Here is a 576,716-nt window from a genome sequence, read left to right on the forward strand (position 1 = left end):
TATTTATGAGGAATTTGATTGCACTTTATTATCGCACTAATAGGAGGTTTGAGTTTCACATATGCGATTTTGGATATATGAATATCTAAGCACTGGACACTTTACTACCCTCCTCCTTTTTTGATGTGACTTAAGCACCTGACACTTTAATCACTTATTGCATTGTTTACTGTTCTTGCATAATCTGTTTTTGCAATTTCCGGATTACACTGTTTTTCACCTTTATCTAATCTGTTTACCTTGGGAAAACCTGCTAGGGGTTACTATTGAATTTGAATTAATTTTATGCACTAGGCACTTTAGGTTAGCATAATACTCTAAAGTAGCGCAACACCATTTATTTGATTTTGACAAACTATCTTTGTCCTCTGACTCTCCAGAAGCGATCCCAGTCCTCTGACTCCCCAGAAGTGATCCCCGTCCTCTGGCTGTCCAGGGGCGATCCCTGTCCTCTGGCTGTCCAGGGGCGATCCCTGTCCTCTGGCTGTCCAGGGGCGATCCCTGTCCTCTGGCTGTCCAGGGGCGATCCCTGTCCTCTGGCTGTCCAGGGGCGATCCCTGTCCTCTGACTGTCCAGGGGCGACCCCCGTTCTCTGTCCAGGGGTGAACCTCTGGCAACCAACGGTAAACGTGCAGTAACCTCTAGCAATCAATCAGTGAGTAGAGAGGATGTGCAGTAACCTCTAGCAACCAATCAGTGAGTAGAGAGGATGTGCAGTAACCTCTAGCAACCAATCAGTGAGTAGAGAGGATGTACAGTAACCTCTAGCAACCAATCAGCAAGCAGAAGCAATGTGCTGTAACCTCTGCCAACCAATCGCAATTGTTGCCTGATCCGCTACAGTAAACTGATTTTGCTTCTAGTTGCTATTGTATGTCTCAGGGCAGGGGGAAGCTGGGGGTACCAAAGAAAATGTTTGCCCAGGGTCCAATCAATATTAAAGATGGTCCTGGAATGGCAGCACAGTAGATGATGTAATAACACAGCTCTTGTTGGGAATTATACTGTAGAATGGAGCTCAAAGTGGATCAAACACAAAGCAAACACTGTCTAAATATACGAGACATGCGTATGAAGGTGACCATACGCCATACAATCTGATTGTACAATCTGCCATCAGCGATGTCCTGATACCCTGATTGTATACAAATACAATGCCTTGTTTCCTTTTGTTCTCACGTTTCATAATTTGGTAAATCTAAAGAGATTGTATGGTGCATTGGCAGCTTTTGTTGAATCTTGGTGTGCTTTGTGTATTTTTTCCAGATCTGTGCAGTAACTCATTGTTAAACGGTCTCAGTGTAGGAGCTTCCCGCCATAAAGACTGGTCGCCACTGCTCTCTTTCCTTTTGCTGGATGACTGGTCTTATCTCTGCCCCCTTATAGTTTTCTGTAGTGGGTGGAGCCAGCTAGGTCCCTACTTCAGCTCTGCTCCATGCACAGATATCTATAAACAGTGATGATGTCATCACTATTTTTATATTGTAATATTTGGGTTTGCAAACATGTTTGCTGCACACAAAATTATTAATATGGTTTGTGGTTATTGAGACAGCACAGCAGCTAAGTGGTTAGCACTTCCGCCTGGCAGCACTAGGGTCATTGTTTCGAATCCCAACCAATGCAGCTACCTGCCTGGAGTTTGCATGTTCTCCCTGTGCCCGCGTGGGCCTCCACTGGGTACTCTGGTTTCCTCCCACACTCCAAAGACATGCATGTTTGGGACCTTAGATTGTAAGCTCTTTGAGGGCAGGGACTGATGTGAATGTACAATACAAATGTGTAAAGCACGGCGTGAATTTATGGCGCTATATAAGCACCTGTAATAAATAATTGAGGGATATATTTAAATGGAAGTTTTGCAGCTGGAGTTTAACTTAAATTTATAGAATTTTACTAGCCCTTACATGTAATTTACATTTTTCAAGATTCTTCAACTTTCTTCTCACCTGTTGATCCTGCCAGTGCTACACTTCATGGCCTAGGTTGACAACACTCTCTGCACTGTATCTGTGGAGAAGTATTGTCATCCTAGTTTGCGCATTCCTACTTTGGACCATAGGCAGGTGTGGAGACACTTTCCTGTTCAGTCTGCGTCCATAGACAAAACCTAAAAGGAGGAGCTGGTAGCACATCATCATTATAGACTTGACATGTTTTTTCAATATATGTACAGTATCTAAATCTCAATAAGAATGAACTTAAAGCCTAAACAAATTCTAATAAAAAAAAAAATTTTGTCTGAAAAAAATAATTATCCAAATTCGAAACAAAATCGAAATGTAAACATATTTGCTGACTATTGCTGATTTCCTTAAAAAAAACATGCGCAACTGTACCTTATGCTCGGCTGTTTTGAAGCCAAAGGGTATTCAAATAAGGTTTACTTTAAATGTTTCTTCTGTTCACTCACTCTGCATTTTTTAAATTGATAAAAATAAACAAGGAAAATATATATTTTTGAAAGCATTTTTACTTTACATTAGTTCTTTACACCTGCCTAATAGTTTGCACAGTAAAGGTATATAAACAGCAAAATGTTGAAGTCAGATATTTCTTATATAACCTAGAACACTTCACATATTCTGAATAATCTTTATTAATACAAAGAAGATTAACATGTAAAAAATCTAACTGTCAACATTTCTGGTGAATTACTAATTTTAGCATCATTTGTCTTCAGATCAACATATTTTCCTTTTATAACCATAGACCCTTCAATTTTCTAGGTTTAAGCTGGGCATAGTTGGTGCGATTTTCTTTTCTGCAACTATGGGTTGCAACCAGTCAGTGTTCATTGGGGAATCCCTCCCGCAAAGCTACTGTGTTCTCCCGATTGGGGTGGGGGGTGTCGTGGGGAGCCATCCTCACTGGGAGAACTCGGTGATTATTGCTAGCAGCTATAGCTGCTGGCAATAATTGCATTCAGGCATAATTGCATGAAAAATCCAACATGCTGGTTTTACCCAAGTCTATCGATGGATTGCATTTATGCATAATTGCATGAAAGATCCAACATGCTAGTTGTACCCAAGTCTATCAATGGATCGACTTGGGTACAGTCATCCTGCCCATACATGGTTTTAACCTTGGCTGGTCCCTGCTGAACCAGCCAATATTCAAACCATCTACAGGTATGTTCAGCTTTACTGTAAGTACAAATAGAGAAGAGTACAGCTATAGAACGTTTTTGGCAAATGTAGGGAGAAACAAAATCACCACATGGATCAAGCACTTCTAAGGCTACAATTAAATATTAGGTGTGCTAATTCCAACAGTACTGGTCAAATAGGGTTCTGCTCTATACTGCTCCATAGGATGACAGAAACAAGAAGACTAACATGTTGCTGCACGACTCTCATTACAATTAATAAAAGCACATTGGGGCTGATTTACTAAAACTGGAGCGTGCAAAATGTGGTGCAGCTCTGCATAGAAACCAATCAGCTTCCAGGTTTTAGCCCTGGTTCACATTGATGCTACTTTGAAATCTCGCTACTTCACTTGAAGTAGTGCGATTTCAAAGTAGCAAGGTCAGCGCCATTTCAGCTGCTACTTGATAGACATCTGTGTGGGTTCATGCACAGATGTCTATTGAATTCGCACCTGAAATCGGCAAAAGTAGTGCAGGAACTACTTTTGCAAATCGGTGCCGTGCCGCAAAATCGGTGTCGCACCAATTGGAACAGTGCCATTGCCTCCAATAGGCTGCAACTTGTCATGCGATTTGATTAAATCACTCTAATGTGAACCTAGGCTTATTGTCAAAGCTTAATTGAACAAGCTGAAGTTAGAAGCTGATGGGCTACCATGCACAGCTGTAGGAGACTCCATCCAAATGATGATCGTGTAGTCATCTTCAAATAACACATAACACGCTGGATAGCGTAAAACCCTCTTAAGGGTTGCGTTTGATATAAAGTATTGCACTTACACGTATCCATAGTCAAAAACAGCATTGCATGGTACAAAAGGAAGGCAGCCACCACCGAAGATCCAAACCTGTAAAATGCGCGTGTGGGAAATAACTCGCTGTACACACCTGGGTGGGAAAAATGCAGAACAAACAAAGATTTATTTAATACCATCAACCGACAGTACTTTAACACCAAAGTCAACTGAGGATAAAGCCGTTGGCTCAACACAATAATAAGTCATAAAGGTATGAATCGATCACCAAGATGCCGCTCTGCAGATCACTTCAGGAGCCACATGGCGAGACGCTGCCCATGAGGTTAAAAGACTTCTAGTTGAGTGCGCTGTTACCGCCTCAGGAGGAGCCAACCCTTCTCTTTATATGCCCACTGGATTGCTTGTACGATCCACGCAGCAATTGATCTGACGGATGCCCGAAGGCCCTTGTTTTTCCCATAAAACAGAACAAAAAGATAATCTGACTAACGGAAAGGAGCTGTTACTTCCAAATATTGCTTCCAGGAGCCACCAACATCAAGAGGGTGAACATCTGAGATTTTGGTTCTCATGAAAAATTTAAGTGACCTTAGGGTTTGACCCTAACATCGGAACCAGGACTACCCTGTCCGGGAAAAAGGTAAGGAAAGGTTCTGTGGCTCATAGAACCTGAATTTCAGACACTGTCTTCGCCAAGGTGATGGACACCAAAAAGGCAGTTTTAATAGTAAGCTCTCTGATGGATAATGGCTTATCGAGATGTGAGAAAAAATCCAAAACTAGAGGCAGATCCCATTTGGGAAACCTGGGTTTCCTTTGAGGTCTTAGCCTAATTGCTCCTTTGAATAATTGTGGAATAAGAGCGTGCCTGGCCCACGACACTTCAGTAAAGGCTGAGATAGCTGACACCTGTACGCGAAGGGAACTAACAGATGAGGGTAAATCCAGACCTGATTGCAGGAAACTCAAAATGTCTTGAACTGTAGGTGTACCACATGAATTGGTTCTGGAAGACATATGAAATGAGAATTTAGCCCAAATTTGTTCATACACTCTGTTAGTACTCCATCTTCTTGCATTCAGGAGAGTGGGAATAACTTCCTTGGGACATCCTTATGCTTCCAACCTTTCCCTCTCAAAAACCAAGCCCTCAACTTTAGGTGAGCTGGGCACGGGTGGAGAATTGTGCCTTGGGAAACCAGGGCCTGTTGGGCCAATGAGGAATCATGGCTATTATTTCCACCTCCTCCCATCTGTGTCTACTCAGGAATTGAAAGACAATGGGAATTGGAGGGAAGGTATTTGCTCTGTGGAACCACCAACGCTCTGTCAGTGCGTCCATCCCACAGGCTTGAGGGTCCCGGAACCTCAAGTAGTACTTCGTCAGCTTCCTTTTGAACAGGGAGGCAAAGAGATCTACTTCTGGAGAGATTCCCAAGGTTAGGATCCATTTGAACACATCCTCATGGAGAGGCCTCTTATTGTTGTCTAAGTGGACTCACGACAGGAAATCCGCTTGTACATTGAGAGTTCCAGGAACATAAGTTGCCATTAGGTTGACCAGATTCTTCTGCGCCCAAGACATGATCGGTACCACCTCTTGTAGTAGGGACCGACTTCTGGTGCCCCCTGTTTCCTTATATAGGCAACGGCTATCGTATTGTCCAATCTGAGAACTACAGATGCCCCGGTTATCAGATGATGAAATGCCAACAACGCTTGGAAGGCCACACGCAACTATAGGATGTTTGACTCTATTCCCCGAGAGGGGAAATCCCAAGTGCCCTGAGCCACTTCCGTTAGGCAATGAGCCCCCCAACCTCTGTTGCTGGCATCCGATGTTACTGTGATCCACGTAGTTGGTAGAATGGAATGACACTTTCGAAGATTATCTCGTTGAAGCCACGAGAAGAGGAAACTCCTCATAACCTGAGTGATGCAAATAAGTTGGGCTTTGTCTCCTGACCACTGGTGAAGAAACCTTTTCTGAAAGGGGCGCATCCTCCATTGTGACCACTTTACCATTGGTATTGTGGACACCATGGTGCATATGATCCTTAGACAATGAAGTGCATTGAGAGAAGAAGATGAGAGAGCCAGACGAATCCTGTCCCGAACTATTACAATCTTCTCCTCGGGTAGAGAGATAGTACCTCTTACTGTGTTGAAGAGAGCTCCGAGGAACACAAGAGACTGAGAATGATCTAACTCTTCTCCAGGTTCAGGAGCCAGCTGAATTTCCTGAGAGTTGAGATAGATTGATCTCTGTGTTCCAAGAGACGATCTCTGTCCTGAGCCAGAAGGAGTAGATCATCTAGGTAATGATGGATACATATCCCTCTGACCCTTAACAGGGCAACAATCACCAACAGGACCTTTGAGAAGACACGTGGTGAAGTCGACAGACCGAAGGGAAGGCATGTCAATTGTAGGTGAAAATGGCCTATGGAGAATCTCAGGAATTGTTGGAAGTCTGTTGCCACAGGAATGTGGAAGTAAGTGTCTTTGAGGTCTATGGAGACAAGCCAATCTCCCGGCTGAATTGACTGTTGGATCGTGGACAGAGTCTCCATCTTGAACCTTTCTTTTTTGATGAAGCGATTCAGATGCGTCAAATCTATTACAGGTCTCCAAGCCCCATTCTTATTTTGGACCATGAAAAGAGGAGAATACATTCCCATACCACATTGATCGGCGGGAATAGCAGTGCCTTGATCCAATAAAGATCTTACATAGGCTGATAGGATTTTCCCTTTTTCCTCTGAAGCTGGAAGAGTCGTGGGAACACACCTGAGTTTGGGAGTGCTGCTGAAGGTCCAGGTGTGGCCTGAAGAGACCGTTCTGACGGTCCAGAAGTCCTGGATCGAGGCCGTCCAGACGTGCCAAAAGTGGAGAAGATGAGCCCCACCTGGCCTGTCTGGACAGGCACGATCTCAAAAGGACTTGGTTGGTTCCTTCTTTCCCGTCAAACTGCTCTTTGACAACTTCTTGAAAGATGACTGCCTGGACTTCCATGAACTGGAAAATTCATGTCCAGGCCTATAACTACATTCCTCTCTGGCATGTCTCCTTGAAAATGATCTTCTTTGGCCTTGTAGATGACTGTCTTGAGGAAGAAACCCCGACTTGCCCCCAGTGGCCCGAGTTATGGCACTGTCTAACCTATTGCTGAAAAGAGACGATCCATCAAAAGGGATCCGACACCAAACCTGTTTTGAAGCAGGATCGGCCAACCAAGGACGAAGCCACAGGGCATGCGTGGCAGTGACAGAAGACAACATAACTCGAGTCAACAGGCGAATTATATCAATCGAGGCCTCCCCCAAGTAGGCCGAGGTCAACCTCAACTCTTGGATGGGGTGAGCTCTTGGCCAGGTCTTCCGAGACATTTCTGTGTTTCTCATCCACATTGTCAGAGCAAATCTCCATCGCTCTAGACAATGTGGCAAGAGCCAAGGCAGGTTTGCAAGCCATGCCTGCCGTAAGATAGACCCGTTTTAAGTCAGAATCCATCCTTCTATCCATGGCATCCTTGAATGAGACCGTGTCTTCTAGGTGAAGGTTGAGACGCAGGATCTTTTATTCCATTACTAGGGTAGGACCCACTAATTCGGGGTCCCTTGCTGGGGATCGAGGAGACTCAATGGGAGACATGTGTGGGGCCTCCAGCTTCTTTAAATTGTCCTTAACCATCTTCTCAATGGGAGACTTAGTTTAGTTGCTAGTCAGAATCACTCCTTTCGACAGTTTCTTTCACAAAGCAGGTATCACAGAGGGACTTGTTTACAGGGACATGAACCCTACATCCCCAGCATAGGCCTTCAGCTGCATGACTGGAGTAAATCGTGAAAAGTGGAGATGATTCCCGGCTATGGTGACTGGATCTCGAGGGAGAACCACGGTGTCTGGATCTGGAAGAGGAACGCTGGCGATGCAACTTTGAAGAATCACTTCCTCTGCATGAACTCCATTGCTGGATAGACCTAGTAGGGCTGACAAAGAGAAAGCAATCATCTGTGTTAATGGACGCCATCAGATACTGATGATCCAACTATTCCCCCCCCCAGCAGGCACTACAAGGGAGACCTCCCCCCTACTATATACCTGCTGCAAGAGGGCTGGCCACTAGCAGGCGGTGATAGATCCAGGGCTCGGGAAGGGTTCATCAGGCTGCAAGAAAAACAGCCTTGTTAGGAGAAAATAAAGCAGCAGAAAAGCAGGTAGCATACCTGTCCCTTAGAGATCCTATACCTTAGATGCAAAAAACAGGTCACAGGAACGCTGCTACAAACCAACAAGCATTCCAAGGTTTTCTCCTTTTAAAACTGCCACCTTTAATGACGTCATCAATGCGACAGCCATTGCTCATGCGCGAATACCGCTATGCGCATGCGCAAACCAAGCCTCGCTCTCGCACTGAACTCGCGCATGCACAGAATGGCCGCGCGGACAAACGAGGAAGTAGATTGGTGGCTGGAACGCAGAGGAATCAGTCGTCATCCAGCCAGCCACACTGAACAAACAGTGTGTGGGGAAACAGGAAAAAAAAGGGGAAAAGACATGGGGCCAGCACAAAAAACAAAAACAGCTGCCATGGACACAACAGGAACAAACTCACCACTCACACGAACGACAACCAGCTGAAGGTAAGCAAACATACATGCCGGACTTGTAGGGCAAAGGTCACCTGCTAATAGCAAGGATAAACGACCAGAGCGCGGTTTTGCCTGCCAGTGACTAGTAATACACCTCTTCAGCACCTCTTCCATATGCCCATTCCATACCCTGCTAGTAGTTAGAGCTTATTGGAATCATGCAACTCCAGGTCGCTCGGCAACGCAGGAGATAACTGGAAATCTTCGGGTAGGAAGACCACAAATTAGGTCCTTCGGAGGAGGACAAAAAAAAAGAACACTGGCAGGGAGCAAAGATTTATGGGAGTATTGTCCTATAGGGTAGTGGAGGCGGAACTAAACCCACACGTAGGCTGCCATGGATTCTGTCAGGAAAGTTATTTTTCAAAATTATTACACGTGTCAGGCAACTTTGCTGGGTCTCCTCTATATATATATATATATATATATATATATATATATATTTATATTTAGGGATACATTATACTTTTTCATATTGAAGTTGAGCTCAGTCTGGTTTTTATTTTTTCTTCTTTCATGTATGCATGCACCGACAGTTCCCACATAATACAATCCAATTTACTGAATTTACTTTTTCTGTCTTGACACATTTTATCAATTTTTTTTTTGTTTTCTTTAATACATTATGTCTTAAGCCCGTACACACGATTGGACTTTTTGACAACAAACATGCAAATTAGCTGTTTTGGAGCAAATTCCGATCGTGTGTACACAAACACGTATGCTCAGAACCAATGCAAAAGATCAGACAACAATACAGAAGTTGACCAAAGGTGGTAATTGAACATCCTCTTTTGAAGTGTCGTCAGTACGTTGAAATGTCACTACGTTCGTCTTTGTTGCCTAAAAAGTCAGATCGTATGTATGCAATACAAACTTATGGCCAACGCCCTTTGTACAAAAGTTTGTACAAAGTCCGGTCGTGTGTATGGGGCTTAAGTGTCACCGTGTATCTGATTCTGGAGCAGCTGTAAGGCCTGAGTCACACCTATGTATTTTTAGTGCTTTTGCATTTTGCAGATTAGCACTACTGTCCATTTAACATGATTTCCTATGGAATATTTTCTGTCTGCAAAAAGCACTAAAAAAGCATAGGTGTGAATCAGGCTTAATGCTTCTGTTTCCTTCTGTAGAGCAGTGGTTCTCAACCCTGTCCTCAAGTAACCTCAACAGGCCATATTTTGGGAATTTCTCTTAGCTAAAATAGCTGTCCAAAATACCAAGCCATTGCCTCTGATTTAAAGTGATTGTAAAGGTTTTTTTTTTTTTTAATTAACAAACATATCATACTTACAAAGAAACCATTGGAAAACAGTGCTGTCCAAAAAATACTTCAATAATCAAAAAATCCTGTGCTAGTGAAACAAAAGATTAAATAATAATAATAATAATATTAATAATAATAAATTCTTGCTGCAACCTAATGTGAGACACACACAATATACAATAATCCAAGAAAAAAGTTGCGCTAGAACTTATAAAGTGCCAGAATAATAATATGACATAATATATCCTGTTTACAAAAAATTGATAAAACTGCAAATAGTGCAAAAATTTATTTAGAAAACATGAACAGTCCAAAAAGAAGGGAGAAAGACAAGGAGATGGATTTCAGTCCATTACAGTGACTCCATAAAACACCCTTCAGGTATATAGCAGGTGCACCCAGAGAGAGGTTCATCCACCACCAGATTCAGTAAGGCTTACCAGCTGCCAAGATCTCTTTTTAGGGAGATCATACAAGCTTGCAAACAAGACAATCACCCCTGGTCCCTTTAATAGGCTCTGCTGGTGTCTCCAACTCATGTACACTCTTCTCAGAGCGTCTCCCGTTCCACCATAATCATTTAGTGAGATAAAACAGAAAGGCTCCCATAGCGTAACTCCATATAAAATTTTAATTCAAACACAGTAAAATAAAAGTAACAAACTCACAGATTTCAAGCTGAATATAAGCGTGTATATAATCACGAGCCGGCCGGCTCTCTCTTGTTTACACTGCCTGCCCTTCCTGGTCAACGGGGAATGGCGGCGACGTCAGCACGCCGCTCACCCTACGTCATTTCGTCAAAAGTGACTTCTTCCTGGGGTACATACTTACCTCCACTGGCCCCGAACCTCATTTTCTGGGGTCGCCCAGCGGCTCTCTCGGCTCCTCCCTACATCAGATAACCCCCTAGGAGAAGCGCTCTCCAGGGGGATTACCTTGCAGATGCACTCCCAAGTCCAGCATTCAGGTCCATAGCTGCCAAATTTATGACTCGACCCTGCCCCCCCCCCCCCAGCACCCGTGTCATTGTATTTGATTGACAGCAGTGGGCGCCAATGGCTGTGCTGCTATCAATCTATCCAATCAAGAGTCGAGAAACCCTGGGCAGAGAGATAGCGACTGAGACAGAGACTGCAATCTGCAGTCTGCCAATTGGCCTGTTGGGGGTACTTGAGGACAGGGTTGAGAAACGCCACTGTAGAGAACCTAGGGGATCAGATCTAGATATTGCAATGCACAGGATTGCTCAGGAGGTTGATGGGAGACCTTTTGAAAATAGGTGTACAAATGTGCATTTCTAAGATAAATTGCATGAAGTTTATGATTTTTAGAATAGTTGCAGTGCTTACTGTATAGCATTATTAGCTCACTGATACATTTCATTTATTGCCTTGAACTGTGAGCCACCCAAATGACTGCTGTAGTACTACAATATATGTATTGGAATCAATTGCATGTGATATAAACCATTTCAGTTTCTTTGTAAATATCAAGCAATGGCTGTCTGTCTCCGATATCAGGGAGAGTCTCTTTTTTTAATTTATTGCCGGAATCTATTGTCATTGGAAATGTCTCTGCTTATCAGTGCTGACCAGCTACCCTATAATCTTTTGTCTGACCAAAATGTAATCTAATAATTTTTTTTCTCAGCTTTTGAAATTAAATTAACTAGATTTTTCAGATTACTATCAGGCATATTAACCACTTCAGCCCCAGAAGCATTTGCCCCCTTGATGACCAGGCCATTTTTTTGCGATACGGCACTGCGTCGCTTCAACTGACAACTGCACGGTTGTGCGACATTGTACCCAAACAAAATGTATGTCCTTTTTTCCCACAAATAGCGCTTTCTTTTGGGAGTATTTGATCACCTCTGCATTTTTTATTTTTTGCACTATAAACAAAAAGCGACATTTGAAAGAAAAACAATATTTTTTACTTTTTGCTATAAATATTGCAAAAAATAATTTAAAAAAAACAAACTTCTTCTTCAGTTTAGACCAATATGTATTCTTCTACATACCTTTTGTAAAAAAATAAAAATAAAATAAGCGTATATTGATTGCTTTGCGCAAAAGTTATAGCATCTACAAAATAAGGGATAGATTTATGGCATTTTGGCATTTTATAGCATTTTTTAAAAGTAATGGCAGCAATCTGCGATTTTTAGCAGGATTGCGGTGCACAGATCGGCATATGGCATTTTTTAAAAGTAATGGCAGCAATCTGCGTTTTTTAGCGGGATTGCGGTGGACAGATCGGACACTTTCGACACTTTTTCTGGACCATTGACATTTATACAGCGGGCAGTGCTAAAAATAGCCAATGATTACTGTATAAATGTCACTGGCAGGGGAAGGGTTAACACTAGGGGGCGATCAAGGGGTTAAGTGTTCCCTAGGGAGGTGCTTCTTAAGCCTCGTACACACGGTTTGATTGTTGTACGACTGGGTGTCTGATTTTTGTCAAAAGGGCATGTGCAGGATTTTGTCTAGCATACTAATTATCCGCAAATTGTGGTCCCACAAACACAAACATATTGACGTACTAAGAGAGTATAAAGAAGAAGTTTTTTTCTCAAGCACCACCCTTTGGGCGCCTTCTGCTAATTCCATGGTAGTAGAAGTTTGGTGAGCGTTGATTAGCACTTTTTTGTTAAGTTATTTATTATTTGGATGGCAGATAGCATCTCTAATTTCATTTCTGTTTTTTTTCTGCACAATAAAAAAAAATGTGCAGAATAATACTTGGCTATATGTTTTGGTTATCAGTTTGGGAGTAGGCAGTTACATTAAAAACAACACAACAACACAATGGAAAATTAACAAGGGACACCAACATAGTTGTATCTTTGATGTTAAAAACTCAGGGATAATAGTGTTGTGGTAACTTCCCCAAAAAAATCAAACAACAACCATAATTTTAACGGCCTTCCGCCCGCCCTATAGCCGAATGACGGCTATAGAGCGGGCGCTCTCGTCCGGGAGGCCGTCCCTGGACGTCCTCGTGTTCACTTCCGCAATGCGCGCCGCCACGGGCGCGCATCTGGGAAGTTTTGTTTGCCATGTCCCCCAGAGACAGGCAAACACAGATCGCTGTAAACGGCCAATCACAGCGGCCGTTTACAGCGCGATCGGCCTATTCAATGAGAGATGATCTCATATGTAAACATATGAGATCATCTCTCAGCGCTGCTCTCCCTCCTCACACAGACAGCATGTGAGAGGGGAGAGATGAACGGCTGCAGCGGTCGTAAGTGAAAGAAATTAAAAATAAAGTAAAAAAAAGTGCCATCCTCCCCCAGTGCCAGCCTCCCCCGTACCATCCTCGCCCAGTGCCACCTGCCCCCAGTGCCACCTGTTAGTGCTATCTGTCCCCAGTGCCACCTGTTGTCAGTGCCATTTGTCCCCAGTGCCATCTGTCATCAGTGCCACGTATAAGTGCCATCTATCATCAGTGCCACGTGTCATCAGTGCCACATAGTGCCATCTGTCATCAGTGTCACGTATCAGTGCCATTTGTCATCAGTGCCACCTGTCAGTGTCACGTGCCATCTGTTGTCAGTGTCACGTGTCATCAATGCCACTTATCAGTGCCATCTGTCATCAGTGTCACACGTCATCGGTGCCACATATTAGTGGCATCTGTCATCGGTGCCACGTATTAGTGCCACGTATTAGTGCCATCTGTCATCAGTGCCACGTATTAGGGCCACGTGTCATCAGTGGCACGTATAAGTGCCATCTGTCATCAGTGCCACGTATAAGTGCCATCTGTCATCATTGCCACGTATCAGTGCCATCTGTCATCAGTGTCACGTGTCATTATTCTGGTGCTCCAGGGCCTTCAAAAGTGTAATAGGTAGTCAACAAGTTAGATGGGTCATTTATGCTCCTAGAACACGTGATGGTGCTCCCTGCATGTTGGGCCTCTCTATGTGGCCAGGCTGTGAAAAAGTCCCACACATGTGGTATTGTAATACTCAGGAGGAGTAGCAAAAATTTTTTGGGGTGTCATTTGTGGTATACACATGCCATGTGAGAAAAATAACCTATTACAATGACAATTTTGTGGAAAAAAAAAAATAAAATCTTAATTTTGCAAAGAATTGTGGGAAAAAAATGACAACATCAAAAAGCTCACCATGCATCTTACTAAATACATTGGAATGTCTACTTTCCAAAAAGGGGTCATTTGGGGGGTATTTGTACTTTCCTGGCCTGTTCGGGTCGCAAGAAATGAGATAGACCACCAGTACATCAGATGTGATCAATTTTGTGCGATTCGCACCACAGCTTGTAGACTCTCTAACTTTCTCTAAGATCAAATAATATCCACTAATTTGGGTTATTTTTACCAAAGACATGTAGCAGTATAAATTGTGGCCAACATTTTTGAAGAAAAATTAATAATTTACATAATTTTGTCACAGAAACAAAGAAATATGCGTTTTTTTTCAAAATTTTCGGACTTTTTAATTTATAGCGCAAAAAATAAAAACCCCAGAGGTGATCAAATACCACCAAAAGAAAGCTCTATTTGTGGGGGAAAAAGGACAAAAAATTCATTTGGGTACAGTGTTGCATGACTGAGTAATTGTCATTCAAAGTGTGAGAGCACCAAAAGCTGAAAATTGGTCTGGGCAGGAAGGGTGTTTAAGTGCCCAGTAAGCAAGTGGTTAATATTATTTATATCACTACAAAACAAAAGTCTTTTAAAATACATTTGGCATAACTACATCAGTATCACCATCAAAGCAGCTTCATTATTATCCCAGTAAAGAAGATGAGAATGTGCGCTACATTTCGACATTTCATGAATTGCCGCATCACGAACATTAGATTACCAATAGTTGTTTGCAAGACCAAACTCTTCCTAGTCGTTCCTTGATTCCAAGCATGCGTGTACTTTCGAGTTCACAGCCGAAAATGTTGCATATGCACATCCAGCTTTTGTCTGATGAAAAAATGAAACTGGCTGTCAAAAGCACCGTACTAATGATCCAAAAATCCGCAGACAATCTCGTCTTATGAATTTTCCCATCCGATTTTTTTATATCGTGTGGACGAGGCTTAACTGTCGGGGGAGTGTACTGACTGGAGGAAGTGAGAGATCACTGTTCCTGTTCACTAGGAACAGCAGACCTCTCTCTACTCCCCTGTCAGAATGGGGATCTGTCTGTTTACATACACAGATATCTGTTCTGGCCCTCTGTGAAGTGATCGTGTGTGGCCGGCAGACATCACGGCTGCCGGCCACGCTCTGTATAACGACGGTGGCTAGTTGGCAAGACCCATGCTTTCAAAATATGAAAATACAGGTCCTTGCACTACTTTTTAAATAGGACATGCAGCAAAAACCACAGATTTCAAACTTGCATATACAGTATGTTCGTTAATAACATGTGTAAATGTGCATAAATGAATGCAGTCATATGCACGTGTTACTGTATCGCAATACATACAGTGAATGTAAAAAAGTCAGATACAGTGACTTACAAAGTTGAGACATATATTCCGTGCTGTTTCTAATCCCCCTCAGGTTTCTTAAAGAGAAGTATGTTTTTTTTTTTTTTTGGGGGGGGGGTTGTTTCCGGAATCATACCTACAGTAGGTGGATGCAGTCATTCCCCCACCGGTTCTTATTCCCTGTTCACACTGGTGAGAGTTTACGTGCTATATGTAATTTACCAAATCGCACCTGAAGTCGCATTTAATGTCTTAATCGGTGTGATTTGAAGAATAGTTCCTGCACAATTTTTTACGATTTCATGTGCGACTTTAGATAAATGGTATGTGGCACTACCTACCCTGAAAAGCCCTATATAATAAATACAGTGAAAAAAAAAATCATAAAATAATATAAAAAACGAATAGTCCAAACTAATGTGGCCCAAGTCCCAATATTTGCAAATAATAAGATCGGATTTTCTTCTATTGGTTCATCAAAAAGAATTAAAGTGCAAGATTAAGTTCAATGGACGATCAAGCAGTGAAAATACATATATCCAATGTGATCCGTGCAATCCGGGGTGCGCCCCCTGTTTCCCCCAGCCTCTCACCTCTATTAGCGGTTCCTACAGGCCTAGTAGCGCTGTATATCCGTGACCGATGTTCCCAGTCTGCCGATTGATCTCCTGTGATCTTAATATCCCATAGGGCCCAAAAACGATACTCCGATCTCAAAACCAGCATATAATCCCAGTCATGGGGTGAGAGAAAGAAGGGATAGGGGCTCCAATGTGTAATATTTCAATGATAACTTTTTATTTCCGCACACATAGCCACTTACATTTAAAATAGGATAAAAGCGATGTAAACACGGGGTACTTCCAGTCTCGGCCGCGATCGGAAATGGCGACGACACCTGGCTGCTCACGTGACTTTATCAAAGGGTCAAGGGATTCGCTGATGCCATGCAGGTCTCTTGCATATTGTCAGTGTAAGCTGCCTGCCTGTACATCGTATGGGTAGGTAGTTTTACACTGGCAGAAAGAATCAATGAACTACCACAGTGCTCACCAGTAGTTCATTGAGAACTACAAGCCGACAGCTGCAAAGGCTAGCTAGTTGTAGTCCATTCATTCACAGAACACTTTGAATGAATGACACGGCCAGGCGGGCAGAGTCTCACACGACCGCTTTTTCTTTAGACTGTAGCAGCGAGTGGGGGAGAAGATCCCCCGCTCGCTACCAAAACGGGGGATCAGGGGTGCGGGGGCTGGTACATTTGTAACATAGTAAGGTAGACAGGTAACAGAGCTCTCTACAGGGACAACCCAATCAATACACCAGATCCACTCACAGGTACCTGAGCTTGATGCGTCCCATCACATTCCAAGTCACAAACAGTAGAATTGACCCGGCAACACTGTCAGGTCTTTCACACACACTGTGTTGACTCATCAAATGAAGGCTTCTGCCAAAACGCATCAGTGTTATTGTTTTATTGTCACTCTGATGTACCAATAAATTACACTTCAAGGATTTCAGTGTTGCCGACTCCTTTCTACTGTTTGTGACTGTTTGTGACATTTGTTACATGTTACACCCTGAAAATGTAACATGTTAAAAGCATGTTAAAAATTACAAACTTTTCCTTAAAGCGGTTCTGCACTGACTTTTTTTTTTTTTTTTTCTGAAAGTTTAAAAATGATGTCTTGTTAATAACATCCTTACTTGTAGTGACGATGTCCGTTATCCATGTCCATTTTTAGATATAATCTATTGTTTATAAAAATCATTTTTGGCCGATGTCATCTTGCTTGTGGGCATTTGAAGCCCTGTGGCATACTCGCATAGGACCTCCACACTGACTCCTGGGATTAATTACACGAGATCCCAGGAGACGGTGCGCGTATCACCGGATATGATGCGGATAACCGCATAAACACCGCCCACCTCCGCTGGGACAGAAAAATAACTTTTACAAGCAGAACAGGTACGATTAAAAAAAAAATAATTAAACATCCATTGTGAACTCTGTACTGCATGTAGAAAGCATTGAGCCAAACATAGCGAAACTGCAGTTTTAATTGATTCGATTCCATGAAGCTATTTGGAATTCCAAGCTATAAAAAAGGTAAGGGAATAGTAAGAAAATGAAAGCTGGTCATATGCTTGTAAATTTATGAACAAACGGTTGTACAAACATTCTTAGTACATTACCTGACTGGACGAATGTCATTTGGATTTTTGAGTGAATGGGCTTTCCTAATCGAAAACCACATACACTGTTATAAGTTTGTTTGTTCAAGATAAAAGTCTTGCTCGTTTTAATTTTTTTGTGGTCAAAAACAAACATCGATTTAAAGTGGTTGTAAACTCAATTTTTTAACTTTTACCTACAGGAAAGCCTATAATAAGGCTTACCTGTAGGTAAAAAAAATATCTCGTAAACCTGTACGGTTTAGGAGATATTCCCCTCGGTATGCGCCGCTGACTGCAGCGCACAAGGGGATTCTCGGCCTGAAAATCCGGCAGTGGCCGACCGGCCGGAATGAAATCTCCTGCGCGCCTGCGCAGGAGTGACGATATCGCAGCTCCGGCCACTCACAGCGCCGGAGCCACGATACCCGGAAGAAACGCAGAGGGAGCATGTCAGCTCCCTCGGCGTGGATCGGGCCAGATGTCGGGGCCTCGTTCGAAGGTAAGTATTTCATAATGAGCTAGTATGCGGTGCATACTAGCTCATTATGCCTTTTGCTTTGCAGGTTTAAAAAATAAATAAATAATAATTTGCGGGTTTACTACCGCTTTAACCCCAGTTACGAGTAGAAAATCAAACAAATATTCCTAAAACAAAAAATGTTGAATACAATTTTACTAGTGTATGAACAGCTTAAGCCTATATATTTTATTGAGAGGAAGAAGGTGGGGGGTTGCATGTTAGGGCACACAGGGCTGTCAAGTCCACTGATTTGGAGTTGGGCGCTAAAAGCTGCATTTAGCAGTGTGCATTCCCTAGAAAGAGAACATTTAAAGGGATTCTTTGAAGGATGCATTTCACTATCCCAGGAGAATAACGAAAAACATTTTACTACAGTATGTTTATTAAAGCAGCCTTGGATTTCAACTGCTGCATTTCACGAGCAGATTAACCACTTCAGGATCACAGACAGTTTTCCCTTATAGGACCTGATTTTTTTCATTTTTTTTCATTTTAGAGATGTGTATTTTTTGCATTAAATAACCTTTCACCTTTTGTAGTATATTCCAACCCCATTCTCGTCTGGCAGTGGAAAATATCCTCAAACTAAAGTAGAATAATGCCGCATACACGCGATCGGACTTTTCGCCAACAAAACCGTAGTTTTTGTTCTAAGGTTGTTGGCTCAAATTTGTCTTGCATACACACAGTCACACAAATTTTGGCCAATAATTCCGAACGTGGGAACGCGTTGACCTACATACAACACGTACAACGAGCCGATAACAAGGAAGTTCAATAGCCAGTGCACCACCCTTTGGGTTCCTTCTGCTAATCTTGTGTTTGTATCGTGTTAGTAGAAGTTTGGTGAGAGACGATAGGCGCTTTTCAGCCTCGTGCTTTTCAGTTCGTTTCTGCTTTTCAGTTTGTGCTTATTGGTTCGTATCTGTTTTTCAATGTGTGTTGTCGGTTCGTTCCTGTATTTCAGCACGTTGTATTTATAGTTCACTTCTGTTTTTCAGTGCGTTCTTGTCTGCTCGTTTCTGATTTTCAGCTCATTCTTCTCAGGTGCTTTCTGATTTTCAGTGTGTTCTGTCAGTTCGTTCTGAGCAGCCAACCGATTTATAGCCATGTTACGGTTACGTACTCGTCTTAGAGTTCGTGCTGTTGTTGGGCTTGACATTGGAGTTATTGCTTTAATCCCAGTCCAGTACATGAACAGAGGGAGGAGGAGCTCTTGGGCCAAGAATTGGTTACTCAATCATGACCAATTCTCTCGTATGCCTTTGTTGCGGGAGCGAATAATCCTGATGATTTCAGGAACTATTTCTGAATGACAGACCCCGTCTTTCACCATCTGTTGGCTTTGCTGTTCCCCCTTATTACCAAGCAGGACTTCTGCATGCGGAAAGCAATCACTCCCGAACAAAGGCTCTTCGCCACCTTGTGGTACTTGGTGATGGGGAGAAGTCTCCAGGATATCAAGTTCACGACTGGGATCTCCCCCCAGGCTCTGGGAATCATTATTCCAGAGACCTGTTCTGCTATCATTTAGGTCCTGCAGAAGGACTATATTAAGGTAAGTTTTATATTTTAACATCACATTCTATGTATTTAATGTTTACTAATGTATTGTATTTATTTCATCATTCCATATTTACCATGATTGTAATATGCTGTGAATGTCCTCTATGTCCTAATGCCCCGTACACACGACCAGACTTTTCAACATCAAAAGTCTGACGGAATGATTCCGGCAGACTATTCGAACGTGTGTGGGCTGCAGCGGACTTTTGATTTTCAAAAGTCTGACAGACTTTAGAAATGGAACATGTTTCACATTTTTCCGACAGAACTCTGCCGGACCCAGAAATCCACTCGTGTGTGTGCTAGTCTGTGCTTATTCTAGTCCAGTCATACGTCATCACGTTCAAATCCGTCGGACTTTGGTGTGATTGTGTGTGGCCAAGTCCGTTCATTCGGAAAGTCCGTCAGAACTCTGTCAGAACTCCGTCAGAACTCCGTCTAAAGTCTGCCGGACTTAAGTCCTGTCGTGTGTATGCGGCATTATGCATCCTGTAAGCCTTTAATGCTCCTTTTTTGTCCTTTGTGCATATTTTCCTTCACTAACCTCCCCAGCATGCTATCCTGGGCCCATACACACATAGCCTAGTCACTTAACAATGTATTTTGTCAGCTCCATTGTAGTGCTTACTCTAAAATTCTCCAAAATGTTATTGTTGTCCCTAAATTCAGGCATGGTGCTTTTTTGTGGGTCCAACCGCTAAGTCAACCGATACCAGTACGCTATCTGCTGACTTTGCCAAACCCATACACACTATACCTACCTCTTTTGTGTTCATATTTATGGATAAATTCACCAATGCATGTAGTACTTGTCCAGTGGGCTGGCAATAGTGTAAGGAAGGAGTGGCTGGCCAAAGTAACACACATTTATGAATTCAGCTCTCAATGAAGTGGAGGTGGTTATCTGTCCAAAACATCTCCCCCCCACCATAACATTTTTCCAAAGGACCATCAGAGGACCTTATACTTTTCTCTTTAAATAATCATTTCAAAAAAATGTCTACTTATGTTGGCCAAGAATGTTTGTGTCTAATCTGCTTGCAATGTTATGTGCAAAAGTACTTATTTTTTTCTTGTTTGACTCCACAGCTTCCATCTAACCCACAGGAATGGCAGAATGTGGCCTCCCAATTCAACCAGCAGTTTCCCGACTGCTGTGGTGCAATATATGGGAAGCACGTCCGGATCGTCCCACCTATGCATTGATAAAAATATTCATCCTTTTCAACTCCATGAAATAATTGCTTGGAGTGCCTAAAATGGCCTGATTTTGGCAAATTTTACAGCGCAGTGGGGGTTATTTACTGAAGGCAAATCCACTTTGCACCACAAGTGCCTTTAGTAAATAACACCCATTGCCACTGTAACTACACCAACTTACTAAAAAAAAAACTGGTATTGAGCATTGAAAGAAGAAGCCACACGTTGTTGAGTATAAAACATTTTACTCCAAGCACATTCACCTGTGCTTTATAAAAGGTTTTTTTAACAAACCAACATCTTTGGTGTATAACATGTATGTGTGACAGTATATAGCCTTTTTGTGGCTAAACAGGCATGATTAAAACCATGACATACACGTCCACAACTCAGGAACTTACAAAGTTCAACTTTGATAAAGTGAAGGCCATATGAGACATTAATATGTCAAAACTGTGTTGATTTTGCCTTCATCAGATGGGGTGAACTCACCCCTGTAAAAGCCACATTTTGAAGATGCAAATTGGGACTCAAAATGTGTATTTCCCTCATCATCCCATGTCTAAAATGTTTGTCTTTTCCCTACTTCTATTTTTCTAAAGCCACAAAACATACAGTGTGTTAACATGTTCTATCTGCCATTATGGGATATCAATGTACGTGTTTTGTGGGTGCAACCCCTTCCTCACAACTAAAGTAGGTGAGAGGAAGGGGTTGTACCCCCGTAACACGTCCATTAATTCCCCATGATGTGAGCTAGCACATGTTGACACACTGGGCCTTATTTCAGAAAGGACAATCCACTTTGCCCTACAAGTGCACTTTCAAGTGCATGTGCATTGCACTTGTAGTGCAAAGTGGTTTTGCTTTTTTGAAAATAAGCCACAGTGTGGTGCTAGCTCTCATCATGGGGGATCAATGGACATGTTTCGGGGTTGCAACCCCTTCCTCTCACCTACTTTAGTTTTGAGGAAAGAATTACACTCACAAAACCCGTACATTGATATTCCATGATGGCAGATAGCACATGTTGATACACTGTGTGCATCTTCAAAATTCGGCTTTGCAATTACTTTAAAACTCTTAAAAAACTTACAACAATAACGACAACATTTACATTTTTTAGGGGTTTAGATTTTGCATATAACATCAATGATGTTGCTCAGTCTTTTTTGAACATCATTGATATTTTTCTTCAGCATTTCTAAATCCCGATTGCACACTATGATCTCACTGATGAGGACTCCATGTATTAAAATATGCAGGCATCCATCTATTACCTGAAGCTGCGGTCTCAGACACTGACCTGTTGTGGACACCAATTTGACCACTTCCTGAACCTCTGCATCCACATCCTTAGGTTGTGTGCTAAGTTCCCCTTCTTCAGGAGATGTGGGGTTCCTGGTGTCCTCAGATGTCCCGATTCTTTTCTCCCCTATGTGAATACAAAAAAGGTATACTTAGCAGACAGATATTTGAGGCAAGAAATAGTAATATGAAACATTGCTTGGAAGTGTCGTCCAATTGTCTGATTTGCCAGAGTTCCAAGCTGAAGACATGATTTTTTCCTTTCCAAAGCTGGAATACTTACATGTTTTGTGCAAGTTTCACACATAGAGAGACCCCTAGTATCCACTGGAGCACCTGCGTCCAGATGTGTAAACAGCCGCTGAGTGTCCTCTCCTTACACTGAATCAAGTTGGCATTTCATTATAGTTTCAAACACATCTAGACAACAATGTAATAAACTTCTTTTAATCCAAATAGGCATGAACAAATGTAGTTAACCTGCATCTGCCAAAAACATATTAGTGGTTGAACGAACGATGTTTAATACGAACGATTACAGTGCCCACGAACCTCAAACTTGGCATTTTAAACTGTACAACAGTAAAGAAAAGCACATAGACCAGTACAAAAGTAATAATAATAGGAACACATGACAAATACTTTTTTGCAGCACTTTCCTGATGCTTCTATACTGATCCTGCTCCCTCAATTTCAGTTCTGACCAGCGTTTCCTCAATCCTTGGATCTTCGTACCCTAAAAGTCCTGTGCAGACTTCTCACAACTTTATTCATGATCTTGGCCTTTCTCACATTTGGGTTTCTGTACGGTCCATGCTTCCAATCATAGTCTGCCCTCTTCAAGATGTCCACCATATCTTCAAAGGACATATTTGAGGACTTATATCTCCTCCTGGATCTGGAATTGCCTTGCTCCGGGCTTTTCCTCATCCTGGCTGATAACAGCACACACCTGCTATGTCTCCGCCATGTGCTCTTCCACTGCCCTGAAAGAGAAGAGGAATACACTAGAAAGAAGGACAGGGGCGGAGTTTGACAAATACGCATTGTATATAAAGCATAACACACGGGTTTTGTATGTACGATCTGTGAGTGGAGGATGGTAAGCAGCGATCGTGCAAACGAAGGCACAGTTGTAACTTGGAGCATCAGTGGTTAGTGGTCCATACTGCTTATAGATTGTGGCCTATATCGGGTCAAGATTAGGAGAGTTTAGCCTGACATTAGGGTTTGTCTTGTGTTGTGTCTTGCAGCTAAAATGGTGGATGAATTCACAGACCCGGACTTCCTGCCCAAATTCCTAGACATGTACAGGAAGCTGCAATGTCTCTGGCAAGTCCAAAGCAGGGACTACTCGGACAAACAAAAAAGGAAGGCAGCGCTGGATAAACTATTGGAATTGGTGAAGCCGGTGTATCCCACGGCAGACATCAAATATTTGAAGGCCAACAGATGACGTATATGTACCCAGGCTGTGGTACTACGACAGACTGCATTTTTTGGCAGACCAGAAGGAACCCAGGCCATCACTATATACATTTCCTTCAACACATATTTCTTGTCAAAAATTGAATGATATTAACTAGATGTTATTGATCACTAATTCCTGTTTTTACAAAGTGGTTTACATATCAATAGACAGTAGTAGCCAAAAATGATTGGGACAAGAATGAAAAATGCTGGGGTCAGAAGGATAGTCTTTTCTATTTGGTAACATTCAATTTTCAACAGTCATGAGATCAAAATTGTGTGTGATTGATGACCAAAAAACTAAAACTGTACCATTTTCATACACGGGAAAGTGTCAGCCAGGAGGTGGCCATGGCAAGCAGTCTGACGGAATCCCAGGTTCCTCCCCTCCGCCCTCCAACCAAAAGGACCAGGAAGGCGAGGAACCTGGAGGAGTCTGCGGCTGTTTTCCTTTGCCAGGCTACTGCGACAATTAACATGACCCCTGGTGGCCATAAGGAATTTGGCTGTGTCCCAGCAAGCAAACTCGAACAGATGGAGGAGGGCCAACGCACGACCTGTGAGGAAATCATTCGGAAGGCCCTAAACAAGGGGATAAGGGGCGAACTAACAACTCAAACCCACCTGTGTGAGTTGGACCATACTCCTCCACCACCTCCAGCAACACCACAGCCACCCAACCCACCACAGCAGCATGGAAGGAAGTGTTGAGAGTGATGGCCTGGGTTTGGTGTGGTCTGGCAAAAAATGCAGGCTGTTGCAAGACCACAGCCTCGGGACATATATGTCATCTACTGCTGCTCCCGATCTCTCGACCGTATTGTGCTCCCTATTAAATGGAGTCCTCAGGTTACCAATTTTGACAGTCAAATAATTGATGTCTGCCCTGGGGTACAAAGGCTTTACCAACTCCAACTGTTTCTCCAGTTTCTGTTGCCTTCCTTTTTATTTTGTTATGGCCCCCTATTAAATTATTATTATTATTTTTTTTGACAAATACTTGGCTATGTGTTTTACTTCAAAAAAGACAGTTTGTTTGTGAGTAGACAGGCACATTTCAAAAATAAAATGTCAAATTAACAAGGGACACCAACATAGTTGTATCTTTGATTAAAAAATACAAGATAATAATGCTGTTGTGGTAACTTGACACACAAAACGACAAAAAAATATTCTGGAGCTCACAAGAAAAAACAAAAACAAGAAAAAATATGGAGATCACTAGAAAAAAAAATTATTCTGGAGATCACGAGATAAAAAAAAAAAAAAAAAGGATTATTCTGGAACCAACAAGAAAGAAAACCAACAAAAACATATATTATTCAGGAGATCAAGAGAAATAATAAAAAATACATTTGTCAGAACTGTGAATATCAGCAGCAAAGCAACTTCATTATTATAGCATTATAAAGAAGAGAATGCTCTGCATTGAGAGAGTTCATAATTTGCCACGTGACGAATGTGATATCTCCATTACGAACGCTAGTTTTACAAGACTGGGTGCTTCTGGCTCGTACTTGATTCCGAGCATGCGTGAACTTTTGTGCATGGACTTGTACACACAATTGGACTTTCTGACAACAAAGTTTTGTTGGCGGAAAATTTGAGAACCTGCTAGCAAACATTTGTTGGAGGAAAATTTGACAGCAAATGTTCGATGGAGCATACACATGGTTGGACTTTCCGACAACAAGCTCACATCCAACATTTCCCGTCGGAAAATCCAACCGTGTGTATGTGGCATTACAATGCAAAAATATATACTTCTGTAATTCCGTACATAGAAACATGGACAAATTTGTTGAAATAACTTGACCAAAGCAATTTGCTTTTAATTTTTGATTCAACAGAATATTTAAATTAATAAAAAAAATTAACAAAACTGATGGGCCCTTTAATCAAATATTTTGCTGAGCTACCTTTAGGGTCTTTTTACACTGTCGCACTACCTACACTTTCCCATAGACTTCTATTAGATCGGCGGACCAGAGTCCACTGGACAATCCGTGCGTGTGTGGGCTCCCGCTGACTTTTTCTTCCCAAAAGTCCGGCGGACTTAGAAAGAAGTTTTGACTCAAAATTGTCCGCCTCCATTGGCGAGATTGACACCTCGCTAGCCCTATCACCTGGTATGGACTTAAAGGGGAACCCCTACACCGAAAAAACGGCGTGGGGGTCCCCTTAAAGTCCATAGCAGCCCAGCCGGTCAGCAAAGGGGGTGGAGACGAGCGAGCGCCCCCCTCCTGAGCCGTACCAGGCCGCGTGCCCTCAACATGGGGGGGTGCTTTGTTCCCATGTTGATGAGGACAAGGGCCTCTTCCCGACAACTGGCCGTTGGTTGTCGGTGTCTGCGGGCAGGGGGCTTATCGGAATCCGGGAGTCCCCTTTACCGGCCCCCCACCCTATGTGAATGAGTATGGGGTACATCCTACCCATTCGCCTGGTGAAAAAAGTGTAAATAAAAAAACACAACACAAGTTTTTAAAATAATTTATTAGACAGCTCCAGTGGTCTTCTTCCGTCTTAGGGGGTCTTCTCGGCGGACTTCTCCGCTATCTTCTGCTCTTTTGCAAGCTCTTTTACTAGCGGAGGAGCCCGGCTTTCTTCTTTGTCGTCGCCACTGCCACCGTCCGGGGGTCTTCTTCTGACTTCGGGGTCTTCTTCTTCTTGCCGGGCCTCCGCTATCTTCTTATAGCTCTTTTACTAGCGTTGGCCCGGTCTTCTGTCGATGTCACCACCACCGCCTTCTTCTCTTCTTCCTCCTTGCGATGTGGACACGACGCTCTCTCTGGCCGCAATGGCAGGGACACGTTGTGCGGTGACTTATATAGGGACAAGGGGCGAGGTCACCGGGTGATGTCACATGGTGACCCCATCCCTTATGATGTCACAGGTGATGGGGCTAGCGAGGTGTCAATCTCGCCGATGGAGGCAGCGACATTGACTTCCTTCGCTAGTCCCATCTACCTGGAGCCACGTTCAAAATGAACGGACATTTCTCCGTGTGTGGGCAAGTCCGTTCATTGCAAAAGTCCGGCGGACTCCCGCCATAGTCTGGCAGATTGTCCGCCGGACCTACTCCGCCAGAAAAATCTGGTCATGTGTGGGTTGCTCATTCGGAAAGTCCAGTGGACTAAATCCGCTGCATAGTCCGATCGTGTGTACGCGGCATTAGAGGAAATTGCAAACAAGAAATTCCTGTAGCTATCAATGAGACCTCTGTACCTACCAACAGGTAGTTTGGCCCACAAATTGCTTCAGCTGTCTCAGGTTTGAAGGGGCTTTCTTCATATTGCATGTTTCATCTCTTTCTATAGATGCTCGATAGGATTTAACTCAGGGCCCACAGAAGGCCATTTCAGAATAGTCCAATATTTTGTTCTTAGCCATTCTTTCAAGCTTTAAAGCGGAGTTCCACCCAAAAATGTAACTTACACTTTAAGTGATGGTGACCCCCTGACATGCCACATTTGGCATGTAATTTTTTTGGGGGAGGGGGGGAGCTCCCATTTCCTCCGGGGGCTCCGCAATGCCAGAAGGAAGTTCACCTCTCTGCCCCCCTCCCTGCAATCTTCTGGGACACGTCACAGGTCCCAGAAGATTACCCAGTTATTCACAACATGCAGCACATGCCCGGCTGTGAAGCCACAGCTGAGCACCCACAGTAAGAATGCCTGCGTCGTGGAGAGGAGCAGGGCTTCGTACGCCCGCATCGCTGGACCATGGGACAGGTGAGTGTCTGATTATTAAAAGTCAGCAGCTACACTTTTTGTAGCTGCTGACTTTTAATTTTTTTTTTTTTGGTGGAACTCTGCTTTAACTATTGGAGGACCCATGTCCTTCAAATGAGACAGAACCTACTGACACTAGAATTCACATTTTCTTGATGGTCTTGAGATTACATTAGGGGATATTTGCGAAAGGCAAATCCAGTTTGCACTACAAGTACAAACTACAAGTGCAAAGTGTACTTGAAATTGCACTGAAAGTGCATTTGGAAGTGCAGTAGCTGTAAATCTAAGGGGTAGATCTGAAATGAGGGGAAGCTCTGCTGATTTTTTTATCCAATCATGTGCAAGCTAAAATGCTGTTTTTTATTGTCCTTGCATGTCACCCTCGGATCTACAGCGACTGCACTTCCAAGTGCAATTTCAAGTGCATTTTGCGCTTGTAGTTTGCACTTGTAGTGGAAAGTGAATTTGCCTTTCGTAAATAACCCCCATTGTATCCTGCAAAGATTTTAGCTACCCCTTTGCCAGACACAGCACAGCAGCCCCAAAACATGACTAGGAAAAGATGTGCATATATGGAAGGAGCACCAGAACAAAAGATAAGCGTTCAAATTAATTTATTGATGTTGTGTTAAAAGACAGTCAGCGTTTTTCGGAGTTCGCATTTCGCAGAAACGTGTTGGCTGCTTTTTAACACAACATCAATAAATTTATTTTGCACTCTTATCTTTTGGTCTTGCGCTCCTTCCATATATGCATGTCTTTTCCTGGTAACCTGTTGGAATACCCACTGTAGGGTAGCCTTGCCTGTTGTGAGCAGCCTAACCTGAGCTAGTGGGCAAATATTTTTTGCCCTTTCACTACCGTGTTTAAAGAGGAAGTAAACCCTTCCAAACAACTTGGACCTATAGGTAAGCCTAGATTAAGGCTTACCTGTAGGTCCAAGCAATATCTCCTAAACCTATATGGTTTAGGAGATATTTGCCCGAAAATGGGCACCGCTGTCTACGGCGCATGCGCCGTAGACAGCGGCGCGCATGCGCACTAAATGCGGCAAATCCAAGAATGGATTTGCCAAATTTGTCGACTCCCGTGCGCATGCGCGGGAGTGACGTCATCGCGGCTTCGCCGTATGACAGTGGCGGAGCTGCGAGGCGCGACTCCCGTGCGCATGCGCGGGAGTGACGTCATCGCGGTTGCGCCGCTGTGATTCGTCGGAGCTGCGAGACGCCACAAGCAACATGGATGCGGCGGACTACAGGGATCAGCGGCGACTTCGCTGGCTCCTGTGTCAGGTAAGTGACACATAATGAGCTACTATGCGATGCATAGTAGTCCATTATGCTTTACCTTTGCAGGGAAAAAAAGAGGAAGTAAACCCATCAGGGTTTACTTCCTCTTTAAAATCATATAAAAGTCCCAGGGCCTCTTGGATGCATTTTTTTCATTGGAGCCAAAACATAACTAAGTCTCTTCCGTGCTTCACAGTGGGTACTACTGCGTTTTATTTTATTTTTTTTCTTTCATTTTTTTGTCTGTAAACATAGAGCTCATGAGAGTTGCCAAAAAGCTGCTGTTTTATTTCATCTGCCCAAAGGACATTCTCGCAGAAGCATTTTTTTTTTGTTCAATAATGGAGTCTGGGTCTTCGTCCTTTGAGCCCACTGCCTCCCACCAATTAACAAATGGCGTGATCAGATCCTGATGTATCTTGAGCTTGGAGGCTCCGTTCACATGGCTGTGGCCCCAAAGTCATGCAACTTTGCATTGAAACTTGCTTGCGACTTGTTTTGTGCAAATTTCTGTTTATTGATTTTGCACAGAAAAAATGAAGTACAAAACACTGTCCGCCAGGCAGGGCTCAAAAATACAAAAAAAAACACATCCACATGCAAAAGAAAAACACCGCCCCTTCCCCATTCAACCCACTCGGATGCAGAAAAACCCCTGAGGGGTTTGAGGTAATAAGGTTATAACATTACATGTACAATCACAGTCCCCAAAGCATATAACATAGAACAGTCAGTCCTCATACACATGTACAGATAACTGGACCCTATAGCCAGGGCCATCTTAATAACATCATGGGCCCCTGGGCAAAGTAATGCACTAGGGCCCCTACCAGAGATGCATGCGGTAGCAAGGAGTGAGTGCGGCTAAATAATGCTATATATTGAGCGTGGCTTTTTAGACACAAAAAATACACAAAACCAAGGAATTATCCCAAATGTAATTCACTTCCTATTCACACAGTCCAGCCATCTCTACACACTGCCCCCCCCCCCATACACTGACCCCTTGTATACACTGACTCTTTTTCTCTGTACACACTGTCCCCCCAGCCAAATGCATCTCCCAGCCATTTAGCGGCCTGTATTTATGTATGCGAACGTGGCCAAAAGTTTGCGAACCGCAAAGTTCGCGGCGGACCCCATTGACTTTAATGGCAGGCGAACCTTAAAAACCTACAGGTCATATTTTCAGCCACAAAATACTTACTAGCTGTGCACACATAGTCCCACCACATGGACACTGACATAACAAAAGTATTAAGTGAATCTGGGATCGACAACGACAAGCATTCTTTTTTTATCTGTGAAATTTTGACAATTCAAGCGTGCATGAAGGCCATGGAGGAGAGGCAAAGTCAGGGCAGGCTATGAAGGGGGTGCAGGAGATGATCAGTGCTACAGTCAGGGCAGCGCAGTCCTGTGCCAGTGTCCCAGTGTGCCAACCTGTGCTTGAGCCCCTCCCTCCCTGCACGGCCCTTACCCCCACCTATGCAGGGCTCCACTGCGGTGGTCGAGAGGTGCCAGTCCAGTGCTGATCCTCAGCCATGGTGCTGGCACTGCCTGCTGATTGGCTTCTCCGCTGCTATCTCCCTCACTGTCTGAAACCAGCACCGCGATAGAGATTGAGCACTGACACCAGCACCGTAATAGAGAGCACTGACACCAGCACTGAGATAGAGAGCACTGACACCAGCACCGAGATAGAGAGCACTGACACCAGCACTGAGATAGAGAGCACTGACACCAGCACCGTGATAGAGAGCACTGACACCAGCACCGAAATAGAGAGCATTGGCACCACACCAGCACCGTGATAGACAGCACTGACACCAGCCCCATGATAGAGAGCACTGACACCACAGCAGCACCATGATAGAGAGCACTGACACCAGCACAGTGATAGAGAGCACTGACACCAGCACCCAGATAGAGAGCACTGACACCAGCACAGAGATAGAGAACACTGACACCACACCAGCACTGTGATAGAGAGCACTGAGACCACACCAGCACCGAGATAGAGAGCACTGACACCACACCAGCACCATGATAGAGAGCACTGACACCAGCACCGTGATAGAGAGCACTGACACCTGCACCGAGATAGAGAGCACTGACACCATACCAGCACCGTGATAGAGAGCACTGACACCAGCACCGTGATAGAGAGCACTGACACCAGCACCGAGATAGAGAGCACTGACACCAGCACCATGATAGAGAGCACTGACACCAGCACCGAGATAGAGAGCACTGACATCAGCACCGAGATAGAGAGCACTGACACCAGCACTGAGATAGAGAGCACTGACACCACACCAGCACTGTGATAGAGAGCACTGAGACAACACCAGGACCGAGATAGAGAGCACTGACACCAAACCAGCACAGTGATAGAGAGCACTGACACCAGCACCGTGATAGAGAGCACTGACACCAGCACTGAGATATAGAGCACTGACACCAGCACCGAGATAGAGAGCACCGACACCACACCAGCACCGTGATAGAGAGCACTGAGACCACACCAGCACCGAGATAGAGAGCACTGACACCAGCACCGTTATAGAGAACACTGACACCAGCACCGTGATAGAGAGCACTGAGACCACACCAGCACCATGATAGAGAGCCCTGACACCACACCAGCACCGCGATAGAGAGCACTGACACCAGCACCGAGATAGAGAGCACTGACACCACACCAGCACCGAGATAGAGAGAGAGCACTGACACCAGCACGAGATAGAGAGCACTGACAGCAGCACTGATACCAGCAACTCGCTGCAGGACCCAAAAATATGACACCGTTCAACCTCTTCAAACAGGAGGGTATGGACATATAGTACGGTGTGCTTTTTTTGTACAAGGAAGTGAGCCAAAGATAGAAAAAAGGTCCGTGTGCTCAATTAAATAAATTGTTTATAGAGTTATGCATATACATGGTCTACTGGTCACATGTGTTGAATTCCTCCGAGATCCATGCCTCATTCATTTTTAGAAATGTGAGGTAGTCAACACTGTCGTGAGCTAGGCGAGTGCGCTTATCACGATCCCCCCTGCTGCGCTGAACGTCCTTTTGGACAGGACACTGGACGAGGGGCAAACCAACAGTTCCATTGCAAATTGGGCAAGCTCTGGCCAGAGGTCAAGCCTGCCCACCCAGTAGTCCAGGGTTTCATCACTCCTCAGAGCGCCCCCATCGGCCATTAACCCGATGTAGTCGGACACCTGTCGGTCTAGGCGTTCCCTGATGCTGGATCCGGATGAAACCTGTCGATGGATCGGCTGAGAGAATGACCTCATATCAGAAGTCACCAACACATCTTCAAACCGGCCTCTTCTTGCAAGCGCTGTTGGATTGGTACCCGCAACTCTTTCTTTGGGAGTGGGAATTCCTCCTCTGCCAGCGCACGCAAAAGCAGAATGCAGCATTTGTCGAAGCAAGGCCTGGAAGTGCTCCATTCTGACAGCCCTCTGTGACGGTGGTAACATTTCCGCCATTTTGTGTTTGTACCGGGGGTCTAAGTACGTTGCCACCCAGTACTGGTCCTTGACCCTTATGCTCTTTATACGGGGGTCCCTGTTAAAACACTGGAGCATGAAGGTCCCCATTTGCACTAAACTGGGGTGTGGTGGCCTGGCTCCTGCCCATCATCCAGGATAATGTCATCCTCCTCGTTCTCCTCTCCCCATCCACGCACAACAACAGGGATCCCAGAAAGGTTTAAAGCATGCTCTTCTTGCTCCTCCTCATCCGACCCGGAACCATCCTCCTCTGACTCCTCTTCAGACTCCTGTTGTTGACTTGTTTCAGATAGAGTAGCCCCCCCTGGGAATTCATCCAGCATTGCGACTTCCTCATCTTCCTGCTCCTGCTCCTCTACGGCTTGATCAAGGACATGATGCAATGCATGCTCCATAAAGAAGGCACAAGGTACTGATGGCGCCATCGCTGTGACTGACCAGTTTGGTGATCTCATCAAATGGCTGCAGAAGTCTGCATGCGTCGCACGTAAGCAGCCACTGGCGCAGTGAAAAAAAAAACAAGCTCCCCAGAACCTGTTCTGCCGCAGAGTTCGTACAGGTAGTCGTTAACTGCATGTTTCTGCTGGAGCAGCCTCTCAAGCATATAGAAGGTTGAGTTCCATCGCGTCGGGCAATCGCAAATAAGACGTCTGACCGGCAGATTGTGTCGCTGCTGAATGTCAGCAAGGTGAGCCATGGCCGTGTAAGATCTTCTGAAATGGGCCGAGATTTTCCTTGCCTGCTGCAAGATGTCCTGGACCCCAGGGTATTGGACAACGAATCGCTGCACGACCAAGTTTGAGACGTGCGCCATGCATGGCAAGTGTGTAATTTTGCCCTGTTTCAATGTGCTAAGCAGATTGGCACCGTTGTCACACACCACTTTACCAACTGTCAAATTGAGCGGTGTTAGCCACTGATCTGCCTGTGAACACAAAGCTAAAAGGAGTGCAGGGCCAGTGTGGGTCTTGGCTTCCAGGCACAACAGACACAGCACAGCATGGCAACGTCTCACCTCGCATGTTGAATAGGTTCTGGGGAGCTTGGGCGGTGCAGCGGAAGAGACTCTAGCAGCAGAAAAGGAGGAGTTAGCCGAGGGGGAGAGGGAGGAGGATGGAGTAGGAGGAGGAGAAGAAGAGGCAGGCCTGTATGCAATCCGTGGCGGTAAGACCAAATCTACATGGGTGCCACGGGTTACATGCTTGACAGGCGTCAGAAGGTTCACCCAGTGGGCAGTAAAAGTTATATACCTTCCCTGCCTGTGTTTGCTAGACCACGTGTCTGTGGACAAATGTATCTTGGCACAGACACAGTGTGCCAGAGATACATTCACTTGCCGCTGAACATGGCCATATAGCTCTGGGATGCCCTTCTGTTAGAAATACTTCCTTCCTGGGACCTTCCATTGTGGTGTTCCAATGGCCACAAATTTTCGAAATGCCTCCGAATCCACCAGTTTATATGGCAGTAGTTGGCGGGCTATCAGTTCTGACAAGCCAGCCGTCAACCGTTGGGCAAGAGGGTTATCCGGCGTCATCATTTTTTTACGCTCGAACATTTGGCCCACGGAAGCCTGCCTTTTTCCAGAAAAACGTCAGGACGGCATGATGGAAGGTGGAGTGGAGGACAATTGTAAGGAGAGAGGAGAAGGAGAAGTAGAAGACGAGGCTGGACAGTGAGAGCGTGGAGTGTGGCTTTGTGGGTTCCGTTGCTCCCACTGGGCTCGGTGATGGCAGCTCATGTGCCTTCTTAAGGCGGTTGTCCCTAGGTGAGTGTTGGGCTTACCTCCACTTATGCGTTGACTGCAAAGATTGCAGATGGCAACACTATTGTCAGCAGCGGACACGTTAAAAAAAGCCCACACTGCGGAGCCATGTGTCGGCGTCCTGGGAGCACCAGATGTGACCGTACATGGTTGATGCCTCGCTCCTGATACATTAGCAGTCCCCTCCTCTTCCTCTCTTGTGGGCACCCACGTGACATCACTAGACACGTCATCATCGACGTCACCTTCCCCACCGCTATAATTAGAGATCTCGGAGTAGGCAGCAACAGCGGGGACCAGCCTCCTCCTTGGGCTGATCTGGGTACTGTTGTCAGACTGCTGAGTGGCGGTTGTTGCTACCTCCTCTTCCTGATCCAATGCCAAGAATGGCTGCGCATCGGAAATGTCTTGTGATGGATCGGAAAATAATTCCAGTGACTCAAGCGGAAGGTATATGGTGGTGGTGGTGTTGTTGGTGGTAGTGTCTTTGGGGGTGCACATAGCAGAGAGTGAAGAAGAGGGTGCAGATCGAGAGGATGAGGAGGGTGCAGAAGAGTAAGGCTGAGTGAGCCACTCAACCAAGTCTGGTGCGTCCTTTAAAGTAATTGAACGCACCTTCTGCAACTTCCCATTTTGGCTCAAGGCTGTTGCTCCTGCCCTACCCCTACCACCCCTGCGGAAGGGCCTGCCTCTTCCTCTGCCTGTCATTTTTTAAATGACCCTGTGACAAAAGTCTCTCGAGAAGTGCAGTATGTATGTGGAAGAAGGTATATAACGCAGTGCTTCAATCCGTTGTTTTTGGGGGCCACTGGTCTATCACATCAGTTACAATACTTTTTTTTTGGATTGCGTTTGTCACTCTTTGTAGTATCGCTGCAGAACCACTCAGCAGTCACAATGCTGCACAGTGGAAACGCACTATACTATGCTTTCTATATGTGCAAATATTTTATACGTGTATTACACCCCTATATACTGCACACCAAATAGTACACCTATACCAGTCCTCAAAAGGACCTTTGTGGACCTAGCAGCTAGTGATTTGCAGAGTGTCCCTCAGTCTCTACACTGATAAAAGACAGCTGCAGAATTGGTCAGCAGTCAAGTATAATAGGCTTTCTATATTTGAAATAAAGTATATTAAACGTGTACAACCCTATATACTGTACACCTATACCAGTCCTTAAAAGGACCTTTGTGGACCTAATAGTAATAGCTAGTGAATAAACTGACTGTCCCTGCTCCCCACAGCGTCCTGTCCCTACACTGACAAAAGACAGCTGCAGAATCGGTCAGCAGTGCACTCAGCAATCAGCAGCAGAGCAGTCAGCAGCAGTGCACCAGAACCCTATATACTGTACACCTATACGAGTCCTTAAAATGACTTTTGTGGACCTAAGAGCTAGTGATTTGTGTCACTACAGTCTGTCCCTGCTCCACAAGCAACCTCTCCCTACACTGACAAAAGACAGAATGTAAAATGGCCACCAGATCAGGTCTATTTATAAGGTAGGGGGAATGTCCAATTGTCCATGTGCTGAAATGTCTCAATTGGCTGTCCTGTACCCCATGATGGATGTATCATCATGGGTCAAAATTCTTTCACAATGTAAACGCATATGTCCACCGCGCGAACAGCGCCAGAAGTCCGCCGGTTTGGCGAATCACGAACACGCAAAATTTGCCGCAAACCGACCCCGGGCGAACCACAAGGCCATCCCTAGTCAGGAGGGTACAGTATAGGGTTTAGTAATGTATAGTGTCAAGTTTGGATGGTAGGGAAGCATAATGACAGGTTAGGGTAGTATAGGGCAGTTTAGCAGAAGGTTTGGATAGTATAGGGAAGTATAGCTGAAGGCTTAGATAGTATAGCAGAAGGTTCGGATGGTATAGGGCAATGTAGCGGAAGGTTTGGATAGTATAGGGCAATATAGTGGAAGGTTGGGGTAGTATAGGGCAGTATAGGTGAAGGTTGGGATTTGGTGAAGGTTTGGGTAGTATATGGCAGTATAAGTGAATGTTTGGATAGTATAGAGCGGTATAGGTGAAGGTTTGGATAGTATAGGTGAAGGTTTGGATAGTATAGGGCAGTATAGGTGAATATTTTGGTAGTATAGGCAGTATAGGTGAAGATTTGGGTTGTATGGGTGAAGATTTTGGTAGTATAGGGAAGTATAGGTGAAGATTTGAGTAGTATAGGGCAGTATAGGTGAAGATTTGGATAGCATAGTGCAGTATAGGTGAAGATTTGGATAGTATAGGGCAGTATAGGTGAAGATTTGGATAGTATAGAGCAGTATAGGTGAAGGTTTTGGCTAGTATAGAGCAGTATAGGTGAAGATTTGGGTAGTATAGGGCAGTATAGGTGAAGATTTAGATAGTATAAGGCAGTATAGGTGAAGATTTCAGTAGTATATGGCGGGATAGTTGAAGGTTTGGATAGTATAGGGTGCAATAGTACCAAGTTAATGCAGTATGCAATGACAATGTGCCTTGGTCACTTACAGTATTGCTGTATACAAAACTCCCGGGGCTGCTGTGTTCTCTCCTCCTTAGCTTGAGTGAACGAGTCTGTAGAAGGAGTGGAGGAGGCAGCCACACCCCCGCCTCTGCCCACGAACTCCGGCTGCCTCTGGAGATACTTAATATCTCTGAGACAGTAGTGTATTTAGGTTTTGTGCTGCCCTAGGCCTGACTAAACTCGTGCACCCCCCTAATTTAAATATGACCAGCCCCTTCCTGTCAAGGTCACACCCCTTGCTGTTTAAGACCCACCCTGACATTTTTGAGTGGGGACACTAGTTCTGAGGACCTAGGGGGGCAATGGATTCCCTTAATTTGCATGGATTTCCTCTCACTTTCTGTTTGGCTTTGAGGCAGGAAGTGAAGGGAAATCTCTGCAATGGGACAGGGATGGTAAAAAATAAACTGACAGGGGCTATAACCCTCCCTTATTCTATCCAAAATGAAAAAAAAAAAAGTGTTGCCTATAGTTCCACTTTAAGCACAAATTTCTGATAATCTTATCTTATAATCTTATGGTGAGGACTAAAAAGATATAACCATGCCAGTGGTGCAGCAGAAAACATAGCACGGTGTAATAGCCCTATTAAGGGAACAAGGCCTGAGAGTACACAGTTTGCCATGGCATTATAAACGCTTCTGAATCACACGGCTCACCTGGAATCTCCCACTGTGGCCACAGGCCAAACCTGCTGCGGCTCCAGTCCCTGTGCAGGCATCAGCTTCGAGTATTACCTCTATTAGAGGTATGTCTGGTACTGCTCCTCTTCTCCAGCGATTTGAGGGCGATCCAGTCCAATGTAGAGGGTTTCTCAACCAGGTTGAGATATACTTTGAGATGCTGCCCCAGGCGTTCCCCAACAGAAGCAAAGTAAGTTTTGTGATATCTTTGCTTTCTGAGAGAGTGCCTCATGTCCACAGAACAGAGTATGAGAACTGTTGCCAACTACGCCATTGAATTCCATACTCTGGCAGCAGAAGTTGCGTGGAACAATGAGACCCTCATGGCTGCTTTTTCTCATGGTCTCTCGGATACCATCAAGGATGAGATAGCAGCCGGAGATATAACCACTGAGCTGGAGAAGTTGATCACGTTTGCCATCCTCATTGACTCCAGACTCAGAGAAAGACTCTCTTTTAAGGAGCGCTTGCAGAAAGCCTCCTGTACATTTGTCTCCAACCTTTGCAGTCTCACCCATGCCTCCCTTACCTCCCATGCCTGGTACTGATTCGAGCAGTGAAGGTGAACCCAGGCACTTGGGTTTCATGTGTCTCTCTGCAGATGAGAGAACCTTTGGGAGGAGGGAGAGATTGTGCCTTTATTGTGGCCAGGCAACTCACTTTTTGAAGTTCTGTCCTACCCGTCCAGGGAATGCCCAAACCTTGAGGTCCTGTCATGGACAGACCTTAGCTGCCGTTGTTTCATCCCCAGTTATCCAAAAGGATAAGCCCCTGGTTTCTTCGGCTAAGTCAGGCTCTTTTGATGTCAAGTTTCAATTACATTGTCTCATTCTTAGCCAGTACTAAGAATGTAAGGGCTGACACCTTGTCACAACAATTTTCCTCCACTTGCAAGTTGGAGTCGGTTCCGGTTCCTGTGATTCCTCCTGATAGTATTCTGGCTACGGTTCGCACCACCTCACTTCTCCTTTGGGTGACTAAATTCTTGCTGCTCAGGTCCATGCTCCTCCTGAGAAACCTTGTGACTGCTGCTTTGTCCCAGAGAGTCTCCTTACTGCCGTTCTCCAGACTTACCATTCTCCCAAGGCAGCTGGCCACCCAGGGAAGAATAAACTTGTTTAGGCTATTTCCCAACCATTCTGGTGGCCTAGTCTATGTGCTGATGTAACTGCCTTCCTAGCTGCCTGTTCTGTGTGTGCTCAGAGTAATGCCACGTACACACGAGCGAATTGTCCGGCGTACTTAGTCTGGCAAACAACTCGGCGGATAGTCCGGCGGACTTTCTACCGAACGGACTTGGCCACACACAGACACACAGAAAGTCCGGCGTTTCTAGCGCGATGACCTACAGCACGTACGACGGGACTAGAAAAAGGAAGTTCAATAGCCAGTAGCCAATAGCTTCCTTTTCGTAGTTGCTTCTGAGCATGCGTCATTCTTAGTCCGCCGGACTAGCATACTGACGAACGTATTCTCCGCTGAAACCCAAGTCCGGCAGAAAGATTGGACTGCAAAAATACTTTCTAAATCCGCCGGACTTTACGCTGGAAAAGTCCGCTGAAGCCCACACACGATCGAATTGTCCGGTGAAATGCGTTTCGGAGGACTAAGTACGCCGGACAATTTGATCGTGTGTACGTGGCATTAGACTCCACGACACCTTCCAGTGGGCTTCCTACAACCCATACCCAGTGGAGAGAAGCCCTGGACCCACCTGTCTGTGGATTTCATTGTGGCGTTTCCCAACTCCCAAGGCAACACTGTTATCCTTATGGTGCTTGACCGGTTCTCAAAGATGTGTCATTGTATTGCACTTCTAAGGAACTGGCTTCTATTTTTGTACAGGAGATCTTTCGCTTACATGGGCTACCCAAGGTGATTGTCTTGGACAGGGGAAGTCAGTTTGTGTCCCAGTTCAGCGAGCCTTTTGTGCACAGTTGGGAATTCAGCTTGCTTTCTCCTCTGTGTATCACCCACAGTCTAATGGGGCTGCAGAACAAGCCAATCAGTCCTTGGAGCAATTCCTACATTGCTATATTTCTGACTATCATAACAACTGGTCAGACCTATTACGTGGGCACACAACAGTGCCTTGAATTCTGCTTCCCGATTGTCCCCGTTTATGGCAAATTATGGTTTCCAACCTTCCATGTTGCCTGACTCGTTTGTTCTGCTGCATATTCCTGCATTAGAGGAGCATCTCCGTGGTCTTTGTTCTAGGGCACAAGTCCAGGAGGCCTTGCGTCATGCTAATGATAGGTACAGACTCCATGTTGACCGCAGACACCTGCCTGCGCCTTCTTACAAGGTTGGGGTCAGGGTCTGGCTGTCATCTCGCAACCTCCGATTTCGTGTTCCCTCACTGAAGTTTGCACCTCGGTTTCTGTGGGCACATACAGTATGAATGAATGAATGAATGAAATACTTGTATAGTGCACAATGCAAACTGAATCGCCTCTAGGCGCTGTGGCGAGCTTTGATCATCTGCTAAAAGAGGAAGGTCTTGAGTTTTTTCCTAAAAGCCAGGTGATTTTCTTCCAGGCGGATGTTGATTGGTAGAGCATTCCATAGCCAAGGCCCTTGGACAGCGAATCTCCGATCCCCCTTGGATTTATACCGGGCTTTGGGCACGAGGAGGAGGTTTTTGTTGGCTGATCGAAGACTGCGGTTTGGTGTGTAATGATTTATTTTCTCCATTAGGTATTGCAGAGCTTTTCTATGCACGCATTTGTGGGTGAGGCAAAGGGTCTTGAACGTGATCCGATTTTTTAGGGTTAGCCAATGTAAGCTCCTCAGCGAAGGAGAGATGGATTCCCAGGGTTTTTTCCTTTTATCAGCCTTCCTGCCGTGTTTTGGATCAGTTGTAATCGCGCAAGTTGATATTGTGGTAATCCTATGTAAAGCGAGTTTGCGTAGTCCAGTCGTGAATTAATGATTGTCCCAACTTCCACTGCTTTGTCATTCTTTGGGATAAAAGGGATGAGTCTGCGAAGTATCTGGTGCATTGGAAAGGGTACGGTCCGGAGGAACGCTCTTGGGTATTTTCCTTGGATGTACATGCCCCTGTCCTCCCCCGTGATTTCCATAAACGTTTTCCCCTCAAGCCTGGTGGTCCTCCGAGGGGGAGGGGTCATTGAGGAGGGGGTGCTGTCAGGGCTGGGCTCAGCCCTTCCTTCTCTGAGCTGGCCGCTCAGCTGTCGGCTAATTGCCAGCTCCCATCTCTTTCCACAGTTACTCAGCTGTTGATGATCTTGCTCGTCGGTCCTGCCTACTTATGCCATCCAGCCCAGAACAGCTCTGCCTTCGCCTTGGTCACATCACAAGAAACTATCTCCTGCGTTCCTATTTAAAGACTGGCTTTGCTGACATCCCTTCTGGCTCCTGATCTTGCTTACTGTTCCACTACTTTGATCCCTGACTTCTGGCTTGGCTGACTATCCGTTCTGGATACTGAACTTTGGCTATGTTTTGACTACGTTTGTTCTTTTTATTTTTATTATTAAACAAGTGTAATTTTACTGTACTTCTGTCTTGGCCTTATTTCATGGTTTCTGATGTTATCATTCTGATAACAGAAGAACGGAGCAGGAGACAGCTACGGGACATAGTGCTGTGAATAGAGATAAAAAAAACTCTGCAGTTATATGTGCCCAGCTCAAATTTCATGAATTGGTTTACATCCACTTTAAAGTAACGCAGTGCCGTATTGCAAAAAATGGCCTGGTCATGAAGGGGGGTAAACCTTCTGGGACTGAAGTAGTTGAAGAGGAGCTTAAGCCTGTAAACAAAAATCCAAAAGTCAGCAGCTACAAATACGGTACCTGTTGACTTTTAAAAAAGCACACACTTACAGTACCTGTCCCAGGATCCATGTTCTCGTTCGACCCGACTCTTGCCAGTCTTTGGGTAAAGGCACTGGCATCTTAACTGTGGGCAGCCGACTGTGGCTTCACAGCTGGCTGCCCACTGTACATGCGCAAGCCGTGCAAGCCCTGTGATTGGTCTCACAGTCTCCTCCTTGGACCTGTGATATGTCACAAGAGGCTGCCAGGGGAAGGAGGGAAGGGCGAAACTTCCGCTTAGATAGCTACAGCAATTTGACCGGGAGTGAGAGTGGGTAACTGTTTTTTATTTGCACTAACAGTTACATTTTTGAGAAAAGGTTTCAGGGGTCCACAATCTTCTTCTAAGGTCCAAGTAGTAATGCTTGGACCTTTGAAGAAGGGGGTAGACCCTGAAAGTTGTCCAAGCAGTAATTCTTGGACATTAGAAGAGGGGGGTAGACCCTGAAAGTTGTCCAAGCACTAATGGTTGGATCTTAGAAGAAGGGGGTAGACCATATGGGGAGCAGGGGCACCCCCCCATCTATACACCTGGCCCCTAATCTACATGTAGGGCGACGGACCCATGGGTTCCAACACATTTTTTTAAGCACATGATTAGAACCCGAGGCTCTAATTAGCTATAAAAAAGGGTGGGCTCGGGGCGCAGGGCACTGTTCCCTGAGCCCACCCACTTGTGTGACAATAGCAAATTAATATTCTCTATTGTCTTTCTGATTCTCCTCCCAGCCAATCAGAAAGCAGGTACTGAAACACGATTGCCCAGAGAATCTTAGGACTCTCAATCAGACACACTAGCCAATTGTGTCTCAGGACACACTTCCTGTTCAGCCCGGAAGAGAAGCAAAAACACCATATAGTTGGTGTGAATAATAACCAGTATAAAAAAAAATTAAAACTCTTTATATTTATCGTTGGACAAAATTCTTAATAAGTATACAGATAAAAGAATTGTATCCTTTTCATCTGGCTGTAGTGGGCCAACTAGTTGTTTGTAGTATTCAAATCTGTCTTTGATCACATCTCTTTTTAGACTAATCAAAGACCTGTAAATTAATGCTAAAATCTTACTAGAGATCTACTGTTGTAGGCATAATTCAAGCCTTTTATAATTCAACTTGAAAAGAGTCATTTGTGAATTGTGAGTTTGCAAGTCTAAGTTGAAAAAACAAAATTTTACACATGTTGGACAACTCAAGATTCCACATAACTAATTAAGAAGAAAGAGGCTTGATTAAAGATATCATCTACATAACAGGCACCGTTTGGAACCTAGTACGGCTTAAGAGGAATTCATGCAGACTGTCATTACAAGGATATTTAATTGTCAGACCTTTTTCCTACTTCATAACAACACCGCTTTATCCAACTCATTAATTAATTATAATTACCTCATAAAATATATTTGTATTTCTGTCCATCCAGTCATGAGAATTACACAACCAGACCTCAAAACTAATCTGGTTGGACAGTGAGGTGGATGTTATACCCCTCAATCCCAGAGAGAGAAGGGAGACCCCACAACCCACCCACCACCCGAATACTGAGTTCTTCATGTTATTGGTTGGACAGTCAATCATATTCTTGTTTTTTGTTTTGTTTCCTCTCTTTATTTTCTTTATTATTTATTCCCATTGCTCTATGTTTTTCTTTTATCTGGAAAATGACAAGCGAGATAGTTGATGTGTATATTATGACACCTTTATTGAGATGTACAACCTTGTCCTTTATAAAGGGGACATGTATGTGCTGACACCCGCCGGCATCCAATCCAATCTGGTCTGCTAAAAACAGATGGATGGTGATACGTTCGCCATCTGTCTGGCGGAAGGATTGAATGACAGTCAGATTGAAATGAACAGGCAGTCAATTTTCATTTGACCACTCCCATAGAGAATAGTGGGCTGTGTCCATGTCCGCTCTGTATAGCGGAGCGGACACGGACCTGTAATTTGCCTGCTCAGCGGGGATAAGCAGAGAGATGACACTTGGCGGATTCCACTCCATCAGAAAGGGGAGTATATCTGTGTGTAGTTCAGCTTAACAATGGAAGGCACATAAACATAAATTTGAGCTAGCTGCGCACCCCGTTAATGTATTCAAAAAAGAAAAAAAAGAATTCTCTGTGGGGTTTTCTGGCAGCAAGAAAGGGCAATCACTTTGTAAAAGTCAAATAACTATTTTTATTATCAAAATCACTTGTCAAATGACAGAGTACAAAAAAATAATTAAAATATGAGCTTTGGTGTACAATAGTGTGGAAAATAAAAGTGCAGGAAAATAAATACATATACATAATATTTTCAAACCATTGAACTGGTGGTTTGAATTAAAGTGCCTACAGTATAAAGTACACAATGAAACTCCAGAGAAACCTATTTTATTTGATTTGAGTGGGTGAGGGTCAGAAACTATATAAGATTTTAACTGCTGTCTGTATCCCCACTGCACAACACAACCACACCACATCTTTAAAGGGAAAAACCTGGCAATGGTAGTTCTTAGAGTGTATAACCGATCCTCATCCATCGGGGGAAAATATAGGGTTGGGTGACTTTGCAGTGCTCAACCGCTTCTCATCATCTTGGTCTTGGATTCAACCACTCTTTTAAAATGGAAAAAGCAGGGATGCGCTGAGAAAGAAGATGTGGTTGGGTCGTTTCTAGAATGCACACTCCCCCTATGCATGAAAGACAATGGGAGAGGGTGATTTCCACAGTGCACATCAACCCCTCATCTCAGGAGGGAAAAGACAAGTATAGGTGGTTCCTTTATTAGGTAACCACAGCCCAACCCATAAGGAAACTGTTGTGGGCGTATGGTTCATAGAGTGTACAATGACATCCTCGTCCATGAGGAAAAAGCTGTGGGGGGCTGGTTCTCACAAAGTGCGATCACTCTCCTATCCATGATTGTAAAACTGGGGGAGGGTACTGTAAATGCCACAAGCAAGAAAGTGAGAGTGGGTATGGTTTAACACCTCCAATGGCAAAAAGTGAAACATTTAAATGAATAGTTCCTACAGTGTGCAACCCCCCCCCCCCCCCCAATCCATGAGGTAGAGGACCAGTTGAGTGGTCTTTACAGAGTGTACCCACCCCTCACTCCAAATGGGAAAACAAGGGTGTGGGTTTCCCACAGCACTCAAACATCTCTAATCTACCATACCTGCTTAAAGAATTAACACAGCAAGCAACGGCCACTCAGTCTATGAGGGGAAACATTTGGATTGGGTGTTTCAAGCCCTCTAGGTTACTCACCTTCCCTATTCTCATGAGAAAATATGTCAACAACAAACGAGCAATCTTTACATTATGTGGACAGTGTCAAAAACAGGGACAATGACATTAAATTGAACTTCCTTATGTTTAATACAGACATCCATCCAGCTGTATGTAATGATCTTCTTCTCTCTTTGGTCAAGCATGTTCTTTCACTGGCCAAAAGCAGGAATATTGGTCTGATTTAATTAATCCATCACGTATGGTATATGTGATGGATTAATTAAATCAGACCAATATTGCCCACCGATACCTATCATGACTTTTTTGGTCCTCGGAATAATGGCTCTTAAGTAGTATAATAAAAGGGAAATCATTTCCCCCTCACACATAAGGTTATAATATAGATATTCAGAGCCATTATACCCGTCAGTCCTCACATGTGGTGTACACAAATACTCAATTAGAAATAACTTGGTAAAATTATCCTTAGCTAAACATTTTATGGAAAGAGGCCATGTGATCTCACAAATTAAATTTGTGGTAGTTGATGGGATACCTCAAAATAGACGAGAATGAAACAGGAAACCCTGAGAATACGGGAGGACCAGTGGCTCCATAGTTTGGATAACTGTACCCTAAAGGGTTAAATAACGATTTCGATTTTTATAAAGTATAGCCAGGCTTGACAGGTTTTGAATATGGTTATTCTCTATTTGAATGTGCATAACATCATGTAATTTTATAATTATCTTATTTAACCATATTTTTTCTAATAATGGAATGCCTCTTATGAGGTGTTGGGGAGGGATAGCATCTCATTTGGCCTCACTCTGATAATTATCTTGCAGATGTTTTAGTGTTATTTTGTTCTGATCATGTATTAATTATCTACCATATTAATCGGCATATAACACACACAGGCGTATAAAACGCATTTTAATTTTAAATGTGAAGTTTCAGGAAGAAAACTTACATTTTAAATAAAGAACTTTGAAGCAAAATAAGGGTCAGTGCCCATCTGCAGCCTCCCCAGTGTGCATCAATGCAGCCTGATCAGTGCCCATCCCGCAGCCTCACCATTGCAGCCTGATCAGTGCCCATCTGCAGCGAATTAATATTTGCTATTATCACACTGATTCTCCTCCCAGCCAATCAGGAAGTGGGTCATGAGACCCGTTTCCTGATTGGCTGAAAGGAGAAACCATCCTATTTGGCTATGAGGAGGAAGGAGACGTGCAGCCAAGGAGAAGCATGGGAAGCCCGATGACTGAGCCGGGACATGGATGAGTCTGAGGGAGGAAGCTGCTGTCACCACCATCTCCACCTGTCAGAGGGTGTGGTGGGTATGGTGTGCAGTGCGGGCTGGAGCAACAGAGGGGGGGTCCATGGCCAGGTCCCTCTGCCGCCCTCCCGACTGATGGATTACATAGAGCGGGGGATCTGCTGTTTGTTTGGTGGCCTCTGTAATACGAAGATCCGCCTCCTGGACTGGCCCCTATGATAGAAAGAACACTGGTTCAATGCCGGTGTTCTGCCGTATAGTGTCCGGCCATCATATAGCGTCCGCCCCGTACTGCGCATGCGCAGTACGGAGCAGACGAAGCTTCGGAAAATTTCCGAAGCTGAACGGCGCCTGCGCCGTGAGTGGAGGTGGTAGCCCCACCATCCAAGTGGACATAGGGTTGTGAGTATTAAAGGGCCCCTCGCGGGCGAGCTTCGCTCGCCACGCTTCGGGCTCGGCCTCGCTGCGCTCAGCTCTTTTTTATTCCTACTCTATGTCCACTTGGATAGTGGGGATAGAACCTGGACTCACGGCGCAGGCGCCGTTCATCCTCGGCAATTTTCGGAATCTGTGTTGCTGTGTACTGCGCATGCGCAGTACACAGCGGACACTATCCGATGGAGGACGTTATTAGACAAGACACCGGGACACGTGGCGTCTATCATAGGAACTAGTCCAGGAGGCGGGACTTACATCGGCCACCAAGTAAACAGGAGATCCCCACTCTGTGTAATCTGACGGCGCTCATCCTTCCCTTACCCTCCCAATGAAAATATCAGCGTATAACACCCACACATTATTTGCACTCAATTTTCAGGTGGAAATGTTATTTGCCAATAAATATGGTAATTAGTTCCAGATTTGTAATATATTTGTATATATATGTATATGTGTGTGTGTGGATTTTGTATATACCTGAGCATTAGCAATATAGACCAAAACTGTGGAATATAGCATGCTTTTTGATGCTTGTAACCTTTTGATTTATTTTCATTTGTATGTGCAGTGTTCCTGCTTTGGATTTTTCTATATGTGGCATTGGGATGGCCTGATTGCTTTGTGCTAAGAATCTCCGTCGTGCCTTTAACCTCATCTGTTTGCATATACTGTATATACACTCACCGGCCACTTTATTAGATACAACTTGCTAGTAACGGGTTGTGCCCCATTTTTGCCTTCAGAATTGCCCTAATTAATAGATTCAACAAGGTGTTGGAAACATTCCTCCACGATTTTGGTCCATATTGACATGATAGCTTCACGCAGTTGCTGCAGATTTGTCAGCTGCACATTCATGATGTGAATCTCCTGTTCCACCACATCCCAAAGGGGCTCTATTTTATTGAGATCTGGTGACTGTGGAGGCCATTGGAGTACAGTGATCTAATTTTCAAGAAACCGGTTCAAGAAACCGATTTGAGATCATTTGAGATCATTTGTGACATGGTGCATTATCCTGCTGGAGGTAGCCATCAGAAGATGGGTACACTGTAGGCATAAAGTGATGGACATGGTCCATCAGGTAGGCTGTGGCGTTTAAACAATGCTCAATTGATACTAAGGGTTCCAAAGTGTGACAAGAAAATATCACCCACCCCATTATACCACCACCACCACCAGCCTGAACTGTTGATACAAGGCAGGATGGATCCATGCTTTCATGTTTTTTACCCCAAATTCTGACCCTACCAACTAAAATCAAGACTCATCAGACCAGGCAACGTTTTTCCAATCTTCTATTGTCCAATTTTGGTGAGCCGGTGTTAGTTAATACATTAGAAAAGACCATCTTTAATACTCAGCAACTGTGAATTTAGAAAAGGGCAGTAATCTATATGCCCATAACAGACACTGAGAGGGAGGAGAAAAGATCCATCAACTTTTCAGCTCCTTCTGGGCCACAAACAACATTGAAAGTAACAATACAAAATAAATAAATGGATTAACAGGTACAGTATGCACAGTTCTGTAACGTTACAGGTCTTGAGTTGAAGGGTACTAGTGTCTTCTGCTAGCAAACGTTAGGGCCCTTTGTAAAGAGAGTAGGTTTAATCAATCAAAAGTGAGACAGTAATCCTCTAGGAAATCCTGTTAGTGGTTTCTAAGAACAGAATGGCTAAAAGTGGCAGCTCCAAACAAGCATTCTCTGACAGTAGAAAGGGGAATAGGTGTCTGCATTCAGTGTCTATACTGTGCTAAGAAAGATGTTGGATTTACACCCGCTCACCAATCCTATGGGTGATGACACAGCGGAAGTCCCAAATGGTGGTTCAGGCTCCTGGCAATATTGTAAGGCACTGGATCACCTCCTGTCAGCTGATCAGGATGGCTGGTAACAGAATTGGCAGGGTGATGGGACAACGGCCAACAGGAAACCTGGATGGGTCTTGTGATCCCCGAAGCAGTGTGTGTGTTGTCTCCTCTGGGCTAGATGGCACTGAGTTGCTGAGCAGGGTCCCTGGGCTGAACGATGGAGGACCATGTGGGTGACACTGTTCCTGGCTCCTTTATCCTCAGTCTCTTGGCAGCAGTCTCGGGAAAAGCGTGGCTCTCTCTCTCTCTCAGATGCTGGTAGACAGTGTAGCCCTCTCTTAGGTGGAGTTCCATCGCACAGTTCCGTCACTTCACCACTCCTATCCTCTAGCCCCTCTCTTCACCGTAACTCTCCCCGGTAGTCTCAAGAGAAACGTGGCTTTCTCTCCCTCTGTTGGGTCACACAGTCAATGGGGTCAGCATGTCTCTCCCCTCGATCAGATGCTGGTACCTCAGACCGCTCTCCTCACTCTCCTCAGACAGCCCTCTTCAGATCTTCTGTCAGAACTCTCTCTGTAGTGCTGTGTGGAAAACCTGTCCCTCTCTTTTTTCTCACCTCAACACTTCAGTCTCCTCATTTTTCCTCGGCACTTCCTGAAACTCCCCTTCTTCCCAGTGTGCTTTGTGTCTCTTTTCTGGAAGTACAAGTCAGCAACTCTCTATCTCCATCTTGTGGCCAAAAGGAGAAATTGCATTACAACATGGCTGCTATAGTCAGTCAAATCCTGCGAAAAGTGTGTGTGTGGGGGGGGGGGGGGGGGGGTGAGGGCTGAACTGTGCTGTGTGTGTCTATGGATACACACAGCCTGGCTCAGGAGTGAGTCAACACATCTGCCTCCATAGCAAGTGGCTTGCTATGGAACAGACAAACAAGAGGAGGAGCCAAGATCACCGGCGCCACCCCAGAAGAATGGGTTCCATTACCATTTTACAGAGCAGGTGAGTATAATATGTTTATTATTTAAAAAAAAATGCCCATAGAAAGACTTTAAGGTTGCTCTGGTCTCCTTTACAATGTTTAAATAAAAGCCCTGCCTTAACAGACACCACAGTGAACAATTACTTTTATACCCCTCTCGCTAACCTAAGAACACACATCTGTTGGTGGGTAATGCATGCAAAATTAAGCATGTTCCTGAGCCGCAGAAAAACGCACTACACTTTAGAATATGTGTGTATGTGTGTGTGGGGGGGGGGGGGGGATACTAGCTGAAGCAATGGCATGGACGTGCCGTTGCTTCAGTGCGCCTGTGCTGATGATGTCGGCACATGCTGATACAGGATATATCTCCTAAACCATGCAGGTTTAGGGGATATCTGGGGTAGCTACAGGTAAGCCTTATTTTAGGCTTATCTGTAGTCAGAAGTGGTTGTAAAGGGTTTCCAACCACTTTAAAACTGTTAAGTTTAGACACTAAATAATTCATGCGTGGTTTTCAGTACAGTTTTTCTAGTTGTGGTGCCAAAAGCTCTTGAGGAGACAATAGGAAAATCCTAAAAACAACTGGCTTTTCAGTTTGGTTGCAAAAACAGTTCTAATCCATTTTACATTCCATTTTATTTTGAAAAGGCTGCAAGGCCAGCACAAAACTCCTGTATGCTGTTTGCATCGGAGGCAACAGTCTACTCATGTGAATTGGAAATTAGGAATAATACTGGATATTTAAACAGTAAATCAGTTTTAACTCATGCTACAACAGACTGAAGCTAGAGAAATAGGAAATTAGCAATTATCTTCTGAAAGGATCCACTGCCCTCTACTGTCAGCTGATAGTATCCCGTTGTCCATTACATTTACATATTTTGTATGTTACTTCCTGACTCAGGTGTTGTTATGATTCTGGTAGGAGAAAGTGGTGAAAGAAAAGGTCTTAGCCACATGTCCTGTCCATACTATTAATAAATGATCAGAAGAGATGAGTATTGCCAGGTAACTAGGACTGCATTCCAGACTGGTTGGGTAATGGCTGGAAGGTCTCCTCATTACTGCAGGTCTTGTCTTCAGGTCTCTGACAGAAAGACAGACGCTGCATCTTTCTCAGAGACTCCTGTAATGGGAGACACAAAATTCATCTAGAGGTATCTCTGTAAATAACTATATGTACCCAGGTGTATGTGCTCAAATCCACCAGGACTACTATTGCATAGCTCCCAACTGTCCCTGATTTCAGGGGACTGTCCTTGATTTGGAGCAATGTCCCTCATTCCTCCTCATTTGTCCTTCATTTTGGTCTGATCTATATAGATGTATATAAAATGCACTTTTTATCTATCAAAAGGTGTTTTCCAGTGCTAAACCTTTCATCTGATTTCTAAATTGCTGCATTTGTAAATTTCAAAAGCCAATATAAAGGAATAGTAGTGGTAAAAAAAAAGCACTTTTGGGTTTAATCAATCTTGTTTTTTTTGTACAATTCTCCTTTAAGGGGGCGTGGCAAGGGGTGTGTCCTATGACTGCATACTTGTTGATAGGTGTCCCTCATTCCCATCTAAAAAGTCAGGAGGACCAGGACCAAACAGACAGAAAGCACTTCTGGACCGAAACTCCGAATCACGTGACGTCAGTACCTTAAGTACCCTCTCTCAGAATGCACAGCAGGATGACACTCCCATTGGGCTTATTCCGAGAAAGAATTGGCACTCAATGCACCTAACTGGACTGCGTTCTTGCACCTGCCAGAGATGACAGCGCCACCTATGGTCAAGCAGAGCACAATGCAATCGAGCCAGACTGGTACTGAGACCAAAATTTGGTGTAAATGAACCCAAAACCAAACTGCGGTTCCAGGAATATTAAATGACAAAAACACATAGTGTGTGCTCTTCAGGGGCCGGCGCTACACTTATATAAAGCTTGTATTATTTCTTTACCTGTGTGCAATATTGAGTTGGCCCACCCTTTGCAGCTATAACAGCTTAAACTCTTCTGGAAGGCTGTCCACAACGTTTAGGAGTGTATCTATGGGAATGTTTGACCATTCTTCCAGAAGCGCATTTGTGAGGCCAGGCACTGATGTGGATGAGAAGGCCTGGCTCACAGTCTCCACTCCAAATCATCCCAAAGGTCAGTTAAGTTCCTCCACCCCAAACTTGCTCATCCCTGTCTTTATGAACCTTGCTTTGTGCACTGGTCCAAATCATTTGGAGGAGGAGGGATTATGATGTGGGGTTATTTTTCACAGGTTGGGCTTGGCCCCTTAATTCCAGTGAAGGGAACTCTTAAGGTGTCAGCATACTAAAACATTTTGGACAATTTCATGCACCCAACTTTGTGGGAACTGTTAGGGGATGGCCCCTTCCTGTTCCAGCATGACTGCACATCAGTGCACAAAGCAAGGTCCATAAAGACATGGATGAGTGAGTCTGGGGTGGATGAACTTGACTGGCCTGCACAGAGTCCTGACCTGAACCAGACAGAACACCTTTGGGATGAATCAGAGTGGAGACTGCAAGCCAGACCTTATTGTCCCCATCAGTGCCTGACCTCACAAATGCACTTCTGAAAGAATGGTCAAACATTCCCACAGATACACTACTAAACCTGAGCCCAGTCAAGCCCAATGGTAAGTCCGGCCCTGATGACGGGTCTTATTTAATTCCGTCTTATACCAACAGTGGGGTTTATTTTAGCCCACTAACACCATTGATAGGGCTAATTTAACTCCCACTGACATCCACAATAGAGCTAATGCCTCGTACATACGATCAGAAATGCAAATGTACGATGTGAGCTTTTGGTCATAAATTCCCACTGTGTGTATGCTCCATTGGACTTTTGCTGGCGGAATTCCTGCCAGCAAAAGACTGAGAGCAGGTTCTCAATATTTCGGTCGGAAAAAATTCAGATCGGAAATTCTGAACGTCTGTACCAATTCCGGCGTGAAAAATCCCTACGCATGCTCGGAAACAATTAGTCGGATGCTCTGAAGCATTGAACTTAATTTTCTCGGCTCGTCGTAGTGTTGTACATCACCGCGTTCTTGACGGTCGAAAGTTCAGAGAACTTTTGTGTGACCGCGTGTAGCCAAGCTTGAGCGGAATCCCATCGGAAAAACCATCCAAGATTTGTCAGATGGAAAATCCATTCGTGTGTACGGGGCATTAGTCGACTCCCACTGACGCCACAGATGGAGCTTATTTTACACCCACTGATGCCGACAATGGGGCTTATTTTACAACCACGGGCACCAATAATAGGGCTTATTTTAATCACTGTCTTCTTTTTGAAGAATATTCTGATCACTGTGTGGTGACAACACTGTACACAGTATTTTTCAATGGAGTGGATGAACAAGGCAGGGAATGATTGTCTTGCAGCCGAGCATAAAAGTATCAGTTTCCATCACACCTATGCAAACACACGGCTAATTTCCAGGATGTGTGTCTGCACGTTAATGTTAACTCTGGCTTCCCATACTACAGGGATATGAGTGAAAGTACCGCAGTTTAATTGATACATTTCATTTTTATTGACACATATTGGTCACAAACCTAACTTTAGTATATTGGATAAAGTGCATCATTTGCTAATTTTTACAATGTTTAGCAATGTTTTCATTTTACTGCAAATTTTATCTCACAGAACAGTTTAAAATATCACATGCATAATTTTTGTCAATTTTTGTAAATTTTTTGTGGAATTTTATATGTTAATATTAATTGACACTTATTCTTAGATTTAAGAAATTTGTGTGATTAACTACTAAGACCCCTTGCACACTGGGGTGTTTTTCAGGCGCTTTTGGTCTAAAAATAGCGCCTGTAAAGTGCCTGAAAAATGCCTCCCCTGCAGTCCCAGTGTGAAAGCCAGAGTGCTTTCACACTGGGGCCCTGCGCTGGCAGGATATTAAAAAAATGTCCCTCAAGCAGCATCTTTGGGGCATTGCCCATTAAGAAAGAATGGACCGGAAAGATTTTCCTCATTAATGACCAGGCTATTTTTTACTATACGGCACTACTTTGATTTAACCCGACTATTGCGCGGTCGTGCAACGCTGTACCCAAAAAAAATGTAAGTCCTTTTTTTCCCACAAATAGAGCTTTCTTTTGGTGGTATTTGATCACCTCTGTAGTTTTTATTTTTTGCGCTATAACCACTTCAGCCCCGGAAGAATTTACGCTCTTCCTGACCAGAGCACCGCTCCCGATTACTTAGATTTTCTTCTTTTTTCATTTTGATGTTCATTGTCTTTCTCTTATAAGCTATATGAAACCCCCTTTTATCTATGTGTATAAATTTGTGAACTCTGAATACATTTTGCTATAATTTTATACGTGCCTATGAAGTCCATCTCTTTGTTTCCAAAAAACCTTTTACAGGGATATAAGGGTGGTTGCCATCTTTTTGTATAGCTTGTTTGCTGGATTTAGCATGTGGACACCTTCTTTGTGCTCTTACTGGGTGTCCAGTGTACCCTGTGCCTTTAACTACTTCAGGTCCACGGCCGTCCGCCCTAAAGCAGTTTTATTGCTACAGGGTGGCACCTGTGTTCCAGATCATGTATATACTCATGATCTGGCTCTTCTGGCTAGGGGGAGCACATGTGCACCACTGCCAGCTTGCTCCCGCTGTGATATGGATTTTCAGAGGTAACCCCCCCCACACATAAAAACGGAAAAAAGTGGGGTCCCCCCAAACTCCACACCAGACCCTGATTTGAGCATACCGTCTAGCTAGCCATGAAATGGAGGGACAAACTTGCACCCCTCTTCCTGCTGAATCATACCAGACCACATGCCCTCAACATGGAGGGTTACCTTACCAGAAGGAACCCCTGGCAAAGCACCTTCTCCCCATATTGATGAGGACAAGGGCCCTTACCCACAACCCTGGTCTGGTGGTTGTGGGGAGCTGTGAGCAGGTGAGGACTTTATTTGCAGTAACAATAAGGGGTTCCCAGATACTGGTCATCCCCCTGTGCAAATAAGTAAGGAGTACATAGTAGCCCTACTCATTTACATACAAAAAAAGTGAAAAGTAAACAAATCAGTAATTGGGTACCAGTATCATGGTCATAGTGAACCATGTGATACCAATGTAACCAATCTATCATGAAAGGATTTTCATTCATGAACAGCTTGCTTACAGTGGGGATCTGTGATTGGCCTACAGATTGGCTACCTGTACCATGTCATTAGCTGTAGCCAGTCACAGATCACAACCTTAAACAAGCTGTTTGTGAATGACTTAGAGGAGGAAGTAAGAGGAAGTAAACCCTTTCAAACCACTTTGACCTACAGGTAAGCCTAGATTAAGGCTTACCTGTAGGTCCAAGCAATATCTCCTAAACCTATATGGTTTAGGAGATATTTGCCCGAAAATGGGCACCGCTGTCTACGGCGCATGCGCCGTAGACAGCGGCGCGCAGGTGCACTAAATGCGGCAAGTCCAAGAATGGATTTGCCTAATTTGTCGACTCCCGTGCGCATGCGCGGGAGTGACGTCATCGCGGCTTCGCCGAATGGCAGCGGCGGAGCTGCGAGACGCGACTCCCGTGCGCATGCGCGGGAGTGACGTCATCGCGGCTTCGCCGCTGTCATTCGTCGGAGCTGCGAGACGCCACCAGCAAGATGGATGCGGCGGACTACAGGGGACAGCGGCGACTTCGCTGGCTCCTGTGTCAGGTAAGTGACACATAATGAGCTACTATGCAATGCATAGTAGTCCATTATGCTTTACCTTTGCAGGGAAAAAAAGAGGAAGTAAACCCATCAGGGTTTACTTCCTCTTTAACCCAATAATGACAGCTAAAACTATTTCTTATACAGTCATCATAACTGTATAAGCAATAACAGTGTAAAAAAAAAAATCTCTTATTACCCCACCCCCCAGAGTAATACAGTGTCACTATGACAGGACTAAAAAAAAAAATTGTAAAAAAAATAAAAAATTAAAGAGGGAAAATAAATAGATAATTAAAAAAATTTAATAAAAAATGATTTGCAATTTTTTTGTACATACTGTTACCAGTCAGTATCCCTGATCGCCCGCCACACCAGTCATATGATGATGCTGTACTGCACTGGTGACCAAATGAAAAAAATAATTATGAAAAAAAAATAAAAAATGTATTTAATTTCTTTATTTTCCCAAAAATTGTGACATAAAATTACAACTTCAACAAAATCCCCATACCTCTTACCCAGTGGTGGCCCATGCATTGTAGGCGCATGGGCACCACCCCTGCATCACTGCACTGGCCGGACGCATGGATTCCTATGGCGGGGGCGGGAGGGGGTGTTACTTTTTGAAGCCCCTGAGTAGAGCCAGAGGCTCTAATAGGCTTCAAAATAGGGTGGGCTCGGGGTGCAGAGAGTGTGCCCTGATCCCACCTAATTGTGTGACAACAGCATATTCATTTTTGCTATTTTCACACTAAGCTTCCTCCCCGCCAATCAGGAGGCAAGGCGTCAAAACCTGTTTCCTGATTGGCCAAAGAGCCAGGCCACCCTATTGGATGCCTGGCACTTAGAAAGAGGAGCAGAGGAGACACACTGAGGTTTCCATCGCTCTGGTGCATTGGAGAGGAGCTGCTGCGGTAAGTCCCCCCTGTCAGAGCCACATGCGTGCTGGGGGGGGGGGGGGGGGTTGGGGTGCTGCCAGAACCACGAGCCACACAAGTTGGCGGGGGAGGGGGGGGCGGTGGGTACAGTGGCTGCATATGATAAGCACAGTGGTGCATATGATGGGCACAGTGGCTGCATTTTATGGGCACAGTGAGGCTGCATTTGATGCTTTTTTTTTTTTTACGTATTTTTCTGAATTTTTCAGTTTGTTTGCACCCCAGTGCCATCTGAAGAGCATTATAGGCCCCAGGGCAATGCAGTGCAGGGCCCTGTCTACACAATCACGCACAATTGCGCATTTTCTCTTTCTCCTCTGCAGCGTTTTTCCTCTTCTGTGCTCCACTCAAAACACTACGTTTCGTTTCTGCTCTAAAGGTTATTTTCACCAACACGTAATAAAGTTTATTTCTCCTCACCTTTCTTACACTTCCTCGAACTAGTAGCAACTCTAAGATTGATATATAAGGGAGACACATAAGATTTACAGTCAAAACTTGGGGGGGCCCGGGCACTAATAACTTTCACAATTAAATCATACAACTAAAAAAGACTAAATAAATATATATAAATGTACACACTCACACTCTGGTACTGCTGGTGCTGCCTGGTGGGTATTACTGCTGGCGTGTGTACTGCTGCCTGGCTCCTCTGAGATGTGGAAGTGTGACAAGAAGCTGCAGCATGCGGCTGCAGTAGAGAGCAGAGCCAATGCTTCCTGTATCTGTCACAGGCGGAGTGCATTTCATATCACTCCGCCTGTGAAGAGCCGGAACTACACAGAAAGCATTGGCTATGTTCTTCTCAGTGACAGCTGACTCGCACTGCACACTGCCTGCTGATGAGTTGCTGAATGATATCGGGACTGATCGTGCGGCACTCTGTCTTTGTGAGGGAGCCGCACCACACAGCACTGGCACAATGCGTCAGCGAACTTTGTGACATCTGAATGAGGCTTGGCTGGGGTCGCTGGTGAGGCCCCCCAGGCAAGTGGGGCCCCCGGGCAACTGCCCAGCATGCCCATGCGAAAAGACGGCCCTATTTGAACACCAGCCGCCACTGCCTCTTACTAAGTAACTCGGACTGTCTATGTTCTTGTACTGTCTTGACATTTTAAGGGCCATAAGAGATAAGCTAGGTCATCACTACATCAGGATTGGTCAGTTTTCACATATAAATACCATAGCTTGCAGACTCTATAACTTTCACAAAAAACAAAATAATATACGCTTATTGGCATTTTCTTTTTTACCAAAAACATGTAGTAGAATACATGTTGGCCTAAATTCATGAAGAAATTAGATTTTATTGGATATGATTTATAACAGGAAATAGAAAATATTGTTTTTTTTTTCAAAATTTTCAGTTTACATAGCAAAAAATAAAAAAACCCAGTGATGATCATATACCACCAAAAGAAATCTCAGTTTATGTGACATAAATTATATCAATTTCATGCATGTATGCATGGCCGTGCATTTGCCAGTTAAAGTAGCACAGTGCTTAATAGCACAAAAAATGGCCTGGTCATAAAGGGGGTAAAACTTTCCGGAGCTCAAGTGGTTAAAAAAGAGGTCCAATGATGTAAATCTATTGTCAATCACATTACCCAGGGATGCAGATCCTTGTTACTCATGATGAATGACATGTACCCACAGTAAAAAATCCACCAACTGCTGTAAGGATTCATTCCTTTTGCTCACTTGCCATGACTTACATCTTCCAACCTCTGCTGCTAAATGTAAACAAAGGGGTGGAGTGTCTGGTGTGTAATTGACTAAATATAGATGGTAATAGACCTGCTTATGTTGCTTTTTCCAGCACTTATTTGAAAGGACTATCCTAGTTTAAACCATTATTGATTTGAGCGCTTGCATTTGTTTTATGGATATTGATTTTGCCAAACTATGTGGCATCCCTTTGCAGTCGAAAAAACAAGTACTGACTATACATCCAGCAGATAGAACAGGTCTCAATTTGGGACCTGCAACTCTTGAAACCAACCTGTTTCCTGTTATTCTTGGTATCCCCGGCTTCAAGCACACAAACCCCACATCAACTGGAACAGAGGAAAGATGACATCATCATCCTTTTTATTGCCATCAGTCATATACTAAAAGAACTTCCCTGCTTCTGTCCCTTCATCCTGAATCTGACTCATTGCAGTTTGTTCTCCCCTTACCCCAATTTGGTTAGCATGACTTTTTGGATGTTTTTGATAAAATGGAAGGTGGCAATTTTTTTTTTTTTCTCCAGAAAGCTGAAGCCAGCAGAAAGAAAGGACTATGTGTCACGGTCGTTCCACCACCCCGGTCACTCAAGTAAGACTTACCCGCAGGTTCCCTGTACGAGGGGATCGTCGGTGCCTTCGGACGCGGGTTGGCGCTAACGAACGCACGCGAGTGCACATAGTCCCCAACAGGCGCACGCGGGTGCGCGTTGACACGAGCGGGCGCACGCGGGTGCGCGACGAGCCGAACGGGCGTACGCGGGTACGCGGGGTCACGAACGGGAGCACGGTCACCCGCGGGGGTACGTAGACGTACCGTGCGACCGTTCTTGGCGCCCAGTTGCCTACTTAAGGGATCTGCTCCTGCTCCTCTGTGCTGTCCCGTCTGCAGCATTCCTGTGACTCCTGCTATCTGTTCCTGTGTGTGTGTTCCTGATTCTGTACCCGGCCTGTTCCTGGACTTTGCCTGTTTGCCGCCTGCCTCCGACCCTTTGCCTGATTGACCACGCTTCTGCCTTCTGCCTTGTACCTCTGCTGCCCGATTGTTGCCGACCCAGCTCGTTCCTGACTACTTCTGCCAGTCTGCCTACGGACCTGCACTGACTACTACTTCCGCAGCTCCTGCCTGTTCGCCTGTGCCAGCCGTCCAGCTGTTCCTGTCCAGCATCCTGCGCTGGTTGCACCTTTGGCTCCGGCCCACCATCTGCTCCGGTCTCTTCTACCAGCTGACCAGTCTGGCACTTGTGCCCTCCGGACTCCTGAATCCCTGTTCCCATCTCCAGGGGCTCTCGAGCCGGGGCTTACGAGGCGCCGCTCCCTGCACGCTTGGGCTCTCCAACCAGGTACGTGACAGTACGGGACAGCCATGTCCGAGCCCTCGCAGGGAGCGTCTCCGATGGATGAACTGTGCCACCATCTAGCCGGCCTCACCCAGGCCGTGAAGAACCTGCAAGAGGGTTATGGTCGTTTGGAGGAACGGGTTCAAGCCCTATCTGCAGCAGCTCCAGTTGCATCCGGATCTCCAGGTCCTCCTTCAGTGGTCATGTTGCCGCCAGAGCCAAGGGTCCCTACACCAGACCGTTTTTCCGGTAACCGGAATAAGTTTAGGGCCTTCCGGAATTCCTGCGAGCTCTTCTTCGCCCTTCAGCCCCGGACCTTTTCTCTTGAGGCTACGAAAGTAGGGTTCGTTATCTCCTTACTTACCGACGAACCCCAGGCCTGGGCACATCGCCTCCTTGAACGAAAAGACCCCTCTCTGGACTCCTTAGAAGCCTTCTTCCAAGCCATGTCTCGTCTATATGAGGACCCCCAGCTCGCAGCCACCGCAGAAGCGGCTTTGCATGCACTCCAGCAAGGTCGCAGGCCAGTAGAGGACTATGTGTCTGAGTTCAGGCGCTGGAGCGCCGACACAGAGTGGAACAGCTCTGCGCTCCGTTACCAGTTCCGCATGGGACTCTCGGAGGCTTTGAAAGACGAACTGGCCCGTGTAGGAACTCCTGAGACCCTGGAAGCGCTCATCGACCTCTCTGTCCAGATCGATAGGCGGCTAAGAGAGCGTCGTCTGGAGCGCTCTTCTTCCACCTCTCGCCCAGTCTGGATGATGCCACGGGTTCCAAGTGCCAATCCACCGGTTCTTCCTGGTCCTTCTTCTCCGGATTTATCGGAACCCATGCAGCTGGGATTACTGCGTTCACCTCTGACCCCCGAAGAGCGCCAACGCCGAAGATCTGGTAACCTGTGCCTCTACTGCGGAGGATCTGGACATTATGTTCGCACTTGCCCCGCCAAGTCGCGTAAGTGTCTGCTTATACCTCCCGCCTCTCCTCCTACTCCGCCTAGTACCAGTACCATCTCTCACCTGGCTGTGCCTCTTCTTTTACAGTTCTCCGGCAAGACTATCAGCGTCAACGCGATCATTGACTCTGGGGCCTGTAGCGGTTTCATGGACCTGTCCTTCGCCCTGAGAAACAACATTCCCCTTCGGCCCAGGGCCAAGGAACTTCCAATCTATTTGGCCGACGGTTCCTCTCTGAGATCCGGACCGGTAACCCAGGAAACATCTCCCCTTCTTGTCACCATCACGGGGGACCACCAGGAGCACCTGTGTCTGGACATTATCGAGTCTCCTCTCTTTCCCATAATTCTTGGCATACCCTGGTTGAAGGCCCACAATCCCCTGATAAACTGGTTCACTGGAAAGATCGAGTTTCCATCCGCCTATTGTCATCAGTATTGCCTTCCAGCCATCAAGACGGACCCTCCTTCCCTGCTCTGCTTGGAGACAGACACCGAGATCCGACTGGCAGTGCCCGAAGTCTATCACCAATTTTTGGATGTTTTTAGTAAGAAGGGCGCAGAGACTCTACCTCCCCACAGACCATATGATTGCCCGATAGACTTGCTTCCGGGAGCGGAGATTCCCTTCGGGAGAATCTTTCCCCTATCTGAGACCGAGCTGGGAGCTCTAAAGACCTACCTGGATGATAATTTAAAGAAGGGCTTTATCCAACCTTCCACTTCCCCGGCAGGTGCAGGGATTTTCTTCGTCCAGAAGAAGGACCACTCCCTACGACCATGTGTAGACTACCGGGCACTCAATAAGGTTACTGTGAAAAACCGCTACCCTCTACCGCTGGTGCCTGAATTGTTCCAGAGACTGGGGTCGGCTAGGGTGTTCTCCAAGCTGGATCTGCGGGGCGCCTACAACCTGGTCCGTATCCGCAAAGGCGATGAGTGGAAGACCGCCTTTCGTACCCGCTTCGGGCATTATGAGTATCTCGTCATGCCCTTTGGACTCTGTAATGCCCCTGCTACATTCCAGCATTTCGTCAATGATGTCTTCAGAGAGTACTTAGATCTGTTTGTTGTTATATACCTTGACGATATACTAATCTTTTCTTCCTCCTTAGTCGAACACCGGGAGCATGTGAAGATTGTCCTGGCTCGTCTCCGTCTCCATGGCCTGTACGCCAAACCGGAGAAGTGCGTCTTCGAGCAACAGAGCATTCAATTCTTGGGCTTGATCATTTCGGTAAATGGAATAGAAATGGATCCCCAGAAAGTCTCAGCCATCCTAGACTGGCCCGCTCCCTCGGACCGGAAAGGGGTCCAACGGTTCATGGGATTTGCCAATTTCTATAGAAAATTTATCAGAGGATTTTCATCCATTATCTCCCCCATCACGGAGCTGACCAAACAGGGTCAAAGATTCCTGTGGACTACCAAGGCGCAAGAAGCCTTTGAAACCCTGAAGAATCTATTTGTTTCCGCTTCGATCCTGAGACACCCTGACGCCACGCTGCCCTATATCCTGGAGGTAGATGCTTCGGAAGTAGCCGTTGGGGCGGTATTATTCCAGAGACAGGGGCCTAAGTCACTTTTGTACCCGGTGGCCTTTTTCTCCCGTAAAACTCTCAGAAGCTGAGCGGAACTACGACGTCGGAGACCGGGAATTACTGGCAATCAAGGCGGCGTTGGAGGAATGGCGCTACCTCCTTGAAGGTGCTTCCCACCCGATCCTGGTTTATACGGACCACAAGAACCTGGAGTATCTTAAATCTGCCAAGCGACTGAAGCCAAGACAGGCCCGGTGGGCACTTTTCTTTTCCAGGTTCGTGTTCCATATCACGTACAGGCCCGGGTCGAAGAACGTGAAGCCCGATGCTCTTTCCCGGATGTACAATGAGCCAGTGTTATCTCCTACGCCAGACACCATTCTTCCCCCAGGAAACTTTCTCCTGCTCCAAGAAGATCTCTTGTCCCGAATTAAACAGGCCTCCAGTGATCCGGCTCTATCTTCTGACACCTCTTTAACCTCCAAGGACGGTCTTCTCTGGCACCAGGATAGAATCTTTGTCCCCCAGGAGTTACGTACTGCGGTCCTCAGCTCCTGCCACGACCACCCATTGGCCGGTCACTTTGGGGCATTCAAGACCTTAGACTTACTTCAACGCACGTTTTGGTGGCCCCAGATGAAGAAACACTGCAGGGAATATGTAGAAGCGTGTACCACCTGCATTAGGAATAAGGGGAGTAAGTCGAAGGTTTGGGGCTTGCTGAGGCCATTACCCATCCCGGATAGGCCGTGGAAGATGATATCCATGGATTTTATCGTGGAACTGCCTCCCTCTGAAGACTTTTCCTCGATTCTGGTGGTGGTGGACAGATTTACTAAAATGGCCCACTTCTTACCCATGAAGGGGACTCCATCGGCCACAGAGATGGCCAGGACTTTTATTAAAGAAGTAGTAAGGCTCCACGGCATCCCTGCTGACATCACCTCTGACAGGGGAGTTCAATTCACGTCCAGGTTTTGGAAGGCTCTCTGTGGGGCCTTGAAAATTGAGCTTCGCCTATCTTCGGCCTATCACCCTCAAACTAACGGCCAGACCGAGAGAACCAACCAAACGCTGGAGCAGTATCTGCGTTGCTTCTCTTCCTTCTCCCAGGACGATTGGGTATCGCTTCTACCTTTAGCAGAATTTGCATATAATAATTCCGTCCATTCGGCCACCAAGCAGTCCCCCTTCTTTGCAAACTTCGGTTTCCACCCACTTTTTCTGCCCGGTAATCTTCCTGAGTGTTCAGTACCGGCGGTCCAGGAGGACCTTAACTTCTTCAGGAATAATAACAGGATCCTTCAAGAAACGCTGGCTAAAACCCAGGAGCACTATAAGGAAGTCTTCGATAGGAAGAGAAGGGGCGAACTTAACCTCCAGGTCGGGGACCAGGTCTGGCTGTCTACGTTAAACTTGAAATTGGCCTGCCCTTCCAGGAAACTGGGTCCGAAGTTCGTGGGTCCATTCCCCATTCTGAGGAAACTAAATGAAGTAGCCTTTGAGCTGAAACTCCCGGGGTCATTCCGGATCCACCCGGTTTTTCATGTTTCATTGCTCAAGCCTGCGGTTCCGGACCCCTTTGCCGACCGGAGTACCAACCCCCCAGAACCCGTGATGATCGATGGGGAATTGGAGTTTGAGGTTGAAGCTATCCTGGATTGCAGGAGGAGACGTAACCAGACCCAGTTTCTGGTTAAATGGAGGGGATATGGCCCTGAGGAGAATTCATGGGAACCGGAGTCCAACCTGCATGCTGAAAGACTAATCCATGCCTTCAAAAGAGCTCACCCGGATAAGATGGCACAGTTGGGCATCCGGAGGTTGCCCCTTGGGGGGGGGCAATGTCACGGTCGTTCCACCACCCCGGTCACTCAAGTAAGACTTACCCGCAGGTTCCCTGTACGAGGGGATCGTCGGTGCCTTCGGACGCGGGTTGGCGCTAACGAATGCACGCGAGTGCACATAGTCCCCAACAGGGACTATGACACGAGCGGGCGCACGCGGGTGCGCGACGAGCCGAACGGGCGTACGCGGGTACGCGGGGTCACGAACGGGAGCACGGTCACCCGCGGGGGTACGTAGACGTACCGTGCGACCGTTCTTGGCGCCCAGTTGCCTACTTAAGGGATCTGCTCCTGCTCCTCTGTGCTGTCCCGTCTGCAGCATTCCTGTGACTCCTGCTATCTGTTCCTGTGTGTGTGTTCCTGATTCTGTACCCGGCCTGTTCCTGGACTTTGCCTGTTTGCCGCCTGCCTCCGACCCTTTGCCTGATTGACCACGCTTCTGCCTTCTGCCTTGTACCTCTGCTGCCCGATTGTTGCCGACCCAGCTCGTTCCTGACTACTTCTGCCAGTCTGCCTACGGACCTGCACTGACTACTACTTCCGCAGCTCCTGCCTGTTCGCCTGTGCCAGCCGTCCAGCTGTTCCTGTCCAGCATCCTGCGCTGGTTGCACCTTTGGCTCCGGCCCACCATCTGCTCCGGTCTCTTCTACCAGCTGACCAGTCTGGCACTTGTGCCCTCCGGACTCCTGAATCCCTGTTCCCATCTCCAGGGGCTCTCGAGCCGGGGCTTACGAGGCGCCGCTCCCTGCACGCTTGGGCTCTCCAACCAGGTACGTGACACTATGTGAAAGATTGCGAATTGCTGGCAATTAAAGTGGTTGTAAATGGGTTAACTGCTCGTTTTGTCTAGGGGTGAACACATGGCATATACTCACCCGATCCGCCGGAAAACTGAGCTTTCTCACATCCAGCGGTGGACTGTTCCTGAACCTTCACGTCCAGAGCCAGTCTATGGGCATGATGATATGAGGAACAGTCCATCGCTCAAGACCGCTGGACCCAAGAGACCAGTCTTGCACTAGGAGGATTAGAGTATTAGGTGAGTATATCCAAACCCCTAGGCTAAAACTAACAATTAACCCATGCAGTGCAGGCACAGCCCCATTCCATGTGAAAAAAAATGCCCGGAGTTCAGCTTTAATGCATTCTCTGCATTAAGGTAAAAAAACTTCCATTGTCAGTTTCCTCCCTCAGCCCCCAAACAATTACCTGAGCCGGATATCGATCCATCCAGCGGACCTGCTCTCTCTCTCTCTCCTGCTTCACTGGACTCAGTGAGAGCAGCAGGAGCCATTTGCTGCTATTCTTGTCAATCAAATGCAATGATGAGGGAGAAGGGGACAGGGCTGAGCCGCCAGTGGGGGACTCCAGAAGAGGAGGATAAGGGCTGCTCTGTGCAAAACCATTGCACAGAGCAGGTAAGTATGACATTTGTTATATGAACAAAACAACTTTACAATTACTGTAAATCTGCCCTCAAGGAATGGCAATACTTGCTGGTGGGCCTATCAGGCCTGATAGGTGCTATTATTTTCTAGATTTATGTTCCACTTTACATTGGGCTCTGGTTCCAAGGATAGCAACCCTGTTGCCCTGTTGTGAATGTTTATGGAACGGTCTCAGCATCTTATCTGCTCAAAACTTTTTGCTCCACCAGACAGACTTGATGACTCAGGACAAGATTCACTTCCCCAAGTGGTAGGTCTACAGGAAACAGATGGACTTTTTTCATAGATTACATTTTTGTAGTGAACTAGCAACTTTAGGCATAGCTTCCAGCTGTCCCTGATTTTGAGGGACTGTCCCTGATTTGGAACCTAGTCCCTTTGTCCCTCTTTCCTTCTCATCTGTCCCTCATTTTGGTCTGATCTATATAGTTGTATAGATCTATATAGTTGTATATAAAATTCACTATTTACCGTTCAAAAAATGTCTCACAGTGCTAAACTTTTCATCCAAATTCTAAATTGCTGCATTTGAACTTTTCAAAAGCCACTATAAAGGAATACTAGTAATAAAAAAACACTTGTGGTTTAACTAATATTTTTGCATAGTTCTCCTTTACAGGGATGTGGCAGGGAGTGTGTCCTATGCCCAGGCCCGGACTGGCCATAGGGCATACCGGGCATTTGCCCGGTGGGCCGGGGCCGTCGGGCTCAACCTCGGGGCCGTGATCTGATGCCCGATGATGGCCGGGCTGCACAGCGGGAGGACCGCGGCCTGGAGAGGGTTAACACAGGCCGCGGTCCCCGCTCACCTCCCGCTGTGCGGCTGTGCGGCTGTGCCTGTGTCTCCTCTCCAGGCTCTCCTCCCCTGCCGACGATGTCATCTATCAGCAGAACAGGGGCTGGGGGAGCCGGAGATCTGTATACTGAACAGGGATCCGTGGTTGCTAGGCACCAAGTCGGATCCAATCAAAACAGCGATCGCTGTACGCGCATGCGCGCTGCGGGCCGACGATTGCTAGGCAACGGGACGCTGCCAGGGCTTTGAATGGACGTAAACGTGAGACGTCAAGCAAATTCAGAATGTATACAAGGAAGGCAGACAGAAGGAAGGAAAACAGGTAAATGAGAAGGCAGTCCGGGGAGTAATAGAGGACACAGGAGGAAAGTGTAAATAGATAAAGATAAATGGCGGCAAAAAGGAGATAAGAAAGGGGGAAGAAGAGGGGAAGGTGGGAAGAAGAACGGATAGAAAAAAAAGGGGGGATAGATAAAGAAAAAGAGAGAAAAAAAAAAAAAGAGACAAAGGAGAGGAAAATAAGAGAAAAATACGAGTGAAAAATAAAAAAGAAGAGAAATGAGAATAGTAAAAAAGAAAAAAATGAGTGGGAAAAATAGACTAATTAAGAGGATAAGGTGAAACTGAGAAAAATGTTGGAAAATTAACTTTAAAAAAAAAGTAAAGAAAATTACCTAAGTAAGAAAAAAATAAAAGTGTGAAAAAATAAAAATATTAATAAATATAAAAATAAAATAAAAATTATAAAAAATAAAAAAAATATATAAATAATAATAAAAAGAAAAGGAAAAAAAAAGAAGAAATAAAAATAATAAATGATAAAAATGAAAGAACACGAAGAATAAAAACCCAGAAAGAGGGGAAAAAAGAAAAATATGAGAACTAAAATATTATAGATGGAAAAAAGATGATCACAGCATTTAAAGCCAACCCCATCATTATTTGAGAGAGTGTTCTACTGACATAGATCTGATATACAGCAGAGTAGGGGGCGGGAGGAGCTGGAGATCTGCACAGAGAGCGGTATTATTTTCACATCAACAAGTGGGTAATCACCCGTTTGTTAATAGGATCCAGATCTACAGCTCCTCCCGCGCCCTACTCTGCTGATAGGATGACATCAATGGAGGGGTGGGAGAGCCTGTAGAGGACACACAGGCTGAATCTTGCCTCTGCCCTGCCAAAGGTAGGACTGCGCAGGGGAGGCAGAGAGGGGGGCATGACTGCAATGGACACTGTGATGGGGGTCTGTGATTGGTAGAGGCACTGTGATGGAGGGCTGTGATTGGTAGGGGCACTGTGATGGGGCACTGTGATTGGTAGGGGCACTGTGATGGGGCGCTGTGATTGGTAGGGGCACTGTGATGAAAAGGGAACTGCACTGAAAAGGGGGACTGTAATCATTACAGTTTCCTTTACAGTGCTGTCCCCTTTATATCACAATGCCACATTAGAGTGCGGAGGACCGACTCCGTGATTATCCCGTCACCAACCGCCCTCGCGAACGGGCGGTTGCTGGAAAATTGGCTGCTCAGTCTAAATTGCCCGGGCCTGTTTTTTGTCCCAGTCCGGGCCTGCCTATGCCTACACACTTTTATTTATAGTTATCCCTTGTTCCCATCTAAAAAAGTTGGGATTTAGGTCCTCACTCTATTCCATGATCACCTGTTGGCTGGGCACTTTGGGACCCAAAAAGTCTGTTGAATTGACACCGTGTTTACTTTGGTGGCCTAATTTAAAGACAGATTGTAGAACTACTTCAAGTCTTGCACTATCTGCATCCAAAGCAAGAATGACAGGCCCAAGTCCTGGGGCCTGCTGAGACCACTTTCAGTGCCTAAAAGACCATGGGAATTGATTTCTAAGGACTTTATTGTTGAGTTGTCAATCTTAGACTATGTAGTTGTAGATAGACTGTCCAAAATGAAACACTTTGTGCTCACAAACAGTATTCAATCTGCAAAAGCAACAGTATATTCATAAAGGATGTTGGAAAGGACTATAGGAAATTGTAACCTGCTGTTTTGAAGGCACAAAAGGACAATAAAAGCTATGATATAGCTATGACTAAAGCTTTTCAGCCCAAATGTGTTAGTATTCTTGTTCTGTCCAATAATGCCATGTGGTTTTAATCAGTAAAGGATCTGAAGTTTATGGCTGAGCTCTGGTATTTCTTGCTGCTGTATAGATATAATGGGATACAGGAACTCAGCCGTTAAGCTGACACAAGTAGTATGTTGTAAATTCACGTTTATTCTGAATTTTTTTTATTTGCAAAATAAGGGTATCTTTAGATATGCATCTAAATCTCCCTTTTCTCTGAAGCCCGAACTGCATTCAGATTGTGCTTCGGAGGCTACTGACAGGCATTGAGGAAGTGATGCAGTGCCTCCTCACCGCCTCCTTACTGCCTCTTTTAACCCCATTTTTTCTGATGTAACACTATGCATTGTTACTGAAAATGCTAAACTTTATTAATCCAAAAGATGGCAGCATTCAGCACTTTTACTTGCCATAGCTTATTACAGGTATTCAGAAACTTCTGGGAATTGTAGGCAGAAAGCAGAATTTTATTCACAGTTGAGTTAAACAACAGAGACCATGAGCAATCACCAAGGGGCGGAAGCAGAAAAAGCCCAGGAAGACACAGGGAAGCTGAAGAGAGACTGTACAAGAGGAAGGACATGGAAGCGTTCGTGCTGAACTGTGCCATTCTGGACCAGACTGGGACTGGGCCGGTGCCTGTAGAGCAGTGTTTCTCAACTCCAGTCCTCAAGCAGGGCTGGACTGGGACAGAAATTTGGCCCTGGACTTCATCCAAACCGGCCCACTTACATTTTGAGTGTCCCATCAGCACTCCCTTACATCAGAGTTTCCCATCACCAGCCCCCTTATAACAGAGTGTCCCATCAGCACTCCTTACATCAGAGTGTCCCATCAGCACGCCCTTATATCAGAGTGTCCCATCAGCAGCACCCTTACATCAGAGTGTCCCATCAGCAGCCCCCTTACATCAGAGTGGCCCACTGATCCATCTGGCCACCGGGAAACTCCTGGTAGTGCCGATGGCCAGTACATGCCTGTCCTCAAGGTGCCCCAACAGATCATGTTTTCAGGATTTCCCCCAGATGAAACAGCTGTGGTAATTACTAAGGCAGTGAAACTTATCAATTCACCTGTGCAATATAATGGAAAGCCTGAAAACATGACCTGTTGGGGCGCCTTGAGGACTGGAGTTGAGAAACACTGCTGTAGAGAAACTGGAGAAGACTGTGAAGCCGAATTTTGTGGGAGAAGGCTGCTCCAGGTTAAATCACTCTGCTGACAGAGTGTGTGAGTTGCCCCCATCCCCACTGCATCTTTAATTAAAGGGGGCCCCTCACCGCAGGACACCTGATACTTCTCTGATTGTTGTTTGAGGATTGGGGGAGAGGGTCGCTGACCAATGCATTGCAGTTACCTGTTGCAGTTAGTTTATTGCCAGACTCATTTTATCAAGGTTATACATTCTTCACCATTGGCCCATGCCTGAGACAAATACATCAGTGCCCTTTACTGCTGCAAACTGCCATCTCTTATCTGCTATCGTGATCACTGCCAGCAGGTTGCTGGACTGAGGTGCAGGCTAAAGAAGGTGCTTTTGCTGTTTACCTCTTAAAAAGACCACACCTCCAAATTACTTTTCTTAAAGCAACTGTACCAACAACCTCATATCTTAAAGTGACCCTTGCCTACAATATCCTATTCTAAAGGGACTAGTTCTAACAAATTTGCTTCTCAAAGGAAATTACCCGAAATTACCCTGTTCTTTCCAAATATTAAAGGAACAGCACCTTGCATTGCACACCAACATAAGGGCCCCAACTTAGAATGCAGGAGAGCCAAATTTTCAGACTGCTTCATACTCAGGGTTTATCCTGTTAGAAATACTGGTTCATAGGAGGTGTAAAAGATTCTCAGGCTTAAACCTAGACCCTCCTGACTTAGGGCCTACAAGTCAGCTAGCCAATTTGTCTCCTTGTTTATCCTTACACATCCCACTTGGGGTGTAATCTCCCAGTCTGAGGGATATTGTTTATGCTCTTGGTCCTGCAGAGTGCAGGACATACAATAAGTAGCCACACTCTAAAGGGTACTTGACTGTGCTGTTTTGTTATTGTGTTGATTCACTTTGTCTGTGTGCATTGCATTGTTTGCTGCACTTTCTTATTTACTGGAATTTGTAGCATTCAGCGGGCTTGCCGCTGGCCCATCACTACATATTGGGAAAACTTTGCCGCAGGCGTAAAGCAAAGCATTGCACATGCGGCCTGTAAAAATTCCCGTCCACTGCCTGTTGTAGCTTTACGGGGTTGGCAAATGAAGCCTAAAGTTGTTAAATTCAGATGTGTACACACTGCAAGTAGAATGTCAGAATTATCTGCTCAGAGAAGTGTGTATAATAGAAATTCCTTCTCATCGTTTAGTTTAGTTAGCCAAGTGGCACTAATGATCTAGGCATGTTTTTAAGGGTAATTTTTTTCCCCGAGGTGGTGAACAAACACCCATTTATTTAGCAGTGAAAAAAATAAAACAGAGCTGAGTTTTCAGCTCTAATCCATATCAGAAGCTGTTATTCTTGAAGTCTATTTCAGCCAAAAATTCAGTCACATAAATGCCTCAGATTGGAAGTGACAAGCCACTCATGTGACTTAGCTGTGAGAAATAATAAATTGTTACACTGTAAGTCAATTTTCATTGTTACTAAGAAAAAAACATTATGAGGAAGAGTTATTAACCACTTAAGGACCGCCGTATTGCCAATGTACGTCATTGCAATGGCACGTACAGGCACAAGCACGTACATGTACTTGTCTTCCAGCGGGTGGGGGGTCCGATCGGACCCCCTCCCGCTGGATACGGTGATCTGTTTCGCTTCAGGAGCGATCCGGGATGAGGGGATGGCCGTTGGTTTCTGGCCACCCCCTCTCGATCGCTCCTGGCGAATGAGAAGCTTCCTCCAACTGTGTATTGTATACACAGGCAGGGAGGAAGTGATGTCATTCTCCTCTGGGCGGTCTTTTTGACCGGACTACGAGGAGAAGACTAAAAGTAAGTGCACCAAACACTACACTGACACTAACTAACACACAGGCACACAAACCCCCCCTCCCCGATACCCCCCGCCCCCCTCCCCCCCAGTCACAGTGTCACTGATTGCAGTGATCATTTATTTACTGATCACTGCATTCAGTGTCAGTTGTAAAAGTAAAAACTGTCAGGGCAGTTAGTGTTAGGTCCAGGGTAGCCCCCTACCACCCCCCAATAAAGATTTAACCCCCTGATTGCCCCTAGAGTTAACCCTTTCACCCCCTTTTGCCATTTTTCTGATCGCTGCATTAGTGTCGCTAGTGTCGCTAGTTATTTTTTTAGGTTCACCGCCAGGTTTTTATAGCGCTAGGTACCCCGATATACTACCCAATAATGGTTTTAACCCCCTGATTGCCCCTAGTTAACCCTTTCACCCCCTTTTGCCAGTGTCACTAAGCGATCATTTTTCTGATCGCTGCATTAGTGTTGCTAGGTAGCTAGTTATTTTTTTAGGTTCACCGCCAGGTTTTTATAGCGCTAGGTACCCCGATATACTACCCAATAATGGTTTTAACCCCCTGATTGCCCCTAGTTAACCCTTTCACCCTCTTTTGCCAGTGTCACTAAGCGATCATTTTTCTGATCGCTGCATTAGTGTCGCTAGTGTCGCTAGGTACCTAGTTATTTTTTTAGGTTCACCGCCAGGTTTTTATAGCGCTAGGTACCCCTATATACTACCCAATAATGGTTTTAACCCCCTGATTGCCCCTAGTTAACCCTTTAACCCCCTTTTGCCAGTATCAATAAGCGATAGTTTTTCTGATCGCTGCATTAGTGTCACTGATGTCGCTAGGTAGCTAGTTATTTTTTTAGGTTCACCGCCAGGTTTTTATAGCGCTAGGTACCCCGATATACTACCCAGTAATGGCTTTAACCCCCTGATTGCCCCTAGTTAACCCTTTCACCCCCTTTTGCCAGTGTCACTAAGCGATCATTTTTCTGATCGCTGCAGTAGTGTCACTAGTGTCGCTAGGTAGCTAGTTATTTTTTTAGGTTCACCGCCAGGTTTTTATAGCGCTAGGTACCCCGATATACTACCCAATAATGGTTTTAACCCCCTGATTGCCCCTAGTTAACCCTTTCACCCCCTTTTGCCAGTGTCACTAAGCGATCATTTTTCTGATCGCTGCATTAGTGTCGCTAGTGTCGCTAGGTACCTAGTTATTTTTTTAGGTTCACCACCAGGTTTTTATAGTGCTAGGTACCCCCATATACTACCGAATAATGGTTTTAACCCCCTGATTGCCCCTAGTTAACCCTTTCACCAGCGATCACAGTATAAGTGTTACGGGTGACGCTGGTTAGTTTGCTTTTTATAGCATCAGGGCACCCACCATTTATTACCCAATAAAGGTTTAACCCCCTGATCACCCGGCGGGTGATATCAATTAGGTTTTAGGGTCAGGGTCTGCGTCGCCCCAGGCAGCGCTAGGTTAGTGCCAGTACCGCTAACAGCCACGTGCAAAGCATAAACCTCCCGTAGTGGTATAGAATCTGAACAGATCAATATCTGATCTGATCAGATCTATACTAGCATCCCCAGCAGTTTAGGGTTCCAAAAAACGCATTGTTAGCGGGATCAGCCCAGATACCTGCTGGCACCTGCGTTTTGCCCCTCTGCCCAGCCCTCCCAAGTGCAGTATCGATCGATCACTGTCACTTACAAAACACTAAACACATAACTGCAGCGATCGCAGAGTCAGGCTTGATCCCTGCGATAGCTAAGAGCAGGCATGTACTGGCCAATTGGACTACAGGGAGTTTCCCGGTGGGCCGATGGCTCAGTGGGCCAGTTTCAATAACAAAGTAATGGCTGCGTGGCTCGCCCTCAACTTCATGCAGTGATGCGAGAAAGATGAGAAAAATACAGAGGAGAATAAGTGAAATAATAAAAGAGGTTAGTGTGACTCCTCATATTATGCTACTTATGTTTTTTTGCACAATTACATATAGTTTTATATACTGTTTTTGTACTTAATTGCAAAATTAAAGTGGGCTGGTCTGGATGAAGTCCAGGGCCAAATTTTTGTCCCAGTCCAGCTCTGGCTAAGAGTTTTTTTTGGTAGCATTTTATATTTAAATCCGGAAGGCAGTGCTTGGTTTTCGGGGTCCCGTACGTGGCTAGGCTCCCAAAAAGTCCCCCACATGTGGTATCCCCGTACTCGGGAGAAGCAGCAGAATTTATTTTGGGGTGTAATTTGACTTATGCCCATAGCATGTGTGAGCAATATATCATTTAGTGACAACTTTGTGCAAAAAAAAAATGTAATATTCCTGCAACTTGTGGCAAAATATTAAATATTTCATGGACTCAACAGTAAATAGCTTGGGGTGTCTACTTTCCAAAATGGGGTCATTTGGAGGGGGGGGGGTTTGTGCTATTTTGGCATTTTATGGCCTTCGAAACTGTGATAGGTAGTGAGGAGTGAAATCAAAAATTTGCACCCTTAGAAACCCTGAAGGCAGTGATTGGTTTTCAGGGTGCCGTACGCAGCTAGACTCCCAAAAAGTCCCACATATGTGGTATCCCCGTACTCAGGAGAAGCAGCAGAATATATGTTGGGGTGCAATTCCACATATAACTATGGCATGTGTGAGCAATATATCATTTAGTGATAACTTTTTGTAAACTTTTTTTTTTGTGTCATTATTCAATCACTTGGGACAAAAAAAAAATATTCAATGGGCTCAACATGCCTCTCCACAACTTCCTTGGGGTGTCTACTTTCCAAAATGGGGTCATTTGGGGGGGGGGGGTTGTGTTATTTTGGCATTTTATGGCCTTCGAAACTGTGATAGCTAGTGAGGAGTGAAATCAAAAATTTGCACCCTTAGAAATCCTGAAGGCAGTGATTGGTTTTCGGGGTGCGTTACGCGGCTAGACTCCCAAAAAGTCCCACATATGTGGTATCCCCGTACTCAGGAGAAGCAGCAGAATATATGTTGGGGTGCAATTCCACATATAACTATGGCATGTGTGAGCAATATATCATTTAGTGACAACTTTTTGTAAACTTTTTTTTTTTTTTGTGTCATTATTCAATCACTTGGGACAAAAAAAAAATATTCAATGGACTCAACATGCCTCTCCACAACTTCCTTGGGGTGTCTACTTTCCAAAATGGGGTAATTTGGGGGGGGGGTTTGTACTGCCCTGCCATTTTAGCACCTCAAGAAATGAGATAGGCAGTCGTAAATTAAAAGCTGTGTAAATTCCAGAAAATGTACTCTAGTTTGTAGACGCTATAACTTTTGCGCAAACCAAGAAATATACGCTTATTGACATTTTTTTTACTAAAGACATGTGGCTGAATAAATTTTGCCCAAAATATATGGCTAAAATTGAGTTTATTCGCTTTTTCTTATAACAAAAAGTAGAAAATATAATTTTTTCTCAAAATTTTCGTTTTTTTTCCATTTATATCGCAAAAAATAAAAATCGCAGAGGCAATCAAATAGCATCAAAAGAAAGCTCTATTTGTGGGAAGAAAAGGACGCAAATTTCGTTTGGGTACAACATTGCATGACCGCGCAATTACCAGTTAAAGCAGTGCAGTGCGAAATTGTAAAAAGATCTCTGGTCCTTAGGCTGTTAATTGGTCCGGGGCTGAAGTGGTTAAAGAAATTAAGAGAAATTTGAGAGAAAAGGGATCAAATTATTAAGGATACCACGTCCCAATAATTATCCAAAAATGAAGGAAAAAAGAGGGGGCCAGAAAAGGGGCTGGTGGATCACCAACCCCAGGGACTTTTGGGGTATCAAATCACAAAATTAACGATTGAAATAGATAAAAGGTATAATTTTATTTACATTTTACAAAATCAGTAACACAACTTTATTGTTACATTCATAAAAATAATCGTGCACGGTACAGCGTGGGAAAGCATTCCAGAATTACCCAACTTTGTCCATGAAGGGAAAGAAAAAAGCTGCGATTTTCAACATGTTTCGCTCAATTTAAGCTTCTTCAGGAAATTTAAGCAGCCAATAATTGACACTAAAACAACAGAGGTATGCGATAAGTAAATATTTGATTAGTTAATGCAATCAGATAAGGTAAACGTATAGAAAATACAAATTAAGGAATAAATTGGTCTCTTGAAAAATGCAATACACACATAAATTCAATTGCAATTACAAATTTGGTATATTACAGGTACATGATAATAAGATCTCACCAAATTTGCCAGGACTCCCCGTATTGATACTATATTCATATGATGTCATTGAAAATCAATTCAATTTGAAATATAAGCCTTAGTAGCTCATGAGCAAGAGAGGGCGTGTCGCCATTTGGGTCTGCAGAGAGGAACAATAGGTAGTAAATAATTAAATAATATCTGGCAAAATAGAAAGCCAGGAAAATTCAACTGAAATAGATAAGTTGAATAAATAAATAGATAAAGTAAACAAGGAATATTTATTTATTTATTTATTCAACTTATCTATTTCAGTTGAATTTTCCTGGCTTTCTATTTTGCCAGATATTATTTAATTATTTACTACCTATTGTTCCTCTCTGCAGACAATGGCCCTCTCTTGGTCATGAGCTACTAAGGCTTATATTTCAAATTTAATTGATTTTCAATGACATCATATGAATATAGTATCGATACGGGGAGCCCTGGCGAATTTGGTGAGATCTTATTATCATGTACCTGTAATATATCAAATTTGTAATTGCAATTGAATTTATGTGTGTATTCACCAATAGTGACATTGCATTTTTCAAGAGACCAATTTATTCCTTAATTTGTATTTTCTATACGTTTACCTTATCTGATTGCATTAACTAATCAAATATTTACTTATCGCATACCTCTGTTGTTTTAGTGTCAATTATTGGCTGCTTAAATTTCCTGAAGAAGCTCAAATTGAGCGAAACATGTTGAAAATCGCAGCTTTTTTCTTTCCCTTCATGGACAAAGTTGGGTAATTCTGGAATGCTTTCCCACGCTGTACCGTGCAAGATTATTTTTTATGAATGTAACAATAAAGTTGTGTTACTGATTTTGTAAAATGTAAATAAAATTATACCTTTTATCTACTTCAATCGTTAATTTTGTGATTTGATACCCCAAAAGTCCCTGGGGTTGGTGATCCCCCAGCCCCTTTTCTGCCCCCCCCCCCATTTTTTCCTTCATTTTAAGAGTTATTAAAGGTGAACTCCACTTTAAAAAGGTAAAAATAATGCAAAATAAAATAGCATACAGAGCCTTGCAAAAATATTCACCCCCCCCCCTCCCCCCTTTTTCATGTTTTTTGCCTCACAACCTGGAATTAACATGGATTGTTTGAGGATTTGCATCATTTACAGAACATGCACACAACTTTGAAGATTTTTTTTTGTGGTGAAGCAAACAACAAATAGGACAAAATAACAGAAAAAAGTCAATGTGCATAACTATTCACCCCCTGAAGTCAATACTTTGTAGAGCCACCTTTTGCGGCTATCACAGCTCCAAGTCACTTTGGATAAGTCTCTATGAGCTTGCCACATTTTACCACTGGGATTTATGCCCATTCCTCTTTGCAAAACTGCTCCAGCTCCTTGAAGTTGGATGGTTTGCGCTTGTGAACAGCAATCTTTAAGTCTGACCACAGATTTTCTATTGGATTGAGGTCTGGCTTTGACTAGCCCATTCCAACACATTTACATGTTTCCCCTTAAACCACTCAAGTGTTGCTTTAGCAGGGTGTTTGGGGTCATTGTCCTGCTGGAAGGTGAACCTCCGTCCTAGCCTCAAATCACACACAGAGTGGTACAGGTTTTGCTCAAGAATATCCCTGTATTTAGCACCATCCATCTTTCCCTCAACCCTGACTAGTTTCCCAGTCCCGACTGCTGAAAAACATTCCCACAGCATGATGCTGCCACCACCATGCTTCACTGTGGTGTTCTTTGGGTGATGTGATGTGTTGAGTTCACGTCAAACATAGCGTTTTCTTTGATGGCCAAAAAGTTCAATTTTTTTCTCATCAGACCAGAGCACCTTCCTACATACATTTTGGGAGTCTCCCACATGCCTTTCCGCAAACTCAAAACATGCTATTTAGTTTTTTGTTTTTTTTAATACAGTACAATTGCTACACAAGTCATATTGTACTTGAATGTTAGTAATAATCACCTTTCTGTTTTAATTTTCAGCGTTGTCATTTTCTGTAAAATTTATTGCAATCTGGCATCCTGGAGGCTTTCTGTACACGCTTGCTGGACAGAATTCCCCTGAAAATTTCCTGCTTGTGTGATTGGCTCACTGATTTTTTTCTGCACTAAGATACAAGTCAGATTTTAGGCATCCTTTGCAAGACTTAACCCTAAGGTTGATTACTTCCAAAAGGATGCAGACACTGCGACTTTTCTCCTCAGAACATTGAATATACACCAGCTCATAATATTGAACCAGATCCTCCTATTTCAAATCACTCTATACACATCATGATCAATCAGCTATTCCTCAAGGGCTGGTTCACACCTGATTTACACAGGAATGCAGTTCACGTTCCTGTGCGATTCAGTGTGGTGCAATATTCAGCCCATTCCGCACTTGATCGTACCAAAAGTTGTGCATGCATTACTTTTCAAAAATGCTCTGCACTGGATTGCATGGTGCCATGGTATCATGCGATCCAGTGCAGGCAAACGCAGTGTATTTGTGTTCTGCATTTGGGGTGTTGTTAGGATTTAATGACACCTGCAGAAGATTTCTCACCTGGTACGTTTTGAACATGGTGCAGGAAACAAGCACAGAACATGGGTTTCCCACACCATGTCCCCCATCACATAGTGTCCGCTGAGAAGCTGAACATCTCTGAAGAAGTGTCCAGGTTCAAGCTCCACCATCCAAGTGGACATAAAGTATAAAAGAGCCGAGAAAAGCAAGGCCGTGCCCGCAAGGGGCCCTGTTACTATGAGCAACCCTATGTGCACTTGGATGGTGGTGCTTCAACCTGGCGCCGTTCTTCTTCGGAGATGTTTGGCTTCTCCTTGTCCCCCGTACTGAGCAAGCGCTGCGCCTGCGCAGTACGGCCCGGACACTACCTGATAGGTGGACACTTTGTGTCAGAACACCGGTGCATCACGGATCACGGTTAACGGACGCTGATCACGGCCGTTTACCACGTGATCACTCCGTCAAATGATGGCGCGGTCACATGTAAACAAACCAGCTTGATTTCCAGTTCCTCCCTCCCCTCTCCGCTCACACTGGACGGAGAGGGGAGGGAGGAACTGGAAATCACGTTGGTTTGTTTTGCATGTGACCGCGCCATGATTTGATCGGGCTTGCGAGGTCGCAGCGGCTCCTTAATAAAAGGATAGCAAATGAATACGGGCTGGAATTCCCTTATGTTATATTCCCGAGGGACATTATGGATGTCATTGAGGAGAACTGCGAGGCATGGTACAAGGACGATGTCTGGAATTACTTAAAAGTACCAAAGCCGCTTCTCAAGGAGGCCTTTTCACCAGAGCTGTATGAACGGTTTGTCGGATGTCAGCGGCATTGGAGTTACGGTCGGCACATTTATGGGAACAAAGTTGTCATTTGCCGATCAGACAAAGACAGTGCCGTTTACTTTATTACCACAGTGGATGCATGAGGGAAGGACCTAACATTGCCAGATCCAAGTTTCTATTGGTAGGAGGAAAAGCTACCAGAACTGTGTTTCTTGAACTTAAGGGGTTTTACTTTCTTTACCTAACTTTCCTGAAAAGAGAAAGGAAAAAAATTCAGGAACTATGGGGTAGTTAGACAGGGTCAGCTAAACAGAACGCTGTGTCAAGATTACCTTACTGGTCATAGAACCTGTTTTAGGGAAAGACTGCACCTTGGTGACTCTTACCACTAGGTGGCATGTTTAATGTTTAGGGGAGAGGGCTCCATTGAGACTGGGATTGAGCCCTGCCTTCTAATAAGTTGTGTGCCACTTGTTGTTTGTGTGTTTTTCTTCTTTTTACTTTTAGGATTTACCAAAAGAACATCTATCAAGCTGCCGGAGAGTGGGTGGTTTAGGTAGAATTCTATGTGTATGATAATCCTGTGTCACTAAACTATGTTTCAATAATAGAAAAAACAAACCAGGGCGGAGACAGACAAACTAGCACCACATCCCTGAATTAGATAAACAAAGCAGATGGGGAGAGAAATAGGGTCAACAAGGCCCTGGGACTTTAAAGGTGCTAAATATTAGAAGGTAATTAGAATCAGAGGAGTATGTATCATAAAAAAAACAAATTTTTATTCCATGTACAGACACATATAAACCAATATTTACAACTCAATTAAAAAATTTTTGTTTATCCACATCCAATGTTTATACAAATGAAGTAAAAGAAGAGATATTTAACACTCAGAGTATACCACTCGACATGTTTCGCTCTTTTGAGCTTCCTCAGCAGTTTACGGTACACTTTGAAAGCATAATTTTGAGAGCCAAAAAATGCATTTTTATGCATTAGAGCATGTCCCACCAGGTCCCGGGGGGGGGGGGGGGATTATGACAAGATCCTCCTACAACGGAAAGCCAAATGGATCTATGACCATTACCTAATCTAATCTAATTACCTTCTAATATTTAGCACCTTTAGAGTCTCAGGGCCTTGTTGACCCTAATTCTCTCCCCGTCTGCTTTGTTTATGTTTCAATAATATTTAAAGTTTTATTGTTCTTTCCCTTTCCCCATTCTTACCCCAAAGTTCAGGTACTTTATTTTTGATAGAGCTAATTTTTGTCTCTGGGTTTTTCCTGTCCTTCCCAGACGTTGAGGACATCGTCTAAATTGGCAGGGGAAGTATGTAGCGCTGGCTCCTGAAGAGCACGTGCTATCTTTTTGAAAGTTAAGATTACACCTGAACTGCAGTTTGGTTTGGGTGCAATTGTTCTAAATTGGGACCAAAGCATCAGTCTGACTGGACTATAGGATGTTCAGCCTGGCCACAGGGGGCACTGTCTTCTCTGGCAGGCATGGAACCACAGTCTGGTTGGGTGCTTTAAGGTTACTTTCTCTCAGAGCCCGCCCAGTGGGAGTGTCACTCTTGTTGTGCTTTCTGGGAGAGGGTACTTAAGATGCGGATGTCACGTGGTTCGGGGTTCCGGTCCAGAAGTATGTTCTGACTCCATGGTCTTGGTCCTCCTGACCAGCCCCCAGGAAGGCTATGGCCTGGGGTGCGGATCCACCCGACTTATTGTCTCGGGGCTGGCTAGCCCGAGGCAAGGAAACTAAAGAAGGATTCCGGGTGGTCCGGTGCCGTCTCTGGTAGTTGAAGAGGGCCAGTAACTTTGTAGCTATCCAGGGGAGGACTCTTCAGAAGAATGCCATGTACGGGTTGGCTTCTTATTAAGAGCCTGGTGGGGCTGAAGTACTTAAGCGAATCCAGTCTCGTGGGTATCGCCAAGCTGGCTGAAAGATCCAGGTATCACACGAGTGTGCCACAAGTTTTAGTTTCCTAAATGTTCTACAAGACTGTCTGTGGCAGAGACCTATTCCTGTATGTTCTACAACAACGTCTGTGGCAGAGACTTGTTCCTGAGTAAAGCACCTTGTTGGCTGCTAGGCCTTGTGAGAGAGGCACTATCCAACTTGAGTGAACATCCAGTTGTGAATGGCTATTCTCTGGATTTAGTCAAAGTAAGAAAGTCCTTCATTATTGACTTTGACACTAATGCCTCGTACACACAATCAAACAATCCGGTGGAAAAGTACGGCGGACACAATCCCGCCGTGTGTGGGCTCCGGCGGACTTTTTTTAGCCACGCGGCCCCCCCACCCCAAAGCACCTTGTCACCATGTTGATGAGGACAAGGGCCTCTTCCCGACAACCCTGGCCGTTGGTTGTCGGGGTATCCGGGAGCCCCTTTAATAAGGGGGCCCCCGAATACCGGCCCCCCACCCTATGTGAATGAGTATGTGGTACGATGTATTTTTCGGCGTAGGGGTTCCCCTATAAGTCCATACCAGGTGACAGGGCCAGCGACGCCTCCTTCGCTGGCCCCGGCTACCTGTAGACGCGCTCAAAATGAGCGGACTTTCCTCCGCGTGTTTGGGCGAGTCCGTTCATTTCAAAAGTACGGCGGATAGTCCGTCAGACCTAGTACGCCGTATTAGTCCGCTGAAAAAAGTGCCGCGTCTGGGCAAGTAGCTCGCTCAGAAAGTCCGGCGGACAGTTCGGCGGAAAGTCCGCCAGACAGTCTGCTATGTGTGTACTCGGCATAAGAGTACCTGAACTTCCTTCCTGACTCTCTGATCCTATTTTAAGAGACTGTTCATTGTCTACGTTTTTGCAAATAAAAATCCCTTTATGTGGATCTGTCGACCCTTATCTGAGCACGCAACCTGGCAGGCCACAGGAAAAGAGGGGGGGGGGCGAGAGAGCGCCCCCCCCCTCCTGAACCATACCAGGCCACATGCCCTCAACATTGGGAGGATGCTTTGGGGTCTCACAAGGGCCTCATCCCCACAACCCTGGCCGGTGGTTGTGGGGATCTGCAGGCAGGGGGCTTATCGGAATCTGGAAGCCCCCTTTAACAAGGGGATCCCCAGATCCCGGCCTCCCCCCCCTGTGTGAAATGGTAAGGGGGTACAAAAGTGACAAAAGTGTTAAAAATGACAAGAGACAGTTTTTGACAATTCCTTTATTAAAGTCTTCTTCTTTCATCTTCATTCTTTGGGTCTTCTTCCTTTTTCTTTCCTTCATCCTTCGGTTTCTTCCTCCATCTTCTTCTTCCTCCGATCCTCTTCTTCTTGCTCCAGCGTTCTCATCCGGCATCTTCCTCCACGGTGTCTCTTCTTCGTTCTCTGGCCGCTCCGCGCAATGGGAGGCTCCCGCTGTGTGACGCTTCTCTTCTTCTGACACTTATATAACGGAACCGTGCATCAGAGGGGGTGGGATCACCATGTGGCCCCGCCCTCCGTTATATAAGAACTGTCAGAAGAAGAGAAGCGTCACGCAGCGGGAGCCTCCCATTGCACGGACCCCAAAGCACCCTCCCAATGTTGAGGGCATGTGGCATGGTACGGTTCAGGAGAGGGGGGCGGTCTCTCGTCCCCCCCCTTTTCCTACGGCCTGTCAGGTTGCGTGCTCAGATAAGGGTCTGGTATGGATTTTGAGGGGGGCCCCCACGCCATTTTTTTGGGTGCAGGGTTCCCCTTAAAATCCATGTCAGACCTGAAGGGTCTGGTATGCTCTTAGAGGGGGACCAATGCCGTTTTCTTTTTTTTTAATTAAAGTCGCCTGGCCTGGGGGCGACTTAGTCATGTTGTAAGTCGCCCCAAGTCACGCTGTGATTCACACTCAAGTCGTGTCCAAGTTGCCTCCCAAAGTCGCGTTGGAAGTCGTGTTGCCCCTGTGTGAATGGACTGTTAATGATACGGCGTACGCTACAATCAATGGGATACTATTATTGTGTGCATCGGCATATTATCATCTGTTGCGCTTATGCGTGCACCGGTTCATACGCTCACTTAATAATTTATCTGGCGCACAAATTGAGGTATGAACTGGTGCAGTGCATTCATATTAGTAAATCAGCCCCATTGTTTTTAGCAGGACCGGATTAACATAGGGGCTACTGGAGCTGCAGCTCCAGGCACCTTACATTAAGATAAGCCCATTTGCCCAAAAATAAATCCAAAAAATAAATAGAAATAAAACAATAATACTAAAAGAAAGATAGAATTTTGAGGATCACAGAGATCCCAAATTTGGGGGGTAGGTAGCCAAAGACCTACCCCACCACTGGTCAAAACCTATGGGGCTCATTGTGCAGAAGCTACATACAGCATGGTCAGTTTAAATGCAAGCTGGCACACTCTGTTTGCAGCAGACTGAGAGGATGAGCTCACAGTGCCTCTCCTTACTTCTTGTCAGAGGCACTGAGCTCAATGAACAGCTTGGAGAATTGGACCAATGGTAAAGTACCATTGGCCCTAGCTGTCCAATAAAAGACACATGCTCCCTTCCAGCCCAGCCCTCTTAATTACAAGAAATATATATGTAAGATTTACCCACAATCCCATGTTTTTCTCACACAGTTAAGAGGGAGAATGAGAATCTTCTACTGCTGCCACCTGCTTGAGTACAGTTTTTGAAAATATAGTAAAATACATTAAAAATAATATATAATAATTATTTGTATGTTACTTACTTATGGTAATTAACCCCTTGCCACTCAGGCCAATTCTGACACATCTCTCATCTAAAAATCATAATTTTTTTTGCTAAAAAATTACTCAGAGCCCTCAAACATGATATATGTTGTTTTAACAGACACCATAGGGAATAAAATGGTGGTCATTGCAACTTTTTATGTTACACGGTATTTGCACAGCAATTTTTCAAACGTATTTTTTTTTGGAAAATAACTGTCTCATGAACAAAAAAACACCATAAAGATAGCCTAATTTTTTGTATACTATGAAAGATGATGTTATGGCGAGTAAATAGATACCTAACGTGTCACACTTTACAATTGTGCACACTTGTGGAATGGTGCCAAATTTCAGTACTTAAAAATCTCCATAGGCAACGCTTTCCATTTTTTTTACAGGTTACATGTTTAGCGTTACAGAGGAGGTCTAGTGCTAGAATTATTGCTCTCGCTCTAACGTTTGCAGCGTATGTAACCTGTGTGTATCTGGCTCTGATACTAACCAGTGCTTCACCAGCAATTGACCTCACCGCACATTCCTGACCCAAATCTTAAAAATACAATTGGACAGGGCTGTACGAATGTCGTAGCTGTGATGCTTTACTTCACAGCTGCGACTTTTTTTTGCAATTTCTTTAGCTGCAGCATCTTTAACTCAGTGTGCAGTTTGATAGGCAGCACCGCCTGTCAAACTCGCCTATTGATTTCTGCAACTGCAAGCCAAACTCGCTTGCGGTAGCAGCAATGTAAAAAAAAAACAAGAAGGTGGCACCTCATGAATGTCTGTTAGCTGCTGCTATACCTCTTATACTTGTTGAAAAGCAATCCACCACAGATCACTTTTCAGTGTTTATCACTCCCAGTTACTCCCCCCAACCACTGATTGATATCCTCCCATGACCACCTCACAACCCCCTGCTGACAGACCTCTCTTCCCAGCCTGTCCCCACACACCCTCTCGCCTGCTGACCTGTGGATGGGGGAAATCGCTCCCACAGTGTTATTGTGTTCTGCCAGTGGGGAGCCTTCCCTACACACAGAATACAATGATCAGTGTTGATGACTATAGCTGGCAGCACTGATTGTTTTGGGAAAAACCTGACAGGCTGGTTGTACTCAAGTCGATTAATAGATTGACTTGTGTACAACCAGCTAGCCCATACATAGATCGCCTATGACTGGTCTCTGCTTAATTGGCTTAATTTCAATCCCTGTATTGCCCGCTTAACCACTACGCAATCCCTAAACATCCTTCCACAAACCTTTACATTTTTCCTTCCCAGATTCCTTTATCCTCCTCACACTGTCATACATTTATCTCCTGTACATAGTGCCCACTGTCATACCCTCCACACTCCTCTCTTGTACATATTGCCCACTGTCATACTCTCCACACTCCTCTCCTGTACATACCGCCCACTGTCATACACTTCTCTCCTGTACACAGTGCCCACTGTCATACCCTCCGCATTCCTCTCCTGTGCATACTGCCCACCCTCCACATTCCTCTCCTGTGCATACTGCCCACCCTCCACACTCCTCTCCTGTACATACTGCCCACTGTCATACCCTCCACACTCCTCTCCTGTACATACAGCCCTCTGTCATGCCCTCCACACTTCTCTCCTATACATAGTGCCCACTGTCATACCCTCCACACTCCTCTCTTGTACATACCGCACACTGTCATACACTTCTCTCCTCTACATACTGCCCACTGTCATATCATCCACACTCTTCCCCTGTACATACTACCCTCTCTCATTTCCTCCACACTCCTCACCTGTACATAGTGCCCGCTGTCTTACCCTCCACACTCCTCACCTGTACATACCGCCCACTGTCATACGCTTCTCTCCTCTACATACTGCCACTGTCATATCATCCACACTCTTCCCCTGTACATACTGCCCTCTCTCATATCCTCCACCCTCCTCACTTGTACATAGTGCCCGCTGTCTTACCTTCCACACTCCTCACCTGTACATAGCGCCTGCTATTATACCCTCCACACTTATCTCCTATACATAGTGCCTGTTGTCATACCCTCCACACTCCTCTCCTGTACATACTGCTCACCATCATACCTTCCACACTCCTCTCCCATACATACTGCTCACTGTCATATACTTCTCTACTGCACATAGTGCCCGCTGTCACACCTCCCCACAATACTCTCCTGTACATACTGCCCACTGTCACACAATTCTCTCCTGCACATAGTGCCTACTGTCATACCCTCCACACTCCTCTCCTGTACATACTGCTCACCATCATACCTTCCACACTCCTCTCCCGTACATACTGCTCACTGTCATATACTTCTCTCTTGTACATACTGCCCACTGTCATACCCTCCACACTCCTCTCCTGTACATAGTACCCACTGTAATACCCTCCACACTCCTCTCCTGTACATACTGCCCACTGTCATACGCTCCACACTTTTTTCCTGTACATACTGCGCACTGTCATACCCTCCACACTCCTTTCCTGTACATACTGCCCCCATCATACCCTCCACACTCCCCTCCTGTACATACCGCCAACTCTCTTTCTCTCCACACTCCTCTCCTGCACATACTGCCCCCATAATACCTTTCACACTCCTCTCCTGTATCATACTGCCCCCTTACTGCCACCCCATCAAATCATTCCCTGTATCTATTACCTTTTGTACCACCACCTCCTCACTTTAGAATGTAAGCTCTACGAGCAGGGCCATCCTGTCCCTTCTGTATTTCAACTGTACTGTAATTGTGCTGTTCCCCCTCTATATTGTAAAGCCATGCGTAAACTGTTGGCGCTATATAAATCGTGTATAATAATAATCATACCCTCCACACTCCTCTTCTGTACATACTGCTCACTGTCATCCCCTCCACACTCCTCTCTAGTACATATTGCCCACTGGCATACCCTCCACACTCCTCTTCTGTACATAGTGCCCACTGTTATACCTTCCACACTCCTCTCCTGTATGTAGTGCCCACTGTCACACACTGTCGAACTCCAACCCCTCCTGTCTGATCGGGCAAAGGTAACCTATATTATATCCCTTCTGTATCCAGCGAGGCATTAGCTTGGGCTGCTCCTCTGTGGGAACAGAAAGATACAGTGCTTTCTAGCCTGTCTAACTTCTTGAAACTTTTTTGGAATATCTTGGAGGAACTGGGTCGTGTCTCTTCAGCGGCCAGCGCCCTTTTACGTCTCCGTCAAGAGTCGGCTTCTGTGGGACAGTACGCTCTTCATTTTCATACTTTGACTGCTGATCTGAGCTGGAATAATGAGGCCTTAGTTGCAACCTTTTTACATGGCCTCTCTAACAGAGTGAAGGGTAAATTACCAGGAAGAACCATCCCTGCTGATCTGGACGGTTTATCTCCTTGTGTAGCCAGATCGGTTTTCGCTTTCAGAAGAGGACACTGTAAAAAAGACGCCAGTACTCCCCGGTCCTTAGGCAGCCTGAACTCCCCTCTCTTTGACCTCAGGAGCACCTCCTGCCAGCTGAGAAACCTATGCAGCTGTGTCGGACCAGGCTATCTCTCAAGGAACTTGCTAGATGCAGAACTCTGGGCCTGTGCCTTTATTGTGGGGCCAAAGGTCATTTTCATGACCCTTGCTCTCCTGGTCCAGAAAAATGCTCAGGTCTAATACATCTAGAAGGTGGAGTATTGGACCCAGAAATATCACCTTTTACCTTCTTGTCTTCTTCTTTCTGTGTTCCTTCATTTTGACACTTCCTCTCATTCAGTCTTGGCATATCTGGATTCCGGAGTGGCTGACAATTTAATGGACTGGGGAACTGCATCTTCTATGAGACACATGGTCAGAAATTCCGGCGGAAAAAGTACGATTGGATTATGTTGTCGAAATGTCCGATGCTCAGAAAAAATTTGGAGACGAAAACTATTGGCTACTAGCCTCTACGTAGTCCCATCATACGTGTTGTATGTCACCTCGTTCCGAACGATCGGATTTTCCGACAACTTTGTGTGACCGTATGTATGCAAGACACATTTCGCTCAAAATCCATTGGAAAAAAGCCAACGGATTTTGTGGTCAGAATGTCTGACCGTGTGTATGGGGCATAACCCTTTTGCCCCTCACCACGCCTTTGGTGGCCTAGGCGATTGATGACACTGTCCTCCCAAGGGGCCCTATCCGCTTCCAGAACCTCCCTGTTAAGATGTCAGTAGGTATACCCCACCAGGAATGGATATCCTTCCTTATCTTACCTAAGGCCTCAACTGCTATTGTTCTGGGTCCTCCTTGGTTACGGCTCCATTATCGACATGTTGACTGGACTGCTGGGCAGATCCTGGCTTGAGGCTCCTCCTGTTCCTCATCCTGCCTACTCAGGGTTGCCCCAAAAGAGGAACTCCCTGTTGCCACTATCTCAATATCTTCCGCTCTTCCCGCTACATATATCGATTTCCTGGATGTGTCATGCAATAGTCAGGCTGATGCACTCTCTAGGTAATTTGACACTCTGGATAAGGAGCCCACCTGCAAACCTGAACCAATCATTCACTCCAGTTTGTATAACCAATTACATTTGCCTTTTGCTAAACTCCCTTGGATGCACAGCCAGGCTAACTGGTCCGCAAGTTCCACAGTCACTATGCCTTGCGATGTGATTCAGGTAGTCGCTACACCTGTCGATGCAATACAATCCGCCTCTGCACCAGTATTGCCAGTCCTGCCCATGCCCTCCTGCTTTTTCTTATTCAGGACCTACTATAACCTGGCCTCATCCTACTATTACTACATTCATTAAAATCTAAAGCCCCGTACACACGAGAGGACTTATGTCCGACAGACTTCCAAAGGAGTTCCGTCGGAGTTCTGCTGGAATTCAGACGGAGTTCTGACAGACTTTTCGGCCAAACGGACTTGGCCACACACGATCACACTAAACTCAGACGGATTCGAACGTGATGACGTACGACCCGACTCGAATAAGGAAGTTCATAGCCAGTAGCCAATAGCTGCCCTAGCGTCGGTTTTAGTCCGTCGGAGTAGCATACACACGAGCGGATTTTTCGAAGGGGACCGGGTCCGGCGGAGTTCCTTCGGAAAAATTTGAAGCATGTTCCATATTCTGAAGTCCTTCGGACTTTGGTGAGTCAAAAGTCCGTTGCAGCCCACACACGATCGGATAGTCTGACGGACTCAGTCCTTCGGACTTTGGATGTTGAAAAGTCCGCTCGTGTGTACGCGGCATAAGAGGTTCAATCCATTCTTTGGATAGACTGCCTCATTCGGCCAGGTGGAGCGTTCTTTTTGAGGGCTCTCTGCATTCTGCTTGTGTTTCAGCTAACCGGCTTGACTCCTGTGACACGTCACCTGCTAACCAACCTGACCTCACAGATCCACTGACCTCTGCCCAGTCTGAAGGTCCTGTGCTGAATGTCCAGCTCATCTTTAAGGGTCTGGGGGCTCCTCCTCAGGCTCCTGCTGGTTTTCTCATGCCCTTGCCCATTCCTAAAAAGCCTTTGGTCCTCAGTGAGTCCTCTCATCCTCTCCCTACCCCAGTTCTGGTCTCTGGGGATAATCTAAAGTGTGAGGTTGGTCAAGTTCTGGATTCCCGGCTTTGTAAAGGCATTCTTCATTACTTGGTGCATTGGAAAGGGTTTGGTCCTGACTAGAGGTCATGGATCACTGCATCTGATGTCTTTGCATCTAATCTGTTGAGGAGATTTCATCTGAGTTTTCACTCCAAGCCTAGGCCCAAGCGGGGAAGGGGAGGCCTCGTAAGGGGGGGGGGTACTGTCATGGATCTGCAGTAATGTTCACGTCTGTCTACTTACCTCTCTGTGTGTTCAGCTTAAGAAATCAGCCACCCTTCACCTGGCTGCTTTAAGTAATCTCTCCTCAAGCATGGCTCCACCCCAGCCTCTGATTGTAAACATTATATTAACCTGTGCACTGCAAGCCAACCTTGCTGATCAATATTGTGTGTTTCGCTTCCTGTGTGTCTATCTTGCCGTGTGCTCTACATCTGATTCTGGTTACTGATCTTGACTTGTTCTTGACTGTCCTTGTCTGCTTCATATCCCGACCTTTGGCATGTTCTTGACTAGTAGTCCTTCAGTAGCCTATCGTGAGCATGAGCTGGGAGACCCTGGGGGCCGCGACCTGGAACCAGACTGGAGCGAAGTCCATCCCCACCATCAGGAGCCCCTGGTGAACACCTGCTGGCTTAGATTCCGTGCACTGGGAAATCTCATGCTCTAGCTACCAGTGCGATCCGTGTTGCTGTTCCAGAGTACCTGTTTTCCTGAACCACCCAGAGCTCCATCCGCAGCAGTCAGCCATAGGGTCCACTGATCTGTCTCCTGGACTCAGGTGACCTGACACATGTTGGTGTGCTGTAAGGTGTCTATTAGAACTAATTGCAGTAAGATGGTTAGTTATGAGCTACAGTCCTGTAAACAATGCAACAGATTTGGCCAAGTGAAGAGCTAGGGCAACAAAACAACTAGACAGGGTCTGCTAACAGTACTGGGAGGATTAAACAGGGCTGGAGGGGACTTGCAATCACACTGTGCTGGCCCAGACTACATCTCCCAGCATTTCATGTGCTCTGCATTATGATCAGGAGGTTAACTTAATAAGCAGCTCTTTCTTGTGGCCGAAAAGAAAACAACAAAAGATAATGTCCTTCTCAGGCTCCTTGCACACTGGACATTAAAATAACATTATAAAAACCCCAGTAGCTTTGCAGTGAGTCTTTCAATGTTTTTTAACGCTTTTGCAATAGCGTTTATTAGGTTTTTTTTTTAGCATAATTCCTTGTTAGCGTTTTTTAGCATTTATTTTTTTCAATGGGTCAAAAATGTTAAAATATGCTGGTGAGACACATTTCTGAGCGTTTATCGACATTTATCAGCATTTATGAGCGTTTGGCGTTTTTTGTGGTCAGAAAAACGACTCCTGAACGTGATTTTATGGCGTTCAGAAAACAGCCCATAAACTCCACTGCTGATAAACATCCATGTGTGCATGGACACATAGGATAACATAGAGGGGGGTTTATGGACTGTTAAAAAAAATGCCCAAACTCTCAAAAACTGACATTTATGAGCTTCAGTGTGCATGGAGCCATAGATTGTAGAAAAGTACCTGGCTACATGTGCATGCTAATCTACATAGCAAAAAAGACTAATATAGATTGAAGTCTTGTAAACAAATAATTTCACTGTAATGCTGCACAAGTGTACTGTGCTATAAGCTCCAAAATGCCCAACATCCAAAATCCCAAAAATGTATCACAATGGTGACAGTTCACATATGAGTGCTTATACACCTGTATGTCGAAGTCTGAAACACTAAAAGCTACACAAGCTTCTTTTGAGATAGATTTGGGCATTTCTGGCACCATAGACTTCAATAGGAATGCTGAAAGATGCTCAAATCAAGAGGTTTTTTTTCAACCATATTTTAGGCATTTGTGAGGCTGTAAGAACTAGCCTCCTCCTTATAGTGCTCTCCATTGACTAAAACAAAAATGCCTCAAGCTTGAATACACATGTAAAACCCTTGAAATATGCTTCTAAAATGCTTGTATACATAGGTGTGCACAGGTTGTGCCAGCTATGCCTAGGCACACCATAATCCCTGCATGCGCCACTGATTACCCATACTGCCTGGTTTTCCCTGTGCCCACCCCCCGCAGCACTGCCAATTTCCATCCTCTCCTCTTGCACTCTGCTGTGTGTTTACTATTCTTCAGTTTGTGAAGAACTGGAAGCTGCTCAGCACAGATCACTTCCCATTTATTCATTTTCCATTGCAGCTGAGGCTGCAGAGAAAGGGACTGGGGAATCTCTGTCCTCAGTCCCTTACTCTGTCTCAAAAGTGAGACATCAGGGGTCTGTTTAGACCACTGATATTTCACCAAAGACCCCAGATGGGGCTCCTAAAAAAATAGTAAAAAATAATAATTAAAATTGTAAACAAAAATAAAAAACTACTGACACTGTCCTCTGCCTTACACTGACAAAACCCATTCCTCTACTGATTGACACCGCCACTGCGCTACTAACAATACAATACACACACACACACACACGTGTGTGCTTGAGCTCTGGGGTGTACACCCGAATGCAATAGGCTCTGCACACCAATGCTTGAATACGTGTAGCACCCTCTAGCTAGTGTGCTAGGTGGACATAGCTTCAGTTGTTTGTGTAGGTAAATTGGCTTGGCTGAGAGCCAGGCCTGGGTTGTGAATCTGGGTCGAGGTTTAGTGACTCAGGGGCTGTATGACTCATCTGGCCGCTCTCTATGACACTTCCCCCTGGTCTGAAATTTGGTAGAAACTTTCAGAGCTGGAGGTTGGGAGTAAGGTGGGGCTGCCGTGCATATTTATGAGGTCCTCAACCAATCCCCAGCAAAAGGGGTCTGACAGGAGCCATGCCAGCCGGGGCAGTCAGGTGGAAGATGGAGATGGAGTGATGAGGAGGCTGTCGATGACCCTTGAGGGTGCCCCCTAGTCTGGAGAAGGGGGGGTGACCATGGGCCTTGGGCTCTAGTGCTCCACATTTGCTCCTATTTTGTGGTTCTAGTTTTCATAATTCAGTATCTTTATTGACAGACATGTTATTAAAACCAAAAAAATAAATATTCTGCAAAAAGTAGCACTGACTCGTGTTGTATTACAAAAGGTTATTTTTGTAATTTAATCCACTGTCACTGCAAAAGCCATTGAAGGGTCTGTATTCAATTTTGTATATCTTTAAAATCCTGTGGTCTCCACCAAAAATTGGAGAACCCGGTTCTATAAAATCTTTTCACTTTTAGTAAAACCTATTGTACATACAAATGCTGCTGGCAATGAACAATGCATGCATAAAAGCCTCTCTCTGACACATAGCTAGGTCCCCAAGGGCCATGAGCTGCTAATGTTTGCATCCTCTGCTGTCCCAGCTCTTCGTCACTAAAATCTTTATACTGACACATTGGAACATTGGAAAAGGTGGGGGCTTTCATCCTACTGTGGGAACAGTGACAGAATGACTAACTGTCACAGCTCATATTATACTGTATGTGACTGACAAGATCCTTGATTTCCAATGTCAAAAAATACACGCAATCTGTGCCAATTGACCTCACCAGGATCAATAGTAGAAATGTTTCCCTTTTATTTTCTTCTCTTCCTTGCCCATATACTGCCACTATCCTAAGTCTCTGTGTAGTGGAGCTAGCACAGTGATGAACACAGCAGACTGCCTCTCTTTCGATCTCCTTCTTTTCCTTTTTGTTTCCGCTCCTCTCTCTCGCTCTGTGTCCATCATGCAGAACATAAGACAAGCAGCCACAGAGGCCTTTTGTCGCCTGGGTAAGTGCCTCCATCAAAAGCCAAATAATGGTGTAAAAATACCTTTTCAATGTGTTTTTTATCTCCCACATTGAAAACGGTAAGGCTTTCCATTTCATTTTCATCTATGCAGCCTGCAGCTATGCATGGCCCGAGGCAGGTGTGTAATACAGCATTATTACTCGGGTGAGGCACTAGCATCCTCCATTTTTATAGTTAACCCTTTGACGGGCACCTTTCATGCATCACAGACTGAGAAGCTCTAGGCCGTAGCTTTACAGGGATTGCAGAAATTAAATGACTAACATTAACTATAACCATAACTGATCATAAATGCAATTTGTTAAATGGCATTGGGTTTGATACAATTGGCATTTGGATTCTATTTATGTGGTAATCGGGTCGCAGTGATAACCAATTGTGAGTTATATTTTAAATTCAGTGCTCTGTATTACCAGAGTGTATGTGCAAACCCTATTAAATGGGCCGCACTCTTTGCAGCACACTGGGTGTGTGTGTTTTTGTGTTTGATTTAACGTTCTCATGGGGCCCATTAAAAGCTGCCAAATTGAATTCCTGTCCCCAGGGTCTCTAGAGGTGACAAGGAACTGTATTCAGCTATAACAACCCATTATCTTTTCAGGCCCATCATTCTGGGTATCTTTTGAGTAAAAGCATTGGTTATATAAAATACCCAGATCTGGTTTTGACATGTCTCAGTGGTAACAGCTTGTACTCCCTAGACTGCCACAGAAAATACACATTGGTAGGTTTATTTCTCTCAGTTTTTTTCTAACGCTTTTGGAAATAGATCAATATCACTTAATATTTAGTTCTCCGAGTACCCCAGTGTAATGAGAGAGTGTCATTGTTTTCTGCAGATGCAGTATATCAAGCAGTGGTTATTTGCATGGTTTAGGAAAATTTGCTTATAGAGGCTGATAAGGTTATGAATTTGCACAGCTTAAGCTGTTGCTTTATTACATTATTTGCATTTTTTTTATTTGATATGTAACAAATACTGTATATATACAAATATATATGGTCTTAATTTTCCAGTCTAAACTGGCATGGGTATGGTAAATTCTTTTTTTTTTTTTTAATTATTCAGCACATGATTGAATGTTTGCATTTACTACACTTCCCCTTACTTTAAATGTTAGTAAATGTGGACCTATGTCAATTGTCTCATTTATTGATAAAACCAAAAAATGACTTGCACCAACTGGTGCAGAGATCGGCAACCTAAAGCACTCATCTTGGCCTGGTATACAAAGTCATTTTCAGTGGCAGCCATAAGATCACCTTGTGGCATGCACACAGGCTTGGGTTAGCCCAACAGAGGACCAGATGATCCACAGGTGGGTCATTGCTCTCTACAGATACAGAGCCACTTGCATAGGCTATAATTGACAGCTAACTAGGCTGCCAGTTACAAAGCTTGGTCTGCCCTTCTGTACCTGCCACTCACCCATCTCCATGACATTTTAGAAAGGCTTCCTTTCTTATGTTCAGGTGGCGACCCTCCTTCCAGAAACTACAAGACATTGCTACATTAAGAAGTCCACCCACCTACCCCTTGTTTCTAATGGTGCACAAACTTGTGCTGATCTGATATATGAAGCTACACTAATAGGGCTGATCTGAAGGTGCAGGGATTAGGGCAGTGACGGAACCACTTCCCACACTCCGCTTGAGTGCTTCCGTCAGTATATCGCTTCCTAAGCTCTGGAACGTGAGATCAGTGAATCTGGCCTTAGTTACCCCAAGAACTAGGCAATACCAGTTTTAGAGTAAACCAGAATACGAACTGTTAATTTGAACAAGAACACAGGCGTTTATACACCTCAAGAGGACATCCCCCCCTTCTCATCATATTAACCTAACAATACAAACTGCACACAGGAATATAATTACAACAATCAACATATACTATGAACATTACATTAATTAGCCACCTGGATGACTCAGATGTCTCATTGCAGGTCAGACTTGCCGGCTCCAAGCTCAGAAGGTACAATACACATTAACAATAATATAAACACAGAACACCTTCAGACAATAGCAGGAGACCTACATTCAATAAACATATTATGGCCAGGGGCCCCAGACAGGTGGCTTGCTGATGATATCAACATCAGCTAGGAGTCCCAAGCTGGCAGAGACCATCATGGCCCTGTTTTTTAATGCCCTTTTGGATTACATAAAAGAACATCTTCCTAAATGCTTGTAGTTCCCTCAAATGCTAGGGCCCATAGTCGTTAGTCAAGAGGCTAGCATTCAGTCCCCTCCAAAAGCCCCTGTCCCGGGTGAGTCTATTACAGGGGCTGATCTGAGATCTGAAGGTGCAGGAAATTGGGGCTGATCTAGGGTCTATAGTGCATACCTCACAACTGTCCCTGATTTGGAACGACTGTCCCTGTTTTGGAGCAATGTCCCTCTGTCCCTCATTCCTACTCATTTGTCCCTCATTTTGGTTTGATCCATATAGTTGTATATAAAATGCACTTTTTATCTTTCAAAAATTGTTTCCCAGTGCTAAACCTTTCATCCAAATTCTAAATTGCTGCATTTCTAGATTTTAAAAGCCAATATAAAGGAATAGTAGTGGTAAAAAAAGCACTTATGGATTTAATTAACCTTATTTGGGGTTAATTCTCCTTTAAGTGGGTGTGGCCGGGGGCATGTCTTATGCCTACATACATTTGCTAGTAGGAGTCCCTCATTCACATCTCAAAATGTTGGGAGGTATGCTAGTGTACAATTGTTCACTGACATGCCAGCTTGTATCTGTAAAATGTTGCTGACCACTGAGCTAACTATATGAAACTACAATACAGTCTCTTATTATTGTTTATATATAATGCCGATATTTACTTGTATTTTCCAATTGCCAAAGCAGAAGCAACAGGCTGAGAATCAGGCAGTAAAGTCATACAGTTTTTTTCCCTGAGCTCTTTGCTAAAACAGACTCCAGAATCTGTCATATATTGAAGCTGCTGTCAGGATAACATGAAACAAAACTAAAGGTTTTGTTATTTACCAGTTTAAACCTCTGCAAATTGTGTGAACAATGTGCCAGATTTAAAACATCACCAAAGGATCAGCAGCTCCTGCAGAGCCCTGTCGGCATGTGGGCTGAAAACACCTACAGCAATACAGTTGTGCTCATAAGTTTACATACCCTGGCAGAATTTATGATTTCTTGGCCATTTTTCAGAGAATATGAATATTAACACAAAAACTTTTCTTTCACTCATGGTTAGTGTTTGGTTGAAGCCATTTATTATCAATCAACTGTGTTTACTATTTTTAAATCATAATGGCAACAGAAACTACCCAAATGACCCTGATCAAAAGTTTACATACCCTAGTTCTTAATACTGTGTATTAACATCAATGACAGCTTGAAGTGTTTTGTGGTATTTGTGGATGAGGCTCTTTATCTTCTCAGATGTTAAAGCTGCCCATTCCTCTTGGCAAAAAGCCTCCAGTTCCTGTAAATTCTTGGACTGTCTTGCATGAACTGCACGTTTGAGATCTCCCCAAAGTGGCTCAGTGAGGTCAGGAGACTGAGATGGCCACTCCAGAACCTTCACTTTATTCAGCTGTAGCCAATGACAGGTCGATTTAGCCTTGTGTTTTGGATCATTGTCCTATTGGAATGTCCAAGTATGTCCCATGCGCAGCTTCCTGGCTGAGGAATGCAAACATTCCTCCAGTATTTTTTTATAACATACTGCATTCATCTTGCCATCAATTTTGACCAAATTTCCTGTGCCTTTGTAGCTCACATATCCCCAAAACATCAGCGATCCACCTCCGTGTTTCACAGTAGCAATGGTGTACCTTTCATCATAGGCTTGGTTGACAACCTGGCCTATGGTTGTGGCCAAAAAGCTCAATTTTGGTCTCATCACTCCCAATTACTTTGTGCCAGAAGGTGTGAGTCTTGTTTCTCTGCTGTTTGGCATATTGTAGGTGGGATACCTTGTGCCATTTGCGTAGTAATGGCTTTCTTCTGGCGACTAGACCATGCAGTCCATCTTTCTTCAAGTGCCCCCTTATTGTGCATCTTGAAACAGCCACACCACTTGTTTTCAGAGAGTCCTGTATTTCACCTGAAGTTATTTGTGAGTTTTTCTTTGCATCCCGAACATTTTCCTGGGAAAAATTTTAGTTGGTCTACCTGACAGTGGTTTGGTTTCAACAGAACCCCTCATTTTCCACTTGATAAGAGTTTGAACACTGCTGATTGCCATTCTCACTTCCTTGTATATCTTTTTATATCCCTTTCCTGTTTTGTACAGTTCAACTACCTTTTACCCCAGATCCTTTGACAATTCTTTTGCTTTCCCCATGATTCAGAATCCAGAAAAGTCAGTGCAGCACTGGATGGCAGATGCAAGGGTCTGTCAGCAGTCCAGAGACTCATTGACCTTTTATACACACATACTAATTGCATGTAAACAGATCACAGGTGAGGATGGTTACCTTTAACCAATTCACGCAAATCGCCGTAGCGGCGGAGAAGACTGCGTCCTCTCCCGTGGATGCCTGGCTGCCAAATGAGGGGAAGATGGCCCCTGCTTGGCTCCATGGCATGGGAGGGCGGAAGCATTGTCAAACGTCACTTCCGCCCATAGCTCCTAAAGGTTCGTTAGAGCGAGAGTAATTATTCTAGCTCTAGACTAGTGATGGCCAAACGGTTAGCCCGGCGGTCGTTTCGCAGCGAATTTCGGCTGTTCGCGGTCCGCCCGTTCGGCGGACTAATGGCGCCGTTCGCCCGGCGGACTTCCGTGTTTACTGTGTAAAAGAACTTTGACCTATGATGACACATCCATCATGGGGTACAGGACAGCCAATTGAGACATTACAGCACATGGACACTTGGACATTCCCCCTAACTTATAAATAGACCCGATCCGGCGGCCATTTTACATTCTTTCTTCTGTCACTATAGGGAGAGGTTGCTGTGTGGAGCAGGGAGAGATTGCAGTGACCCAAATCGCTAGCTATTTGGTACACAAAAGTTATTTTCAGGACTGGTATAGGTGTTAGGTATAGTTCAGGATATAGGTTTGCTGTGCTACTGATTGTTGCAGCAGCCTGAGTGTCTTTTGTCAGTTTAGAGAAAGGGACAGGACGGTGTGTCTGCTGTAGGGACAGTCAGTTTAGTCATTAGCTGTTACTATCAGGTCCACAAAAGTGCTATTCCATTTATTGTTCCAATAGCCTCTGTTTTGTCAGTTTATATAGGGACAGGCAGGAATCAGTGTGTGAGGCAATGAGGTTCAGTTTAACAGTTTAATCAGTAGCTGTTACTATATTAGGTCCACAAAGGTTCTTTTCAGGACTGGTATCAGTGGTATGGTAATAGGCTTGTACACGTATAATATTCTTTCTTTAGAAAGAATATTATACTTGACTGCTGCCCTTCTGCTGCAGTCTGCTAATCATTCACAACCTACTTGTTCCACAAAGGTCCTCATAAGGACTGGTAATAACCTGGTGTAGGGTGCTATAGTACATAGGGTTGAGTGAGGTACAGTCAGCTATTCTATAAGTACTGGTATAGGTCCACAATACATAGGGTTGAGGTGCACTACTGCTGACCGCTGCCCTATACTGCAGCAGTCCTTCATCGGTATAGGGACTGACGTACAGTCTGCTAATCAGTCACAAACAACCTACTTGTTCCACAAAGGTCCTTATAAGGACTGGTAAGGTATAGGGTACTACAGTACATAGGGTTGAGTGAAGTACAGTCTGCTATTCTATAAGGACTGGTATAGGTCCACAATACATAGGGTTGAGGTGCACTACTGCTGACCGCTGCCCTATACTGCAGCAGTCCTTCATCGGTATAGGGACTGACGTACAGTCTGCTAATCAGTCACACACAACCTACTTGTTCCACAAAGGTCCTTATAAGGACTGGTAACTTGGTCTGTCTAGGGTGCTACAGTACATAGGGTTGAGTGAGGTACAGTCTGCTATCCTATAAGGACTGGTATAGGTCCACAATACATAGGGTTGAGGTGCACTACTGCTGACCGCTGCCCTATACTGCAGCAGTCCTTCATCTGTATAAGGACTGACGTACAGTCTGCTAATCAGTCACACACAACCTACTTGTTCCACAAAGGTCCTTATAAGGACTGGTAAGGTATAGGGTATTACAGCACATAGGGTTGAGTGAGGTACAGTCTGCTATTCTATAAGGACTGGTATAGGTCCACAATACATAGGGTTGAGGTGCACTACTGCTGACCGCTGCCCTATACTGCAGCAGTCCTTCATCGGTATAGGGACTGACGTACAGTCTGCTAATCAGTCACACACAACCTACTTGTTCCACAAAGGTCCTTATAAGGACTGGTATCTTGGTCTGTCTAGGGTGCTACAGTACATAGGGTTGAGTGAGGTACAGTCTGCCATTCTATAAGGACTGGTATAGGTCCACAATACATAGGGTTGAGGTGCACTACTGCTGACCGCTGCCCTATACTGCAGCAGTCCTTCATCGGTATAGGGACTGACGTACAGTCTGCTAATCAGTCACACACAACCTACTTGTTCCACAAAGGTCCTTATAAGGACTGGTAAGGTATAGGGTATTACAGTACATAGGGTTGAGTGAGGTACAGTCTGCTATTCTATAAGGACTGGTATAGGTCCACAATACATAGGGTTGAGGTGCACTACTGCTGACCGCTGCCCTATACTGCAGCAGTCCTTCATCGGTATAGGGACTGACGTACAGTCTGCTAATCAGTCACACACAACCTACTTGTTCCACAAAGGTCCTTATAAGGACTGGTAAGGTATAGGGTACTACAGTACATAGGGTTGAGTGAGGTACAGTCTGCTATTCTATAAGGACTGGTATAGGTCCACAATACATAGGGTTGAGGTGCACTACTGCTGACCGCTGCAGTCCTTCATCGGTATAGGGACTGAGAGTTTTGTCACAGGGTCATTTAAAAAATGACAGGCAGAGGAAGAGGCAGGCCCTTCCGCAGTGGTGGTAGGGGTAGGGCAGGAGCAACAGGCTTGAGCCAAAGTGGGAAGTTGAAGAAGGTGCGTTCAATTACTTTAAAGGACGCACCAGACTTGGTTGAGTGGCTCTCTCAGCCTTACTCTTCTGCACCCTTCTCATCCTCTCGATCTGCACCCTCTTCTTCACTCTCTGCTATCTGCACCCCCAAAGACACTACCACCAACAACACCACCACCACCACATACCTTCCGCTTGAGTCACAGGAATTATTTTCTGATCCATATCAAGACATTTCTGATGTGCGGGTATTGGATCAGGAAGAGGAGGTAGCAACAACCGCTACTCAGCAGTCTGACGACAGTACCCAGATCAGCCCAAGGAGGAGGTTGGTCCCTGGTGTTGCTGCCTACTCCGAGATCTCTACTTATAGCGGTGGGGAAGGTGACGTCGATGATGACTTGTCTAGTGATGTCACGTGGGTGCCCACAAGAGAGGAAGAGGAGGGGAGTTCAGAGGGAGATATGGACCAGCAGATAGGGAGGAGAAGCAGGAATAACTTACATTGCACAGGAGGGACAAAGCAGACTGCAAATGTATCAGGAGCAAGTCATCGACCATGTACGGTCACATCAGGCACTCCCAGGACACCGGCACATGGCTCCGCAGTGTGGGCTTTTTTTAACGTGTCCGCTGCTGACAATAGCGTTGCCATCTGCAATCTTTGTAGTCAACGCATTAGTCGCGGTAAGCCCAACACTCACCTAGGGACGACCGCCTTAAGAAGGCACATGAGCAGCCATCACCGAGCCCAGTGGGAGCAACGGAACACAAAAAGCCACACTCCAGGCTCTCACCGTCCAGCCTCGTCTTCTACTTCTCCTTCTCCTCTCTCCTCACAATTGTCCTCCACTCCACCTTCCATCACGCCAAGCTCACGTTTTTCTGCAAAAAGGCAGGCTTGTTCGAGCGTAAAAAAATGATGATGCTGGATAACCCTCTTGCCCAACGGTTGACGGCTGGCTTGTCAGAACTCATAGCCCGCCAACTACTGCCATATAAACTGGTGGACTCGGAGGCCTTTCGCAAATTTGTGGCCATTGGAACACCACAATGGAAGGTCCCAGGAAGGAAGTATTTCTCACAGAAGGGCATCCCAGAGCTATATGGCCATGTTCAGCGGCAAGTGAATGTATCTCTGGCACACAGTGTCAGTGCCAAGATACATCTGACCACAGACACGTGGTCTAGCAAACACGGGCAGGGAAGGTATATCACTTTTACTGCCCACTGGGTGAACCTTCTGACGGCCGTCAAGCATGTAACCCTTGGCACCTGTGTAGCTTTGGTTTTACCGCCACGGATTGCATGCAGGCCTGACTCTTCTTCTCCTCCTCCTCCTACTCCATCCTCCTCCCTCTCCTCCTCGGCTGACTCCTCCTTTTCCGCTGCTAGCGTCTCTTCCGCTGCGCCGCCCAAGCTACCCAGAACCTATTCGACATGCCAGGTGAGACGTTGCCATGCCGTGCTGCGTCTGTTGTGCCTGGAAGCCAAGAGCCACACTGGCCCGGCACTCCTTTCAGCTTTGCGTTCACAGGCAGATCAGTGGCTAACACCGCTCAATTTGACAGTTGGTAAAGTGGTGTGTGACAACGGTGCCAATCTGCTTAGCGCATTGAAACAGGGCAAAATCACGCACGTGCCATGCATGGCACACGTCTTAAACTTCGTCGTGCAGCGATTCGTTGTCAAATACCCTGGGGTCCAGGACATCTTGCAGCAGGCAAGGAAAATCTCGGCCCATTTCAGAAGATCTTACACGGCCATGGCTCGCCTTGCTGATATTCAGCGGCGACACAATCTGCCGGTCAGACGTCTTATTTGTGATTGCCCGACGCGATGGAACTCAACCTTCCATATGCTTGATAGGCTGCTCCAGCAGAAACGTGCAGTTAACGTCTACCTGTATGAACTCTGCGGCAGAACAGGTTCTGGGGAGCTGGGGTTTTTTCACTGCGCCAGTGGCTGCTCATGCGCGACGCTTGCAGACTTCTGCGCCCATTTGAGGAGATCACCAAACTGGTCAGTCGCAGCCATGGCGCCATCAGTGACATGGTACCTTATGCCTTCTTTATGGAGCGTGCATTGCGTCGTGTCATTGATCAAGCTGTGGAGGTGCAGGAGCGGGAAGATGAGGAAGTCGCAATGCTGGATGAATTCCCAGGGGGGGCTACTCTATCTGAGACAAGTCAACAACAGGAGTCTGAAGAGGAGTCAGAGGAGGATGGTGCCGGGGCGGATAAGGAGGAGCAAGAAGAGCATGCTTTAAACCTTTCTGGGATCCCTGTTGTGCATGGATGGGGAGAGGAGAATGAGGAGGACGACATTATCCTGGATGATAAGCAGGAGCCAGGCCACCACACCGCTTCCACTTTAGTGCAAATGGGGGCCTTCATGCTCCAGTGTTTTAATAGGGACCCCCGTATAAAAAGCATAAGGGTCAAGGACCAGTACTGGGTGGCAACGTACTTAGACCCCCGGTACAAACACAAAATGGCGGAAATGTTACCGCCGTCACAGAGGGCTGGCAGAATGGAGCACTTCCAGGCCTTGCTTCGAGAAATGCTGCATTCTGCCTTTGCGTGCGCTGGCAGAGGAGCAATTCGCACTCTCAGAGAAGGAGTTGCGCGTACCAATCCAACAGCGCCTGCAAGAAGAGGCCGGTTTGAAGATGTGTTGGTGACTTCGGATGTGAGGTCATTCTTTCAGCCGACCCATCGACAGGTGTCATCCGGATCCAGCATCAGGGAACGCCTAGACCGTCAGGTGTCCGAAAACATCGGGTTAACGGCCGATGTGGACGCTCTGAGGAGTGATGAACCCCTGGACTACTGGATGGGCAGGCTTGATCTCTGGCCAGAGCTTGCCCAATTTGCAATCAAACTGTTGGCTTGCCCCTCATCCAGTGTCCTGTCCGAAAGGACGTTCAGCGCAGCAGGGGGGATCGTGACCGATAAGCGTACTCGCCTAGCTCACGACAGTGTTAACTACCTCACATTTCTAAAAATGAATGAGGCATGGATCTCGGAGGAATTCAACACATGTGACCAGTAGACCATGTATATGTCTATAAACAATTTTTTTAAATCGAGCACAGAGACCTTCTTTCTTCATTTGGCTCACTTCCTTGTCCAAAAAAAGCACACCGTACTATATTCCCGTGCACTCCTCTTTGAAGAGGTTGAGCGGTGTCATATTTCTACTGGGGCTGCTTATTATGAGGGGCTCCCACCATCCCTGTGCTGTGCTGACATCCTCCTGGGGCTGTACCTCTGCTGTGCATATTATGAGGGGCTCCCACCATCCCTGTGCTGTGCTGACTTCCTCCTGGGGCTGTACCTCTGCTGTGCATATTTTGAGGTGCTCCCACCATCCCTGTGCTATGCTCATTATGAGGGGCTCCCACCATCCCTGTGCTGTGCTGACTTCTTCCTGGGGCTGCTTATTATGAGGGGCTCCCACCATCCCTGTGCTATGCTGACATCCTCCTGGGGCTGCTTATTATGAGGGGCTCCCACCATCCCTGTGCTATGCTGACATCCTCCTGGGGCTGTTTATTATGAGGGGCTCCCACCATCCCTGTGCTATGCTCATTATGAGGGGCTCCCACCATCCCTGTGCTATGCTCATTATGAGAGGCTCCCACCATCACTGTGCTATGCTGACTTCCTCCTGGGGCTGCTTACGGTGCAGGTGTCAGTGCTGTATATCACGGTGCTGATGTCAGTACTCTCTATCACGGTGCTGCTGTCAGTGCTGTATATCACGGTGCTGGTGTTAGTGCTTTATGTCACGCTGCTGATGTCAGTGCTCTCTATCACAGTGCTGTTGTCAGATGACTCTGTCACGGTGCAGGTGTCATTGCTGTATGTCACGCTGCTGATGTCAGTGCTCTCTATCACGGTGCTGTTGTCAGATGACTCTATCACGGTGCAGGTGTCATTGCTGTATGTCACGCTGCTGATGTCAGTGCTCTCTATCACGGTGCTGTTGTCAGATGACTCTATCACGGTGCAGGTGTCATTGCTGTATGTCACGCTGCTGATGTCAGTGCTCTCTATCACGGTGCTGTTGTCAGTGCTCTCTATCACGGTGCAGGTGTCATTGCTGTATGTCACGCTGCTGATGTCAGTGCTCTCCATCACGGTGCTGGTGTCAGAGGACTCTATCATGGTGCAGGTGTCATTGCTGTATGTCACGCTGCTGGTGATCATCTCCTGCACCCTCTTCTTTGCCTACCCTGACCTTCCCTCTCCTCCATTGCCTTCATGCGCTCCACAGTCCTGAATTGTCACAACAATTTCCCATATAAAAAAAGAATGCTTGTAGTTTTCGATCCCAGATTCACCTCATACATGTGTTATGTCATTGGCCATGTGGTGGGACTATGTTTGCACAGCTATTAATTATTTTGTGGCTGCAAATTTGACCTGTAGGTTTGCGAAGTTCGCCTCCCATTGAAGTCAATGGGGCCCGTCACGAACGTTCCGGTTCGCCAACTATCGGCCGTGTTCGCGGTCCGCGTTCACGAAACGTCCCATCGGAAGTTCGTCCATCACTACTCTAGACCTCCTCTGTAACTCAAAACTGGTAACCTGGGGAAATTTTTAAACATTGCCTATGGAGAGTTTTAAGGGTAAAAGTTTGTCACCATTTCACACGTTTGAAGAGTGACATGTTGGGTGTCAATTTACTCGGCGTAACATTATCTTTCACAATATAAAGAAATTGGGCTAACTTATTTTTTGATTAAAAAAATGTGCTTGTAAGACCATTGCGCAAATGTGGTGTGACAGAAAGTATTGCAACAACCGCCATTTTATTCTCTAGGGTGTTAGAAAAGAATATATATAATGTTTGGGGGTTCTAAGTAATTTTCTAGCAAAAAAATGATTTTAACTTGTAATCAACAAGTGAAAAAAAGAAGATCGGGGCTGAAGTGGTTAATAGCCATTAAAAGCCCTTTATGTCAACTTGTGTGCATTTTATCGGGCCAAAATCACCAGGGTATGTGAACCTTTGATCAGGGAAAATTGGGTGGTTTCTGTTGTCATTATGATTTAAAAGAGTAAACACAGTTGACTGATAATAAATGGCTTCAGCCAAACACTAACCATGAGTGAAAGAAAAGTTTTTGTGTTATCATTCATATTCTCTGAAAAATGGCCAAGAAATCATAAATTCTACCAGAGAATGTAAACTTATGAGCACAACTGTAGATTACTACTATAGTGATCTTTTGCTGGCTGATTGCAGCAAGCAATTGATCCCTATTCGAAGTGATCTGTTGCTGAACAGCTGCATGAGGGGTCTAGATCAGGTCTGTACTGAACAGATGCAGGCCCTCTTACATGGAAAAAAAGTATAAAATATAAGAAAAAAATACCAACTCAAGTTGACCTTGAATGTCATGTTAGACAACCCCATTATCTTTTCCCGCATGTGTCGCAATATAGCATTGAAAGGGGAGTAAAGATCTCCTAATGTAAAATGCAAACCTTTAAACCTTTAATCACCATGTTTGCTTGGTGGGGATGGCTTCCCCCGCCCCCACGCTGGGAGAGCACAATGGCTTCACAGGAGAGATGAGTTGAGAGTTGATGGGGGAATCAAGTGAGTTTCCTGCAACCAGGGCCTAGATTACTAGAATAGAAATATTTATGGCACCAGTTATCCCTGTATGTAGCCCTTACACATAGAGAACTAATTAAAATATTGCACCAAAGGTTTAGTAGGGTCACATGCACAGACAAGGACTGTAATGCTTTATTTGCCTAGGCTGCTTTGTTTTCCCAGGCTGACCCCGAGGATGAATTAATTCATTTAACTGAAGCGGAGTTGATTTATTAAAGGAGCATAATGTCCATTTAACCTAATGAATCTGTTTTCTTTATTATCCATGTGCAGAGGAATGCCTTCATTTTTTTTTTTAATTACCCTGTTTGGGATTATTTAAAGGGGTTGTAAACCTTTGTGTTTTTTCACCTTAATGCATCCTATGCATTAAGGTGAAAAAACACCTGGCAGTGACCGCCCCCCAGTTTTACCTAACTGAGTCCTAGAACTTGACTCGGTGGGGGATGCGCTGTCTCTCTGCCTGGGGTTCTCGGCTCTTGATTGGATAGATTGATAGCAGCGCAGCCAATCAAATCCAATGATGTGTTTGCCGGGGGGGGGGGGGCGATTCATACATTCAGCGGCTATTGATGCCAAATACTGGACTTGGGAGTGCGCCCACAAGGTAACCCCCTCGGGAGAGCACTTCTCCTAGGGTGTTATCTGATGTGGGGAGGAGCCGCAAAAGCCGCAGAGGGACTCCAGAAGACGAGGTTCGGGGCCACTCTGTGCAAAACGAGCTGCACAGTGGAGGTAAATATGACATGTTTGTTATTTTAAATAAAAAAACAAAAACAAACCCTTACAATCACTTTAAATTAACACAGATTCATTGAAGTAGCTGAACTTTAAAAAAATAAATAAAAATTCTGGTTCATTAAGTTTTTATTGCAGAAGTAGTGTTAAACGTACAACAATGTCAAATGCACCTAGATTTGGGCTAGAACTGGCACATAAGAGACAAAAACAAACAAAAAATACAACCTAAACAGAGGAGGGCAGCCTCCTAATTTAACGTTCACAGAAATCCTGAGTGCAACATACATAATTTGGGGTAACCCCCATAAGTACAGAAATAACCAGGACAAAAATGCATTAACTTTGCATTAAGATCATCTTGGGCATCTGTTAGCAATCAAAGAGGGCTAAGAGCCCTGGTAAGAGAAGGAAAACGGAGATAAATAAGAAAGGGGGGGGGGGGGATAAGGGAAAGTGAGGTAGGGGGAAAAGTGAGAAGGAGAAGGGGACCCGTGATCACCCAGAAAACCAGTCAGAGCCGATCCATACTAGCCAGAGGGAGTTCGGGGAGGGCATATGCCAGCCGTGGCTCCCAAACGTTAAGGAACTTGGCATGCGTCTCTTTGAGTAAACTAGACATTTGTTCATTAACCATCATGGACGTTAAGCGTTTTTTCACTTCCTGTAGGGGGAGTGTTTTTTTTTTTCCATGCTTGAGCGATTGTCCTTTTGGCCGCTATAAACAGGTTGCCAATTTCTGCTGACGAGCAAACAAACCAGGGATGGGGCAATGTAATAGTGCAAATTTGGCCTCTTTACGGACATTCAAATGGAACAGAGAAAAAAACAAACCAAACACTAGGGACCAGAAACCCACTAATCGCGTGCAAGCCCACCAGGTGTGAATTACATCCCCACGATGGCCACATCCCTGGAAACAGCGATCACTAGATGTCGGGTTGGCATGGGCAATACGTTCTGGAACCCACTACCACCTCAACAGCACTTTGTATTCTGTGTCTAAGATGGCAGTATTAAAGGAACATTTAGCTACAGAAGACCAGGCCTTGCTGGGACACATAGGAAAGTGAGGTGAGAGATGATCAGCCATTTAAAGCTACGTAGAGGGTGGAGATAAGGCCTGGGGAACCTAGGGCATGTAGACAGATATGTTCGAAAGCATATGTCTGGAATGGGTAGGAGGAGGTGTGTTGGAGCGCAGTTATCTAGTGCTGGATCTGAAGAAAACGAAATAATTCTGCCTGGGGAGCATCATAGGATTCATAGAATGCAGACCACGTCGGTGGAGTACGTGTAGTCAACAGATGGCATACCTGGGTAAGGCCCCGTGTGGTCCTCCACGTGAACGCCTGAGTCTGGTCGAGACCCGGGTTAGGCAGCAGGGGCAGGAAGGGGGACACAAGGGAGCTTGAGTGACAACTTTAAGCTATGTAGCATAAGAGGGCATAATGACGTTGGCCGAAGTTTCTGAGGGAGCCAAGAAGTGCTTGCATAGAAAGAATGGCACAATTAGGGAGCTCCAGAATCACCCATAGAGGGACATTGGAGGAAGCATGGAGTAGTCATAATTGGGAGATCTGAGCTGCCAGATAGTACTTAGAGACATGGGGAAATAATTAAAGATGATTTGTAGGAGGTGACTTGTTCTTTGGTATCATGCCATACATAGACACCCAGTTTAACATCTCTGTATAAGAGCTGAAGTTTTACTTGTGTCAGTACCACACCCTTTTGAGCCGTGGTCCGGTGTACACTGTAATCCTGTAATCTGTATCCATATGTATATGACATCTACTCTGAAGTAAACCTGTATCAAGAGAGAATGCTTCTGTCTTTATTTCAAAAAGGCTGAACTCAACACTCCCAAACCACCTTGCAATCTAGCCCTAGAAATTCTAGGGTGTTTATTAGTCCAGATAAAGCGCATGATCCTGCTCTCGAGTAGACGGAGAAAATGTGGAGGGACCCGTACTGGTAGGGTGTGGAAAAAGTACAGGAATTTTACAGAATGGATTCTACCCAACCAGGACAGGTGTGGAAATTGCCATGTCTGCAGAAGAGTGGTCAAGGATCTAAGCAGGGGATAGTAATTAACAAAGAATAGAGAGGAGTAAGTGGGGGTCAGCCGGACTCCCAGATATTCAATGTATATGGTTGTCCAATGAAAAGGGAAGTGGGACTGCAGGCGTGCGACCAGGTCAGGGTCTAGGAAGACATTTATAGCTACAGATTTCTCTAAGTTAATATGTAGGCCCGAAATGGACGAGAAATGTGTCAAGAGGCGTAGCAAGTTGAGGAGTGTAGTGAGGGGATTAGTCAAGGTCAGAAGAGTGTCGTCAGCAAAGAGGCTTAACTTGAACTCATGGCCTGCATAGGGGATTCCAGCCACGTTCCGATCTGTGCGAAGTGCAAGTGCTAAGGGTTCCAAAGCCAAGAGGAAGAAAGCTGGGGAAAGGGGGCACCCCTGCCTCGTGCCCCTATGGATAGACAAGGGGGCTGAAAAGTACCCTGCATATTTGACTGTAGCTGTAGGGGCCGAGTATAAAGCCTGAATCTAAGTCAGCAAGGTTTCCCCAAAACCCCAATGAGAAAGCACAAATTGCAGGTATTCCCATGACAAGGTGTCAAAGGCTTTATCAATATCTAAGGAAAGAAGGAAGCCCGGGATTTATTTATGCTGCATAAGATGAATAAGATGAACCACCTTGCGGACATTGTAGCCAGCCTGCCTCCCTGGGGCGAAACCCACCTGATTCCTGTGGATCAGGTGGCCTGTATATTGATAAATGCGGGTGCTCAGGATTCTACCTAGGATCTTCAGGTCATCATTCAGAAGCGATATCGGTCAGAAGGCCTGGGGTTCACTATCATCCTCTGGCTTCTTAGGGTCCATTGCGATATGGGCCCTTAAAGCATCAGGAGAGGGCAAGGAGCTCTGCTTGAGAGCGTTGAAGTAGTTAGCAAGGTGAGGCGCTAACAATGCAGGAAACATCTTATAGTAAAGACTGGAGAATCCGTCTGGTCCCGGGGCCTTAGAGGGCTTCAGGGACTTGAGTGCCCGGGGGAACTTCAGTTTCTGAGATGCTTGCGTTGAGAGCTTCATGTGCGCCACCAGGAAGCAAAGGAGGTTTAAGTCCCGTAAGAACTGTTCCACTTGCTGTAAGGGAAATGGACCTGGTTTAGTATAAAGCTTATACAGTTTTCCCACAAAATTCAGTTTCTTGGCCAGCAAAGGACCTGGTTTATCTGTACAGGTATATTACCCGTGCTTAGACCACCGTAGATTCTTTTCAGCTTGGGAGGTGGAAAGAAGATCAAGTTCTGTCGCCAGGGTATCGCAAGCTTTTCTATGTGTAGCAGTGGGACGTGCCTTCCAAAGTGCATCAGCGGCCATCAGAAGAGACTGTAGTTCTGCGATGCAACGCTCAGTGTCTCATTTACGCGCTGAAGCAAGTTGAATAATATGACCCCGAACTGTAGCCTTATGGGCTTCCCACAGGGACACAGCTGATGCGACCGAGCCAATGTTGTCAGAAAAATATGTTTGTATGAAAGATTGGATTTGTAGATTCGTAGCCTGGGCGGACAGTAGGGACTCATTAATTTGCCATAAAAAGGGGCACTTGGGGCGTGGCCTGACCGCGGAGGGAAATGGACGCTTGAGAGCAGAGCTCCCCGCCGCTGTCCATCTCCACAGCTGAATAGGAGGCTTTTCACGAAGCACAAGCACGGCGAAACATGGGCACAGCCTCCAGGCACTCATCGGCATCCCGCTCGCGATCACCGAGGCGACAAACGGGCAGTCTGAGCCAAACGATCCCGGACATCTTCCGCACGCAGCGAGGTAACATGGCGGCTTCCCGCCAGACTCCGCCACAGGCCGCTCACACTACACCGCCGAGCGGATCTCCCCACCTCACACTGACTGATATGAGTGAGCAGGGAAACCCGCAGCAGCAGCATCCCAGCCTAATGGACCTGAGGACGATCGCTGCTGACATTAAGGAAACTCTGTCAGCAGCCATAGCAGATCTCAGGATTGACATCAGGGCTATTGCTGACAGGGTCCATGAGGTAGAAAGGACAACGGCCCAGCAGAGCACAGCCATATACAGTATAGCTTCCAAGGTAGACACGCACACATTACAAATGAGAGACCTTCAGCGTCACTTGGAAGACCTAGACAACAGAGGAAGACGTCATAACATACGGGTGCGGGGTCTGCCAGAATCTGTAGACGCGGAACAGCTTGAAGTAACAGTGACAGGACTGTTTAATAATCTTTTGGATAAACCTATGCAATCTCCAGTGGCTATGGAGAGGATCCATAGAGCCCTGAGGCCTAAAGGAAGAGATGCTGACCCCCCGCGTGACGTTGTGTGCTGTCTCGTGGACTACAAACTGAAGGAAGAAATACTCCGCAAAGCGCGGAACAGAATACAGTTGGAACATGAGGGCGCCACAATACACAGATACCAGGACCTATCGGGCATAACGCTTCAGCACAGAAGGGATTTGCGTCCACTACTAGATACCTTACGCTCTAAAGGTATTCCGTACAAATGGAAATTTCCCTTCGGTCTATCCGCGACATACCGCGGTCGCACTGCATTGTTGAGAGTCCCTGAGGAGCTCCCGTACTTTTGCGAAGCTATGGACATACCAGTAATGGATATCCCAGCTTGGTACGCAGGATTTCGGAGCCGTCCTCCGCCCAGCAGACGTCGATCGCAGGAGGAACCGATGGATGCCCAAAACTCCAGACATCGCAGACACAGGTCTCCTTAAGGACCCAGACAACGTGCCCCTCGTGGAGGGTCTCACACCGACGCCAGCCCTTCTGACTCACCAAGATCCAGGAGAGCAAGACGGGACATTGGACCCCACCGGGGTCTCTCTCCAAGATACTGATCTTCCACTGCAGCTAAGTCCCAGCGTATCCCCATTTTTGTTCTTTGCATTACTTTATAACCTTTAAATTCTTGCTATCTTAGCTGTTTGTTTTTTGTTTTTTTTTTTTGCATCACTTCTCACTTCTACCTGCAATATAAACGTGACTTCATGGTACTGGTAATTAGAGCCTTGAGGCCTAATAAGTGCTTACCCAGGCTCCGCCTTAAAATGGACATCTCCATGGCTGAACTAATTAGCTGAGTATCCCTCGATGTACTGCACGGTCCACTCACCACACCGCTAGACGTATTCCAGGTATATACGTAAGGCCTGGTGGAAGGCCCTTAAGAGGGAGGCCGCATTCACGGAACACCTCATGATAGACCTCCTCAAATGGTCCTGTAGTAATTGTACGGAGGTAACATGGGGAACTGTGCTTTCTCAATGGTATAATTTGCCCCCCTTTTTGGGGTGTTTTTTTTTTTTTTTTCTTCCTTCTTTATCTGTCTGTGGAAGCATAAGTGTTTAGGGCAGGTTGGCTAAGGTAAGGGAATGCTGGAGGGATGACTCTTCTAGGCTTTAATACGCCTATACATACCAAACCTCCCCCCATCAGGTACCCTTATGGGTGTAAAATTCCCCAAGAGCTATGAGCAGCTGCCAATTGACCTAACGAGCGCACATGGAGTGCAGTATTGCTCATGAATCACTTTGATTCCCTTTCACCCCAGTGTTCCCTCCAGCACCCCCTCCACGAACGCTTGCATTGCTTAGACATGTCTGTATAAAGTTGATGACGAAAGCAACATCACAGAGTCCCATCCGGTAGGCATTGCTTCTGTCGGCTAATAGGGAAGGAGATGGGTTCACGGTAGCATGGAGAATGGTGCACATTATCTAACCTGATTAAATGACTCCGTGATCCGCAGGTTTACCCGTCACTAAGGCCATGAGTAGGGTACTTAGGTAAATGGCCCTTTAATTGGGGTCTTTAAACCCAAACATCGTGTAAGCCTCTACTCCTAGCTAGTTGCCCTTAGTGTCACACTAAGGAGACAGACGACCATTCATTGGAATGGTGGGTGACACTAGTTACCATAACGCTCTGGGGGGTACAATAAACTGAAACTGCACACAGATGCAGTAGAGTGAAAGATGACAAGCCCCACAGGTGTTCTTAACATACAAGCTACATTGGTTTACTATCGAAGTGTTTATGCATGTTTTTGCCTGTTTTAGTTTTTTCAGTTTCCAACTTACTTACTGTTCGGTTACACCTATGAATGAGAGGTTGTAAGTTTCAGGATGCCCGTGGGCTCCATCCTCATGTCCACATGGGATAAACTTGGATTTACATTGAAATGGAAATGTACATTTATATAGTGCACACTTGTGAGTTGCGGCTTTATATCTGTAACTAGTATTTCAATGGCTAAGATCAATATACTTAGTTAATGGTCCGTTGTCATGATAGACATGCATACATCCACAACGCAACATTAACTATGTGGCTGGAGTCCGATTTATAGGTGTCTTAAGTCCTATGACTCTGTCGCCTCTTTTATATGGTTCTAACTGGTTCAAAGATTTCATGCCTCCGTGTCATCTGTCAAGCAGGTTCTCACCTGACATGGACAGCGGCGGTGTGCCGTTGTCACCTAATTTGGTCACAGATCCGTTCCCTTCGTTCGGTCTTCTCCAACCCCCACACAGAGGTCTAGGGGAGAGTGCCCCTATCATTAGGGGACACACCTCCCCCGGGCACTGTACCCGACCGGACTGACAGTTCTGCAAAGGAGGGGCTGGTCCCTTTCCTTTCCGGTACTGAACCTTAGAGTGAATCTTTTTCACTCTATTCCTAACCCCCAACCCACTCCCATCCTCCCCCCCCCCCCTTTTTTTTTTTTTTTCTTTCTTTTGACGTTCTCACAGTCCCAACTAAGTTCCAAGGTGACAGCCTAAAAACATGTCACGTAGGGACGTTGCTACTCGACCCCCTCAGGTCAAGCTCTATTCTCTTAATGCAAGGGGCCTAAACACCCCTGAGAAGAGGTCACAATTATTACTCCTCCTTCAAAAAGCCAAAGCGGACATAGTATTCCTTCAGGAAACTCACTTCAAAACACGCCACATACCCAAGTTACATTCCTCATACTTCCCAATAGTGTATCATGCAACCAATGAGAATGCCAAAACTAAAGGCGTTTCAATTCTAGTATCTAAGCATTGCCCCCTACAAGTACAGGATACTCTCATCGACCCGAATGCTCGCTATATATTTCTGAAAGGGAAGTTATACAACAAGACAGTCACTTTAGCAAATATGTATACCCCAAACAAAATGCAGGTCCCATTCTTTCGTGACACAATCCAACAGCTCACCTCCTTCACTCAGGGTATGCTGATACTTGGAGGAGACTTTAACGTGGCTCTTTCGCCGGCAATAGACTCGTCTTCGGGAACATCATCCATTACCTACCGCGCACTGCGTGCTATCAAAACACAGTTGGCAACACTAGCTCTACATGATACTTGGCGCACACTCCACCCAACAATCAGGGACTACACGTTCTATTCCCCCCCATATCATAAATATACAAGAATTGACTATTTTTTCATGTCCCAGACTGACCTAGAATCCCTCATAACAGCATCTATTGATCCCATGGTACTATCGGACCATCACCCGATCACGATCACTGTTTCATTCCCTCTTGCTCCGACCAGACCGTTCACATGGCGACTAGACAATTCCTTGTTAACTGATATGGACAACACCCAAAATATTGACAAATGCCTCAAGCACTACTTTCAGGAGAATTCTCCTTCCACAACGCACCCGATCACATTGTGGACGGCACATAAATGTGTGATTCGTGGTGAATTTATGGCATTAGCAGCTAGGCGACGGAAAATCCGCCAGGCCTGTATTAACAGCTTGTCGGAGCGCATTCATACCCTTGAGGCCTTACATAAACAGTCACTGGTTGAAGCCACGCTGGCTGAACTCCAGAAGGCACGGGAGGACCTGAAGGTGGAATTGGGGAAAACCACTAAACGCAAATTTGCGCTTACACAGCGCCTTTTTTACGAATTTGGCAACAAGTCAAGCAAATATTTAGCGAGGGCACTACAAAAGAAAAGAATGTCTTCGGTTATTCACCATATTACAGACCCTAAGGGTAATAAACATATAACCCCCACAGCTATTGCTCAACAATTTAGAAATTTTTACACGGACCTCTACAACTTGCCCTCACCCCCCACAACCGATACGGCCACAGACAGACGACAGAAGATACAGGACTTCCTAGAGCAATACAGCCCAAAACCCATCACACCTGAAACAGCGACGACCCTAGACTCTCCTATCACGGAGGAGGAGCTCATTATGGCCCTTAAGCAATTGAAAACGGGCAAAAGCCCAGGACCGGACGGCCTATCCGCCAGTTATTATAAAACATTTTCGGAAACCTTAAGCCCCTACATCCTAAAGTTTTTCAATACCATGCCTACTGAACCTTCCAAACACACCGACATCCTTGAAGCTCATATCACAGTTCTCCCTAAACCTGGAAAGGAGGCAGCCCTTATCCCCAATTACAGACCCATTTCTTTAATTAATGTAGATATGAAGCTATACGCTAAAATCCTGGCAAACCGAATACTCCCTCTATTACCTTCCTTGATAACCCTAGACCAAGTTGGTTTCATCCCGAATCGAGAGGCCCGAGATAATACCCTAAAAGCAATTAACATACACAAATGGATGACCACACACAATATCCCGGGGTTTTTTCTTTCCTTGGATGCAGAGAAGGCGTTCGACAGAGTGGCCTGGGACTATATGATAGCAGTACTGCGCAAAGTGGGCCTTGGAGAGCGACTCCTCAAATATATTATGGCTTTGTACTCGTTCCCAACAGCTAGAATCAAAACCAATGGTCACCTGTCGGACGCCTTCTCCCTATCCAATGGAACCAGGCAGGGATGTCCCCTTTCACCACTAATTTTCGTCCTCACTATGGAACCAATGCTTCAAAGAATCAGGGCAAACCCATCCATTAAAGGGGTGCAGATAAACGGCGTCCAACAAAAGGTGGCGGCTTACGCCGACGATGTGCTTCTATTCTTGTCTGACCCAATCACAACGATACCCAACCTGCTAAAAGATTTTTCCCTATTTAAGGAACTCTCAAACCTACAAATCAACTTTGGTAAATCTAAAGCCCTTAACATCACATTGCCGGAAGCCATTGTCCAACAATGCAAAGCGAATTTTCCATTTGGCTGGGAAAGGCATTCCATTACATATTTGGGAATTCAACTTCCAGCCAAATTAGAAGATCTATATCCCAGAAATTTTCTCCCGCTTCTCAACACCATTAGGCAGGATCTTGAGAACTGGCATAAGCAGTCGTTCTCTTGGTTTGGCAGAGCGGCGATTCTCAAAATGAACACTCTTCCCAGACTTCTATACCTTTTACAGACAATTCCAATGAAGCTTCCCCCAACATTCTTTTCTACTTACAAAAGTTTATGTTTGAAATTCCTGTGGGCAGATAAACCTCCTCGCATCAAATGGTCCATCCTGACCAAGTCTATCAGACAGGGAGGTATAGGACTCCCGGATGTACAAAAATACCACTGGGCATGCCTCCTGTCCAGGATCATAGACTGGCACGTACACGGGGAATTCAAAGCGTGGGTACGGCTGGAGGGAGCTTTCTCCCCATTACCATTACAACACCTACCTTGGCTCAGCACAAAATCCATGCCACAAGCACTTTTGCAACACCCTTTAATAGGCCCAACCATAACTATTTTCCGAAACGCCTGTCGAAAGGCTCAGATAGCTTCGGTCCCAGGTCCATTAACCCCTCTGGAAGGGAACCCGGACTTCTCTCCGGGCATGCCAAACCATCCAGCACTGTCTAGCTATCCGATAGACGCTAGGAAAGCAGGGGCGTTCTTCAAAAAGGGGGAGTTGATCCCTTTCCATGACCTTCCGATTCACTTTCCAGATAGGATAGTACCTTTCTTTCAATTCCTCCAAATCCGACATTTCCTACTCCAGACAGCCACGCCACAACAATGGAGCAGAGATCTCACACCTTTTGAGATGCTGTGTTCTAGTGACGAACGCGTCAGACATGTCATATCAGAGTTATACACCATCCTATCTCCTAAGCCTTCAAAGTCAGATAACCCATGCATACACAGATGGGAAAATGATCTGAATATCTCCCTGACACAGGAGGAATGGGACAATATTTGGCTAAACATACATAAGGGCTCCCTGAACGTATCAGTTCAGGAAAACGGTTACAAACTTTTCTCACGCTGGTACAAAACACCCGAACGTCTCCACAAGTGTTACCCACAAATTCCTCCCACCTGTTGGAGGTGTGAGAAAGCCACAGGTAATATCATGCACATATGGTGGGAATGTGATAAAATCCAACCTTTCTGGGCAGAGATCGGTCGCCTCATTTCGAAAATCACTACATATACTCCTGAGTTTACCCCAGCCCTATTTCTACTTCACCACACAGCATTGCCCCAACGGCAATACAGGAAATCTCTCATGCACCATTTGATAAATGCAGCAAAATTATGCATACCTACACGATGGAAATCCACCACCCCTCCCAGCATTGCTGAGTGGTTACAGAGGGTAAATAAGATTGCAGAGATGGAAGCTATCATACACCAGGTTAAAGAAACCTCACACAAATTTCAGACAACTTGGGCATGCTGGCTACAGTTTCAACAAACGGAGGAATATAAAAAACTCTTACGCAGTCTATAGCTTGACCTGAGGGGTGACCCCCCGCCTAAATAATTACACTGACCTACCTGTACTGGTATCTATCCCACTCTTCCATCCTTATCCCTGTACAGTACTCTGATTTGTTCCCTTACCCATTAGAGTAAGTATCACAATCCAAAGGCTAGAAGGTCAACTCATGTTTAGACTCCCAGACCCCGCCTGGTCGGTGTTAACCTCTCACACACAATGTCTCCAAGACGTAAGATGGGCAGACATGATAAACGAACATAGGAACGAGGTGGCCTTATACAACCAATGTTAAGTTGAGATCCCCTTCCCTCTCACAGTTAGATCCCCGTGGGGGTGGGAGGGTTGGGGATAGAATCACCAGTTCCAGAGCTCTTGCAGAGCAGCCCAAGGAGATCTAAGTTTAGTCTCTACTTAGTTAACATTCAGTTGTTGTTAGCAATAAAAATAAGTTCAATTATTACTTGACAGAGCCTTGCAGGTTGGGGAAGATAATAGGACTAGGTTTGACAGTCCTTGCATTATTCTGAATTGTGGATCTTTTGTCCTTTGATACATCCTACCTGTTCATACTAAAAGTGTACCTGTACTTTACTTTTCTGTTATGTACATGTGAGTGATATTATTTCAATAAAAAGTTTCAACACATAAAAAAAAAGGGGCACTTAGTAGGGCCCGAGAGAAAAACAAGAAAAATCAAGGGGTCATGATCAGACCATGGTGAGGAAAGAATAGAGATCTTACAAACCAGTGGAAGGTGATGTACCTGCATAAAAACGTGGTCAATCCTGCAAAAGCTGTCATGAGGGTTGAAGTAATGGGTAAAGTCACGGTCTGTAGGATGGAGCTCCCTCCAGATATCTATTAAACCAAAAGTTTGCAGGACTGCACACATCTGAGCCTCATGAGAGGAGTCGTGAGAGGGGGTAGACCCCTGAGCATATCGTCTGTCTAAGGTCGGTTTGAGGGTGATGTTGGAGTCACCCATAAAAAAAAAAGAGTAGGCCCTTCTGGTGCTGAGAGACTACCTTACAGAGATGGGAGAAGAACCTGTGCTGAAACAGGTTAGGTACGTAGTAGGAGACAATCATTATCTCTTGGTCCCATAATGTCCCCTGCAAAAGTAGATAGTTTCCCCTAGGATCAGCAGGCTCCAATGCGCAATTAAAAGGAAGGTTGGGTTTGAAGGCGATCAAGACACCTCTATGTTTTTCAGTGGCCTTGGCAGTATAAAACTGAGGATAATGTGTGGAGAGGAAACTAAGAGTGGATGACTGGGCAAACTTGGTCTCCTGTAGGCATATATATACTCACCCCTTGAGATTTAAGATGGTGGAACACTTTGGATCTCTTGATGGGCGAATTAAAGCCATGGATGTTTTGTGAGTGCATTTTCAAGGGATGGCCATAGTGTGGAGGAGTGACAGTGCTCGTCAACAGAGAAAGGTTTGACAGATTCCCTAGGTGGTGATTGGCTGGCTTCCTGACAGGCCCTGGGACTAAAGAGGAGAGCAGAAAAAGGGTGGGAGAAAGAAAGGATATGGGGAAAAAAAATATAAATAGAAAAAAATAAAAGAATAAAAATAAAAAGTGTTAGAGCGTTCAACAGGAACTTGCTTGGGGTGCCATTTCTAGTGCAATAGGCAGAGCCGGTTACAGACTAGACATCTTTGGTGTGGGTAGGATGCTCCTCAGGGGCCCAAGTAAGTCCAAGTAAGTCCACACAGTCACTCAGCCTTAAGGAGATGCAACACTTCGCTGAAAAATCATCCAGGACATAAAAAAAAACAAAAAACACAACAACAACAAAGGGGGGGGGGGGAACCCAATGACAACGGGTTAATAGGAAGATGGCCAGACTCGCGAGAAGAGATGGCAGGGTCAGGAGGTCAAACTCCAAAGCAGAAACCAGGAGGACATTCCAGTAGGATATTCCCAGAGAGGAACTTGAGGGACCAGGATGGGAAGGGGAGCGGCGGCGACGGGATCTCTTGCGGGCAGATTTCTCCCAAAGGTGGCTAAGCTGACTTGGGGCCCATTGCGAGCCTGGGGGGAAGAAGATGTAAGGCTACCAGCATCGCCTGGGCCTCCTCAGGGGTGCTAACAGAGTAGTTCTTGTTCTTGAGGTCAAAGGACAGCCGAAAAGGAAAGCCCCAGGCGTATTTAATGTGGTTGTTCAGCAGGGCTGTAGTGAATGGCTTCATCTGATCTGACGCCTCTTCTGCAGAGTAATCTGGGAAAGGTCCGAGAAAAGCTGGTAGCGGTGTCCTTGGAAGCACAGCTCTGGTTTGTTTCTGGCCGCCATCAGGAGGGTTTCCTTTGTGGGATAGTACGTATACTTGATGATGATATCCCTTGAGGGACCCTCCTGCCTCTTTGGCCCCAGGGCCCGATGGATGCGATCAAACTCAAGGCGGTCAATAGGAATGGCGGGCACCACATCCTGAAATAGCGCCGTCGTGGTAGAGGTAAGATCCGGGATGATCTTGGGGATACCCCGCAAGCGGAGGTTCCCGTGCGAGCCTGATTTTAAAACTCCTCAAGCCGCAGCACGGTCGATGTCAGCTCTTTTTTAAGGTCAGACAGATCTTGCTCGTGGTTTTCTATAACTGTGATGGCTGCATCCATCTTGTCTGCTAATGCCACGTACACACAACCAGTCTTTCCAGCAGACTAGGTCCGATGGAATCAGTCTGTCGGACATTCTGATCCTGTGTGGGCTAATCTGATCGTTTTTCATAAAGAAATCCAACGGACCTAGAAATAGAACATGTTTCAAATCTGTCCGACGGAATCAATTCCTATCGGGAAAACCGTTCGTCTGTATGCTGGTCCGACGGACCAAATACGACGCAAAGGGAAGCTATTTGCTACTGGCTATTGAACTTCCTTTTTTAGTCCCGTCTTATATCATCACGTTAAAAATGAACGGACTTTCAAACGGTCTTAGTCCATTCGTGTGTGGCCAAGTCCTTTTGTTCGGAAGTCCGTCGGAACTCCGCCGAAAAGTACGTCGGGAAGACCGTCGGACCTAGTTTGCCGGAAAGTCTGGTCGTGTGTACGCGACATAAATCATTTGTGTGGCTCCCCAGCTCACAGATCTCCTTTGTGAGGTGGGTTGAAAGTTTGGTGGTTGCTTCAGACAACTCTGTCTGCAGCATGGACTTAAAGCGCCCCAGCAGCTCAGTGTCTCTCAGTGGGGGAGGCTGTGGTGGCAAAGATCCCTCTGCCAGACTGTCAGCATCTGAGAACAGGTCCTCCTCACCTGATAGCAGGGGCGGGAGGAGCTTCAAACTCGAGGCCGGGGCTCCAGGAGAGTCCGTTGGCAGGGAGGCCCCATCTTCCAGGCCAGTTAATGTGGTGTGGGTGGCGCGTGCAGTGCCGGTTCTTCTCCCCATTGGTGAAGAAAAGGGTACGGAGGTGTAGAGTGGAGAGGGTGGGTGAAAAGGACTCCATGGGAAGCAGGGAAAACAGCCAATGTGACCGGCGGGTGAGGAGCGGGATTACTGCGCGGCTATCTTGGATTGCTGCTCGTGAGTGCCCCGAACTTTTTACTTTTTAAGCAAATCAGTTCATTGACACAATATACAGTAGCTATGGTATGCCTAGTAGGTAAAATATCTTATAATGTCCCTTCTCTTCAGTCAGGATCTGAGGAGCACACATTATGGTGCCCATTCACATTTCAATTCCCTTGTAAGACACAATTCGGTCCCATCATAGGAAAAATTAAATAATGTATTGGCTTTTTGTTAGCACTTTAAAATGGAACTTTACTCGCTGTCAACAATAAATCGTTATGCTGCTGTCATTAGGGTTAGTTAGTATTAGTATTAGTAGGAAAGTATATCATATTTACTTGTTTTAAACTTTTTTTTTTTTTTTTACATTTCTTCATTTTTTACTTCCTGGTTTTCTGGACAAGGCAAATTATGTTATACGCCCCAGGAGTCTTCAGGAGGGAAAGGGGTTTTTTTCTCAGCTAAACACACCCTCCTGCCTGCCTGAGCTTGGAGCAGATGGATTCCAGGAAGTAAATTCTACATGAACCATCTGCCCTAACTCAAAATGGCCACTCAGCACTTTCAGCTTATAATTTCAAAGCCTTTAAAAAAATTGTCTGAATTGTTTAAAATCATATTTATAATATTTAACCCCCCCCTCCCCCAACCTTTTAAACATGCAGCCCAAAGACACCATTTTAACATGTCTGCCCTAAAGTGGACCTGAACTCAAAAAGTAAAAAACAAAAACAAAAAACGAATTGACCTTTTTATCTACTGATGTTATTTATTTATTGTTATTTATTTAACTTGCTCTGCCCACAGCTCTCAATTAGACAGGTCATGGGGGAAAAAATCAGGGACACAGGCAGCAGTAAGTGATTTAAAATTTCTGGAACTCACACTTGGTTACAAAAGTAAGGCCTCTTTCACACTGACGTCCCGTTCAGGCCCGCCTGTCAGTTTTTCAGGCAGACCTGAACGGGTGCTCCATAGAGGTCTATGGAGCGTCGGATGTCAGCGGTGGCATGTCCGCTGACATCCGACCCGCTCCGATCCGAAAAAGTGTAATGGAGGAAAAAGCTATTTTTCCATCCGTCTGCGGATCGGATCGGGTGACGACGGGCACTGCGGTCCGTCGTCATCCGATCTCCCATAGGGGAGAGCGGCGCTGTGACAGGTCCGTCCCTGCGCAGTGTGCAGAGACGGAGCCGTCATCTCCCTGCTCAGCGGGGATCGGCGGAGTGATCCCCGCTGAGCAAACGGACATCCACGGTTCGGATCAGAACTGATCCGCCCCGTGTGAAAGGACCCTAATGCTGCTGCACAAAAAATTTGCTTATTACTATACTACACAATCTCTATAGAAAGTGCGCTATCAGCATAAAATATACTGTGAATGTAAAAATGACATATTATTCCTCAATGTTGTTTTGTGATGGGTATCCACTACCACACACAAATGTTCCAAGGGCAAATACATTGTGCAAAAACTCATGTAATAAAGTGCATAAATAGTGCAAAGAAAGTTTTTCATATGTAGCAAGACCTAGCTGTGTTGCTAGAGTGCTAGGATTTTTGCTTCTTAGTGTCGGTAAATTGTTAATGCTTGGCTGGCAACCAAGCCTGTGTGTTTTACTGGGTCAGGGTTTGAGTGACTCAGGGAGGGCTGGATGACTCCCAGGCAGCATCACTGAGATCTCCCCCTACTTCTGGAACTTATTGGAAAGTTCCAGAAGAATGGGTGTGGAGGTAAGGAGGAGCTGACTGGAGTATGTTTTGGGCCCTGACCAATCTCCAACAGATTGGTTGACAGGGGACAGGCCCTCTCAAATACTCAGGGTGAGCTCAGCTGGGACAGCGGAGTTCGGGTGGAAGCTGGAGATGAAGTGTTAGGCTGTCTGTGGCCCTTGAGGCTAGCCTCCTAGTCTGGGGGGGGGGGAGATGACCTCGGGTCTGGGCTCGGGTGTGGAAGGGACCCTCTTTACGACACAGAGGTGTCCTGACTGGAGGCACAGGAGCAAGTTGAGAACAGCAGGAGAACACTGCTGGGCAAATTTCCAGGGAGAAAGACAGCTAGGTAGGACTGAGAGGCATGCATGAGAGGACTGGGTAAGAGCAGTCTGGGATGGATGTAGTCAGTGTGGGAGGACTGTGGAGTCTTAGCCAGGAGGGCTAGAGAAAGGGACAGCTGCATTCAGGCGGACTGGCAGTGCCTGAAAAGGTGATGCTGGGATTAGTATCCACAGGAAGAGGACAGCTGGGCACTAGTACTGTGTTACACAAACAAAGGGGCCGGCAGTCCCTGGCTGTAAAGGGCATTTGCAATTAGTCTAACTGAGCCTTTGTTAGATCATCCAAACAGTGCCAGTTGCTCCTGGAAGTTGTAGTTCTACAAGCAAGATTTGTGCTGGAGGTAGAGAAGAAGTTTATCTACGGACTGTATTTAGTTGTGTCCCTGAAGAGTTTTGCTGCTTTGAAAAGGGGCATCCCATTATATCCTTATCCCTATCCAAGTTTATTCCTCTCAATAAAATATAAAAAACAAAGCACTGGACTGTTCTTTTGTAGTGATGGACGAACTTCCGACGGGATGTTTCACGAACGAGAAACGCGAACGCGGCCGATAGTTCGCGAACCGTAATCTTTACGGCGGGCCCCATTGACTTCAATGGGAGGCGAACTTTACAAACCTACAGGTCAAATTTGCAGCCACAAAATAATTACTAGCTGTGCACACATAGTCCCACCAAATGGCCAATGACATAACACATGTATGAGGGGAATCTGGGATCGACAACTACAAGCATTCTTTTTTTATATGTGAAATTGTGACAATTCAGGACTGTGGAGCACATGAAGGCAATGGAGGAGAGGGAAGGTCAGGGTAGGCAAAGAAGAGGGTGCAGGAGATGATCACCAGCAGCGTGACATACAGCAATGACACCTGCACCGTGATAGAGTGATCTGACACCAGCACCGTGATAGAGAGCACTGACATCAGCAGCGTGACATACAGCAATAACACCTGCACCGTGATAGAGTGATCTGACACCAGCCATGTGATAGAGAGCACTGACATCAGCAGCGTGATATACAGCAATGACACCTGCACCGTGATAGAGAGCACTGACATCAGCAGCGTGACATACAGCAATGACACCTGCACCGTGATAGAGTGATCTGACACCAGCACCATGATATACAGCACTGACATCAGCAGCGTGACATACAGCAATGACACCTGCACCGTGATAGAGTGATCTGACACCAGCACCGTGATAGAGAGCACTGACATCAGCAGCGTGACATACAGCAATGACACCTGCACCGTGATAGAGTGATCTGACACCAGCACCGTGATAGAGAGCACTGACATCAGCAGCGTGACATAAAGCACTGACACCAGCACCGTTATATACAGCACTGACACCAGCACCATGATATACAGCACTGACACCTGCACCGTAAGCAGCCCCAGGAGTAAGTCAGCATAGCACAGGGATGGTGGGAGCCCCTCGTAATGAGCATAGCACAGGGATGGTGGGAGCCCCTCATAATAAGCAGCCCCAGGAGTAAGTCAGCATAGCACAGGGATGGTGGGAGCCCCTCATAATAAGCAGCCCCAGGAGGAAGTCAGCACAGCACAGGGATGGTGGGAGCCCCTCATAATGAGCATAGCACAGGGATGGTGGGAGCCCCTCATAATATGCACAGCAGAGGTACGGCCCCAGGAGGAAGTCAGCATAGCACAGGGATGGTGGGAGCCCCTCATAATAAGCAGCCCCAGAAATAAGTCAGCATAGCACAGGGATGGTGGGAGCCCCTCATAATGAGCATAGCACAGGGATGGTGGGAGCCCCTCATAATATGCACAGCAGAGGTACAGCCCCAGGAGGAAGTCAGCATAGCACAGGGATGGTGGGAGCCCCTCATAATGAGCATAGCACACGGATGGTAAGAGCCCCTCATAATATGCACAGCAGAGGTACGGCCCCAGGAGGAAGTCAGCATAGCACAGGGATGGTGGGAGCCCCTCATAATAAGCAGCCCCAGGAGGAAGTCAGCACAGCACAGGGATGGGGGGAGCCCCTCATAATGAGTATAGCACAGGGATGGTGGGAGCCCCTCATAATATGCACAGCAGAGGTACAGCCCCAGGAGGAAGTCAGCACAGCACAGGGATGGTGGGAGCCCCTCATAAGCAGTCCCAGGAGAAATATGACACTGCTCAACCTCTTCAAACAGGAGGGTACGGGCATATAGTACGGTATGCTTTTTTAGAACAAGAAAGTGAGCCAAATGAAGAAAGAAGGTCTGTGTGCTCGATTAAAAAAATTGTTTCTAGACATATACATGGTCTACTGGTCACATGTGTTGAATTCCTCCGAGATCCATGCCTCATTCATTTTTTAGAAATGTGAGGTAGTTAACACTGTCGTGAGCTAGGCAAGTACGCTTATCGGTCACGATCCCCCCTGCTGTGCTGAACGTCCTTTCGGACAGGACACTGGGCGAGGGGCAAGCCAACAGTTTGATTGCAAATTGGGCAAGCTCTGGCCAGAGGTCAAGCCTGCCCACCCAGTAGTCCAGGGGTTCATCACTCCTCAGAGCGTCCACATCGGCCGTTAACTCGATGTAGTCAGACACCTGTCGGTCTAGGCGTTCCCTGATGCTGGATCCGGATGACACTTGTCGTTGGGTCAGCTGAAAGAATGACCTCAGATCAGAAGTCACCAACACATCTTCAAACCGGCCTCTTCTTGCAGGCGCTGTTGGATTGGTACCCGCAACTCCTTCTCTGGGAGTGGGAATTGCTCCTCTGCCAGCGCACGCAAAAGCAGAATGCAGCATTTCTCGAAGCAAGGCCTGGAAGTGCTCCATTCTGACAGCCCTCTGTGACGGCGGTAACATTTCCGCCATTTTGTGTTTGTACCGGGGGTCTAAGTACGTTGCCACCCAGTACTGGTCCTTGACCCTTATGCTTTTTATACGGGGGTCCCTGTTAAAACACTGGAGCATGAAGGCCCCCATTTGCACTAAACTGGAAGCGGTGTGGTGGCCTGGCTCCTGCTCATCATCCAGGATAATGACGTCCTCTTCATTCTCCTCTCCCCATCCACGCACAACAGGGATCCCAGAAAGGTTTAAAGCATGCTCTTCTTGCTCCTCCTCATCCTCCCCGGCACCATCCTCCTCTGACTCCTCTTCAGACTCCTCTTCAGACTCCTGTTGTTCACTTGTCTCAGATAGAATAGCCCCCCCTGGGAATTCATCCAGCATTGCGACTTCCTCATCTTCCTGCTCCTGCTCCTCCACAGCTTGATCAATGACACGACGCAATGCACGCTCCATAAAGAAGGCATAAGGTACCATGTCACTGGTGCCATGGCTGCGACTGACCAGTTTGGTGATCTCCTCAAATGGGCGCAGAAGTCTGCATGCGTCGCGCATGAGCAGCCACTGGCGCGGTAAAAAAAAAACCAGCTCCCCAGAACCTGTTCATACAGGTAGACGTTAACTGCACGTTTCTGCTGGAGCAGCCTATCAAGCATATAGAAGGTTGAGTTCCATCGCATTGGGCAATCGCAAATAAGACGTCTGACCGGCAGATTGTGTCGCCGCTGAATGTCAGCAAGATGAGCCATGGCCATGTAAGATCTTCTGAAATGGGCCGAGATTTTCCTTGCCTGCCGTAAGATGTCCTGGACCCCAGGGTATTTGACAACGAATCGCTGCACGACCAAGTTTAAGACGTGTGCCATGCATGGCACGTGCGTAATTTTGCCCTGTTTCAATGCGCTAAGCAGATGGGCACCATTGTCACACACCACTTTACCAACTGTCAAATTGAGCGGTGTTAGCCACTGATCTGCCTGTGAACGCAAAGCTGAAAGGAGTGCCGGGCCAGTGTGGCTCCTGGCTTCCAGGCACAACAGACGCAGCACGGCATGGCAACGTCTCAGCTGGCATGTCGATTAGGTTCTGGGGAGCTTGGGCGGCGCAGCGGAAGAGACGCTAGCAGCGGAAAAGGGAGGAGTCAGCCGAGGAGGAGAGGGAGGAGGATGGAGTAGGAGGAGGAGGAGGAGAAGAAGAGCCAGGCCTGCATGCAATCCGTGGCGGTAAAACCAAATCTACACGGGTGCCACGGGTTACATGCTTGACGGCTGTCAGAAGGTTCACCCAGTGGGCAGTAAAAGTGATATACCTTCCCTGCCCGTGTTTGCTAGACCACGTGTCTGTGGTCAGATGTATCTTGACACCGACACTGTGTGCCAGAGATACATTCACTTGCTGCTGAACATGGCCATATAGCTCTGGGATGCCCTTCTGTGAGAAATACTTCCTTCCTGGGGCCTTCCATTGTAGTGTTCCAATGGCCACAAATTTTTGAAAGGCCTCCAAGTCCACCAGTTTATATGGCAGTAGTTGATGGGCTATCAGTTCTGACAAGCCAGCCATCAACCGTTGGGCAAGAGGGTTATCCGGCGTCATCATTTTTTTACGCTCGAACATTAGGCCCACGGAAGCCTGCCTTTTTGCAGAAAAACGTGAGCTTGGCATGATGGAAGGTGGAGTGGAGGACAATTGTGAGGAGAGAGGAGAAGGAGAAGTAGAAGACGAGGCTGGACGGTGAGAGCCTGGAGTGTGGTTTTGTGTGTTCCGTTGCTCCCACTGGGCTCGGTGATGGCAGCTCATGTGCCTTCTTAAGGCGGTCGCCCCTAGGTGAGTGCTGGGCTTACCGCGACTAATGCGTTGACTGCAAAGATTGCAGATGGCAACACTATTGTCAGCAGCGGACACGTTAAAAAAAAGCCCACACTGCAGAGCCATGTGCCGGCGTCCTGGGAGCGCCAGATGTGACTGTACATGGTCGATGACTCGCTTCTGATACATTAGCAGTCTGCTTTGTCCCTCCTGTGCAATGTAAGTTATTCCTGCTTCTCCTCCCTATCTGATGGTCCATATCTCCCTCTGAACTCCCCTCCTTTTCCTCTCTTGTGGGCACCCACGTGACATCACTAGAAACGTCATCATCAACGTCACCTTCCCCACTGCTATAAGTAGAGATCTCGGAGTAGGTAGCAACACCGAGGACCAACCTCCTCCTTGGGCTGATCTGGGTACATGTCGTCAGACTGCTGAGTGGCGGTTGTTGCTACCTCCTCTTCCTGATCCAATGCCAAGAGTGGCTGCACATCAGAAATGTCTTGATATGGATCGGAAAATAATTCCTGTGACTCAAGCGGAAGGTATGTGGTGGTGGTGGTGGTGTTGTTGGTGGTAGTGTCTTTGGGGGTGCACATAGCAGAGAGTGAAGAAGAGGGTACAGATCAAGAGGATGAGGAGGGTGCAGAAGAGTAAGGCTGAGTGAGCCAGTCAACCAATTCTGGTGCTTCCTTTGACATAATCGCACGCACCTTCTGCAATTTACCACTTTGGCTCAAGCCTGTTGCTCCTGCCCTACCCCTACCACCCCTGCGGAAGGGCCTGCCTCTTCCTCTGCCTGTCATTTTTTAAATGACCCTGTGACAAAACTCTAGAGACGTGCAGTATGTATGTGGAAGAAGGTATATAACACCCCGCTTCAATCTGTTGTTTTTGGGGGCCACTGGTCTATCACACCAGTTACAATACTTTTTTTTGGATTGCGTTTGTCACTCTTTGTAGTATCGCTGCAGAACCGCTCAACAGACACAATGCTGCACAGTGGAAACGCACTATACTATGCTTTCTATATGTGCAAGTATTTTATACGTGTATTACACAACTATATACTGCACACCAAATAGTACACCCTTACCAGTTCTTATAAGGACCTTTGTGGAACTAGTAGGTTGTGATTAGCAGACTACCTCACTCAACCCTATATACTGTACTACGCTATACCTTACCAGTTCTTAGAAGGACCTTTGTGGAACTAGTAGGTTGTGATGAGCAGACTGTACCTCACTCAACCCTATATACTGTAGTACACTATACCTTACCAGTCCTTAGAAGGACCTTTGTGGAACTAGTAGGTTGTGATGAGCAGACTGTACCTCACTCAACCCTATATACTGTAGTACACTATACCTTACCAGTCCTTAGAAGGACCTTTGTGGAACTAGTAGGTTGTGATTAGCAGACTGTACCTCAGTCCCTATATTCATAAAGGACTACTGCAGCAGAAGGGCAGCAGTCAAGTATAATATTCTTTCTATATTTGGAAGAAAGAATATTATACGTGTACAACCCTATTACCATACCAGTCCTGAAAAGGACCTTTGTGGACCTAATAGTAACAGCTACTGATTAAACTGACTGTCCCTCACTGTCACACACACAGCTTCCTGTCTGTCCCTATTTAAACTGACAAAACACAGGCTGCTGCAACAATAACTTGAATAGCACTCAAAACTATATCCTGTACTACTACACCATACCAGTCCTGAAAAGGACTTTTGTGGACTTAATAGTAACAGCTAATGATTAAACTGACTGTCCCTCTCTGCAACACACAGTGTCCTATCTGCCCCTCTCTCAGCACTGACAAAAGACAATCTGCTACAACAATGACTTGAATAGCAGTGCCTCAAACCTACCGTATATCCTGAACTACACCTATGCCATACCAGTCCTTAAAAGAACTTTTGTGGACCTAATAGCTAGCGATTTGGGTCACTGCAGTCTCTCCCTGCTCCACACAGCAACCTCTCCCTATAGTGACAGTAGAAAGAATGTAAAATGGCCGCCGGATCGGGTGTATTTATGAGTTAGGGGGAATGTCCAAGTGTCCATGTGCTGTAATGTCTCAATTGGCTGTCCTGTACCCCATGATGGATGTGTCATCATAGGTCAAAGTTCTTTTACACAGTAAACACGTAAGTCCGCCGGGCGAATAGCAGCAATAGTCCGCCGATCGGGCGGGCCGCGAACAGCCGAAATTCGCCGCGAACCGACCGCTGGGCGAACAGTTTGGCCATCCCTATTCTTCTGACTCAAGTGTGCTGTGAAGATGAGGGGTGCCTGGCTGTGCAGGGTGAGGGATCCTTTTCTACTTGCGCCTCCTTAGGCTGGATTCACACCTATGCATTTTTAGTGCTTTTTGCATTTTGCAGATTTGCACTACAGAACGTGCTCCATAGGAAACCATGTTAAATGGACTACAGTGCAAATCTGCAAAATGCAAAAAGCACTAAAAATGCATAGGTGTGAATCCAGCCTTAGGGGGTGTGCTACACATATGATACAAATTTCTTATGAAGTGCAAAGTGTAAACAATAATCAAAATAAATGACCATATAATGTGATCCAACATTTCATATGCAAAAAATAGCTTAGAACTAAAAATAAAAATAAAAAACAACAATCCAAATAAAAGTCCATCCAGGTGCAAAAGGAGAGTGCTCTGGTGCTAAACACTTTAGTTAATGAATTGCTTTAAAGTCATTTTGATATCACCACTGTGCTCGTGAAGACAAACAGGCTGCTTACCAGAACTTAAGATCCCACAAAGGGGATCAAAAATGCTTGGGAATGTTCTCCTTATGGAAAGCCACAACTTGCTCCTGAGTGGTTCCTAGATGTCCTAGTGTATTCCACTTTCCAGCTCCAGCAAATACATATGTATCAAAAATAAAGAGGAGAACGCACAGTGCTATACTGTTTGACAATTCATTAAATTGAAAAGTATTGCACTTACAGAATGAATATAATAATAAGGCAAATCAAATTTCCAATAGACACAGCCAAAGTGATTGTTGATCAGTCCGTGTATGCTGAGCCCACACCGCTAGCCCTTCCCAACGCTTTTCCCCTTAGAAGGCATCATCTGGGATTGGAGGCTAGCGCGTAATGTCATCAGCATGCCTTTTATAGTGGAAGTATACCGGAACTGGTCATATTATGCATGGGAACCCCTGCGAGTGAAAACGGAACACTTATGCCCTATCCTGTAGCTTAAATAGGTCAAATTCATAACAAAAATTCATATAAAAAAATCCACTGTATTTGATCCTTAAACCATCCTGTGCCTTTTAATTCATTCATTAATTCAATTCATTAATTACAGTGGTTAGCACAAGAGTACTTTCCTTTTGCCCCTGTATGGACTTTATTTGGACTGTTGTTTCTTATATTTAGTTAGAAGCCATTTTGTTGCATATTAAATTTTGGACCACATTATATGGTCATTTACTTTGTTGATTTTTTGCAATTTGCACTTGAAAAGAAATGTGTATCATATGAAATACTCTTTTTGCACAATTTTTGCACTTTATTACATGAGTTTTTGCACAGTTTATTTGCACGTGGAACACTTGTATGTGTATTTGTATGCGGATACCCATCACAAACCAACATTGGGAAATAATATGTAATTTTTACATTCACACGATATTTGTTGGAGATAGCACACTTTGAGGCCTGGTTCACACCTATGCATTTTTTTTGTGCGTTTTCAGTTTTGCAGAAACAAACTACAGTCCATTTAACATGGTTTCCTATGGGTGTGCAATGGCCACATTTTTTTTTCCAGTTTTTGGTTCGATAGACTTCAATGGATCAAAAATGCATATAGAAAAAAGCAAAATGCTCCTGGAATATGCAAACTGCAATCTGCATAGGTGCGAATCAGGCTTTAATATATCTATAGCAGTAAGAGGTTTGCATATATTCTGAAGAATTGGCTGAAACCTAGAGTTACATTTTAAGAAATAAAGTTTTTAACTGGATATTAACATTAAATCCTTTTCTAAGATAAACCAAAGAGCAGAACGACAGATGCTCCAGCACTGGGATCTTAATGCTGTATGATCTTGGCAAACTAACACTAAAGCCCCATACACAATATCAGATTTTCTGCTGAATTTCCGTCAGATTTACCAAAACCATATAATATGAGGTCAAACCTTAAGAGTTTCAATTTGTATGCAATCAGGCAGGCCCTTGCACTACATGGTTTTGGTAAATCTGAAGACAAAAATCAGCAGAAAATCGTATAATGTGTATGGGGCTTAAGGGTACTTTCACACTGGGGCGGTGCCAGTGTTAGCGGTAAAGTGCTACTAGTTTTAGCGGGGGTTTACCTTTTTTATGGCGGTGCTTTTCGGCCGCTAGTGAGGCACTTTTAACTCCCGCTAGCAGCCGAAGAAAGGGTTAAAAGCGCCCGTGTTGTGGTGCTACCAAAGCGATTTGCAGATGCTACCGCAGAGCTGCCCATTCATTTCAATAGGCAGGGGATTGTGGGAGTGGTATATACACCGCTGCACTGCCCCAAAGATGGTACTTGAAAGACTTTTTTTCCCGTCCTGCAAGCGCACGGCCCCAGTGTAAAAGCACTCGTGCTTTCACACTAGGGAGGCATGAGAGGCACTTTTTAGGCGCTTTACAGGTGCTTTTTTTAGCACTAAAATGCCTGAAAAGCACCCCAGTGTGAATGTTCCTGAACAGTGAGTGTACTGGCCTTGTCTGGTGGGATCCACTGCACTACGATCACACAGCACTGCACCAAAATAATATACCATGCATGTATTTTCTGCATGTATCCAGTTTAAATATCTTTATATTCAGAGGCTGAAAAATACAGGATGCAAGCTTCAGAGAGAAGCAAGGTCTTGGTCTAATAACCACACTATCTGGCTCTATGACATAACACTAGCTGAGAAGATAAGATTACAGTATCTCATCAATGAGACAGTTAAACCGTGCCTTTCATAGCAATGCTTTATTTGATGAATAAGCAGTGTAGAAGGCTTACATAAGTACAGCTGACCACTTAGCTGGCTATCAATGGTATAATAAATGCGAGTAATGCTTCCATTTTTGAACATGGTTTCCAATAACTGTTGTTTTTTCTGAGCCCCTACAATACGTTCATGGGAATTTTGAGTCAATTATTACACATGAAAGATTTTTTAACTTGCTGAAAAAAATCTCTCTGGAAGCAAGTGTAGCTCTTTCCCCAGAGGGGCTGTGGAAATGTTTTGCGATTTCTCTGCACGCCAGAAGATAACACAGCTCAGTCACCCAGCACTTACAGATACACCTTGTAGTATTTCAAATAATTTATTAGGCCAGGCATAACCTTAAAGAAGAGAGGAGAAGAGAGGATTAGCAAGTGTACTTATACAAACAACCAATAAGACAATATGTTACTCTGTACACAGTGCACTATATTGCTTGCAGTGGAGCAGTTCGAGCAGGGCACCCAGCCGTGCAGGGGAGGCTGCCTGTATCACTCTCCATTCAGGCTAAGCTGTCACTCGAGACCTCCAATATTTTTCAAGGTAGCCAGAGTTGGTGGGCTATACCACCCTAACTTGACACTATACCACCCTAGCCTGCCACTATACCGCCCTATACTACACTATCCTGCCACTATAACACCCTATACTACCCTAACCTGCCACTAGAGGCGATTCAGTTTGCATTGTGCGCTATACAAGTATTTCATTAATTCACTATACCACCCTATACTTTCAATTACAAGGGCCGGTTTGGGGTGCACTCTTTGACCGTGCGCTGCCTGTAGGGTGCTGGGCAGCCTAGACAGGAGGGGGGGGGGTTTGACACCATGTTTTACCGTACCAGGTGACACCAACCCTAGTGACACCACTGACAGTAATTAAATGAACTGAACTGCATTTACCTACCAACAGCATATAAAAACAGTCCTAACTTGCTATAACAATCCTCATTTTTTTCACACTGGCCAGTGAATGATGAAAAAATAAAAATGTTCCCAGCAGACAACAGATGAACTATAATGTTAGTCTCTTACTAACATTAGTTAGTCCAGGTGTCCTCCTCTGGGTCTCCAGACATGTGCTCTGGACAAGTCCTCAGACAGGGTTAGGAATTGCTGTGATGTCTCTCTTTCAATCCTACTTAGACAGTCCTTCCTTTCCTTTCTCACAAGCATTTGGAATGCTCTCCAGTACAGTCTGATTTCACCATGTACCCAAATCACAACTCACATCCCTCACTGAGAAAGTTGCCAACCTCTTAGGCAAGGTAAGTATTCTCTTTGCTTCTCCAGATTTTGGTTAGCTATGGTAGTTTTCTGTTCAGCCAGCTGCAGCAGTTGCCAGCTACAGTCTAGGTTGCACAAGCACAATTGGTAATTTTTCTTCAAATTACCACGTCCCCGTTGTTGCTATCATTTGGGTATTATGGTAGGTCTTGCCTCTCCAATCTCCATCATGAGTGGATGTGTTGCCACCAGTTAAAGATATGTGCTGGTCTGTCACCAAACATTTACCACACATCTAATGCCGCGTACACACGAGTGGACTTTTCAACATCCAAAGTCCGACGGAATGATTCCGTCAGACTATTCGATCGTGTGTGGGCTGCAACGGACTTTTGATTCGCAAAAGTCTGACGGACTTTAGAAAATGGAACATGCTTCAAATTTTTCCGACGGAACTCCGTCGGACCCGGTCCCTCCGAAAAATTCGCTCGTGTGTATGCTATTCCGACGGACTAAAACCGACGCTAGGGCAGCTATTGGCTACTGGCTATGAACTTCCTTATTCGAGTCCAGTCGTACGTCATCACGTTCGAATCTGTCGGAGTTTGGTGTGATTGTGTGTGGCCAAGTCCGCTCAGTCGAAAAGTCCGTCAGAACTCTGTCGGAACTCCGGCAGAACTCCGGCAGAACTCCTTCGGAAGTCTGTCGGACATAAGTCCTCTCGTTTGTACGGGGCTTAAGAAGCTGATTTTGAAAATGAAAGTCTTGAGGTGATTATAGTTGTATTAGTATACTTGCAACAAAACATCTGAGTACTGTACAGTTTTTTTGTGCTCTAACAGTTACATTTTCAGAACAAGCTGTAAAAACAAAAAACAAAAAAAAAAAAAAAACACAGGGAAAGTTGAATGGGCCGATCTTGTAATCTTTAGTAATACAGTATATGAGGTGTGTCTAAAAAGTTTGGTGAATGGTCCAATAGCTCAACAGCAACATGGGCCAGGTGTGTACGCATGCACATGGCTATCCAGAGACACTTCGAGAAGTGCCACCTAGCGTGGGGTACATGTGACCGTCAGGGAAAACCCGCTACAGGCAGTCAACATAGTCAGTGTGAGTGGTAGGGCCACAGTGCAATGGAGCGACGAGTGAATATCAAGTTGTGCTACAAATTGCAAAAAATGGCGACGGACATGCATGGAATGTTGATGCAAGTGTACAGGACAAAAATTTGTTTTTACGACAGTTTGTTTGAAATCTTTGCAAATTTATTAAAAATAAAAAACAAAAAATATCACATGTACATAAGTATTCACAGCCTTTGATCAGTACTTTGTTGAAGCACTTTTGGCACCAATTACAGCCTGAAATCTTTTTGAGTATGATGCTACAAGTTTGGCACACTTATTTTTAGGCAGTTTTTCCCATTCTTCTTTGCAGGACCTCTTAAGCTCCATCAGGTTGCATGGGGAGTGTCGGTGTACAGCCATTTTCAGATCTCTCCAGAGATGTTCAATCAGTTTCAAGTCTGATTTTTGGCTAGGCCACTCGAAGTCATTCACAGAGTTGTCCCATAGCCACTCCTTTGTTATCCTGGCTGTGTGTTTAGGGTCATTAACCTGTTGGAAGATGAACCTTTGCCCCAGTCTAGGGTCCAGTGCGCTCTGGAGCAGGTTTTCATCAAGAATGTTTTTGTACATTGCTTCATTCATCTTTCCCTCGATCCTGACTAGTCTCCCAGTATCCGCCTCTGAAAAACATCCCCACAGCTTGATGCTGCCACCACCATGCTTCACTGTAGGGATAATACTGGCCAGATGATGACCTTGTTCATGGTTTCCCCCAGACATGACGCTCGCCATTCAGGCTAAAGAGCTCAATCTTTGTTTCATCAGACCAGAGAATTTTGTTTCTCATGGTCTGAGAGTTCTTCAGGTACTCACTTTTGTTGCCAGCGGTTTAGACATTAATGGCTGTGTGAAGTTATTTTGAGGGGACAGCAAATTTAAGCTGTACACTCACTACTTTACATTGTAGCAAAGTCTAATTTCTTCAGCATCGTCACATGAAAAGACATAATAAAATATATACAAAAACGTGAGGGATGTACTCACTTTTGTGAAATACTGTGTATATGTGTATAAATACAGTGCATATATATATATATTGTGAGGGGGTTCGCTCGGTAGCGGGTGTGTGTGACCCCCTGGATGGGTTCACAACACAAAGTCAGGCACAGCAGACAGCGGTGTAGGTGCAAAAAACAAAAGGTCCGGTTTATTTAGGCTACATGCAGTGATACATATAACAGCCAAACAAAATAAAACAAGAAAATAAATCCTGGTCAGCTTGACCTCTAACTACACACGTAGACTCCCTGTCTAACAACTGGGTGCAGCCTTGTGCTGCCCCAATCCCTGTCTCTATTGTAGGGGTTTGCCACACAGGCGTTAACTCACCGCACAGAACAGATCTCAGACTCCCCAGTCTATACACACAAAACTGGTTCCAGGATGGAGCATCTCCCTATGCATGCTGGGGTTTTTTGTAGAGGTCTTAATGAGCCCACTTACTTCAGCTGGGCTCATTAACTCTTCCCCTCTAATTGTAAAAGTCTGCATAAAGCCTGAATCTAGGACACACATATTTCCCATCCTGAATACAACCAGGTGATTTTACCTGCATGCTGCCACATACCCCCCCCTCTTGTTTCAACCTTGGGGTTGTAACACAAGCAGCCAGACACGCATGTATCCGAGACAAAGCATCCACATTCCCCATTTTAACACCAGGGCGATGCTTAACTGTAAAGTTAAATTCCTGTAGGGCCAGGAACCACCTATTTACCCTTCTATTGGTCTCCTTGTTTTGAGCCATCCACTTTAAAGGAGCGTGATCAGTCACCAGGTCAAAGTGCCTACCTAGCAGATAGTACCGAAGGGAATCTAGAGCCCACTTCACTGCTAAACATTCCTTCTCAATCGTGGAGTAATTTACCTCATGGGACTTCAACTTCCTGCTGAGGTAAATGACTGGGTGCTCTTCCCCGTTCCAGACCTGGGACAACACTGCTCCTAACCCAACGTCTGATGCATCAGTTTGTACAACAAAGTCCTTAGAGAAGTCTGGCGAGTACAACACTGGCTGGCTACATAAGGCTGTTTTTAAGGACTGAAATGCTTCCTCAGCCTCTGGGGACCATTTAACCATAACCGACTCTTTCCCTTTTGTCAGGTTGGTGAGGGGCACAGCCTGAGAAGCAAAATGGGGAATGAATCGTCGATAATAGCCAGCGATTCCCAGAAAGGCTCATACCTGTTTCTTGCTGTTGGGACGTGGCCAACTCTGTATGGCCTCGACTTTATTGACTTGGGGTTTTATCACCCCCCTCCCAATAGTGTACCCAAGATATTTGGCCTCCTCCTGTCCAATGGTACACTTCTTTGGATTGGCCGTAAACCCAGCTTCCCGAATAGAGTCTAGGACTGCTTGTACTTTTGGCAAATGTGAGACCCAGTCTGTGCTATGGATAATCACATCATCCAGGTAAGCTGCAGCATATTTATGATGGGGCCTCAGAATCTTATCCATTTTCCGCTGGAATGTTGCCGGTGCATTCTGTAACCCAAACGGCATTCTCTTATATTGGAATGCCCCATCTGGGGTTACAAACGCAGTTTTCTCCTTGGCCGACTCGGCCAGGGGAATTTGCCAATACCCTTTGGTGAGATCAAGAGTTGTCATATATCGGGCTGTTCCCAGCCGGTCAACCAACTCATCTATACGTGGCATGGGGTAGGTGTCAAATTTTGTAACTTTATTTAATTGTCTAAAATCGTTACAAAACTGCCAGCTCCCATCAGGTTTGGGCACTAGTACAATAGGACTGGACCAGTCACCCTGGGACTCCTCTATCACACCCAATTCCAGCATCCTTTGAACCTCCCCACGTATTGCCTCCCGTCGGGCCTCTGGTATTCTATAAGGTTTTAGTTTTACCCTTTCTCCTGGCGGGGTGATAATGTCATGCTCTACGCCAGATGTTTGTCCCGGAAGCTCAGAGAAAATCTCTTTGTTACGAAGTACAAACTCTTTAACCTCCTGTTGTTGGGGTTCCGATAAGGTGTCTGCTATTCCAACCTCAGGAACTAAGCAATCAGGCTGTACTTGTGACAAAGTCTCTGCGACTAGGGATTCCCTATCCCTCCAGGCTTTCAGCAGATTGACGTGATAGATCTGCTCCGGCTTTCGCCTTCCTGGCTGTCTAACCCTGTAGTTCACCTCACTAATTTTTTCAATTACTTCATATGGACCTTGCCATTTGGCCAGAAATTTGCTTTCAACCGTAGGGACTAGCACCAAGACCCTATCCCCCGGGGAAAAAGTACGTGTCTTGGCCCCACGGTTGTACACTCTCTGCTGTGCTAACTGCGCTTGGGTTAAATGTTCCTTTACAATTGGCATTACCTGTGCAATTCTATCTTGCATCAGGGCGACATGCTCAATCACACTCCTGTGAGGAGAACTCTCATTTTCCCAAGTTTCCTTGGCGATATCCAGCAGCCCTCTTGGGTGTCTCCCATAGAGCAACTCGAAGGGTGAGAAACCCGTAGAGGATTGGGGTACCTCCCTAATGGCAAACATCAGATAGGGTATTAGACAATCCCAATTCTTTCCATCTCTATCCACCACCTTCTTTAACATTTGTTTTAGGGTTTTGTTGAATCTTTCAACCAACCCATCTGTTTGGGGGTGATACACAGATGTACGCAATTGCTTCACTTTGTACAACTTGCATAATTCTTTCATAACCCGGGACATAAAGGGTGTACCTTGGTCCGTAAGCAGTTCCTTACAAATACCCACGCGGCTAAAAACAAGGGATAGCTCTTTGGCTATGGTTTTGGCCGAGGTATTTCGGAGAGGAATTGCTTCCGGATAACGGGTGGCATAGTCCAATATAACCAAAATGTACTGATGCCCCCTGGCGGACTTCATTATCGGACCTACCAAATCCATTGCGATCCTCTCAAAGGGGACCTCAATGATAGGAAGAGGTACCATTGGGTTACGGAAATGTGGCATAGGTGCCGACTTCTGACACACAGGGCAGGAGGAACAATAATTTTCTATTTCCTTCATGACCCCAGGCCAATAGAATCTCTGCAATACCCTCTCTCTGGTTTTCTCTGTCCCCAGATGACCTCCCAGAATGTGTCCATGAGCCAATTCTAACACCAACTTCCTGTAAGGTTTGGGCACTACAAGTTGCTCAATGGTTTCTTCTGCCCTTTGAGCCACTCGATATAGCAGGTCCCTTTCCATATTGAAGTAAGGATAAGGGCAAGTCTTATCTGGGTTCACTAACTCGCCATCTATTTTCACCACATTTTCCCGTGCCTTTATTAGGGTGGGGTCTTTTAACTGTTCTGTGGCAAAATTTTCCCTGTGAACCTCAAGATCCGAAAACTCCACAGACGGCATGTTTTCATCTGAGGATGTTGGCTCCTCCCCAGTTTCTCGAGTTTCCCCCGCCAATACCGACAAGGGAAATTCAGGAGAGTCCTCACCACTCCCAGAGGAATTCTGGTCATCTTCCTGGTTTATAGGGGCACCAATGGGGGCCTCGGGACAATCCCAGAGTTCCCAGAATTTTGGAAAATCCCTTCCCACAATAGCATCATGTGGTAACTGAGACACTAACCCCACCTGATGAGAGAGGTTACCTTTGGGGGTCTCAAAAAACACTGAAGTTACAGGATACTCTCGGGTGTCCCCATGCACACAAATAACAGCCACCCTGTTCTTCCCAGAGACCTCTGTAGTAACTAATTCAGCTTTTATCAATGTTACCAGGCTACCTGAATCTAGCAACACATCAACATGTCTACCATTAATACACATTTTACATAAATGTTTCTCAGGTCCCCGAATGGCAGTGCATGCAACTGTCGCAAACAGCGACTGACGTCTCTCCCTTATAAAGTCACATTGCATAGGCTCATCCACAACTGGGCAATTGGCTGCAATATGTCCCTCTTGCCGGCAGCGGTAGCAAATAATTTTTTTCGCTGCCTCTTGCAGCATGGGCTTCCTGGGCTGCTCCCGCCAGACCTTAGGTAGAACTCCCACCCTCTCACTCTCTCCACCCTCACCCCTTGGAGTCATCTTACCCGCCACTGGGGATGATCTGGTCTTAGGGGGGAAAGTCCGTGAGTCCCTGGAAGAGGTGGTCAAGTTCTCTGTAGCCAAGTACCTCTCAACCAGATCCACAAGTTTATCTGCATTTTCTGGGTCTCCATGGCTTACCCATTTTTGGATGGCAGTAGGAAGAGCTCTCAGGAAACGATCCATAACCACACGTTCCACAATGTTTGGTGCGGTCAAAATCTCTGGCTGCAGCCACTTCCTGCTCAGGTGAATGAGATCATACATTTGAGACCTGGGAGGTTTTCCAACCTGAAAAGTCCAGTTATGCACACGCTGAGCCCGGACTGCCAGGGTGACACCCAGCCGTGCCAATATTTCTGCTTTTAGCACCACATAGTCTTTTGCTTGGTCAGGCTCTAGGTCATAATAAGCTTTCTGCGATTCCCCAGTTAACAGAGGGGCCACCAGTCCAGCCCATTGCTCCTTAGGCCACTTTTCCCTTTCAGCAGTCCTTTCAAATGTGGTCAAAAACACCTCCGGATCATCCTCTCCAGTCATTTTTGTCAGTAAACGGCTCACACCAAAGGATGCGGTATTATTGTACCCACTTGCTTCATTGGTCTGCGGACGTTGCTGTATCAATGTCTCTATTTGCTGTTGAAAATTCTGCTCTTGCTTCTGCAACAGGTCTATGAAGCGGGCTTCAGATCGCTGCTGGGCTTGTTGCTGAGCTTCCAAACTCTGCTGCAAAGTTGCATTTGTCTGCTGCTGATTTGCATTTGCCTGCTGCTGGGCTTGTTGTTGAGCTGCAAGGCTCTTTTGTAAAGCCGCATTTGTTTGCTGCTGATTTGCATTTGCTTGCTGCTGATTTGCATTTGCTAGAGCCAGCTGTCTCAGTATCTCCTCCATGCTGGCCTTTTAAAAAAAAAATTGAAAAAAAAACTGCCCGCATTCTCCACCAACTGTGAGGGGGTTCGCTCGGTAGCGGGTGTGTGTGACCCCCTGGATGGGTTCACAACACAAAGTCAGGCACAGCAGACAGCGGTGTAGGTGCAAAAAACAAAAGGTCCGGTTTATTTAGGCTACATGCAGTGATACATATAACAGCCAAACAAAATAAAACAAGAAAATAAATCCTGGTCAGCTTGACCTCTAACTACACACGTAGACTCCCTGTCTAACAACTGGGTGCAGCCTTGTGCTGCCCCAATCCCTGTCTCTATTGTAGGGGGTTTGCCACACAGGCGTTAACACACCGCACAGAACAGATCTCAGACTCCCCAGTCTATACACACAAAACTGGTTCCAGGATGGAGCATCTCCCTATGCATGCTGGGGTTTTTTGTAGAGGTCTTAATGAGCCCACTTACTTCAGCTGGGCTCATTAACTCTTCCCCTCTAATTGTAAAAGTCTGCATAAAGCCTGAATCTAGGACACACATATTTCCCATCCTGAATACAACCAGGTGATTTTACCTGCGTGCTGCCACATTATATATAGTTAGCCTAAGGGGCATTTAGAGGCAGAAAAAAACCCCCACTGCGGGTACGTCTAGGAGCAGAGGTATTTTGGCAGAGAAAACATGTTAATACATCTAAATGCGTGTTAACACTAGGTGCGTTTAGCACTTGAGCATGAATGTATTTCAGTTATTATTGTGGCCAATTAAGTGAATTAATGCTCAAGCACTTGACGTGCCTAAACATGTTGCACACATTTACAAGTGCCAAGTATTTTTTTGCCAAAATACCTGCCTGCATCTAGGTGAGAAAGCAAAAACATCAAGTGTGCAGGAGGCCTAAAGCAGTCAGAATGTCTGTTGATGACTGATATTGGCTAAAATAGTCATCATTTGACAAAGGATTATTGTTAATTGGATGTTATCCACTTGCCTTGTTTGGGACTGAGAGGCTAATTGCCATATTCACCACTGCCTGAGTGGTCAGGTGAGGGGCCCGTAAGGGTAGGCGAGTGGTAACTTCTCCATGTTCCCCTCCTTGTTGGGCACCAAGTGTGGGTCACATAGGAGACCTACCCCGGTGGATTCTTCTGGGCTACATGGTCAGTTCACTGCACATGTGCTGTTTCCATCAATACCCTGCCCTGGGACAAGGCTGAGCCTGCAGATGGGGAATACTCGACCTTAAGGCGAGCCTCTACTCTTAGAGATGAACATACACCATGTAAACTTGCATTGTAACTGTTCTTCAGTTAACTCTCAGTTCCCCTTGTACATCTTCTCTATAGTCTGCATTTAGGAGGGACATGCCGAGCCTTGTCCACAACCACCTGTCCAGTGTTTTCCACTACAATTCCCCAGTAACGGAGTGGCTCTGCCGTGCACTCCACTCCCATTGCTCTTGGAAGAAGACCGCTGGCAGAAGGAGAAGGCAATCATTCCACCTATAATAGGTAGAGTCATGGCCGAAATTTTTGGCACCCCAGAAATTTTTCCAGAAAATCAAGTATTTCTCACACAAAAGTATTGCAGTAACACATGTTTTGCTATACACATGTTTATTCCCTTTGTGTGTATTGGAACAAAAAAATTAAAAAAGCGAGGGAAAAAAAGCAAATTGGACATAATGTCACACAAAATTCCAAACATGGGCTGGTCAAAATTCTTGGCACCGTTAACTTAATATTTGGTTGCACACCCTTTGGAAAAAATAACTGAAATCAGTCGCTTCCTATAACCATCAATAAGCTTCTTACACCACTCACCTGGAATTTTGGACAACTCTTCCTTTGCAAACTGCTCCAGGTCTCTCTTATTGGAAGGGCGCCTTTTCCCAACAGCAATTTTAAGATCTCTCCACAGGTCTGCAATGGGATTTAGGTCTGGACTCATTGCTAGCCACTCCAGCATTTTGTTGCCATCCATTTCTGGGTGCTTTTTTACTTATGTTTGGAGTCATTGTCCTGCTGGAAGACCCAAGAACTCAGACGCAAATCCAGCTTTCTAACACTGGGCTCTACAGTGCGACCCAAAATCCTTTGGTAATCCTCAGATTTCATGATGTCTTGCACACATTCATGGCACCCAGTGCCAGAGGCAGCAAAACAACCCCAAAACATAATTGAACCTCCACCATATTTCACTGTAGGTACTGTTCTCTTTTCTTTGTAGGCCTCATTCCATTTTCGGTAAACAGTAGAATGATGTGCTTTACCAAAAAGCTCTAACTTGGTCTCATCTGTCCACAAGACATTTTCCCAGAAGGATTTTGGCTTACTCAAGTACATTTTGGCAAACTGTAGTCTTGCTTTTTTATGTCTCTGTGTCAGCAGTGGGGTCCTCCTGGGTCTCCTGCCATAGCGTTTCATTTCATTTAAGTGTCGACGGATAGTTCGCACCGACACTGATGCTCCCTGAGCCTGCAGGACAACTTGAATTTCTTTGGAACTTGTTTGGGGCTGCTTATTCACCGTCCGGACTATCCTGCATTGCAACCTTTCATCAATTTTTCTCTTCCGTCCATGCCCAGAGAGATTAGCTACAGTGCCATGGGTTGCAAACTTCTTGATAATGTTGCGCACTGTGGACAAAGGCAAATCTAGATCTCTGGAGATGGACTTGTAACCTTGAGATTGTTGATATTTTTCCACAATTTTGGTTCTCAATTCCTCAGACAGTTCTCTTCTCCTCTTTCTTTTGTCCATGCTTAGTGTGGCAGACACACAATGCAAAGACTAAGTGAACTTCTCTCCTTTTTATCTGCTTTCAGGTGTGATTTTTATATTGCCCAAAAAATTTCTGGGGTGCCAACAATTTCAGCCATGAACTGGAACTAACTTTGAGAGTGAAAATAACCATTAAACACATTGATTTTTTTTTCTGGCCAAATGTGTATGAAATCCATTAAAGAGGAACTGCAGTCTGCTCACACAGTTTGTAATAAAAACATCTTTGTCATTCTGAAGCTTCCCTCCAACCACTTTGCATATTATTTTATTCAAACTGTGATTCTATACTTGCCAAACATGCTTCAGAAATCTCCCTCCATTAGGTCTGGCTGCATCCATTTTAACTGTGGGCAGCTGAAGCTGTTCACTTCCTGAATTTACACAGACACACACCTCCAGCCCTGCAGCGCTGATTGGCCCTCTTATGACTCATCCCCCCTCCCTCCCTGGCAAACACTCATGAGAGTGAGTGAGAGCGAGCTGTGCATAATGTCATAAGCCTAGGCTAATGACCAGACGAGAAACAGGAAGTGGGCTGTATAAGGTACCGTATTTACTGGCAGAAAATAAATTTTTTACTAACCAAAGATAAAACAAGAAGATTTAAAAGATGGAAAGTAGAAAAATGAACTGAAGGTCCTCTTTAAGGCACTTGGACTCTACAAAGGTGATTTTTTTTTTTTTTCGCTAATCATGCCAGATTAGACCTTAAATCTACTTTGTGGTTGGACACACTCTGTATAAATTACAAAACTGATTGCTAAATATGCTCTGTTAATGCAGGGCTCATGACAAGATAAATAAGCCACGTGTCTCTGCTTCAGGCTTTGCTATTTTCTGTATAATATCCATGACTCCCACAGAAATGCCGTTAAATGGAAAGGAAAATGGAATTTTAAATCTGGCACTGTTAACTCTTTAGGCTGCAAGTCTGTTATATCTTCTTGTAAATAGAGAATGGGTTTTATTATACTAATTTAATACATGTTTTTAATCCAATAGGTTTGAAACAAAAGCATACAGGCTATGAAGAGGTAAGTGTGCAAATCCATCCTACTAAAATGTTGTTTGCATGTATCCTTTATATTTTGGCCACAGGACTATTCACACAATTTCTTTTATCTGCTGTCAATTAGTCAAGGATCAGCTATACTAGGCATGATTGTTCAGTTATCTTATGCCGCGTACACACGATCGGAATTCCGGCCAGAAAAAGACAGATGAGAGCTTTTCATTGGAAAATGCGACTGTGTGTATGCTCCATCGGAATTTAGTTGTCCGAATTTCCGCCAGCCAAAAATTGATAGCATGTTCTCAATTTTCCCGAAGGAAAAACTTTCTATCGGGAATTCCGATCGCGTGTATGCAATTCGGACATGCTAAAAATCACACATGTTCAGATTCAACTATGAGACAGAAGCTATTGGCTACTGGCTACTGGCTATTGAACTTCCTTTTTTTTAATCCCCTCGTACGTCACCACGTTATAAACGATCGGAATTTGGTGTTACCGTGTGTAGGCAAGACTGCTTGAGCCGAATTCCGTCGGGAAAACCATCAGAGCTTTTTCCGACGAGAATTCTGATCGTGTGTACGTGGCTTAAGAGATATTTGAACTGCTCGCAGTACTAGGCCAACAGTCCCACTTCCCGCTGAGAACACAACACATATAGCTATTTGGCAGATAGCAATCTCATGTAGCGTAAAACAAAACAAGATAAAGTTGGCGCACAAATGAATGGTCTCTTTAAGAGCGTTTGACTATCTCGTGGGATGTTTGTTTATTTAAATAAATGTCCTGTAGATGGTCTCAATGTGCGGCTGTTAACCCATTATGGACTTGGCAAAAAATGGATGCAGCAGAAAAAACGATCAAAAACAGCGCATCAAAGGGACTAGTAGATTGATGTGAAAAAGACTTTAAAATGTCATTTATTAAATGTAAAAAATAAACACAGACATCTGATCCCTGCAGGATCTCAAACACATAAAAAACACCAATCATAAAACGGACAGATGTTTGATAATGAAAAGCTCCTCAGATCTCTCAATTATAACTTTGGAAAGGTCAAAACCAACGACCAATGTGCACAGCTTTCGAATGCCTAATGAATGCAATCAATCATCTGAAAGAACCCAAAAAGTCAGTGTAAACGAATGGAACAACGTTTCTAGGGACACTCACTTCATAGGTGTTCAATGGGCTGCAGAGCTGATGAGTCCAGTCTGATGACCGAGGGGGAGGTGTTTATTTCAGCTCCATCTGAAGCGTTCGGCTTGGAGGCAGAGGTGTAATGCTGCACGCTAGGTGGTAAGGATCAAGCTTAGTCACCAGATGATATCAGCTGTACACATAGGCAGCTTGGAGAACGCTGCACTGCCTGCAGTGCGGCTTGTCCGAGCGGCTGTGGATCACATGAGAGGCTTGTCACGTGGAAGGCTGTGAATGAGCCATACATAATGAGCATAGTGTCACCACTAGCAACCATATTAAACCCACAGCAGGCAACTCTTACCTTCATTATAAGAGTTGCCATCACCCTGCTTGGAAGAAAAATATTCCTAGCGGTCAGTTCCAAAGGTTACGCAGAAACTGTACCTCAACTGAGGACTATACACAACAAGGCCAGCAGATGGCAAAAAAATTCTTAGAAAAAGAATACCCAGATGATTTAGTTACACAGGCCTTTATGGAACACGCAACCAAGCATTCACCTACGAAAAAACGTCCCAAAAATTCCACTAATGACTATACTACAATTAGGTTTATTTCTACCTTTAACACACAATATAAACATATGTCTAAAATAATTCTTAAACATTACGATATCCTAAAGCTGGATCCGATTTTAGCACCACTCCTTCCGGTCAGACCCCAAATCACTTTTAGACGCTCTCGTACAATCAAAAATATTATTGCTCCCAATAAACTTATAAAATACAATAGAAAGGATAATAATATATTCCCTGATATTAGGATGTACTTTGATAATAGATGTGGGATTTTTAAATGTCGTAAAAGAGGTTGTTATACTTGTCAGTCCATCCCCAACGGCCAATCCACCATCACTACATCCAAAGAAAAAACCTTTGAGATTAAACAATTCATCACGTGTTCTACAGAATACGTAATATATGTTTTACGTTGTCCCTGTGGCCTCCTTTATGTAGGCCGCACTATGCGGGCCCTACGAGTCAGGGTGGGCGAACATCGCCGCCTGATTAAAGAGGGCTGCATTCAACACAGCGTGCCACGCCATTTTCGCCATTGTCATGATAAAAACTTTAAAGAAATGGAGGTCCTTGCAATTGAGGCTATCCCCAAGGGTACCCTAACGGCCAACGAAAGATTCTCCCACCTTTGTCGCAGGGAGACCTTCTGGATATATCTTATGGGGTCTCTCTCGCCTGATGGCCTCAATGAAGACATTGACATCCTCAGCATAACCTCTTGATATAGGTTACTCAGATATAGTCGCTACTCATCGTTCATGACCGCCACCCTACATTTTTTATAGAAAATATATTTTCATTTTCTTTCATTTTCCTTTTTTTTTTTTTTTTTTTATTTTTTTTTTTTTATGAACGAAGAGTAGCTAATATATTTATTCTAACTATCCTATAGGAAAGGACTTAATAATAATAATATAAAATATATCTTTTAAATAATTTGTTTTTTTGCCCTTGGTCTCCGCAATTTTTCCCCCCCTTGAGTTTTTTTAACTTACAGTGTTTTTTTAACTTACAGTGTCCTTTTATCCATAGCATTCTTCTCCCTTCTGTATATCCTTTAATATCCCCATGGAAACCCACACAGGCACAGGGAGAACATACAAGCTTCAGGCGGGTGGTGGCGTGGTTGGGAATCGAACCAGCGTCCTGCTTGCTGCTAGGTGAGAGTGCTAACCACTACACCACTGTGTCAACCATATGTTTCAATCCACATTTCCTATTAGATGTTTTCTAACAGTTCTTTCACTGACACAGACCCCTGTCTAATAAGGTTTTAACTGCAGGAGGCTTAGTGACACATTAGGGGTTAACCTGAGAGACTTCGACAGTCCCCGCCCCTACACACTACCCGATGCCTTTATCTTTCTGGTTGCTGTATGCCGCTCCAGCTTTGACAAAGCGCAGGAGCGCGAAACATGTAAGCAGGAGAGTCGGCATAGCAACCTTCCCCTTCACAGCCTTCCACGTGACAAGCCTCTCATGTGATCCACAGCCGCTCGGACAAGCCGCACTGCAGGCAGTGCAGCGTTCTCCAAGCTGCCTATGTGTACAGCTGATATCATCTGGTGACTAAGCTTGATCCTTACCACCTAGCGTGCAGCATTACACCTCTGCCTCCAAGCCGAACGCTTCAGATGGAGCTGAAATAAACACCTCCCCCTCGGTCATCAGACTGGACTCATCAGCTCTGCAGCCCATTGAACACCTATGAAGTGAGTGTCCCTAGAAACGTTGTTCCATTCGTTTACACTGACTTTTTGGGTTCTTTCAGATGATTGATTGCATTCATTAGGCATTCGAAAGCTGTGCACATTGGTCGTTGGTTTTGACCTTTCCAAAGTTATAATTGAGAGATCTGAGGAGCTTTTCATTATCAAACATCTGTCCGTTTTATGATTGGTGTTTTTTATGTGTTTGAGATCCTGCAGGGATCAGATGTCTGTGTTTATTTTTTACATTTAATAAATGACATTTTAAAGTCTTTTTCACATCAATCTACTAGTCCCTTTGATGCGCTGTTTTTGATCGTTTTTTCTGCAGCAATCTCATGTAGACCTGTGGAAAAGGGAAAAGAGAGAGAATTATACAAGTATAAGTGCAGTACTTTAGTATATCTGCTCAAGCAGATGGGTAAAGCAGACCTGTAACAAAAGTAAAGACATAGTTACTTAAAGCTAAAGTTTTTTTTTTTTTCCCGCAATAATGTTTTAAATTAAGTTTTCTAAATATTTCACATACTTCTATGTGCTGTCCGATTCTCTTCCAAGTCTTTTTCTTTCTTCAAAACTGCCTAGGAAAACGTCTCCAGGCGTTTTCCATTTTGCCTGTGGGCATGTGAAGCCCACAGGCATTGTCTTCCGGGGCACAGTCCTCTAAACTCCCATCATGCACCGCCCCTATGAGCTGCGATCTCGCGCATGCGCAGATCAATCCGCTCGAGCGAACACAACAACTCAGCCTGGGCGCCGCACAGACTCCTGGGGGAAAAAAAACGATCCCAGGAGCCCCTGCGACAGACAGGAAGAAGTGACCTGCCGATGAAGCCACGCCCATTTCCGCAGCGGCTCCGCCCCTTTCCGGAATCTCCAGAGGCAGAAAATTTGAAATAAGAAGAAAACAGAAGAAGACAGCAGAAAGGTAAGGGGGTTACCTAGCGATTAGGGAAGGGGGGATCACATAGACCTAGTACTGTTAATTAGGGTGGACCTCCGCTTTAAACATAAGCTGCTTGAAAAATTTAATGACATTAGTCCCCCAGGATCAGAGATTACATGAACACTGCTGAGACAATAGTCACGTGACCAGGCTCCAGAAAGATGCAGAAATATTTTTCTTCATTAGTAAAAAACAAAACAAAATGCTTAACTCATTCCAGGAAAACCTCTGTATACCTCTGTATAACCACAATTCCATGGTGACCTAGGGTTCCTCAAAAAGTTTCTAGAAGTTGCTTGAGTTGTAGCTAATTGACCTCCCATCTGATGGTGCCTTCATAGTTTCAGGTCCAATAGTTTGACACCAATAATCTTTTAAGTCCCTTTCACACTGGGGCATTTTTGCTGGCGTTTTTTTCATGCACTTTAGCGTTTAAAAAAAGCGCCTGAAAGAAGCCGCAACTGCAATCCCAATGTAAAAGCCTGAGTGCTTTCACACTAAGATCCCTTTCACACTGGGGCATTTTTCAGGCGCTTTAGCGTTAAAAAAAGCGCCTGAAAGAAGCCGCAACTGCAATCCCAATGTAAAAGCCTGCGTGCTTTCACACTGAGGCGCTGCGCTGGCAGGGCATCAAAAAAAGTCCTGAAAGCAGCTTCTTTGCAGTGCTTTTGGAGCGGTGAATACAACGCTGCTAAAGCGCCCCTTCCCATTGAAATCAATGGGAAGCGCCTGTAAAACGCCTGAAAAACGCCTGAAAAACGCTATTGGCAGCAGCGTTTTGTGGGCGCTTTTAACCCTTTATTTGGCCACTAGCAGCGGTTACGAGCGTTTTTCAGGCACTGACATTGTGAAAGGGCTCTTAAAGCACTTGGGCTTTCACATTGGGACTGCAGATGAGGCTTCTTTCAAGCGCTTTACAGGCGCTTTTTTTTAATGCTAAAGCGCCTGAAAAATGCCCCAGTGTGAAAGGGGTCTTAGCTGATTGTAAGGGTGGAATTTTTACCAACACTGTAATGCTGCTCATACACTAATACATTTCATGCAAACATTTTCATTTTTGGAAGGTTCATTTGATATTATAATTGTCAATAGGGTCATATCAACAGTTGTTTTAGCCACAGTGACAAGAAAATGTTAAAAGAGGAAGATGGAAAATTTCTCTTGAAGAAGCAATTTTCGAACAGAGGTTTTCATTTGGGAATTGCATTCATTCTAAAATTGAATGTTAAAAGCAAGTGACATTTTCAAACAACATTTTTCCCAGGCATTGAATGTACAAAGAATTTTTATATACATGTTGGTAAGAATATTCTAGTTAAAAAATGCACTAGTGTATGGCCAGAATAATTTTCAGGGGTTCCTCTGTGGTAGGAAGGTTACGGAAAGCTACTGTAAAGCTATCACACAATAACACAGCAAACCAAGGTCTAATTAAACCCTCTTCCAATCTCACCCAGCTTTTTTTTTGACAAACACTTGATTACTGGAGGTTGGTCCAATTTTCTGCAAATCCAGGTTTGGGCTAACCAATTTGCTAATCACTGAAAAACTGAAAATTGTATACTCACGTTCCGTAATTTTCCTTTCCTGACGCATCTTCATGGCAGCACACACTGGGTTGTGACTCCGCCCCCACAACCTGACAGGATTGGATTAGCTATAAATTTGAAGGGGAGACCCCCCGCTGCATTCTCTGTATATATCATCACAGAGTCAGGGAGGGAATCATGTGCTGCCATGAAGATGTGTCAGGAAAGGAAAATTATGGAAGGTGAGTATACAATTTTCCGTTTTCCGGACGCCTTCATGGCAGCACACACTGGGAAATAACTCGCCAGTCGGGTGGGTGCAAGTAAAAAATAAACTTTAATTCCTTATAACGCAGAAGAATATGCTCTAATGATAGATCTGCCGAAGTCAGTCATGGACAAGTAAGCTGAATCCACTTTGTAATGGGAAATAAAGGTATGCCTGGAGGACCAAGATGCTGCTCTGCATATCGTCTCCGGAGATACTCTACAATATGCTGCCCAGGAGGTAGCCACTGCCCTTGTAGAATGAGCCCTGATGCCTTCAGGAATTGTCAGTTGCTGGGAGGAATATGCTTTTTTAATGATCCTAACCAGCCAGGATGCGATGGTGCGTGAAGAGGCTGCTTAACCCTGCTTGGAGCCATGAGGGATGACCAAGAGAGAATCCGTCCTTCTGAACGAGGTAGTAGCGGATAGATAATTGATGATGGTTGACTTCACATCCAGAGGGTGCGGATCCCCTTGATCGTTACAGAAGGATGGAAGAATGATATCCTGGTTGTAGTGGAATGGAGTGGCTACTTTGGGTATAAACCGCTCCGAGGGTCTTAGAACCACTTTGTCAGGAAAAAGGACTAAATAAGGCTCCGAGATCATTAATGCTTGTATTTCCGATACTCTTCTTGCTGATGTAATTGCAATCAGGAAAGTCAGTTTTAAGGTCAGGTCCCATAGAGAGATTTTTTCAGATGGAATAAATGGAGGTGAAGACAGGGTATGAAGAACTACTGATAAATCCCATGACGGAAAAAAAACGGCTTCCTGGGAGGTTTGATTTTCAGATAGGCTCTTAAGAACTGGACAACTAGAGGATGAAAGGCCCACTTCGTGTCTGTTTTGGCTGATAGGGCAGACACCTGAACCTTGAGGGTACTTAGACTCAGGCCCTTGTTGACCCCTGACTGGAGGAATTCCAGAATGTGAGCAGGCTCTGGAGAAACGCTATCCCATCCTTTCTGTTGAGCCATGGAGCAGAATCTTTCCCAAATTCTAGAATAAATAGAATTGGTCGCGAATTTCCTAGCCTGCATTAGAGTCGATATGACCTCTTGAGAACATCCCTGGGCTTTCAGCCTGGCCCTTTGAATCTCCAGGCCATCAGGTGCAACTTCTCCGGAGCTGGGTGCAGGAACTGACCTTGGGACAAAAGATCCGGAGATACCCGAAGGGGACTAGGAGGTTGAAGGCTGAGTTGGAGAAGTGTCGTGAACCATGGTCTCCTTGGCCACAGTGTTATAACTGCGATCACCGTCGCTGAGGATCTCCGGAGACTGGATAGAAACCTTGCGATCAATGGAATTGGAGGAAAAATGTATCTCAGCCTGAAATTCCATGGGTGACTCAGACAGTCCACCCCTTCTGCTGATGGGAATGACCCTCTTGATAGGAACCTGAGGCATTTGGTATTCGCTGGGGTAGCTGCAAGGTCTATCTCCGGCATTCCCCACAGTTCCGTTCAGGGACCACTCGTTGTTGGAAAAATCTCTCGACTCAGATAGTCGGCTAACATGTTTTGCGCTGCTGGAACATAAACTGCTTTTAGGCTTGAAAGATGTATCTAAGCCCAATCTAAAATGGGTCGAACTTCCTCCATAAGAGTGACACTCCTGGTACCTCCGTGCCTCTGAATGTAGGCCACTGCCACTTTGTTGTCCATGCGGATAACTACATTCTTGCCTCTTAGGAGTGGTGCAAAGGCTTGGAAAGCCACTCTAAGCTCCAAGATGTTGGAGACTAAGCCCAAAGTCTGAAAAAGCCACTGCCCCTGGGCTGCCAGGTCTCGAAAATGGGCTCCCCAACCCATCTGGCAGGCGTCCGAAGTTACCACTTCTGGATCTGGAGGGACTATCGGCCTGTATTTTCCGAGGTTGCTGTGGTGTGTCCACCACCATATTGACTGCTTCACTGTACTGGAGACCAAGATGGTTTGACGCATCGATACTCCATCCCACTGCCTGAGAAACGAGTTCTGGAGAGGTCTCATGTGCCACTGGGACCACTGTATCATAGGTATTGTTGCTGACATGGACCCAAGTATTCTCAGGCCGCGTACACACGCGGGGACTGTTCGCTCAACTTTGTTCGTCAAACAGTTTCAGCGGACAGTCCGCTCAAAATTAGCATGGACGGACTTGCCCACACACGATGAACGAACAGTCCGCTGAAACCGTGCGCGATGACGTGAACGGCACGTACGACGGGACGAAAAATACGACGTCCTATACACTGCAATGCAACCTTCGGCGTGTAAATCCTTTCTGAGCATGCGTGGAACTTAGTTTGACGAACAAGCCTACACACGAGGGGACTGTTCGCTGAAACACTGTTTAGCGGACAAAGTTGGGCGAACAGTCCGCCCGTGTGTACGCGCCCTCAGGCAGTCTCTGGCTGGCAACTGGTCTGTTGACAATAGCCTTTGCATTTTCCGTACTAGAGGTCTGACCTTCTTCTGTGGAAGCTGTACCTTGTTTAATTTGGTATCTAGGTCTTCCCCTAGAAAGACCATCCTCTGTGTGGGTTGCAGACTGCTCTTCCTCCAGTTGACTAAACACCCAAATTTCTGGAGGGTCGCAAGGAGACTCTCCCAGTGAAGAGTCAGAGATTCTTGATCCTCCGCTAACAGCAGGATGTCGTCCAGATAGTGGTGACTCGTAACCCTTTCTCCCTGAGGAAAGCTACTAGTGGCAGCAGAATTTTGGTAAACGTCCTGGGAGCCGAGAAGATGCCGAATGGAAGACACTGAAATTGGAAGTGGTGTTGATTTATGGCGAAGAGTAGGAATTTTTGAAAAAACGGGTGAACTGGCACGTGAAGATAGGTGTCCGACAAATCTATAGAAAGCATCCAGTCATCTAGGTTTATTGCTAGGAGAATAGACTGTAAACTCTCCATTTTGAAGGACTCCACTTGGATGTCTCTGTTGAGTCTCTTGAGGTCCAGTATGGGTCGCAAGTCGCCCATTTTCTTCTTCACCAAAAAAAGAGGGGAATAGAAACCTCTCCCTTTTTGGTGTGATGGTACTTCTAGGATTGCACCCTTTTGTCTCAGTTCCGTTATATATTTTACTAGCAGGCTCCTCTTGGACAAAGAAGACAGAAGTCTGGTTGCATGGAAGTAGCTTGGTGGAAGACCGTTCTTGAACTTCCATTTGTGACCAAATTTTATTGTGAAAAGTGTCCATGAGTCTTTTATGTGTCTTGCCCAAATTTTGGAAAAGCTTTTCAGCCTGGTGCCCACCTGGGCCGGGTGGGCAGGCGGATCTTCAAAACGATATTGGCTGATCCCCAGCCGGGTTGGCCTTGGATATTTGTAATTTGAGAAAGGAGGGTTTTGTGCTCCTCCAGTCCCTTCTAAACTCCCTACCAGGACGGTAGGATCTGGATTCCCGGTACTTGTCTGGTAAATTACGCTTGAAGGCTGGACCTCTCTGTGTCCTAGGTCTTCTGTTGGAGGGGATCAAACCTGACTTCCCACTGGAAACTTTGGAGATGGCTGACTAGTTTGGCACCGAACAAGTTAGATCCATCGTATGGAATCCAACACCAATTAGTTTTTGAGGCTGCGTCCGCTACCCATGGCTTGAGCCATAGAGCTCTTCTTGCTGTCACAGTGGTCAGCATTGACCTTGCAGAAGATCTAATAACATCTACAGAGGCCTCTGCCACGAAATCCCCTGCGAGTCTGATCTCCTGCAGGGAAGATATTATTTTCTCCATCTCGATGCCGTCTCTGAGGTCCTTCTCCACTTCAGATGCCCATCCTGAGATGGCCCTGGCCACTGCCGCCGTAGTAATCGCTGGTCTACAGGCCCCTCCAGCCATGGAATAAGCTTTTTTTTAACTCCAGATCCATTTTTCGATCCAAAACGTCCCGGAAAGAGATCGCATCCTCGATCGGTAAAGTTACGTGACGGGCCAGGCGTATCAATGAACAGTCATCGACGGGGGCATTCATTAGGGGTCTCACTTTCGCTTCCTTCAAGGGATACATTTTCGCCAGTCTATTGGAGAGGCTAGCTCTCTTATCCGATCTTTCCCATTCGTCCTTGATGAGGTCCTCAAGTTCCTCAATAAAAGGGAAGGTTTCTGGATCCCTCTTTAAATTCAGAAAATATTTCCGTACCTTCGGAGGATTAGCCGTGTCCTCCTGCCAGCCAATTGCCTCCTTAATGGATTTCGCAAAAGGCTCCACCAGGGAAAAGTCAAAGCCGGCTGACATATCCTGACACTCGTCCTCCTCCGAGGATTCTGATGCTTGGGTGATACAAGGTTCCGCAGAGGATGTGCTAGGAACTGCTCTATCCATAGCCGGTGCAGCTGACTCCAGCAATGTTTCCCGTACGGACTCCCTAATGAGATCCGTGGCCATTCTAGCATCTGCTTCTTTTTCTCTAGTGGCCTCACTGAAGCAGGAACGACAAGCAAGCTTGTCTGGTAAAGCCGGGGCACTGCATACCCAGCAGGCATTTGGTGCAGGGCGAGCATGGCGACTCTGGTACGAGGGAGGAGATTTCCTACGTCCTGACTGGCTGCGGTGTGAGTGGCTATGCCATGAATGGCTATGCCTCCGGTGGCGTGAAGGGGATCTCGAGTGGCTTCTACGAGATTTCCTGCTTGAGGTATGGCTGGATCTTCTCCCCTGTCTAGAACTTGCCGTTCTTGACTCAGCCGGGCTGCCGGAATAAAAAAGGCAGCACTAAGCATCTGGCACTCTTTTGATCTCCCCTTCAATACGTACCTAACCGGTAAAGCCTCTTACCTAACTTGCTGATGGTGGTCTGTGTGGGCAGTGGACTCCATAAGGAAAGGGTACAGGATAGTCTAAAACGTAAGAAGGAACGCATAAGCAGGAAGGGACTTCTATGAATCGTACCGACACATTTTTTTTTTTTTAAACATTTAACTGCATAGGAAAAATAAATTAAATACTTAAAGCGGGAGTCCGCCGGGACTCCGCGTTTTTTTTTTTTTTTAAAAGCCAGCAGCTACAAATACTGCAGCTGCTGACTTTTAAAATAGTGACACTTACCTGTCCAGCGCGCCCGCGATGTCGGCACCCGAAGCCGATCTCTAGATCGTCTCTCGGGTGCTGCCGCCGCCAACTTGGGTATGGGAATCAGGAAATGGAGCCTTTCGGCTTCATTTCCCGGTTCCCTACTGCGCATGCGCGAGTCGCGCTGCGCAATAAGGACGGTCCCTGCTGCCTCTGGGATCTGTGTGTTTCCCAGCAGGCAGCGGGGCACTTGCGGAAAGGGGCGGGCACTTGCGGAAAGGGGCGTAATCTACGCCCCTTTCCGCAGAGAGCTATCCCGGAAGTGGGTGCAGATACCTGTACTGTACAGGTATCTGCACCCCCCTTCCCCTTGAAAGGTGGCAATTGTGGCGCCGGAGGGGGGGAGGGTTCCGATGAGCGGAAGGTCCACTTTAGGGTGGACCTCCGCTTTAAGCATAAATATTTAAATAATATTTAACATTAAATATAACAGAAAAAAATAAGTAGAAAGAATAAAAAGAAACCCCACAGGGACTTACCTTTAGCAGAATTCTGAATCTAGGGATGCAGAGCAGTTTTTTCCCAGCTGCAGCCAGCAACACATCATGTATTGGAATTTACACAGGAGCACTGTGTTTTTAAAAAATGGCGCCATACTGCCGCTGATGGACGCTCCGCGCATGCGCGGAAGTGGTACGAGCACTCCCGCGCCATCTTGGAAGAGGGAAGCAGCAAGGAAAGCCTAGGAACGAAAATCCTAAGACTGGGCATGCGCAGTGCGGTGGAACGAACGGCGCATGAGAGGGATAACAGGTACCAGCAAGACCTGCTCCCTCCGCTGGAGATAAAGAAGGTATGTAAAAAATTTTCAAAGTTAAATAAAACCTGAGCTCTAGTCACTGTAGCAGAATTCTGAAAGAAAAATAAATAAGAAAAAAAGGGGAAAAAGACAAGAAAAAGGGAATCCACTGCAAAGAAAGCGTCTTTAAAGCTTTATCAAAATGCCAGTAAAAACGCCCCTTGAGACCACCAGAGCGGGGGGCTCCCTCCATAGAAGCTCTTTTAGAGACTGTACAGGAGGGACTTCCAAACAGGAGAGGCTAGAACCTGCTGGGGCGAATGCGGTAGAGGCTTTTTTCATCTGTAACAAGGAAACGCGTCCGACCAACCTGTCAGATGAGGATAAAAAAGAGAATGCAGCGGGGGGTCTCCCCTTCAAACTTATAGCTAATCCAATCATGTCAGGTTGTGGGGGCGGAGTCACAACCCAGTGTGTGCTGCCATGAAGGCGTCAGGAAAACTTTGTTTTACTTGCAACTCTCAGCTCACCAGATGGGAAATGATCTGTGACATTCAATGCAGGAACGCTGGGCTCACACTTGTGCGATCACAGACAGCTCATATGATGCTCACTGCATTGCTGTACAAATAAAACGCAATGTCTATGCGATGCGAATTCAGCCATACAAACTTTATGGCTAAAATGGCATCGCATTCACACAAAAATGGTACAGGACATATTTTTTGGTCTACATTGAAATCGGATTGCACCATTTCAAAGTTCGTACTGCGATCTGCCAACCGATCTGGGGGGGGGATGTCATTAACTTTACATTGACACCAGCGGCGATTCACAGGTGTCATTGTGAACCACCAGCGATTCAGGTGCGATGCAGGAACCCTCATAGGATTCACATTGTTTCCCGTATCACACAAGTGTGAACTGGGACTAACATTTAAAATAAAATGCATTGCAAAAGCTCAGACGTTTTTGACAACTTACTAACAAATTCCCCTGCAGCAGTATAAAGCTGCGCATTAACAAAAATGGTAAATGTAGGGCTTTGGAATTTTTTGCCATAGCAATGGCAGATGTAAGTTTTGTTTCAGATTCTAATCAGTATCTTTTCAGTTGGCAGTTGAACAGGAAGACACAGTGTAATAGAAAATAAAATAATGTAGTAAATATTATCTGTGAGGCTAGGTTCACATCTGAGTGGTTCTTTGAGCCGTGTTTGCACTGCAAAGCAGCCCATTAATTTGAATGGGCTTCTGTACCTGTGTTTTCTGCAGCAAAGTGTTTTTCAGTGTGAGGGTGTGCCATTAAAAGTTAATGGCACCCCTGCATGTTTTTTTTAAGAGCAGCACTGCATGCAGATGTGGGAATGTTATTTAAGCTGGCCATAGATGGGCCGATTTTCTATTCGGCCACAGGTGGCAGGAAAGAAAATCGCTCACTCGATTCCCCCATCAACACAGTCAGTGTTGACATGGGAATCCCTCCTGCGGAGCCATTGTGTTCCGTAAAATCCGGCAGGTTGATTGTACCCAAGTTGATCGATCGATCATCTTGGGTACATTCAGGCTGCCCATACATAGTATGAATCTCGGCCGGTTCCTGCTGAACTGGCCGAGATTCTAGCCATCTATTGCTGGCTTTACATGCACTCCGACATCTGCATAGATGTGAACCTAGTGTAAGGGAGTATTGGTATATTCTGATATATGAATATTACTATATATTCGTTCAAATAACTATTTTTTCAGAGTTTTTACGCATACATGTGAAAAAGACAGGTAATATTACTGTATATGAAATACAGAGGTATAAACAGCACTGTAAATGATATAGTTAGAAAGTTGTGCGTCATGCCCACCTATCTCACCCCCTCAATATCTTGTGTTCAAGAGCTGACCATGAGATCAACAAAAAGGAACACTGGTCCCAGATATGGGCACAATAATGTAAGTGAGTGACCCCCGTTTCTCCATTTTGAAGTAGTTTTCTGGCAACTGCAGGGGGCACTGATTTATATTTAAAAGCAAGTTGCAAGGATGCACTGCTGACACTGCAGCATAGAAGCACCATATAGTATATTTTTTTGTAAAATAAGGATGTTACACAAATAATAAAACAATAATGTTAAACCTCTACACCTTGCAAAAAAATGTTTTCTTAAGTTAACCAAAAAGTTCTTCAGCTTTTTCTAAGTGTAAACCCAGAAAATTAAAATAAATGTTTTCTCATTCACCTGGTAATGTTAAAAAGCTCTCTTTATTATTTTAACTGTAGAATACATGTGAATGTAAGAAACAGTGTTGTGGCCATAGGACCTCATTTAGGTTAATATTACTCACCCACTGCCTTTCAAAGCAGTGGTGGCATTGTCACCCCTACATGTACAGCCCCACTGTGGAACTATAGACAACGGTGCTGATGATGGTTGTTGGGACTTGAAGTTTGGGACCCAGCAGCAGGGTCACTGGCAATGATGCACTGCTGTGTAGGGATGAGCCGAACACCCCCCGGTTCGGTTCGCACCAGAACTTTTGAACGGACCCCGAATTCGTACGAACTTTAGAACCCCATTGAAGTCTATGGGACTCGAACGTTCGAAATTAAAAGTGCTAATTTTAACGGCTAATATGCAAGATGCTGTCCTAAAAAGGGTTTGGGGACCTGGCTCCTGCCCCAGGGGACATGGGTCAATACCTAAAATGTTTTTAAAAATGGCCGTTTTGGCGGGAGCACTGATTTTAATGACGATTAAAGTGAAAAAAAAAGTGAAATATTAATTTAAATATGGTGCCTGGGGGGTGTCTGTAGTATGCCTGTGAAGTGCCACGTGTTTCCCGTGTTTAGAACAGTCCCTGCACAAAATGACATTTAACAGAAATAACATCATTTAAAACTGCTTGCGGTTTTAATGTTATATCTGGTTCCTGCAATATGGTTGAAAATCATTGAGAAAAATGGCATGGGTAGCCCTCCCTGCCCATTACCAGCCCCTTTGGGTCTTGTACGCATATTAATGGGAACCACTTACCCATATTAAAAAAAGGAAATGCGTGTGGCCCCCAGGCCCTATATACTCAGAACAGCAGTATACAGGCGGTGCAAACAAGACAGGGACTGTGTAGGTTTGTTGTGTTAAGTTGAATCTGTTTGTAATTTTCAACTGGTACATTTTTAAAGTGTAGCTCCAGTCAAAAAAACAATTTTTAAGCTTTTTGGAAAACATAGGGAAGGGTTATCACCCCCGTATAATTTGTTTTGTCGTACATCTTTTTTCATCTCACTTGCTGTTGTCTCCTTCCGTTTGCAAGTAGGAGATGTCTGTAAGTTGGATGTTTGAAAGTAGGGGCCTGCCCTATATGCTCTGCAGAAATGGCGGAACAAGGTGTTGGTTTTGCCACAACATTGTAAGCCCTCAAAGTGACTCTTGGTGGGCGCTGGAGCGCCCTGCTGTGAACGATTGTATCTAAAATTGTAATTACATGCCATTGTTGAACAGTGGTAGAAAAATTGACCTTTGGTGGTTGTGGTGCTGGTGCCACAACACTATAAGTCCTCACAGTTACTCTGGGTGGGCACAGGAACGTGCCCTCCTGTGAAATATTATATCAAGAATTGTAATTACATGTCCCTGTTAAACAGGGGCAGAAAAATTGGGCCTTAGGCACTGGTGCTGGTGCCACGACACTGCAACCTCTCCCATATACTCTAGTTTTAGTGCAGGAATTAGCCCTGCTGCAAAGCATTGCATCAAAAATTGTAATTAAACGCCCCTGTTAAACAGGGGCAGAAAAATTGGGCCTTAGGCACTGGTGCTGGTGCCACCACACTGCAACCTCTCCCATATACTCTAGTTGTAGTGCAGGAATTAGCCCTGCTGCAAAGCATTGCATCAAAAATTGTAATTAAACGCCCCTGTTAAACAGGGCCAGAAAAATTCGGCTGATGGCATCACCCAGAACCAGAAATGTTCTTCCAACATATCAGCGGAGGAGGAAGAGGATAGACAATCAACATAACAGGACAGTCACTCAGCATCAGCATAGGCAGATTTGAAGGGATGTGATATTTCAAAAAAAATTATTCGGTTACATCAGCTTCAGGTGCTTGGTAGCTGTGGGTGATCCAAGACTGATTCATCTTGATGAAGGTCAGTCGATCAACTGATTCGGTGGAAAGGCACACCCTGTGATCGGTAAGCCACCAGCAGCACTGAAGGTGCGTTCCGAAAGAACGCTGGATGCAGGACAGGCCAGTAGCTCAATTGCATACTGTGCAAGCTCTGGCCAGTGATCCATCCTCAAGACCAAGTAAGCCAGAGGATTTTCGGTGGGAAAGGTGTCCAAGTCTGACCTTGCCCCTAGGTATTCCTGCACCATGTAAATCAGACACTGGCGATGGTTGCTGGAACCGATCATACCTTGGGGCTGTGGACTAAAAAATTGTCTGAAAGCATCGGTCAGTTGGCCACCTTCTCCACCGCTCCTTCTGACCAATGCCTCAGCAACACGTTGTCCAGGACCAGGAGTTTGTAACCTCCCAGTCTCTGGGAACGCGTTGCACAGACCTTTCTGCAAGGCCTCCCGGAGATGTCTCATCCTCTGCTCTCTCTGTGATGGCAAGATAAGGTCGGCAACCTTACCCTTGTACCGTGGATCAAGGAGAGCCAGTAATGGTCCCTCTCCTTGATCCGAAGAATACAAGGATCCTTCCGCAGGCTTTGCAGGATCAGGGAGGCCATGCAGCGTAGGTTAGCTGAGGCATTCGGTCCGGAGTTTTCTGGGTCACTAAGGACAACATGATCCGCAGCTACCTCCTCCCAGCCACGTACAAGTCCACGGGTTTATTGGGACTGTAAATCATCCCTACAAGACTGCTGCTGCTGATGCTGAGTGCCAGCCTCCACCTCCATGCTGACACAATCATCCTCCTCCTCCTCCTCCTCATCCTCTTCCTGTGTGATGGGTGGCACAGCAGGAACACTGTCTGGATAAAGGGGGCCTTGAGAGGCAAGGAAGTCCTCCTCTTCCTGCCTCTGTTCTGCCTCAAGTGCCCTGTCCATTATTCCACCAGGTTAAGGACGTGAGCTACACAGGGCACATGGGTCAGTTGTCCCTGTCGGAGGGCGGAGAGGAGGTTGGTGTCATTGTCGCAAACCACCATTCCTGGCTTAAGCTGGCGTGGTGTCAACCACCTCTCGGCCTGCCCCTGCAGAGCTGACAAAACATCCGCCCCAGTGTGGCTCCTGTCCCCCAAACAAACCAGCGCGAGCACAGCATGGCACCATTTTGCCTGCGTACTTGCGTAGCCCCTGGAACGCCTACGGAGCACCGCTGGTTCTGAGGACACAGCACTGGAAGAGGCCATGGAGGAAGAAGAAGAGGAGGGGGTGGAGGAGAGAGGTGTGTCACAACCAATAGTAGCATTTTGGAGGCGTGGTGGCGGAACAACCTCCAACACTACTGCACCTTGTCCTGCATCCTTCCCAGCTGCCAGAAGAGTGACCCAATGGGCCGTGAAAGACAGGTGACGTCCCTGTCCATGCCTGCTGGACCATGAGTCAGCGGTAATATGCACCTTACCGCTGACCGCCCTGTCCAGCGAGACAAGGACATTGCCTTCCACATGCCGGTAGAGAGCCGGAATCGCCTTCCGTGAGAAAAAGTGGCATTTGGGGACCTGCCACTGAGGAACCGCACATTGTACAAACTCACGGAAGGGGGCCGAGTCTACCAACTGAAAAGGCAGCAGTTGAAGTGCTAGCAATTTAGCCAAGCTAGCATTCAACCGCTGGGTATGTGGATGGCTGGGAGTGAACTTCTTTTGCCGGTCCAGCAGCTGGGGCAGGGACATTTGCCTGCTATAATCGGACGTGGGTGTACTGCTAGCAGAGTGCCCAGAAGCACTTGGCTGTGACACACCTAATTCTACACCTTCATTCCTCTCAGAGCAGGTTTCAGAGAGGACTGAAGGTCTAGTGGGGTTGGAGATCCTAGCTGATGAGGAGCAAGGAGAGGTCCACTTTGTTCTTTGGTGTGGGTCTTTGAGGTACGCTTGCCAACGAGCTGCATGGCAGGTCAACATATGTCTGGTCAAACATGTAGTGCTCAAGCGGCTGATGTTTTGGCCACGCGAGATACGCTTGAGACATATGTTGCAAATAGCAGCGGTGCGATCTGATGCACTCGTCTCAAAAAAGGCCCACACCAAAGAACTTTTAGAATAACGCGCAGAGGCAGTGCCCTGCACAGGCGGAGCTCTGCAGTGTGATTCAGTCGGTGTGCTGCCCCTAAGCTGGCCCCCGGAGGGCATCCTGCCTCGTTGGACATGTGCCTCCTCCTCTCTCCTACCAGGCACCCACGTGGAGTCAGTGCCCTCATCATCCCCTCCCTCTTCATCGCTGGAGCAAACCTGGCAGTATGCTGCAGCTTGTGGTACATGACTGCCAGATTGCTGTCCTTCTTGAGCATCCCCTCTCTCTGCATTCACGCTACTGCCTTCCTCTAGCTGAGTATCATCATCAGAGCCTACAAAACACTGGGCATCCTCCTGGAGCATGTACCCAACACTGTGCTCAAAGAGTTCAGGAGACTCCTCAGGATGACGTGGTGGGTCTAGGGAAGGAGTCACTGATGATGACATTGAGAGGAGGGAAGACGATGTGTTGGCATCTGCTTTGCTAGTACCCTGAGACTGGGTGAGAGGATGAGGAGGATGAAGAGGGCTTGGTCATCCACTCTACCAAGTCGTTGGCATGTTGCGGCTCAACATGTCCAGCTGCCGAAAAAAAGGACAAGCGTGTCCCATGGCCACGTGCTGATGATGACGATGCACCGCGTCCACGACCAGCACTGTTGTCTCTAGACACAGAGCCTGCTTGCCCTCTTTTATCGGCTTGCGCCTGTCTGCCTCTCCTTGCTGGCCTTCCAGACATGGTAATGGCCTGAAGGGAGTTGGGTAAAACAGCAATTGGGTAGTGTATATTGTGCTGGAGGCACACACAACTTCCACTAACTCCTGCAGATGGCAGATGGCTCAAATAGAGAAGAGCTATATAGGTGGATATAGCGGTGTATACTGGGTTCAGAGCATGCAGACAGCACGCACAAGCTCCTACCGCTGACTGCAAGCTCTATTTAAAACGAGCAAGATAGTTTGCTATATAGGTGGATATAGCGGTGTATACTGGGTTCAGAGCACACAGACAGCACGCACAAGCTCCTACTGCTGACTGCAAGCTCTATTTAAAACAAGCAAGATAGTTTGCTATATAGGTGGATATAGCGGTGTATACTGGGTTCAGAGCACGCAGACAGCACGCACAAGCTCCTACCGCTGACTGCAAGCTCTATTTAAAACGAGCAAGATAGTTTGCTATATAGGTGGATATAGCGGTGTATACTGGGTTCAGAGCACGCAGACAGCACGCACAAGCTCCTACCGCTGACTGCAAGCTCTATTTAAAACAAGCAAGATAGTTTGCTATATAGGTGGATATAGCGGTGTATACTAGGTTCAGAGCACGCAGACAGCACGCACAAGCTCCTACCGCTGACTGCAAGCTCTATTTAAAACGAGCAAGATTGTTTGCTAAATAGGTGGATATAGCGGTGTATACTGGGTTCAGAGCACGCAGACAGCACGCACAAGCTCCTACCGCTGACTGCAAGCTCTATTTAAAACGAGCAAGATAGTTTGCTATATAGGTGGATATAGCAGTGTATACTGGGTTCAGAGCACGCAGACAGCACGCACAAGCTCCTAACACTGACTGCAAGCTCTATTATAAAAGATAGATATATCGCTAGCTATATAGGTGAATATAGCGGTGTATACTGCGGTCAGGGCACGCAGACAACAACCACTACACAACAGCAAGATCGAAAATCGGCCGATAACGATCGGTGTATACTGTGTTGAAGGTACACAGAACACCCACTAACTGCTTCAGACGCCAACACACTACACATGGCCGCCGCGCTGGCGGCCTTATATAGTGTGGGGCGTGTACTACACAGCCTGAGCTATGATTGGCCGCAGGCATCCTGCCTGTGGCCAATCATGGCTCTCCTCGCTGCAGGCGCTGTGATTGGCCAAGCATGCGGGGTCACAGTGCATGCTTGGCCAATCATGAGCCAGCAATGCACTGCGCCATCGCAGTGCATTGTGGGCCGTGAGCGCCACACGAATTTGGTGCGAACGGCCCATAACATTCGGAATTTGCCGAACGTGCGAACAGCCGATGTTCGAGTCGAACGTATGTTCGACTCGAACACGAAGCTCATCCCTACTGCTGCGCTTTCGAGCTGTCCACCTCTGTTTGCTGTCCACCTCTGTTGTGCTAAATGGCAAGCATTAAAGCTCCCAAAAAGGTACTTTTAGCATGCTGTGGAATATTTTTTTTATGTACACTAAACAGTAATTTCTAGAGTGGTACTGAGTACCTTTTATGGTTTTACAGGTTTGCCTTTACATCTAATTTACAGTTTAGGCCCAATAATACTCTATGTTGCCATTTTTTTATATTTATGATTTATTCATTTATTTCTTTTTTTTTATCCCCTTCCACCAAATTGTAAGATCATTTATTTGTTTAAATGGACTTTAAAACAAAATGCTAAATAAAAGACCTGCACATATAGCGATGCAATGCATTCTTGGCATGTTTAGGAGTTGTGTGTAAATTGATTCAGCTGAGTGCCCCTTGGCTCACCAAACTCAGATACGCAATTTGGTTCCCAAAATCCCCTGGGCTTCTGGACACACCTCAGGAATTTAAGTGTAGTGGTACCCCCATAAGGGCTGCTAATAGACTCTGTACCCCACTGATTACCTTGACTCTGCAAATCCTCCATCACCTCTGACACCCTGGGTTCCATCATGTCACCAGCTGTGGAAGTAAATAGAGACTCACACAATATTAACCACTTCCCGACCAGTGCACGACGATGTACGTCGACAGAATGGCACGGGCAGGCATATTGGCGTACAGGTACGTCCAATATTTGATGCCGCCCTGCCATCGGGAGCGCGCCGCCGGCGGCGCGCTCCCGCGCTGGTCGGGACCCCCGTGAGTCCGGTCGCGGGACCCGCGGACTCGATCACCGCGGGCATCCCCGCGATCGTCTCACGGAGCGGCCGAATGGAGGAAATGCTGTGTAAACAACATTTCTCCATTCTGCCTAGCAACTAGTGACGCTGATCTCTGCTCCATGTGATTGGAGCAGAGATCAGTGTTCACTAAATGAAAGCCCAACCCCCCCCACAGTTAGTAACACACCCCTAGGAACACTTAACCCCTACACTGCCACCCACTGGTTAACCCTTTCACTGCCAGTGTCATTTACACAGGAATCACTGCATTTATATAGCAGTGATTACTGTATAAATGACAATGGTCCCAAAAATGTGTCAAAAATGTCCGATGGGTCCCCCACAATGTCGCAGTCACAATAAAAATCGCTGATCGCCGCCATTACTAGTAAAAAAAAAAATAATAAAAAATTATTAATAAAAATGCTATAAAACTATCCCTATTTTGTAAACGCTATAACTTTCACGCAAACCAATCAATAATCGCTTATTGCAATTTTTTTTACCAAAAATATGTAGAAAAATACGTATCGGCCTAAACTGAGGGAAAAAAATGTTTTTTTATATATTTTTGGGGGATATTTATTATAACAAAAAGTAAAAAATAATGCGTTTTTTTCAAAATTGTCGCTCTATTTTTGTTTATAGCGCAAAAAATAAAAACCGCAGGGGTGATCAAATACCACCAAAAGAAAGCTCTATTTGTGGGAAAAAAAGGACGTCAATTTTGTTTGGGAGCCACGTCGGAGGACCGCACAATTGTCAGTTAAAGCGACGCAGTGCCGAATCGCAAAAAGTGGTCTGGTCTTTGACCAGCAAAATGGTCCGGTCTGCAAGTGGTTAAAGAAACAGTTCAAATATGTTTACTGTAGTATCAAAACACAAGATACATATATATCAATTTTGTCAATAATGGAAACACTCCTGTATACACCAAGCTTATCTAGTAAGCATAATATATTGGTGTCAATTTCCCTTAACCACTTGCCTACTGGACACTTAAACCCCCATCCTGCCCAGACCAATTTTCAGTTTTCGGTGCTCTCACATTTTGAATGACAATTACTCAGTCATGTAACACTGTACCCAAATGCATTTTTTGCCCTTTTTTTCATACAAATAGAGCTTTCATTTGGTGGTATTTGATCACCTCTGGGTTTTTTATTTTTTGCGCTATAAATGAAAAAAGACAGAAAATTTTGAAAAACGCATTTTTCTTTGTTTCTGTGATAAAATTTTGCAAATTATTAATTTTTTTTCATGAATTTTGGCCACAATTTATACTGCTACATATCTTTGGTAAAAATAACCCAAATTAGTGGATATTATTTGGTCTTTGTGAAAGTTATAGAGTCTACAAGTTGTGGTGCAAATCATAAAAAATTGATCTTATCTGATGTACTCTCATTTCTTGCGACCCGAACAAGCCATGAAAGTACAAATACCCCCCAAATGACCCATTTTTAGAAAGTAGACATTCCAAGGTATTTAGTAAGAGGCACAGTGAGGTTTTTGGTGTTGTCATTTTTTTCCCACAATACTTTGCAAAATTAAGATTTTTTTTATTTTTTATTTTTTTCCCCACAAAATTGTTATTGTAATAGGTTATTTCTCTCACATGGCATATGTATACCACAAATGACACCCCAAAATACATTCTGCTAATCCTCCTGATTATTACAATACCACATGTGTGGGACTTTTTCACAGCCTGGCCACTTAGACAGGCCCAACATGCAGGGAGCGCCATCATGTGTTCTAGGAGCATAAATTACACATCTAACTTGTTGATTACACTTTTAAAGGCTCTGGAGCACCAGGACAATGACACGTGGCACTCACGTGACACTGATGGCAGATGGCACTGATACGTGGCACTGATGGCATGTGACACTGATGTGACTACCTATTACACTTTTAAAGGCTCTGGAGCACCAGGACAATGACACGTGGCACTCACGTGACACTGATGAAAGATGGCACTAATACGTGGCACTGATGACAGATGGCACTAATACATGGCACTGATCACAGATAGCTCTAATACGTGGCACTGACAGATGGCACTAATACCTGGCACTGATGACACCTGGCACTGATGACATGTGGCACTGATACGTGGCACTGATTACACGTGACACTGACAGGTGGCACTGGGGACACGTGGCACTGACAGGTGGCACTGGGGACAGGTAGCACATGGCACTGGACAGGTGGTACTGTGGACAGATGACACTGATAGGTGGCATTGATAGGTGGCACTGGGGACATGGGACAGAGGGACAGATGGCACTGATAGGTGGCACTGGGGACAGGTGGGCATGTGTGTGTTTCACTGTGTGTGTGTGTGTGTGTGTGTGTGTGTGTGTGTGTGTGTTGTACTGGGTGTTTTTCACTGTGTGTGTTTTACTGTGTGTGAGTGTTACTGTGTGTGTGTTCTTACTCACTGGCTGCAGCCGTTCATCTCTCCCTCCTCACACGCTGTCTCTGTGTGAGGAGGGAGAGCCGCGATGAGAGATGATCTCATATGTTTACATATGAGATCACCTGTCATTGGACACTGCGATCGAGTGCTAAATGGCTGCTGTGATTGGCCATTTAGCACGATCTGTGATTGGTTGTGTCCGAGGGACATGGCCAACACAGAACTTCCCCGATACGCGCCCGCGGCGCGCAGAGGAGAAGTGAACAGGAGGACGTCCAGGGACGTCCTCCCGCCAGTTAGAGTCCATGCTGTAGCCGTCTTTTGGCTATAGCGCAGGTGCAAAGTGGTTAATTGTGAATTAACACAAATATTAACTCAATACAGGGACTTATGTAAACAGGTTAACAGGACACCTGTCACAATATCTTATGTGTCAGATCTCTCCCTTCTGCCTCCTCAACTCACAGTCCAGCAAATCCTGCACAATATGGAAAACAGTCTAAACAATATTATATTTAATAGGATGGCACCCTTTAGCAGTTCAATGCAATTAGAGCAGATGAGGATAGAAAATTATAAAAAGGTGAGAAATCCAGATATCTTCAGCTAGCCTTGTTTATGCTGTAAATAAAGTAATCCGAAATGGCAAGGCGTAGCAAAGTTAACAAAGCTGTGATTTATCCTGGTAGTAGTATAACTTCCTTCTTTTATAATCCTAAAGATGTCATCTGATAAGGCTACTGAAATCAGTAATGTGTACTGAGCATAGGCATCTGCTTGCTGTGTCCATTATAATACAGGATTTAACTTCTGTGGTACTACAATTACCACCAGCTAAAATGTGTGGGTGTCGTTTAACAGCAGTATCCTTACCTATAACATGTGCTATCTCTGCTCACTACTACAAATCTCAGATGGATTCGATGATGGTGCAGATGATGAGAAGACTCCAGCTGGAAATCTCTCTGTGACTTTGCTCTGGAAAATGGAGGCGCGTGGGCCACGCTGCAGCTCACTGGAATCTGAATTGCAAGCACCTCTGGATGACCTGAAACACCCGCCGGTCCACTGCACTGAAGAAGCGATGCTGTCCGCAGAGATCCCTGTGGGTATAGCTGTCTGGCTCCCCGCTGTGTAGGCCACAAATCATCAGCAACCCCCTTTTACACAGACCTCCTGCTGGCAGAGTCAAAATGGTGTCCAGAGAGGCTGATCTAGGCTGCATCAGCCCTTTTTATATCCTCTCCCAGCAGTCTGTTCTGTGCACTCAGCATACTGTTCTATGTAGTTTAGATCAGTCCTGCTGGCAGAGTCACTTCAGCATTCTGAACTACACATCCCATGATGCTTTTCTCTACATCCTCACACAGGAAGAGAGAAAATTCACACACAGTCTAGCAAAGAGGGAGAACTAGAGGGAGACAACTGTCTCTAACGTATAAGCAAGCTGACCTTGGCTGCATTCTCCAAAGACATGGAGATGTCCACCCTAATAACTTGGTGAAAAGAAAAGTTTATGAACAAATTTATAACAGCATCAACCACAGCCTAAATTCAGCAGGTATTGACACACCTCTGAATTTTTCTGAAACCATTTATATAAACTCTCATTTAACTCAAACTCAGTTTTTGAAAAGGCCAGGGTAATTGCCTTGTGCCACCCACTGGTGTCAGAGGTCAGAGCAGAGTTGCCCTCTACCCTATCAACAGTAGGGGATTTAGGCATGGGAGCTTGCCTGCTAATAGTATGAATCAGTTCATCAGCGCTCTCTCCTAAAGTATCGTAAGTGAGTCTCTTGGTACGATGTACAATGTCTCGTCTCAACCGAACTGGGGAATACTTCCCAGCAGCTTGAACAGGATTCTCTGTTGATCCCCTGGTATGATGAAGGCGGCAAGGCTCCAAAGGAAGACTCATGACTGCAGATTCAGAACTTTGCAGTGGGGAGGAAATATCAACCTCCTCAAGAGAAGCAGAAGGAGGTATCTGACATTCTCTATTCTCCACACCCATGCAAGGATTTCCAACCTCAGCAGGGCAACTTGCTTCAGGTATAGGCAACGGTTCATCCAGGGCCAGATTAAGAATATCATGGGCCTGGTGCTGAGGATTTTGGTGGGGCCTTTTTTAAACAATAAATAAATAAAAATGCAAACTATTTTTTGTTATAACAAATTAAATTAAAGAGAGAGAGGGAGGATGAGAGACAGAGAGAAAGAGAGAGAGAGAGAGAGAGAGAGAAAGGGGATGAAAGAGGTGTGAGGGGTAAGGGGGGAGGATGAGAGAGAAAGGGGGGATGAGAGAAAGAGGATGCACATGAGCATGTGTGGGGATGACATGAACGCAGCCTGGCCAAGGCAAGTGACCCAGAAGTAAGACCGGGTGAAGATGGAAGTGCCCGGGCCCCGCCCGATTGATCACAGAACAGCACTGGAGGGCTCAGTCTGACAATTTAAGTGTACCCTAATGTGCTAATATGCTGTGCATACTTGTACATTATGGCATAACCTACCTCAGGGCCTCTAAAAAGTATTAATGTTAGAAACGTTTATTACCGCTTTAATATCACAGGAGCCTCTCATGGGGTCCCCTACTGACCCTGTGGCCCTTGGGCAGTGCCTACGTGCATAGTTGTCAACATTTCAAAAATATTTTCAGGGACGCTTTTTTTACAAGTGCTATATTTAGAATAGCTGACATCCCCCGTGTTCCTCTATACATCACAATAGTAATTACAAAATTAAATAAGTACTAATAATAAGGCAGAACAAATATGAGGACTGTGAGATTTCCTTTAGTTGAACTAACAAAAGTGTGCCCATTCTAGAGCTGGTAACATTGAGGGAATTCAGTATAATTTTAAAGAACAGTTTTTGTGGGTAAGAGGCATAGGGGAGGAGTATGGATGGTATAAAAGTGGGAAGTATGTGCAGGTGATGGAGAGGAATGTGGAGGGTCTAACAGTGGGCACTATGTACATGAGAGGAGTGCAGAGGGTATGGCAGAAGGCACTATGTACAGGAGAGGAGTGGGAAGGGTATGACAGTGGGCAGTATGCACAGCAGAGGAGTGTAGAGGGTATGACAGTGAGCAATATGTACAGGAGTGCGGAGGGTATGACAGTGGGCACTATGTACAGGACAGAGGTGTGGAGAGTAGGACAGTAAGCAGTAATTACAGGAGAGGAGTGTGGAGGGAGGGTATGGCGGTGGGCACTATGTATAGGAGAGGAGTATGGAGGGTATGACAATGAGTAGTATGTACAGGAGAGGAGTGTCTAGGGTATGACAGTGGGCACTATGTATAAGAGAGAAGTGTGGAGGGTATGACAGTGGGCACTATGTATAGGAAAGGAGTATGGAGGGTATGACAATGAGTAGTATGTACAGGAGAGGAGTGTCTAGGGTATGACAGCGGGCACTATGAATAGGAGAGAAGTGTGGAGGGTATGACGGTGGGCACTATGTATAGGAGAGGAGTATGGAGGGTATGACAATGAGTAGTATGTACAGGAGAGGAGTGTCTAGGTTATGACAGTGGGCACTATGTATAGGAGAGAAGTGTGGAGGGTATGACGGTGGGCACTATGTATAGGAGAGGAGTGTTGGAGGTATGATAGTGGGCATTATGTATAGGAGAGGAGTGTGGAGGGTATGACAGTGAGTAGTATGTACAGGAGAGGAGTGTGGAAGGTATGACGGTGGGCACTATGTATAGGAGAGGAGCGTGGAGGGTACGACAGTGGGAACTATGTACAGGAGAGAAGTGTATGACAGTGGGCACTATGTACAGTGTGTAGGATATGACAGCAGGTGTTATGTATAGGATAGAAGTGTGGAGGGTATGACAGTGAGCAGTATGTACAGGAGAGGAGTGTGGGGGTATGACAGTGGGCACTATGTATAGGAGAGAAGTGTTGGAGGTATGATAGTGGGCACTATGTATAGGAGAGGAGTGTGGAGGGTATGACAGTGAGTAGTATGTACAGGAGAGGAGTATGGAGGGTATGACAGTGGGCACTTTGTATAGGAGAGGAGTGTGGAGGGTACGACAGCGGGCACTATGTACAGGAGAGGAGTTTGTAGGATATGACAGCGGGCGTTATGTATAGGAGAGAAGTGTGGAGGGTATGACAGTGAGCAGTATGTACAGGAGAGAAGTGTGGAGAGTATGACAGTGGGCACTATGTATAGGAGAGAAGTGTGGAGAGTATGACAGTGGGCACTATGTATAGGAGAGAAGTGTGGAGAGTATGACAGTGGGCACTATGTATAGGAGAGGGGGATGAAGTAATCTGGGAAGGAAAAATGTTGGAAAAAAATGGGACTGCGTAGTGGTTAAGCGGGCAATACATGGATTGAAATTACACCAATTAAGCAGAGACCAGCCATAGTCGATCTATGTATGGGCTAGCTGGTTTTAGACAAGTCAACCTATTAACCGACTTATGTACAACCAGCCTGTCAGGTTTTCCCCAAAACAATCAGTGTTGCCAGCTATAGTTAGCAACACTAATCATTGTATTCACTGGCAGAACACAACAACACTGTGGGAGTGATTGCCCCATTCACAGGTCAGCAGGTGAGAGGGTGTGTGGGGACAGGCTGGGGAGAGATACTAGTCAGTCCCTGGGTAGGCACTGGTTAGTATCAGAGCCAGATACACACAGGTTACATACGCCACGATCGGTAGAGCAAGAGCAATAATTTTAGCACTAGACTTCCTCTGTAACTCTAAACATGTAACCTGTAAAAAAATGTAAAGCATCGCTTAGTACACAACAAAAAATCGTGCTAACTTTAGTGTTTTTTTTATGCATGAAACCGTTTCTTTCCAAAAAAAAGTTTGAAAAATTGCTGCGCAAATATCGTGTAACATAAAAAGACCACCATTTTATTCCATATGGTGTCTGCTAAAACAATGTATAATGCTTGAGGGTTCTGAGTAATTTTCTAGCATAAAAAAATTATGATTTTTCCATGTAGGAGAGAAGTCTCAGAATGGGCCTGGGTGGCAAGGGGTTAATTATCATAAGTAATATACAAATAATTATTATAAGCACTGTGAGTTCATCCTCTCAGTCTGCTGCACAGTGTTCCAGCTTGTATTTAAACTGGCCGCTCTGTATGTAGCTTCTGACAGGCTGCACAAGCAGCCCTGTATCTCCGGAACCATAGATGATAGCAGCCCCATATTTTAACCAGTGCTGGAGTGGGTCTTTAGCTACCTACCCCCCAAATGTGGGGTCTCTGTGACTCCTGATCGCCGAGGTACAATCCTCAAAGTCAATTTTTTTTTTTTTTGGGCAAATGGGCCTATCTTGAGAAAGGGGCCTGGAGCTGCATCTCCAATAGCCCCTATGTTAATCCAGCCCTGTCTGTCATCAGTCTTTAAAATTACTGGGCCATCTACCATGGGAAACCCCTAGACGCAAATTGAGGAGAAGAAGGTAACCGTAAGCCCAATCAAACCACCAGCTCCTTCGGGGGTTAGTGCTACACTTATTACCTGTAATAAAATAATTAATAACAAGGTATATAATATATTACTGACAATTTATGCAGTGCTTTACATATTGTACATTCAAATGGTTCTTTCCCTTCTCTCCACCCTTCCCTTTTTTATTCTTACCATTCCTCACTCTTTTCTCCTTACATGAATTTGATTAAAAAAAACACAAGGTACTGAGACGACTAACTGCTTAGTCCCTAGGGGTAATTTTGCATATACTATTTACTTGTTGCTTTGATGGCGATTATGTTGAATTGCACCTTGCAAATCTTGTAACATGGTTCCCTCTTGATGAACCATTTGATGGACATGCTGTCATCTCTGATGTATATGCTATGCGTTCTCTGTAGTGTTACCTTCTGATGAAAATAAAGTACAGTATTGAAAAAAAACAAAAAAAAAACATCCTGTGCTGGAATGAATGAACGGATTTATGCCATTTAACACTTATTATAAATTAGTAGAAAAACGGAAGTGAGACAGAATGCATTCTAAATAACCCACAAAAGCTCTTTTATGTAAACCAACATTGACCCTTTATTTTTAGAGGAGCCTGCATTGCTTATCTGTCTTTGAATTGGTTATTCTATTCACTTCAGTCTGCAAGGATAAAAAAACAAAAAACGGTGTTTTTAGAATTCTCAAGGTATGTGGGAAGGCGCACTGAGTCATGGGGCTGTTTTCTGGAAGCTGGGGTGTCATGTGAGTCATATGAACATTAGAAGAGAGACTCAGAGAGATGTATGAGAAGCCCTGGAAGTGATGGGTGATGTGCTGTGTGTGAATTGTCATGGTTCTGGAAAAGCAGGAACTCAGGGCCAGCAAGAGGATAGTTCTGTATATGATGAGTCCCCTAACTTGGAGGTAATACTACTGTATTATTGTTTGTGTTTGTGCTTCTGTTATTGCCTATTTATGATTAGGACGTAGAATTATCTTTTTGTGTTTTTAGATATTTTGATTACCGCGGTGCTCGTTTTATACTGATTATAAATACTACATTATTTTTATATAGTAAGTTATATAGTTATGTATAGCTCATGCCAAATTTCAGGAATTTGTACATGGATGGTTCACGCATTTTGATACTATCTGTGTATAGTGTCCAGTATATATTATAGTAAGTGTCTTTTCAATTCTTTATTTTTGAGATTAGTGTCAATGTTAAAGAAGCACTTACAATTCAAAAGATGAATTATAATATAAAGCATAGCATAATTTAATAGTCTATTATTTTGAATGTGGCTTTGTCAAACATACCATACCTGACTACCAAACCCGTACCATACTTATCTCCTGTAACTTTGTATTCGTTTTTCTAAATGACTGTCAACCTCATTGGCTAAAAGGAAGATGCAAGAGGTGGGGAGAAGGCAGGCCATTGGTCAATTTATTCTGCAAAAGTCAAGATTTGCATGTCAGAGGTTCTTAAGTTTTTAGGCAACTGAAGCATATAGAAATATGGAGCTTTGTGCATATACCCAGGAGGCACACTATGGGGGGATGTGCATAGTAACCTATCAGCTTCTAACATCAGCCTGTCCGAGTAAGCTTTGAGTCAAAGCTTACTTGGACAGGCTGAAATTAGAAACTGATTGGTTACTATGCACAGCTGCACTATATACAGTCTGCACAAGTTTTAGTAACCCCCCCCCCCCCCGTTATTAATATAATATAAGTGATACTAGTTATTTTTTCCTATGTACTCAGAGATGTGCTTTATGAAAAAATACACAAACTACATGTAAACCTCAGCTGAATGACTTTAGGTTTGCTAAAGCACCACATATCGCAGACAAATGCAATTTTTTCGAAAAAAAAGCAGTGTTCATCTAACCTTTACCAGTACTGCTGATCTCTTGTAGTCTCCTTGCACTCACTTCCTGTCTACATGCTTACACACTGGCAACTGCTGCATATCATTTATCAAACTGGGTTTTCTTTTGCAAAAGGCTTTATTGTCTTTATTACATACACAACAGAGTCAGTGAGATGACAAGTACAAAATATACAGTATGTATGCATATATGAGAATTGCAAACATAACACTGTCGTAGTTTCGTACAACAAAGAGAATAAGTGAATCCAGAACTTCACAATGTAACAGAAAAGCAAAACTACACTCCATCTGATTGGGGTATTGATTTTAAGGTTTGCCAAGTAAATTGCAATGGTGGAAACACATAAAAAAGCATAAAAAAATTAAAAATAAAAAAAAGGTGGAAACTCAATATCATCATAACCAGGCCGTGTTCTAAAGGCCTAATAGGTTTACATGCTAAGTAAAAGGAGATACGGAGTTAAAAGGAAAGAAAAGCAGAAGAGCAGGGAACAAAAGAAAGATTCTGGAAAAGAAAAAAGAAGTGATAATGATAAAGAGGTCTCAGGGAACAGTGGATTAGGATCATCAGACTGACATGAGGAGGTTATCGAAAACGCGATGGCTGAGCATGGGAAATCCAAGCCAATCCTGCCAGACGTAAAATGGCTGTTTGTTTTTCATTGACCATAATATCATTAATTCAGCGTTTGAATGCCTCGCATTGGGGTTTTCCAGCCTCTCGCTATGGTAGGTTTGGTTACTGCAAAGAGATGCAACGCTAGTTGCCGCATCAGTCGGAGCAACTCCTCAATAGGTTTACAAAGAAGAGCTTTGTACGGGTTTCTTTTGATATCTGAATGAAAGAAATAAACCTGAACCCAGGTTAGGAACAATTGCGGAAGCAGGTCAATGGATACATTGGAATCAAATGAGCCAAGCGAGCTGGCTTATAGAGCCATCTGTACAGAATGTTATATGCATTTTCTAGAATGAGTACATTCCTGGAGCTCTTGGATTTTCCCAAGGTCATAATCTGCCAATCTGCTGGATCCTCAAACTGGGTTTTCTGATGATGTCAGCAGAGCCACTGTTAGTCTTCCATTGGGAGTGTGTGAAAATGGGGCAGAGTTGTAACCCTGTAACAGGAAGTTCCCGTGGAAGTGCTTTCATGGCAGATATTATTTTAATAGGATGTTTTGGTGACAACTGTCTGAGAGGGAATTTACCCTCCTTTTAGAGAGTTTACCTATCCAAAGTGAAGGTAAATCTCTCCAATGGGACACAGATCCAAAAAAAACTGACGGGCGTTTTTATCATTTCCAGTGCTATCAAAAATAAAGAAAAGTGTTGGCTTCAGATATGCTTTAACATGTAAAAGCTTTTATAAGATGTTACCGGTTAGCTTACATAAACTTTTAAAAAATACATATAAAATACTAAAGAAGGTATTGAGATGGTATTACTATTCTTATTCTCTGTATCACACAATTGTAACAAACTATTTAATTTATTCAAGCAAATTACCCTGTTTTCTCATTAGCTTACAGATTTCAGTGATGTTCCATGCCCTGTCCGGTCTCTTCCTCCACAATGGTATCACACTGTCCAAGTGCGGAGGATAAGAGCACTGAGGGCTCGAAGTAACAGTGACCCACTGCAAGGGAAAAACTTGGGACAAGGGCTTCAGTGGGTAAGTGTTGTTTGAATAATTTTCTGGAATCTCCTGACACAAGATCCTGTATGAAATAGCGCATGTTACAGTGTACCATTGCTACTTTATCTAACAGCTGCTAGGCACAGATTGCATTGGATCTGCCATTCATTACAAGAGCTCTGATGTACTTTGATAGCATAAAAGCTAGTGTTATATTGGTAATGAAAAATGAAAATGTCATATAAAGATTTAAATGACTCCTAGTGCTGAAATAGTTAAAGGACTTCATACATACATAAGCTTTCATTTTCTGCAGTTGAAGACAAACCACCATTACATCATATGTCATAGAAAAACAAGTATGGAAACATTACAGGCAGTTCTATAGTATAGGTACTGATTGAGTGACTGAGCAATATCTGGTCTTCTCCATATGTCCAAAACATCTCCAGGTAATTGCAGGCAGCATATGGATATGGAAATGTCAGAAAGGGAAAACAGAGGTAGGAGCTACTACTAAGCCCATTTCTGAGCACCCTTTACTACATTGGAAACCTTAATACAATATGTTTAGTAGCAAGGGGAGGCTGTAAACTCCATCATGCCTCTAGATAAAACAAATCTTTGCTTTGCAACTATAGCATGTTTTAGTATCACTACAAGGATTAATACTTATATTCTTTTTCAGAACAAATTGGGCCATTGTTTGGCAATAGATAATAATATTAGTTAAAAGCAGGATAGGCTTCTTTAAAGAGAAGGGTTTTCAGGGATTGTCTAAAGATGAATAGATTAGGAAATAGTCAGATAGATTGGGGTAGGTAATTCCAAAGGATGGAAGAAGCTCGGGAGAAGTCCAGGTCATTGCTGAATGGGCTGTGTTTTATGCCTGCATCTGTGTCAGTGGTTGTGCCTGGAGCTGAGAGTGGCCAGAGCTAAGAGGTCTGTGCTGGGCAGAACAGCGAGGAGACTTATCAGATTCCTGGATCAGGACCATGATTGTGGAAGCCTGTGACTGCTGCAACCTCCCGGCCAGTCTCCTTGATGATCTGCCTGCTCCTCCGTGCCTGCCATTATCCACTGCTGATGTCCCTGGTTATGATGTGTGATGTGGAGGTATGAGTAGAGCTGAATAAGGCCCAAATGGGGCTCTAAACAGATCATGGATAGCCACTATAAGTATATCATTTATATTGCTGGATGTAGAAAAAAGGAGGAAATGATGTCCAGAGTGCTTACCTCCGAGCACAGCAGACCTACAATGCTAGGAAATAAGGAGAATACAACGAGAGAAGAAAAAATGCAGAGTTAGTCACCACATGTATTCCTCCATATACTCCCCCACTCCAGTGCAAGGATCTCCCATTGGCTCAGACTCCATATCCATGAAGACCTGAAGGGCCTGGTATGGAATTTGGTGGGACCCCCCACGCAATTTTTTTTTGGTTCGGGGCTCCCCTTAATATTTATACCAGACCCAAAGGGCCTGGTAATGGACTGGACGGGATCCCATGGCATTTTTTTCAATGACTTTTATATGTATTGCCGGGACCCGACAATTCATTATAGCTGCGCGTAATTTTAAATTACTTTTTTTCCTTTAGAAATGTCATTATGTGCAGGGACTGTTCTAAACATGGGAAATGTGTGCTACTTTAGAGGCATACTATAGACACCCCCCGGTACGAAATTTAAAGGAATATTTCACTTTTATTGTTTCACTTTAAGCATTATTAAAATCACTGCTCCCGAAAAAACTGACGTTTTTAAAACTTTTTTTTGCATTTATAAAAGTCCCCTGGGGCAGGACCCAGGTCCCCAACACTTTTCATGACAATACCATGCATATAAGCATTTAAAATTAGCATTTTTGATTTATCCCATAGACTTTTAAAGGTTGTTCCGCAGCTTTTGAATTTGCCGTGAACACCCCAAATTGTTTGCTATTTGGCAAACAGGCGAACACCCAATGTTCGAGTCGAACTGATGTTGGACTCGAACATTGGGCTCATCCCTAGCTACCACCATAGGCATGCGCAGCCTAAAGCTCAAACACACATATGTGTGTGTGTATACGTATGTATATTATTATACATACACACACGCGAGCGCACACACACAAACTATATTGTCAAAAGTATTGGGGCTGCCTGCCTTTACACGTACATGAATTTTAATGGTACCCCAGTCTTAGTCTGTAGGATTCAATATTGAGTTGGTCCACCTTTTACAGCTATAACAGCTTCAACTCTTCTGGGAAGGCTGTCCACAAAGTTAAGGAGTGTGTCTATGGGAATGTTTGACCATTTTTTTCGGAAGCACATTTGTGAGGTTGGGCACTGATGTTGGAGGAGAAGGCCTGACTCGCAGTCCCCACTCAAATTCATCCCAATGGTGTTCTATTGGGTTGAGGTCAGGACTGTTTGCAGGCCAGTCAAGTTCCTCCACCCCAAACTCGCTCATCCATGTCTTTATGGGCCTTGATTTGCACAATGGTCCAAATCATTTGGTGGAGGGGGGGTTGTGCTTGGTCTCTTAGTTACAGTCAAGGGAACTTTTAAGGTGTCAGCATACCAAAACATTTTGGACAATTTCATGCTCCCAATTTTGTGGGAACAGTTTGGGGATGGCCCCGTCCTGTTCCAACATTACTGCGCACCAGTGCACAAAACAACAAGGTCCATAAAGACATGGCCTAGCGGGGGGGGGGGGGGGGTGGAAAATTTTAACTTCAAGTGCAATAATTCACATCATAATAGTAACTAAAACATATAAAATTAAGTGTAACAATCTAAAAACTTGTAAATTCCAAAGTACTATAATGAAGTAAACCTCCCACCTAAAAGTTGAAGTTAGTTTGTATTGAAATTATCTATAGAGGGGTTTCCACCATCCCTGCTAAGTTTCATTTGTTATGTCTTGTTTTCAGTTTGATGTGTGTTATATGTGACGTTACATATCACAGAGAACGGTATTGTGGTAATATTGATGCTTACTGAGACTTACATACATTAGATCAGTGGTCATCAACCCTGTCCTCAGGGCCAACTAACAGGCCAGGTTTGTAAGATAACTGAAACAAAACAAGATAAAGTTGGCGCACAAATGAATGGTCTCTTTAAGAGCGTTTGACTATCTCGTGGGATGTTTGTTTATTTAAATAAATGTCCTGTAGATGGTCTCAATGTGCGGCTGTTAACCCATTATGGACTTGGTAAAAAATGGATGCAGCAGAAAAAACGATCAAAAACAGCGCATCAAAGGGACTAGTAGATTGATGTGAAAAAGACTTTAAAATGTCATTTATTAAATGTAAAAAATAAACACAGACATCTGATCCCTGCAGGATCTCAAACACATAAAAAACACCAATCATAAAACGGACAGATGTTTGATAATGAAAAGCTCCTCAGATCTCTCAATTATAACTTTGGAAAGGTCAAAACCAACGACCAATGTGCACAGCTTTCGAATGCCTAATGAATGCAATCAATCATCTGAAAGAACCCAAAAAGTCAGTGTAAACGAATGGAACAACGTTTCTAGGGACACTCACTTCATAGGTGTTCAATGGGCTGCAGAGCTGATGAGTCCAGTCTGATGACCGAGGGGGAGGTGTTTATTTCAGCTCCATCTGAAGCGTTCGGCTTGGAGGCAGAGGTGTAATGCTGCACGCTAGGTGGTAAGGATCAAGCTTAGTCACCAGATGATATCAGCTGTACACATAGGCAGCTTGGAGAACGCTGCACGGCCTGCAGTGCGGCTTGTCCGAGCGGCTGTGGATCACATGAGAGGCTTGTCACGTGGAAGGCTGTGAAGGGGAAGGTTGCTATGCCGACTCTCCTGCTTACATGTTTCGCGCTCCTGCGCTTTGTCAAAGCTGGAGCGGCATACAGCAACCAGAAAGATAAAGGCATCGGGTAGTGTGTAGGGGCGGGGACTGTCGAAGTCTCTCAGGTTAACCCCTAATGTGTCACTAAGCCTCCTGCAGTTAAAACCTTATTAGACAGGGGTCTGTGTCAGTGAAAGAACTGTTAGAAAACATCTAATAGGAAATGTGGATTGAAACATATGGTTGACACAGTGGTGTAGTGGTTAGCACTCTCACCTAGCAGCAAGCAGGACGCTGGTTCGATTCCCAACCACGCCACCACCCGCCTGAAGCTTGTATGTTCTCCCTGTGCCTGTGTGGGTTTCCATGGGGATATTAAAGGATATACAGAAGGGAGAAGAATGCTATGGATAAAAGGACACTGTAAGTTAAAAAAACACTGTAAGTTAAAAAAACTCAAGGGGGGGAAAAAATGCGGAGACCAAGGGCAAAAAAACAAATTATTTAAAAGATATATTTTATATTATTATTATTAAGTCCTTTCCTATAGGATAGTTAGAATAAATATATTAGCTACTCTTCGTTCATAAAAAAAAAAAAAAAAAAAAAAAAAAAAAAAAAGGAAAATGAAAGAAAATGAAAATATATTTTCTATAAAAAATGTAGGGTGGCGGTCATGAACGATGAGTAGCGACTATATCTGAGTAACCTATATCAAGAGGTTATGCTGAGGATGTCAATGTCTTCATTGAGGCCATCAGGCGAGAGAGACCCCATAAGATATATCCAGAAGGTCTCCCTGCGACAAAGGTGGGAGAATCTTTCGTTGGCCGTTAGGGTACCCTTGGGGATAGCCTCAATTGCAAGGACCTCCATTTCTTTAAAGTTTTTATCATGACAATGGCGAAAATGGCGTGGCACGCTGTGTTGAATGCAGCCCTCTTTAATCAGGCGGCGATGTTCGCCCACCCTGACTCGTAGGGCCCGCATAGTGCGGCCTACATAAAGGAGGCCACAGGGACAACGTAAAACATATATTACGTATTCTGTAGAACACGTGATGAATTGTTTAATCTCAAAGGTTTTTCCTTTGGATGTAGTGATGGTGGATTGGCCATTGGGGATGGACTGACAAGTATAACAACCTCTTTTACGACATTTAAAAATCCCACATCTATTATCAAAGTACATCCTAATATCAGGGAATATATTATTATCCTTTCTATTGGATTTTATAAGTTTATTGGGAGCAATAATATTTTTGATTGTACGAGAGCGTCTAAAAGTGATTTGGGGTCTGACCGGAAGGAGTGGTGCTAAAATCGGATCCAGCTTTAGGATATCGTAATGTTTAAGAATTATTTTAGACATATGTTTATATTGTGTGTTAAAGGTAGAAATAAACCTAATTGTAGTATAGTCATTAGTGGAATTTTTGGGACGTTTTTTCGTAGGTGAATGCTTGGTTGCGTGTTCCATAAAGGCCTGTGTAACTAAATCATCTGGGTATTCTTTTTCTAAGAATTTTTTTGCCATCTGCTGGCCTTGTTGTGTATAGTCCTCAGTTGAGGTACAGTTTCTGCGTAACCTTTGGAACTGACCGCTAGGAATATTTTTCTTCCAAGCAGGGTGATGGCAACTCTTATAATGAAGGTAAGAGTTGCCTGCTGTGGGTTTAATATGGTTGCTAGTGGTGACACTATGCTCATTATGAGAAAGTACAAGGTCCAAAAAGACCAGATGGTTTTGGTCGATGACCGATGTGAAAGATAGACCCATAGAATTGTTGTTGCAATAAGTGACGAAGGAGGAAAAAGTCTCAACTCCGCCACTCCATATGAGCAAAATGTCATCTATATAACGACCATAAAATACGATAAACTCAGCAAAAGGATTGTTTCTCCAGATTTTTTGTTCCTCCCAAAAGCCCATGGTGAGGTTCGCATATACCGGGGCAAAACTGGCTCCCATGGCTGTACCTTGGCGCTGGAGGAAAAATTGGTCTAAAAAGGTGAAGTAGTTATGTTTCAAGCAGAACTCTATGCTCAATAATAAAAATTCAGACTGTTTGGAGTTCATGCTTTCATCAATGCTCAAAAAGTGTTGTATTGCATTCAGTCCCACTTCGTGGGGTATAGAAGTATAAAGCGAGTTGACGTCTAAAGAGGCCCACATATATTCGTCAGACCATCTGTAGTTTTCCATAACCTCAATCACCTGACTGGAGTCCTTAATATAGGAAGGAAGTTGCACCACCAATGGCTGTAAGATGTGATCTATATAGGCCGAAAGGCCGCTAGTGAAACTATTAGTACTGGCCACTATTGGTCTACCCGGAGGGTTAGTAAGGGACTTGTGAACCTTGGGGAGATGATAAAAGTAAGGGGTGCTGCAGACTTTGGGGAGGAGGAATCGTTTTTCTTGGGGATTTAACACCCCATCTTTTTGAGCTTTGTCTACCAACGTAATTAAATCACGCTGGTAAATTGGAAGGGGGTCGGTTTGAAGTTTTTGATATGTAGTCGTATCAGATAACAGGCGATTGGCTTCGCCAAGGTAGTCGCCCATGTCCTGTACGACTAGACTCCCTCCTTTATCGGCTTGTTTGACCACAATGTTCTTGTTGGTGGTAAGGTTATGAAGAGCCTGTTGTTCAAATTTATTTAGATTAGCTTGTTTTTTGTTATTGGTTGTATTGCATAACTCAATAAATTCTTTATAAACCACTTGGTAAAAAGTCTCAATAAAGGGGCCCTTAGAATGGGTTGGGTTAAAGGTGGACGCCGGTTTCAGATGAGTATGAATTATCGCTGGTTCTGTAAAGGGATATTGTGTTTGGCTTGAGATATGACACTCGCTCCACAAGTCTTCAAGAATTCTCAAAATGTCATCCTGGGGGGTGACATTCATATCAATATTATCGATTTCAGGTGTTGAATCTCCTTTTTTGTTGTTATTAATAATTGTTTTTGCAAAATGTCTTTTCAGGGTAAGAGATCGAATAAATTTATTTAAATCTTTGAAGAGGCCAAATTTATTTGGTCCAGTGGATGGCGAAAAGCTTAGACCTTTCTTCAATAATGCTAATTCATATGGATTGAGGGTGTGTGATGAAAGGTTGAAGATTTTTATGGTACTCTCTTCCACTATGTCTCCACCCTTTCTTTTTTGTTTTGCCTTAAGCTTACGTCCTCCTCTGCAACCTCTTCTAGTTTTCTCTTTTCTTTTGTAAACATGACTCCCTTTGGAGACAGGGCTAAAAAACCTTCCTCAAAATTGGGAGGTGTCACTGAAGTACTGTCTTTTACTTTACTTTCATTGGGTGCACATGTTTTGTTACTAGATCTAGGGCGAGCTCCTTCCTTAATGTACTTGTCCAAATCTTTCACCAGAGGGCTATACTTATTGGATGTGACTACCGAAAAAATGGGTAGTCTATTTTCAGTAACATCCGGTTGATCGGATAGGCCAGAGGGGGATGGGGCAACAGTAGGCGAAGTGCTAACCAATAGGGGGTTGGCTGTTATATTGGGGTTGCAGTCTGCGCCATCCTTCTTATGGGTGATTGTGTAATCGCTTAGGCCTCGGGGGGGGTCAGGAGCACCACGTGTCACCTTGTGGTGCTCAAATTTAGAATGATAGGGCCTACTGGTCCTATTGGTTCCCGTGTTATTAGAGGAATTTTTAATTTTGTGAGGCTTACTTGTCTTATGGTTTTTAAATTTGGTCCTAGTATTATTGTGTAGGACCATGGTGTTATGAGGTGTATATACATGGTCCATTCCTGTCTGTGGTTGAATGCGGTTCATAGTGGGAGTGGGGTTTCTCTTCTTCCACTCAAAGATGTGGCCTGATCTATAATCGCCAATGTCTCTCTCTAATTTACTGGTTTTTGTGTGAATCATTGCATCCTCATCTTTCCTGATGTTTTTGTCCTGGACTTCCATCCATTTCAAAAAGAGACAAGATGTACTAAACTCCTGAATAGCCTCAGTTTTGGCTTTAACTGATTCCTCTGCCTTTCTAAGTTTACGTTCTCGTTGTTGCACTAATATTCTAATCCATTTGGTGGTGCAAAATTCCGAAATCATTTGCCATTCCTTAGAGAGGTCTTCGTCTAAAAAACTACATTGTTTTTTTATCCGGAGACCCCTAGGGGTAATACCTAGTTCCAGGTATTTCTGTAAAAACGCTAAATCCCACCATTGTGCGTTTTCGTATTGTTTGGCATCTTGGAGTTTTAGAAAGGCCTTACGCATTTGTATTTCAAATGCTTCAGTATGTGGAAGGTCCTTATTCGGGGAACTGGACTTAGATGTCACGTCAATAGTACTGTCTGCCCTTGTCTCTTCTAATTTGTTAAATATAGATTGTAAACGATTAATGCGATCCATTGGAAAAAGAAAAAAAAAAAAAAAAAAAAAAAAAAAAAGGGGGAGGGGGCACAAGGAGGGGGGTGGGAAAAAAAGGGGGAAAAAAGAAAAAGGAAACAACTAAGAATAAAAATGGTGTGGAATGGAATATGAATCTGTTTTAAAAAAACCCAATACTATAAGTAATACTATTAATTATATGTATATACACATAAAAACATCAGAGCTTCCACATGACAATTATCATAAAAAACAAAAAAACGATCATGTAAAGTCCATAAGATTGGTGACTGTCTTTGTTGTGAAATGGAATATTACACAAGCTTAATCATAGAGTCTGTGATTTTTTTCCTTTATATCAACTTGTAGGACATAATCAAGCCGTCGATCAGTCTATTCATTGGCAGCCAACCAGAGTCCAAAACATACAACGTAAAACAAAACAAGATAAAGTTGGCGCACAAATGAATGGTCTCTTTAAGAGCGTTTGACTATCTCGTGGGATGTTTGTTTATTTAAATAAATGTCCTGTAGATGGTCTCAATGTTCAACCGGATGTTACTGAAAATAGACTACCCATTTTTTCGGTAGTCACATCCAATAAGTATAGCCCTCTGGTGAAAGATTTGGACAAGTACATTAAGGAAGGAGCTCGCCCTAGATCTAGTAACAAAACATGTGCACCCAATGAAAGTAAGGTAAAAGACAGTACTTCAGTGACACCTCCCAATTTTGAGGAAGGTTTTTTAGCCCTGTCTCCAAAGGGAGTCATGTTTACAAAAGAAAAGAGAAAACTAGAAGAGGTTGCAGAGGAGGACGTAAGCTTAAGGCAAAACAAAAAAGAAAGGGTGGAGACATAGTGGAAGAGAGTACCATAAAAATCTTCAACCTTTCATCACACACCCTCAATCCATATGAATTAGCATTATTGAAGAAAGGTCTAAGCTTTTCGCCATCCACTGGACCAAATAAATTTGGCCTCTTCAAAGATTTAAATAAATTTATTCGATCTCTTACCCTGAAAAGACATTTTGCAAAAACAATTATTAATAACAACAAAAAAGGAGATTCAACACCTGAAATCGATAATATTGATATGAATGTCACCCCCCAGGATGACATTTTGAGAATTCTTGAAGACTTGTGGAGCGAGTGTCATATCTCAAGCCAAACACAATATCCCTTTACAGAACCAGCGATAATTCATACTCATCTGAAACCGGCGTCCACCTTTAACCCAACCCATTCTAAGGGCCCCTTTATTGAGACTTTTTACCAAGTGGTTTATAAAGAATTTATTGAGTTATGCAATACAACCAATAACAAAAAACAAGCTAATCTAAATAAATTTGAACAACAGGCTCTTCATAACCTTACCACCAACAAGAACATTGTGGTCAAACAAGCCGATAAAGGAGGGAGTCTAGTCGTACAGGACATGGGCGACTACCTTGGCGAAGCCAATCGCCTGTTATCTGATACGACTACATATCAAAAACTTCAAACCGACCCCCTTCCAATTTACCAGCGTGATTTAATTACGTTGGTAGACAAAGCTCAAAAAGATGGGGTGTTAAATCCCCAAGAAAAACGATTCCTCCTCCCCAAAGTCTGCAGCACCCCTTACTTTTATCATCTCCCCAAGGTTCACAAGTCCCTTACTAACCCTCCGGGTAGACCAATAGTGGCCAGTACTAATAGTTTCACTAGCGGCCTTTCGGCCTATATAGATCACATCTTACAGCCATTGGTGGTGCAACTTCCTTCCTATATTAAGGACTCCAGTCAGGTGATTGAGGTTATGGAAAACTACAGATGGTCTGACGAATATATGTGGGCCTCTTTAGACGTCAACTCGCTTTATACTTCTATACCCCACGAAGTGGGACTGAATGCAATACAACACTTTTTGAGCATTGATGAAAGCATGAACTCCAAACAGTCTGAATTTTTATTATTGAGCATAGAGTTCTGCTTGAAACATAACTACTTCACCTTTTTAGACCAATTTTTCCTCCAGCGCCAAGGTACAGCCATGGGAGCCAGTTTTGCCCCGGTATATGCGAACCTCACCATGGGCTTTTGGGAGGAACAAAAAATCTGGAGAAACAATCCTTTTGCTGAGTTTATCGTATTTTATGGTCGTTATATAGATGACATTTTGCTCATATGGAGTGGCGGAGTTGAGACTTTTTCCTCCTTCGTCACTTATTGCAACAACAATTCTATGGGTCTATCTTTCACATCGGTCATCGACCAAAACCATCTGGTCTTTTTGGACCTTGTACTTTCTCATAATGAGCATAGTGTCACCACTAGCAACCATATTAAACCCACAGCAGGCAACTCTTACCTTCATTATAAGAGTTGCCATCACCCTGCTTGGAAGAAAAATATTCCTAGCGGTCAGTTCCAAAGGTTACGCAGAAACTGTACCTCAACTGAGGACTATACACAACAAGGCCAGCAGATGGCAAAAAAATTCTTAGAAAAAGAATACCCAGATGATTTAGTTACACAGGCCTTTATGGAACACGCAACCAAGCATTCACCTACGAAAAAACGTCCCAAAAATTCCACTAATGACTATACTACAATTAGGTTTATTTCTACCTTTAACACACAATATAAACATATGTCTAAAATAATTCTTAAACATTACGATATCCTAAAGCTGGATCCGATTTTAGCACCACTCCTTCCGGTCAGACCCCAAATCACTTTTAGACGCTCTCGTACAATCAAAAATATTATTGCTCCCAATAAACTTATAAAATCCAATAGAAAGGATAATAATATATTCCCTGATATTAGGATGTACTTTGATAATAGATGTGGGATTTTTAAATGTCGTAAAAGAGGTTGTTATACTTGTCAGTCCATCCCCAATGGCCAATCCACCATCACTACATCCAAAGGAAAAACCTTTGAGATTAAACAATTCATCACGTGTTCTACAGAATACGTAATATATGTTTTACGTTGTCCCTGTGGCCTCCTTTATGTAGGCCGCACTATGCGGGCCCTACGAGTCAGGGTGGGCGAACATCGCCGCCTGATTAAAGAGGGCTGCATTCAACACAGCGTGCCACGCCATTTTCGCCATTGTCATGATAAAAACTTTAAAGAAATGGAGGTCCTTGCAATTGAGGCTATCCCCAAGGGTACCCTAACGGCCAACGAAAGATTCTCCCACCTTTGTCGCAGGGAGACCTTCTGGATATATCTTATGGGGTCTCTCTCGCCTGATGGCCTCAATGAAGACATTGACATCCTCAGCATAACCTCTTGATATAGGTTACTCAGATATAGTCGCTACTCATCGTTCATGACCGCCACCCTACATTTTTTATAGAAAATATATTTTCATTTTCTTTCATTTTCCTTTTTTTTTTTTTTTTTTTTTTTTTTTTTTTTTTTAATGAACGAAGAGTAGCTAATATATTTATTCTAACTATCCTATAGGAAAGGACTTAATAATAATAATATAAAATATATCTTTTAAATAATTTGTTTTTTTGCCCTTGGTCTCCGCATTTTTTCCCCCCCTTGAGTTTTTTTAACTTACAGTGTTTTTTTAACTTACAGTGTCCTTTTATCCATAGCATTCTTCTCCCTTCTGTATATCCTTTAATATCCCCATGGAAACCCACACAGGCACAGGGAGAACATACAAGCTTCAGGCGGGTGGTGGCGTGGTTGGGAATCGAACCAGCGTCCTGCTTGCTGCTAGGTGAGAGTGCTAACCACTACACCACTGTGTCAACCATATGTTTCAATCCACATTTCCTATTAGATGTTTTCTAACAGTTCTTTCACTGACACAGACCCCTGTCTAATAAGGTTTTAACTGCAGGAGGCTTAGTGACACATTAGGGGTTAACCTGAGAGACTTCGACAGTCCCCGCCCCTACACACTACCCGATGCCTTTATCTTTCTGGTTGCTGTATGCCGCTCCAGCTTTGACAAAGCGCAGGAGCGCGAAACATGTAAGCAGGAGAGTCGGCATAGCAACCTTCCCCTTCACAGCCTTCCACGTGACAAGCCTCTCATGTGATCCACAGCCGCTCGGACAAGCCGCACTGCAGGCCGTGCAGCGTTCTCCAAGCTGCCTATGTGTACAGCTGATATCATCTGGTGACTAAGCTTGATCCTTACCACCTAGCGTGCAGCATTACACCTCTGCCTCCAAGCCGAACGCTTCAGATGGAGCTGAAATAAACACCTCCCCCTCGGTCATCAGACTGGACTCATCAGCTCTGCAGCCCATTGAACACCTATGAAGTGAGTGTCCCTAGAAACGTTGTTCCATTCGTTTACACTGACTTTTTGGGTTCTTTCAGATGATTGATTGCATTCATTAGGCATTCGAAAGCTGTGCACATTGGTCGTTGGTTTTGACCTTTCCAAAGTTATAATTGAGAGATCTGAGGAGCTTTTCATTATCAAACATCTGTCCGTTTTATGATTGGTGTTTTTTATGTGTTTGAGATCCTGCAGGGATCAGATGTCTGTGTTTATTTTTTACATTTAATAAATGACATTTTAAAGTCTTTTTCACATCAATCTACTAGTCCCTTTGATGCGCTGTTTTTGATCGTTTTTTCTGCTGCATCCATTTTTTACCAAGTCCATAATGGGTTAACAGCCGCACATTGAGACCATCTACAGGACATTTATTTAAATAAACAAACATCCCACGAGATAGTCAAACGCTCTTAAAGAGACCATTCATTTGTGCGCCAACTTTATCTTGTTTTGTTTTACGTTGTATGTTTTGGACTCTGGTTGGCTGCCAATGAATAGACTGATCGACGGCTTGATTATGTCCTACAAGTTGATATAAAGGAAAAAAATCACAGACTCTATGATTAAGCTTGTGTAATATTCCATTTCACAACAAAGACAGTCACCAATCTTATGGACTTTACATGATCGTTTTTTTGTTTTTTATGATAATTGTCATGTGGAAGCTCTGATGTTTTTATGTGTATATACATATAATTAATAGTATTACTTATAGTATTGGGTTTTTTTAAAACAGATTCATATTCCATTCCACACCATTTTTATTCTTAGTTGTTTCCTTTTTCTTTTTTCCCCCTTTTTTTCCCACCCCCCTCCTTGTGCCCCCTCCCCCTTTTTTTTTTTTTTTTTTTTTTTTTTTTTTTTTTTCCAATGGATCGCATTAATCGTTTACAATCTATATTTAACAAATTAGAAGAGACAAGGGCAGACAGTACTATTGACGTGACATCTAAGTCCAGTTCCCCGAATAAGGACCTTCCACATACTGAAGCATTTGAAATACAAATGCGTAAGGCCTTTCTAAAACTCCAAGATGCCAAACAATACGAAAACGCACAATGGTGGGATTTAGCGTTTTTACAGAAATACCTGGAACTAGGTATTACCCCTAGGGGTCTCCGGATAAAAAAACAATGTAGTTTTTTAGACAAAGACCTCTCTAAGGAATGGCAAATGATTTCGGAATTTTGCACCACCAAATGGATTAGAATATTAGTGCAACAACGAGAACGTAAACTTAGAAAGGCAGAGGAATCAGTTAAAGCCAAAACTGAGGCTATTCAGGAGTTTAGTACATCTTGTCTCTTTTTGAAATGGATGGAAGTCCAGGACAAAAACATCAGGAAAGATGAGGATGCAATGATTCACACAAAAACCAGTAAATTAGAGAGAGACATTGGCGATTATAGATCAGGCCACATCTTTGAGTGGAAGAAGAGAAACCCCACTCCCACTATGAACCGCATTCAACCACAGACAGGAATGGACCATGTATATACACCTCATAACACCATGGTCCTACACAATAATACTAGGACCAAATTTAAAAACCATAAGACAAGTAAGCCTCACAAAATTAAAAATTCCTCTAATAACACGGGAACCAATAGGACCAGTAGGCCCTATCATTCTAAATTTGAGCACCACAAGGTGACACGTGGTGCTCCTGACCCCCCCCGAGGCCTAAGCGATTACACAATCACCCATAAGAAGGATGGCGCAGACTGCAACCCCAATATAACAGCCAACCCCCTATTGGTTAGCACTTCGCCTACTGTTGCCCCATCCCCCTCTGGCCTATCCGATCAACCGGATGTTACTGAAAATAGACTACCCATTTTTTCGGTAGTCACATCCAATAAGTATAGCCCTCTGGTGAAAGATTTGGACAAGTACATTAAGGAAGGAGCTCGCCCTAGATCTAGTAACAAAACATGTGCACCCAATGAAAGTAAGGTAAAAGACAGTACTTCAGTGACACCTCCCAATTTTGAGGAAGGTTTTTTAGCCCTGTCTCCAAAGGGAGTCATGTTTACAAAAGAAAAGAGAAAACTAGAAGAGGTTGCAGAGGAGGACGTAAGCTTAAGGCAAAACAAAAAAGAAAGGGTGGAGACATAGTGGAAGAGAGTACCATAAAAATCTTCAACCTTTCATCACACACCCTCAATCCATATGAATTAGCATTATTGAAGAAAGGTCTAAGCTTTTCGCCATCCACTGGACCAAATAAATTTGGCCTCTTCAAAGATTTAAATAAATTTATTCGATCTCTTACCCTGAAAAGACATTTTGCAAAAACAATTATTAATAACAACAAAAAAGGAGATTCAACACCTGAAATCGATAATATTGATATGAATGTCACCCCCCAGGATGACATTTTGAGAATTCTTGAAGACTTGTGGAGCGAGTGTCATATCTCAAGCCAAACACAATATCCCTTTACAGAACCAGCGATAATTCATACTCATCTGAAACCGGCGTCCACCTTTAACCCAACCCATTCTAAGGGCCCCTTTATTGAGACTTTTTACCAAGTGGTTTATAAAGAATTTATTGAGTTATGCAATACAACCAATAACAAAAAACAAGCTAATCTAAATAAATTTGAACAACAGGCTCTTCATAACCTTACCACCAACAAGAACATTGTGGTCAAACAAGCCGATAAAGGAGGGAGTCTAGTCGTACAGGACATGGGCGACTACCTTGGCGAAGCCAATCGCCTGTTATCTGATACGACTACATATCAAAAACTTCAAACCGACCCCCTTCCAATTTACCAGCGTGATTTAATTACGTTGGTAGACAAAGCTCAAAAAGATGGGGTGTTAAATCCCCAAGAAAAACGATTCCTCCTCCCCAAAGTCTGCAGCACCCCTTACTTTTATCATCTCCCCAAGGTTCACAAGTCCCTTACTAACCCTCCGGGTAGACCAATAGTGGCCAGTACTAATAGTTTCACTAGCGGCCTTTCGGCCTATATAGATCACATCTTACAGCCATTGGTGGTGCAACTTCCTTCCTATATTAAGGACTCCAGTCAGGTGATTGAGGTTATGGAAAACTACAGATGGTCTGACGAATATATGTGGGCCTCTTTAGACGTCAACTCGCTTTATACTTCTATACCCCACGAAGTGGGACTGAATGCAATACAACACTTTTTGAGCATTGATGAAAGCATGAACTCCAAACAGTCTGAATTTTTATTATTGAGCATAGAGTTCTGCTTGAAACATAACTACTTCACCTTTTTAGACCAATTTTTCCTCCAGCGCCAAGGTACAGCCATGGGAGCCAGTTTTGCCCCGGTATATGCGAACCTCACCATGGGCTTTTGGGAGGAACAAAAAATCTGGAGAAACAATCCTTTTGCTGAGTTTATCGTATTTTATGGTCGTTATATAGATGACATTTTGCTCATATGGAGTGGCGGAGTTGAGACTTTTTCCTCCTTCGTCACTTATTGCAACAACAATTCTATGGGTCTATCTTTCACATCGGTCATCGACCAAAACCATCTGGTCTTTTTGGACCTTGTACTTTCTCATAATGAGCATAGTGTCACCACTAGCAACCATATTAAACCCACAGCAGGCAACTCTTACCTTCATTATAAGAGTTGCCATCACCCTGCTTGGAAGAAAAATATTCCTAGCGGTCAGTTCCAAAGGTTACGCAGAAACTGTACCTCAACTGAGGACTATACACAACAAGGCCAGCAGATGGCAAAAAAATTCTTAGAAAAAGAATACCCAGATGATTTAGTTACACAGGCCTTTATGGAACACGCAACCAAGCATTCACCTACGAAAAAACGTCCCAAAAATTCCACTAATGACTATACTACAATTAGGTTTATTTCTACCTTTAACACACAATATAAACATATGTCTAAAATAATTCTTAAACATTACGATATCCTAAAGCTGGATCCGATTTTAGCACCACTCCTTCCGGTCAGACCCCAAATCACTTTTAGACGCTCTCGTACAATCAAAAATATTATTGCTCCCAATAAACTTATAAAATCCAATAGAAAGGATAATAATATATTCCCTGATATTAGGATGTACTTTGATAATAGATGTGGGATTTTTAAATGTCGTAAAAGAGGTTGTTATACTTGTCAGTCCATCCCCAATGGCCAATCCACCATCACTACATCCAAAGGAAAAACCTTTGAGATTAAACAATTCATCACGTGTTCTACAGAATACGTAATATATGTTTTACGTTGTCCCTGTGGCCTCCTTTATGTAGGCCGCACTATGCGGGCCCTACGAGTCAGGGTGGGCGAACATCGCCGCCTGATTAAAGAGGGCTGCATTCAACACAGCGTGCCACGCCATTTTCGCCATTGTCATGATAAAAACTTTAAAGAAATGGAGGTCCTTGCAATTGAGGCTATCCCCAAGGGTACCCTAACGGCCAACGAAAGATTCTCCCACCTTTGTCGCAGGGAGACCTTCTGGATATATCTTATGGGGTCTCTCTCGCCTGATGGCCTCAATGAAGACATTGACATCCTCAGCATAACCTCTTGATATAGGTTACTCAGATATAGTCGCTACTCATCGTTCATGACCGCCACCCTACATTTTTTATAGAAAATATATTTTCATTTTCTTTCATTTTCCTTTTTTTTTTTTTTTTTTTTTTTTTTTTTTTTTTTATGAACGAAGAGTAGCTAATATATTTATTCTAACTATCCTATAGGAAAGGACTTAATAATAATAATATAAAATATATCTTTTAAATAATTTGTTTTTTTGCCCTTGGTCTCCGCATTTTTTCCCCCCCTTGAGTTTTTTTAACTTACAGTGTTTTTTTAACTTACAGTGTCCTTTTATCCATAGCATTCTTCTCCCTTCTGTATATCCTTTAATATCCCCATGGAAACCCACACAGGCACAGGGAGAACATACAAGCTTCAGGCGGGTGGTGGCGTGGTTGGGAATCGAACCAGCGTCCTGCTTGCTGCTAGGTGAGAGTGCTAACCACTACACCACTGTGTCAACCATATGTTTCAATCCACATTTCCTATTAGATGTTTTCTAACAGTTCTTTCACTGACACAGACCCCTGTCTAATAAGGTTTTAACTGCAGGAGGCTTAGTGACACATTAGGGGTTAACCTGAGAGACTTCGACAGTCCCCGCCCCTACACACTACCCGATGCCTTTATCTTTCTGGTTGCTGTATGCCGCTCCAGCTTTGACAAAGCGCAGGAGCGCGAAACATGTAAGCAGGAGAGTCGGCATAGCAACCTTCCCCTTCACAGCCTTCCACGTGACAAGCCTCTCATGTGATCCACAGCCGCTCGGACAAGCCGCACTGCAGGCCGTGCAGCGTTCTCCAAGCTGCCTATGTGTACAGCTGATATCATCTGGTGACTAAGCTTGATCCTTACCACCTAGCGTGCAGCATTACACCTCTGCCTCCAAGCCGAACGCTTCAGATGGAGCTGAAATAAACACCTCCCCCTCGGTCATCAGACTGGACTCATCAGCTCTGCAGCCCATTGAACACCTATGAAGTGAGTGTCCCTAGAAACGTTGTTCCATTCGTTTACACTGACTTTTTGGGTTCTTTCAGATGATTGATTGCATTCATTAGGCATTCGAAAGCTGTGCACATTGGTCGTTGGTTTTGACCTTTCCAAAGTTATAATTGAGAGATCTGAGGAGCTTTTCATTATCAAACATCTGTCCGTTTTATGATTGGTGTTTTTTATGTGTTTGAGATCCTGCAGGGATCAGATGTCTGTGTTTATTTTTTACATTTAATAAATGACATTTTAAAGTCTTTTTCACATCAATCTACTAGTCCCTTTGATGCGCTGTTTTTGATCGTTTTTTTTGTAAGATAACTGAAATACATCACAGGTGATATAATTTGCTGCTCAGTGATTGCAGTATTCTAGTTTGCATCTCCCCAAGGTAATGCATAGAATCTGGCCTGTTAGTGGGCCCTGAGGACAGGGTTGATGACCACTGCATTAGAGGGTTCCACCATTATTATATATAGATATTGATAAGAAAGTTAGCGCTGCACTTTTTTTTTCTGGTGTGGGAACACATAGCGGAAGGCCTTTTACTGACACTTTTTTATTTTATCTCCAGTAGTTTGTTGTAAATAGTAGTGTGGTGATTACCTATTATATGAAAGATTAGCATGTGGCATTAATAATAAACATCAACAGATTTCAGTTGTGCCCCACCAGGCCCCCCCCCCTCCCCCCCATGGACAATCTGCCTGGCTGCGCATTTCATCTCCCCATCAATGCACTCAGTGCACTGATGGGCACTGATTAGCAGCACTGATGGGCACTGATTGGCAGCAATGATTGACACTGATAGGTGGCAATGATTACAAAACTGATTGGCCTGATAGGCAGTACAGATTGTTAGCACTGATTGGCACTAATTGACAGCACTGATTGGTGGCAGTGTTAGGCAGCAACAGTTGCCACTGATTGGCAGCAATTATGGGCACTGATTTCTAGGACTGATAGGCTGTACTGTTAATCACTGATTGGCACTGATGGGCAATAATAGGCTACACTAATTGGCAGCATTGAGCACTAATTGGTAGCACTGATGGGCACTGATAGGTAACATTTGTCAGCACTGATACACGGCACTGATAGGCGTCACTGATGGGCTCTGATTAGGAGCACTTATGGCCACTGATAGATAGCACTGATGGGCTCTGATTGGCAGCACTGATTGGCACTAATTTGTAGCACTGATGGACACTGATTGGCATCATTTATTGCCACTGATAGGCAGCATTGATTGGCACTGATTGGCAGCATTGATTGGCACTGATAGACAGCATTGATTGGCACTGATTTACACTGATATGCAGCACTGATTGCCACTGAATGGCAGCATTGGTTGGCACTGATAGGCAGCATTGGTTGGCACCATTGGTTGACACTGATTGGCAGCATTGGTTTGCACTGGCAGGGGAGAGGAGGAGTTTTACATGCAGCAGCCAGACTTGCCAGAGCCGCTCGGTGTGTGAAACTGTCAGCTAATGTAACTACTTGCATGGAGAGAGAGGAGCTGTCACAACTCAGCCGCGATGTCGAGGATGGAGGGACCAAGGAGCTATCAACACCAGCCAATGATTGGGCAGCTTAAGAAAGGGGCGGAGCCACATAAAAGTAGCGGCCCGCCCAGACCCCATCCCATTGGCTGGTATTTGATAGCTGTTCGGTGCCGCCCACCCCGACATCACCGCTGAATTTTGACAGCTGGTCTCTCTCTCTGCAAGCAGTGACATTATATGACAGTTCATACACTCAGCGGCTCTGGTAAACCTCACGATCAGCTGCCTGTGAAACTGTTTCATAGGCAGCGGGGGTTACACACTCTCTTGGTTGCAACATTTCAAGGCAAATCTCAGGAGACAGCACAGGTCATTAGGGTGTGCCCAGGCACACCCGACACACCCCGTGTGCACGCCTATGGCTGCCACTATCTGGCTAGATAAAAATGAGCAGCTACTGCTACCTCATCAGGAGAAGATATTCAAGGAAAATTAACACAATGTCAATATGAAAATGTTTTCTTTATGAGGCTGGGGGCAGTGGGGGGGGGTTGGCTAGCTTTCATTTTTTCGGTTCTGCACCTGCCGCCCCCCTCCTCTCACCAATTGATGTTGGGTGGAGAGGATGGTGGATGAGGGATTGCTGCTGTTTTTTTTTCTCCCTCTGTTTTTCCCCTGGGGAAAAATGTTTTATTTTTTGGGAGTGGCTGGGGTTTCTTTGTGTGTGGTGTTTGTGTTTTTTTGTTGTTGTCTGTCTGTGTCTACACATAAATACTATCAAATTAATGTTGATTGGGTTGGTGGGGTTTGTCTGGGTTTTGGACGGAATCCGCTGTTATGGGTGTGATATTCCTCTTCTCTTTTTCCTCTCTATTTTTTTTTTGGAGGTGTCTGTTTGGAGTTTGGTTCTATTGCATTATTATGAAGGCGATCCTTTTATTCTCTGAAAAATGTGAAGAATGAACGCTGCATTTAGAATAGTATCATGGAATGTGAGGGGACTGAAAGAACCAGGAAAGACGAGAGCAATTTTTTCTGCACTGTGGCAATATCATTTGTCAGTAGCTTTCCTGCAGGAAACACATCTTACACAGGACACAACGTCAATATTACAGAACGAGAGGTATCCTATACAATATCATTCGGTATACTCTACATATGCTAGGGGTACCAGTATATTAATATCTAGTGATGGACGCACTTCCAACGGGACGTTTCGGGAACGCGGACTGCGAACGCGGCCGATAGTTCGCGAACCGGAACGTTCGCGGCGGGCCCCATTGACTTCAATGGAAGGCAAACTTTGCAAACCTACAGGTCAAATTTGCAGCCACAAAATAATTAATAGCTGTGTAAACAAAGTCCCACCACATGGCCAATGACATAACACATGTATGAGGTGAATCTGGGATCGACAACTACAAGCATTCTTTTTTTATATGTGAAATTGTTGTGACAATTCAGGACTGTGGAGCGCATGAAGGCAATGGAGGAGAGGGAAGGTCAGGGTAGGCAAAGAAGAGGGTGCAGGAGATGATCACCAGCAGCGTGACATACGGCAATGACACCTGCACTGTGATAGAGTCATCTGACACCAGCACCGTGATAGAGAGCACTGACATCAGCAGGGTGACATAAAGCACTAACACCAGCACCATGATATACAGCACTGACAGCAGCACCGTGATAGAGAGCACTGACATCAGCAGCGTGACATACAGCAATGACCCCTGCACCGTGATAGAGAGCACTGACATCAGCAGCGTGACATAAAGCACTAACCCCAGCACCGTGACATACAGCACTGACAGCAGCACCGTGATAGAGAGCACTGACATCAGCAACGTGACATACAGCAATGACACCTGCACCGTGATAGAGTGATCTGACAACAGCACCGTGATAGAGAGCACTAACATCAGCAGCGTGACATAAAGCACTAACACCAGCACCGTGACATACAGCACTGACAGCAGCACCGTGATAGAGAGCACTGACATCAACAGCGTGACATACAGCAATGACACCTGCACCGTGATAGAGTGATCTGACAACAGCACCGTGATAGAGAGCACTGACATCAGCAGCGTGACATAAAGCACTCACACCAGCACCGTGATATACAGCACTGACACCAGCACCGTGATATACAGCACTGACACCAGCACCGTAAGCAGCCCCAGGAGGAAGTCAGCATAGCACAGGGATGGTGGGAGCCCCTCATAATATGCACAGCAGAGGTACAGCCCCAGGAGGAAGTCAGCACAGCACAGGGATGGTGGGAGCCCCTCATAATAAGCAGCCCCAGGAGGAAGTCAGCACAGCACAGCACAGGGATGGTGGGAGCCCCTCATAATAAGCAGCCCCAGTGGAAATATGACACCGCTCAACCTCAACCTTCAAAGAGGAGGGTACGGGCATATAGTACGGTGTGCTTTTTTTGGACAAGGAAGTGAGCCAAATGAAGAAAGAAGGTCTGTGTGCTCGATTAAAAAAATTGTTTATAGACATATACATGGTCTACTGGTCACATGTGTTGAATTCCTCCGAGATCCATGCCTCATTCATTTTTAGAAATGTGAGGTAGTTAACACTGTTGTGAGCTAGGCGAGTACACTTATCGGTCACGATCCCCCCTGCTGCGCTGAACGTCCTTTCGGACAGGACACTGGACGAGGGGCAAGCCAACAGTTCGATTGCAAATTCGGCAAGCTCTGGCCAGAGGTCAAGCCTGCCCACCCAGTAGTCCAGGGGTTCATCACTCCTCAGAGCGTCCACATCGGCCGTTAACCCGATGTAGTCGGACACCTGACGGTCTAGGCGTTCCCTGATGCTGGATCCGGATGACACCTGTCGATGGGTCGGCTGAAAGAATGAGCTCATATCCGAAGTCACCAGCACATCTTCAAACCGGCCTCTTCTTGCAGGCGCTGTTGGATTGGTACCCGCAACTCCTTCGCTGGGAGTGGGAATTGCTCCTCTGCCAGCGCACGCAAAAGCAGAATGCAGCATTTCTCGAAGCAAGGCCTGGAAGTGCTCCATTCTGACAGCCCTCTGTGACGGCGGTAACATTTCTGCCATTTTGTGTTTGTACCAGGGTCTAAGTACGTTGCCAGTACTGGTCCTTGACCCTTATGCTTTTTATACGGGGGTCCCTATTAAAACACTGGAGCATGAAGGCCCCCATTTGCACTAAACTGGAAGCGGTGTGGTGGCCTGGCTCCTGCTCATCATCCAGGATAATGTCATCCTCTTCATTCTCCTCTCCCCATCCACGCACAACAACAGGGATCCCAGAAAGGTTTAAAGCATGCTCTTCTTGCTCCTCCTCATCCGCCCCGGCACCATCCTCCTCTGACTCCTCTTCAGACTCCTGTTGTTCACTTGTCTCAGATAGAGTAGCCCCCCCTGGGAATTCATCCAGCATTGCGACTTCCTCATCTTCCCGCTCCTGCTCCTCCACAGCTTGATCAATGACACGACGCAATGCACGCTCCATAAAGAAGGCATAAGGTACCATGTCACTGATGGCGCCATGGCTGCGACTGACCAGTTTGGTGATCTCCTCAAATGGCCGCAGAAGTCTGCATGCGTCGCGCATGAGCAGCCACTGGCACAGTGAAAAAAAAACCAGCTCCCCAGAACCTGTTCTGCCGCAGAGTTCATACAGGTAGACGTTAACTGCACGTTTCTGCTGGAGCAGCCTATCAAGCATATAGAAGGTTGAGTTCCATCGCGTCGGGCAATCGCAAATAAGACGTCTGACCGACAGATTGTGTCGCCACTGAATGTCAGCAAGGCGAGCCATGGCCGTGTAAGAGCTTCTGAAATGGGCCGAGATTTTCCTTGCCTGCCGCAAGATGTCCTGGACCCCAGGGTATTTGACAACGAATCGCTGCACGACCAAGTTTAAGACGTGTGCCATGCATGGCACGTGCGTGATTTTGCCCTGTTTCAATGCGCTAAGCAGATTGGCACAGTTGTTACACACCACTTTACCAACTGTCAAATTGAGCGGTGTTAGCTACTGATCTGCCTGTGAACGCAAAGCTGAAAGGAGTGCCGGGCCAGTGTGGCTATTGGCTTCCAGGCACAACAGACGCAGCACGGCATGGCAACGTCTCACCTGGCATGTCGAATAGGTTCTGGGGAGCTTGGGCGGCGCAGCGGAAGAGACGCTAGCAGCGGAAAAGGAGGAGTCAGCTGAGGAGGAGAGGGAGGAGGATGGAGTAGGAAGAGGAGGAGAAGAAGAGCCAGGCCTGCATGCAATCAGTGGCGGTAAAACCAAATCTACACAGGTGCCACGGGTTACATGCTTGACGGCCGTCAGAAGGTTCACCCAGTGGGCAGTAAAAGTGATATACCTTCCCTGCCCGTGTTTGCTAGACCACGTGTCTGTGGTCAGATGTATCTTGGCACCGACACTGTGTGCCAGAGATACATTCACTTGCCGCTGAACATGGCCATATAGCTCTGGGATGCCCTTCTCTGAGAAGTACTTCCTTCCTGGGACCTTCCATTGTGGTGTTCCAAAGGCCACAAATTTGCGAAAGGCCTCCGAGTCCACCAGTTTATATGGCAGTAGTTGGCGGGCTATGAGTTCTGACAAGCCAGCCGTCAACCGTTGGGCAAGAGGGTTATCCGGCGTCATCATTTTTTTACGCTCGAATATTAGGTCCACGGAAGCCTGCCTTTTTGCAGAAAAACGTGAGCTTGGCGGGATGGAAGGTGGAGTGGAGGACAATTGTGAGGAGAGAGGAAAAGGAGAAGTAGAAGACGAGGCTGGACGGTGAGAGCCTGGAGTGTGGCTTTGTGTGTTCCGTTGCTCCCACTGGGCTCGGTGATGGCTGCTCATGTGCCTTCTTAAGGCGGTCGTCCCTAGGTGAGTGTTGGGCTTACCGCGACTAATGCGTTGACTGCAAAGATTGCAGATGGCAACGCTATTGTCAGCAGCGGACACGTTAAAAAAAGCCCACACTGCGGAGCCATGTGCCGGTGTCCTGGGAGCGCTAGATGTGACCGTACATGGTCGATGACTCACTCCTGATACATTTGCAGTCTGCTTTGTCCCTCCTGTGCAATGTAAGTTATTCCTGCTTCTCCTCCCTATCTGCTGGTCCATATCTCCCTCTGAACTCCCCTCCTCTTCCTCTCTTGTGGGCACCCACGTGACATCACTAGACACGTCATCATCGACGTCACCTTCCCCACCACTATAAGTAGAGATCTCGGAGTAGGCAGCAACACCGGGGACCAACCTCCTCCTTGGGCTGATCTGGGTACTGTTGTCAGACTGCTGAGTAGCGGTTGTTGCTACCTCCTCTTCCTGATCCAATACCAAGAGTGGCTGCGCATCAGAAATGTCTTGATATGGATCGGAAAATAATTCCTGTGACTCAAGCGGAAGGTATGTGGTGGTGGTGGTGGTGTTGTTGGTGGTAGTGTCTTTGGGGGTGCACATAGCAGAGAGTGAAGAAGATGGTGCAGATCGAGAGGATGAGGAGGGTGCAGAAGAGTAAGGCTGAGTGAGCCACTCAACCAAGTCTGGTGCGTCCTTTAAAGTAATTGAACGCACCTTCTGCAACTTCCCACTTTGGCTCAAGCCTGTTGCTCCTGCCCTACCCCTACCACCCTTGCGGAAGGGCCTGCCTCTTCCTCTGCCTGTCATTTTTTAAATGACCCTGTGACAAACTCTCAGTCCCTATACTGATGAAGGAATGCTGCAGTATAGGGCAGCGGTCAGCAGTAGTGCACCTCAACCCCATGTATTGTGGACCTATACCAGTCCTTATGGAATAGCAGACTGTACCTCACTCAACCCTATGTACTGTAGCACCCTAGACCTTACCAGTCCTTATAAGGACCTTTGTGGAACAAGTAGGTTGTGAATGATTAGCAGACTGCAGCAGAAGGGCAGCAGTCAAGTATAATATTCTTTCTATATTTGGAAGAAAGAATATTATACGTGCACAAGCCTATTGCCATACCAGTCCTGAAAAGAACCTTTGTGGACCTAATAGTAACAGCTACTGATTAAACTGACTGTCCCTCACTGCCTCACACACAGCTCCCTGCCTGTCCCTATATAAACTGACAAAACAGAGGCTGCTGGAACAATAACTTGAATTGCACTTTTGTGGACCTAATAGTAACAGCTAATGATTACACTGACTGTCACTGCTGCACACAGCGTCCTGTCCCTTTCTCTACACTGACAAAAGACACTCAGGCTGCTGCAACAATCACTAGCACAGCACTGGCTCAAACCTATATCCTGAACTACACCTAACACCTATACCATGATACCAGTCCTTAAAAGAACTTTTGTGGACCTAATAAATAGTGATTTGGGTCACAGAAGTCTCTCCCTGCTCCACACAGCAACCTCTCCCTATAGTGACAGAAGAAAGAATGTAAAATGGCCGCCGGATCGGGTCTATTTATAAGTTAGGGGGAATGTCCAAGTGTCCATGTGCTGTAATGTCTCAATTGGCTGTCCTGTGCCCCATGATGGATGTGTCCTCATAGGTCAAAGTTCTTTTACACAGTAAACACGGAAGTCCGCCGGGCGAACGGCGGCAATAGTCCGCCGATAGGGCGGACGGCGAACAGCCGAAATTCGCCGCAAAACGACCGCCGGGCGAACCGTTCAGCCATCCCTATTAATATCATCAAAAATTTAATTTTCTTGCTGGAAGGCATTGATAGACTCACAGGGCAGATTTGTTTTATTAGTTTGCACATTATTTTCATATTGGGCTCAGTCTATATCCCTCCACCTTATGGCTTAGAAGTATTCTGCAAAATTGGGGAGTTTTTGGCAGAGCATGCTGGTATACCATTATTGATAATGGGAGATTTTAATTATGTTTGTAATCCAGCTATGGATCGATTTACAGCAGGCCAGCGGGTAGAAACTCCATTTGCAATTAACCTACAGAAACTGGGGCTTCAGGATATATGGAGGGTATTTAGTCCTACAGGGCATGCTTATTCATAGTTACATAGTTAGTAAGGTTCAATAAAGACACCAGTCCATCCAGTTCAACCTGAGTGAGTGTCTACAATTGTCCCTATCTCTGTATATTGCACACTCACATTGGTCCCTACCCTCAAGGAACCCACAATCCAAAGTCCCCATTCATATACAGGCCAATTTTTGGACAGAAGCCAATTAAACTACCTACATGTCTTTGTAGTGTGGGAGGAAACCGGAGTACCTGGAGGAACTCACACAGGCACAGGGAGAACATGCAAACTCCAGGCAGGTAGTGTCATGGTTGGCAGCGACCCTTTTTACTGCTAGGTGAGAGTGCTAACCACTACACCACTGTTATTCATGTTGCTCCTTTACTTATGGATCACTATCCAGGATTGATTTAGTCCTGGGTACAGAACTAACTCTCCCATTTGTCTCAGATATGCAGTATCTAGCAAAGAATGTCTCAGACCATTTACAGATTTCTTTCTCTTTATAAAGGATTAAACCAAGAATCAAATTGAATTGGAGAGTCAATACTCAGTGGTTGCAGGTGCTGCCCAATCTCTGGTCGATTTATTCAGGAATAATGCAGATACTGCAACATCACAGGTTATATGGGATATGATGAATTTTTTTTAAGAGGAATACTAATACAAGCAATTAGTCGGTTTAAAAAATCAAATGCAGAGTGGAAAACTCGTCTTGTAGGAGAAGTACAACAAAAATAATTTCAATATATTCAGAGCCCTACTTTAATAAATCATTCTATATGGAAAGACACCCAACTTTTATATAAAAGTCCTGTAAAAAGCAGAACAAGATTTCCTATTTGTTAAGGGGTAGGTATTATGAGGAAGGGGAAAGGAATGGCAAAATGTTAGCTGTAATAATCAAATCTCAGAACTGTTTAAATTATATCCCGAGGTATGTTTGCCAACAGAAGACAGCTCACATAATCAGATATTATATCATCCTTTTTATCCTTTTATGGTGATTTATATAGGCGCAAGGTGCCTTATAAATTGCACCAAATCTGAGACTTTCTCCATCCCCTGGAGATACCCTCAATTTCTGCAGATGACAGAGAAAGACTTAATTCCCCACTCACATTGGAGGAAATAACAAGAGCCATTTCAGAAACGGCTAGCGGTAAAGCGCCAGGATCTGATGCCTTGCGGCCGGAGATTTATAAGATCTATGGAGAAATACTGCTCCCGGAATTATTGAAAATGCTTAACCAGGCATTCAAGATGCCTCCAATCCTACCACAGAAGGTAAATCAGATTAGAATAGCTAATTATTTTAAGTATCTAGGTTTTGGGTCTTTTTTTAAAATCAAGGAATATTTTAATCAAAATTTGATTCCACTTTTTTCAACATTTACAATTAAGACATGCTTTACAGATCCAATTTAAAGGAAAGAATTTAAAAGTTTAAAAAATGCCATTAATAGACCTAATCGCAAAGATACAATTAAAAAACTAAACTACAAACCTTGCTAGAAGATATAAATTGGGATAAAATCTTAGAAACAAAGAATACAGAGAAGAGATGGGTTTGCTTTAAGAGTATATTAAATAAGGGCATTAGCCAGTGCATCCCATTGGGAATTTTTTTTTAAAAGCGACCAAAAGTCCTGAATGGCTTAACTCATGGCTTAACTCACTTAATGTAAAAATGCATATAAAAGCAAATCAGAAGGCCTTCAAAAAATACAAGGCTGATGGATCATTATCAGCATTCAGACTTTACAAAAAATGTAACAATATATGCAAGGGTGCAATTAGGGTGGCTAAGATAGAACACAAAATATGTGAAAAATATACTGCGCTATAAAGATATACAACCCACTAGCAGCCAGCACAGCTGCAGACAGAAAAGCAAATGCACACATGTAAATATAAATGCAGCGCTGATGGGTGAAAAATTAAAATTATGTGTATGACACCATAACCACAAATTGATAATACAATCTGAAATACGTGTATATAACACATACACCCTAAAAAGTATGAAAAAGTCAATCACTAAAAGAGTGTAACACAATAGTCCAAAATGAATGGAGGAATGTATATCCCAGGAATATAGGAAGTGAATCCAACTGAAACCGAAATCTTGAAAAAAGATGTAGCCACACCACCACCACCGTGATAAGAGGAGGCTTACCAGATTTTAATGACCTGGAATGGCATAGGTCATATAAGCTTGTAGGTTTAACCACTTGCTTACTGGGCACTTAAACCCCCCTCAGTCCCAGACCAATTTTCAGCTTTCAGCGCTGATGCACTTTGAATGACAATTGCGCGGGCATACAACACTGTACCCAAATGAAATTTTTATCATTTTTTTCCCACAAATAGAGCTTTCTTTTGGTGGTATTTAGTTACAGCTCGGAGTTTTATTTTTTGCTAAACAAACAAAAAAAGATGCAAAAAAAAAAAAATCATGTTTTAATAGTTTGTTATAAAATTTTGCAAACGGGTCATTTTTCTCCTTCATTGAAGTGCGCTGATAAGGCGGCACTGATAGGCTGCATTGGTGGGCACTGATGGGCTGCATTGGTGGGCACTGATAGGCTGCATTGGTGGGCACTGATAGGCTGCACTGGTGGGCACTGATAGGCATAGTTAAGGCGGCACTAATAGGCATAGTTAAGGCGGCACTAATAGGCACAGATAAGGCGGCACCGATGGGCACAGATAAGGCGGCACTGATGGGCAAAGATGGGCACAGATAAGATGGCACGGATGGGTGGCACGGATAAGTGGCACGGATGGGTGGCACGGATGGGCACTGATAGGTACCACAGATAGATGGGACTGATGGGCACTGATAGGTGGCACTGATAGGTGGCTCTGATAGGTGGCACTGCTGGGCACTGATGGGCGGCACTGCTGGGCACTGATGGGCGGCACTGGGGTGCAGCACCTTTGAGGCAGATTGGGTGGCACTGTGGGTGGCACTGTGGGTGGCACTGTGGGGTGGCACTGTGGGTGGCACTGTGGGTGGCACTGTGGGTGGCACTGTGGGCACTATGGGCACAGACGGGGGGCACTTACTTTTACTTTTAGTTATACTTCAGGATGGCACTGCGGGAGGCAGGTGGGCACTGGCAGGTGGCATGTGGTGCCTTGCATTGCTGGCCGTGATCGGGACTGATGTCCCGATCACGGCCGCCGGTGATCGGCTTTTTTTTTTCTCCTCGCGCTGTCAGCGCGAGGAGGAATAATAGCCGATTACCGGCTCCGTTCTATCACATGATCAGCTGTCATTGGCTGACAGCTGATCACGTGATAAGGGGTCGGGATCAACCCCTTGCACGGATCGGTGATCAGGCGAGTCTCATAGACTCGCCGATCACAGAGCGCGCCGCGCGCGCCCCTCAGGGGGCGCGCAGGCCGCTCGTAACCGGGACGACGTCAATAGACGTAGTCCCGGAAATCTAGGTCCGCGCTAATGCCGTCATTCGGCAATAGCGCGGTACCCAAGTGGTTAATAAACCAAATGGATGTAACTGGTCCTGAACTCCAAACGATAAATCCACATCAATATTGCAACAAAAGTAAAGTATGTAGAGCTGTATTCAAAACTTCATATGGAGGGTAAAAGCTCGGAACCACGTAGCATGCGTCATACAATAAAGAAAAGCTTGCATAGCGTGATACCGTTTAAGCAGTATTTATTAAATAAAAATTACAAATGAACACTCACATTTTAGAAGATCATAAACAGGCACGTCAAACACAAATCAGTAGCAGTGTGTGTAGAGGAATCTCCCCGACACGTTTTGACTAACTAGTCGTCATCTGGGGTACCAGCAAACTTTAACACAATTATACATAATTCATAGGGTGTATAGGACCCAAGTTAAATTGTATTAATGGGGTGACGAGATACATCTGACTGTCCCCAGTGTAGAAGAACCTCAGCTGACTTAAAACATATGCTATGGAAATGTCCCAAATTATTTAGGTACTGGCAAAAAATAAAAGATACCATTAACGGGGTATACCAAATACAGGTGCAAAGGGATTCTAAAATAAGTTTGCTGGGGTGCCTAGAAAAAGAAACATATACACCAACAATTAGGATAGCAATTAACGAAATGTTTATTGCACGCAAGCTAATCGCACAAAAATGGATTTCCTCGAATGTGCCAACATACGATGAATGGTGCCTACAGGTTAATGACACTGTTTTAAAAGAATGGCAGGTTTGTCGAACTAGGGAGTCAATAAAAAGGTTTCATAAAATATGTGATTTGTGGCTGGGCATGCCCAGGATGACTCCTTTTATAATGACAGCAGATGGAACTCCAGGGGTGGATGGTTCTTTTTCAAATGATAGAAAATGTGGGGAGAGATAAGTGAAAGAGGGTGGAATAAGGGAAAGTAAATAAAAGATAGGAGGAGAGAAAGGGAGAGGGAAGAGGGAGGTGGAAAAAAGAGAAAAAAGAGAGGGCGAGGGAGAAGAAAGGGGAAAAAAAGAGGGAAGGTGGAAAAAGAGAAAGGAAGAGTAACACGGATACGTTTAGGATTTTTTAGGATATAAATGGATTGTATAGATAGGTGCACCTATAGATATATATACAGTATCTCAAAAAAGTGAGTACACCCCTCACGTTTTTGTAAATATGTTATTATGTCGTTTCATGTGACAACACTGAGGAAATTACACTTTGCTACAATGTAAAGTAGTGAGTGTACAGCTTGTAAAACAGTGTCAATTTGCTGTCCTGTAAAAATAACTCAACACACAGCCATTAATGTCTAAACTCCTGGCAACAAAAGTCAGTACACCCCTAAGTAAAAATGTCCAAATTGGGTCCAAAGTGTCAATATTTTGTGTGGCCATTATTTTACAGCACTGCCTCATCCTCTTGGGCATGGAGTTCACCAGAGCTTCACAGGTTGCCACTGGAGTCCTCTTCCACTCCTCCATGAAGACATCACCGAGTTGGTGGATGTTAGAGACCTTGCGCTTCTCCACCTTCCGTTTGAAGATGCCTCACAGATGCTCAAGAGGGTTTAGGTCTGGAGACATGCTTGGCCAATCCATCCCCTTTACCCTCAGCCTCTTTATCAAGGCAGTGGTCGTCTTGGAGGTGTGCTTGGGGGTCCTAATTATGTTGGAATATTGCTTGGAATACATGTTGGCATTCATGGTTCCCTCAATGAACTGTAGCTCCCCAGTGCCAGCAGCACTCATGCAGCCCAAGACCATGACACTCCCACCACCATTCTTGACTGTAGCCAAGACACACTTTGTATTCCTCATCTGGTTGCCACCACACACGCTTGACACTATCTGAACCAAATAAGTTTATCTTGGTCTCATCAGTCCACAGTACATGGTTCCAGTAATCCATGTCCTTAGTCTGCTTGTCTTCAGGAAACAGTTTGCAGGCTCTCTTTTGCATTGTCTTTAGAAGAGACTTCATTCTGGGATGACAGCCATGTAGACCAATGTGATGAAGTGTGCGGCGTATGGTCTGAGCACTGACAGACTGGCCCCCACCCCTTCAACCTCTGCAGCAATGCTGGCAGCACTCATACGTCTATTTCCCAAAGACAACCTCTGGATATGACACTGAGCACGTGCACTCAACTTCTTTGGTCGACCATGGCGAGGCCTGTTCTGAGTGAAACCTGCTCTGTTAAACCACTGTATGGTCTTGACCACCATGCTGCCACAGTCTTCTTATAGCCTATGCCATCTTTATGTAGAGCAACAATTCTTTTTTTCAGTTCCTCAGAGAGTTCTTTGCCATGAGGTGTCATGTTGAACTTCCACTGATCAGAATAAGAGAAAGAGCGATAACGCCAAATTTAATACACTTGCTCCCCATTCACACCTGAGACCTTGTAACACTAACGAGTCACATGACACCGGGGAGGGAAAAAGGCTAATTGGGCCCAATTTTCACATTTTCACTTAGGGGTGTACTCACTTTTGTTTTTGTCTCTGTTTTTGTGTCTCAGCAAATAATTGCAGTAACACATGTTTTGCTATACATATGTTTATTCCCTTTGTGTGTATTGGAACAAAACGAAAAAAAGGAGGAAAAAAAGCAAATTGGACATAATGTCACACAAAATTCCAAAAATGGGCTAGTCAAAATTCTTGGTACCCTTTCAAAATTGTGGATAAATAAGATTGTTTCAAGCATGTGGTGCTCCTTTAAACTCACCTGGGGCAAATAACAGGTGTGGGCAATATAAAAATCACACCTGAAAGCAGATAAAAAGGAGAGAAGTTCACTTAAGCTGGCCATACACCATACAATTTTCCTATTCGATTTACTTTAGATTTACCTTCAACTGTGTAGTAGAAGGGCCTGCCTGATTGCACACAAATTGAAAGTGTTTAGATTTGACCTCATATTATATGGTTTTGGTAAATCTAAAGGAAATCTATAGAAGAAAATTGTATAATGTATGGCCAGCCTTAGTCTTTGAATTGTGTGTGCCACAATAAGCAGCATGGACAACAGAAAGAGGAGAAGAGAACTGTCTGAGGAATTGAGAACCAAAATTGTGGATAAATATCAACAATCTCAAGGTTACAAGTCCATCTCCAGAGATCTAGATTTGCCTTTGTCCACAATGCTTACCGAAAATGGAATGAGGCCTACAAAGAAAAGAACACAGTACCTACAGTGAAATATGGTGGAGGTTCAATGATGTTTTGGGGTTGTTTCGCTGCCTCTGGCACTGGGTGCCTTGAATGTGTTTCAAGGCATCATGAAATCTGAGGATTACCAAAGGATTTTGGGTCGCACTTTGGAGCCCAGTGTCAGAAAGCTGGGTTTACGTCCGAGATCTTGGGTCTTTCAGCAGGACAGTGACTCCAAACATATGTCAAAAAGTACCCAGAAATGGATGGGACCAAAGCACTGGAGATTTCTAAAGTGACCAGCAATGATTCCAGATTCAAATCCCATTGAACACCTGTGGAGAGAAAATTGCTTGCTGTTGGGAAAAGGCGCCCTTCCAATAAGAGAGACCTGTAGCAGTTTGCAAAGGAACAGTGGTCCAAAATTCTGGGTGAGAGGTGTAAGAAGCTTATTGATGATTATAGGAAGTGACTGATTTCAGAGAGCCCAGTGTCATAAAGCTGGATTTGCGTCTGAGATCTTGGGTCTTCCACAGCAGGACAATGACCCCAAACATAAGTCAAAAAGCACCCAGAAATGCATGGCAACAAAACGCTGGAGTGGACAGAAATGAGTCCAGATCTAAATCCCATTGAACACCTGTGGAGAGATCTTAAAATTGCTGCTGGGAAAAGTCGCCCTTTCAATAAGAGAGACCTGGAGCAGTTTGCAAAGGAAGAGTGGTCCAAAATTCCGGGTGAGTGGTGTAAGAAGCTTATTGATGGTTATAGGAAGCAACTGATTTCAGTTATTTTTTTCCAAAGGGTGTGCAACCAAATATTAAGTTAAGGGTGCCAAGAATTTTGACCAGCCCATGTTTGGAATTTTGTGTGACATTATGTCAAAGGGAATAAACATGTGTATAGCAAAACATGTGTTCCTGCAATACTTTTCTGTGACAAATACTTGATTTTCTGGAAAAATTTCTGGGGTGCCAAAAATTACGCCCATGACTGTATATATCTCTATCTCTCCATCTCTATCTATATCTTTATCTATATATACACATACACATAATTCTGCATAGGAGGGCCACTCTGTAGCAGTAATTGTGCTATAGGGCAATCCTTAAAGTGGGGTTCCACCCTAAAGTGGAACTTCCGCTCATCGGAACCCTCCCCCCCTCTGGTGTCACATTTGGCACCTTTCAGGGGGGAGGAGGGTGCAGATACCTGTCTAAGACAGGTATTTGCACCCACTTCCGGGCATAGACTCCCACGGGAGTCTATGCCGTTTCCTGTCCCGCCGCGCTGTCTGCTGGGACACACACGGGTCCCAGAGACAGCACGGACCATTCCTAGTGCGCTGCACGATTCGCGCATGCGCAGTAGGGAACCAGGAAGTGAAGCCGCAATGCTTCACTTCCTGACTCCCTCACCTAGAATGGCGGCGGCAGCAGCCGAGACCCAAGCAATCGATCGGTCTTGGCTGCCGACATCGCTGGACCCTGGGACAGGTGAGTGTCTATTTATTAAAAGTCAGCAGCTGTAGTATTTAGAGCTGCTGGCTTTTAATATTTTTTTTTTAGGTGGAATCCCTCTTTAAGTGGTGAATGTACTTGATATGATGATGGTATTATAATAAAATGTTGTAGGGAGTTGGTAAGTACTATGCTTTGGAACTGTAAAGGTTATAGTACTATTGAGTCAGATATTTGAAAACAAAACATTTGTCTAAACATCTGTCCTCATATCATGTTCTTAGGTTTTCCGTAGACATCCCAATGTCATTTGATACTAATTTGTGTAGAATCAACATTGTTCTTTTGTCTGTGCCTGGGAACCTTTACAGAAACATAAGGCTAGACATAAACCTTCCAAAGTATAAAACAGCCTAGTATTTAAAGATGGTAATCTATTACTATTTTGTTGCTTTCTAAGAGCGAGGTTTAATAATTGATGGAGTTAAAAAGGTAATAAGATGTTCAGCCTAAGAAGCCTAGATTAAAGTGGTGCCCCCCCCCCCCCCCTAAAAAATATGTTTAAAATTCCTAAAAGAAATTTAAAAAAAAATTGGATTTTTTTTTTAACTCACCTTTAAATGCCTGTTGCTAGGGGGGTCCCTCGTAGTCTGCCTCCTTCAGTGCCCGGACTAAGTGAAATCACTTCCCCTCGGCACAGGAAGGGCTCCCTCCCTCCTGTCAGTCATCTGGGACACGTGACAGGCCCAAGATGACTGCGCGACCAATCGCGGCGCACTGCGCCGCTCGCGCATGCGCAGCGGGTGCCCGGCTGTGAAGCCACAGCCAGGTGCCCATAGTAATAATGCCAGCCCCGCCGAGTGGAGCGGGGAAGGAGCGGGGCTTCGTTCCCCCGCATCGCTGGACCCTGGGACAGGTAAGTGTCCGATTATTAAAAGTTAGCAGCTGCAGTATTTGTTTGTATTTGTATTTTTTATTTTTTTATTTTTTTTAAGTGGCACTCCTCTTTAAGAAGGGTTGTAATTAAAAAGTTGAAAAAGCACCATAAACGAAAAAGGAAGTTTAGTTCTTTATATTGAAATGCTGGTATTCCAAAGTGGATTTTGCAAATAGTTATTACATGGTTAATTGAAAAAAAAAAAGACATATCCATCAAGATTAATCATAAAAGAAACCCAATGAATTGTCAGAATCAAATACCCATACTGTCTTTAATATAGAGTAAGGGAAAACCCCTTACAAAGTATGGCCCACTTTGCATTTATAGGGAAAAATTCCTTCCTGAAATAATTCATCCCGGGACCAACACTCAACTTAACTCAAATGTTAATATTTTTTGCAATTAGCTATTCAACCCTTTTTTAAACAAGGATACAAAATAATATATACACTGAGCTTTTTTTTAAGTTGATAAGTTTTTTAAGTTGATAGAAATATCTACTGAGTCAGCTAGCAGTAGTTATTCACGTTCAACTGGACAAGTCCAAATGAATGTGACTGATAGGGCGCAGTCACTCTTCGAATGATAATTTTCCACCCAGCTCAGGTGATTTTTAAATTGACTCACGTTGAGGTGGGTAGACCTAGCAGAGCCATCCATGATTCAATATGCGGCCGATTCTGCAGGGATTGGCTGAAATTTGAGCTGTGTATGGTAAGCTTATATAGTACTGGCTATACCAAGACCTGAGTAAATGAGAACCTGTACAGACAATCTACTAAATCAATTCCTGTTGAAGACTATTTCCTATTTTTTTCTTGTCAATTGTGTTTATTATTTTTTTAAATATAATCAAGATTGACAAATTGAGTACATACAAGGATGGTGGTACAATATTCAAATAGCAATAATGCTAATTATATCTATTTATGAACAGGATGAATACAAACAATGTAAAGATGTAACGAGTAGAGCAACGGATGAACCAATAAAGTATTACATCAAAAGCATTAGAAAATTCCATCAGAAAAAAAAAGTAAGCTAGTAACTATTGGTTCATTTTGCAAGAGCAGTAATAAGGAGATCAATCTACTAAGTATATATTACAAACAGAAGAGATAATGCGGTTTATTTACTAAAGCTGGAGAGTGCAAAAGTCTCACTTCTGCATAGGAACCAATCAGCTTCCAGGTTCCATTGCTAAAGTTTAATTGAACAAGCTGAGGTTAGAAGCTAATTGGTTTCTATGCAGAAGTGAGTCTGATTTTTTACGCTCCAGTTTTAGTAAATAAACCCCAATGTGTCTATTAAAAGAAAGCTATAAAACAAAAAATAGGAGTAGATAGAGTGAACAGGGTAGAAAAAAGGGGGGAAGGGAATGGGGGGGGAGGGTTACAAGTGGCGATGTGATCCCAAATGAATAGAAATTATAGTCAAGGCAAATAGAGTAAAATTACCAAGGCAATAATAGTGCGTTATCAAAGTCTGGAGGTGAACAATGCTTAATCCAGTTTCTCAAATTGACCGTTTCGATCTCTTTCGATTGCTTCCATTTTTCATGAATAAGAGCTTTATTCGTTTTGTGTATGGTTTCAGATAGAATTAAGTATTTTGTTTTCCATGCCTTAGCAATGTTTTGTTTTGCAGCTGTTAGGAGCTGTAAAAGAAGGTGAAATTGATTCTGTGTGATCCCATCAGTTTTCAGGTTTAATAGGGATGTAGCAGGATTGGGCTGTATAGGTGTGTAGCACTGACGCCCAAAGGAGCTGCTGGTTTTATTTGGGCTTACCGTTAGCTCACCAGCTTGCTTCTCCGTCTTGGGGTTCCCATGGTAGATGGCCCAACGAATGTGGAAACTGACACTGAATCCTATTTTGGGTTATTTGTTTAGAACAAAACAAAGTCTCTTAACAGAGGGTAGAGGGTTAGGAGTGAGTTCAGGCACTTAGATTGCAAGATGGAAGTCTTGAGAGAAAATCCAGAGAATAAAAACAGTTTCACAACTGGATTCAACATCCCCCGGATAGACCTCTCTCACTAGGCCTAGCAGCCGGTGGGGCGCTCGAGAAAGTCTCTGCCACAGACTTGTGAGATACACTTGAGCGTTACTGAGGGATGTGGATCAATTTAAAGAACTGACATACGGTACCAGTTTCTCTCTGCTGATCCAGCGATATCATATGAGTGTTGATCCAGGTTGCGTCCTTCAACTAAGCCTTCAGGTTCCTTCAGAGAAACTAGCCTTGCGCACGGTCTTCTCCTGAAAGAGTCCTCCCCTGGGGTTTCTGAAGTTGCTGGGCCTCTCCCTTCAGATGAGATGGCACCGGACCATCCTTGGATCAGAAGGCCCCGAAATTCACTCGGGCCTGTCCCTGCAGTTGCGTCGCCTCGGGCCAGCCCGAGACTCAGGATGCATAGTTCCACACCTCAGGCCAGGGGGGCCATAGGGCTGGGTCAGGAGGACCACCAGAACCAAACAGACAGAAAATAATTCCCCGCCAATGTGGCGTCGGTACCTTAAATACCACCCCCCCAGAATGCACAGCAGGAAAACACTCCCATGGGCTGGTTCTGAGAGATAAGTGGCATTCAATGATCCCAGCAAGACTGCGTTTCTGCTCTTGCCAGCGGTGACAGCGACACCTGCAGTCAAGGAGAACCCAGTGCAACCCAGCTGGACTGGTACTGAAACCAGGAATTTAGAGAAATAGTCCCGAAGCTCAACTGTGGCTTCAGGCAACTTAACTTTTCAAAAACAATAGCGCCTGCTCGTCAGGAGCCAGCGCTACAGGTGTATCAAAGATTTTGGAAGCTAAGTCAAAAACTGCCTTCCAGAATTTTTGGGCAATTAGGCAATCCCACCAAATATGAAGTTGTGTGCCAGACTGAACACCCACAAAAACAAGCTCCAGGGTTAGTTCCCATTTTTTAAACTGAACATTTTTAAGCAGAAACCAGCGGAATTTCTATCAGTGTGTGACCTCTTCTGCTCAACACAAGATCATTATTAGGGGATAGGAGGGGTTGAGGTGGGGGGACTCCTCCATCCACCTTGTCTGTTTGGATGGTCAAACCTGTTAGCTTTAGTTAATTCAGCCCGCTGGCTGAATGAAAAAAATACTAACTGAAAATGACCAGCCTTGCTGCTCATGTGGTAAAGAACTTTATAAATCAAACGTCACATTGATTACTCCTAAAATTTTTGTGGTAACCTCACTTTCCTATACCCAGTAATGTGAATAACCTCAGATGATAGACAGAGATTAAATAAATCTCCCTACATAAGTTTTGCATGTATATCTGCTGTCTTCAGCTTTCTACATTCTTTAGAAAGTGCACATCGGGTTCTATTTTTCTTCCTGTTTCAGCAATGGGTGTGGAGTCTGGGCATATACTGTGTGAGAGCTGATTGGAGCAAAAGCACCCCCCCCCCCCCCCACACACACATAGGCAGAGGAACCCAACACAAAATCCGAGCTGCTTTTAGTTCCTGTGTTGGAGAACTTGTCAGAAGTTACCATGCTGATAACAGAGGAATGGAGCAGCAGAAAGACATGGGATATAGAGCTTTGGAGAGCGGACATAGAGCTTTGGAGAGAGGTAAGTAAACACTACAGGTGCCCAGGTCAGAAATCATAATTAGGGTTTACAACCACCTTAAGAACTTCAGTCATTTAAAAAAAAAAATTATATTTATATTTATCTATATCTATATATATATATATATCTATATATCTATATATCTATCCCTTATTATTTTCTTCTCAAGAGTGAATATGTTCCAATTAAGAGCTCGAATAACCGTGATTAGCCAGTAACTACCCATGATCTTCAGACTAAACCTATTCTATTCTATCATATTTTTATTGTAAAAAAAAAAAGAATACAGGAGCAAAATTAAGTTTTAGTTTCAGCCTGATGTAGAGATTGCATGTTCAAAACAATAATGTAGTTTAATAGTTTTGGAAATTACTATTATGGATTTATAATATAAAAGTTTGACTTTTCTTTTCCTCCCACCTAGAAATGTGCAAGACCCCGCTCCTCCACTTTTGGCCCATCCCCCTTCTCACAAGCCACACCCCTTATAGAATTCACCCACTCCGTCCCCTGTATTCCACTTGCTTCCACTCATAGTGTCAGGAGTATACAGCTCAGCATCACAGCACAGAGTATATAGCCCCAGCATCACAGGACAGAGTATATAGCCCCAGCATCACAAGACAGAGTATACCGCGAGTATACAGCCCCAGCATCACAAATCATGGTATATAGCGCAGCAGTACAGATCGGCGCAAACAAACTGAAAAATTACCCTCTTAGTTTAGTGTAAGTTTAAGAGATAGCTATGGCTGCCAAATCCAAGTGTCTATTTCATCAAATGTAGCCTCACTGTGCACATCATATGCAGACTCACTGCGCCCATAATGAGGGGTTTGCACCATGCCTGTGCTGAGTTCCTGGGTCTGTACACCCACTGTGCCCATTATGAAGGCTTCCCACCATCCCTGTGCTGAGTTTGTGGCTGGCTTTTATACTGGCAATAGACTTCAGAGAACAAGTGTACAGGGTACAATATGTAGGTTCAACCTGATCACCACATTTTTCAAGCTGTTCTGGATGCATGTTTATTCAATATTGCCATGTGAAAAACACAGCCAGAAATTTTCAGTTTATCTTGTAAAAACAATAGCTATCAGTTGTTATTTTGGGGTATTTCCCTTTAGATTGCACACTTGAAAGGAAGTATAGACTAGGGGTCTCCAAACTATGGCATGGGAGCCACATCCAACCCACTACAAGATTTTACCCGGTCTGCATCATATACCAGGCTGCACATTATACACAGGGCTCTGCACATCATATACCAGGCTGCACATTATACACAGGGCTCTGCACATTATATCAGGCTGCACATTATACACAGGGCTCTGCACATCATATATCAGGCTGCACATTATACACAGGGCTCTGCACATCATATATCAGGCTGCACATTATACACAGGGCTCTGTACCTCATATACCAGGCTGCCGGCTGCACATTATACACCGGGCTCTGCACATCATATGCCAGGCTGCACATTATACACCAGGCTCTGCACATTATATACCAGGCTGCACATTATACAGCGGGCTCTGCACATCATATACCAGGCTGCACATTATACACCGGGCTCTGCACGTCATATGCCAGGCTGCACATTATACACAGGGCTCTGCACATCATATACCAGGCTGCACATTATACATGGGGCTCTGCACGTCATATGCCAGGCTGCACATTATACACAGGGCTCTGCACGGACGCTGTTGATTTTTATATATATATAATATATAAAATAAAATTGACATTGTGTACACATGTGATGCCCAGGTTCTTCCAGTGCAATGTGTGTTGCTGTTCCATGTGCATCGATAGAGCTGTGGCATGCGGACCCCATTGGTCATTTCTGTGTCTACCAGTAAAATGGTTGGGGGGGGGGGGGTGCTGCTGCCGCCGACCCCCGGGATTAAAATATAGTTGATAAGTGTGATATCTGTGCCAGAGTCTTTAAAAAAAAAGTTTCCACTAGATCTTGAAGTGTGGTGACTAAATCGACCATGACTAGATTAGCTGCTGCAAAGGAGAAGTCTGCCTGCCTAGGCCACACTTATGAGTGATAAGCTAATTAGCCAATTGTTCCATTCGCCTATCAAATGCATACATTTCCTCTCTCAGTCTCTATAACTAGCAAGAGATAAGACAATGATTTTAATCCAGGAAACTGGGCACCGTATACATAATAATACCCTTTGTAAATAATCTTTAGAGTATTGTAAAGTGTCATACGGAGAAATGCGTGAGAGGTTAGAATTCTGGCTGCAGGATCCAGATCAATATAGTTGATATGCGGGGGGGCGGGGTTGCTGCCGCCACCGCCATCCACCGAAAGCTAAACATACAACCGTACTGTAAATAAGGGAAAGCATGGAGAGCTTCTATTTACCTCTTCATGTTCCTCTCACGTTTGCAGGAGGACCCGAGTGCCAACGTCACTTCCTTTGAGTGACGTCGGAACTTGAACTGCAAGCTCTGACCATGTGCTAGGCGAAAGTGGAACCCGCACAGCCAGTCGATCGCGCTGGAAGCTGTGGCGCGATCGACTGTGCCACAAAGAGAGTTTTTTGCAGAAAATCTCATGATTAATGGGTGGCACAGTGGCGTAGTGGTTAGCACTCTCACCTAGCAGTAAACAGGGTTGCTGGTTTGAATCCCGACCACGACATTACCTGCCTGAAGTTTGCATGTTCTCCCTGTGCCTGCGTGGGTTTCCTCCGGGTACTCTGGTTTTCTCCCACTCCAAAGACATGCAGGTAGGTTAATTGGCTTCTATTCAAAATTGGCCCTAGTATATGAATGGGGATCTTAGATTGTGGGCTCCTTGAGGGTAGGGACTGATGTGAGTGTGCAATGTACAGGGATAGTGACAATTGTAGACACTCACTCAGGATGGACTGGTGTCTTTATTCAACCTTACTAACTATGTAACTAATTGCATAGACGTGGCGCTTCCCATATTGCACTGCTCCCAGCGCCAGGACGCAGTGCACATAAGGACCTTTTTTTCTTTTATACATTTTTTTTTTCTTAAAGGGACATGTCTAAATATTTATTTATCAAAACTCTTAAAGCATGGCAACCAATCAACTTCTATCTTCAGCTTTTTCAGTTAACCTCTTGCCGACCACCCACCGTTGTTTGACAGCGGCAGAATGGCTCCCCTGAGCGAATCACCGTAGGGCGGGCACTTTAAGGGGTATAGGGGGTGCGCGCGTGCACCCACCGCGTCACTGAAGAGCTGATGCGTGTGCCCGCCAGCTACGATGTCCGCCGGGCACCCGCGTTCACTCCTGACAAAGCCAGAACGGGGATGTGCATGTGTGTGTGTGTAAACACACACATCCCCGCTCTGGCAGGGGAGAGGAGACAGAACGTGTGTTTCTAGTATATAGGATCAATGATTGTTCTCCTCCCCCAGGCATTCCCACCCCCCCTACAGTTAGAACACATTTAACACCTTGATCTCTCCCTAGTGTTAACCCCTCCCCTGCCAATTACATTTATACAGTAATCAGTGGCTATTTTTAGCTCTGTTCGCTGTATAAATGTCAGTGGTCTCAAAAAAGTGTCAAACGTATCCAATCTGTCCGCCGCAACGTCACTGTCCCGACAATTGTGCGATCATGCAACGCTGTACCCAAATATTTGTAAAAAAAATTTTCACACAAATAGAGTTTTCTTTTGGTGGTATTTAATAACCACTAGGTTTTTGTATTTTTTGCTTAAAAATAAACATAGGCTGCACTAATAATTAGAGCACTGATGATCAGTGCCCTGATTATCTGTACAGGTCTCCCCTTTGAGATGTTGCTGATCAGCTCTCCTCTCCTCACACTCTGTCAGTGTTAGGCGAGAAGAGCCGATAACCGCCATTTCCTTGTTTACATGTGATCAGCTATGATTGGACACAGCTGATCACATGGGTAAAGAGCCACGCCATTGACTCTTTACCGAGATCGGGGTCACGCTGTGTCCCAGTGACACAGCGCACCTGTGATCACCGCGCTGCATGGTGAGACTGGGAAGACGTCACATCACGTCGTCCCAGAACAACAGAATTAACAGGTAGTTAATAACAGTACATGCTTTCAATTAGGGATGAGCTCTGTGTTCGACTCGAACACGGGTCGTTTGCCTGTTCGACGAATTCAGAACTTTGTGGACCGTTCTCACCATATTCGTGTGCCGCGAATGGCCCACAATGCACTACGCCATCACAGTGCATTGCTGGATCATGATTGGCCAAGCATGCACTGTGACCTCACATGCTTGGCCAATCACAGCGCCGGCAGCGAGGAGAGCCATAATTGGCCACAGACAGGATGCATGTGGCCAATTATAGCTCAGGGGGGTTTAGTACACGCCCCACACTATATAAGGCCACCAGCGCGGCGGCCTTGTGTAGTGTGTTGGCGTGCAGGGAAAGAGCAAGATAGGCAGGGACAGTGTCTTTTTGCTTGGAACCTAGCGTTGTTACAGTAGGTGTTGTGTGCCTCCTGCACAGTATACACCTGAAGCTACCCTTTATTGCCGGTGTTGTTCTGTTTCTGTAACACAGGCATCTGCAGCATTTACAGTGGGTGTTGTGTGCCTCCTGCACAGTATACACCTGAAGCTACCCCTTATTGCTGGTGTTGTTCTGTTGCATATCTTGCATATTAGCCTTTAAAATTAGCACTTTTAATTTCGAACGTTCGAGTCCCATAGACTTTAATAGGGTTCTAAAGTTCATACAAATTTTTGGTCCGTTCGAAGGTTCTGGTGCGAACCGAACCGAGGGGTGTTCGGCTTATCCCTACTTCCAATGGACAAGCAGGTATTATCAGCAAAGGGTCCAATAGTAGTCCTAGTGTAATTGTGCACATATACTTGGGTTTATTTAGTCAACAATAGTGATATCTCTGGATAAAAGTTGCAGCAAAGTCTAGTTGCAGGGGCTCCTGAGGATGATGCGGTGTATGCCTTTGTGTCGGAGACCTGAAGACAAGGTCAGAGGTCAAGGGGTATCCCCCAACTGTTGTCCGACCAGCCTGGAACACAATTCCTCATCTGCAGAAACTTTGATGTTGCAATGGAACTCAGAGTCTGCCTAACTACCCAGTGCTTTAGTCCCTCCCTAGAAGTTTCTAAAATAACAAGAATTGTATATAAATTCTATTGCCATAAAGAGGTTCACATACTAATATACAGGAAACTGACCACAACATATGTACAGTAGCACAGTCCTAGATATCTGGCACTGTGCATGTGAAATATTTACAGACAGGACAGAGATACTCTGTCACAGAGATCTAGGATTTAGATATACACTCAGCAACAGTAGTTAAACTATTAGATCATAGGAATACTTGCATAATAGCCTCTTCTTGTCTGGGTGAAGATACAACAGCAGAAACTGTACATGTGGCTCAGTTCTCTCTTCCTGCAAACTCCTCTTTACAAAGATATCAAAATCCTCCAATCTGGGGTTTTAACCCAGTTAGCAAGGAAGGAAGTGATGTGCATAAATAACCCTACGGCCACTTACAAATAGAGACAGTAGAGGGCAGCAGATCCATACAATAGCATTGGCATTTAAATATGGACCAGTACCATTCACAACAGCCATACATTAGATTGTAAGCTCCTCAAGGGTAGGAACTGATGTGAATGTACAATATGTAAAGTGCTGCATACATTGTTGTCACTATATAAATACAGTACCTATAATAAATAGATAATAAATCCAGAGCAATCTCAGCACCGAGCCAGCCACTCTTCCCACTCTCTCTCATCACCACTATGCCTGAAGCCCCTTTCTCATCACCATGCCTGAACCCTCCACCCACTGTGCACCATCACCACTGTGCCTGAAGCCCATTTCTCATCACCATGCCTGAACCCCCCACCCACTGTGCATCACCACCACTGTGCCTGAAGCCCCTTTCTCATCACCATGCCTGAACCCCCCACCCACTGTGCACACTACCCTTTACTCTTACCACTGCATTTGACCCCTATCCTCCCCTCCCACATGCTCCTTCTTCATTCGCCATTGAACAGATGCCCTCCCCTGCTCTTGCAGTCACTGTACCAATGCACACTTCTTTTCTTGCCACCACTGCAGTTATGCTCCTTTCTATATTAAGCTTGTTCAGTGAATGGGCACATGTTTGCCAGTGGGAAGTAAAGCTAAGACTTCTATATTTCATTTTTTAATGTTGCATCTTTTTTGCTTACAGCAGAGAAAAGGACTTCCTTTTGGTACTGCATCTTCCTATCTAAACCTGGAGAAACTAGGTGAAGGCTCCTATGCAACAGTGTACAAAGGAATAAGCAGGTTTGGTTTTTTTTGTCTTCTAAAACTGAAACTCCTACCTGAGGGTCAGAATTGTTTTGTACATTCAGAGCCGGCTGTTACATGTAATTCAATGTAAATATGTATTGCCTAGTACACATTATCATTTTTTTTCCCAACCAACCCAGCAGGCTGAACGAAAACAAAAAAAGGGGGAGGGGCTTGGGAGGAGCAATGATTAGTACCACAAACTCCTCCCAAGCTCCTCAGTTTTCTCCCCCCACTGAGATGAGACTGCCCTCCCCTCTTCACCGGCAGAACTCATCGGTTAGTGCTCACAGCCAAGCCATTGGCTGTCCGCGCTGATTGGTTTCCGATCAGATACTTGTTCTCCAGCATGCACACAGCCCGAATGTCAGCCAGTTCTGCTGCTCAACACATATTCTTCAGTTCTTTTAAACTGGCTGATATTCGGCCCCTGTGTACCAGGCTTAAATAAGTGAGTGTGTCTTTACTCACAATGCTGACTTTAGATACCACATTGCAGTTACCATCTTAGTGCCACAGCTACTCCTGTGTTTAGCCTCTCTATAGCTAGAGATGAACTCATGTTGGAAATAACATGACTTCCAACTTTTGAACTTGACAAAAAGGGATAATTTTTAAAGGGTCAGAATGAGTTGTTGGTACAGTGTACAGTGGCAGAACCTTGGCAGGACACAGCCCCTGTACATGGAAAACAACAAGTATAGGGTGAAAATGTGGGACTGTCCCACACAGTCCGGGACTGCTGGGAAATATGAAATAAGGAGGTGTCAGGTAAAATATTACTAATTTAGATAATTTATTTATAAAATGTGAGAATGAAAGGGGGCACAGGGAAGTCCCATAAACTAGTGCAGGACATTTGGAAGCAGAGCTAAGAGCATACAGAATTTTCCTATGTGCCTTCCTTCACATACATTTTACCTATCCATAATACTGCATCACCTTATCACTTAGCCTGTTCCCACACTTAGGCCCCTTTCACACTGGGGTGCTTTGCAGGCATTACAGTGCTAAAAATATCACCTGCAAAATGCCCTGAAACAGCCTCTGCTGTGTCTCCAGTGTGAAAGCCCTCGCTGGCAGGACGTTAAAACTCCTGCATCTTTGGAGCAGTGCACCACTCCTTCACTGCTCCTGCCCATTGAAATCAATGGGGCAGCACGGTTATAACACTGGCAAAGTGGCACTGCAGCAGCAATTTGGCGGTTTTAACCCTTTTTTTCGGCCACTAGCGGGGGCTAAAACTATGGTAAAGTAGCGGAGTTTTACCGCCAACGCCGGTGTCGCCCCAGTGTGAAATCTTAACATTTAACCTGTTACCTAAAATGAACATGTAACCTTCCCTTAACGAAACAAAACCAATCCTTAATACTTAAACCACCATATCCCTTAAAGCTGTTGTAAACCACTAGACTTTTTTTTATTACCTGCAATGTATAGGCATAATGTGCTAGTATGCATCGAATACTAACACATTATGTGAACATTACCCGAAATTGAAGCCTTCCAGCGATGCAATGTCATCGTTGGAGGCCGCTTCCATCTTCGCCTGTCCTGCTCCCAGGTTAGCGGACTCCGGATCTGTGACTGGCCTGGTGCCATAATAACGTCGCTCTCGGGCATGCACGCAGGAGCCATAGGTCATGGCACAGGGCTCTGAAGGAACAGCATAGGTGGCCTTTCCTTCAGAGCGTGTTCACCAGTGATGTCACTGGCTGCATGTAATGTAAAAATATCTCTTAAATGGTGCATGTTTAGGAGATATTTACACTACCTATAGGTAAACCTTATTATAGGCTTACCTAAAGGTACAATTTAGTGATGGAAGTTTACCTCCTGTTAAATCATTAAAGAGACACTATTTCCCTTTAAGAAAATAAAATGGCGGCTTTAATAGGCAAAGCTTTGGTATTTCTTGATAATGCTGAAGCTTGCCCACTCTTTCATATCCCCTATACCAAGGATATGCAATTAGCGGACCTCCTGCTGTTCCAAAACTACAAGTCCCATCATGCCTCTGCCTCTGGGTGTCAAGCTTGTGGCTGTCAGTCTTGCTATGCCTCATGGGACTTGTAGTTCTGCAACAGCTGGAGGTCCGCTAATTGCATATCCCTGCCCTATACATTCCTATTGTACTGGGCAAATTCTGACACCACCTGGTGTTGGGCCATGCCACATCAGAAAGGTCTAGCATTTGGGCAAAACAAAGGGTACTGGATGCTATTGCAGGCATATGCACCTACTGTATAGCTGTTAACATCTTTTTGTTTTCTTGAAGTGAAAGTGGTTATTTAAGATAACCTCTAAACAATAACCCCCTAACCTCTAGCCTGGCACTTAATATTAACACTTAAAAGTTAATCTAATCCGATAACCCTGTCCCTCCCACTAACCTTAGCCTTTAACTGAACCCTCAGGCTCCTTGCACATGGGGTCATCTAAAGGTTTTTCATCCCTCTGGGTGTTTTAGTGCACCTGGGAAGGTCCTCTCCCATTGCCTGCAGCCTGTGAAGGTAGACTGCAGCTGGACGAGGCTGACTGCTGTACCGAGTGCTACCGTTTAGGACTTCATGCATTCAGGAATGAATGCATGAATCACTGGGTCTAAAGTAGTGTATTGAAAATAAATAACATGTAAATAGTGCAGCATTGTAACTAAAGATAAAATACAAAATTTAAGTATACCTAAATACTATCAATTTACACATGCAGTTTAAATTAAAAATGTGCAGTGATAATTGACATACAGAAAATTACATACTGTATAAACCAAATGGCATAAATTGATTGTATTAAAAAAATTGAATTCATCATTAAAATATATATGTATAAGTAGATATAAGTATATAGATCACCTTGGGGTTTCTAAAATACTCAGTGACTTAAATAAAATGCAACAATCCATGAAAACAGTAAAAAAGTATATGTTATATAAATAGAAAATTGTTAGCGGCGAGCCTGGGAGACACGGGCTAAAAACCTCTTTTGCTAGCTGGGTTCTGTGGTACCTCTTTGTTATAGACACTGGGGGTGCTGCCAGAGCTGTGAGCCCCATGAGTGTGGAGGTCGGTGGGCGCAGTGACTGCATATGATGGGCACAGGGGCTTAATTTGATGGGCACAGTGACTGTATTTGGTGGGTACAGTGACTGCATATGCTGGGCACAGTGGCTGCATATGATGGGCACAGTGACTGTATTTGGTGGGCACAGTGGCTGCACATGATGGGCACAATGACTGTATTTGGTGGGCACAGTGGCTACACCTGATGGGCACAGTGGCTGTATTTGGTGGGCACAGTGGCTGCATATGCTGGGCACAGTGGCTGTATTTGATGGCAAAGTGGCTGTATTTGATGGGCACAGTGCCTGGATTTGATGGGCACAGTGGCTGCAACCTCTTTTGCTAGCTGGGCTCTGTGGTACCTCTCTGCTATAGACACTGGGGGTGCTGCCAGAGCTGCAAGCCCCATGAGTGTGGAGGTTGGTGGGCACAGTGGCTGCATATGATGGGCACAGTGACTGCATATGATGGGTACAGTGGCTGCATATGATGGGCACAGTGGCTGCACATGATGGGCACAGTGGCTGTATTTGGTGGGCACAGTGGCTGCACATGGTGGGCACAGTGGCTGCACATGATGGGCACAGTGGCTGCACATGATGGGCACAGTGGCTGCACATGATGGGCACAGTGGCTGCATTTGATGGCACAGTGGCTGCATTTGATGGCACAGTGGCTGCATTTGCTAGGCATAGTGGCTGCATTTGCTGGGCACAGTGGCTACAATTGATGGCACAGTGGCTGCATTTGATGGGCAAAGTGGCTAAATTTGATAGGTATAGTGAGGCTGCAATTTATGTTTTTGTTTGCGCCCCCCAAAAATTTTGAGCACCAGCCGCCACTGTATGTGAACATAACCTACAACCAGTGATGTGCAACTTCTTTATCACATAAATTAGTCCTTGAGTCCATCAGTAAGAAAGAAAAGGTTTATAGTCAATTCTATGTTCCTTCTGTGTAAATTATACCTCCTATTCCACAATTTGAACCAACACGAATAATGTTCAAAGAATTCCAATGCGCACCCAGTGTCTTATCTTTTTTGCCTGAACCTATGCTAATGAATACCCGCTAGGTCAGGCACACTTGTGTCTCCCTGCACAGGAGATTTTCCTGGTATCCCAGCTTGATTGATTGATATAATGGAAAAAGTGAAAACTGCATAGACTAACGTAATGGAATAAAGTAGAAACCGCATATAATGTAAAATCGTTAAAAGCAATTAATTATAATAAAGTAAAAAAATGTACTCACAGTTTTTAAAGTGCTATAGCTGCTGGCAATAATCTCATGAAAAATCCCGACAATCTGGTTGTACCCAAGTTAATCAGTCGATCAACTTGGATACAATCAGTCTGCCCATACATGGTTTTAATTTCAGCCGGTCCCGGCTGAACCGGCTGAGATTTGAACCATCTATGGCTGGCTTTAGACAATTTCAGTTTAAGAAAATGTTTGCTGATAAACATAGCCCATTGTTCAAAGACTGGATGTAGCTTTGCCATAGTTTGCTCTGAATACATTTTGTTTGCAGAACATCTCCAGCTTGAAAACAATTACCTCTTGTACAACCGGGACCTTAAGATGACCCTGTATTTTGAGCTTATTTAGAAATCTTTTATGGTTCAAATGCTTTGTTTTTTAGTTCAAAATTAGAGCAATGATAAAATATAATATTTTATTCAGAGAGACTCTTAACATGCCACTGTATTTTTTCCCCCCTAATGCTTCTAAGTACCTTAACGTGATTGTAAAGTCTCATTTTTTTTTTAGTTAAAAGTAACAAACATAACTGCCCTGTGTAATGGTTTTGCACAGAGCGGCCCAGATCCTCTACTTCTCAGGTCCCTCTTCGGTGCTCCTGGCCCCTCCTGCTGAGTGTCCCCACAGCAAGCAGCTTGCTATGGGGGCACCCAAGCCGAGCCACAGCTCCGTGTATCCATTCAGATACGGAGCTGCGGCCTGGCCCTGCCCCCTTTCTCTCCTGATTGGCTCACTGACTTTGATAGCAGTAGGAGCCAATGGCACCACGCTGCTATCTCAGCCAATGAGAAGGGGGTCCTGGGCAGCCGAAACAATCCTACAACATTGCTGGATCTAGATGGGGCTTAGGTAAGTATTAGGGGGGCTGCTGCACAAAGAAGTTTTTTATCTTAATGTATAGAATACATTAAGATAAAAAAACCTTCTGACTTTACAATCACTTTAATTTCTGTAGCGCTGTTGTGCGGTCACACAATCTTTCCCTGTGCTTTGGCATCTGCAGGGAAATATCCTTGCAAGGGGTCTCTATTCTCTGCCGGGGAATGCTCTCTATAGTGTGAGCCTGTGTCTGGTCAGCCCTGATTGGTGCTCTGCCAGCTATATGACAAAAAAAAAGTTTCAGAAGAGCAATTCCAATTAGATTTCTAATATCAAATAACGGTTTCACAGCTCTCAATAAATCTTTATTTAACATCAAATGTGTATTTTTGGTGCATTAACCACCTCGCGCCCGCCCTATAGCCGAATGACGGCCGTAGAGCAGGCGCGTTCGTCCGGGAGGCTGTCCCTGGACGTCCTAATGTTAACTTCCGCAATGCGCGCCACCGCGGGCGCGCATCGCGGAAGTTCTGTGTTGATCTTATATGTAAACATATGAGATCATCTCTCAGCGTCGCTCTCCCTCCTCACACAGACAGTGTGAGAGGGGAGAGATGAACGGCTGCAGCGGCAGCCGTTCTGCCTTGAGTTAAAAAAAAAAAGTGCCATCCTCCCCCAGCAGTGCCATCCTCCCCCAGCAGTGCCATCCACCCCAGTGCTACCTGCCCCCAGTGCCATCCACCCCAGAGCTACCTGCCCCCAGTGCTACCTGCCCCCAGTGCCACCTGCCCCCAGTGCCACCTGTCATCAGTGCCACGTATTAGTGCCATCTGTCATCAGTGCCACGTATTAGTGCCATCTGCCATCAGTGCCACGTATCAGTGACATTTGTCATCAGTGCCACCTGTCAGTGTCACGTGCCATCTGTTGTCAGTGTCACGTGTCATCAATGCCACTTATCAGTGCCATCTGTCATCAGTGTCACGCGTCATCGGTGTCATGTATTAGTGCCATCTGTCATCGGTGGCACGTATTAGTGCCACGTATTAGTGCCATCTGTCATCAGTGCCACGTATTAGTGCCACGTGTCTTCAGTGCCACGTATTAGTGCCACGTGTCTTCAGTGCCACGTATTAGTGCCACGTGTCTTCAGTGCCACGTATTAGTGCCACGTGTCATCAGTGCCACGTATAAGTGCCACGTGTCATCAGTGCCACATATTAGTGCCATCTGTCATCAGTGCCACATATTAGTGCCATCTGTCATCAGTGCCACGTGTCATCAGTGCCACGTATAAGTGTCATCATTGCCACGTATCAGTGCGATCTGTCATCAGTGTCACGTGTCATTGTCCTGGTGCTTCAAAAGTGTAATAAATAGTCAACAAGTTAGATGTGTAATTCATGTTCCTAGAACACATGATGGCGCTACCTGCATGTTGGGCCTCTCTATGTGGCCAGGCTGTGAAAAAGTCCCACACATGTGGTATTGTAATACTCAGGAGGAGTAGCAGAATTTTTTGGGGGGTGTCATTTGTGGTATACACATGCCACGTGAGAGAATTACAATGACAATTTTGTGGAGAAAAAAAAATGAAAAATCTTAATTTTGCAAAGAATTGTGGGAAAAAAATGACAACATCAAAAAGCTCACTATGCCTCTTACTAAATACCTTGGAATGTCTACTTTCCAAAAAGGGGTCATTTGGGGGGTATTTGTACTTTCCTGACTTGTTGGGGTCACAAGAAGCGAGATAGGCCACCAGTACATCAGATGTGATCAATTTTGTGCGATTCGCACCACAGCTTGTAGACTCTCTAACTTTCACAAAGACCAAATAATATCCACTAATTTGGGTTATTTTTACCAAAGATATGTAGCCGTATAAATTGTGGCCAAAATTTATGAAGAAAAATTTATAATTTGCATAATTCTGTCACAGAAACAAAGAAATATGCGTTTTTTTTTCGAAATTTTCGGTCTTTTTTCATTTATAGCGCAAAAAAGAAAAACCCCAGAGGTGATCAAATACCACCAAAAGAAAGCTCTATTTATGGGAAAAAAAGGACAAAAAATTCATTTGGGTACAGTGTTGCATGACTGAGTAATTGTCATTCAAAGTGTGAGAGCACCGAAAGCTGAAAATTGGTCTGGGCAGGAAGGGTGTTTAAGTGCCCAGTAAGCAAGTGGTTAATATACTGTAGAGTGACACTAGCTTTCACTTTGTTTAGATAGCATCTGCATCCAAGGCTCTTTTTGTATTTTACAGGTATTAGCAATTACATTAGATAAATGTCATACTGATTTATATTAAAACACAGTTTTGTTTTGTGAGTTTCTTAATGAATATAATTAAATCAGCATACTATATCCTGCCCCCAATAGTGTTTAGCAGTAGGAGGATATGGAGGAAGAGGGAGGGGAGTGTCATTTACCACTCTGTATACACCCACATGTGTAACTCTATAGTCATGTGGGCTGCACAGAAAAGGAAGAAATGCAGAGCTTAGAAAGGAACTGAAATTGAGTATACTCCGTAGAGGACACCAGCTGGTCTACGCAATCTCAACCTGCGCTGGGGACACATAGAATATGGGAGGGACAGCTAAAGTCAGGATCAACAAGGAATATTTCACTCCACACAAAACAAATACTTTAGTAGCTTTGTGACTATAAGCACTCTGTTATATAGCATGTAATGAGAGTTTTTCATAGTCATACCCAATCATGTTACTGATCTGTTGCCAATTAATTTAAGTGCAATATGTTCTTTCAGCTCTTCTTTGTTAGCACTACTTACTTTGCCAGCTTTTTATTGCATTGTCCCAACATTTCTGAGATGTGTTGCTGCTATCAATTTTAAAATGACCTTATTTTTGTGTGTTAAAAAGGTACATTTCCCCAGTTTAAACATTTGATGTGTTTTTTTATTGTGGATATAGTATGGGTTTATGAGATTTGCAAATCATTGCATTCTCTTTTTATGGAGATTGTACACAGCGTCCCAGCTTTTTTGGAAATTGGGCTGCATCTCTTTCAGACTTTCTGCCCCAAGCCTTGATGCTCCTAGTGCACCTATGATATCTTGTCGGTGTGATATTAATGCCAGCCAGTTGACTGAGGTAGGAGAAATGCAGGAGAAGACAGCTGGTCTAGGTTGTCAGGAAGTATAAATCTGGCCCTGGTATTACCGTATAGCAATTGCTACAAGTCTAAACCCTCTCGTAAACTTTTGAACTATGTAAGGCCCCTTTCACACTTGTTAGACTTGTTCTGCTACTTGGGACTGCAAAGTCGCATGACAAGTCATACCCCATGATTTCCAATGAGTACAGTTCATATCTGTGTGACTTCAAGTCACAGCAAATTCAAAGTAGTCCCTGCACTACTTTGGGGTGACTTTGATGTGACTTGAGACTTATAGACCTCAAGATTACACAGGCCTAAATAATAACAGAGACCTGAATTTTACCCACATTCTGCCAACAGTGCTTCTTGTGTGGAGGAAACCTGCTACTCTACCCTTTCCTTTTGTTGCTAAGCTCCCACACTAGTTAACCGAAAAATGAAGCCTGAATCATTAGGCCAATACTTATCTAATTTATAATATCCCCACTCCAATTTGTTCTGTCACCAATATTTCTGTGCCTAAAATGCCTCCTGCAAACACAGGCTGAGACAATTCTTTAACCTCTTGTCTACTAGGCACTTATACCCTCTTTCTGCCCAGACCAATTTTCAGCTTTCGTCCTCTCACACTTTGAATGGAAATTACTCAGTCATGCAACACTGTACCCATATGACATTTGTCCTTTTTTAACACAAATAGAGCTTTCTTTTGTTGGTGTTTAATCTATAAATAAAAAAAAGACAGAAAAGTTTGTTATTAAACAAATTTTTAAATTTTTCAAATTAGTCATTTTTCTTTATAAATCTTGGCCAAAATTTATACTGCTACATATCCCAATAATAACCCAATAACCCAAATCGGTGTATATTATTTCTAGGAGCATAAACTACACATATAATTTCCTAACAACATAATCACACTTTTGAAGGCCCTGGAACACCAGACAATGGAAAAGCCTTTTAAACATGTAATTTTTTTTCCCCACAAGTTTTTGGAAAATGTGGAAAGAAAATGAAACGCATTTTTTCTTACACAAAGTTGTCCATTTATAGGATATTTCTAACACATAGCATGTACATAACAAAAATGACATCCCAAAATACATTCTGCTACTCCTCTTAGTATGGCGATACCAGGCGTGAGACTTTTACACAACCTGCCCACATACAGAGGCCCAACATGCAAGGAGCACATCAGGTGTTCTAGGGATGTAAATTACACATCTAATTCCCTATCTATTACCATTTTTGAAGGCCATTCATATTTTCAACTCATAGCAAGCACATACCAAGAATTATACCCCAAAATACATTCTGCTTAGCAAAAGGTAAATAAAGGATTACCTATGGTTTTAGTAGTGCAGTTGTCCACAAAGGGGAGCATTGGTCCAGGTAGCAGGCAGGGACGTGGTCAGCGACAGTGAACGGAATTGTCCAGGCAGGAATATTGTCCATAGTCAGTGCAGGCAGGGATACTGTCCATATACAGTCTAGGCAGCAGGCAGGATATATTGTCAGCAGAGGGCCTCGGTCAGGTAAGACCTGGGCACAGGGGTAGAGGCTTCTTCTACCCAAATCTCTTTGACGCCTCTGCTCTCCAGACCCTAATTAATTTTCTCCATCAGGAAAAATTATTCTGAAGGCTCTCACATGTGTGAGGCCCCTGTGTTATCATGAAACCCACTACTTAAGGGTAAAAGATCAGTTCAAGCAATAGGCAAATACATGATCAATAAACAGTCCAGGGTCAGTTCCAGAGCAGGCAGAGGTATGGCCAATTTAAGCGGCCGGCAGAAGCATGGTCAACTAACAGATTAAGGTCAGTTCCGAAACATGCAGAGCTATGTACAGTTTAGGCGGCAGGCAGAGGTCTGTTCGAATAACAGGCCAGGGTCAGTTCAGGAGCAGATAGAGGCATAAGGAGCGTGGGCATAAGGCAAATAATGGCAGGAATTGAGAATTACATTTACCATACTTCACTAATAATGTAGAGAAGTATTGTAACATCAGAAACAGCCACGAATTCAGAGGCCTGGTTTGGAAGGACCCCATTAGGAAGATTCATACTCTCTATTTGTCCTGTTTTCCATTATCATTGAAAGTAAAAGTAAAAGAAAATCCCACATTTTTGGATTATCCCCAGTAATAGGGAAATCTTCAAAAGGGAATACTAGTTCTAGTGACATGAGGGGCTCCAAGGGATTCCCTTAATTTTCAAGGATTTACTCTCACTTCCTGTTTTGGCTATGAGACAGGAAGTGAAGGTAAATTTCCCCAATAGGACACATATGGCAAAGAGGAAAAAGTGGCAGAGTTTATAACCTTCCCTTAAGGGTCGTATACATGGACTGACCGGTTCAGTGTATACGGCAGCCGGTCTGACAGAAGCCGGACGTTCGGCTGGCTTCTGTCAAAGGGGCATGACAGAAAAAGATCTGCCGATTGGCATCCGATCAGTGCTTTCAGTCAATGGGTGTGTGTTCTGGCAAGGGGCCATCCCCCTATCAGAACATAGTAGTACAGTGGGGGAGATCGCTGTATTAACATTGCATAGTTAGTACAATGGCTTCTCCTAAGCACTTTAGATTTTTTTCTTTCAGCCTGTTGAGTTGAACAAAAAAAAAACTAATAGTGTGTACCAGGCTTTACTCCAAAATGAAAAAAAAAAAAAAAAAGTGTTGCCTATAGCTCTACTTTAAGCCTTTTTTTTTTAATTTTGTTCCTCTGCGATCTACAAAGATTGTAATCATTCCCTTTAGCCAATGGTTGATGGGTAACTTTCACGTTGGTTTACATTTAATCTAGTTACCAAGGACATACCCCCTGTAGTCTGCAGTACCATTGTCACAGTGGCGGTGTTGTCACAAATGGGCATTGCATTGACAATAACAGTCACTCCCCTTAAGGCTGGATTCACACCTATGCATTTTTAGTGCTTTTTGCATTTTGCAGATTTTCACTACAGAACGTGTTCCATAGGAAACCATTTTAAATGGACTGTAGTGTAAATCTGCAAAATGCAAAAAGCGCCAAATATGCATAGGTGTGAATCCAGCCTCCATGTCACCTGTCCTGCCTAATGCTGCAGCAACGATAGGGGAGTTCTGTGCCCCCCTACACTCCATGATTACTCAGACATTTGCTAGGAGCCCCATCCACATATCCATCCACACTATTCTTCACTTCCAAGATTCACTCTATTAGGCCTGGTTCACACCTATGCTTTTTTACATTTTTTTTTTTTTTTTACTTGTTTTGCAGAAACGCAATACAGTCCATTTCACATGGTTTTCTATGGGACAAGTTTAATATCTATGTGTTTTCAGCCACTGCGTTTTTGGAAAGGGCCAGGGACTTTTTTTTTTAAATCAAACATGGTGTGTTTTTGGTTCACTAGACTTCAATGGACACGCTGCAGAAATGCATCTAGTGTGTTTTTGATGCGTTTTGCCTTTTTCCATCTGCCTAACAACAAAAATGTCTCCCCTTTTAAAAACAAAAAAGCATAGAAATGCAAAACACATAAAAAAAAATGTGTGTGCAAAAACTCACCACAAAAATCACTGCAGAAACAGATGAAAATTGAAAAATCGAACTGCATAGGTACGTATGAACCAGGTCTCACTGTAGGGTGTTAGGCTGGATTCACACCTATGCATTTTTAGTGCTTTTTGCATTTTGCAGATTTGCACTACAGTCCATTTAACATGGTTTCCTATGGAACATGTTCTGTAGTACAAATCTGCAAAATGCAAAAAGCACTAAAAATGCATAGGTGTGAATCCAGCCTAACTCCACCAGCCAGAGTTTACATAGTGAGCCTTGTTGACTCCTTTTCGCAATGGCCACAAGCTTGGGATCCTATCATACCCTGTGATTACATCAGGGTCTAACAAATGCCTATTAGTAAGGAATGCAGCAGTAATTTATTTTTTTAGTGAGGTTGGGAGATTATTTTATTGCTTGACTGGGGTTGGGCTTTAAATTTTGTTTTTGAAATGGATATTGATGTTAGAAACAAATTATAATAATGGATGATATTTTAATATGATAGGCAGAAAAATATGGATTTTATCATTTATATCCTTTATTTCCCAAAAACCAAAACATTTCCAGAGACAAAAAATTAGGGGCATGTGTTCAAATCCTTGGACTGGTTGTGTAAATCAGGAACAGTTGGTAACTATTCTGAAGCATCCTATTATAAATTATAATTAGCTAATTATTTTTGCTGTGCTGTATCAGTAGCCTGTGTTTTACTGTTGTAAAATTTAACTGTTAAGCAATTTTAGGCTTTCTCGTAGATTACAGTGTAACTTGTGCAGTTTTTTTTCCATTTCTGATAAAGTGGAGTGGATTCGATCGTTATTGCTGTCTGTGTCCCTGTTATGGAGATTCATCCTTTTATTTGTCATGTTTACCGTTATTATTAAATGTGAAAGTGAAAAAAATCCAAAATGTTGAGTTGTCCCCAGAACATTATTATAGGTGACATCTTCCAATTGGGACACTAGTTCTGGTGACCCTAATGACAGCCAAAGAGTCCCTCACTTTGGTTTTGACTTTGGGGCAAGAAAAATACTGGAAAATCTCCTAAAAGGGGCACATATGGCAAACAAAAAACCTGACGGGGTTAAACGAGAGTTACTAACCTCCCTTAGGCCCCTTTCACACGGACGGACTGCATGTCCATTTTTCATCCATCCGTTCTTAAATGAAAAGGGACATACATGTATCCCTATGGGATAGCGGATGTCGACATCAGTCTCCGCTATGCTCCGTTTCCCGATGACAGAGGAAAACCCTACTTTTCCATTTGTCATCAGATCGGATGAAAACAGACTCTATGGTCCATCTTCATCCGATCCCCCATAGAGGAGAGCGGCGCCCTTACAGGTCGGTCTCTGCACAGTCAGCGGAGACAGACCTGTCATCTGCCTGCTAAGCGGGGATCGACGGAGTCCGTGTGAAAGGGCCCAAACTCTTTGCAAAATGAAAACAAGCCTTTTTTTTTTACTTAAAGTGGAACTTTAGTGAGTCCTGCTAGATCTATGGAGGCTGATCTGCCAACAGCCTTAAAGTGGTTGTATACCCCGCTTGCACATTTTTACCTACAGGTAAGCCTATAATAAGACTTACCTGTAGGTAAAATTTATATCTCCTAAACCTGTATAGTTTAGGAGATATTCACCTTGCATGCAGTCGCTGACATCAACGGCGCATGCGCTCTAAAGGTTCGGCAGATGCTGCTGGACCTTGCATGGCTTTGGCCACTCACAGCACCAGAGCCGTGAACCCGGAAGAAACGCCAAGGGAACATGCCAGCTCCCTCAGCAGTGACCAGGAGGCGGTGCGGATGCTTTATTTTAAGGTATGTATTTTAGAATGAGCTAGTATCTGGTGCATACTAGTTCATTATGCCTTTGCCTTACAGGGTTTTTTTTTTTTTTTTAATCAGGGCATACAACTGCTTTAAAGTGGTTGTAAAGTGGTTGTAAACTACTCTAGGCTTACCTGTAGGTGCAAAAAACATCTCCCAAATCTAAAAGGTTTAGGAGATATTTGCAGAAGTAGAGGCACCGATGCGCCATAGACATGGGGGGCAGGCGCACTGAGAGTGCCGTTTCTAATGGCGATCATGCCATTAGTGACAGCATCAGCGCGCATGCGCAGGAGTGACGTCATCGTGGCTCCGGCGTGGTCACTCCAGGATAGATGGCGGCATTGGAGGAGGCGAACAAGGGCTGATGCGTGGGCTTTGATTTCAGGTAATTCCTAATCAGCTAGTATGCTATGCATACTAGCTCATTATGCCTTTGTCTTGCAGGGTGTATTTTTTTTTAAGAGGCTTTACTTCCTCTTTAAGGCCCGGTTCACACTGGTGCAATGAGAGAAACCTGAAAATCCAGTGTGGGTTCCCGCATCGCATCTGAAACGCACAGTGGTTCACACTGAGATCTGCGAACCGCTGGGGATGTTATGTAAAGTTAATGACACCCCCAGATCGGTTCTCAGATCTCAACGCGAACTGTGAAATGGTGCAGAAATCGCATCGCACAGACATCGCATGTGATCTGCACAGCAATGGAAGCTGCTTCTGTTTGATCTGCAACTGCCTTGGTGTTGCACATGTGATCAATTATGACACCAGCCATTTGATGGTTTGACAGTTTGGTTGAGGACACAAGCAAATGTGGCAGTTAGCAAAACCGGCATTCCAGTTTTGGTTCCACTTTATGATTTACTGCTGTTCAGGGGCTCCGAGCTTCAGTAAAATGGCAGGCTCCAGCAAGAAGAAACAGGAGTAATGCTGGAGACAATTTACAGCACACGCTAATTTTGGTAGCATAATTATTAATGTGGAATGTATGTTCCTGGCTAAAGAACATTATTTTTTATTAAGTTGTTATGTTTAAAGTTCCACTCTAAAGTGTAATTTTTAAGCCTATTTTATTTACCTGAAAACATCAGCTGTTCTATCACTAATTATATGCAAACAGATATATAGATGTTGTATATTCACCTTTCAAAACAGAGTGCTGTTCAACATGTTCAATTGATTTACTAGCAGTGTATTCATTTTGAGTAACAAATACTATTTCTCAACATGGTTATAACTAAACTAAGCAATAGTGACTGATATTTATGCTTGAAACTGTCCAATACACAGTTCAATTGGCTAATAATAACAGCTGGTTTGCAGTTGCAAATGAACTGGCACTATTGATCTGTTGTTGGGAATGATTTAAAAACACACTTAACTGATCAATGCTGAACTCTCCAGGGACTTTTATGTAGAATGTTTGCCATGCAGAAAACTTATTAGTACTTATTAATACAGTGGGTTGATTGCTGGGGAGATAAAGACGGTAGTTAAAGTGGTTGTAAACCTCTGATTTTGAGTTTTACCTATAATAAGACTTACCTATAGGTAGTGGAAATATCTCCTAAATGTGCACCATTTAGGAGATATTTACCTTGTAGTGCGCCGATGATGTCATCGGCGCATGCGCTGTGAAGAAACAGATCTCTGTGCCGTTTCTTCACTCTCAAGTGCTGTGACTGACGTCTCCCGCACGCATGTGTGGGAGTGACGTCACGCGACTCCGGCGTCACAGAGCCGGAGTCTGCGGCCCCCGGAAGGAAGAGGGGTGAAGATGGATGCGACCACCAGGCTTCGCAGGCTTCGTTTGCAGGTAAGTGACACATAATGGGCTAGCATGCGATGCATACTAGCCCATTATGCTATGCTTTTACTTTGCAGGGGAACAAAGAGGAAGTAAAACCCATCAGGGTTTACTTCCTCTTTAAAGTGTAGCTAAACAAAAAAAAAATCAGCACAAGGGACATTGCTTACCTTCAGTAGGAAGAACCCCATGCTTCTGTAAAAGGGGGTGTGTGATTTGGGGATTGAGGGCTGCAGTCTCTGACCATGTTTCATGATACACCCTAAATATGCATCTAACTTGAAACATGCTTAGCCTTTAAAAAATGCATTATTTAAAAGCATCCTCGCTCAGCAGCCAATAACATTGTATCTTTAAATTGATTCTAAAGGTTGTAATTTAAAAACACAAACATGTTATACTTACATTCTTTGTGCCATGGTTTTGTACAGAGCAACCCCAGTCCTTTTTTTTTGGGGCCCCTGCCGGTGGGCCTGGCTCTTTCTCCCTGCCTCTTGCTATTGGTGCATTGGAGCAGGCTTCTGTTTCCTCCCTCCTCATCGGTGGCCAATTGGGATGCTTTTCTTTTCGGCCAATCGGTAAACAGGTCTCATTCCCACTTGCTGATTGGCTGGAAAGAGGATCAGTGTTTCAATAGCGAATATTTATTCACTATTGTAAAACACCTGGGTGGGCTCTTAGTGCAATGCTCTGTGCCCCGTGCCCACCCTATTTTGAAGCCTATTAGAGACTCTGGCTCTAATCAGGTGCTTCAAAAAACCACCCCCCCCAATTTGAGTTTATGCATTCGGCGTCCTGAAAAGGGCCAGAGGCATGGATAGACAGGGTGGCCATGGATAGTGCAGATGGCACCTGGGCGCTTCTAAGGCCGGGTTCACACATTTATTTTAGAAAAAAACAGAAACTTTCTAGCATGATACATCAATCTGTGTTGGTATATGAACTGGGGGGGCCTATTCTATCCAAAAAGCTCCAAAAAATTTTTTTGGGCTGGAGCTACACTTAAAAAATATAACTGTTCCGACTTACATACAAATTTAACTATTGAACAAACCTACAGACCTTATCTTGTTTGTAACCCAGGGACTGCCTGTAGTTCTACTTTAACTTTGTACTGTTAGGACTAGAGGAGACCTCACCCATAATGTTAAAACAAATTTTATTTTTGATTTATAATACTGTGCTTCTTGCGTAGTATCGCAGCTTGCTGTGTTTTAGTGCTAATATCAGTGCTATGCTTCGTATCTTAATGCAAAGCTATGGACAGAGTTTAGTCAATGGATTTTCTTTTTTAATAATTTTTTTTGTATATTAAGCAAGATGAAACATTGAGCATGCAGGTGCTTGTTTACTGAGGAATACAATGGTAGTGACATGTATGTTCTACAGAAAATTTTGCTAAAGGCTACATGTTTGGGCATTTCTTTATTATTGAAGTGCCCTCAGTTCGGGGCAAAGTCAGTAGCCAAGATGGCAAAATCTTTCCCTTGCGGATGTGTGTGTACCCTATCTGAAGAAGAAGAAGGGAGATGTCATTGTCCAGCTTGGTAGGAGCTGTTGCCACTGCCACCATTGTTGGCGTTGCTGCCATCACTGCCACTGTTGCCATGGTTGCCACTGCTGCCAACAATGGTCTTATTTTACTCGCATGAAGAAATGCCCCAAGGGACTTTTATGGGTGGGGTTAATAAATACTAATGGGATGTGGTGGTGGTGGTTATCTCTAATTGCTGGTTGATTTCTTTCTCTTTTTTTTATATTATTTTACTTGCAAGTTTTCTTCATTGTAGCCCCAGGCCCTATTTTGTCCAAAATATATTAAAGCATACAGGGAAAGGTGTGACAGTATGAGCCATATAACATGTAATCGTCATCCACTTGTTGGCAACGCCCACTCATGTTCAATGTTTTTTTGATCGGTTCCTTCTGAGTATTTTAGAGTCAAATATGTTTTTATTGTATTTAACATAATATAATTACATACATATCGTTCGGATGTCAGTAAGAGTTAACACAAAATACAGCACATTTCTATAGTACAGAATGTATCAATGTTAATGAGAGTACCAACGACCCGTCTTCAGCCAAAAGCAAATAGTGGTATCCTGTTGAAGTACCAGTAGGGGTTGGTACAGTTAAAGGGTATGATTTCTGATTGCGGGCCAGAAGAATAGAAGAGTAAAGAAGAAGAAGGGAGAAGAGAGATAGAGGAGGGTAAGGAGGAGGGAAAGGGATAACAGGTATAATGACTTGGGGGGGGGGGGGGTCCGGGCAGACCCTGGCGCAGCACACCTGTATAGTGCGGTCAGGATGTATGTCTGCGTGGACCCTGGGTTGTTAGAAAATTCTTCAGGGAGTCCAAGGAAGAGTATTCTATCCAAAGGAGCCATTGAACCCTAAATCTCTCGAAAGTTTTGTTCTCAAGGACCAACATCTCCTCCATACGCATAATGTCATTGACTGTAAAGACCCATAGTGCTAGGGGAGGACTAGTTGGTAGTTTTCCATAAAAGAGGGATAATTTGTCTAGCGGCTGACAGGAAGAAGCTCAGTAAGGAGCGTTTCTGGGAAAATATGGAGCCAGGTAGCATAGATAGTAGAGCAATCTCTGGGGAGGGCTGTAGAGGTCGATCGTAGAGGCTGCTGTATATGGAAAAAACCTGTGACCAAAGAGGCTGAATAGACTGACATTCCCACCATATATGCAAGTAGCTTCCATCTGTCAACCCGCACCTCCAACATGAGGGGGGTACGGCTGGGAAGATTTTGTGAGGGTCCCTGTACCATCGGGACAAAACTTTGAAGTTTTTCTCCTGTGTGTAACAGGACGTTGAATATTTGTGCGTGAAGTAGTATGCTTTCTGCCAATCAACTGTGGTAAGTTCTTTTCCCAGATCCATGGACCACTTCACTGTGTAATGCCCTGTACACACGGTCGGAGAATCCGTCGGAATGCGTCTTATCGGACCGTGTCGTCGGATAATCCGACTGTGTGTGGTATGCATCGGACTGATTCCGTCGGAATATCCGTCGGACCCAATTTTCCAACATGTTGGAAATATTTCCCGACCAACTGGGCCGGTCGGACCTAATCCGTTCATGTGTAGAGCATTTTGATCGGACCAAGTGCCACGCATGCTCAGATCAAATTCCTACATCAAAGCTATTGGCTACTAGCCTGAATGTAGTCCCGACGTTCTGAAAGATCGGATTTTTCTCCAACTTGGCCCGACCGTGTGTATGCAACAGTTTCGGACACAATCTGTCGGACTAAATCCGATGGACAAAATCTGAAGGATTTGGTTGGCAAAATCTCCGACCGTGTGTACGTGGGCTTAGAGGGGGGTTGGTCATGCAATAATGCATGTTGTAATGTGTACATGGCAGGGAGCAAGTGTTTTGGTGTCTCAGAAAGAGTACAGCTGTTCGAATCCTGTAAGGGGCCTATTTATTTGGGAGGAGGAAAAAAGGTCAGAACAAAAGGAGGTTATGCGAAGGGCTGTGAGCCAGTTACCTTGAGCATCCGGCACCACTGGTCTACCTGAGGTGTGATCTACGAATGAGCTCACAATAGGCCAGGCGGAACGGGAGTAGAGGCCTATTGTGTTAGAGCCCTCCCCTTGGGGTACTGCAGGGTGGTCGAATAGGGATGTGAGGGGTAAGGGATCTGAGGACAGCATTGATTGCATGTCTTTTTTGTATCATAAATGTAGGGCCGCGGTGGTCAGTGGGGAAGTTGAAGAGAGTAAATGTAGGTGTTGTCCGTGTCCCCAGAGTAGAGCTCAGAGGTCTGAGATGAATAAGTCTTGTTCCACCATGCTGGACGCTTTGGTGAAGGGACAAGTGAACCACTCCAAAACCCTAGACATCAGTGCCGCTCTATGGTATAGCTCAAAGTTGGGGAGGCCTGCGCCGCTCTGGATTTTGGGATATGTAAGTAAGGTATGTCTAATGGGGGACATGCCTTGGTGCCATATGAATCGCATGGACATAGAGCGCAGTGAGGTAAAAAAGCATTTAGGGACTGTGAAAGGAACTGTTTGAAATAAATAAAGCAGTTTGGGTAAGGTGTCCATTTTCAAAGTATTTATGCATCCAAACCAGGGTAGTGGGGATGAGTTCCAGGCGTCGAGTTCTTTCTGGAGTCGAGCTAATAGAGGAAGATAGTTTAGAGCATACAACTCTGATAGATTAGAGGGAATCGTTATCCCCAGGTAGGAGATGCTCTTGGGGCCCCATTGAAAGGGGAAGTTAGCCTGTACTCGGGTAAGAGTTGTGTGTGACAGGGATATATTGAGGGCTTCCGTCTTGGACATATTTAATTTAAAGTCGCAAAATTTTCCAAACCTACTGAATTCCTGCGTCAATGAGGGTAGGGACGTGTGTGGCTGTTGTACGTAGACCAGGAGGTCATCCACGTATAGGGATATTTTATGATCGTAGGAGGGTGCCTGGATCCCTACTATAGATGTGTTTTGTCTAATTGCTTGGGCTAAGTGTTCTATTACTAAAACGAAGAGTAATGGTGATAGGGGGCAGCCCTGGCGAGTCCCATTGGATATCTATGTAACACTGCGGAAGGGGAACCATTGACCAGGACCAATGCAGAGGGATTGGAGTATAGTGCCATAACCTTGGACACAAAGGTAGGATATGAGATGAATAGTTTTGGTAGTATTATCTCTGGCCTCACGACCGAGGACAAAACCCACCTGGTGTTTATGGATAAGTGAGGGTAGGAGGGGGGAGAGGCGGTTTGCCAGGACCTTAGCAAAGAGCTTGATGTCAAGGTTGAGGAGCGATATTGGCCGGTAACTACTACATTGCGAAGGGTCTTTACCCGGTTTTGGGAGATATTAGCGGATAGTAGATTACTGGAAGGTGTATGGTAATCATCTGTAGAGTTAAATGCAGTTAACATCAGTGGGGTGAGGAGTTGGGCAAATGATTTGTAGAACCTAGGGGAAAACCCGTTGAGGCCCGGGCATTTACCAGATTTCAGGCCTTTAATAGCAGCGACGAATTCCGCTAGCGTTAGGGGGCTATCTATGTCGGTTGCCATTATGGGATCTATTTGTTGTAGGGCCGTCTCTGATATGTAGTTCCTCATATCGGATAGGTGAGAGTCTTCTAAACCAGTCATCATGGTCTTGGGTGTAACTTGTAAAGGTTGGAGTAATAGCGTTTAAAGGCATCCGAGATACCCCGCGGGTTAGTTATCTTTTGCTGATCTGTAGTACATATGTTTTGGATCGGTCGACATAGAGGACGAGGGTGCAAGACCCTCGCTAGGTGTTGTCTGCATTTGTTAGCTAGAGTGTAGTGTCGGTTACGTCCCCGGTCCCTGGCTATCAGGGAATTTGCGTCTAAGAGACTAAGCAATTCTCTGCGTGCGTTAGATAAATTGACGTATGTTGCGGGGTCTGGGTCACGTTTATGCGACAGTTGGAGCGTTTTTATGGTAGTCAGTAGGTGCGAAATGTCAGCCTTTTTAGCTTTTTTTAGGCGGGAGCTATGTTAAATGAAAATGCTCCTCAGTACACACTTCAGGGTCTCCCATTTAATAAGAGGACTGGTGACGTCGGAACGATGGACCTCAACGAAGTCATGGATTGGTTTTTCAATCTCCGCAACACATGGGGTGTCTTTCAATAAGTTGTCATTTAGCCGCCATGAGAACCTCGTACGGCAGATGCAGAGTCATAGACAAGCCGGAGGTCAGAGGCAGGCAGAAAGCAGGGAAGATCACAGGTCAAGCTGGGTAAACACAAGATCAAATCAGGTCAGTAGGTAAGCTTAGGAACACTGTAGATCAAGCAGCAAGATCTGAGGGGAGAGCTGGGTTTAAGGGGAGAGCTGGGTTTAAATAGACGCCCGCAGGCACGCACAGGCAGGCGAGGGAGCACTGTTCCCAGCCAGCCTTTCCTGACACCCTCCCCATCCAACCTGATGGAGCTTTAGAGGTCCTGCAAAGAAGAATGGGAGAAACTGATATAAGTTGAAATAAGTATGAAATAAGTGTGCCAAGCTTGTAGCATCATACTCAAAAAAGACTTGAGGCTATAATTGGTGCCAAAGGTGTTTCAACAAAGTATTGAGGAAAGGCTTTGAATATGTGTGGACTTATGTACATGTGTTTTTCATTTTTTATCTCTAATAAATTTGAAAAGATTTCAAAAAATCTTCTTTCACGTTGACATTATAGAGCACTATTTGTAGAATTTTGAGGAAAATAATGAATTTAATCAATTTTGGAATAAGGCTGTAACATAACATGGAATGTGGAAAAAGTGAAATGATGTCAATACTTTCCGGATGCTCTGTATTAAGGACATGTATGATTGATGAGGTGGAAAGTCCCTCTTCAAGTATTTCACAAAAAGCAGGTTGTTCTATTACATAGTATTCCCTGGGAGAGCTATATGTTGTGTGTTGCTGCCTCCTGGCTTCCAGAGGAGAAAGTAATACATTTGGAATATGTGAAAATGTTATGCTTTATACAGTATTTTAAAGATACAGAGGTATGGACAAATTTAAATATATATATATACACATAACTATATATATATAGTGAAGTTTGGGGATACTAGCTCCGCGGGATTAAGTGCATAAACCGTTATAAGGTGAAACCAAAATATATTTATTTATAATTAAATAAAAAATAAAGCTTTTCTTCAGCATATAAAAAACATAAATTAAAGTCTGCTTATCTTCAGCACAAATAATACGAAAAGAAAAGCACCTACAGTTCTGTAGACAGGTCTTCACCAAAAAGTTTCTTTAGAGTCCTTGCAGAGATCTTTTTGCAGCCTCTAAAACAGCAAAACAGCAAATACAACAAAACAACCAGACAACTCCTCAGACAGGTGTTCATCTCCTTCTCCTCCTCACCACCACCTCTCTACTGCTTCCTGTCTTATAGGCTGTCTGTCTTCCTGTGGGCCAAATCCCTGTGGTCAGGGAGGGAGGCTCTTTCCCACCCAAATGTCACTTCAGAGCCTCCCAAATTCCGGGTCCCAACTATCTCTCTTAAAATATAGAGAGGACCGCGAGTCAGTCTTCTCCCGAAACTATCCCCGGAATTTGTGACCCATTTTTGGGTGACCCCCTGAGGCCTACCATGATTCCCTTAAAGCGACCACATCCCGAATATAGGCGCCACATAGCACCCGTCCAGGACCCAACCTTGGCGTCCTGTACAATATATATATATAATATATATATATATATATATATATATATAGTATCTCACAAAAGTGAGTACACCCCTCACCTTTTTGTAAATATTTTATTAAATCTTTTCATGTGACAACACTGAAGAAATTACACTTTGTGTGGAGCTTGTATAACAGTGTCAATTTGCTGTCCCCTCAAAATAACTCAACACACAGCCATTAATGTCTAAACCACTGGCAACAAAAGTGAATACACCCCTAAGTGAAAATGTTATGCACTGTATAACAATTTGAACACTGGTGCCTGTAAACATCAGTTATGATGATGACAAATAGAATAACTTAATCACTGGAATATGGCCTTATGACTGCATAAAAATAATGATGCATTTTTTTTTATTTTTTTTTAGGATTAATGGGCAACTGGTTGCTTTGAAAGTCATCAGCATGAAAGCTGAGGAAGGAGTGCCCTTTACTGCCATTCGAGAAGGTAATGTACGGTATATGTTCAATAACAGTAATTTTCAGGACCGGGGTATATTGTACTTATAGATATCGCATAAAACAGGGTTAATTTAAAGTGGTTGTTAAGCCACTGTATTACAAACATACTATCCCCTCTGCTAACATTATCTGTCCTAGTGTCTGTGCAAAAGAAAAAAAATGCAGATTATACGTTTTTATCAGAGTGTCTCCCGGCGCTCACATGACTCCTCTGCTCTATCCTCTCCATGGCTGAGAGGAGCCGAGAACTCCCATTGACGTCAGCTCGGGAGGAGAGAGGAGAGAGAGCCGAGGAGTTACGTGAGCGTCGGGAGATGCTCTGAGAAGGTATAATCTGTATTTTATTTATTTTTTCCAGCACAGACACTAAGAGAGATAATGTTAGCTAACAGAGGGTTAGTATGTTTATAATACAGATATTATAACAGCAGGAAGGGATGGGCGGGGGAAACATAGTGGCACAGACTAGTTGACAGGCAGGGAAGGGGGGAGGAGAGGAGGACAGAGGAGAGTTGCAGATAGCTGACAGAGGCACGTAACCTGACCACTGTGTCAGGGCTCAGCATCCATGATAAACCGTGGTCAGTTTACAGGGGGAGGGTATAGCCACACAGGATCAGCCAGGTATTTTAGGTCATAGAAAGAGCCAAAATACACAGCACAAGCACTGTGCTGTTATGCATGCTTTAAGGGAAAAGGATACATTATTTTTTTTTCCGGGGTTACAAACACTTTAAAAAAATAGAGACTTGGCTTAGCAAATTAGAGCTGTGTTCACTTCGATAAAGGAATCATATGCTAGCAAAAACCTTGTTATTTTGTTTTCCTCACACATGATTGGGTATTCAAAATGAATACAGGTTTTATTTCATTAAAAATGAATGGGTATTTAAAGTGAATTCAGGTTTCATTTCCCTTACACATGATTTGTTATTTGTAGTAAATACAGGTTTCATCATTATTATATTATTTTATTATTAGACAGGATTTATATAGTGCCAACATTTTACACAGCTCTTTACAATATAAAGAGGAACAGTACAGTTACAATACAGTTATACACAGTAGGAAAAGGCTGGCCCAGCTTACAATCTAAATTTCCTTTACACATAATTGGGTATGCAAAGTAAATAGCGAATACAGGTTTAAAGCCTATGTTTAATCAAAATAAAAAAATCAGCACAAGGGACATTACTTACAATCAATGTGATGTGTTCCTTGTGCTGTTAGCTCCTGCTTTAGTGGAAATCTTCAGTTCTTAGATACCCCAGCCCCTGCCGTAATCTTCTTGTGGGGTAATAGAGTCAAAGGACCTGTCATATAGTCTCATCAAGAGTGCCATCAAGACACCCACTCTTTCTGCCCCATTCCTCCATTCATAGAGGCTGTACTATAGCTTCTGTAAATGAAAAATGATAGATGAATCAAGGTTAGGTGGATTAATGAAAGGTCCGCCAATCTTGATGAGTTTGTATGGTTGAACTCGCATTGGATTCCCGCAAAAAAATGCAGGGACTTTTTTCTCCCCGCACTGGAATTGGATTGCATGGGCGTTCACACCCGTGTGATCCGATTCCTGTCCAAATCCACAGTTCGCACTGCGATCTGTGAACTGATCTGGGGGTGTCATTAACATTGTATTGACACCCGCTGCGGTCACGGAGGGTAGTGTGAACTGCCTGCAGGCTAGATGCGATTCGGGAATCCACACTGGAATCGCGCTGGTTCCTGCATCGCTATAGTGTAAACTCAGGATAAAAATGTTGTTATAAAAATGCAATGGAAAGATATTTATAGCTGTTCCATTTTTATGGGTTTTTTTCAGCTTCTCTCTTGAAAGGCCTGAAACATGCAAATATCGTTCTTTTGCATGACATCATTCAAACCAGGGAAACGTTAACTTTTGTCTTTGAATATGTGGTGAGTGATTGTATATTTTTATTATTTTCTTTTATATGTAGCGGTACCCCCATGGGAGCTGCTGATTTTGTTCATTACCTTTTGCCAGATTGCACCACTTCCGATTCCCCTTGCAATTGCATGACACACAAACAGTCAACATTCCGGATTTATAATCCTTTATTTTCGGTATAAATCGGTGGGCTATTAATTAGGGTATATGAGATACCCCATCTGACCCCAATTTTAGGTTAAAGGGTATTAATCTGTAGCCGTGGCTTTGTTAATTAAGTCCCTCATAGCAATCCTTCCCTGGTTCCAATTCTCTCTTAGGTAGCACTCCCAATATGGACAGATAAGTATCACTCTGAATAATGCTGTGGGTGTTGACCTCAAAATCACAGGCCACACTGCCTATTTCCATGACTTGTGTTGTCAAACTTCCCTCAATCCTGGAAAGTGCTTGATACTGTGGTCCTTGGATACACATTATGAAGTTCCTGAGTAGCTCCACTGGGTTTGCACTCCCGTTGCTCTCTCCCAATGAAGAGTCCATGTTCTACTCACAGAAACTCGATTCCCCAGTCTTCTTCCTCCGCTTAGTTCCTACTTCCTCCTCCTCCAACGCTGCCCGGCACATCCCCCGCATGGGATGTTCGGTATTTCCCCAGTGCTGCATGTTATCTCCGTCTCCAGGGGCCAGACTCTCAGCCTCCCCCTGGACTCGCCTCCTTCCCAGAGGCTCCGGGATCTCTGAACCCCCAGGCCTCTGGACCTGAACCTCCGAACCTCCAACCTAACTCTCCCCTTCAGAGCATGTGACCCTCCCCCCTTTTTTTTTTTATGAGCGACCTCCCTGTTGACCATATAAATTAACCATTGGTCAATTCTCTCACATGGGTTTCCTGCCACTCAGGTCTCACCCCATCCTCTCTTTCCAGCAAAATCCACTGTCAAGAAGAGGAGGTATCCCTGAGCCCCTGAATAAACAACCAGGCCTAGTAGAGAGCAGGACCCTGGCTAAATTTACCTGTCTCTATATCCTATACTGTCAGAAAAACATCACTAAGCACATCTATAAAAATATTTGTAACTAAAGTTAACCATAGACAAATGTGCAGGTATGTAATCTCCATGACTAGCTTGCTGAATAAATATAAATGCTTGGGATTCATTTGTACGTGCATACATCTCTAGTGCTGCCGTATCTTGAGGGTGGGGGGAACAATAATAACTAGACAAAGTTTTCTTACCTGTCCTAGTGTTTTTTTTTCTGATGGTACTATTTTCAGGCACCCTAGATGTTAGAATATCAGTCCCCCAATCTGGAAGAAAGAAAACGGGTAGATTGGGTGACTGTTATCCCATGTTAACCAGTAATTTAGGATGAAAGACGTTGGTGCTAAATATAGACAAATAACGACTTTCTGCTGAATTCTCTTGCTAATAGTTGCCTTTTTTCATTCTCTTTTATACTTTGTCCAAGGGCAGCAAGGAATGACCATGACCTTGTTTACTGCTTACAAATATTAAAGAAAAAGTTACAGTGTACAGCAGGGATGCCTATTTTGTTGCCTCTTTTCATGCTGGGTTGTTCACATCTGTAATTGTGTAGAAGTACAAATTGGCTGCTACTGGAAACTATGATACTGCGGCAACCTGTGAATAGATGCTTGTGGAAAGGCTCTACTTATCCACTTGACCTCCGGAAGATTTACCGCGCCCCCCTTCATGACCAGGCCATTTTTTGTGATACGGCACTGTGATATTTTAACTGACAATTGCACGGTCATGTGACACTGTACCCAAATAAAATTGATGTCCTTATTTTCCCACAAATGAATCTTTTAGTGGTATTTGATAACCTCTATTTTTTTTTTCTATAGCACTAAAAATAAAAACAATGCTGGAAAAAAAACAAAATTTTTTTCTGCTATAAAACCTATCCAATAAAAAAATGTAAAATCCAATTTTTTCATAAATTTAGACCAATATGTATTATGCTACATATTTTTGGTAAAAAATATTGATTGTTTGCGCAAAAGTTATAGTGTCTACACACTAGTTGATATATATATATATATATATTTTTTTTTACTAGTAATGGCGGCGATCAGCGACTTATAATGGGACTGCGATATTGCGGTGGACATTCTGACACTAACTAACACTTTTTGGGGATCAGTAACACTAACCCAGTGATCAATGCTAACAATATGCACTGTCACTGTACTAATGATACTGGGGAGCAGTTAACATCAGGGGTGATCAAAAGGTTAACTGTGTGCATAGCCAGTGTTTTTCTATACTGTGTGAGGTACTTTTACTAGGGGGAAGACGTGGATTTTCATGCTTTGCAGGGACACAAACTCCATCCCTTCCCTCGTCTCAGAACGGCAATCTGCTTTGTTAACCTCTTGCTTACTAGGCACTTAAACCCCCTTCCTGCCCAGGCCGATTTTCAGCTTTCAGAACTGTCACTCTTTGAATGACAATTGCGTGGTCATGCAACACTGTACCCAAATTACATTTTCAGCATTTTTTCCCCCACAAATGGAGCTTTTTTTTTGGTGGTATTTAATCACTGCTGTTTTTTTTTTTTTTTAATTTACTGTTTTATAGTATGTTATAACATTTTGCAAACAGGTAATTTTTTTCATTCATTGATATGCACTGATAGGCTGCACTCATGGGCACTGATGGACACTTATAGGCCACACTGGTGGGCACTGATGAGGCGGCACTGATGGGCACTGAAAAGTGGCACAGATGGGTTGCACTGATGGGCACTGCTAGGTGACACTGATAGGCAGCACTGATGGGCATTGATAGGTGGGCATTGATAGGTGGCACAGTTGGGCACTGGTAGGTGGTACTGGTGTGCACTGGTTGGTGGCATTGCTATGCACTGGCAGGCAGCACTGGTGGGCACAGATACTTGGGTTATGTCTCACCCTCTTCGGGACACAAGCCACAAGTCTCACCCTCTGACACAAGCCAGTGATTGGTTGTCAGCGCGAGCACAAAAAAAATCAGATTACTGATCTTTTGTTTACATTACGTGATCAGCTGTTATTAGCTGACAGTTGATCACATGATAAGGGGCCGGGATCATCCGGAGATCACAGAGCCCGCAGCTCATGCACAGGAGGACATCTATTGTCGGCTTCCTGGCAATTAAGGTCTGTGCTATAGCCGTCATTCAGCTATAGCGCAGGCACGAGAAGGCTAACATAGGCAGATCGCAGTTCTGTCTCTGCCTGACGATTGGTGCCAGAGGACATCACGTGTATATATATATATATATATATATATATATATATATATATATATATATATATATATATATATATATATATATATATATATATATGATCTGGCGCAAATGTGCTGCACTGTAGCAGTAAAACTGCTATAGAGTGGACATTAAGGGGTTAGAGGATAGATTTTTGGCCTCTGTATTTGATTTAAGATGCTAATCAGTGCATAAAAACAGAAAATGAGCATATAACAAAAGTTACAAAAAGCCAGCACATATGGAGCTATTTTTTGAGAGATACACTGTATGCTGTTTTGTTTTATATAAGGCTGTGCTGCATCCTTTGCATGTCCACGCATGTCCTGTAGGGGGAGCTCATGGCACTGTTTTTGACATCTCTATAAAATAATCGGACTTTTTTGAAAATGTATTTTGAATCATTCAGCCCAATTAAATAGTCTCAAATTCCAGCATATAAGTAATTTCTTGAGATTTTAAATAAATAATAATAGAAATAAAACTGAGGGCAGAATTTTCATTTCCTAATGTCGGCACATCCACAGTCTAAAGCCTCGTAAACATGATCAGAATTTTGGACGACCGTTCGACCATTTTTTGTTGCATGCTAGTCTCATGTCGAAAGTGAAGAGGTTACTAACCATACGAAAATTCTCGTACAACAGAATTCAACTTCAGAAGTGACAAAATGTGTTGAATAGTTTTGAATGTATTCTTTAGTTTCTGAGCCTGCGTAGTTTTGCTCTTGCAATTTTTTTCGGAAGAAAACCGTATTAATTAAAAGAAAATCTGACGTTAAGTCCATGTACGACAAAAAATTTATAGTCTGAATTGGCTGTCGAAAGCACCATACTAATGATTTGAAAATCAGCAGATTGTTCGTTGAATGAAATTTTACTTCTGATTTTCGTATCGTGTGTACGGGCCTTTACTCACTAATGCAGTACAGAGATGATCATGGAAAGGGAAATAACCCAGATATAATTTTAATACAATAAGATTATTAAAAGCATACTACTATTCACCCACTGAATAGGAATACAGCAAGACAATGGATAAAGCCAACATGACATAACTTATTCTTGACCCTCATACAAATTTTTTGAGTATCCTCATGTCGCGTACATACGATCGAATTGTCCGGCGGACCTAGTCACAGTACGCCAGATAATTCGATCGTGTGTGGGCTCCAGCTGACTTTTTCATCATAAAGTCTGGCGGACTTAGCCCACGTACACACGGTCGGAGATTTTGCCAACTAAATCTGTCGGATTTTGCCCGTCGGATTTAGTCCGACGGATTGTGTCCGAAACTGTTGCATACACACGGTCGGGCCAAGTTGGCGAAAAATCCGATCTTTCAGAACGTGATGACGTAATTTCATTACGATGGGACTACATTCAGGCTAGTAGCCAATATCTTTGATGTAGGAATTTGATCTGAGCATGCATGGCACTTGGTCCGATGAAAATGCTCTACACATGATCGGATTAGGTCCGTCCGGCCCAGTTGGTCGGGAAATATTTCCAACATGTTGGAAAATCGGGTCGGACGGAGATTCGGACGGAATCAGTCCGATGCATACCACACACAGTCGGATTATCCGACGACACGGTCCGATAAGACTCATTCCGACAGATTCTCCGACCGTGTGTACAAGGGCTTAGAAGTAGTTTTGACTCAAAATTTTTCTGCTGGACTTAGCTTTCAGCGAACAATCCGTTCGTCAGTGTGCTAGTCCGGCGGACTAAGAATGACGCATGCTCTGAAGCAAGTACGAGAAGGAAGCTATTAGCTACTGGCTATTGAACTTCCCTTTTCTAGTCCCGTCGTACGTGCTGTACGTCATCGCGTTAGAAATCACCAGACTTTTGGAGCGTCTGTGTGTGGCCAAGTCAGTTCGTTATAAAGTCCGTTCGTTGTTTGGCGGACCAATTCCGCCGGACAATTTGATTGTGTGTACGCAGCATTAGATATCCTATCTAAAGTTTGAAGAAAATAAATCCTAGTTAGAAAATAAAGGTTTTGGGAGGTGGAACTGATGAGGTCAAGCAACAAGAAATGTTACCTATAAGATAGGTAATAAGTGTTTATATAAAGAAAGGTTTATGGTAAATCCTAACATTTTTTTTTTTTAATTTAAGGGCTTGTTTTGCTAATACTTTATATACATATTATATTTCTGCAGCATACAGACCTGTCACAGTACATGGCCCAGCATCCTGGAGGACTTCTGCCATACAACGTCCGGGTGAGATCCTGTTTTTATTCATATATCTAAAGGTCAGGCAATTGACACCTAGGACTCATTGCTTGAACCAGATTAGGCTAATTCTTCTTGCAATACTGGTCTGTTCTCTGTGAAGTTGACATTTTTCATTAATTCTATAAATGAGTTTTTACATCTTGCATCCACAAACACACTAGCTTTCATATAAATGGCTCACAATTTATATTAGCTAAAGCTAGCCATGCACATGTAGCATGCTTTTGTTCAGCCCGAAAGACTGAATAAGTGAAATCACTTGATTCCCCCATCCATGCTAAACAGCCTAGACTAGAGGAATATCCCCTGCCAGCTATTGTATTCTGAAAGCTGCTGTTCATTTGGTTGCCTGAATACCCAAATAATAACTGCATCTGATTGGCTGTAGTCACTATTCAGCTTAGAATTTACAATGCTCCTATTTTTAAATCAAAGTATGATGAGCTGGGTGGTGCCAACACAGTTACCCATTGCTCAAATTATCCCCACCGATCCTGCATGACCAGCTGTATAAATATAAGCGGAGACAGCTTATTTCCTAACTTCTTTCAGTTTTGTCATTCCTGGGAAGAGCATATTGCTGACCATAAACTTTAAAAAGTGATCAGATGTGCAGGTACACTCCATCTGCCCTCAGGTGAGGAAGACACTACAACAGGTCACAGCTCTGTAAGCTATGGAGATACCAGAGCATAAACTGTTCTGCTTCCACAAATTTAAACACTGAAAGTGTGATCTCTATAATATATGATCCAGTTGTGGTGAGATAGCTTAACTCACAGTCTCACTGGCAAGCAGTGACTAGAGCCAAATGACATCTTGCAGATCACAGAAAGCTTTATTCCAAAAACTTGTGCAGATCATAACAGATGAACATCGGATAGGTCAAAAAATCATAGTGTGTCTAGCTCCAGCAGAATAGAGTACATGTAATGAATGGAGGCTAAAACATGAAGAACAAGGGTGGGACTAATTACATAGACCATCACATATCTGCGTAATGAGGTAGGGACAAAACGATTTAAAGGCAAACAATTAATTATGTAACATGACAGATAACCAACCTGCAAACTCTCACTTGGTTGAACTTAATATCTGTTTTTATGGAGAAGGAAAAAGCAGGAACGGGGAGCTGAGAAGCTTCTAGCTTATTATGGTAGGAACCATAGTCCCTTAGACTTGATGTCTGGTTCTCACAAAGAAAGGCTGCATCAGACAACTGCCATCTCGTGGCTTTGGGTAATCCTATTCACTATTACATATGCAATTGGAGGGCAATGAATGCGTTTAACTTAAATTGAGAAGGATTATTAAAACGTACCCATACCCATATGCTAAAACTTCATAGTCATCACCTGGTCTTGTCAATTGTATCAGAATCACCTAGTGATCAGGGTAGATCTCAGCTGATACTCATGGCTAGGGATGAGCCGAACACCCCCCAGTTCGGTTCGCACCAGAACTTTCGAACGGACCCCAAATTCGAACGAACTTTAGAACCCCATTGAAGTCTATGGGACTCGAACGTTCGAAATTAAAAGTGCTAATTTTAACGGCTAATATGCAAGATACTGTCCTAAAAAGGGTTTGGGGACCTGGCTCCTGCCCCAGGGGACATGGGTCAATGCCTAAAATGTTTTTAAAAATGGCCGTTTTGGCGGGAGCACTGATTTTAATGACGATTAAAGTGAAAAAAAAGTGAAATATTCCTTTAAATATGGTGCCTGGGGGGTGTCTGTAGTATGCCTGTGAAGTGCCACGTGTTTCCCGTGTTTAGAACAGTCCCTGCACAAAATGACATTAAACGGAAATAACACCATTTAAAACTGCTTGCGGTTTTAATGTTATATCTGGTTCCTGCAATATGGTTGAAAATCATTGAGAAAAATGGCATGGGTAACCCTCCCTGCCCATTACCAGCCTATTTGGGTCTTGTACGCATATTAAGGGGAACCCTGTACCCATATTAAAAAAAGGAAATGCGTGTGGCCCCCAGGCCCTATATACTCAGAACAGCAGTATACAGGTGGTGCAAACAAGACAGGGACTGTGTAGGTTTGTTGTGTTAAGTCGAATCTGTTTGTAATTTTCAACTGGTACATTTTTAAAGTGTAGCTCCAGTCAAAAAAACTATTTTTAAGCTTTTTGGAAAACATAGGGAAGGGTTATCACCCCTGTATAATTTGTTTTGTCGTCCATCTTTTTTCATCTCACTTGCTGTTGTCTCCTTCTGTTTGCAAGTAGGAGATGTTTGTAAATTGGATGTTTGAAAGTAGGGGCCTGCCCTATATGCTCTGCAGAAAAGGCGGAACAAGGTGTTGGTTTTGCCACAACATTGTAAGCCCTCAAAGTGACTCTTGGTGGGCGCTGGAGCGCCCTGCTGTGAACGATTATATCAAGAATTGTAATTACATGCCATTGTTGAACAGTGGTAGAAAAATTGACCTTTGGTGGTTGTGGTGCTGGTGCCACAACACTATAAATCCTCACCGTTACTCTGGGTGGGCACAGGAAGGGGCCCTCCTCTGAAATATTATATCAAGAATTGTAATTACATGTCCCTGTTAAACAGGGGCAGAAAAATTTGGCCTTAGGCACTGCTGCTGGTGCCACCACACTGCAACCTCTCCCATATACTCTAGTTTTATTGCAGGAATTAGCCCTGCTGCAAAGCATTGCATCAAAAATTGTTATTAAACGCCCCTGTTAAACAGGGGCAGAAAAATTGGGCCTTAGGCACTGGTGCTGGTGCCACCACACTGCAACCTCTGCCATATACTCTAGTTTTATTGCAGGAATTAGCCCTGCTGCAAAGCATTGCATCAAAAATTGTACTTAAACGCCCCTGTTAAACAGGGGCAGAAAAATTGGGCCTTAGGCACTGGTGCTGGTGCCACCACACTGCAACCTCTGCCATATACTCTTGTTTTATTGCAGGAATTAGCCCTGCTGCAAAGCATTGCATCAAAAATTGTAATTAAACGCCCCTGTTAAACAGGGGCATAAAAATTGTGCCTTAGGCACTGGTGCTGGTGCCACCACACTGCAACCTCTTCCATATACTCTAGTTTTATTGCAGGAATTAGCCCTGCTGCAAAGCATTGCATCAAAAATTGTACTTAAACGCCCCTGTTAAACAGGGGCAGAAAAATTGGGCCTTAGGCACTGGTGCTGGTGCCACCACACTGCAACGTCTGCCATATACTCTTGTTTTATTGAAGGAATTAGCCCTGCTGCAAAGCATTGCATCAAAAATTGTAATTAAACGCCCCTGTTAAACAGGGGCAGAAAAATTGGGCCTGAGGCACTGGTGCTGGTGCCACCACACTGCAACCTCTCCCATATACTCTTGTTTGATTGCAGGAATTAGCCCTGCTGCAAAGCATTGCATCAAAAATTGTAATTAAACGCCCCTGTTAAACACGGGCAGAAAAATTGGGCCTTAGGCATCACCCAGAACCAGAAATGTTCTTCCAACATATCAGCGGAGGAGGAAGAGGATAGACAATCAACATAACAGGACAGTCACTCAGCATCAGCATAGGCAGTCTTGAAAGGATGTGATATTTCAAAAAAAAATATTCTGTTACATCAGCTTCAGGTGCTTGGTAGCTGTGGGTGATCCAAGACTGATTCATCTTGATGAAGGTCAGTCGATCAACTCATTCGGTGGACAGGCGCACCCTGTGATCGGTAACAAAGCCACCAGCAGCACTGAAGGTGCGTTCCGAAAGAACGCTGGATGCAGGACAGGCCAGTAGCTCAATTGCATACTGTGCAAGCTCTGGCCAGTGATCCATCCTCAAGACCCAGTAAGCCAGAGGATTTTCAGTGGGAAAGGTGTCCAAGTCTGACCTTGCCCCTAGGTATTCCTGCACCATGTAAATCAGATGCTGGCGATGGGTGCTGCAACCGATCATACCTTGGGGCTGCGGACTAAAAAATTGTCTGAAAGCATCAGTCAGACGGCCACCTTCTCCACCGCTCCTTCTGACCGATGCCTCAGCAACACGTTGTCCAGGACCAGGAGTTTGTAACCTCCCAGTCTCTGGGAACGCATTGCACAGACCTTTCTGCAAGGCCTCCCAGAGATGTCTCATCCTCTGCTCCCTCTGCGATGGCAAGATAAGGTCGGCAACCTTACCCTTGTACCGTGGATCAAGGAGAGTGGCCAGCCAGTAATGGTCCCTCTCCTTGATCCGAAGAATACGAGGATCCTTCTGCAGGCTTTGCAGGATCAGGGAGGCCATGCAGCGTAGGTTAGCTGAGGCATTCGGTCCGGAGTCCTCTGGGTCACTAAGGACAACATGATCCGCAGCTACCTCCTCCCAGCCACGTACAAGTCCACGTGTTTCTTGGGACTGTAAATCATCCCTACAAGACTGCTGCTGCTGCTGCTGCTGATGCTGAGTGCCAGCCTCCATCTCCATGCTGACACAATCATCCTCCTCCTCCTCTTCCTCCTCCTCATCCTCTTCCTGTGTGATGGGTGGCACAGCAGGAACACTGTCTGGATAAAGGGGGCCTTGAGAGGCAAGGAAGTCCTCCTCTTCCTGCCTCTGTTCTGCCTCAAGTGCCCTGTCCATTATTAAACGCAGCGTATGCTCCAAGAGGTGGACAAGAGGTACAGTGTCACTGATGCATGCACTGTCACTGCTCACCATCCTTGTGGCCTCCTCAAACGGTGACAGGACAGTGCATGCATCCCTGATCATGCCCCACTGGCGTGGTGAGAAGAAACCGAGCTCCCCTGACCCTGTCCTGGTGCCGTAGTCGCACAGGTACTCATTGATGGCCCTCTGCTGCGTGTGCAGCCGCTGCAGCATGGCCAACGTTGAGTTCCACCTGGTGGGCATGTCACATATAAGGAGGTTCTTGGGCAGGTTCAACTCCTTTTGGAGCTCAGCCAGCCGAGCACAGGCATTAAATGATCGGCGGAAATGCACACAGACTTTCCTGGCCTGCTTCAGGACATCCTGTAAGCCGGGGTACCTGCCCAAGAACCGCTGCAGCACCAGGTTAAGGACGTGAGCTACACAGGGCACATTGTCCCTGTCGGAGGGCGGAGAGGAGGTTGGTGCCATTGTCACAAACCACCATTCCTGGCTTAAGCTGGCGTGGCGTCAACCACCTCTCGGCCTGCCCCTGCAGAGCTGACAAAACATCCGCCCCAGTGTCGCTCCTGTCCCCCAAACAAACCAGCGCAAGCACTGCATGGCATCGTTTTGCCTGCGTACTTGCGTAGCCCCTGGAACGCCTACAAAGCACCGCTGGTTCTGAGGACAGAGCACTGGAAGAGGCCATGGAGGAAGAAGAATAGGAGGGGGTGGAGGAGAGAGGTGTGTCACAACCAATAGTAGCATTTTGGAGGCGTGGTGGTGGAACAACCTCCAACACTACTGCACCTTGTCCTGCATCCTTCCCAGCTGCCAGAAGAGTGACCCAATGGGCCGTGAAAGACAGGTAACGTCCCTGTCCATGCCTGCTGGACCATGAGTCGGCGGTAATATGCACCTTACCGCTGACCGCCATGTCCAGCGAGGCAAGGACATTGCCTTCCACATGCCGGTAGAGAGCCGGAATCGCCTTCCGTGAGAAAAAGTGGCGTTTGGGGACCTGCCACTGAGGAACCGCACATTGTACACACTCACGGAAGGGGGCCGAGTCTACCAACTGAAAAGGCAGCAGTTGAAGTGCTAGCAATTTAGCCAAGCTAGCATTCAACCGCTGGGTATGTGGATGGCTGGGAGTGAACTTCTTTCGCCGGTCCAGCAGCTGGGGCAGGGACATTTGCCTGCTATAATCGGACGTGGGTGTACTGCTAGCAGAGTGCCCAGAAGCACTTGGCTGTGACACACCTAATTCTACACCTTCATTCCACTCAGAGCAGGTTTCAGAGAGGACTGAAGGTCTAGTGGGGTTGGAGATGCCAGCTGATGAGGAGCAAGGAGAGGTCCGCTTTGTTCTTTGGTGTGGGTCTTTGAGGTACGCTTGCCAACGAGCTGCATGGCAGGTCAACATATGACTGGTCAAGCATGTGGTGCCCAAGCGGCTGATGTTTTGGCCACGCGAGATACGCTTGAGACATATGTTGCAAATAGCAGCAGTGCGATCTGATGCACTCGTCTCAAAAAAGGCCCACACCAAAGAACTTTTAGAATAACGCGCAGAGGCAGCGCCCTGCACAGGCGGAGCTCTGCGGTGTGATTCAGTCGGTGTGCTGCCCCTAAGCTGGCCCCCGGAGGGCATCCTGCCTCGTTGGACATGTGCCTCCTCCTCCTCCTCTCTCCTTCCAGGCACCCACGTGGAGTCAGTGCCCTCATCATCCCCTCCCTCTTCATCGCTGTAGCAAACCTGGCAGTATGCTGCAGCTTGTGGAACATGACTGCCAGATTGCTGTCCTTCTTGAGCATCCCCTCTCTCTGCGCTCACGCTACTGCCTTCCTCTAGCTGAGTGTCATCATCAGAGCCCACAAAACACTGGGCATCCTCCTGGAGCATGTACCCAACACTGTGCTCAAAGAGTTCAGGAGACTCCTCAGGAGGACATGGTGGGTCTAGGGAAGGAGTCACTGATGATGACATTGAGAGGAGGGAAGACGATGCGTTGGCAGCTGCTTTGCTAGTACCCTGAGACTGGGTGAGAGAGGATGAGCAGGATGAAGAGGGCTTGGTCATCCACTCTACCAAGTCGTTGGCATGTTGCGGTTCAACATGTCCAGCTGCCGAAAAGAAGGACAAGCGTGTCCCATGGCCACGTGCTGATGACAATGCACCGCGTCCACGACCAGCACTGTTGTCTCTAGACACAGAGCCTGCTTGCCCTCTTTTATCGGCTCGCGCCTGTCTGCCTCTCCTTGCTGGCCTTCCAGACATGGTAATGGCCTGAAGGGAGTTGGGTAAAACAGCAGTGTAATGGAGTCACACAACACCCACTAAGCCCTGCAGATGGCTCTATTAGAGAACAGCAATAAACGGTAGATACAGGTGTATATTGTGCTGGAGTCACACAACACCCACTAACTCCTGCAGATGCCTTTATTATAGAACACCAGAGATAAAGGGGTATACTGTAATTGAGTCACACAACACCCACTAAGCCCTGCAGATGGCTCTATTAGAGAACAGCAATAAAGGGTAGATACAGGTGTATATTGTGCTGGAGGCACAAAAAACCCACTAACTCCTGCAGATGCCTTTTTTATAGAACACCAGAGATAAAGGGGTATATACAGATGTATACTGTGCTGTGCTGGAGGCACACACAACTTCCAATAACTCCTGCAGATGGCAAGTGGGCTCAAATAGATAAGAGCTATGTAGGTGGATATAGCGGTGTGTACTGGGTACAGAGCACGCAGACAGCACGCACAAGCTCCTAACACTACTGACTGCAAGCTCTATTATAAAAGATAGATCACTAGCTATATAGGTGAGGTGAATATAGCGGTGTATACTGCGGTCAGGGCACACAGACAACAACCACTACACAACAGCAAGATCGAAAATCGGCCGAAAACGATCGGTGTGTACTGTGTTGAAGGTACACAGAACACCCACTAACTGCTTCAGACGCCAACACATTACACTAGGCCGCCACGCTGGTGGCCTTATATAGTGTGGGGCGTGTACTACACAGCCTGAGCTATGATTGGCCACAGGCATCCTGCCTGTGGCCAATCATGGCTCTCCTCGCTGCTGGCGCTGTGATTGGCCAAGCATGCGGGGTCACAGTGCATGCTTGGCCAATCATGAGCCAGCAATGCACTGCGATGACGCAGTGCATTGTGGGCCGTGAGCGCCACACGAATTTGGCGCGAACGGCCCATAACGTTCGGAATTCGCCGAACGGCCGAACAGCCGATGTTCAAGTCGAACGTATGTTCGACTCGAACACGAAGCTCATCCCTACTCATGGCAAATAGATCTTAGATAAAAGTGTATTTGGTGGGTTTTCTTAGCTAGTAGACTTTTTCCTCCGAGAAGGCAGCATAATTTATTCATAGTGACATTGGTCCAGCCTTGACCAATGTAACTATACATATACTATACCTGGATGATGCCCCTGAAAGCTAGAAATCACTGAAGTAGATACAGCTACTACAGTGATCTTTACTTGCTTTTGGACCCCTTTCTGAATGGCTGGCCTAATTGTGCATACAGGAGATCGTCTACTCAGAAAAGTTGCATATTCTGAATGTATGCAAAGCATTCTCTAATAGGAGGAAGGGGAAATGTGACATCACCACCCTACCTCCATCTTATCCAATAAGTTAGCAATTTGCATTCAGAAAATTCTCTCAATGATGCCTGTGTTGACCTTCTGTGTTCAGAATGCATCAGGACTGTCACTCAGCACAGGACCGAGAAGCAAGTGGAGATCACTGGAGTAGCAGAGTCTGCTTCAGTGATTTCCAGCTTTCGGGACAATGACCAGGTATGGTATATACATAGTGATAGTGGTCAGCCTGGAATAAGTCTTTATGCATTGGTAAGCTACAATATATTGTATTTCATTTTTGTTTTTGGGTTTTAGACAGCTTGGAGTCTCCTGCAATGAATCAGCCACATAATCTGTGTGATTTGATAGATGGATGTATGTATTAATAATTATGAATGAGTTGACATATATATATATATATGTCAGCCCCCCCCCCCCACACTTGTATATTTGTCTGCCCCCACAAACCTGTATATATGTCAGCCCCCCCCCCCCCCACACGCACGCCTGTATATATGGCAGCCCCCCTCACACACACCTGTATATATGGCAGCTCCCCCTCACACACACCTGTATATATGTTAGCGCCCCCCCTCCACACACATGTATATATGTCAGCCACCCCCCCCCCCCCCCCACACACACACACACACACACACACACACAGACACGCACCTGTATATATGGCAGCCCCACATACGCAAATCTGCACACACATAAGCCTCTGGCCCCTCCCTGTACACAAACAGCCCCCCTCCCTTTCCTTCACAACCCAAATGCCCCGTACACACGAGCGGACTTTTCAACATCCAAAGTCCGAAGGACCGAGTCCGTCAGACTATCCGATCGTGTGTGGGCTGCAACGGACTTTTGATTCGCCAAAGTCTGACGGACTTTAGAAATGAAGCATGCTTCAAATTTTCCCGAAGGAACTCCGCCGGACCCGGTCCCCTTCGAAAACTCCGCTCGTGTGTATGCTACTCCGACGGACTAAAACCGACGCTAGGGCAGCTATTGGCTACTGGCTATGAACTTCCTTATTCGAGTCGGGTCGTACGTCATCACGTTCGAATCCGTCGGAGTTTAGTGTGATCGTGTGTGGCCAAGTCCGTTCGGCTGAAAAGTCTGTCAGAACTCCGTCGGAACTCCGTGGTCCTAGCTCATTTTTACAAAGCTGACATGTTGCTAAGAAGCATAGTACAGGCAGATCACTGTCACACTAGGGCTGCACATGCACATAGTAGCCAGAAGTGGCAGTAAAGAGCTTCATGTCTAAAATCGATGACACGAGAACTGCAGAAACTGTGAGATTTTATCTATACTGCACAGTACGGATCCCCTTCACCCGTCCTGCCCTCTTCTGGCCTGGGCGGGGCCCCTCACAGTTGTAATGCCTGTTTCCCCCTGATGGCGGCCCTGTATGTGAGCCTTATCTTTCTGCAATCATGCCGTACTTAGCCATTACTTGTTTATTACAGTTGTGTGATTTCCCCTGGACATTTTACTGTCACTGTTTATTTTTGTTACCAGTTCCATATAACTCATTCTACATCAATCATAGAATATTTTTGTATAACAAATAAAAAAGGTGGCATATACATGTTCTTGGTTGTGCATTGGGTTGATTCTAACCAGAAGCTGCAAGAACACAGTGAAAGTAGTTCTGTGCAAAGTATAAAGGCTCCTCTTTTGATCTCAGACTTGTTATCTCCTTGTGTAGCTCTTCATGTTCCAGTTGCTCAGAGGTCTGGCTTATATCCATCACCAGCACATCCTGCATCGAGACCTAAAACCACAGAATCTCCTTATCAGCTACCTAGGGGAGCTCAAACTGGCTGACTTTGGTAAGTCCAACACAGCTGATACAATTACATCAGAGTAGTTGGAGCAACAGGCCTTTCGAGTACACTTCATTTGTAATTCGATCATCATGAATAAGATTAAACAAACTCTTCAGGTTAATGAAATGTTCAGTCTTGGCAGGTTAATGGGATGCATGTGTGTAAAAAATACATGGACAATATCTGGACTACATTAAACCCATGTTACTGCTTTAAAAATCCAATGCAAAGTTTGTTGAGTGTTGAAAACATAAAAAAAAAATGAAGGGAGTTTAAAAGGAGGGAACTAGGTGCCCAGCAAATTCAAAATAGTTATCTGCCAAGATCCTGAAATGTAGCCACTAGTAAGATGGCAACCAGATGGCTTGGCTTGACTACCACAAAAAAAAAAAATATTTCACTGAAGTAACACATACTGTAGGTATACATTCTCCTGTCCTGTGAGCATACAGATATGTGCACATTAGTCATTCAAGCAACAGACTTATCTTTGGAGAACCATAGCCTATATGGCTAAAGAAAGTCCAACCTGCTTCAAAGATCTTTATTTTAATACTGGTAAGTCACTGATTTCTGCTCAGGTCTCCAGATAAAAGTTGATATCTTGAATCTTACCTGATGTGATTGATGTTCAAGATTTCAATCACCTTATTTCGAGTATACTAAAGAAACAATATTAATTGATTTTAATCCATGTATCATCCATTTTCTTTTAATTTAATTGCTTTACCTGGTTAAAACATTTAAAATTGAAATTCCTAACTTTGCCAGAGAAAGTGCTTCTGTAGGCTTTCTTGTACAGGCCACATGTCTTAAGGATTAATGACTTGGTGACAAAATCCCTGATAAAATATTAGTATCAGACAATCTGAAATTTGATTCTCCCTTATGCCGCGTACACGCGATTAAACAATTGGGTGGAAAAGTCCGGCAAACTCAAGTCCGCCGGACAATCCCCCAGTGTGTACCCTCCGGCAGACTTTTTTGACCCGAAAGTACGGCGGACTTAGAAAGTAGTTTTGCACTCCAATCTTCCCGCCGGACTCGCATTTCGGTGGACAATCCGGCCGTGCGTGTGTCAGTCCGCCGTACTTTTGAAATGAACAGACTTTTCCCGCCCGGAGAAAAGTCCGCTCATTTCGAGCGGGTCTCCAGGTAGGTAGGTCGCTGGCCCCGCCACCTGGTATGGACTTAAAGGGGAACCCCAACGCCGAAAAAATTGGCGTGGGGGTGCCCCCCAGGTCCACATCAGACCCTTGTCCAAGCACGCTACCCGGCCGGTGTCTTATCATATAAGGTCCCCCATCCGATAGTGTCCGCTGTGTACTGTGCATGCGCAGTACACAGCAACACAGATTCCGAAAATTGCAGAGGATGAACGGCGCCTGCGCCGTGACTCCAGGTTCTATCCCCACTATCCAAGTGGACATAGAGTAGGAATATAAAAGAGCCGAGTGCAGCGAGGCCGAGCCCGAAGCATGGCGATCGAAGCTCGCCCGCGAGGGACCCTCTAATATTCACAACCCTATATCCGCTTGGATGGTGGGGCTACCACCTCCACTCACGGCGCAGGCGCCGTTTAGCTTCGGAGCTTTTCCGAAGCTTCGTCTGCTCCGCACTGCACATGCGCAGTACGGGGCGGACACTATATGATGGCCGGACACTATATAGCAGAACACCGGCCAGGAAAGGGGGGATGAGCGAGCGCCCCCACCCTTGATCCGTACCAGGCCACGTGCCCTCAACATGGGGGGTGCCTTGGGGAAGGGGGGACTGCGAGGCCCCCACCCCAAAGCACCTTGTCCCCATGTTGATGAGAAGGGCCTCTTCCCGACAACCCTGGCCATTGGTTGTCAGGGTCTGCGGGCGGGGGGCTTATCGGAATCTGGGAGCCCCCTTTAATAAGGGGGCCCCCGGATACCGGCCCCCCACCCTATGTGAATGAGTATGGGGTACAATGTACCCCTACCCATTCACCTGTAAAATAAAGTACAAAAAAAACACAACACACAAGATAAAATAGTTTATTGCACAGCTTCGGGGGTCTTCTCGCCGGACTCCTCCGCTATCTTCTTCTAGCTCTTTTACTAGCAGAAGAGCCTGGCTTTCTTCTTTGCCGCTTCTTTGTGATTGTGATAGAGCCGCTGGCGGCCATGGTCAGGGATAGTCCTCAGATCTGCGGGTTCCAATACGGAGACATACAGGAAAAAATGATGCTATATGCAGATGACATGCTGCTCTTCCTTGGGAACCCAGGCCACTCACTACCAGGGGTAATGTCAATAATTACACAATTTGGTCACTATTCTGGTCTAACCATAAACTGGTCTAAATCTGCCCTGATGATGCTAGACGAGGAGCAGGAGGTGGTTCTTTCCGACTCTTGTCCCATGCCTCTGGTCACCAGTTTTAAATAACTAGGAGTACAGGTTTCGCCATGGCTTGGGGATTACTGTTCCCTAAACATAAACCCTTTATTATCCAGGTTTCAGGGATAAGATAAACACATGGAACAACCTAAAAATGTCGCTAGCGGGTAAGGCCAACTTAATCAAAATGATTCTAATGCCCCAGCTACTATACTTCCTACACAACTCGCCAGTAGTAATTCATCCTAAAATTTTCAGAGTAGTAAACACCCTTTTCGGCGATTGCTGTGGAACACTAAACCCCCTAGAATCAGACTTGAACAACTGCAGCAGACTAAAGACGGCGGAGGGTTGGCGGTTCCCAACCCTTGGTTGTACTATATAGCGGCTCAACTGCAACATCTGGTAGGATCTATGTCACAAGCCCCGGAGAGTTCAACGGCAAAATTGTTGCTGTTTGCATGTGGAGTGGAAACTGTCCCAATGGGACTGGAGGTACAAGCATTTGCGAAGTCCAATTAACTGACCCGACACTATCGTTAATTCAAAAGGTATGGAATAAAAGCAGCCAACTTCAGGATGTACGGGGCTTCATGGACTATAGCACCATTTGGGACAATCGTTCGTATGTGGAGCTGGCCAAGCTACAGCAGGGGCCCAAGTGGAAGGAACACAGTGTGGTTATGTCACATATTTGAAAATGGTAGATTGCTTTCCTTTTCTGAAATGCAGACCAGGTTCAATGTGCCGGCCAACATGTGGTACTCCTACTTCCAGCTACGGCATGCGATTGCAGCTCAGGGGGATGCAGGGGAATGGGTGCTTTCACCCACCCCAGTGTTCCATGTGCTGCAATCGAGCAACTCAACTAAGGGAATTATATCCCAGTGTTATCAAATGTTACTCGCCAGGCATCTAAAGGCCTTTCCTTGCAGGGCAGTGAAAGTATGGGAGAAGGACCTAGTTCAAATTACAGGGGATCAATGGGAGGAAGCATTGCATTTAATAACCACATGCTCTTTAAATGTAGCCCAAAAGGTCTCCCAGCTATACATAATATTGAGGGTACTCTACACCCCTGAGAAACTGCACAGGAGGGGCAGGTTGGCAGACCCTGTGTGCTGCCGCTGCCGGAGACAGGGAGGGGACCTCATCCACCTCCTGTGGCGCTGTCCAAAGCTCCACCAGTACTGGACCGAGGTGATAGACATGCTAAATATGGTATTCCAAAAGAAGTTACCCAAGGACCGAATGTGTTGCATACTAGGGATTCTGGAGGAGGTAATCCCTGAGGCACTTGTCAGAGTTGCACTTTCGAGGGCATTGTTTCAAGCCAGGAAGGTGCTACTGATGGGATGGAAGTCAACTTTACCGCCTACTAGTGCCTCATGGATAACACATATAGGGAGAACCCTGATTATGGAAAAATACATTTATCAACATAGGGGATGCCCAAGCAGGTTTGAACGTATATGGGCACGATGGCTGGATACGCCTGGGTTGTGTCCCAATGAGGTTGTGATGCCCCGACTGCTGTTAGTTAGGGGATAGTACGTATGGGATGCGCTATGGATAAATCGGGAGGGGAGTGGGCCGTGCTGGTGGAGGACCGGGGGGAGGGAAGAGATATGTTGGAGATGCTGTGTTGTGGGGCAATGACGCAATAACGTACAAGTTGATGATCATGGATGCCCATTTGTACTCTTTTGTGTCACATTAAGTATAGATGTTCTTGACAGATGGTCAGAGCAGCCTGGGAAAAGATGGTCACCCAATAATGCTGAAGTCAACGAGAGGTGTGACCCTGTAAATAAGAGCATTTTAGGCTATGTGTATGTTTATTATCGTTTTGTCTAAAAATCACATATTCATACCACGCACAAAAATGAAAAATTTTATAAAAAACATACAATATGATGAGAGAATTCTGCTCATTCACAGGCAATTGTGGTACACTATCAAACAGGTAGCCACTGGAAGATAAAGTATGAAACAAAGGGGGAGGAGGAAGTCTTATTAATAGGATCATATGGGTGTGGACATAACTATAGACTGAAATGAAGCTGTCTTAATGCCTAGGACAGGTTATTGATCGTCCCCGATCTCATAATGAGTTCTAGCAACAGAAAACTCAGATTCTTAAAAAAAAAATATGAATGATTGAGTATAATACATAATATATAAAAAAATTATAGACTATCAAAATAGATGTTCAGTCCTTGAACACAAATTCTGAGATTTGGAAATAATGGAATAAATTCTAGATGTTTATATAACCTTGTAATGTATCTTGTGTCCATCAGATGGCAACAATCTGACCTGGCGGTCAGAGATAGCTAATGGGTAAAGTTAGATGAATCATTAATATATGCAGGGTAAGAATTCAGTATGACTGATGGTGTCAGGACTGAGGGACAAAGAAAGGAGTCTAAACGACCATGTGCATAAGATAGCAAAAGAGGGACAAATGAATAGAAGGTACCTTTGGATGATGTAAACGGCCGTGTGGAGACACAATTCGGCATCCAACCTGGGCCTACGACTTGTAGTGACTCCCCACCAATCATGGACGCAGCCGATTGAGATCAGCTGCATCTGAGATCTGGGGGGGAGATACAGGTGCAAAGCATCATTGGCTTCCTGAGCCGAGTGTGCACACCCACTTCCCAAACGCGCATGCGTGTCGGAAGCATGGCGGAATGACGGCCTGCACCCACGGCCCACCGACACAATGGTCTCACTGGCGGGCAGCTTTGTGTGCCGGGCATGTTGGGTGCAAATACCTGAGGCCCAAATGCTGGCATAGTAGTAAAAAAGAGGAAGTGTGGTCAAATCCTGTACTTAGGGAATCATCAGGTGCAGAATAAACAGCACCACCTAGAGAACAGGATTGAAATATATGTATGAACAAATATGTTCAAGCTAAATATATAGATAGGCAGATTCATGAGGACAGAACTGATACAGGGAGCAATAATCATAAATGCATAACATTTCAAATACCATTTAATGTAAATACAGTTGTTATTGCATGTGCTGAACTCCCATTTTGTTACATATAAATGACAAAATGAATTAAATGATGTTTACATAACAGTATATATATCTCTAATAGATGTGCACCATATACTTCATATTTGTCATAAAATTGCCCTAGCCAGACAAAAACTATACTATAACATATTGAAGTCAGACTATGCTATACCTACAATACTGGGGAGGAGGGATAAAAGTCCGTCATTTGGAGAGATAGTATCTCCATAAAACAGGAAAGGAGGGAATTTCTCCAACTTGGGCAGCGTAGTGTAGCAGATTTTCTATCTTTCCATGCCATTGGAAGAACCCCCTTCCAAAAAGGGCTTGAAACATATGGCCTCCTTGAGGCCTGGGAGGTATGGTGGCTTTGAGGATGTGTATCCACCGCAGCTCCAGCTGGAGGAGGGTTTTGTTCCATTCCAGTCACCCCCTCTGGAGCTGGAGTGAACATGATCCAAAATCAGGAACTTAATCCTGGGAAATCTGCCTGCATGCACCATTTGTGTATCGCGGCCCAAGGGCAAGTTGGGATTGTTTGTTTCCATGCTTCTGATGTGTCTATAGGCACATTTCCAAAACCATAGCATGTAAATGACACCAATAGTTTTTCAATTTGTGAAGTGTTTAGGGCGGAATATTTGGCCATTTGGAAGTGTGAGATTCCTGATGGTATACATGCATTTACAATATCTGCAAGTGCCGCACATATAGGTTCCTTTATATTTGCAGGGATCTGATCGAGCTTCCCCCTTGTACTCTCTCGTAATCAGTTTATCATTTATAGATTTTACTCTTTTAAAAGAAAAAAGGTGGCGCTCAGGGACAAATTGCCCCAATGTTAAATCCAATGATAGTATATGCCAATATTTTTTGATGATGTTGTTTGCTTCAGTTTGTTGATTACTATATCGTGTGATAATAAAAAAAGGGTTAGTGTAATTTTTAGGCTTTTTGGTGTGTAAAAGTTTGCTTCTGTCTTGCAGCAAAACTCGTTGATAGGCCTTCTTCAGAGAGGCATGGAAATAGCCCCTCTAAGGGAGCCTATTGTGGAGCTGTGAGGCCTGGATTTTAAAGTTTTGTTCGTCAGAGCAGTTGCGTCTTACCTGCAAATACTGACCATACGGTATTGAATTTACTAGTGTTTGAGGATGAGAGCTCAAAGCATGAAGTATGTTGTTTCCAGCAGTGGGTTTCCTGTACAAATTACTGTCTAATTTACCCTCATTGTCTCTAAAGACCTCAACATCAAGAAAGAATATCCACTCCTTATCGAAGCTCACGGTAAAATTCAAGTTGAATTCATTTTTATTCATTCTTTCTAGAAAATGCTGCAATGATTCAATGGGGCCATCCCAGATAATGAAAATAGTGTCTATGTAATGGAATATGATGTAATATGGTCCATATACATAGACAAAGAGTCATCAGAAAATAGCATCCTTTCCCACTCCCCCAGACACAGGTTGGCGTAGAGTGGGGCAAATGACGTCCCCATAGCCACGCCCTGTATCTGGAGGTAGTGGGGACCAAAAAAAAGGTTAATATATTATGTTGCAAAATGAAATCTAAAGCCCCATACACACGGTCGGACTTGTACAAACTTTTCCGTGGACTTTTGTACAAAGTGTGTTGTCCACAAGTTTGTATTGCATACACACGGTCAGACTTTTTGACAACAAACACGAACGTGGTGACGTCACAACGTACGGACGCCACTTCAAAAGAGGACGTTCAATGACTCCAGCGCCACCTTTGGTCAACTTCTGTATTGTAGTCTGATCGTTTGCAATGGTTCTGAGCATGCGTGTTTGTACCTTGTACAAAAGTCCGATGCTTTTGCATACACACGGTCGGACTTTGCTCCATCGGACTTCTGTTGTCAAAAAGTTTGTCCGTTCGCAGAGCCAACAAAAGTCCGATGAAAACAGAAAAAGTTTGTCCGATGGAGCGTACACACAGTCGGATGTTGCTCCAAAACAGCTAATTTGCATGTTTGTTGTCAAAAAGTCCGACCGTGTGTACGGGCCTTAAGAGAGAAAGATATTTTAGAGTGGTTACGGGGTGGAGTATATGGTGTTTTGTCCAGAAATGGTAGGAGAACCTGGTTGGAATTGCCACATACAATGATTGTTCCCAGTGCATTAACTACTTATAATAGATGTGTTAAGAATGGAATTGGCTGTTTGTTAGGTGCATAATAAGAAACCACAGTTACTTCTGGGTCCAAAATGTGTCCCGTAAGGATTATATATCTTCCTTCCAGATCCTTAATTTCCGAATGAATTGTGAATGGAGTGGACCGGTGGAAAGCCACAAGAGTTCCACGTTGTTTGATAGTATGAACTAAAAAATGTAGGCGTTGATTTTACTGTAAAATTAGTCTCTTGCAGGCATACAATGTGTGCATTTGTTGCTTGGAATGACCTAAATGCTTTAGTGCATTTCTGTGGTACATTGAGTCCCTGTACGTTCAGGGATAAAATGTTTAAGGGGGCCATGGTAGCTGAGTCAATAGGCAGCACTCACCTGTTGTTCCGACCTGACGATTTCTCGACTCAACCCATATGGACTTGAAAAGGGAAAAAAGAAAGAAAAGTCCAGTGTTATCTAGATTAGGAAAGAAGAAAAAGACAGATAAGGTTACATTACCTAAGCTTAATAATATAATATGAAGGTATTCAAAATGTACCCGTGGTGAAGTGTAAAACCCCCCAACAGGGGACAAGAGGCACTCGTCGAGTCCCGCCATATTAATGGAGGGGATCCGAGGAAGACTAGGTGAGGCACACAGAACTTCCGTCAATAGGAGAACCGCTTTGTTAAACAAGAAACAAAAACTTTTTGTATTGCTAGGATGCATGTTTATAGCCCTTATGGCTTAAAGCGGTTCTTCACCCTAAAGGGGAAGTTCCGCTAATCTGATCCCTCCCCCCCCCTTCGGTGCCACAATCGGCACGTTGCAGGGGGGGGGGTGCAGTTACCTGGATAATCCAGGTATCTGCACCCACTTTCGGGCAGACCGCCGCAGACCCCCGCAGACGCCCCGCCCCCCGTTGTGTTCTGGGAAACACACAGTTCCCAGGACACAGCGGGGGACCAGAAGAGACGCGCAGCGCGACTCGCGCATGCGCAGTAGGGAATCGGGCAGTGAAGCCGCGATGCTTCACTTCCCGATTCCCTGACAGAGGATGGCGGCGGGGGCAGCAGCGAGAAAGTATTATCTATTTTCTATAATAAGTTTTCCAAGAAAAATTGAAAAAAAATAAAATAAGATTATTAAATTCCTGCAATATTTGAAAGAGTAGTCTATCTAATCTAAAAAAGTAAAAGGGATAGGTCTTTTATCAAGAACTTAGACTTCTCTAAAACTTTGTTTCTAAAGCCTATATAAATACATCAACCCTAGAAATAAATTATCTTTTCAGTCATGAATGAGTCTCCTTATTTGTTTAATGATAATATTATGCAACTGTAGGTGGCAAGTAGTAAATAAGGAGAGCTCTTTTAACCATTTTATTTAGGTAAAGAGAAAAAGAAACTTTGTTTCATATATTGGAGATAGCTGATGAAAATTATGTTCCCATATAATTGTGCTCAGCTTATTCAGGTTTAACCTTAGTAGGGGATTTCCCCTGACCCATAGTGTATTCTATTCATAGGATACAGGTGCAGGCTGCAATTTTGGGTCAAATGAGCATAGTTAATGAGTTCAGTATGTTATAGTTCCTCTGGGAACATATCTCCCATATTAGCTTATAACTGTATTTCTTAAAGCGGGAGTAAACCCAGTTTCAAAAAACACTTACATTCCCGGCATGCCGGAAATGCTAACTTTCACATTGGTTGTGCTCTCAACCAAACTTTCAAACCATCCAATGGCTGGTTTCATAACTGATCGCATGTGCAGCATTATGGCAGTTGAAGAATCATTAGAGGCCAAGATGGCAGCTTCCTTGACTGAAAATTATAGAAGAGTTTACTTCCACTTTAAAGAATAGCCTGTCAGTCCATTGGATCTTCTTGGCCCTGTGGGGGGGGGGGGGAACATAGCGACCCCTTTTATGTGTGTGATGAACCCCATTTTTCCTGGTTGCATGGGATGAGTTAGGTAGGGAAGAGGTAGATGCTGTTCTTCTATGTGGGGTTGTAGCTACAGATGTTCCATCAATCAATTTAAGGTCAAGTAAGGCTTGTTGAAGCTTGTTTGGTGATCTACAGATGTGTTTGGTACCTTTTGTAGCTGAAGCGTATGGAGAATGGAAAACCCCATAGGTTATGACGCTGTAATTTCATTAAATGTGGTTTCATAGCATGTCTTTTAGAAATGGTTACTTGAGAGAGATCAGTGAATCTGAAAATTGTGACCCTGGAAGGTTAGGTTGTCTTTCTCTCTGGCTGCAATTAAGAGTTGTCCCTTTGTGCGATAAAAATTGAACTTTGCTATGATGTCACGTGGGGGGTCTATCTGCTTTTTTAGGCATGAGAGCTCTGTGTACCCTGTCCATTTCCAGCCTTTCAATCGGTATTCCTGGTTGCAGTTCTTGACATAATGCTGTTATTGTGGCAGATAAGTCAGTGATCGATTCAGGTATGCCTCTGAATTGCAAATTGGACCTTCTTGCACGGTTCTCATAATCTTCTAGTTTATTTTGTAGTGTAATGTTTTCTTCTTTAAGAAGATCTATTTCATTCAAGTATTCAAGTGTTGAGTTTTCTATTTCTTCAACTTTAATTTCCAGCGCAGCTGTGCGATTTCCCAATTCTCTGATTTCTTTAGTTGGGTTACTGGTTATTCTGAGGTAATCTTTAATGCTTTGTTCAGCATCTTCTCAAATTGTTTCATAAGGCTTTGGGATGCAGTTAATTCATGTGAAGATTTCTGTGACAGAAATAATTCAGTGTCAGATTCTTCTGAGGAGACTTGCTGAGACCGTTGTGTTTTCATCCTGTGTGCTGAGTTGATTGTGCCTGAAGCTGAGGAGACTGGCGTCATTTTCACTGCAGTCTTTGCCTCTGCGCCTCCTCTGGGGGTATTTTTAAACTTATTCCGGGCTCCCCCCAATACCATTTTTAGTCCAAATGATTCTCTCACCTCACATGAATGTTCAGACAGAGTTTCTGTAAGAAATAATTCGGCGGGCTGTCTTTGTTTAGCGGTTCTCCTTCTTCACAGAGCAGAGCTCTAGTGGGACATGTCCATTGAGCTAGACTCCGCCTCCTGAGCCTCCAATAGTATCTTTTCCAAAAGATGGCAGTAAACTAGTGTATGGCTTTAATTTCATCCACAAGTTTACTCGCATTGTCACTTAAAGCGCCTCTGCCTGAAATGTTTAGTCTTACAGGAGGATTGGTTATATCTTTATGCAACTAGGGGAGTGCATAGAATGTAGGTGTTATGGGGAACTTTGTTCTGATAAAATACCAAGTCGTCTTATTAATTGTTTGGTTCAAATATGCTGAATCGACCAATGAATAGAACTTCATGTTGTATTTTTCTATGATCTCAGGTGTGATCCGCCTGTACCATTCTTGGTTTTTGAGTATCCTATTGCGCATACTTATGTAGTCTTCGTTGTTAAGTATAACAATATTTCCGCCCTTGTCGGCAGATTTTATGGTAATACAGTTGTTGGAAGAAAGTTGTTCAATGGCCCTGGACATTAAGGCCCTGTATAGCTCGATTCCCCATTCTAAAAGCCTTGCAGCCATTCAACACATTATAGGTTTGGATGACGCAGTGTGAACTGTGAATTCGGACAGTAATCAAATCACATGGGTGTGAACACCCATGTGATCCGATTCTGTTGCGGACAAAAAAAGGGACCTGCATGAGTTTGATCAAAATGCAGTGTGAATTTGGCCATACAGTTTGTATGGCTGAATTTGCATCTCACAGACATTGCATGTAATCTTCACAGCAATGTGGTGCGAATCACATGCAATGTCTGGCATCGCACCAGTGTGAACTGGCCCTCATAAATTTTGATTCAGTCTGGATCTGTCTATAGAACTGACAGACAGATGAAGACTGAATGCCCATATGAAAGGGCCATGAGACAGTTGCTTCTGAAACAAGGATTTCTTTTCTATTCCTGTTCCAGGGACAACTTTAAACTTTCTCTCACTTTCATTGGCACCTCTTGTCAAACTTTCCCATTCAAGTCCCATTCCAATAAATGAGGCTGCATCAATTGCTTGGCTCGTGGCTGTGACACATTAGTCCATCTGAAAATTGGCAAAAAAATGACAAGAAGAAAAAACAGACTAGGAGCTAGCAGGATCACCTCTTATAATGCCAGACAGCAGCTGCTTAGCCACACCAAGTCCACCATGGTTTTCTTTTTAGAGAATAAGTGTGAACTTAGCATTACAGTAATACTTCATTGTATGTACTTGCTAAAAATCCGGTATACTGTAGTTTCCCTAATACAGCAGTCTCCAAACAACAACCTATGGGCTGGTTACAATTCATTGGTTGCCATAGACTGGCTCTGCAATGAGCAGGCCCTGTATACAGGGTGTTCTCTTTGCAATTGGTAGTTGGAAGCTGCTGTATCCAATGGCAGTGGGTGCTAGGTGCTGGAAAACAGAGCATTGCAGCACCCCAACAATGTAAAAGGCAACATTGAGTGGAGTGATCTTCTTCTTGATGGCAACTGTATAGTCCTGGATGTGACATCTTTAAAAAGGAGCATCCCAGGAAACTGAACACCAATGCTGGGACACAATTTCCCACTGACACAGGGGTACCATTCCTACCATCAACAAAGGGGTACCATTCCTCCCACTGACACACTGGGCCCCATTCCCCCCATTAACTGCTGATGTAGGGGCAGCCTATCTCCCTCTAACAGAAGGTCACCATTTCTCCTACCGACCACTGACGCAGGGGAATTTATACTCTTACTGACACAGGCACATTTATTACTCCCACTGATGCAGAGTCATTTATTACTTCTGTAGCATGCCCCCCTAGGGGACTGCTTGGATTTACCTGCTCATCTGCATCGCCATGACCCCGTGAACATTCCAACCCACCTGACACTCTGGTTCAGACATCGTTGCAATATCTTTTAAAGGGTTACTAAACCCTTGTGGTTTTTTTTCTTAATAACAAACATATATCATACTTACCTCCATTGTGCAGTTCGTTTTGCACAGAGTGGCCCCAATCCTCCTCTTCTGGGGTCCCCCAGCGGCGCTAGTATTTCCTCCCCGCTTCGGGAAACCACCTAGGAGAAGTGCACTCCTTTATGGTACCTGTGCAGGCGCGCTCCTGAATCCAGCTTTTGTGTCCATAGACACAGAAAGCCGGACTTGGCCCCGGCACCCACCTCACTGGATTTGATTGACAGCAGCGGGAGCCAATGGCTGTGCTGCTATCAATCTATCCAATCAAGAGACAAGAGTGTGTGCGTGTCTCCGGCGTGGGATCGAACAAGCTCAGGTGAGTAAAATGGGGGGACTGGGGGGCTGCTCAGTGACAGAAGTTTTTTCACCTTAATGCATGGGATGCATTAAGGTGAAAAAACGTGAGGGTTTGCAACCCCTTTAAGTAAAAAGACAGAACTCAATGCATTTATAGTCTATAAACGTTTACTGGGATACTTCAGTTAAGGTGTGGTTGTACAAATAGGTAATGGTTCAGCTGAGTTTGGGATAACAGCTCAAACTCAGCCGAATGACCACTTAAGAAATGTCAGTTGAGACAGAAGGCAACAACAGAATATTATATACCTATGTACAATAGAATACCACTTGGACAAAACCTGAAAGGATAAATAAGGTAAACAGCAATACTGACAATACTTCTAGGAAGAGAGAAACCTAAGCCGGCCTGTTTAACCTCTGATCCTAATGAGAGATGCAGCTAAACATGGATGGTGTAAGGGCCCCTTAAGTAGTAATGACAGAATGTCCCCGTTGCAGATCTGATGGCCTTCACCAGCAGTCAGAGCTCATTAATTGTGTCCAATAGGTTCTAGTAACAGAGTGGTAGTATATCTTGTGAGGACTGGAGCTAAAGGGAATTATGTACTGTATTTAAATAAAAGTGCAGTGAAGTGCTCCCAAGATAAAGATGGCCAATAGAATCGATACCTGACTATCTTGAAGGTTCTGTCCGGGCCTATATGACCATCATCATCATGAAGGGTGCTCAATTCCTTTAGCCAGTGTTTCTCAGGGAGGAACAATTGACGAACACCCTCTAGCTCTTCAGAAGGGACTCCGGTATATGACTCCATCCTCTAATCGCATTTGTTCCCACTCTTTATGGACTACTTTTGCTCCCTCAATGAAACCAACAGCATCTGAGGGTCTCGAATAGATAGGGATTTCTTCAGAAGCTTTCCCAACGGATCTTCCAGTTGGTCCCGCCAAATATCTTCTCGTCAGTTGGGGCAATTTTTGACTGCGCACTTGTGTCAAATCACAATAATATTTGGGCACTCCAGCAGGAGTGACTCCTACAGCTTCAGCTCCTACCACTCATTTGTGCTTATGCTCAACTCCTTGACATACAGCCAATACTCCTTCTGGCCAACATTTGTAGTACGAGGTCTTCAGGCGAGGGCATTAGCGACCTGATTTCCCACTCATAGTCGGTACTTCAGACTGAACCGAAATTCAGACAGATCGGCCAACCGCCAATATCCAGTATTCAGTGACGGTGCTCGGCCGAGGCCAAGAAGTAACGTCCCCCAACTTCTGAGGGTTGGTAGCTACCCCCTCAGCTGAAACTACATGCCCAAGATATGTAACCGAGGTCTGGTAGAACTGCCATTTTTCTAGCGACAGATTCAGTCCCTCTGTGTGTAACCTCCAACACCCCCAACGTTTTCCCAAACACAATGATATCATCAAGGTACACTACACTATGCGTGGAGAGGTCCTTCGCACACGGGCCCCCGGAGGAAGAGAGCACTAATCTCTGATGTCTTTTTTAGTTCTTCCCAACAATCTCCTTGGTGGTAGCAAAGATCCCTAGGATATGTAGTACTGATCCATAGTCATGCATGGAAACAGCCGTCTGTTGGAACTACCAATCCCACAATCCTGTTGGTTGGGTTTACAAATACGATGTCAGTTGGATAGCGCTAAGCACTAGAGGGATAATTTGGTATACAGATAGGGCAGGGAATAGCTGTTTGTTGCAAGTATAGTCCATGTGGCTACACTCCCACTAATGTATGGTCAGATCAGTTTACAGCAGACTGATGCATTTTGATGGCATCAGATTGTATAGGAAATAAAGACTGAAGAATTTGGTGACATTAGACTATGCAGGTTACTAATAGTTTACAGCAGACTGATGAATTTGGTGACATTAGAGTATGCACGTTAATAGTAGCTTACAGCAGACTGATGAATTTGATGACATTAGAGTATGCTAGTTACTAATAGCTTACAGAAGACTGATGATTTTTTCTGACTTCAGACTTTGTGTGATGTCTTGCAATGTGCTCTGATCTCTCTACAGGTCTTGCCCGAGCGAAGTCAATCCCCAGTCAGACGTACTCCTCAGAAGTGGTCACTCTGTGGTACCGCCCACCAGATGTTCTTCTAGGTGCTACTGATTATTCCTCTGATCTAGATATCTGGTAAATTCAACTCACGATTTCTTGTTACTCAGAATTAAGGAGGAATTATAGTGTGTTAATTTCATAAAATACACACAAGTTGTAAAAATATATATTTTTTAATGTGTATGTTGTAAAACAAATGACATACCAGGGAATCATTTGTTATCATTATCTTCAGTCTTGTCTGACCAGTTTGTATGAGTTGACAGCATGAACAGTGAGGTATCTCTGCAGCTCATGGGGATATTAGTGGCTTATATGCTGCCATTATCCCCATATTTTGCAATTTAATCCTATGTGTTTTCAGTTTTTTTGTTTTTTTACTGGCATGAATATAGATGCAATGTTCAGATTTTTCATGTCGATTTCCTTTCTGGCCATTATTAGGATTCTTTTATTTTTGTGACTATTACTGAAAATCATTTTGACATTTTAACACAGACACTGGGGCACATAATATTTTTTTACAGAGGGGATTGTATGGTTATATTGCAGTTATGAAAGCAGCAGGAGGGGATGGGAGGGCTGGGGAATGGACGGAGCTGACAGGTGGGGAGGGGGGAGAGGACAGGCAAGAGCAGAGAAGAGAGCTGTGGATGATGGAGGCACGTAAACTGACCACAGTGTCAGGGCTCAGCAGCCATGATAAACCGTGGCCAGTTTATAGGGGGGAGGGCAGAACCAGGCAGGATCAGCCAGGTATTTTATGATACGGGGGAACAAATTGCACAGGACAAGCAATGTGCTATTTTTTATGCTTTAAGGGGACAGGTTTTTTTTTTTTAGGGTAACAAAAGCTTTATGCCGCGTACACACGATCGAATTGTGCCGGCGGAATTGGTGGGGCAAACAATCCGCCAAACAATCCGCCGGACTTTATAACGAACGGACTTGGACACACACGGACGCTCCGAAAGTCCGGCGATTTCTAACGCGATGACGTAATGTCACCAAATTCACGTACGACAGGACTAGAAAAAGGAAGTTCAATAGCCAGTAGCCAATAGCTTCTTTCTCGTACTTGCTTCAGAGCATGCGTCATTCTTAGTCCGCTGGACGAGCTCACTGACGAACGGATTGTCCACTGAAAGCCGGCGGACAAATTTTGAGTCAAACTACTTTCTAAGTCCGCCGGACTTTACGATTAAAAAGTCAGCTGGAGCCCACACACGATCGAATTGTCCGGCGTACTGTGTGTACGCAGCATTAAGCTTCCTTTCACAGAGACTGTTAGGGGGCAGTTAAAGCAGGAGATTGATTTTGCTTTTTTTACAGCCCACCTACCATCGGACATGGTGCCACTTGTGTGCATACACATTGCCTTGGCCAAAATGCTTTGAATCATGTTGTAGCAATTTTAATACTACTTTTTAATACCACATGCAGATTTTGAGAGGCAGCACTGTGATTGGGTAAAGTAGAATAAATTCCCTTCTTAGTCTAGGTTCACATCTATGCGGTTGATGCATTTTTGAAGGGGAATTTTCTAATGAGTCATCAGTTGTCAGCAGGGTTCCCCACTGACAGCTGAATGTAAAAAATAGAATTGACGGCAAAGAAATTTGTAAAAAAAAATGGCATTGGGCCCCCCCAATCCATACCAGACCCTTATCTTTAACAGAAGTCAATGCCGCCCCCCCCCAAAAAAAAAGAGAGCACCAGCCGACACTGAGTCCACCCTATGAGAAAGGGGCCTTATTGTTAAGCACTAAGCGTGATTTTATTTTTATTTTTACTAGTGTACTGAATTCTGTTGACATCTTAACCTCAAATTATTGGAAGCTGCTGCTTTGTACTCAGACCAGGTTCCTAGGCTGACTCTGTGCCACAGGTCCCAATATGAGTAACTCGCTGTGAGGTAAGTGACATGCACCTGTCCTCCCACTGAACAGGACTGTCACCTGTCAAAGTCACCCACTTCCACTTCAAACTGGCCACTATCTCTTGAAGGTTGAAGGGTGCATGTATTCAGATGTACTAGTTTTATAGAATATTCCAGTACAACTTTCTGTCTCAGCACAAAGCTGCTCAAATTGAAAGGCTGAATGGCTTGGCTCTAAATGTGAGGTTTTTAGATACCCCGAGGTTATACTCAAGCTGATCGGGTGCACTTCTATTAGTAAAAAACTAATTTCTTGCTTTAATAGTGTTCCTGTTGACGAGAAAGTTCCGAGTTTTCATGCACATTTCGCATTATTCATTATACATACCGTATGTACAACACTGTTAAATAGCTGATATCTGGCTGTGCATTGACTGTGCATTAACTAGGTTCATACCTCTTAGGTGCAATCAGAAGAGAACCGGTGCTGCCCATACTCAGAATTGGAGAAAAGTCCATAGCAACAAGTCCTTGTGTAAAAAAGTCCAAAGCATCTGCGTCCACAGCTGAGTTTTATAGAACATTTGGTTAGCTCATTACATAAAAGTAAGGTTAAAAATATAATTTATATTACAAAATGTTCAGTTTTATTTAAATTAGTTGATGCAAAACTGAATACCCCCCCCCCCCAACAAAAACTACTACATCTAGTATTTTGTATGACCTCCATGATTTGTAATGACAGCACCAAGTCTTCTAGGTATAGAATGAACAAGTTGGCGACATATTGCAACATCTATCTTTTTTCCATTCTTCAAGAACGACCTCTTTTAGAGCCTGGATGCTGGATGGAGAGTAATGCTCAACTTGTCTCTTCAGAATTCGCCATAGGTGTTTGATTGGGTTCACATCAAGAGACATACTTAGCCACTAAATCTCTTTCACCCTGTTCTACAGAAATGCAACAGTGACCTTAAATGTGTGTTTTGGACAAAGGGTTTTGGACCAAGGGCACGGAATTATGGTAGCATCTTTTCTTTCAGTATGGAGCAGTACATATGTGAATTTATGATACCATAAATGAAATGCAGCTCCTTGACACCAGCAGCACTCATGCAGCCCCACAGAAGGACACTGCCACTACCATGTTTCACTGTAGGCACCATGCATTTTTCTTTGTACTCCTCACCCTTTCTACATCATACAGTTTTGAAGCCATCAGTTCCAAAAACATTTATCATGGTCACATCTCTCCAGAGTACAGAGTCCCAGCAGTCTTCTTTTTTTCAGAATGGGTCTTGGCAAATTCTAGGTGGGCTTTTTTGTGCATGGGCCTTAGCAGAGGCTTCCTTTGTGGACGACACCCATGCATGCCATTCCTTTGCAGTGTACTCCATATTGTGTCACGAGAAAAAAATAACCCCAGTTTTTTCTTTTTACTTCTTTAACTAACTGCAGTGAACTTGCATGTCAATTTTCTATAACCCTTCGTATCAGAAGACACTCCTTTTGAGGTGATAACTTCTATGGGTGTCCTAGACGTCTCTGTGAGATAGCTGTAGCTCCATCTTTGTTAAATTTTGTATCACTTTTGCTACAGTATTCTGACTGATAAGTAAAGCTTTGCTGATCTTCTTGTAGCCTTCACCTTTCTTGTGTGAAGAAATTATTTTCTTTCTCAGGCCTTGTGATGTTTCTCTTCCATGTGGTGCCATTGCTGACAGCAAATGGTGAAGGGGTTTTCTTTGTTAAAGTGGGAATAAACTCCCTTCTCTATAGGTAAGCCTATAATAAGGCTTACCTATAGGTACTGTAAATATCTCCTAAACATGCATAGTTTAGGAGATATTTACTGTGCATGCAGCCGGTGACATCACAGGCAAATGTACTCTGAAGGAACTGCCACCAGGACTGTTCCTTCAGACTTCTGTGCTGTAAAGAGTGGCTCCCATGCGCATTCGCAAGAGTGATGTTATCGCGGCTCCGGCCAGTCACACAGCCAGAGTCTGCGAACCCAAAAGGAAGACCGGGTGAAAATGGTAGCACCTTCAGCGGTGACAGCGCAGTGCTGGAATGCTTCATTTTCAGGTAAGTTTAACGTAATGTACTAGTATGCAATGCAATCTAACACATTATGACATTAACTTGCAGGTTAGAAAAAACACCCAACGGTTTACTACTGCTTTAAGTAACGCCCTTTTATAATCAACTTCCTGCTGGAGACCTGTAGACTAAGCCTTTTTCTAAAAATTGTTGCTTACATGTTTAAGCCCCTGTTCACATGTCAAATCGCATGCCAAATTGCACCCTATTGCTGGAAACAGCGCCATTCCGAATTGTTGTGACACCGACTGCAGTGCCTGCACCGATTTCCAAAAATAGCTCCTGCTCTACTTTTAACAACTTTGTGGGTGAGTTTAATAGACATCTGTGCATGAACCCACACAGATGTCTTTCAAATCGCCCCCGAACTCGCAATGAAATGCGGGTTTGAAATCGTTCAGCTGAACTCGCACAATTTCAAACCCGCCTCCAATGTGAATGAGGGAAGGATGGATGAGCCCCTGATGAAATCACGTGGGTGTGACGATACACGTCGGAATTGAGCGAAAGATGGACTGGAAGTGACATAGGAAGTACGAGCTCCCAACTCATGGATTACATGCCTTGTTTACTGTTTTTAAATGTGAGTAAAACCAGCTGTTTTTAAAAAAATAAAATTTTGGCAAACTATATCACACTATTGGAGACCCCCTTTTTATGTACCACAATTACGACGGGCACTAGGTGGAACCCCGGGATCATTTTGTAGGACGCCCATTCACTCCCAAGGGCTGCGCTTACTACAGAGAGATCCCCAGAGACAGGTGGAGACATAAGGATCCCTTACGAGAGTTGTCTATACATAATGCTGTTGACTTACAGCAGTAAGGTGAGAGGCTTGTGAGCACTGAGGTGTCATAGTTACTATAAGAAGAGACACCAATCACTTTTTATTCACTTTTTGGAAAGAGTCAAAGCACCTACTGCACATTTGATTTAGCATTGTCATTATTTGGACTTTTTTCACTTTTTATCTACATATTAGTCATTATTATTGGTACCTTCATTGTGGACATTTTAGAAGTAATGTGCATTTAATATTTGTTAGTTTTTTTTTTTTTTTTATCTTATGAGCATTTACTCTATGTGCACAATTATGTCATTCAATGTATAGAAGTACATATCTAATGCCGCGTACACACGAGCGGATTGTATGGCGTACTTAGTCCGTCATACAATCCAACGGACAGTCCGTCATACTTTCCACTGAACGGACTTGACCACACACGGATGCACAAACAGTCCGTCGAAAGCTTGCGCGATGACGTTACAGCACGTACGACGGGACTAGAAATAGGAAGTCCAAGACACAGCAAAGCACCCTTCCGCCCTGTAAATCCTTTCTGGGCATGCGTCATTCTTAGTCCGTCCGACTAGCATACTGACGACCGTATTGTCCGCTGAAACCAAAGTACGACGGACAGAATTTCGAAAAAACCGAAATACTTAGTACTCCGGACTGCACGCTGAAAAAGTCAGCTGAAGCCCACACACGAGCGGGTTGTCCGCTGAAATGTGTTTCGACGGACTAAGTACGCCATACAATCCGCCCGTGTGTACGCGGCATTACTCATCTTATATCACTCATTCTACATTTATATCCATTTTTTTGGGCACTTGACAGCGCAACATCATCACTATTATTTATACATCTTATTAGCCACGGATTTGCTTATCGGTGTTTGCGGCAGTTAAAGTGATTGTAAAGGCTTGTGTTTTTAAAAAAATAAGAAACATGTTATACTTACCTCCTCTGTGCAGTTGGTTTTGCACAGAGCAGCCCAGATCCTCCTCTTCTTGGGTCCCTCTTCGCTGCTCCTAGTCCCTCTTTCCTATCAAATGCCCCTCAGCCAGTAGCTTGCTACAGGGGGCACCTAAACCAAGTCAGAGCTCCGTGTATCCATTCAGACATGGAGCCCCGGCCTGGCCCCTGGAGCCGTTTAGACATTAATGGCTGTGTGTTGAGTTATTTTGAGGGGACAGCAAATTTACAGTTATACAAGCTCTACACTCACTACTTTACACTGTAGCAAAGTGTAATTTCTTCAATGTTGTCACATGAAAAGATATAATAACATTTTTACAAAAATATGAGGGGTGTACTCACTTTTTCTGAGATACAGTGCCTTTAAAAAGTACAAGTGCCACATAATTGCAAAGTGGAAGGAAAATGATAAATGGTTTTCAATTTTTTTTTCATATAAATATCTGAAAAGTGTGGCGAGCATTTGTATTCAGCCCCCTTTACTCTAATACCCCTAACTATAAAATCCAGTGGAACCAATTGTCTTCAGAAGTCTAGACTAATCTCTGCATAAATACAGCTGCTCTGTGTAGCCCTCAGAGGTTTGTTAGAGAACCTTAGTGAAAAAACAGCATCATGAAGGCCAATTAACACAACAGACAGGTCAGGGATAAAGTTATGGAGAAGTTTAAAGCAGGGTTAGGTTATAAAAAAATATCTCAAGCTTTGACCATCTCACGGAGCACTATTCAATCCATCATCCAAAAATGGACACAACTGCAAACCTACCAAGACATGGCAGCCACCTAAACTGACAAGGCAGGCAAGGAGAGCATTAATCAGAGAAGCAGACAAGAGGCTCATGGGAACTCTGGAGGAGCTGCAGAGATTCACAGCTCAGGTGGGAGAATCTGTCCACGGGACAACTATTAGTCATGCATTCCACAAATCTGGCCTTTATGGAAGAGTGGCAAGAAGAAAGCCATTGTTGAAAGAAAGCTATAGGACTTCCCGCTTGCAGTTTGCGAGAAGCCATATGGGGGACACAGCAAACATGTGGAAGAAGGTGCTCTGGTCAGATGAGACCACAATTTTAAGTTTTGGCCTAAAAGTAAAACGCTATCTGTGGCGGAAAACGCACACTGCACATCGCTCTGAACACACCAACCTCACAGTGAAACATGTTGGTGGCAGCATCATGTTATGGGAATGCTTTTCTTCAGCAGGGACAGGGAAGCTGGTCAGAGTTGATGGGAAGATGGATGGAGCCAAATACAGGGCAATCTTAGAAGAAAACCTGTTAGCATTTACAAAAGACTTAAGACTGGGGTGGAGATTGACCTTCCAGCAGGACAACCACCCTAAAACATACAACCAGAGCTACAATGAAATGGTTTATATCAAAGCATATTCATGTATTAGAATGACCCAGTCAAAGTCCAGACCTAAATCCAATTGAGAATCTGTGGCAAGACTTATAAAATTGCTGTTCACAGATGGTCTTCATCCAATCTGACAGAGATTGAGCTATTTGGCAAAGAAGAATGGGCAAAATTGTCACTTTCTAGATGTGCAAAGCTGGTATAGACATCCCCAAAAAGACTTGCAGCTGTAATTGCAGCGAAAAGTGGTTCTACAAAGTATTGACACGGGGGCTGAATACAAATGCACGCCACACTTTTAACATACCGTATTTATCGGCGTACAACACGCACAGGCATATAACACACACCTTCATTTTAAAGAGGGAAGTTTCAGGGGAAAAAAACTTGCATTTTAAATAAAGAACTTTGAAGCAAAAATAGGGTCACAGCTCATCAATGCAGCCTCACCAGTGCCCATCTGCAGCCACTAAATTGCCCAACAATGCACTCTGCTCAGTGCCCATCTGCAGCCATAAAATTGCCCAACAACATAGCCTGTTCAATGCCCATCTGCAGTCTCACCTTTCCCATCATTGCAGCCTCGCCAGTGTTGGATTACACAGTGTTGGATTATCCCTGCTGTCTCAGAGGGAAGAGGAGGAGTGAGCGGCACTGAATTACACAGAGCCAAGATCTCCTATGTACCTGGCGCTCCGTCACTCACAGCCACGTCTCTTGGCCCTGCTCACATTATAGACAGAACAGTGGCCCAATGCTGGGCCAGGAGGTGTGGCTGTGAATGGCAGAGTGCCGGGTACACAGGAGATTGCGGCTGTATGCAATTCAGCGGCCCTCGCTCCTCTTCCCTCAGAGACAGCAGGGATCGGCGTATAACACGCAGATGTGATTTCCCCCTGATTTTCATCAGGCGTGTTATACGCCGATAACTACAGTATTTATAAAAAAAATACATTGAAAATCATTTATCATTTTCCTTCCACTTCACAATTATGTGCCACTTTGTGTTGGTCTATCACATAAAATCCCAATAAAATACATTTACATTTTTGGTTGTAACATGTGGAAAATTTCAAAGGGTATGAATACTTTTTCAAGGCACTGTGTGTATTGAAAAACTATTCATACCTCTTTAAATTTTCCAAATTTTTTCATGGCTAGGTATATCCAAGAAAATAAAGTGAGATCAATAGACAGGTGGTATGTGCTTCAACTAAAACAAGCATGCACATTGAGCATCAGCCAGTTTTTAATTCATCATAAAATCCAGTCTATTCTTTTATGTATATGGTACATCTTTAAGGGCAGAAGGGCATAGAAATGAGACATAGGTGAGGAAAAAAAATGAAAAATACGGAGCTATACAGAGCCTGGCTCTGAATAATATTCTGTGTTTTGTATGCATGCAGTCCCTACTAGCATGAACTGCAGAAGTATGATGAAAGACAATACAAACTGCTTTATCCTGCCAGTGGATGATGGTGCAGAATACCAAGTAGCGCCATATTATTAAGAACCGCTCCAATTTTAAAACAGTACTAGTGATATTAGTCTGCTAAGCCTAAAATACCTTGTAACACAAATTTCCAATTTCCAATGTACAGTATATATGATTTGAGTTTAAACTGACACTAAATTCTGGTTTAAAAAAAAAAGGCTATTCAAGTATACGGTATATTCTTAAAGCTGAACTCCAGGATTCTGCTATATTTTATTTAGCAGAAGATGCTCTCCGATTGGCCCAATTAAACTGCAGCCAGGTGTTATCAAAAAATGGCTTACTTTTTGAGATCTCTGTGATTTTATAGCTTTGTATTGTCATAGCGTTCCACCGCAAATCTGCCTCTGAGCACCAGAAGGAGGACTTTAGATATAGCTACACATCTCATCTGTGCTGCTATAGAAAACTAAATTTCCCATGTTGCAAATGTAAAACATGATGGGCAGGTGGAGCTGAGGGCAGAACTGAGGGTTGTTGGTGTGTCTGCACACGGAGTGTGGATGCACATAAAGTGGGTGGATCAGATTGGGAGTCTGACTCCTGGGTCCACCCCCTACAGCAAATCAGGCGTCACCTGACATCACCGCTCACTGTTTAAAGTACCAAATCAGGGAAGTTACAAGACCGGTGGCTAGGGGGATAGATTGCATAACGGCCACCAGTCTTATGTAAGGGAAGTTGAGGGAAAAGTGCGCTATAAACCACTACAAAAAGTATCATTTTTCTCATTACTTGGATAGCAATAAATGGAAAGAAGAACATTTTGCTTAAAGGTGTTAATGCACCTTTACAATGATGCATTAACCACTTCAGCCCCGGACCATCCGGCTGGCCAAAGACCTGAGCGTTTTTTGCGATTCCGCACTGCATTGCTTTAACTGACAATTGCGCGGTCGTGCGACGTGGCTCCCAAACAAAATTGACATCCTTTTTTCCCCACATATAGAGCTTTCTTTTGACGGTATTTGATCACCTCTGCAGTTTTTTTTTTTGCGCTATAAGCAAAAAAAGCGTAAATTTTGAAAAAAACTCAATATTTTTTACTTTTTGCTATAATAAATATCCCCCAAAAATATATAAAAAAACATTTTTTTTCCTCAGTTTAGGCCGATACGTATTCTTCTACATATTTTTGGTTAAAAAAAAATCACAATAAGCGTTTATTGATTGGTTTTAATAGGGTATAGTTTTATGGCATTTTTATTAATCTTTTTTTTACTAGTAATGGTGGCGATCTGCGATTTGTTTCATGACTGCGACATTATGGCGGACAGATCAGACACTTTTGGCGCACATTTATACAGTGATCAGTGAGATTAAAAAAGGACTGATTACTATGTAATTGTGACTGGCAGTGAAAAAGTTAACCAGTAGGGGGCGCTGCAGGGGTTAAGTGTGTCCTAAGGATGTGTTCTAACTGTAGGGGCTATGTGTGACATGACACTGATCCTTGCTCCCGATCACAGGGAGCTGTGATCAGTGTCCTGTCACTAGGAAGAATGGGAAAATGCTTGTTTACATCAGCATTTCCCCATTACTCCTCTCTGTGAGACGGTCACGGGTATCCCCACAGACATTGAGTCCGCAGGACCTGCGATCACACTCATGGAGCTCGCGGCGGGCGCGTGCGCCCACAATGCTGCATCCTAGAGGGTAACGTACATGTACATTAATATGCCTATATGTGCCCTTCTGCCGACGTATATATGGGTGTGAGCCGGTGATGCTGTGATCCAAGTTACTTTTAGAGGGTGTCTACTTTCGTATGAAATAGGTATGTAGGGTCGTAGCCACCCTCTCTCTTGCTCACTCCCCAGATGAACTAGAGACTATGGACTATTGTAGTGTGCATAGAGCAGTGCATGGTATCAAAACTAGTGTGCACTGCTTGTTCCAAACAAATGTGAATCAAAGGGAAATGGCGAGGATTGGGAGTCCATAGAGGACGTTACAAGGTGGCATAAAAACAAATTAAGATAATGAGACAATTTCATTAAAAAAGTCTACAGGGTCATTAACCACTTGCTACAACCGTGCTACAGACTGGCTCGATAACTCTGGGAGGGCGTACATTGACATCCTCCCAGAATCGCGCTCCCGGGCGCACACATGGGAGTATTCGTGACCATCGCAGTAAATGGCTGCTGTTATCAGCCGTTTACCATTTGATTGCTCCGTCACTTGTAAACAAACTGCGCCATGTCTGGTTCTTCTCTCCCCTCTCTGTACCAATCAGTACATTGTGAGCGGAGAGGGGAGAGATTGGTTGAAGCACGCTGTGGGCTGGATCTGTAGTGCCCACAGTGCTGCTCTGTGCCCATTGCAGCCTCATCCATCTATCCATGCTCAGCCATCCCTCTGTCATACTCATCCATCCATGCTCAGCCATCCTTCTGTCATACTCATCCATCCATCCATGCTCAGCCATCCTTCTGTCATACTCATCCATCCTTCCATACTCAGCAATACTCATCCATCCATCCATCCATGCTCAGCCATCCACACTCAGCAATACACACCCACCCATGCTCGGCTATCCATACTCAGCAGTACTCATCCATCCATCCATGTTCAGCCATCCATACTCAGCAATACTCATCCATCCATTCACCTATGCTCAGCCATCCCATCCACCCCCATGCATACTCAGCCATACCCAGCAATACTCAGCAATACTCAGCCATACCCAGCCATACCCAGCAATACCCAGCCATACTCAGCCATACTCAGCCGTACTCAGCTGTATTCAGCCGTACTCAGCCATCCCATCCATACACAACCATACCCACCCATACTCATTCATGCTCAGTCATCCCATCCATACTCAGCCATCCACATTTATGGCTCAACCATGCTCAGCTGTTCCCATCCACGGCTCATCCATCCCAATTCATGCTCACCTATGCCATATCAGTTCTCATCCATGCCACTACAGTGCCTTACAAAAGTGTAATAGATAGTCAAATTAGATTTGAGAAACGTATGCCCCTAGAACACCTGATGCTGCTCCCTGCACGTTGGGCCTCTGTATGTGGCCAGGCTGTATAAAAGTCTCCCATGCTGTGAGCCGCATGCATTTTCATACATTTTTATTGCATGGATATGCACTTTGCGTTTTTTTACTGCTACTACGAAGGATGGCAATCGCTGTGTGAATAGGCTAGTTGAATAAAATATCTGTTTGTTGGCTAGTTTGATGTTTGTTATAAGAGCAGAAAATTGAATATACCAGCCTGGCAACTGATGAGGCCATTAAGGACTCATGGACACGGGAAATCTTGTTCAGGAATCTACTCCCCCCCATGATTGCGCACAGGTAGCACTGACAGAATACAGCAAGGTTTCTCAACAAGGATTCAGTGGAACTCAAGGGTTCCTCCAGAAGTTGCTAGGGGTTCCTTGAGCAATGAGCAATTTCTACCTCTAATGCCCTGTGCATACGATAGGATTTACCAACAACAAATGTTGGATGTGAGCTTGTTGTCAGAAAGTCCGACCACGTGTATGCTCCATAGAACATTTGTCGGAATGTGTGCCAACAAATGTTTGAGAGCAGGTTCTCAAATTTTCCTACAACAAAACTTATTGTCGGAAATTTCGAGCGTGTACACAATTCCGACGCACAAAAGTCCACGCATGCTCGGAATCAAGCAGAAGATCTGCACTACTGGGTATTTAAACTTAATTTTTCTCGGCTCGTCTTACGCGTTGTACGTCACTGCGTTCTTGACGTTCGGAATTTCTGACAACATTTGTGTGACTGTGTGTATGCAAGACAAGTTTGAGCCAACATCCTTAAGAAAAAAATCCACATTTGTGTTGTCGGAAAATCCTATCGTGTGTATAGGGCATTTTTAAGTTTCACTGACACCATTGATCTTTTTAGCTATCTGCAAGGGGGTAATTCTTCCCAATGACCACAAGTGTAAGGAGCATTCTTCCCACTGACCTTAACACTAGTGTATCGGGAGTTATAGATCTAGTCATTTTAGCAAGGGTTTCCTGAGACCGGAACGTTTTTTCAAGGGTTCCTCTGTGTTGAAAAGGTTGATAAAAGCTGGTATAGAGTGTATTAATTGTGCGCCTGCTTCGGATCTGCAAATCTTCAAAGCTTATGTATCATAAACGGGGCCCTGCACTGATAACACCATTTGCTTTTAATTATGAATTCCTCAAGCATGTACAGTAATTGAGGCAGAGAGGTCAGTAACAGCTGTTACAGAAATGTGGACAACAGAATGCTTTTTGATTTTCTTGTTGCTAATTTGTTGCAAGCATCACCTTGTTCATTTGATCACTGTCAGTTGGTAGGATGCTCAGATCTTACAAAAAACAGAGCTAGCCTTAAGGGTTCCTTTAGGCTAAGCAGCCCCATTAAGTAGCTTTAACTGACTAAACAAGGGCACTGTTATCCTACATTTGCATGCCGTGCCACCACAATAATGATGAATGGGACCATTAGAAGTGACTGAACTAAATAACCAGCTGACTTTTAATATAGTGTTTCCTCCATATCTGCAAACTGTTGATCAGTAGCAGTCAGGGCTGCTTTATTAAAATAATTTGTTCCAGGCCTACCAGGACAGGGAAGTTTGAAAGGGACTTATGAGGTTGTACTATCATATTGTAGTAAGTCAAACAATATCAATAGTATTTTTTGGGGGAAAAACATGTAAATGTACAAAGATAACGCAAACTGTTCTGTAATAGGTGGCGAGATAATAGAAAAAAAGCCAAAATAAAACTAAGAGATAAGTGATCTAATTTACCAAGGGTCTTGTCAATGTAACAATAAAATGACATCAAAGTAACTCCTTGTTTTAAAAAAGACAAATATCACATTTCAGTTATGAAATCAGTGTAATTTTAAATATTTGTGGTAAAATTAAATTGATAATGCTGGATCAATAAACCTTTACAACTTTATCTCTACTGATCAGCTTAACCACAGCCCAGGAAGGATTTACCCCCTTCCTGACCGGCCATTTTTGCGGTACGGCACTGCGTCGCTTTAACTGACCTGAACGGAACAGTTGTGTGACGATATACCTACACAAAATTGACAAGCTTTCTTTTGGTGGTATTTAATCACCTCTGTGGTTTTTATTTTTTGTGCTATAAACAAAAAAAGAGTGACAATTTTGAAAAAAACACAATATTTTTTACTTTTGCTATAATATCCCCCAATTTTTTCAAAAACATTTTTTCCTCAGTTTAGGCCAATATATATTCTTCTACATATTTCTGGTACAAAAAAAATCGCAATAAGCGTATATTGGTTTGATGTTATAGCGTCTACATAATAGGGGATAGATTTATGGCATTTTTATTATTTAGTTTTTTTTTTTTACTAGTAGTAATGGCAGCGATCTGTGATTTTTATCGGGACTGCGACATTGCAGTGCACAAATTGGACACTTTTGACACATTTTTGTGTCCATTGACATTTATACAGCGATCAGGGCTAAAAATAGCCACTGATTACTGTATAAATGTCACTGGCAGAGGTTAACACTAGGGGGCGATCAAGGGGTTAAATGTGCTCTAACTGTGGGGGGGGGGGGGGGTGGGACTGCCTGGGGGTGGAGACCAATTGGTGTTTCTATATACTAGGAACGCACGATCTGTCTCTCCTCCCCCTGCCAGAACGTGTGGCGGGCGGTCGGCAAGCGATTAATGTGGAACTTCATGGTTTCAGTCAGCATTGGCTATTTTAATCCTTATGCTTCTAGACTTAATAAATAAATAGGAATCTATATTTATTTGTTTTAATATATATATATATTTTTCAGTTACTTTCTGGTTTCAAGGTCTAGGCAAATGATGTCATACATCCAAGGAGGGGAAGAAGGGCTTTCTCAGCTATGGACGCCCTCCTGCCTGCATGCCTGAGCTAAGGGCAGACGGATTCCAGGAAGTAAATGCTACATTTTTTCAGTCATATTATTCCTCTATCAACGCCACACCAGTTACAGTGCGCTTGATCATCGCGGCAACAGTCATGTTATCCCTGATCTCTGCCACACCAGTTACAGTGTCCCTGATCATCGCCGCACCAGTCATGTTATCCCTTATCACTGCCACACTAGTTACAGTATCCCTGATCACCGCGACACCAGTCACGTTGTCACCACACTAGTGTAAGCCACCAACAGTGTTCCTGATTGATGCTATACCAGTTCCAGTGTCATCTGACCATTGTAAGTTCCATGTTTCTGCCTGTTGCCTGGACTGATCCTTTGCTGACCATGTCTCTGCCTGCGGCCTGAACTGACCTATCTGCATGTTTCACTGACTATGTTCCTGTGAGACACCAGTCCCAGCCATTCCCTGCAGGCCATCATGCACTCCTAGAACCACAGGGACTCTTTTGTTCTTTCTTTTTTCAACCTCCTGTACTTTATGGTCAGTAAAGATGACATTCCTGGGGACAGTAACACCAGTGGGCTAAGCTTGCTTGGTTTATAGGAACTGGAACTACTGTAGGTGATGCTACACTAAGCTATATTCCCTGATCACTTTTATAGAGGCGACCATTACAGTACATTGGTTTTGATACAATTAGTTCATTTATGTGATACACAAGATACAATGTCCAGTATAAAATCAGCCCCAAATGTGAAAAAGCTACACACACATGTGGTATGGCTATACTCCGAAGGAGTAGTAGAATGCGTATTGGGGTGTAATTCTAAGTATTCCCATGCTGTGTGTGAGAAATATCTTATTAAATTGACAACGTTGTGTAATAAAATACATTTTAATCTCCTTTTACATTTTCCAAAAAGGGTCCAATATTGAAATGCTTAATGATGTTCGGAGGTGGAAACCCCATTATTAAGAAATCTAAGTCCTGGCAAGTGTAAACTTTTAAAAACATACTGCTGTTTTTCATTGTTTTTCAGGGGCGCGGGTTGCATATGCATAGAAATGCTTCAGGGATACCCAGCATTCTCTGGGGTGTCAGATGCCTTTGAACAACTAGAAAAAATCTGGTCGGTAAGTTCTTAAAAATGTCTTTAAAAGCCATAACGTGCAATAACCGGAACCTTCCATTTGCATTTGCATTGGAACTACTTAGGCTTCTTCTGCAATGTGCAGTTGTTGATACAGGTGTACTTCCCCAATGCTGTTTATTCACTGCAGTCAACCTAAGCCAAGCTATGCTCCTGAGAATATGATTGCTTACTAGAAAAAGAATCAACCATCCAATGCCCCTTTATACACTTACCATAAAAATAGGGTAAAAACTCTTGCCTGAATAAATGTTTTGCTTTATATTTGCATATAGTCAATTTTGCCATAACATTGTATAAATAGTGTATGAAACTTTGGTATGTAAGTTCATGCTGGGTGATCTGTCTATATAGTGCCAGTAGGGCAAACCAAAGTTGAGGGGCTAAAATGGTAGTAGGGATTAAATTGTGTGTTGGTCCTTGCCTGCTCAACTCCTAAAAAATTGTCAGGATTCTGGTTCAAAGGGACATTGGGGTGTGATGGATGAGGAGCACCAACTTGGTGGTAGTTACTACTTGGTAGTTAAGATACTATTTATTTTGGTTGTCACCTAAAAATACAACCAATGCATTTCAATAGGACACCCCCTTTCTGGGGTTTGAAAGATAGTGGAGCTTGGTATACATGTTGGAGCTGAAGCTTGATACCTGTGTTGTTCTGGATTCCTTTGTTTGTGCAGAAAAAAAAGGCCTGAAGAAAGGGTGTTTTAATCCCCCCAAACACAGCTGTATTTTTATCTAACTGTAAAAATTGGATCTTAACCACTTTCAGACCGGACCAATTTGCTGGTCAAAGACCAGACCACTTTTTGCGATTCGGCACTGCGTCGCTTTAACTGACAATTGCGCGGTCGTGCGACGTGGCTCCCAAACAAAATTAACATCCTTTTTTTCCCACAAATAGAGCTTTCTTTTGGTGGTATTTGATCACCCCTGCGGTTTTTATTTTTTGCGCTATAAACAAAAATAGAGCGATAATTTTGAAAAAAACACATTATTTTTTACTTTTGTAATAATAAATATCCCCCAAAAATATATAAAAAAACATTTTTTTCCCTCAGTTTAGGCCGATACGTATTCTTCTACATATTTTTGGTAAAAAAAATCGCAATAAGCGATTATTGATTGGTTTGCGCAAAAGTTATAGTGTTTACAAAATAGGGATAGTTTTATAGCATTTTTATTAATAATTTTTTATTATTTTTTTTTTTACTAGTAATGGCGGCGATCTGCAATTTTTTATTGTGACTGCGACATTGTGGGGGACCCATCGGACATTTTTGACACATTTTTGGGACCATTGTCATTTATACAGTAATCACTGCTATATAAATGCAGTGATTCCTGTGTAAATGACACTGGCAGTGAAAGGGTTAACCAGGGGGTGGCAGTGTAGGGGTTAAGTGTTCCTAGGGGTGTGTTACTAACTGTGGGGGGGTTGGGCTTTCATTTAGTGTACACTGATCTCTGCTCCAATCACATGGAGCAGAGATCAGCGTCACTAGTTGCTAGGCAGAATGGAAAAATGTTGTTTATACAGCATTTCCTCCATTCGGCCGCTCCGTGAGACGATCGCGGGGATGCCCGCGGCGATCGAGTCCGCGGGTCCCGCGACCGAACTCACGGGGGTCCCGACCAGCGCGGGAGCGCGCCGCCGGCGGCGCGCTCCCGATGGCACGGCGGCAACGAATATTGGACGTACATGTACGCCAATATGCCTGCCCGTGCCATTCTGTCGACGTACATCGTCGTGCGCTGGTCGGGAAGTGGTTAAAATGTAACTAAGGTTGAAAAACAAAACTCACATATATGCTTCAAGTTTCAATTCTCAATTGTTTCATCCTGTTTCTTTAAAAGTCTGTGTATATTTAATCCTCATAAATACCTTAACCACTTGCTGGGACCCAGATCTCTGTAAAGAGCCGATGACGCGTCTCTTTAACCATGTGATTGGCTGTGTCCAATCGCAGCTGGTCACATGTAAATGCGGAAGTGCCGTTTATCGGCTCTCCTCCCCTCACACTGACAGAGTGTGTCGCGAGGAGAGCTGATCAGTGACATCTCCTAGCAGGGGAGACCAGGACAGGTAATCGGGGCACTAATCATCAGTGTCCTGATTACAGTAAAGCCCCAGAAGTGCCCATCAGTGCCCATTAGTGATGCCAGTCGGTGCTGTCATTCAGTGCCCATCAGTGCCTGCTGATCAGTTCTCCCCATCAGTGCCCATAAGTGCTCCCCATCAGTGTTGCCCAGCAGTGCCGCCTATCACTACTCATCAGTGCCGCATATCAGAGACTCTTTACCTAGATTGGAGTTGCGGTGTGTGAGAGTGACATGCCGCAACAACGATCGGGCTTGTTATCCCGATCACATCATATGACATCCGGTCAGGATATCAGAACCACTTTTGCCACCATTATTTTCCTATATGGTGGGTTGCAAGTGGTTAATCATTACTGTTCAGGGGTGACATTGCATTTCCTGGGTTTTGCCAGTGCCTCGTGAATGTTCTGAGGGAGGAGTTTCTAGTATTCTGCTGATGTATGAATTTGCCCGCTGGTCACATGACACAAAAAAGGCTTTCAGAAAACAGAATTAGCAACAAAGTGTTTTAAAGCTTCATACAAATCTATATTTCAAAGCAAATGTTTATTTTTATTTTTTTTACAATAGCTTTGTTCACACTTTAGAGATCTGGAGGTCATTCTGACAATCACAGGCTGTGTCATGCCCCTCCAGCCTGTGTCTATGGTGTGTGATTGCTAGGAATAACAGAATGGTGAAGCCTCCATCAATCACTATCTTATATTCCGCTCCAATAGGGCTTTGCAATATGAGGACATGGAGGAGAAGGGATCGAGGGTGAGTGTAATTTACCAGAAAAAGGACAGTCAGAAGGAAAGTGAAACTGGAGCATGCTCAGTACATATCAAAAGCTGGTCTACACAATTTCAGGCTACAGCAGGGACTCAGACGAGGAGGAAGGGACAGTGAACAACAGGTTCAACCAGGATTTTTGCTCTAGCTTTCATGCACATGCATCTGTGTAGGAATATTTCTATACTTAAGGTTATAAGACAAAACTTTCATTTAACAAATTCTGTGGATGATGTTCCCATTATAGAAATTACAACAAAGATAAGTATGAAAAGTCCATACATTTTGTTTTTTTAAAATCACATTTAAATCACAATTTTTTAAATTTAAAGATATCCATTTGGCTATATTCAGAGAATGAAAAACATGACAGATCTAGGAGTCACAATAGCATCAATGTAATAACAGCATATTAACAGTTGGTATCATACAAAAATTACAGCTCAGTAAGAACAATTAAAAACAACAAACATGACTAACTGTAGTAAAGTGTTAAATCTCTATCATATTCTATCATACTGTTTATCATTTGCCTTGTGGTAGGTAAGAGTCTTTGTGGGAGTTTCGACCAGGAGAAACATACATGTTGCAATTTTTTAATGAAGAAAAAGTATTCAACTGCAGGATTTATTCTCAGAAGAGTAATTAAATAATAGAGAGTGGGCATGTGCATCAACTACCGTATATACTCGAGTATAAGCCGAGATTTTCAGCCTCTTTTTTGAGGCTGAAAGTGCCCCCCTCGGCTTATACTCGAGTCATCGCTGTCTGCCTGCTCGATCAGCGTGTCGAGCAGACAGACAGCGGACATTCTACCCTTCAAACGCCGCGCCTCCGCCTCCGCCTTCGCCTGTGATAGGCGGAACACTGAATTTCCCAGCAGCCTGTGTTCCGCCTATCACGGACATCGTCTCATCCTCGTACTACGGACGAGGATGAGACGATGTCCGTGATAGGCGGAACACAGGCTGCTGGGAAATTCAGTGTTCCGCCTATCACAGGCGAAGGCGGAGGCGCGGCTTTTGAATTTTAGAATGGCCGCCGAGGCGCCGACGAAGAGCGGCGATCCTGGCAAGGCACGGGACGGAGGCAAGGCACGGCACGGGACGGGACGGAGGCAAGGCACGGGACGGAGGCAAGGCACGGCACGGGACGGAGGCAAGGAGGCAAGGCACGGCACGGGACGGAGGCAAGGAGGCAAGGCACGGGACGGAGGCTCGGGACACAGGCTCGGGACACAGGTAGGCTGGACACACACACACACACACACACACACGGACACACACACACAGGGATGGATGGATGGAGACACACACACACAGGGATGGATGGATACACACACACACAGGGATGGATGGATGGATGGAGACACACACACACAGGGATGGATGGATGGATGGACACACACACACACAGGGATGGATGGATGGATGGACACACACACACACAGGGATGGATGGATGGATGGACACACACACACACAGGGATGGATGGACGGACACACAGGGATGGACGGACACACAGGGATGGACGGACACACAGGGATGGACGGACACACACACAGGGATGGACAGGCATGTCTCACCCTCGGCTTATACACGAGTCAATAAGTTTGCCAGTTTTTTTGGGGGTAAATTGGGGGCCTCGGCTTATATTCGGGTCGGCCTATACTCGAGTATATACGGTACATGCATGGCTATACTTGTACATGGGTAATTGGACCAATAAAAAAAGGTTTGCCTCCAGCATTTTCATTGTTAGTCAACTCTGTTTACATGTCATTTACCATTAAGTAGTGCCACTAAGGAGGTGATTAAGGATTCCACTATGAGGAGCTAGAGCAGACGAGCCCATCCATGTTGACTGGATTTTATAGCATTTTTAAGGGCACCTCCTGTTAGTATGTGAGTTTTTTTCCTTTCCTTTAAGTGGAGCTTTACTCATAACTTGATAAAAAAATAGTGTTCTTTAGCAAGGAACATACATCCCACATTAATAATTATGCTACCAAAATGAGTGTGTGCTGTAAATTGTTTCCGCTGTTCCTACTAGACTTGTGCACAACGGAAAATTTCATTTAGTTTCGGTTCCTTGTAATTCGTAAAATATATAATTTCGTTCTGTTATATTCGTTATGTTACGTTAATACGTTTTCGGATAATTCGTTATTATTCGTAGAGTGTCGAATTCATTCGTTCGTATTCGTTGAAATTCGCTATTTATGTATGTATAGACATTCTTGATAATGATTCGTAGTTTGGACAGTCGTTTGTTTATTGAATCTTTTAACACACACAATGACAACGTCTCTTCTCCTCGGCTCAAATACAATACAACACCCTTCTAACTCAGTTCTCAGGAATGCACTTTGCAGTAATCCAACCTCCGGCACAAAATTAATTAGCTGATTGGACTATAAGATTTACTTTGAGCTGACCTTTTCTTTCATTAGATCTTTAAAGAATTACCGAATCATGTCAAATTCATTCGTTATATTTCTTTCGTATTTGTTGTTATTCGTTATTTTCTTATTTGGACATTCGGATGCATCCGAATGTCCGAAAGATGCAAAATTCGGCCGGATTTCGATTTGTTACAAAACAAATTGCACAAGCCTAGTTCCTACTTCTTGCCAGAGGCTGCCATTTTGCTGAAGCCTAGGCACCCTGATCACCAGTAAATCTTTGGGCTGTTAGAAGATCGGCCTGTACATTTTCAGCACAGTGCCAAAAAATACAGAGCAACCGAGCATGTGCAAAGCATGGTGAGTCTGTGAATTATTGTATTGTAAACAGTATACCCACTTATTGTTAATGTTTTACATATCTATGCCTGCAAAATGGGCCAGCTTAAAGTGATACAGCAGGACTTAATATTGTGTTTCAAGTTTCACTTTAAGTGAGTTGATTAAGGGTTTCCATTGGTCAAACGTGAGTTGTATGTGGGACAGTCATCTTTGGGGAAAATTGTTTTCGAATAAATAATGTTCTAGTCATGGATGCTCAACTATAATCTGGGACTATGTTTTCAGGCAATACACCCAAGATATCTATCTTGGAATCAACTTGTAAGGAGATGGAGAACAGTGAGTTAATAACTTGAAATATATCTTCCAAATATCTAAAAAGTATTGGACATCTCCACATATTAATTATGAGTTCTCGTGTCTCTATAACATCTTGTACAAATGATAAAGGGTGTAGTGTATGGTAAACCCTATAAATGATAAGTAATCGAGTCATCTTTTGAGATAGAGGTAAGGGGGTTTAAAGGAATGGTTCCAAAGTTTACATCTATGTATTCACTGAGAGAGTGTCCAAGTCTCTTCTCCATCCTGCCTTGACAGTGATAGCCAGACTAGGTTTACAAGCTGTAAGTAAAGTTTCATATATCTTGGCAATTGGGCCTTTCTGGTTTCTTCCAGTTGAGCTATATTTGCAATTATTGGGAAGGAAGAGAAGAAAAGAGGAGTAGTACACATTTGTGTTTGTACTGGGTGCCGCTGTAAATATGAATGTCTGGGCAGGGAGAATTCCTTGCATAGGTTTAAAAAGATTTCATATCGGTACCCTTAAATATTTGTCTCAAAGATGTCAGCCTTGCCACTTACTTAACTTGCGGGCTTTGAAAAATGGTAAGTCCTGGTAGGGCTATATTCTCCGATATACTGTAGGCATGTTTTGAGAAAACACTGTGAATTTCGTGATCAACCTCCTAGCTGCCACTTTGTGGATCAGTGTCAAGGTTGGGGAAACCCTTCTGACATTTTGTTTGTTAAATATTTTGCAATTAGCAAACTTCCACTTAGTGCATTGAGGTATTCATTCAGTGGGTGGAGAGTTGTCAGAGTTTTGTACCCCTAGGAAGGTTTAGTGGTAAAGGAAACATTTATCCAATGTCTATCAGCACTTTGACATTTCTAGAGACGTACATCTATACCTAGAAAGTGATAGCAGGGGCTCTTAATAGATCTGCATGTAACATCATTCTAAATCTTTTATTCATTGCCTGACCTTTTCTAGGCTTTCCCCACTGCCTGCAGAAGGCCCCACTTCACAGGGTGTATGCTTTGATCACAGTGCTCAAGTTAAAAAAAGAACATTTATCATTCAAATTTTATCTTTCAAGAATTACCAAGCTTGTCAATCAATGCATAAATACGATTTTATATGAAGTTGGTTCTCTATCGGTCTCCTTTTATTCCCTTTATACAAAACATGTCACTTCACAAAAAGAGGGGACAAATGTTCTTTACAGCGGATTTTATACATACAGCATTATGGTGACAGCAAAATCTGCCTGAACGTCAGGGCTTGTTCATATTAAATGTGTTGTACACATTTTTCAGAGCACGCAAAATAAATGATCATGAGAAAATCCAGTGGGTTCACAGTGTTTTGGAAATACTTTTTGCTGCAATTTGCCATTCAACGCAGTTAAAAATTGAGTCTTTAAAAATGCAGTATGCCTATAATGCATGCCAGTGTAGCATGTGTTAGGCTAGTGTAACTTAGAGCCTGATGCCTAGGTCAGGAACTAAAGGTTTTTAAATTAATGTGCCACAGTTCCATTGACCTGATTGGGTGAGTTTGACAAGCGGTACCATTTATGAACTCGACAAGCCTCATTGCATTTACTGTGGCTGTAATTCTTTGCATCCTGGCCATGGAATAGCTAATGTGATTTGTTAAAATATGTACAGATCCCTCCAGCTGTATTTTAGGATTTAGGTGTGCTGTCTAGGGTGGGAAAACTGTGGCTCAAATGCCTGTTTTTACTATCATTTGTCTGCCATTGTAAAAGAGACCTTAATACATACATTTTGGTTTGAATAAGCTCTCATTTCCTGGTCTCATATCTCTCGTTGGTCTGGAAGGTGTTGCAGTAACTTGCTGATTAGAAATAAATATGAAACTGGTGATCAATGCTCAAGTATAATGTGCTGTAACACAAAACTTCAAATACAAAAAGCAGTAGTATATAGAGAAAGTCAAACACACTGTTCACACAAGGATGGCAAAACTGGGCCTTGTGTGGGAATGTATCAAGGTCATAGCGTTCGCGCAGGCTGTGCCGGATGTGCATGGGCACACCCCAATCATCCCATGCTGCCCTGATTCCCCCTGCTTCCTGTCTCCCCCTGCAATGCTTACAGCTTTCCTCTCCTCTCAGGAGCGAGGAAGGGGTTGGTAAATATTTCATTAACCGGTCTGTTCCTTTTCTGAATGAACACAGTGAGTGATCTGTACCGATTGCTCCTGTCTTCATTCTTAACTGAGGCATAGTAAACTATGTTTATTGCAGGCTGCGGGGAAAATGACTGGGGAATCTCTGTCTTCAGTTTCATTCTCTGTCTCAAAAGTTAGACATCAGAGGTCTGTTTAGATCCTTGATATTTCACCAAAGCCACATAACGGTGCTCCTAAAAAAAAAAAAAAAAAAAAAAAAAAAAAACAATAATATTGTAAAAAATAAGTTAAAAATGTTTAAAAAAATCATTAAAAAATACTGATACCATCCACTACCCTACTGACTACAATATTTGCCCTGCTCACACCTTCCACTGCTTTACTGATATACACACATGTGTGTTTGTGATCTGGGGTGCACATCCTAATGCAATAGACTGTGCAGAATAAAGATCAGGTTTAGGTGATTACTAATGTAAAGGTATTGCTAAGCAAATACGGTAGCTCAGATGATCATGCAATTACCATTTTAGGTGAGAGGGTTCCAAACGGAAGTGGTATTTAGAGGGAGATAAGTCTTTGGTGTCCTGAGTACAAGTTTCCTTGAGCCACTGATCTCTTTGGAAGGCTTTGTTCATTACCATTTCACTGACACTTATTACAATTCACTTTTGGTGAGGGCCAATCTCTCAACTCTAGCACCTAACCTCACTGCTAGGGATGAGCCAAACACCCCCTGGTTCGGTTCGCACCAGAACATGCGAAAAGGCAAAAAATGTGAACGAATAAGCGAACACTGTTAAAGTCTATGGGACACAAACATGAAAAATCAAAATAGCTAATTTTAAAGGCTTATATGCATGGTATTGTCATAGAAGCATAGAAGTGTATGGGGATCCGAGTCCTGCCCCAGGGGACATGTATCAATGCAAAAAAAAGTTTTAAAACCATTGTTTTTTCAGGAGCAGTGATTTTAATAATGCTTAAAGTAAAACAATAAAAATGGAATATTCCTTTAAATATTGTGCCTTGGAGATTTCACTCACTGCGGTACAATAATCAGTCTAGGGGCTGTCTTTTATTGATTTATTGCTGAAAACATGTAACTGGAGAGAACAATGGGGTATGGGCAGGGGCGGACTGACCATTGGGCCACTCGGACACTGCCCGAGGGCCCCGAGCCACTAGGGGGCCCCATAAGGGTTGCCAGCCTCAGTAAAACCAGGGACAGTATGTAAAAATCTGTTTTTTTTTTTACATCTGTCTCTGAAATGTCCCTTGCCGACATCATTTTGGTCTAAAAATCCCAAGATCATAGCTGCCCCACCTCTCCAGTACCTTCTCAGCCAATAGAAACATGTCTGTGTATACTGTATGTGTATACGTTGTGACTGTATACTGTGTGTGTGTGTATACTGTGTGGCCCCATAATCTCGGATTGCCTGGGGGCCCCATGAGTTGTCAGTCCACCCCTGGGTATGGGATACTCCAAAACATCAGCACAGATTTTGCAGAGAACAGTTTATCTGGTTAACAGCAACACAGTCTTTCAATCCCAGCGGTGGACCAGGAGAGTATTAAGCACAGAATTAGCAGAGGCACCTGTCCACTGGGTAGTAACAAGTCTTTCGCTCCCAGCTGTAGACCAGGAGAATGTTAGAGCATGAGTAGGACATGCAGGTAGACTGGAACAATTAAATTTTCCTGCAGCTGGCTACCACAAGACAGGTTTGGGCAGTTATTAGGAGCAGACGGGAGCAGTCTGGATTCTTGCAGCTGAAGACGACAAGAAAAAATACTGCACTAGGCACACTGGAGCAGTTTTTAACATCCAGAGCTTGGGACCATAGATAATTTGCAGCTTAGGGGGATTTAGCTCTACTCATGAATCCCAGTAGAAGCAAGGACATAGATTTCCAGGGGAGGGAGTAGTCTAGCAGTCAGCCAGAAAGGCTTCGGGGCTTAGCAGCCCCCTGAAGAACATGGCCCCCCTTTCTCCAGGGGAAGATCACATCTCTTTGGGCTGCTGGCTATTTACCTGCCTCCCACCAACCATCCGGGCACATCTCCCCTCAAGTTAGGAGCCCTGAACTCTAGAAATCCCTAAACAGGTTCAGGGGGAATCAATCAAGTGCCCAGAGCCAGAACAGATCAAAACAGCGGATCACAGCTTCTCTGGCTACAGAGCAAGCTGCACTAAATATACCTAGCATACCTTAGCCTAGGAGTATGCTACATCTGGTAACGCTGGACAGATATAAATCCAGATGGGATTATTTTGTTTTGCAACTTGTTAGGATTGCACCTATGTGTGGAGTGTGCTATGGCCCTAGGTTGTGCAACAATCAGTGAGCATATGGTGAGGAGCACCTAGTAAGCAAGGTTGTAGTTTGTTTAAGGTTGTTTAAGGTCCAAAGTCTGGAATAATAACATACAGTCAATATGATTCGGGGGGGATGCATGCTCCCCTTTTTTCAGAGCCAACATAAAAAGATATTATACAGTGATTTTAGTAATATACTGATAGGTCCATGCAGAGCGGGCATGGACACAGCCCACTCTACTCTATGGGTCATCTGATCCACCCAGGCGGAAGGGGATTGATCCCTTCTGGTTTTTTTTTTTCAGATTGGTGGTAGGCAGGTGTAAATGGACACAAATCTGTTTACATCTGCCATTTCATAGAGGTGAATGGAGGATCTGATTGGGTTGGACCGATTGTGTGAAAGGGGCCTTTCACACTAATGCAGCGCAGTGAACCTGTGCCTTTCCTGCGGGTTAGCTACACTTTGCCATAGACTTCTATTATATCCTGCAGGTGTGGTGCAATTTCTGAAAGCACATCAAACCCACAGGTAATAACAGAAGTCTATGCCTTAGTGCAGATAACCTGAAGGTGCACTACACCTGTGGATCAGTTTGAAAACAGCCCAGTAACCACTGCGCAGATATGCCCATACATACACTGCAATTTTAATAATGAACTGACCTTTAATAACAGTCTTGCATTCAGGTATTGCCTGCTGTTGCTGTCTTAGGCAGTGTGCATTTGATATCACAGCTCTGCCCCACAGCTACTTGCTTTTCCGGCTTCATTAACAACACAGATGCTCTGGGATGGCGGGTCGGCAACCCATGATCTGGGCTTGCCAATCTGCTATCCCACAGAAGGAGGCCACGGGCCACATCAGAGGGCTCCGTGGGCCACTGGTTGGGCATCCCTGGTGTAGAGGTTTCCAAAAACTTAAAAATAGGCAATAGAGGTATGTTGCACTTAACTGAGAGGTGAAAGAAGTTCTCCTTGTCATATGAATGCACAAGGTTTAACCCACCAGCCTCGATTAGCTTTGGTTACACTGGAAATTAAATTTGTTAGTGAATATTGTGATAACTGGCATTTTTTTTACAGGTAATAGGAACTCCAACCGAGGACACATGGCCTGGTGTATCTCAGCTTCCTAACTACAAGACTGGTAAGCAAATAACATTTACGGTAATTATTATGACTGCCAAACACAGCATTTGATCTATTTATAACAAATTTGATATGTGGATCCCTTATGCCTTTGCACAACCATCACGAATAATAACGGTATTGTGTATAACATGTTTATTTCCTATGATCATCAGCTCCATCTAGTGGCCTTAATGTGGTGTTTTCCTGACTGAGGTAGAGATCAGCACATACAGATATGAGATGCCAAAGACATAGAATAAGGTCACCACATCCTATCAATTACAGACCAAAACCAAATTGCCACAAAGTGGACTTTTGAGGTGTCCTTAGGATTACACAGGTACAATAAATTATAAAATAAGGAGGGGAATATACACAGTGTATTCCTACAAAAATGTTAAAATATAGACAATACAACATTTAACATAATTAACCACTTGACAACTGGGCACTTAAACCCCCTTCCTGACCAAACCAATTTTCAGCTTTCTGTGCTTTCACACTTTGAATGACAATTACTCAGTCATGCAACACTCTACCTATATGAAATGTTTGTCCTTTTTTTCACACAAATAGAGCTTTCTTTTGGTGGTATTTAATCACCGCAGTTTAAAAAAAAAAAAATTTGTGCTATAAATCAAGAAAGACTGAAAATTCAGTAAAAAATATAAGATAAATAAATTCTTTGTTTCTGTTAAAATTTATTGCAGAGTATTGCAGTGTTGCAGAGTATTGGCAGAGTACTGCACAAAGTTTTGCAGCGTATTGGCAGAGTATTGCACAGTATGGGCAGAGTATTGTCACAGAGCAGCGCTGTGGGCACTACACATCCAGCCCACAGTGCTGCTGCAATCTCTCCCCCTCTCCCCTCTCACTGTACCGATCAGTACAGAGAGGGGAAGGAGGAACCAACGTCATGAAATGATATGACGTTTGTTTACAAGTGATCACTCTGTCATTTGATGGAGCGATCACATGGTAAACGGCCGCTACTTGCGGCCGTTTACCATGATCTGTGATGCCCAGGGTCTTCCGGACGCGGCGGTCATGGATGTTCCTGGGTGCTCGCCCCAGGGGGCGCGCGAGAGCAAGATTCTGGGAGGACGTCCATGGACGCCCTCCCAGAAAAAACACGACCGCGCTGTAGCCGTTTTTTTGCTATGGCCCGGTCGGCAAGTGGTGAAGGCATAAAATTCTGCATAATCAACTCCTCTCTTAACAGATATGTAACAGATATGTAACAGATATGTAACAGATATGTAACAGATATGTAACAGATATGTAACAGATATGTAACAGATATGTAACAGATATGTATCAAAGCATATTTGTATATGACAGATAAACCTCCTAATATGGAGCACACACAGCCCTACTCAAGGGGATTCCAACAGTATAGTTTTCTTTGTTGTCATATTTTAAGTATTTCCCAAATTTTGCAGAATTCGCCACCTGCCTCTTCAGAAGAGCAAGGAATAGAAAGGTATAGTACAGCCTTTCTCAACCTTTTCAACACAGTGGAACCCTTGAAATAGTTCTCCAGTCTTGGGGAACCCCTGCTAAAAATTAGAAGTCTGCAATTCATGATACATTAGTGTGATGGTCAGTGAGAGCAATGGTCCTTACACTTGTGGTCATTGGGAAGAATTACCTCCATACAGATAGCTAAAAAGATCAATGGTGTCAGTGGGAACTTATCTGAGAGGCAGAAATTGCCCAATGCTGAAGGAACCCCTAGCAACCTCTGGAGGAACCCTAGGGTTCCAGGGAACCCTGGTTGAGAATCACTGGTATAGTACAATGAATACCTAATTATAATGAGAAAATAACCCACAATGATACATCTCAATAACCAATTACTTGTAAGTCAGATCAAACAGAATATATATATTGTATTAACACAAAATACGAATATGCACAGTATAAAAACTGATTCATCTGGACACGACCACATGGAGTGACACCAAGTATTCAGCAACCTAGGGAATCAGGAGGCCTCAAGCTAATCCCCCCCAAGTGCAAACGCAGGGAAACATCCAGAGAAGACATCTAGGAAAAAAACAGAGCTAGAAAGAACACTCATAAGTTCGTTTTTCAAAACACAAGGTACATCTCCAACACACATATAGAATAATGTCCTAACAGACACAGGGGTGATGATAATGACAATTTCTCACTAAAGGCTCGTACACACTAAGAAAATTGGGTGAACATTTCTGTCCAAAGAACGTTTGTACAATTTTCGTAGTGTGAATACAACTTTCAACAGCCGATTCTAAAAAAAATTCTGAAATTTCTTGAAGGGACAAACTCCAAAATTGTTCTCGTTTGGGAACAGAATGAACGATTTACGTTTAATGTGTGCCGTTGTTACACAATTTTCGTACAAGAAAAATCAGAAAAGAAAGATTGCGCGAGATCAGAAACAATAAACAAATTTTGTACGAATCTTCGTTCATTGGTTCCGATTTGCTGTGAAGCAATGAGGAAAATTGGACGATCGTTTGCACAATTTTCTTATAGGGGGTTATTTACGAAAGGCAAATCCACTTTGCACTAGAAAGTGCACTTGGAATGCAATTGTTGTAAATCTGAGGGGTAGATCTGAAATGAGGGAAAGCTCTGCTGATTTTATTATCCAATCATGTGCAAGCTAAAATGCTATTTTTTATTTTCCTTGATGGCCCCCCGGGGATTTACAGCGACTTTACTTCCAAGTGCAACTGCAGTACAAAGTGTATTTTCCTTTCGCAAATAACCCCCATAGTGTGTACCCCACTTAAGTCTGAAATGTTGAGGGCACACAATATTAAATCAGATCAAGCCAAAAGCATGGATACCAAATATGGAAGGCAGAAATCCCATTAAACAGTTTTTGCACCACAGCTAGACTTGATTGGGTTGATTTAATAAAGGAAAATTGACTGTGCCCTTTGCAAGTACAGTTCGTCCAAAGCTTAGTAAATGAGGTAAAGTTTTGCTTTGCAAATACCCAACCACATGCAAAAAAAACAAAAAAAAAACAGCATTTTTGCTTTAACATGATTGGATGATGTAAGTAAGCAGAGCTTCCCCTCATTTGGTTTTGGTCCTGATTGGGGTATTTCAAGAAAATACCAAATTCTGGCTGATAGATGGAGCTGATGACAATAGGAAATAAACATGCACAATATGGTAATTATTCCTCATGGCTTTTTTTTCTAACCACTTCCCGCCCGCCGTATGGCGAATGACGGCTGGGAAGTGGTTCTGTTATCCTGACTGTGGGGGAACACAGCATGGCACACTGATTATCAGCACAGCCCCCTCAAATGTACAAATCACCTGCCAACCAGTGCCCAGCAATGTAAAAACAATAAATTCTGACAGTGCCCACCACAGTGCCAAGCACTGCCCACCATAGTGCCAATCACTGCCCAGCAGTAACCATGTCAGTACTTATCAGTACCTCATCATCAGTGCCACCTGTCAGTGCCAAGCAATACCACTTATCAGTGCCGCCTGTCAGTGTCCATCACAGCCACCTGTCAGTGCCCATCAGTGCCGCCTGTCAGTGCCACCTATCAGTACCCATCAGTGCTGCATATCAGTGCCACCTATTGGTGCCCATCAGTGCTGCATATCAGTGCCGCCTATCGGTGCCCATCAATTCTACATATCCGTGCCTCCTCATCAGTGCCGCCTCATCAATGCCCATCAGTTCCGCCTCATCAGTGCCCGTCAGTGAAGGGGAAAACAAAATTTTATGACAGAAACTAAAAAAAAAAAAAAAAAAATTCAAAAATGTTGGTCTTTTTTAGTTTGTTTAGCAAAAAATAAAAACTGCAGGGGTGATCAAATACCACCAAAAGAAAGCTCTATTTGTGGGAAGAAAATTATAAAATTTACTTTGAGTACAGCGTTGTATGACCGTGCAATTGTAATTCAAAGTGTGAGAGCGCCGAAAGCTGAAAATTGTCCTGGGCAGCAGTGTTAATTTTGGCAGCAAATTTCGATTTAGTTTTAACCTTAGGACTAAAATGGCATTTTAGTTTTAGTCCCATTTTACTCTTCTGCAATTGTTTTAGTTTTAGTCGTATTTAGTCGACTAAATCTCCAGTACATTTTAGTTGACTAAAATGTCCTACGTTTTAGTTGACTAAAATGTCCTACATTTTAATCGACTAAAATCTCAAGTACATTTTAGTAGACTAAAACTTATTTTAGTCATCTAAAATCTAATGGGTGTAATTAAATTGTAATGCATTAGTTAACATTTCTCTACAATTTCCAAACTCATTATATACTGCTGGAGTGAAAAATCTCATATACTATTTAAGGTATTGAGGTATGAACATGAACTACAGACCAGTGTTCATTTTGAAGTCAAATTTCAATTTAGTTTTAGTCTTTTGACTAAAATGCCATATTAGTTCTAGTCATATTTTAGTCATCTCAATTGTTTTTGTTTTAGTCATATTTTAGTCAACTAAAATAGTATACATTTAGTCAACTAAAATGTTTTAGTCAACAAAATTAACACTGCTGGGCAGGAAGGGGTGTAAGTGTTTGGGTATTGAAGTGGTTAAATAGACCCCCTATTTTCATATAATGCAGTTAGATGAATTTTTCTAAACAGAAATAATGCTCATATAATGTGGTATATACAATAGGTTGCACTGATAATCATTAAGTGTCTTGGTTAGCATATGGCTAAGCCAGAGTTTCCAAGCAATGTTGGAATCTTGAAAATGTATAAACTTTATGTATTGTGTTATAACATGGCAGCGCTAGAAGCAGCTATACAGTTATCAATTATTAATGGCAATCACTTTTACTGCCAGTCTATGTGAACCAGTTCTGTCTTGCTATATCTTTGAATCCTATAGAATTGTTCATTGACTTTCCTAAAACGTGTATGTAATTTTAGTAGCAACTCTAATGTTGTCAAAGGGGAAGGTATGGAAGACAGACACTATGTGTGATTTTTCTGTTATTAAAAGGTTTTATTGTATTTAAGTGTTGTCTTAAAGTGTTTGTTAACCAAAAGAAATTAAATAAATGGATCCTGCTCCTTTAAAGCATGTTATATGACACAGTTCTTGCCCCCTGTAACACCTAATAAACCTGGCTGATCCTGACCGTTTTCCCCCTCCCCTCTGTGAACTGACCATGATAATCATGGCTGCTGAGCCCTGACACCGTGATCAGTTTACATGCCTCCGTCATCCGAAGCCCTGCTCTCTGTTTCCTCTCTGCTCCTCTGTCCTTCTCCCCCCTCCCCTCCTTGCCTGTCAGCTCGTGACAGTGCAACTGTAACATGTATGCACCATCTGCACTGCCTCCTATTGCAGTGTCCTCCTCTGTGTGTGATTTATAAAAATAAATGCTGCAATTACTGTATTTCAGAGCAGAGATTGCGATCACATGACCCAGCTGAATCTCTCTTTCTCTCCTCCTCCCTACCTCCTCCCCTCCTATATGACATCAGCGGGGAAATCTCAGCCCCACCCACTGTATCTGTCAGAGGAAAAGAGAGACCCAGCTATTCATGTGATCGCGATCTCCGCTCTAAAATATGATATTTGCAGCATTTATTTTTATAAATCACACACAGAGGAGGACACTGCAATAGGAGGTAGTGTGGATGGTGCATAAATGTTAGAGTGGCTTAACAACCACTTTAAGCCTATATCTGGCATGCGCTGGCATGCGGTTTTCGATGTGTCAGGCTGAGCTGTAATAAGAATGACACAGACAGCTAAGTGGATGAAAAGTTACATTAGTAGATGGCAATCAATGCTGGCATGTTGATGGGAATAATTTGAACTTTTAAATTACAGAACCCAGATCTCATAATCCTATTGCTGATAATTTTATACATAGTAAAAACCCTTTCTTTCAACATTTAAAGTGTATGTAAAGCTTCACAATGTACTACTCTTATTTACTCTGGTCAGTTAAGTATACAATTGACATTGTTTTGTTATATATGTTTGATAAGAGCAAAAAATTAAAATAAATTCAGAAATTCAATAAGCTCTCAACTTTCTGTGCACTTTGCCTCAACTGAAATCCCAAGCAGTGTTATCAGCCCCTGTTCACCTCTACCCTATAGACCACCACCTTTTATGTTTTGGAATCAAGGAGAGAAGGGGGTGTTATGTAACCTGTATCTATGGAGGAGCAGCCTAGGGTGTCAATACTTCACCCCCCGAGAAGATAGGTTAGAGTCGGCCCAGGTAATAACTTAAAACTAAAGACCTAGTGGAACTTCCTATGAACCTATACCAATTTATATATTCTGACAAGTAGTATATCTCACAGTCTAGATGCAGGGCAGATCAAGACTGTAGCTCATCATTCTCCATAATAAAAGATGGGAAATCTTTATCGTAGATGCAGCTAAAGGGTCACATACACGATGAGAATATCAGATGAATGATTGTCCTTTTTTTTTTTTGCATGCCAGTCAACATATTGAAAATTTAAAACTTACTCAATTTACGAAACTTCTTGTTCAACTGAATACAACTTCGGAAGTAATGTATTGTATTGTATTTTTATTGTATTTTTGGATGAAAACTGTGCTGATTAACCACTTGCTTACTGGGCACTTAAACCCCCCTCAGTCCCAGACCAATTTTCAGCTTTAAGCGCTGATGCACTTTGAATGACAATTGCGCGGGCATACAACACTGTACACAAATGAAATTATTATCATTTTTTTTCCCACAAATAGAGCTTTCTTTTGGTGGTATTTAATTACAGCTGGGAGTTTTATTTTTTGCTAAACAAACAAAAAAAATGCAAAAAAAAAATAAAAAATCATGTTTAATAGTTTGTTATAAAATTTTGCAAACAGGTCATTTTTCTCCTTCATTGAAGTGCGCTGATGAGGCGGCACTGATAGGCTGCACTGGTGGGCACTGATAGGCTGCATTGGTGGGCACTGATAGGCTGCATTGGTGGGCACTGATAGGCTGCACTGGTGGGCACTGATAGGCATAGTTAAGGCGGCACTAATAGGCACAGATAAGGCGGCACTGATGGGCACAGATAAGGCAGCACTGATGGGCAAAGATGGGCACAGATAAGATGGCACGGATGGGTGGCACAGATGGGTGGCACGGATGGGTGGCACTAAGGGGCACTGATAGGTACCACTGATAGATGGGACTGATGGGCACTGATAGGTGGCACTGATAGGTGGCTCTGATAGGTGGCACTGCTGGGCACTGATGGGCGGCACTGCTGGGCACTGATGGGCACTGATGGGCGGCACTGCTGGGCACGGATATGTGGCACTGGGGTGCAGCACCTTTGTTGAGGCAGATTGTGGGCACTGCTGGGTGGCACTGTGGGCACTGCTGGGTGGCACTGTGGGCACTGCTGGGTGGCACTATGGGCACTGCTGACTGGCACTGACAGGGGGGACACATTTTTTATTCATGTGGCAAAGCAGGGGGCAGGTGGGCACTGGCAGGGGGCAGGTGGGCACTGGCAGGGCTGGCCGTGATCGGGACTGATGTCCCGATCACGGCCGCCGGTGATCGGCTTTTTTTTTTCTCCTTGCGCTTTCAGCGCGAGGAGGAATAATAGCCGATTGTCCGGCTCCGTTATATCACATGATCAGCTGTCATTGGCTGACAGCTGATCACGTGATAAGGGGTCGGGATCGACCCCTTGCACGGATCGGTGATCAGACGAGTCTCGTAGACTCGCCGATCACAGAGCGCGCCTCAGGGGGCGCGCAGGCCGCTCGTGCACGGGACGACGTCAATAGACGTAGTCCCAGCAAAGGAGATCGGCGCTGTAGCCATCGTACGATCTGGTATTGCATGAGAAACAGTTTCATGTTTGCCTCTTTGGATAATTCCAGATGAACTGTCGTGATAGGCTCTCGAAAGCTGTGTACTAATGATCAGATTATCTTATGATCGCTTGGAAAGCGCTATTTTTCTTATTATTTTCTGATCGTGCATTCTAGGCTTAAGTACATGTTATGTCTTGCTGCTGAATAATTGGTAGTGTAGCCGCATTCTCACCTCCTTGTTTCCCACATAATAAACTGCCTAATGCCAAGGCTCTGTAGATTACAGTACAAACTGAGAAAAATACCATACACTGGTCCTTGCAATCTTATGCTGTCACAGCGATTAGAGACCAGAGCAAAAACATAATAAATATTCTTATAAATATGTATCAGTTTAAAAAATATGATAAATATGTGGGATGTAGGAAGTCCCAGGAATATGACTCCTCTTTCTTTATCCACTTTCAGACCTCACAGCGCACAAATACTGCGGCAGGGCAGCCCGGCTGTGCAAACCGGCGTACCTGAACGGCTTCAGAGAACAATGGGGTGACCCCTAAAAGACACAACTCTAGGTGTCCTGGAGTGGTAAGACGCCTAGATGTGTGACTTTTAGGGGCCACCCCATTGTTCTCTGAAGCCTCACAGGAGCCAGGACGGGTTCCATCCTCTGTCAGTACTTTTGCAGCGGCTGCGGAAGCATTGATCATAAACCCCTTACCATCAAGCCTGAGTGGTACACACACACACACACACACACATTTTCCAACGTACCTGTACGTTGGTCTGTGCATTAGATACAGCGGGCACGTGTGCGCCACGCACTACGGGAGCTCTCCCGTGGGTCCAGCAGAGCCGGTGTCTGCCAGCCACCCACAATCGCGATAAAGAGAGGCAGAGCAGGGATCTGCCTATGTAAACAAGGCAGATCCCCATTCTGACAGGGGAGGAGAGAGAGTCAGTACACTCCCCCCACAGTTAGAAAGCACCTCCCTGGGGAACATTTAACCCTTTGTTAACCCCTTCCCTGCCAGTGCCATTTATACAGTGATCAGTTATTTTAGCACTGATCACTGTATTGGTGTCACTGGTCACCAAAAAATGTCACTTAGGGTCAGATTTGTCCGCCACAATGTTGCAGTCCCACTAAAAGTCGCCATTGCGAGTAAAAACAATGACAAAATCAAAAGTCCCTAAATCTTTCCCTTATTTTGTAGACGCTATAACTTTTGCACAAACCAATCAATATACGCTTATTGCAAATTTTTTTACCAAAAATATGTGAATAGATGAATACATTTGTTTTGTATTTTTATATATATATATATATTTTTAGATATGAATTGTAGCAGAAAGTAAAAAAAAAATTTGTTTATAGTTCAAAAAATAATTATTCAAACACCCCAGTAGTGGACACTTTCACCCCCTTCCTGCCCAGACCATTTTATACGTTTTTAGTGCTATCACGCTTTGAAGGACAATTATGTAATGTAACTATAATGTCTGCCTTAATTTTGTTAAAGCAGTTGTATACCCGCACAACTAAACAAAAACAAGAAAAAAAAAACAACCGTGCAAGGGTTCAGAGCACATGCGTGGCTGAGGTCAGTGGCTGCATGCAAAGGGAATATCTCCTAGACCTTACAGGTTTAGGAGATATTATGTTTACCTACAGGTAAGCCTTATTATTTATTACTTATTATTTTACCTGTAGGTAAAAATGACAAATTAGGGTATTCCATCACTTTAAGCGCTGCACAAACTGTTGGCGCTATATAAATCCTGTATAATAATAATAATTACTCATTAATACAATTTTTTCTTTAAAAATAGACTTCTTTTGGTATTTTATCACCACTGATTTTTTTTTTGCTATATAAAAGGAAAAAATACAGAAACTTTTGAAAAAAAAATGTTTTTCTTAGTTTGTTATAAAATTTAGAAAAATAAATAATCTTTCTTAAGCCAAAATGTATTCTGCTACATTTCTTTAGTAAAATAGCCCAAATCAGTGTATATTATTTAGTCTGTGTGAAAGTCATAGAGTCTACAATCTATGTTATATATATATGAAAATTGATCTCATTTCTTGAGGCCCTAAAATGCTAGGACAGTAAAAATTCCCCCAAATGACACCTTTATGGAAAGTCGACAGTCCAATTTATTTATTAAGAGGCATGGTGATGTTTTTTGAAGTTGTAATTTGTTGTCACATTTTTTGGAAAATAATGAAATAAAAAAAAATTATATATTTTTTACAGTAATTTTAACAAGTTATGCCTGACACACAACATAGACCTATTTAAAATGACACCCCAGAACACATTCTGCTATGCCCCTCAAGTATGGGGATACCACGTGTGAGACTTTTTTACAGCCTAGATGCATAGAAGGGCCCAAAATCCAAGGAACGCATTTGGGCTTTCAAGGAACATAATTACACATCTAATTTCCTCACTACCTATCACATTTTTGGAGGCCCTGGAACACCAGCACAGTGGAAGCACCTGCAAAATGACCCCATTTTGGAAATCAAATACTCCAGGGTATTTTCTAAGAGGCACAATGAGTCCTTTGAAAATTCAATTGTATGTCACATTTTTTGGAAAATGAAGTTAACATATAAATTACACAACTAATTTCCCGACTACCTATCACATTCCACTGACCTGGTGCTCCAGGGTCTCTGACAAACACCTACAAAATGGAAAGCAAACACACCAAGATATTTTTTAAGGGGCATGACTTTTTTTTGCTACACGTTTTTGGAAAATACAGGCAAAATGTAAAAAAACATTTTTTACTTTTACACAAAAGTTGTCAATTCATAAGATATATCTAACAAACTTCATTAACATACTTAGAATTACACCCAAAAACACATTCTGCTACTACTCTCGAATATGGAGATACCACATGTGTGAGACTTTTTCACAGCCTAGCCACACAGAGGGGCCCAAAATCCAAGGAGCACCTTCAGGCTTGCTAGGGGCATAAATTACACATATAATTTCCTGGGCGTGGCCAGCAGCGGACATGTAGACAGCACGTCTTGAGAGCTCCTCCGGCACCGAATCTTCCTTTACAGCATCCGACTACATTGGCACTGTCCCGACCCCGCAGACGCCGCCAGAACACCCGCTGCCTTCCCGGGGAGCCGTTAAAATGGGTCGAAACGGCCCGGCGAGTCAGAAATCCGCCACGGAGCGGGCGGCCTCGCAGGCGGGAAACAAGGCCAAAGATGGCGCCAGCGCATCCTCCTCTATGGGAAAGCAGTCCAAAAGCAAGCCGCAATCGAAGAATGATTCTGGACCCGCGGCAGGTACACAGTCATCCTCCGGCAATCCCGGTAAGCCTAAGCCCCCGACGACCATCAGGGAACATTTTGCGGACTCCCCACTCAGTCAGCAGGAGGACGTGGAGCCATGGGAGGAGGATGGGGCATGGGAGAAGGACTGTGACTCTGATGATCCCGCACCACGGGCGGGCCGAGGGATGGAGGCGGAGGGGACGGTGGAGGGTGAGGAAGAGCTTACTTTGAAACATGTCATGGAGGCTATCCATCACTGCCAGACTGCACTGACCACACAGATCGAAACAGTCAGACTGGATTTGTCCATTGTTAAACATGACATGCAGAAGATTCGCTCTAGGATCTCTACTGCAGAGCAACGAATCAGTGATATGGAGGACAATATGCAACCTATGTCTGCTACTATCCGTACGCATCAACAGGAGCTTAAAGAGCATGCCACTAAATTGGGGGACCTTGAGGACCGAATGCGCAGGAACAATCTGCGTTTTGTGGGATTCCCGGAAGGCGCGGAAGGCAAGGACACAGAGCAGTTCCTGGAACAATGGCTGGGTACTTTACTGGGACGGGAAGCCCTATCACCCTTGTTTGCGATTGAACGGGCTCATAGGGTGCCCATTCGCCCTATGCCCCCTGGAGCACCTCCGCGTCCCATCTTGGCCAAGCTGCTCCACTTTCGAGATAAAGAATGTATTATGTGTACTGCTCGGAACCTACAAGATATACAATATAATGGAAAGAGGATCTCCATTTTCCCTGATTTTTCTGCTACCACCCAAAGGCAAAGAGCAGCTTTCACCCATGTTAAGAAGCGCCTTCGGGAGAAACATCTTCCCTACAGCATGATGTATCCTGCCAAGCTGCGAGTAGTTAATGAAGGCAGAGTGCAATTTTTTCTTTCACCCACCGAGGCTTCGGAATGGTTAGATGGACTGCAATAATCCCATTTTTCTACGGTATTACATAAACGTTGCGGAGATCGCCCTTACCAATTCTTATGGCTGGAATCCCTGATTATGGGGGAGGGCAAACATTATGTGAAGTATTTTTATGTTATTTCTGTGTTATCCTACCCTGGAGCTGGGTTTATTGCTGGGTTACCCTTACGTTCAGCTGGCGGACCTAGTCTTGGTGCCTACACCCAACACAGGATGCGCATCTTTTCATTTGGTTACTTTATTAAGTGCCTTATATGTGCCATGTTTTGCCGGGGAATGCACAAGATTCCCCTTTATTGATCTAACGAGGTTTTTTTACTGACTGAAGCTGGGAGCTACGTCTGGTCACTCCCTAGACTGAACTGTTTTTTCCTTTTTGGTTTTTGGGATGAAGCTCGTTGTAGTTGGGGATAATGAGCAGGGAGGGGGGAGGGGGGAACCTAAATGGTTAAGGTGGGGTTGGTTGTTCTATTTTTTTTGCAGAGGTGATGCACGCATGAGCTGGCGACGAGAATACTGGTGGGATGCTCGATTTTTGTATTCTGTACATGATGTATGTAGTATGTTGGTAGGGGGGGGGGGGACTAGGCTTTTTCTGGCCTGTCCTCTCTCCCCTCTTCTGTTGTATGGGTCCTGCATCCCACCGATGAGTTTTAACTGTATCACTTGGAATGTCAGAGGTCTAAATTCAAAGATTAAGAGATCACTCATCTTTGATTACTTAAAACGTACTAAGGCGCAAATAATTATGCTCCAGGAAACTCACCTGGTGGGATCGAGGGTCATGGCCCTGAAAAAGAGATACATTGCACATGCTTTTCATGCTACTTACTCAACCTATTCTAGGGGTGTGTCTATACTTATACTAAGATCCTTACCTGTCCAGATACTGGAAGTCAAAACTGACCCGCAGGGCTGCTATGTCGTGGTAATTCTACAGTACCTGGGAGTGTTATATACTTTAGTAAATATGTATATGCCGCCGCCGTTTGATTTGCAAAGACTGAGGGCCTGTATGGCGGTGGTGCTTCCCATGTTACAAGGTCACCTTCTTATAGGAGGAGATTTTAACCAGGTTATGAACGCAGATCGAGATAGGCTCCGTTGCACTAGACCATCGTCCACAGTGTTGAGTGACTGGGCCGCGTCCTATGACCTCAAGGAGGTATGGCGTTGGAGGCACCCGGAGTCGCGGGAGTTCTCTTGTGCATCGGCATCCTATAGATCGCTTTCTAGACTGGACATGTTTTTCCTCTCTGGGGCTGCGCTGCCCGGAGTAGAGGAGATTTCCTATTTACCAAGGGCAATATCGGATCACTCACCTCTGCAATTGACTATGAGAGCGGGTAGTGCCCTGGGTGACCGGGTGTGGCGGATGAGCTCGTACTGGTTGCAGGAGCCCATGGTAACATCTACATGTAAGGACGCAGTGACACACTTTTGGCAGGAAAACAGGGAGGAGGTCCCCGAACTGATAACTTGGGATGCTTTTAAAGCGGTTTCTAGAGGGGCCTATATGAAGGGGGTACTGGATCTCAGGAGGGCAAATGGGGATTGCCTACGAAAGCTGGCCTCGCAGTTACAGGAGGCGGAGGATTCTTATGTTAGGGATCCCTCTCCCCCCTGTTATCAAAACTTACAGAGTATTAGTAGAGAATATGAACTTGCACTTCTTTCAAAGACCCCAAAAAAAACCCTATACCAACGTCAGCGAATTTTTGAAATGGGCGATAGGAGCGGGAAATTGCTGGCGTTTTTAGCCGCACCGCTCCCTGACCCTATTTTCATCCCTTGTGTCTATGATACTTCGAATATACTTAGAGATACTCAGGATGAGATTGTGGAGATCTTTCACAGTTTTTACACGAACTTATATTGCTCCCAGGCCCACTACACATATAATTTCCTGACTACCGATAACATTTTTGTAGGCCTTGGAGCACCAGAACAGTAAAAACACCCATAAAAACCCATGGTGTGGTGGTGATCAGGGAAACAAACTGGTGTGGTGGTGAGCAGGGACACTGTGACTGGTGTGGCAGTGATCAGGGACACTGTAACTGGTGTGGCGGTGATCAGGGACACTATGACTGGTGTGGCGGGGATCAGGGACAATGTAACTGGTGTGGCGGTGATCAGGGACACTGTGACTGGTGTGGCGGTGATCAGGGACACTGTGACTGGTGTGTTGCGGTGATCAGGGACAATGTAACTAGTGTGGCGGTGATCAGGGACACTGCTACTCGTGTGGTGGTGATCAGGGGTGCTGTAACAGGTGTGGTGGTGATCAGGAACACTGTACCTGGTGTGGCGGTAATCAGGGGCACTGTAACTGGTGATCAGGGACACTGTACCTGATGTGGTGGTGATCAGATACACTATACCTGGTGTGCTGCGCCTCCCGAATTGAAAATGAGGCGTGGATGGGTATTCCAACATGACAATGACCCAAAACACACAGCCAAGGCAACAAAGGAGTGGCTCGAGAAGAAGCACATTAAGGTCCTGGAGTGGCCTAGTCAGTCTCCAGACCTTAATCCCATAGAAAATATGTGGAGGGAGCTGAAGGTTTGAGTTACCAAATGTCAGCCTTGAAACCTTAAAGGGATTGTAAAGTAAAATGAAAAAAATTAAAAATAACAAACATGTAATACTTACCTCCGCTGTGCAGCTCGTTTTGCACAGAGTGGCCCCGAACCTGCTCTTCTGGGGTCCCTCGGCGGCGGTCTCTGCTTCCTCCCGCAGGTACTTCTCACGTTCATGCGAGCTGTGGGCCCGTGGGCGTGCTCCCGTGATACAGTCGGCGGCTATAGCCGCTCGCTGTATCACACGGCCCACCCCGGCGCGCTGCGCCATTGGATGTGATTGACAGCAGCAAAGAGGACAGCGGGGGTGAGCGCGGGACTTTCGAGGGGTCAGGTAAGTAAAATGGGGGGACTGGGTGCGCCGGCAGTGTGAGATGTTTTTTCACCTTAATGCATACATTTACCTTTACAACCCCTTTAATGACTTGGAGAGGATCTGCAAAGAGAAGTGGGACAAAATCCCTCCTGAGATGTGTGCAAACCTGGTGGCCAACTACAAGAAACACCTGACCTCTGTGAATGCCAACAAGGGTTTTGCCACCAAGTACTAAGTCATGTGTTACGAAGCGGTCAAATACTTATTTCACTCATTAAAATGCAAATCAATTTATAACTTTTTTTAAATGCGTCTTTCTGGATATTTTTTTTTGTTCTGTCTCGCTGTTAAAATAAACCTGCTACTATTAAAATTATAGACTGATCATTTATTTGTCAGTAGGCAAATGTACAAAATCAGCAGGAGATCAAATACTTTTTCCCTCACTGTAGCTGGAGAATGAAAGGAAGAAGCTGGCTAGTTCTTATGGAGCAACACAAATAGTTCTTATTTCTGGCAATTTGATAAGAGGCCCTACACCTTAAGTGTTTATATAATGATGTTAAAAAAAACCTTTTGGCATATTGTGTTTTCTGCTAGCCATCATTGCATGCCATAAAATATGACTTCACTAGGCACTGATGTTAATGGTCATTTTGTGCAGCATTTAAGTAGAATATGCCTATTGTTGTTATGGGCTGTAGCATGCAAAAGAGAACAGAGACTGTTTATTTGCCACAAGGCCTACTATATAAACTTCAGTAATAGCCTTAACAGCCATGGGAAATAGTCAAAGTCACATTAAAGGAACCAAAAGCTGAAGAGGGGAATGGCTTGAAAAAAAAGTGGCCTTTGGGATTTATCAGAGCATAGTAAAGTTACCTGAAAGAAAGGGGTGTTACTTGTGACCCTTGAGAAGGGCACCCTGTTTCAGAGAGAACCTCTGTTCCACTTTCACCCCTAATCCCCTCTTTCACATGCACAGCCAGTTTCTGTATAATGGCTTGGTTACTAGTGATGGACGAACTTCCGACGGGACGTTTCGCGAACGCGAAATGCGAACGGACCCAAACGTTCGCGAAACCGACCGTTCGCCGCGGGCCCCATTGACTTCAATGGGAGGCGAACTTTGCAAACCTTCATGTCGAATTTGCGGCCACGTGGTAATTATTAGGGGGTAAAACGTAGTCCCACCATCTGGACAATGACATAATACATGTATGAGGTGAATTTGGGATCGATAACTACAAGCATTTTTATTTTATTTGGGAAATTGTTCTAACAATTCAGGACTATGGAGCTAATGAAGGCAATGGAGGAGAGGGAAGGTCAGGGACCAGGGTAGGCAAAGAAGAGGGTGCAGGAGATGATCACCAGCAGCGTGACATACCGGAATGACACATGCACCGTGATAGAGGCATCTGACAGCAGCACCGTAATACAGAGCACTGACAGCAGCACCGTGACATACAGCGCTGACAGCAGCACCGTGACATACAGCGCTGACAGCAGCACCGTGACATACAGCGCTGACAGCAGCACCGTGACATACAGCGCTGACAGCAGCACCGTGACATACAGCGCTGACAGCAGCACCGTGACATACAGCGCTGACAGCAGCACCGTGACATACAGCGCTGACAGCAGCACCGTGACATACAGCGCTGACAGCAGCACCGTGACATACAGCGCTGACAGCAGCACCGTGACATACAGCGCTGACAGCAGCACCGTGACATACAGCACTGACAGCAGCACCGTAAGCAGCCCCAGGAGGAAGTCAGCACAGCACAGGGATGGTGTGATCCCCTCATAATAAGAACCCCCAGGAGGAAGTCAGCACAGCACAGGGATAGTGTGATCCCTTCATAATAAGAACCCCCAGGAGGAAGTCAGCACAGCACAGGGATATCATAAGCAGCCCCAGTAGAAATATGACACCGCTCAACCTCTTCAAAGAGGAGGGTAGGGGCATATAGTACGGTGTGCTTTTTTGGGTCAAGGAAGTGAGCCAAATGAATTAAGAAGGTCTGTGTGCTTGATTAAAAAAATAGTTTATAGACATATACATGGTCTACTGGTCACATGTGTTGAATTCCTCCGAGATCCATGCCTCATTCATTTTTAGAAATGTGAGGTAGTTAACACTGTGGTGAGCTAGGCGAGTACGCTTATCGGTCACAATCCCCCCTGCTGCGCTGAACGTCCTTTCGGACAGGACACTGGATGAGGGGCAAGCCAACAGTTCGATTGCAAATTGGGCAAGCTCTGGCCAGAGGTCAAGCCTGCCCACCCAGTAGTCTAGGGGTTCATCACTCCTCAGAGCGTCCACATCGGCCGTTAACCCAATGTAGTCGGACACCTGACGGTCTAGGCGTTCCCTGATGCTGGATCCGGATGACACCTGTCGATGGGTCGGCTGAAAGAATGACCTCATATCCGAAGTCACCAACACATCTTCAAACCGGCCTCTTCTTGCAGGCGCTGTTGGATTGGTACCCGCAAATCCTTCTCTGGGAGTGGGAATTGCTCCTCTGCCAGCGCACGCAAAAGCAGAATGCAGCATTTCTCGAAGCAAGGCCTGGAAGTGCTGCATTCTGACAGCCCTCTGCGACGGCGGTAACATTTCCGCCATTTTGTGTTTGTACCGGGGGTCTAAGTACGTTGCCACCCAGTACTGGTCCTTGACCCTCATGCTTTTTATACGGGGGTCCCTATTAAAACACTGGAGCATGAAGGCCCCCATTTGCACTAAAGTGGAAGCGGTGTGGTGGCCTGGCTCCTGCTCATCATCCAGGATAATGTCGTCCTCTTCATTCTCCTCTCCCCATCCTCGCACAACAGGGATCCCAGAAAGGTTTAAAGCATGCTCTTCTTGCTCCTGCTCATCCGCCCCGGCACCATCCTCCTCTGACTCCTCATCAGACTCCTGTTGTTGACTTGTCTCAGATAGAGTAGCCCCCCCTGGGAATTCATCCAGCATTGCGACTTCCTCATCTTCCCGCTCCTGCTCCTCCACAGCCTGATCAATGACACGACGCAATGCACGCTCCAGAAAGAAGGCATAAGGTACCATGTCACTGATGGCGCCATGGCTGCGACTGACCAGTTTGGTGATCTCCTCAAATGGCCGCAGAAGTCTGCATGTGTCGCGCATGAGCAGCCACTGGCGCGGTGAAAAAAAACCCAGCTCCCCAGAACCGTTTCTTTCGCAGAGTTCATACAGGTAGACGTTAACTGCACGTTTCTGCTGGAGCAGCCTATCAAGCATATAGAAGGTTGAGTTCCATCGCGTCGGGCAATCGCAAATAAGACGTCTGACCGGCAGATGGTGTCGCCGCTGAATGTCAGCAAGGCGAGCCATGGCCGTGTAAGATCTTCTGAAATGGGCCGAGATTTTCCTTGCCTGCCGCAAGATGTCCTGGACCCCAGGGTATTTGACAAGGAATCGCTGCACGACCAAGTTTAAGACGTGTGCCATGCACGGCACGTGCGTGATTTTGCCCTGTTTCAATGCGCTAAGCAGATTGGCACCGTTGTCACACACCACTTTACCAACTGTCAAATTGAGCGGTGTTAGCCACTCATCTGCCTGTGAACGCAAAGCTGAAAGGAGTGCCGGGCCAGTGTGGCTCTTTGCTTCCAGGCACAACAGACGCAGCACGGCATGGCAACGTCTCACCTGGCATGTGGAATAGGTTCTGGGGAGCTTGGGCGGTGCAGTGGAAGAGACGCTAGCAGCGGAAAAGGAGGAGGCAGCTGAGGAGGAGAGGGAGGAGGATGGAGTAGGAGGAGGAGAAGAAGAGTCAGGCCTGCATGCAATCCGTGGCGGTAAAACCAAATCTACACGGGTGCCACGGGTTACATGCTTGACGGCCGTCAGAAGGTTCACCCAGTGGGCAGTAAAACTGATATACCTTCCCTGCCCGTGTTTGCTAGACCACGTGTCTGTGGTCAGATGTATCTTGGCACCGACACTGTGTGCCAGAGATACATTCACTTGCCGCTGAACATGGCCATATAGCTCTGGGATGCCCTTCTCTGAGAAATACTTCCTTCCTGGGACCTTCCATTGTGGTGTTCCAATGGCCACAAATTTGCGAAAGGCCTCCGAGTCCACCAGTTTATATGGCAGTAGTTGGCGGGCTATGAGTTCTGACAAGCCAGCCGCCAACCGTTGGGCAAGAGGGTTATCCGGCATCATCATTTTTTTACGCTCAAACATTAGGCCCACGGAAGCCTGCCTTTTTGCAGAAAAATGTGAGCTTGGCGTGATGGAAGGTGGAGTGGAGGACAATTGTGAGGAGAGAGGAGAAGGAGAAGTAGAAGACGAGGCTGGACGGTGAGAGCCTGCAGTGTGGCTTTGTGTGTTCCGTTGCTCCCACTGGGCTCGGTGATGGCTGCTCATGTGCCTTCTTAAGGCGGTCGTCCCTAGGTGAGTATTGGGCTTACCGCGACTAACGCGTTGACTGCAAAGATTGCAGATGGCAACGCTATTGTCAGCAGCGGACACGTTAAAAAAAGCCCACACTGCGGAGCCATGTGCCGGTGTCCTGGGAGCGCCAGATGTGACCGTACATGGTCGATGACTCGCTCCTGATACATTTGCAGTCTGCTTTGTCCCTGCTGTGCAATGTAAGTCATTGCTGCTTCTCCTCCCTATCTGCTGGTCCATATCTCCCTCTGAACTCCCCTCCTCTTCCTCTCTTGTGGGCACCCACGTGACATCACTAGACACGTCATCATCAACGTCACCTTCCCCACCGCTATAAGTAGAGATCTCGGAGTAGGCAGCAACACCGGGGACCAACCTCCTCCTTGGGCTGATCTGGGTACTGGCGTCAGACTGCTGAGTAGCGCTTGTTGCTACCTCCTCTTCCTGATCCAATACCAAGAGTGGCTGCGCATCAGAAATGTCCTCTTGATATGGATCGGAAAATAATTCCAGTGACTCAAGCGGAAGGTATGTGGTGGTGGTGGTGGTGGTCGTGTTGTTGGTGGTAGTGTCTTTGGGGGTGCACATAGCAGAGAGTGAAGAAGAGGGTGCAGATCGAGAGGATGAGGAGGGTGCAGAAGAGTAAGGCTGAGCGAGCCACTCAACCAAGTCTGGTGCATCCTTTAAAGTAATTGAACGCACCTTCTGCAACTTCCCACTTTGGCTCAAGCCTGTTGCTCCTGCCCTACCCCTACCACCCCTGCGGAAGGGCCTGCCTCTTCCTCTGCATGTCATTTTTTAAATGACCCTGTGACAAAACTCTTAGTCCCTATACCGCTGAAGGACTGCTGCAGTATAGGTGAGCGGTCAGCAGTGGTGCACGTCAACCCTATCTATTGTGGACCTATAGCGGTCCTTACAGAACAGCAGACTGTACCGCACTCAAGCCTATGTACCGTAGCACCCTATACCAAGTTACCAGTCCTTATAAGAACTTTTGTGGACCAAGCAGGTTGTGTATTAGTGTTTAGCAGACTGTACGTCAGTCCCTATACCGCTGAAGGACTGCTGCAGTATAGGGCAGCGGTCAGCAGTGGTGCACGTCAACCCTATCTATTGTGGACCGATAGCGGTCCTTACAGAACAGCAGACTGTACCGCACTCAAGCCTATGTACCGTAGCACCCTATACCAAGTTACCAGTCCTTATAAGAACTTTTGTGGACCAAGCAGGTTGTGTATTAGTGTTTAGCAGACTGTACGTCAGTCCCTATACCGCTGAAGGACTGCTGCAGTATAGGGCAGCGGTCAGCAGTGGTGCACGTCAACCCTATCTATTGTGGACCGATAGCGGTCCTTACAGAACAGCAGACTGTACCGCACTCAAGCCTATGTACCGTAGCACCCTATACCAAGTTACCAGTCCTTATAAGAACTTTTGTGGACCAAGCAGGTTGTGTATTAGTGTTTAGCAGACTGTACGTCAGTCCCTATACCGCTGAAGGACTGCTGCAGTATAGGGCAGCGGTCAGCAGTGGTGCACGTCAACCCTATCTATTGTGGACCGATAGCGGTCCTTACAGAACAGCAGACTGTACCGCACTCAAGCCTATGTACCGTAGCACCCTATACCAAGTTACCAGTCCTTATAAGAACTTTTGTGGAACAAGCAGGTTGTGTGTTAGTGATTAGCAGACTGTACGTCAGTCCCTATACCGCTGAAGGACTGCTGCAGTATAGGTGAGCGGTCAGCAGTGGTGCACGTCAACCCTATCTATTGTGGACCGATAGCGGTCCTTACAGAACAGCAGACTGTACCGCACTCAAGCCTATGTACCGTAGCACCCTATACCAAGTTACCAGTCCTTATAAGAACTTTTGTGGACCAAGCAGGTTGTGTATTAGTGTTTAGCAGACTGTACGTCAGTCCCTATACCGCTGAAGGACTGCTGCAGTATAGGGCAGCGGTCAGCAGTGGTGCACGTCAACCCTATCTATTGTGGACCGATAGCGGTCCTTACAGAACAGCAGACTGTACCGCACTCAAGCCTATGTACCGTAGCACCCTATACCAAGTTACCAGTCCTTATAAGAACTTTTGTGGAACAAGCAGGTTGTGTATTAGTGTTTAGCAGACTGTACGTCAGTCCCTATACCGCTGAAGGACTGCTGCAGTATAGGTGAGCGGTCAGCAGTGGTGCACGTCAACCCTATCTATTGTGGACCGATAGCGGTCCTTACAGAACAGCAGACTGTACCGCACTCAAGCCTATGTACCGTAGCACCCTATACCAAGTTACCAGTCCTTATAAGAACTTTTGTGGAACAAGCAGGTTGTGTGTTAGTGATTAGCAGACTGTACGTCAGTCCCTATACCGCTGAAGGACTGCTGCAGTATAGGTGAGCGGTCAGCAGTGGTGCACGTCAACCCTATCTATTGTGGACCGATAGCGGTCCTTACAGAACAGCAGACTGTACCGCACTCAAGCCTATGTACCGTAGCACCCTATACCAAGTTACCAGTCCTTATAAGAACTTTTGTGGAACAAGCAGGTTGTGTATTAGTGTTTAGCAGACTGTACGTCAGTCCCTATACCGCTGAAGGACTGCTGCAGTATAGGTGAGCGGTCAGCAGTGGTGCACGTCAACCCTATCTATTGTGGACCGATAGCGGTCCTTACAGAACAGCAGACTGTACCGCACTCAAGCCTATGTACCGTAGCACCCTATACCAAGTTACCAGTCCTTATAAGAACTTTTGTGGACCAAGCAGGTTGTGTATTAGTTTTTAGCAGACTGTACGTCAGTCCCTATACCGCTGAAGGACTGCTGCAGTATAGGGCAGCGGTCAGCAGTGGTGCACGTCAACCCTATCTATTGTGGACCGATAGCGGTCCTTACAGAACAGCAGACTGTACCGCACTCAAGCCTATGTACCGTAGCACCCTATACCAAGTTACCAGTCCTTATAAGAACTTTTGTGGAACAAGCAGGTTGTGTGTTAGTGATTAGCAGACTGTACGTCAGTCCCTATACCGCTGAAGGACTGCTGCAGTATAGGGCAGCGGTCAGCAGTGGTGCACGTCAACCCTATCTATTGTGGACCGATAGCGGTCCTTACAGAACAGCAGACTGTACCGCACTCAAGCCTATGTACCGTAGCACCCTATACCAAGTTACCAGTCCTTATAAGAACTTTTGTGGAACAAGTGAGTTGTGAATGTTTAGCAGACTGCAGCAGAAGGGCAGCAGTCAAGTATAATATCCTTTCTATATTTGGAAGAAAGAATATTATACATGTACAAGCCTATTACTGTACCACTGATACCAGTCCTGAAAAGAACCTTTGTGGAACTAATAATAACAGCAAGTCTTTAAAATTACCCTCACTGCCTGACAACACTGCTTCCTTCCTGTCCCTATACAAATTGGCAAAAAAAGAGAACGATTAGTGGTTACTGGAACAGCTCTTTTGTGGACCTTGATAGTAACAGCTAATGATGATGATGATGATGATGATGATGAAAGACTAATCTGGCTGTCCCTGTAGCATACACCGTCCTTTCCCTTTCTCTAAACTAACAAAAGACACTCAGGCTGCTGCAAGAATCAGCAGCACAGCAAACCTATCAACACCTAACACCTATACCAGTCCTGAAAAGAACTTTTGTGTACCAAATAGCTAGTGGTTTATCTCTCCCTACTCCACACAGGAACCTGTCCCTATCTTAACAGAAGAAAGAATGTAAAATGGCCACCGGATCGGGTGTATTTATAGGTTAGGGGGAATGTACAAGTGTCCATGTGCTGTCATGTCTCAATTGGCTGTCCTGTATCACATGATAAACGTGTCACCAAAGGTTAAAGTTCTTGTATACATTAAACACGTAAGTCCGCCGCGGCGAACGACGGAAAAAGGCGTTCGAACGTGCGGACCGCGAATGTCGGAAATTCGCCGCGAAACGACCGCCGGGCGAACCGTTCGGCCATCACTATTGGTTACAAACAGACTTGAAACTGCCACTTTACAGACAATTAGCAGAGACATTAATCAGACTAGACTGAGCTCAGATTGTTGTGTCGCCTTCAGAAACAGACACATTCCTGTGATATAAAAGGTTAAGGAGTACACATTATAGCAATGTTGGGGTAAACCTTTACTCCAGTACATTTTTAAAGTGAACAGGTTGTTGAATCTTAAATCATATACTGATAACCTGAAGTTATTTCTCCCAACCTTACTTTCTCTTTCATAGTCTAATGCCGCGTACACACAATTGCACATTCCGACAACAAAATCCATGTTTTTTTCTCTGATGGATGTTAGCTTAAACTTGTCTTGCATACACACAGTCGCACAAATCTTGTAGGAAATTCCGATTGCCAAGAACGCGGTGACGTACAACACATATGATGAGCCAAGAAAAATGAAGTTCAATAGCCAGTCTTCTGCTTGATTCTGAGCATGCGTGGAACTTTGTTGTCGGAAAATTTGAGATCCAGATCTCAAATTTTGTTTGTCGGAAATTCCGATGGAGCCTACACACAGTTGAAATTTCCGACATAAAGCTCACATCGAACATTTGTTGTCGGAAAATCCTACTGTTTGTACGCGACATCAGAGTTACAATGTATATTCAAAGTATCCAGAGAGTTACAGTGTACTTTATATTTACTGTACAATGCTTAGTATGTTTGCAAAGTCATCCTTTTGCTTATTTTAGTACCATTTGACCAAATTATTCAACTAAATTATTCAATTAAAAAATCATTATCAACTATATATTGAATTTTAACTGCAATAAATCAGGCTTGCTCAGTATGCTTCTCTTCTATTTAAATCGACATTGACATTTTCTAAAGGAGCCACCAGGGTCAAGTCCAATGTTGGGGTTTTGCATTTTACTGAAAAGAAACCCTGAAAAGGTTGTTATTATCTAGGACAATAATTAGGATGAGAGTAGAGAAAAGAAAGAAGAAAAGGGAATAATATCATATAACCACATACAAATTTAGCATAAAAAATCAATCCTATACATTCCACTAAACTAAACTTCACAGGCAACCAGTTGTACAGAAAGTGAAATGCTTACGTACAGTACAGGTAAGAAAAATAATAAACTGTAAGGCAGAGATGATATATATGAAGTCATAAATTAATGTAATTCTGTAGTCATTAGTTCACTTTTATTAAAAAATAATAAATGCACATATTTTTGCAAGTAAAAACAGGAGCCTTCAAAGTATTGGTGGTGCAATTTCGGGCTCCTGCACACACTGCCTACTACAGCTCTGTGTCTGTATCTGTCGTGTAAATTCCACTATATGCTGCGTGTAATCCATGTCTCCTGCACTAATAGAGCGCTCTTTCAGCTTCTCTGTATAATGCATCTTAGTAAACCCCTGTTTCCCGTATCTTCCCAAGTAAACAGACATGACCACCATCCTTACATCCACAGCTCAACTGTCCCTGGAGACCCTGTGTTCTGTTTATTTAGAGTACATAACAATAGAGTTTGATGATTTCACAATCAGCCAATCAAGTACAGGCAATCCTTCAAACAGGAAGAGTTATACAAATCTCAACCAATAAAGAATGACCATGGGAGTCCATGGGCGTGTCTGGGCAGGGACAGTGTGTATGATTGCCCGCCCCCTGTCCCTGTAAGCCATCATCTTTAGCTAGACAAAGAAAGCAGCATGGCTGGCCTTGAAATCATGAACACTGCCCCCGACCAAAACGCACTCAGACTCTCGTTTTTACCATTGGCGTGAATCCTTATTCTGCATTGTTCAGAGAACAACGCATACCTGTATTATACTACCATTCCTGAGGATTGGAGATTATCTGCAGGAACACGCCATAGCCTCCCTACGTGCTGATCAGACACACGAGAGACACAAGCATACATCCCCCATAACCGATAATGTATTTGCAGAGTGAACACTCCCTCCCCCCCCCAGACGATCATGTGTGCATTGGCCCTTCGCTGGTGGAAGCTTCTCAGTACCGGACTTTCCGGCAGACTAGGTCCGACAGTCTTCCCGACTGACTTTCGGCGGAGTTCCGACGGACTTTCCGAACGAATGGACTAGGCCACACATGAACGGACTAAGTCCATTCGAAAGTCCGTTCATTTTGAACGTGATGACCTAAGACGAGACTAAAAAAGCAAGTTCAATAGCCAGTAGCCAATAGCTTCCCTTGCGTCGTTTTTGGTCCGTCAGACCAGCATACAGACAGATGGTTTTCCCAATAGGAATTCAGTCCGTCGGACAGATTAGAAACATGTTCTATTTCTAGGTCCGTCTGATTTTTTTTTTTTTTTAAACGATCAGATTAGCCCACACATGATCGGATCTGTCGGACCTAGTCTTCTGGAAAGTCCGGTCGTGTGTAGTCAGCATTACACTGCGAGACACTATGACAATACATATTAAATACATCTTAATAAAATTTCCACAACATACCTATGTAAGGGCTGTCAGGACTTGTGGTTTCTTAATTTAAAGATTCCCCCAATGAATGAATGACATGAGCCCTGAACAGCTGTGCTATTTTCAAAATATGACAGCAGGTACGGAGAGAAGAACCTATGCCTGCTGTCATACCATGGGCTAAATGGCAACTTTTGGCTCAGGGGACAAGTACAAACCAGAGGCCCATGGTGCAATGTCTCGGCGCCCTCTTTATCTCCTTTTCCCCTGTCTCCTGCCAACACCCAGGCTGAAGCTCTGCTCTAGGTACTCTCTGCTCTCCAGGCCCAGGCAGGCAGGCTGGACAGCGCTTGCTGCACCGAAGTTCCTGAACTGGCTGGTCAAAGGCTGCAGGGGAGAGCCGGGGCAGCTCGGTCAGGGTTGGCTGGGGGAGGAGAGCTTCCGGTGGGGCACGGAGCCGGCCTCTGCTCAGACAGCATACACCATTCATGCCAGGGGGACAGCCTCTCTCTTTGTCCTCGTCCTCATTCCACACTCGGTAGGAAATGGGCAGGGCAGAGACATAACTTGAAGCTTATGACCCGAAGTAAAATTTGACCTGGGGCCCCCCACCACCACTGGCCATTCCCTCAAGCACCAAGAAACTCTCACTGCGCACCAAGATACTTCAAGTGCCTAAAGAGTTAGCGCAGATCTTTATTTACATTGAGGGGGTAATTCAAACCCCCCCCCCCCCCCCTCCTAGTAGTGACAGATTCTCCTGCCCAGCTCCGCTGTACTGGTCCTGCTCAAATTTACAGAATAAAATCTGGGGTACCTTGAAGCCGCAGACCCTCAGGAGGAGTTAGGGAATTTTATAGTAATTTTGGGGGATTTTTCTGTCACTGTTGGCAGGAGTTGTGGGAAAGAGGGGTGTGTCTGTTCCTGGCTGTCCGTGTTGTATGGTGAATGGACATCTCCGGGAGAGTGGAATAGAGGGTCCCTGATAGGGACATGGACCAAGCAGTGTCAAGTCTACCAGGTGGCATTATTGACAGCTCGGTGTTCATCCCCAGTTGTCAGCACAGAGCACTGCCATGGACACTTCCTGTCCTGGTCTGCTCTCACCTCATTCTCCTCTCCTCTCTAATCAGGAAATGGCACTGAAAGCTCACAGCTTCCCCCCAGTCAATTAGAACAGAGGGGTGGAAAATGTAGAAGAAAAAGTGGAAGCCAAGTGCTGAAGCAAGTGTTACGTACCTGGGATGTGAGCCTGACGTGCAGAGGAAGGCCTCTCGTACAACTCCGGCTCACGGACCACTGGTATTGATACAGCAGCCACAGGAGCACGGTGGGGTATGAGTGCCTGTAAAACAGTTCCAGTAGTAGTGGTGATCAGCAGGCAGATGGTGGATGAACTCACACGAGCAGGACCAAATGCTGGTTTGCAGGGCTGGGAGCTGAAGCAGGCTGGATGAACAAGATGCAGAGTCAGACAGGCCGGGTCGGTATTAATCAGGCAGATCGGGCATAGACGGTAGGCAGAAGGGAGGTCAGGTCACAAGCCAAGTAGTACCGGAAGATCAGCAGACAGAATCAGCAGGCAGGATCAGAGTCAAGGGAAGCCGGGATCAGAACAGGCAGCAGGCAGTCACTGGTAACAACAAGCTGGATAGGATTCAGAGGTCACACAGGAAACAGGAAACAACACAGAAGCTGCAGACCAAACAGCAATGAACCTCTGAAGGAGCCCTGTTTAAATAGCCCGCCTGACTTCAGTATTAGTGACAGGTGTGTGTCTTAAAGTGCTAGTACCCATGCGTGCACGCCGGGATCTTACATGGAAAGCCCGTCTTCCCTGACATTGCCCCCTCCCTACGGGCAACCTCCGGGTGCCCAACTGGTTCCTCTTTTGCGGGTTCCTGCGGAAGAAGGCACGAATCAAGTCTGTGGCATGTACATTTCGTGCAGGTTCCCAGGAATTCTCCTCTGGACCATAACCCTTCCACTTGATTAAATATTGCGTCTGACCCCTTCTTTTCCTGCAGTCTAAAACAGCCTCAACCTCAAATTCTTCATCCCCATCAATAATAATAGGTGCAGGAGGACCTGGTCTATGATCCGGAAATGGATCTGGCACAACAGGCTTCAGCAAGGATACATGAAACACTGGGTGGATTTTAAAAGACTCAGGTAAAGTTAATTCAAAAGAAACATCATTAATTTTTCTCCTTACCGGAAATGGTCCTACGAACCTTGGTGCCAGCTTTCTTGAAGGACATAGCATCTTCAAATTCGTTGTTGAAAGCCATACTTGGTCTCCTGGTTGCAAAGTCAGTTCCCCCCTTCTTTTCTTGTCAAATGATTTCTTGCTGTCTTCCTGTGCTTTTGCGATGGTTTCCTGTAACAACATATTATTACGAGAGAAAAAGTCCAGAGTATCCTGGACAGCTGGAACGGAAGATTCTGCAACGAGATTAGGTAAGAAGGTGGGATGGAATCCATAATTAGCAAAGAACGGAGATTGCTTGGTGGCAGAATGGTTGGCATTATTATAGGCAAATTCCGCCAAGGGTAATAATGATACCCAATCATCCTGGACAAAAGAAGTAAAACAACAGGATGTATTGCTCTAGGGTTTGATTAGTCCTCTCCGTCTGCCCATTAGTTTGTGGGTGGTAAGCAGAAGAGAATGAGAGTTCAATCTGTAGGATCTCGCACAAGGCCCTCCAAAATCTGGATGTGAACTGGACACCGCGATCAGATACAATATTTGCAGGGACTCCATGGAGTCTGACAATTTCTTTTATAAACACCCGAGCAGTTTCTGAAGCCGATGGTGTACCCTTTAGAGGAATGAAATGAGCCATCTTTGATAAGCGATCTACTACCACAAAGATAGCAGTACATTCTTCAGATGGTGGAAGCTCAACTATAAAATCCATAGCAATCATCTGCCACTGTCTGTCAGGTATAGGCAGAGGTCTGAGTAATCCCCAAGCTTTGTTACGGGAACTTTTACTCCGGATGCAGGTGGTGCATGCATTTACATAAGCTCCGCAGTCTTTCTCCAATCCTGGCCACCAAAATGAGCGTTGTACAAGTTGGACAGTCTTATGAACCCCAAAATGGCCTGCCAAAGGGTGGTCATGACAAACCCCCAAGATCATTGCTCGAACCTCTTTAGGTACAAAAATCTGCTTACCCCTCCACAATAGTCCATTCTTTGCTTGTAGTGTGACCCCTGGAGGACTGGGTGTTACTGCAGAAGCTTGCTGTAACTGAGACAAAAGGTCAGTGTGTAATAGTAGGAAGTTTCCAGCTGGTAAAATGGTGTCTGGTATTAGGATATCTCTTGGATCTTCGAACATGCGCGACAATGCATCAGGCTTAGTGTTCTTTGATCCGGGCCTGTACGTAATATGGAATGAGAATCTTGAAAAAAAGAGTGCCCAACGAGCTTGGCATGGTTTGAGGCGTTTAGCGGATCGCAGATATTCAAGATTCTTATGATCCGTGTAGATCAGAATTGGATGGGCCGCTCCCTCCAGCAAGTACCTCCATTCCTCCAATGCAGCCTTGATCGCCAAAAGTTCACGATCTCCTACATCGTAGTTTCTTTCAGCTGACGTGAGTTTGCGTGAAAAGAATGCCACTGGATGGATCACTTCTTTGAGGCCTTGACGTTGTGAAAGAATGGCCCCAACTGCACTTTCTGAAGCATCCACCTCCACAATATAGGGCAAGGTAGAGTCTGGGTGACTTAAGACAGGAGCAATGGTAAACCGTCTCTTCAAAGTTTCAAAAGCAGCTTGAGCCTCATTAGTCCAACAGAAACGGATACCTTGTCTGGTCAGCTGTGTAATAGGGTGAATGATAGCGGAAAAGTTCTTGATAAACTTGCGATAAAAATTGGCAAAGCCCACAAAACGTTGTATTCCCTTCTTGTCTGTGGGGGCTGGCCAATCTAGTATCGCTGAGACTTTCTGTGGGTCCATCTTGATCCCTTCGGTCGAGATGATCAGACCTAAGAACTGGATGCTCTGCTGCTCAAAGTCGCATTTCTCGGCTTTGGCATAAAGTCCATATTTGCGGAGCCGGCACAATACACTCTTAACGTGCCCTCGGTGCACCTCTAGTGATACAGAGAATATCAAAATGTCATCAAGGTAGACAACCACGAAAATATCTAGAAAGTCTTTGAAAATATCGTTAATAAAGTACTGAAAGGTGGCAGGGGCATTACAAAGGCCAAAGGGCATAACCAGATATTCAAAGTGCCCAAATCGGGTACGGAAGGCAGTTTTCCATTCATCCCCTTCTCGTATACGAACCAGGTTATAGGCCCCTCTTAAATCCAGCTTGGTAAAGATACTTGCTGATTTGAGTCTTTGGAACAGTTCAGGAACTAAAGGAAGGGGATAGCGATTCTTCACTGTTATTTTATTTAGGTCACAATAGTCCACACATGGTCTCAGGGAATGATCCTTCTTCTCTACAAAAAATATACCAGCACCAGCCGGTGAGGTAGAGGGACGGATGAATCCTTTCTGCAGATTCTCATCAATATAGTCCTTCAAAACTCCTGATTCCCGTTCAGATAAAGGAAAGATGCGCCCAAATGGAATCTCGGCCCCGGGTAGGAGCTCAATAGGGCAGTCATAAGGTCGGTGTGGAGGAAGAGTGTCTGCTCCTCGTTTGCTGAAAACGTCCAGGTATTCGTGGTAAGAATCTGGAACTACGCGACATAATTCAGGGTCTGCGTCCATACACAGCAGGGTAGCAGGTGATGGTGGTGAAGTTTCCAAACAGTGTCTCTGACAATATGCTGACTGGAACTTGACACTTCCGGATTCCCAGTCTATCTGTGGGTTGTGGGCCTGTAGCCAGGGCAGGCCCAGGATGACGGGGTACAGGGGTGAAGAGATTGCGTCTAAACGCAGCAGCTCTCGATGGTTGGTGGAGGAGATGGTCAGCATCGGTGGGGTCTCCTTGGTTACCAGTCCAGATTTAATGCGAGACCCATCGGCCAGAAATACAGTGAGTCCCTGTCCTCTGGTTTGTAGAGGAATGTGCTGCTGAGCTGCGAAGGACTGGTCGATGAAACAGCTACATGCTCCTGAATCAATAATAGCGGTCACTGATATGGTTCTTCCCGACAGCTGGAAGGAAACAGGCAGAGAGATATGCGCTGAGCTGGCAGATAAGGCGGGCAGGGGTGACTGGTTGAGTGAAGAAAGGGAAAGACACTTACGCAGCTTGGCAGGACAGGTACGTACAAAGTGACCGGCTTCTCCACAGTACAGGCAGAGGTTATTTACTCTTCGGCATTGGCGTTCTTCTGGAGTCAATGAAGAACGAATCAGGCCCAATTGCATGGGTTCAGGCGCCTCTGGAGTGGACAAAGCGGAGCTTCCAGGAGTTGGGTTAGGAGGAGCAGGGATCTTAGGTAACATCCAGGCTGGACGGAAGTGCTGTGTGGTTCTTTCAGACCTGCGTTCTCGTAGGCGGCGGTCAATCTGAATGGACAGAGTGATTAGGGCTTCCAGGGAGCTTGGCACCCCGGCCCGAGCGAGCTCATCTTTCAGGCTTTCCGAGAGACCCAAACGAAATTGATGACGCAAGGCTGCGTCATTCCAGCTAGTGTCTGCACTCCAGCGTCTAAAGTCAGTGACATAGTCCTCTGCCGCTCTACGGCCTTGCTGGAGTGCATGAAGGGCGGCTTCAGCGGTGGAGGTACGTTGGGGGTCATCATAAATCAGCGCCATAGCATCAAAGAACATTTGCATGGTGTTTAGTTGTGCGTTGTTCTCTTCCAACAGCCGGTGGGCCCAAGACTGTGGTTCCCCTTGGAGGAGGGAAATAATGAATCCCACCTTGGTGGTTTCCAGGGAAAAAGTCCGTGGCTGGAGAGCAAAGTAGAGCTGACAGGCATTGCGGAAGGCTCTAAATTTGCTCCGATCACCGGAAAACCTCTCAGGATTAGGTACACGGGGCTCAGGAGGTAACATCATTACTGTATGGCTGGCTGAAGTCCCAGCTTGGGTGGTAGAGGAGGCTGGATCAGATGCAGGAGCTGTAGTTGTTGAAATGGACAGGGACTGTACCCGCTCTTCCAGACGCACATATCCTTCCTGTAGCGACTTAACCGCCTGTGTAAGAGCAGCAAGGTGCTGACATATTTCATCCACTGGAGAGGGTCCTCTTGCAGGCTCAGACATGGCTGTTTGGTACTGTTACGTACCTGGGATGTGAGCCTGACGTGCAGAGGAAGGCCTCTCGTACAACTCCGGCTCACGGACCACTGGTATTGATACAGCAGCCACAGGAGCACGGTGGGGTATGAGTGCCTGTAAAACAGTTCCAGTAGTAGTGGTGATCAGCAGGCAGATGGTGGATGAACTCACACGAGCAGGACCAAATGCTGGTTTGCAGGGCTGGGAGCTGAAGCAGGCTGGATGAACAAGATGCAGAGTCAGACAGGCCGGGTCGGTATTAATCAGGCAGATCGGGCATAGACGGTAGGCAGAAGGGAGGTCAGGTCACAAGCCAAGTAGTACCGGAAGATCAGCAGACAGAATCAGCAGGCAGGATCAGAGTCAAGGGAAGCCGGGATCAGAACAGGCAGCAGGCAGTCACTGGTAACAACAAGCTGGATAGGATTCAGAGGTCACACAGGAAACAGGAAACAACACAGAAGCTGCAGACCAAACAGCAATGAACCTCTGAAGGAGCCCTGTTTAAATAGCCCGCCTGACTTCAGTATTAGTGACAGGTGTGTGTCTTAAAGTGCTAGTACCCATGCGTGCACGCCGGGATCTTACATGGAAAGCCCGTCTTCCCTGACAGCAAGTATTCCACCATTCAGGTGCGGCCCGTGGTACACAAGCCAGATCAGAACTGGAGTTTGGGATTTTATGAAGGGGTATGCTAGAATGACAAGGAGTCAGCACTGAGGGTATGGCCTTTTACAGGATACCAGAGAGGCCTAGAGGGCAATTGCCCCCCCTGTCCAGTCTGCCCTTGTGTCACACTGACGGAGGGGTGTTAAAGGGGAGGGGGGACTAGAACATGTTACATGTTGCACCCTAAATACGGATGTAGCATGTTCTAAATGGTGAACTTAAGCAGGGTGCACGCCATGCTTTTTTTTTTCCGTTCAGCTCAGCAGGCTAACTGAAAAAACAAACAAACTGACAGATCACTATACTAACACAAGTTATGTTAGTACAGCAATCTCCCCCACTGTGCTTTTGTGTTCTGATAGGGGGAATGCCCCCCCCCCCCCCCCCACTAGGGCACATTGATCCAATGCTGGTCAGCTGCTGGTGTTCCAACATGTCTGTAAGACAGAAGTTGTCAGATGGAAAATAAGTATACCCCTAAATGTTTCACCATTCCAAATCTTTGAAATTAGAATTGGGTGTTCCAGTTTAATTCCAATTATTAGAAACTACGTAAGCTCTCTAAGGCCCGAGGAAGAAAGTTTTTGATGCTTATGAGCCTGGCAAGAGATTTTAAAAGATCACCAAATGATATGGAATCATTCATTCCACAGTAAGTATCAACAACTGATAATTTGTCCAGGTCTGGGGACTCAGCAAACTCAGCCCAAGAACTGAAGATAAAAGAAGTCTTCAAGAATCCTAAAAATGAATTGCAGGGTGTTCAGGTAACTCTTGTAACAGTTGGTGTCAAAATTCATGCACCTACCATCAGAAAGGGAGTGGAGCTCTTAAATTGATTCTAAAAGGCAAAGGTAAATTTAAAGTGATTCTAAAAGGCAAACGTTTTCTTTTATTAAACTAAAACATGTTATACTTACCTGTTCTGTGCAAAGATATTGCACAGAGCAGTCCCTTACTTGTTCTTTTTAGTCACCTGGCAGTGCTGTCCTCTCCTTCTTCCTTCAAGTGCCCTCATAGCAAGTTGTGTACTATGGGAGCACCCATGTGGGTACGTTCCAAAGAGGGGATCTGTGCGTCCATAGACACACAGCATAGCTCAGCCACACCCCCTGCTCCCTCCTCACAGAATTTGACTGGCAGCAGCAGGAGCCTATGACTCCCACTGCTGCCTGTGTGCCCTGTGAGAAGAGGAAGTCAATGGAATGGTGCTGCAGATGCGGACATGGCTGGATTGTGAGGGGGGCTGGTAAGTGTTTAGGGATATTTGGGGGGGGAGCTAGTGAAACATTTTTTTACCTTTAATGAAGGGACTGCATTGAAGTAAAAAACATTTTGGCTTTAGAACCACTTTAACTTGTATGAGAGGTATGTTAAGAAAAAAATGTGCCTGACCAAAAAGAGCATTAGTGAAGTTTGCCACTGAACATATAGACAAAGCCCAAGTCTTCTGGAACAATGTACTGAAGACTGATCAATCAAGTTGTTTGGTCATAGTAACAGCAGACATATTTTCCACATACTGACAGCATTTCAGGGGAAGATCACAGAGCACAGAACAACTGTGAAGCATGGGGGTAGAAATGTTATGGTTTGGGATTGCTTTGCTAATTCAGAGCTTGGCAGTTTGCAATCAGACGAGTCAACTATACATTCTTCATCATATTGAAGAGTGCTTGATGAGAAGGGGAGGCCATCTTTCCAAAAGTTGGAGTTGAACCAGAAATGGTTCTGTCAACATTATAATAATTTAAAGCTCACTAGCAAATTTACTCAAGAATAGCTCGAAAAGAAAAAATACAACCATACATTACAGTGTAATACTATACTACAGTATAAGAGTCAGATATTATAGTGTAGCAATAAGCAATATTGACAGCAATTCTTCTATAAAGTCTTGATCAGAATTCTGAGACAATGTTCAGCAGGCAAGGGTTAGCGCTGTGATTGAACTACATCCTAATCAGGTGTATTCAAAATCCAAGCACAAATGTGAGATCGCAAAGTGTCAGGGAAGATAAGAACATCCTCTAGAGACCACCTGTGATGGCTGTAAGTGCTGAAGTGGTCAGTCAGGAGTTAAAGTGGAAGTAAACCCATCGATTTAAACAGTTAAAAAAAAAGGCATGCCGGGAATGCTAACTGCACATTGGCTGTGCTCTCAGCCAAACTATCAAACCATCCAATGGCTGGTGTCATAACAAATCACATGTGCAGCACCATAGCAGTTGAAGATTAAACAGAGGTAAAGATGGCAGCTTTCTTGGCTGAAAACGATAGGGGAGTTTACTTCCATTTTAAATAGGCAATGAGACATGGTACATCTTATGTTCAATTGTGCATGTACTTGTAAGTGAGCAGAGAATAAGCAGGTTAGTCTAAATCCCAACTTCTCCTTGCTTGGCTATTGACTCTTCATGAGTCATGTCAAAGTGATCCTTGACTAACTAGGAGACACAATTCCTTCTCCATCTTTTCATCTCTTTCACTTAGATTTACTTACAACCGTTGCAATACACTCCAGATGATACCCATTTAAGATGTAAATTCAACATGAGTAACTGAAGCACTATCAGGTCTCCTAATCTGTAAAAACTAAGCCAAAATATCTGTTTACACATTTTGCCATTCCTACACAACTGTGGGAGAGCACTTGTTAAATTGCTTCTTTTTCATCAGTGTACCCTGTAAACCATGGGCATTGAATAATCAATTCAATATTCTTCATGTATACTGTGAGCACATACTATACTTTATCACCTAGAGCAGTGATTCTTAACTAGGGTTCCTCCAGAGGGCGCTAGGGATTCCTTCAGCATTGGGCCATTTCTGCCTCTCAGATAAGTTCCCACTGACACCATTAATCTTTTTAGCTATCTGTAAGGAGGTAATTCTTCCCAATGACTGCAAGTGTAAGGACCATTCTTCCCACTGACCACAAGTGTAAGGACCATTCTTCCCACTGGCCACAACTGTAAGGACCATTCTTCCCACTGACCACAACTGTAAGGACCATTCTTCCCACTGACCACAAGTGTAAGGACCATTCTTCCCACTTACCATCACAGTAATGTATCATGAGTTGTAGATTTATAATTTTTAGCAGGGGTTCCCAGACACCAGAAAATGATTTGAAGGGTTCCTCTGTGTTGAAAAGGTTGAGAAAGGCTGATCTAGAGGGAAGTATGCCTTTTTCATAATCTTTTTGGCTATGACTATATGCCCTTGAGGGGGTTTCATTACTGAATGTGAAAACAAGCAAGAAGATGAACTTGTGTTTATAAATAGTAGAAGATGGCTGTACATGTGGGGGTAGGTAGTTCCAGAGCATGGGAAAGACTCTGGAGTCTTGGATGCGAGCATGGGAAGGGGTGATGAGAAAATTAGAGAGCAAAGTTTGCCTGTTTTAGGACCTTTGCCTATTAACAGAATGGATTTCAGTACTTTGATTTGGCGGCTTGTAATTTCAGCAACAGTCACCATTAGGACCATATACCTGTGGGGTGAGACATGAGAGGGTCACACAGTAACACACTAAATACCAATCTTCCATGCACGTATCCCAGACAAAGTCCAGGCCTTTCATAGACACTACCCCTTGGGTAAACCAACACCTTCCAGTAATGACACTGAGTATTCATACCATTCATACCTTCTGTGACAGTTGCTCAGGCCCTGGAAATTCTCCAAACTGGTAACAGTTTTCTGCTGCTTGTGACAATGATGTTGGTATGTTGGCCATTACTCATAGCTGTAATATACCAGCTGTGCTTAAAAAAGCCTAAACTCAACTACGACTGCCCATAGATTACAGATTTTTTGTTTGTTTGCTGTGACTAATATAACGCAAACCAGATGTACTGTACATATTTTTAAAAACGTATACAATTTTGGAAATGATATGTGAGAATCAAGCAATGTTTCCATGGAATCGTTCATTTTTTTCAATCACATCTGCTCATAATATAGCAAATTTAAACTGGATATTTCAACATTTCCACTGTTCCAACAGTTGGTAAGAGCAATGACACTGATAACATCTCTTAGTAACAGTCATCTGAATAGAGCAATTCATCCTTCTGTAAAAATCTGTATTAATGATATTTGCCAGATTATCAAATTTATCAAGTTTATTTATCAAGTTTATTGATATTTTTTTTGACAAATTGGGGAAAGCACTGTCCCACACATACTGTACAGTTGCCAGCCTTACACCACACATTTCCTATTCAGCTTTGCATTTTTAACCCATTCTGAAAAAATACCCCTCTTTCACTTACCTGACAATGGCTCTGGATTCTGTCTTGTTCTGTTCTAATCTGGCAATAAGCTGCAGTATATGGCAGGGCCTGTATGTAGGCTATGCTACTGATTGGCAGGCTGCTTCTGCCCGAGTACTCAATCAGTAGTATTTCCTACACACAGTTTTCACAGAGCCAAAAATTTCATTGAAGACAGCCCATAGCTACTGTCATTTATGTATAAGGGTCACCCTACATGTTACAATATTTTTACAATCACCTTTAGATTTACCAAAACTATATAATATAAGGACCTTTCTCATATATCCAAACAATTTGTATCCAACCAATTGACCTTTACATTACATAGTTGTTGGTAGATCTAAGGCCAGGTTCACATCTATCTGTGTCGGCTTTAGTTTGTTTTCTAATGCCCATTGTTACATACATTTCCAGTATTCTATTGGGCATCACAGCAGATGAAAATGCACAGAATAATGGACATGCCTCAAATCACGCTGTACCATACCACAAAGATCTAAACTGCCCTATTGACTAGCACTGGTTCTTATGACACATCCCTTATTTTGCCTTACAACATATACATTAAAACTTGAAGGTGTGAACAGGGCCTAAAGGAGTTGGTATAATCAGATTGTAATGCGTCGTGAGCTTTATGCCCCATACACATGGTAGGACATTCTGACCCTTAGACCCCTTTCACACCACACTGCCAATTGCGCGGGCGGTAAAACGCAGCTTTTTTAGCAGCGTTTTACCAGCGAATTTGCGGCGCATTTCGGCCACTAGCTGGTCGCTTTTACCCCCTGCTAGTGGCCGAGAAAAGGTTAAAACCGCTGGCAATACGCCGGAATAGCGGCGTTTTGCCGGCGGTATTACAGCACTGCCCCATTGATTTCAGCGGTAAACACCCCGCTCCTTCACCGCTCCAAAGAAGCTGCTGGCAGGACTTTTCCCTGATGTCCTGCCAGCGCACCGCTGTAGTGTGAAAGCCCTCAGGGCTTTCACACTACATACAATGGTGCAGCTTCTTTAGGGCAGATTGCAGGCACTATTTCTAACGCTATAGCGCCTGCAAAACGCCCTGGTGTGAAAGGGGTCTAAAATCCGTCTGAATTTTTCCAACGGATTTTGGCCGAAACTTGTGTTGCATACACACGGTCACACAAAGGTGTCGGAAAATCTGATCGTTCGGAAGGAGGTGACGTACAAAACGTATGACGGGACTACGTAGAGGCCAGTAGCCAATAGCTTCCATCTCCAAAATTTTTATGAGCATGTGTGGCACTTTGTGCGTCGGAATTCTCTAAACACGATCAGAAAAAGTCCAATCGGATTTTGTTGTCAGAAAGTTTTAGATCCAGCTCTCAAACTTTTTCCGTCGGAAATTCCGACAGAAAAAGTCTGATAGAGCCCACACACGATTGGATTTTCCGACAACATAACCCGATAGGACTTTTTCTGTCGGAATTTCCGACCGTGTGTATGGGGCATTAGAGAGAATTTTTCTAGTTTATTATATAAAGGAAAGGAGGGTGGAAAATAAGCTAGGGACCTGAATTTAGAGCTGCAGTGAAGCACCAGTTTATAATTTCACCTGATCATTACGGAGCAGTGGATGTATATTTCAAGACAAACTACCCACTGATATTAGCATTATTTTCCTCTACAAAAAGAGTTCTAAATCTCTCTTTCCTTTCTGTCTGAAAATGGAAGATAAATGGGCACAATAACACCCTTATGCATATACTCAAAGAATTAAAGAAACAAGACAAATTAACAAGCATACATTCAAGCTGGTCATACAGGGTATGAATTTTGGCTGATTCCAAAAAAATGGGAGCTGTGGGTGACACTGTTGGTACCCTTGGGCCTTACAAAACTGATTTTAAAAATAAAATGAGCCAGTTTGAAAATGATCAGCCAAACAGTGACTGTGTCCTGCCAGTAAATACCTTATACAGACCACTTCCTGTTTCTTGTATGGTAAAAAGCCTAGGCCTATGACATCATGCACAGCTCACTCTCTCACTCTCATAAGAGTATGCCAGAAAGGGAGGGCGGATCAGTTATAAGAGGGCCAATGAGAGCTGCAGAGCTGGAGGTGTGCCCCTGTGTATCTCTAAATCCAGGAAGTGAACAGGCAACAGCTTCAGCTGCCCACAGTTAAAATGGATGCAGCCAGACTCAGTGGAGGGAGATTTCTGCAGCATATTTGGCAAGTACAGAATCACAGTATATATAAAATATTATGCAAAGTGGTTGGAGGTTCTCACTGTATGTAATCTGATGGCGCTCGTCCCGCCCCCCTCCCTGTCCCCTCCAAGGCAGCTAAAGTTGAAGTATTGGCGTATAACATGCAAACGCTATTTGCACCCAATTTTCAGGGTAAAAAAATGTGAGTGTTATAGGCCAATAAATGCAGTAATTGTTTCACACAAATACAGCTTTTTTTTCATGGTATTTGATCACCAGTGGCGTTTTTTTTTTTTTGCTATAAAAATGAAAAAAGACCAAACATTTTGTAAAACAAAAAAAAATATTTTCCTACTTTCTGTTATAAAACATTCAATAAAATCTAATTTCTTTATAAATTTAAGCCAAAATGTATTCTGCTTAATGTCTTTGATCAAAAAAAATCCCAAAAAGTGTATATTAATTGGTTTGTGTGAAAGTTCACACATAGTATGTAGTATCTACATACTATGGTACAGTGCCTTGAAAAAGTATTCACACCCCTTGAAATTTTCCACATTTTCTCATTTTGCAACCAAAAACGTAAATAAATAAATATATATATATATATATATATATATATATATATATATATATATATTATATATTTTTTTTTTTTGCGTGATAAACTTTGTAGAACCATCTTTTGCCTGCAATTATAGCTGCAAGTCTTTTTGGGGATGCTATGGGCTCTAGCCTGAGATCGTTTGTAGACCCAGCATGGTCCTTCATGGTTTCTTGCACCGGGGCCCTGAAGAATCTAGTTACGCCACTGGTGTGACTCAACCACAGGGTTTTACCAACCCCAATCTCACGTGTAAACAAGCCCTAAGGGTACCACTGCAGCTAAGGGCTGTTTTACAAGTGGGACAGGCACCGCTGTTCCTCTAAAAAAATGATCTAAGCACGTTTAACAGGTTGTGAAAAGGCTAATTTAAAGCTATAACTGTCGTGCAATGCATGCAATTACCTAACTGCTAGTGCGAATGAGGCCTAACATTGGTGTAGTGTCACAGCATATCTTACTATAAAAAAAGTGAGCTTTCCCTCTGAACACTCTCCCTCATGTTACCATTAAAAAAAATAAAAAAATCTAACTTGAACAATAAATATACCACCAACCAATATAAGGGTTTATATACATTTGAGGAGAAGGTGGTAGGTTTTCTTCAACTGCAGTGGAGATCAGTGAGGTCACAACCCGACTTTTCTCACTGGCATGGGGTGCTTGGATCATAAGGCTGGCTGAACAGTAATATGGGCATGTTCTCTGCGTTACCAGTACAGTAGTAATTGTATCTTTGTGGACGTATTTCTGGTGATAAAGAAACTACTCATCTTTTTGTACCGTGCCACTTCCTCGCTGAAGAAATGCTGCAGAACCTCCCTTGTTAGAGAGGGAACAATGCCTTGCTGTTTTGGCCACAAAGGAAGCCATGCTGTAGGAAAAGTGAGTTTTTCTTTTTTTAGCAATCCTGTCCTTGGCGAGTTGCTGCTTTAGTAGATGTCTTATGGAATATTTCACATTTTCATATGCATTTGTAAAAACATGTTGTTTTTGCTTCAAATAATTATTTATAAAATAATTTAGAACCAATTCACATGTGCTGATGTACATTTTGTGTTGAGTATGCCTATTTGATTTCAAATTGCCCTTACCACGTCCACAGACCAAAAATCTTACCTGCCTTATTTTTTTAACGCACTCCAAGGCGACTACTGTGCTTCTTATTACATGCGTTGCAGTTGCTGAGGGTCAGGAGCATTTTTTTTGTCTGTTTATCAGCACTGGGGTGCCATTGAAATGAATGGCAACACACTTTGGCTTGTATACAGTTAGTGCACCCGAAAAAGTGCATGAACCAACACTACATTGTGCATGTACAGGTGTGATTGTGATGGCGTGAGGTGTGATGCTATGCTTGACCTGGGGCTTTATTTTTGGCAATAGGAATTAGATGGCAGTTGGGTGGTGAACAAACTATGACTTAAGCGATGTGCACAAAACCCGCATGCCTATTTCTCTGTCCAGACATCACTGCTTTGGACTATTCCCTGGGAAACAATAATGATCAGCTAGGAATATCCACCCTAGAACAAAGGTGCCATAGATAGACAATGCAATAATTACCCGATCTAGCTAGATTTGTATCAAAAAATAATCATCTTTTATCTGTAGCCATTTTTATTTTTGCCTTGGGCTGTTAAAAAAAAATGTAAATCTTTTATTTTTATTTTTTGAAAAGAGCTCTTTCAATTTAAGAAAACCATTACAATTTGAGTAATTCAATATTAGTTATCTGTTGTAGTCTCCAAAGCTGTAGTAACATGAATTTTAACCAAAGACTGCAGCTCTAGTTTGTTATTTGTTAACTTTTATTTTCTTCTGTTTAACCAGAAGGGGGAGACAGAATCTGTTTAATTATATCTTTTTTTTTTTGAGAATGCCAAGCCTCTATGTACTGCCTCAATTCATATATATGTGTACACTGGGTCGTTTAGGAAGGGTTACCTGTTCCAAAATGAACATGTAATAAAGAAGTAAAATATGTAAATGTATACAGCTATTTAGGTGAAAGTGTAAATTTGGTAGACTCAAAATTATATTTGTGCTACATCTAAATTGCAAATGAAATTCATGCCCTAAAGGTGATGTAAGATAATTTTTTTTAGCCTAATAAAAAACTGACCAAAAAAATCATATGTCGTGCAGAACCATACGTGCATATTTTAGCTACCAAACAGAAGCAATCACGAAAGGCTAAAGGATTATTTTTTGGAAATGTATAGATCAATTGTAGATTTATAAAGCATGTGCAAAGATTAGATAAATGCAGTAATAGCAAACCTATGGGTCTTATAGTACTTCAGTATTGAATGTTACCATCATAACATTTGAATTGTAAGCTCTAATGAGCAGGGTCCTCTGATTCCTCTTGTACCAAATTGTAATGTAACTGTAATGTCTGCCTTTATTTTGTTAAGTGCTGCGCAAACTGTTGGCGCTATATAAAACCCGTATAATAATATATTAATAACAGGATTGTATTATACTTAAGTGCATGGTCATTTTGGTAAAGATATAAAAAGGGCATTTTCTTCAAATCCTTTCAGGCAAGAGGTACTTTATATTCTTAAAGCCTAACTCTAGCCAAAACTCTTCTACTGGTTACAAATGAAATAGAGAAGGAAACTTCTGTCACAGTTAAATGTGGTACTGTGTTCCCGTTGTTTTCCTGTTCTGACACCTGTCACCTAAAGGGAAATTTCTCTCATGAGGACAAACTGCAGTACAATCCTGGCAAAGGTTCTAAAGTTTCTTAAGGCCCCTATCATACTGGTCCACCAATAGATCGGCCCGCTCAACGGGAGATCTCTCCGCTGATACCCGCTGAGCAGGCAGATGACAGGCCAGTGAGCAAGCGAATGACACGGACACAGCCCACTGTCCTCTATAGGCTGTCAGACGGAAACTGTCATCCTATCTGCCGGACAGACAAGGAATGGATTCCCATCCGTCTGTTTTTAGTGGACAGGATTGGATCGGTGGATGTCAACAGATACAAGTCCGTTGACATCCGCAGCTCCATAGAGAGCAATGGATAGTCCAATGTTGCTCAGAATGAACTACCAAAAAAAAAAATATATATATCAGATTTATTAAGATTACCATTATTTAACAATTATAAAATATATATGTAACATATCTGAGGCAACCTAAAGTGAAACTACACTGCATCTAAGCATCACAAACCAAAAAATGCTATTTAATTAATTTAAATTATTCAAATCAAACACCAATTCATGTCACCATGCTTTATTTTGATAAGAAATCACTTTGACAAATTCCCCCCTAGCATTTCTGACCGTGGCCATCTTGAGTAAGTGCAAATGATTCATGTAGCATTTACTTCCTTAGCTTAGGCATGCAGGCAGGTGGGTGTGCTTATCTGAGAAAACCCTTCCTCCTCCCCCCCTCCTGAAGACTCCTGGGTTCTATGACATCATTTGCCTAGGTGCTATAGAAAAATGGCAATAGATTGCACCCAAGCCACCAACTCACTGTGGCCAACACTGAACCAAGTAGTATAAGATGGCTTCATCTCTACTCTCAACCTACAGGAGAGGTCCCTAAGGCATGTTTCGCCCTTTAGTGGGCCTAATCGCTGAGGCATTCGTCTAGTCATTTGCCTAGGCCTAGAAACCAGGAAGTAACTAAAGAAATAATAAAAAAAAAGTTTAAAGCAAGTAAATATAATGTACTTTCCTATCAATTTACTAATGCTGGTGCAGAGGATTAAAAATATACCATGTTGATTGAGAGAGCAAAGCTTCTCTTTAATGGCACAATAAGGAGATATTTGCCTTGCCCTGCTATAGTCCCTTGGTAGCAATACAAATAAGTAAAATTATTTGGGTTTGGAATATTTATGTATGTACATTTTTTTTCTGTTGTCCATTGTCAATCATCCTACTACAGTACATATGCACTTAGGCTTTATGCGCATGTGTGTGTTTCTGGTGCCCAGGATGTCCTGGAGCTGCATACTGCTGCCCATAGACATGAACGGGTGAAGGCGGCTGTACACAGCTATTTGCCACAATTAATATGAAGTAGCCCAGGGGCACAGATGTAATGTGTCGAACACACCCTACCCATAGCACCCAACTGTTCCTGATTTGGAGGGACTGTCCCTGATTTGAAGCAACGTCCCTTTCTTCCTCTTTCCCCCTCATTTGTCCCTCATTTTGGTATGATCCATACAGTTGTATATAAAATCCCCTTTTTTCTTTCAAAAAGTGGTTCCCAGTGCTAAACCTTTCATCCAAATTCTAAATTGCTGCATTTGTACATTTTAAAAGCCAATATAAAGAAATAGTAGTGGTAAAAAAAAGCTCTTGTGGGTTTGATTAACATTTTTGGGGGGATTAATTCTCCTTTAAGGGGGTGTGGCCGGGGGCGTGTCCCATGCCTGCATACGTTTACTAGTAGGTGTCCCTCATTTCCATCTCAAAATGTTGGGAGGTATGCCCTACCTACATTCAGGACATTGGATCTGTGCACATGTACTACTTTACAATTATAGTGGCGCATAGCTTCGTACATCCACTTTCACTTATTCACTTCAATGGGCAGCTGAATACACCATCAGGACATCCCAGGTGCCAAAAATACACAGCCTGTTGCATCTGCTAGCGAGACCAATCCACACCAGAAATTCAATTTCAGGGCTTTTTGGAACACTTTTATTAAAGAAAGAAGCTGTCCATCGAGAATTCCCACGCAGGGGTTTCAATTTCACAGCAGTAATAAATGAAAAATACCAAGCCACCTGGCTCTATGGTCAGCTATGCTGCTCAGGCTTTGCTTCAGCCCTCTTGACTTTATAACGAAATTACTGTACCTCAGCACTCTTTCCCAGCTTCCTTGCTGTTCTAGCCCACAGGCTTGGACCTTCTGTCTGCTCTGACAAACAGAACTGTGCAGACATACACACTTTTCCCTTTCTTGCCTGGACTCTTCGGGAAGGTGGAGCCCAGAACCATGGTCAGGTGTCTACAAATAGTCCAACACACACCTGACCAGTCAGTGTGCTGGGGAGTCCCAAAATCTGGACCCAGGACTGGGGATTTCATCCCACCCGGATTGCTACGAAATCACCGGGCTCAAGATCCCAAAACAGATTTTAGTAAATAATGAGGAAACTGAAAAGTCAGTTTCCTCCTAACATTACAAGCTCCCTGGAGCCCCTCAACCCGTTCGGTTGAGAAGTCTGGGTACATACACTGGTGGGGTACCACACTACCACAGGGTGTTAACGGAAAGACATCTTTTAGCAGTTTGATACCTGAACATCTGACTGCTTTTTTAACTCTTTGCCCACTGGATTTTCTTTTCCATAACATCACTTTGGTTTGAGTGAACATTTGCTACTACACAATTGCTGGTGAATTTTGGAAATATACTGGATGAACATAATGTGAGTTTGTTAGTACATTCTCCAGCTGTAACACAATAGGGGGAGAAATCTGTTGTGAGATGTCAGCATAATTGTACCATGCTATCATCACACATGACAGACACACTTCTGGGGCATTCTGTCAGCAGGAAAGGTCTCCAAACAGCTCCCTTAACATAACAATCTTTTTCAAGACGAGTCCCACTGCTTTATCCCCTGAGAATGCACTGACAGTCTCTTGTCTTTGTGCAATAAAAATACTACCAGCTGTACACAAAACTTCTTTATCCCACACAATTTTCTCATTTGAATATAATTGTGCAACATAATAATTCTGTAACACAACATTGGAACTGCTTCCATATTTGATCTTTATATTTTCCCACAAGCTGTCCTTTTTTTATACTGTTTCTCCTTAATTGACAAGCTGAGTTGCATCTCACTTTTTTGCTGTCATTTTGGTGACATAAGTAGCTATCATGAGACAGTGTTATGCCACATATGTGACATCTATAACCACAATTTGGTAGTTATACACTCCTTGTATAAAACAGATAAGTGTGATATCTATGAAATATAACATTACATCTTAGATCATCCTTGGAGACCTATGTATTTTAGGCTGGGTTCACACCTATGCGAATAGGATGTGGGTTTCCACACATCCAATGCGCATGGTAGGAGATTCTGACCGGCTCTCTATGGGAATTTGCACAGGGGTTCTGTGCGTCTCTTGGTCTGTTTAAGGTCCAAATTCAACCCAAAAATTCAGGCTGAAATCAGACCTGAAACCGTGAACGGGGATTCCCCTGGAGCCCCATGTGGCAAAAGTGTGAACCTAGCCTAAAATATGTAGTAAAGTGGTAAAACAATTCCTGTATTTATTGGCGTATAACACTCACCTTTTCACCATGAAAATCAGGTACAAATAGCGTGTGCATGTTATACGCCAGTACTTTAATTTTAGCTGCCTCGGAGGGGACAGGGAGGGGGCGGGACAAGCGCCATCAGATTACATATAGTGAGAATCTCCTGTTTACTTGGTGGCCTCTGTAATGGGAAGCCCCGTCTCCTGAGCCACCATTGGACCATTGTTCTGTCTATCATAGGAGAAACACTGTATGTAATATGTCGGCACTCATCCTGCCCCCCTGCCTGTTCCCTCTAGGCTGCAGATGGGCATCGATCAGGCTGCACTGATAACAATGGTGAGGCTGCTGCACTGATAACAATGGTGAGGCTGCTGCATTGATGGCAATTGCGAGGCAGCTGCATTGAGGGCAATGGCGAGGCTGAATTGATGGCACTTGTGAGGCTGCAGATGGGCATTGATCAGGCTGCATTGATGGCATTGGTGAGGCTGCAGATGGGCACTGACCCTTATTTTGCTTCAAAGTTCCTTATTTAAAATTTTAGTTTTTTTCCCGAAACTTCCCTCTTTAAATGAATGTGCGGGTTATACGCCGATAAATACGGTAAGTCTTTCACATCCCTTTTGCTGCCCTAAATGTTAATGCTTATTGGGCTGATTTTAGGTGTTGAGTATCTTCACTCAACAGTTGTGTGAATATTAAATTCTTTTATTCGACCAGGTGAAAAACTGCACATGATTGGGTATTCCAGGTAATTAGGAATTTGCTTTTCATATAACCGGATAACTGAAGTGAATATTCAAAAAATATTTAGAGTGATGATTCTTAAAGTGGATGTAAACCCACTCTGATCCTTTCTAAACTACTGCCACAGTGGTTATCTATAAGGATATACGTGCCTCCTGCATGCATCCTTACCTGTCAAATGTCTCCCCTCTGTTATGGGACCCGAAAAAATGCAGATTCTGTGGGTGGGTCTGTTGTCCGGAGCTCTGTGGGTGCAGTCATGATGTCAGTATACTCCCCACCCACCACTACACTCCCCTTGTCCACATGCATTTTCTTCTGCTATGATCACTAACATCCAGTCAAAACCCAGAAAAGCCTCCACATGACCTCAGCATGCCCAATAATGCTGAGGTGTGGAGCAGCCAATCCTTGTTGAGCTGGAGAAGAAAGGAGGCGGGAATCTGAAGTACACAGAATGTCTCTCTCGGGCACGTATATGTAAATAACCTGTCACTCACAGCAAGGGGGAAGAACTGACTCCTATTTCTCTGTCTGTCCATTTTTATCTCACTGAAAAAAGATAAGAGGACTGCTCAGAGCTGGATTAACTCTTTGTGGCAAGACTGGGAACAGATGACATGAAATCCTATACTGTACAAGGTACAATATGTTTTTCGGGTTTACATCCACTTTAAAGTGGTTGTAAAGGCAGAAGTTTTTTTTATCTTAATGCATTCTATGCATCAAGATAAGAAACCTTTTGTGTGCAGTAGCCCCCCTCAGCCCCCCATAATACTTACCTGAGCCCCATTTCAATCCAGCTATGTCCACGAGTGCCTTAGCTGCCTGGGACTCTCCCTTCTGAGATACAGCAGCAGCGCCATTAGCTCCTGCTGCTGTCCATCAAAGTCAGTTAGCCAATGAGGAGAGAGAGGGGCAGAGCTGAACCGCAGTTCTGTGTCTGAATGAATACACCAAGCTGCGGCTCGGATGCCCCCATAGCAAGCTGCTTGCTGTGGGGGTACTCAACAGGAGGCAAGGGCCAGGAGCACTGAAGAGGGATCAGAAAAGAGGAGGAACTGGGCTGCTCTGTGCAAAACAACTGTACAGAGCAGGTAAGTATAGCATGTTTGTTATTCTTATAGAAAAAAAAACAAAAAAAACTAGACTTTACAATCACTTTAACTCCTTAATTTACACTAGCTTTGCCCTTTAAAGAGCTATCCGCTGCAGATTGCTTGTTAAAGGGCATTTGACAGGTGGGGAGGAGGCATTATATTGCATTCTCACAATCCCTAAATACCTGCATCACCATTCCGCAACCACTTGCATTGCACACTATTGTGGCGCTGCCCCACTCACCTGAATGTGTTGCATTCCACAGGTGGTACTGTCTGCCGAACACAATACGGGGATCATTATTGCCAAGCTGTTTTTGACATGCTTGACAATGGCTATCTTTGCAGCTCAAATACAGGTTTCTATCACCCTGCAACTTCAAGCATGAACTAGGCCTTCGTAAATCAGCTTAAGAGTTCATTCACATTTGAGTATTTACATGCATACAGGAATGGATGAGCAGCCCTGTACAGGGATATCCACTCGGATGTGGTACCGTTACAGGTGATGCCTGTCAACCTGTTATTGATTTGTATATACTTTTCTATAGGCATTATATATGTTAGATACAATTCATTGGAAGTCACTGCACACTATCTAGGGAGTATCTGCCTGGGTACAGTGCAAACTATCATCAGTAGATAAATAGAAAGTAGTAAAGGCATTTATAGGTATTGAGCCATGGTATGTGTCCAAACAAGAGGAGTTTATTTTGTCCAACATTTGGATGATTCGCAGTGCGTCTTTTTTCAAGCCGCACTGACAAAAATGGACTGCCTTCCATTGAATCATTGGAGAGAATAAACTCTTCTTTTTTGGACACATACACCAGATGAGTACCTATGAGTACCTCTACTACTTTCTATTTATCTACACATATAATACATATTTATGTCTGAAACTGTAGAATTTTGTAGAAATAGCAATGAAAAGCACAGTTTCAAAACTACTGGCAGTGCTGCAATATGGCATCTGCTCCTTTCTGCACCATATTTCTCTTGAATGCAAAGATCCTTCTGCCAAACAATCAGTGTTGGGTGACCCTGATCATACAGAAGCACATGGCACCAATTCGCAAATGTAGAAACTGCCTTCCTATGTAGACGTGAACCGTAACTGAATGACATTAATTTGCTAAAATCCTATCTGTCATAAACAATGTCCACTTTCTTACAAAAATATAAGTATTTGAATACTTGCATTTGCTCTTTTTTAGATATATATTTGTTTACATCTCAGTGCTGCTGATCACCCTTCTCATTTCTCAGCACAGTGGACAATAGCTGCATAATATATGCTGAAACAGCCACTTGTACTCTCCATTAGAAGACCATGTGACATGCAGGGTGACAATGCAGTTGGGAGATGTGGACAGGGTTTTGTCACCCTATACTAGGAAGTGCTTGAACAAGGACCTTGTTGACAGGATCACCACATATTATTATTAATATTATTATAAAGAATTTAAATAACGCCAACAGTTTGCACAGAACTTTACAATGTTAGGGCAAACAGTAAAGTTACAATTAAAAACAGAAGGAATCAGAGGGCCCTGGTCGTATTATTTTTATTGAAAGCTGCCAATTTTAAAACTATTGAAAATAACTTTCATATTAGATTGTAAGCTCTTCTGAGCAGGGCCCTCTTAACCCTCTTGTATTTTATTGTATTGTAGCTGTATTGTCTCCCTTTTATATTGTAAAGTGCTGCGTAAACTGTTGGCGCTATATAAATCCTGTATAATAATAATAATAATTTACAGTTACTTTCAAATCAACATGTTGAAGCGTATATGAGATTCCTGGACTGCAATCATATCTGTTTCGGTCTCCCTGCTCCCTCTCTCTCTATAGAACTGAATTAAAACTTAGGTGGTTTAAGAATGGGCTTTAATATACGTTGGATAAAAAAACTGGTTAGATCACCAACCTTGTCTAAAAATATCAACCAAACCATCCACTTTGCTCTTCCCAAGAACTCCTGCTTTCTAGCAACCTTGGCCCCTCCTCTCATGCTCACCTCCAGGACTTCTGCAGAGCCTCTCCCATCCTCTTGAACTCCCTACCACAATCTGTACGGGTAGCTTTTACCCTGTCCACCTTTAGGAGATCTCTAAAAGCAAATTTTCTTCAGGGAAATTTATCCTAACTCCACCTAGAAACTGCATTATTACTTTCTTCATCAACTCGTCTCCCCACAGTTATTACTTTTTGTATATTTACTAATCCCTTTAGATTGTACTAAGTTGTTTTGTAATTGCAATGTGTTGTGTCTTTTTTTTTTTTTTTTTTTTCAAGCGCTGCACAAACTAGTGATACTATATAAATTCAGTATAATAATAATAATACCGCTATCAAATAGCTGAGGTGTATCTCCAAGATAGTGTGCAAACCCCCACCACCACCACCACTACCACTACCTCAGTAAAGAATACTAAATTCTATTTTTACATCAGCCTAGGACCCAACAAATTATAAAACTAAAATTTTATCTGCATGAAAAGTAAATGATAACAAAGCAATCTCTTCTTGTGTTACTGTAGTGACAACCTAAGTACCTATATAGAGTATTACATATTTTAGATGCATAAATCCTTTTTTTACTCTATATTTTAGAAACAGGCACATAGTTTTCCCTCTTATTTTTCCTGGGACTAGTACAAAAGATAAACATAGAAAACAAAAACACCGGTTCCTGCAGCATAAGACTCTAATGAAATCCTTCAGGAGCCTCTCCAGAGCAGCCAGGCTAATGTAAAACAGATCACTGATTACCTTTGCAGCTCGAGTTTACTAGACAAGCAAACAACCCTACAAAAATATTCAGCAGGAAATGGGTGGGGAAGGGGATCTAATTGTTCCATTTTGAGAAAGATGGAGTTTAACCCCTGCACAACCAGAGAATTCACTTCAACTAGGGTAAAAGACAATGTAAATCTTTGAAATGTGACCTCTAATCACCCCGAAATTCTGAGCCAGTAGTTTGACATTCATTTGATAAAAGTCATACATTTGGTAGCATCTCCATAGGCTACACAGTTGAAACTGACAGAAGTTTGAATTATTATGTAAACTTAAGTCACAGAATGTACTCACAGAAGATGAGCATAAACTGCTGCTGTCCAAAAGAAAAAAAAAATTGACTTTGTTTATTTAAAAATGACAACATCTGAAAAAAAAGAAGGCGATCCAGACATCAATTGCTCACTTGCAAACTCTAGAGACTGTCTAATTTCAAAGATACTTTGTGGTTGGACTGTTATTGTGCCCAATGTCTGATGTTGCAACATCCTGTTGGCCAGTGAGGTTTGGCTGCCATTTTGGGATCTTCAAAGCATAATGAAACAGGGACAAATAGACAAATGTAATGTGGGATTTGTTGGGGGTCTCCAAGCCTATTACAAAGTACATTTGTTTTACACTATCTACAGTTTAAATACCACATGGATACACTCATCTATCATGTACTTATTGTAAGACACACTGGCTGCTTTTGCTAGGCATTATATGGGTGAAGACAGTTTCAATGGGCTCATATATGAAGTGCTCAAGCTGTCACCGGTAGGTGGAAAGTTTCGCCTTTGTTTAAGGAATCAACTTCTGAATGCTTAAAGACATTCATGCTAGCCAGCAACTTAATAGTCTTTTTTATTTTTAACATGTTTGTTGTATATAGAGCTTATGTCTTGTGGCATGGACAGTAAAATTTAGCTGAGAGATCTCTAAGGTTGGGGTAGGTACAAGTGTATTAAGAGGAATTTGAATTTTAGCCCTTTAACTTATACTAACTAGTAGAGATGAGCTTGATGTTCAGGTCGAACATGAGTTTGACTCGAACATTGGGTGTTCGCCCGTTCACCGAAGAACAAACATTAGGGGGTGTTTGCAGGAAATTCTAGCGCCCAAGGAATGCCCCATAATGCCCTGCGAGATCGCAGTGCATTGCTGTATGATGATTGGCCAAAGCATGCTCCTGACCTGCATGCTTTGGCCAATCCCAGCGCCCTCTGCTAAGAGAGCCATAACTGGCCAAGTTTTGACTCAAAATGCACCCGTCTGTGTGCTAGTCCGCCGGCCTTTTGAAATGAACGGGCTTGCCCACACACGGAGTAAAGTCCTTTCATTTTGAACGCGGCTCCAGGTAGACGAAACTAGCGAGGGAAGTGAATGTCGCCGCCTCCATCAGTGAGCATGACACCTCGCTAGCCCCGTCACCTGGTATGGATTTAACCACTTAATAACCGCCCTATAGCCGAATGATGGCTACAGGGCGGTTTCTTAACTCTGGGAGGCCGTCATATGACGTCCTCCCAGAATTCCGCTCTCGCGCGCCCCCTGGGGCGCGCACTCGAGAGCATCCGTGACCGCCGGGTCCTGTGCATCACGGATCACGGTAAACGGCCACTCATAGCGGCCGTTTACCACGTGATCGCTCCGTCAAATGATCTGCAATGCTCTGCAACACCCACCAATACCCTGCAACACTCTGCAATGCTCTGCAACACCCGCCAATACCGTGCAACACTCTGCAATGCTCTGCAACACCCGCCAATATCCTGCAATGCTCTGCAACGCAATACTCTGCAACGCCATACTCTGAGATACCCAGCCATACTCTGAGATACCCAGCCATACTCTAAGATACCCAGCCATACCCAGCCATAGTCGGTAATACCCTGCAATACCCAGCCATAGACACCCCCCCTCCCGCCGCCCTCCGGTGCTTCTACCGACTCGCCAATACGATCAAATCCAGAATCTTTTTTTTTTTTCAGGCTTCCCAGCTTAGAGGTGAGATGCGGGGTCTTATTGACCCCGTATCTCACTGTAAAGAGGACCTCTCATGCCATATTACTATTACAAGGGATGTTTACATTCCTTGTAATAGGAATAAAAGTGATCAAAAAATTTATTTTTGGGGAAAAAAATGTCAAACTAAAATAAATAAAGTAAAATGAACAATACATTTTTTTTTTTTTTTTTAAAGCGCATTTTTTTACAGAATTTTCTGTATTTTTTCTTTTATAGCACAAAAAATAAAAAACCCAGCGGTGATTAAATACCACCAAAAGAAAGCTCCATTTGTGTGAAAAAAAGGACAAAAATTTCATATAGGTCCAGTGTTGCATGACTGAGTAATTGTCATTCAAAATGTGAGAGCACCGAAAGCTGAAAATTGGTCTGGTTATTAAGGGTGTTTAAGTGCCCAGTGGTCAAGTGGTTAAAGGGGAAGCCCTACCCTGAAAAAAGGCGTGGGGGTCCCCCCAAAGTCCATAGCAGACCCTTATCCGAGCACGCAGCCCGGCCGGTCAGGAAAGGGGGTGGAAATGAGCGAGCGCCCCCCCCCCCCTCCTGAGCCGTACCAGGGCGCTTGCCCTCAACATGGGGGGGTGCTTTGGGGAAGGGGTCCCTACGTTTTTCTAGCTCTTTTACTAGCGGAGGACTTTGGGGGTCTTGTCCCACTCTTCAGGTTCTTCTTGCCGGGCCCCCGCTTTCTTCTGATATATATGTATATATATATATATATTATACAGTCAGTCTAGTATGTTTATATATATATATATATATATATATATATATATATATATATAATGCATCCAGTTAATATAGCCTAGATCTACATTCTACAGTGCATTCCGTGGTGTACTTTTTTTTTAATCTACTTCAGACAGTGTATCTGATTGATTATATATATATACTCTGCAGCTTCCAGTGTAGCCTATATCTACAGTGCATTCCATGGTATACTGTTTCTAGTCCTTTTCTGGTGGTGCAGTTGCTACTACTTTTCTGATGGTGTACACATTACAAGATACAGTGAAACCGTAGTGCAGTTGCTACTACTTTTCTGGTGGTGTACACATTACACAATACAGTGCAACCGTAGTACAGTTGCTACTACTTTTCTGGTGGTGTACACATTACACAATACAGTGCAGCTGTAGTGCAGTTGCTACTACACTTCTGGTAGTGTACACAGTACATAATACAGTGCAGCCGTAGTGCAGTTGCTACTACTTTTCTGGTGGTGTACACAGTACACAATACATGCACTGTGGTCTTGCAAAACAAAATATTCATCATGTCCGGAAGGCCACCAAAGAGAGGGAGATGCTCACAGGCCACTAAAAGAGGGCAAGCAGGCTCTGTGTATTCACTCAACAGTGCTGGTCGTGGACATGGTGCATCCTCTTCAGGTGGCTGTGGGGCACGCTTGCCCTTTCTGTTGCTGGCAGTGTTATTGAGCTAGAACATGAAAAAGAGTTGGTGGAGTGGATAACAATGCCATCCTCATCCACCTCATCCTCTGTCATCCAGACTCAGAGTAGTTTGCCTTCCAATGCAGCTACCAAAGCGGCCTATTCCTCCGGCTCCTTGTCCACAGTCACTCCTTCTGTAGCCCCACCATCATGCATGGAGGAGTCCCCTGAACTATTCGACCACAATGTCGGGTACATGCTGAAGTAGGATGCACAGCGGTTAGAAGGCTCCGATGTTGGTTCCCAGGTTGAGGAAGGTAGTAACATGAGCCTAGATAGAGGGGGTGCCCAAGAAGGACAAAAAACTGGCAGTCCTGTTCCCCCAGCCGCAGCATACTGCCGAGTTGGCTCCAGTGAAAAAAAGGGAGGGGATGATGAGGTCTCTGACTCTACTTGGGTGCCTGATAAAAGTGAGGAGGAGGCACAACTCCAATGAGGCATGTCCTTTAGAAGGCACTTAAGGGCATTTTTTAGAGCAAATCCTTGCATATAAGCCTTTAAAATTAGCACTTTTGATTTTTCATGTTTGTGTCTCATAGACTTTAACAGTGTTCACATGTTCAAACAAACTTTTTTTGCATGTTCGGATGTTCTGGTGCGAACCGGGGGGTGTTTGGCTCATCCCTACTAACTAGAATAGCACCCTCTGGGATTCCTAGATCTGTTCTGGTTTAAAGGATCAGTCCACAAAAATACTATATTTTAGCTTTTGTTGGATACTGGAAGTATAAATCACATAATGGTTTAATATTTCTTCTAGGGTCTCTGTTAGTGGGATTTCAAAGATGGGATTCCCATGTTTACACACCAGTTATGGCCATTGTGAAGGATTCCTATTCTCCCTGCTGGATTTCTTATTTATTTTATATAACAGAATATATGTTCTGCTTCCACAATCTAAGCACTAAAAGTGTGATCTCTATAACTGATTCAGTTGTGGTGAGATAACTTAATTTACTGTCTCAGTAGCTTGGCAGTGACTCGATCCAAATGATATCTTGCATATTGTAGAAATCGTTAATCCAAAAACTTGTGCAGATCATAACAAATGAACAATAGATAGGACAAAAAATCATAGCGTTTCAAGCTACAGCAGAACACAATACATGTGTTGAATTGAGGCTGAAGAAGAAGGGTAATTCCCCGTACACACAAGCGAAATGTCCGACAGAAAAAGTCAGATGGGAGCTTTTCATTGTATATTCCGATCGTGTATATGACTCATCGGACTTTTTATGTCGAAAATTCCGACGGACCTAGAAAGAGAACATGTACTAAATGTTTCCGACAGAACCAATTCCTATCGGGAAAACCGCTAGTCTGTGTGCTGTTCCGACGTACCAAAAACGACGCATGCTCTGAAGCAAGTACGAGACGGAAGCTACTGGCTATTGAACTTCCTTTCTCTAGTCCCGTCGTAGGTGTTGTATGTCACCGCGTTCTTGGCGGTCGGACTTTGGTGTGATCGTGTGTACGGAAGACAGTTTCAGCGGAAAACCGGTCGTGTGTATAGGGCATAAGACTAACTACAGAGAGCATTCTTTAGTTTTGGAGCAAGGTAGGAACAAAATTATTAACATGCAAAAGTAGAAATGGGCTCTTCAAGAGATATTAGGCCAGCAGGTAACTTGGCTCACTATTTTTTGCTTATAACAGAAATGTACTTTTTGGGTGGACTGACTCTTTAAAAAATATAAAATTGTATGTATCTGTAATTTTTAAAACATCCTCTTATAAGGGAAATTTGACGGTCCTGGATACAATCTTTGTTTACAAAGAAACATTTAATATCCAAAAAGGATTCCCAGAGCACTAACATTCATCTACACAGACAGCAGTAGCAGCTTACCTACAGCTCCGTTTGTCTGCTTGAAACCATGCACTGTGCCATCTGATAATGTAGGAGATACTTGAATGAGTTAATGAGGGTTAATGAGGTCTTTAAGCAACAGGATAAAAGAATATAAGAGATAAAAGAAACTGCACCTACTGGCCAAACAAAAGAATAGTAATATACATTATTTCATATGTACTTAACTAAAAAAGAACTTCTTTTTATGATGTTTATTTTTCCTGACTATAATTAATTCAAGAATAATTTGTAAATATCACTATACTATATATTAGTAGAATGAATGAAATCAAAACAACTTACATACGCAAACATTTTTACTATTTTTTTACTACGGTATATGTTATTTGTAATGTAATCTAAAATAGCATTAGGCCCCAATTAACAGATCCACTCATTACAGCCATATACTTACAGGAGGCCTGGTAGTACATCAGCAAATACTAACAATTGATTGTTAAAATAGCTACCTTGGTGATGATCCATGCACTTATGAGACAGTGTGCAATGCTGTAATAAATTATAATGCAGCCAAACCCAAGAACAAACATTTAATAAATTGCAGATTACCAGTCCTTAGATGTGGTGACTGCATTGTTTATCTTTTTTCCTTTTTATTTTCACCTGGTGATCCTACCAGTAACACACTTCCTGTTCTAAGGTGACAATGCTCACTCACTATACTGTATATATGGAGGAGAAGCATTTTTGCCCTAGGACAGGAAGTGCTTTAGGAATACAGAGCACTCCCCTTTTCCTCTTTTCGAGGGGATTTTTTAAAGCCAAGAAATAGAGAGAGAGATGAGGAAACAATGTTAGCTGACAAAAGTCAGCAAAGGCAGAAAGCCCAGAAAGTTTCAGCTCAGTGGAGTTCTGGCAGAGTAAATAGCAGTGGTGTCCATAATGCAGGGCGCAGGGGCACCGCCCTCCTAATCCATTCATGCGGCCCCATAATCTAAATGCGGGACGTTGGACACATGGATTCCAATGGGGTTTTTTTGTTTTTTTTTTAGAAGCACGTGATTAGAGCCAGAGGCTCTAATAGGCTTAAAAAAATGGTGGGCTTGGGGCTCAAAGCCCACCCAGTTGTGTGACAATAGCGAACTAATATTCGCTATTGTCTTCCTGATTCTCCTCCTGGCCAATCAGGAAGCGGCTCCTGAGACCCTCCACTAGATTGGCAAAGAGGAGGAGCTATTCTATTAGCCGTTGAGGAGGAGGAGGGAGGAGACACAGGGGAAGCCGACGTGAAGCACCAGGAGGAGGAGACATCGCCCACAGGAAGCTCAGCCCGCAACCTAGATGGGGCAAATGCGGGGCTTGTAACCAACCAGGGGGTGGGGGGGTGGATGCCTGTGACCCGACCGATTGGGGGGGCTTGTGGCGCCAGCTGGATTGTTTGCCCGCCACCCCCCCCCCCCAAAAAAAAAACAGCATCCACTGGTCAAGAGGTTTTTTTTCCACTTTATCTAACAGATATTACAAAATGCCTTCAAATTTATATTTAACACAGGCTAAAAAGGAGCATAAATGGGAAGTTCATTGTTAGGGGTATATACTGTATAATTCAATGTTATATAATCTTCAGCTGGCCTAGTTGGCTGTCCTTTATTTCCCTTGGACTACAGTTACCCTCAAAGTTTCACTGGTAGATTAATAGTTGGTTCACCTGCACTTATTGCTTTAATGGAGTGAGACTTTTCTGCCACATTGGGGAATTGCACAAGATTCCAGTGAATGAATTATTTTTATTATTTGCAGCTGAAATATTACCTAGAGTCTCTGACTCATCAAAAGCCATCCCATATGACTCTCACAGACTTTAAACACTAATGCCTTTATGACCCCACACCCCCAACCTTCTTTCATAACTTTATTTCTCCCTCAGAAATCCTTTATCAAACTTAAAACTGCAATATACTATATGTTGAAAATGAAATAATAGATAGATAAACTTTAAAGAGGTGGGTCACTTTAATGTGACACTAAACTCTTGTTTAATAAAATATATTCTAGTATATTCAAGTATTCTTAGTGATTGTAAGGGTAATTTTTTTTTTTTTAATAACAAACATATCATTCTTACTTCCACTGTGCAGCTAGTTTTGCACAGAGCGGCCCCAAACCTGCTCTTCTGGGGTCCCCTGGTGGCTCTCGTGGCTCCTTCCAGCATCAGATAACCCCCTAGGAGAAGCACTCTTGCTGGGGATTACCTTGCAGGTGCACTCCCGAGTCCAGCATTGGCGTCCATAAAGGCCGAATGCAGGACTCGGCCCCGCCCCCCCAGTGCCCACATCATTGGATTTGATTGACAGCAGAGGGAGCCAATTGCTGCGCTGCTATCAAGCTATCTAATCAAGAGCCAGGAGCCTGTGAAGAGAGACACAGCGCGTCCCTACCAACTGAATGAAGGGGTTCCGGTAAGTAAAATGGGGGGGCTAACTCAAACAAAAGGGTCTTCTACTACTCTCAGCCTCTTCCAAATCTCCAAATTCCTTTTTTTCGCTGCTGTAATCTGACATCCTGTTAGAGAGTGGCACTACGTTCATTCTCCATAGTTCCATTGTATGTATAAACGCCACCATAATCCACCATTTCCTGCTTACTCCAGAGATGAACTGAGGACTATGGAGTATGAACCATGGGATTTGTTGTATGCATTGAGTAGTGCGCATGACCACAAGTGACAAACACTTCCCATTCTAAACAAACAAAAGTAAAGAGGAAAGGGAGAGGTTAGGGAGTTCATGGAGGACATTACCAGGAAGCAGTAAGGCTTCATGTACACTAGCTTTTGGCTTTTTTTTGCCAAATCTCCTAAACTCAACTCAACTCCATAAAAGCCTATGTGTCAATGTACACATAGGCTTTTACCAGAGTTTAGGAGGTGCTGTGGTTAGGGGAGCTTCAACCTCCCTCAAGCTCCCTCTTGAATTGTGTTCAGGATACGAATGTTTCGACTGACGGCCGTGGGAAAATGCAAACTGTGGCAAAATGTTTTGCATTTTCCGGCGGCCGGCCATGGCAAATGTAGTGTACATGAAGCATAGAAAATAAATTTAAAAAATAATAGATTAAAATGCCATTTGGTAGTGGATGTACATTAATTATTTTTGGAGAATAAGAGTATTGTTCAATGTCACCTTAAAGCGGAGTTCCACCCAAAAGTGGAACTTCCACTTATACGCTCCCCCCCCCCCTCCGGTGCCACATTTGGCACCTTTCAGGGGGGAGGGATCAAAAACAGGTCCCCCTTCCCCACTTGCAGAGACGGGGCTGTGGCTCGATATCCCAGAAGTTCAGCCCCCCTCCTCCTGCCCCATTGCCAGGCCACTTAAAAAGTGCAAAGCGCTTCGCACATGCGCAGTAGGGAACTAGCTGTGAAGCCGAAAGGGTTCCCTTACCAAGAATGGCAGCACCAGCACTTGGGAGTTGATCTGAAGATCATCTGAGGTGCAGACTCCTTGGACAGGTAAGTGCCCTAATATTAAAAGCCAATAGCTACTTTTTTCACCCAGGCTGGACCACCTAGATAAGTGATTTTTTTCCGTACAACCAGCGGGTTGAACAAAAAAAACTGATTCGATTCCCCCATCCACACTTCCCTGCCATCAAAATGCACTGACCAGCTCTGCAGGCTATAGTCTGCAATACTGATTGAGTGGCTAAAATCTGACCGTGCAATTGTAAGTTAATCGATAGATTGACTATTGTACAACCTCCCTGCCCATATATGGATTGAAGTTTGGTTAGTCCCTGCTAAACCAGCTTAATTCTGATCCATGTATGGCCAGCTTAAGAGAAGAAAAAAGGTTATAGATGCAAAAATTAGAAATTGTTGTAACTCCTATACCAATATGCTGGTACCTTTTTAAAATAGAATAGTCTTTCCTCATACTCCCCAAACTGCTTCTGAGGTTGTAATGACATAACTTCTAATTGCACCCGCCAACAAAAGATTGAGAGCAGGTTCTCTATTTTTCTGATGGAAAAAGTTCTGATCGGAAATTCCGATCTTCTGTAGTAATTCCGACGCGCAAAATTCCTATGCATGCTCGGAAGCATTGAACTTAATTTTCTCGGCTTGTCGTAATGTTGTATGTCACCGCATTCTTGGCAGTCGAAAGTTCAGAGAACTTCTGTGTGACCGTGTGTATGCAAGCCAAGAAAACTCCAATCCTGTGTATGCAGAATTATACCTTCTCGAGCAAGTCCGACAGAAAGCAATCTCTACTTCACAAACAACCTCTAAGCACAGAGCTAACAATTGATAAATTTCTCAGAGACTGACAGTTAACTCTTTCAATGTCAGGACAATGTTTCAGGGCTGGGCTCAACCCTTCCTTCTCTGAGCTAGCCGCTCAGCTGTCAGCTAATTGCCAGCTCCCATCTCTCTCCACAATTACTCAGCTGTTGTTGATATCCTGCTCGTCAGTCCTGCCTACTTAAGCCGCCCAGTCCAGAGGAGCTCTGCCTTCGCCTTGGTCAACATCACAACATCCTGCATTCCTGTTTAAATACTTGCTTAGCTGACATCCCTTCTGGCTTCGGATCCTGCTTGCTTTTCCACTACATTGATCACTGACTTCTGGCTTGGCCGGTTACTTAAATTTTGGCTATGTTTTGACTATGTTTGTTCTTTTTACTTTTATTATTAAACGAGTGTTATTTAACTGTACTTCTGCTCAGTCTGATTTTATGGTGTCTGACAGTAGACGAATGCCATGAATTCAGAAAATGCAGTCAATCCACTTGTTGGTAAAAAAAATCCAGATTGGATGAACTGGATCACTGCATGGATCAGTTTGCCATGGCGTTACAGACGCTCCTGAGTCACACGGCTCACCTGGAATCTCCCACTGTAGCTGCTTCAATACAACCTATGTTGCAGGCTGACCCTGCTGCTGCTCCAGTCTCTGTGTAGGCACCCGCCTCAAGTATTACCTCTATAAGAGGAATGTCTGGTTCCACTCCGCTTCCCCAGCAATTTGGGGGGCGATCCAGTCCAATGCAGAGCATTTCTCAACCAGGTAGAGATATACTTTGGGATGCTGCCCCAGGCATTTCCCACAGACACAAGCAAAATAGGTTTTGTGATATCTTTGCTTTCTAAGAGAGCGTTGGCCTGGGCAAACCCTCTATGGGAGACACAAAAACCTGTTGTCTTGAGTTACCCTGAGTTTGTAGCTTTGTTTAAAAGGGTAATTGATGTTCCTGCACACTCCGCTTCTGCTGCCAAGTGTCTCATGTCTAGGGATGAGCCGAATACCCCCCCAGTTCGGTTCGCATCAGAACATGCGAACAGGCAATACATTTGTTCGAACACCTGAACACCGTTAAAGTCTATGGGACTCGAACATGAAAAATCTAAAGTGCTAATTTTAAAGACTTATATGCAAGTTATTGTCATAAAAAGTGTTTGGGAACCTGGGTCCTGCCCCAGGGGACATGTATCCATGCAATAAAAAGTTTTAAAAACTGCAGTTTTTTCGGGACCAGTGATTTTAACCACTTAACAACCGCCCATTGCCGATTAACGGCATCAGGGCGGTTGTTTAACTCTAAGAGGCCGTTAATTAACGGCCTCCCAGAATTCTGCTCTCGCGCGCCCCCTGGGGCGCGCACACGAGAGCATCCGTGACCGCTGGGTCCAGTGGACCCGGCGCATCACGAATCACGGTAAACGGCCGCTCATCGCGGCCGTTTACCAGGTGATCGCTCCGTCAAATGACGGAGTGATCACTTGTAAACAAGCCGGCGTCATGTTATGACGCCGGTTCCTCCCTCCCCCTCTCTGTACCGATCGGTACAGCGGAGGGGGAAGAGATCGGTGTCAGCAGCGATGTGGGCTGCATCTGCAGTGCCCACATCGCTGCTCACCGAAAATTAACCCCTCAAATCCCTGCAAATACTCTGCATTACTCTGCAATTCCCTGCAAATACTCTGCATTACTCTGCAATTCCCTGCAAATACTCTGCATTACTCTGCAATTCCCTGCAAATACTCTGCATTACTCTGCAATTCCCTGCAAATACTCTGCATTACTCTGCAATTCCCTGCATTACTCTGCAATTCCCTGCAAATACTCTGCATTGCCCTGCAACACTCTGCATTGCCCTGCAACACTCTGCATTGCCCTGCAACACTCTGCATTGCCCTGCAACACTCCGCAATGCCCTGCAACACTCCGCAATGCCCTGCAACACTCCGCAATGCCCTGCAACACGCCGCAATGCCCTGCAACACGCCGCAATGCCCTGCAACACTCTGCAATGCCCTGCAACACTCCGCAATGCCCTGCAACACTCCGCAACGCTCTGCAATACCCTGCAACACTCTGCAACACCCGCCAATACCCTGCAACACTCTGCAATGCTCTGCAACCCCCGCCGATACCCTGCAACACACTGCAATGCTCTGCAACCCCCGCCGATACCCTGCAACACTCTGCAATGCTCTGCAACCCCCGCCGATACCCTGCAACACTCTGCAATGCTCTGCAACACCCGCCAATACCCTGCAACACTCTGCAATGCTCTGCAACACCCGCCAATACCCTGCAATGCTCTGCAACGCAGTACTCTGCAACACCATGCTCTGAGATACCCAGCCATAGTCGGTGATACCCTGCAATACCCAGCCATAGACATCTCCCGCCGCCCTCCGCCCTCCGGTGCTTCTACCGAATCGCTAATACGATCAAAGCCAGAATCTTTTTTTTTTTCAGGCTTCCCAGCTTAGAGGTGAGATGTGGGTCTTATTGACCCCACATCTCACTGTAAAGAGGACCTGTCATGCCATATTCCTATTACAAGGGATGTTTACATTCCTTGTAATAGGAATAAAAGTGATCAAAAAAATTATTTTTGGGGAAAAAAATGTCAAACTAAAATAAATAAAGTAAAATGAACAATAAAAAAAAATGTTTTTTTTAAAGCGCCCCTGTCCCCATGTGCTCGCATGCAGAAGCGAACGCATGCGTAAGTCCCGCCCACATATGAAAACGGTGTTCAAACCACACATGTGAGGTATCGCTGCGAACGTTAGAGCGAGAGAAATAATTCTAGCCCTAGATCTCCTCTGTAACTCAAAACATATAACCAGTAAAAAAAATGTAAATCGTCGCCTATGGGGATTTTTAAGTAGCGACGTTTGCCGCCATTCCACGAGCGTGTGCAATTTTGAAGAGTGACATATTAGGTATCTATTTACTCAGCGTAACTTCATCTTTCACATTATGCAAAAATTGGGCTAACTTTACTGTGTTTTTTTTTTTTTTAAGCACAAAACAGTTTTTTTTCCAAAAAAAAGCATTCGAAAAATTACTGCGCAAATACCGTGCGAGATAAAAAGTTGCAAAGACCACCATTGTATTCTCCAGGGTGTTTGCTAAAAAAACATATATAATGTTTTGGAGTTCTATGTAATTTTCTAGCAAATAAATTATGATTTTTACATGTAGGAGAGAAATGTCAGAATTGTCCTGGGTGCTCCAGAACACCTGATGGCGCTCCATGCATGTTGGGCCTCTGTATGTGGCCACGCTGTGTAAAAGTCTCACACATGTGGTATCACCATACTCGGGAGTAATAGAAGAATGTGTTTTGGGGTGTAATTTGTGGTATGCATATGCTGTGTGTGAGAAATAACCTGATAATATGACAATTTTGTGAAAAAAAAAAAAAAGTAAAAAGAATCTTGATTTTGCAAAGAATTGTGGGAAAAAATGACAACTTCAAAAAACTCATCATGCCTCTTACTAAATACCTTGGAATGTCTTCTTTCCAAAAAGGGGTCATTTGGGGGGTATTTGTACTTTTCTGGCATGTTAGGGTCTCAAGAATTGAAATAGGCCGTCAGTCCTTCAGGTGTGATCAATTTTCAGATATTGGCACCATAGCTTGTGGACTCTATAACTTTCATAAAGACCAAATAATATCCACCAATTTGTACTTATTTTTACCAAAGATATGTAGTAGTATAAATTTTGGCCAAAATTTATGAAGAAAAAATTACTAATCTGCTAAATTTTCTAACAGAAACAAAGAAAAATTCGTTTTTTTACAGAATTTTCGGTATTTTTTCTTTTATAGCACAAAAAAAAAAAAACCCAGCGGTGATTAAATACCACCAAAAGAAAGCTCTATTTGTGTGAAAAAAAGGACAAAAATTTCATATAGGTCCAGTGTTGCATGACTGAGTAATTGTCATTCAAAATGCGAGAGCACCGAAAGCTGAAAATTGGTCTGGTTATTAAGGGTGTTTAAGTGCCCAGTGGTCAAGTGGTTAATAATGCTTAAAGTGAACCAATAAAAGTGTAATATTCGTTTAAATTTCGTACCTAGGGGGTGTGTATAGTATGCCTGTAAAAGGGCGCATGTTTCTCGTGCTCAGAGCTGTCCCTGCACAAAGTGTCATTTCTGAAAGAAAAAAAGTAATTTAAAAGCACACGTGGCTATAATGAATTGTCGGCTCCCGGTAATACAGAGAACAGTCATTGAAAGTCATTGATAAAAAATAAAAAAAATGCATGTGGGTCCCTCCAAATTCAATCACCAGGCCCTTCAGGTCTGGTATGGATATTAAGGGGAACCCCAGCGTTAAATAAAAAAAAAATGACGTGGGGTTCCCCCAAATATCATTCAGATATTTGACCATTCAGGTATGGATTTAAAGGGGAACTCCACGCCAAATTTTTAAAAAATGGTGCGGAGTTCCCCCCAAAAATCCATACCAGACCCTTTATCTGAGCACGCAACCTGGCAGGCTTCAGGAAAAGAGGGGGGGGACAAGAGAGCGCCCCCCCCTGAACCGTAAAAGGCCACCAGGCCCAATGGAGAGAGGCCCTGGACCCACCTGTCTATGGATTTCATTGTGGAGTTACCCAACTCCCGGGGCAACACAGTTATCCTTATGGTGGTTGCCCGGTTCTCAAAGATGTGTCATTTTATTCCACTTAAGAAGTTGCCCACTTCTAAGGAACTGACTTCCATTTTTGCTCGGGAGATGTTTTGCTTTTATGGGCTAACCAAGGTGATTGTCTCGGACAGGGGTAGTGTCAGAGAAATGGCCGTATTGTGGGCAATTCCACCAGTAACCGTCATGGTTGTGCCAGACGAGTTTCTGTGCACTTACACGCACACAGATGCGTGACAGCCAGGTCACGGCAGTCTGCGCGCGCAGGTGCATGCACACGCCATGACATTGTAGGCACACCCCCTGGCCTATTTAAACTTGCCACCGACACTTGCAGTTTGCTGGATTATCAACAGCTAACTGTGTTTCTGACTGTGCCTTGTATTCTCTGAAGACCCCTGGCTTGACCTCTGCTTGGCTTGACCTGTGATCCCGCCTGTCTCCTCGCTCTGACTATGGCTTGCTGACTACTCCTCGATCCTCTGCCCTCTGTGTATGACCCGGCTTGTTCCTGTACTTCTCTTGGACTGTCTTCTGGTATCTGACCCCTGGCCTGGCTGCGGACCCTGTTCCTGGTTTACCCTGTTGTTCCTGATTCAAGACTTCTCTCTGCACAGTTGCCCACATTGCTACCCAGCGCACTCCAGCCAACTACAGCCAACCAGCCAATCTGCAGCATTCCTGGCAACCCATGCACCTTTGGCACTGCTTCCCCTGTATCACTCCCAGGGGAGCGCTGCACTCAGCCTCAAGGGATGCCATCTCAGCAACCCAGCCTCACACCAGAGACTTGGCAGGTAGTCAGTTTGTTCCCGGTTCTGGCGAGCCTTTTGTGCACAGTTGGGAATTCAGCTTGCTTTTTCCTCTGTGTATCACCTGCAGTCTAATGAGGCCGCAGAACGAGCCAGTCAGTCCTTGGAGAAATTCCTGCATTGCTATATTTCTGATCTTCCCGATTGTCCCCGTTTATGGCAAATTATGGTTTCCAACCTTCCATGTTGCCTGACTGGTTTGTTCCGCAGGGTATTTCTGCATTAGAGGAGCATCTCCATGGTCTTCGCTCCACTTGGGCACCAGTCTAGGAGGCTGTGTGTCATGCTAATGATAGGTACAGACTCCATGCTGACCACAGACGCCTGCCTGCACATTCCTACCAGGTTGCGGACAGGGTCTGGCTGTCATCTCGCAATCTCCAACTTCGTGTTCCTTCACTGAAGTTTGCACCTTGGTTTATTGGGCCTTTCTGTATTCTTTGCAGGATTAACCCAGTGGCTTATGCATTAGACCTTCCTTCTAATATGGGTATTTCAAATTTATTTCATGTCTCCTTATTAAAACCTTTGGTCTGCAACCGTTTTACCACCTTGGTGCCACGTCCTCACCTTATACAGGTTGAGAACCATGAGGAGCATGAAGTACAGTCCATTGTTGACTCATGTAGGTTCCGTGGGCGCATACAGTACCTGGTGCATTGGAAAGGGTACAGGCCGAAGAAACACTCTTGGGTCTCATCCTCAGCCCTTCCTTCTCTGAGCTGGCTGCTCAGCTGTCGGCTAATCGCCAGCTCCCATCTCTCTCCACAGTTACTCAGCTGTTGTTGATATCCTGCTCATCAGTCCTGCCTACTTAAGCCATCCAGTCCAGAGGAGCTCTGCCTTCACCTTGGTCAGTATCACAAGAAACATCTCCTGCATTCCTGTTTAAAGACTGGCTTTGCTGACATCCCTTCTGGCTCCAGATCCTGCTGTTCCGTTACATTGATCCCTGAGTTATGGCTTGGCGGACTATCCGTTCTGGTTACTGAAATTTGGCTGTGTTTTGTGAGGCTGAAACACAGTGAGAAACAGAATTCTTTCCAGATCAGGAACTAAGCTGACAAGGTAAATACTTGGTTAAGTCACTTTGCAAGATTCAACAGAATTATGAGGCTGATACAGTAGAACTGCTGGTTAATGTTAATCACAAAAGGGTTGCTTGTATGCCATCTATTTCTCATCCTTCTCATGAGATAATGCAACTAGAGGGTGCTTTCACAATTCATTGCTACCTATGAGAGTTATCAAAGACTGTGCTTTAAATATGCTAACCTCTTAAAGTGGTACAACACTGAAAAGTCACAGGAAGAATTAAGCGGGTTTGATGAGCTTAATCTAGAGAGAGACAGTTTAGTACTACAAAGACAAAGGCAGAGGTGAGAATTTGCCAAATCCCTACAATCAAGCTCTTCCACTCTCAGCCAACAGCTTATTAAAACCTGTGCTGATGCTAAAACTTCTAAAATTTGGTTACCCATTGGCCAAAAGAAAGCAGAGATGGAACCAGAAGCTTCATAAATGGCAAGCAAGGAAGCACATATGAAAGCAGAGATTGAAGCAGAAACTGCACACAATAAGGCTACTACTCTGTTTTCCTTTAGACAATCTCTGAAAACCAATCTCTTCAGAGAAGCCTATCTTGCCCAAACCTTAACTACTGTACTTTGCTTTTCTCCATCAGATCATCCCCCACAGTTATTACCTTTTGTATAACTTGACCCTTCCTCCTAGATTGTAAGCTGTAAAGAGCAGAGCCCTCAGATTCCTCCTGTATTAAATTGTATTGTAACTATACTGTCTGCCCTCATGTTGTAAAACGCTGAAGAAACTGTTGGCGCTATATAAATCCTGTATAATAATAATAATAATAATAATAAGGCAGAGGTGGAAGCAGAAGCCCTAGAAAATGCATGCAAGAAAGCATGGATGGAAGCAGAGGTGAAAGCAGATGCTGCATGCAAGAAAGCAGAGATGGAAGCTTTGGTGAAACAATGTTAACATGCCACGGTCATGAAAAGGTTAAGCCGCTAGTGAATTGAATGACGTAACAACAGAAGATACTCATTTACTCATTTGCATCATGTACTCTATTCTTCACACTCTCTTCCAAAACTTCAGCTCCAAGCACAGACTTGAGCATAGCTTCAGTAGCCCAGAAGCCATTAAGGAGGCTGCATAGCTTCCCAAAAATATCTAGCAGAGAGAATTTAAAGTTTCAAGAGATCAATGACCTTCTTTTGGAGCTTCAACTTGTCTAGACAGAAACCCACCTACCACATGATGCAACATATGCACAACGCCTGGACCTAAACTTGTATCATCAAAGGCTGCTTGGGTAATGTCAGGAGGTCTTTCACAGTTCTTCATTCAAGACACCTGTTCTGCCAGATGGTCGCATTACTTGTTTCAAGCAGTGCCTACATATTCAGTAAAGATATGCAACATTTCTATACACAAGGTGATAACAAGGCCCTTAATTTCTGGGATGATCATGTCGGCACCACATTGTTTAATGTAACAACTAAAGAAAAAATCTGGAAGCCACAATGGAAGACAAGTCGTTCCTAAATATTATGAGTAATGAGTTCTATCAGGGCAATTCAACAGCTGGGTGGCACCACTGCCATTTTGTGCCTCAATAAAGAAACTACCAAATAATGTTCAGCATGTGGAAGCACTATTTACTTCTTTAACAATGCAACCTGAACAGAAAACCTGAGATTAAAAAAACACTTTGTTGACTTTATGTAGAAGGTGTTTGCGAGAGATCATGCTGAGTCTGCACCACCTCTTAGGGAAGGAGAGGATGTTTGATACCTCCCATGCTTTGGCGCGTACCATCATGGCAAGCTAGATCAGATCAGGGTGGTCTATGACACAGGTGTTCAGTATGAAGGTTTTTCTCTCAGTGATAGCCTTCTCATCGGGCATAATCTGAACAACAAGCTTATTGGAGTTTTGCTCTGCTTCAGGAAAGAACCAGTTGTTTTTATGACATTCAGTAGATGTTCCATTGTTTCATCTTCAAGAAGAAAACAGTAACTTTCTCAGGTTCCGATGGTATTGCAACAATGATGACCCCAACACAATTCTCATTGATTCTACATTTGAACTGGTTAATCCGGTGCCTGATAAGGAGACTAAAGCTAATACTGTTACACGCAACACCTCTATAAAGTCAAAGATGAGGCTGAGTTCTCACTGTTATGAACACTTTTCAAAGTGTTTTTTTTGTTGTACAGGCTGCCGCACAACTTATCCATGTTGCTTGTCAATTTACATCCAACACTGAGGTCCATAAAGTGTCATGGATGGCACATCTGCAAAGGGCATCTCTCCATCGAGAAAATGTTACAAGCAGGAAAGGTCATCATTTAATGTGTTCAACATGAAGTGTACTCTCAGGAGATTGGTAACATATCAAAGGGACTTAGCCTTTCTAAGGATAGTCTGCTGTACAAAACTGAACCCAATGATTGATCAGGACAATTTACTTTGAGTTGGAGGTATCCTAAAGCCGCGTACACACGGGCGGACTGTCTGGCCAACTTAGTCCGTCAGACAATCTGACGGACAGTCCGTCATACTTTCGAATGAACGGACTTGACCACACACACCACTTTTTGAGCGGACTAATACGGCGTACTAAGTCCGCCATACTATCCGCCCTACTTTTGAAATGAACGGACTCGCCCACACACGCGGAGGAAAGTCCGCTCATTTCGAGCGCGTCTCCAGGTAGGCGGGGCCCGCGAAGGAGACGTCGCTGGCCCCGCCGCCTGGTATGGACTTAAAGGGGAACCCCAACGCCGAAAAAAATCGGCGTGGGGGTCCCCCCCAAGTCCACAACAGACACTTGTCCGAGCACGCTACCCGGCCGGCCAGGAAAGGGGGGCGAGCGAGCGCCCCCCCTCCTGAGCCGTACCAGGCCGCGTGCCCTCAACATGGGGGGGTGCCTTGGGGAAGGGGGGGCCGCGCGCCCCCCCTACCCCAAAGCACCTTGTCCCCATGTTGATGAGGACAAGGGCCTCTTCCCGACAACCATGGCCGTTGGTTGTCGGGGTCTGCGGGCGGGGGGCTTATCGGAATCCGGGAGCCCCCTTTAATAAGGGGGCCCCCGGATACCGGCCCCCCCACCCTATGTGAATGAGTATGGGGTACAATGTACCCCTACCCATTCACCTGTAAAATAAAAGTACAAAAAAAAACACAACACACGAGATAAAATACTTTATTGCACAGCTCCGGGGGTCTTCCGTCTTCGGGGGTCTTCTCGCCGGACTCCTCCGCTATCTTCTTGTAGCTCTTTTGCTAGCGGAGGAGTCCGGCTTTCTTCCTCGCCGCCGGCCTCTTCTCCCGACTTCGGGGGTCTTGTCCCCCTCTTCGGTTCTTCTGCCGGGCCGCCGCGCCTTCTTATAGCTCTTTTACAGGCGGTGGCCCGGTCTTCTGTCACCGCCGCCGCCGCCGCCTTCCGTTCTTCTTCTTCTTCTTCTCCAGGAGATGTTGCCTCGACGATCTCTCCGGCCGGAATGCCAGGGACGCACTGCGCGGCCACTTATATAGGGACAAGGGGCGGTGTCGCATGGCTTTATGTCACATGGGTTGGTCACATGGGTTGATGTCACATGGGGACTATGACATCGTAAGGGGGCGGGGTCACCATGTGACACCAACCCATGTGACATAAAGCCATGTGACACCGCCCCTTGTCCCTATATAAGTGGCCGCGCAGTGCGTCCCTGGCATTCCGGCCGGAGAGATAGAAGAAGAAGAAGAAGAAGAAGAAGAAGAAGAAGAAGAAGAGAAGGCGGCGGCGTCAGAAGACCGGTGGCGCGGCCCGGCAGAAGAACCGAAGAGGGGGACAAGACCCCCGAAGTCGGGAGAAGAGGCCGGCGGCGAGGAAGAAAGCCGGACTCCTCCGCTTGCAAAAGAGCTACAAGAAGATTGCGGAGGAGTCCGGCGAGAAGACCCCCGGAGCTGTGCAATAAAGTATTTTATCTTGTGTGTTGTGTTTTTTTTTTGTACTTTTATTTTACAGGTGAATGGGTAGGGGTACATTGTACCCCATACTCATTCACATAGGGTGGGGGGCCGGTATCCGGGGGCCCCCTTATTAAAGGGGGCTCCCGGATTCCGATAAGCCCCCCGCCCGCAGACCCCGACAACCAACGGCCAGGGTTGTCGGGAAGAGGCCCTTGTCCTCATCAACATGGGGACAAGGTGCTTTGGGGTGGGGGGGCCGCGCGGCCCCCCCCCTTCCCCAAGGCACCCCCCCATGTTGAGGGCACGCGGCCTGGTACGGCTCAGGAGGGGGGGCGCTCGCTCGCCCCCCTTTCCTGGCCGGCCGGGTAGCGTGCTCGGACAAGGGTCTGTTGTGGACTTGGGGGGACCCCCATGCCGTTTTTTTTCGGCGTTGGGGTTCCCCTTTAAGTCCATACCAGGCGGCGGGGCCAGCGACGTCTCCTTCGCGGGCCCCGCCTACCTGGATACCCGCTCGAAATGAGCAGACTTTTCTCCGGGCGGGAAAAGTCCGCTCATTTCAAAAGTACGGCGGACTGGCATACACACGGGCGGATTGTCCCCCGAAATGCGAGTCCGACGGACAGTATTACGGAAATTCCGAAATACTTAGTCCGCCAGACTGCACGCTGAAAAAGTCCACTGAAGCCCACACACGAGCGGACTGTCCGCTGAAATGTGTTTCGGCGGACTAAGTTGGCCAGACAGTCCGCCCGTGTGTACGCGGCTTAAGAAGTCTAATCTGTTCAATGAGGAACAAAATCAGCTTATTGCTCCAGGTTGACATCACACCACTTGAAATAATCTTGTCCCTTTCTTACTCTATAGCTAGGAGATGTTCTGTATAGCTATTCCCACCCTCTTTTCAGTTGTTTTTTTTTTTTTGATTTGAGCACAATGTAATTGCTGCAGCTAGACATACTATGATTTTTCTTAACCTATCTGATGTTCTTCTGTGAAGATCTGCACAAGTTTTAAATTAAAGCTTTCTATGATCTGCAAGATGTCATTTGGATCAAGTCGCTGTTTGCCAGTGCTTCTGAGAGTAAGTTATAGCTTTCTCAGCACAACTGGATGAGTTATAGAGATCACACTTGCAATGCTTAGACTTGAGAAGCAGAACTGGTTACTAGACAGGACCTGTGAGTCATCAACTATGTAGTCCTAAGAGGTCAAAAATAGATGAAGCAAACTAATTCGACAGACACAAACATTTTCTAAAAAACTGATAGCCATGGCTCAACTAAGCCTATACACAGGGTGACCTAGCTAACTCCCTCTTTCTTCAAGAAGAAAGAAGACAGGTACCTGGACATGACAAACAGGTATCCTTGAGAATGGGAATCCCATTTAATTCCCAAACTCTATCTTCCCTTACATCATTATTCGTAGATCTATTACATTTTCCTTTTTTTTTTTTCCTTCCTCTTCTTCCCTCACACTTATCATACCCAATAACTTTTTTTGTCATGTCTCTGTGTCCCTGTTCTCTATACTATTTTCTTTTTTACAATCATTGTGCCCTCAATGGAACAAAACAATCTCCCACTGAGGTGGTGAGTACAGTGTCAGTGTCTTTTTTCTCACCATATGAAGGTTTGGACTTGTGCATGTATAAAGAGATAATAAATGTGTACCTTCAAAAAACTGTAATGTATGACTCTTCTGCATATCTACTTCGTTCTCTGAAATCTTGGACCCCTGTGTTCACCTCATTTTTGTAACAATGTTCTGAAACTTTAATAAAATCTTGTAAAATAAATTTCTATAATGTGCTCAGTAATACACACTGACAAGCTAGCAATGTAGCTTTCATTTGCCAAGAAGAGCAAAATTAAGACTGAAAACAGAACTAAAAGTAATGAACATGTTTTTAAAGGTATATTCTTATTAATAGAGAATTACCATACTAACATCCTCAGTCCTCCCTTGCTGACCTCTTGTTCCTTGAACATTCAGGCTGCATTTTCTGAGTTGCTGATGCCATATTAAAATTTTCACCTCTGTTCACTTCCTGGATCAGAAGAAAGCTGGTAGGACATGGAGCCAGTGGCAGAACTACCAGGGTGATAAAGGTCGCACTGGTGTTCTGCTACTGTTGGAGGGGCTCCAGCATGGTTGCTGGCCACAAGGCTCTGAGCTTAGAGCGTATCTCTCATACAGCCCAGAGACTGCACTGACCGTTCCCCCTCTCTCCTCCCTTGCATGGATGGGAGAGGAGAAAGCTGATCTGCTCTTTCTCCTTCCACCCCTCTCCTCCTGTCTGCACTGTGGGAAGAGTGAAGTTAAATAGTTGAATCTAATCATTCAGCTGCTAGGCTTCATACTTTCTGCAGGGCTTACACAGGAGGAGAGGGACGGAAGGAGAAGAAACAGATTGGATCTCTCCTCTCCCATCCATGAGAGGAAGAACATTCAGTGCAGGCTCTGGGTTGTTTGAGAAAGATGCTCTCAGTTCAGAGTCCTGCTGAGGAAGCAATGATGGGCAGCACTGATATGCTGCACTGATTTGCACTGATAGGCGGTATTGATGAGCACTGATAGGTGGCACTGATTGGCGGCACTTATGGGCACTGATAGGCGGCATTGATGAGCACTAATAGGTGGCATTGATGAGGACTGATAGGCGGCATTGATGAGAACTGATAGGCGGCATTGATCAGCACTGATGGGTGGCACTAATAGGCAGTACTGATAGGTGGCACTGATAGGCAGTATTGATGAGCACTGATAGGTAGCACTGATCATCAGGGCACTGATGATCAGTGCCCTGATTATTAGTGTACGCAATGTACTGACAGTGTTGCCGAGTTAACAGCTCTGTTTTCATTACACATGTGATCAGCTGATCACATAGTAAAGGACGGCTGTGATTGGCCCTTTATTGTGATCTATGATCAGCTATGTCCAAAAGACATGGCATAAGACAGAGAATAGTTTGCACTGGCTTAATCCTGATGCCAGTAGAGTGACTACCTATGTTACTCCAGTATCAGGAATCCATTTTCTGACATTTCACAGATGGGAATATGTGCATTGCACTGGCTACAAATTCCTCTGGCAAATCAGATGGTGCTGTAATGTATTAGAGGGCTAGAAATAAAAGCTTTTAATGGCAAGATTATTTTGGTAGTAAAATTCAGTTTCAGATAAGCATCTGCAACTTGGGGCTTCTAAAGTTCACAGGGGAGGATTTGGTGTTTATTATTATTATTATTATTCAGGATTTATATAGCGCCAACAGTTTGCGCAGCGCTTTTAAGAAATCTACTTTCAGGTATTATGGTGTCTGCTCCTAGGCAGTACTTTCAAATCCTAAAACATTTGTATACCACCCAAAGGAAATCTGTACTGAGATACATGTACACTGCCATTGCTTGATACTTCCTAAAATGATAATTGCCTGACTATCATGCTACCTATCAGATTAGGAGTTTGGGCTTACTTGTAATAATATTTATTACTTTACAGGATTTATATAGTGCCAACAGTTTGTGCTGCTCTTTACAAAAGAAAGAGACAGTACAGTTACAATATAATTCAGTGCAAGAGGTTTGGGAGGACCACAATTGTGAGAGCTTACAATCTAAAAGGAAGAGGCAAGTGATACAAAAGGTAATAACTATGAGGGATGAGCTGAAGGAGAAAGTAGGAGTATCATTTTTAGGTTGAGGAGCAGTGGCGGCTGGTGAAGTTTTTGGATGGGGGGGCGCCAGACCCCGCCCATCATGACCCCGCCCACCATTTTGGCCCCTCCCACTTCTCATAAAACATGCCCCTTATGTAATCGGAAAAAAAAATTGACGTGGGTTCCCCCTCCGAGAGCATACCAGGCCCTTAGGTCTGGTATGGATTCCAAGGGGAACCCCCTACGCCGAAAAAACGGCGTGGGGGTCCCCCCCAGATCCACACCAGACCCTTATCCGAGCACGCTACCCGGCCGGCCAGGAAAGGGGGTGGGGACGAGCGTGCGGCCCCCCCACCCCAAAGCACCTTGTCCCCATGTTGATGAGGACAAGGGCCTCTTCCCGACAACCCTGGCCGTTGGTTGTCGGGGTCTGCGGGCGGGGGGCTTATCGGAATCCGGGAGCCCCCTTTAATAAGGGGGCCCCGGATACCGGCCCCCCACCCTATGTGAATGAGTATGGGGTACAATGTACCCCTACCCATTCACCTGTGAAAAAAAGTACAAAAAAAAAACACAACACAGGGTTAAAATATTTTATTGCACAGCCCCGGGGGTCTTCCGTCTTCGGGGGTCTTCTCGCCGGACTCCTCCGCTATCTTCTTGTAGCTCTTTTGCTAGCGGAGGAGTCCGGCTTTCTTCCTCACCGCCGGCCTCTTCTCCCGACTTCGGGGGTCTTGTCCCCCTCTTCGGTTCTTCTGCCGGGCCACCGCGCCTTCTTATAGCTCTTTTAGAGGCGGTGGCCCGGTCTTCTGCCGCCGCCGCCGCCCGTTCTTCTTCTTCTTCTTCTTCTTCTCCTTCTTCTCCGCCTGCTCGTCCCCACCCCCTTTCCTGGCCGGCCGGGTAGCGTGCTCGGATAAGGGTCTGGTGTGGATCTGGGGGGGACCCCCACGCCGTTTTTTCGGCGTAGGGGGTTCCCCTTGGAATCCATACCAGACCTAAGGGCCTGGTATGCTCTCGGAGGGGGAACCCACGTCAAATTTTTTTTCAGAAATTTGGCGTGGAGTTCCCCCTTCAGAGCTCATTCTCTGATTGGCCACGGCAAAAGTTGCCTGGCCTGGGGAAACCTTTCTGGCTGTGAAAGCTTTTTGCATTCATTCAGCTAAATGCACGAACATTCTCCACAAAGTCGAGGCTAGAAAGCCTTTATGCGGTGACTCACCTCTCACTGTCTGGCAGCTCCACTCGGGCTAAGGAACGGAGCTGCCTACGTCACTTCCGGGTTTCGTGAAGCAGCCGAAAGCCGGAAGTGACTGCCTGTCTAAGAATGACAATGCTCCCGCCCGTAGAATCACAGTGATTTTACGGGCGGAAGCTAGTCGGCGTTCTGCAGTGCGCCGCAAGGCGGGTTTTTAACCCGCAAATGAAGCGCCATGGATGCAATCTTGTGATTGCATGGACGTGGCGCTTCTCATAGTGCACTGTGACCGGCGCCATAGTACACTATGTTAAATTGTTAAATGCCTTTTTATTTTTTTTATTTTTTTAAATGTCTTAAAGGGCCCGTTTTTTTTTTTTTTTTACTTTTTTTTTTTTTTTTTTTTACTTTTTTTTTTTTTTTACACCTAGGGAGAGGGGGGGCGGCGCCCGGGCGCCCCCTATGGGCGGGCCGCCACTGTTGAGGAGGGTTAGGCTTCCCCGCAGGGATGAGTTTTCAGGGATCACCTAAAGCTGGAGGGGGTAGGAGATACCTGGACAGATTGGGGGAGGGGTTCCAAAGGATGAGTGAGGCTCTGGAAAAGTCCTGGAGGCCAGGATGGGATGAGGTGATGAGGGTTCTAGAGAGCAAAAGGTCCTGGGAGGACATGTTGGGTGATATTTGGGAATAAAGTTGGTGATAACCTCAGTTTTTGAAAGATTGGGTTTGAGGAAGTGGTGTAACATCCATGGTAAAATGATAGTTTGTTCATGGTCAGCACCCAGATATTACTGCAAGCTAAAAAAAACAAAAAATGCTTTAAGGTATAAAGTATAGGCACCGAGAGGTGCCTGCACATACTTTCAACAAAAATCTACCACGACAGACAAACAAGAGCAGGGGCCTCCAGATGATTGTACTTCATACTATATCTAACAGCAGTCTTTTTTTCTGCAACTACTATTTTCAGAAGGTTAGCAATAGTAGCTTTCACATTTTTCATTTCACCAGCTATTAAGCCTCAGTGCTAAAAACTCACAGTGCTTGCGAAGTTATCTGGTCAAAAGGTCACTAATAAATACCGTATACAGTTCCCACTACTAAGAGCTGTACAACTGACAGTTTATGCCTTCAATTTTTACATGGAACCTGTTCCAGCAAGTTATAATTTTTAGATGCTCAGTTTCTGTTTATAACATTTTTGTAAACTTATTTAATTGCGGTTGTCATTTAGCAATTATAAGGGCACTTGCCCTAAAAGCTTTGCATTTCCTGTGCCTTCTGGGCTTAGCTTCTATGCTTTGGTGTCTAAAACACATTTTAAGTATGGTCCTTTTATATTTAAAACAATTAGTATTCAGAAGTTTGCATTAACATGGCTTCTTGCTTTTGGAGTTTTATATATTTGTATGCATGTGTATAAATATGCTATTTCATTTTTGTTTGTAGATTGCCTGACTCTATGTGAAAAACAGCCTTTTGGAAATGTCTGGGACAGGTAAGCCAAGGTATTGAACTAACGTTTGCCAAGAATAAAATGCTAATGAGTAAGAACTGCTTGTAGTGCTGGAAGATGACCATGCATCTTTATTTACACTTTTCACATTGCTAAGCACATCAGAGATGAAGGTCTCATGCATACTGGATGTTTTTCCTGCTGCTCCTAGGGGCATTTGGCATTTTTCCCTGCTACTAAACACCCCTGTATGTTGGCCTATGTTTCCATGCACACATAGGCATTTAGCAGAGTTTAGAGGCAGGGGGGTTTAGAGGCAGAACGAAAACCCATTATCAGTGTAGTGTGCCCAGGAGCAGCAGAGTTTTGGCAAAAAACTGCTTGGTGTGCGTAAACGCGTCTAAACATGCCTTTACACTATGTGCATTTAGCACTTGAGCATTAATTCATCTTAGTGGCCATAATACATTATTATTCTGGCCAATAAAATTAATGGATGCCCACGTGCTTGATGTATCTAAACACATTACATGAGTTTACAAGTGTCAAAGTGTTTCTTCTGCCAAAACTCTGCTGCCAAGAGGAAAGTCTAGTAGAGTTAGCAAAACATCCTGTGTGCATAAGGCCAAATGTACCCCACTTAGGCTTCCATGAGTAAAAAATTTTTAAAAATACCTAAGCGTTTTAAAATGATCAGAAGGTCTAGAATTCTTCTATATTAGAAAAAACTTCTAGAATAATATATTAAAAAATATAACACAAGTGTTTAGCAAATTGAAGAAACTTGTCTGTGAAGTCTATGAACCAGGAGATCAAGTTACTTGTTCTAAGTGACTAAGACATTTCTACATTTTACATTACACTCATACTTTTTGATAAATTTAGAAGATCTGGATATTTTGTACACAAATTTTTTGTGTATATATAATTATATGGCGGATAGTAAACATGCTCATATATTGTCCTTTTTTAAACTGACAATCATAATACAGAATTTTTCAAATTGACTGATTTTTTTGTTTGATAAGATGAAACCATTGCAGTACCTAGTCCTGCTACCAAACAAGCAGTACAGTTTTTTGAGACTTCATGCAGTGAGATGATAATTACAACCTGTAGACATACAGTATATTATTTTTATTAATTATACAGGATTTATATTGAGCCAACAAATTGTGCAGTGCCTTACAAAATGTGTGCAGTTACAATACAATGCAAAACAAGGGGAATCAAAGGGATCTGTTTGTTAGCGCTTACAATCTAAAATATACAATATATATGCACACACACGTATGTTGATATGCCGCCTCTTCATTAGTTCCTGGCTATGGCATGTATTCCACTAGCCCTCAGTGTGGAGAAATTTTGACTGAACTGACATGTACCCTGGACCTGAAAGTGTTCCTGAGCTCTATGCCATGTGTGTATGAGGTGCGAGTCTTGGATCTTCTGTCTGTCAGTCAGGGAGCATTAGAAAGGCTTGATGACTAAACCTTAGCAGTTCTATCACAGGCATTGTCCTCCAATAAGAGGCACAAGCCTCCACTGAGAAAACAAAGAACAATTGACAAAAAGAGCACCAGTGGGTCATATTTAGATTCCACAACCATTTATTGGTGATAAAAGTTGGAATAACCTGAAGCTAAAAGACGGTCAATGCATTCTGAGGTCCAAACAATCTTCCTTCATTGGAGCTTAAAAAGGAAATGAAAAAAGGCTTAGGACTATCTATATTGGCTCCTGAAAGTGTCAAAATGGAGCATCATAAGCTACAACGAATATGTATTACAGACACTTGTGAAGCACTTGTTGATACTTGTTAATTCCAGCCACCATGCCTTGGCTGAGTGAACTGCTGCCTTCTGCTTCTCCAAAGGATTTATCCAGGAGATCTTCTGCAAAGCCTCAACATACCGTTAGACAGTGATCCTGCTTACACCTATTCCTCCAGCTAAAGCTGTTGTCTAAGTAAGCTTGGAGAGAATGTATGTTATTGGAGCTCCCGATTCTTACCTCCCTCTGCAAGAGGTCATAACTACTGGTTTACCATATTTTTTAAACTCCAGAGCTACTTTAAACTTCAGGTTTATTTGGAGCTCATGTTGGAGTTTCTATATGTGTCAAAGTCTTTACACAACCTATTGCACCTGGAAAGACTGTTCATGTGTGAAAGAGTTGTTTACAAGTACCTGTGTGTTCTCAAGGTCTACAGTAATTATGCTGGGAATTTGATACATGCTTCCGAGAATGCAGTTAACTGAGAAATGAGTATACTTTCCTGATCCTCAATAGGAGTATTATTGTTATTTTAATTTTGAATGTGCATTTGAATGTGTTAATCTATAGAAAAAAATATTGCTAATCTGTTCTGTTTTTATGTTCTTCTTGAACTTCATAATCATACTTCCACTTTGGTTCTATAACCCTGGTAACAGTATGGGGAAAGTTTGGCACAAGGATGTGCCATGAACTACAGTGGGGGTGGGGGTGTAAGGGCTCATTTAAGAGTGGGAGCTGCTCCATTTGGGACTAGCTGCCTGTTGTGTCAACTGGAAGCATAGTGGCGTGCCAGGCAGTCAGTTGGGACTGAGAAGAGACATTTGTCATCTTCCTGGGAAGAAGAAGAAACATCCTTGCTATATGTGTAAAAGAGGCATTTGTTTCCTCAGCTTAGGAGAATATGGTCTTCTGGCTGGTTTACCCAGGTAGAAAAGTTGTACTCCTCATAGAGAAAAAATTTAGTTTGGCTAAACCCAGTGGTGCCTGGTGCTCAAATTCTTTGGGGGGCACAAACAAATAGAAAAATTATAAAAAGCAAACATCAATTGCAGTCTGACTGTGCCATCAAACGCAACCACTGTGAATCAAACGCAACCACGGTGCACATCAATTGCAGCCACTGTAACTGTGCCCATAAAACGGTGCCACTGTGCCGTCAAATGCAGCCACTGTGCCCATCAATTGCAGCCACTGTAACTGTGCCCATCAAACGGTGCCATTGTGCTTATCAATTGCAGCCACTGTGCTCATCAATTGAAGCCACTGTACCCATCAAACGCTGCCACTGTGCCATCAAATGCTACCACTGTGCCATCAAATGCTCCCAATGCTGCCACTGTGCCATCAAATGCTCCCACTGTGCCATCCAATGCTGCCACTGTGCCATAAAATGCTGCCACTGTGATCCCCCCTACCCCCGCCGGCTTGCTATCTGCCCGGCACTTACCCTGTCTCAGTGAGGCAGCGGATGTTGGCGAGCGGTGTCTTCAATGTGTCTTCTCCCCTCCATGTGTCTTCTCCTGTCCTCCTCTCCTCCCATCCTCTCCTATGATTGGATGCCTGATAGGCATCCAATCACAGTGCTTGGCGTTTCAGCCAATCAGGCGACCAGTAACAGACCCGGAAACCTGATTAGCTGAGAGGCGGGTTAATGTTAGCAAAGCGCACTCCTTCGGCTTTGCTAACATTGAGCTGAGTGACAAGGAACACACAGCATTGCGCCTGCTTCTCACTTTTTTGGACGCCTATTAGAACCGCTGTAATTCAGGTGTCCGGTGACTGAAAAGAGGCCGAACACCTGAATAGGGGGTGTCAGCTGCGACCATAGATAGATTCATGCACTGCATGAATCTATCTATGGTGATTAGAGAGTGACAGGAGGGGGGCTGGCGCCTTATAGATGTACCCTAATGGACGCACCACCACTGGACCTTGACAATAAATATTTTGTGAGTAAAGACTAAAGGAGCACCAGAGCAGTTACTGTTTGATGCTGAGAAATTCTGTAACATACCAAGATAAAGAGCTGAAAGGCAATCATGCATCTCTGCTATTCTTTTTCTTTTATTTATCAGAAACGACTGTATTTTTTCTATGTTACACCAATTCCGTTTCATTATTACCAAGGAATGGCAGCGAATAAAGTGGATTTTATCGGTACCCATAGGCTAAACATACAACTAAAATTACAATATTCATTCATTCATTATAAAGATAAAAGACATTAAATCAAAACATATATAGTATAAAAGCCAAACACTATGGTATAAACCTGTCCTTATCCACTTTTAAGCCTCATACTGTGTGCATGAGGATTATGAAAAAAACTGAATTTTTTCTGCCAGAATTTGGCAGAAAAAATACCTCTAATGTTATGATATGTATGCCTGTTTATGCGCGTGTGGTGTTTGAATGTAAAGGCATTCTGGCCATATGAATACATTTCTGCGCATACATGTACGTTTATTAGATGAATTTACAAGCTTTTTTGTAAGCACCTCTCAGAACATGCCTTTTGTGGGGGGGGGGTTTTTTCTGCTCGTAACTGCTCCTCTATGTGCTTATGGCCACATAGGCTAACATTTATTTATTACAGGTACTTATATAGCGCTGTCAATTTATGCAGTGCTTTACATATGTATTGTACATTCACATCAGTCCCTGTTCTCAGGGAGCTTACAATTTAAGGTTCCTAACTCATATAAATATAAATATATATATATATATATAATATATATATATATATAATATATATATATATATATATATATATATATATATATATATATATATATATATATAGATAGATAGGGCATTTCCAGTAAATTAATTAAAGGCAAAAAGAAAAAGAAAAATTGTTTTATTTTCTCAGTTGATATCAATGTGATACTAATGGGATGTGACAAAGTTTCACTTTACTTAAAAAAAAAAAAAAAAAGATGCAATTGTTTCAAAAATTGCATGGATAATTTTTCTCCAGTATCATTAAGAGGCAACAGAAGCCACTGGCTCTAGTAATAAAGTCCCAGTTTTTGAAGTAACTATTTTCTTTTTATTGAGAAGAAGATACATAGGCATTTACTCCCACACCTGTTTCTCTTGGGTTCTTTCTCACCCCATCACCTGACACAACACAGACGATGGCACCTGCAGGCCTCTCTCAAGCAGCCATCCATAAAAATATGTGCCCCATCCCTCACGCTCTGTAGCACAATATGTGAGCCTGAGCATGAAACAGATGAACAGATGGCACGGAGGGAGGGGTCTCCATCTTAAAAGAAAGCCCCAACTGGGACTGTCAAAAGCAACAAGACTAAAAACTTGTGTCTAACAAGAGCAGAGAACTGTGGTAACACTGAGGGGATCTCACATGGGAACCATTTGCTGTGTGAGAGAATTTGACGAATTCTTTATTTGGTGTGATGGAACTGTAGGCAGTAAAAGCAGCTAAAATAGCTAGAGGCAGTGAATGCATTAAAAAATACAACAAAAAATAGCATGGAATTAAAATATTTGATTGCAAATTTAAATTGGGCAACATTTTTTTGTTATTTATATTTTATTTTAACACTTTTTCTTCATTAAGTGATTTAAAGTATCAATTTATTACATTATTGAAAGCAAAGTTAAGTACATCATATCAATTATTTTGATATATTTTATAAATAAATATTTTTATTATATCATTATTAGTTTAAGTTATTGTCAGTGTTATGATCCTATTTTTGAAAATGTAATCGCAATAAAGCACAAGCAATATTGTGTTCTGTTCGGTGAAATAGTACTTGTCAATTGATTGCTGCTTCAGCAATTGTAACTCCTCAGATCTTTCATTACATATAGCAACATATATCTGTCTATAGTTGGATTAAAATATATCCTAGCACAGGCCCTTCTCCCCTTACACATCATAGTTCCTCTTCTGTGCCCCCCCCCCCCCCCCAGCTCTCTACATAACTTTTAATGTAACTGTCAGGGGAAGAGCAAAGCGAGATAGTGTAGAGTGCCACTTGAGTGGCAGCTGGTACTGCTGACTGCTAATATGGAGGTGCCCAGAAGCAGTGTCAGGACTTTTTGGTGTCTTCACAAGGGGGGCTTGTACAGGTAAATAACTGTCCTTAACTACTTGCCTACTAGGCACTTAAACCCCCCTCCTGCCCAGACCAATTTTCAGCTTTCAGTGCGCTCACACTTTGAATGACAATTACTCAGTCATGTAATACTGTACCCAAATGAATTTTTTGTCCTTTTTTCATACAAATAGAGCTTTCTTTTGGTGGTATTTGATCACCTCTGGGGTTTTTATTTTTTGCTATATAAATGAAAAAAGACTGAAAATTTTGAAAAACAAATTTTCTGTGATAAAGATGCATGGTGACGTTTTTGATGTTGTCATTTTTTCCCACAATTATTTGCAAAATGAAGATTATTTTTGTTTTTTTTCCACAAAATTGTCATTGTAATAGGTTATTTCTCTCACATGGCATGTGTATACCACAAATAACACCCCAAAATACATTCTGCTGCACCTCCTGAGTATTACGATACCACATGTGTGGGACTTTTTCACAGTCTAGCCACATAGAGAGGCCCAAAATGCAGGGAGCACCATCACGTGTTCTAGGAGCATAAATTACACATCTAACTTGTTACTACCTATTACACTTTTGTAAGCCCTGGAGCACCAGCACAATGACACATGACACTGGTGTGGCACTGATGACAGAGGACATTGATATGTGGCACTAATGACATGTGACACTGATGTGGTACTGATGACAAATGGCATGTGGCACTGATGTGGCACTGATGACAGATGGCACTAATACGTGGCACTGATGGCATGTGGCACTGATGACAGATGGCACTAATACATGGCACTGGTGGCATGTGACACTGATGTGGCACTGATGACAGATGGTACTAACATGTGGCACTGACAGATGGCACTAATACATGGCACTGATGACAGATGGCACTAATACGTGGCACTGATGACACGTGACACTGATGTGGCACTGATGACACGTGACACTGACAGAGGGCACTGACAGGTGGCACTGGGGACAGATGGCACTGGGGACAGGTGGCACTGGGGACAGGGGGCACCAGGGACAGGTGGCACTGATAGGTACTGTGGGCACTGTGTTTTATATAGTGTTCACTCACAGATCTGCAGCACAGGTCGCTCTCCCGACAATTTAGTGATGTAGCGATGTAGCCAATGTAGCCACGCTACAGCGTGGGCGCCTAGTGGTTAAGTACACATATAATCCTATGGCAAAATATTTGTTAAAATGAATTGGCTGTAAATGGGGCATTAAAGCCCCACTCCAAGCAAAAACTATCCAACCCCCCCCCCCCATCCCCTCCAACCCCTCTTGCAAGGCCTATTTGACTCCTTACCTGGTGAAGTCAGCTATACTCACTTCCCATCCAGGCTCCTTAGTGTCCCTATTTTCAGTGTGGGTCACAATAGCAACTGGGAACACCTTTCCCCTCCACTCACATCAGTCCTCTTCTGGATCCTAAGGGAACCCTGTTACTGGACATCCTAAAAGAAATATCCATGTCATGCAGGCCTGAAGAAGGCCCCAAGTAGCAAGTAGTAAGTAAACAGAAGAGTAGAAGACTTTTGGCTGGATTATCAGATGACTAAGACCGCATACTCACGGGCGGACTGTTCGCCCAACTTTGTCCGCTGAACAGTGTTTCAGCGGACAGTCCGCTCCTGAGTGGGCTTCAGCGGACAGTTTCAGCGGACAGTCTGACGAACAAAGTTTTTCGGAATTCCCGTAAGACAGTCCGCTGAAACTTGGTTTGAGCGGACAGTCCGCTCGTGTGTAGGCTTGTTCGTCAAACTAAGTTCCGCGCATGCTCAGAAAGGATTTACACGCCGAAGGTTGCATTGCAGTGTATAGGACGTCGTTTTTCTAGTCCCGTCGTACGTGCCGTTCACGTCATCGCGCACGCTTTCAGCGGACTGTTCGTTCATCGTGTGTGGTCAAGTCCGCTCATGCAAATTTTGAGCGGACTGTTTGTCGGATTGTTTGACAAACTAAGTTGGGCGAACAGTCCGCCCGTGTGTACGCGGCCTTAGGTTTAGGTTAGTAAAAAGAGCTTTTAGATAGGGTACGTTTTTTATTTATTTATTTATTTATTTATTTTACCCTAGCATTTACTTAGGGATGCGTAGGTGGATGGGAAGAGGGAAATATTCCAGAGTGGGGCAAAAAAAAAAAGAGATTTACAGCTACTGCAAGTAGCAGATGTAAGCACACATGGAAGGGGGTGCTGCGGATATTTTATTACAATTTTCAAGCAGCAGTTAGGATTCTCCTAACATAAATTAAAAGTTATGATTTGCCTCTCATTGGTTAGTTTCTAGTCCATTCTTAATTCTCTTTGACCAATTAATTATGTGCATTGCTCTAATCATACCTGTAAATCTACTAGTTTTCTTCTCTTTGTTAATATTTTGTTATTTATATGACCCTTTATTATGTTATTTTGTTATTAGGGATGGGCGAACAGTTCGGCCCCAGCATATTTTCGGGCTGAACTTTCATTGTTCGGTCGTATGGCGAACAGCCGAACAAATGGGTCGCTCAACCGTTTGTTTGGCCCCCCCGAACTGACCACAATGCATTGCGACGCTAAACAGTGCATTGCAAGCTCTGATTGGCTGAAGCAATGAAAGCTTCAGCCAATCGGGGCCCAGAGCACTGTCAGCTCATGATTGAACACTGTCATCATGACTTTATCCAATCATGGCTCATTCCCGCTTCACAGTATAAAAGTATTCTTTCAATGGCAGACATTTTCAGTGTGATTTTGGCATGGAGAGAGATAGAACAGGGCTCTGTTCAGTGCTATTAGTTAGTTAGTGTGCTATACTGTGATATTTTTCTTCAATTGTCAGTGTAGAATATTAGTTTAATGTCAGTCTAGGGATGGTGTGAGTGTAGTGAGGAGGACCATCATTCAGCTTTGCATAGTGCGCAGCTAGAGTAGGGACAGCTCAGATTCACTGTAGTGTAGTGACACTGTGTCATTCATTAGTGTAGAGTAGGGATAGCTCATATAGTTTCAGTGTAGTGTAGTGAGACCGTATCAGTAATCTTTAAATTAGTATATAGCTACAGTAGGGACAGTTGTCACATATCAGCGCTGTGGGCACTACACATCCAGCCCACAGCATTGCTGCATCTGATCTCTCCCCTCTCTGTATCAATCGGTACAGAGATGAGAGAGGAACCCGACGTGACGCCGGTTTGTTTACAAGTGACCGCTCTGTCATTTGACAGCGGCCATTTACAGTGATCCTTGAGTCACGGATATTCCTGGGTGCGCAATTCTGGGAGGACATCAATGCACGCCCTCCCAGAGTTATCCGACCGTACTGTAGCCATCATTCGGCTATAGCGCAATCAGCAAGTGGTTAATGACATATAGTTTTGGGTGCATTACTGTGACGGTGACAGTTTAACTCCATATAGTTCTGTTTGTGCGTTACTGCCAGTTTAATGCCATATCGTTTTGTGTGTGCGTTACTGCCAGTTTAACCCCATATATTTTTGTGTACGTTACTGCCAGTTTAACGCTATATCATTTTCTGTGCGTTACTGTCAGTTTAACCCCATATATTTTTGCGAGGTTACTGGCAGTTTAACTTCATTTACTTCTGTGTGCATTACTGCCAGTTTAACGCCATTTACTTCTGTGTGTGTTACTGCCAGTTTAACACCATATCGTTTTGTGTGCATTACTGCCAGTTTAACCCTATATATTTTTGCATGCGTTACTGCCGGTTTAATGTCATATAGTTTTGTGTGTGTTGCTGCCAGTTTAATGCCATATCATTTTGTGTGCATTACTGCCAATTTAACACCATATAGTTCTGTGTGCATTACTGCCAGTTTAACGCCATTTAATTCTGTGTGTGTTACTGCCAGTTTAACGCCATTTAATTCTGTGTGTGTTACTACCAGTTTACCACCATTTACTTTTGTGTGTCTAACTGCCAGTTTAACGGCATTTACTTCTGTTTGCATTACAGCCAGTTTAACGCCATATTGTTTTGTGTACGTCACTGCCAGTTTAACACCATATAGTTCTGTGTGCATTACTGCCAGTTTAATGTCATTTACTTCTGTGTGTGTTACTGCTAGTTTAACACCATATCGTTTTGCGTGCGTTACTGTCAGTTTAACGCCATATAGTTTTGTGTGTTACTGCCAGTTTAACATCATATAGTTTTGCTTGCGTTACTTCCAGTTTAATGTCATACAATTTTGTGTGCGTTACTGCCAGTTTAACGCCATATAGTTTTGCGTGTGTTAGTGCCAGTTTAACGCCATATAGTTATGCGTATGTTACTGCCAGTTTAATGCCATTTACTCCTGTGTGCATTACTGCCAGTTTAATGCCATATAGTTCTGTGCTCGTTACTGCCAGTTTAACACCATTTACTTCTGTGTGCTTTACTGCCAGTTTATCGCCATATCATTTTGTGTGCGTTACTGCCAGTTTAACGCCATATCGTTTTGTGTGGGTTACTGCCAGTTTAACGCCATATAGTTCTGTGTGTGTTACTCCCAGTTTAACACCATTTACTTCTGTGTGTGTTACTGCCAGTTTAACCCCATAAAGTTTTGCGTGTGTTACTGACAGTTTAACACCATATAGTTCTGTGTGCATAACTGCCAGTTTAACACCATATAGTTTTGTGTGTGTTACTGCCAGTTTAATGCCATAGAGTTTTGTGTGCGTTACTGCCAGTTTAATGCCATATATTTCTGTGCGTCCCTGCACGTTTGGCACATTATATTGCAGTATATTATAGTGTATCTGAGGAGTATGTCTGTGTAGTGTGAGTACTCAAAATAAAGTGCACCAAACACCTCTTTACATTGATTAAAGTGCATCTACGTACAGATTTAAACGTATTCTTTACATTTGCTTATAAGCACCGCCCCCTCCCTCCCAATAATGTCTGGGAGGACAATAAGGAGAGGCAGATGTTCCCTTGGCACTGTAAGAGGGCCAGCAACAAATGTGCCCACAGGCAAAGGTGGACGTGGGGCATCATTTCCTCTTTTTAGTGAGTTTGCCTGTGCTATCCAGCCACAGCATGCAAAGGAGGTGGTGGACTGGCTTACTAAACCTTCCTCATCCTCCTCATCCTCTGTCGTGCAAGCAGAGACAAGTGTGCAGTCCCCTGCAGTTGCTAGAGTGGATAAACCTGCCTCCTTGTTCACATCTATTCCTGCCATAGCCCCAACATCAGCCACTGAGGAGTCAGGTGAGTTATTTGACCACAGCGTCAGCCACTTGCGCCTTGATGATACCCAGCCATTACTGGATTCAGATGTTGGTTTTGAGGTTGAAGATGACAGGAACATGAGCCTAGAGAGAGGGAGGAACATTGGTAGATAAATTGGCATTCATGTTCCCCAAGCCGCAGCGTATTGCCAAGTTGTCTCCAGTGGTAATAATGAAGATGGAGAAGCTGGAGATGATGATGATGACGAGGCCACTGATGCCAGATAGAGCAGAGAAGGAAACTGAAGGTGAGGTAGCACAACCCCAAGGAGGCCGACATCAAGAAAGAGTAGAGAGCAGCCACCCTATTCCATCACATTCTCCAGCTGTTATCTCCCGGCCCACTCCCCAAAGCTCAGCTGTCTGGGCAGATTGCACTGTTGCTATCTGCAAACTGTGTGTCAGGTACATCAAATGTAGCATAAACAACAACCATTTGGGTACCAAGTGCTTAACAAGTCATTTAACGTCCAACCACTCAGCCCATTGGCAAGAGCATCAAAAAGCCACACAAAAGAGGCACAAATCTGTCCCTCCTCTTCCTCCTCCTCCTTACCGACTTCTGCCCCTGTGATACTGAGTCATTACCTCTCAGCAGCCTCCACTTACAGAGATGATGGTATAGCACAGGGTATCCCAGGTCCTAGCAGCACATCTGCCAGCAGCCCACCACAAGCTATAGACTGTAGCGAATTTCTCTACCCCATCTGTTGCAGCAGAAAAATATACAGTCCCTGCTACCCACATGCCAAGCCTCTAAATGCAAGCTTGTCAAAGCTGTTGGCTCTCCAACTTCTGCCTTTCAGCCTGGAGGATTCTGCCCCCTGAATTTGCATAATGTGCTGTACCACAATGGCAGGTTCCCAGTTGCTACTACTTTTCACATAAGGCTATTTCATCTTTCTACCATCAAGTGGAAGGGAATGTTCTGGCATTGTTGGGCAAGGCAGTTAGCCGCAAAAATCCACCTTACTGCTGACACTTGGTCCAGCAAGCATGGGCAGAGGCTGTATATTTCGTTCACAGCACACTGGGAAATGCTGCTTGCAACTCGAAAGGATGCAGGACAGGGCTTGATGCTGCAGCTTGTTGTGCCCCCATGTCTCCATACAGCTGGTGGTGATGATGCCAAACCTGTCAGCTCTACCCTCTCCTCCTCCAACACCTCCATGCCCTCCTCTGCAGAATTGTCCTATGAAAATCAGATACCCCCTAAGCATTCAATGGGCTATTTCCAGAGTCAGGCTAAAAGGTGCCATGCAGTGCTTCATCTGGTGTGTTTATGGGACAGGAACCACACCGGAGCAGAAATTCTTGCAGCTCTGCAGGGACAGGCCCAGATGTGGTTCACACCATGCCAGATGGAGCCAGGAATGGTGGTGCCCGATAATGGCTCAAACCTCCTTAGACGGGGAAAGTTGACACATGTGCCATGCCTGGCACATGTCCTCAATTTGGTGGTGCAGCATTTCCTAAGTATGTACCCAGGGTTGCAAGATGTACTAAAGCAGGCCAGAAGAGTCTGTAGCCATTTCAGGCGGTCATACACAGCTAGTGCTTGGTTGGCTGAAATTCAGCAGGAATTCCACCTGCCTGTAAACAGCCTGATTTGTGACATGCCCACCAGGTGGAACTCAACTTTGGGAATGCTGCAGTGGCTATACATGCAGCAGAGGGCCGTCAACGTGTACCTGTGCCAGTACAGCACAAAAACTGGCTCAGGACGCTTTTTTCCTCCACGCCAATGGTTGATCATTAAGGATGCATGCACTGTATTGTCCCCATTTGAGGTGGCCACAAGAATGGTGAGCAGTGACAGTGCATGCATCAGTGACAGAATCCCTGTTGTGTTCCTGCTAGAGCAGACTCTGCATGGCATTATGGACAGGGCACTGGAGGCATAACAGCAGGAGGAGGAAGGAGGACTTCCTTTCCTCTCAATGCCTACTTTATCCAGACACCATCATTCCTATGTCACAGAACACACAGAAGGGGAGAGGGGAGGAGGATGAGGAGGTGGATTCTGCCACTTTCATAGGCTTCGAAGAAGAGGAAGACATGCGTCAATCTGTAAGCGATGGCTTTCCAACCCCAGGACCCTTGAGTAGTATGTGGCTGGGAGGAGGAAGTTCCAGATGCTGTCATCCTGAGTGAGCCCGAGGAGTCTGCTTCTCAAGCCTCTGCAAATTTGAGGTGCATGGGCACCTCATGCTTCAAAGCCTGTGAGAGGACCCAAGAATGCGTGGCATAAAGCAGAAGGATTATTACTGGTTGGCAACCCTCCTTGACCACCATTATAAGGGGAAGGTCTCAGAACTCATCCCATCCCCACAGAGAGTGCAGAAGATAAAATCTCTTGAAGACACTCCAGTAAGTTACAGTGTCAATGAAAACTTAGTGACGTATTTTGGAATTCTTTTAGTCCTCGCCGCCCAGTGCTGTCAGCTTCCAAACCCCATCGCCAGCGTCTGCATCACATGGTGGATAATTACCTTGGGGCCAAAACAGAGATGGAGAGCTTTCTAGCTGACGATCCACTGACTTACTGGGTCATGCTATTGAGTTGTTGGGCTGCTTTGCATCCAGCATGCTTTCAGAACAGGCATTCAGTGCTGCAGGAGGTTTCGTTACTGATCACAGAACGCGTCTGTCCACAGACTCCATGGACTGTTTGACTTTTATAAAAATTAATCAGTCCTAGATTACCAGCTATGAGGCCCCTGATTCCGATGTCACTGATTAAAGGGGTTGTAAAGGTAAATGTTTTTTCACCTTAATGCATTCTATCCATTAAGGGGAAAAAACATCTGACAGTCCCGGCGCCCCCTCGTTTTACTTACCTCACCCCTCGAAAGTCCCGCGCTCGTCCCCCGACGTCCTTTCCACTGTTCAGCCTGGCTGCTGATTGGCTGGAGTGGATGGATGGAAAGCAGCGCAGCCATTGGCTCGCACTGCTGTCAATCACATCCACTGACGTGGCGCGCCAGGGGGCAAGGCCGTGTGATACAGCGAGCGGCTATAGCCGCCGGCTGTATCACGGGAGCGCGCCTGCAGATGCTTCTCACCATGCGAGGGAGCTCGCATGAATATGAGAAGCACCTGCAGGAGGAAGCAGAGACAGCCGCCGAGGGACCCCAGAAGAGCAGGTTCGGGGCCACTCTGTGCAAAACGAGCTGCACAGTGGAGGTAAGTATGACATGTTTGTTATTTAAAAAAAAAAAAATCACTTTACAATCCCTTTAAGTCTTTTTGGGATGTGGAATCTCTGCAGAACTTCTGTGCTACCTAGCTTTGAGGGTCTTCAATCATTTCATCTGGAAGAATGTTTTTGGTATAGGTTTCATGGGCACAATTAAGACCCAAAGACCAACTTTTCAGCACCTCTTTGACAGGTGCATATCATTGCAATTTTCTACAGCAAGGCCAATTCTTGCTTTCATCAAGAGTACCTCTATAGGGTTAAGGTGGGAAGGCACCACCGACATCCAAAGAGTAATTTTCTGCACCTGTTACTTCTATCCAAAGTCAAAGTGACACAAGAATGTATCCAAATAAATCTCTACTCTAATATGCTTTCACTTTAAAAATCAAAAAATCACTACTCATTTAAAAATTATGTTTTTCACAAACTTTTTTTTATTGATACATGTCCCCCAGGGCAGGACCCGGACCCCAATAACCATTGTATGCCCAATTACATGCATATAAGCCTTCAAAATGGGCTATTTTGATTTTTGAAGTTCGGGTCGCATGAACTTTAATGGGGTTCGTAATTCGTGTCCAAACGTTCGCGGTGTTCGAAAGTTGTGGTTCGAACCGAACAGGGGTCCGTTCGGCCCATCCCTATTTGTTATATAAAGAGCTGAATATTTCTACTTTATATAAATGAATTTTCTCTTTAATTCATGTTTCTAATAAGGACTTGAACAGAATAACATGGTGTATTGCCATTACACTTTGCAAAACGAAAAAAAAAATATGTTATTACGCATTCTTGATTTGTTAAATAAATATAGACTATTGCTATCTGTTTGCTAATGAAAAAACAAAGGGTGAGTAAGTGAAAAATAATCTGTTCACTCAGAGGGGATTAACATCTGCAGCTATCTGCTTCTGGAAAATGTTTGGGGAATAGACCTGCCCAGAAGAAGGAGTACTAATTTCTTGCCTTCTCTGCAATTGTTCTTGCCAATAATGCCAGCATTGTATTTGAAGCGGGGGACAGAGGGCGAGTACACAATTGATGCCATGACCCCTGTTTTCAGTGCAGTTGTCACTCGCTCTTTTGCAGACAATTTTCAGTCGGCCATAAAATGATCCTGCCCTGGAGTCATTCAGGGGAAAAGGCTGAAAGAAAAAGAAGAAAAAACACACACCCTTAGGGGTTTCCAGCGGCCAAACTATTTTTAAAGACCGCAACTTCAAAGGAAAGACTTGGCTTTTCTTGGGATTTATATTCTTATCAGGTGCTGTGATGCAAAAGAAAAAAAAAAAAGAAATGGAAAAAAACATAATTTAAAAGATCAAGTTTAAAGGCACCAAAATTCCTAAAGCTTAAAAAAACAGGAAATTAAAGAACATGTAAAATATTAGAATCATCATAGCTGTGAATCAAGTCAAACTGAGCATTAGCTATATTCACATTGTATAAATCTTTGGTACTTATACATGGATATATACAGTATATACTTAGTCATTTATATATCTGTCCATAAATTAAGTTTAAAAAGAACTCTATGCAAATATAAGCCCTTATTCATACGTATACTAATCAAACTAATGTCATTTATCTAATGTCAATATGTAGAATCGCTTGTTTTTCTTTAGTTTAATTAATACTGTTCTCTGCACAATAGCTCATGCAATCTTATGGTCAATATTCTTTGTCCATTTACAAAGATGTTGTCTCTGATTATGTATATATGAAGGATTTATGACAACTTATTGTCATAAACAGCAGGCCACTGTATAGAATGCAACTGTCTGTTGCACTGCCGACACTTTAAACAGCAGGATATGAACTGCAGAATGACACATGGAACTGGTTTGGAGTGTATGATTGCATCATGACACTATCCTCAATCCATGTGTTAAAAGACTATGTAGTTTTACAGCATGTATGCAAAGCCAATGGCACTATCTTGCTCTGCAGGCTGCTTCAAAGATCATGCAATATATACTCTGTCTATTCATGAATCATACTAACCTTAAAGTGGTTGTAAACTCCCCAAAAAAAAAAAAAAACTGCAAGGCAAAGGCATAACGAGCTAGTATGCATATCGATGTGCCAGGACCGCTGCTGGGGCAAATTCTTACCTTATATCGAAGCCCCCCGAAGCGGTCCCAGCACACATGGAGATATTTCCGGGTATTGTGGGCTCTGGCGCTGTGATTGGCCAGAGCCAAAATGACGTCACTCCAGTGTATGTAAGTGGGATTCATTCATGACCACAAAAGTGTAATTACAACCATAAAGAATAATTAACATATCAAACACCATAAGATTTTCACATTGATACTAATATATCCCACTGATTTGTTCCAACATGTTTCGCAGCTTTATCAAGGAGACCTTGGAGGCATCTGAAAGCTTTAAGAACATTTACACCATAAAATTATTTCACATTGAGTAAAGAAAGTATCGCCATTTACAGTATGTAACCTTTGGATTACCACAATAAAATGATATGTCAGGCTTGCACAAACAGCAACACTCCAAAGGGATGACATACATATGGCGCATCCACCAATCTCTACCAAAACATTCAGTGCATGGTGTCACAGGCACTGGATCACCCAGAGGCAAGACGGAGGCCATGACAGACCTATTCACCATAGCTGAAAAAATAGAGTACCTCAAAAGTCCACCTTCATAGCAAATAATACAATGCAAACCTGGGACTCCCAATTCCTAATTCCACTCTCACAACCTCAAACACACACCAAACATCCAAATGTACCCTAATCAAATCCTTCTCCACAAAATTAAACTCCACAACCCACCCCATCCATAACACTATGCACAGCCATCACAAGCACAACCAGCCACACAAACTATCGATAACCACCACCCTCATCATATAACCTCCACACAAGCACCCTACAAAACTACTCATAACAACTCCAAACCCTCAACCAAATACAACAGCCCCCCATCCAGCAACAATCCAACACAAACACAAATTAACCCCACATCACTCCAGTCACTGGACTGGATGGAGTGCGTTGTGGAGTTTGGTTTTGTGGGGGAGGATTTGGTTTGGTGAAGGCACATTTGGATGTTTGGTGTGTGTGTTTGAATGGAATTAGGAATTAGGAGTTCCTGATTTACGTTGTAGGTATTATTTGCTATGAAGTTTAACTTTTGAGATACTTTTTTCTTTTTTTGCTGGTCCAGTGCATGTGACGCTATCCCCTGCCTGTTCTTGTGGTGGCTGGTAGATGCCCCCATATGTGTTTCGTCCATTTGGAGTATTGCAGTTCCTACAAGCCTGGCCTGTAATTTTATTGTGGCAAGCCAAAGGTAACATAATTGGTAACGTTTTCTTTATTCAGTGTGAAACTATTTTGTACTGTACATGTTCTTAAACATTTCAGATGGTTCTACTATCTTTCTGATGAAACAGCAGTTGGCTGCGAAACACATCGGAACAAACCAGCAGGATATATTGGCATCCATTTTGGAATTTAGCCAAAACTCTTATGTTGTTTTATGCAATGATTATTCCTTATGGTTGTAATTACACTTTGTCAGGCATGATTGACCTAACTTTTCATAACTGAATTGTAAAATAATTCCTTTTTATGAATTTAATTGTGTTGCCTCACTTTTAGTATGAAGCCTTTAAAGTCCTTTTGGGACTCCTAGGATTCCTTACCTCTTTTTTGTCCTACTTGTATTTTTGGGATGTGGCATCATAGGTTTTCCTTCCAAGACATGGTAAAATGCTTTTCATTGTGCATTAAACCAAAAAAGACTCAATTTTTATTAAATTGCCTCTTGGGGATGTCCTTGTTACTAAACGCATCGAGACAGAAGTGTCGTCAGACGCTGGGCCCTGGGAGCTAGGAGTGTGCTTTGTATAGTGAAAGCCAGCTGCCTCTTTGAGAATGCTTTTCTGCTTCTTGTCCTCCGCCTTCGCCTAGCGATCCAAGTGGAACTTTGGCCCCCGTCTCTTCCCATGGCCTCTTGGTTCCAGAAGGTCCCACGACCCTTCACACAGTGCAGCCCAAACATGCACAGTGGAAAGTCATATTTCCACAGTTAGCATGGCGGTGCCAGTGAAGAACTGGCCCAGGTGGGAAAACGTTGGATCCCTGGACATGGCCTTTTGTTAAATGTCAGCAGAAACAGTATTTGTAGTTGCTGATTACATTTTTTTCCGGGGGGGGGGGGGGGCGAAGAACTACTGCTTTAATGTGAGTGCAACAATTTTATATTCATAAAGTGTGGTTTTAATATTTACTACAGGGCCTTGTACTGCCACACAACATATGTCAGCAGGAGAAAGAAATTAAGAAAATATCACTGGGACTCAAGCATTTAAAATAACCCATAGGTGTATGATGAGAAGCACAAAAATCTATGTGTTAGGTAAAGATTTTTTATTTATTTATTTGGGGACAAAAGGGATATCAAACCAGCGACTTGAGAAGCTCCACATTAGTCCAGGGTTTCCCAATCTTTATACCCTGGAGGAACCCTGGGCAAAAAATGCTAGATCTCGAGGAGCCCCTGAAAAAAATGTTCAGAATATTCAAGGAATATTGGATCTGATCAGTGAGCTGTGGATTTAACAACAATTATTGCAGAAGCAGCATTAAATTGGCATTTCTCTTCTGAGGCTCTGTGAGAAGTCTCCAGGAGTTCTGCCGCACATCATTGCCCAATGTTGTTTTCAATGCACACTGACAGTGATTGCTGTCAGTGCACATTGATACCCAATGCCCCCTCTTTGGTTGCAGCCCCTGTAAACTCAGAGGTAGTGGAAAGAGCAGGAGCATGTTGCTGAAGCAGGAGGTGAGATGCTGTGTATGGCAGCGCTAAATGCAGACTGTGGAGAGGCAGATCAGAGAGTGGGAGCATACAGCTGTATCAGACTGAATGAGCAGGAGGTGAGATCATATCAGCTTTAGGTTAACCACTTGCTGTCCACGCTATAGCTAAATGATGGCTAGAGCCTGGCCAGCCAGTTCTGGGAGGGTGTCCGCCGCGTGCACACTGCAGCAGGCGGGCAGCACGCTCTGTGATTGCTATTTTACCAGGACACAGCTGATCACCAAGGGCAAATCACAGCCTTTTACCATGTGATCAACTGTCCAATCACAGCTGATCACGATGTAAACACAATCTGGGTATCGGCATTCCTTTCCTCACACTGACAACCAATAACCGACTTGTGTAAAAGGGACATCTACACTCATAAGCAGGGCACTGATTATCAGTGCAGGCCCACCAGTGCTGCCTATCAGTGTCCACCAGTGCTGCCTATCAGTGCCCACCAGTGCTGTCAATCAGTGCTCACCAGTGCTGCCAGTCAGTGCCCATCAGTGTCACCTGCCAGTGCCGCCTATCAGTGCCCATCAGTGACGCCTATTAGTGCCCATCAATGCCACCTATCAGTGCAGCCTCATCAGTGCCCATCAGTGCAGCCTCATCAGCGCACATCAGTGAAGAAGAAAAATTACTTTATAACAAACTATGAAATACTTCTTTTTTGGTCTTTTTTTCTTTTTTTTTTTGCAGAAAAAACAAAAACAGTGGTGATTAACCACTTACCGACTGCCGCACGAACATTTACGTCGACAGAATGGCACGGACAGGCAAATGGGCGTACAGGTACGTCCCTTTAAATTTGCTGCCATGACCCTGCCGCAAGCTCCATGAGTGTGATCGCAGGTCCCACGGATCGTCACATGGAGAGGAAGAAAGGGGGAAACAAGCATTTCCCCATTCTTCCTAGGGACAGGACACTGATTACCGTTCCCTGTGATCGGGAGCGATGATCAGTGTTGTGACACACATAGCTCATCCCCCCTACAGTTAGAACACATCCCTAGGACACATTTAACCCCTGCAGTGCCCCCTCCTGATTAACCCCTTCACTGCCAGTCACATTTACACAGTAATCAATGCATTTTTAATCGCACTGATCGCTGTATAAATGTTAATGGTCCCAAAATAGCGCCAAAAGTGTCTGATCTGTCCGCCACAATGTTACAGTCATGATAAAAATCGCTGATTGCCGCCATTACTAGTAAAAAAAAATTATTAATAAAAATGCCATAAAACTATCCCCTATTTTTTTAGATGCTATAGCTTTTGCGCAAACCAATCAATAAACGCTTATTGTGATTTTTTTTTACCAAAAATATGTAGAAGAATATGAATCAGCCTCAACTGAGGAAAAAAAATGTTTTTTGCGTTTTATTTCAATATTGTCGCATTTTTTTGTTTAAAGCGCAAAAAATAAAAACAGCTGAGGTGATCAAATACCACCAAAAGAAAGCTCTATTTGTGGGGAAAAAAGGATGTCAATTTTGTTTGGGAGCCATGTCGTATGGCCGCGCAATTGTCAGTTAAATCGACACAGTGCCGAATCACAAAAAGTGCTCTGGTCTTTGGCCAGCCAAATGGTCCAGAGCTTAAGTGGTTAAATACCATCAAAAGAAAGCTCTATTTGTGTGAAAAAACATGATAAAAATGTTGTTTGGTTACAGTGTTGCATGACTGCGCAATTTTCATTCAAAATGTGACAGCGCTGAAAGGTGAAAATTAGCCTTGGCAGGAAGGGTGCCCAGTAGACAAGTGATTAACATTAAGCTATTATGATTTCACCTCCTGCTAAATTTAGTCTAATCCAGGCATGTGCTCCCGCTCTCTGCAGTCTGCATTTAGCGCTGTCATACACAGGATGTCACTTCCTGCTACCTTTAGCCGTGTGATCCCGCTCTCTGCTCCCCCTCTCTGCAGTCTGCATCCAGTACTGCCATGCACAGCATCTCACCTCCTGCTTCATCGATATGCTCATGCTCTCTCCACTCCTCTGGGGGTAGCTCACTGGCAATGAGTTCACAGGAGCTGAAACTACAGAGGAGGTATCAGGTATCAATGTGTGCTGACAGTATTCACTGTCAATGTGCATTGAAAACAACATTGGGCAGTTATGCAGTACATCCTCCTCAATGTTGACTTTCAGTGGAACCCTGGGGGACATCTCACAAAAACCTAAGGTTCCACTGAACCCTAGTTGAGAAACACTACTCTAGTCTGTCTGCCAAGATATAATTGTTTCATACTGTCCAAAACACTCTGCTTTAATCTTTACCAACGTGCCCACGACAGCAGCCAGGATCACCGTGCTGCGTGCCCCTGCCGTCCTATAACGGGCGTCCCAAAACGAGAGCCGCACCGCCCCGCCGTCATTTGATGGTGGGCGGGTGGCGACTAGTTAAGCAGCCTTTTATTTATGTATTTGTGCTGTATTTGAGTTTGATGTGTTATAGAGCAATAATCAATAAAAAGATATACCATAGTTAATGAAATCTTGGGCTTTGGTGTAAAATTTTGGTAGCAATAAAATAATTTATTTTATCGAAGCACTTTTTTTTTTTGCTTCAGTATAACTTGCAAGTATACAAGCTAATGTATATGCAGGCTTATTTCCCTTTCCTCCCTTGTACACTGTGTAGCCAGGCGATAGATAGTCTGTCTGTGTCATCGTGGGACATTCTTTAACAAGGGATGCCTTGAGTTTGTTTCCATCTTGTGTTCAGCTATGACATTGTGACGTCATTTCCTGAAAGCAGATAGAGCAAGACCACTACTGAAAGCAGGGGATCATGGGACATGTGTTCCCGGAGAGCCGGGATTTCCATGGAGCCAGTGCTGCAGCAGACTAGTTCCAGCCACTTGGAAAGAGAAGAATACTGGGTGAGGACATAAATAGCCTGGTCCAGGTAGGATCTCTTTCTCTTGGGACCACAGCCTTCAGCTGAGAGCAGGGACCCAGCCGCTCTGGGGAATGTGAGCAGTCACTGCAGCCTGGACAGCGTGGAGAGTCTTCAGCGAGCCATACACCTGTATGCTGCCAACACGGATGGTGTTCCACTGCTATGGAAATGCAGAATCTCGGTGGCAACGTCACTTCCTGTCATGATGTAATGCCCCCAACACTGGACATGTCCACCAGCAGGTCCGTGCATTGCTGTGGCTTCTACAGCAATCATGTGACCTGCACTAATAAACCCAGGGAAAACAGTAAAGGGATTTTTCCCCAGTCATCTTTCAGGACAGCCCTTGAGAGATAGAGCTCCTCCCATCGCCACAGGAAACACTGCCAAATTCAGTTCAAAAGGCGATCCCTTAAGAACATGGTTAGTCATTTGTGTTTCCTCCGTCGGAGGAGGCATGTTGCTGAGGGATCAATCCTTTTATTTATTTCTTGGGAAGAGGATTCCGTCTCTCAGGGGCTCCCTGGGAGGATGGAAGCAGACTGCAGGGGGATGGAGTCTTACAGAAAGCTGAGGATACTACCCCTTCCTATCCCACATCATGGCCATGGGGCACCGTTCAGCATGCATGGAACAGACCCGCTCCAGCAAGGGTCAGCAGTGGGTGATGACATTTCTGGCATTGTGGCATAGCTGGCTGTGCTCCCGAGGCTCAACAGCATAGTCCCAGAAGGAGGCCACGCCAGCAGAAGAGCCTGTTTCCTCAGGCCACACCACACCGTCAGGGCCAGAGACGCTGAGCGTAATTTTTGGCTGAAGGACATCATCGCAGTGCATCAAAACCTTCCAGTTCTGGGTCTCTGTGGCGCAGGGAGGAAGGAGAGGACCAGGCTGTGCACATTATCCCAGCTGGCATCCAGCTATCAGGAGCAGCAGTAGAAGCAGCAGCAGGAGCTGGCGCAGAGGGGGGCCATGGAGGATTCTTTCCAGGACACTCTGGGGGAATTGGGCACCAGCCAGGCACAGGCTGCTGAGCAGTATCTTAATATGCTTTATTTTTGCATGGTGGCTAGAGAACCTCTAGGTGGAGGCTCCTCACAGTCCCAGAGGGTAGCAGGCAACTGGCACTTAGGTGTAGTAGCTGGGAGACTGGATGGCTTATTCCCCCATCATTTTGTATTATATTTCAGGTTAAAATAAACTTCCAGGGAAGATAGATCAAGGCGGATGAAGTGCCCTAACTGTAGAACTAAGCTCTCTTCCAGTTATAACAAAACTCTCTGCAAACAATGCATTACTAATTTGCTCAAATATGAAGCAGAGTCTCCCCTGGCCAAGTTTCTCAGCTCCTTTAAGGATGAAGTAGCTTCCACATTTAAAGGGGTTGTAAAGGTTTGTTTTTTTAAGGTTCCTTTAAGCTAGTGCATTGTTGGTTCACTTACCTTTTCCTTCGATTTCCCTTCTAAATGTTTTTTTTCTTTGTTTTCTTTGTCTGAATTTCTCACTTCCTGTTCCTCCTCCGTAAGCTGTTCAGTAAGCTGTTCTGGCTGACTAAACACCGCTCGGATGATGGTGTGAAGTTTACTGAGGAGAAACAGGAAGTAAGAAATTCAGACAAAGAAAAAAAACATTTTGATGGGAAATCGAAGGAAAAGGTAAGTAAACCAACAAGGCACTAGTTTAAAGGAACCTATTTAGAAAATAAAAAACAAAGCTTTACAACCCCTTTAAGTCCTTCAGGAAGCTTATCTTCGATGCAAGTACAACTACAGCCCCAGCCAGTAGTACAGCAGCGAGAGAGTAACCTCCTTTCCCATCTCCGCAATCTCAAATACAGTAGAGGCTTTGGGGTCCAGAGAGCAGAGCCCAACAGTAGTCAGGTCAGTCTCTTCAGACTCAGATTTAGAAAAGGAGGAAGGACTAGCCTGAGTCTAGCAAGTCTGCAAAGTATAAATTGTCCCTGGAAGAAGTTGATGACCTTTTAGGTGCATATTATGATACTATGGAAATCCAAGAAGAAGAGGCACAGTTGTCCATGCACGATAGGATGTATCAGGGACTAGGGAAAAAGAAAGCAAGAGTTTTTCCAGTCCAGGAAATCTTGTCAGATCTAATTCATAAGGAGTAGTCTGAATCTGATAAAAAATACTTTTTTTTCCAATTCCCTAAAGAGGCGGTTCCCCTTTGACGAAAATCCAGAAGATTAACAATCCCAAGTTCGACGCACCTCTGTCCAAAATGTTTAAACAGGCAGACTTAGCATTTGAAGACATGGGACATCTGAACGATTCTATGGATAGGGGAACAGACAGTTCTAAAAAGAGCCTGGGATGCGTCTATGGCCAGTTTAAAACCAGCATTGGCCACAATATGTGTCACCAGGAATTTCAGAGTCTGGCTCTCACAGCTTCAAGAGCATTTGATTGCAGGTATTGTACTCTAAGAGAAGAACTACTAAAATCTTTTACAATGTTGTTCAAAGCCGTAGGATTTATAGCAGATGCATCAGCAGAATCAGTAAAATTTTCAGCTAAATCTGCCGCACTCTCAGTAGCAGCCTGAAGGTCAAAAATGCGCCTCTCCGGCATTCCTTTTACGGTGATCTGCTATTTGGTCCTGATTTGGACGCTGCCCTAGAGAGAACGGCTGACAAAAAGAAGACTTTTCCTGCGAATAAATATTTTTTGAAAAAGTTTTTTCATCCCCAAAAAGAACCCCCAAAGGCAAGAAATGAGGTTAGAGCTAAGAAGCACTGGTCAGGGCATAAGGGGAAAAGTAAGGGAGGTATTCTCTTTAACCATCCCAGTCAAAATCCAAAGCCTCAGTGACGTCAGATTTCCGGTGGGAGAAAGATTGAAAAGATTTCTCCCGCAGAGGGAAACTGTAACAAACAAAGAACCATAATAAAGCAAGGCTATGTCCTAGAGTTTCGCAGAAACCCACCTTCAAAGTTTCTGGTTACAAAATTGCCAAGAGACCCAGAGAAAGCCAGGGCCTTACCTTTACTGATCGGGGAAATGATAGACCAAGAAGTATTGGTGCCAGCCCCGGTTTAAGAACAAGGGAGCGGTTTTTATTCTTTGTAATAAAGCATCCAGAAAATTGATACTAATTATGAATCTCCGACCCTTGAACTCATGCATCCGATACAAAACATTTTGCTTGGAGTCTATTTATTCAATAAGGAACCTTCTACAGAAGAAGTCCTCATGGCAACTATGGATCTATTTACATATCTTCATAAAGGAAGAATGTCAAAAGTATCACCGCCTAGTATCTCAGATCTGAGACAAGACTTATCATTTTCAGTGCAGTGCCCTTCCCTTCAGGCTATAGTCATGCCCGAGAATTTTTACCAAGGTGTTAGCTGAAGCACTAGTCCCTTAAAGACTCCAGTCTATTACAATCATTCCGTACTTGGACGGTTTGCTCCTCATGGCTCATTCAAAAGAAGAGGTCCTTCTGAATCTGGACACAGAGCTGCAGAACTTGCAACAGCTGGGGTGGATTATAAATCAAGAAAAATCCAACCGAATCCCAGCTCAAACAATTCTCTTTTTGGGATACACCATCCAATCCATGAAAAAGAAGATAGTACTTCCAGAGGAAAATATTGGTTGCCTAAAGCAGAAAATGTCTTATCTCCAATCCAACCGCAGGTGTACAGTAAGAAAAGGGATGTCAGCCCTAGGTCTAATGTCAGCTTCAATATTGGCAGTCCAATGGACATGGTTCCACCAAAAGCTTTAAAGCTTCCTTTTAAGAGATTTGAAGGACAAAGACCTAGAAGAGAAAATAACCAGTCCAACCATAGTGAAACGGTCCCGGTGGTGGTGGAAGAACAGGGAGAACCTTCCAAAAGGTGTACACTGGGTACTACCCATATCTTGCATACTGACCATGGACGCCAGCAGTTGGGGCTGGGGAGACCATCTCAACAACCACTGGGTACAAGGCAGGTGGACCCAGGAAGAGAGAAGATTCTCCTCCAATTGGAGAGAACTGACAGCTGTATGCAAAGGGCTGTTAGCCTTTCAGGAACAGATCCAGGGTCATCACCTCCAGATCTGTTCAGACAATACAACAACTGTAGCATACATCAACGAACAAGGGGGTACCAAAAGTCCCGGATTAATATCAGTGGCCCAAACCATTTTTCAGTGAGCAGAATCGAATTTCAGTTCTATTTCTGAAGTTCCACTGAAGGGAGAGCAGATTGATACAGCCAATTTTTTGAGTCGAAAAGTCTCAAAATGGTCTGTTCACCCAGATATATTCACCAGCATAGTTTCATCATGCGGAGACCCAGAAGTAGATTTATTCGCAACCAAGAAGAACACGAAAGTCACAAGATTTCTTTCACTAAATAATGGAGATCAGCCCCTGGCACCGGATGCTCTACAGAATCCCTGAACCTCAACGCATTCCCACCTCTCCATCTTATTCCGAGGGTTCTTTCCAAGTTTCTCTTAGAGGAGACACAGTTAATCTTGGTGAACCTGTTCTGGCCCAAGAGGCCAGGGGTTTACAACACTTCTCAAATTATCAGACTAAACGCCCTTGATGATACCCCTCAGGAGGGATCTTCTTTTGCAGGGACCTCTGGTACATACATAGACCGCCACACTGAAACTAGCAGCATGGCTACTGAGGAAGAAATCTTAAAGAACAGGGGATTATGGGAAAGCGTTATCTGAACTTTGATTCAGAGTCGCAAACCGGTCACTAGGGCAATCCATGGCAAGATCTGGAAGAAATTTAATGGATTGCTAAGTAATAGGCAGATGCAAGCCGGGCCTCAACAAATATTTTGGAATTCCTTCAAGATGGGGTTGATCGAGGATTGTCACTTAGTACAATCAAGGTGCAGATAGCTTCTTTAAGCGTTTACCTACAAAAATCCTTACAAGAGGACCCGCTTATCTCCAGATTCTGCAAAGCCATCACAAAACCCAGACCAATTCAAAGGCACAAGATTCCAACTTGGGACCTAGTGGTAGTTCTCAGAGCCTTTCTTAGAGCACCCTTCTAGGCAATTGCAGAAGCCTCTTTAAGATTACTCACTCTTAAAACTGTTCTATTGGTCACAATTAGGGATGAGCTTGGTGTTCGAGTCGAACATACGTTCATCTCGAACATCGGCTGTTCGCACGTTCGGCGAATAATGAACGTTATGGGCCGTTCGCGCCAAATTCGTGTGGCGCTCACGGCCCACGATGCACTGCACCATCGCAGTGCATTGCTGGCTCATGATTGGCCAAGCATGCACTGTGACCCCGCATGCTTGGCCAATCACAGCGCCGGCAGCGAGCAGAGCCATGATTGGCCACAGGCAGGATGCCTGTGGCCAATCATAGCTTAGGCTGTGTAGTACACGCCCCACACTATATAAAGCCGCCAGCATGGCGGCCTTGTGTAGTGTGTTGGTGTCTGTAGGAGTTAGTGGGTGTTCTCTGTGTACCTTCAACACAGTATACACCGTTCGTTATCGACCGATTTAGCGTTCTTGCTCTTCTGTAATTGAGCTTTTAGCAATCTGCAGGAGTTTGTGGGTGTTGTCTGTGTGCCCTGAGCGCAGTATACACCGTTATCCACGGATTTAGCATTCTTGCTCTTCTGTAATTGAGCTTTCAGTCAGCTGTAGGAGATTGTGGGTGTTGTCTGTGTGCCCTTACCGCAGTATACACCATTAACCACCTATATAGCTAGCTATATTGCTCTTCTGTAATTGAGCTTTCAGTCAGCTGTAGGAGTTTGTGGGTGTTGTCTGTGTGCCCTGACCGCAGTATGCACTATTATCCACCTATATAGCTCTTCTCTAATTGAGCCATCTGCCATCTGCAGGAGTTAGTTGGTGTTGTGTGCCTCCAGCACAACACAGTATACACCGGTATCTACCCTTTAATTCCTGTTGTTCTATAATAAATGCATCTGCAGGAGTTAGTGGGTGTTGTATGCCTCCAGCACAATATACACTACCCAATTGCTGGTTTTCCCATCTCCCTTCAGGCCATTACCATGCCTGGAAGGCCAACAAGGAGAGGCAGACAGGAACGAGCTGATAAAAGAGGGCAAGCAGGCTCTGTGTCTAGAGACAACAGTGCTGGTTGTGGACGCGGTGCATCGCCATCAGCACGTGGCCATGGGACACGCTTGTCCTTATTTTCGGCAGCTGGACGTGTTGAGCCGCAACATGCTGAAGACTTGGTAGAGTGGATGACCAAGCCCTCTTCATCCTCCTCATCCTCTCTCACCCAGGCTCAGGGTACTAGAAAAGCAGCTGCCAACGCATCGCCTTTCCTCGTCGCAATGTCATCATCAGTGACTCCTTCCCTAGACCCACCACGTCCTCCTGAGGAGTCCCCTGAACTGTTTGAGCACAGTGTTGGGTACATGCTCCAGGAGGATGCCCAGTGTTTTGTAGGCTCTGATGATGATACTCAGCTAGAGGAAGGCAGTAGCGTTAGTGCAGAGAGAGGGGATGCTCAAGAAGGACAGAAATCTGGCAGTCATTCTCCACAAGCTGCAGCATACTGCCAGGTTTGCTCCAGCGATGAAGAAGAAGGGGATGATGAGGGCACTGACTCCACGTGGGTGCCTGGTAGGAGGGAGGAGGAGGAGGCACATCTCCAACGAGGCAGGATGCCCTCCGGGGGCCAGCTTAGGGGCAACACACCGACTGAATCACACTGCAGAGCTGCGCCTGTGCAGGGTGATGCCTCTGCGCGTTATTCTAAAAGTTCTTTGGTGTGGGCCTTTTTTGAGACGAGTGCATCAGATCGCACTGCTGCTATTTTCAACATACGTCTCAAGCGTATCTCGCGTGGTCAAAACATCAGCCGCTTGGGCACCACATGCTTGACAAGACATATGTTGACCTGCCATGCAGCTCGTTGGCAAGCATACCTTAAAGACCCACACCAAAAACAAAGCAGACCTCTCCTTGCTCCTCATCAGCTGGGATCTCCAACCCCACTAGACCTTCAGTCCTCTCTGAAACCTGCTCTGAGAGGAATGAAGATATAGAATTAGGTGTGTCACAGCCAAGTGCTTCCAGGCACTCTGCTAGCAGTACACCCACGTCCGATTATAGCAGGAAAATTTCCCTGCCCCAGCTGCTGGACCGTCGAAAGAAGTTCACTCCCAGCCATCCACATGCCCAACGGTTGAATGCTAGCTTGGCTAAATTGCAAGCACTTCAACTGCTGCCTTTTCAGTTGGTAGACTCGGCCCCCTTCCGTGAGTTTGTACAATGTGCGGTTCCTCAGTGGCAGGTCCCCAAACGCCACTTTTTCTCACAGAAGGCAGTTCCGGCTCTCTACCGGCATGTGGAAGGCAATGTCCTTGCCTCGCTAGACAGGGCGATCAGCGGTAAGGTGCATATTACCGCTGACTCATGGTCCAGCAGGCATGGACAGGGATGTTACCTGTCTTTCACGGCCCATTGGGTCACTCTTCTGGCAGCTGGGAAGGATGCAGGACAAGGTCCAGTAGTGTTGGAGGTTGTTCCGCCACCACTCCTCCAAAATGCTACTACTGGTTGTGACACACCTCTCTCCTCCACCCCTCCTCTTCTTCTTCCTCCATGGCCTCTTCCAGTGCTCTGTCCTCAGAACCAGCGGTGCACCGTAGGCGTTCAAGGGGCTACGCAAGTATGCAGGCAAAACGATTCCATGCCGTGCTTGCGCTGGTTTGTTTGGGTTAAAGGAGCCACACTGGGGCAGATATTTTGTCAGCTCTGCAGGGGCAGGCCGAGAGGTGGTTGACGCCATGCCAGCTTAAGCCAGGATTGGTGGTTTGCGACAATGGCACCAACCTCCTCTCCGCCCTCCAACAGGGACAACTGACCCATGTGCCCTGTGTGGCTCACGTCCTGGTGGTGCAGCGGTTTTTGGGAAGGTACACGGGCTTACAGGATGTCCTGAAGCAGGCCAGGAAAGTCTGTGTGCATTTTCACCGATCATTTAATGCCTGTGCTCGGCTGGCTGAGCTCCAAAAGGAGTTGAACCTGCCCAAGAACCGCCTTATATGTGACATGCCCACCAGGTGGAACTCAACGTTGGTCATGCTGCAGCGGCTGCACATGCAGCAGAGGGCCATCAATGAGTACCTGTGCGACTACGGCACCAGAACAGGGTCAGGGGAGCTCGGTTTTTTCTCACCACACCAGTGGGGCATGATCAAGGATGTATGCACTGTCCTGTCACCGTTTGAGGAGGCCACAAGGATGGTGAGCAGTGACAGTGCATGCATCAGTGACACTGTACCTCTTGTCCACCTCTTGGAGCATACGCTGCGTGGAATAATGGACAGGGCACTTGAGGCAGAACAGAGGCAGGAAGAGGAGGACTTCCTTGCCTCTCAAGGCACCCTTTGTCCAGACAGTGTTCCTGCTGTCCCACCCATCACACAGAACGAGGAGGATGAGGAGGAGGAGGATGATTGTGTCAGCATGGAGGTGGAGGCTGGCACTCAGCATCAGCAGCAGCAGCAGTCTTGTAGGGATGATTTACAGTCCCAAGAAACCCATGGACTTGTACGTGGCTGGGAGGAGGTAGCTGCGGATCATGTTGTCCTTAGTGACCCAGAGGACTCCGGACCAAATGCCTCAGCTAACCTACGCTGCATGGCCTCCCTGATCCTGCAAAGCCTGCGGAAGGATCCTCATATTCTTCGGATCAAGGAGAGGGACCATTACTGGCTGGCCACTCTCCTTGATCCACGGTACAAGGGTAAGGTTGCCGACCTTATCTTGCCATCGCAGAGGGAGCAGAGGATGAGACATCTCCGGGAGGCCTTGCAGAAAGGTCTGTGCAACGCGTTCCCAGAGACTGGGAGGTTACAAACTGAGGCATCGGTCAGAAGGAGCGGTGGAGAAGGTGGCCATCTGACCGATGCGTTCAGACAATTTTTTAGTCCGCAGCCCCAAGGTATGATCGTTTCCAGCAACCATTGCCAGCGTCTGATATACATGGTGCAGGAATATCTAGGGGCAAGGTCAGACTTGGACACCTTTTCCACCGAAAATCCTCTGGCTTACTGGGTCTTGAAGATGGATCACTGGCCAGACCTTGCACAGTATGCTATTGAGCTACTGGCCTGTCCTGCATCCAGCGTTCTTTCAAAACGCACCTTCAGGGCTGCTGGTGGCTTTGTTACAGGGTGCGCCTGTCCACCGACTCGGTTGATCGGCTGACCTTCATAAAGATGAGTCAGTCTTGGATCACCCACAGCTACCAAGCACCTGAAGCTGTTTTAACCGAATAATTTTTTAAAAAAAATAGCACATCCCTTCAAGACTGCCTATGCTGATGCTGAGTGACTGTCCTGTTATGTTGATTGTCTATCCTCTTTCTCCTCCGCTGATATGTTGGAAGAACATTTTTGGTTCTGGGTGATGCCACCAGCCCAATTTTTCTGCCCCTGTTTAACAGGGGCGTTTAATTAAAAATTTTGATGCAATGCTTTGTAACAGGGCTCATTCCTGCACTACAACTAGAGTATATGGGAGAGGTTGCAGTGTCGTGGCACCAGTGCCTAAGGCCCAATTTTTCAGCCCCTGTTTAACAGGGGCGTTTAATTACAATTTTTGAAGCAATGCTTTGCAGCAGGGCTCATTCCTGCACTACAACTAGAGTATATGGGAGAGGTTGCAGTGTCGTGGCACCAGTGCCTAAGGCCCAATTTTCAGCCCCTGAACAGGGGCGTTTAATTACAATTTTTGATGCAATGCTTTGAAGCAGGGCTCTTTCCTGCACTACAACTAGAGTATATGGGAGAGGTTGTAGTGTCCTGGCACCAGCACCAGTGCCTAAGGCCCAATTTTTCAGCCCCTGTTTAACAGTGGCATGTAATTACAATTCTTGATATAATATTTCACAGCAGGGCCCGTTCCTGTGCCCACCGAGAGTAACTGTGAGGACTTATAGTGTTGTGGCACCAGCACCAGCACCACAACCACCAAAGGCCCAATTTTTCTACCACTGTTCAACAATGGCATGTAATTACAATTCTTGATATAATCGTTCGCAAGAAGGCGCTCCAGCGCCCACCAAGAGTCACTTTGAGGGCTTACAATGTTGTGGCAACACCAACACCTTGTTCCGCCATTTCTGCAGAGCATATAGGGCAGGCCCCTACTTTCAAACATCCAACTTACAAACGTCTGCTACTTGCAAACGGAAGGAGACAACAGGAAGTGAGATGAAAAAAGATGGACGGCAAAACAAATTATACAGGGGTGATAACCCTTCCCTATGTTTTCCAAAAAGCTTAAAAATAGATTTTTTGACTGGATCTACACTTTAAAAATGTACCAGTTCAAAATTACAAACAGATTCTACTTAAAACAACAAACCTACACAGTCCTTGTCTTGTTTGCACTGCCTGTATACTGCTATTCTGAGTATATAGGGCCTGGGGGCCCCACGTCTTTCCTTTTTTTAATATGGGTACGGGGTTCCCCTTAATATCCTTACAAGACCCAAAGGGGCTGGTAATGGGCAGGGGGGCTACCCATGCCATTTTTCTCAATGATTTTCATCCATATTGCCAGAACCAGATATTACATTAAAACCACAAGCAGTTTTAAATGACTTTTTTTCCGTTAAATGTCATTTTGTGCAGGAATCGTTCTAAACACGGGAAACACGTGGTACTGCACAGGCATACTATAGACACCCCCCAGGCACGATATTTAAAGGAATATTTCACTTTTTTTCACTTTAATCGTCATTAAAATCAGTGCTCCCGCAAAAATGGCGGTTTTCAACATTTTAGGCATTGACCCATGTCCCCTGGGGCAGGAGCCAGGTTCCCAAACGCTTTTTAGGACAATATTTTGCATATTAGCCATTAAAATTAGCACTTTTTATTTCAAACGTTCGAGTCCCATAGACTTCAATGGGGTTCTAAGGTTCGTACGAATTTGCAGTCCGTTCGAAAGTTCTGATGCGAACCGAACCGGGGGGTGTTCGGCTCATCCCTAGTTGCAATCACTTCAGCGTGCAGAGTGAGTGAAATGCAGGTTCTCTCTGTTAGAGGTCCCTTCCTCCAAATCCTAGACGATAGGGTCATATTAAAAATGGATCCTGGATTCCACGAGGTTCTGCTATTCAAAGTTCCACAGGAATGATGTAAGGCATGTGGGTCCAGACTTTTAATTGAAGAAAAAGCTTGACATGTTCTGCGTTTAGTCAGCACTTCTTCACAGCCGTAGGTACAACGCTGGGGATGATATAGATGAATCTGGCTGTGATGATCACCCTTACTTTGCAGCGATAGATTGCAATGTATGTGGCATTTTGATCATCCAGACATCTGACCAAAGGACAACTCTAAATTATTTTTGATATCTCATTTTTTATGAGGAGTTGAATTATGATTGGCACTGGTCAATTGGTCTTCTACTATTAATATCTCCACAGCACTTCTGCTTGCTTACCAGTAAAGCTGAAGAATATATTTTTTATACAACTGCTTTCCATCCTACGTATGAACTTCTCCTGAAGAAGCGCTGACTAAGCGTCAAGCTTTTTCTTCAATTAAAAGTCTGGACCCACATGCCTTACATCATTCCTGTGGAACTTTGAATAGCCTCCTGCTACTGGATATTAAACTATTGGCTTTGTATTACCGATTGTTGTACTATACGTTATACTATAAGCCTTACTGGATAATAGTAATGATCAGGCAGTCTGGATCACAGTGATACTAATTTCTTATGCAAACAATTGTTGTACCATATATATGTGAAAGTGTAACAATATTTATATCTGTAATAAAATAGTTTTATAGAGTACTGATGTGCCTTATAAAGTCCATTCAATATTAGTTTTCTTCTTCTATAATTCTTTCACTATGTGTCCAGGAAATAAGGAATATGTTTAAACAGTTCTTTTAAAAAGGTATTATTCACTTGCTGTTTGAGGAAAGATATCTATTTGGTCACACACTTAATAGTGACAAGTAGGGATGAGCCGAACACCCCCCCGGTTCGGTTTGCACCAGAACTTTCAAATGGACCCCAAATTCGTACGAACTTTAGAACCCCATTGAAGTCTATGGGACTCGAACGTTCGAAATTAAAAGTGCTAATTTTAACGGCTAATATGCAAGATGCTGTCCTAAAAAGGGTTTGGGGACCTGGCTCCTGCCCCAGGGGACATGGGTCAATGCCTAAAATGTTTTTAAAAATGGCCGTTTTGGCGGGAGCACTGATTTTAATGACGATTAAAGTGAAAAAAAAGTGAAATATTCCTTTAAATATCGTGCCTGGGGGGTGTCTGTAGTATGCCTGTGAAGTGCCACGTGTTTCCCGTGTTTAGAACAGTCCCTGCACAAAATGACATTAAACGGAAATAACATAATTTAAAACTGCTTGTGGTTTTAATGTTATATCTGGTTCCTGCAATATGGTTGAAAATCATTGAGAAAAATGGCATGGGTAGCCCTCCCTGTCCATTACCAGCCCCTTTGGGTCTTGTACGCATATTAAGGGGAACCCCGTACCCATATTAAAAAAAGGAAATGCGTGTGGCCCCCAGGCCCTATATACTCAGAACAGCAGTATACAGGCAGTGCAAACAAGACAGGGACTGTGTAGGTTTGTTGTGTTAAGTTTAATCTGTTTGTAATTTTTCAACTGGTACATTTTTAAAGTGTAGCTCCAGTCAAAAAATCTATTTTTAAGCTTTTTGGAAAACATAGGGAAGGGTTATCACCCCTGTATAATTTGTTTTGTCGTCCATCTTTTTTCATCTCACTTGCTGTTGTCTCCTTCAGTTTGCAAGTAGGAGATGTTTGTAAGTTGGATGTTTTAAAGTAGGGGCCTGCCCTATATGCTCTGCAGAAATGGCGGAACAAGGTGTTGGTTTTGCCACAACATTGTAAGCCCTCAAAGTGACTCTTGGTGGGTCGCTGGAGCGCCCTGCTGTGAACGATTATATCTAGAATTGTAATTACATGCCATTGTTGAACAGTGGTAGAAAAATTGACCTTTGGTGGTTGTGGTGCTGGTGCCACAACACTATAAGTCCTCACAGTTACTCTGGGTGGACACAGGAACGGGCCCTCCTGTGAAATATTATATCAAGAATTGTAATTACATGTCCCTGTTAAACAGGGGCAGAAAAATTGGGCCTTAGGCACTGGTGCTGGTGCCACGACACTGCAACCTCTCCCATATACTCTAGTTTTATTGCAGGAATGAGCCCTGCTGCAAAGCATTGCATCGAAAATTGTAATTAAACGCCCCTGTTAAACAGGGGCAGAAAAATTGGGCCTTAGGCACTGGTGCTGGTGCCACAACACTGCAACCTCTCCCATATACTCTAGTTTTATTGCAGATATTAGCCCTGCTGCAAAGTATTGCATCAAAAATTGTAATTAAACGCCCCTGTTAAACAGGGGCAGAAAAATTGGGCCTTAGGCACTGATGCTGGTGCCACGACACTGCAACCTCTCCCATATACTCTAGTTTTATTGCAGATATTAGCCCTGCTGCAAAGTATTGCATCAAAAATTGTAATTAAACGCCCCTGTTAAACAGGGGCAGAAAAATTGGGCCTTAGGCACTGGTGCTGGTGCCACGACACTGCAACCTCTCCCATATACTCTAGTTTTATTGCAGGAATTAGCCCTGCTGCAAAGCATTGCATCAAAAATTGTAATTAAACGCCCCTGTTAAACAGGGGCAGAAAAATTGGGCTGATGGCATCACCCAGAACCAGAAATGTTCTTCCAACATATCAGCGGAGGAGGAAGATGATAGACAATCAATATAACAGGACAGTCACTCAGCATCAGCATAGGCAGTCTTGAAGGGATGTGATATTTCAAAAAAAATTATTCGGTTACATCAGCTTCAGGTGCTTGGTAGCTGTGGGTTATCCAAGACTGATTCATCTTGATGAAGGTCAGTCGATCAACTGATTTGGTGGACAGGCGCACCCTGTGATCGGTAACAAAGCCACCAGCAGCACTGAGGGTGCGTTCCGAAAGAACGCTGGATGCAGGACAGGCCAGTAGCTCAATTGCATACTGTGTAAGCTCTGGCCAGTGATCCATCCTCAAGACCCAGTAAGCCAGAGGATTTTTGGTGGGAAAGGTGTCCAAGTCTGACCTTGCCCCTAGGTATTCCTGTAAATTCCATGTAAATCAGACGCTGGCGATGGTTGCTGGAACCCAACCGATCATACCTTGGGGCTGCGTATTAAAAAATCGTCTGAAAGCATCAGTCAGACGGCCACCTTCTCCACCGCTCCTTCTGAACGATGCCTCAGGAACACGTTGTCCAGGACCAGGAGTTTGTAACCTCCCAGTCTCTGGGAACGCGTTGCACAGACCTTTCTGCAAGGCCTCCCGGAGATGTCTCATCCTCTGCTCCCTCTGCGATGGCAAGATAAGGTTGGCAACCTTACCCTTGTACCGTGGATCAAGGAGAGTGGCCAGCCAGTAATGGTCCCTCTCCTTGATCCGAAGAATACGAGGATCCTTCCGCAGGCTTTGCAGGATCAGGGAGGCCATGCAGCGTAGGTTAGCTGAGGCATTCGGTCCGGAGTCCTCTGGGTCACTAAGGACAACATGATCCGCAGCTACCCCCTCCCAGCCACATACAAGTCCACAGGTTTCTTGGGACTGTAAATCATCCCTACAAGACTGCTGCTGCTGCTGATGCTGAGTGCCAGCCTCCACCTCCATGCTGACACAATCATCCTCCTCCTCCTCTTCCTCCTCCTCATCCTCTTCCTGTGTGATGGGTGGCACAGCAGCAACACTGTCTGGATAAAGGGGGCCTTGAGAGGCAAGGAAGTCCTCCTCTTCCTGCCTCTGTTCTGCCTCAAATGCCCTGTCCATTATTAAACGCAGCGTATGCTCCAAGAGGTGGACAAGAGGTACAGTGTCACTGATGCATGCACTGTCACTGCTCACCATCCTTGTGGCCTCCTCAAACGGTGACAGGACAGTGCATGCATCCCTGATCATGCCCCACTGGCGTATGGGGAAAAAACCGAGCTCCCCTGACCCTGTCCTGGTGCCGTAGTCACACAGGTACTCATTGATGGCCCTCTGCTGCGTGTGCAGCCGCTGCAGCATGGCCAACGTTGAGTTCCACCTGGTGGGCATGTCACATATAAGGCCGTTCTTGGGCAGGTTCAACTCCTTTTGGAGCTCAGCCAGCCGAGCACAGGCATTAAATGATCGGCGGAAATGCACACAGACTTTCCTGGTCTGCTTCAGGACATCCTGTAAGCCCGGGTACCTGCCCAAGAACCGCTGCACCACCAGGTTAAGGACGTGAGCTACACAGGGCACATGGGTCAGTTGTCCCTGTCGGAGGGCGGAGAGGAGGTTGGTGCCATTGTCGCAAACCACCATTCCTGGCTTAAGCTGGCGTGGCGTCAACCACCTCTCGGCCTGCCCCTGCAGAGCTGACAAAACATCCGCCCCAGTGTGGCTCCTGTCCCCCAAACAAACCAGCGCAAGCACGGCATGGCATAGTTTTGCCTGCGTACTTGCGTAGCCCCTGGAATGCCTACGGAGCACCGCTGGTTCTGAGGACAGAGCACTGGAAGAGGCCATGGAGAAAGAAGAAGAGGAGGGGGTGGTGGAGAGAGGTGTGTCACAAACAATAGTAGCATTTTGGAGGCGTGGTGGCGGAACAACCTCCAACACTACTGCACCTTGTCCTGCATCCTTCCCAGCTGCCAGAAGAGTGACCCAATGGGCCGTGAAAGACAGGTAACATCCCTGTCCATGCCTGCTGGACCATGAGTCAGCGGTAATATGCACCTTATCGCTGACCGCCCTGTCCAGCGAGACAAGGACATTGCCTTCCACATGCCGGTAGAGAGCCGGAATCGCCTTCCGTGAGAAAAAGCGTTTGGGGACCTGCCACTGAGGAACCGCACATTGTACAAACTCACGGAAGGGGGCCGAGTCTACCAACTGAAAAGGCAGCAGTTGAAGTGCTAGCAATTTAGCCAAGCTAGCATTCAACCGCTGGGCATGTGGATGGCTGGGAGTGAACTTCTTTCGTCAGTCCAGCAGCTGGGGCAGGGGCATTTGCCTGCTATAATCGGACGTGGGTGTACTGCTAGCAGAGTGCCCGGAAGCACTTGGCTGTGACACACCTAATTCTACACCTTCATTCCTCTCAGAGCAGGTTTCAGAGAGGACTGAAGGTCTAGTGGGGTTGGAGATGCCAGCTGATGAGGAGCAAGGAGAGGTCCGCTTTGTTCTTTGGTGTGGGTCTTTGAGGTACGCTTGCCAACGAGCTGCATGGCAGGTCAACATATGTCTGGTCAAGCATGTGGTGCCCAAGCGGCTGATGTTTTGGCCACGCGAGATACGTTTGAGACATATGTTGCAAATAGCAACGGTGCGATCTGATGCACTCGTCTCAAAGGCCCACACCAAAGAACTTTTAGAATAACGCGCAGAGGCAGCACCCTGCACAGGCGGAGCTCTGCGGTGTGATTCAGTCGGTGTGCTGCCCCTAAGCTGGCCCCCGGAGGGCATCCTGCCTCGTTGGACATGTGCCTCCTCCTCCTCCTCCTCCTCTCTCCTACCAGGCACCCACATGGAGTCAGTGCCCTCATCATCCCCTCCCTCTTCATCGCTGTAGCAAACCTGGCAGTATGCTGCAGCTTGTGGAACATGACTGCCAGATTGCTGTCCTTCTTGAGCATCCCCTCTCTCTGCATTCACGCTACTGCCTTCCTCTAGCTGAGTATCATCATCAGAGCCTACAAAACACTGGGCATCCTCCTGGAGCATCTACCCAACACTGTTCTCAAAGAGTTCAGGAGACTCCTCAGGAGGACGTGGTGGGTCTAGGGAAGGAGTCACTGATGATGACATTGAGACGAGGGAAGACGATGCGTTGGCAGCTGCTATGCTAGTACCCTGAGATTGGGTGAGAGAGGATAAGGAGGATGAAGAGGGTTTGGTCATCCACTCTACCAAGTCGTTGGCATGTTGCGGCTCAACATGTCCAGCTGCCGAAAAGAAGGACAAGCGTGTCCCATGGCCACGTGCTGATGATGACGATGAACCGCGTCCATGACCAGCACTGTTGTCTCTAGACACAGAGCCTGCTTGCCCTCTTTTATCGGCTCGCGCCTGTCTGCCTCTCCTTGCTGGCCTTCCAGACATGGTAATGGCCTGAAGGGAGTTGGGTAAAACAGCAATTGGGTAGTGTATATTGTGCTGGAGGCACACAACACCCACTAACTCCTGCAGATGCCTTTATTATAGAACACCAGCAATAAAGGGTAGATAAAGGGGTATACTGTACTGGAGGCACACAACACCCACTAAGCCCTGCAGATGGCTCTATTAGAGAACAGCAATAAAGGGTAGATGCAGGTGTATATTGTGCTGGAGGCACACAACACCCACTAACTCCTGCAGATGCCTTTATTATAGAACACCAGCAATAAAGGGTAAATGCAGATGTATACTGTGCTGTGCTGGAGGCACACACAACTTCCAATAACTCCTGCAGATGGCAGATGGCTCAAATAGAGAAGAGCTATGTAGGTGGATATAGCGGTGTGTACTGGGTACAGAGCACGCAGACAGCACGCACAAGCTCCTAACACTGACTGCAAGCTCTATTATAAAAAATAGATATATCGCTAGCTATATAGGTGAATATAGCAGTGTATACTGCGGTCAGGGCACGCAGACAACAACCACTACAGAAGAGCAAAATCGAAAAATCGGCCGATAACGGTCGGTGTATACTGTGTTGAAGGTACACAGAACACCCACTAACTGCTTCAGATGCCAACACACTACACAAGGCCGCCGCGCTGGCGGCCTTATATAGTGTGGGGCGTGTACTACACAGCCTGAGCTATGATTGGCCACAGGCATCCTGCCTGTGGCCAATCATGGCTCTCCTCGTTGCCGGCGCTGTGATTGGCCAAGCATGCGGGGTCACAGTGCATGCTTGGCCAATCATGAGCCAGCAATGCACTGCGCCATTGCAGTGCATTGTGGGCTGTGCGCGCCACACGAATTTGGCGCGAACGGCCCATAACGTTTGGAATTCGGCGAAAAGCCGATGTTTGAGTCGAACGTACGTTCGACTCGAACACGAAGCTCATCCCTAGTGACAAGCCCAGACCTCCTGGTTCTTTCTCTAAGTGCCCGTTTCAATACTGGACATCTGCTGATGACACAGAAGTACCCCAGTGGAAAACTGATATGTCCAGAAGTTCTTATGGGACATATTTTTTGAAAGAAAGATCCCCTTTCTTCTCTATATCAGGCTGATCATTCACATATAGTGTATAATTAAACAGGTCCTATTGTGACTATCATACCTCTGTACTTGGTGTAAATTGGAAGGTGTCCTTGACTCCTGCTTTCATTCTGAGGTTCCTGTATGTCTATTATGTTACAATATATCCTCATTTATATTTCTATATTATTTAGACATGTGGAACTTTGACCCCTTTTTTAATGAGTATGTGGCACTCTACCTTCCCTATTCCACATCAAAGTTTTCCCTTCCTCTCTCCCTTTAGATTACTATCAGGAGAGCTGCAATATTATAGATATGCCTTTCCTTAAAGTCAAGGGTTATTAGTGCTCTCCTGTACCCTCAGCTGTGTAATGTTTAGTCCTTGATTGGGACATACTTTGTAAGTCCAGAATTCTTTTCCCCTGAGGTCAAGGGTTAGGTATCTGAGGCTTTGGCATTTACCTTACAAACATGTTTTGGTAACTTCTGCTGTTGGTCCACGTTTTCTTCCTTTTTTCCCTATGGCAGTTGTTTGGTTGCTCTCCATATCATCGGTGATGTTTCACGTCCTTTACACTTATCTTCATCTTGAAGTTCATTGAGGGACCCAGGTCCCACTCCTATGTGTTTATTGGTCCATATATAACGCTTTCTTACAAGACTAAAGCATGACAATTGGGGGCGGGGTTATATAGGGCTGGCCCTCAATGTTTTTTTCCTTTTGGTCTGTGTCCAGAAAGTATCTGCATATAACCCTTATGTCCATGAATTACCACATCCCTGAAAGGAGCTTTAGCCCTACTTATCCTTAATTAAAGATTTGTTACAGTGATCTCAATATTATTCCTTTCAATATACAATAACATTTAAGTAACAATCTAAAGCTGAATTAAAGGCAGATATAAAAAAAATACATCAAAATCTAGGGGCCCATTTGTCTCTCCAACTTCAACACCTCCTTACTTCCTTACCAGCCCCTGCAGCATTTCTTGAGATCACTCCCTTACTTCGAATGTCTTCGAACACTGACAGCAGGTAGCATACTCTATCTACCCTTTATGCCATCTTGACACAGCCCTCTTTGGAACAGAAGGCTCCAATTCTTCTTGCTTTGGAACATGAGCTGGGAGTCGCTTTCACAGATGAGCAATGCCAAAGGTTCTTATCTCTTTCATTAAAGTCCTTAAAGAGCACATCCCTATACCAGACAACCCCCTTACTTCTTCCTGACTAGGGATGAGCTTTGAGTTTGAGTCAAACTCATGTTCAACTCGAACATTGCCTGTTCGACAAACAGCGAACAATTTGGGGTGTTCGTGGCAAATTTGAAAAGCCGTGGAACACCCTGTACAAGTCTATGGGAGAAATCTAAAGTGCTAATTTTAAAGGCTTGTATGCAAGTTATTGTCATAACAAGTGTTTGGGGACCTGGGTCCTACCCCAGCGGACATGTATCAATGCAAAAAGAAGTTTTAAAAACTGACGTTTTTTCGGGAGCGGTGATTTTAATAATGCTTAAAGTGAAACAATAAAAGTGTAATATTCCTTTAAATTTCGTACCCGGGGGGTGTGTATAGTATGCCTGCAAAGGGGTGCATGTTTCCCGTGCTTAGAACTGTCCCTGCACAAAGTGTCATTTCTGCCAGGAAAAAAAGTAATTTAAAACCACTCGCGGCTATAATGAATTGTTGGCTCCCCATAATATAGAGAACAGTCATTGAAAGTCATTGATAAACAAAAAAAAAAGTGTGGGGTTCCCCCAAATTCAATTACCAGGCCCTTCCGGTCTGGTATGGATATTAAGGGGAACCCCGCGTCAAATAAAAATAAATGCCGTGGAGTTCCCCGCAAAAATCCATACCAGACCCTTTATCTGAGCACGCAACCTGGCAGGCCGCAGGAAAAGAGGGGGGCGAGAGAGTGCCCCCCCTGAACCGTACCAGGCCACATTCACTCAAGATTGGGAGGACGCTTTGGGGGTCTGTGACCCCTCAAAGCACCATGTCCCCATGTTGATGGGGACAAGGGCCTCATCCTCACAACCCTGGCCGGTGGTTGTGGGGGTCTGCGGGTGGGGGGGCTTATCAGAATCTGGAAGCCCCATTTAACAAGGAGACCCCCAGATCCCGGCCCCCTCATTTGAAATGGTAAGGGGGTACAAAAGTACCCCTACCATTTCACAAAGAATGTGTAAAAAAATGTTAAAAAACACACACACACCCTTGGGAAAAGTCCTTTATTAAAAATGAAAAAAATGAAAAAAAAGATTCCAGCAGTGGTAATCCACTCTTGCTATCCAGCGATGCATGATCATCTCCCCGGGGGCCAGCGAGGGGTGATCTGATCCAGCGATGGGTGATCTCTTCCTCTAGCACAGCGCATCCATCCTGTCTGCACCGGAGACACTGCGGGAATCCAGGCAGCCTGACACTTCTTAGCTGAGGAGGGCGGGGCCACCCATCACCTGACCCCACCCCACTCTGATGTAACGGAAACCTGCGTTATTATAAAAATGCACTACATATGAAATGGAAACATATTGCAATAAATACAGTAAGGTATAAGTGATATAAAATGATTCCTACTTATTGTGTTTGGGTTGAATGGAGGTGGATCCATCAGAATCTCAAAATCACAACGCATGAATCCGAAAATAATTTCTTTCCATTTGATACTTTCAGATGCATGAAACTCCAGTCGATACCATCCATCCAGATCATTCCATTTCTCTTTGTTGGTTGAACTAGCAGGGATGACTCAGAGTGTATAAGTAATCTCTTAAAATACCAAATTAACATGTTAGCCCTTGTACACACAGTCGGACATTCCAACAACCAAATCCATCAGATTTTGTCTGACGGATTTTGTCCGAAACTGTTGCATACACACGGTCGGACAAAGATGTCGGAAAATCTGAACGTTCAGAATGTGGTGACGTTATTTCGTTACGACGGGACTACGTTCAGGCTAGTAGCCAATAGCTTTGATGTAGGAATGGAGTGAGTGGAGGAGTGATCTGAGCATGCGTGGCACTTTGTCCGATCGGAATTCTCTACACATGATCAGACAAAGTCGATCGGATCATGTTGTCGGAAAGTTTTATAGCCAAGCTGGAAAACTTGGTCTGTCAGATATTCCAATGGAAACAGTCCGATGGAGCCCACACATGGTCGGATTATCCGACAACACGGTCCGATCGGACATTATCAGTCGGAATGTCCGACCGTGTGTACAAGAGCTTAGAATGATAATCAGTCTTCCAAAATAACTCTGAAAATACAAACCGATTTGTAACGAACATCCAAAACAAATCCAAATATATGAAAACAAATCATCCTAACATAAGGAATATCATTTAACAAAATTATTTACTTAACAAATTCATCTAAAACTAAACAAAACCAAATTCTCCTTCATGCACATTTCTACCTACTACTGAGTTGCTCTTAAAACAATCTTCTTTCCTGCTGAGAGGACCCCAGGTAGAATATCCACACCTTTCCCTACTCTTTCTTCCCTCCCCTTGTACTTCTCTTCTTTCCCTTTCTTTAATCTCTTGCTTCTTCTTTTTCACCTTAGTGCTCCTATTTGCCATAGTCTCCACATTTTCTGAGTCTGATTTCTTCAGCTCTTTTTAAAAATTAAAGTATTACTTAGGAATGTGTCACCACCTTTTACAGTCCTGTTTGGAACGGTTCCCTGTTTAACCGTTGATGGAATTGATGTATCAATTGTTTCCATTCTTTGGTATGCTACCTATGCAACTGTTTACTCCACAGCTTGGCCTGTAACTGATTCTGGAGTTTCTATAAATAAAGAGTCTGAAAAAAAAAACCATCAAAGAATACAGTTAGTACAATAAAATGTAATTCTCAAGTAAGTATCTATAAGTAAGGAAGGGCCAGCACTGAAAGCCAATCAGGCTCTGCTGCAGTAAACATGTAGGGGGGAGAGAGCAAAGAAAGTAAATTGTCTAGTCTGCTGCTTGGGTATGTTCTTTGCAAGTTACAAAGACCAAGCTGTGCTGTGGCTGCAGTAGAGGTTAGAGATCCAGCTGCGTAATTTGGCAAAGGATTTGGCAAAGGAGCTGGGATCACAATCATTGTGATGTCAGGTAAAGCATTCCAAAATATACATTTGTCTATCCATTGCCATTGCCTGTCCAGCCTGCTTGTTGCCTGATAAAGAAACCATTGCAGCAGCTCTTACTATATACAAACGATAAATCAATCTCCTTTCCTGAGCTTTTCGGAGTGCTGCTGACATATGATGTTCAGTTGTTGAATATCAGTTTGGAAGACACCCATTGGGTGATATATCAATCAATCAATGGTTAAACCAGCACTTAAGATAGCAGGTCAAAATCTCTTCCGGCTTCCATAGCTGTACCCATGCATGCTTGGGTGATCCAAGTATGTATGTTTATTCACCAACCTTTAAACCAGACATCTCAAGTCTCCCACGACTCGCTGGATACTCCCGCACTTGACGACGGGCTTACGGACACCCGCGAGTGTGGTACGATCTCCCGGCTGAGCCTGCACTGCCACTCAGCCTGGAGTAATCACAAACAGCAGGTGTCTCCCGCTGTGTCATGCAGCTGCAGTCGTAACTGTTTGGCGGCCGTCCACTGTAACAAAGCCCTGTATCCTCATCCATGATAGACGGAACACTGATTCAATTTCCCAGCATTGTATCAGTGTTCAATTGACCGTCTATCATGGATGAGGAGGCGGGGCTTTGTTACAGTGAATGCCCGTGAACAGTTAAGAAGGTAGCTGCTTGACACAGGGGGAGACACCCCGCTGTGTGTAATCAAGGTACTGGCGAGGCTGCAGATGGGCACTGATGAGGATACTGATGGGCACAGTGAGGCTGCATTGTTGGCACAGTGTGACTGCAGATGGGCACAGTGTGGCTGCAGATGGGCACAGTGTGGCTGCAGATGGGCACAGTGAGGCTGCAGATGGGCACTGATGAGGCTGCAGATGGGCACAGTGAGGCTGCAGATGGCCACTGATGAGGATACAGATGGACACAGTGAGGGTGCATTGTTGGTGAGTGTGATACATTATCTTTTAAAGTATTTTATTATGGCATTATATTATTAATTATCTCTAAAGTATTATTTTATTATAGTATTTTATTATGAATGGGGGAGGGGTTGCCAGCATGGAGCATGACCTCCCTGAAATGAGCTTGCCACCTATTCAGCGTATTCAAATGAATAAAATCTCACTGTACCTGGATCTCATGTGAATCACACAGGAACACACAGCATGTTCCTGTGTGAGTCCTGGTATGAATGGGCCTGAAAATTTATCCAACTTGGAGAACAAACATGAAATATATTGCAGCTTGTTGATCCTTAGATGTGGTAGCTGTTCCAGTTTTCTGTTTTTTTAAGACAATTTTTCCCTTTTTTTTCACCTGGTGAATTAGCCAGTAAAACACTTCTTATCTTACTTAGGGCTTAGGGCTACACTCACTTGTCCACTGAATCTTTGGAGATGCGGCTACACTTGGACAGCAGCATTGTTAATTTGTGGGATGGAAAATGTTATGCCGCATACACACAACCGGACTTTCCGGCAGAATAGATCCGACAAAATCATTCCGTAGGATAGTCCGATCATGTGTGGGATAATTTGATAATTTTTCTTTAAAAAATTCAGACGGACCTAGAAATAGAACATGTTTCAAATCTGTCCGACGGAAAACCGTTCGTCTGTATGCTGGTCCGACGTACCAAAGACGATGCAAGGGCAGCTATTGGCTACTGAACTTCCTTTTCTAGTCCCGTTGTACGTCATCACGTTCAAAACGAACAGACTTTCGAACAGACTTTAGTCCGTTCGTGTGTGGCAAGTCCGTTCCTTCGGAAGTCCGACGTAACTCCGCTGAAAGTCCGTCGGGAAGACCGTCGGACCTTTTCTGCCGGAATGTCTGCTCGTGTGTATGCGGCATTAGATGGACTAGTAGAGCTAGATGTACTTTATAGAAGTGACCAACAAATTAAAGCTTAACTCTAGCTAAGCAGTTACAGAAAGAGATTTCTTCTTTTTGGATACAGGTTTTAACTAACTGAATAAGAGCTGACCATTGTAAGTACTAACTTACCAACAATTTACCATGCTGTGACACACATTATTTCTGTACATATATAATACATCATACTCTTATTACCGTACAAAAATTGATGGTGGTGGAACAAAGAGATGTCCCAAAGGAGCAAATGGAAGATCAATCACAGAATATCTAATTGAAAAATTACTTTATTAAAGTTACAAATGTAACCCCCCCCCCCCCCCCCCCCAGGATACCCCGCAATAAAAACACATACATAAAAATGACAACGTTATCGGAATATATGGCGCCACACTCAGGGCTCTTATGTTATTACCCCTAATCTCCCTGAGACTACATTAAAACCTAAAGCTTGCTATTTATGTTTCAGTGTATAAATATTGATCTTTTTTATTGCATCCTAAGTTGTGAAAAATTACATACATTCTTTTATGACAATCTACATTCAGCCTAGGTTCACACTGATGCGATGCAGGAACCAGTGCAATTACAGCTCTGGTTCCCGCATCGCATATCTCCCGCAGACAGTTCACACTGCCTTCTGCAAACCTATGCGGGTGTCATTACATGGTTAATTACACCCCCAGATCGATTCACAGATCGCAGTACGAACTGTAAACTCACACAGGAATTGGATCGCATAGGTGAGAACACCCATGCGATCCGATTCTACTGTGGGAAAAGATAAGTCCCTGCACTTTTTTCTGTGTGAATCTAATGCGAGTTCAGCCATACAACTGTATGGCTGAACTCGCATCTCACAGACATCGCATGTGATCGGCACCTCAGGTGCGGGTGCGGGATGTCTGTGATCTCAGTAGTGTGAACCTGGGTTCAAAGAAAAACATGTTTTTTATTTTCTATATGAATTAATGAAGACAAGTATGAAAATAAAATATGTATGGTTTATTGCATACATAAGCACTGAGCTGAAAGTTGAACTGACAGCTGGCATTAGTTTGAGACTCTCTAAGTGCAGTTTGATCTATGCAGTTCATGTGTTAGAAAATTATTCTCGGTAGAAGCATGTGCTTGGTTGGTTATGTATAGATGGTATTGTGAGGTAGCATTTACAAATTTTGGGGAAAGATTTCTGTGTAATGCATGATACATAAAATCTGTTTCTTTTGATGGACATACATTTCTGTGTTTTTCAGATTGAGTAGAACTATGGGAGCTGAAGATCTTGCATGGAAGATGTTGAAGGGTTGCCCTCGAGAAAGGATCTCTGCTGAGGATGCGCTGCTTCATAAATTCTTCAGTACTTTGCCTTGTCAGCTGTACCAGCTATCTGATGGTATGTTTAGTTTGTAGCAGGGCTTTTTTATTCAGAGAATGGAACAGGTGCATGAACAGAACCCCTAAGAGGGGGGTGTGGGATGGGGTTATGGGGGATGTAGCGTCCTGCCCAATCAAATGGTGGTTGTGGCCAAATTGCACTAACAATGGGGCATTGTTACATACCAGGTGTTTAGGAATGGAGAGTTCAGGGGTGTGAGTGCATCCTAAGTTCAGGAGTGTGCTTTTACAGAGTGCAAGGTTCAGGAGTGCACTATGTAAAGAGAGTGCAGGGTTCAGGAGTGTGCTGTGTACAGAGTGCAGGGTTGATGAGCATTGCCCGGATCTCATCCCGATCAGCATGTGAACAGAGAAGGCTATGCAGTGTCACCACTGCTATGTGACTGGTGGGGAAATCAGCAATTTGCAACCAATAGTGCTGGCCCTCCCGTGCATGTGCCCATCAGCTCCATTAAGTAACTATCACTGGGTCCTAAAGCGCTGCCACAGGTGCCATGGAGACAGAGATGCTATCAATAGCAGGGGCAGAACAGCAAGAACGGGCTGGGAATCCCAGGTTGGCAGAAGGGCCAGGTGCAGCCCTGGTGGTATCACCACGGTCTCAGTGGGAGGATTCACCCTAAGTGTAGATGGAAGAATCGTGTGTAACTGTGTAGATGAAAGAATCGCATCATTTTTTTACGTTCAACCACATGGTAGAACGAAAAAAAATTATCAGTGTACGGGCTGCCTAAGTCCTAACTGAAACTGAGTAAGATCCATTGTCCCTATTTTAAAACTTATATATTAGGGAACTTAATTGTATATTTTATATTACACTGGCACACACCGGCACTCCTGTGTTTAGCTTTTTCTAAATGCAGAAGCCATCTGATGAGTATAGACACCTCTACGCACATACATAGATGTATGGACCTTGGTCTTGTGTCAGTACTATAGAGATGGCCCAAACACCCCCCTGTTCGGTTCGCAGCAGAACTCTCGAACAGAGGAAAGGTTCTAACCTGAATGGCGAACCCCACTGAAGTCTACTGGAGCTAAACAGGAAAAAAATCAAAAGTGCCCATTTTGAAGTCTTATATGCAAGTAATTGGCCATAAAGGGGGTATGGGGGTCTAGGTACTGCCCTGGGGGACATGTATCAATACCATTTTTTTTTAACAATAATTTTTTTTCAGGAGCAGTGATTTTAATGATGCCTAAATTGCAACACTAAAAATGAAACATTCATTTAAATATAGTGCCTGGGTGTCCCCTTGGTCTGCCTGTAAAAAGGCACATCTGTAGCACATATAGAACATGCTGCAGCAAAAATATATTTCTAAAGGAAAAAAAACTAGTTAAATACCATTTAAAATGACTCATGGATGCAATTGCCATCACCCGGCTAATGAAAAAAAAATGAAGAAAAAACAGTTTGCACCCCCCCGGTCCATACCATGCCCTTCTTGTCTGGTATGGATTTTAACCACTTAAGGACCAGGCCTATTTTTCAAACTTGTTGTTTACAAGTTAAAAATCATTTATTTTGCTAGAAAATTACTTAAAACCCATAAACATTTTTTTTTTCTAACACCCTACAGAATAAAATTGCGGTCATTGCAATACTTTCTGTCACACCTGATTTGCGCAGTAGTCTTACAAGTGCACTTTTTTGGGAAAAAATACACTTTTTTAATTAAAAAATAAGACAACAGTAAAGTTAGGCAATTTGTTTTATATTTTTAAAGATGATGTTACGCCGAGTAAATTGACCCAACATCTCACGCTTCAAAATTGCGCCCACTCGTGGAATGGCGACAAACTTTTACCCTTAAAAATCTCCATAGGTGACATTTAAAAAATTCTACATGTGTGGTTTGAACACTGTTTTCATATGCAGGCGCTACTCACGTATGCGTTCACTTCTGCACACAAGCTCGGCGGGACGGGGCACGTTAAAAATGTTTTTCTTTCTTCATGCTACTTTTTACATTTTATTTTTAACTGTTCTTTTAAAAAAAATGGTGTCACTTTTATTCCTATTACAAGGAATGTAAACATCCCTTGTAATAGAACAAAAGCATGACAGGACCTCTTAAATATGAGATCTGGGGTAAAAAAGACCTCCGATATCATATTTACACTAAAATGCAATAAAAAAAAAATCATTTGAAAAAAAAGTTCCTTTAAGAGCTATGGGCTGAAGTGAAGTTTTGATGCTGCTTTTGCCCTGCAATGGTATGGCGCTGGGTTGGGGCCATCTTCCCCTCACTCAGCTCCATGCCAAGCAGGGGACAGGATCCGATTGCCTCCACCGCTGTTGGCAGCTCTGATAAGCAGCTGAGGACACCGGAGCGCAGCCGGAGGGGGGGGGGCCCTCTCCCGCCACCAATAAAAGTGATCTCACGGTGAATCTGCCACTGAGACCACTTTTATCTTAAAGCACACCGTCCACTGAAGAAGTGGATACCGGGATTATGGCAGCTAGCCGCTGCCATAACAATGTTATTCCACTTCCAAGAGCCGCCGTATAATGATGGCGGGCGGATCGTAAGTGGTTAAGGGAAACCCCATGCCAAAATGTAAACAAAAAACTGTGTGGGGGTCCCCCAGAAAACCAAACACCCTTATCTGGGAAAGCAGCCTGGCAAGTGAGGAAAGGGGGGGACGAGTGAGCCCCCCCTTCTGAGTCATATCAGGCCACATGTCCCCAAATGGGGGGGTGGGTGCTTTGGGGAGGGGGGCTCTGCCCCCCCACTGCAAAGCACCTTGTCCCCATGTTGATGGGAACAAGGGCCTCACCCCCACAACCGTGGGCGGTGGTTGCGGGGGTCTACGGATGGAGGGCTTATTGGGCACATGGGCCATCCCCTATGTGAATGAATACCGGGTACATAGTACGTCTACCCATTCACCAAAAGAGTGTCAAAAAGTAATAAAAACACACATTGACAATTCCTTTATTAAAAAATAAAGAATAAAAAAATGTGTCCCCCGATGTAAATCCATTGAGCAATAGCATGCAATATCAAGCTGCAGCTACCAAAACTGGCAGAATATTATCATGCATAAAAAAAGGTATATACTCCAGGGATGAAGCGATAATCCTGACATTTTATAAAACTCTGGTTAGGCCCCAGCTGGAGTACTCTGTCCAGTTCTGGTCACCAGTCCTCAGGAAGGATGTCTTGGAGCTGGAAAGAGTCCAAAGCAGAGCAACAAAACTAATAAGGGGACTGGGCGCCCTCAATTACAAAAGTAACGACTACAAGCACTAAATTTATTCTTACTGGAGAAGCGATGCTTAAGAGGGGACATCAACAAATATCTCAATGGTGATCCCAGCATAGGAAAAAAATGATTCAGTCTCAGGGAGTGTACAAGGACACGGGGCCACACAATGATATTGGAGGAGAAGCGGTTTAATATTAAACTGCACGGGGGGGGGTTTCACTGTCAGGGCAAGCAATAGGGATGTGGAACGCTCTTCCACAATCGGTGGTGGCAGCGGGGAGTATGGATATTTTTAAAAGACTCTTGGATGTGCATCTTAAAGAGCACAACGTATAGGGATGTGGGAAATAATTATAGACACAAGTACACCACCTACACAGGTTGATCTGGATAGAGTATTGTCTTTTTCTAACCTAACCTACTATGTAACTATGTAAATCATCAAAAAATAAAAATTTCCTGCTGACATGAAGTCTGGCTGCCTACTGTAGGCTCTGCCGTTTGACATTTCTTTTATAAGTAGCACCGCCACCTTCTGATGTCAGGGACTTGTGAATGCTGGGTCGGCAATGTCACAAAGGGGGCAGTGCCACCAGGTGATGTAGCCAGTGCGTTGCAGCGTTTTGCAAAGTCGGGTGTTGGACGAATGGGGCCGAACAGCCAATGTTGTGTATGGTAATGTTGGGCGAACGGTTCGACTCAAGCATGAGTTTAGGACTAAACCGTTCGCCCAACACTACCATAATTGCTAACATACTTCAGGAGCCTTTACACAATTTGTAATCATTGTGAGGCTTCTAATTAAAAAATATATGCATGTCTACATTTCCTACAGTTAGTGTATGTGTGGGTTTACAGACTGTTCCCGTGGTTGTCGGACTAAATTCTGTCAAATGAACAAGTTGGTAAAATGTTGTCGATTAATAGGCTGCAGCTGCTGATCACTATATTCTGACAGCGCTGGGTATCCCTGTGAGAATAAAATGTCATGGGAGGGTGAATTTGGAAATTTCTCCATCCACTTTGTAAAGATGGAGGAATGTTTTCTTGTTTTTTTTGTTAATTCCACTAGCTGAGCGGGGGAAAAAAATACTCGTCTATGGCCAGCTTTAGACAAACTTTATAATCCTAAAAACACCATAGCTCCTCTTGAGGTAGTGATTACAGCATTGAAGCATGGCTTGTAAGTAAAGAAGAACACACTAATAAGTAAAATGCATGTTACCAGAGAAAGATTGTTTTTTTTTTAAAGGGAAAAAAAGCATTACTTCATAAACATACTGGTACAAAAAAATTTGGGGAAAAAATACCCCAGAGAACACATGGCAATGACTTAATCGCATGTCCAGTAGTCCCTTGATAATCCTTTTGAAGAATTACTCCATAAATTCCTGGCATGCCAACTCTTTATTTGGGTTATCTCTTAAACCCTAAACAGGTCAGTTTACTATGCATGTAGCCCTATAAATGTGTAGGATTTCAGCCCTTTCACTAGCAGGATCATTGTTGAATGGAGCATGCCATTTACCCATCTGGAATAGTTACGCTTCTAATGCCTAAATAAACATGCTGTCTGCAAGATGAGCGAAGGAATAGATTTAGTGCTCTACTTGATTTCTGAAGGCACTCAAAGACTTTAGTATGTCCCAATGCACATCTTTGTGATCAAAAATATTTCAAAAACTTCATACGTTTTCTTTCCAGTCTCAAATGTCAAATTTGGCTAATCTCTGTGACTTCTATGTAATATCATATTTTCAATGTTATGCAAGGCAGAGGAATGTGGTATCCATCTTTAAACTAAGCAATCTGTGTTTAGTTTTAGTATTCCTCTCATTTTCTTAAAATATTAAAAATTGTTTTTAGAGGATAAAAGTTCCTTGTAAAATCATTTAGTAAATACTGTAGCCTAGGTTGTACAAGTTAGTCTTGTTCGTCTTTGTTAGGACACAGTTCTGGTCAGAATTTCCTATATGGAATGTAGAGCAGTATGTGGAAACTTCACTGAAGTTAGGCTTAAAATGCCCACGGAGGGCAAAGAAAAAGGGTGACTTACCTCCCTCATCCCCAACAGGACATACCAACTTTTCTTCACTCTTGAGCTGCTCTGTTTGGCTGCTGAGAGTGAATACACATATTTAGCACTTTTGGTTGTGGGGCAGTATATGACTTACTTTCCCTTTCCCACGTGACAACCCTAAAGGCCTTGTGATTGGCCCAATCATATAGAGCTTCAAAAGAGTCCATACCCTGTGTAAGCTCAGGGAAAAGCCTGCCATACACGGCTTGAAATTCGGCTGGTTCAGCAGGGTTTAACTGAATTCTGATCCACGTATGGGCAGTCTGGTTGCACAGAAGGCGATCTACTGATCAACTTCTGTAAACCAGTCTGTTGAATTTTCCCGACCTAATCAGCACTGCCAGCTATAGCTGGCACCACTGATCAGTGTATTCTAAAAGCAGGGAAGTCTGATCGAGTGTGTGAATGGAGGACACTATTTTTTTTTTCTTCAACCCACCAATTGAGTGAAAAAAAACTGACTCATCTATGGGCTGCTTAAATCAGTTTGTAGCACCCTGGGGTTTAGTCAGGGAGCTCCTCACAAATTTACTTGCCAATAGTAGTTATCTTCTACCACTAAGTGGCCGGGTACTTGGTGGTCCTAGATATGAGAAGGGCAACTCAAGGTCAGGTTATGAATATATGGGGTATCTCAGCCAATGAGCAGGGGTTTTCTTGAATCTCTTGGCCTACTGGGAGAACCTATGTATTTGGGTGAGGTCAGGTGATCTATGTTCTGTGCTACCTGGACGGCTGTCTGGGTGGACATGTGTCATACACCCCTGGCTGCTAGACCAGATATTGGGCCTATCCCAGGGGCATCTGGCTGCTAGGCTGTGTGAGGGCCTATCCAGAAGTAAAGAGAGCAGCGTAGGGTTGGGATTGCAGCTTGCAGTCCAACCAGAAGTGACGGTTTGCCGGCCGGAGAACCTGTCAGTGGTCGGAAGTAGAAGGGAGGCTGTCCCCACAAAGGGACCAATCACCTTTACCAGGGACCACAGTGAGTAACGGAAGCAAGTACCGAAACCACATTCTCACCGAAAGGGCACGGTGGACAATCGGTAAACTTCAGGTGGTGATCAAGTCAGGGACCCAACCTGCGGAGGATGCACTTGCAGAGCAGCCTTGTGAGTCAAAGCCAGGGACCTCGCCGGTTAGCAGGGGTGAAGCTTAAGAAGTATCTGGAATGCCAAGCTAGCGACCTAGCAGAGAAGCAAGGGTGACGCTTGAGGGAGAAACCACTGCAAACCTTGGAGGAGCTCAAGGGATTCAGAGACGGTGAATCAGAGGGTCCAGTGAGAGACTGGGAGCTCAGTGTTGAAGAACTACAAGAGGTAGTTGTAGTGGAGCTGAAAGGACTGTTACGTTTGAGTTAGGAACTGTTAAAGGCTATTTCCATAGGAGACAGCATTTCTGTAAGTGCAGATGTGGCGCCTTGCTGGGGCTTTTCCCTGCATGACTGTTCTCTTATTGGAGTCTTGGAGTCTGCCAATTGAATTAGCAACTATCTAATGCCGCGTACACACGGGCGGACTGTATGGCGTACTTAGTCTGTCAAAACACATTTCATCGGACAGTCCGCTCGTGTGTGGGCTTCAGCTGACTTTTTCAGCGTGCAGTCTGGCGTACTAAGTATTTCGGATTTTTCAAAATTCTGTCCGTCGTACTTTGGTTTCAGCGGACAATCCGCTCGTCAGTAGGCTAGTTCGACGGACTAAGAATGGCGCATGCCCAGAAAGGATTTACACGGCGGAAGGGTGCTTTGCTGTGTCTTGGACTTCCTATTTCTAGTCCCGTCGTACGTGCTGTACATGTCATCGCGCAAGCTTTCGACGGACTGTTTGGGTATCCGTGTGTGGTCAAGTCCGTTCAGTCGAAAGTATGACGGACTGTCCGTCGGATTGTACGACGGACTAAGTACGCCATACAGTCCGCCCGTGTGTACGCGGCATTAGTGTGTCCTGGCCCTAATCCTCTTTTCTCCAACAATACAAAAAGGACTGTTTTATAATAAAGGACTGTTTTAAATAAAAACCTCTTTTACATCCAAGAAGTGTCTGGTGCCCAATAATTTTGTCCACCTTGCACCCACTATGTCTCACAACCCACCACATACAGAAGGATTGCAATAAAGGGGGGAGAAAGGGGGATTGGGACTTTAAGTGAGGCAATGTATGGGTAGGTTCACCTGCCTCCATCTCTCTCTCTCTCTCTCTCTCTCTCTCTCTCTCTCTCTCTCTCACACACACACATACATACATACATACATATATATATATATATATATATATATATCTATATATATATATATATATATATATATATATTTTTTTTTATGGTTTAGAGCCCTACGGCCGATACGGAAAAGGATGACATACAGGGTTAACATAAACTTACCACTTGAAATGGACCTGAAAGTGTGACTTGGTCTAACGTATGGTATACCAAAATAAGGGGGCATACCCTAGATAAGAAATGAGAAATTAAATGAAATGAATATGAAATGAAGTGAAATTAGTACTTTTGTGAGGAGTATGAATACTCTGAGAAATGCCCTAAAAAGGGGATGGGAGGGTGGGCATCGCGTACAGGAACCGACAAGGAACACAGCCGAATGTACTGATTAAATACCCCTCCGGGCTCCTCCCATAAATTCAGGCCACCATACTGGCCTTCTTATTTATGGTTTAGAGCCCTACGGCAGATACAGAAAAGGATGACATACAGGGTTAACATAAACTTACCACTTGAAATGGACCTGAAAGTGTGCCTTGGTCTAACGTACGGTATACCAAAATAAGGGGGCAAAAACATTCCGGTAGGGGATAGTTCTTTATCAATTGAGTTTGATCATTGAGTGAGTTTAATAAATGCCTGAGCCATTGTGGCTGTGGATTGTGGCTGCAGATTGTGGCTGTATCGGGCGAAGCAGGCAGACTCCTACCTGCCTAGCCTTTCAATGACATGGTCTGGGACCCCGTGACGGGATGCTGCTGAGGCTGCCCCAATGCGGGAAGGAGTGACGGGAGTACAGGATAGGGTTTAGGTGAAAGTTGCGTAGAAGTTCCCTCATGTGTTTCATAAACTGACCAGTACTCAAGGGCTTTGACGAGAAAGGAAGAAGGGGACTGGAGTCCGACTGTTGGGGGAGTAGTGTCGACAGTTGGTTGAGTGTGGCAACTGGACACCCGCTATTATCGGTTCTGTAAAGTGGATGTCTACCCTGGAGCCTACTTGCTGCTCTTTAGAAACCGCTAGGTGAAGTACGAAGTGATCTTTGTAGTGGACTAAGTGGTGTCTACGTAGCTCTTGGCCTGCTGGATTGCTGCAGGTGAACTTTCCAGGTCGCAGGGACCCGTAGTAGGCCAAACACCTGGCTGCTTGTAGGACCATGCTGGGGGGAGACCAAACGAAGAGGTAGTCAGGATGGTCGTTATACCTTTAAGGGTGTCACCCGTTTGGGTAAGCATTTGACACTGACCACCGGTTGGAGTTCCTGGACTTCACGTAGCATGGCTCAAATAGCGTGGGACAAGAATAAGGAAGGTTTGCGGGGTCCCGCAAGGACAAGAAATGTTGCATGCCAGCTAGGTATAGCCGAATAGTGTTATGGGATAGGGCTAGCTGGGTATGACAGTATGAGATAAAGGCCCAGTATCTGCTTGATGTTAGAAATTTCACAGGAGGGGTGTGTCAGGAATTTTTGAAGGCCCTGCGGGCCGTCTAGTAGGCTTGAGGGTGTTTTGCGACGTTGAGACGTTGATGAGCTTGGTCGCTGTTTGCAGATGTTGTGCTAAACAGGGGTTTAGCTGAGACCGACCAAGGATAATGGCTGATACTGGATCGGCTCCTGGCACCTGTGCAAAGAAGGTGTAGTTAAACACGACAGCGCATCTGCTGCGAGATTGCTCTTGCCCGGGAACAATGTACAATCAACTTTAAACTGAATTTATAATGACAGCTGTACCAGCCTACACAGGAAGGACATGAATGCTTAGAGATTTAGACCTGTCTTTGCAATAATCTCTGCTGGTTGTCGGTGATGAAGGCCATAGTTTGCCCTGTCCAGCAATGACCCCAGAGCTGTGTGGCTGTTACTATGGGACAGAGCTGCCATGATGGGGTGTAGCTAAAGAGGGTAGAAATCCGGGTAAACCCGGGGTTTAGGAATATTTCTGGAGGCCATGGTCCTGTATACCACTGGTGGCCAAAAATTGTAGCGAAGCCTGTGATGGTTGCTACATCTGCCACTACCTGGGGTGATAGGGGCGAGACAGACGGTATGAACATTGATATACCGATCTGCGTAGTACGGAACCTCTGACATTGAAAGGTCCGCTGCATCCAGATTAAGGATCTGACAGGGGTCCTGTGTCTGGGAGGGGAAGACCAGGAAGCATGGCATAAAGATCAACCCTGGGGAATGACCATGTTGCAGAACTGAGCATTCTCAAAACAGACTGAAGCTGCTTCCTGGTACACCCCTGTGTATGGGTGAAGCATTGAAAAACTGACCTGATAGGGTCAGCTTGTCAAGAGGGAGAATGGCGTGCGTAGACATTTTACATGTCCCTAAAGATGGCAGCTGTGATGGGCAAGCGTTTGGCGTTAGCTACGGGCTGACGCTTCTGGATGCCAGGTAGAGGGGATCTTACTGTATGGGCTGTAAACAGAGACGGCTCACCGGGGTCCTGTAAGGATAGAAATGCTGGATGCTAGCTAGATATAGCCTGATAGTGTTAGGCCGCGTACACACGCGCGGACTGTTCGCCCAACTTTGTCCGTCCAACAGTTTCGGCAAACAGTCCGCTCAAACTTAGCATGGACGGACATGGCCACACACGACGGACGAACAGTTTGCTGAAACCGTGCGAGATGACGTGAACGGCACGTACGACGGGACGAAAAATACGACGTCCTATACACTGCATTATAGCTTTCGGCGTGAAAATCCTTTCTGAGCATGCGCGCAACTTTGTTTGACGAACAAGCCTACACACGAGCGGACTGTTCGCTGAAACAAGGTTTCAGCGGACAGTTTTACGGAATTTCCGAAAAACCTTGTCCGTCCAACTGTCCGCTGAAACTGTCCGCTGAAAGCCCACACACGAGCGGACTGTCCGCCCAAACACTGTTCAGCGGACAAAGTTGGACGAACAGTCCGCCCGTGTGTACGCGGCCTTACAACAAGAAGCCAGCTGCCTGTGGCAACTTGACATCTGGTGTAGAACGGAAGCTGAACTCAAGGGTCCTAAGGGAGAAATGACCGACAGAAACGGCGAGTGGCTCATATGAAAATGCCACTGGGGCCAAGAGGCAAAATCAGTACTGCTGAAAATGATGTGTGGCTGTCTGAGTGCCACCGAAAGTGCTTGCAACGATTACAAGTTATGCTAAGTTGCGTGCCTAGCCATGATAGCAAGTGTTGTGCTTAAACGTGTGCTTGCAATGATTGCAAGGGAGTTAATGTCATTGGAGATGTGATTGTAGTGGCTGTGAGCAGTATGACTGCATGTGCTTGCGAAGACTGAAGAAGTTATGCCAGGATGAGTGCTTGCTACGATTGCAAGAAGTTATGCTAGGATGCACAGTTAGCTAGGTTGAAAAGACAAAAGTCCACCCAGCCCACAACAATAAACCAATGATTAAACCAACAAAACATTGCACAACCCGACACACCCAATGCTACACCCACAGCTGATCCAGAGGAAGGCAAAAAAAACCCGCAGAGCATGCTCCAATTAGCTACAGCAGGGAAAAAAATTCCTTCCTGATCCCCCGAGAGGCAATCAGATTTCTCCCTGGATCAACCTACCTATAATATAGTATAGTTATATTACATACGTTAGGAAAGTATCCAGGCCTTACCCAGAGCAATGCACTGAGCCAGCCAGAACTGCTTACCAGCAAGGAAGCAATAAGTTTGTGCCTGGGGCTTGCTAGCGACAACTGCAAAGTTTATGCTAGGATGTGTGCTAGCAACCATTGCAAGAAGTTTATGCTTGGATGCGTGCTTGCAACGGTTGCAAGAAGTTATGCTTGGATGTGAGTCTGCCACGATTGCAGGGAGTTATTCTTCGGTGTGTGCTTGCGGTGATTGCAGGACGTTTGTGATTGGATGCGTGCTAGCAACAATTGCACGAAGTTGTACTTGGATGTGTCTGAAATTAATCCGATATGAATCGGATGTAGGTATGAAATGAATCCTATGAATTGGTTGTATGCGATAAATCTGATACAAAGCGATCGTGGAGTGTATGAAATGAATCCGATATGAATTGTTGAGTTATACCCGTAAGGCTGAAATGACGGGTGCGGATCAATGTGTTACTGGTTTGAGTGGATTCGAGTTGATAAAGCAATGAGTATGTGGAATGAAATAAATGAAATGTATGCCGTGATATAGGCAAAAATTGGTATGTTGTGATTAACGATGAGTTTAGACTGTGGAGCCCAGAACGAAACAAGGTCAAGACAACTGGGGCATGCCTGGACAAATCAGTGCATGGCGGATGCTACTGGACTCGACTGACCTGCAAATATGAAGACAAAACTTTGTTGAGAGTTCCATACCTGTCACAGACAACTGGCTAAAATGGGGACTTTAATGGGGGGTGGTGAGTTTGAAATGAAATGAAATGAGACAAACAAACACAATGAAACGTTGCCTTAAAATGAAACATCTGCCATGACAGAGGCGCGACTCGATCGTGTTGCATACGCAACTGACAACGAACCAGACTCTGGAGCATGTACTGAAATGAGGCAATAAGTGAAATGAGGCCAATGAGCAAGGCCCCCCGGAATGAATCGGAACATTGCAAAACAACTGGATTCGAACCGGGGTGCAGTACGTGACAATGAAATGAATGATTCTGCCATGACAGAGGCCCGGATCGCCATGCCGTAGCTTGCGACTGAGCACAAAATGGACTCTGGAGCATGTATTGAAATGAGGCTTGTCGTGGGGCACGCCGGGACAAATTTAGTGCATAGGTGTGACTATATTCATATCGGAGCGTGATAGATGACAACGAAATGATACCCATGACAAAGACAAGAATCAGAGAGTAAGCCCATGGTTGACAAATGGATCCTGTCTCTGGAGCATGTACCGAAATGAGGCCAAACAACTGGGCACACCGGAACAAATCGGTGCATCTGTAAATGCGACAGGATTCGAATTGAAGCGTAATAAGTGACCAGAAATGATATGCCATGACAGAGACAAGAATCAGCGACTGAACCAACGAATTTGACAAAGAATCCACCTCTGGAGCATGTACAGAAATTAGGCCAAACAACTGGGCACACCGGAGCGAATCGGTGCACTCCTGAAATGCGACGGGATTCGTATCGGAGCATAATACGTGACAAGAAAGGATATGCCATGACAAAGACAAGAATCAGACACTGAACCAGAACCTGCGAGTGACTCTGTCTCTGGAGCATGTACTGAAATGAGGCCGAAAACTGGGGCACACCGAAGCGAATCGGTGCATCGGAGATGCGACTAGATTCGAATCGGAGCGCGGTACGTGACAGAAATTAATGAAATGATTTAGAAATGATTTGAAATGATCTGGACTGTTTAGAACATTCTAACATGATAAGCAACAACCTACAACTTTAGAAATGATTCGAACGAATGAAATGTTTGCGAAATGAATGCCTGATGTGGCATGACCGATGTGTCACGAACGAGTGACAACGACTCCTTCGAGAAGCTAAGGAGCAACCGATGTTTAGGTAACGAATGCGTGCGACATGATCGGGACACGTTAGTGAAATGTTTGTGAGTGGTTCGTGAGTTCAGGATATCGTGGTTTAGTGGCATAGTAAAAGCATGAAATGAGAAATGGGAGCCGAAGCCCTACCTGCAACAGCCGGACTAGATGCGTTGTACGACAACGGCGATTCGAGTATTGCGACAGAAGAAGGGGGTTGGCTGGGACTTTATATGAAGCACAGCTAAGAAGATAAAGATATGCAATCACATGTTGGTGGATTTTGGTGGATTTTGAAGAAATATACACTGAATAAAAAGGATAATATGAAAAAAGTAGCACCATAACAATATATTATACATAATTATAATGATAACATGATTCACAATCAATATAATAGTAATAAACACATTAGTATATAGTAATAAAATTGTTCCAATTGATAATGCACATAATGTTAAGAGTGATTATGATTGATGATAAAATTCATATTATTGAATCTCAAAATCACATGATTGCGCTGATGTAGCATAAGACTGGGGCTCTATGCGTTTCGTGGAGATGTCCACTCATCAGGAGAAGTTACATTGGGATAAGTCTATAATAGAACAAAGGATTGCAGAATGAACAGATGTAACAGATGAAAAGAACATTGTGTAAATATATATATATATATATATTTATGTATATATATATATATATATATATATATATAGATATATAGATATATATAGAACTGCACAAGGGCGGATTAAGGACTACTACATGAAGGGGCATATATTAGAGTCAAAAAGCCAGGTGAAAGGTAAACATACTAAATAATACATCCCACAAACCCAAAGAGGGGTGTAAATGTGGGGAAGTGATGAGTGGACCCAGTGAGTTTACCACAAACCAATTGAAAGTTACCTTAAAGCTCAGAAAGAAAATCGTGACAGCCAGTGTGTTGGGGTCTCGGGGCGAGTACAGTTTTTTCTCCACTTGCCTGCAGTATTAATAGCCTCAGGCAACCACGGTATGCTACCAACGTCACGCTGCGTAATCAGATGGGAGGCGGCGTCAATGCCCAGACACCTAGTGTCGCTCGCCAATTGGTGCTCAAAACATGCCCTTGTGCAGATATATATATATATATATATATATATTATGCACATGTATTTACACAATGTTCTTTTTCTGTGAAAAAGAACAATGTTCTTGAGCAGTGGGTATACTCAATGTACATTGAGCACACTTCTGCTTTTAGGCAGAGAAATACAAGCCCAAATGCCTGTAAACAGCTTTTGTTTTTAGCTGCAGTGTCCATGAACCATTAGGTTGCATTCAAACCTGAGCGTATCGTTTTCAGGTAGAAAGTCACCTGTTTTTACTGCAATTTTGCCGTGATTTTGCCACGCCTTTGACGCATTTTTGCTGCAATTTTGTATAGGCCAAATGCCTAAAAAGAAGCTCCAGAACTTGTTTGAGCTTCAGGCGTTTTGGGGCTTCTAGCTTCAGGCGTTTTGGAGTGGAGATGTGAACCATCTCCATAGAGAATATTTGATTTTTTTCCCCTCCAGCGTTTTGTAGCTTCAGGCTTCAAGCTACAAAACGCTCAGGTGTAAATGGGGCCTTAGTGACATTTTCAACTTCTGTGTTAAAACCTCTAGGAAAACAGTAAACCTGCTTACCCCCACAGGAGCCGCTTGATATGATGGGTTCTCTGTTCTGCCACAAATGACACACCTGTGTAATTTAAAAGTTAATATAATAATGCACAGAAAATAGGCCACTGGGTAGTAGAGTAAATGGATGTATTATGGCAATGCAGTTAAACAATGTATGAACTGATAAAACAGACAATCAAACAGGTTTAAAAATGCTGCACTACATGATGTGAGCACTGAATCACAAAGTATCAGCATCAACTAATGCAAAATGGAGGTCTGCGCATGCACACTACACATACTGCCCCAATAGTCGGTGGGTGTATGTGTTCCTGACAAAGGGATACCTCTGAAGGTGATTGGAAAGTACTTGGTGCCTAATTGTTAATGCTGACTATCTACTACTAAGGTAGTGCACATGTAGCTATCGCTTTAAGAGTGTGAAATGGATAGCTGAAGTGCTGCTAAATAAGGAGAAGTCTCTATTGCAGTAACTGTGTCAGTGTTCAGTTAAGTACAGATGGTTCAGCTCACCCATCCTGGTACAGAGGAATCCAGTCCAGATCACATGGCAGTCTGTTGTCCTTAGATACAATGGACTAAGTGACTCAGTCTTCCCTAACAGGTTCTCACAAGGCTCAGTCTCCCAGCTCTAGTCATCACTAGTTCACCCTTGCTTTAGACATGTACAACAAGGGGTCCTCCCAGCTCCGCTGCCAGCTCAGCAAGTGATCTCTCAGTGGCTCGGTCCCACTGGTGCTATGCTCAGACATTAGCAACAGGTCCGCGTTTGTTCTGGCACAGGCACAGACACCCCGCTGGCGGGTCTGTACCCTCTGGTCCCCACACTGCAAGAAACTCTGGTACTCGTCCTTACTGATTGGCTTCCTCCTGACTAAGACCCCAATTTCTCTAGAAGTGCCTAGGAAAAGTTCTGTTTCCTCCCCTGAGTATTGTAGTTTTTCAGCCATTTATTTTCATTCACTTGCATTGCACTGTGCCCCTTTAAGGACTACATTTCCCTGAATCCATAGCGACTGCATAGTAAATCCTCTCTTCCATGGATTGTTTGAAAGTTGCTGCTACTAGGATTGAGGGGGAAGGAGTGAGGGGGGGAAGGACAAACAGAGCCCCCCCAATCATAGTACAGCACAAGGAGAGGGGAGAAAAGCAGGCATGAGACTCCACAGCCTGCTCTGTTCACCATTGTTTATCAACCTTTTTTTGGTTGAGGTACACTTTAAAACTATAGACAATCTCAAGGCACCCTTTAAAATTATGGATAGTCTTAAGGCACTCCATTCTAAAATGTAAAAAAAATATTCGAATAGCTTTACATATTGCAGCAATAGCAACAGGTCCGTCTTTAAGGCAGGGCAAAAGGGGCAGCTGCCCTGGGCCCTGTCATTGTTGTGGGGCCCAAAGCAGCTGCCTCATACTTGCCAACTATCCCTTAAATTCCCTTGTGCCTTGAATATTTAGTCCTGTGCTGTGTCCCGATATCTCAGTGTGAAGTGCTGGTACTAATGCTGCCCAGGTCTGCCCTATTGTTGTGTACAGATGACTCACCTGCAGACCCTTTGTTTACATGTAAATAACCGGCATTCGTATGTAAATAGCGGAAGCATTACTAAGTAAATATCTGCGGCCCGGTGGCATTGATATGTAAATAAAGGCAGCATTCGTATGTATATCATGCTCCCCTGCAGATGATGATAATGTGCTTTAACCTCTAGCAACTAATCAGTGAGCTGTAGTGTGTGCTGAAACCTCTAGCAACCAGTCAGTAAGCAGTAATGATATGCTGTAACTGCAGGCAACCAATTGCAAATTTCTGCCTGATCTGATACAGTAAACTGATTTTAAGTCTAGCTGCTATTTATTATATGTCTCAGAGCAGGTGGAGAGTGAAATTTGCATGGGGGGGGGGGGGGGGGGGAGAAAATGTTTGCCCAGGGTCCAATCAAAAAGCAACTTGATAAGGGTTCATTGGCAGTACAAGTCAGATTGTCTCTAGGATACAAGCAGCAGGTCTCCACTAATATAAGTTGAGGTTAAATGGCTGTTTTCGATACGGGTAGTCTTTACTGGAGTTAAAAACAAGTTTTTTTGGTTATTAAATCAACACAAATCTAAAGAATGAAAAAAGTATTATATTTTTGTTTGGGTACAGTCATGGAACTGTAGCTATTGACTTCTTTTAGGATATTTGATCCCACTTAAAAATAAAAGAACATACTAATTTGCCTCCTGTAAATATTGAATAGAAGCAGACACTGGAAATAATGAGAGTGAGGGCCAGCTATATCTGCCTTCTTCACTCCGCAGACAGCTGTAGAACATAAATCTACATTGACATTTTTATAAAAATAAAACGATAGAATCTTATATGAACCTGTCTATCTGTGGCGGGAAGAGGGGGGCACACAGCAGGAGGGAGTTTGACTTTCTTTTCTACATATAGTTTTTTTTTTTCCATGCAGAGTTTAAATTATGCCTGATAAAAGGAGTTTCGTAGACATGTGAGTTCTTTCAAACCCTCCTGGCTTCCTCCCAATTAAATGAGGTTTGTCAAAGCCATGGGGCTCTGCCACTGTATGAGAGGCGGACAAGCAAATCCCGCGGTGACACATCCAGTCCCCAAGGGAACAGATGAAAGTCTCTGCAACGGCATACAGGAACAGAGACAGAGAGAGAGAGAGGGAGAGAAAGAGACAGAATGGTTATAAATACAGAGGCAAGAAGGGAGAGAGGTGGGAAAAAATGAAAGATGAGAACTGATAGGACAAGGGTAGGTGAGATAATGCAGAATAAACTTATAGACAAAAAGTGCAGCTAGTAAATGACCATCTGTGCAGGATATAGAGAAACAATACACATTGCTTGCATGATTTCATATGTTTAATCTTCACACACTGGGCACTATATACCTCACTCACTAAGTAGGGGCATTTTTTTATGGGCTATGGTCCAGATTTTTGAAAAAAAATCCCTCTATGCATAAAAAGTAAAATAAAGCAGTAATGTGCCTCTTATAATAAGCAGGGAAAGTTTCCAGGTTTGTTACTATGCTGTTTCATTGACTATTAAACAGTTTTTGAGCTTCACAGCTATAAAAAGGGTGAACTGGAAGAAGTTTACATTTATTGTTTATTGCAGTGTTTATTCTCGACTCCCCATTCTCTCCGGATCCCATGTTAACTTGTTCCTGGTCTACCGAGATCTTGGCTGTGTGACCTTAATGCCACACAACCTCTTTTCAAAACCCCAAAGCACCAACCCCCCCATGTTGAAGGCATGCGGCCTCGTACGGTTGGGGGGGTCCGCTCACTCGTCCCCACCCCCTTTCCTGACCGGCCAGGCTGTGTGCTCGGATAAAGGTCTGATATGGATTTTGGGGGAACCCCATGCCGTTTTTTCGGTGTAGGGGAGCTTCCCCTTAAAATCCATACCAGACCTAAGGGCCTGGTATGCTCCCAGAGGGGGAACCCATGTCGGTTTTTTATTTAAAATTTGGCATGGAGTTCCCCCTTGAGAGCTCACTATTCTCTGTCGCCTGGCCTGGGGCAACTTCAAGTCGTGTTGTAAGTCTCCCCAAGTCATGTTGAAGTTGCACTGTTATTCATACTCAAGTCATGTCCAAGTTGCCTCCAAAAGTCGCGCTGGAAGTCGTGTTGCCCCTGTGTGAACCGGCTGTGAGTGGACTTCACAAGATGTAAACTGGCAAATTCATTCTAGCACAATAGCATAGCAATATGATGTCTCCTGAAGTTAATATACAGGCAAAACCAGTATAAAGGTAAATACATTGCAAATACAGTCTGGCTGGCTAATCTTTGCTTTGATGAATGTGCTCCTTACACATTGTTCTTGTAGGATTCTTTTTAGTTTCAACTGGGTACAACTGTGTTCATTGCTCCCAACAGCACAGTGCACTTGTAGCATTACATAGATTGCTTAGCTCTATGGATAACACATTTGTCAGTATTAATCGACTCTTTGCTCAGCGTTCTTTGGGAAATGTATTTTATTATTTATGGTGCATTCAGCAAAGTGTCAGTTACTGCTGTTACCTTTCATTTCATAGATGTTTTATACTTATTCAGCTAGGCAGTCTGCAATGTGCAGTGACCCATAGCAACTAGGCATGAATGAATCAACCCTGAAAATTCCAGATTCAACCTGTATAATTAGGCTCATTTGCAGACTTGTTAATATTTACAGATCCACAGTTCATCCAGAGTATTTTATGCATTTGTGTTTTATTTTTGTTCTTTTATTATTTAAAAAAATTCTTTATTTAAGAAAAGCGGTAGTACATAATGATAAACGTACACACTATCATCAAAATACCAAATACATCAAGCAACATTCAGTAATGTTGCAAAGTAATAGAAGCCACTAGAAAGTCTAGTGCTTAATATACATATTCCAGTAATAAAAATCCCATAACATATACTTGGTAACTTCAGTCATGAAGAATCAGTGACCATTACTTCTGGAATGTTTTTATTTTTAAGTTTAGTTAGAAAGCTACAAACCCGGGAGGAAGGGAGAAATAAAAATCAACAGGGGTAATAGGGAAGGAGAGGAGACTGCGAAGGGTAGGTGGAGTAGGGAAGTGGGGAAAAAATGCTTCCGCAAACATCTTGGAGAAACTGAAGTATGGCCCTAATTCCTTTTGGGAAGATAAGGGTGTCTGGTCTTTATAGAAGAAATATGGTGTCCAAATCTGCCAATAAATCTTTCTCATGTTTCATGGCCATAATAACATTAAGAAAACTGTACTTCTTCAATTTTGGCAAGCCAGAGCATTTTTTTTAGGAAACAATGATTGCTTCCACATCGCTGGGATTCAGGCTTTGGCTGAATTGAGGAGATGTTCTACCAGGGAGCAAGGCTCCTCTGTAAACTGCAGTCCTAACGCTATACATTTCCAGAGTTTCCTAAGTAGGAGCACATATAGCAGTAGGATAGATTAAGGGCAGGTGTGCCTGGAGGAAGCTCACTGTTCCTTAAAGAGGAAGTAAACCTTGATGGGTTTACTTCCTCTTTGATTCCCTGCAAAGGTAAAGCATAATGGACTACTATGCATCGCATAGTAGTCCATTATGTGTCACTTACCTGACACAGGAGCCAGCGAAGTCACCACTGTCACCTGTAGTTCCGAGCGTCCATCTTCTTGGTGGGTCTCGCTGCTCCGGCGCTATGATTTGCCGGAGCAGCGATGACGTCACTCCCGCGCATGGGAGCTGACACTCGCGCCAAATCGCCACAATCTGCGGCTTACCCAGTGCGCCTGCGCAGGCGCACTGGGTAAGCCGCAGATTGTGGCGATATGCCGCGAGTGTCGGCTCCCATGCGCGGGAGTGACGTCATCGCTGCTCCGGCAAATCACAGCGCCGTAGACAGCGGTGGCTGTCTTCAGGTAAATATCTCCTAAACCGTATAGGTTTAGGAGATATTTCTTGGACCTACAGGTAAGCCTTAATCTAGGCTTACCTGTAGGTCAAAGTGGTTTGTAAGGGTTTACAACCACTTTAAAGGCACGGGGGTGCACGTGACACCCAGAAAGGGCATGCCTGCAGCGAAGGCATCCAGTGAGTCCCTGGACCCTAACCTGACAGGAGTCCTAATCTCTCACCACTTTACCCAAAAGTAAAAAAAAATGAAAAAGCCTATAGTTATACTTTAGAATAAGCCTTATCAAAACTTTAACAACACTTCTCCTAAAAAAATAATCATAATTTATTCTACAAGTCTCTTCTTGCTTTGCACATTCATGACCGCTCCAACTCTTCTTGAAAAATAAGCACCAAGAATTAAACTTCACACTGATGTTCCATTAAAATTGGTTATAGTGGCCCTGGTGCAGCAGGCAGGTTTGGTGGACCAAATGATGCAAGATCATAAAGGTCAATGTAAGAAACACATTCTTGTGGGAATTGGGAACCTCAGCATTCCCAAAATCCTTCGAGAAGGCTCGGTGAAGTCACCTCCTGTCCAGCAAGCATGCCAGAAGCTGGGTGTAAGCTATTTTTTCTCTCCCATTTTTCTTTAACTTTATCTGAATATTTTTATTTAAAAGATGGGTTCTAGGAAAAACGGGGGGCCTTGTAATTTTATACAGAGCTCGGATTTCTGCTGTTATAAAATTTGCATGTTTAAAATTTACAAATATAGTTTTGTAGGTACATGATTGCTGAGGTGTACTGCTTATTTGAAAGGATATTAGACTAGACATTTGAACCTGGTGGGAAATGTGGCTGCTAGTTGACAATTAACAATAGCAAATTTATAAAAATATTTCTTGGCAGGAACCAATCATCTGATTAAAGCACAAAAAATTATTTTCATTCTATTCACTGGAGTAGTTTCATACATGTGACATATAATTATTCAGTTCTGTAGTAATTCAGAAAGAAATGATATCCCTGCACTACTCCTGTCATGGTATGCAGGAAGTAAGTTAGTAGAGAACACAGTACAGTGTGAGTGCCAAAAGTCTTCTCCAAATATCTTCTGAAAGCTATGCTTAAAGTGAACCTGCCCATTAAGAACAAGGTAATGGGTAAAAATGATTGTAAACCAATTTTTTTTCTAATGACAAACATGTCATACTTACTGTAACCAAAAAAACCATTGCACAGAGCAGCCCTGATCCTCCTCTCCTGGGGTCCCCTGCAGGTTCACTGGCTGTGATTGACAGGAACAGGAGCCAATGGCTCCCACTGCTGCTTCCATTTCCACTAAGGAGAGAGAGAGTGGAGCAGGGAAGCAGCACATTGAAGGTTTTTTTTACCTTAATGCAGAGATTGCATTAAGATAAAAAGCCTTCTACCTTTACAACCACTTTAAATTGGAACTAACCCTGTTATTCTTTACAGACAAGGACATGTTTCTCTTAGATCTGTTTGATCTGCAGTTGCCATGGAGCTGCACATGTTACCAGGTATGACTAGGGATGAATTCAAACATCAGATTAAAGAGAACGGAGCTGCACACGTCGGCCTAGTGATGCTAAATGTAGAAGATCGTCTTCCGTTAGTCTCTAAAGTGTTTCAACTTCCCATGTGCTTAATTCTAGAGGACCTCTACGATTAAGTCCATGGAAGGGTAAAATCAGTTATAGATCATGGCTTAAGGGAGGAGACTAGCTGAAGCCGATTTTCTTCTTTTACATTTAGCATAAATAGCCTGACATGTGTGCGACTTCATTCTCATTTCTCAAATGTTTGTATCATTGAGCTTGGCAGGCTGAGCTTGGAGCCACAGCACAATGCTCACGGTTTTGGAGTCACCAGGTAATGTGTTCACAGTGGCTTAGTGTAGTGCTTTCTTTATGTGGCCATAGAGATGAGCTCAGGCATATTTGTATCCTACTATAAACCCACCTGATTAAGCACACCTAGAAGTTGTCACTGTACTGAGCCAATTATAAGCAGCCAAAGCATTCCCCAACCCACACGCCCCTTGATTTACATGTGGCTGCAAGGCAGTGATTGCCTCAGCCTCAGATGATTGGCCCAGTACAGGTGACAACTTTCTGGCTGGCTCGCTTAGGTGGGTTTAGACTAGCATCAGAACACATGTAAACTCATTCCTAGTTATGACACCAGCCATTTGATGGCTTGATAGTTCAGCTGAGAGCACAATCCTCTGTGATCCTTATTATTCACGCCATGCCTTGAAATTAACTGTTTTTGGTAAGCAGATACATCGATTGATTTAATTTTGCTTTAATAGCTTTCCCCCTAAGTTGTGCATTCTTACAATTTCCATACCACCCTGCTTCACAGTTTGCCCATTGGAGCAAAGTGAAAAGCTTTCCATTCACCCCCATGTGACAAATCTTGGGCTTGGCAATTGCCTCAGCCCAGCACTACATCATGGTAGAAATGGAGAAAGTTACATGCTACTTTATCCCTGGAAACATCAGTTATTGCACTTGGCTCTGGCAGGTGAACAACACTTTGGATGAGCACCATGGTAAATATGAGCAGCAAAGTTAGTGAGCAATAAAGTGGCCCTGTTACATTGTCTTTAATCCGGCAATGGCACAATTGTATAAAACTGGAATGGACATATATAGGAAGTTACACTTTCCAAAAGATGCTCTATAAAGGACCACCCAGGTACTGTCAGGGAAAAGCAACGTTTATCTGCCCATATATTATGAAAGTGCAATTTAACTCTCAGAAACAAATTCAGAAGTCGCCAAAAATAAAAATTCAGCAATGAGTTACTGTTACTTGGAAAAATACAGTACCAGCCAAATAGTGCACCATTTGAAGATAATGTGATCTCTTAATTAAATAGGTAAAATCCCACAAGAAAGAAGAGGAAACCAGCTAGTGAAATAAAGACACTAAGCACTAAGATAAAAACATAGAAGATGAAGAGAGGGTGAAAGAGAGAGAGAGAGAGAGAGAAAAAGATGTCTTCTCTCTCCTGCTATTCCTTATTAACTTTCTGACTCTGACAGCCTAATTACCTCAGAAGCCTCGTGCTCTGAATAAATAAATATGGAAGTGGGTGCTTAGAGGTGGAGACATGGGAGATATAGCCACCTCGACAGCAGACAGAGAGAACAGTTCATTCTGAAATTGCATCCGTGCAGGTTTATCATATCCAACTTAATGAGCTGTTTTCAAAGTACACGAGTCGCTCTACAGAAATGTTTTTCTTCTGTTAAAGAAGTTTTAAGCTTTCAAGAGTGCACTTTTACACAAAATTAGCTTCGCCAGAAGTTCTCATACTTTTTAACAAACAGACTGTTAACCCCCTCATCAGCTGAGTTACAAGTCTGACCTCCATGCACTACAACTTAAGTTACTGAATAATAGGGATGAGACCAATGTTCGAGTCGAACAGAGAACAATATGCGGCTTTCGCAGCAAATTCAAAAGCAGCGGAACACCATTAAAATCTATGGGACACTAACATGAAATATCAAAAGTGTTAATTTTAAAGGCTTATATGCAAGTTATTGCCATAAAAAGTGTTTAGGGACCTGTCACAGGGGACATGTATCAATGCAAAAAAAAGTTTTAAAAACTCATGTTTTTTTGGGAGCAATGATTTTAATAATGCTTAAAGTGAAACAATAAAAATGAAATATTCCTTTAAATATCGGGCCTGGGGGGTGTCCTTAGTATGCCTGTAAAGTAGTGCATTTTCCCCATGTTTAGAACAATACCACAGCAAAATGACATTTCTGATGGATTTAAAACTACTCGCGGCAGTAATGTATTGTCGGGTCCAGGTAATATAGATGAAAATCATTGAAAAAAAAATGGCATGCCTTCCCCCAGTCCATTACCGGACCATTTGGTCATGTAACGTCAGAGGGGGGTGGGGTCACCCATTTACGCCACTGGGTGGCCTCGCCTTCAGATATATTACAGCTGTCATCGCAAAGAGGCTTCAGTCAGCGAACGCTGAAGAATTGCGTTCAGGATAGGAATGCTTTCACCGTCGGCCACGGAAAAAAACGCAACGGATTTTGCCACGTTTTGCATTTTTCCATGGCCGCCGGTCAAAGTAGGCAATGCGTACATGAAGCCTAAGTCTTACTGACACAACAACTTCATTGGTTATGAGACTGTGAAGGACAACATAGCCCATCTCCATTTGATACCAGACACCATACACCGGTCCAGTGCTGTTGTATACGCACATTGAAAACAAAAATGTGGAATTGTCAGTCTTTCGAAGTTGGGATGTGCTCTGAGCAATTAGGTACACAAAGCAGCCCTTTCTTTGATTCTACCTTAATAACTGTCTTTTTTGTGCATTTTGATAGACAGTATTTTGGAATTAAACCCATGGCCTCATCTGTATGTATAACCCATGTATGTTTTCTATTTCAGTGCGGTCTATATTCACTGTCCCTGGGCTGAGCCTTAAACCAGAAATTCGAGATATGTTAATACCCAAACAGAAGAGATCCCAACCAGCTACACATCACAAACCGTGGTGAACATTACAGAGGTGAGATATTGCTAAAGACAAATGATCATAATGGGTCAGTGTAGGGTCAAGTGTATATAATAAAACAATTGAAGCACCACATCAACAGAAATTGATTGATTTACTAACGTAAAAGTGCAAGTGAAATTAAAAAGACAGGATTTTTACTTCCACATCACTAAGTATTTAAAGTCAAAATATCTTCACCCTATTTACTAAGCTAAATGGACATTCAATTTGCAAAGTTAACTACCTGTATTTCTTAGTGATTCAACCTTAGTACCTAAGATTTAGAGCCCAATTGTAGCTTAACATAACTGTAAACAGATATTTTAAGAGTTTTAAAAAATACATATGTATAAATGTCTAACTGTGAGATTTGCCATAGATCACTCCCAGAGATGATTCAAAATCCAAACAGGCTTCTGAGAAGGACCGGTGCTATCTGTGTGACAGCAGTAGTCTCATCTACAGCGCTTTGATGCTTTCCCCTGCTGACTCAGATGCTACAGTTCTCCAATCTGCAGGGAGTGCGCGCTTTGCTGGTTAGAGAGCTCTAACTTTGACTCAGCAGAGGTGTGTCAGACTGCTGAAAAGAGACCACTGCTCTCATTGGTCCTTCTCTGCAGTCTCCTGCCCATGCTTTGGACTGGTGCTGGAACTCATTTACAGCAAACTTCACAGTAGGACATTTACACATCATCACCACCTTTTTCTGGTATATATGGGGGGGTCTTCAAAAAGTCTCCACACTTTTTTATATTTCATAGAGTTTAAATAAAGTGTGGAAACTTTTTGAAGAACCCTTTTATATGTTTTATATATTTTTGTCCATGAGACTAGAAACATAACTGTTGTACAGTGAGCGATATGACACATGGAAATACAAAACAATCAATAAAATTATAATGAATATCGCTAAGTATGGTAGTAGTGAGTTCATTACGTATTCATGTGTTGACATTGCAAATATATCTTTCACTGCATTGGTTTGTGATACTGATGAAAAACTGAAGAACACTAGAAGGGTATGCAGTTTAAAGTAGGATTTGGAGTAACTGAGAACTAAGTTGGGGGATACAAGTAAGTAAAGGGAGGTGCTTGCATGTGGTCATGATAACCATCAAAGTCCCATCTTCACAGATCAGATCCAGTACAGTTAAATAATATTAGAAATGTGTGCCTTTGAAGATAAAGACTACAGCAAGATGGTAGGTGTATTTGTTCACATTTCAATTAAAATACAACTAGGCTTTAAAGATAGCTGGAGGAGACTTTATTCTCACAGACATAGTAGTTGTATCTGTTCATATTTGAATGAAACTACAACTGGGCTTTAAAATAGTTGGAGGAGACTTTATTCTCAACAGCCGTAGCAGCAGTAGCTGTTTGAACATTGCTCACTTGCTGCAGCTTAAAAACTATCTGGAAATCATTGGTGATACAGGAAACTTCAGCTTGTCACAGGGCAGTGTATACTAAAGCATATGTATATTAACTACAACAAATATCCAAATTGAAGCAATTCAGATTGTTTGGTTATTAAGAATAGTAAGAAAAAACATTATTTAACAAATAAATAAAATGAATTGGAATATGCTAGGAAACAAAAGAGTGAGAAGGGTCTATTTATAAGGGAGGTATAGCTGAGTGCACCCACTTTTTTACTTCCCTTTTCTTATTCTATTTTTTAAATACTTCACCATTTTGGTTGGCCCCCTTTTTTTTTTTTTTCTGTTTTCCAACCTATTTTAACTTTTTTGTTGCTGTGTACTATTATAATACATCACATGTAAAAATAATATAATGAATAATAAAAATTAGCAAAAAGTTGATGGTGGTGAATGTACTTGTGAAGGATATTCACTTTTCTTTTTACCAAAAATTCAGTTTTTTCGTTCACCATTTTTCAGTTCACCGTTTACTCATTACATCCTTTATAAATCAGGTGAAAAGCAATTGACGAACAGGCTCCTCAAAAGTGGTATACGCTGGTTTATTTAGCAATTTCACTACTAGAATTCTTTAGAAATATGGTCCAGAGTTTTGAGCTAGAATTGTATTTAACCCAAATAAGGGGCTTATTTTTTTTCTGACAGGCTACTTCACAGAAATGGCATGAACTGATTTTCTAACTTTTTCTCTTTTTGCAGCCTTCACGAACATCATGTTGCAATCTCTAAACACAGCTGTTTGAACGTACTAGCCTTCCATCCCTACTTTTCACTTCTTCCCCTCCCTGCTGCCTTCTGACCGGAGAAGCCATCTTGAAAAACCCAGGAGTCTTGCACCTTATAAACCCCGCTTTAACCAGTTCTAGATAGCAGGATCAATTTAGCGAAACCTGTACTGAAACTGGAGAATGTAATAAAGCCAGAGAAAGGCAGGAAATTTGTACTTTTAGGAAGAGGTCCGTAATGGTGCCCATATTTTTCAGTACAGGTTTCCTAAAAGCATTACACTGTTCTGCAAATGCTTTTCTGCCTTTCTACATCAGGGATTTTTATGGGAATTTTCACAATAAATAATGTTTTTCAGTAGTACTTATTTCTCGTAAAAGCAGAACAGCAATATTTTCCCCCACAAATAAAGTAGAGGAGTCTACAAGGTGGGTATCTTCTACCAGATCCAGATAGCATCTCTACCAGCTGTTCTACTGTTTGGAGATACACAGGGATGTGGCTTTGAGATATAGGTGAGGTTTGGATCAGATATGAGCATAGGTTCAATTCATAGGATGACTTATGGTCCAGTAGTAGCCATAAGTAAATGGTATGGTAGATAATTCTGGAACTGGAGGTAATTAAGGAAAAATAAGCTATTTCTATTTTGTACTGCTGACTGACATGTTTGATTATTCCCTCACATCTAAATATGATGTCAATACACTGCTGAGAACATGCAAAAAAAAATGAATAATATTAATAATAATAAAGTTGTATATGGCACTCCTTTTCTGTCATGATTATTGATTAGTAAACATTCATGTTGGTTTCTTTTTACCTGCAATATTGTTTTTCCCCAATGCTGGTTTACTAACCTGGAAGAGCACAGGAAACACGTGTCTAATTTTTACATATTTCCATTGAAGTGAATGGAGATTAAAAATGACAGATAATGTAGGCAGTTCCATTTTTTTTTACTTGTCCTTCCTTTTATTGTCTCATAATGCAGGAAGAAATTGGTGAGGTCATGGTGCTCCTAGATCAGTCAGGGGTGTTATGCTCTTGATTGAATTTATCAGATTACAATTCACCCAAATATTATAGGACAAAAGTAAATACCAATTGATTGCTACTGGGTGTTTTAACATCTATAGACTGTGTCTATTTGGCGGTCTTTCTGGTTTCCTTACCAAATCTCATTTTTTTTAACATTCATTTTTTTTTTTAAACCTTATGCACTTGTTTACCCCTTCCTTATCTCTTCCCTATCTCTTCCCTATCTCTTCCCTATCTCTTCGCCTATCCCTATAAACCTATCTATTTGTTTCAATTTGGGGTGAATCTTGCAATCCTTGCCTTGGGTGCAAAATATCTCTATCCCTCCACTAGCATTTTTTTTAGTGCATTAAAGATTGCTTGTTTTCAGGATCTGTTATGAAGTGGATATGAGCAACATGCAAAATTGACAGAAATATATGCAAATATGTGATGAGTCATGACTATGACAAATTAGGTAATAGAGATATGTAAGCTCCGGCAGCCTTAATATCTTTGGTAGATGATATTTTGTTATCCGTGCTGCAAATCATATACTTGTTATATACACAGCATCTATGAAGTGAAGGTGAGCTTTGGATTCATGGTGAATCCTGCATGTTCAAGTCTTGGAACCCAGCCAACCAATGTGGGCATTAACTGACTTTTTTGAAATCTTAAAAGACCTAAAGTTAAATACTTTGGTTTTGGACAGAGTGGAGATGGATTACAACACCTATTAGATTTTTATTGCTGTCTGTGCCCCCATTTGGGAGATTTGCCCTCTCTATTTGTCCTGTTTACCATTATGATTGTAGCCAGGTGCTTGACTACAACAATATGGAGACCAAAACATTGCTTTGTTTTCATTAATCTTGTTGTTTATACTGAGCCGCAAAATTCTCCTCTGGCCAGCAGGGGCAAAGCTAAGCAGATGCAAACTCATAGGCATAGACATACAGGTCCTAACAGGCAGTGGGCCACAGGAGGTGCCTAAAGGCCTTTATATTCTTCTGCCTGGGAAAAGCCCACTCTCTTGGCGCTGTGGAAGATTCAGACCAGGAGATTCAAGAGATGGAGCCAACCCTAAAGACCCCAATGTGGAGAGTGATATCACAAAGGAGCCAGTCACATCTCCAGCCTAATTGATCATACGGGATTGCCACTGGGAGACAGGAGTTCGCCAGCCTCCTTCCTCTTGTTGAGTGAACTGTAGCCACACCAGGACCAGACCGAAAGGGGCCCCTTCCACTGCTAAGAGTCTATCACCACCTCTGGGAGTCAGCAAGGGGGCCTGAGGCCAACTTTGTAGTGGCAGCAGTATCCAATTTACTGATAGTAGAACATCGGTAGTATTCTTTCAACACCCCTCCATTGTCTATATTATCACCTCCATTATCCCTGACTCACTATTGCTAGCTATGAACTGTGGCCATAGTGCATCATTTCCACCTCTGACCCAGTATGCTTATCATACCACAGTCTACACTGCAACCCCAACACTTAATTGCATGCAGATTTAAGGACTAGCATAAGTGCACCAACACTGTTCAAAAAGGGCCCCAATGTTAGCTGGCAGAAGATCAATGTTAGAGACTTGTATTTTTCTTCTACTTATGGGGTTATCAACTCTCTGAGAGAACAACATTTTGAGTTTATCCATATCAATTGCTTGGTGTCTGGTTTCCTAGGATAACTCTGACATTGGGTAACAGAAATTATTTTCTGTGTTCCATTGTATGTGCTTGTATTCTCCAAACCTGAAGTGTTAGCGCAGCAGAGGCTCTTGAGGAAGTCAAGGCTAAAACTGAGGGCCCATCTTAACCAGAAGCTCCTTCAGGGGTAATGAAAGGTTTGAAAGTGAAAGTAAAAGAAAATCCTAAATTATGCCTCCAGAAAAGTAATAGAGGAGAAGTCTTCTAATGGGGACACTAGTTCTGATGACCTGGGGGATCCCAGGGATTCCCTTAATTTTCAGGGATTTCCCCTCACTTCCTGTTTTGGCTATGGGACAGAAATTGAATATACATTTTCCAATGGGATATAGATTGTGAAAAAAACTGACAAGGGGCAATAACCCTCCATTGAACTTAGGTTAGCTTAGAAGGGCCAATAAGGGGTCTTTTTGGATAAATCAGTGAGGTCACCAAAGCCATGTTGGTAATGCATGTTAATATTATAGGAAAAACAGAGGTAGTGCTGCTGATAAAGTCAATAGGAAGAAATGAGTGTGGGACTTATAAACACTGGCAGGTCTGTTAAAGTAGATGTCAGTTCTTACTAGTAGGGAGGGGGAATCTTCATCATGCCCCATCTTATGTGCATAAAGTGTAAGGTCAAGAACAGGGCATGACATCATCATGCTATCCGGAAGAGATGGAGAGCCATCACTGAAATGCCTGTGTAGAGGATATACGTTAGTTTGCCAACTAAGTGAACATTTTTTATGTGAGTATATTATATGCATTTGTTTGAAAAAAATTCTTTTTTAATGAACACTAGAAGTGTCTATATTTTGTCTCTGATGGAGGAGGAAAGGAAGATATTTTTTTAAATCTAAAAAGGCTAACATCAGGCAACCTGGTCGGGAACCCTTAAAAGTGACGGAAAGTAGTTGTACAACAGGCACATGTTGGGACTCTTATAAGGTGGAGGTCTATGGACGGGTAGAGTGCATATATACACTATATTACCAAAAGTATCAGGAAGTCTGGCTTTACACGCACAACTTTTATGGCATCCCAGTCTTAGCCCATAGGGTTCAATATTTGGCCCACCCTTTAGAACGATACTTTTCTGGGAAGGATGTTCAAAAGGTTTAGGAGTATGGGACTATGGGAATTTTTGACCATTCTTCCAGAAGCGCCTTTGTGTATTTAGGCGCTAATGATGGAGAGTAGTCCTGGCTTGCAGTCTCCATCCTAATTCATCCCAAAGGTGTTCTAGCGGGTTGAGGTCAGGACTCTGTGAAGGCCAGTTAAGTTCCTCCACTCCAAACTCGCTCATTCATGTCTTTATAGACCTTGCTTTGTGCACTAGTGCGCAGTCATGTTGGAACAGGAAGGGGCCATCACCAAACTGTTCCCACAAAGTTGGGAGCATAAAATTGTCCAAAATGTCTTGGTATGCTGACACCTTATGAATCTCCTTAACTCAAACTAAGGGGCCGAGCTCAAGCCCAAGCCCTGAAAAACAACCCCACACCATAATCCCCCCTCCACCGAATGATTTGGATCAGTGCACAATGCAAGGTCCATAAAGACATAAAGACATGGATGAGTGAGTTTGGGGTGGTGGACTGGCCTGCACAGAGTCCTGACCTCAACCCGATAGAACACCTTTGGGATGAATTAAGGCGGAGATTGCAAGCCAGGCCTTCTCATCCACATCAGTGCCAGGCCTCACAAATGCACTTCTGGAAGAATGGTCAAACATTTCCATAGACATACTCTTAAACCTTATGGACAGCCTTCCCAGAAAAGTTGAAGTTTAAGTTATAGCTGCAAATGGTAAGCCAACTCAATATTGAACCCTACTGACTAAGATTGGTATGCCAATAAAGTTCATGTGCGTGTAAAGTTAGGCATCCCAATGCTTTTGGTAATATAGTGTATGTCTGTGTCAAGGCATGTGGTATGAATTAAATGGAAGAGGACTTTCTGGGATTTATAAGTCCCATTGATATTGTTTAATTGTTGCAAGTCACTGTGAAGTGTTCTGTATGGACTTTTATATCACCATTTTTACTTTATTTTTCACTGTATTCATTTTTTGATGTCATGTTTATTTATTGGAATACTTTTTTGTAATTTTTTTGGGTTAGGTAGCCTTACTTCTAGTGCAATTGTGGTTAATATGTATTTCACATACCCCCGGATCAAAAATTATGAAAAATATACATACATGACCCCACATTTAAAGGGACTATCTCAAATATCTATGCCTAGAGCTTAGAGGGTCAAGCACCCAACCCATCTTCCTTATTTATCAAAATAGGAGAGAGATTTAGGAAGCTGTAATGACCAGAAGGACTAAAAATAAATATGGCAGGCCATAGTCCTCTGCTCTTTAAATGGCCATAGAATCCAAATATAAATGGATTATGCGATGGTACATGGTCCTATAACAGTTAGAAAAATATGTGTTTCCAGGAATGCCAGTTCCTGGGCACTCTTCTACATACATGGGACATGCAGTCAGGGGAGGCAGGTAAAGCAGGACCTCACCTGCCATGAACATTAAAAATAATAAAAAGCAAGCTTCGAGGCTCAGCAATTTGGTATGTAGCCTAAGACCCCTTTCACACTGGGGCGTTTTTCGGGCGTTTTTCAGGCGCTTTAGCGTTAAAAAAAGCGCCTGTAAAGCGCTTGAAAGAAGCTGCAACTGCAATCCCAATGTAAAAGCCCGAGTGCTTTCACACTGAGGCGCTGCGCTGGCAGGGCATCAAAAAAAGTCCTGCAAGCAGCTTCTTTGCAGCGCTTTTGGAGCAGTGAATACAACGCTCCTAAAGTGCTCTTCCCATTGAAATCAATGGGAAGCGCCTGTAAAACGCCTGAAAAGCGCCTGAAAAGCGCTATTGGCAGCAGCGTTTTGTGGGCGCTTTTAACCCTTTATTTGGCTACTAGCAGGGGTTAAAAGCGCCCCAATAATGCTCGAAAAATGCTGGTAAAGCGCTGCTAGTTTAAGCAGCGCTTTACGAGCGTTTTTCGGGCACTGACATTGTGAAAGGGCTCTTAAAGCACTTGGGCTTTCACATTAGGACTGCAGATGAGGCTTCTTTCAAGCACTTTACAGGCACTTTTTTTAAAGCTAAAGCGCCTGAAAAAACCCTCAGTGTGAAAGGGGTAAGCGTCCTACCCCACCACTGGTCAAAATTTGGGGTTTCTACGACCTATGGTTCCAGAGATATGGGCCTCTTTGTGCAGGCCGTCAGAAGCTAAATACAGAGCGGCCACTTTAAATACAAGCTGACACACTCTGTTTGCAGCAGACTGAGAGGTTGAGCTCACAGTGCCTCTCCTTGCTTCTTGTCAGAGGCATTGAGCTCAATGAACAGCTTAGAGTCTTGGACCAATGGTAAAGTTCCATTGGTCCCAGCTGTCCAATAAAAATGCTCTAATGGAGGCACACCTCTCACTGCAGTGTCATAGAAGGGGCATGTGTCTAAAAGACAAATGCTCCCTTCCAGCCTAGCCCTCTAAACTACAAGAAAAAACATGTGTTTATGGATATAAGATTTCCCACAATCCTATGTTTTTCTCACACATTTAAGAGGCAGAAACTGATTCTGTTGAAAAGGTACTGTTATATTCAAGCTAAATCATATATTTATATGCTACATGTTATAACATAATAATTTATTATTTATCTATTTACTGTGAATTTACTGGTTGGAAGTTCTAACTTCAAACTTCAGTAATTTGTCCGTTAAGCCACCTGCTTGAGTGCAGATTTGGAAAATATAATACATTTCCTTAAAAATAATATATAATAATTATATCTATATTACTTATGATAATTAACCCCTTGCCACCCAGGCCAATTCTGACACTTCCACTCTCCTACATGTAAAAATCATAATTTTTTTTGCTATAAAATGACTCAGAACCCCCAAACATTATGTATAGACACCCTATGGAATAAAATGGTGGTCGTTGCACTTTTTATGTCACACGGTATTTGCGCAGCAATTTTTTTAAATGCATTTTTTGGGGGGGGGGGGGGAAACTGTTTCATGAACAAAAAAAACAAAACACTAATGTTAGCCCAATTGTTTTGTATAATGTGAAAGATGATGTCAAGTAAATAGATACCTAACATGTCACACTTATAATTGCTCACACTTGTGTAATGGTGCTAAAGTTCAGTACTTATAAATCTCCATAGGTGAGCTTTACATTTTTATTTACAGGTTACATGTTTAGAGTTACAGAGGAGGTCTAGTGCTAGAAATATTGCTCTCACTCTAACGATCACAGTGTATGTAACCTGTGTGTATCTGGCTCTGATACTAGCCAGTGCCACACCAGCCACTGACCTCACTACACGTCCCTGCAGTATATAGTGGAAATGCCCCAAGATCAAAAAGTTCTGAACCTGTGTATACCAATCAGTGTACACAATACTGGGCAGGGGTATACGAAAATCACCTAGAGAAGCATTGTTGAACCTAAAAAAACATCAGAATGCATTAACTCACAATTCTGCCTTCTGACATTTCTTTTCACTGCAGCAAAGCAAGCTCTTGCAAAGGCATAGTGGTTCTCAATCCCTACAATCACCCAGGTGAAACATAATATGACATGGTTCTTGATCTACAGACAAATGGCTGCAATTCTTAAGGACACAGTATGACAATTTTGATGGGTAGAACATTACCTCCCTAAAGAATTTGATTGCCCCCTACGGTAGTGCTTGCTGGCAAGGATTCACACCCTGACTCCCCCTCTATTACTTACTCTTATACCCCTACCAATGGCATTCCTATCTACATCTTACTTTTTTTGCTCCTTTTCTGACCTTGCCTTGACTATCCTTTTGGCCTGTTGTTCATGACACCACCAACTTTAACCTCCTCTACATGGTCCCTGCTCTGTGGTAATACACTAAGTAACTCCTTACTTGCTTAGTGTTGTTGTAAACCTTTTTGTTCTTTAGAATGACATCACTGAGCATGCCCAGATCTCCCCTGATTTACGGCACACTCTGTGCGCTTGTCTGTCTATTATCAGGACTTCCTACGGCACAACACTGAAATCCCACAAAACTGTATAATCACTCAGAGCTTCCTACTATGCCCCATCTGACCATGTCACATCACATGGAGTGTAAATCTGGGCATTGGACAGAATTAATGCTGAAGCTGATAAGGCTGACATAGGCAAATACTAGATAATTGGCACAAGTAAATACTATGAAATAAAACAAGTCAGCTTTGAGCAGGGAAGCAGGGTTGCCATAGAAACGTTGGATTGAGAAGGAGGCTTGGTTAACCGTACAGGAAGTGCTCAATGTAAGGGCAGAAAAACACTCTGCCGTGGACTCAGAAAACAATACTTAAGATGGCGCTGCCTTACCCCTGGAAACAAGTTTTTTAAAGTTTCTTTAAACAGTAAGTAATATGCGATTTGGGGTGGATTACAGTGGCTATAGTTTGATAATTATTTATTATAATGGACTAAATGAAAAGAAGCATCACCAAATTTACCTACGCAGGGTCCTCTCTCTAATACTAAAGAAATAAAGAAAGCCTCCATTTGTCAAACTCAGCCACTGCTGGGTAACGTTTTGTATTTAAGTTCTAATGCTATTTACACAACTGAGTTGTATAGACTGTAAGGAGATTTATGGTAGCATGTCCTAATTTTTTAGATATATAATAATAAATTTACCGTGACTGTTACAAACTCTTACATTGTCATGACATTATAAACCTTTAATAAATATTTATATAAAAGACACCCCCCCCCCCCCCCCCAGCACACAGCAAAATCTGTTTAAAATGGTCAGTTCGGCAGGAACCTTGCGACTTTTAGTCCATGTATACAGCTCCTTATATGACATGGCAAATGAGCATGCTGGAAAACGCAGCCAATGGCTGCAAGCCCTGATCACTGTGTTCTGGTGGGGGACAATTCCCCTATCAGAACACAATAGCTTAGAAGGGAGATTGCAACACTGACATCAGATGTGTTGGTACAGCGATCTGCACGCTTTTTTCATTTGACCTGTTCAGTTGAATGAAAAGAAACTTACTGTTTGTGTCCAGCATCAGCTCTGTGTATTTTTCAATGAGCCTGTAAAGCCCCTTTCACATTGGTGTCATCCATTCAGTCACACCTTTTCAAAGAAAAAAACGTATTCAGTTTACATCAGTTTGCACATCCATCTTCAGTTCAGTTTACATCAATTTGTATCAGTTCAGTTTACATCATTCTACATTTGTTTTTGCATCCATTTTTTCTTGTTGTTGCAAAGAGCAATTTGAGGTAACAAAAGTTTAAACAAAAAACGTTTCTTGCCTAAAAATAGACATAAACTGAATAAATGCAAATTGTTGGCATCCGTTCAGATCCGTCTAAAGTCTAAACGTAAAAGGACGCAGCCTTGTTCTGTTTAAATAATGGACCTTGATCTGAGTGCTTTTTGATCTGTGGAATAGATTCATGCAGATAAACAGGTACAACATATATAGGAGGATTTGTTTTAGCTATGTGTATAATCTGAGGCTAATCACTTTACTGGGTATATATATAGATTTATACCAATTTAAACAGATCAAGACCAATTTGATCAATTTGAAAAACTTATGTAGTAATGTACCTTTGTTTGATCTGGCTCAACCATTTAAAGTGACTTGGTTTTTTTTTTGTTTTGTTTTTAAAGCGGGATTCCACCCTAAAGTGGAACTTCCGCTGATCGGAACCCTCCCCCCCCCCCCTCCGGTGTCACAATTGGCACCTTACAGGGGGGAGGGGGTGGAGATACCTGTCAAAGACAGGTATTTACACCCACTTCCGGACATAGACTCCCATGGGAGTCTATGTCATTTCCTGTCCTGCTGCGCTAACAGCTCCCTGTGTTCATTCAGACACGGAACTGCGACCAAGCCCCGCCCCTCTCTCTCCTGATTGGCTGATTGATTTTGATTGACAGCAGCGGGAACCAATTGCACCGCACTCCTGTCTGTCAATGAGGAGGAGAGTCCCAGGTAGCTTAGACACTCCTGCAACATTGCTGGATAAAGACAGGCTCAGGTAAGTTTTATGGAGGCTGAAGGGGGCTGCTGCTCACAGAAGGTTTTTTTTATCTTAAATGCATAGAATAAAAAAAAACCTTCTGCCTTTACAACCACTTTAAGGGTCTGTCTATATATAAATGTTACTCAAAATCTAAGCATTAATAGCCGAGAAGTGTGTGACTGACCCCCAAATAATTCATACCATTCTTACTGTGCCACTGGATATAGTTTAATATTTAGTCAGTCAAATTTTGAAATGACTTACTAGGTTTTTATTGTTCATTACACAAGAAGATAGCTGCCCAAATCCCCCAAAACCCAGCATGACCACTCCAAAAGTAAGTGATTGAACCCCAAATCAATCATCTTGTTATTGCTATGCCATATAATATAGTTATATTTTAGGAAAACGAACAAAACTCTGGACAGCCGCACTCCGGATTAGGTGAAAAATGAAAATGCCTTTATTTCTTCAAGTGAAAAAACTCCATATCACACGAAACATCACAGCGAAGGGAAAAAACATAGACCAAATTCTGACGCGTTTCACGCTAAAACCAGCGCTTACTCATAGCTAGCTTTTGTTCAAAAATTATGAAAGAAAAGAAATATTAATCAATTCTACTGAAATCAAAAAAAGTCAGTGATAATTATTTATATGTTATTTAAAGTGTTATAAAATACCCATAAAAAGTAATAATGCCGATTGACTGGTAGTCTTAGTGTAGACTGTCAAATGATAATTCATAAAGTGAAAAACCAGTGTAAAACCATTAAATTGATGACATTATCCTAATGACGAATAGTCTACATGTGTGGAGAACCCAGGACTCCTTCTTTCCTTCTTTTTCTTCTCCCCTTTTTTCTTTTCTTTTCACTCTTACACTCTTGGTCACCTAATGATCAAGTGCAGGAGACACATGTGTGGAGACTTCACGATGATAGTTCATCAGCTGTCACTGCTTTTCACCCTTGATTTTACTATCATGTGTTGACACCTGTATAGTATATATTTGTTTTTCATTTTGAACAAAAGCTAGCTATGAGTAATCGCTGGTTTTAGCATGAAACGCGTCAGAATTTGTTCTATGTTTTTTCCCTTCGCTGTGATGTTTCGTGTGATATGGAGTTTTTTCACTTGAAGAAATAAAGGCATTTTCGTTTTTCACCTAATCCAGAGTGCGGCTGTCCAGAGTTTTGTTTGTTTCCTATATACTTGGTTTGTGCAAATAGCCTGCACGTGGAACCCCCACCTGTCTGGAGAGTTGGTAGTCTGTCGGTGGATTGGCCTGGAGCGGTGGACTTTCGCTTTCATAGTTATATTTTAGTCACTTAATTGTTGAGAATACTTTAGACCCCTTTCACACTGGGGCGTTTTTCAGGCGCTTTAGCGTTAAAAAAGAAGAAGCCTCATTTGCAATCCCAATGTGAAAGCCAGAGTGCTTTCACACTGAGGCGCTGCGCTGGCAGGGCGTCAAAAAAAGTCCTGCAAGCAGCTTCTTTGCAGCGCTTTTGGAGCGGTGAATACACGGCTCCTAAAGCGTTCCTTCCCATTGAAATCAATGGGAAGTGCCTGCAAAACGTCTGAAAAGCGATTTTGGCAGCAGCGCTTTGTGGGCGGTTTTAACCTTTTATTTGGCCAGTAGCAGGGGTTAAAAGTGCCACAATAGTGCTTGAAAAACGCTGGTAAAGCGCTACTAGTTTAAGCGGCGCTTTTACGAGCGTTTTTCGGGCGCTGACATTGTGAAAGGGATTGCAGATGAGGCTTCTTTCAAACGCTTTACAGGCGCTTTTTTTTAACACTAAAACGCCTGAAAAACGCCCCAGTGTGAAAGGGGTCTTAGACTTTTCCGGTTCAATTACTAAAGAATATGGCTGCCCAAAACACACAAACGCCAGCAGTATCAGTCTAGAAGTAAGGCTGGATTCACACCTATGCAGTTTTAGTGCTTTTTGCATTTTGCAGATTTCCATATAGCATGGTTTCCTATGGAACATGTTCTCTAGTGCAAATCTGCAAAATGCAAAAAGCACTGAAACTGCATAGGTGTGAATCCAGCCTTAGTGGCTGACCCCAGATAACTTTTACCATTCCTGTTGGGCCACAGTGTATAGTTTTTAAGTTAGTCAGTCAATTTTAATTTTTTTTAAGTTTTAGTTCCAGGATGGTTGTCACCTGATCAATGATTACATTGAAAACCTGATATTGAAACCATTCAAGGGGGTTAAAGTGGGGTCCTCTGATCATTCTTAGTGTATTTTTTTTTCCTTGTAAAACCTTGTTTTTAGGTAAATGACTTTCAATTGCAGCATTAACAGAATGTCCCTTAAGGTACTGCCTATATTTATGACAAATTATTCCAGTAATGTGGTTAGGTTTGAAATTGAATCTGTAAGTTCCAGGATCTACCCTGTTTTCTGCAGGTAGGTATGCATTTGCTGATGCTTCATATTGTCCATATTGTTCCCTGACACATCGAACTGGCCTGCTAGAGCACTGAAGGTTTCACCACTGAGCTATGATTAACTGGGCCAAAAAGTTAAATAAAAAGTGTCTAGTGGGGGTCTGTCATTTACTAATGCTGTTGTTATGCCTGCCTCTGCGCTCTTATCAATCCACCTTGAGGGCCCCCAACCATGTAATTCCCATCATATCAAATCAAGTCACTAACATGACGGATGTCTGTTTCCTGGCTTTGTCCCCCTCTTATGCTGCATATTTCACATGCCTACATGTACTTTTTTTAGCCCCACCAACAGTAATGAATGGTCTTTGTCTGTTAGTTACTAAAGCAAACCAGTGGGGCAAAGCATTTCCTGGGTTCCTCCACAAAACAAAAGGCCTTTTTCTATTTGCACAAACCTTGGGTACAGGGCAAAGGTAGACTTTATGCCATTGGAAAGTTAAAGTATAATTTAGTCCTTGTACCAGACAAAGGATCCTTTAGATTTAGACGAAGAAATATCAGAACATGTGGAAAATAATTCAGCAGATATAGAATGCATATCTGAAAAAACTGATTCTGAACTTACAGAGGGCAAAGGCATATCTGACTACAAAATTAAAAATTCTGCATATATGGAAAAAAAATCTTGTACATGAGTTAAGAGCTTCTACAGTTGTTGGGGACATTGGGGTGTCACTCTGCCCTGCAAGGGTTTAATTCCTTGCTTAGTCTAGGAATAAGGTGAAATACCTTAAACTCAGTCTAGTAGGCCATTCTAGTAGTCTGGCTAATCGCAGCTGTCCAACATCATAACATATAGTGCAGAACCAGTGGTCCTGCATTGTAGTAAAGATGCCAAAGGTCTGCTCACAATGTGGGAACTAGACATATGCAGGATGAAAAAAATCGTTTAGTTTAGTTCTATTTCGATTTGTTATTTAACTAAATTTGTTTGGTTAAATTTGTTGCATTCGTTACATTCGTTTTCGGGATACGTTTAGTTTCGTATTTGAATTTGAAAAAAATGTACCTGCATTCGAAAAAAATGTACTGCATTTGTAAAAACAATCAAATTCAAAAAATTCGACCACATTCGAAAAAAACTATCAAATTCAAAAAAGTCTACCGCATTCGAAAAAAACTATCAAATTTTGAAAAAAATTCTACCGTGTTAGAATAGAAATTGACCGAATTTGAAAAAGTAAACTATATATAACCATTTTTCGAAATTCGAAATTTGTATAGAATGAAATCGAATTCCAATAGAAAAGATTAGAATACAATAGAAAATAATAGAAAAGAATAGCATAGAAAAACAATAGAACAGAATAAAAAAAATCTAATATATATATATATATATATTATATTTTATTCTGTTCTATTATTTTTCTATTCTATTCTTTTCATATTATTTTCTATTCTAATCTTTTCTATTCAAATCCAAATTCATTCTATTCCAAATTTCGAACTTCAGAAGCCATCTTCCGAAATTCAAATTTCATATAGAATGAATTTGAATTTGAATAGAAAATAGAATAGAAAATAATAGAAAAGAAAAGAATAGAAAAACAATAGAACAGAATAATAAAAAAAAATATTATATATATAGATATTCTATTGCTTCATTATTTTATATTCTATTTTATTGTATTTTTTAGAAAATCGTTTTCTATTTTTTCGAATTCAATTCGAATTTGTTTTTGAATTCAATTCGAATTTGTTTTCAATTTCGTTCGCTTTTTTTCTAGTTCGTTTAAATTTGTTACTTTTGTAATTTGGAAATTTGGATGCATACGATGAAAAATTCATCCGAATTTCAATTTGGAAGGAAACAAAATGCACATGTCTAATGGGAATGTCAGAGAGCACGGCTGCCAGGGAAGAGAGAAATAAGGTAAGTAATCCACCTTATTTATCATCCTCTAGAAAAAAAATGTACATTGATCCTTGCAGTATAGAGGGGGCTCCTCTGAAAGGGTTCATTCTTCTGCAGCTTGGAGTTCAGCTTCTGGCTCCATCCACACTATGTGTTAAAAAAAAATACCAGAAGAATGCTGGATGAAAAAAGCTCATAATAGCTTTTTTTGTAGCAGCTTTTAGCAGCAGTTAGGAGCTTTCAGTTTTTTTTCTGCAGGTAAAATGCCCCCAAAAACGCCATAACATTTTTTTATCTGCTCCAAGAAGCTGAAGTTTCAAAAATGCTTCCAGACTAAAATAGTGTTCATGGACACATAGGATAACACTATTTTCTTCCAGTAGCAGAAATAAAAATGCTCAAAAGCTGCTGCTAGGAGCGTTTCTTTAAAGTGATTATGCACCTTATTTTCTTTTTCTAAACCTAAATAACAAACATAGTATACTTACCTGCTTTGTGTAATGGTTTTACATGGAGCAGTCCCAATCCTCCTTTTCTGAGGTCCCCCATCGGTGCTCTAGGCCCCTCCTCTTTGATAATTGCCCCCAGGGCACTCCCGAGCCACCCAGTCTGCTTCTATTGACACAGACCTGGCACAGGGCCAGTGTAACCATTAGGCAGGACAGGCAGCCGCCTAGGGCGGCAGGATAGGAGGGGTGGTAAAATCCTGGCTGACAAAGTGACCCCACACTGCTCGCTGCTATTAAACACCCTACCGCACTGAGAAGATTGGCACTCTATTTCGGGATGCAGGTTGACAAGCCAGAGGATGAGCCGGGCCAGGGATGAGGATAAACAAGCGGAGTCTGTGTGGGCAGCTGCGGGAGGAGCATCTTCTCTCCCAGGCACCATGACTTGTACAGTGTGGAGATTGAGGGTGGCTATACCTCTCTATCTCCCACACTCCATAGCCTCTGGTATCCTGTCATAGTCACACAGTGAGAGCAGGTAAAGCCGACTTCCACATGAGTGACGCTGTATCCTGTCTCCACTGTCCTTCTAACCCTGCCCATACACCGCTGCTTGTCCAATCCAATACTCTGCCTCCCATTTGTGCCTTCCCAACCTTGCCTTCACTTCAGCCACCAGCATGCAATACACGTGCACTATAATGGGAGAGTTCTGTGGGCAGCTGGGTGGCACTTTTTTGCCACAGCCCTGGGGGACACCAGCCTGAATGGAAAAAGCATGATTGGCGAGTGAGACTTCCATCCCCAGAATTACCCCCCTCACTGTTCCCACTCCTTTGTGCTATGCACCTTCTTCCACCCCCCCTTTCTTATTCTCGCTCTACCCCTCTCCCCACTTTTCCTTCCACCGCTCTTCCTCCTCCTCACCCTCCTCTCTCCCCTTTACCTCATTCTCGCTCCCTCTCCCCCCCAGGCTAGGGCCTAGCCTGTCTGCATACCACCCTGGCCTGTCTGTATACTACCCTGCCCTGTCTGTATACTACCCTGGCCTGTCTGTATACTACCCTGGCCTGTCCGTATACTACCTTAGCCTGTCCATATACTACTCTAGCCTGTCCATATACTACTCTGGCCTGTCCATATACTACTCTGGCCTGTCAATATATTACCCTAGCATGCCCGTATACAACCCTGGCCTGTCCGTATACTACCCTAGCCTGTCCGTATACCACCCTAGCCTGTCCATATACCAAACTGGCCTGTCCATATACTACCCTAGCCTGTCCTAATACCACCCTGGCCTGTCTATATACTACCCTAGCCTGTCCATATACTACCCTAGCCTGTTAATATACTACCCAAGCCTGTCCAACCACCCTGGCCTGTCCATATACTATCATGGCCTGTCCATATACTACCCTAGCCTGTCCAACCACCCTGGCCTGTCCATATACCACCCTAGCCTGTCTATATACTACTCTGACCTGTCCATATACTACCTTGGCCTATCCATATACACTATTTGTCTTCAGGCCGGGTCCAAGGGTCCAGGTGCGGGCCTGCGGACCACGGTTGAATAAATAACGGAGAGGCGCTGCAAAAATCTCCACCCCCGCCACCTCCACAGTACACATAGGCAGGTCAAAGTAGGTGAAGTCAGGGGCGGAGCCAAGCAGAGGGGGCAGCAAAATTAAGTTTCACCTAGGGTGTCAAAAATCCTGGCACCAGCCCTGACCAGGTGACTCTACCCCCCCCCCCCCCCCCCCACTTCCTCGCCATAGCATTTGATTGACAGCTGTTATCAATCTGCTCAATAAGGAGGGAGAAAGCAGCGAGAGCTGGTGCTCTCATGCATGTCGCAGGATCGGGCATAGAATGCATTAAGCTTAAAAAACCTTGAGGCCTTAGAACCATTGTAAGCTAGTGTGCATGGAGCCTTAAAGTAAAGCTCTAGTTTTGTTGAAAACTCTTCTTTCTTCTTCTCGAGGAAACTTTACATTGAACGGGTTTTATCATACATTATTAGTGATTTCTATTTTTTCCCTAAAAATAAAGGGAGCACAACTTTTTTGGGGGAAAAGGAGTGCCACCTGAATTTCTTAACCATATAGATTTTTAGAATGCATCTCAGCAAAATAAAACCTATATTGCAGGGGATGTCTCTAAGCTGACTCTGTGCAGACTACAGGGAAAAGCAGTGAGCCAAGCTGATAAGCATGAAATAAGATATCTGAGGGCATTCTTTACACAAAAGATGTACAGTATACACTCAAGTAGCATATTCTTTTGTCAGATTTAGAAAAGCAGAGCAGCTGTAAATGTAAATGTAAAGATCATTTTCAAGAACAATACATTACAAAATTGCAATAATTTTTTTAGGAAAAGTGGAGCTTTCCATTAAGTGTTTCCTATCATTAGTTTGCATTCTTTGGGAAACAAAATATATTTATAAGCTACGTTCCAAAAAAGCCAGCAAGCTGCCATGATAAACAATGTTTTTTCCACCTTGTTACCAGCTGTAAGTAGCAGATTACATGTGACAGAGGGGAAAAAAAAGCTCTAATGACAGATTAAAATCCGCACATTTCAGCCATGACAGGTGCCAGTTTTAAATGATGATTGGGGTTTCAGAGATGAAAGTGATTGCACCACTATTGCAAGACACTGCTTCATTACCTTCCCAGCAGGTGGTCGAAGCAGCAGATACCATTTTTTTTTCACCTCGTTAGTAATTTTCTGAGGATAATGAGAGAATATTTCAGACATCCGCTTTGTATGTTTGAAAAAGTCTTCTAGCTGACAGCAGCAGATGAACCTCTTGATCACACCTGAAGAAAATGTTGTGTTTCCCACTGTATTACAATGTTCCTGTAAAGCTGCTTAAAGGGGGCCTGGAGACCCAAGTCCTGTACATAATGCATCATTAGTGAGTGATAACAACACTCAGAAAGAGAGAAAACTGCTAACAAGAGCATCATTCATAACTTAAAACTGCCATAATAACTTGAAAATTATTCTGCATTTATACCCGCTGTTTATTTACACTTGAATCATAAATATGCAAAAACAAAGGAATAACAATCAAATAGACCATAGGGGGTTATCTTAATAAAAATATGAGCTTTCCAATATTATAAATCATTTTTTGAGTACATTTGGGTTTGCAGAGTTGGGAACCAATGCCCAACTTCCCCCTGTTTTAAAATGACATGTTGCAGTTTGCATCTAGCTTTTTTTTAAAAATACTCATAGGAAAGTACACTAAAAGTTTGGTGTCCATTTGTACTTTGTTTTTAACCCGCATATTTTAGGTTTCCGCCTTAACTGGTAAAAAATACAAGTTGACAAAGATAAATGGAAATGGGATAAAAGCCATATTTAAAACGAGACGTGTTGTTTAAAATTAAAGTGATACTAACACACACTGTTTAACTGCTTCAGCCCCGCAAGGATTTACCCCCTTCCTGACCAGGGCACTTTTTGCGATTCAACACTGCGACGCTTTAACTGACAATTGCGCAGTCATGCGACGTGGCTCCCAAACAAAATTGATGTCCTTTTTTTTCCCCACAAATAGAGTTTTCTTTTGGTGGTATTTGATCACCGCTGTCGTTTTTATTTTTTGCGCTGTAAACAAAAAAATAGCGACAAATTTGAAAAAAAGCATTATTTTTTACTTTTTACTATAATAAATATCCCCCAAAAATATATATAAAAAAAAATTTCCTCAGTTTAGGCCAATACGTATTCTACATATTTTTGGTAAAAAAAAATCGCAATAAGCGATTATTGAATGGTTTGCACAAAAGTTATAGAATTTAGAAAATAGGGGATAGTTTTATGGCATTTTTATTAATATTTTTTTTTTAAATGGCAATGATCAGCGATTTTTATCATGACTATGACATTATGGCGGACACATCGGACATTTTTGGGACCACTGTCATTTATACAGCAATCAGTGCTATACAAATGCACTGATTCCTGTGTAAATGACACTGGCAGTGAAGGAGTTAACCACTAGGTGGCAGTGCAGGGATTAAGTGTCCTAGGGGCGTGGCTGTGTGTGACACGTCACTGATCTCTGCTCCCAATGACAGGGAGCAGAGATCAGTGACACTGTCACTAAGCAGAACGGGGAGATGCTTGTTTACATTAGCATCTCCCCGTTCTTCCTCCCTGTGAGGTGATCGCGGGTAGCGGGTATCCCCACGGCGATCGAGTCCACAGGACCCGCAACCCGACTCATGGAGCTTGCCACGCGCGCACCCCCGCTGGCCGCCTCTTAAAGGGCAACGTACAGGTACGTGATTCTGCCTCTACGAGCCCTTCTGTCTACGTATATGGGCGTGAGGTGGTCGGCAAGTGGTTAATTTACATTATCCCTATTTCTGTATATGGATGATGGCACTCTAAACTAATAATATCAGATGAATTGTTGTGATCGGCTCTCGAAAAGCTCTGTACTAACAATCCGATTACCACACAATCGCGTCGAAAGTGGTAGATTTTCGGATTGTGTGTATGGGCCAAAAAGTAGTAAAAGAAGTGTAGTCACTCTAAATCTAATGGATAGATCTGAAATGAGGGGAAGCTCTGCTGATTTTATCATCCAATCATGTGCAAGCTAAAATGCTGTTTTTTATTTTCCTTGCATGTCCCCCTCGGATCTACAGAGACTTTACTTCCAAGGGCAGTTGCAGTACAAAGTAGCATTTACCTTTCGTAAATAACCCCCCATAGTGTAGCAAGAAAATTTGTATTTACTTTCATTCTGTATTTCCTATGACTGAATGGCTACAGATTTGTATTCTGTGTCTGCTTTTAAGGATGGATTGAGAGGCAAGATGATTATTTGGAAAAATTTTGAAAATTTGGAAAAATATTTACTCAGTACACCCAACCCAATCTCTGAAAAACAAATGTTTGAGGATGTTCTCCCTGACTTTCATCGATCTCTGTAAGCCTCCCTCCTTTTCCAGAATCAGCATGCATACAGTCATTGCAAAGTGCCTCGAAATCTATTATCTGTACTCCACCACCTACGGTATCTTTCCTCTCAATGATTGTTATCAATTAAACTTGGCTGTCTGCTCACTGACTTCAAGCATTGAACACATTTTGGGATGATTTAGGAACACTGATTTTAAGCAGGGTCTTTTTCTGTAACGTCAGTACCTCACAAAGTACCTCACCCCACAAATGCTCATTTGGCTGAATGGCCAAAAACTCCAAAATTCCATACTCCAAAATCATGTGGAAAACCTTCCCAACATTGAGGCTGTGTAGTGTATATGTTTCTGGGTATTTATGCCTTTCGATAGATCTGTTTTCTTAATCTCCAGGTAGTTTTGTTCATGATATGCCCTGCCTTTGATCTCTATATTACCTAATAGGAATATTATATGCAGATGATTGTGCATCTAGTGTGTTATGACTGTTTTGTATGTAGCAAATTTGAAGTGAAAGAGGAGCAGGCTCCTCGTGCAGAACTTATAAATAACTGTTTATAGAAGAAGTTTACCTTGTTAACCGCTTACCGACCAGCCGCCGCAGTTGTATTGCGGCAACATGGCCCGCAGCTCGCGATCTCTCATAACATGGCGAGAACCGGGATCTCTGTGTGTAAACACAAAGATACTGGTTCTCTGAGGGGAGAAGTGACAGATCGTCTGTTCATACAAAGTATAAACATAGTAAAAACAGTCCCCTCCCCCCTTCAGTTAGAACACACACTAGGGAGCACAATTAAGCCCTTGATCGCCCCCAAGTGTTAACCCCTACACTGCCAGTAACATTTTTACAGTAATCGATGCATTTTTATAGCATTACTCGTTGTATTAATGCCAGTGGTCCCAAAATTGTGTCTAAATTGTCCGATGTGTCCGCCATCATGTCGCAGTCATGTTAAAAATTGCAGATCGCTGCCATTACTAGTAAAAAAAATAATAGTAATAAAAATGCTATAAATCTATACCCTATTTTGTAGACGCTATAACTTTTGCGCAAACCAATCAATATATGCTCATTGTGATTTTTTTTACCAATAATATTTAGAAGAATACATATTGGCCTAAACCGAGGAAAAACAATTTTTTTTTAGATTTTTTTGGGGGATACTTGTTATAGCAAAAAATAAAAAAAGAATGCGTTTTTTCCAAATTGACGCACTTTTTTGTTTATAGCACAACAAATAAAAACTGCAGAGGTGATCAAATACCACCAAAAGAAAGCTCTATTTGTGGGGAAAAAAAGGACTTCAATTTTGTTTTGGTAAAATGTTGCACGGCCATGCAATTGTCAGTTAAAATGATGCAGTGCCGAAACGCAAAAAGTGCTCTGGTCAGGAAGGGGGTAAAATCTTCTGGGGCTGAAATGGTTAAAATACAGGCATTAAAGTTAATGTTTAGGTATGGATTTTTATGCATAGCTACAGTACATTGGGCCAAGCTGGACCAATATAAGTATGTATATGCCACACTTAGCTGATCCCTATGGAAGCTGGAAATGACTGTAGTTGTCACCACTACAGTGATTGCAGCTAGCTTCCAGGTCCCATGCATAGCAAACACGGGAGGTTCATTTAGGAAGGCCCCCATTCCGAGTACACTTTGCATCTTCTCAGTGGCTGCAAAACATTCTCTGATTGGGCAAGATGATGATTGTGACATCACTGTCTCACCTTTCCTCCTTATCCAATCAGAGAAAGCATCACAATCATTGCGAAAATGCAAAGGGTTTTCTGAATGGTGCCTGTACTGAGTAAGCAAATTCCTGTTCTCACAATGCAGCAGTGCAGTCACCCAGTATGGGACCTGGAAGCCAGCAGCAATCTCTGTAGTGCCTACTACAGTGTCTTTCAGCTTCCACAAGGATCAGCCAGGTATACATACTTTAGTATAAATTAGTCAAGGCTGGACTGAGGTACTGTGCAAAAATATCCATACCTAAACTTCAGCTTTAAAGTGGTTGTAAAGGTAGAAGGTTTTTTATCCTAATGCATTCTATGTATTAGAACAAAAAACTTTCAGTGTGCAGAAAGCCCCCTCAGCCCCCCTAACACTTACCTGAGCCACACTCAAAGCAGGAATGTTGCACGAGGGCCTTGGCTGTTCGGGACTCTCCCTTCTGATTGGCTGAGACACACAGCGACTGCCTTTGGCTCCCACTGCTGTCCATCAAAGTCAGTGAACCAATGAGGAGAGAGAGGGGGCTGGGTGAACCACTGCTCCATGTCTGAATGGACACACAGAGCAGCAGCTCAGCTTGGGTGCCCTCATAGCAAGCTGCTTGCTGTGGGGGCACCTGGCAGGAGGGAGGAGCCAGGAGCACTGACGGGAGACCCCAGAAGAGGAGGATCTGGGCTGGTCTGTGCAAAACTACTGCACAGAGCAGGTAAGTATAAAATGTTTGTTATTTTTGAACAAATAAACCCAAGACTTATGTAGCACTGACTCCCGAAGGAGCGGCTGATTTAATTGGGCTTACCGTTACCTTCTTGACCTCTTGTGTGTCTAGGGGTTTCCCGAGGTAGATGGCCGAAGAACTGTAGAGACTGACACCAGATTTTTTATTTGCAAAAATACTTAACGAAGACAGTCGCTCAACATAGGGTTAGAGGGTTTAGGTAGGAAAGTCCAGGTACTCTTAGTGCTGAGTCAAATAGGAAACAGTCTCTCACATTAGGAAATCCAGCGAATAGCCATTTACAACTGGATCCTCACCCTTATCGGATAGTCCTTCTCTCACCAGGCCTAGCAGCCAACAGAGTGCTTAAATCAAACCAAGTCTCTGCCACAGACATGCTATAGAACACTTGGTCAAAGTCTCTGCCACAGACTTGTTGTAGAACACTTGAATGAAGCTGAAAGGTGTAGACAACTCGGAGAACCCTCGTATGGTATCAGTGTCTTGCAGCCGGTCCGGCGATACCACGCGAGTCTAGATTCGCTTGGGGTCTTTCAACTTGTCCATGCTCTTGCAGAGAAGCCAACCTTTGCATGGCCTTCTCCCGAAGAGTCTTCCCCTGGATACCTTCACAGTTGCTGGGCCTCTCCAAAAACCAACCTCTGAATCCTTCTTTCAGTTTCCTTGCCTCGGGCTAGCCAGCCCCGAGACTTGTAGTCAGGTGGATCCACACCCCAGGCCATGAGAGCCCTGGGGGCTGGTCAGGAGGACCAGGACCAATAGTCAGAAAAGCACTTCTGGACCGGAACCCCGAAACATGTGACATCCGCACCTTAAGTACCCTCTCCCAGAAGGCACAGCAAGAGTGACACTCCCACTGGGCTGGTTCCGAGAGAAAGTAAACACTTAATGCGCCCAACTAGCCTGCATACTTGACCCTACCAGGGATGACAGCGCCACCTATGGTCAGGCAGAACACCATGCAGTCCAGCTAGACTGGTACTGAGGTCAAAATTTAACGTAATTAAACCCAAAATCAAACTGCGGTTCCAGGAAAAGTTAAATGACAAAACACATAGCGCGTGCTCTTCAGGAGCCGGCACTACATACTTCCCCTTCCAATTTAGACGATATCCTCATCATCTGGGCAAGAAAGGAAAACCCAGAAAAAAAATAGTTCTAATCCTATCAGAATTGAGTACCTGAACTTTAGGGTTGGAATGGGAAAAAGGGAAGGATAACAATAAACTTTGAACATTTATAAAAAAACATTGGTTAGCAACACAGGATCATTTTCACATACAATGCAGTGTCAGTGTTGGCCGACCTCTCTGAAGCAACTTCCTTTCTCCAGTCAGGTTTAATCTAACTTATGAAGTGTCCTCGACAGCGGCCACTGGAAGACTTGGATCGCCCCACCTTGTCCAAAGCAGGCATGGATGTGGCAGTCACAGTAGAAGAAATCCCACCGAGGAAAACCTATTTAACTACAAAGGTCTGACAGAGAATTATCGGAAAGCAATCTTCAAAGCCAAAAAGGACCACTTCTCATATACAATCTCAACGGCCGCAAACCAACCACGGGAACTGTTTAAACTGGTTAATCAATCAATGAATCCGGTGTGCCTAGAACCCCCAGAAAGCGAATCCCAGGATTTCTGTGACAAACTGTCTGATTTTTTCATCGATAAAGTCAAAACCATCAGGGAAACAATTTGTCAGAAGAAAACATCCAACCTCAGCCAGCAAATACATAAAGAGGATGTCCGCACCAACATACCGCAACCGCCAAAATTTTCACTATCCCCAATTACCGTAGACACCGCAAAAAACATCATTAATAAACTGCGTGACAGAACCTCACCTATTGACATCATCCCCACAAAACTACTGAAAGAATGCTCCGACATCGTGGCTCCAACCATAACCCACCTCATAAACCGATCATTCCACGAAGGGATTGTTCCCAGCATCCTCAAACAAGGCATCGTCAAACCTCTACTCAAGAAACCAAACCTGGACCCTCAGGATCCAAACAACCGTAGGCCGATTACAAGCCTCAACACCATTTCTAAGATCATGGAGAAAGCTGTAGTACATCAGCTACAACTTCACCTGGATACTCACAAACTCCTGGACCCGCTGCAATCAGGCTTCCGCCCGGGTCATGGATCAGAAACAGCTCTCCTCAAGATTTGGGATGACGCCCTCGAAGCAGCAGATGACGGAGAGCCGTGTCTCCTCGTACTGCTAGACCTAAGTGCAGCGTTTGATACAGTAGATCACAATACTCTACTCGTCCGCCTCACAGAAGTAGCCGGAGTCCAAGACATAGATCTCCAATGGTTCGCGTCCTTCCTAGGAAATCGGTCACAGACAGTGAAACTAGGAAAATTCCTCTCCGAAACTCGGGCAGTCACCTGCGGAGTCCCTCAAGGCTCTCCGTTGTCACCCGTTCTCTTCAACATTTACATTCGCCCACTCCTTCAAATCATCAGATGCTCAGATCTCTGCTTCCACTCTTACGCTGACGACACGCAACTTTATTTCCGGATCAATGGAAAAAAAGATCACCAACAACAACTTGAAAACTGCCTCAAATCAATAGAGGACTGGATGACCACCAACTCCCTCCAGCTGAACCAATCAAAGACAGAGCTTCTTATCTTACACCAAAATCATAAGCCCGCAACCAAAACCTCCTGGTCTCCACCAACCGTCTTTGGGCAGACTATCTCCCCAAAGACCAAAGCGAAGAGTCTCGGGGTTATTTTAGACGCACAAATGTCAATGGATGCGCAAATAGGATCTGTAGTCAGTCGATCTCACCATCTGCTGCGAATGCTTCACAGACTCATCCCTTTTATCCCAAAGAATGACAAAGCAGTGGTAGTTGGAACAATCATTAATTCACGACTGGACTACGCAAACTCGCTTTACATAGGATTACCACAATATCAACTTGCGCGATTACAACTGATCCAAAACACGGCGGCAAGGCTGATAACAGGAAAAAAACCCTGGGAATCCATTTCTCCTTCACTGAGGAGCTTACATTGGCTAACCGTAAAAAATCGGATCACGTTCAAGACCCTTTGCCTCACCCACAAATGCGTGCATAGAGAAGCTCCGCAATACCTAATGGAGAAAATAAATCATTACACACCAAACCGCAGTCTTCGACCAGCCAACAAAAACCTCCTCCTCGTGCCCAAAGCCCGGTATAAATCCAAGGGTGATCGGAGATTCGCTGTCCAAGGGCCTCGGCTATGGAATGCTCTACCAATCAACATCCGCCTGGAAGAAAATCACCTGGCTTTTAGGAAAAAACTCAAGACCTTCCTCTTTTAGCAGATGATCAAAGCTCGCCACAGCGCCTAGAGGCGATTCAGTTCGCATTGTGCGCTATATAAGTATTTCATTCATTCATTCATTCATTCAGTAGACGATGCTGTATCCATAACCTCCGGAGTAGTTCCTCCGACAATGGCAGCAGTAGTAGTAGTCACGGTAGTGGTGGTCACATCTCCGTCCGGAGTACTGACAGCGACAGGCATCACGGCTGTGGTAGGCCTCACTAAGGGAGTATATGCAGCAGACTCCTCAGTGACCACGCCCTTGGCCCAGTCCACGCGGTACGCCCAGAAGTTGTGCATAATGGCTAGATAATGTCATGAACAGCAAATTCTCCTGCGCTCTGGTTTCTTGGTCTTTAAAATGTGATATATACAGTTTGGAATGGTGTAGTCACTAAGTCTTGCAGCCCTCCTTTAGAACATTGGGTGTTCAAATACTAAAAAGAGAAAATACAAAGAAGGGGAAGGCGCACTGACCTAGTGCATTACCATAAAACAGCTTTATTTAAAATTGAATCAAATAGCAAAATGGCTACTCACAAACGAGTATTGATCACAGGCAAAATCAATACAAATAAATCCACCAAACGTTTGGCGACTCCAGACCAGATGTCCGAGGAATTTGGTGAATACCTCTACGGAAATGGCTAACGCGTTTCGGGAGTGACCCCCTTTCTTCAGAGCCAAAGATAATGTCATGACCACAGAACTAAAGAATTATATTACAGACAGACTTCATTTATTTTAAAAATCCAAAATTATGGGTCTATCCAAAATAAAAAGCAGATGCAAATAGGCCATTGTAACTTTACATACTAATTACTAATGTTTTTCCCTTGGATGTCTTTCTACTTTAACATGTTACAACATTTTAGCAAATATGTAGAAACAGCACATATTATCCATTACAATAAAACTAAAAGTTAAAGCAATAAGAAATGTAAAACAAACATTACAACTGCAATAATGTCGCCTTCCACAGAATGTTTACTTATGTGTTCCAGGATGGGTTGATTGTATGAGGTTCAGTTAAGGGGCAATGATATCAGGCTTCCCAAAATGTTGCGCTGTTATCTAGGCACCTTCTGTTTCACTTATTATTTTTTAAGTTTAAGCAAAGGTTCAGCCAAAATTAAATATCTAAAAGTAATAGTCCATTAAACAACTTTTGCTGTAATACTCTTCCTCAACCTATAGATGTCGCCCACAATACTTATTTTTGGCCACTAGATGTCCTAAATATTCTAGGTCGGTGATGGCACCCCAGATGTTTTGGAACTATATTTCCCATGATGCTGAACTACACTGCAGAGTACATGAGCATCATGGGAAATGTAGTTCCAAAACATCTGGGGTGCCAAGGTTCACCATCACCGTTCTAGGTTATAGGTTAGCCAACATCATTCAACCCATTTTCCTGAGCTCAGACCAGCATGTACCCATCCCAGCCTGTGAATGGGACAGTAAAGGAGAAGCAAGTGATGAGCTCATCTCTCTGTTGTTCTGGTTTCTCCTCTTATAAGCATTCTTCTTGTGAGCACTTGAACTGATTGGCTCCTTGTGCTGCTTCTTCATCTAAGCTCTGTTCTACAAGGACTGCAAGAGGCTGATACCAAGTCAAGTTTAAATACTTACAATGCTTGCATTTAAAAAATACATTTAACAATTCTCACAGAGATGCATTAATTTGTTTTATTACGTCCAGTTTTAAGAGCCATTTTTATCAATGGACAGCAATGGCGGCTGGTGTTTTTTTGGGGGGGGCAGCAAACAACCACCCCCCTAGTTGGTCTTCCGGTCGGTAGCACCCCCCCTCCCCGGAACTTACCCCATCAGTTGCAAGCGGGCGGGCTCCTACGGGCGATGGGCAGTGGCTGAGTTGCGGGCTCCTATTGGTGGGTTGTGGGCTCCTATGGGTGGCGGGGTTGAGGGCTCCTATGGGAAGTGTGCAGTGGCTCCTATGTCCTCTCTGCATCATGACAGCTTCCGCCGTGTGGCTCAATCCTCCTAGGCATCCAATAGAATCACCTGTCCTTGACCGGTGTCAAAACCAGCTTCCTGATTGGCAAGGAGGAAGATCAATGTTACAACAGTGAATATCGATTTGCTGTTGTAACACACCTGGGTGAGCTCGAAGTGCACTCTCTATGACCCGAGCCCACTCTCTGCAACCAAAGCCCAACCTATATTGAAGCCTCTTATGGCCTCTAGCTGAAATCGGTGCTTCAAAAAAACAGCCCCTCTGCATTGGAATCCATGTGCTGGTGTCCTGATAGGGGCCAGACGCATGGATAGGGGAGGCAGCAATGTAAAGGGGGTGGCGGCACCCATGCGTCCTTAATTGACAGGTCGGCCCTGATGGGCAGTGTAGAGCATAAATAGAAACCCTGTCATGTTTTTTTCTTGTTAAAAAGGTTTAGAAACACCTGAAACAACACATATAAGGATTGCATAAATAACTCATATACAAACAGGGACGTAGATAAGGGGGGGGGGGGGGTTGGGGTGTTCAAACCCTCCTCAGAGCATCCTGTCAAAAATGAAAAGCATCTCTGCCCTGCCACTTCACATGGTACCAGCACCGCTACAACAGGGAGCACAGCAGTCGATATTGAGAGCAGAGTGGATAATACAGCAGGTCAGGTGTAAGGCACATTGGCACAGGCACTCACGCTATTATGGCCAGGGTATGCTGGGCTCCTTGCTAACAGCACAGGCATAGCGGTAACGGACAGTGCCTGTAGCCCCGCCCACCGACTGCCTCTACACTTTGTATGGTCGATTTATGCCTTGGGCTTCGGAGGAGCTTGGCTTTGGAGCAGAAAACGACAAGGACCGGCTGGTAGCAGTGCTGTGTAGCTGCTACTGCTAAGAAGCTGAGTCTCCCTCTTTTCCTTTCAGCTCGCTGCCTCAGAGACTGTCATGGACCACATCACTTACCACTGCTGTGCTGCCATAGGGGTAAGTGAGACTGCGGCAATTGGCAAAGTTATTCACAAATTGGTTTACCATTTTCCACTTGCTTGGTACTGACAGTTCAGCCTGCCTCGTTCAGCCATGTTGTGGTGCTGAGTCTGTCTGTAGAGTCAGAGGGCTGAGGGGTTACTAGGCATAACAATATGGCCTCCAGGACCAGGCTGGACTGTTTGCAGCCCCCAATGTCCTGGCACTTTTTTAATTGCATTGAAAAAGTATTAATAAGTCCCAGTTCACAGTAGAATGTGGTGCATAAAACCTGCAATGCGTGTCCCACACAAGACCGTCTTTAACGCGGGGCAAAAGGGGTCGCTGCTCTGGGCCCAGTCATTGTTGTGGGGCCCAAAGCAGCTGCCACTTGAGCCCATGCTGCCCAAGAAAATGGTAGTGGCCAAATGCTACTGCGCCGGAGTTGGACATGAGCTGTGTGACTGCAGGGCAGGTCTGGAAAGATGCATGCCTGGCTCACTCTCACCTCATTTTAAATTTCCCAGCTTGATGCTCCATCATCTCTTCTGAGTCCTAACCAACCACTTCCTGACCCATCGTCACGTGACCTCCACATTCACCTAACAGTTGATCAATCTGCACCCTAACAACCACAGCTGTGATCAGTAGGACGGGGAAGGAGAGGGAGGGACCTGTCCTCCCTCCTCTGTGCAGTACATACTGGAAGTCTGGGATCTGTCCTCATTCTTGTTGTCACAAAGTAAGTAAATGACGTCACATAAGTAAGAAAGAAGGGGAAAACACTGCGCTACTCCAATGGAATCAGCAGCTAACACTCTAACAAACAAAGTTAAAACAAATGTGAAATAAATAATGTAGCGCTAAGATTGTGAAAACAATGATATGTAAAAAACAAATAAATATAAACAATACGTGCTGGGGAAGAGATCTCACACTTATTGTGAAATAAAGTGCAAATAAAATTACGTATAATAAGCGATTATTGTTCAATACAGTGCAAACAAAGCTGTATATCATGAATAATTGTTATGCAATATAGTGCAAATGGAGCTCCATGTCATCAATACGGAAAAATAAACTGTTCATCAATCTGTAAGAATGTCCTCTTATCATGCTAGGCAAAAAAGCCCAATCTTCTCGTTCAAAGTATAGACCGAGGAGGGAGGGAAACCGGCAGCAACAACCTGTTTGTCTGAAGTAGTGTTTGTATACACAACCTTCTATGGACACAAGATGGGTACTCTTACCGATAATGTTGGACCCACCTGTCATACGACAGTGGGTCTAAAGGGCCTGTAATCACAGAGGATTGTACTCCGGCCTTCAGTAGGATAGATCCCGGTATGTAGTCCTCGTGTAACTGTCCTGGGTCACAGATAGAGGTAAGTATTCCCGATAATCACCATCCAATAGTGTCCAAATTCCAGGAACGATGGTATTTCAGGAACCAGGTATATCCAAACTTGAATTGCAAGTAAGAGCTCGTTTAAATGGCACATGGAAAAAGAAAAAGAAAAAAAGGCTCCGGATGGTCCAGATAAAAAAAAACGATTGGTTTATTAAAAAATATATGATGTACAAAATAAAAAAGTGATCACAAAATAGAACAAGTAAAAAGCAATGTGGGGTGCAAGTAATGCTTCCAAACGCGTTTCGACACTATTGGTTTTCACAGGGGCATGCCCTTTTAATAAACCAATCCGTTTTTTTGACCTGCACCATCCGGAGCCTTTTTTGCTTTTTCTTTTTCTTCAATCCTACTGAGACTGTCTCAGCAGGATTGAAAGAGAGACTTCTCAGCAACTTCTCTCCCTTTCTGATCTGAACTGGGCTTTTACTGAAACAGAGTACAATTTCGAAGACCCAGAAGAAGGAGCCCTGGGTCTGGTAACTCACTAACATCATACAAAACAATCTGTTGTCTGCTAGGAACTGTTGTGCTTTCTTCAAGCGCCCAAACTTTGCTGGCCAACGGTTTTATTTTTTCTTCCACCACTCACTAGCCATTTGGATTAAACTGGAACTGTTATAGAAAGCTAGGACTGCCTTTATATACTGTTGCTAGGTAAATGCATAGTGTATGCTAATTACTTTAGTCAGAATACTGCAGGTGTTTAACTATATCTCACAGAGTAACATTATTATCCTATTGATTGTTTGTATAAGCAAATCTTCTCTTCTCTTAAACGATATCTAAAGGTTTGTTTTAAAAAAAAAACAAATAAACATGTCATGCTTACCTCTTCTGTTGGTTTTGCACAGCGTAGCCCTGATCCTCCTCTTCTGGGGTTCCTCAGTGGCACTCCTGGCTCCTCCTCTTCTCAAATGCCCCATTGGAGAGCTGCCCTCCCTCGGGCACGCTCCCGTGTCCTGCTCCTGCGTCTATTGACACAGACAGCAGGACTTGGCCCTGCCCCCCAGCTCCCACATTATTAGATTTGGTCGACATCAGCAGGAACCAAAGGCTGCGCTGCTATCATTCTATCCAATCAGGACCTTTGACACTGGCTGGAGCTGGTGTGCTCGTCCCCGTTGCTGGAAAGACCGAGTTCAGATAAGTAAAAGGTGAGCTCTGGAGGGCTGCATAGAATGCATTAAGGTGAAAAACCTTGAGGGTTTACAACCCCTTTAAGCAATTTTTGGCATAATCAATAAGGTGTGTCGGTAAGTGCTGGGTGAGCAAGGTATGTCACCTCCAAGTAAGCAGAAACATCACAAAAGAATTCAGTGGCTCCTCAGGGGGTAGTGCTACAATAATAATATAAATTAAAATAGCCACTTAACCCCTGGAAGATTTACCCTAGCTTCATGACCAGGCCATTTTTTGCAATACAGCACTGCGCTACTTTAAGTGACAATTGCATTATCATGCAATTGTTGTACCCAAATTTATTTTATGTAATTTTTTTCCCCACAAATAGAGCTTTCTTTTTTATTGGTATTTGATCACCACTGGGGTTTTTTTTCCGCTATAAACAAAAAAAGAACTACAATTTAAAAAAATATATTTTCTAATTTCTGCTATAAAACATATTCAATAAAAACATATACATAATCAAACTTCTTCATAAATTGTGAGAAGTGAGAAGGAATCTTTCCAGTTACGGGGAAATTGCCTCATTGACATTTGTCACCACTTTTGGATTTCCTATTACTTTCTTTCCTTGTGACTATTCTTCATAAAATGAAGAGTGCCCCCCAGCAAGCAGGGACACAGACAGCAGTAAAAATGTGACAGAAGTTCTAACTTTTCCACACTTTCCAAAAATTAAAAAAAATTATTAGCAGTAAACTTTATTGATTACTTTAGGAGGCGGTTGACGTAGAACACCAGACTGATAGCTTATCATGCTTGAGTATAAAATGTAATGATTCACATAGCGACACATGTATATTGCCATCATCCCTTAAATAGTATATAGAATAAACCTCAAGAAATGTTGGATTTTATAGGTAATCGAAGAAGAAATATTATATTTATAAAATTTATATTTTATTATAGTAAATTACAATAAAATTCCCAAATTGGAAATACAACACATTGCAACAATAAAAGTATCAACTATACAAAAAGCTCTATCAGACATAAAGTGGTAGCCCCCAAAGAAAGTTGCTTTCTTTGGTAAATTATAGAGGAATACAGTAGAAAGGGATAACCAGCGTGTTTCAAATTGTACTGTTATAGACAAATCTTCTTCAGGGAATAATACCCCTTCTGAAAAAACTGTTTCAATTGATGAACAATCAGTACATAACCATGTATGGTAATGCGTATAAAATACATATAAACATAGAACATCATCCATGCACTTACAATAAAAAAGTAAAAGCTTATTTAGTAGGAGCACTCCTCCAGATGGCAAGAAAACCATGCATCAGTATATCAAAGACATCAACCAAAGTATCAACATCCATTAGTGAAATGGATATTTTGATGATAGGCATATTGATTAGTGGTTCCAAATGAATAACTACTGCAGTAGGGAACAGACACAAAAGATACGCTCAGCATCTTTCCAAATAACCGTTCTTTATTATGACGCATTTGAAGGTTTTTATACACATGATTACGTAGGTATCACATTAATATTACAATTGTACGTTTATGGTAACAAGGGGCGTTACATAGGCAGGCTAATTCTAATCAGGACTCAAAAGAATGCAAAACATGTACTGAAAACATTATTAGTGCCATGTGCACAGTGAGGGCATCGTGCAATACATACAAAATAGAATACAATTATATACAGAACCTACAAATTTCCATTACAATTAGCAACCGGCTTTGGACTGCCCCAAAAAGAAAATGGAAAAATTGCAATGGGACAAGACAAAAAATGATTGTAAATCACTTTGAATATAATTAGTATCTATTCCAAGGGATACTGAGTCAACCTGGATGATATTCACTGAAAGGCTGGCCCAGTAGCTGCCTAAATTCTAAATATTATGAATTAACTTACTTGTAAAAAACCTATGTCCAATCTTGTGTTTTATCTTGTGTTTTATTAGATGAATTCAAGTTGTGAATATCAGCTGTATCATGTGGCAGAGTCCCAAAGCGCTGGTAGCAAGTTTGTAATATCTAGCTTAGCTCCACATTAATTGAGCATCTATACTCTAGATGGATGGCAGAGGAATGGCGCCGATGGGTGCTATTGGCATCCCTATTATACTGCGCATGCGCGGGAAAAAGTATCGCAATTCGCACCAGCTTACACAATTGCATCACCGTTACTGCATCATATCCTGTCTCAAGAATCACAACATCTGGAGACCTGGACAGTGGCCATGATAGAAATAACCAGCAGGATGAATGCTGTTGGTGTCCCTGTTGTACTGCTCATGCACGGGAAAACAATGAAGCAATGAAGCAACTCACATCAGCATGCGCAACCGTGCCCACTGTTACTGCATCATATCCTGTCTCAAGGATCACAACATCTGGAGACCAGGATAGCGGCCATGATGGAGATGATGAGCAAGGAAAAAATTTCAAGCAAAGCAGCATAAAGGGGAACCACCAAAGAGAACCCCAAATTAAGCAGAAAAGGAGTTATTTTCAGATGTAAATAAAAATAAAAAGTCTCTTGTAACCAAATAGACAGTGCTCTTGCTATTACATATTATACAAGGCATAAATTACCAAACTTATTTATTATCATCCCCATGGGGACATTACATACAATTATTTAAAAAAAACAAAGGATGTGTGATTCTATTCTAAATAATCCAACCGGTGATGGAGAATCTGCATATCAGGCTAGGGTGAAAAAGACCTACATGGCTGATTGTTCATTAATTGAAACAATTTTTCAGAAGTGGTATTATTCCCTGAAGAAGATTTGTCTATAACAGTACGATTGGAAATGCATTGGTTATCCCCTTCTACTGCATTCCTCTATAGTCTACCAATGAAAGGAACAGCAAGTAGATGGGGGCTACCAGTTTATGTCTGACAGAGCTTTTTGTATAGTTGATACTATTATTGTTGCAATGTGTTGTATCTCCAATTTGGGAATTTTATTGTAATTTACTATAATAAAATATACATTTTGTAAATATAATATTCGTTAAATACGGTCCGCACAGACCTGCTTTTCATGACTAGGCCCTCGGCCAGCATAAGTTTACATTGTGCTAGCAGGTTGTATGGACTACAAATTTCCATGTACCCCTTTCTCTACTTTTAGACTCAACTGATCCTTATTAAGTTAGTTCGGGGGCGGGGGGAGGGACTGGGTATCCTCTGACCAGCAGATTGGGGGGGTTTGCCCCAATTTCCCTTTTTTCACATCAAGGACTCAGGATACAGATCCTCGGGTGAGACCCCAGCCAGGTTTGGAGGGATTATCTCCTCATACAGAAGAAAAACACTAGAAATAGTTGGGGTCCAACAGCTGGCAGGATATAGTTGTTTTCAACAAAATGGCGTTATGTTTAAAAGTTTTACATTGGTTCTTTATTTTTCTGTTAGGGTCCGGGGTGGTCCCTATGCACTCTCACCCATCTCATAGAGGTAGTTTCTGTCTCTACGACATGGGCCTTTGGGCGACCCCTAGGATCGTCCAAACTACAACTGGTCGGCGGGATCTTTCACACCGGCCCACCGTCAGTCTTCGCAGAAGACGTGTCTCTCGGTTTTGTGTCTCCTTTCCCTCCCCTCCCTCATGTTCTTTCCCCAAGCGTGTCCGCGGATGAGTGAAGTGTCCTGATCCAGGGATCTACTCAACTACCAGATCAGACTAGATGTATCAGACCAGATACACCCCAAGGGTAAGTGGAAGTATTCGGTTGAGCACTCTCCCTCTATATCCGAATGGCTAACACATCCCCTAATAACAGGGACCTGAGACTGGTTTCACACAATGTCCAAGGACTAAACTCCCCCAGGAAGAGGAGAATAGCCTTCGAACGTTACCGAGCCCTAAAAATTGATGTGGTCCTGTTGCAGGAAACGCACTTCCCTATTCTATATAGACCCAAATTTATCCACTCTTCCTACCCCACGTTTTTTATGGCAAATGCCCCTACCAAAACCAAGGGGGTAGCGATCCTCTTCTCTAAAAACTGTAACTTCACACACATTTCAGAATACAGGGATCCAGAGGGCAGGTTCATACTAGTGAAGGGGACGTTTGAAGGAATACTTTACTCCATAGTTTCCTATTATACTCCCAATAAAGGACAAGCCAAATTCTTCCAGACTCTCTACTCGACACTGGGTCCACTTCTAGAAGGCAAAATTATCATGGGCGGGGACTCCAATGTTGCATTTGACCAGGGGCTTGACAAAACTAAACCCCCTAAAGATCAAGCGACGAGACCCTCCAGGATGAGCAGTAAAATAGCAAAATTTCTCCACTCTAGTCGATATCTGGAGAGAATTAAACCCTAAGAGTAGGGACTATACACATTACTCATCTCCACACCAGTCATACGCCAGGATCGATCACATCCTAGTTCCCCCATCGCTGGTTCCCCTGGCCCTTAAAGCGTCCATTATAGACTCCCCATGGTCGGACCACTCAATGGTCCTTCTCTCCCTCCGCAATGTTTTCACCAACAAAGGGGGAACGCACTGGCGATTAAATGAGTCTATCCTCAGTAACCCTGTTCACGCCAAATGCATAGCCGACTCTATCAAAGACTACTTTTCCACCAACACTACAGAAAGTATCTCCCCAGAAACTCTCTGGGCTGCCCATAAAGTCACCATTAGAGGAGAACTTATTAAGCTCTCATCCCGCCTCAAAAAAGAACGCCTCTTAGATATCCGTAACCTCGAATCCAAATTTGCAGACCTCAAAAGGGCTCACAAGAACCGCCCTTCGAAGGCCTCAGCAGACCAGTTAGACGCAACTAGACTAGAACTCAACTTAAAACTCATCGCGTCAGCAGAGAAAAACCTTAGATGGAGTGGGGCCAAATACTACCTACACAAAGACAAGATAGGATCTATGCTAGCGCGTAAACTCACACCTAAATCTAAAACGTTCTCCTTCCCCAAACTAAGACTGAATGGCCAACCCCCCACCACCAACCCGACTAAGATCTTGAAGGCATTTCATGATTTCTACGCCAAACTATACAGCCAAGACGCCACAGCGAAAGCCCCAATGCTGACATCCTTTTTTTCAAAGCCTCAGGTTGCCGACTTTAACCCCAGCCCATAAGGACATTATGGAAGACTCTTTTACGGCGGAGGAAGTTCTGGCGGTCATCAAGGACTTGAAAACTGTATCGGCCCCTGGCCCAGACGGGCTGTCCACACCTTACTATAGGACCTTTGGGGATATACTAGCCCCGCACATGGCCAAGTTTTTCAATTTCAAAACAGAGGGATCCCCTCTAGACCCACACCTCAACACTGCCTACATCACAGTGATTCCCAAACCCAACAAAAACCACGAAGAAGTTGAAAATTTTAGGCCCATCTCCCTCATCAATAATGACCTCAAAATTCTGACCAAAATTTTAGCTAATCGCCTCTCTTGCTTTATTAAAAATTACATTCACAAAGATCAAGTGGGCTTTATCCCGGGATCTGACCAAATTAGAAGAGCGGTCGACATTGTCTCCCTCCTTCAATTGGGCTGGAACGGCAAACAAGCTCAGGAAGGGATGCTTCTATCCCTAGACCTACACAAGGCATTTGACGCCATAGACTGGAAATACATTTTCATCCTACTAGACAAATGGGGATTTGGTCCCTGCTTTAAATGGATCCTGGGCTCTTTGTACTCTAACCCTAAAGCCATGATTCGCATACAAGGCCAACACTCCGAACCACTAGCAATAGCCAGGGGAACCCGGCAGGGCTGCCCGCTCTCCCCCCTAATCTTTGAAATGGCAATAGAAACCCTGGCCATTGCAATTCGATCAAACCCAGACATACAAGGTGTCCGGGGTGGGAAACAAACCCATAAATGCGGTCTATTCGCCAATGACCTACTCCTCTTCCTGACTTCACTGACCACCTCCCTCCCCAACCTATGTAAACTACTTCAGGAATTCTCAGTCGTCTCAGGACTCACAGTTAACTACACTAAATCCCATGCCCTGAATATTTCTCTCAGACCTGAAACTAAATCAGCTCTGCAGAGCACTTTCAAGTTTAAATGGAGCGACTCCTCCATAGAATATTTGGGAATCAACCTTACTGCCAAGATAGAGCAGTTATATGGGGCTAACTACCCCCCCATATATCGAAAGCTCAAAGAGGACATGGGACACTGGGAGAAAGAAGAATTGTCATGGCTGGGAAGATATACTCTATTAAAATGACTTTACTCCCGAGATTGCTCTACCTTTTCAGGGCCTTACCCATTAATATCAAACTAGACCACTTACGGTCTTTCCAAGCCAAGATAAACAAATTTGTATGGGGAGGGAGAGGCCACAGGATCCCCCAGCGGACCATGTACAACCACAAATCTCAGGGGGGTTTGGGTCTCCCGAGACTGCTCTGGTACTTTCAGGCAGCAAGAATAGCACAGCTATCCACAGTATACAGTAGAAATGAAAAGCCAGACTGGGTCTCCCTGGAGAGTCAGGCCGTCCCGGCTTATACCATTGATTTCCTTCTCTGGTCCCCTCCCAAACTTCAACCCCCTATTCTCTCCCCAATTCTATCACAATCAATACAGCTATGGGACAGGATGAAAAAATGCCCCCACCTCATATCACCCCTAAAACCTTTGGCTCACATTTTCAACAACCCAGATTTCCCACCAGGCCAGGATATCAAAGTTTTTAGATGGTGGCTCGAAAAGGGTCTATATAGAATCGGGCACTTTTTGGATGCTCATGGCCCTATCACATTGGGACATTGTGTGAACCAGCTCGAGATGTCTCCCTCAGAACGCTTTAGATTCCACCAGATCCGTAATTTCTTACTAAAGTTATGGACGGATAAGCAGGCTTCCTCAGGCTGCACTCCGTATGAATCATGGTGCGGACAGGCCACGGAGCAGAGAGGGGCGGTCTCAGTTGTATACAAGGCACTTGCTCATCAACCGAATAAATCCACTTACATGACGGCTTGGGAGACTGACCTAGCATTCAGCATACCCGTGGAGCAATGGCGGGCCTCCTTCTCCAGAGCCTTTAAAGGCATCAGAAATCTTTCACTTAACTCCCTCGAGACTCTCTTTAATGTATCCCGCAGCTGACCCCAAATGCTTCCGGGGATGCCAACTGGTCGGGTCCATGGCCCACATCTGGTGGGAATGCCCCAGAATAAAGCCTTTCTGGAAAAAAATCCTGGCCTTAATAAGAAAAATCACAAATCTTACCCTCCCGAGAAGCCCTGCCATTGCTCTCCTTAATGCTAATCTTCCTAAGATCCCGAAACACACTGGTAAACTAATTCAATTTATATTCCTGGGTGCCAAAATGACAATAGCCAAAGCATGGAAACTCCCTAAAGTCTCCTTAGCAGCTACCATTAAAAAAAGTCTTGGATAATGTTACAAGAGAAACTTACTGGCATACTACTAGACTCCACAGCCCAGTTTGAGGCTACTTGGGAGCCTTGGGCTCATAACATGGGCATATCGCTGATTCCAGGAATCCAGCCCTAGATTCCTGGACCTCTCTTGGATGTGGGTGTCGCTCGCTCGCGGACACGCTTCCCCCCTCCCTCCCCTCTCCCACCTACCCATGCCCCCCATCCCTTGTCTGTCTGTACAGAGTTTCTATTCGCTCCCTCAACCTCCAGGACCTGTTACATACCCCATTTTTATTAGCTGTATAGAGCTGGAGCGAAGAGGTGTTGGAGCGTTAGACACACCCCTGACAAAGTCCCCCTCCTACATTACAGTTGATGTCCTTCACCCTTTGTATAGGACGCAAGACACCACGGGGCTCTCACCTTGCACAGTATGATTCCAGTTGGGGTGCAGGTGAGGCCCAGCAGGTGTTCCTCAGGTAAAACCTGAAGATTACATAAGTAACTGAGAGGGGAGACTATAATCAAGAATACTAAAATCCTAGTTTCATTTTATCTTCTAAGTAACCATTTCTGAATTTGTTGACAGTGTCTTATGCCTTTGACGCGTAATGCGCGATAACTGTACTGTGTTGTATTGTTCTCTCTGTTTTGTTAACTCAATAAAAATTTTGAAAGTAAAAATCCTGAGATTATAGCTGCCCCACCTCTCCAGTACTTTCTCAGCCAATAGAAACATGTCTGTGTATACTTTGTGAACATGTATGTGTATACTGTGTGATTGTATACTGTGTGGCCCCATAATCTCTGATTGCCTGGGGGCCCCATAATCTTCTATTGCCCAGGGGCCCCATGAGTTGTCAGTCCGCCCCTGCTGACCACCCTCCAGTGTCTATAACTAACTTAAAACCTGCTACTTAAATGCAAAATTGGTAGCATTTTAGATGCAGATGTATCAGCACAGATGTCTCCAAATGACAAACTTTATAGGCTAGCCGCTAGGGTAGACCTTTCTATTAGCTGTGAACATCAACATCTACTTTCCAAGCTGCCTTCCTGAGCCATGATAGACTCTAATTAGATTGCAGGTGAGAAGATTTCTGAGATCTCGGCTGACATTTCCCTCTTCATACATATCATTCTTCTTTCTTTTATTCACTTTCCTACTTTCATTTACTGATATATGTATAATTTATAGGCAATATGCCCTTTCTTTTCAGCATCAGCATGCTTGGATTTCATTCAGTGCTTCTCAATGCTGCAATGTGTGTTTCAGCTTTATAAATAGACAAGTACTTTTTATTTTTCTAAGAACTTTGCAAAGGAAAATTGGATTTCAGTTTTTCAAGTTCTGCACAAAATTGATAAATCTCTTTCTGCACTGGTGCAATATTTATCCATCTTGCCATACCTTTAGAGAGGCACGTGATTGTCCCCAATTTTTTTCTGCAGCAGGACAACGACCCCAAGGAGCATGGTGGATATCGGCAGGAGGCAACCAGTGATTTGGTGGCTAAGTGAGTAAATTACCCACATTGTTGAGGAGAAGTGACAGTGTGTAGATTTTAAACTCCTGAAGCATTAAGAATCCTGTAGAACATTCAAGGTCTGTAGTGCAGCCAGAATTTGAGGAGCCCTCAAGTTGTTCAGATACAGTTCATTGGTGGCATCCCATGCTCTCTATCCCTATCAAAGTTCATGTTCCAATAAAAACACTAAAAAGAACCCCTAGACTGTTTTATGAGCCAGTGAAAGACTTAAAGAGCACCTTTAAAAAAAATATTAAAAGCCAGCAGCTACAAATATTGCAGCTGCTGACTTTTAATAAATTGACACTTACCTGTCCCAGGGTCCAGCGATGTCGGCGGCAGATGACGAGCAATCGCTCGTCTCTCCGCTGCCCCCGCCGCCATCCTCTGTCATTGCGGCTTCACTGCCCGGCTCCCTACTGCGCATGCGCGAGTTGCGCTGCGCGTCTCCACTGGTCCCCGCTGTGTCCTGGGAACACAACGGGGGGGGGGGGGGGGGGGCATCTGCGGCTAGCTTGTCCCGGAAGTGGGTGCAGATATCTGGATTATCCAGGTATCTGCACCCCCCTCCCCCCTGAAAGGTGCCAATTGTGGCACCGGAGGGGGGAGGGATCGGATGAGCAGAACTTCCACTTCAGGGTGGAGGTCCCCTTTAATATAATGCTGTCTACCTGGCTGTGTGTCATAAAGGCAGGGCCGACTTTAATTTTGATTGGGCCCTGGGCAAACATTTTCTTGGGGCCCCCCCTCCATTCTGAGATATACAAAAAATAGCAGGTAGACTCAAAATCAGTTTACTGCAGCAGATCACGCAGTAATTGCAATTGTTTGCCAGAGGTTACAGCCTATCCTTACTGCTCGCTGGCTGGTTGCTAGAGGTTACAACACATAATTTCTGCTTGCCGATTGGTTGCTAAAGGTTAATGCACATCATTACCACTTACTGATTGGCTGCTAGATATTAAATCAGATCACTACTGTTCGCTGATTGGTTGCTACAGGCTAATACACATCATTACCTCTCACTGAGCAGTGGAGCAATCCTAAATAATTGAGCAAGTAAAGGGGCACATTAATACGCATACTACAGGAGAGTGTCAGAGAGTGCAGACATACTACAGGAGAAGTTCAGAGACTGCAGACATACTACAGGAGACAATCAGAGAGTGCGGACATACTACAAGGGACAATCAGAGACTGCGGACATACGGCAGGAGACAATCAGAGACTGCGGACATACGGCAGGAGACAATCAGAGACTGGCGACATACGGCAGGAGACAATCAGAGACTGCGGACATACGGCAGGAGACAATCAGAGACTGCGGACATACGGCAGGAGACAATCAGAGACTGCGGACATACGGCAGGAGACAATCAGAGACTGGCGACATACTGCAGGAGACAATCAGAGACTGGTGACATACTACAGGAGACAGAGACTGCGGACATACGGCAGGAGACAATCAGAGACTGTGGAAATACTACAGGAGACAATCAGAGACTGCGGACATATGGCAGAAGACAATCGGAGACTAGTGACATACTGCAGGAGACAATCAGAGACTGGCGACATACTGCAGGAGACAATCAGAGACTGGCGACATACTGCAGGAGACAGAGACTGGGGACATATTACAGGAGACAATCAGAGACTGCGAACATACTGCAGGAGACAATCAGAGACTGTGGACATACTGCAGGAGACAATCAGAGACTGCGGACATACTGCAGGAGACAATCCGACACTGCGGACATACTGCAGGAGACAATCTGAGACTGCGGACATACTGCAGGATACAATTAAAGACTGCGGACATACTGCAGGAGACAATCAGAGACTGGCAACATACTGCAGGAGACAGAGACTGGGGGCATACTACAGGAGACAGAGACTGCGAACATACTGCAGGAGACAATCAGAGACTGCGAACATACTGCAGGAGACAATCAGAGACTGCTGACATACTGCAGGATACAATCAGAGACTGCGGACATACTGCAGGAGGCAATCAAAGACTGCGGACATACTGCAGGATACAATCAAAGACTGCAGACATACTGCAGGAGACAATAAGAGACTGCGGACATACCGCAGGAGACAATCAAAGACTGCGGAACATACTGCAGGATACTATCAAAGACTGCAGGCATACTGCAGGAGACAATAAGAGACTGCGGACATACTGCAGGAGACAATAAGAGACTGCGGACATACTGCAGGAGACAATCAGAGACTGCGGACATACTGCAGGAGACAATCAGAGACTGCGGACATACTGCAGGAGACAATCAGAGACTGTGGACATACTGCAGGAGACAATCAGAGACTGCGGACATACTGCAGGAGACAATCAGAGACTGCGGACATACTGCAGGAGACAATCAAAGACTGCGGACATACTGCAGGAGACAATCAGAGACTGCGTACATGCTACAGGTGATGGTCAGAGAACGTTTAGCAACGCACAGCTTGACAGTTGAATAACACAGCTCAGGGTTTAAGCAGTCAGGCATTTTATGGGTGCAAGGACATACCTGAGCAGCCAAACACACTACATACATTTAGAGGTATGTGGGCGGGGCTTCCATTCTCTGATCTCACTACAACAGCCGGGAGCTCCACTGATGCTTTGTAGGGGGGCCCCCGTTACCCGTGAATTGGGGCCCCAATGAAGGTTTTGCAGAGTGCACAGAGGACACAGGAGGCTGTATTCCCGCGCTAGCCAGCTGAGAGGGGGCAGGGCCGGGAGCTCCACTGATGCTCTGACCCCGCCCCATGCAGCCTGTATGCTCGGAACAGAGCGGCTGTAGTGAGAGCCAGTGATCGGAGTGGGAGCGTCAGTGGAGCTCCCGGCCCCGCCCCCGGACCTCTGTATTCCCCAGCCAGTATAGAGGGGGCGGGGCTGGGAGCTCCACTGACGCTCCCACTCCGATCACTGGCACTCACTACAGCCGCTCTGTTCCGAGCATACAGGCTGCACGGGGCGGGGTCAGAGCATCAGTGGAGCTCCCGGCCCCGCCCCCTCTCAGCTGGCTAGCACGGGAATACAGCCTCCCGTCCCGTGTCCTCTGCGCACTCTGCAAAACCTTCATTGGGGCCCCAATTCGCGGGTAGCAGTGCAGGCCCCTCTACAAACATTGGGCCCAGGGCAGGTGCCTATGCCTTGCGCTAAAGACGGCCCTGCATAAAGGGGGTGAGCTACATACAGATTTATAGCATTGATTTGTGCAGTTAGCTCGTAAGAGATCTGGTCTGGAGAAGGATTGTCTCCCCCACTGGACAGTGTCCAGGGGAAGCTGAAAAGTGTGCAGCTGTCCTGGGAACTTGTGAGTTCTGACCCTAAATTGTGATCCTGATAAGATAAGATAAGATTTATTGTCATTGTACAAAACAAATTCACGTGAAATTACATTTCTACCCCACACATAATTCATACATCACAATTATCAACCATGCATTTACCACACAGGATTTAATTATACCAATATATATATATATATATATATATATATATGTCCCCGTATTATAAAAGTATAATAAGTGTCCTCATATTTAAAACTAAACAAGACAATAAAATAAGACCTCTTTCATTTTATTCCTGTATTGATAGCCTTAAGAGCCTGGGAAAGAAGCTCTATTTAAATCTATTTTTCCTAGTTTAAATCACCCTAAAACGTGTCACAGATGGCATAAATTCAAAGAAATTACAACCAGGATGAGTCTGGTTGAGTCTGGTCTCTCACTATTTTTCCTGCTCTACAAAGGCAACGAGTCTCATATATTTCTTCTAAAGAAACAAGTTCACACCCAATTTTCTGCGCTGTTCGAACCACTCTCTTTAGAGCATTTTTATCTGCCTGCGTACAACTAGGATACCAAACTAGAATGCAATACATTAATTTACTCTCAATGACAGAGTGATAGAAGGTCTCTAGTACCTTCCTTCCCCAGCTATTCTTTCTAAGGAGTCGCAAACTATATAAATTCTGTTGTGATTTCTTAATAATGGCTTTAACGTTGATTATCCACCTTAAGTTTTCATAAATGCATATTCCCAAAAACGTAAAGGTAGAGACCGGCTCCACGCACACGCCTTTAATAAAAAGTGTGAATGTGTATTTTTGGGATGTAAGTGTCAGAGCTAGCTATGGACTGAGATAGCTCTCAAAGTGGCTCAGGGCACTAGCCATTCCTCCGTGTTCTCAGAATAACCCATGCATGTGAGCCTAAAAAAAAGTGTTCTCTGATTATTGTACAAGCGTTTTGAATTATCCCATGCTCTAAACCCGGCTTATCCTGTTTATTTTCTTCAAATACATTTCAAAAGACATCCTCTAGACTCAGGTATTGGAGCCAGAGTGTATGGTATTTGTGGTGGTTGGAAGCCTCAGTGCTATTAAGGAAGAATCAACTATTACAAGTGGTCCCTATGGTGGTAGCGCTAGATGAGCCTTGACTTTCTTTTTTCCCCATTGGTTTCCTCTCATTCCTCTCAAGACCCCTTTTCCAGATTTCCCCTCCCAGGTGGTCTGGCTTTTCATGGTCCTTTTAAAGCCTCCATGATGGCTCTTAATTGGCTTTTCTTGACCAAGAGTTAAACTCTCCAAACCAAAGTCTTTCAGTTCCTACATAGACTCCATATCAACATATATGTCTTATGCTTGTTACTTGTTATAATATTGGTTATATCCTATGCTGAGATTGGTTGTGACCAGTTAATTAATTTTCTTCATTTCTGGTTTTTAATCTTTGTATATTTTTGTATAAAGAAATAAAATTGACTGAATTTCTGATTTATTTTTCCATATTTGTGCCTACAAAGTCCAAAAGTCCCCCGCATTTTCTGTTCCTTTGACCATATCAGTGTCAACATGCCCTCCAGAAGATTTACCCCCTTCATGACAAGGCCATTCTTTGTGATATGACACTACGTTACTTTAACTGACAATTGCGCGGCAATGCACCGCTGTACCCAAATAAAATGTATGTCCTTTTTCACAGAGAGCTTTCTTTTGATGGTATTTGCTCACCACTGTGGTTTCTATTTTTTGCGCTATAAACAATGAAAAACTGACAATTTTGAAAATAAACATATTTGCAATATTTTTTACTTTCTGCTATAAAACATATCTAATAAAAGTAATAAAAAAATTGAATTTCTTCATCAATTTAGGCCAATATGTATTCGGTTGGCTTCCACTGTCCGGCGGCGACAGCGGCGACAGAAGATCGGGCCACCGCCTGTAAAAGAGCTAGAAGAAGGCGCGGTGGCCCGGCAGAAGAACCGAAGAGGGGGACAAGACCCCCGAAGTCGGAAGAAGAGGGCGGCGGTGAGGAAGAAAGCCGGGCTCCTCCGCTAGTAAAAGAGCTACAAGAAGATAGCGGAGGAGTCTGGCGAGAAGACCCCCGAAGATGGAAGACCCCCGGAGCTGTGCAATAAACTATTTTTACCCTGTGTTGTGTTTTTTTTGTACTTTTTTTCACAGGTGAATGGGTAGGGGTACATTGTACCCCATACTCATTCACATAGGGTGGGGGGCCGGTATCCGGGGGCCCCCTTATTAAAGAAGATCTCCACTGTGCAGTTTGTTTTGCACAGAGTGGCCCCGATCCTCGTCTTCTGGGGTCCCTCAGCAGCGCTCGAGGCTCCTCCCTGCATTGGTAAACCCCCTAGGAGAAGCGCCCTTCCTGGGGGTTACCGTACAGGTGCACTTCCGAGTCCAGCATTTGCATCCATAGACACAGAATGCTGAACTCGTTGCCCCATGTCATTGGATTTAATTGACAGCGGCAGGAGCCAATGGCTGCGCTGCTTTCAATCTATCCAATTAAGAGTCCAGAACCCCTGGCAGAGAGGTAGAGTGCATCTCCACTGTGGGAACGAATGGGCTCAGGTGAGAAAAATGGGGGGGCTGGGGGCTTAGGATGCATTAAGGTGAAAAAACACGAGGGTTTACAACAAAATAAAAACCAGGGAGGTGATCAAATGCTACCAAAAGAAAGCTCTATTTGTGGAAAAAAAGGACGTAAATTTTGTTTTGGTGTAACGTCGCACGACCACGCAATTGTCAGTTAAAGCAACGCATTGCTGAATCGCAAAAAGTGCTCTGGTCAGGAAAGGGGTAAATCCTTCCGGGGCTGAAGTGGATAAGAGATGATTTTCAGTCCCCAGAAACCTATGTGGGTGGGAGGAGGCAGTTCCAGATAATGTAATCCTCAGTGACCCAGACGACTCTGCTTCTCATGCCTCCATAAACTTGTGGTACATGGGCTCCCTATTCTTCAAAGCCTGCGAAAGGACCCGAGAATTCATAGCATCAAGGAGAAGGATCATTATTGGTTGGCATCCCTCCTTGACCACCATTAAAATGGGAATGTCTCAAAACGTATCCTGCCCTTGCAGAGGGAGCATAGGATGAATTATCTTGAGGAAACCTTAAAGAGAAGTTTATGTAATACCTTTCCAGACTCTGGTAGGTTATAGTCTCAAAGAAAAGGTATTTTTTTAGCCTTTTTTTTGGTCAAAAGAGGAGCGGTGGAGAAGGGGGCTGCAAAAGTGATGCATTTAAAAACATTTTTAGTCCTCAGCGGCCAGGGCTGACAGCTTCATGATTCTATTGGCAGCATCTGAATCATATGTTGGAAGCTTATGTAGGGACTAAAACAGAAATAGAGAGCGTTGCAGTAGATGATCCACTGGGTTACTGGGTCATGACAATAGACCACTGGCCAGAACTTGCCCAGTATACAATTGAGCTGTTGGGCTTCCCTGCATCCAGCATAATTTCCAAATGGGCATTCAGTGCTGCCGGAGGCTTTGTGACAGATAAAAGATTGTGTCTGTCCATAGACTAATTTCTCACAATGAATCAGTCCTGGATTAGCAGCAGCTATCAAGCCCCTGATGCCGATGTCACTGATTAAATGTGTTTGGGATCTGGAATCTCTGCAAGACTGTCTAGGCTACCTAGCTTTGTGGATGTTGATTTTATCTTGAAGTCGTTTTTTGGTAAAGGTTTCATGGGCACAATTAACACCCAAGGACCAATTTTTCTACGCCTTTTTGACAGGTGCATATAATTTAAATTTTCTACAGCAAGGCCAATTCTTGCTTTCATTAAGAGTACTTCTATAGGGTTATGGTGTGAAGGCACAACAAATACCCAAAGCCCAATTTTTCCACACCTGGTATTTCTATCCAAAGTCTGGGAAAGAGACACCAGACTTTATCTAAAAAAAAAAAGTTAATCTTGGCCTGAGTGTAATTTAATTTGGCTTCTTCTCATAAAGCTTGCTCACTGTGGTGCAAAACGTTGTTATTGCCAGCCAAAGTCTGCCAAAGAGACACCAGAATTTATCCAAAAAATCTCAAATCTTGTTCCGAGTGCACTAAAATGTGGCCTCGTCATACAGACTGGCTCCCCAAGCCGTTGTTTACAAAATAAAGAAAGCATTCAGGAAAAATCTATTTAAATGTCATTTTTTTCTTTATATATGTCAGTTTTGCTGCAGCTGGTTCTATACAGGTGGGTACAGGTGCGCCACTTTCCAAGCAGAATAAGGTGGCCTTCCAAGGAATTTTTAATTTTTACAACTATTTAAAACAACAATTTAAAACAATCTTTAAAAAAAAACCTGAGCCCTCATACTCTTTTTATGTCCAATAACTTATATAAGCCTTCAAAATGGGGACTTTAAACTTACGGTTCAGGCGCTGTATGGAATAGCTGGCTGCCTCTCTCCTCGGCTGCCACTAAGCAGCCCACAATTCAGCATACAATACCTGCCGGAGATGCCCGATCAACTCAGTCACCCTCCGCATGTGTCCTTTACAAACTATGGAGCGGTTCTTTGAGAAAGGTGGCCACCGCTCTCAGCTTCGGCACTGCCAGCACGATCCTCCTGACACAGCCCCGCAACACATCATGGAGGTCAGTGCCAGCCCTGCATAGCCCCCTCCTCAGCCTGCTGATCAGAACACTGAGTGTATTGCTCAACAGTTGCTGCTCTCTTTTCCCCCACCATTGCTTCAGCAGTACAGGCAGGGATGGATCAGATACAAAAGAAGCTAGGGGATCACTCTGAAGGTCTCAATGAAGCAGAGATGAGACTATCCAACATTGAGGACGAGGTTTATCAGGCACAAGCTGCCGAACAACAACAAAATGGGAACTTTTGATTTTCAAGTTCGGGTCACATAGACTTTAATAGGGTTTGCGGTTCGGCTTCAAACTTTTTCCATGTTCGCGAGTTCTGGTGTAAACCGACCCTGGGGGTGTTCGGTCTAACTCTACTCACCTCTATGCAATGGATGACCTTCCTTTATGGGTCTACATGATGGTACCTCAATCATCTCTCCCTTGGATCCCTTTGCAACATCGCTCAAATTTTATGAATACTATTACATCTCTTATGCTTACATTTTTGTATTCCATAAAATACTCAACAGGCTTTGCTTCTCCATTCCTCCCCTTACTGAAACTACTAAAGTTCCCATTATTTCCCAGGGCTCATAGAGTACTACCTGTTTCTGATGGTAATCTTAACATGGCTTCCTTGATATTTACTCTCTTCTTACCTAGAAGAGTATTATTTCTTTTCAACAGCTTTGGCCTGATCATGGTATCCCACTACAAGAGCACTATCAGTATATGCAACTGAGACATTTCATTTATATTATCTCACTTCATCATTCTCCCCCTTTCATCTTAACTTTATTTGAGAACAAAGGTCATTCAGCCCCATTCAGTACAGGCCTAGTCTCATCAAGAATTCCAACATGGTTAATGTCAAATGAACACCCACCACATCATATTACACCCACTTGGAGACAGAGCTGAACTTGCTTCTGGACCCTAAGGATTGGCAGGTAATTTGGTGAGCATTATCCAAAAACTGAGAAAATATATAATCTAGGTATATAAACTCGCACTGATGGTGTGAAAAAAAAATGGGTGATAAAAAAATGAATGAAGCTGCAATACACAAAGTTCTAGACACCTGCACATAGTAATAAAATATAAATACAGCGCTCACAAACAAAAACCCATAATAAGTGAAGACAAAAACATATAAAGTCCATATAAAACTGTGAATGTGCTTCACAAATAAAAAATGCAGGGAATGCTTCACATCTGGTGTGCAGAAAGTGCAGAGAAAATGTTGCAGAAAAATTTTCAGGTGTACCCAGACACCCCCACATGTGTCCCCACTCATCAAATCACAATGACACCCAGCTTTGCGTCTGGGAGTTAAAAATGGAAAATTGTATACTCACCTTTCCGTAATTTTCCTTTCCTGGCGCATCTTCATGGCAGCACACACTGGGTTGTGACTCCGCCCCCACAACCTGACAGGATTAGATTAACTATAAATTTGAAGGGGAGACACCCTGCTGCATTCTCTGTAAATATCATCACAAAAGAAACAGGGAGGGCAACTATGTGCTGCCATGAAGATGCGTCAGGAAAGGAAAATTACGGAAAGGTGAGTATACAATTTTCCATTTTCCTGACGCCTTCATGGCGGCACACACTGGGAAATAACTCGCCAGTTGGGTGGGTGCAAGTAAAATAATATTTATTCCTTATAATGCTGAAGAATTGGCTCTAATGACGGATCTGCCGAAGTCGGACATGGATAAATGAGCAGAATCCACCTTGTAGTGGGAAATAAAGGTATTCCTGGAGGACCACGTTGCTGCCCTGCATATTGTCTCTGGTGAGACCCTGCAATATGCTGCCGAAGAGGTAGCCACTGCCCTAGTTGAATGAGCCCTGATGTCTTCAAGAATCGCCGTATGCTGGGTGGAGTAAGCTTTTTTAATGGTTCTGACTAACCAGGATGCAATAGTGCATGAGGAGGCGGCTTGCCCACGCCTGGTTCCATGGGGAATGATCAAAAGAGAGTTTGTTTTCCTAAAAGAGGTGGTAGCAGTTAAGTAGTTCATGATGGTTGTTTTGACATCTAGTGGATGAGGATTACCCTGATCATCCGTGAAGGATGGAAGGATGATGGTTGTAATGGAAGGAAGTTGCCACTTTGGGTATGAAGTGTTCGGAAGGTCTGAGGACTACTTTGTCAGGAAAGAGAACTAACTTAATTCTTGGATCTCCTACACTCTCCTAGCTGATGTAATCACAATGAGAAAAGACAGTTTTAAAGTCAAGTCCCATAAAGAGATTGTTCCATTTGAAACTAACGGAGGAGAAGCGAAAGCATGGAGAACTATTGAAAGATCCCATAATGGAAAGACTGGCCTCCTGAGGGGTTTAATGTTTAGATAGGCTCTGTAAATTGGATTACCAATGGGTGGAATGCCCACTTAGTATCTGTTTTAGCTGACAGAGCTGATACCTGAACCTTTAGGGTACTTAAGCTTAGACCCTTGTTGACCCCCGACTGGAGGAATTCCAGGACCTGAGAGGGTTGCGGAGAAAGGGAATTCTATCCTTTCTGTTGTGCCATGAAGCAGAATCTTCCCCAAACCTTTGAATAGATGGTATTGGTAGTGGCTTTCCTGGCTTGCATCAGGGTTGACTTCATGAGAACAGCCTTGCGCTCTTAGTCTAGCCCTCTCAATCTCCAGGCCATCAGGTGCAATTTCTCTGATGCAGGATGTAAAAATTTACCTTGAGACAGAAGATCTGGAGTTATTGGTAGAGGAACTGGAGGTTGAAGGCTGAGCTGTAAGTCGTGAACCCCGGCCTCCCCGGCCACAGTGGAATAATTGTAAATGCCGTCACCGAGGATCTCCTAAGCCTGGATAGGAACCTCACAATTAACGGAGTTGGAGGGAATATATACTCCAACTTGAAGTTCCATGGGTGAACTAGACAGTCCACTCCCTCCACCGATGGGAATGAACCTCTTGACAGGAATCTGTGGCACTTGGTATTCATCGGAGTGGCTGCTAAATCTACTTCCGGCGTTCCCCAGATTTCCGTAAGGAGGGAGAAAGTCTGAGGGTTCAACCACCACTCGTTGTTGGATAGCGTTTCTCGACTCAGACAGTCGGGTAGTATGTTCTGTGCCGCTGGGACATACACTGCTTTTAAACTTGTTAGATGTATCTGAGCCCATTACAAGATGGGCCGAACTTCTTCCATCAAGGTGGCACTCCTAGTACCCCCTTGCTTCTGAACATAAGACACTGCTACTTGGTTGTCCATTCGAATGAGCACATTCTTGTCCGTCAGAAATGGTGCAAATGCCCTTAAGGCATAAATGGCTTCCCTGAGCTCTAAAATGTTCGAGACCAAACCTTGAGCCTGAATATGCCACTGGCCCTGGGCTGCCTGGTCTTGATAGTGGGCCCCCCAACCGCTCTGGCAGGCATCCGAAGTGACTACTTCCGGGTCGGTTTGTATTTCCTGAGATTGCTCGGGCGCGTCCACCACCATATCGATTGCTTCACCGATCTGGAGATGAAGATGGGCTGACGCATTGAGACTCCATCCCACTGCCTGAGGAATGAGTTCTGTAAGGTTCTCATGTGTCACTGTGCCCATCGCACCATGGGTATGGTTGCTGTCATGGACCCTAGTACACTCAGACAGGCTCTGGCTGGTAAGTGATTCCTTGATAGCAGCTTCTGCATTTTCTGTATCAGAGGCCGGATCTTCTCTCGTGGGAGCTGTATCTTGTTTGTTTTGGTGTTTAGATCTGCCCCTAAAAATATCATATTTTGTGTGGGTCGCAGACAGCTCTTTTCCCAATTGATTATCCACCACTTCTGGAGGGTTGTAAGGAGGATCTCTCGGTGATGAATCAACGTCTCTTGATCCTTTGCTAAAAGTAGGATGTCGTCCAGATAATGGTGGACGCGTAATCCCTTTTCTCTGAGGAAAGCCACCAACGGTAACAATACTTTTGTAAATGTCCTGGGTGCCGAAGAGATGCCGAATGGGAGGCACTGGAATTGGAAATTATGTTGGTTTATGGCTAACCGGAGAAACTTTTGAAAGGCCGGATGAATTGGTATATGCAGATAAGCGTCCGATAAATCTATTGAAAGCATCCAATCGCCCAGATTTATTGCTAGAAGTATGGATTGAAGGTTTTCTATTTTGAAAGCCTCCACTTTGATATCCTTGTTGAGCATCTTGAGGTCTAATACAGGACGCAAATACCCTGTCTTTTAGCAGAAACAAGGAAGAGTAGAACCCTCTTCCCTTTTGGCATGATGGGACCTCCAGGATCGCTCCCTTTTGTTTCAATTCTGCTATGTACTTTACTAGCAGAATCCTTTGGGGTACTGAGGATGGTACTCTGGTTGCCTGGAAATGATTTGGTGGGAGTCTGTTTTTGAATTTCCACCTGTGTCCGAATCGGATTGTGGACAATGTCCATAAATCCTTTATATGGTCTGACCAGATCTTGGTGAAGTTCCTTCTTTTCCCCTGCCAGGGTGGCCTTAGATTTCTGTATCCTTAGAAAAGAAGGTTTTGTGTTTTTCCAGTCCCTTCTAAATTCCCTACCAGGAGAGTAGGACCTGGACTCTCTATATTTATCCGGAAGATTACGTCTGTAAACAGGTCCCTTCTGCGTCTTGGGTCTCCTGTCGGAGGGGATCAGGCCTGACTTCCCTCCTGTTACCTTGGATATGGCAGAGTCTAACTTGGCACCGAACAGATTTGCGCCATCATATGGAATTCTGCACCAATTTATTTTTGATGCTGTATCGGCCATCCACGGTTTGAGCCATAGCGCTCTTCTCGCTGTTACGGAGGCCAGCATAGCCTTGGCTGAAGATCTTATAATATCTACTGATGCCTCTGCTAGCTTGACTTCTTGCAGAGAGGAAATAATCTTTCCCATTTCAATGCCATCCTGTAGGTCTTTTTCTATTTTAGATGCCCATCCTGAGATGGCTGTGGCCACTGCTGCTGTGGTAATTGCTGGTCTACAGGCTCCCCCAGCCATGGAATATGCCTTCTTCAATTCTAGGTCCATCTTTCGGTCGAGCACATCCTGAAAGGAAACAGCATCCTCGATTGGTAGTGTGACGTGGCGGGTGAGGCACATTAATGAGGAATCGATGATGGGAGCATTAATTAAAGGCTTCACTTTTGACTCTTTTAAAGGGTACATCTTGGCTAATCTGTTTGTAAGACTAGATCTTTTGTCAGACCTCTCCCACTCATCTGCCGAATGCTTCTTTAACGCCCTTTGCAAAGGGTTCCACCAGGGAAAAATCAAAGCCCACTGACATCTCCTGACCCTCATCTTCAGAGGAAGATTGTGATGCCTGAGTGAGATGGGGGTCTGCTGAAGATGTACTGGGAGCAGCTCTCTCTAATGCTGGTGTTGTTGTTTCCAGTATGGACTCCTGCACTGATTCTCTTATGAGGTCTGTAGCAATTCTTGCGTCTGCGACAGGCAAGTTATCTGGCAGTGCCGGAGCGCCGCATACCCAGCAAACGTTTGCTGCAGGTTGGGTGTGGCGGCTTTGACATTGTGAGGAAGGAGATCTCCTGCGACTTGTTCGACTGTGGCGTGAGTAGCTATGTTGTGAGTGGCTGTGTCTTCAGTGCCATGAAGGAGATCTTGAGCGGCTCCTGCGGGACATCCTGCTAGACGTATGGCTAGACCTTCTCCCATGGCTGGAACTTGCGCCTCTTGATCTAGATGGGCTGCCAAAAAAAGGCAGCATTTAACGTCTGGCACTCTTTTTTTCTCCCCTTCAATACTTACCTTGCCCGGTAAAGCCTCTTACCTAACTTGCTGATGGTGGTCTGCGTGGGCAGTGGACTCCATAGAAAAAAAGGGGTGAAGGACAGTCTGAGATATAGAGAGAAATAATGTGTACATATATACATATATATACACACACACATATATACATACACAATTCACTTATAAATATAAATATATATATTATTTATTAACAAAGTTTATCTGCAAGAAACAATATAATAACAATAATAATAATATATATAGGAGTCCCACAGGGACTTACCTGGAGACTGCAGAGTGATCTACATGCAGAGGCAGCAACCTTCCTTAAGTTTTGCAGATTGCACAGCAGAATCACAGAGAAATACAGCTCTGTATTTGAAAATAGCGCCATTGTGGCAGCTAATTGACGCTCTGCGCATGCACAGAAGCGTCCCGAGTGTTCCGGCGCCATTTTGGATAAGGGAACACACATTGAAAACATAGGGGGAAGAAAAGAAAAAAAAAAAAAAACACTAGCACTGCACGTGCTCAGAGTGGCCGAACGGCGCCATCTAGGCTGAAATTACAGCATAGAGAAAACACCACTGAAGGAGAAACAAACGGCGGCCATGACAGGGGACTACAAGAGACAGCAATCCCAAAGGTAGAGAAAAAAAGGGAATATAAACCACCACTTACTATAGGAATAAAAGATGGATATTATTTAAATAAGAGGAATTAATAGGCAAAGGAAGAAGGGGAGTCTACTGCAAAGGTAAAAAAGCTTCTTTAAAGCTTTGGTAATGCCAGAAATCCAGTAGCCCCTTGAGACCACCAGAGCGGGAGTTCCCTCCATAGAAGCTCCTTTAGAGACTGTACAGGAGGGACTTCCAAACAGGAGAGGCTTGAACCTGCTGGGGCGAATGCGGTAGAGGCTTATTCATCTGTAACAGGAAAACTCCATCCGTCCAACCTGTCAGGTGAGGATAAAAAAGAGAATGCAGCAGGGTGTCTCCCCTTCAAATTTATAGTTAATCTAATCCTGTCAGGTTGTGGGGGCGGAGTCACAACCCAGTGTGTGCTGCCATGAAGGCGTCAGGAAATAGGCTTATAGCGATATCCAAAAGATGTTGCAGGATGGCAGGTTCACTGATGAGATGATAAATGATCCTTTAACGTTAATACTCAGCCATACAAAAACAGGTACCCAAAAAGGAAGAAAAAAGAGGGGACCAATAGTGAAGTATGTTCAGACTGAAAATTTATTGTACATAAAAGGTTATACTTACAAAAGCAAGTTAAAATCAGGCATTGAAATGATCAGAGGATGTTTGCTGCATCCTCCATCATTTGAATGCCTGATTTTAACGCACTTTTGTAAGTATAATATTTTATGGCAGCACTGAGCGAATCGCTGTACCTGTATGTTGGTCTAGGCATGTGAGAATGAAGGCACGCCTGCAGGTCTGGTGGACTCCATGTCTGCCGGCTGCCTGCGATCACTGTATACAGAGGCAGATCATGGATCTGCCATTGTAAACAAGGAGGATCCAGGTTCTGTCAGGGAACATCTCAGATCTGCTGTTCCCAGTTATGGGGAACAGCTATCTCTGTCATGTCCCAGGCAGTCCATCCCCCCTACAGTTAGAACACACGGAGGGAACACATTTAACCCCTTAATCGTCCCCTAGTGTTAACCCATTCCCTGTCAGTGTCATTTATACTGTGCATTTTTATAGCACTGATCAATGTAATAATGCCACTGGTCCACAAAAAGTGTCATTTGGGGTCAGATTTGTCGGTCGCATTGTTGCAGTCCCGCTAAAAATTGCAGATCGCTGCCATTACCAGTAAAAACAATAAAAATAAATAAAAGTCCCTAAATCTACCCCATAGTTTATAGACGAGATAACTTTTGCACAAACCAAGCCTATTGCGTGTTTTTTTTTTACCAAAAAAAAAAGACACTCTTTTTTTGTTTATAACACAAAAAAAAAACGCAGAGGTGATCAAATACCACCAAAAGAGAGCTATATTTGTGGGAAAAAAAGGACATCAACTTTGTCTGGGTACAACGTCGTATCGTTGTATCTCAAATAATGGCCTGGTCATTAAGGGGGCAAATCCTTCTGGGGCTGAAGCCATTGCCTATTATTATATTCACTGTCTTATAGTGTTAACAGGAACTAATAAAGAACTTGGCCAACAAAAACTGAGTAGTGCATGTCAGACTGAAAAAAGGATGTCCCTAGGCTCTGATCATTGAGAAGCCAATTGGAAACAAATTATCCTGCCTTTATGATTGTATGACCAACTTAACATCTTCATAACGAAGAGGATAAAAGGCTTGGAGTGAAAAGAGTGAAGCAGTTTCTTAGGGAATCAAAGGCAGACATATTCAGTACTAGTGATGGATGAACTTCCGATGGGACGTTTCGCGAACACAAACCGTGAACGTGGCCAAAAGTTCGGTTCGCAGCAGACCCATTGACTTTAATGGTAGGCAAACCTTAAAAACCTCCAGGTCATATTTTCAGCCACAAAATACTTAAATACTTACTAGCTGTGCACACATAGTCCCACAACATGGACACTGACATAACAAAAGTATTAAGTGAATCTGGGATCGACAATGACAAGCATTCTTTTTTTATCTGTGACATTTTGACAATTCAGGAGCGCATGAAGTCCATGGAGGAGAGGCAAGGTCAGGCCAGGCTATGAAGGGGGTGCAGGAGAGGATCAGTGCCACAGTCAGGGCAGCACAGTCATGTGCCAGTGTCCCAGTGTGCCAACCTGTGCTTGAGCTCCTCCTTCTGCCTGGCCCTTACCCCCACCTATGCAGGGCTCCACTGCGGTGGTCTGGAGGTGCCAGTCCAGTGCTGATCCTCAGCCATGGCACTGGCACTGCCTGCTGATTGGCTTCTCTGCTGCTATCTCCCTCACTGTCTGACACCAGCACTGAGACTGAGCACTGGCACCAGCCCCGATATAGAGAGCACTGACACCAGCACCGTGACAGAGAGCACTGACACCAGAACCGTGATAGAGAGCACTGACGCCAGCACCGAGATAGAGAGCACTGACACCAGCACCAAGATAGAGAACACTGACACCAGCACCGTGATAGAGAGCTCTGACACCAGCACCGAGATAGGGAGCACTGACACCAGCACCGTAATAGAGAGCACTGACACCAGCACCGTGATAGAGAGTACTGACACCAGCACTGAGATAGAGGGCACTGACACCAGCACCGTGATAGAGAGCACTGAGACCACACCAGCACCGAGATAGAGAGCACTGACACCACACCAGCACCGAGATAGAAAGAGAGCACTGACACCAGTACCAAGATAGAGAGAGAGCACTGACACCACACCAGCACTGTGATAGAGAGCACTGACACCAGCACCGAGATAGAGAGCACTGACACCACACCAGCACCCTGTTAGAGAGCACTGACACCTGCACCGAGATAGAGAGCACTGACACCACACCAGCACCATGATAGAGAGCACTGACACCACACCAGCACCGAGATAGACAGCACTGACACCAGCACTGATACCAGCAACTTGCTGCGGGACCCAAAAATATGACACCGCTCAACCTCTTCAAACTGGAGGGTACGGTCATATAGTAGGGTGTGCTTTTTTTGTACAAGGAAGTGAGCCAAAGGTAGAAAAAAGGTCTGTGTGCTAGATTATATAAATCGTTTATAGAGTTATGCATATACATGGTCTACTGGTCACATGTGTTGAATTCCTCCGAGATCCATGCCTCATTCATTTTTATAAATGTGAGGTAGTCAACACTGTCGTGAGCTAGGCGAGTTCGCTTATCGGTCCCGATCCCCCAGCTGCGCTGAACGTCCTTTCGGACAGGACACTGGACGAGGGGCAAGCCAACAGTTCCATTGCAAATTGTGCAAGCTTTGGCCAGAGGTCAAGCCTGCCCACCCAGTAGTCCAGGGGTTCATCACTTCTCAGAGTGTCCACATTGGCCATTAACACCTGCCTGTCGGTCTAGGCGTTCCCTGATGCTGGATCCGAATGACACGTCGCGCATGAGCAGCCACTGGCGTGGTGAAAAAAAACAAGCTCCCAGAACCTGTTCTGCTGCAGAGTTCGTCCAGGTAGTCGTTAACTGCACGTTTCTGCTGGAGCAGCCTATCAAACATATAGAAGGTTGAGTTCCATCGCGTCGGGCAATCACAAATAAGACATCTGACCGTCAGATTGTGTCGCCGCTGAATGTCAGCAAGGCGAGCCATGGCCGTGTAAGATCTTCTGAAATGGGCCGAGATTTTCCTTGCCTGCCGCAAGATGTCCTGGACCCCAGGGTATTTGACAACAAATCGCTGCACGACCAAGTTTAAGACGTGTGGCATGCATGGCACGTTTGTAATTTTGTCCTGTTTCAATGCGCTAAGCAGATAGGCACCGTCGTCACACACCACTTTACCAACTGTCAAATTGAGCGGTGTTAGCCATTGATCTGCCTGTGAACGCAAAGCTGAAAGGAGTGCAGGGCCAGTGTGGCTCTTGGCTTCCAGGCACAACAGACGCAGCACAGCATGGCAACGTCTCACCTGGCATGTCGAATAGGTTCTGGAGATCTTGGGAGGCGCAGCGGAAGAGACGCTAGCAGCGGAAAAGGAGGAGTCAGCCGAGGAGGAGAGGGAGGATGGAGTAGGAGGAGGAGAAGAAGAGCCAGGCCTGCATGCAATCCGTGGTGGTAAAACCAAATCTACACAGGTGCCACGGGTTACATGCTTGACGGCCTTCAGAAGGTTCACCCAGTGGGCAGTAAAAGTTATATACCTTCCCTGCCCGTGTTTGTTAGACCACGTGTTTGTGGTCAGATGTATCTTGGCACCGACACTGTGTGCCAGAGATACATTCACTTGCCGCTGAACATGGCCATATAGCTCTGGGATGCCCTTCTGTGAGAAATACTTCCTTCCTGGGACCTTCCATTGTGGTGTTCCAATGGCCACAAATTTTCGAAAGGCCTCCGAGTCCACCAGTTTATATGGCAGTAGTTGGCGGGCTATCAGTTCTGACAAGCCAGCGGTCAACCATTGGGCAAGAGGGTTATCGGGCGTCATCTTTTTTTACGCTCGAACATTTGGCCCAAGGAAGCCTTCCTTTTCCCAGAAAAACGTGAGGACGGCATGATGGAAGGTGGAGTGGAGGACAATTCTGAGGAGAGAGGAGAAGGAGAAGTAGAAGAGGCTGGATGGTGAGAGCCTGGAGTGTGGCTTTGTGGGTTCCGTTGCTCCCACTGGGCTCTGTGATGGCAGCTCATGTGCCTTCTTAAGGCAGTCATCCCTAGGTGAGTGTTGGGCTTACCGCGCCTTATGCGTTGACTGCAAAGGCTGCAGATGGCAACACTATTGTCAGCAGTGGACACGTTAAAAAAAGCCCACACTGAGGAGCCATGTGCCGGCGTCCTGGGAGAGCCAGATGTGACTGTACATGGTTGATGTCTCGCTCCTGATACATTAGAAGTCTGGTTTGTCCCTCCTGTGCAATGTAAGTTTCGCCTGCTTCTCCTCCCTATCTGCTGGTCCATATCTCCCTCTGAACTCCCCTCCTCTTCCTCTCTTGTGGGCACCCATGTGACATCACTAGACACGTCATCATCAACGTCACCTTCCCCACCGCTATAATTAGAGATCTCTGAGTAGGCAGCAACACCGGGGACCAACCTCCTCGGGTACTGTTGTCAGACTGCTGAGTGGCGGTTGTTGCTACCTCCTCTTCCTGATCCAATGCCAATAGTGGCTGTGCATCGGCAATGTCTTGTAATGGATCGGAAAATAATTCCTGTGACTCAAGCGGAGGGTATATGGTGGTGGTGGTGTTGGTGGTAGTGTCTTTGGGGGTGCACATAGCAGAGAATGAAGAAGAGGGTGCAGATCGAGAGGATGAGGAGGGTGCAGAAGAGTAAGGCTGAGTGAGCCACTCATCCAAGTCTGGTGCGTTCTTTGACGTAATCGAACACACCTTCTGCAATTTGCCACTTTGGCTCAAGCCTGTTGCTCCTGCCCTACCCCTACCACCCCTGCGGAAGGGCCCGCCTCTTCCTCTGCCTGTCATTTTTTAAATGACCCTGTGACAAAAGTCTCTAGAGAAGTGCAGTATGTATGTGGAAGAAGGTATATAACACCCCGCTTCAATCTGTCGTTTTGGGGGGCCACTGGTCTATCACACCAGCTATAATACTTTTTTCTAATTGCGTTTGTCACTCTTTGTAGTATCGCTGCAGATCCGCTCAGCAGTCACAATGCTGCACAGTAGAAATGCACTATACTATGCTTTCTATGTTTGAAAGTATTTTAAACATGTATTATACCCCTATATACTGCACACCAAATAGTACACCTATACCAGTCCTTAAAAGGACCTTTGTGGACCTAGTAGCTAGTGAATTGCAGACTGTCCCTGCTCCAAAAACCAAACTGTCCCTACATTGAGAAATGACAGCTGCAGAATCGGTCAGCACTGCATGCAGTGCACTATAATATGCTTTCTATATTTGAAAGAAAGTACATTATAGGTGCATTACAACTCTATATACTGTACACCTATACCAGTCCTTAAAAGGACCTTGTGGACCTAGTAGTAGCTAGCTAGTAGCTAGTGAATTGCAGACTGTCCCTGCTCCAAACACCAAACTGTCCCTACACCGAGAAACAACAGCAGCAGAATCGGTCAGCAGCACTGCATGCAGTGCACTATAATATGCTTTCTATATTTGAAAGACAGTATATTATACGTGTATTACAACTCTATATACTGTACACCTATACCAGTCCTTAAAAGGACCTAGTAGCTAGTGAATTGCAGACTGTCCCTGCTCCAAACACCAAACTGTCCCTCCCTACACTGAGAAAAGACAGCTGCAGAATCGGTCAGCACTCAGCAGCACAGCAGTGCACTATAATATGCTTTCTATATTTGAAAGAAAGTATATTATAAGTGTATTACGACCCTATATACTGTACACCTATACCAGTCCTTAAAAGGACTTTTGTGGACCTAATAGTAATAGCTAGTGATTACACTGACTGTCCCTGCTCCACACAGCGTCCTTTCCCTACACTGACAAAAGACAGAATGTAAAATGGCCGTCAGATCAGGTCTATTTATAAGGTAGGAGGTATGTCCATGTGCTGAAATGTCTCAATTGGCTGTCCTGTACCCCATGATGGATGTGTCATGGGTCAAAGTTCTTCACAATGTAAACAAATATGTCCGCCGCGAACAGGGCCAGAAGTCCGCTGGTTTGGCGAATCGCGAACGAGCAAAGTTTGCCGCGAACCGACCGCCGGGCGAACCGCAAGGCCATCTCTATTCAGAGCCAATGTTTTTGCCAAATTAAAAAACAGAAAATACACTTAACAGCTCACGAAAAGCCTCTGGGTGGGACCAATTTTCTGAAAGCTGATATTTGTGTAGTCTTAGACACACACCCTCACCAATCAGCAGTAGGACCTTGTAAAAAGTCACTTAAGCAACAAGAGCTAGATTCTGGTAATGACCTGTCTCCTTTTTCCATACCTCAAAAGGTACAGAGAGCCCAGTTGCACTGGTGAAGGGCCTTTTGCTCTTACAGAACAATTCCTGCTATTCATTGCTTTCTCAACCTGAGTAGACTTTTGTTCCAGGTACAGCTTCACGTTAGAGCTGTTTGCTCTTCCCTTTGGTAACATGTTTTCTTCTACCCATAGGGTAGCTGCTGATAGATTTGGGTCCTGTACTCTTGTCCAGACCTGTGTGAGGCCTAAGCCTCACTGGCATCACCAGTATACCTTTCTGTAAACCTCAGCAGGCACACAAGAACTAGATTCACAATGTTATACAAGAATAACTCACTGTATTGGCAGGTGATAGACATAAAAGTATCACAAAGTATATTGGCACGTTAAAGTCAACCAACATGAACACAATGCACAATTAGCCTCAACTATTCCCTTACAGGGGCTTAAAATTTCAGCATGCACTGTGATCCCACGGGCATAAACGGTAGCTCCCTATATGAGACAAATCATCCCAAGTGGCCAACAAAGTAACAAACGTGGATCAACTATGCTACTTGAGTGCTCTCAAGCAAAGGGGCTAAATTTAGGCCTGAGAGATAATATTTTAAAGTTGAACACAGATCTGCCCTCAGGATAAAGTAATCTGAGTATTCTTTGAGGTGATCTTCTGCTGGTTATGTTGGGGCCCCTTCGGAGGTGGTAGGGCACAGAAAAATAAGAGTATGTCTATAGGTTGGGTGTTTCACCCAAAAAAGGTAAGTAGAAAAGAGGAGTCAACAATCAGCTTAATCTTGGGTCTGTGACCTGCTCACTACTCTCTCCCTCTCTGCAATTCTCCTGTGGTAGTTGGTTGGATGGGAGGCCCCTTTCTTTTAGTAAATCGTCACTGATGGCAGGTGAGATGGTGAGTACCTTGGCAGTTCCCTCCTGCATTTCCTCAGTGGGCCTGGGTGGTGGCTGCCTGTATTACAGACTGACATTATAGAGTAGGCACCTGAGCAGTCAATGGAACAGCAAGTTCAGCTTTTTCCAGCCACCTGGTTCAGGATACAGCAGTGTTCAGCAAAACTCAGCACAGCATGGCTTTGCACCGCACAGCAAGCACTTCTTCTCTCATCCTGTCTTTGGTTGGCAAACTTCCCACTCCCAGGCTTTTCCTTTTATCCAACCCCTCATGCTCTCAGGTATACCTTTGTATCATATTTGGTTTCCCAGTGATATCTGTGGCTTAGATTCTTCTCCATACTACATCTCCCAAAGTGCCACAGCCTAAAGCCAATCACAAGCTACATAAAGCAAATTTGCTACTACCATCTTGTGAAAGAAAAAGAGTTCTGTGGCCAGTAACATTACCTTCTGTTACATTATGAACATCTATATACCATCCATCAACTTGGGGCTGCCATATGAAGCAAAGGTCACAAGCCAACATTTTAGAAATGAGCACAAACTAATACAATTTATTCTAAAGCATATCTGTTTACTGAAATGTGATTAACCATAGTGGAAAATCGGGCTGGTACATCTGGGAACTCTCAAAATCTCTTAATGGCATAATTTTAAACAATTCTTGTTAAGAAAGGCCTTGGCAGGCAGCGGTCTCTTGAAGAATGATAGAAAGAAGGACATCTACTACCCTTTTCTTATCACCAGAACACACTGTCTTTGTCAAGTGGTTGTATCTTGTATGTATGATAGGTAGTCTGTTTTCTTTTCTCCATAGAAAAGGGAAAGATCCACACTTACATTTTCCATTGCATTGTGAAATCTCTGTGTGCAACTGCATGCACTTCCAATGGTCAGTAGATTTTGTTGTTATTATTAAGAAATTTACCCCTATAGGCACTATCTTTACTATACTGTCTCACACTAGTAGCATTGCTTGCAAGGATCAGGTAGTGTATGACAACCTTACATATAGTCCCATATACATATCAAATGGACAATGAATAATTAGGCAGTGAATATATCTCATTGTGTGCGATGAGATGTGCTATCTTCTGATCATCAATCTACATTTCAAAAATTGATTCCGTTTTAAAATAAAAAAAGATGTACTGAGTGTACACTAAAAAAGGCATTATTTCAGGTTATTTTTGTACAATAACAGTTAAAGCAGTAATAAATCGCAGAAAAAAAAAATTGGCCCCAGGCAGTTTGTCATAATATGCTAGTATCCACTGCAGACTAGCCAATTATGACAGACTTACCTGAAAACTAAGCCCTCCAGCGGGGTGCTGTCACCGCTGCAGGCACTTCCATCCTCACCCGGTCTTCTGTATGAATGGCCAAGCCACGATGACTTCACTCCCGCACATGCATTTGGTGGTCATGACTATGGCACGGAGTTCTACATAGACGGCACCATAAAAATGCTTGCTTATATCACTGTTTAGATCATCACTGTAATAAGCAATACTAGTGAAAAACAAAACCTGATCACCAGAGCAGTACAGGGTCACTATGAAATACTGTGACCCTGTACTGTTCTGGTTACAGTATGTAAAAAAGAAAAAATACTGTCACCAATCAGTGTCTCTGAGCAGTGGGAATGGGCTAATGGTTCGTCCCGAGCATAAGTTCGGGCCGAACTTTGGTTGTTCGGATGTTCGGCGAACAACGAACAACGAACATTATGCAGTGTTCACGGGAAAATCGAAAGGTGTGCAACCCCGTTAAATTCAATGGGACACTAACATGAAAAACCCAAAGTGCTCATTTTAAAGGCTTATATGCAAGTTATTGTCATAAAAAAGTGTTTGTGGACCCGGGTCCTGCCCCAGGGGACAAGTATCAATGCAAAAAAAGTTTTAAAAACAGCCCCTTTTCCGGGAGCAGTGATTTTAATAATGCTTAATAAAGTGGAACAATAAAACTATAATACTATGATAATATCATGCCTGGGGGGTGTCTATAGTATGCCTGTAAAGTGGTGCAGTTTTCCCGTGTTTAGAACAGTACCACAGCAAAATTATTAAAATTAAGAGTTAGATGGGAGGTCTGCATATCCCTTAGAATCTCGCCTCCCTGCATGAACCTGTTAAAGAAAAGGGTCATGTGTTGGAGTAGAGTGGTCAAAAAGGTCTTATAATATTCATATGGTAGGCTGTCAGGTCCCGGGGCCTTGCAATTTGGCAAGAGCTTCAGAGTCTCTGATACCTCCTCTTCAGTTAGCTATATGGGAATTTAGGGTCTGTAAAGCAGTTGTGGGCAGTGTGGTCACTCCACTACTTGCAAGGTAGGTACGAACGCGATCATAGAAGCTGTCCTGAACAGGTAGATGCGGTATGAACGGGTTGTTGTAAATATCCGAGAAATAATTGCGAAACATTTGGGCAATACGGTAGGGATGGAAGTGTAAAGCCCCACTTGTGTCCCGTAAAGGCGGGGGGGGGGGGGGGCGGCGACACAAGAGTTTGCTTGCGGAGTTTACACACTAACAAGGTATGGGCCTAATATATCTGGCGCATCCTTTGGAGGACTTTTTCAACCTTACCCATGTCAATGCTTTTCAAAACAGCGCGAAGGTGTATTTCGATTAAAAGGCGAATAGAGGAAGTGGAGGTGAATCTGGATTCCAAATCCCGAAGCCTCTCTTCAGTTTGCTGTTGTAGTTGCTTGGTATTTTTCTTCCATGCGGTGGAAATAGCTATGCACTGTCCACAGATTACTGATTTATGTGCCTCCTAAAGAGTCCCCGTGGAAACCTCTGGAGTGCAGTTCTTGACAAAATATAGTATATAGAAAACTAAGCCCTCCAGCGGGGTGCTGTCACCGCTGCAGGCACTTCCATCCTCACCCAGTCTTCTGTATGAATGGCCAAGCCACGATGACTTCACTCCCGCACATGCATTTGGTGGTCATGACTATGGCACGGAGTTCTACATAGACGGCACCATAAAAATGCTTGCTTATATCACTGTTTAGATCATCACTGTAATAAGCAATACTAGTGAAAAACAAAACCTGATCACCAGAGCAGTACAGGGTCACTATGAAATACTGTGACCCTGTACTGTTCTGGTTACAGTATGTAAAAAAGAAAAAATACTGTCACCAATCAGTGTCTCTGAGCAGTGGGAATGGGCTAATGGTTCGTCCCGAGCATAAGTTCGGGCCGAACTTTGGTTGTTCGGATGTTCGGCGAACAACGAACAACGAACATTATGCAGTGTTCACGGGAAAATCGAAAGGTGTGCAACCCCGTTAAATTCAATGGGACACTAACATGAAAAACCCAAAGTGCTCATTTTAAAGGCTTATATGCAAGTTATTGTCATAAAAAAGTGTTTGTGGACCCGGGTCCTGCCCCAGGGGACAAGTATCAATGCAAAAAAAGTTTTAAAAACAGCCCCTTTTCCGGGAGCAGTGATTTTAATAATGCTTAATAAAGTGGAACAATAAAACTATAATACTATGATAATATCATGCCTGGGGGGTGTCTATAGTATGCCTGTAAAGTGGTGCAGTTTTCCCGTGTTTAGAACAGTACCACAGCAAAATTACATTTCTAAAAAGTAATTTAAAACTGATTACAGCTGTAATGAATTGTCGGGTCTCGCCAATATAGATAAAACTCATTGAAAAAAACCTCATGGGTCCCCTCCCCAGTCCATTACCAGGCCCTTTGGGTCTGGCATAAATATTAAGGGGAACCCCGAACCAATATTTTTTTTTAAGAATTGCATGGGCTGGTAGGTCCTTCAGGTCTGGTATTATTGATATTATTGATTATTGAAGATGTGGGTTAGGGAGTTTAGGATAGAGTGGGAAGGTGGTCGCAGTAAAAAAAAATGGCATAGGGATCCCCCTGAAATACATACCAGACCTGATTTAAGGGGAACCCTGCGCCAAAAATTTTTAAAAAATTGTGTATCGCCCCCCCAAAATACATACCGGACCCTTATCCGAGCACTCAACCTGGCAGGCCAGAGGAAAAGGGGGGGACGAGAGAGCACCCCCCTCCTGAACGTACCAGGCCATATGCCCTCAACATGGGGTGGGTGCTTTGGAGTAGCCTCCCAAAGCATCTTGTCCACATGTTGATGGGGAGAAGGGCTTCATCCCCACAACCCTTGCCCAGTGGTTGTGGAAGTCTGCGGGAGGGGAGCTTATCGGAATCTGGAAGCCCCCATTAACAAGGGGACCCCCAGATCCCAGCCCCCTGTGTGAATTATGAAAATATTAAAAAAGACAGGAGACACTTTGGGACAATTCCTTTATTTAAAAATCAAAAAATCAAAATGTCCTGAGATGTAGATTCATCTCAAGCCACCTGACGAGCCGAAAAAAGAAAAAAAAAAGCCATGAGAGGCTCCTGCCGAGTGGCACTTCTTCTCGATGACAGCTGTTATATAGCTGAGGGTGGGGCCACTTGGTGATGTAAACAAGCGACCCCGCCTTCCTCTGATGTCACGTGGCATCAGGGGGCGGGGTCACTGAATTTTTGTCAGAATTTTTTGCCTGTTCGCAAGTTCTGGTGCGAACCGAACCGGGGGGGGGGGGGGTTTGGCTCATCCTTATTGAGCAGCATAGTAATAGCGGAGGAGGTTCGGAAAGGCCAAATCCCCCTCATTTCAAGAGGCATAGAGAGTTGAATGGGCTATTCTATGTTGCTTATAGTTCTATATGAAATTAAGGAGGTCCACTTGGAGTTTCTTAATCTGTACAGAGGGTATGGGCAATTGTAAAGTCAGAAAGCAATACAAAATCTTGGGCAGAATTGCTATGCATCCTAGCCATGAGATTGGGTAATGTCTCCATTTAGCCAGGAGGGATCTAATAGACATGAATAGGGGTTTAAAATTTGCATTGTACAAGAATTCATATTGGGAATTGAGGTATACCCCTAAATATTTGATCCCATGTGTTTTCCACGTATAAGGGAAGTTTTCCGAGAGGTGGGGAACCTCTGAGGAAGGCATATTAAGTGGGAAGGTTTAAACTTATAGCCAGACACAGACCCAAATTCCTCCAGTAATTTATGGTGATTGGGGAGAGTCACGTGCTGGCGTGTCAGGGTAAGGAGTATATCATCTGCAAAATTTTTAACTCACGTCCCCTAACCAGTACTCCACTAATGTCAGATCTGGGCCGCCAGGGGCTCAATACAAAGGCAAAGAATAATGGAGAGAGCGGGCATCCCTGCCTCGTCCCATTTGAGATGCTAAAAGAAGAGGAGGCCACAAAGGGAGTTTTAATAGAGGCAGATGGAGCTGCATACAAGTGTTTATTTGCCCTGAGGAATGGTCCCAGAAGCCCAGATGCTCAAGGGTTGTAAACATGAAAGGCCAGCAGAGCCTATCGAAGGCCCTTTCAGCATCTAGACTGAGCAGTAGCACTGCCGTATTTTGCCTATTAGCTATGTCTATTACCGTAAGTTGATAACCCTTCTGGTGCTGTCGCCAGCCTGTCACCAGGGGACAAAACCCACCTGATCTTTGTGAATTATAGAAGGGTGGACTTAATGTAAATGAAGGGATAGCAGTTTCGTGAAAATTTTCAGATCTGAATTCAATAAAGCTATAGGCCTAGAATTCACGCATAATGTGTGATAATTATCAGGCTTAGGTATCAGAGTTAGATGGGAGGTCTGCATATCCCTTAGAATCTCGCCTCCCTGCATGAACCTGTTAAAGAAAAGGGTCATGTGTTGGAGTAGAGTGGTCAAAAAGGTCTTATAATATTCATATGGTAGGCTGTCAGGTCCCGGGGCCTTGCAATTTGGCAAGAGCTTCAGAGTCTCTGATACCTCCTCTTCAGTTAGCTATATGGGAATTTAGGGTCTGTAAAGCAGTTGTGGGCAGTGTGGTCACTCCACTACTTGCAAGGTAGGTACGAACGCGATCATAGAAGCTGTCCTGAACAGGTAGATGCGGTATGAACGGGTTGTTGTAAATATCCGAGAAATAATTGCGAAACATTTGGGCAATACGGTAGGGATGGAAGTGTAAAGCCCCACTTGTGTCCCGTAAAGGCGGGGGGGGGGGGGGCGGCGACACAAGAGTTTGCTTGCGGAGTTTACACACTAACAAGGTATGGGCCTAATATATCTGGCGCATCCTTTGGAGGACTTTTTCAACCTTACCCATGTCAATGCTTTTCAAAACAGCGCGAAGGTGTATTTCGATTAAAAGGCGAATAGAGGAAGTGGAGGTGAATCTGGATTCCAAATCCCGAAGCCTCTCTTCAGTTTGCTGTTGTAGTTGCTTGGTATTTTTCTTCCATGCGGTGGAAATAGCTATGCACTGTCCACAGATTACTGATTTATGTGCCTCCTAAAGAGTCCCCGTAGAAACCTCTGGAGTGCAGTTCTTGACAAAATATAGTTTTAAAGCTTTCTCCAACTCTGTCTTAGTGGTGACGTTTTTCAGAAGAAAGTCGTTAAGTTGCCAATGACATTGTTTAACTCTAGAAGCATTATCTTTAAGAGAATTGGAGCGTGGTCCAACCAGGAAATGGGGAAGATATCTACTGTGTTGAGCACCTGTAAGGAAGGAGCATTTATGAAAAAAAATAATCTAACCTTGCATTCGTGTGAAATGAGTGAGAGCAGTGAGAGTACTGTCGTTCCGTCGGATGAGTGATACGCCAAGCATCAAACAAAGCAAACTTGCGAGTGGTCTGTCGGAAATTTTAGGATTGTCGGGAGAGGCGTGGGGGGGGAGTCATTTTTTTTAGAAAGGGACGTTCTATCCATTGTCGGAGAGTACGGCAAATTTAAGTCCCCCTACCACCAAGAAGGAATCTGGATACCTAAATAAGCGGTTATATACTCGGGTGATAAAGGTCGACATCACTAGTTCTTAAGGACTAGGGTCTTAGTAAGGAATCAGTTCAGACCAGACTTTAAGGTCATCCCTAATCATGACCTGGACCTTAACCCCTTCCAGCTGGCCATTAGGGATGAGCTCCACCAGTTGTTTGCCCGTTCGGCTCATCCAGAGCTTTGTGGGCTGTTCATGCCATGTTCGTGTGGTGCTCATGACCCACAATGCACTGCGCCATTGCAGTGCATTGCTGGCTGATGATTGGCCAAGCATGCACTGTGACCCGCATGCTTGGCCAATCACAGGGCCGGCAGCGAGGAGAGCCATAATTGGCCACAGGCAGGTTTTGTAGCTCAGGGGGTTTAGTACACGCCCCACACTATATAAGGCCGCCAGCATGGTGGCCTTGTGTAGTGTGTTGCGCCATTCAGGGAGAGAGCAGGATAGGCAGGGACAGTGTCATCTTTTCTTGTGAACCTAGCGCAGTTGGTGTTGGTGTTACAGTGGGTGTATTGTACCTCCTGCACAGTATACACCTGAAGCTACCCCTTATTGCTGGTGTTGTTCTGTTTCTATAACACAGGCATCTGCAGCAGTTACAGTGGGTGTATTGTGCCTCCTGCACAGTATACACCTGAAGCTACCCCCAATTGCTGGTGTTGTTCTGTTTCTATACCACAGGGAGCTGCGGCAGTTAGAGTCGGTGTATTGTGCCACATGCACAGTATACACCTGAAGCTACCCCTAATTGCTGGTGTTGTTCTGTTTCTATACCACAGGCATCTGGAGCAGTTACAGTCGTGTATTGTGCCACCTGCACAGTATACACCTGAAACTACCCCCAATTGCTAGTGTTGTTTAGTTCCTATACCACAGGCAGCTGAAGCAGTTAGAGTTGGTGTATTGTGCCTCCTGCACAGTATACACCTGAAGCTACCCCAATTGCTGGTGTTGTTCCATTTCTATACCACAGACATCTGGAGCAGTTACAGACGGTGTATTGTGCCACCTGCACAGTATACACCTGAAGCTACCCCCAATTGCTGGTGTTGTTCTGTTTCTATACCACAGGCATCTGGAGCAGTTACAGCCGGTGTATTGTGCCACCTGCACAGTATACACCTGAAGCTACTCCCAATTGCTGGTGTTGTTCTGTTTCTATACCACAGGGAGCTGCGGCAGTTAGAGTCGGTGTATTGTGCCACATGCACAGTATACACCTGAAGCTACCCCTAATTGCTGGTGTTGTTCTGTTTCTATACCACAGGCATCTGGAGCAGTTACAGTCGTGTATTGTGCCACCTGCACAGTATACACCTGAAACTACCCCAATTGCTAGTGTTGTTTAGTTCCTATACCACAGGCAGCTGAAGCAGTTAGAGTTGGTGTATTGTGCCTCCTGCACAGTATACACTTGAAGCTACCCCAATTGCTGGTGTTGTTCCATTTCTATACCACAGACATCTGGAGCAGTTACAGACGGTGTATTGTGCCACCTGCACAGTATACACCTGAAGCTACCCCCAATTGCTGGTGTTGTTCTGTTTCTATACCACAGGCATCTGGAGCAGTTACAGTCGGTGTATTGTGCCACCTGCACAGTATACACCTGAAGCTACTCCCAATTGCTGGTGTTGTTCCATTTCTATACCACAGGCATCTGGAGCAGTTACAGTCGGTGTATTGTGCCACCTGCACAATATACACCTGAAGCTACCTCCAATTGCTGGTGTTGTTACGTTTCTATACCACAGGCATCTGGAGCAGTTACAGTTGGTTTATTGGGCCTTCTGCACAGCATACACCTGAAGTTACCCCCAATTGCTGGTGTTCTCATCTCCCTGCAGGCCATTAGTATGTCTGGAAGGCCAACAAGGAGAGTCAGACAGTCACAAGCCAATAAAAGAGGGCAAGCAGGCTCTGTGTCTAGAGGCAAAAGTGCCGGTCGTGGACGTGGTGCATCGTCATCAGCACGTGGCCATGGGACACGCTTGTCCTTATTTTCGGCAGCTGGACGCGTTGAGCCGCAACATGCCGAAGACTTGGTAGAGTGGATGACCAAGCCCTCCTCATCCCCCTCATCCTCTCTCACCCAGGCTCAGGGTACTGGCAAAGCAGCTGCCAATGCGTCCTCTTCCCTCATCTCAATGTCATCAGTCACTCCTTCCCTAGACCCACCCTGTCCTCCTGAGGAGTCCCCCGAACTGTTTGAGCACAGTGTTGGGTACTTGCTCCAGGAGGATGCCCAGCGTATTGAAGGCTCTGATGATGATACCCAGCCAGAGAGAGGGGATACTCAAGAAGGACAGAAATCTGGCAGTCATGTTCCACCAGCTGCAGCATACTGCCAGGTTTGCTCCAGTGATGAAGGGGGAGGGGATGATGAGGTCACTGACTCCATGTAGGTGCCTGATAGGCGGCACATCTCCACTGAGGCAGGATGCCCTCCGGGGGCCCAGCTTAAGGGCAGCACACCGACTGAATCACACCGCAGAGCTCCGCCTGTGCAGGGCACTGCCTCTGCACGTTATTCCAAAAGTTATTTGGTGTGGGCCTTTTTTGAGACAAGTGCATCAGATTGCACTGCTGCTATTTGCAACATATGTCTCAAGCATATCTTGCGTGGCCAAAACATCAGCCGCTTGGGCACCACATGCTTGACCAGACATATGTTGACCTGCCATGCAGCTCGTTGGCAAGTGTACCTTAAAGACCCAAAGAACAAAGCAGACCTCTCCTTGCTCCTCATCAGCTGGGATCTCCAACCCCACTATACCTTCAGTCTTCTCTGAAACCTGCACTGAGAGGAATGAAGGTGTAGAATTAGGTGTGTCACAGCCAAGTACTTGGGGGCACTCTGCTAGCAGTACACCGATGTCCGATTGTAACAGGAAAATTTCCCTGCCCCAGCTGCTGGACCGTTGAAAGAAGTTCACTCCCAGTCATCCATATGGCCAGCGGTTGAATGCTAGCTTGGCTAAATTGCTAGCACTTCAACTGCTGCCTTTTCAGTTGGTAGACTCTGCCTCCTTCCGTGAGTTTGTGCAATGTGCGGTTCCTCAGTGGCAGGTTCCCAAACACGGAAGGCGATTCCGGCTCTCTACCGGCATGTGGAAGGCAATGTCCATGCCTTGCTGGACAGGGCGGTCAGCGGTAAGGTACATATTACCGCTGATTCATGGTCCAGCAGGTATGGACAGGGACGTTACCTATCTTTCACGGCGCATTGGGTCACTCTTCTGGCAGCTGGGAAGGATGCAGGACAAGGTGCAGTAGTGTTGGAGGTTGTTCCGCCACCACGCCTCCAAAATGCTACTACTGGTTGTGATACACCTCTCTCCTCCACCCTCTCCTCTTCTTCTTCGTCCATGGCCTCTTCCTGTGCTTTGGCCTCAGAACCAGTGGTGCTCCATAGGCATTGAAGGGGCTACGCAAGTATGCAGGCAAAAAGATGCCATGCCGTGCTTGCGCTGGTGTGTTTGGGGGACAGGAGCCACACTGTGGCAGATATTTTGTCAGCTCTGCAGGGGCAGGCCGAGAGGTGGCTGATGCCATGCCAGTTAAGCCATAAATGGTGGTTTGCGACAATGGCACCAACCTCCTCTCCGCCCTCCGACAGGGACAACTGACCCATGTGCTTTGTGTGGTTCACATCCTTAACCTGGTGGTGCAGTGGTTCTTGGGCAGGTACCCAGGCTTACAGGATGTTCTGAGGCAGGCCAGGAAATTCTGTGTGCATTTCCGCCGATCATATAATGCCAGTGCTCGGCTGGCTGAGCTCCAAAAGGAGTTGAACCTGCCCAAGAACTGCCTTATATATGACATGCCCACCAGGTGGAACTCAACATTGGCCATGCTACAGCAGCTGCACACGCAGCAGAGGGCCATCAATGAGTACCTGTGCGACTACAGCACCAGGACAGGGTCAGGGGAGCTCGTTTTTTTTCACCACTCCAGTGGGGCATGATCAGGGATGCATGCACTGTCCTGTCACCATTTGAGAAGGCCACGAGAATGGTGAGCAGTGACAGTGCATGCATCAGTGACACTGTACCTCTTGTCCACCTGTTGGAGCATACGTTGCATGGAATAATGGACAGGGCACTTGAGGCAGAACAGAGGCAGGAAGAGGAGGACTTCCTTACCTCTCAAGGCCCCCTTTATCCAGACAGTGTTTCTGCTGTCCCACCGATCACACAGGAAGAGGAGGAGGAGGAGGAGGAGGATTGTGTCAGCATGAAGGTGGAGTCTGGCACTCACCATCAGCAGCAGCAGTCTTTTAGGGATGATTTATAGTCCCAAGAAACCCGTGGACTTGTACGTGGCTGGGAGGAGGTGGCTGCAGATCATGTCGTCCTTAGTGACCCAGATTACTCCGGACTGAATGCTTCAGCTAACCTACGCTGCATGGCCTCCCTGATCCTGCAAAGCCTGTGGAAGGATCCTCATATTCTTCGGATCAAGGAGAGGGATCATTACTGCCTAACAACTCTCCTTGATCTACGGTACAAGGGTAAGGTTGCAGACCTTATCTTGCCATTGCAGAGGGAGCAGAGGATGTGACATCTCCGGGAGGCCTTGCAGAAAGGTCTGTGCAATGCGTTCCCAGAGACTGGGAGGTCACAAACTTCTGGTCCTGGACAACGTGTTGCTGAGGCTTTGGTCAGTCACAGAAGGAGCGATGGAGAAAGTGGCCGTCTGACCGATGCGTTCAGACAATTTTTTAGTCCACAGCCACAAGGTATGATCGGTTCCAGCAACCATCACTAGCGTCTGATTTACATGGTGCAGGAATACCTAGGGGCAAGGTCAGACTTGGATACCTTTCCCACCAAAAATCCTCTGGCTTACTGGGTCGGGAGGATGGATCACTGGCCAGAGCTTGCACAGTATGCAATTGAGCTACTGGCCTGTCCTGCATCCAGCGTTCTTTCAGAACACACATTCAGTGCTGCTGGAGGCTTTGTAACCGATCACAGGGTGCGCCTGTCCACCGACTCGGTTGATCGACTGACCTTCATAAAGATAAATCAGTCTTGGATCACCACCAGCTACCAAGCACCTGAAGCTGATGTAACCGAATAATTTTTTTTTAAATGTCACATCCCTTCAAGACTGCCTATGCTGATGCTGAGTGACTATCCTGTTATATTGACTACTTCCTCTTCAATGATCCTGCTGATAGCTTGGAAGAACATTTTTGGTTCTGGGCACCGCCACCAGTGCCTAAGGCCCAATTTTTCAGCCCCTGTTTAACAGGGGCATGTAATTACAATTGTTGATGCAATGCTTTGCAGCAGGGCTCATTCCTGCACTCCAACTATAGTATCTGGGAGAGGTTTGCAGTGTCGTGGCACCAGCACCAGTGCCTAAGGCCCAATTTTTCAGCCCCTGTTTAACAGGGGCATGTAATTACTATTTTTGATGCAATGCTTTGCAGCAGGGTTCATTCCTGCTCTCCAACTAGAGTTTCTGTGAGGTGTTGCAGTGTTGTGGCACCAGTGCCTAAGGCACAATTTTTCAGCCCCTGTTTAACAGGTGCATGTAATTACAATTCTTGATATAATATTTCACAGCAGGGCCTTTTCCTGCGCCCACCGAGAGTAACTGTGAGGACTTACAGTGTTGTGGTATCAGCACCACCACCACCACAACCACCAAAGGCCCAATTTTTCTACCACTGTTCATCAATGGCATGTAATTACAATTCTTGATATAATAGTTCACAGCAGGGCGCTCCAGCGCCCACCAAGAGTCACTTTGAGGGCTTACAGTGTTAACTTGTGGCAACACCAACACCACATATAGGGCAGGCCCCTACTTTCAAACATCCAACTTACAAACGTCTCCTACTTGCAAACGGAAGGAGACAACAGGACGTAAGATGAAAAAAGACGACGGCCAAAAATATTATACAGGGGTGATAACCCTTCCCTATGTTTTCCAAAAAGCTTAAAAATAGATTTTTTGACTGGAGCTACACTTTAAAAATGTACCAGTTGAAAATTACAAACAGATTCTACTTAACACAACAAACCTACACAGTCCCTGTCTTGTTTGCACCGCCTGTATAATACTGTTCAAAGTATATAGGGCCTGGGCACCCCAGGCCTTTTCTTTTTTCAATTTGGGTACGGGGTTCCCCTTAATATACGTACAAGACCCATGGGGGCTGATAATGGTCGGGGGGGGGGGCTACCCATGCCATTTTTCTCACTGCTTTTCATCCATATTGCCAGAACCAGACATTACATTAAAACCGCAAGCAGTTTTAAATGACTTTTTTTCAGTTAAATGTCATTTTGTGCAGGGACTGTTCTAAACACGGGAAACACGTGCCACTTCACAGGCATACTATAGACACCCCCCAGACATGATATTTAAAGGAATATTTCACTTTTTTTTCACTTTAAGCATCATTAAAATCAGTGCTCCCGAAAATTTATTTGCATTGATCCATGTCCCCTAGGGCAGGAGCCGGGTCCCCAAACTCTTTTTAGGACAATAACTTGCATATTAGCCTTTAAAATTAGCACTTTTTATTTTGAACGTTCGAGTCCCATAGACTTTAATGGGGTTTTAAAGTTTGTACAAATTTTTGGGCCGTTCGAAGGTTCTGGTGCGAACCAAACCGGGGGGGGTGTTCAGCTCATCCCTACTGGCCATATTCCTAAGATGAACAGAGCTGTGCTGAGAGAGCAAGCCTAATGGATAGCTCCCGATCTCTACTTGTGCTCAAGAGCTTTCTGATGATGTGATTAGCCAATCACACTGGTCACATGATCAGAAAAGTCTTCCTGTCACCACTTTGTGTATTTGCCAGTATTTTGTAGTAAAAGAGAATGCTGACACAGGTTATAAAACAGAAGGCAATGGTTCAATGATCTCTTGAAGGCAATAGCGGGTTGTGTATTAGATGACACAGGTTAGGTTAACATACTGTATATGTATGAGGAAATGCTAAATCTATGTTTGTTTTTTTACATATGACATAAACCCTTATTTATAAGAATCTGCAAAATGTATCTTTAAAGGTGTCATAGTATTAAGCTCTACCAGTCCTGGGGGGGGCGGGGGGGGGGGTACTTAGTATTTGATTACTAATACCATCCAGATGGAAGAAGGGGGAGGTCTGGAATGAAACTAAGCTGATCTGCATTTCAAATGAATTCACTCCCTGTCAGGCTGTGAATATGCGAAAATAAACACCCTTTAATGTGGCCACTCTGATAAGACCTTTGAAAGGGGCCTTTGAAAGAGACCTTCTAGGCATTCTAAGCATACAATGCCATGACTGAGAGGCTGAGGATCACCATGAGGTGGACATAGGGTATGATATGTATGATATCTTTGGCATCAAGAGTAGAGTATGACTTCTTTATCTTTAACTTTAAATTTTATTCAAAAGAAGTATGTGTCTTCAGTAGGATTTCTTACATAAGGGTTTCTGGTTATTCATGCAGGATATATGTAACCTTGTAAAGCTCCATTTGGCTTCCAATCGCAGATCCACAGTGCAGTGTAGTAAGGCGTCCATAGAAGTTACATAGAAGTCTACCATTCTAACCTTTTCAGCCATATCAGGCAATGACCCAGCATTAAAACCTGAGAAATGCAGGACTCCCAACTAACTCCAATAATAAAATATATAGTTGTGCTCATAAGTTGACATACCCTGGCAGAATTTACGTTTTCTTGGCCATTTTTCATAGAATATGAATGATAACACAAAAAATTTCTTTCACTCATGGTTGGTGTTTGGCTGAAGCCATTTATTATCAATCACTATCACTGTTACACATAATGGCAACAGAAACTACCCAAATGGCCCTGATCAAAAGTTTACATACCCTGATGATTTTGACCTGATAACATGCACACAAGTTGACACAAAGATGTTTGAATGGCTATTAAAGGTAACCATCCTCACCTGTGATCTGTTTGCTTGTAAGTAGTGTATGTGTATAAAAGGTCAATGCGTTTCTGGACTCCTGACAGACTCTTGCATCTTTCATCCAGTGCTGCACTGACTTTTCTGGATTCTGAGTCATGAGGAAATCAAAAGAATTGTCAAAGGATCTGTGGGAAAAGTAGTGGAATGGATAAACAGGAAAGGGATATAAAAAGATATCCAAGGAATTGAGAAGGCCAATCAGCAGTGTTCAAACTCTAATCAAGAAGTGGAAAAAGAGGGGTTCTGTTGAAACCAAACCATGGTCAGGTAGACCAACTAAGATTTCTGCCAGGAAAATTGTTCGGGATGCAAAGAAAAACTCACAAATAACTTAAGGTGAAATACAGGACTCTGAAAACATGTTGTGCTATCAAGATACACAATAAGGAGGCACTTGAAGAAAGATGGGCTGCATGGTCGAGTCACCAGAAGAAAGCAAGTACTACGCAAATGCCACAAAGTATCCCACTTACAATACGCCAAACAGCACAGAGACAAGCCTCAAACCTTCTGGCACAAAGTCATTTGGAGTGATGAGACCAAAATTGAGCTTTTTGACCCAAACCATAAACGCTACATTTGGAGAGGAGTCAACAAGGCCTATAAAAAACACAGTCACTTCCAGCGCTAATAGATCTTGCAAGGTGTGGAGTAACAGATGTCAGATAAAATGGTGGTGTGAAAGATATATATGGTATCCCAAAACTAAATGGATGCTGCCTTCCTCAGATGGGTTAATCCAAAAGGAACTACAAGAAAAACAGAAATGGGAGGCGTGCACACGCCTGATGATGAATGCAAATGTTCCTCCAGTATTTTTTGATAACATACTGCATTTATCTTGCCAACAATTTTGACCAAATTTCCTGTGCTTTTGTAGCTCACACATCCTCAAAACATCAGCGATCCACCTCCTACCTTTAAGGGGGCAATCAGGGCCTCTGATAGAAATCATGGGGCCCCGTACAGCCTACCTGACGGGGCCCCCTTCAGCTCCACCCTGGCCCCGCCCCTAGTCACTCCTCCAGCCCCACCCCTGGCCCCAACCATTGCCCCTCCCCAGACCCCGGCGTTCCCGCATCGCTGCAGTGTGAACCCAGCCTAAAGGCTTTTAAAGCGCCATCTATGGATAATATAAATTTACCGTAGTGTGCTGCCATTCCACAGGTGGGCATCGTTTTAAAGCATGCTATGTTTGGTATCTATTTACTCGGTGCAACATCTTTTATATTTAACAAAAAAAAAAATGGGTATTCTTTTGTGTTTACATGTGCTAGAATTCATTAAGGCTGGGTTCACACTGCTGCGGCTACGAGAACTGGATGTGATTCGCACCGCACTGCAGTGCAAATCACATGCGATCTCTGTGCGATGCGAGTTCAGCCATACAGATAGTATGGCTGAATTCGCATCACACCCGGCCCAAACTCGCACAGGACCCTTTTTTTGGTCCGTAGCAGAATCGGATCGCATGGGTGTTCACATCATGCGATCCGATTTCTGTCCGAGTTTGCAGATCACACCGCGATATGCGAACTAATCTGGGGGTGTCATTAACATTTCACTGACACTCCCAGCAGTTCGCATAGGGCAGTGTGAACTGCCGCTGGGAGGTATGCGATGCAGGAACCCGCCGCGGATTTGTGGCATTCCCGCATCGCTGCAGTGTGAACCAAGCCTAAAGTGCAATTATTAAAATTATGTTTCAAAAGGCTGGGCCCACACTGGAGCGATGCGGGAACGCCACGAATCCGCGGCGGGTTCCCGCATCGCATACCTCCCGGCGGCAGTTCACACAGCCCTATGCGAACTGCTGGGAGTGTCAGTGAAATGTTAATGACACCCCCAGATCAGTTCGCATATTGCAGTGCGATCTGCAAACTCGGACAGGAATCGGATCGCATGGTGTGAACACCCATGCGATCCGATTCTGCTGCGGACCAAAAAAAGGGTCCTGTGCGAGTTTGGGCCGGGTGCGATGCGAATTCAGCCATACTATCTGTATGGCTGAACTCGCATCGCACAGAGATCGCATGTGATTTGCACTGCAGTGCGGTGCGATTCACATCCGGGTCTCCTAGCCGCAGCAGTGTGAACCCAGCCTTAGGCCGCGTACACACGGGCGGACTGTTCGCCCAACTTTGTGAACAGTGTTTGGGCGGACAGTCCGCTCGTGTGTGGGCTTTCAGCGGACAGTTTCAGCGGACAGTTGGACGGACAAGGTTTTTCGGAATTTCCGAAAAACTGTCCGCTGAAACCTTGTTTCAGCGAACAGTCCGCCCGTGTGTAGGCTTGTTCGTCAAACAAAGTTGCGCGCATGCTCAGAAAGGATTTTCACGCCGAAAGCTATAATGCAGTGTATAGGACGTCGTATTTTTCATCCCGTCGTACGTGCCGTTCACGTCATCGCGCACGGTTTCAGCAAACTGTTCGTCCGTCGTGTGTGGCCATGTCCGTCCATGCTAAGTTTGAGCGGACTGTTTGCCGAAACTGTTGGACGGACAAAGTTGGGTGAACAGTCCGCGCGTGTGTACGCGGCCTTAAAGTACAAAATTGCTTAAGATTTTTAAAATACAGGATTCTAATCACTATAAGTATGACACAAAAGCAGGTCAGTCCAGTTTGTGTCATCCTTAATGCCTCATGAATACACCCCTCACCTTGTCCCCAACTCCAAGATCTGGACTCCATCGCCCGGCCCCTGCTCTCTCTGCTCCTTGTTAGTCACGTAACCTTTCTATGCTAAAGCTGTGCGGTGTGCGGAGCGGGTGCAGAATATGTATTCCTCCGCGCTCGAAATAGAAGAAAGAGTCCTCCCCACTACAGCCGCATACATAGCGTCGAGCACATCTGAAAAAAAAAAAAAACTGTACCGAACGGGGGGGTGGGCGCGATGTTGTTCGGCTGGATGTTATCTGCTGATAGCTTTATTTATGGGGCGATCACTGATCGGTGGAGGAGGAACTTTTTTTTTTTTTTTATTATTCATAGAATTTTTTGCAGTTCAGGTTGCCTGGGCCCCCCTGCTGGTCAGGCCCAGTACAGCAGGGCCAGATGTACTGGCCTATCAGCGGCCCTGGGGGCAATACACGGTATTAAGAACTGGGGTATGTAAACTTTTGATCAGGGTAATTTGGATAGTTTCTGTTGCCATTATTATTTAAAAAGAGTAAACACAGTTGATTGATAATAAATGTCTTCAGTCAAACACTAACCATGAGGGAAAGAAAGGTTTTTGTGTTATCATTCATATTCTCTGAAAAATGGCCAAGAAATCATAAATTCTGCCAGGGTATGTAAACTTATGAGGACAACTATATAATGTAGCCAAACCTATACAACTAAAATCTGACTATTAATCACTTACAGACCGGACCATTTTGCTGGTCAAAGACCAGACCACTTTTTGCGATTCGGCACTGCGTTGCTTTAACTGACAATTGCGCGGTCGTGCAACGTGGCTCCCAAACAAAATTGACGTCCTTTTTTTCCCACAAATAGAGCTTTCTTTTGGTGGTATTTGATCACCCCTGCGGTTTTTATTTTTTGCGCTATAAACAAAAATAGAGCGACAATTTTGAAAAAAAACGCATTATTTTTTACTTTTTGTTATAATAAACATCCCCCAAAAATATATAAAAAAACATTTTTTTCCCTCAGTTTAGGCCGATACGTATTCTTCTACATATTTTTGGTAAAATAAGCGATTATTGATTGGTTTGCGCAAAAGTTATAGCATTTACAAAATAGGGATAGTTTTATAGCATTTTTATTAATAATTTTTTATTATTTATTTTTTTACTAGTAATGGCGGCGATCAGCGATTTTTATTGTGGCTGCGACATTGTGGGGGACCCATCGGACATTTTTGACACATTTTTGGGACCATTGTCATTTATACAGTAATCACTGCTATATAAATACAGTGATTCCTGTGTAAATGACACTGGCAGTGAAGGGGTTAACCAGTGGGTGGCAGTGTAGGGGTTAAGTGTTCCTAGGGGTGTGTTACTAACTGTGGGGGGGGGTTGGGCTTTAATTTAGTGAACACTGATCTCTGCTCCAATCACATGGAGCAGAGATCAGCATCACTAGTTGCTAGGCAGAATGGAGAAATGCTGTTTACACGGCATTTCCTCCATTCAGCCGTCCCGTGAGACGATCGCGGGTATGCCCGCGGTGATCGAGTCCGCGGGTCCCGCGACCGGACTCACGGGGGTCCCGACCAGCGCGGGAGCCCCCCGATGGCAGGGCGGCATTGAAGATTGGACGTACCTGTACGCCAATATGCCTGCCCGTGCCATTCTGTCGACGTACATAGGCGTGCGCTGGTCGGGAACCGGTTAAATACATATATAAACAAATAACCCTTCTATACAATATATGAACATGCCTATAAATTAAACAACCGTTGCAGCACATTCTAAATACCGGAATCAGTAGTAAATCTCCATGAGCATATGCTTCATGTGATAACATTTATATAAAATCAGCACTTGATAAATCCATGTGGAGACACTCCAATTTTTTTTTTGCAATCCAAACTAGTGATCCACCAACTCTATAGGACCTACACTTTATCTTGTAAATGACAGCTTACTGTATATATAGAAAAGCCATTAACTAGTCAGTGACTATCCTAAAAGAATATTACAAAACTTTCTTGAGTCTCTTATTTAAAAACGTAAAAATTGGCAGGTGTTCTGAATAGGCTTCACTCTAATGCCGCGTACGCACAACCAAACTTTCCAGCAGAAAAGGTCTGAAAGAATCATTCCGTTGGATAATCCGATCGTGTTTTCTGATGGACCTAGAAATAGAACATGCTTTAAATCTTTCTGACGGAATCAATTTCTATTGGGAAAACCGTTCGCCTGTATGCTGGTCCGACGGACCAAAAACGGCGCATGCTCTGAAGCGAGTATGAGACGGAAGCACTCGGTGTGGTAAAACTACTGTTCGTATTGGAGCTAGCATTCCTCAAGCTGCTAATTCTGTGATCTTTTAATACAGCGCATTCTTTTCTTCTTTAGAATGCTAGAAGAATGAAGTTGTTTTGCTGCTCATATTCACACAGAATTCTCACAAACTTCTTTCTTCATTATTTATCCTCATCTCATGAATAATATTCTTTTTTCTAAAAGCCCAATCTCCATAAGTAATGTTTACAATTATTTTTTATACTCATCTTTTATAATTTTTTATTTCATCAAGATTTATTCTACGATTTCTTAAAAATTATTTTCTAGTGATCTCCACATAGTTAAATTTTTTTGATTTTCAAGTTACCACAATAACATTATTATCGTGTATTTTTTCTTAAAGAGGTTAAAGAGGTCGGTGTCCCTTGTTAATTTGACATAGGGGGTTATTTACGAAAGGCTAATTCATTTTGCATTACAAGTGCAAACTACAAGTGCAAAGTGCACTTGAAATTGCACTGAAAGCGCTCCAGCTGGGCGCATCTACTTCTTCCAGGATGGAAGGCCCAGGTTGTTCCTGGGAAGCCTCTGCTGGGGTGGAGGGAAGGGTGGAGGGAAGGCTGCAGGGAAGGGTTGAAAGAGATTCCCTGGCTTCAGTCTGGTCATCCAGAAACCTCCGTTTTTGGAAATACCACAGCCTGTGGACATAAACATTCTCAGCTGATGCTCCTGATCTGAGGGAAACCTTGATCTTCTTGTGCTCCTTCCTATACATGTTCCTCAAGGTCCCAATTTTAGTTTCCAAAAACGTAATGTCTGCTTCGGGGACCCGAGTCTTCACAAATACCAAAAGTGTCTCCAGCGTTGCCTTCCTTGCTTGTTTATTGTAATATAAACTGTGTTTGACATCCCGCAGATTCCTCATCTCCATGTACTTGTCAATAAAAATTCACAGAAATTCGTGTTCCTTAAACGGATTCATTTTTTCCATAAAAGACAATACACAAGACAAAAACACTAATCATACTAAACTCTCATTATCTTATCCCAATATAGGCCTCCAACGTGAAGCAGTATAGGCCACTGTGTTGGGTCAAGTTCAAATTTTACCTTCGTTTAGGACGCTCACCACTTCCGTTCGTCCTCCCCACACATACACAGATCGGACATACAAAGCTTGTTAGCTTGCGAAGAAAAAAACTCCAATGTCAGTCTAAACTCTCATTATCTTATCTCAATGTAGGCCTCAATCTTGAAGTATAGGCCACTGTGATGGGTCAAGTTCAAATGTTACCTTAGTTTTTTTTGTGTTCAAACGATTTTTATTATGTAAAAGGTCAAAATATAGAACATTTACGATGATGGTACGGGTATAAATACAAATATCTTTGTAGTGGAGGGAAGAAATAAATAATGACAAATGCGTATATGTTTAGAAGGGGAGTTGAGAGAAAGGGAAAAAAAACAAGCAAAAAACAAAACCAGAATTCCTTTATCTTTCTCCTCCCCCTTCGCCTTTCAAATGTTACCTTAGTTTAAGACGCTCGCCACTGTCGGTCCTTTGCCACACAGATCAGACGTACGACACATGCATGTTAGCTTTATATACACTGCGCATGTGTCAAACTCCACCTGCGTCGCCCACCCCTGATGTTCTTTTTCATGAATATTCTCTCTTCAGTGCACAGTGGGAGTATATCGATAAAAATGGTGGAGACATTTTCAGGAAGTAGTGCAGAGCAAAGCCCGGACCCCCAAACATCTGGGTCCAGGAGGAGATTGAAGGCCACCAACATGGCCTTTGAAGAAATGGTGGAGATGGTGGACATCTTGATGAGGAAGGATTATGATGGCAAAAATGGTCCTTACACCCGTCCCAATTTGCGGAAGGACCAAATAATGTCCTCTGTTGTGACCACTCTGGAGCTGCATTTTGGGGTACAACAGTCTAAAGACCAATTGAGAACGCGCTGGTCCGACCTTAAGCTGAGGGAGCCTGATCAGTATCGAAGAATTAAGAAGGTGCCTCAAAAAAGAAAGTACTTGTCGTGTGTTCCTATTATGATAATTAACTTGTATGCTGCGCTATGTGCTTTTCTTTACTATTGTACATTTTGAAATGGCAACTTTCATGTTCGTGGCCACAGTAATCATTCGTAGGAAACATTGTTTGAAACATTGTTTGCTTGCCAATAAATATGATGTATTTAGCTGGTACAGGGTTATACCTTCATTTTGGTCATAATAATTTGTCTTATTAAAAGAAATTTAGGATATTGTTGCGTAGATGTCTTTGAAACTAGAATGAATAGCAAACTTGATTCAGTGGAATGTAAGGACAGCAACAATTTTTAGGGTAACCCACACAGGGGCTCCAGGGGATACTTGGGGTGTCTCCATCTGTGATTTGCATTTGTGATTTGAATTGCAGTTTGGTTAAAAGGGAATTTGAATCATGTCTTCAACTTGGCTCTCTTCCCAAACAGACAATTGTACACCACTTCTAATCATTGTTTCAAATTCCTATATCTGGACTAAAATATTCAAATATCTGTGTGCAAATTATACCTTTTGTTTCATTCTCACAGAGGAGAAAAGACTCAGTCAACAGGATCCCAAGGACCCCTGGCCTCGCCAACCTGAATGGCAAGTTAGCCCCCCCCCCCCCCCCTAAGGATGTGGAGGAAGAAAAGGTGAAGGAAGTGGGCAACATGGGAACCCCAACAGGTGAGTGTCTGACACACCAGCTTCAGGTAATCTATGTATGCCTGAATATTTCTAAATACATGTTTTTTCATCAATTTTAGGTGATGTTCTGGTTGTGGAAGGGGAAGCAGCGGAACCATTTACTAGTGCCAGTGCCCAAACCCTCATTGCCAAGATCATGGCCTGGAATGGGGAGATTGATGCAATGCACAATCGTCTTGACAACATGCAGCAGGAAATGAAGAACATGATCGATGCTTTGAGGAGAATCTAATCCTTTTTTCCCTAAAATTAGATCATGTTCTTCATTTCCTTTTTAGATGACCACATTCTGATTTTAAGTTTTTAAAATTTGAAAAGCCAAATTTTGAAGATGCACACGGTGTGTCAACATGTGCTATCTGCCATCAGGGGATCTCAATGTACGTGTTTTGTGGGTGCAACCCCTCCCTCATAACGCTAGTAGATGAGAGGAAGGGATTGCACCCACAATACACCCCCATGTTGTACATGGACGTGTTGACATTACCTATTTGGTCTCCCAATTTGTGTGCATCTTCAAAATTTGGCTTTTACAGGGGTGACATCACCCCATCTGATGAAGGCAATATCAAGACATTTTTGACACTATAATGTCTGATATTGCCTTCAAGTTTTATACGTTGAACTTTGTAAGTTCCAGAGTTGTGTATGTTACAGTAGCTGAAACTATAGAGATTGACACTATATTGTGTCAATCGGCGAGATTGACTCCCTGTGTGCCCTGTAGCGGGAGCATGGCTGTCTTTAATATTGATTGGACCCTGGGCAAAACTTTTCTTGGGGCTCCCCCATGCAGCTTCGCTCTCCACCTCTGAGACATACAATAAATAGCAGCTAATCTCAAAATCAGTTTACTGAATCAGATCAGGCAGCTACTGCGATTGGTTACCAGAGGTTACACTGTATCATTACCGCTCACTAACTGGTTGTTAGAGGTTACAGCACACATTACAGCACATGATTTCTGTTTGTTGACTGGTTGCTAGAGATTACTGTGGATATGACCTCAGGGGGCATGATATACATATCAATGCCGCTGGCCGCTGCTATTTATGTATTAATGCCACCTTTATTTATATATGAATGCCACTGCTATTTACATATGAATGCTGGTAATTTACATGTAAAAACCGGGTCTGCAGGTGAGTCATCTGTACACAACAATAGGGCAGAGCTGGGCAGCATTAGTAGCGGCACTTCACACTGAGATATTGGGACACAGCGTGGGACTAAAACTTCAAGGGACAAGGGAATTTAAACCAGTATAGTTGACAAGTATGAGGCAGCTGCTTTGGGCCCCACAACAGTGATAGGGCCCAGGGCAGCTGCCCCTTTTGCCCTGCCTTAAAAACGGCCCTGAGCGGGAGCCAGCGCCGAGCCAGCTCGCATTGGGAAAGGAAAAATGTGTTTTTCCTTTTCCAATGAACGACAAGCATTGCTGACATTGAGGCTGGGTTCACACTGGCACTGTGATCCGACTTGGATCCGCGCCAATACCAGGCACTGTGTTTGGTATGAATCTTGAGGGTGAACTCCGCGCCAAATTTTAAATAAAAAAACGGCCTGGGTTCCCCTCCAGGAGCATACCAGGCCCTTAGGTCTGGTATGGATTTTAAGGGGAACCCCCTACGCCAGAAAAACGGCGTGGGGGTCTCCCCAAAATCCATACCAGACCCCTATCTGAGCATGCAGCCTGGCCAGTTAGGAAAGGGGGTGGGGATGAGCGAGCGCCCCCCCCCCTCCTGAACCATACCAGGCCGCATGCCCTCAACATGGGGGGTGGGTGCTTTGGAGAAGGGGGGCACCCTGCCGCCCCCCACCCCAAAGCACCTTGTCCCCATGTTAATGAGGACAAGGGCCTCTTCCCGACAACCCGCTAGCAAAAGAGCTGGAAGAAGATAGCGGAGAAGCCGACTGGAGAACTGGAGAGCGGGAGAAGATGCCGGAGAGTGGGAGAAGAGGCCGGAGAGCGTGGAGAAGAACCGGAGAGAGCGCAAAGGAGTTGGAAGAAGACCCCAGAAGTTGGAAGAAGACCCCCGGAGCTGCCTAATAAATTACTTTGAAAACCTGTCTAGTGTGTTTTTTATTGACACATTTTTCCCCAGGTGAATGGGTGGGGGTACGATGTACCCCATACTCATTCACATAGGGTGGAGGGCTGGGATCTGGGGGCCCCCTTATTAAAGGGGGCTCCTGGATTCCGATAAGCCCCACGCCGCAGACCCCGACAACCAACGGCCAGGGTTGTCAGGAAGAGGCCCTTGTCCTCATCAACATGGGGACAATGTGCTTTGGGGTGGGGGGGCCGCAGGGTTGTAGGCATGCGCCTGGTATGGTTCAGGAGGGGGGGGGCGCTCGCTCATCCCCACCATTTTTGCTGACCGGCCGGGCTGTGTGCTCGGATAGGGGTCTGGTGTGGATTTTGGGGGGAACCCGGCCGTTTTTTCGGTGTAGGGGGTTCCCCTTAAAATCCATACCAGACCTAAGGGCCTGGTATGCCCTTGGAGGGGAACCCATGTCGGCTCTATTAGAGAGGCGACATTGTCGCTTCTCTCTCGTGCTCACTGCAATAGGAAAATGTGACAGTTTCCTATTGCAGACAGCGCGAGCTGTACAGTGCCCCGTCGCCGAGAACCAGTGCGATGAGATTGCGCTGGAAACACAATCTTGTGGTCAGTTACTATATGTTTTAAAACATGCCTGTTTCTAAAAAAAAAAAAAAATACAAAAAATTAAATAGAGAAAAACCCCAAAAAATGTTTAACACATTTTAGAAACGCACATGTGTGTGAATGTGCACATAGTAAACCTTTTGAAATACAACAATAAAACAAAACAGGAATGGGGGGTTTTGGAGGCACCAACACCAGTACTTCTATCACATAAATATATGTTGGTTTTTTAAACTTACTGGTTTGCAGGTTCATAAAGTGTCCATCAAAGGTTAAAAAATCCTGGAGTGTGTTGGTGATAAGGTGCAGGCTATGCTGGCAGTCCTTTTGCTGTAAGGATGTTAGTCCTGGTTGTTTTAGCAGCTAGTCTGTGTTGTACATGGTGTGGGAAGCTCCACGCTAACCACCCTGGAACACGGAAAACAACCAGGACTAACATCCTTACAGCAAAAGGACTGCAAGCGGAGCCTGCACCCTATCTCTAATGCACTCCAGCATTTTTTAACCTTTGATGGACATCATTTATGTGATAGAACTACTGGAGTTGGCGCCTCCAAAACCCCCCATTCCTGTTTTTTTTTTTTGCTTGTATACTGAGGTTATGGACACCATCTGAGGATAGCTGCCTTCTCACCTGCAAATAAATAGTGACTGACTTTAATGAGCCATTTAAGCTTATATTGCACCATCCTAATAAGGCATTACAAAAATTGGAGCGCTGGAATCCCCTCCTTTCTTTTATATTGAAATACAACAATGTGTGACCTCTTCTTTCAATACCAGTTTTGTAAGTCATTTTGTGTTTACAGTGACAATGGGGCTTATTTACTAAAGAAAAATCCGCTTGGCACTACAAGTGCACTAGGAGACAGCCAAAAAGAAAAGCAAGTAATAAAGAAAATTCTAGATTTTATCATGAAAAAAACTTTTAACTAATATAAATTTCAGACATTGTCTGGCATTGCAATGGCCCACCTACCCATAAAACAATTGACATATCTCTCCCGAACTTGACGGGCGCTTTGGGGTGCCAAGCCAGTACGGCGAGTATCCAGGCCTGTCAGGGAATTTTCAGGAATAAGTCCGGCCTCAGGCCCAACTGAGGCTAGCTAATTATGAAAATGTTTCCTTACATAATTATGCAGGATGCAACAGCACAGTATGATGTGGTTGATTTTGTAGTCTGCCATATGGATTGCTGTCAGAAACAGGCAGAACCGGCTGGCCATTATCCTGAAGGTATTCTCAATGACTCTTCTCGCTCTGGCCAGCCGGTAATTAAAAACTCTCCTCTCTGCGGTGAGGGTCCTTTGGGGCAATGGCCTCATCGGGTGCTTGCCCAGACCGAACGTTGTCCGCATTAGGTGGCAATGCCAGACCACCAGTCTGGAGACATTGGTAAAACTCCGTCTGGGTGAAGACTCCTCCATCCGACATCCGGCCATTCTTCCCCATGTCCACATAGAGGAACTCACAGTGTGCCGACACCACCGACATTAACACTACACTATTATACCCCTTATAGTTATAATAGTAACACCCCAAATGGGGTGGTGGCACAATGTGGATATGCTTCCCATCTATCACCCCTCCACAGTTGGGAAACTCCCAACGGTCAGCAAAATGGGAGGACACAGTCTGCCATTCCTGTGGTGTAGAAGGAAACTATGGAGTCAAGCAAAAAAAGTACTTTTGCACATAACATTGCAAGCAGATTACACTAAAACATTCTTGCACAACATCAGTATAACATTTGTTTGAAGGAGTATTTAAAAAGACAAAAATATAAGGCCCACTTATCAGATTCCTCATCCCCTCTGATGGCCCATTGATAAAATTGTATGGGGGGAGGAGAGGGTTTGAGGTGACTTTGGGAGCCCCAAAAAAAAAGCCTCAGGCACTCTGCTTGAATTTTACGGACACACATTACATTTGGACAGATTTTAGGAGGCGGGGAGGGTTCTAAATTAATTTAAGGACACACATTACATTTAGACACATTTTAGGGGGTGTTTTTCGGGGAAAGCAGTACAATGGAGCAGACAATATACATTTTTAAAGGGACTAGGCTATATAGGTGTATATGGGCCCAGGATAGCATGCTGGGGAGGTTAGTAAAGGCAAATATGCATGTACCAGCATGCATGAGGATAAAGGGGACATTCACAGCATATTCCAATCATGGTAATTAGGGAATGATGAGATAAATACAATACATTAGCAAACATTAAATACATATAATGTGATGTTAAAGGAGAAAACTTACCTTAATATAGTCCTTCTGCAGGACCTGAATAATAGCAGAACAGGTCTCTGGAATAATGATCCCCAGAGCCTGGGGGGAGATGCCTGTCGAGAACTTGAGATCCTGTAGACTTCTCCCAGTCCCCAAGTACCGCAACGTGGCTACTAGCCTCTGCTCCGCAGTGATGACTTGACACATGCAAGTATCCTGCCTGCTGATATAAGGGGTCAGCAAAGCCAACAGATGGTGAAAAATGGGGTCCGTCATCCTGCTATAATTCATGAAATCCTCAGGATTATTCTCCTGGATCTCATGAAGCAAAGGCATGTGCGAGAACTGGTCACGCTGGAGTAAACAATTCCTGGTCTGCGAACGCCTCCTCATCCTGTTCATGGACCGGGCTTGGGTCAAAGTATGAACCCTAACACCAAACCCCCACACAGCACGAACTCGAGAATGAGTACGTACATGTACCATGGATTCAAAGCGGTTGGCTGGTCAGAACAAACTTTAACAAATGCACTGAAGAACAGCAAGGCCTGTGAAGAGTGAGCTGAAGAACAGTAACGAGCAGACCAGAATGCACTGGAATACAGATACAAACCCACAAGCACAAACTGAACAGCAGTAAAACGATCGGAATAAGCTGGAGTCTGAAAAACGCGAATCGTCTCTAACCAAACTTCTACTAACACGGTATAAACACGGGATCAGCAGAAGGAGCCCAAAGGGTGGTGCACTGGGTCTTGAACTTACTTTTTCTAGTCCTGTCGTACGTGCTATATGTCACCACGTTCTAAATAAACAGACTTTGGTGCGATTATGTGTATGCAGGACAGTTTCAGTGGAACTCAGTCGGAAACTCAGTCAGAAAGACCGTCAGAGTTTAGTCTGATGGAAAACTGGTCGTGTGTACACGGCATAAAAGGTCATGCGGAGTACAAAACAACCCTAATAAAGTAATATTATTGAAATCTTAAAAAAACAGAAAAACACACTTAAGATTACACTTAAGATGGCACCATGTAGGAGCACATTTGACAATTTTACCTTCCTATACATATATACAGTATCTCACAAAAGTGAGTACACCCCTCACATTTTTGTAAATATTTTATTATATCATTTTATGTGACAACACTGAAGAAATTACACTTTGCTATAATGCAAAGTAGTGCGTGTACGGCTTGTATAACAGTGTAAATTTGCTGTCCCGTCAATATAACTCAACACACAGCCATTAATGTCTAAACCGCTGGCAACAAAAGTGAGGACACCCCTAAGTGAAAATGTCCAAATTGGGCATAATTAGTAATTTTCCCTCCCCAGTGTCATGTGAATTGTTAGAGTTACAAGATATCAGGTGTGAATGGGGAGCAGGTGTGTTAAATTTGGTGTTATCACTCTCACTCTCTCATACTGGTCACTGGAAGTTCAACATGGCACCTCACGGCAAAGACTCTCTGAGGATCTGAAAAAAATAATTGTTACTCTACATATAGATGGCCTAGGCTATTAGAATGTTGCCAACATTCTAAAAACCTTAAAACTGAGCTGCAGCATGGTGGCCAAGACAATACAATGGTTTAACAGGACAGGTTCCATTCAGAACAGGCCTTGCCATGGTCGACCAAAGAAGTTGAGTTGGGTTCACCTTCAAAAGCTCATATCTTTCCCAAAACAGTTCACTCATGTGTCAAAAATAAATTTCTTTCTCATTCAAATAGTCAGTGCACCCAAAATGCTTTGTCCCTTTGGCATTGTGAAAGCACTGCAAGTCAAAATATATAGATTTTTTGTCTCTATGGCAGAGGACCATTGAAATATCCCATATGTCCACCTTTCAGTCTTAGCCCAGTCCTTCATTGACAATGGTTACTGTACAGTTTTTGTCTGGCTAACTGAATACAATTGTGTATAAAACTGAAAAAAAAAAAATATTTTAGGGTAAGAGTAGCCTCAAAGGTTTGACATCACACATTGCACTCATACTGCCAAGGAAAAATTACTTTACAGTATTGTAACCGTTATCCTACACACACAAAGTAACTTCCATACATGAGAGTAAAAAGAAAATGTATACAGCACAATATATGGAAATATAAACACACAAACAAAAAACAAGGAAAATTACATTTAGCCTACAATGCTGTAAATGAAGCTGGAGTTTCACAACTACTGTAACATTTCTTCACTAGACACCCTCCTCACCCTCCTGCCCATCCACACGCTGCTGTCTCTCTGGCTGTAGTTTCACGACTACTGTAACATTTCTTCACTGGCCACTGGCCTCACCCTCCTGCCCATCCACATGCTGCTGTCTCTCTGGCCATAGATTCTCATCAACATCGCAGCGTATATCCTCCCTTGCGATGCAATGAGGGAAGAAGCGGCGTGCATGTCGCAACCATCCCCTACACTGATCTCCTGTAATATCCTCAAAGGCAGCATCCATTGGATGTAGCAGGGACCTCTGATCTTGGGCTCGATGCTCATACACTCTCCACCTCCAATCAGAGAAAAACTCCTCAATAGGATTGAGGAAAGGAGAGTAAGGTGGTAGGAACACCATATCCATCCTTGGATGAGTAGTAAACCAGGCCCTGATAAGCGGGCCATGGTGGAAATTCACATTGTCCCATACAATTATATATTTTGGTAGGTGAGCCCCTATGAGACCTCTCTCATTTTCAGGGATCAAATCCAAATGAAAGCGGTCCAAGAATATGAGGAGCGTCTGTGTATTGTATGGGCCAAAACTGGGAATGTGGCCACACCATTCTCAAAAATGGCAGCATACATAGTTATATTGCCCCCTCGCTGGCCTGGGACATCCACCGTGGCCCGGAGGCCAATAAAATTACGTCCACATCTTCAGCCCTTGGCCAGGTTGAAGCCAGCCTCATCCACATACACGAGTATGTGAGAGGTTTCATTTCCTTCCAATGCAATTATTCTCTACAATAGAGTAAAAAAAGAAAACATCAAATAAGTCATACAGAAGAGTCATACACTACAGTTACAGACAGTTACATAGGAATATTATATGTTCTACTCAAGTTCAATATACTAATGGCCAGTATTCCAGTGGTTCCAAATCTGGGGTACATGTACCCTATGCAGAGGTACTACAGGGGCTATTTGACAGAAAGGGGAGGGGAAAAATTATCAACGAGTAGACTTACTGAAATGTTAGAGTAAAACCCACAGTATTAGATTTACATGGGAGGCACTACTGTAAATGCAGCTCTTTGACCCTTTTTTTTACTGTATTGTATGTTATATTCTTCAAAATAAGGATTATAATGATAATTGCATCATACAGCAAGCTGCAGTTTTTAGGCAAAATGTTTATAAGTCAGATCAAATACTTTCATACCTGGATTACCTGGATTACCTGGAGTCAGAAATCAGGTAAAGTGGGTACTGAAACCAATACATTTTGGGAACCACTGCTTACGGTAATTGTAAAAAGGTTATCTTGATGGACAACCAGTGACTGACTTACATGTACATACTGGTACCGCAGCTCTTTCACTCTGTCAGAGTTCCTCTCAAATAGTACCCTGTAAATTTGCTTCATTGTCATCTGATGCTTCTTCAATATGCAGGCTATTGTGGAGATGCTTATAGAGTTGACATTTTGGAATATGGCATTGTCTTGTAGGATTGCAGTACAGATCTGTCTCAATGTGATGGCATTATTTGCAAACACCATGTTACAGATCTCTTGTTCTTGTTGTTCATCGATACGTTTTCCTTGGCCACCCGTACCAGGTTGTCATCCAATCCTAGACAAAGGACAACACTCCATTTGTCATTTATACCTTATGTATTCCGTACAGAATGAGTTACTAATGTAATCATATTGTTTTATTTACAGTAACTTTACCACAATTCTAATGCATCACTGCACAGTGACTGGAATACTACTATAAACTGTATCATCAATATTGTAGAAAATAAATTATTCCATACTATTCCATAGTTTATTTTCTACAATATTTTTCTTGTCATTGTTAGTATCATATGTAACATCCCACTGAGGTAATACTGTAGGCTTATCTCACACACACACACACACACACACACACACACACTAAATGAATACGTAAATAAACATATTTGTTGCTCTATGCACAGTGTCCTGTCCTATACATTATATAATTCCATCATTGACTGACTACATACCTGTTTTCCCTGGGAAAGGTTTGGATGATAAAGGAGACTGTAGCGCGAGTCACATTAGACTGCACTCAGCAACCTGCCTCCGCCATTGTGAGGCCTTGGTTGATGACATAGTCTAGAATTGTGGCCCGAATTTCATCAGGAACAGCATGGTGTCTTTGTGCTCCTTGGCCTCTTCCCCCTATTCCACCACCACAAACCCTTACTCCTCCTCCTCTTATTCTTCCTCTTCCTCGAAAAGGCAGTTGCCCTTGTTCATTTACTTGGCCAGGTGCCTCCATGTTCAGAAATTGTACTGGTCCTGCATGGTCATGCCCTATATATACATGTTTGGCAGCATTCACAATCATGGACAGCACCTGTCAGGTAACTAAATACTGTTTGATTGGTCATCTGAGACCAACTCCAACTCCTCCTTGCTAAATGTAGGCTACTTGTACTTAATCAATTGAAAGATGTACTGAGACATTAAGACATTTGAAATTTGATTAAATGAATGAGAAATTCAATTCAGTTGTGAACAATTGCCAAGTGGTTTTCAGATTTGTCCATGTTGTTTTGAGAATGTCATTTCTGTTTCAACAAATGAGCCAAAACAATGGAGAAATACTGTAATACAGTCGGAGGGCCCTGCTCCTTAGAGCTTACAATCTAAGATGGAAGGTCGAGAGATACAAGAGGTAATAATAAGTGTGGGGGATGTGCTGATGGAGAACGTAAACGTGCAGTTGTTAGGTGGGGTTTTCAGGGATCGTCTGAAAGTGGACAAAGTAGGAGAAAGCCGGACAGATTGGGGTATTGCATTCCAGAGGATGGGAGAGGCGTAATCGCTTTTGTTGCCATTGGTTTAGAAATGAATGGCTGTGTGTTGAGTTATTTTGAGGGGACAGCAAATGTACACTGTTATACAAGCCGTACACTCACTACTTTACATTGTAGAAAAGTGTCATTTCTTTAGTGTTGTCATATAAAAAAAAATATTTACAAAAATATGAGGGATGCACTCACTTTTGTGAGATATACATACACATATCCGCAAATATAACCTTGTGTCTGACATCACGGTTTCTTTCCAATGCGTTTCATCATAGATTACTTCTCCAGTCCCCCAGTAAGGACCAGAAAGCCACTTGCCCCATAAGTTTTATGTTTCATCTTCAAATATTATTGTGCTTATACGATACCACAGCATCTAAAACCTGAGCTTACATCTGCTGGGGAGACCCCTCCAAGCTTGTGCCCTGGGGGATCCCAAAAAGGAATCCAATTTAATTCCTGGAGACAAATTACTTTAATTTCAATCTTTGTTTTCCCTGCATTGAATACGTTCACAGCAAGACATTGCCAGCATGTTCTCACATGCAAAGCTTTGCAGATTGTGAGAGGCATTAGCCTTGTGTATATGTTCAGCCTGGGAGATACAGGAAATTTTGTTGTTTTTGGATTTATTCCAGTTGTGTCATACTGATATAATGTTGTACAAAAATATTTGATATTTCTCCTTGCAGGGCCTTAAATATATTATTTAAACTGAAAAAGTGTTGTTTTTATGGTGATTTACTGTCCGTAAATTACTTAACTTTGTTTAAGATCTGGTTAAGGCAACATTGTTTTTAATGGCTCGGAATAGTCATTAAATTTGCAGATAGCAAGCTCCAAAGTTTTTTTTTATTTGTCTGCCTCTAACATTGCACTAGACTTTATTTTTTACGTTAATGCTGCATGCTCACCGTGACAATGCTTACAGTAGGGTTGCCACCTTTTCTTCAAGTCAAACTCAAACACTTTAGCAGCACACAGCACATTTTTTTATAGTATAAACTATACATATATTTTGCAATTAAATAACATTTCTAAATATGAAGTTTATCACAAGAGCCCCCCTTTACATCTGAATCCGCAGAGTTCCCCCTTTACATCTGAATCCGCAGAGTTCCCCCTTTACATCTGAATCTGCAGAGTTCCCCCTTTACATCTGAATCTGCAGAGTTCCCCCTTTACATCTGAATCCGCAGAGTTCCCCCTTTACATCTGAATCCGCAGAGTTCCCCCTTTACATCTGAATCCGCAGAGTTCCCCCTTTACATCTGAATCCGCAGAGTTCCCCTTTTACATCTGAATCCGTACAGTTCCCCTTTTACATCTGAATCTTCAGAATTCCCTTACATTGTAAGGGATAACTCTGGGGACTCTAACATAACGGATGCTCTGGAAACCCTGATTTAAGGGGGAACATTGAGTACTCTGATGCACGGTGAGGACACTGTGGTCTCTGGTGTAAATGGGAACTGTGATGTAAGGGGTACTCTGAGAACCCTGATTTACCTTAGTGTACTTATTCAGAGGCAGGAGAGAGAAGAGGGAGACTTCAGTCACAGACAGGGATGGATGGTGAGCTCACTCACGCCTTGGCAGTCAGCACTTCTCATCCAGATGTATCTGAGGCTGCTGGACTTCAAATTTCCAGCCCCCATTTCCCTTTTCTGAGGTACAGCGCTGGGGATTGGAGTGGGGGCAGACACAGAGGGGTAGGGGCAGGAGGACGAGGAGCAGATCAAGCCCTCTCTCCTCTGCCATCTGTATGTGGGAGGAACTGTTAGTGCTGGCTTTGGACAGTGTGAAAGAGAGTGTAACACGCTCTCAGATTAGACAACTGAAGCCAGCAACCCTGCTGGGAGGCCATAGTCCATTCTGAATAATTTTTCAAACTGCCAGAAACCCGGACACATGATTCCATACCTGAATTGTCCGGGTGAATCCCGGACAGGTGGCAACCCTAGGTCACAGTGACAATGGAAAAGTTTGAAAATTATGAGTAGGACAGCCAGGAATAGAGAGACAGAGGATGGCAGTCGGTGCTGGAGGAAGAAGAGAACGTAAGGTAGATATAAGGGGAGGAAGGGGCAGTCTGAGCAGAGCAAGCACCTGGAGGAAGCAGCTGAACATCATACACTGACAGACAGGGCTGGACTGGGACAGAAATTTGGCCCTGGACTTCATTCAGACCGGCCCACTTTAATTTTGCAAACACGCACAAAAACAGTATGTAAACTATACACAATTGCGTAAAAAAATAAGATAAAATTATTCATCAGTTATCGTGGCCAGTGCCATTAAATTATTCATCAGTTACCGTGGCCAGTGCCATTAAATTATTTATCAGTTACCGTGACCAGTGCCATTAAATTATTTATCAGTTACCGTGACCAATGCCAATAAACTATTCATCAGTTACCGTGGCCAGTGCCATTAAATTATTCATCAGTTACCGTGACCAATGCCATTAAATTATTCATCAGTTACCGTGACCAGTGCCATTAAATTATTCATCAGTTACCGTGGCCAGTGCCAATAAATTATTCATCAGTTACTGTGGCCAGTGCCAATAAATTATTCATCAGTTACCGTGGCCAGTGCCATTAAACTATTCATCAGTTACCGTGACCAGTGCCATTAAACTATTCATCAGTTACCGTGACCAGTGCCATTAAATTATTCATCAGTTACCATGACCAGTGCCATTAAATTATTCATCAGTTACCGTGACCAGTGCCATTAAATTATTCATCAGTTACCGTGACCAGTGCCATTAAATTATTCATCAGTTACCGTGGCCAGTGCCAATAAATTATTCATCAGTTACCGTGGCCAGTGCCATTAAATTATTCATCAGTTACCGTGGCCAGTGCCAATAAATTATTCATCAGTTACCGTGGCCAGTGCCATTAAATTATTCATCAGTTACCGTGACCAGTGCCATTAAATTATTCATCAGTTACCGTGACCAGTGCCATTAAATTATTCATCAGTTACCGTGACCAGTGCCATTAAATTATTCATCAGTTACCATGGCCAGTGCCATTAAATTATTCATCAGTTACCATGATCAGTGCCATTAAACTATTCATCAGTTACCGTGACCAGTGCCATTAAACTATTCATCAGTTACCGTGACCAGTGCCATTAAATTATTCATCAGTTACCGTGGCCAGTGCCATTAAATTATTCATCAGTTACCGTGGCCAGTGCCAATAAATTATTCATCAGTTACCATGACCAGTGCCATTAAATTATTCATCAGTTACCATGGCCAGTGGCAGTACATTTACCCCTCCCCCCTCCCCCCACCATGCTGTATATTACAGAAATCACAGACACTAACATTAACAGTCAGACTCTCAATTTATTATTAATCATGCTGCCATGCAGCCTGCATCCCATATAGCATCCGATTAGCTTATTATTTAGTGCTTACTTGAATTACACTGATCGACTTTTCTTTGTCCCCTGACCCTGTCTGTGCTGCTGTCTGGGTGAGTGGACTTGCTGCAAGGAATTTTCAGGTTCCTCCTCGGCAGCGCTGGCTCCTCTTGGTTGCAGTCACAAGCAGCTAAGCTTGGGCAGCAGCTTACTATGCTCCGGCTCCTCCCACGTCCCCGGGCTGGCTCCGCCCTCCGGCCGTGAGTGACGTCATGGCGCCGGGACAAGGAGGCAGCCTGTAATGTTATGGGAGTAAATGGCAGCGTCACGAGGGGGTGGTGCTTGTGTGCCGAGTGCAGGAGCTGAGCTGCCGCCGCCGCCGCCGCCGCCGCCGCCGCCGCCGCCAGCCTTATTGTAACACAGGACAGACATGGAGAGTCCAGGGAGAGTGTAGTGATTCAAACACATACCACACTGTCTGACAACCGGCCCACTGAGCCAATCGGCCCACCGGGAAACTCCCGGTAGTCCCGATGGCCAGTACAGGCCTGCTGACAGACCTGCAATATCCTCTGTGATACCCCTGCCTCCCTGCACCAACAGCCCTACTCTGCCCTCACACATAACTGAGAGTACAGGGAAGGCTGACAGGCTTTAGTGGTCGCTTTACTGGATGTCTCCTTGTCCTGTGAGCTAAGCTGAGGAATTGGAGTCTCTCTCTCTCCATCTTACCCTGATCTGTGAGGCTGCACTGTATACTATGTCCTGTGAGGCTGCACGGTATACTATATCCTGTGAGGCTGCGCTGTATACTATGTCCTGTGAAGCTGCGCTGTATACTATATCCTGTGAGGCTGCACTGTATACTATGTCCTGTGAGGCTACTCTGTATACTATGTCCTGTTAGGCTGAGCTGTATACTATGTCCTGTGAGGCTGAGCTGTATACTCTGTCCTGTGAGGCTGTGCTGTATACTATGTCCTGTGAGGCTGCTCTGTATACTATGTCCTGTGAGGCTACGCTGTATACTATGTCTTGTGAGGCCGCGCTGTATACTATGTCCTGTGAGGCTGAGCTGTATATTATGTCCTGTGAGGCTGAGCTGTATACTCTGTCCTGTGAGGCTGAGCTGTATACTCTGTCCTGTGAGGCAGAGCTGTATACTCTGCCCTGTGATGCTGCGCTGTATACTATATCCTGTAAGGCTACTGTGTATACTATGTACTGTCAGGCTGCACTGTATACTATGTCCTGTAAGGCTGCTGTGTATACTATGTCCTGTCAGGCTGCGCGGTATACTATGCCCTGTGAGGCTGCACTGTTTACTATGTCCTGTGAGGCTAAGCTGTATACTATGTCCTGTGAGGCTGCGCTGTATACTATGTCCTGTGAGGCTACGCTGTATACTATGTCCTGTGAGGCTGCGCTGTATACTATGTCCTGTGAGGCTGCGCTGTATACTATGTCCTGTGAGGCTGCACTGTATACTCTGTCCTGTGAGGCTGAGCTGTTTACTATCTCCTGTGAGGCTGAGCTGTATAATATATCCTGTGAGGCTGAGCTGTATACTATGTCCCGTGAGGCTGTGCTGTATACTATGTCCTGTGGGACTGCACTGTATACTATGTCCTGTGAGGCTGAGCTGTATACTATGCCCTGTGAGGCTGTGCTGTATACTATGTCCTGTGGGACTGCACTGTATACTATGTCCTGTGAGGCTGAGCTGTATACTATGCCCTGTGAGGCTACGCTGTATACTATGTCCTGTGAGGCTGCGCTGTATACTATGTCCTGTGAGGCTACGCTGTATACTATGTCCTGTGAGGCTACGCTGCATACTATGTCCTGTGAGGCTGAGCTGTATACTATATACTGTTTGGCTGAGCTATATACTATGTCCTGTGAGGCTGAGCTGTATACCCTGTCCTGTGAGGCTGCTCTGTATATTATGTCCTGTGAGGCTACGCTGTATACTATGTCTTGTGAGGCAGCGCTCTATACTATGTCCTGTGAGGCTGAGCTGTATACTATGTCCTGTGAGGCTATGCTGTATACTATGTCCTGTGAGGCTGAGCTGTATACTATGTCCTATGAGGCTGAGCTGTATACTATGTCCTGTGAGGCTGCGCTGTATAATATGTCCTGTGAGGCTACGCTGTATACTATATCTTGTGAGGCTGAGCTGTATACTATGTCCTGTGAGGCAGCGCTGTATACTATGTCCTGTGAGGCTGAGCTGTATATTATGTCCTGTGAGGCTGAGCTGTATACTATGTCCTGTGAGGCTGAGCTGTATACTCTGTCCTGTGAGGCTGAGCTGTATACTCTGTCCTGTGAGGCTGTGCTGTATAATATGTCCTGTGAGGCTGCTCTGTATACTATGTCCTGTGAGGCTACACTGTATACTATGTCTTGTGAGGCAGCGCTGTATACTATGTCCTGTGAGGGTGAGCTGTATACTATGTCCTGTGAGGCTGAGCTGTATACTATGTCCTGTGAGGGTGAGCTGTATACTATGTCCTGTGAGGCTGAGCTGTATACTATGTCCTGTGAGGCTACGCTGTATACTATGTCCTGTGAGGCTACGCTGTATACTCTGTCCTGTGAGGCTGCGCTGTATACTATATCCTGTAAGGCTGCTGTGTATACTATGTCTTGTGAGGCCGCGCTGTATACTATGTCTTGTGAGGCCGCGCTGTATACTATGTCTTGTGAGGCCGCGCTGTATACTATGTCCTGTGAGGCTAAGCTGTATATTATTTCCTGTGAGGCTGAGCTGTATACTCTGTCCTGTGAGGCTGAGCTGTATACTCTGTCCTGTGAGGCTGCTCTGTATACTATATCCTGTAAGGCTGCTGTGTATACTATGTACTGTCAGGCTGCACTGTATACTATGTCCTGTAAGGCTGCTGTGTATACTATGTCCTGTCAGGCTGCGCGGTATACTATGTCCTGTGAGGCTGCACTGTATACTATGTCCTGTTAGGCTGAGCTGTATAATATGTCCTGTGAGGCCACACTGTATACTATGTCCTGTGAGCCTGCGCTGTATACACTTGACACTATGGGAAGAATACAGGTGACAGAGGTGGACAACTTCCCCGTGTGAAAGGGATGATCGACGGGGCCATGTACTGTCAAATCTTGTGTTAGAAACTACTTCCCTCAGCCAGCGAATTTAAAATGGGTCTTGGATGGTATTCTAGCATGACAATGACCCAAAACACACAGCCAGGGCAACGAAGGAGTGGCACAAGAAGAAGCTCTTTCCCCTAGAAAAAATGTGGAGGGAGCTGAAGGTTCGAGTTACTAAACGTCAGCCTTTGAAACCTTAAAGCGGTAGTAAACCCGCAATTTTTTATTTATTTTTTTAAACCTGCAAAGCAAAATGCATAATGAGCTAGTATGCACCGCATACTAGCTCATTATGAAATACTTACCTTAGAACGAGACCCCGACATCTGGCCCGATCCACGCCAAGGGAGCTGACATGCTCCCTCTGCGTTTCTTCCGGGTATCGCGGCTCCGGCGCTGTGAGTGGCCGGAGCCGCGATATCGTCACAGATTTCATTCCCGGACGGCCGGCCACTGCCGGATTTTCAGGCAGAGAATCCCCTTGTGCGCATGCGCCGCTGCAGTCAGTGGCGCATACCGAGGGGAATATCTCCTAAACCGTACAGGTTTAGGAGATATTTTTTTTACCTACAGGTAAGCCTTATTATAGGCTTTCCTGTAGGTAAAAGTTAAAAATTTGGGTATACAACCACTTTAATGACTTGGAGAGGATCTACAAAGAGGAGTGGGACAAAATCCCTCCTGAGATGTGTGCAAAGCTGGTGGCCAACATGGGCACTCTTTTAGAAAGCTATCATATTATAAACTCCGAGTTTGATGGAGTCAATTTTGATTCCATCTTCTTGCAGAATCAAAACCACCATTGCATATTTTTGATTGCTTTGCTTTTTCAACAATAATGGGATTCAACGTTTTATAGCTGTATCTAATTGCCATGAATATATGGCTGGATTTAGAGCTATCCCACCCTCCAGGTCCGCGGTCCCTATAGTGACTGCTACTTCTTCTAAACCCATTGCCATACTACTGCCTATCTTCAAAACACACTTCCCTTAAATTATGTATGCAGACCTAACCAGGAACTGGTACATGACTGTGATCTTCCTGATTATTCTACTCAATATGTCACTATGCCCCAACATCTTTGCACCATCTGGGACATATGTTCAGTTTGCTTCAGTGACACCAAAGCAATCAGCTTGTTGGCTTGCTAGGTGTGAGGATCATCAGGCCTATATTTATCTCCTGCTACTCAGACTAGACGCAAGTGTGAATGTGACAGCTTGTGAATTGTACTTACACAACTGTTTAGGAAGCCAGTTACAAGTACATTATAATAATGATTTTTATCCATTGATTTTGTTGATCTTCTATTAATCCATCCGGAATGGCAGTTTTGAGAAAAATAATATGCAAATGCCTACTGAGCAAGAGATAGATAGATAGATAGATAGATAGATAGATAGATAGATAGATAGATAGATAGATAGATAGAAAGGGATGATCATTTGAAGTGATGATAATTTGATGTGTATCTATACCCAAAACATTTTTGTTTAGCTTTAAAAAGAGTTGGGAGGGATTAGGCCCCCTGTAATAATTCACTTCGTTCGTTTTTGACAGCAATTAAAAACCTGACAAGAGTCCTAATCCTCCCCCACTTTGTCCAAAACTATAAAATAAATGTTTTGGCTAAAGAGACACTTTAAGTGTTTCATAAAGTAGATCTAAAAAAGAAACTAATATAAACCTAATAAAGTGAAAAAGTGCAGCGCTAAAATTAAATATTAAATATTGACATCAAAAATCAAAATACTATGATGTACAAAGTGGATTGTAATTTCCATGTGCAACCAAATGATCAAAACATCATCATCTGATTATTAACTTAAATGAAATAAAGTGCACTGTGCAAGAGATTTCTATATATATGAAACCAACATTGGTTGTATAGTCCCATTAGTGATTTAAAACACAAATTTGTTCATATATGTTTGTGGCAAGATATCCAGGGGTGTAGAACTTAAGGAGTCACCATGATGTGTGCATCCACCACCCAGGGGAGAAGAATAAATACGCTTAACAGACAGCAGCATAAACCAAGCATGTGGTATCAAAAGTCAAGATGGCGGTCACAGGAATGGTACCCACAGGTAAAAGCGGTGCAATTCCTGCTTCGCAGCTGAGTCACTTAAGGCAACATCAAACAAGCATATAGTGGTGAGGATCAGGATGGAGATCAGCAAGATGGTATCCAAAAGTGATAACGTTTCCTCCACAACAGAACTGCTCTAAAGCATCAGCACTGTTTAGACTGCTCAGTAAAGTCCTGCCTCCAGTATATGCTGTTGAGGATGTGTGAAGGTCCTATACTAATATAAACCTTTAAGCCCCAAATCTGAAAACTCTCTCTTGCCGTGAGGCTGCACCCACACTGCAAGGGTTAACTGCTCATTTAGTCTAGAAGAGAGTAAGGCCAGCCACACACGGTTCAAATCTTGGCTGGTTCAGCAGGAACCACCCCAGATCCCAGCCATCAATGGGCAGGCTGAATGTACCAAGTTGATTGATCGATCAACTTGGGTACATCCAGCCTGCCATACTATAGCCACTAGTAATAATCACTGTCTTCTCTCAACGGGGACATGTCCTGGCAGGAGGAATTCCCACATCAACACTCTCTGTGTTGATGTGGGAATCAACCAATTTTCTTTCCTGCTTAAATCAAAAAGAAATTTGCTCTGTGTATGGCCAGCCTAAAGGTACTTCCTCTGCTCCCCTTGCAGACAGAACTCCCTCATGCTCCAGTGGTGGAATGCCCTTCAGTTTCCTCACACCTCAGACCTGTCAAGCAGTGCAGAGGAACACAATATCGGTAAATAAATATACTTTTCTTTTCAACCTAGACCCAAATGAGCAGGTAACCCAATCAGTGCAGGTTCAACCCCAATGCAAGGGAGAATTTTAAGTTTCCAGGAATTCAGCTTTATTTTTATTTTTTATTAAAATCCCACAGTAACCTTATTTTCATCCTTTCCTGGATCTCAACACTGCTGCTCTCATACAGCATTTTCAGCCACTTCTTGTCTACTATTACTTGCTCCAGCATTGGCTGCAGATCATTGACCTGGTTCAGTTTCATGATAGTGACAATGGTGGACCATACCTGTGTAATGTGTCAGCAAGGCCACCTGTACGCTGAACCCAGCGCCTAACCAAGAACCTTTGTGGCAGGATCACCAGGTATTATAAATGCTGAAACAAATTATCAAAAACACTAACATGCTATTTATCGCAGAAAAAACATGCAATGCCCAAAGTCTGACACTCCAGGACAAGATGCTGGCGCTGGTGAGGGACACCTCATGGACTTCGGATGTAAGGGTGGAGATAAGTATAGTGATTTTAGTTCTTTAAAACCTTTATCCCAAAATGAAATTAACCTTTTGCTGTAACTGCTTCAAAAATGTTAGCTGGAGTTAGGCTTTAATATGTTAATCACTTATGTAAAGTCCATCTAAATCTAGTAGTTATTTTTGTACTAACCTTTCCCAGGGCCTCTGATAGAAATTATGGGGCCCCCGTACAGCCTACCTGACAGGGCCTCCTTCAGCTGCACCCTCAACCCCACCCTTGGCCCCTCTGCAACTCTGCCTTGAAAAAATGAACGGTGTTAGTAGAGCAGTGGACAGTGTCAGTAGTTTATTTTTTATTTATTGATACATTTTTTACAAATGTACCATATTTACTGGCGTATAACACACACTAGCCTATAACATGCACCCCAAGTTTAGGAAGGAATTTTAAGGAAAAAAACTTTTAGGAGGGAAGTTTAAGGAAAAAAACTTACATTTACATGCCCATCAAAGCAGCCTTATGTGTCCATCTGCAGCCTTGTCTATCATTGCAGCCTTGTCAGTGTCATATGCAGCCTTGTCCACCATTGCAGCCTTGTCAGTGTCCATCTGCAGCCTTGTCCATCATTGCACCCTTGTCAGTGTCATTTGCAGCCTTGTAATGCAGCCTTGTCATGCAGCCTTGTCCATCATTTGCAGCCTTGTAATGCAACCTTGTCCATCATTTGCAGCCTTGTCATGTAGCCTTGTCCATCATTGCACCCTTGTCAGTGTCATATGCAGCCTTGTCCATCGTTGCACCCTTCTCAGTGTCATTTGCAGCCTTGTCAGTATTTTGTGCAGCTTTTCCTTTTAAAAATGGCGTCGCTGAGATACAGAGCTGGATGCCCTGTGTATCTCGGCAGCGCTCGGTAGTTCTCGGTGGCTTTCGGGCATTCTCTGCAGATTTCGGCTGTTCTCGGCAGCTTTCAGCCGCCGAGAACGGCCGAAGGTGGCCAAATGCTGCAGAGAACGGCTGAAGGCGGCCAAAAGTAAGTGGTAGGTGGTGTCAGTAGTTTATTTTTTTTGTCTTTTTTTTACAGTTTTTTTTTTTACAATTGTGTTTTTTTATTATTATTTTTACAATTTTTATGTTTTTTTTTTTTCTTTTTAAACAATGCTTTCTTTCGGGGGGGGGGGGGGGGGTGGTGTCAGTGTTTTTTTTTACAATTCAATTTTTAAATATTTTATTTATTAAAATTCTTTCTAATTTTTTTTTATTAGCACTGTTGGGGGAGGGGGCTTTGAGTGAGATATCTAAACAGACACCTGACATCTCCACTTTGAGACAGGGAAAGGGACTGAGAACACATTCCCCAGTTCCTTTCTCTGCAGCCTCAGCTGCACTGAAAATGAATGGACAGGAGACAGAGGCTCTTGTTTATTCATAAACTGAAACAGAGTAAATGCTCAGTTATGAATGGACAGTCAATGATCACTGACTCTGCTCATTCAGAAAAAGAAGGAGCCAGTAAATTACAGATTTACTGGGTCTTTCCTCTCCTCTGTTCTCCATCCTGACAGATCTGGAATGGGGGAGGGGGCATAGGAGGTCATCGGCAGCCGCAGGAGGACCAGGGGAGTCAAAGGAGCAAACAGAAGACATGGGGAGGTGGAGGAAGATATGGGAGCCGTAGGAGGACACTGGGACCCACAGGAGGATGTAGGAAGCCATAGGAGGACACCAGAAGCTGCTGGAGGACACCGGGAGCCACAGGAGGACACAGTATGCAGATATATGTAAGATAAGATATGCAGTTGAGGATGGTCAGTGCAGCAGTGGGGGGAGTTACAAGCACCGATCTCCTTGTGTGGTTTTCAATAAAGCAGCTGTCAGCAACTTCATTGAAAGTCACACAGGGAGATCAGTGCTTGTAACTCCCCCCACCACCGAACCGATCTTCTGTGAGGTTGCCTGGGCTCCCCCTGCTGAGCTGTGGATGTCGAATCCGGTACAACAAGGCTGGCTGTCCTGGGCTGTCAGTGGCCCTGTCTTCTCCACAGGTTGACAGTGCTGTTGTCCAAGTGTGGCTATGTTGTTTCGCCATAAATACAGTGTGAGAGTGAGCATACCCACAGGAAGTTTGTTATTTAGGGCTGCTGTTAGAAATCCCTGGGCTACGTACAGCCTACCTGACAGGGCCCATACCCCCTCCCCAAAAAATGTCAAATCATATTTTTTCAAAAAATACACTAAAAGCAATTATTAGTGGACACAAACAAAAAAATATTCCTGCTAAAGCTCTGTGTGTGAATGAGGTATTGCAGCTCATTCCTGTGAGTGCTGAGGCCTGTACATAGTGAATCGACAGTTTGTTTATTTAGCTCTGACTGATGTCAGTGGCGACATGTATGCTGACATCCAATCTGCTCTGATCCGCTAAATCCAGAGGGATGGAAACCCTATTTTCCATTCGTCTGGTGGATCATATGAAAACGGACAGGAGGTCCATTTTCATCCGATCCCCCCTAGAAGGAAGCAGAGATCTGACTGGTCCGTCTCTGCATAGTGAGCAGAGACGTACTTGTCATCCGCCGGCTCAGCAGGGATCAATGGAGAAATCACTCACTGAGCAAGCGGATGAGTAAAAACAGACAGCCCCATGTGAAAGGGGTCTTTGGGCTCCTTCACACATGAGGGTTGGGGAGGGGGTAAAAACACCATGGCTGTGATGAGCTGTGCTTTTACGTCCCACCAACCGTTACCCTCTTTAGCAACAGGGGCAGTGGCTAAGGATGTTCACGTGCCACGGCCTCGATGTTATGCTTCGCAGCCATGGCAGAAATTCTAAAGAGCAAAGCACATGTGAACGAGTCCTTCATTTATTTTTTAGAATGGAATTTCTTTTTACTTCTTTTTAAAATGTTATTTCGTTATTTATTAAAAAAAAATTTAAGCTACCCTATGGGGGGCGCTTTGGTGGAATATCAGGGGTCTAAACCCATAATGTCGCACATTTGAGACCGAGAATGGGACCGAGGACAGAGATTCATCAGTCCCTTTCTCTGCATCCTGGTTTTGGATCATCGGGTGAAAATAAATGGAAAAAAGACTAAAAATAAATAAATAAACCTAATGTACTGTAGCAACCACATATAAGGATTGATAAGCGGCAATATATTATAGTATTTTGATTTTGGGTTTAGATACACTTTAAGCATAATGGACAACTATATTTTAGCAGTAGGAATTTTGTGAGTGAAATAATAAGGTCTGTACAACAGTTCACTGCCTACACTTAAATGTTAGGATATGCATTAAACATGTATAGGTGTCAAGCATTAAAGAAAGAAAAATCTTTAGATATTGGATTATTGGCTTACATCTGACCACCTTGAAACATGCCTGTGTACCTTCAGGTGAATTCTCTTTTCAACAACAATGACAGGATACAGGAAAAAACAGCTTATGGCAAGATAAGACATTTTCATTGAAGTTCTTCTAAACAGAATTGGTAAATATTGCACTAGTGTCACAGGGGAATTCTAAGCTGTTTGAGATAAACATCAGGCACTTTTGAATACAAAAGAAGGTGATGAAGCAATTAGATAGTAAGGGTGACAAGAGTGCAAAAGTTATGCCCTCAGGGGTGACTGAGTGGCCAGTGTCCAAGGTAACTCACACCTAAATATTATGTCTAGAAATACAAAGTGGTCTAATTAACAGTTAATTAGGGAAATCGTAAGATTTCTATTTCTCAAAGGAAAGCAGGGACCAAGGCATATTTCCATTTTGTATCATACAGTATGTGGATAGACAAGATGAAAGTAACCCAATCCAGGTTAAATCAGCCAACAGGCACTTCTGTCTTTCAGAGAAGAAGGCCCCAATAGGAACATCCTATTGATGTAAAAGTTGCTACCAGGCTATCAAGGCCAGTTCACACCAGAAACACACAGCAACATAGTCCTCAGTCCTGTGTGATTCCTGCACGTTCCCCTCCAGTGCAATTTTGCAACCCATTAATTTGAATGGGCTGCAAATTGCGCTGGAGTGCACTACTTTTGAAAAGTACTAGAGTACCATGCGATCTGGTTCCTGCAAGTGCAATACATTTGCGATCTGTCTTTGGGGTGCCATTTCCAATCTATTGGCACTCACATCAGATCACAAAGGCAATGTGTTTCAAACGCAGTGTGTTATGGTGTGACCTGGCCCTCATAGGTCTGGAAGGACCCTTCCCCCTTTATCGAAAAAGTTCCCTCTGCCACATTCTCCTCCAAACAAGCTTACCATCCCTCTTGTCTATTTCTACTTTTTAACTCATTCCTTCTAATTTCTATACACTTTTAAGCTGTCAATAAATAAATTCCCTCATACGCACAAGTGAGGTGGATGGAGGAATCCTGTGGCAATCATCCTCTGTCAGAAAACATTGATCAGTGGCTGCAGTGGATTGCCTGTACCCAATGATCAACAACATTTTTCAACATTCCCATTGTACAAAAGTCGATTGTTAGAGCCGGAACATCCATAGAGTGAATCAAAATTTGTCTGTTCCCTGCTGAACCGGCTGGATTTTAATCCATCTACGCAAGCTTTACTCTCTCTTGCTCTCTGCTACTATCGTTCTCTATTAATTAGACTGCCAGAACCCTTGGTCAAAATTTCCACCACTCATACTAGCCCATCAAGGAGAACCCAAGATATACAAAACATGGTCCAAATTTACACCAGGCCTGACTTTCTCTAGTCTCATGGCTACCTTTTAGGCACTGTTTACGTCTCCTCTAAACTATTCTTAGATAATCACCCTAACCTCTAACTCACTCTCAGTGCTGTGTAAGGCAGCCCATACATTCATCTTTTTTTTTTATCGTTCAATCAACGGGTTGAACGAAAAAAATGATCCTATTCCCCATCCACCTATTCGATGTGTGATTGTGTTCTGACAGCAGGGAGCCTTCCATGACGTCAAATTACAATGATCATATGCCCATTTATGAATATGAAAATAAATGTGGCCATTTGTTAGCTAATAAAAACTAAAAAAGGTTGTGCTCTTGTGACCTTAAAAAACCTCAGTGAATGGGTATTAATCTCATATATAAACTTCACAATAAGTGGAAAAAATGTTTTTGAAAAATATTATATATCATTGGTGATCAATAATACTGTATTAGTGTCCCAAAAAAATGTGACTTAGAAATAGACAAGAGTGTCCAAAACTATACAATATTTAGCGACAGTCCAACATCTGATGAAATCCACAATCGAAGTGTCTTTGCTTGATAGATCCCACCACCAGAAGACGTGTGCGTTGACCAGCTGCCAGATAATTAATGCCTGTAGCTAATACTCGGCCAGAGCCTTTTCTTCAGTTGGATATTCGTAAACGATCTGGTCGTCACGTCTGTGGGGGGGGGGGGTCCCCTGGTCAGGACTATGGCCACATAAATCCTCCACTAGCGACCAATTGCATTACAAAAATGGTGATGCAAATATGGCTCAAAGAAAAAAAAATAAGATGGCCATAGGTAAAACCCACTGGATATTTATTATTAAAAAACAAACGCCATAGGCATATAAAACAAGCAGAAATTTCAATAGGTAAAATTGCGGCCGGCCGGCTGCAGTACAAACGCCTGTGCTACAAACAACGGGTCATAGCGCGCGGTGATGTCAGTACATCGCTCCTCCCCCTTTGCCCTAGTGCTAGAACTTTTACATCTTTCATATCCTATGCTTCAAAGGATAGTTCAACTTTACCACAAAACTACCTATGCAGATAAGAGTCATCTGTAGATAAAAACAGACTGTGGAGCTCTGACTAAAGTTGAATAAAGCCCTTGCTATAGTTGTAGCCTATTTACATACCTTATGAAGCCTGACTGGAAAACTACCAGGACGTTTCCTAGTAATCACTGCTCACCTTCACCATCACAGGAGTGAGATCTCAAATGCTGAGCTCGGAAATACTGCATCAGGTGAGAGAGAGTATGTGAGTTTGAATCAGAGAAAGAGCTCACTCCTGTGATGGTGGTGAGCAGTAACAACTAGGCCTCACTTAGCAAAGTCCTGGAAGTATTCCGGTCAGGGTTCATTAAGTATGTAAATGACCTTCACCTATAGCAAGGGTATTCAGTTTTAGTCAGAGCTGCACAGGTTATTTTTTATCTACAAACATCCCTTACCCTCATAGGCAGTTTTTTTTTTGTAACGGTGAACTATCCATTTAATGAGTTACCTGAGACAGCTGGGAAACTAGTATTAAAGTCTGGAGGCTAGAGCAATAGACAGACTGAGGAAGGAGGCAGTTCTTAGCCTCTGAAACGCATTTCACTTTACTAATCTTTTCCGCTGCTTCTGCCACTGCCACTGACACAGTGCCCTCGCACAGTGGCTTTAGAGGAGAAGGGAGTAAGGCTCCTACCAATCGGCAGGAGCCTTTATCATTGATTTCTCCAGAAGCTTTTCAGAGCCAAATAATACCTCCTTATATTGGCTTTAGTGGCAAAGGAACTACAGCTCCTACGATCCGGCCACCCACCTCCACTGTTCCCCCCAGATGACATTGAGAAATGGTTTTACAACTCTCTGCTTGTAAGTGCAACTTACACTTGTTTTAATTCATGATTTTCAATACATTTTATTACTACACTATGGTCTGCCTGGCACCCCCCCTTCCCCTCTTCTTTCTGTTTGCAGCCACAGGGTTCCCAGTCAGAGGAGGCAGGCCCTGCTTATTATATAGTCAGAAATAACATTTCATTGTAGTATTTTTTTTGTTTATATCTGCTGCTAAAAATGGCTTTGTATATGGCTAAGGCCGGCCATACATGATTCAAATCTTGGTCGGTTCAGCAGGAACGGGCAAGATTTGAACCATTAATTGGCAGGCTGAATGTACCAATTTGGGTGCAACCAGCCTGCCGGATTCTCTTCCTATTATCGCTAGTGGCTGCTATAGCTGCTAGCGATAATTACTGTCTTCTCCCGGCAGTGAAGGCTTCCGTCTCCCTCCCCCGCCAGGAGAAGACAATGACCTTGCAGGAAGGATTCCCGCATCAACACTATCTGTTTTAATGGGGGAATCAAGCTAATTTCTTTCCTGCAACCCATGGTTGCAGGCAAGAAATTTGCTCCGTGTATGGCCAACCTAAAAGCCAAGAAAAGCGTTTATAGTATATATTGCCTGGTTCTGGCCACTCCACTGATTGCACTTATAGAACTTATTTGACTGTTTGCTTAGAACAACTATTTATGATACTGCAAAGTCTGGTGATGTCTGACAGTTGTGTATACTTTACAAAACTACAAAACTAAGCACCGGTTCAGTTTGAGCGGCGTCTTATGCATGATACTTTGACATGCCTGGATTAAGGAACTGGACCCCTGCTCCCATCTTCTGAGTACCGGCGGCGAGACACTTAAACCTCGGCTGCAAGGTTTTCAATAAACTCTCTTGAAGTGAATAATATAACGTTGAATGTGCCTGTGGATGTGTACTCGTAAATCCCCTCATTTTTTTGGGATAAATATAGAATTTGCAAATAAAAAAAATATATCAGGCAACTGTCTTTGTCTATGGGTTTTTTCTACACTGTTTACTATGCCTGACCTAGCCCCCTCCTCTGATCATGTTTTGGTCATGCTTACAAAGTCTTTCACTGCATAGTTATGCAAACTTGGACAATATAAGCTTGCATGTTTTTTTTAAAGATGATTTTTAAATGAGGTTACATGAAGTAAGTACAAAAACACAATGGGGGGAAAGCAGACACAGGTACCAAAATACTATAAGACATGAAGGGCTGATATTGTAAAGAGTACAGAATCTCTGGCACAGAGAGGTTCTTACTGATGTTATGAGGGTAAAATTATTGTGAAACTAGAGAGAGCAAAGTACACTAATTCAGGTTACAATGAAACAGGCTACAAAAGACATTAAGTTACAGAATGAGATGAGAAGGTCCACAATTGCCAAAATGTACCAAACAGAGTCGGATGGCCCCTATTTGCATATGTTAAATTGTAGAGTGGGACAACAGCGGTAATCTGACATATTCACATCAGGACTGATGGAAGGTACACAGCCTTCCAGTTATGTAAGACACACAAATTAGCATAAAAGTATATACAAACCTGTAAAAACCTTTTTTGATATAATGTTAAAGCAGAACTTCACCTAAAAAGAGAAGTTTCAATTATCCCCCATCTCCCGCCTCCTCTCTCTTTTTCTATTTTTTTAATTTTCGGAGCAGGTACCTAATTTTGAAAGGTATCCGCTCCCACTATTCGGTTTGCCTCGGCAATCAGAGTAGAAGTTTAGCCACCCCTTCCTGCCCGCAACCTCCTCAGCTTGTATATGTGCAGTGGGGAGCTGGCTGTAAAGTCAGAAGTCAACATGGCAGTACCAAGGATCCGAAAACCAGGGAATAACCGAACGGATGATGACAATGCTGGATCTCTGGTCTGGTAAGTGTTTTTTTTATTTAAAGTCAGCAGCAACAGTATTTGCAGCTGCTGACTTTTATTATTTTTTTAACCTAACAAAAGCTTTTCTTAAAGAGGTTGTAAAGGTAAATATTTTTTGCATTCTATGCATTAAGGTGAAAAAACATCTCACAGTGCCGGCGCACCAAGTCCCCCCGTTTTACTTACCTGACCCCTGGAAAGTCCCACGTTCGCCCCCGACGTCCTCTTCGCCGCTCAGCCTGGCCGCTGATTGGCTGGAGTGGATGGATTGAAAGTCAATCACATCCAATGACTCGGCGCACCGGGGGTGGGGCCGTGTGATACAGCGAGCGGCTATAGCTGCCGGCTGTATCACGGGAGCGCGCCCGCAAGTGCTTCCCACCATACTAGGAAGCTCGCATGAACGTGAGAAGTACTTGCGGGAGGAAGCAGAGACAGCCGCCGAGGGACCCCAGAAGAGCAGGTTCGAGACCACTCTGTGCAAAACGAGCTGCACAGTGGAGGTAAGTATAACATGTTTGTTATTAAAAAAAAAAAATAATAATAACTTTTCAACCCCTTTAAGGAGATGTCCTCAAAAGGCCCAGAAAACATGTTTCTGGTGACAGGATATTTGGTAAACCAAATGAATTGTGATTAACATGAAGTTATCACTGCATTTCCAGACAGAGTGAAAAAATATGGGTTTGATCCTGGCCACCCTTGAAGCAGGACTAAGCACTTAACCACTTCAGCCCCGGACCAATTTTCAGCCTAAGGACCAGAGGTCTTTTTACAATTTCGCACTGCACTGCTTTAACTGGTAATTGCGCGGTCATGCAATGTTGTACCCAAACTAAATTTGTGTCCTTTTCTTCCCACAAATAGAGCTTTCTTTTGATGGTATTTGATTGCCTCTGCGATTTTTATTTTTTGCGATATAAATGGAAAAAGACCGAAAATTTTGAGTAAAAAAATATATTTTCTACTTTTTGTTATAAGAAAAATCGAATAAACTCAATTTTAGTCATACATTTAGGGCAAAATTTATTCAGCCACATGTCTTTATTAAAAAAAAATGTCAATAAGCGTATATTTATTGGTTTGCGCAAAAGTTATAGCGTCTACAAACTAGAGTACATTTTCTGGAATTTACACAGCTTTTAATTTACGACTGCCTATCTCAGTTCAACCCCCCCCCCCAAATGACCCCATTTTGGAAAGTAGACACCCCAAGGAAATTGCTGAGGGGCATGTTGAGCCCATTGAATATTTTTTTTTTGTCCCAAGTGATTGAATAATGACACAAAAAAAAAAAGTTTACAAAAAGTTGTCACTAAATGATATATTGCTCACACAAGCCATAGTTATATGTGGAATTTCACCCCAAAATATATTCTACTGCTTCACCTGAGTACGGGGATACCACATATGTGGGACTTTTTGGGAGTCTAGCCACGTACGGCACCCCGAAAACCAATCACTGCATTCAGGATTTCTAAGGGTGCAAATTTTTTATTTCACTCCTCACTACCTATCACAGTTTCGAAGGCCATAAAATGCCAAAATAACACAAAACCCCCCCAAATGACCCCATTTTGGAAAGTAGACACCCCAAGGAAATTGCTTATGGGGCATGTTGAGCCCATTGAATATTTTTTTTTTGTCCCAAGTGATTGAATAATGACACAAAAAAAAAAAAAGGTTTACAAAAAGTTGTCACTAAATGATATATTGCTCACACATGCCATAGTTATATGTGGAATTGCACCCCAAAATATATTCTGTTGCTTCTCCTGAGTACGGGGATACCACATATGTGGGACTTTTTGGGAGTCTAGCCGCGTACGGCACCCCGAAAACCGATCACTGCCTTCAGGATTTCTAAGGGTGCAAATTTTTGATTTCACTCCTCACTACCTATCACAGTTTCGAAGGCCATAAAATGCCAAAATAACACAAACCCCCCCAAATGACCCCATTTTGGAAAGTAGACACCCCAAGCTATTTACTGAGAGGCATGTTGAGTCCATGAAATATTTTATATTTTGCCACAAGTTGCAGGAATATTACAGTTTTTTTTTTTTTGCACAAAGTTGTCACTAAATGATATATTGCTCACACATGCTATGGGCATAAGTCAAATTACACCCCAAAATAAATTCTGCTGCTTCTCCCGAGTACGGGGATACCACATGTGGGGGACTTTTTGGGAGCCTAGCCACGTACGGGACCCCGAAAACCAAGCACTGCCTTCCGGATTTAAATATCAAACGCTACAAAAAAAACTGTTAGCGAACGCAGGGATCAGGCCTGACTCTGCGATCGCTGCAGTTATGTGTTTAGTGTTTTGTAAGTGACAGTGATCGATCGATACTGCACTTGGGTGGGCTGGGCGGAGGGGCAAAACGCAGGTGCCAGCAGGTATCTGGGCTGATCCCGCTAACAATGTGTTTTTTTTGGAACCCTAAACTGCTGGGGACGCTAATATAGATATGATCAGATCAGATATTGATCTGTTCAGATTCTATACCACTACGGGAGATTTATGCTTTGCGCGTGAGTGTTAGCGGTACTGGCACTAACCTAGCGCTGCCTGGGGCGACGCAGACCCTGACCCTAAAACCTAATTGATATCACCCGCCGGGTGATCAGGGGGTTAAACCTTTATTGGGTAATAAATAGTGGGTGCCCTGATGCTATAAAAAGAAAACTAACCAGAGTCACCCGTAACACTTATATGGTGATCACTGGTGAAAGGGTTAACTAGGGGCAATCAGGGGGTTCAAATTTTTATTAGGTAGTATATGGGGGTCCCTGGCGCTATATAAAAACCTGACGGGGAACCTAAATAACTAACTGGCTAACCAGCGTCACCAGTGACACTTAGGCCGCGTACACACGCGCGGACTGTTCGCCCAACTTTGTCCGCTGAACAGTGTTTGGGCGGACAGTCCGCTCGTGTGTGGGCTTTCAGCGGACAGTTTCAGCGGACAGTTGGACGGACAAGGTTTTTCGGAAATTCCGTAAAACTGTCCGCTGAAACCTTGTTTCAGCGAACAGTCCGCTCGTGTGTAGGCTTGTTCGTCAAACAAAGTTGCGCACATGCTCAGAAAGGATTTTCACGCCGAAAGCTATAATGCAGTGTATAGGACGTCGTATTTTTCGTCCCGTCGTACGTGCCGTTCACGTCATCGCGCATGGTTTCAGCAAACTGTTCGTACGTCGTGTGTGGCCATGTCCGTCCATGCTAAGTTTGAGCGGACTGTTTGCCGAAACTGTTGGACGGACAAAGTTGGGCGAACAGTCCGCGCGTGTGTACGCGGCCTTATACTGTGATCGCTGGTGAAAGGGTTAGCTAGGGGCAATCAGGGGGTTAAAACCATTATTGGGTAGTATATGGGGGTACCTAGCGCTATAAAAACCTGGCAGTGAACCTAAAAAAATAACTAGCTACCTAGCGACACTAATGCAGCGATCAGAAAAATGATCGCTTAGTGACACTGGCAAAAGGGGGTGAAAGGGTTAACTAGGGGCAATCAGGGAGTTAAAACCATTATTGGGTAGTATATCGGGGTACCTAGCGCTATAAAAACCTGGCGGTGAACCTGAAAAAATAACTAGCTACCTAGTGGCATCAGTGACACTAATGCAGCGATCAGAAAAACGATCGCTAAGTGATACTGGCAAAAGAGGGTGAAAGGGTTAACTAGGGGCAATCAGGGGGTTAAAACCGTTATTGGGTAGTATATGGGGGTACCTAGCGCTATAAAAACCTGGCGGTGAACCTAAAAAAATAACTAGCTACTTAGCGGCACCAGTGACACTAATGCAGCGATCAGAAAAACGATCGCTTAGTGACACTGGCAAAAGGGGATGAAAGGGTTAACTAGGGGCAATCAGGGGGTTAAAACCATTATTGGGTAGTATATCGGGGTACCTAGCGCTATAAAAACCTGGCGGTGAACCTAAAAAAATAACTAGCTACCTAGCGACACTAGCGACACTAATGCAGCGATCACAAAAATGATCGCTTAGTGACACTGGCAAAAGGGGGTGAAAGGGTTAACTAGGGGCAATCAGGGGGTTAAAACCATTATTGGGTAGTATATCGGGGTACCTAGCGCTATAAAAACCCGGCGGTGAACCTAAAAAAATAACTAGCCACCTAGCGACACTAGCGACACTAATGCAGCGATCAGAAAAATGATCGCTTAGTGACACTGGCAAAAGGGGGTGAAAGGGTTAACTAGGGGCAATCAGGGGGTTAAAACCATTATTGGGTAGTATATCGGGGTACCTAGCGCTATAAAAACCTGGCGGTGAACCTAAAAAAATAACTAGCTACCTAGCGACACTAGTGACACTAATGCAGCGATCAGAAAAACGATCGCTTAGTGACACTGGCAAAAGGGGGTGAAGGGGTTAACTCTAGGGGCAATCAGGGGGTTAAACCTTTATTGGGGTGGTAGGGGGCTACCCTGGACCTAACACTAACTGCCCTGACAGTTTTTACTGTCACAACTGAAACTGAATGCAGTGATCAGTAAATAAATGATCACTGCAATCAGTGACACTGTGACTGGGGGGGGACCAGGGGGGGGGGGGGGGGTTTGTGCCTATGTGTGCCTACATGTCAGTGTAGTGTTGATGCACACTTACTTTCACTTCTCCTTGTAGTCCGGTCAAAAAGACCGCCCCGAGGAGAATGACATCACTTCCTCCCTGCCTGTGTTTACTATACACAGTGGGAGAAAGCTTCTCATTCGCCAGGAGCGATCGAGAGGGGATGGCCAGAAACCAACGGCCATCCCCTCATCCCGGATCGCTCCTGCAGCGAAACGGACCGCTGCATCCAGCGGGAGGGGGGTCCGATCTTTTACATGTTTAAAACATTTTTTTTTGCTAGAAAATTACTTAGAACCCCCAAACATTATATATTGTTTTTTTTTTTCTAACACCCTAGAGAATAAAATGGCGGTCATTGCAATACTTATTTTCACACTGTATTTGTGCAGAGGTCTTACAAGCGCACTTTTTTTGGAAAAAATATCACTTTTTTGAATAAAAAAATAAGACAACAGTAAAATTAGCCCAATTTCTTTTATATTGTGAAAGAAAATGTTACGCCGAGTAAATTGATACCCAACATGTCTCGCTTCAAAATTGCGCCCGTTCATGGAATGGAGTCAAACTTTAACCCTTAAAAAGGAGATGTTTAAAAAATTCTACAGGTTGCATGTTTCGAGTTACAGAGGAGGTCTAGGGTTATAATTATTGCTCTCACACTAACGATCGCGGCTATACCTCACATGTGTGGTTTGACTACCATTTTCATATGCAGGCGCTACTCACGTATGCATTCACTTCTGCTAGCGAGCTCATCGGGATGGGGCGTTTTAAAAAATGTTTTTCCTTATTTATTTTACTTGATAGGTATGGGCGGAAGTGACATTTTGACATTGCTTCTGTCCTGCTATGGTATGGAGACGGGTGGGAGCCATCTTGCCCTACTCATATCCATACCAAGCAGGAGACAGGACCCGATCGCCTCCGCTGCTACCAACGGCTCCGGTAAGCGGCAGAGGGCGCGGGAGAGGGGTAGGATGTAGTACCTCTCCCGCCGCTGATAATGGTGATCTCGCAGCGAATCTGCCTCATAGACCACCATTATTGTAACATGACTGGCGCCTGAAGAGATGGATACTTTGGTTGTGGCAACAGCTGCTGCCCTTACCGAGATATCCCTCTTCAAAAAAGGGACATACATTGTCATGCGCTGGTTGTGAAGTGGCTAATAAGCATGTAAACCTAGGGAGTACAGTTTGACTGGAATATAATAAATCTAATAAAACGGTTTTGGTTGTATGACATTGTACTTTAGCTGAGATAAGAGTGGAAATGGGAGCTTTTCAAGCAAAAATTGCAACAAATGTTCAGTAGTCAGATTGTATGCCAACTTTTGATTTCCATCACAGGTCTATGGCTAGCTTAGTAATGGATATTCAGGTGGAAGTTGGGTAGCCTGGTATTGCTAGGGTCTTTGGTTCTATTGCCACCTTGTGCAATCCATGCCTGAAATTTGTACATTCTCCTTGTGTTGAGTTTCCTATGAATGCTCAAATTTCTGTATTTTAAAAACAAACTAGCAGGTTCATCAGTTTCCAAGAATAAAATTATTTAGCCTACCATGTTATAGCTATCTTAGATTTAAAAAAATATTAAAAAAGGATATATATACACTATATTGTCAAAAGTATTGGGGCACCTGCCTTTACACAAATATGAACTTTAATGCAGCTATAACAGCTTCAACTCTTCTGGGAAGGCTGTCCACAAGGTTTAGGAGTCTATGGAAAATGTTTGACTATTCCTCCAAAGACGCATTTGTGAGCTCAGGCACTGATGTGGACGAGAAGGCCTGGCTCTGCTCTAATTCATCCCAAAGGTGTTCTATTGTAATCAGGTCAGGACTCTTTGCAGGCCAGTCAAGTTCCTCCACCCCAAACTCGCTCATCCATGTCTTTATGGACCTTGCTTTGTGCACTGGTGCTCAGTCCTGTTGGAACAGAAAGGGCCGATGTCTTGGTGTGCTGATTCATTAAGAGTTCCCTTCACTGGAACTAAGTGGCCAAGCCCAACCTTTAAAAAACAACCCCACACCATAATCCCCCCCTCCACCAAATGATTTGGTGATTTGGACCAGTGCACAAAGCAAGGTCCATAAAGACATTGATGAGCGAGTTTGGGGTGGAGGAACTTGACAGTTCTGACCTCAACCCAATAGAACACATTTGGGATGAATTAGAGAGGGGACTGCGAGCCAGGCCTTTTTGTCCAACATCAGTGCCTGACCTCACAAATGCGCTTCTGGAAGAGTGGTCAAACATTCCCATAGACACACTCCTAAACATTGTGGACAGCCTTCCCGCTGTTATATCTGCAAAGGGCGGGCTAACTAAATATTGAACCCTACGGACTAATACTGGAATCTCAATACTTTTGACAATATCATATATATATATATATATATATATATATATATATATATATATATATATATATATATATATATATATATATATATATATATATATATATATATACACAGGGCTTTTTTTTCAGCAGGAACTAGGGGGAACTCAGTTTCACCACCTCTGGCTTAGGTCTTCTGCTCCCTGCTCACCACTATCACCTGGTAACACTGAAGTCCAGCTTCTGTGTTTACAAGTGAAAGCTTAGCGTAGCGTAGATCCGACTGAGTGCCAGACAAGGACAAGTGACTGTAATATAGTATAGTATGCTGGGAGGTACTACAGCCAGATAGGTGTTTCAGATTAATATTGCAACAAATGTAAGACATATGACAGATAGTGGAGCTTTTAAGGAGAGGGGAGAAGATGAGGGAAGTGGAGGGAGGGGGTTGTATGCAGAGGGAAGAGCTACTATTTGATGCCATTTGGCAGGTATGTGTGGCTGGCATGGTTGAGTTCCTGCACCTGTTCTCTGAGAAAAAAAGCCAGGGCTCAGGTCCTGCGGGAACGCATGGGAACGGAGTTCCTGTACTTTTTCCACAACAGGAACTCAGTTCCCGTTAGCAGCCGTGTCCTGCAAGACTTTGAAGTATTCGAGCTGTGTGGCAGGTGCTACACCAGCAGCCGCCGACACAGCTTGCAATAGTAAGTTCCACACACCAGGGGTGGACTGACCATTCAGCCATTGCCAGTAGGGGGCCCCATAACAGCTTCCTCTTCGATCTACCTGTGAATCACAGCTAGCTGACGGTCCCTGCTGCTAAGAGATTGTATTTAGTCAGACCTCTCGCGATGCACTGATGAGAGAACCCAGAGGAGGAGCACAGCTATTCTGCTCACAGGACATGCAGGGAGAGAGGTGAGCTGAGGGAGGAACATCAGTTTGGGGTGGTAAGCTGAGCACAATACCTGGCAAAGTTTAATGCCAGGAGGGAAGTTTATATGGAAATATGTGAAAGGTTGGAATAGCAGCGAGTGTGTGTTGGAGCCCTGCAGAGTTTGCAGCCCCCCAAGCTAACATACATCTCCTAAGCAGGAACACATCACTATCTCCCTAAACATTCTGTCCAGATTATGTGCAGTTAATTTATGACCTTTCCGTTTAACCCTGTGTTATCCAAACTCTGTTCAATGAAAAATGTAAACTCACCACATAAACACTCTATATACAAAATAACATTCCCCAATAAAGACCAGAACATGATGTCCACATTTGCATGGAAGCTTAATTGAATGAATGCTGATTATTTAGAGAATTACCGTATATATGTTTATTGAGGATTGTTTTTTTTTTTTTTATGTACTAACAGTTAAGCTTCATACACACAATACAAAAATTGGATGAAAAATACCACTTTTGAAGTGTTCGTGCATATGAGCGTATCATTTTTTCTTTTTTCGGGGGGGGGGGGGGGGGTGGATCTTGGGTGGGAGTTCCCACACTTTTTTCCCCAGGACTTGACCCCTGAAAAAAGCCCTATGATATTTAGGAGATCTTCCTCCTCCGAATGCAAGTTGATGAAGCAGTGTAGATCTCTTCTCCTTTGAAGGAGTGAAGCAATCTACAAATGATTCAAACGGGGAGAACGCCCTCTGATACTGGAATCTTGTGTGACTTATTAAGATTACAGCACCAGAAACTCACTGAAACACATGATGTGTCCGTTTATTAAGCAGTGATAAACTATCACTGCTCGGTACATGGACAGACGGCCCACCTCAAGTTAATAACATAATTAGTCCCCCTACATAATACAATATATATATATATATATATATATAAAATTGATTCTCTCGTCACTCCCCAATTCTCCACCTCTGAGCAGGTGAATTGGGGAGTGTGAATTCTGACACAGATCACCAGAGAAGTGCTGAGATCGCAGCTTCATAAACTGGCCGTTTCTGTGTCAGACGATGATGGATTCTCAGTGTGCTGAGATAATCGTCGGAGAACATGTTCTC

At 44.2% G+C, this 576,716-nt stretch overlaps 1 protein-coding gene across 3 annotated transcripts; it reads left to right on the forward strand.

The window, feature by feature from the left end:
* The first annotated feature begins 91,413 nt into the window (after positions 1-91,413).
* Positions 91,414-455,989, forward strand: CDK15 (cyclin dependent kinase 15). 3 transcript variants are annotated; one of them, XM_077448587.1, is made up of 15 exons: positions 91,415-91,576; positions 142,982-143,013; positions 175,359-175,508; positions 220,870-220,967; positions 244,019-244,098; positions 245,938-246,032; positions 251,477-251,539; positions 261,496-261,619; positions 276,503-276,623; positions 292,063-292,156; positions 303,649-303,712; positions 380,711-380,759; positions 428,274-428,413; positions 452,939-453,059; positions 455,192-455,989. In XM_077448587.1, exons 1-14 carry the CDS (start codon positions 91,450-91,452, stop codon positions 453,046-453,048), a joined length of 1,347 nt encoding a protein of 448 aa, XP_077304713.1. In that variant the 5' UTR covers positions 91,415-91,449; the 3' UTR covers positions 453,049-453,059; positions 455,192-455,989. The 3 variants fall into 3 exon arrangements, with proteins under 3 accessions (XP_077304715.1, XP_077304713.1, XP_077304714.1); XM_077448588.1 differs by lacking the exons at positions 91,415-91,576; positions 142,982-143,013 and adding an exon at positions 172,704-172,860; XM_077448589.1 differs by lacking the exons at positions 452,939-453,059; positions 455,192-455,989 and having other exon boundaries at positions 91,414-91,576; positions 380,711-380,769.
* The last annotated feature ends 120,727 nt before the right edge of the window (positions 455,990-576,716 follow it).

This window comes from Lithobates pipiens, unplaced genomic scaffold (genome assembly GCF_037356315.1).
Source record: "Lithobates pipiens isolate NorthernLeopardFrog02 unplaced genomic scaffold, aLitPip1_a1.2 Scaffold_22, whole genome shotgun sequence".
Lineage (NCBI taxonomy): Eukaryota > Metazoa > Chordata > Amphibia > Anura > Ranidae > Lithobates > Lithobates pipiens.

Bases quoted from the DNA above. Each gene is read 5' to 3' on its own strand.
- CDK15 (XM_077448587.1), top strand. From the start codon at position 91,450: ATGAACACAGCAGACTGCCTCTCTTTCGATCTCCTTCTTTTCCTTTTT. The intron at 143,014-175,358 runs GTAAGTGTGCAA...TTTTCTCATTAG, and splicing joins AGCATACAGGCTATGAAGAG to CTTACAGATTTCAGTGATGT. The intron at 428,414-452,938 runs GTATGTTTAGTT...TTTCTATTTCAG, and splicing joins GCTGTACCAGCTATCTGATG to TGCGGTCTATATTCACTGTC.